Below are 563,712 nucleotides of genomic sequence, written 5' to 3' on the forward strand. Positions count from 1 at the left end.
GCAGGTGGATCACGAGGTCAGGAGATCAAGACCATCCTGGCCAACATGGTGAAACCCTATCTCTACTAAAAATACAAAAATTAGCTGAGTGTGGTGGTGCGTGCCTGTAATGCCAGCTATTCAGGAGGCTGAGGCAGGAGAATCACTTGAACCCAGGAGGCAGAGGTTGCAGTGAACCAAGATCATGCCACTGAACTCCCATCTGGTGACAGGGCAAGACTACCTCTCAAAAAAAAAAATTATTTATGTATGTCTTTTAAAAGGAAAAATATTCACAAATATGGCTAACTACTATAAATTGATTTCATGTCATCATAACTGGTATTGCTTTTCCTCATTCACAGAACATCAAGATTTAGACAAATGAATTGCTATAACCTTGAGTTCTATATATTTATTTTGACATATTTATTTTTAATAGAAGCTTTTAAAAATTATGTACATCTTGTGTCAGTTTGCTGAGAATGAGAAAATCAAACACCACATGTTCTCACTCATAGGCGGGTGTTGAACAATGAGAACACATGGACAGAAGGAGGGGAGCATCACACGCTGGGGTCTGTTGGGGGAAATAGGGAGGGCCAGCGGGGGGTGGGGAGTTGGGGAGAGAGAGCATGGGGAGAAATGCCAGATATAGGTGAAGGGGAAGAAAGCAGCAAATCACACTGCCATGTGTGTACCTATGCAACAATCTTGCATGTTCTTCACATGTACCCCAAAACCAAAAATGCAATTTAAAAAAATTATGTACATCATCTAAAATAAAACATCAACTTTTAAAATGGATAATTTTAAAAGATGAAAAATACAAAGATATTGAAAAAAAGGGTAGAGCAGGTAAAAATTGGTAGCAAGAAATGTAAAACCTAAATAATATGGTTGAATTTCTAAAAACAATATGAATTTCAATATTAGCACAACAATAGATCAACTTAAATATACCAGTTAACCATAGAATAAGTCAGAAAGCTAGTCAAAGTCTAGCTCCTTAAAAAAAGGCACAGGGTCCAAATAGTTTTATAGGTAAATTCTACAACATTCTCAAGAGACAGGTGCTGTAAATATAAACAGGCACCACCTAGTTCTGGGGTCAGGAAACTACAGCATAGTTGGCTATTGCCTGCCTTCACGAAGATTGAAACACAGTCATCTGCATATAGCCTATCACTGCTTTACTGCTACAAGGGCAGAGTTGAGTGGTTGTGACAGATCTGTTTACCCTAAAATACTTACTATCTACTTTTTTTTTTTGAGATGGAGTTTCACTCGTTACCCAGGCTGGAGTGCAATGGTGTGACCTCGGCTCACCGCAACCTCCGCCTCCTGGGTTCAGGCAGTTCTCCTGCCTCAGCCTCCTGAGTAGCTGGGATTACAGGCAGGCGCCACCATGCCCAGCTAATTTTTTGTATTTTTAGTAGAGATAGGGTTTCACCATGTTGACCAGGATGGTCTCGATCTCTTGACCTTGTGATCCACCCGCCTCGGCCTCCCAAAGTGCTGGGATTACAGGCGTGAGCCACTGCACCCGGCCCTACTGTCTACTTCTTAACAGAAGTCTGCCAACGCCTGTCCTACAAAGAAACACAAGTGATCAATGAACACAAGTGGTGGCCATGAAAATGCACCACTCAGACCTCTGGCTGTAGGACTATAATAGACAGACAACTGACAGCAACAATCAAAACAGGAAACACAACTCAATCTTGCTCCAAGTTTGCTCTGTGGTCTAACATGGAAGAGAGCACTAAGGGTGACAAGATGCTAATGATGAGTTATTAATAGTTTATTAATATTGGGGTGAACTGCTGCATTCACCCCAAGGCCATGCTGGCCAGGGGCTGCTTCAAGCCAGTGATTAAACACAGCAAGGCTATTTATATGGATCCATTCCTGCAAGATATAGGACTCCTCTGACCTGAAACTTTGGCTTCAGGGTTCTACAGTGGCCCGGGTGAAACATTTAACTGTTGATGTCTAATATCAATTGTTGGTAGAGAAACTGATTGTCTCACATGGATGGGAAATTGAATAGGGCTAGTGATTTAACTTTACCTGATTTTTTGTTAATATTCACAAGAACAACCTATTTATATATTATTTTCATGAAGTGTGTGTGTGCATGTGTGTATGCATGTTTGGTGTTTCAAATTGAAGTTGTAACAATTCTCTCACTTCTCCCTATGGTCTATCGGGTAATAAATATTTGAGGCTTCACAAATAGTGCACATGTTATGTATGCACAATCTATAAACTCCTTCAATGATAAAGGTTGCAAAGAAATTGCATTATCTGGAGGTTCTTGTTCTACTAATTTAACAGAAGAGAACTGCTCAATTATCAGAAAAGAATACGTAGGCCAGGCGCAGCAGCTCATGCCTGTAGATCACCTGACATCAGGAGCTCAAGACCAGCCTGGCCAAGATGGCGAAACCCTGTCTCTACTAAAAATACAAAAACTAGCTTGGCATGGTGGCAAGCACTGGTAGTCCCAGCTACTCGGGAGGCTGAAGCAGGAGAATCACCTGAACCCAGGAGGTGGAGGTTTCAGTGAGATGAGATCACACCATTGCACTTCAGCCTGGGCAACAGAGTGAAACTCCATCTCAAAAAACAATTAACAGGCCGGGTGTGGTGGCTCAAGCCTGTAATCCCAGCACTTTGGGAGGCCGAGGCGGGTGGATCATGAGGTCAAGAGATCGAGACCATCCCGGTCAACATGGTGAAACCCCGTCTCTACTAAAAATACAAAAAAATTAGCTGGGCATGGTGGCGCATGCCTGTAATCCCAGCTACTCAGGAGGCTGAGGCAGGAGAATTGCCTGAACCCAGGAGGCGGAGGTTGCAGTGAGCCAAGATCGTGCCATTGCACTCTAGCCTGAGTAACAAGAGCGAAACTCCATCTCAAAAAAAAAAAAAAAAAAAAATTAACAAACAAACAAAAAAAGAATACATAGAAAAACTACTTCCAATAAACTTTCAATAATAAGAGAGTGCTCAGTGAGGATGGATAGATAGATAGATAGATAGATAGATAGATAGATAGATGACAGATAAGAAGAAACCCACATATAGTATCAAAGTACACATCACACTATGGTTTCTAATTTGCTGTCAGTGTCATCCAGACTAAGCATCAGACAGAACTTGCTGTGTTTTCAAAACAAGTTTTATAAAAGGAACTAACAGGTCACGAGGAGTTCTGAGAACCGAGCTGTCATTCTTTGATATGGTAGATGTCTCTGTTTTTGAGACTCATAATTAGATAAAACCTTCTGAGAAGATCATGCCTAGAATAACACCTCATCCAGGCCGTATGACAGTTCTTTTCTACTAAGCAGCCTCACTTCATGGGACGCATTTACTAAAGATGAGATAGTTTATTTATCTGCCCTCACGATTCATTTGCTCTTGGTATCTCTTTAGTGAAGGCTTTTAATACTATGAGGTGCACATCAATTCCTAATGGAAGCAGGAATCCATGTTTTGACTTCCCCTGAAAAACATTAATAACTCATCATTAACATCTTGTCATCCTTAGCACTGTCTTCCATATTAGACAATAGAGCAAACTTGAAGCAGGACTGAATCATGGAAGCAACATGTTTTCTTAGCGTGTGGGTTTTATGGCTGTAGCTAGCAAACTAAGAGATGGATCACTGGTATGAATCAATTCAAGTCCCAGGAGTTGGTGATTCAGGTTCCATTGAAGCCTGGTGTGGGGTCAATAAGGAATAGTGGTCACTCCTGCAGGTGGCCATCTGGGATTAAAGCCAACCCATAGTCTTGGTCCTTTGCCCACCCTACACTGGGTGTGCTCAAAATATGCCTGTCCCATCAGGAACCCTTAAGTGCCAATGTCCTTGGCCAAAGGCCAACCTCAGTACAGAAAAAGAATAACAGCAGAAAGATACACTTGGTCCGGCACACCTGCACCAAGGCATAGCTCACTCCTATCTCTTAGCACCATAATCTTACTCTAGTCGTGCCTCTGGATTCCAAGGGTTAGTCTGTCTCTACCAGGGAGAACTGGCATTCCTCCCTTGGTTTATGCAAACACAACTTTATCATTTGTGCATTTGTTTGATGTAATAATGGCAAACATTTGTTGAACCCTACCATAGCCAAGCAGTTTGCACCTGTAGTCTCCTTTAACTCTTACAACTACTATACCCCATGAGACAGACATGACTTTTGCTCCCATTTTACACTGATAAACAGGGGATTTAGAAAGCTATTTTGCCCAAGATCACACAGCTTTACAATCTGTAATCTCCCTTATGTCAAAGCCCAAGCTACTGACCACTATGTAATATGGCCCCAAATGTGTTAGGGCCACGAGCTGGTCATCTAACGAGACTTAAGATTGTTTCTGACAAATCCAATTTCGCAGAAATTTGAGAGTATTTTTAAACTAATATGCAGCCATTCATATATTTATTTATTCAAGAAACATTTATCGAGGGTCTACTATGTCTCATGCCAGTAGTTTCAAATATTAGGAAGACACTTTATCTTTGGAACTCACAGGCTAGTAAGGGAACAGATACACAAATAACCATAATGCAGTAAGAATGAAAGACAGCAGTGGAAATACATCAACAGGTTCCCTTTTTCTTCACAGACTTTCCCCATTTCTCAGTCTTTATTTAGATTATGTGTCCTTTGGTAATTTTCCTAACTACAATTTTGCAACTCAAAGAAATTTTGTTATATTCTCTCCCTCACATTAAAAAAATAGATTTGTTAAAGCGTCGATAATTTAATAATTCCTTCTCAAACATTTGATCATGATAACTAATATATTTCTATTTTTTAAAAACTTATTTTTTATTTACACAATGCTAAGATTAATTTGAATCTCTCAAACATTATTACCTAAAAAGCTGTTCTGGGAAGAAATATTTGCAGAAGACATATCTGATAATGTACTATTATCCAAAATATACAGAGAACTCTTAAAAATCAACAGTAAGAAAATGAACAATCTAATTTAAAAATGAGCAAAAGATCTGAACAGACACTTTGCCAGAGAAGATATATAGATGGCAATTAGGTATATAGAAAGATGCTCAACATCATATGTCATTAGGAAATTCAAAATTAAACCAATAATGAGATACAAATACATACTTATTAGAATGGTCAAAGTCCAAAGCAACATCAAATGCTGGCAAGGATGTGGAGCCACAGGAACTCTCATTCATTGCTGGGGGGATTATCCCTTTGGGATACCGTTTGGCAGTTTCTTACAAAACTAAATATACTCTTACCATATGATCCAGCAGTCATGCTTCTGTATTTACCCAAATGAGCTGAAAACTATGTCCACACAAAAAAAGGCAACAAAATGTTTAAAGTAGTTTTATTCGTAATTGCCAAATTTTGGAAGTACCTGAAATATACTACCATGGGTAAACTGATAAATAAATGGTGATGCATCTAGACAACAGAATATGATTCAACATTAAAAAGAAATGAGCCGTCAAGCCATGAAAAGACATGGAGGAACTGTAAATGTGTATTGCTAAGGGGAAGAAGCCAGTCTGAAAGAGCTGCATACTGTGTGATTCCAACTACATAATATTCTTTAAAAGGCAACACTGTGGAGAGTAAAAGGATCAGTGGTTGCCATGGGTAGGAGGGAGAGAGGGATGATGGGGCAGAGCACAGAGAATTTTTAGGACAGGGGCACTACTCTGCATGATACTATAATGGTGGGTACACGTTATTAAACTTTTGCCAAAACTCACAGAATGTTGAACATGAAAAGTGAACCCTAATGCAAACTATGCACTTTAGTGTGTCAGTGTAGGTCTGGTGCAGGGTTTTAATAGGAGAGTCTGCACATATGTGGAGGAAGGGAGTTTGAGGGAGATCTCTGAACATTTCACTTGGTTTTGCTCTGAACCGAAAACTCCTCCAAAATATAAAGTTTATTTTTTAAAAACTTCTCATTCCAAATTGATTTTTTGTCTATTCTATCCTCTAATCATGTATTAAATGTATTTTCCCTTGAAGAGTTATAATCCTCTCCAGTGTCCAGACCACTCCATTCATTTCATCTAATGCAATGAACAAAAAACCATTCCGAAAAGGGAAGTTGAGTCCGTGCGACACAGCAGTGTTGGTGCATGTGCCAAAGCCATCCCACGATGCAAGAAGATGGTTCATGTCATATGCATCCAGCAGCTGCAGTGCAAACAGGCCCACGTCCCTTCAAATGCAATCAGGTTCAACAGTGTCTAGTCAAGCTCTCAGCGCTCTCTTAAAATAACCTGAATCCCTACTCCACTCTTCTTACTAACCACATGTTTTGGAAAAAAACACCATTAGGGTGCAACTGGCACTGACATTTTCCAAATAAAACATTTACTGCTAAAAATATAAATTGTCTTGTTTTTCTCTTATAAACACTAGTTTTGTTGGCAAATAGAAATATGAGTTGCAATTATTGTGGTGAAGCAGTTGGAGTGCCTGTGGGGTTTTTTTGTTTTTTGGTTTTTGGTTTTTTGGTTTTTGTTTTGTTTTGTTTTGTTTTGTTTTTCACATTTCCACAGGCCAACGGCCACAGTGCTGGTTTTCCCATCAGGCAGGAGTCCCGAAAACTCCCTGGGTTTCTTGGCAACAAGGCATGGGCCCCTCATGCAGATGTGCTACTTTGAGCTCCTTGAAAGCTCTACTGTTTCCCACAGCTGTCCATTTGCCATTGGGAAGAGAGCATCAGTGCTTTCTTTTTATTTTGGTATAAAGTTATGTCTCACACTATTTTATGGAAGGTATTTCAGTCATCTATTGCTACATAGCAAACCACCCCAAAAAGTCAGTGGCTTAAAACAACAATAATGTATCGTTTGTCATGATCCTGTGGGTTGACTGGGCAGTTCTGTTCATAACTGGAGTCCCCTATGTGACTGCATTCAGCTGAAAAATTGGCTCAGGGGTGGGCTCCAGTGGGATGCTGGGATGACCAGCTTCTTTCTGCATGTGATCTTAAGAACTCTCTCCAAGAAGACTAGCTTGGTCTGCTCTTCCTGCATGGCATCTGTGTTCCACAGGGCAAGCCCCAGTGAGCAACGGCTTACCAAGCCTCTGCCTGAAACACACTTGCCAATGTCCCATTGCCCAAAGCAAGTCACTTGGCCAAGCCTAGAGTCAGTGTGGGTCGGGAAAGGATTGCGAAAGGTCATTAACACCCAAAGGTATATCTCCCTGGGGACCATCCAATGTCTATCCTGGAGGGAGAAAAAGGTTAAGTATTTGATTACAGTGCTTTAGCCTAGAAGTAAAGCCATTAAATATGAATACATGATGAGTGGACCTATTAAGGGCCTAATATTAATATTAATAGTAAGTTATACATATTGATAATGACAATACGCTGGGCACAGACTAAAGTTTTCATATCTATGATTTTACTTACCCCTCCGACCAACTGTAGATCAGGACCATTGTTAACCTTCATTTTCTAGACGAGAGAAGCAATGCCCAGAGGTAAACAGCCAAAGTGGGGTTCAGATTAGAGTCCAGTGAGTACACCTAGAAATTCCTATGCCCTTCAAACCCATGTTATCAGATTCCTAAGCCGAGTGGTATAGAGGTCTCCACTGTCGTGAATGTAGCATGGCTTTAAAAATTAAGCTTTAACATTTAATTGAAGCCAATCAGTCTGATCCGCAAACCAGGAAGTCGGAGGGAGCGCCCGCAAACACAAGGCTCTCTGCTTTGGCAGATGTCTTTCCTCCTCATCCACTCACCTGGACTTCTGAGTCAGTGGCTGACATCTAGGTACAGAGCAGTTCCCGCTCCCATGTAGGACAGGTCACAGCCTGGTCAGACACCCAGCTTCAGGCCTGACAATGAACTCCTCCAAAGAGGGGCAAAGTAGCACCTGAGAGAGAGAGAGAGAGAGAGAGAGAGAGAGAGAGAGGGAGAGCAGAGCAGGGTCAGACCAGCCAGTGATGGGTTAGGGGAAGATTAAATTACATAGCACTTACAAAGTGCTCAGCACAGCCTCTGGTGCATAAATAAATGCCAACTGTTATCATTAAGATGATGATTAGGGGAAAATTAAATTAGGTAGCACTTACAAAGTGCTCAACACAGTCCCTGGTGCATAAATAAATGGTAACTATTATCACTAAGAGTACAGTGAAGTAGTTCTCAGAACTGCTTTGGAAACTGCCATTTTCTTTTTTTTTTTTAAAGAGATATTTTGTTTAATATTTATCTGATTATGAAATAATTAAAATTTAGTAATTTGTTGAAATGCCTAAACTTCTACATGTCTTAAAAAACTAAAATTATGTTATCATATTTCTTTTTTCTTTAATTTCTTTTTTTTTTAATGGACAAAGATTTTTTATTTTATTTTATTTTATTTTTATTGCATTTTATGTTTTGGGGTACATGTGAAAAACATGCAAGTTTGTTGCATAGGTACACACATGGCAGTGTGATTTGCTGCCTTCCTCCCCTTCACCGATATTTAACTTTAGGTGCATACTATATCTGGCGTTTCTCCCCATGTTATCCCTCCCCACCCTCCCTTCCCTTCCCCTCCCCCCACTGTCTCTCCCCTACCCCTCCTACTGCCCCCAGTGTGGATGCTCCTCTCCCTGAGTCCACAGGTTCTCATTGTTCGACACCCACCTATGAGTGAGCACATGCAGTGTTTGGCTTTCTGTTCTTGTGTCAGAAACTGCCATTTTCCTGTAACTCACCACACACTCTGAAAGAAGCATGCAGAGGATTCTACCATCTCTGAAGGATATCATTGCCAACTTCTGAGGACTGTCAGCAGAATCATGCAGACCATATCTTGGCTTACATAGAAGAAATCATAAAAAATAAAAAAGATTTTAAGTAAGCTATTTAGCTTAGCCTAAAAAAAAAAGGGGGGGGGATTCTCAAAAGTATGCAACTATGTTCCCCAAAGTCACAAATTCTATCCTGTCAGTAGGTACAAATGTCAGCTCAGCCTCTGCTCTGAGGGTAACCAGGTCGCATGGGTGAAGAATCACATGGAATTGGGTTCCTTTTAGTCCTAACATTTTACTTAATTTTGTGTATTTTTGCTAAAAGAGAAACAATTCAAAAACAAATATTAAGAGTCAAGTGTTTAAAGAGGCGTGAATATTTTTCAGCTCTTTTTCACATATTTTACAAGCTTGGCACTTTTCACATTTTTACAACCATACACAGGGAGTGCCACAGACATGACAGGCCATTGAGTTAAGTGTGTAGAGGTGTTTAGGGAAGTGTTTTATGTTACTTACTCTCTCAGCTGAGGGTACCACAACAAAATAATATAGAATGGGTGCTTTAAACAACAGAAATTTTATTCTTACAGTTCTGGAGGCTGGAAGTCCGAAATTAAGGGTTCTGGTGTTCTCTCCTCCTGGACAGTTGGGTCCTGGATGGTTGGGTTCTGGGGTTCTCTCCTCCTGGACAGTTGGGTTCTGGGGTTCTTTTCTCGTAGCGTGCAAAAACATAGATCCCTTCTTGCTGTCTCCTCACAGGAGAGAGAACAAACATTCCAGTCTCTTCCTCTTTTTATAAGGGCACTAATTCCATCATGTGGGCTCATTCCTAACAACATCCTCGAAACCTAATTACCTCCGAAATGCCCCACCTGCAAATACCATTACATTTAGGTTAGGACTTCAACATATGAATTTGGGGGAAATATATTCAGTCCTTAACACAAATTCTTCCAGTTTCCTTAAACACAATCACAACCAAAAGAAAACCATGAAAGACATGAAATAAAAATTAATGAGACCAAAATAATAGAAATAATAATAAAACCAAAAAAAAATGGAGGATTGAACAAATGATCGGTTCAATTCTCTATTGCTTTTAGGTATCAATGTCCTGTAAAGAGGAAAACATGGCTAAGGGAGAGATGAAATGGGCAGATGAAGGGCTCACTAGAAAGTCTCTTTTTTCCAAAAGATAAAAATTACCCTCTTGCTAATAGAGTTTGTGTTGAGGGGTTTTGTTTTCACTAATACTCACCTTGAACAAATAATGAAAGCAACAGAGACATCCTGGAACAGTAGGAAAGGTAGGAGCTGTGAGTCATCCAGAATTGAATGTGAATTCCATGCTTTCACGTTCTAGTTTAATGACCTTGGGTGAATCCCTTTTAATCTCTTTAAGCCTTTCCTCCTCATCTGCAAAAATGAGTATCATAATTTCTTCATTAAGAACTATTGTAAGGATTACATGAGTGATTGTGTGTGGAAATGCTTGGTGTGCCACTTGGCACAGTTGAGACATTTTTTAAACATTTCTTTGTTCTGCCTTCTCGATGGGCTTTTCTTTTTCAAAACCAATTACCTTCTAACCAGCACTGCATTAGAAAAAAAAGTTCTCCTTGAAAGCCCCAATCATTGGTAACTATAAGCTTTCACCTAAAATCTCTACATGAAGAAATTAAATTCTTAGCAAATTGTTAACCATGTAATTAACAATTGCTTTTCAAACATGGGGCAGGTGAGCAAGTCTTGCTTTCCACATTCAATATCTACCCCATGCTCTCAGAATGAATCATTAGGTTTTATACCTACATGCAAAACCAGGACTGGACTAAAGCCAACTAATATTTTTCAAGAGCACAACAGTTGATTCTAAAGACACAACATAGTACATTTGCCATCAAAACTCCCTTGTGAGCTTAATCCATCTTCTAGTAAAAAGTACAAGATACAGACTGACCACCCTTTCCCTCAGTTTTCTTATTAGGTAGGTGTCAATCCGGTCATTACAACACAGAACTATCACAACACTCTCATTTACAAATAAAGTCACTGCCGCTCCAAGGACTAGAAGCCACTTCTGATCCTCAGTTCACTGTGTAGTTTATCATATCACTAAGTCCCTTCTGTGAGCAGCCTTGAATCCTTTCTGTCAGTTCAGAGACAGGGGAAGGAACAGCATAGAATGGTACTGTAGATATTGTGGATTGGCACTCAACATCCATTTCTCCCTTCTTGTCATGAAGTGTTTTTTCAAACTACCAGTTATCATCCATTATTCCATCATGAAATTAACTTAGTGGGTCAAGACCAGAATTTCTTTCTCTTTTCCTTTTTTTTTTTTTTTTTTTTTTTTTTTTTTTTTTTTGAGGCAGAGTCTTGTTCTATCGCCCATGCTAGAGTACAGTGGCATGATCTCAGCTCACTGCAACCTCCGTCTCCCAGGTTCAAGTGATTCTCCTCCCTCAGCCTCCCGAGTAGCTTGGATTTTGGGAGCCTGCCACTGCGTATGGCTAATTTTTGTATTATTAGTTGAGACGAGGTTTCACCATATTGGCCAGGCTGGTCTTGGATTCCTGACCTCATGTTCCACCCACCTCAACCTCCCAAAGTGCTGGGATTACAGGCGTGAGCCACGGCGCCCAGCCAAGACCAGCTTTTCCTAATGGAATGGAATAGCATAGGATAGCCTAGCACTACTCAGCACTGACTAGAACTGAAACCATCAGGGTGCCTCACGCTGTCTTGTGAATCTTTTATTTCAGATAGTCGTGTATGTGACTGTGTGTATGAGTGAGTGAAATGAATTCTACAGTAGAATATGTCAGAAAGTTTGGAAAACACTCTTCCTCTTCCAGCATGCCTTTCTGTGCCTCCATCATTGGGAAGCTGAATACTCTGCTTTCAGGAATCCCTTGAGAAAGGATTCCAGATGTGATTTGGATTTAGCCAGTCAGATGCTCAAGTCTGAGATGTGGATGATGGCAATGGTCACACATCTACTGCCACAGAGATTTCTGTTGGCAAGCCTGTGGTGGATGCTCTTGGTCTCCTGTGGCATCATTAGCAGAGGATGCAGAATATGGTCACTAGATTTATGTTTCCTGAGAGGCAGGGTAAAAAGCACACATTTTATGGTCCAGATAGCAGCAGGTGCAGTAGGGTTCTAGAATTAGCAGTAGGAGGGAAAGCACCCTGAAAGCGGTGGCTTCAGGATTATGGTTGTATCAATGCAATTCTGCATCTACCTGCTTTCTGATTGTAGATGTAGCTCTTGGTGGTTTCGTTCTGTGGTGAGCCTTTGGGAATTTCTATGGAAAGCTCAACCACAAGTTTATTTCTTCAGCCCTCACATGATTCTGTAAGCTACCTAGTACCCTATAATAAATCCCTTCTTAGGCCGGGCGAGGTGGCTCATGCCTGTAATCCCAGCACTTTGGGAGGCTGAGGCAGGTGGTCATCTGAGTCTGCAGTTTGAGACCGGCCCAATCATCACAGTGAAACCCTATCACTACTAAAAATACAAAATTATCTGGGTATGGTGGTGCATGCTCGTAATCCCAGCTACTTGAGAGGCTGAGGCAGGAGAATCACTTGAACCCGGGAGGTAGAGGTTGCAGTGAGCCAAGACTGTGCCATTGCACTCCAGGTTGGGAAACAAGAGTGAAACTCCATCTCAATAAATAAATATCCTTTATTGCTGAAGCCACTAGAAGTAGCACCTATTTTGGTACTGTACCCTGTTGCAATTAACAAGAAACAAAAAAATAAATATTTTTCTGGTACTCAGCATTATACTGGAACCCAGTTATAAATTTCTACTGAATAATTCTGAAAAGAAGCTGAAACTGAACACAGATATTTTGGGGTTTGTTTTGTTGTTTTTGTTTTTTGTAAGTCCTCTAGCACCAAGTGATCAAAAAATACTTATGACTGACAGCCTAAGAAAACCACATGATGGAAAGTCACAAAAATGGCTTAGTATCTTCATAACCAGTTGCAAGGAGAGGGAATGAGTCTGTCGTAGGTTTTCTAGAAGACTCTGAAATGGCGAGTTGGATGCAGAAGGTTAATCGAATTGCACACTCAGGAGCCAAACCTGCAAGAAAGTAAAAGAGCAGGATGGGCCGGGCGCGGTGGCTCAAGCCTGTAATCCCAGCACTTTGGGAGGCCGAGGTGGGTGGATCACGAGGTCAAGAGATCGAGACCATCCTGGTCAACATGGTGAAACCCCGTCTCTACTAAAAATACAAAAAATTAGCTGGGCATCGTGGCGCATGCCTGTAATCCCAGCTAATCAGGAGGCTGAGGCAGGAGAATTGCCTGAACCCAGGAGGCGGAGGTTGCGGTGAGCCGAGATCGCGCCATTGCACTCCAGCCTTGGTAACAAGAGCAAAACTCCGTCTCAAAAAAAAAAAAAAAAAAAAAAAAAAAAAAAGAGAGAGAGAACAGGATGGGTAGAGGGAGTCGCTGCCCTGACATACAGTTGCAACAGAGGCCAGAGCCAATCTTATGAGAAAGGAGGGGTTCGGAAGCTGAGATGACCCTTCAGAGTGGTTCTGCATGGAGGGAAAAGGGCCTTGTCTGTGTACTCCTTCACTGGCTAGTCGCTGAATGAGAGTTACCCTCAGAAAGCGTCTGTGACCCAGGAGATGATAGCATGGTACTGCTCAGCATAGACTAGAACTGAAACCATCAGGGTGCCTCACACTGTCTTGTGAATCTTTTATTTCAAGTAGACATGTATGTGACTGTGTGCATGTGGCAGGAAATGAATTCTACAGTAGAATGTGTCAGAAAGTTGGGAAAACACTTTCCCTTCATATAAGGGCAAGTCCTTGGAAGGGACCCAGGTGTGGCTTGTCAGAAGCCAGCAGCTCCGGGCAGCTGAAGAATGAGTGCTTCAGTCCTACACCAGGACTGGGGCACACCATAACATCTGCTGCTGAGCCCAGACATGCATTCCTCTTTATCATATCCTTATAGCTTCCTAAATGCCTTGGGAAGACATTCACAGTCCTATAGGAAAACCGGAAAGGTGTGTTCTGAGTATGTAAATGACTTTTGGCATGATAGCAACAACAAAACCCCTCTTCCACTTAGCAATACTCCAGCTATGCCTGATTTTCTAATAGAACATAGTGAGTCCGGAGCCAGAGACCATGAGTCTGGGCATTGTCCCTGTTTTCAATTTCCAGATCAATAGTGGGTACAATCTCTTCATTTATATTTATTGGCCATTATCACTTGAGTAGTAGCATTGTTTTTATACTACCTCTTCCCTACTTTCTGCTAGGTCAAGAATTAACTACAAGATTACCCAAGGGATTGTAGGTAAAGTAGCTTTGTGAAATGAAAAGTTCACGGGACCAGGAGTTAGGAAATCTGGGGCCTAGTCTCTCTCTCTTTCTTTCTTAATTTTCTGGGAAAAACCATGCCTGCCCTATCAGAATTATTGTGTAGATAAAAAAAAAAAATGTACATGAAAACATTGTAGTAAGAGTTAGAATACATCTGCAAGCTATTATTATTATTAATTATCTGCCCACTTCATAATTATGTAAATAATTACGCATTGAGAATCCACTCAAATCTCTATACAGACAATGGTTAAAAGTCCTAGTCCATAAAGAGAGGAGGAGCCAATCCACCTTAATATCCAAACTCCATTCCATCAGTTGACTCAGTCAGACATTCAAAAAATGCTCACCAACTATGGGGCAAGCTCTAGACATGTGATAAATAAGCCTACAGAAGGCAGCGTGGCTCAATGTGAACCATGTGGACCCTGAAGTAACACAGTGTAGCTTTCTATTTTAGCTTAGGTAACTGTAACCTTCATGTCTCTGAGTCTCAGCGTTTCTTTATCCATGAAAGGAGACGCTACCATGAGAAACTGTAAATAAGTATTGGGTGAGCTACCCACATGATGTCATGGAAACCCCCAGTTGAGTTACCTACCCCAGCCCTGGAATATCAGAGAAAACCCTCTTGTGCCTTCAAACTGAGTCCCTTAGAATAAGCAGGAATTAGTCAAGGGAGGGAAGGAAAGGTAGTCCAAAAGGTCAGCAGCTACAAAGCCTGGTCGGTGAGAAAGCACTGGAGAAGCTGCTGAAGTCGTTTTCTAGAAAGTATGGCATTCCTGCGAAACAGGAAGTGGAGACTCCACGCTCCGTACCAGCAAGGCTGACTTCACCCAGAGAGCAGCAGAAACAATTGAGGTGCACAGAGCAAGGAGTTATGGGATCGTATTTGGATTTTTTTTAAATGGGTTACTCTGACTACAGTGGAGAGGGAGGGAACAATCCCTAGGTCCAGGAACACCAAAGTGGAGGCTGGGTGAGTAAGAAATGATGGGGTGTGAACTACAGTGGTGTTAATGTGGAAGAAAAGAGGAGAGAAGGGGGTACAGACAGGACTTTGTGACTTATCAGTTGTGGGAGGGAGAGAGAGGGAGAAGTCACGGTGCCTTCCCAGTGTTCCGACTTGGATATCTGAGCAGATGCCAGGCCATTCCCAGGCCATTCCCTGGGATGCCAGGCCATTCCCAGGCCATTCCCTGGGACAGGGAGCCCAGGAGAGAAGTAGGTTACAGAGGCATGTGGAGATATGGGAGAAGACAATGGAGGCAGAAATTATGAACTCAGTGTTGCATATGTTGAGTTTCAGATGCTGCAGAACATGATGGCATTCCCTGAGTACATGTGTCGTCCAGGCTGTAAGCTATGCACCTTATGTACATAAGGTACCTGCACCTCACACTTGCTGAGTCCTTACAAGGACTCCATGAGGAAAATGCTCTTTTTATCCCTATGGTCGTCCTGAAGCATACGAGGTTCAAAGATACTTAAAAACAAGTCCAGATCACTCGGCAAAGCCTGATTTTGAATCCAAGTCTCTTTTGCTTAATTGCCACATGTGTCTCCTCCATAGCATCCTACTGCATACATGGGTATGATGATTGGGACAGGGATCTCATTGAGAGAAATAAAGATGGACATCATTGTGACATAAATGATCCTTACAGCCACCAGAATAGGTGGAACTGGTTTGTGATACCTACTACAAGAATGACATTAGCTAATGTGCAATGACTACTCCTTATGTGCCAGGGTATTTTCTAAATGCTTTGCATTATTGAATTCTTACAAGGTTATAAGGTAGTGTATTAGTTTCCTAAGGCTGTCATAAAAAGGTTCTACAAACTGAGTGGTTTAAACAAAAATTCATTGTCTTATAGTTCCAGAGGCCGGAAGTCTGAGACCAAGAAGTTGGCAGAGTTGGCTCCTCCTGAGGATTGTGAAGACGAATCCGATCCAGGTTCTCTCCTGGCTTCTGGTGGTTTGCTGGTAATTTTTGGCATTTTTGGCTTGTAGATGCATCACCCCAATTTCTACCTTTGTCTTTACATGGCATTCTCGCCATGTATGTGCCTGTGTCCAAATTTCCCTTTAATAAGCACACCAGTCATAATGGATCAGGGCCCACCCAAATGACCTCATCTTAACTTGATCATCTGCAGAGACCCTATTTCCAAGTAAGGTGACATTCACAGGTATATGGATTAGAACTTCAACATTGTTGCGGAAGACAGAATTCAACCAGAACAGGTAGGTGTCACTTCTGTTTTACAGATAAGGAACTGAGACACAGGAAGACAAGTAACATGCCTGAAGTCACAGGGCTGAAGCACTGAAAGATGTTTAAAGTGTGAAGAAAAGGGATCTAGGACGGCCCCCCACGGAATGCCCACATCCAAGACACATACACTACACCCTACTTTGTGACCATGGTACACTGAACCTGGAACGGGTACCTGATCCAAGGACAGCACATCTACAGGACTGCCACTGGCCTACACGTTGACATTTGCGTGTCAAGGTGCAACATGAACAATTGAAAAAGTGCTGTTCAACAGAGGTGTCTTATGCAGAAGAGTGACTGATGCAACCAGCCAGGTTCTCCCTCTGGGGGAGAGACACAGAGAGAAAGAACAAGAGCCGTCAATGGTAGGAGCAGAACAGCAAGACACAGAAAAACCAGGAAGCGTCAGAAAACATGAGCGAGAAGCAGCCCAGAATAAGCAGAAGCTGAAGCCAAAGGCAGAGAGAAGAGCAGAGAGGTGATGATGAGTATTGGCTAATGCAGCCGGAGCAACAGCAGAGAGAAGGTCAGTCCTCATGGGATCAAAGGAATCTTGAATTTATGGCACGGATGATAGGAGAACCCAGACAGGGGAGCTGCTCTGTCCCTCGCATGTGGTCCTCCGGTTCTCGGACTGTCAACTACATTCTAGTTTTTAGGACATACAGTTGTCCTTCATTAAGTTCTGACTGAAGTCAAGATTCCCACCTACAGTTATCCTTGCTTTAGTTTCTCATTTCATTTGTGTTTCTTACCATCCTAAAATTTTCTAACTCACATACTCAGAGAAGTGGGAGGAGAATAAGTTGAATATCAATCATGGAAGCTAATGGAGGAGAATGTTTCAAGACGGAAATGGGGTCGATTGTATCAAATGTTACAGAAAGATCATGTAAGAGATAAGTTCTTTATTTTTTATTTATTATTATTTTAAGATCTGGGGTTCATATTGCAGGATGTGCAGGTTTGTTACGTAGGTAAATGTGTCATGGTATTTGCTGCACCTTTCAACCCATCACCTAGTATTAAGCCTGGCATGCATTAGCTATTTTTCCTGATGTTCTTCACACCCCCCATCCCCTAATAGGCCCCAGTGTGTGGTGTTCCCCTCCCTATGTCCATGTGTTCTCATCATTCAGCTCCCACTTGTAAGTGAGAACATGCAGCGTTTAGTTTTCTGTTCTAGTGTTAATTTGCTGAGGATGATGGCTTCCAGTTCCATCCACATCCCTGCAGAAAACATGATCTCACTCCTTTTTATGGTGGCATAGTATTCCATGGTGTATATACACCACATTTTCTTTATCCAGTTCATCACTGATGGGCAGTTGGGTTGATGCCATATCTTTGAAGACAAGCACTTTAAAACTAACACAGATTTGCTAACAAAAATGAGAATACTGGAAGAATGAAGACAAAATCCAGGGCGAATGGAGCATGGCATGAATAAAAGGTGAGACCAGAAAGACAGCATACACAGGACACTTCCAAGGGGCTCAACTGGGGAGAGGAAGAAGCAGGTAGGGCTTTAAGGAAAAGTTGCTGTGTAGCAGAAAGAGTGATGTCTTTAAGATGAGAGAGATTTGGACATATTTAAATGCTGATGGAAATAAGCTGTTTATGAAGGTGAGGTTGACAACACTGGAAAGAGAAGGAAACAACTGATGAGGCTAAGTTCCTGAGGATGCAAGTGCCCCGGTAGAGGAAATAGCCTGAGACAGGGAGAGGAAAGGAGATAAGGGTGGGTGTGGCCACATACACAGCTGTATTAGGATGTGATATTGAAGATGTTTCCTGTAATGGCTTCTATTTGCTGGGTGAAATAGAAGATGAGATTGTCTGCCTAGGATAAAGAGGGAAGAGACAGGATAAGAGCCTTGAGGAAAAAAAAAAAGAATATTTGCAAAAATGATTTTGGAAAATGATAGTGAAATCTAACAGGGAAAACAGTGCAGCTTTACCAGTTAGGACAGAAGGCTCAGATGAGATCAAAAACCATAAATTTGGGATGCCACTTAGCTGTGATTTCATGTGATTTTCTCCAGCTTCATTCAGTGAGGCAGGAAAAGCAGCAGAAACATTGGTAGTTGGGAGTAATTCAAAGTTGAGAACAGAAGGGCAAGGGAATAAGGAGTTAAAGGCGTTAGGAAGAGAAAGATTGAAGAAATGAACCTTAATATCTAGGCTGGCTCCAGACAGAATGAGGATGGGCAAGACAGGGAGGGGGAAAATAGGAGGACCAGGGAAACACAAGGGCTCAAAGCACAGCTATTTGGGAGTAAGAGATAAAGGTTTGGGATGAGAAGACGTTGTGGAGCTTTTAAGTTAATATTTCAGAGGTGCTTACGTTCTAGGTGTTACACAGTCCTGACAGGCCACATGTCACAGAAGAGTGTGTGTGTGTGTGTGTGTGTGTGTGTGTGTGTGCGCGCGCACGCATGCCGGGCCAGTTGCCCTTCCTTTGGAGAACTTCCCCTCTGTCATTACATGTGGTTTTGGTTGGTTGAACAGGGAATCTTAGAGCCTCACCTGACCCCAGTCTCACTAGCAGTGGTTGGCATGGGATGCAGGCTGGTGAGTGAGTTCATCCACCTGGCTACAGGGATTGGTTTAAGGATAGGTATATGACCAAGAAGAGTTGATCAGCCTCTCCACTAATATTTTTTGCATGGACATTTGGAGACAGGGGATGTCTCTTTTTCATTTGGATTTGTCTTTCACCCAGGATGGTCTCAAATTCCTGAGCTCAACCAATCCACCCTTCCCAACCTTTCAAAGTGTTGGGATTACAGGTGTGAGCCACGTGCCTGGCCATATGAGTTGTAGAAATCATGCAACTGCTTGTGATCATCTATTCTTGTAGCATGGAGGAACCCATGTGGGGAAGGAAAAAGCCAGGCCAACATGCATAGACAAGCAAAATCAAGTCAAGATGAGAGATGGGTAGAAGCAGAAAGAATCCAGACACCAATTCTGAATCCCTGGATCTAACCAAGCTGAAGCTAGTCTACCCCTGAATCTTTCAAACGAGCCTCCAAAATTCTCCTTTCAGCTAAGGTAATCTAAATTGGATTACTATCAACTGCAATCTAGGATGTGAGTGGTTGAAACAAAAGGAGGTAAAAGTATAAGCAATGAGAAGGCCAAGGAACTGAAGACAGGATGCTCCATGAGTTGGCCTTACAGGCATTAAAGCTACCAAAGATGAAGGCAGCACCTCGTGGGGGTAGCGAAGACATCTATGAACCATTTGCAAAAGTCTTAAGCAAGAAGAATAGATAGGCTCTTAGTAGATAACCACCCTGAGGTCTAGAAAAAAGTTAGCCATATATCCGCTAGCAGGAGCCTTGAAAGAACCATGTTTTTATACAAAGGCAAAGGAATACGGTATGAAAGCACACAGTGGAAAGAGAAGCATACAGACTCCACTTGCTAATGAGAAGCTAAGTTAAGTGTACAATAATGTGGGTACAATCACTACTGCATCAACTGGCTGAGACATTCCAAGCCAAAGGTTACATAACCATGAAATGCTTCCCCAATGAAAATGATACTCCAATTCTGAGTCCTCAGTATTATGACAATATCAATCACATAGACCTCTTTAACAGCTTCAGCTGCCATCCCTGGACAGTGAATCATTTGCTGTTCATCTGTAAAATAGACCATAAGGTAAACTGGAAATTTTAGATGGGTCAAGTTTAAGTTGTTTTCTCTGAGATATGTTTATGCATATATTTAGATGGCTCAGACAGTGACCAGAATAATAACCCCAGTAGCAAATATCACGCAAGTGAATTTGACAGAAGAGTTAATATTAAATATTTTAAAGCCTTATGTAAAAATCATATCAACCTAATGCATTTTATTGGACAACATAAAACATACATGAATATTATAGAAGAACAAAATGTAACCTAAAAATTCAAAGCTGGCCTGCCAACTCTGCAATGATTGCCACAAAGGAAAATTCAACAACCAATTGACATTTTAACAAGGAAGAAAATGGCTTTATTAAAAGATTTTTCAATTTGTCCAAGTGACAAACACTTAATGTGTATATGGAGTGTATACATGTACAGAATTTATTTTTCCCATGTCATATACCCTTTTCACTAGAAGCCCCTAAAGATCATATTCAAACATTTTTCATATGTCTGTGTATGTTAAAGATCATTGTATATATATGAGTCACACAGTGGAAATATTATATAAACATATATTTGGAATGTAATAAATGGAATGTAATTTCATTTAATAAACAGAAAGTACAGTACTAACCACTATGAATTATTTTTAGTCTCTTACATGAATCCTGATATATAATTAATGATACAAAATCAATAATAAAAATATATATTTAATGTTTTTAAAATATTTAAAATATCTTTGAATGGTGTAGAAAATGAATTTCCCAAGAAACTAAATCAAGTTTATTAAAGATTATATTTGGAAAATGAAAACAAAGAAAATGTACAAAAACAGCCTTTACTCTCATACACCCACACCCACCCACGATCGCATTTATGGGTGCATGACTCAGGTCTGAGCAGAGCCACACAAGCTCCACCCAAGCTTCTCTGGGTCCAGAGACCCAGAGAAAAAGGGTTGGTGGAGAAAGCTGTAGGCCTCCCCTGGAGAAAATTCAAGACTCTCTCTCCTGCCTCTGGCCAGCCTAGAGACCTCGACCATGGCTATGGAGGTATGTTTACTCATATGCAAAATGCTACTCATACTGCCCTTGCACAGAAAGAAGAAAGCCAGGGAAGGATGCCCACCCTGCAAGCAAAGCCGGGTCACTCTACCTCTGTGTGGTCTGTCATCCAGTCAGTAGGTGTCAAACTCATTTGCTTTCTCTTAGGTATTTCCTTTACTCCTTTTGTTTGTGCATCATTCATTCTAGATTTATTGATAGTTTTCCTAAAAGAAGATCTTCACTGTTTTTACCCATTTTATCACTTATTTTCTGCAGCATGGTGGATTCTTGGATTTTTACTTATTTAAAGTATAACAATCACTGCATTTGTGGAGCTTAAAAAATTAAAAATATTTTAATACAATCTAGTACTTAGTCCTCATTCAAATTTTTACTAGTATTGCAAGAATCAAGATCCAATCTATTTTTGACCCTTGCAATTGATTGTTTCATCTATTTAATTTCTTTTAGTCTGGAAGAAAGAAGCCAATAATTTGTTTATGACTTTGACTTTTTTTTTTCTTTGAGACAGTGTCTCGATCTGTTGCCCACACTGGAGTGCAGTGGCATGATCTTAGTTCACTGCAACCTCCCTCTCCTTGGTTCAAGCAATTCTCATGTCTCAGCCTCCCGAGTAGCTGTGATTACAGGTGTGTGCCAACACACTGGGCTTGTTTTTGTATTTTTTGTACAGACAGGATTTTGCCACATTAGTTAGCCAGACTGACTTTGACTTTTTGATGACTCGTAAACGGTTGGTTGTGTGTTTTTCATTTGCTTCTAATGTTTGGGTGCACCAGATCTGTTTTTTCCCTTTCCTTTAATTTCATGCTAGAGCTTCTTTTAAGGACAATAAAAAAATACATCTTATATAATAGAAATAAGATAAATTATCCAAAAGACTACCACATTTTTCTCAGTGAAGTTAGAAATAGGATTCCCTGAAAAATATTTTTAAAATAGAAATTTAAATTGAAAACAGAAGTGACATGAATTCATAATAAAATCCTGATCTTGAAAAGGTACCATTGCTCTGGGTGCATTGGATATATCGGTGAATGACTCTATAGCAGGCGTCCCCAAACTTTTTACACAGGAGGCCAGTTCACTGTCCCTCAGGCCGTTGGAGGGCCGCCACATACTGTGCTCCTCTCACTGACCACCAATGAAAGAGGTGCCCCTTCCTGAAGTGCGGCGGGGGGCCGGATAAATGGCCTCAGGTGGCCACATGCGGCCTGCGGGCCATAGTTTGGGGAAGCCCGCGCTATAGGATTTCTTTATCTTATAGGATTGGGCTCACATTAAAGCTTTCCATTTTAAAGGACTGAGATCAACCTTGTTAAAACATTAACAATTACCACCAGCTGTAATCTACTAGCAACATTTGCAACAGGCAAGTTTCTTATGGGACCTGAGACCTATGTATATTTTTTTTAATTGCATTTTAGGTTTTGGGGTACATGTGATGAACATGCAAGATTCTTGCATAGGTACACACTTGGCAGTGTGGTTTGCTGCTTTCCGTCCCCTCACCTGTATCTGTCATTTCTCCCCATGCTATCTCTTCCCACCTCCTCACCCCCCCGCCCCTCCCCCATTTCCCCCCAACGGACCCCAGTGTTTAGTGCTCCCCTCCCTGTGTCCATGTGTTCTCATTGTTCAACACCCACCTATGAGTGAGAATATACGGTGTTTGATTTTCTGCTCTTGTGTCAGTTTGCTGAGAATGATGGTTTCCAGGTTCATCCATGTCCCTACAAAGGACGTGAACTCATCATTTTTGATGGCTGCGTAATATTCCATGGTGTATATGTACCACATTTTCCCTATCCAGTCTATCATCGTTGGGCATTTGGGTTGGTTCCAGGTCTTTGCTATTGTAAATAGTGCTGCAATGAACATTCGTGTGCACGTGTCCTTGTAGTAGAATGATTTATAATCCTTTGGATATATACCCAGTAATGGGATTGCTGGGTCAAATGGGATTTCTATTTTTAGGTCCTTGAGGAATCGCCACACTGTCTTCCACAATGGTTGAATTAATTTACATTCCCACCAACAGTGTAAAAGTGTTCCTATTTCTCCACATCCTCTCCAGCATCTGTTGTTTCCCGATTTTTTAATGATCGCCATTCTAATTGGTGTGAGATGGTATCTCAATGTGGTTTTGATTTGCATTTCTCTGATGACCAGTGATGATGAGCATTTTTTCATATGTTTGTTGGCCTCCTGTATGTCTTCTTTTGTAAAGTATCTGTTCATATCCTTCGCCCATTTTTGAATGGGCTTGTTTGTTTTCTTCTTGTAGATCTGCTTTAGTTCTTTGTAAATTCTGGATATCAGCCCCTTGTCAGATGGGTAGGCTGCAAAAATTTTTTCCCATTCTGTTGGTTGCCGATTCACTCTACTGACTGTTTCTTTTGCCGTGCAGAAGCTGTGGAGTTTGATTAGGTCCCATTTGTCTATTTTGGCTTTTGTTGCCATTGCTTTTGGCGTTTTGGTCATGAAGTCCTTGCCTACACCTATGTCCTGAATGGTTTTGCCTAGATTTTCTTCTAAGGTTTTTATGGTATTAGGTCTGATGTTTAAGTCCTTAATCCATCTGGAGTTAATTTTGGTGTAAGGTGTCAGGAAGGGGTCCTGTTTCTGCTTTCTGCACATGGCTAGCCAGTTTTCCCAACACCATTTATTAAACAGGGAGTCCTTTCCCCATTGCTTGTTTTTGTCAGGTTTGTCGAAGATCAGATGGTTGTGAGTATGTTGTATTTCCTCTGAGACCTCTGTTCTGTTCCATTGGTCTATATCTCTGTTTTGGTACCAGTACCATGCTGTTTTGATTACTGTAGCCTTGTAGTATAGTTTGAAGTCCAGTAGTGTGATGCCTCCTGCTTTGTTCTTTTTGCTTAGAATTGACTTGGCTATGCGGGCTCCCTTTTGGTTCCATATGAAGTTTAAGGTGTTTTTTTCCAGTTCTGTGAAGAAGGTCATTGGTAGCTTGATGGGAATAGCGTTGAATCTGTAAATTACTTTGGGCAGTATGGCCATTTTCACGATGTTGATTCTTCCTAACCATGAACATGGAATGTTTCTCCATCTGTTTGTATCCTCTCTTATTTCGTTGAGCAATGGCTTGTAGTTCTCCTTGAAGAGGTCCTTTACGTTCCTTGTTAGTTGTATTCCTAGGTATTTTATTCTCTTTGTAGCAATTGTGAATGGCAGTTCGTTCTTGATTTGGCTCTCTTGAAGTCTATTACTGGTGTATAGGAATGCTTGTCATTTTTGCACGTTGATTTTGTATCCTGAGACTTTGCTGAAGTTGTTTATCAGTTTCAGGAGATTTTGGGCTGAGATGATGGGGTCTTCCAGATATACAATCATGTCATCTGCAAATAGAGACAATTTGATTTCCTCCTTTCCAATTTGGATACCCTTTATTTCTTTTTCTTGCCTGATTGCTCTGGCTAGAACTTCCAGTACTATATTGAATAGGAGTGGTGAGAGAGGGCACCCTTGTCTAGTGCCAGATTTCAAAGGGAATGCTTCCAGTTTTTGCCCATTCAGTATGATATTGGCTGTTGGTTTGTCGTAAATAGCTTTTATTGTTTTGAGATACGTTCCATCAATACCTAGTTTATTGAGGGTTTTTAGCATAAAGCATTGTTGAATTTTGTCAAAAGCCTTCTCTGCATCAATTGAGATAATCATGTGGTTTTTGTCTTTGGTTCTGTTTATGTGGTGAATTACGTTTATGGACTTGCGTATGTTGAACCAGCCTTGCATCCCCGGGATGAATCCTACTTGATCATGGTGGATGAGCTTTTTGATATGCTGTTGCAATCGGTTTGCCAGTATTTTATTGAAGATTTTTGCATCTATGTTCATCATGGATATTGGTCTGAAATTTTCTTTTCTTGTTGAGTCTCTGCCGGGTTTTGGTATCAGGATGATGTTGGTCTCGTAAAATGATTTGGGAAGAATTCCCTCTTTTTGGATTGTCTGGAATAGTTTCAGAAGGAATGGTATCAGCTCCTCTTTGTATGTCTGGTAGAATTCAGCTGTGAACCCATCTGGACCTGGGCTTTTTTTGGGTGGTAGGCTCTTTATTGCTGCCTCGACTTCAGACCATGTTATTGGTCTATTCAGGGTTTCGGCTTCTTCCAGGTTTAGGATTGGGAGGATGCAGGTGTCCAGGAATTTATCCATTTCTTCCAGGTTTACTAGTTTATGTGCATAGAGTTGTTTGTAATAATCTCTGTTGATGGTTTGGATTTCTGTGGTATCTGTGGTGATATCCCCTTTATTGTTTTTTATTGCATCAATTTGGTTATTCTCTCTTTTCTTTTTTATTAATCTGGCTAGTGGTCTGTCTATTTTGTTGATCTTTTCAAAGAACCAGCTCCTGGATTTATTGATTTTTTGAAGAGTTTTTTGAGTCTCTATTTCCTTCAGTTCTGCTCTGATCTTAGTTATTTCCTGTCTTCTGCTAGGTTTTGAGTTTTTTTGATCTTGCTCCTCTAGCTCTTTCAATTTTGATGATAGGGTGTCAATTTTAGATCTCTCCTTTCTTCTCATGTGGGCACTCATTGCTATATATTTTCCTCTAGAGACTGCTTTAAATGTGTCCCAGAGATTCTGGTATGTTGTGTCTTCGTTCTCATTGGTTTCGAAGAACATCTTTATTTCTGCCTTCATTTCATTGTTTATCCAGTCAACATTCAAGAGCAAGTTGTTCAGTTTCCATGAAGCTGTGCGGTTCTGAGTTAGTTTCTGCATTCTGAGTTCTAACTTGATTGCACTGTGGTCTGAGAGACCATTTGTTATGATTTCTGTTCTTTTGCATTTGCTGAGGAGTGATTTATTGCCAATTATGTGGTCAATTTTAGAGTAGGTGTGATGTGGTGCTGAGAAGAATGTATATTCTGTGGATTTGGGGTGGAGAGTTCTGTAAATGTCTATTAGGTTTGCTTGTTCCAGGTCTGTATTCAGGTCCTGGATATCCTTGTTGATTTTCTGTCTGGATGATCTGTCTATATTGACAATGGGGTGTTAAAGTCTCCCACTATTATTGTGTGGGAGTCTAAGTCTCTTTGTAAGTCATTAAGAACTTGCCTTATGTATCTGGGTGCTCCTGTATTGGGTGCATATATATTTAGGATCGTTAGCTCTTCTTGCTGCAGTGATCCTTTTACCATTATGTAATGTCCTTCTTTGTCTCTTTTGATCTTTGTTGCTTTAAAGTCTATTTTATCAGAGATGAGAATTGCAACTCCTGCTTTTTTTTGCTCTCCATTTGCTTGGTAGATCTTCCTCCATCCCTTTATTTTGAGCCTTTGTGTATCCTTGCATGTAAGATGGGTTTCCTGGATACAGCACACTGATGGGTTTTGGCTTTTTATCCAATTTGCCAGTCTGTGTCTTTTGATTGGGGCATTTAGTCCATTGACATTTAGGGATAGTATTGTTATGTGTGAATTTGATACTGTCATTTTGATGCTACCTGGCTGTTTTGTTGGTTAGTTGATGCAGCTTCTTGATTGTGTTGATGCTCTTTTACCATTTGGTGTGTTTTTGGAGTGGCTGGTACTGGTTGTTCCTTTATATGTGTAGAGCCTCTTTCAGGAGTTCTTGTAGAGCAGGTTTGGTGGTGATGAAATCTCTGAGTGCTTGCTTGTTCACAAAGGATTTTATTTTTCCTTCACTTATGAAGCTTAGTTTGGCTGGATAGGAGATTCTGGGTTGAAAGTTCTTTTCTTTAAGGATGTTGAATATTGGCCCCCAATCTCTTCTGGCTTGTAGGGTTTCTGCTGAGAGATCTGCTGTGAGTCTAATGAGCTTCCCTTTGTGGGTAACCCGACCTTTCTCTCTGGCTGCCCTTAGCATTTTCTCTTTCATTTCAACCCTGGTGAATCTGACGATTATGTGCCTTGAGGTTGCTCTTCTTGAGGAATATCTTTGTGGTGTTCTCTGTATTTCCTGGATTTGAATATTGGTCTGCCTTGCTAGGTTGGGGAAGTTTTCCTGGATAATATCCTGAAGAGTATTTTCCAGCTTGGATTCATTCTCTTCATCACATTCAGGTATACCTATCAGACGTAGATTAGGTCTTTTCACATAGTCCCACATTTCTTGAAGATTTTGTTCATTCCTTTTTGTGCTTTTTTCTCTGTTCTTGCCTTCTCTTTTTATTTCATTGAGTTGATCTTCGACCTCTGATATCCTTTCTTCTGCTTGGTCAATTCAGCTGTTGAAGCTTGTGCATGATTCACGAAGTTCTTGTGTTGCGTTTTTCAGCTCCATCAATTCACTTATACTCCTCTCTATGCTGTCCATTCTCGTCAGCAATTCGTCCAATCTTTTTTCAAGGTTCCTATTTTCTTTGCGTTGGGTTAGAACATGTTCTTTTAGCTCATTGTAGTTTCTTACTACCCACCTTCTGAAGTCTGATTCTGTCATTTCATCACCCTCCTTCTCCATCCTGTCTGGTTCCCTTGCTGGTGAGGAGTTGTGATCCCTTTTAGGAGGAGAGGTGTTCTGGTTTCGGGAGTTTTCATCCTTTTTGCGCTGGTTTCTTCCCATTTTTGTGGGTTTATCCACCTGTTGTCTGCCTCTGTCCCAGGGAGTTGGAGCTTTATGAGTTTCCGTTGCACTACTGCCTTTTTTTATTTTTCTTTCAGGTCTGACCCACCCAGCTAGCAGCACACCTAGCCACTGCCTGCCCGCAGGGGCTTTGCTGAGCTGCTGTGGGCTCCGCCCCGCTGCCCTGTAGTCCTTTTTATATGGGCGTAGTTAGAACTGTCTCGGCAACGGTTGCCCCGCCTCTGTTATGGCGGACTCTCTCTGTTGTGGCAGGTTGCCTCGGCAACGGCAGCCTGCCTCCGTAGCGGTGGTGAGTCTCAGTAATGGCGGAAGCCCCTCCCCCACGGAGCCGGACCGTCCCGGTTCAGCTGTGCTTGGTTTGGAGGGCTCAACCCAGAGGGTTTCCAATTACTGTTTTTGTTTTTGTTGTTGTTGGGGGGTGGAGGGGTGGGACCAACCGAGCCTGATCACCTGGCTCCCTGACTCAGAGTCTTTTAAGTTGAATGACCCCGCGTTTGGGTCGCCTGCTGAAAAGGCGCTGGGATCTCCCGTGCTGCGACTCACGGAGTCGGCTCGAACTGTGGCGCCGGCTCCTGGCGGATTTTTTGCCTAGGAATCTCCTGGCCTGACTCGCTATTTCAGATGAATGGGCAGCTCTGCCGTCTCAGGGCTCTGCTCGCCAGCTAAGAGGGCTCCCAGACCAGTGGCTTTTGTATGGAGAACGGCAGCAACAGGGAGTGGTCACAGCAGCCGCGGGGGCGGAATCAGCCCCGCGGGGGCCAAAACAGCCACACCGGCTGGGACTGCGACGCTGGTGACCCCTCTGCCTGGGTATCTCCTGGTCTGTGAGCAATAAGAGTTCGTCTGAAAATGCGGCGTCCACTCACCCTCTGCACCTTCACTGGGAGCTGAAGTCCTGAGCTGTTCTTAGGCGGCCATCTTCCCAGCATTCCAAAACCGACCTATGTATATTTTATCCAAATGAATTAAGTGGATTGCTTTTTGAAGAAATCATATGGCTTACACTTATAAATCTGTCACTTTTGGACATTAACTTTTTTTTTTTTTTTTTTTGAGATGTAGTCATAATCTGTCACCCAGGCTGGAATGCAATGGCACAATCTTGGCTCACTGCAACCTCCACCTCCCAGGTTCAAGTAATTCTCCTGCCTCAGCCTCCTGAGTAGCTGGGATTAGAGGTGCATGCCACCATGCCCAGCTAATTATTGTACTTTTAGTAGAGATGGGGTCTCACCATGTTGGCCAGGCTCGTCTCAAACTCCTGACCTCAAATGATATGCCCATCTCAGCCTCCCAAACTGCTGGGATTGCAGGCATAACCCAACATGCCCAGCCCGGACCGGACATTAACTCTTGATGACAGGGATATTTTCCTTTCAATATGCAAACAATTCCCACCAGCATCCTAGAGATTCAGGAGAAACCGAGTCTGTGTAGCAGAAATGGAACGGCCTTTGAGGCAGGACCAATGGGTTGTCCATTCTGGTTTCACTGGTACCCAACTATATCCTTGGATAGGTAACTCCATGTCTGAGCCCCAGAAAGGTTGTAAAATAAAATACTTGTCACAGCTTTTCTACATGGTTTTTATGAGAACAAAATTGGCTAGTAAAACCCCTGACTTAAAATAGATACCCGACAATGTTAATTCCTTGCTCTCATTTCCCAATCTAACTCATGTAATCTGGTGGAATTCTTCTGGGTCCTAAATGCTGGTAAATGAAATAATAGATGTTTTTAATGCAGAACATTTATCTAAGGCTAACACCTTTGAGATCCTTTTTGTGAGTGATGAATTATCACTGTATCATCAACGCATACAATATTCACAAACTAATCAAATCTCAGAGACATGATGAATTTGTGAAATTGGGAATTGTGTCCCATGTCTTTTGGCCACTTCTCTCAAGAGATACAGTGTTCAATGAAGAAGCTGTAAATGGCCTTGTGGGTGCTTGTCTTCCCTGGTAGTCACATCTTTGAGGCAGGCACAGGTAACAAACCGATGCCGATGTGAATGAATCAGTCTTTCAAGACACTTGATGATTTCATAGTCAGGAAGAGCAAGGCTGGTCATGTTCAAGCCTAGCATCTGTGACACCACCTCCCTGAAGTCTGCCAGCTGTAATATCAAACAGAAACTCATTAACTGGGAAAACAAAACGTATCAACTACTGCTGAGCCAAATGCAACAAACAGACAAAAAAAAAAAAAAAACTGTAGAAAACTCAGGTTTGCATGAGGTAGGGAAATTATCTACCCTCTTCATAGTTCTCTCACTTATAAAATACCAGATTCCAGATAAGTCCCATCAACTGCCAACCTTCAGAGATTTCACAACCACCCTTCTGATAAGCCAACTGATGTGGTATTGGTTACTGAGTCAAGAATCTCAGTTAAGTAACCATGAATGAAACCCTGACCTCACTAAGATTTCATTTTCCCAACTCCAGGGTGGGATTAGCCATACACCTAGCTCAGAAGGCTGCTCTGAAATTCAGATCAAATGAAATGGTGACTCTGTGTATGCTCTGCAAACTAGGAAGAACTAAGCAAATGTTGGTGGGGTTGTGTCAAAGGATGGTAAACATGCTTTGGGATTTTAGCTGGCTAATAATCTCTTAAACTAAAAAAAAAAAAACAAGGAACAAATAGCAAGAAAGTATATGCTAATGAAAACAGGAGGACTTCTAAATTACTATCAAGTCATATCACATAGCTTGCCACTTCACAAGCCATTCCATGGGACTGCTCTAGGACTTTCATTTGTCCCTTGAAGAAATAAAAGTGAGGGGCTGGGAACAATGGTTGAAATATGCCTCATACCCCTTCAAATTCTCATAGGCTGGTTTCTGTGGTTCTAGGTTAATGCAAAATCAGATAAATCAAGGCATCTGGCCAACACTTCATTAAAGGCACCCTCCATTTTAGAAAAGGGTTGCTCCAACATCCAAGAGAATGCCACCCAAACAAGAGTCCCACCCCAGGCTCATTGGCTCTGCAACCTCCTTCTCTTGCAGAGTCCAATTTGGGAATGGTGACATTTTCTCCAGATCCTATGGTTTGAATTTTATAATCCCTCAAAATTCTTATGTTGAAATCTAATGACCAATGTGAAGATATTAGGAGGTGGGGCCTTTGGTGGGTGATTAGATCATGAGGGTGGAGCCCTCATGAATAAGATTAGTGCCTTTATAAAAGAGGCCCCGGAAAGCCACCTTGCTCCTTCTACCACATGAGGACACAGCAAGAAGGGGCCGGCTCTGAACCAGGAAACTATGCTCACCAGACACCTTGATCTTGGACTTCTCAGCCTCCAGAACTGTGAGAAAGAGATTTCTATTATTTATAAGCCACCCAGTAGATGGTACTTTGGTATAGCAGCCCGAAAGGACTAAGACACCAACCGAGTCTCCCTGATGAAAAAGTAAAGTTTCTCTCAGACTTCCACCCTTTCCAATGTGGCCAAAGCTTTGCAATTCCAAAGCGGTTTCCTTTCTGAGAACGTTCATTGTGTCATTTGGCTTTCCCCACCTCGGCCTGACACATGAACCAAAACAGAGGCAGCCAAAGCGGGGGAAGAAAAATCCTCGGATCAGAGTCCATTCTATGCCCTTTTGAGCTTCAAAAGGAGAAAGAGACAAAAGCCAAAAAGCAATGGAGGTCAAGCTGCCCGGTACACGTTTCTTTGTGCCTGACCTCCTGATGGACTCACTAGATAAAATGCTCCTCCTTGTAGCCAGCAAGCAAATGAGTACTTTTTTATGGCTTACATCTGTGCCTGGTTGGCCATCAAGTCTGGGTGCCACTGTTTGAGATTTGGGGCTGTTTCCTGCAACTGATCTCTGCTGCAGATAAGGCTTCCCTCCTGAGGCCAGAGCCCTGGTTAACGTTAAGAGCTTTGCAATGATGCAAACTTCAGAGGCGATCACTTAAAAAAACCTCCCGAGAACCAGAACCCTTCCGTTGCTTGAATAAGAACGCCTTTTCTTTTCCTGCAGTTTGTGCCACGAAAATGTGAATAATTTTTCTTAGAGGGGTCAATCAGAATGGTTACTTGAATGTCAAAAAGATGCTGGAGGGGAAGGTGGATATGTTGAAAAGATATGAAAGCTTTATTAATTGCTTTTGAATAAATACGTGAATAGTTCTCACTTTGGGAGCGCGTGTTAACATTGCAACGTTAGAGAAGATTAGCATGTGCCTCGAGAAAGGATGAAACACAAATTCATGAAAACAGTCCATTTTTTAAATGAATAACTATTAATATCAAGTTCTTGAATTGTCCTGTCATTTCCTAAACAAGAAGAAAATCTTCCTAAATCTGGTTTCATCACCAGGTTTAGACCCACCTGCTTTTCTCTCTTTTCTGCGTCTTCCAGAGATTTTTTTAGTGTCTTCATTTCACTGGTTACTGCTTCTATCATGTTTCTGGCCCTTTCTTTGTTCTCCTTCGCCTCATGTTCTGTGGTATCCAGTTCTGACTTGACAGACATGAGCTTTTTCTCAGCTTTCTCCTTCATCTTCTCCAGCTGTTCTCTGGATTTGTTTAGATCTTCAATGGCTTTAGTCTGTTCCAAAGTTTTAATCTAGGAAGTCAGGAGAATGCTGATAACTACTGTTGTATTTACTTAAGAACACTTTACAAACATGACAAATCAGAAGTCAATTTGCTTCATACCTTTTTTATGAATAAAGAATGGAATTCATCCCAAACAGTTACAGATCTTGCTAAGCATATGTACTGAACGAACATGTCTTAAGACAGTTATAATATAAACATATTAGAGTGCCCGGACTTGAAAAAAATCAATGAGACAAAACTGTGGACAGCATGATTCTGGGGTCAGATTCTTAAATTAATCCTGCTGGTAGGGGTACACACACTCTATGAGCTCCAAAAGCAAAAGCAACTTCAACTTTCTGTACCAACCAACGGGACTTTGCTGGTGTATTAACAGTAGGAAGAGCAAAATGTCTCCTCTTCTAATGCTGTATCCCTTGAGGACCCCACCTCAGATCCATCTCAGCAAGTCTTCACAACTGCTGTGAGGCAAACATAGATAGGCACTTTTTCTGTTAGAAGCATCTTCTAACTTTACCAGCGAGTCTGGGAGGTAAACAGCTGCAACTGGGGAGTGGAGTGATGTCTTCTTCAGAGAAGCTGTCCCAAGATCTTAAAGCCAAAACACACACTATGCTGGAGTGTGAGGCACATCCTCTGTATTAGCTTATTATTTAAGATTAGGCCAGAGCTGCTCACAAAAAGAATTTAAGGCTGAGCATGGTGGCTCATGACTGTAATCCCAGCACTTTGGGAGACTCAGGTGGCCGAATCACCTGAGGTCAGGAGCTCAAGATCAGCCTGAGCAACATGGTGAAACCTCATCTCTACTAAAAAAAAAAAAAGAAGAAAAGAAAAGAAAATTACAAAAATTAGCCAGGCATGGTGGCAGCCACCTGTAGTCCCAGCTACTTGGGAGGCTGAGGCAGGAGAATCACTTGAGCCTGGCAGGTGGAGGTTGCAATGAGCCAAGATCGTGCCATTGCATTACAGCCTGGGCCACAGAGCAAGACTTCACATCAAAAAAAAAAAAAAAAAAAAAAAAAAAAAGTGAATGAAATTCTGACACATACTACAACTACAACATGGATGAGCCTTGAAAACGTACTAAATGAAATAAGCCAGACACAAAAGGACTAATTCCCCTTCTGTGAAGTACATAGAATAGGCTAATTCATAGAAATTGTATGTAAAGTAGAAGTCACCAGGGGCTGGGGAAGAAGAGAAATGAGAGTTATTGTCCAATGGGCACAAAGTTTCCATTTGAGATGATGGAAAAATTCTGGAAGTGGATAGTGATTATGGCTGTACAACATTGTGTATACTTAACACCACTGAATTGCACACTTAATAATGGTTAAAATGATATATATTATGTTATTTTTATTTTACCACAATAATAAAAAAGGATTTGAAGCAACTTTACACAAACATAAATTGTTTTGACTAATCATTAAATATAATACAAATAAGCTACAATTTAGTACCCACCAGTTCGCTAAAATAAAAAAGACAGACAATAACAACCATCCGTGGGGATGTGAGGAAACTAGAACTCTCATACACTACTGGTGGGAATGTCAAATGCTGTGGCTGCTGTGGAAAAGAGCTTGCCAGTTTTAAAAGTATTAAATATAAAACTGCCATATGACCCAGCAATTCCATTCCTAGGCATATGGGCAAGAGAATTGAAAACTTATGCCCACACAAAAATTGTACACAAATGTTCATTGAAGCATTATTCATAATCACCAAAAAGTAGAAACAACCCAAATGCCATCAGCTGATGAGTGGAAAAACAAAATGTGGTATAGTCATACAATGGAATATAATTCATCAGTAAAAAAGAACAGGGCACCGTGACATTCTGCCACATGGGTGAACCTTGAAAACATCATGCTAAGGGAAAGAAGCCAATCGCAAAAAAACACATATTCTATTATCTCGTTTATATGAAAGATCCAGAAAAGACCAACGGCTAGTGGGAGAGCAGAATGGGGAGCCACTACTTATGGGTACAGGGTTTCTCTTAGAGGTGATGAAAATGTTTTAAAATATGATAGTGGTGCATTTCCTGTATGTGCACATGCTAAAAAAATCATGAAATTTTACACTTTTTTTGAGACTAGGTCTTGCTCTGTCACCCAGACTAGAGTGCAGTGGCATGATCTCAGCTCATGGCAACCTCTGCTTTCTGGCTTCAAGCAATTCTTGTGCCTCAGCTTCCCCAGTAGCTGAGATTACAGGTGTGCACCACCATGCCCAGCTAATTTTTGTATTTTTAGTAGAGACGTGGTTTTGCCACACTGGCCAGGCTTGAACTCCTGGACTCAAGTGATCCTCTCACCTCAGCCTCCAAAACTGCTGAGAATACAGGCATAAGCCACTGCATCCAGCCTAAACTGTACACTATTAAAAAGTGAATTTTATGGTATATCAGCTATATCTTGATAAATCTGTCATCTGAAAGTACATTTACAATCAATCTCTTGAAAAGTATCAAAATTAATTACCTTGAAATAAATAAACATACACAATGACCAGTATAGTTCTGAATTTAGTTCTGAGCTTCCTGACAATTGAGATAAAGTGTTCAAGTATATTTTCAAAGAAAAAGCATTATTTTGTGTTTTAGTTTTGTGGTTAAATCATTTTTAAAAATACATAAGTAGCAGAATAACAGATACCAAATAATAAGTATTTGCTGTCTTCTCCCTTGCCTCCCATCCCTTCTTTCCTTTGGTTTTTTGTTGTTTTTTGTTTTGTTTTGTTTTGTTTTGTTTTGTTTTGTTTTGTTTTTGAGATGGAGTCTTGCTCTATCTCCCAGGCTGGAGTGCAGTGGCTCAATCTCAGCTCATTGTAACTTCTGCCTCCTGGTTTAAGTAGTTCTCTGCCTCAGCCGAGAACTGAGTAGCTGGGATTATAGGTACATGCCACCACGCCCAGCTAATTTTTGTATTTTTAGTAGAGATGGGGTTTCACCATCTTGGCCAGGCTGGTCTTGAACTCCTGACCTTGTGATTCACCCATCTTAGCCTCCCAAAGTGCTGGGATTACAGGCGTGAGCCACCGCACCCAGCCTGTTCCTTTTTTCCTAAAAAGAAAGGGTATTTTCTTGATGCATCCACTTTTATCTAATTGCTTCTAGGGTAGAATTTGGGTAAAGGCAGAGATTGTCAGGAAGGAAGCAAGCCAGGGAGGCTAAATTGATCTACATGGTAAAGAGCTGAGATACAAGTGGGGAGAAAGATGAAGAAGTCTGGCAGGATGCGTTGGCTCATGCCTGTAATCCCAGAACTTTGGGAGACTGAGGCAGGTGGATCACAAGGCCAGGAGTTCAAGACCAGCCTGGCCAGCATGGTGAAATCCTATCTCTACTAAAAATACAAAAATTAGCCAGGCATGGTGGCACACGCCTGTAATCCCAGCCACCGAGGAGGCTGAGGCAGGAGAATTGCTTGAACCTGGGAAGAGGAGGTTGCAGTGAGCCAAGATTGCACCACTACACTCCTGCCTGGTCAAGAGAGCCAGACCCCATCAAAAAAAAAAAGAGAAGGGAAGGGAAGGGGAGGGGAGGGGAGGGGAGGGAAGGGGAGAAGAGAGTGGAGGAGAAGAGGAGAAGAGAGGAGAGGAGAGAAGTCTATGCTAACTAGGAGAAAGTCTATGCTAACTAGGCTGCAGGAAAGCCTTCCTGAAGAAACCTAGAATCATGCCAGAGGGAACTTTGAGAAGGCATTGGTGTTGTGCAGCAGTGAATGAGACAGAAAGAAGGATGAGAATGTTACTGCCCCTGATGAATGAAATCTCTTTGTATTTTTTTACTGATGATAATAAAACTGGCAACTCCCATTTAGTTGCTGAACTCCTGATTATGTATTGCTGAAGGGCTTTAGATGACTGTGACTTACACTGATAACATTTGGAGACTATAATCAGAGATTAAAATCTCTCCCTAGGGTGAGTACATCTTCATTGTGGTTGAGTATCTGAATCATGGCACAGGCAAGCCTGTTCTACACTCTGAAGGCTCTTACTATCCCACTGGAAAGTCTGAGGACTGAGAAGAACTGTTGTAAGATTAGAACAATTTCTAGAGGAGATGTGACTGCTTGGGATATAGATGTCCAGATAAAAAAATCAGATTTATACCATTTTGTGTGACTTCACTAAATTGAGGAATCCTGTGTCAAATATCTGCTGAACTCATAAACTAGAAACCAGTTTTTACCTGCTATAACCCATAGAACTTATTAAGACACAAAGTTTATATTACAATCATCTGAATGTTTGTGTCCTCCTAAATTTATGTGTTGAAATTCTAACCCCCGTGATGACATTAAGAAGTGGGGCCTCTGGAAGGTGATTAGGTTATGAAGGCAGAGCCATCATGAATGGGATTAGTGCTCTTACAGAAGAAGCCCCAGAGAGCTGCCTCACCCCTTCTACCGTGTGAAAACACAGCCAGAAGGCATCATCTATGAACAAGGAAACATGCTCTCACCAGACATCAAATCTGCTGGCACCTTAATTTTTCACTTCCCAGCCTCTAGAACTATAAGAAATATTGGTTGTTTATAAGCCACCTTGTTTGTGGTATTTTGTTATAGTACCCTTAATAGACTAAGACACCTTTCTAGACAGAGAGGAGATCAATGGCAGACATTCTCAGATAGGTTTGTAGCTATTGACCTGGCTCCATCCAAAGGAGATGAAATCCTTTGGAAACTGACAGCTTCTGTGAAGCTTACAATCAAAAAGGCATAAGAACAACTGCTGCAGCTTCAGAGATATGCAGAAAATAAAATGTCAACAGCTGGGGAAAAAAATTCTAAGTGAGCAATGTAGCCAAGGAAAAATGTCACCAGAAGAGCAGGCACCTGAGACGGCAATGTCACCCTCTAAGTGCAGGTCTACAGGGGCAGACCTTGCAGACCATTTATGGATCCCAAGTTATCAAAACCCTTATTTGATTATAAACTTCATAGTAGATGCCAATGTATCAGGGTATCGTCTCCATGTTAATGTAAACATGTGCTGATTGTATTGTGTCGAAGAACGCCCTGTTCGTAAGTGATATGTAGGAAAATATTTGGGGGTGAAGTGTCATGATGTTTTCTACTTGTTTTCACAGACTTTGGCAAAAATAAAACATCTATCTCTCTCTCTCCAGGCAAAATACAGTAATTAGTAAAATATTAACAATCTATGTGACAGGTAATAGAGTATCCATTACACTATTCCTGCCATTTTCGACAGATAAGAAATTTTTCAAAACAACTGAATATTTTCAAAACAAGAAATTGGGAAAGGGAATATATTGATCGTGGATCCTACTAGTAGAAGATTTGAATATACGTATATGTATTTATAAGTTACATAAACACATTCCTCAAAATAAAATATTCTGCAGTCTATCAAACATTTTACAAAACGGGGACATTAAATTGATTAAATATCAATTTTTAAAACAAAATGATCTTCCTTTAAAACAAAGAGATTCCCTTCACATACAAACTAACTCACTGCTACAAAGAAAATATGTGGTAAACAGTAAATTGCTGGGATTGGTATGCTGAATTTTAAACTTCGTATTTATAACAGAAGAGATATATTCAGCCTGTCCGTTCAGATTGGGAAAACATTTACAGTGGGCTATCTACCAAAGGTGATAGAACACAGCTTGGAGGTCTAGAAGCTCATGAATCAAGTCCTAATGAGAAGAATTTGTTGCCAAGAATCTCTGAAAAATATGAGACTTTATCAGAATCCTCAGGGCCGCCTGAATCTTTGTTCCCAGGAAGCAAGAACAAGTAATGGAGCTCTGAACCAGGCCACCAGCACAGAACAGGGAGTCAGCAGTGGTAAAGAAAGCCTCAAACCCAAGAGCAGATTCCTGAGAGTGGAGTGGGACTGAGCTGGTTTCTTCATCTTCCTAAGGGAACTTCTTAGACCCAGCTCAGAGTTCAGCAAGAAACTGTGCCCCTAATTTTCATCCAGTGGGACAGAACTGGTCATAAACAAGATTGATGTGCTGTTCAGCAAGGGCAGAGAAGGTTCCAAGTGTGTTTTGCTGTCATAAACATTGTGTCTACTGTCTGCATCCTTAAAAAAAATAATTTCAAAATCCAGTGAACAATTCTCTCATGTTATAAGGGCCAAAGGCCCAAAAAGGGAAGATGATTAAATTTTAAAATGTGATGTGTTGGCTCCCTGAGAGGATCTCCATTCTCCAGCTGGAAGGTTTCAGGAAGCTGCATTGAAAACACCACTCAGTGGGAGCCAGGAACTGAGCACAGGCTCTCTGAATGGGATAGGACAGCAAAGTGGGAGAGTCTTTTGATGACTCAAATAGATGCTGTGTCCCTCTTTGAAGAGGACACAAAAATTTAACTAAGTAGGAAACATCATCAAGATGGCTGACGAAAGGCAACCAACACTCATCTTCACCACAAAGAAGGATCAAGACAACAAATAGATAACCACATCTCACACGGTGTCTAGGGAGGAACACTGGAATTCAGCAAGGCAAAGACCTTCTGAGATGCAAAAACTCAGGAGGGCAGCACAGAAAGGAAAGCAAAGCAGTCAGCCAGGATCCTCTTGGATCCAAGAGAGACTTCCCATTGCAGGAAAAAAGTAAATGGGAGATTCCCCAGCAGTCCACATGTACACCATAGACACCTGCAAACTTAGCGACAGGAGACCACAGCCCTTACAGGGCACAAGCCCAGTAGAAGGAGCTGCGTGGAGTCTAGGTGACCTCATTATACCCAAGAGGAAATTTATGCTGAGCCAAACTCACTTCCTGAGACCCAAAGTGCATGCTCCCCAAAACCTGACAGCCACCTACTCATGGCCTTCTACCATAACCATTGGCAATCCATGCCCCACTTCCAGTGGTGGGATCCCCTCATCCCTGCATGTGTCACCTGAGGTCCAAGGACCAGCCTGCCAAGCATCTCCATCCCCAGCAAAGCCACACCACATCCACCACAACACACCACACCCTAGGCCACTGAAGTACTCACAGATGCTGCTAACATTGATTACAGCTAAAGAAATCACACAGAGACTACACAACAGTACCCTCCCAGAACCAAAGCCAAAACACCCTACCTAATCAACAATATAGGCCATATCTACAGGAAAAAGTCTTTCCCTACCAAAGTGGCTCCATAAGATTGGAAGAAGTGCTTGTTTCAACAGAGTACAGATACAAACTTAGGGACACAAGACACCTGAAAAAAGCAAGTACACCTCTACAAGAACACAATAAATCTTCAGTAACAAATCCCAAAGAAAAGGACCTCTATGAAATGCTTGACAAAGAATTTAAATAAGGGTCTTAGGGAAACTCAACAAAATAAAAGAGAACACAGATAGATAATTCAATGAAATAAGAAAAAAAAAATTATGATCTGAATAAGAAAGTCAGCGAAGACATACATACAAAGAAAACTATGGTTAAATCTTGCAACTGAAGAATTCAATTAATAAAATTAAAAACATTATTGAGAGCTTCAACAGTAGACTAGATCATGCGGAAGAAACAATTTCTAAACCTGAAAACAGGTCTCTGAAAATAACTGAGTCAAAAAAGGAAAAAATAATGAAGAAAGTCTATGTGGCATAGGGACGCCATTAACTGAACGATTTGCATTATTGGATGTTACAGAAGGAAAGGAGACAGAAAAGGCATTAAAAACCTATTTAATAAAATACTAGTTGAAAATGTCCCAAATCGTTGAGAGATATGGTCAGACAGATACAAGAAGCTCAAAGATCCCCAAATAGGTTCTACCCAAAAAAGTCCTCTCTCAGATACATTATAGTCTAAAAGTCAAAAGTCAAAGACAAAAAGAGAATTCTAAAAAAAGCAAAGGAAAAGCATAAAGTCACATATAATGGAACTTCAATCAGATTAACAGTGGATTTCTCAAAAGAAACCTTACAGGTTAGGAGATAACGGGATTCAAAGTGAAAAGGAAAAAAAAATGCGTATCAAAAATACACAGCCAACAAAGTTATTTTTCAAAAAAGAAAGAGAAATAAGTTTTTCCCAGACAAGCAAAATCTGAGGGAACTCATCAACCCTAGATAAGTCCAAGAAGAAATGTTTGTTTTTTTGTTTGTTTGTTTGTTTTTTGTTTTTTGTTTTTTGTTTTTTCTGAGACGGAGTTTCGCTCTTGTTACCCAGGCTGGAGTGCAATGGCGCGATCTCGGCTCACCGCAACCTCCGCCTCCCGGGTTCAGGCAATTCTCCTGCCTCAGCCTCCTGAGTAGCTGGGATTACAGGCACGAGCCACCATGCCCAGCTAATTTTTGTATTTTTAGTAGAGACGGGGTTTCACCATGTTGACCAGGATGGTCTCGATCTCTTGACCTCATGATCCACCCACCTCGGCCTCCCAAAGTGCTGGGATTACAGGCGTGAGCCACCGCGCCCGACTTGAAGAAATGTTTAAGAGTCCTATATCTAGAAGTAAAAAGATGATGATTACCAGAATTAGAACACATGAAAGTTAAAACTCACTATTTTTTTTTTTTTTTGAGACGGAGTTTCGCTCTTGTTACCCAGGCTGGAGTGCAATGGCGCGATCTCGGCTCACTGCAACCTCCACCTCCTGGGTTCAGGCAATTCTCCTGCCTCAGCCTCCTAAGTAGCTGGGATTACAGGCACGCACCACCATGCCCAGCTAATTTTTTGTATTTTTAGTAGAGACAGGGTTTCACCATGTTGATCAGGATGGTCTCGATCTCTTGACCTCGTGATCCACCCTCCTTGGCCTCCCAAAGTGCTGGGATTACAGGCATGAGCAACTGTGCCCAGCCCCCTAAAACTCACTATTAAAGCAGATACACAAATGAGAAGGAGAAAGGAATCAAATGTTATCACTACAGAAATCACCAAACTGCAAACTACAAAGATAAACAATAAGAGAGGAAAGAAAGAACAAATGATATATAAAACAACCAGAAAACAATTACCAAAATGAAAGTCCTCACCTATGAATAACAACCTTGAATGTAAATGGTCTAAATTCCTCAATTAAAAACTATAGCCTGAAAATACATTTTTCTCCAAAGTCAACCGCTGTAGACCCACACTTAGTGGGTGGCATTTTTCTGTCTCAAGTGCCTGCTCTGCTGATGTCATCACAAACAAATGATAGAATGGCAATAACAAGTTCTTACTTATCAGTAATAACATTGAATGTAAATGGTCTAAGCTCTCCAATTAGTGGCTAAATTTTTTTTTAACTCAGCTACATGTTACCTATAAGAAATTCACTTCACCTGTAAAGACACACATAGACTAAATGTGAAGAGATGAAAAAAGATATTTTAAGCAAACAAAAGCCAAAATCAAGCAGGACTAGCTATACTTATAGAAAACAAGCCAAATTTTAAGTAAGAAAAAGACCAGAAACAGTGATTATATAATGATTAAAAGATCAATTCAACAAGAAGATATAACAATTGTAAATATATATGTATCTAACACACCCAGATACATAAAACAAATATTGTTAGACATAACAAGAGATAAATTCCATTATAACAATAGTCGAGGACTTCAGCATCTCACACTCAGCACTGGACAGATCCTGTAGACAGAAAATCAACAAAGAAGGCTTGGACATAAACTATACTATGGAACAATTTGACCTAACAGACATATACAGAATATTTCATTCAACCACTGCAGAATACATGCTCTTCTCATCAGCACATGGAACATTCTCCAGGATAAACCATATGTCAGACCACAAAACAAGTCTCAACAAAGTTTTTAAATAGAAATCATGTCAAGTATCTTTTTAGATCACAGTGGACTAAAACTAGAAATCAATCACAAGAGAAACTTTGGAAATTGTACAAATACATGGAAATTAAACAACAGGCACCTGAGTGACCAATGGGGTCAATGAAGAAATTAAGAAGGAAATCCAAAAAGTTCTTGAAACAAACAAAAATAGAAGCACAACATACTAAAACCCATGAAATACAGCAAAAGCAGTACTAAGAGAAAAGTTTATAGCAATAAATGCCTACCTCAAAAAGGCAGAAAGATTTTTGGTTTCAAAATGGTGGCATAGGCTGGGAGCAGTGGCTCATGCCTGTAATCCCAGCACCTTGGGAGGCAGAGGTAAATGGATCACATGAGGGCAGGAGTTTGAGACCAGCCTGACCAAAATGCCAAAACCCCATCTCTACTAAAAATACAAAAGTTAGCCAGGTGTGATGGCAGGTACCTGTAATCCCAGCTACTTGGGAAGCTGAGGCAGGAGAACTGCTTGAACCCAAGAGGCAGAAGTTGCAGTGAGCCAAGATTGCACCACTGCACTCCAGTCTGGCCAACAAAGTGAGACTCTGTCTCAAAAAAAAAAAAAGGTGGCATAGAAGCAAACTGGTTGCACTGTTCCCCCGAACCCCGAGATACACAAAAACAAATATATAGCATTAAGATTATCACCAGCAATAGCCCAGTACTCAAACATAAGGATGAGACAGTTGCTGGAGCCACAGAGAAGTAAAAAAACTCTAAGCATAGAATAAGAGAATCAGACTTCCATAGCCATGATTCCCCTCCCCACAATCTTACCATCACCACAAGTGCAGAAAACCTCCCCAGACTCATGGTTTCTACAGTGGAAAAAGTAAGATCAGGGTGAACAACCAACTTCCCCAACATTTTAAATTCCATGATAAGAGGCCAGTTCCTGCCTCAGCCCACAGAAAGCATCATGAGGGCCTTAAGGGAAAAATATCTCTGAGCCAGAGTCAAACAGGGAGACAGCTCTTTAACTTGACCAAAGGAAATGCCAAATCAGAATGGCATCTGTTCAGCAGGACCACACTGTAGGAATTATGTTCCATACATCTCCTGGGCATGAACTCTAGCTAGCCTTCCATACTGCCAGAATATCCCTTTTGAGACATTTCCCATTTGTAATAGGCAATGCTCCAACTACTTAATAGAGCTGAGGCAAACACAGGCTTGAGGCATCATCAATCTATACATCAGTAGTATTCTACCATAATAAAGAATGAAATCTGGTTATTCACAGCAACATGGATGAGTCTAGAGGGCATTATGCAAAGTGAAATAAGCCAGGCACAGAAAGAGAAATACCACATATCCTCACTCATATGCAAAAGCTAGAAAAGTTGAGTGCATAGATGCAGAGAGTAGAATTGTGGTTATTAGAGGCTGGGAAGGATCGGGAAAGGGCAAATGAAAAGGTTGGTTAATGGATATAGAATTACAGCTGGATAGAAGGAATAAGTTTTAATGTTCTAAAGCACTATAGGGTGATTCTATTAACAATTTATTGTATATTTTCCAATAACTAGAAGATTTAGAATGTTTCCAACAAAAATAAATGATAAATATTTGAGATGATGGATACACTAGTTGCCTTGATTTGTTCATTACACATTGTATACATGCATCAAAATATCACTCTGTGTCCCAAAAATATGTACAGCTATTATGTGTCAACTAAAAATAAAAGGAAGAAAAGGGTGTAACTAAGTAGAAATGTAGCAGAAATCAAAGATGAATGTTCAGCTTTGGAGTCTGGGCTCACTTCCCCTCCTTCCACACCACAGGAGCACATGTCGAAATCAGAGTAATTAGCATTATCTATCACCTCAAAACATTTACTATTTTTTGTGTTGGAAACATTCAAAATCCTCTTTTCTAGCTATTTGAACATATACAATAAATTATTGTTAGTTGTAGTCATCCTACAGTGTTACAGAACACTGAAACACATTCCTCCCATCCAGCTGTAATTTTGTAGCCATTAACCAATACACCTTTCTCAGCTCCTGCTAAGGACATACCTCTCCACTCCTTCGCTATCTGACCCCAGGAGCATGCCTCTTACTGGAGATCTGCTTGCCGTACACATTCAGAAGTGGGAAGAGCTAAAAGCAGTCCCAGAAATCCAGTAGATCTACATCATCAGAGCTGAGTCTGAAATGGGAGGTCAGGGGGAAAAAATTCAGAAAGGCTACACTCATTGGGTTAGAGAAAGTTCTGCAGTGGGGAAGGAATGTGGGGAGGGGCTGTCTTGTGTGGCAGATATAAAGAGAGTTAGAAAGTGGGAGAGAACGTCACAGGTGGCTGAAGAATGTTAATCCCTTTTGGTGTTTCCTTGAAAGAGTGCAATGAAGATAATGAGCTTTCCACTAGTTTTTGGTAGTCTGACTGCTGATATTTGGCCACGGCTCCCTACTAAGGTTGGGCCACATGATACAGGATGATAGCTGATGGCTCTCCACCAAATAGCTATTCTGCCTTTCTTACTACACAGAATGAAGACTCATTTCTCAGACAGACTTCATTTAGATGAGGTCCAGGGACTAAGTTCTGGCCAGTGGAAACATGAGAAGTGTTGTATCATTCCTGGAAAGCAGCACACAGGGTGTCCTTCCACCGTTCCTCCTTCCAGATGACTAGAATGAAACTGGAGCCCCAGCAGCTAGCTTGGACTAGAAGATGGCACTGAAGACTTTATTGGTAGGAAACTGAAGCAGAAGTGAGGTTGCCAGGGTCTACTTCCATGCTTCTTTCCAGTGAGAAGGGAATAAATGTCTCTCCTCTCTAAGCCACTGATATTATGGGGTGTCTCAATATATTGAGCTGAAACTAATAACTGATGCAGACCATGAAGCATCTAGCATGATATGAATTACACAAAACACTTTCTTCATCCTCTGCCATTATGTCACATGATTTCAGTATTTACATTTGCATTTGTGTATAAGGCTATGTTTGTGCCAATGAAGAGTTATCCTGGGCTAATGAGAAAATAGTAAAGGCAGAGTTAATACATAAATAATGTGTTCATGCAGAGTGAAGGCCAAACTATGTCATGGCATAGGTACAAATAAAGTATCTGCAGTATTAAAATAAAACACATAGTATAATAACTCCTATACCTTTAGGGAAAATAAACTTTAGACATGCCAAACTCAAAAGAACTTGCATCATGAGCAGCTGGAACCACACATTCTTATTAATGGTTATATTAGTCCACTTTCGCATGCTATATAGAAATACCCAAGAATGGATAACTTTATAAAGGAAATAAGTTTAATTGACTCTCAGTTCTGCATCACTGGTCAGACCTCAGCAAACTGACAATCATGGGGGAAGGGGAAGTAGGCATGTCTTACATGGCAGCAGGCAAGAATAAGAGCATGTCAAGAAGGAGCTGTCAAACACTTATAAAACCATCAGATCTCATGAGAACTCACTATCATGAGAACAGCATAGGGGAAACTGCTCCCATGATGCAATCATCTCCCTCCCTCAACACTTAGGGATTACAATTCGAGATGATATTTGGGTGGGGACACAGAGCCAAACCATATCAATGGTGGTTTTCATAAACAACATTATCTATCACATTGAATTAATATCCCTAATTTTTAAAATTCTACATTTATCCTTTGTTTTGATTTCTAAACTGATATAGATTTTATAACATTAAGAAATACTAGGCTGGGCGCAGTAGCTCAAGCCTGTAATCCCAGCACTTTGGGAGGCCGAGGTGGGTGGATCATGAGGTCAAAGATCGAGACCATCCTGCTCAACATGGTGAAACCCCGTCTCTACTAAAAATACAAAAAATTAGCTGGGCATGGTGGTGCATGCCTATAATCCCAGCTACTTAGGAGGCTGAGGCAGGAGAACTGCCTGAACCCAGGAGGCGGAGGTTGCGGTGAGCTGAGATCGCGCCATTGCACTCCAGCCTGGGTAACAAGAGCGAAACTCTGTCTCAAAAAAAAAAAAAGAAATATAATAAGATTAAGAAATGTCTATATAGCTTTAGTTGGTACATATGTAAGTAATATTATAATAAATTATTTTAACTCAACATAGGTAGAGGAATGCATGAAACAACATATTTCTTTCAAAAAGGATTTCTATAATACTTATGTTTGCCTGCCAAATTAAAATTTAATCATTTATCTGGAAAGGCCTACTTTTTTTTGGTCTAGAATTCAGGAGTAAATTTACAGCATGGGTCTTAAAACAGAAGATGTGTATAACCGAGGCACAGAGGTCTTCAATCATGGTTTTGAAAGAGACATAGAGAAAGCTTTCACCCAAATGTTCATAGCAGCCTTGTTCAGAATAGCCAAAAGTGGAAACAATCCAAATGCTCATCAAATGCTGAACGGACAATCAAAATGTGGAATATCCATGCAATGAAATATTCCTCATCCATAAAAAGTAATTATGATGGTTAGCTTTATGTGTCAATTTGGCTGGGCAATATTTGGTCAAATATTTACATGGGTAGACTTTGCATAAAACAGAGTGCCCTCCATAATGTGAGTAAGCTTCATCCAGTCAGTTGAAGGCATAAGCAGAACAAGACAGTGAGCTTCCCTGAACACAAGGAAAATCTGCCAGCCTTCAGACTTTTCCTACAGCAACAGCTCTACCTAGGTCTCCAGTCTGTCAGCCCATCCTGCTAGTCCCCATCATTGTGTGAGCCAATTCTTTAAAGTAAATCTCTCTAGATTGATAGATAGACAGACAGACAGACAGACAGACAGACAGATAGATAGATAGATAGATAGATGATTGATAGATGATTGATAGATGATTGATAGATGGATAGATGTAAATATTTATATTAGATATTTATATCTACATATATCTGTCTGTATATACACACAAACACACATACGCACACACACACACACATACACCTCCTACTGCTTCTGTTTCTCTGGAGGACCCTAATACAGGAATGAAGTACTGATCCATGATACAACATGAGACGAACTTTAAAAATACTAAGTATACTCATGCTACATAAAAGAAATGATATGGTTTGGCTGTGTCACCACCCAAATATCATCTTGAATTGTAGCTCCCATAATTTCCATATGTTGTGGGAGGGAACTAGTGGGAGATAATTGAATCATGGCAGTGGCCTCCTCATGCTTTTCTCATAATAGTGAATAAGTCTCATGAGATCTGATAGTTTTATAAGAGAAAACCCCTGTCACTTGGCTCTCATTCTCTCTTGCCACTGCCATGTAAGAAGTGCCTTTCACCTTCATGATTGCGAGGCCTCCCCAGCCACGTGGAACTATAAGTCCATTAAACCTCTTTCTTTTGGAAATTGCCCAGTCTCAGATATGCCTTTATCAGCAGCAGGAAAACAGACTACAAGAAGCCAGAGACAAAGGCCACATATTATATGATTCCATTTATATATAATTTATAGAATGGACAAATTTATAAAGACAGAAAGATTACTGGTTACCAGAGGTGGAAGAAAGGGTAAATGAAGAATGATCGTGGATGGGTGTAGGATTCTGGGGCAGAATGTGGGAGCAGTGATGGAAAGTCCTAGGATTAGATAGTGGTCATGTTTGAACAATCTTGTCAATATACTAAATACCATTAAATTATATACTTTAAAAATAAACTTTATGACTTAGAAATATTTCTCATTTAAAAAAACATAGAAATATAACTCAAATTATTATTTTATTTGTTCCTAAAAGAGTGGTAAAATTGTTAATTTAATAAGTGTAGTAGGGTGAATAGTGCCTTCACAAAAGCTGCATCCACCCAGAACCTCAGAATGTGACCTTATTTAGCTAAGGGCCTTTGCAGGTAATGATTAAGGTAAGAGTCTCATGACGAGATAATTTCAAATTAGGATGGGCCCTAACACCAACAATGGATGTCCTTGTAAGAGATAGAAAAGGAGATACACACGGGGGAGGTGATGTGAAGGGGAGGCAGAGATTAGAATTATGCAGCTATACCAATGGCTGTTAGCAGTATTAAGTATTAAGCCATCCGCTTTGTGGCCATTGGGTAGCCCTAAGACATTAATACAGTAAAGCTATTTTTGCTAATGTCTAGAAATATTACTTTATGATAGTGAAATTAATACAGGGACCAGCTTAGCCCATGTACAATGATGGATAGTTACTCTCAGTAGTCTGTCTTGGACATTGATATCAGAAGTCTGATATTTTGGATTTGTATCAAATACAAAATAAAAATCTATTCTGTATTTGATATCTCATAAATGCATGAAGTTGGCATTTACTGTGTTAGCAAGTTAGCAATAGATTGCTATTCTCCACTGGAAGGCAAACTTAACATTCCTTTGACATACGTAGGGGCCTGAGTAATTCTTGAGTTAGTCTAACCAAGTCTCGCCTATGCCTTTCCTACATCTTTTTTTTTTTTTTTTTTTTTTTTTCCTGAGACACAGTCTCACTCTGTCGCCCAGGCTGGGGTACAGTGGTACAGTCTCCAATCACTGCGACCTCTGCCTCCTGGGTTCAAGTGATTCTCCTGCTTCAGCCCTCCGAATAGCTGGGACTACAGGGGCACATTATCACGTCCAGCTATTTTTGTATTTTTAGTAGAAACGGGGTTTCACCATGTTGGCTTGGCTGGTCTCGAACTCCTGACCTCAAGTGATCCACCCACCTCAGCCTCCCAAGGTGCTGGGATTACAGGCATGAGCCACCGTGCCCGGCCACCATTCCTATATCTTATCTGTAAAAGTGTGTGGCTCTGTGGCTCTGTCTATGCAAAATAAAACCACCAAGTAAATACACAAGCCAACTTTATTTACTTTCCGAACTCTCTTCTTTTCATCCAAGTATCCCAGAAGGGTATTGCACTGTCTCTGTTTTCATTTCTCTTTCATCCCTGAAATTTAGCTTATTCTCAAAACACTCACTCACTACCACCATGATCTGTACATGCCTGAATCACAGATTTTCCAAAGCCAAGTGCAGTGGATACTCCTTCATCATTATCTCACTGCTGCACTTGATACAGTTGACCACAGCCTCATTCTGCTCTCTCCCTTTCTCTCTCTGTTTCTTCTCAGTCCCTTTCCTGACAATGTTATCCTCCAATGACCCCCCAGGATCCAGAGGATAAGTCCAAACGTCTTGGCGTGACACATAAGGCTCCAGGTGATCTGGCCCCTGTCCACTGCTCAGCTTCTTCCACCACCCGCTAACTGCTGGACACTGTCAAGGGGTCATCAGCAGCCAACCAGACCTCCTATTCGCCTATTACTGCATCGTCACCCATCCTCATCCTCTGCTACAACCAACTGTTGTTGAATCAGAAGCAGTGTTGTACCAAATACCATGACAGCACTGGGAAGGAATCTACGTTTATAAAGTCTTGGCAGAGACAGGAGACTGTTTGATTTTTCAGTCTGAGTTTGTGAAACACTGTACACCTCTGAATTAACCATATCCTTGTTACATGAAACCGTCTCCCTATGGGTAAGAGAAATTCTTCAAAAGTGTTACATCAGGTCTGTGGATTCTCCTTATTGTTCTTTGAGGCCCGGAGTTTTGTTTCCTTTTCAAAAGTCTGCATCACACATTGGCTATGATGGTGAGGTTTCTTTTCCTATTTTGTTGAATTACATTCTCCCACTATTAGCTGTCTTACCACTAGTTTTCTTCTTTTTTTTTTTTTTACTTTTCCTCTGGCTTCTTTGGAAGTGTTCAAAGGCCCTTTGTTCTCTCTAACAAAGTAATACTCCTGTATCCTGATAAATAAGGATGTCAGAGGGGCCTAGGGATGAACGCCTGCACATCCTACAATCAGGAGCACCTGATGCAGTGTCCCAGCCATGTTAACTTTAGGATAATCTGCATAGTCCTTTGGATATAAAAAACAAACTCCCCACCACCATCACTCCAAATGGTTCAAGCAGATGGCATTTGTAACTAATTGTGTCTCTTTGGGTTTAAAATTTGTTTTTGTTCATGCAATGCCATCTTTAGGGGATTCTTCTCTCCCTTCTTTCTGAAATGATGACTGAGTGGAGGAAAGTCCTTGTGATATTAGGAGAAGTGACACAGGCCCTCATGCTGCCCTTGAATCTCTCCTGTATCTATTATTTGACTCATGGAGTTTGTGAGGGTCACTCACCAGAGTCAAGGCCCCATCACTGGTCTTGGCTAATTCAAGGCTTGGTTGTAGCTGCTATTGTGCCATAGCCTAGGTGATTGCCCGAGGGCCTTTGATGGAGGGTCACTTTGTCCCGCAGTTGAAGGGAACACCCCCATCTGCTCCTGTAATGAGCTCTCCAGTGTGTGTCTTCAGCTGTCGTCCATATCCCTCACTAGTGAAAATGGAACTCCAGGCTCCAGGGAATCGGGGTGCAATCTAGGGCCCCAGATTCATCATCTTTTGCAGCCCCTTCCAGTCAGGGATGGAGCGCCTGATGCTATCCTACCCCACCCCAAATCCCCACTAAAGGTCAGTCTCAAGCTGTAAAGCAGGCGCACCCAAACTTTTTACACAGGGGGCCAGTTCACTGTCCCTCAGGCCATTGGAGGGCCGCCACATACTGTGCTCCTCTCACTGACCACCAACGAAAGAGGTGCCATTTCCTGAAGTGTGGCGGGGAGCCGGATAAATGGCCTTAAGGGGGCCGCATGTGGCCCGCGGGCCGTAGTTTGGGGACGCCTGCTGTAAAGGGACTGTTGAGGGGACTTACCTCTGATATTCCCTCCCCACCCATGGCACTACCTCAGATGCTTTCCCTTCCTTCCCTCTTTCCTTGTATTCAAGTATGTCCGTCCCCTCCTCTGATGGGCGCCTGTCCCCCCCTTCTCCAGGGAAGCATGCTCCAACTTGGTCATTCGTCCCAATGGCAGAAGAGCTTCAGCAAGGAAAAGCAAATTACTCAGAAGGGAAAATACAGTAGAAAATATTTTCTAAAACATTGTCCCCACGACACATGTTCAAGGGCTGGCTTCATTCCAAATTCTTTTTCCCTGCATGTCTGTTGGCAGATTCAGAAACCTTCCAAAAAGCAGTTTCAGAGCATCGTCTGCAAAGAGCCAGAGTGTTATTGTCCATTATACTTGTGATTTGCACACCTGTTGGGGATGAGGTGTGCATATGAAGTTACATATTATTGCCAGTGACACACATGCATGACACATAAATCTTTTGATTACATTCTTGTAAGTTTTTCTTTCTTTTTGTTCTGCCTTTGTTAGAAGTTGAACACCTTGAATACAAGGAACTATTCTCCCCAGTCTGTTGACCTTCTCTGCTGGACTTGGTAATGACGCATCCTACAAAGCACAACATAAATACCCTTGCCTGCCTGGCTCTTCTCAGCAAACAGTTGTGCCTATTTTCTTATTTCTTCCTAAGCAAATTCCAATGTGATAAATCCCTGCATCATCCTTAATAGCACCCATCAACACTTTGGAGAAATGTGTTTCTTTCCTGGACTTAAAACTTCACCACTTTTTGGCCAGGTGCAGTAGCTCACACCTGTAATCCCAGGACTTTGGGAGACTGAGGCAGGCAGATCACCTGAGGTTGGGAGTTCAAGACCAGCCTGACCAACATGGAAGAATCCCATCTTTACTAAAAATAGCAAGTTAGTCAGGCATCATGGTACGTGCCTGTAATCCCAGCTGTTAGGGAGGCTGAGGCAGGAGAATCACTTGAACCTGGGAGGCAGAAGTTGCAGTGAGCCGAGATCGCACCACTGCACTCCAGCCTAGGCGACAAGAGTAAAACTCTGCCTCAAATAAATAAATAAATAAATAAAACATTGCTTTTTGACTGACTTTTCACCCAGTGATGACTTCACTTCAGATATTGAAGAGACACTAAATGGATATATACTCTGATTTGTGTCATTTTTGTATTTTCCCACAACTCTAGAAAATCAGAAGAAGTTTTCATCTTTCTTTTTCTGGTGTGTCCTGATAAGGCTGTCATTCTTTTGCATAAACATTGACGGTAACGAGCAAAAAGCAACAAGGAAATGGAGCCGAGCACCTGCCTTCAGTTCATTGGTGTCAGCCAGTTTGGCTTTGAGTTCGGTGTTCAAGTCTCGACACATGCTCAGCTCCTTCTGCATCCTCTCCACCTTCTTCTGCAAGTTCCTGATGGTGACATGAGCGCTGTCTCTCTCAACCACCAAGGCCGTGCGTGCCTGCCGCTCCTCCTCCAGCTGGGCGATTTTCTGCCGGAGGAGGCTCATGTGTAGTTCTTTGCTCTCCAGTCTTTCTTTCTGTGTCTTTAGCTGGTTTGATGCCAGCAGGGATTTTTTTTTTAATAATTGAACAACAGTAAATATAAATGAGTTACCCAGATAATGTTGATTTTTATCTACACTTCAATAAGACTAATTTGTAAACCATCAAAAAAAGGTCATTGGATTCCTTTTCCTGATTGCATTTTTTATTCATACTCTTTCCAAGAATTAATTGCATAGCTAAAATCTGAGACAAAAGAGACCAAGAAAATGTGTGGAAGTGTCGGCTTTCCACATCCGATGCTAACATTATGTGCATCATCATAAAAATGTAAATTGCTTTTAAAAAACTCCTCAGATGGGTTTATCGAAAGCACAATATAATCAGAGAGACAAAATCCTGTCCAACATCTAACGGCCATAGTACCTGAACTGGCGTTTTCTGAAATAAGATACAATGGAAGTGCGTACCACAAACCTAAACTGGCTCATTTCAATCCTTTAGAACTGGGAAAGGCAGACCTCGACATGAGAGTTGATATATATCAACTTTTTTTTAAGATAGCATCTCATTCTGTTGTGCAGACTGGGGTGTAATGACATGATCACAGCTCACCGCAGCCTCTACCTCCCAAGCTCAAGCAATCCTTCCACCTCTCAGCCTCCCAAGTAGCTGGGACTATAGGTGCATGCCACCACACCCAGCTAATTTTTGTATCTTTCGTAAAGACAGGGTTTCACCGTGTTTCCCAGGCTAGTGATGAACTCTTGGGTTGAAGAGATCCGCCCGCCTCAGCCTCCAAAATTGCTGGAATTACAGGCATAAGCCACCGGACCCAGCTGAGAGTTGATATATTTTTAAAGTAAGATATACCAAGGAGATTTTTAAGAAAGCTTTGCTTATATATATAAAATCTTAGAAATAAAAGGAACTGTAAAAAGGTCTTTGTTATATGCCTAGCCTATAAGATCCACAAACTAAGCAGACAACAGGTCCTCAAACATCATTTATCACTGGTAATCAAACTTAAAAAAAGGAAATTAGAGTGATATTTAAGAAAATGACTATGGGCTCCAGAAGGGAAAGAATCTTCCTGGGTGCCACATGTCACAAGTAGTGGATGGAATATTAAGTACAGAAACCTTTGTCATCTACAACAAACATCAGAATCAGAATCACGTAGAATTATCAAGTGTTCAAACTGAAGAACATAGAATTTCCCCTAATTATCTACTCTGCACTTGTAAAGTAGCAGAAGGTGGAAAGACTTACTGAAATGCTGCTTTGAGTATCCTGCCTAACAGTGACAGCTGTGTCCCTACCTAGATCACTTTTGAACAAGGCCTTTTTAATATTTCTCTAACCAAATTCCCTTTCTTAAGCTTCTTCATGCCAAATTCTACTCCAGGTCAGGAATGGTGGCTCAATCCTATAATTCCAGCACTTTAGGAGGCCAAGGAAGGTGGATCACCTGAGGTCAGGAGTTTGAGACCAGCCTGGCCAACATAGTGAAACCCTGTCTCTACTAAAAATACAAAAATTAGCCAGGCCAGGTTGTGGGTGCCTGTAATCCCAGCTACTTGGGAGGCTGAGACAGGAGAATCACTTGAACTTGGGAGGAGGAGGTTGCAGTGATCCGAGATTGAGCCATTGCACTCCAGCCTGGGCAACAAGAGTGAAACTCTGTCTCAAAAAAAAAAAAAAGAAAAGAAAAAAAATTCCACTCCATTGCAATTTTACACTGGTAAGTTCTGTACACTGATGTAAGTTTAATAATTATGTAATTATGAAGAAGTAATGGTGTTGGATATTGAGAAAAAGAATCAATTACATGAGCAGAATTTTTGAAAGAATGCTAGATTAATTTAATGTCTATAACAGTAATAGGGTTTATCTGCTATCTTTTATAAAATGTTTCTCATGATATGGTAGTGGAAAAGAAGCCAAACATGAATAGAGCATCTTCTGTGAGCCAAGGGTTTGAAAATGTTATTTATTAAAAACTAACAACTCTTTGAGGTACATAGCATCCCCATCTTAAATATGAGGAAACAGAAACAGAGAAGTATATAATTTGTACAAGGTCACACAGCTTGATGGAGCCAAATTGGGAGCCCAGATGTGACTTATTATTCAGCATCTACACTGGAATTGTATCATAGCATTTTTCTCCTAAGAACTATTATAAGAATGCATCTGTGTTTTCCTATTTCTTTCTCCAATACCAATAATTATGTAACTAATAATTATATTTTATCCCTTTCATCCATCCATTCATTGATTTAATCTAAACTGTTCCTAACTTTTCCTTTGGGTGAAGAAAAGGAAACCCTTCTCTCTCTACTAGAATTTTCAGTGCAACTGAGCTTATAAATGCAGAGGCTGCTAAATGTCCCCCCAGTTCTCCTCTTCTCCCAGAGTAATAGAAACTATAAATTTTTTCTAGCTAGGTAAATGGCTACCCATAGTAAAGGCTACATTTGCAAGCCTCCCTTGCAGCTAGGTTTGGCCACCAAAACATATTCCGGCCATGAGATATAAACAAAAGTTCATGTAGCAAATTCTGAGTGCCTTTTTCAAAAGATACCTCTTGCTTGTTCTTTCGCAGCCCTCTTTCTCACTCCTTTCTTCTATTCTACCTTGAAAGCAGATACAATGGTTCCAGGCACGATTCGGAACCATGAGAATAAGGATCACCCTAGGAATGGGAAGTGAACCAGCTGAAATGATCTGGTTCCTTGAAGACTTTACAGAGGAGAGTTGCCACACCAGTCCCAATCTTCCCATCTCCAGGAATTTGTGTGAGGGGAAAAAAAAAAAAATACTTCTACTCGTTTAAGTCATTGTCATTGTGGGTCCCTATTACACACAGTGAAACACAACCTTGACTTTAGGTGACAGATACACTTACCAACTCTTCAGACTTAAAGTTGAGCCTCCAATTCTAGATACATATTTTTATAAGATGCTTCCTAACTACACTGGTAAATATGGTGGTGGTACATTATTTTTCAATATTTGAGTTTTTCAGAAATTTCTTCTGTCAATACTAGCAAGTTTCAATATCCCCTACCTTTCTCTGTAAATTTTGGGCAATGGTCTTGTTCTCAATGACTGCATTGCTCTCAAGACGAATCAGCTGCTCTGTTCGAGCTAAAACCACATCCAGCCGCATGTCAAAGCCAAGTTCAGCAGCCATCTGGTCCAACTTCATTTTCTCCAAAAGCTGATCCAGAAATTTAAGATACTAAACCCAAGAACAAAAACGAAAATGGAACATGAAAGTCAAAGTTAATGGATGATCTCACAGAATCTCTTCCTCTTTTTCCCAGGCTTACAGGTAATTCTCTTTTGCAGAGACAATGTAGAATGCAGAGAGAATGGAGTGGAATGTATATTCCAGAACCACCTGGCCAGTTCCCTGCCTACCCCTTGTCTGAATGCTCTTGACTCTCTTGGTCCATGATGTTGATGTTCAATCGAATATTATGCACTTTCCTTAACCCTGACAAATGACACATTTGGCTGTTTGATTGCATTCTCATGTCTCTGCTTTGGCTACTTGCTGCTGCAACCATGGCCCTCCCAGACTAATCCAGTGCTGGGATCCACCCATTGACACAGTTTGGATGTGTCCACACTCAAATCTCATCCTGAATTGTAGGTCCCATAATTCTCACATGTTGTGGGAAGGACCAGGTGGAAGCTAATTGAATCATAGGGGAAGTTTCCCCCATCCTGTTCTCATGGTAGGGAATACCTCTCACAACATCTGATGGTTTTATAAAGGGAAGCCCATTTCACTTGGTTTTCATTCTTTCTCTTTGCCCGCCACGATGTAAGACATCCCTGCACTGTGATTGTGAGGCCTCCCCAGCCACGTGGAACTGTGACTCCATTAAACCTATTTTTCTTTATAAATTACTCAGTCTCAAGTATACCTTTTTTTTCTTTTTTTTTTTTTTTTAAGACAGAATCTCCCTGTGTCTCCCAGACTGCAGTGCAGTGACACTGTCTCAGCTCACTGCAGCCTCCGCCTCCCAGATTCCAGCAATTCTCCTGCTTCAGCCTCCCAGGTAGCTGGTATTACAGGCACACACCACCACACCTGGCTAATTTTTTGTATTTTTAGTAGAGACGGGGTTTCACCATGTTGGCCAGGCTGTTCTCGAACTTCTGACCTCAGGTGATCCGCCCACCTTGGCCTCCCAAAGTGCTGGGATACAGTCATGAGCCACCGTGTCCAGCCTACGTCTTTATCTGCAGTGTGAAAATGGACAAATACACCCGCCCATGCACCTTTCTTGGGAATTTTTCCCACCTAACTGGGCCCTGGCCTCAAAGGTGGACACTGGCAACTTAGTCAGTTACCACTTTACTCTTCTTAGGCTCTACAGAGCACTCCAAACTCAAAGCTCTCCATACAAACAAAATTTTGAACATTTTGGGGGTCTTTTTTATTAAGATGTTTTAGAAAATGTCTTTAAAATTGTCTAATGCATCCAAATTAAACAAATACCTCCAAAAATAGAGCTGTATGAAAGTCAAGATTCATATGTTAGCAGTCTAAAGTTACAGAGCTATTTAAAGATTTTTCTCTACTTGATTTTTGTGGTTTATCTGGCAAGCCCACACAGAGGATAATGCTTACTAAGTGCTTGCTGGATGAATAAATCAATCAATAAGCTTTCTATATCCTAATTTCATGATTTGGGTTTTATCTTTGATATTGTCTTCTGATTGCGATAACTTATCCATCTGGCATTTTCAGGCAATTAAATGTTTCAGTAGGTACAATTTCCTGCCAACTGAAGCACACCAGCTTAAAGCCAAGAACTAGCTATGCTTTAATTATCAGGATGAAATTATTTATAAGTGTATATTTTCCAATTTTGGCAAATAGCGTACATATAAATACAACTTTATCTCTTCTTTATAAGTCACAGTCATTGCAAATATCACTTATTGTATTGTGCTACAATACCATCAACTGCTTTTGTCTCTGCATCCTTGGGTTATTACTTTTTAATGCTGTATCGGCTCTCTATCTGGAATTTTTATTTTTTAATCTGTCTATGAAAGTAATGTAACTGCTATTGCTTATATTTTATGTAAAATACATGAGTACCTTTTACGTGACAGTATGAAAGCCTCTTTTTTTCATGTTTCTACCTATGACCCATCCATTTAGTATACAAGTACTACAACAGGTAAAAAGGGATTAAGACAAGACCAAGCTGAGGCTCCATCGACAAAGTTGCTATTTCAAGGATCTTGGCTATACTTCAGAAAATTAAGGTTACTAGAAATGTTTGACTTCATAGAAATGAAGGATTACTGTATGTATTGTTCATTTTAATCACAGTTCAGCATAAATAAGAAACTGCATCTACTCTCTTTGTGTCTGCCTAGATTACCTGCATTTACCATTTAAACCTGTGCAACTTTGCTTTTCAATTTGCATACTCTCCGTCCTTACCAGAACATGCATCTCATAGACAGCAACAGAAAATTCACCATGGACAGAATGAGCTTACATAATTTGCTTTCATAATTGATAGTTATTTAGGCATAATCCCAATTAAAATTAGTGATTTACCTATAGTGAGGTAAGGGAAGAAATACCAATCCACCTGAAATTCTTGCCTTGGAGAGATTTCTTCTATAATTCAAATAATATTTATTGACTCTCTAAGCCCTGGAGAAATGCAGGAAAAAATAATTTCTTCTGGCCTCAAGAAGCTTGGAATATTTGGAGAAGAAAAAATTTAAAACAATCCAGTAAGGGTAAAAAGTACCCTGAGAGAGGCATGTATGTGTTGCTTGGGGAGCCTAAGGAAAGATAAATAAATCTCTTAGGGAAGACTGCCAGAGGAAGCGGTATTTGAGCTGGATCATGAAGAAATTCTTGTTACCAGGTGAAGGAGGTGAGGAGAACATTCTCTCCATGAGAATAGCTGTGGGCATATGGGAGGCAGCCGGAGGAAGGCAGAGGAGTGTTGCTACCAATTTGCATGTGATGTCTTTAGGCTCACAGTCACTCACCGCGGACCCCACCAGGGTCCTGCCACTCCCAGAAGGCTTCTGAGTTTTCCCCCACTGGCAGGAGAAATTGCTTGGGAATTGATTAAAAAGAGGGAAGCATTGAAGATGGCTTGGGCAAGTGGAGGCAGATTACCGCCATTACTGACGCAGGAGAGAGACACACATCTGAGCAGATGTCATTGCAGTTTTGAATATATTTTGGTGTTCACGGACCATGCAGGCGAAGCTGTCCCCCAGGCACTTAGGTGGCTTCCAACTTATGTTACTATACTCAGGTGCAATGTTTCTTTTTGTTTGGTTGTGGTTTTTGGGGGGGTTGGTTTGTTTGTTTGTTTATTTTTGAAGTTTTTTGTGGGGAGGGGGTTTGAGAGGGAGTCTCCGTCACCTAGACTGGAGTACAATGGTACGATCTCGGCTCACTGCCTATTGGGTTCAAGCAATCTCCTGCCCCAGCTTCCTGGGTAGCTGGAATTACAAGCACACTCTATCACACCTGGCTAATTTTCGTATTTTTAGTAGAGATGGGGTTTCGCTATGTCGGCCAGGCTGGTCTTGAACTCCAGAGCTCAAGCAATCCGCCTGCCTCGACCTCCCAAAGTGCTGGGATTACAGGCATGAGCCACCATGCCCAACCAATATTTCTTTACAAAATCAAATTTTCCACCAACACACCTTTACAGATATCTAATAGAAAAAGCTCCCTTCCCTCTCCCAGACTTCTCAACTCTTTCCCCTATTTCCCTTCACAAAACCACTACATGGTTCGGATCGTTATTATTTCTGAAGTGGACTAGTCTGAATAGCCCCCGACTGGGCTCCCTACCTCCCCTCAGCTATGTCCAGCCCTTTGAATATAAGGATGTTTTTGCTTATCTGTGGTTGCAGATATCTCAAAAATTATGCATAGAATTTTTTTTTTTTTTTTTAGCTCATCCTCTGTCATTAGTGTTAGTGTCTTTTATGTGTGGCCCAAGACAATTCTTTCAATGTGGCCCAGGGAAGCCAAAAGATTGGATAGCCCTGCTACCCTCTAAGCCAGTCCTCCTTGAGCAAAATCTTTTACTCAAAAACCTTCTCTGGCTTCCCATTACCTATGCAATGAAGCTTGAGTCATTAGACGGACTTTTTTTTTTTTTTTTTTTTTTGAGATGGAGTCTTGCTCTGTCACCCAGGCTGGAGTGCGGTGGTGCCATCTCGGCTCACTGAAACCTCTGCCTTCTGGGTTCAAGTGATTCTCCTGCCTCAGCCTCCCGGGTAGCTGGGACTACAGGCATGTGCCACCACGCTCGGTTAATTTGTTGTATTTTAGTAGAGACAGGGTTTCACCATGTTGGCCAGAATGGTCTCGATCTCCTGACCTCATGATCCACCCGCCTCAGCCTCCCAAAGTGCCAGGATTACAGGTGTGAGCCACCACCCCCAGCCCAGACTGACCCATTCCAATGATGCCTACATGCCTCCAGTGCCATCCCATGCCTTTGGTTTCACCAAGTATCATGTCCCAGGCTCCCTGCAGCTCATTCATTTCCTGAGCCATCTTCACACACCTCCATTTCTTCTTTGTTCCTGCTATTCTTTCTGCCTCCAATTCCTCCCGACCTCTTCTGCCTGACAAATTCCTACTCATTCTTCAATGCTCACCTCTTCTGTGAAGATGGCTCACTTCCCTTACAGAAAAAAAAGTCATTGCTCCTTTTTCCAAGTTCTGTCAGATTTTATACCTGCCTCCATCATGGCACTAATTGTACTGTTGAGCCCCAATCTCCCTGCCTCATCCACTAGACTTGATTTTCCAGACACCTTTGGCGCATCTTTGCATATTCAACCTCAATTCAGGCATGACGATTCCTCCGTGTTTTAAAAACAGAAGAACAAAAAGGAATATGTTACTTGAGTGTAGCTGTTTCAGCTTAAGAGTACTTTTCATGCCAAATGCTGCATTTCGAGGCTCTTGAGGCTGTGTGCCTCCCTTTCCCTTCCCACAAACCCTCCTACGAACTCTTCCAATCCACTCTTACCTCCCCATCCTGTCCAGAAAAACCTTTCTTTGATCCCGTTTTTACAGCTGCTGCCTCATGCCTCTCTTCTCTTTGGTCACCAAGCTTCACATTGTTCTACTTGGAGGTCACTCCCCGTTCCCTCTCTAGTCTCCCCTCAGCCCAAAGCAAACTGGCTTCAGCTCTCCACCACTCTACCAAAACTGCCTCTCAAAAATCACTGACAATCTCCCCACATTCGAATCCTCAGTGTGAACCCCTCCTCTTCTCATTTCACTCTCCTCTCCCACTGGGTTATTGGCGCCACTGCTTCTGAGACTCTCCATGCCACAATCTCAGCTTCACAGGGACGTCACACTATCTTTCTAAAATACTGCAATGCTCACACTTACCACACTTCATATTCTACAGAGTAAAGAATATTCCATCTTCATAATCTAAGCCATTCCAGTCTTCTCTCTTGTCACAGATCCACCAAGAATAACATGTTCCAGCCGTACAGGATTCACCATTTAGCATTCTCTGAATATACTATGCACTTGCAAGATTTCAGGCCTTTGTTCAAACTGTTTCCCCTACGGGATCTGTCTCTCCTCGCCACTATAAGCCTACTTATCTTTCAAAGATAAACTTAATTATCTCCTCTCCCATAAAATCTTCCCTTTATCTAGAAGTTCCTATAGCACTTTATTAATTCAATATATATAACACTTATAATCTTATAATATGGCAAAGTATCTGAATACCTGTCTCCCCTATTGAATTGTGAGCTCTTTATGATCAGGAACTGTGTATTATTCCGATTTTAGCTTGCCAAACCTTTAGGACCTCATATATGATAGGCGTTCAATATATATTTGTTGAGCTTAATTAAATTAATTTGAAGCAAGGAAGCTCCAAACAATAGGAAGAGAGCCATTGTTCCTTGAAATTGACTCACAGTCCAGGACTTAACCAAACTAAGTACTGTAAAATTCAGAATATTTTCAGGTAAATTTTATACTACACCGGATGCTTCCACTCACGGACATGCTCTCAGGTCATTACTTTTTGTTTCTCAAAATTCAAGTTGTCTCGCAAAACATCTCCGGAAAGGAGCTCTGCCTCCAGGTGTGTCAGCTGACCCTGAAGAGTCTCCAACTTGGTCTCTGCTTTCTGAGCCCTCTGGAGAGCTTTCTGGTGAAACCCAGACTCCTTTCCCAACTGTTCAACGAGCTCAGATATTTGGGCTTCAAGCTGGGAGACCATCTGGAAACAAAGAAACAGATCAAGAATAAGCCTTGTTTTAGATGCAAGGAAGGATTCACATCTACTGCTCTGCCTGAGCAGCATAACTCCATGATACCAACCTTTAGCTTATCTTTTAAAATCCCATGTAAAATATGTAATTGAGAGCTGTATTTGGCTCTGTTTGAAATAATCTACATTCATTATTGAATAAAAATTTTTGATTGGTATTTTTAATTTTTATATAATTCTTTTAACAGGTTAAACAAGAAAAATTTATGGATAACATTGACTTACCCCAAAACTATTGTTAAGAGTTTCAAAGTTTCATAGGAAAATGAATTAAGACAAAAAGTCCTGTAAAAAAGTCTACCAAGAGTCATGCCCCAGAAAAACTCTTCCACCATTTTGAGTTGACTTAAGATTGGACAGTGAGTTAATCTTGGTAGGTAACGCTGAGGCATTACGGTGAATTCATGTACAGACGTATCCTTTTTCAAACTTTTTTCAACTTTCTATCAAAGATTAGTTGCCTATGCCCTAAATTCCAGGGATACTGACTCTACACTATATAGTTATAGAGTAGTATCATTTTTGCCATGGAGTGGTCAAAATCTCTTTAATATGGTGACTCCAAATAGGGTCAGTGTCATGGTACAAGAGGGCAGGGGGATCTGAGTACTGTCCCATGTTAAAGTCCCTCCAGGCTCTCCACAACCCACCTGATTTCCCCAATGGTCCCATCCTTCCCAGGAGTTGCTCTTCTTGTCCTGCTCATCCCCTTAAACCAAGAGTGCAAGTTTACCAAAGACCTCAGGGACACTCTCAGAAAACTCAAACTGATTTTACTAAATCCAGTTTCATAAAATGTTGAATTCAATAAAACCACCAAGTCCAGGGTGATAAATTTGTTTTCTTTCCATGGTTTATTTTGGAAGAGGATGGGAAAACATAGTATTGACGTAAGAGTACAGTACCATTCTCACAGAAATGGAAACATCCCATTTCAGATTTTTACCGTCTAAATTTTTAAAAAGAAAACAATTTCTGTTTGCCTATCTATAAACATCCACGCTTAAACACTTAAGCTGTCTTCAAACTTTTTGAAAGGCAATTACATGAGAGAACAAAAGTATTTGCTCTGAATTATGCTCAGAGCCTACACTGAGAACCAATAGAATTCAATAAATCAAAGAAGAAATTCCATCTTTATGAAAGGAAAATACCTTCCCCATGTTCTATCATTACAAAGTAAGAGATGCCCAAAAAATATCCTTTAGCCACAAAAAATATAAACAAGCAAAAAATAATCCCCTGAGATCCCACCACCCAGAGGCACAAACTACTAATATTTTTAGATAATTTGTTTTTATGTATTATTAAAATATAGTTGAAATATTATACATGCAATTTCATTTCTTTGTTTTTACCTAATTGTATTTTAAGCGTCTTTCCCATGACATTCGAAATTCGTAATTAAGATTTTAACTACTGACTTAAGAACTCATCATGAGAATGCTTCATAATTCACTTAAGCATTCCTTTATAAGAAAAAAAAATCCTTGCGAGGTCTGAGAAAAAAAAATTTTAATAATAAATAATAGAAATAAAGAAGAAAGGGAAAACTTGACAATGATTAGAGCTGTCTGAAGACACTGTCCAGTAGGGAGTGGATTCCCAGTCACTGAAGATGGCTGGAAATCGGCTAACAGGCACATCTCACTTTATTGCACTTGGTTTTATTGCTCTTCACAGATTTATGGCAACCCTGCATTGAGCAAGTCCATCGGCGTCATTTTTCCAACAGCACATGCTCACTTTGTGTCCCTGTGTTACATTTTGGCAATTCCACCAAGATTTCAAACGTTTTAACTACTATGAAATCTGTTATGGTGATCTGTGATCAGAGATCTTTAATGTCACTACTGCAGTGTTTGGTGTTCCACAAACCACTCCCAAATAAGACAGTGAACATAAATGATAAATGTATATGTTCTGACTTTTCCACCAACTGGCTGACCCCACCTTTCCCTTCCTCTCCTTGGGCCTCCCTATTTCCTGAGACACAACAATATTCATGTTAAGCCAGTTAATAAACTTGCAATGGCCTCGAAGTTGTCAAGTGAAAGGAAGAGTCAGGCCACTGCCGTGGCTCACGCCTGTAATCATGACACTTTGAGAGGCCAAAGTGGGTAAATCCCCTGAGTTCAGGAGTTATGAGACCAGCCGGGCCAACACGGCAAAACTTCGTCTCTACTAAAAATATAAAAATTAGCTGGACATGGTGGCGCATGCCTGTAGTCCCAGCTACTCAGGAGGCTGAGGCAGGAGAATTACTTGAACCTGGGAGGCGGAGGTTGCAGTGAGCCAAGATAGCGCCACTGCAACAGAGCAAGACTCCGTCTCAAAAAAAAAGAAAAAGAAAAAAAAAGAAAGGAAGAGTCACACTTCTTTCATTTTAACAAAAACTAGACATGACTAAGCTTAGTAAGAAAGGCATGTGGAAATTTGAGACAGGCCAAAAATTGGGCCTCTTACTCCAAACAATTAGCCAAGCTGGGAATAGAAAGGAAGCATTCTTGAAGGAAATTAAAAGTGGTACTCCAGGCCGAGCACAGTGGCTCACGCCTGTAAATCCAACACTTTAAGAGGCCCAAGCCCGTAATCCCAGCACTTTGGGAGGCCAAGGCGGGTGGATCACGAAGTCAAGAGATCGAGACCATCCTGGTCAACATGGTGAAACCCTGTATCTACTAAAAATACAAAAAATTAGCTGGGCATGGTGGCATGTGCCTGTAATCCCAGCTACTCAGGAGGCTGAGGCAGGAGAATTGCCTGAACCCAGGAGGCGGAGGTTGCGGTGAGCCGAGATCACACCATTGTACTCCAGCCTGGGTAACAAGAGCGAAACTCCGCCTAAAACAAAAAAAAAAAAAAGAGGCCGAGGTGGGTAGATCACCTGAGGTCCAGAGTTCAAGACCAGCCTGACCAAAGTAATGAAACCCTGTCTCTACTAAAAATACAAAAATTAGGTGGGTGTGGTGGTGGGTGCCTGTAATCCCAGCTTCTCAGGAGGCTGAGACAGGAAAATTGCTTGAACTGCAGAGGCAGAAGTTGCAGTGAGCTGAGAGTGCACTATTGCACTCCAGCCTGGGCAACAGAGCAAGAATCTGTCAAAAAAAAAAAAAAAGAAAGAAAAAAAAGAAAAAAGAAACACTACTCCAGTAAACACAATGATATAGTTTGGATATGTGTTCCCTCTGAAATGCATGTTGAAATTTGATCCTCACTGTTTGAGGTGGGCCTAGTGGGAGATGCTTGGGTCATGGGAGCAGATCCTTCATGAATGACTTGGTGTCATTCTTGCAGAATTGAGTGACTGTTCACTCTTAGTTCCCATGAGATCTGGTTGTTGAAAGGAGCCTGGCACCTCCTCCTTTCTCTTCCTTTCTTTCTCTCTGGCCATGTGATGTCTGCCCCCCTTCCTCTTCTGCCATGAGGGAAAGCTTCTTGCAGTTCATCACCAGAAGTAGATGGCACTGAGCTTCTTGTATCGTCTGCGGAACTGTGAGCCAAATAAACCTCTTTTCTTTATGAATTACTCAGCCTCAGGTATTCTTTAAGGCAACACAAGTGGACTAAGACACACACAAATGATAAGAAAAAAAAATAGCCTTATTGCTGATATGGAAAAGGTTTTAGTGGTCTGAATAGACATCAAACCAGTCATAACACTCCCTTAAGCCAAAGCCTAATCCAGAGCAAGGCCCTAACTCTCCTTAAATCTAGGAAGCCTAAGAGAGGTGAGGAAGCTGCAGAAGAAAAGTTTGAAACTAGTAGAGGTTGATTCATGAGACTTAAGGAAAGAAGCATCTTCATAACATAAAAATACAAGATAAAGCAGTAAGTGCTGATGTAGAAGCTGAGGCAAGTTATCCACAGATCTAGCTAAGATCACTGATGAAAAGGGCAACACCAAACAACAGAGTTTCAGTGTAGACAAAACAGCCTTCCATTGGAAGAAGGTGCCATCTAGGACTTTCGTAGCTAAAGAGGAGAAGTCAATGCCTGCCTTCAAAGCTTCGAAGGACAGGCTGACTCTCTTGTTAGAGGCAAATGCAGCTGATGACTTGAAGTTGAGGCCAGTGCTCATTTACCATTCTGAAGACCCTAGGCCCCTTAAGAAATATACCGAATCTATTCTGACTGTGCTCTAGAAATGAAACAGCAAAGCCTGGATGATGGCACATCTGTTCATAGCATGGTTTACTGAATATTTCAAGCCTGCAGTTAAGACCTGTGGCTCAGAAAAAGATTTCTTCAAAATATTACTGCTCATTGACAACATACCTGGTCACCAAAGAACTCTGATGGAGATGCACAAGGAGATGAATGTTGTTTTCACATCTACTAACACAGCATTCATTCTGCAGCCGATGAATCAAGGAGTCATTTTGACTTTAAAGTCTTATTATTTAAGAAATACATTTCATAAGGCTACAGCTGCCATGGACAGTGATTCCTCTAATGGATCTGGGCAAAGCAAATTGAAAACCTCTAGAAAAGATTCACTATTCTTGATACCATTAAGGACATTCATAACTCATGAGAAGAGGTCAAAATATCAACATCATAGGAATCATCTCATTGATGATGACTCTGAAGGGTTCAGGGATTCAATGGAGGAAGTAACTGGAGATGTGGTGAAAATACAAGAGAACTAGAATTAGAAGTGTAACCTAAAGATATGACTGAATTGCTGCAATCTCATGGTCAAACTTGAATGGATGAAGAGTTGCTTCTCATGGATGAGCAAAGAAAATGTTTCTTGAGATGGAATTTACTCCTAGTGAAGATGCTGTGAACATTGTTAAAATGTCAATAAGTGTTTAGAACATTACATAAACTTAGTTGATAAAGGAGCAGCATGGTTTGAGAGGATTGACCTCAATTTTGAAAGAAGTTCTGCTTTTGGTAAAATGCTATCAAATAGCATCACATGCTACAGAGAAATTTTTTGAGAAAAAAAGAGTCAGTCGATGTTGTCAACTTAACTGTTGTCTTAAGAAATTGCTACAGCCACCCCAACCTTCAGCAGCCACCACTCTGATCAGCAGTAACCATCAACGTTGCAGCAAAACCCTCCACCAGCAAAAAGATTATGACTTGCTGAAGGCTCAGACAATTGTTGGCATTTCTTAGCAATCAAGTATTTTTAATTAAGGTATCTATGTTGCTTTTTAGGTATAGGGTTATTGCACACTTAACAGACTAGTATATAGTATAAATATAACTTTTTTTTTTTTTCGAGACGGAGTTTCGCTCTTGTTACCCAGGCTGGAGTACAATGGCGCAATCTCGGCTCACCGCAACCTCCGCCTCCTGGGCTCAGGCAATTCTCCTGCCTCAGCCTCTTAAGTAGCTGGGATTACAGGCATGCGCCACCACGCCCAGCTAGTTTTTTGTATTTTTAGTAGAGACAGGGTTTCACCATGTTGACCAGGATGGTCTCGATCTATTGACCTCGTGATCCACCCACCTTCCAAAGTGCTGGGATTACAGGCTTGAGCCACCGCGCCTGGCTAAATATAACTTTTATAAGCACTGAGAAACATTTTAAAATTGTGTGACTCACTTTATTGTGAAATTTGCTTTATTGCAATGGTCTCTGATGTATGCTTATATCAATTAAGAATGTCACAATGTAGATTGAAGTGCTACTTGAAGAAGGTTAGACTACATGAGCTCTGAATGCTCCAATCCTGTGCTTTTATGGCTCTCAAGTTTCCAGACCTATAATCCAATTAATTCTACACTTCTGTGTATGTGCTTGAAATTAGATATTTGTTGATAAGCTATTCAGAGCCACATCCAAGGAATTATATTTTTCAAGAAAATTTTTAGTGCCATTCCAGAACAGGAAGCTATGAGAAACCTCATTTTATATTTCCTACCTGTCCTGATTACCAATAATAAAAATATCTACTGATACATCCATAGTGATATTAATAAATATATCTTACTAATATAGCAGATAAATCTGATCTTTTTTTTAAATCGCTCATGCCAGTGCATAAATCTGATCTTAATACAAGAGAAACAGTGTTGATCTTGGTATAACAAACAATGTAATCTACAGAAAACTGGCCACAAGATGCTGCCTCCCAAGGGACTGATTCGCATTATTAGAAATACGGTACATCAGGAGATGCGGTTTCACATTGGACTGAAAGCAGGAAGTACTTCTACCCAAAGACCCTTCAACATCTCCTATACCACAAATGGCATAGCAGAGAGAACGAAACCAAGAGAAAATTGATTCAATAAACCTCAAGTGGAGAGAGGGAGAACTGTGTGATCACTTAGCCACGGTCAGCACACCAGTCACTTTACCAGAAAAAAGCAAGCCTTCTGTAGAAATCAATCAGTGTGGTCTCCATTCTGAAGCTGACGCCCTGAGTAACTGCAGTAAGTTAGCCTAAGGGAGTGACACTGACCCTGAAGGAAGACGCAAGCATCTGACGTAGACCAGAGTGTGGGACAGGGTCTTTGGAGTCAGATAGCCCTGGTTTCAAGTTCCCCTGCACGACTTACCAGCATGTTAACTGAAACAAGTAATTAACCTCTCTGAAACTCATAGACTTTGCTATGATGACTCAATGAGCTGATTTAGAAAATTTGAGCAGCCCAGTATTTCACACCGTATTGAAATTCAAGACATTGTGTCCATTTCTGTCATCAGGGTTACTGCTCCAGTGCATGGGTTCTGTCAATCCTATGCTCTCACCATGAGGAGCTAAAGAATACTTCAGGAATTGTCCTATGTCATGTTTCTCAAACTATTTTCAGCATAGTCCTTCTCTCAACTAGAAGTCTTTTTGAAAAGAACGAATAATGAACAAATGTGTTTGAATCAACGGCAAGAATGTCCCTCTTGCATCTTCACTCTGTCTGGACCCAAGGGTGCTCTACAGAACCTTGAGACTCAGCAAAGTATGACTTTAAAACCATAATTCACAGATCGCTGAAATGTACAGGGGATACCTGCCATGCCAAGATTCTGGTGTCCAGAGAGAAGAAGAGAGCCCTCCTGTACTCTGTCACATCACCGAATTTAGCTTCAGAAGCTTATTTAGGTGTCAGTGCATACACTACCACCAAGTTTTTTTCTAATTAAATTTAGATAAATTAATTCAAATAAATTAACTTTCCAATCTGACTGGCTCTTGGGAACATCAAATGCCAGTGCCTGAGTGAACACATGTGCTGCACCAAAACTATAACTCGTGTTGTTTTCCACACTAAGAAGTCTAAACAATAAATCTTTCTTTTCTGTCTTTTCTTTTTTTTTTTTTTAGGATCATTTCTTAACATATACCTGATATTCTATGGGACAAAATGCACCAGATATTTCAGCACTGGAGGTGGGCAGTGGGGGCTGAGGGGGGACTTAAGAATACATATTTTTAAACCAAAAAAAAAAGGGCACTAAAGCACAATATAGTTAAAGAATAAGCTGTCTGGTTTTTAGAAGTACAGTCATAATGCCCTAAAAGAGTTAATTCAATACCCAGGGACAACTATGTGTTGATTTCACCAGAGAGACATTTTTGTCCTAAAATTAAACCAAGTAGAAGCAAAAAAAGTTCTACACTGAAGAAAGAGCCACTTGGGTCACTTAAAGTCCAGTGCCTTTTAGACATAAACTCTTTTCCAATTGTTCAAGCTGTAATTTTCACTTGGGAACTATGAAAGTTACCAGGTACTAGAAAGTGTCGACCAAACCCTCCTTCCCTCCTGTCGGCATGTGTGGCCAGCACTGTTGACTGGCTAACCCTACCCCTCCTCCTCTGTTCATCTCAACTTTTGTTTTGAGTTAAATTAGGTCCTCCCAAACAAGGATATTCTGAAGCCCCCCATTACCTCAGAATGTGACGTTCTTTGGAAATTGGGTCTTTACAGTGGTGATAAAGTTAAAATGAGGTCCTTACGGTGGACTCTAGTTCAATATGACTGGGGTCCTTATAAAAGGATAAATCTAGACACAAAGACAAACATGCATAGAGGAAGGCAATGTGAAGACGCAGGAGGAACACTATCCCCGTAACAAAGAATGCCCGAGGCCAGCAGAAGCTGGGAGTGAGGCGTGGACGGAGTCCCCCTCACAGTGCTCAGAAGTAGACAACCCTGCCAGTGCCTTGATCCCAGACTTCTCATCTCCAGAACTGTGAGGCTAGAACTTTCTGTTTTTAAGCCACACAGTTGCAGTATTTTGTCATGGCAGCCCCAGGAAACTCCTGTAACTGGAGAGGCTGGAAAAGCTGGAAATTCTGTCTGTTCACTCTCTCAGATGCCCTTGTAGCCAGGAGCGACCATGTAACGTAACTACGGACAATGAAATGTCCCAAATGGAAGTGTGCTGGTGCTTCCAGGGAGATGCTCACTTTAGTAGGTGGCAGGAATAAGAATAGGGCAGGAGGCCGGGCACAGTGGTTCACACCTACAATCCCAGCACTTCAGGAGGCCAAGGTGGGAGAATCAACTGAGGTCAGGAGTTTGAGACCAGCCTGACCAACATGGAAAAAAACCCTGTCTATTAAAAATACAAAATTACCCAGGCCTGGTGACACAAATAATGACCAAATGAGTTTGAATCAAAGGCAAGAAGGTCCCTTTGCTACTTGGGAGACTGAGGCAGGAGAATCACTTGAACCCGGGAGGCGGAGGTTGCGGTGAGCCAAGATCACACCATTGCACCCCAGCCTGGGCAACAAGAGTGAAACTCCATTGCAAACAAAACAAAACAAAACAAACAAAAAAAAAAAAAAAAACAGAGCAGGAGAATGATAACATCTCAGGTCCTTTATAGCCCAGTCCAGATAGAGGCTTGTGAACTTGTATTCATTTGTCTTTAATTTGGGAAAAGATGTAGAAATTGTCATGGTTGACTTCTATACCTAATCAAGTATCATTCAGATGAATAGGCAGTTAGGAAACGAGAGAGAGAGAGAGAAAGAGAGAGAGAGAGAGGAAGAAAAAGAACGGAGAGAGGGAGGGAGGGAGGAAGGAAGGGAGGGAGGAAGGAAGGAAGGAAGGAAGGGAGGGAGGGAGGGAGGGAAGGTAAAGAAAGAAAGAAAAGAAAAAGAAAAGAAAGAAAGAGAAAGAAAACAAAATTGCCTCAAAATTCTAAAGTAAAATCTGAAAATGTTGTAACTTTCTGTCATTGTGCAAGAAGTCATTATTTCATAAACATCTGCTATGGTGTCCTGAAATTCCAAGGCTAAGTAACAACTAAATACTCATTTAGAATTTGTGGGAATCTGGCAGTAGAACATTCCTCTAAGACAGCGGTTTTCAACTGGGGGCAACTTTGACCCCCAGGGGACATTTGCCAGTGTCTAGAGATATCTGTGGTCATCACAAACTGGGAAGGGGAGTGCTACAAGCGGGTAGAGGCCAGGGACACCGCTCCAAATCCCGCAATGCACAGGACACGCCCCCACAGCAGAAGATTATCCTGTCCAACATGCCAATAGTTCTGAGGCTGAAAAACCTCGTTCTAAGACAGAGTAAAGCTTCTAAAAAGAAGATGAAACCTTGCCAGAGGCAGAAATTGCAAGGAACAAGTGGAAATGACGTGCTGTCAAAGTGTGGGTGGTGGCCTGAATTCTACGGAGAATTGCAAACACAGGAGAGGAAAAATGGATGGCACAGGGGTAAACAAGACAAGCAATGCTGGGGAAGGGAGCCAGCCTGAAGTGGAGAATGTGCCAAGCCAAGCCTGAACCCACCGCAGGGCCTTCACATCGGTATTACTCAGCCACTGACTGTGTGCGTAGCCATGGCAGCTGGCAGGGACACGCAGCCTCCTCAACAAACAGATTCATCAATTTGTAAAGCTCCCATTCTTTAGAAACATTTCTAAGACAATATACGAAATCCATTTTCTCCTGATTTTACTTGAAGATGAGTCACACAAGACACAGGCTATATGCTTGATTTCAGGCTTTTAAATAGGGAGAGCAGCTATTGAAAAAAATTACAGGGTAGGAAAGGCAGACAAAGGCACTAAAAAGACTGAATCATTTAATTTTTATGGGGAGTGGGAGAAAGCATACTCAGCTTAACCAATTTACATCATTTGGCTTTAGAAAATAAACATATACATCATCCCAGTAATTGGGTGCCTTGCTTCACATGCAGGAATTAAAATAGTTTTAGAAAAATGCTTGAAAATATAGAAGGAGAAAGCAATAAAATGAATAAAATGAAATGGCAAAAACAAAACAAAAAATAATTAGCTATTGAAGTACAGATGTTCCTCGGCTAATGGTGAGGTTGTATCCCAATAAATACATCGTAAGTTGAAAGTTTCTTAAGTCAGAAATGCATTTAATATACCTAACCTACCCAACATCACAGCTTCACCTACCCTACCTTAAAAGTGCTCAGAACACTTGTTAGCCTATATTGCGGCAAAATCATCTAATGCAAAGCCTATTCTATAATAAAGTATTGAAAAATCTCATGTAATTGGTTGAATACTTTACAGAAAGTGAAAAACAGGATGGTTGCGTGGGTACTCAAAGTATAGTTTCCACTGGATGTGTATCACTTTCACATCACTGACAAGTTGAAAAAAAAAAAACTTAATTCAATTCTCAGGAGCTGGAAATCATCTGTATATCTATTAGCATTTAAGGTAAATGACTTAATGAAGTTTATTTCCAAACCTATAAATAATTTTCTTTCTCAATCAACTACCTCTATGTAAACTGAGTGACAACAAAAACTAAGTCACTTGCAGAGACCTCTACGCATTAGAACGGAGGACAGCCAATGAGCACTCGGCATTTTATCTCCACAAAGAGATAGAAAGTGCGCTTGGCTGAAGGCGCCCCTAGGGTTGCTCCTAGAGCACGTGTGAATTTCGGAGAGTTTTTAAAGGGAATTTACTGACGCTAAAGGAAATTGACAAATGCAACCCTGAACTTTGAGCTAGTGATTGTTCTGAGTATTTCAGTAACACTAAAAGAAGGCAAAACGCATGTTCTCCTTTCAAGTGAGCATGACATCAACAGAAGAAATAGTTCATAATGTAATTATACATGGACTTTGGAGATCATTTACTTTACAGCCTCATTAACTAGGACTTCTACAATTTGGGTTTGATGATAACTTAACCAAAGTCTGGGTTGAAATGGACTCTGTTAGGTAAAGATTTATAGAAAAAGAGAATTCTTGATAGTATAAACAAGATAACAGAGTTAAGCAAACATCAATCATATATGTGAATAAAGCCATTTCTTAGATAGGTCCCCAAAAAGGCTGTTCTGAGCACCAACACATTTTGAAAAAGAGGAGAAGAGGCGGAAGAAGGAGAGGCAACAGCAGCAATAGTTAATATTTACTGTTGTGACTTGCCAGACAATGAGTTAAGATCTTTATAACAATTTTTTTCATTCAGTACATACACTAAACAATAATCTGATCAGGCAGATACTGTCACAGGTCTGGGAACCTTTATCTGCATTTCCAAAATCCAGGATATTTCATAACTCATTTACTGACAAAGCTTGGTCTGACCTGATCCAGCTGGGCAGCAAATCCTGACCCAAAATGATAAGAGGCTATTTATGGTCCTCATTTATCCCACTTAGAGTTGCTCACAGGCTTTCCTTGAGACCTGTGAATGTGATTGACAGGAGGGAACTTCCAGATAGCACAGTAGAAGGCTGTGGAAGGCTGCACTCTGCATTACCTTTCTAAGCTCTGAAAAATTCTGAATTTAAAAACACGCTGGGCCCCAAGACTTTCAGATAAGGGGTCATGGACCTTGTGCTAGCCCCTTTCTGCAGGTGAGGAAACAAAATCTCAGAGACCATAAGCTCAAGAACCTGCCAGCACTCACACAGCCTGTGAGTGAATATACAGCAGAGATGGGATTCAGTGCCAGGCAGGTCCAACTCCAGAACCTGCATCCTAGTTTGATGTTGCTTGAGGGACTCCCATGCCTTTCTAAGTACTATTGAAACAGAAAGTAATACAACCACATTTAAATGGTACTTTTTTTTTTAGAGACAAGGTTTGCTTTGTTGCCCAGCCTGGAGTGCAGAGGCAAAATCATAGCTCACTGCAGCTTTGAACTCATGGGCTCAGGAAATTCTCCCACTTCAGCCTTCCAAGTAGTTAGGACTTCATTTTTATTTTTAGTAGAGAAAGGGACTGTGCTATGTTGCTCAGGCTGGTCTCGAGTTCCTGGCCTCAAGTGTCTATCTTGGCCTTCAAATGGACTGGGGTTACAGGCCTAGACCACCCCTGGCCCTAAATGATGCTCTTAGCTAATTGAGATAAGTCACTGATATGGTTTGGCTGTGTCCCCACCCAAATCTCATCTTGAATTGTAGCTCTCATAATCCCCACATGTCATGGGAGGGACCTGGTGGGAGGTAATGGAATTATGGGGGTCAGTTTTTCTCATGCTATTCTTGTGATAGAGAATAACTCTTGGGAGATCTGATGTTTTTACAAATGGCAGTTCCCCTGCACACCCCCTCTCTTGCCTGCCACCATGTATGATGTGCCTTTGCTCCTCCTTTGCCTTCTGCCATGATCATGAGGCCTCCGCATCCATGTGGATCTGTGAATCCAATAAACCTCTTTTTCTCTATAAATTACCCAATCTCAGGTATTTCTTATAGCAGTATGAGAATAGACTAATACAGTCACTTACTGAGCATGCTAAGTGAATGAGCTTACTGTTCTTAAGATGTCTGTAAACAGCCATGACCCACTCACCCTGTCCCTGCTTTCTTCCTGGCTGCCCATTTCTCGAATCTTCTCCAAAATGGTATCCTCCGTGGACCCAGTTGTGCTCAATCTGCCCCTAAGGAGGGCTGCGATTCTCTCCCTAAATGAGGAGTTCTGGCTTTGTGAGGCTGTGACCGCATCCAGACTGGCCTTCAAATTCTTCTCCAACTCAGAAGAGCTTTTCTTCAGGAGGCTCAGCTCCTCCTTTGAGGCATCCCAGACCCGCTGGCCAGCAAGTAGCCTTTCTTGGAAGAGCTTAACTTCCCTCTCAAGGGCTTCTTTTGCTTCTACAGCACTGACCAGGTCCTAAAATGATTGTAGAAAATGAAGACAATAACATCAGTAGTCTACCGGGTACACCTGCATTTGCTATAACATATTCATTGACTTTGCCTGCTAATGACTACAAGGAGTTGGGTTCATCACTCATTCCATTTTTAACTTCAAATTCCCTATAGTCTCCTCATAAAGTTCTTAAATACCAATGGTATGTCAGGAAAATTTAAGTGTCTTTAAAACAGAGAAGGGGGCCAGGCGCCGCAGCTCACGCCTGTAATCCTAGCATTTTGGGAGGCCAAGGCGAGTGGATCACCTGAGGTCAGGAGTTCGAGAACAGCCTGGCCAACATGGTGAAACCCCATCTCTACTAACAAAAAAATTCAAAAATCAGCGGGGCGTGGTGGCACTCGCCTGTAGTCCCAGCTACTCGGGAGCCTGAAACAGGAGAATCACTTGAACCCGGGAGGTGACAGTTGCACTTAGCTGAGATCATGCCACTGCACTCCAGCCTGGGCAACAAAGTGAGACTCCATCTAAAACACACACACACACACACACACACACACACACACACACACACACAGAAGGGATATAAAATCTGGGTTAGAAAAAAGAAGGAAACTTTGACACATAAGCCTTTTCTGTGTGGAACTCTGGAAAGAGTTAATAAAAACAAATCACTGGATAACATATTAGTAGATTCAGTCCATATGTAGACTATGTTTACAGAACTATCTTTTTCAAGCATGGTGTATACAGAAATTGATTTTTAATGAACAGTAAGCTCTCAGAGTCCTAGCTAGGTACTAACAATTATTTAAATAAAGATGCCCCCTTAATACTAGTTTAAATAACAAAGGAATATTCTCATAAAAACATCATTGCATAAAGATATTCATTGACTTCCAACATTCAACATTCATTACATATCCCCTTGTCTCATAAAGACAAAACTAATGCAGTAAGAACCTGAAGAAAGGAAACAACTCGCCATTTGGTAGGTGGGAGGATTAAAAGTAGAGGGAAAGTATCATACTTTGAAGAATATTAAATCTTAAAGAATATAATGTGGGCTGGGCACAGTGGCTCACACCTATAATCCCAGCTCTTTGGGAGGTCGAGGCAAAGGATTGCTTGAGCCCGGGGGTTGGAGACGAGACTGGGCAACGTGGTGAAACCCCCATCTTCCATAAAATAATTAGTCATGCATGGTAGCACGTGCCTATAGTCCCAGCTACCCGGGAGACTGAGGTAGGAGGATTGCTTGAGCCCAGGAATTCTAGGCTACAGTAAGCAGTATTTGTATTAATGCACTCCAACCTTGGTGACACAGCATGACCTTGTCTCAAGACAAGAACAAAAGAACATAACATGTGAGATTAGGTTCAGAAAAATAATGAAGGACATAAAGAAGGTTACCCGTGCACTGAATTCTATTTACCACAATCTAGAATGGTCCACAGAGGCACCAAAGAAACATCTTTAAAACTGATTTTTAAAAATTATTTGTTAACTTCAAGTTCCAAAATACATGGATTCACATTAAGAAAGATTACGCAGCATGTTAACCAGCATTGCTATAGTATTGCTGCCTAGTTAACAGGTTAAAAAAAAAAAAAAAGTTATTAAACATAGTATGTTAGAGGTAAAAAGCACTAAAAAGAAACACAGTATCTTTAAATAACAGACTCTATATCCAAATGAGCTGGTAACATTTCAGGCTGCCAGTTAAAATGCAATCATCTCTTTTGCATTAGAACTGGGCTTTAAAAGATATTCCTCTTCATTAACAGCTTGGAAACAGGAAAAAGGATAGCCTGAAACACTAGTTTCTATTTTTTATAGAAAACATAACATCTTTTTTTTTTAAATAATCATTATGGTGACTTTTTTTAAATCAAGGAAGTCTCAGGCATCAATTTGAAAGAAAAGTCACGGAGTAGTTAGGTAGTTGGAGAAGCCTGCCCTTTTCAGAAGTGTAATAACTCAACTAATGATGGAATCTATTTTGTAAAATGCCTTTTGCTTTTCCAAGTCTTGGTTTCCCCTTTCCTTTGCTAAACAGGTCGTCACCGTAGAAGAGCCCCGCTGCTGCTGCTAATCAAACAATGGTCCTTAAAGCAGAGTCGAGGACACTTTATCACAAATTCAATATTTTAACAGTTTACAGATTGCTCTTCAGATCGTAATACAATAGCTTCTCACTTGCTCAATTAGAGTAATTTTATAGTATCAGTACTAGTGATAATAAATTGGGTGCATATTTTACTTGGAAACTACAGTCATTCCTTGGTATCCTTGGGGAATTGGTTCCAGGACCCCGGAGGATATCAAAGCCTGAGGATGCTCAAGTCTCTCTCCCATATAAAGTGGAATAATATTTTCATATAAGCTACACACATTCTTCTGTATACTTTAAATCATCGCTGGATTACTTTCAATACCAAATACAGCTTAAGTGCTAGGTAAATAACTGTTAACGCCGGGCGCGGTGGCTCGAGCCTGTAATCCCAGCACTTTGGGAGGCCGAGGCGGGTGGATCACGAGGTCGAGAGATCGAGACCATCCTGGTCAACATGGTGAAACCCCGTCTCTACTAAAAATACAAAAAAATTAGCTGGGCATGGTGGCGCGTGCCTGTAATCCCAGCTACTCAGGAGGCTGAGGCAGGAGAATTGCTTGAACCCAGGAGGCGGAGGTTGCGGTGAGCCGAGATCGCGCCATTGCACTCCAGCCTGGGTAACAAGAGCGAAACTCCGTCTCAAAAAAAAATAATAATAATAACTGTTATCATGTGTTGTTTTTCTTTGTCTTATTTTTATTTTTTAATTTGTATTGGATTTTTTCCAAATATTTTTGACCCAAAGTTGGTTGAATCCACAGATGTGGAACTTGTGGATGCAGAGGGATTACTGCACAGTCTGATGTGTGGTTAGAGAATTGAGGTCCTAAATTCAATAATGCCAGGATGAAAATTAATCCTAATCCCTTTAGAATTCTAAAAGTATATATATATTCACTTTTATATTGATAGGCAACCCCTGATGCAAAAGGGGGAAGTTTCCACAGTCATTAAAGTGATACTTTTAACCAATTATTGACTAAACACCTCAAAATACACAAAAATTATCTCAGATGCTTCTGACCTATGGTGTTACTACTGTTGATTTGGAGTAGACAAATTAACTGGCAGCTAACACCAGCATAATTAAAATATTTCAGCTATGAGGAATTTTTCTACCCCAGTATCATAACATTATTTCACTGACTTCGAGAAAAGGGCCAAAACAATCCTCTCTAACAAATCCAAAGTATGTTTTCTTTTTAAACCTTGGCATCAACAGTTATGTCTAGTGAAAATCACGAAATTAGTTTGTGTTTATAGAATACAGTGGTGTCTATGAGCAGGTTGGGTTTCTCTTTCCTAGACACATTCAGGAAAAACTAAGCTGTTTCTTGTATAAAATGCAGGACTCAAGAGCCAGAGTGCCAAGGCCTTGAGGATGGCCACTCCCTTAGTGCCCTGATTAAGTGCTGCAGGATTCGGGGGGCACAGGGCTGATCTTCTGGAAATAGATGTTCTCAGACTGCAAATGCAATTACCTGTGCAGCTATCAGGAGAAAGCCACCAGAGTGGAGTCTGGTTGCATGGCTACCTCGAGGATACACCGAAGCACCGAAGCAAGTGGCATAAAATCATGTGACGTCAGTACCACTGGCCAGGACCTGGGAATTGCCGTCAGACCACACTGACATACAGATCAAGAAACAAGTAGCTTCCTGCCAGCAAAAGCAAGACTGATCTCCACAGAGGGAATCACAGAGGGCAGGGCCTATAGACTGTGAGGGAGATCACTTCAAAAATTTTTTTGTAATTAACAAATCTTTAGGTTCAGTCTGACTGATGCCACAAATGTAAAATCCCTTCAAAATTACTTTTAACAAAAACTTTTATAAATAATATGATTATGGTATTCAGTTTAACTTCCCGTTTAACTGTGTAAGTCTGCATCAAGTAGTGAAATCATCCAAAGGGTTGTGTTTTAAGAACAGAATTAATTCCTGTTCTGTTGCTATTTTATGGATTTCATACACATGAGATCAAATTGCCACTCAAAAATACAATGACTGATTATCATCAGGACAGAGAACCTCTGGCTTGAGCTTAATTCCTTCAATTCTAGATCAATTTTATAAAATAAAAAGTCAATTGGTTAATTCTACCTATTGCAGTTATGACTAGCAAAAAAAACTCAGAAATTCTCCCAAACACGCAGTGTCACACATGGCTGGTTGAAGTGTGAACAGGTATAATTTTGGTATAAATACATAACAAAACATAATATGCACATATCTTTTGGCCCTGCAATTTCAGTCCTGAGAATATATCCATAAGATAGGTTACTAAATACAGAAAATGAGGAATATGCAGTTATTCAATTATAATATAGCAAAAGGCAAGGTACTACATGAATATTCATTGATACATAACTACTTAAACAAATATGAGACATCCATACGATCAAGTACGATGTAGTCCTGACAAGGAGTTCAACCATTGTGGATGACAGTGTGGGGATTCCCGAAGAACTTAGAAATAGAAATTCCATTTGACCCAGCAATCCCATTACTGGGTGTATATCCAAAGGATTATAAATCATTCTATTATAAAGACACATGCAGTCTATGTTCATTGCAGCACAGTTTACAATAACAAAGACCTGGAACCAACCCAAATGCCCATCAATGATAGACTGGACAGGGAAAATGTGGCACATATATACACCATGGAATACTATGCAGCCATAAAAAACAATGAATTTGTGTCCTTTGTAGGGACATGGATGAATCTGGAAACCATCTTGAATCTGACACAAGAACAGAAAATCAAACACCACATGTTCTCACTCATAGGTGGGTGTTGAACAATGAGAACACATGGACACGGGGAGGGAAGCATCACACACTGGGGTCTGTTGCGGGGGACTAGGGGAAGAACAGCAGGGGGTGGGGAGGTTGGGGAGGTATAACATGGGGAGAAATGCCAGATATAGGCGACAGGGGGATGGAGGCAGCAAACCACATTGCCATGTATGTACCTATGCAACAATCCTGAATGATCTGCACAGGTACCTCAGAACCTAAAGTACAGTAGAAAAAAAAAAAAAAGAAGAAGAAGAAGAAAGAAAAGAATGGGAAGTTTTTTACAGATCAACATGAAAGACTCTCCAAGATATAGTTCATAAAGAAAGTAAGGTGTCTGATAGTGCATCTATACAAATAATAATGGTACATACTATAGTACTATTTGTGCCTTTATGAAAAGAATATCTCCAAAAACATGCATAAGCAAATGCCAATTCTCATCATCTCTAGAGAAAAGAACTATAGCCAAGGTTCAGAAATGAAAGAAAGATGTGATATAATAGTGGCAACTATGAAAACACTGAGGAATTTCAGTCCATTTGAAGTGTCCAGTCAACAGTGATATGAGCTCAAATATACACACTGCACGTGCACACACACAAAAGGTAACGTATTTAGAATGAGGGAGGTGATACCCTGCTCTATTCCTTTGAATTACACCAAGCCTGAAGTTTGGCATTCAGTTCTGGGATTCAAACTTTAATACAGATTAAACGCTCCTAGGGCAGTGCTATGCAAATTTACAATCTGGTACCGCGCCTGCACCTGCTGTTCCCAGTCCCAACAAGATCATTTCAACCACTGAGGTTAAGAGATTAGCCATTTCTATAGCAAGTTGACACTGATCCAACATCCAAACACCATGGACTCCATTTTTGAACAAAGTACGGACCTATTCCGGCTTTGTTAGACTGATGTGGTAAGAGGCCAGTGGCGAGACTTGCGTATCTGTCATAGAAATTTGATATTTTAAGGCAGGTTTGCCAACTATAATCTAAATAAGTATATAAAATTCAGCACCTGGGCCGGGCGCGGTGGCTTATGCCTGTAATCCAAGCACTTTCGGAGGCCGAGGCAGGTGGATCACGAGGTCAAGAGATCGAGACCATCCTGGTCAACATGGTGAAACCCCGTCTCTACTAAAAATGCAAAAAATTAGCTGGGCATGGTGGCACATGCCTGTAATCCCAGCTACTCAGGAGGCTGAGGCAGGAGAATTGCCTGAACCCAGGAGGCGGAGGTTGCTATGAGCCGAGATCGCGCCATTGCACTCCAGCCTAGGTAACAAGAGCAGAACTCCGTCTCAAAAAAAAAAAAAAAAAAAAAAAATCCAGAACCCATTTCTTTCATCAAAAGAATTTCATCAAATTGAAACATAACTATAGCTTTACAAAATAAATTAATAGAACTATCTACAGATGAAGGATTGAAGATGGATTTTGAAAACACATTTGTTTCAGACAGGCATGGTGGCTCACATCTGTAATCCCAGCAGTCTGGGAGCCCAAGGTGGGTGCATCACTTGAACTCAGGAGTTTGAGACCAACCTAGGCAACATGGTGAAATCCTATCAATTTTTTTTTAATAAACAGAAAAAAAAGAAAACTGAAAATACAGTTGTTTAATTTTGGGTACAAGGTACATATAAAGATATTGAGATTGCTGAAATTGCTTTAAAATCTATTTTCAACAAACCTCTGTTAGATTTATTGCACAGGAAATTGTTTCTGTGTTTTGCTTTTCAGATACTTACCATAGAAAACATTGTCATCAATCCAACCAAGATTACCTAAGTGAACCAGCAAGAAGCTAGCTCATTATCTCAAACTTTACATACTAACATAAGCAGTATTCATTCAAAGTGTGTATGTAGAACTTTAATACAGGGAATTTTAGTCATAATAAAACTTATGGCTGAGCCCAGTGGCTCACACCTGTAACCCCAACACTTTAGGAGGCTGAGGCTGGCAGATCATGAGGTCAGGAGTTTGAGACCAACCTGACCAACATGGTGAAACCCCGTCTCTACTAAAAATACAAAAATTACCTGGGCATGGTGGTGGGTGCCAGTAATCCGAGCTACTCAGGAAGCTAAGGTGGCAGAATTGCTTGAACCCAGGAGGCAGAGGTTGCAGTGAGCCAAGATCGCACCACTGCACTCCAGCCTGGGTGGCAGAGCAAGACTCTGTCTCAAAAACAAAAACAAAAGTTATGACTAAAAAATAACAAAAGGAAGGTTATGAGTATAATAGTGATATTAGTGATTCATTGTACTAATCTCCTACACACAAAGAAGAATGTGTACAATTGGGGTAATTCTATTTTTTTTCTTGTGTTTATTCTGATTTTCATTATTAAAATTTAATTTTATGTCGTGGCTTCTAATACTTAAAATTTTGGACTTATGCTTCGTGTATTTTTTTAACTGTATTTGGGCTCTGGGGTACATGTGCACGTCCTGCATCCTGCAGGATTGTTGCATAGGTACTCACATGCCATGGTGGTTTGCTGTCTCCATTCCCACCACCCCCATTACCTATGTCAGGCGATTCTCCCTGTGTTAACCCTCCCCATCTTCCCCATCCCACCGACCCTGCTGTCTCTCCCCTCCCCTACTCTCCACGCCCACACCTAACCCTGTAAGTGACGTTCCCTTCCCTGTGCCCAAGTGTTCTCATTGTTCATCATCCATCTATGAGTGAAAACATGCGGTGTTTGGTTTTCTGCTCTTGTGTCAGTTTACTGAGAATGATGGTTTCTAGTTTCAACCATGTCTCTACAAAGGACATGAACTCATTGTTTTTTATTGCTGCATAGTATTCCAGGGTATATATGTGCCACATTTTCTTTGTCCAGTTTATCATCAATGGGCATTTGGGATGGTTCCAGGTCTTTGCTATTGTAAAGAGTGCCACAATGAACATACACGTGCATGTGTCTTTATGATAGAATGGTTTATAATCCTTTGGGTATATACCCAGTAATGGGATTATTGGGTCAAATGAAATTTCTATTTCTAGATCCTTGAGGAATCACCACACTGTCTTCCATAATGGTTAAACTAATTTACACTCCCACCAACAGTGTAAAAGCGTTCCTGTTTCTCCACATCCTCTCCAGCATCTGTTGTCTCCAGATGATCACCATTCTAACTGGCATGAGATGGTATCTCAATGTGGTTTTGATTTGCATCTCTCTAATGACCAGCGATGATGAGCATTTTTTCATATGTTTGTTGGCTGCATATTTGTCTTCTTTTGAAAAGTGTCTGTTCATATCCTTCACCTACTTTTGAATGAGTTTTTTTTTTTTCTCTTGTAAATCTGCTTTAGTTCTTTGTAGATTCTGGATATTAGCCCTTTGATGGGTAGATTGAGAAAAATTTTTCCCATTCTGTTGGTTGCTAGTTTAATGATTGTTTATTTTGCTGTGCAGAAGCTCATAAGTTTAATTAGGTCCCATTTGTCTATTCTGGCTTTTGTTGTCACTGCTTTTGGTGTTTTAGTCATTAAGTCCCTATCTGTGCCTATGTCCTAAATGGTATTGTGTAGGTTTTCTTCTAGGGTTTTTATGGTGTTAGTTCTTATGTTTAAACCTTTAATCCATCTGGAGTTAATTTTTATATAGGTGTAAGGAAGGGGCCCAGTTTCAGCTTCCTGCATATGGCTAGCCAGTTTTCCCAACACCATTTATTAAACAGGAAATCTTTTCCCCACTTCTTGTTTTTGTCCAGTTTATCAAAGATCAGATGGTTGTAGATGTGTGGCATTGTTTCTAAGGCCTCTGTTCTGTTTCATTGGTCTATATCTCTGTTTTGGTACCAGCACCATGCTGTTTTGATTACTGTAGGCTTGTAGTATAGTTTGAAGTCAGGTAGTGTGATGCCTCCAGCTTTGTTCTTTTTGCTTAGGATTGTCTTGGCTATGTGGGCTCCCTTTTGGTACCATATGAAGTTTAAAGTGTTCTTTTCCAGTTCTGTGAAGAAGGTCAATGGTAGCTTGATGGGGATAGCATTGAATCTATACATTACTTTGGGCAGTATGGCCATTTTCACAATATTGATTCTTCCTAACCATGAGCATGGAATGTTTTTCCATCTGTTTGTGGTCTCTCTTATTTCCTTGATCAGTGGGTTGTAGTTCTCCTTGAAGAGATCTTTTACCTCCTTTGTTGGTTGTATTCCTAGGTATTTTATTCTCTTTGTAGCAATTGTAAGTAGGAGTTTGCTCATGATTCGGCTCTCTGTTTGTCTGTTATTGATTTATAGGTATGCTTGTGATTTCTGCACATTGATTTTGTATCCTGAGACTTTGCTGAAGCTGCTTATCACCTTAAGGAGGTTTTGGGCTGAGATGATGGGGTCATCTAAATATGCAATCATGTTATCTGCAAATAGGGACAATTTGACTTCTTCTTTTCCTAATTGAATACCTTTTATTTCTTTTTCTTGCCTAATTGCTGGCTAGAACTTCCAATACTATATTGAATAGGAGTGTTAAGAAAGGGCATCCTTGTCTAGTGCCAGATTTTAAAGGAAATGCTTCTAATTTTTGCCCATTCAGTATGATATTGGCTGTGGGTTTGTCGTAAATAGCTTTTATCATTTTGAGATACTTTCCATCAGTACCTAGTTTATTGAGGGTTTTTAGCATAAAGGGCTGTTGAATCTTGATGAAGGCCTTCTCTGCATCTATTGAGATAATCATGTGGTTTTTGTCTTCGGTTCTGTTTATGTGATGGATTATGTTTACAGATTTGCATATGTTGAGCCAGTCTTGCATCCCTGGGATGAAGCCTACTTGATCGTAGTGGATAAGCTTTCTGCTGTTGGATTAGGTTTGCCAGTATTTTATTAAAGATTTTTGCATTAATGTTCATCAGGGATATTGGTCTGTAGTTTTCTTTTTTAGTTGTGTTTCTGCCAGATTTTGGTATCAGGATGATGTTGGTCTCATAGAAAGACTTAGGAAGGATGCCCTCTTTCTATATTGCTTGGAATAGTTTCAACAGGAATGGTACCAGCTCCTGTTTGTATGTCTGGTAGAATTCAGCTGTGAACCCGTCTAGACCTGGACTTTTTTTGGTTGGTAGGCTATTAATTGCTGCCTCGACTTCAGACCTTGTTATTGGTCTATTCGGGGTTTCAGCTTCTTCTTGGCTTAGTCTTGGGAGTGTGCAAGTGTCCAGAAATTTATCCATTTCTTCCAGACTTACTGGTTTATGTGCATAGAGTTGTTTGTAGTAATCTCTGATGGTGGTTTGCATTTCCGAGGAATTGGTGATGATCTCTCCTTTGTCATTTTTTATTGTATCTGTTTGATTCTTCTCTCTTTTCTTTTTTATTAGTCTAGCTAGTGGTCTGTCTATTTTGTGGATCTTTTCAAAAAACCAGCTCCTGGATTTATTGATTTTTTTGAAGGGTTTTTCGTGTCTCTGTCTCCTTCAGTTCTGCTCTGATCTTAGTTATTTCTTGTCTTCTGCTTGCTTTTGAGTTTTTTTGATCTTACTCCTCTAGCTCTTTCAATTTTGATGATAGGGTGTCGATTTTAGATCTTTCCTTTTTTAAACAATGAAATTAAAGCAGAGATTTAAAAATTCATTAAATCAAATTAAAATAAAGATACAGCATATCAAAACCTCTAGGATACAGCAAAAGTAGTGTCAAGAGGAAAGTTTATAGTACTAAATGCATATATCAAAAATATAGAAAGATCTCAAATTAACAACCTAACATCACACCTAATGGAACTACAAAAACAAGAACAAACTCAATCCAAAGCTAATAAAAGAAGTAAAATCAGAACGGAACTCAATAAAAGTCAGACTCCCAAAAATGTAAAAGGATGAACAAAGTAAAAAGTTTCTTTTTTGAAATGATAAATGAAACTGACAGGCCACTAGCCAAGTTAACCAAGAAAAAAAGAAGATGCAGATAAGCACAATCAGAAATGACAAAGGTGACATTAGAACTGACACCACAGAAATACAAAAGATCCTCAGAGATGACTATGAATATCTCTATGTATCCAAAAATGCTAGCCAGAGAAATCAGATAAGAGAAAGAAATGAATGACATCCAAATTAGAAAAGAGAAAGTTAAATTGTCCCTCTTTGCAGACAACATGATCTTGTATTTAGGAAAACCAAAAGACTCCAAAAAAAATCTCTTAAAACTAATAAATAAATTTAGTATGCAGTATACAAAATAAGCATACAAAAATCAGCAGTTTTTATACACTAACAATGAACTACCTGAAAAAGAAATCAAGAAGGCAATCCCATTTACAATAGCTACAAAAACATAAAATAGGTTATAAATTTAACCAAGGAAATCAAATACTTCTATGAGGAAAACTACAAAACACTGATGAAAGAAATTAAAGAGGATATGAAAAGACATCTCATGCTCACATATCAGAACAGTTAATATTGTTGGCTGGGCACAGTGGCTTATGCCTGTAATCCCTTATGATTATGCCTATAAGCACTTTGGGATGTCAGGGCAGGTGGATCACTTGAGGCCAGGAGTTCAAGACCAGCCTGGCTGGCCAAAAAGGCAAAACTCCATCTCTACTAAAAATACAAAAATTAGCTGGGCATGGTGGCATGTGCTTGTACTCCCAGCTACTCAGGAAGCTGAGCATGAGAAAAGTTTGAACCTAGGAGGTGGAAGTTGCAGAGTGAGAGAATAATTAATGTTGTTAAATGACCGTAGTACTCAAAGCAATCTACAGATGAACTGTAATCCATATCAAAACATCAATGTCATATTTCACAGAAATAGAAAAAATCATAAAATTTCTATTGAACCACAAAAGACCCTAAGTAGCCAAAGCAATCCTAAGCAAAAAGAATAAAGCTGGAGGCACCACACTACATGACTTCAAAATCTATTTTCAGACTATAATAAACAAAACAACAGGGAATTGGTATGAAATAGACACACAGACTAAATGGGACAGAATAAAGAACGAGAAATAAATCCGCATAATTATAGCCATCTGATTTTCAACAATGGTGCCAAGTATATACATTGGGGTAAAAGAGAGCCTCTAATAAATGGTGTTGGGAAAACTAGACATCTATATGCCGAAGAATGAAACTAGGTAATTGTCTTTCTCACCATACACAAAAATCAACTCAAGATGGATTAATGACTTAAGCATAAGACCTAAAACTATAAAACTACTAGAATAAAATACAAGGGGAACACTTCAAGACATTGGTTAGGCAAATATTTTATGGATAAGATCTCAAAAGCACAGGAACAAAAACAAAAAAAAGGCAAATGAGACTATATTAAACTAAAAAGCCTCTACACAGCACGAGGAACAGTCAACAGAATGAAGAAACAACCTACCAAATGGGAGAAAATATTTGGAGACATTTATCCAACAAGGGACTAATATCCAGAATACACAGGAACTCAAACAACTCAACAGTTTAAAAAAAAAAAAAAAAAAAAGGAATTAAAAAAAACTAATCTCAATAAAAAGTGGGCAGACACGAATAGACATTTCACAAAAGACATACAAATGGCCAAAAGGTTTATTTATTTATTTATTAAGATGGAGTCTCGCTCTGTCACCCAGCCTGGAGTGCCGTGGCACAATCTCTGCTCAGTGCAACCTCCGCCTCCCAAGTTCAAGTGATTCTCCTGCCTCAGATTCCAAAGTAGCTGGGATTACGGGTGTGTGCCACCAGGTCCAGCTGACTTTTTGTGTTTTTAGTAGAGATGAAGTTTCATCATGTTGGCCAGGCTGGTCTCAAACTCCTGACCTCAGGTGATCCACCTGCCTTGGCCTCCCAATGTGCTAGGATTTGTTTTTAAAATGCTCAACATCACTAATCATCAGGGAAATGCAAATCAAAACCACAATGAGATATCATCTAACCCCAGTTAGAATGGCTATTATTAAAAAGACAAAAACAAACAAAAATAACAGATGCTGGCAAGGTTACAGAGAAGAGGTAACTTTTCTAACACTGTTGGTGAGAATGTAAATTTGTATGGCCACTATGGAACACGGTATGGAGATTTCTCAAAAAAACAAAAAAAAATGTAACTACCACACATCCAGCAATCCCACTGCTGGGTATTTATCCAAAGGAAAGGACACGAACATGACAAAGAGATACTGCACGCTCATGCTGACTGCAGCACTAGCCACAATAGCAAATACATGGAATGAACCCAGTGTTCACCAACAGATGAATGGATTTTTTAAATGTGGTATATATACACAATGGAATACTATTAGGCCATAAAAAATGAAATCATGTTATTTGCAGGAACATGGATGGAATGAGAGGTCATTATATTGAATGAAGTAAGCCAGGCTCAAAAAGACAAATAGCACATGTTCTCACTCAAATGCAGGAAATGAGAGTTGACTCATAGAGTTAGGGAGTAGAAAAATAGATTCCAGAGTGTGGGAAGGGTAAGTGGGTGGGAGAGAAATGAAGAGAAGTTGGTTAATGGATACAAGCATACAGTTAGATAGAAGAAATAAGCTTTAATGTTCATCAGCAGAGTAGGGTGACTATAATTAACAATGTATATTTTGAAATAGCTAGAAGAGAGGACTTGAAATGTTCTCAACACATAGAAGTGATCAATAGTTGAGGTGATGAAGGCTTTAAACACCTTGACTTGATCTTTACACATTCTATGCATGTAACAATACAGCACATGTACCCCTTAAACACATAGAAGTATTGTGCAGCAATAATAAATAGGAGGCATAAAATTCTTCATATTTCATAGCAGAAAGTCTTAATATACTGCCTCAAATTGACAAATCAGGAATAAAACTGTATTAAAGTTTTAGGTTTTGTTTTTGTTTTTGTTTCTGAGACAGGGTCTCACTCTGCTACCCAGGCTGGAGTGCAGTGGCATGATCTCTGTTCACTATAACCTTCACCTCCCAGGTTCAAGTGACTTTTGTGCCTCTGCCTCCTGAGTAGCTGGGATTATAGGCGTGCACTACCACACCCATCTAATATTTGTGCTTTGGGTAGAGACGATGTTTTGCCATGTTTGGCCAGGCTGGTCTTGAACATCTGGCCTCAAGTCATCTGCCTGCCTCAGCCTCCCAAAATGCTGGAATTACAGGCATGCACCATCATGGCTGGCCACTTTAAAGTGTAATGGTACTTTTCAGAAGAACTAAAAAAGAGACAGTTAGTTAAAACAAGTCACTGTAGGAGTCTTATAAACAGCTTTTTTTGTTTTGTTTTGTTTTGTTTTGTTTTGTTTTGTTTTGTAGAGATGGGGATCTCATTATGTTGCACAGGCTGGACTTGAACTCCTGCCCTCAAGAGATCCTCCAGCCTCAGCCTCCCAAAGCGTTGAAATTACAGGCATGAGCCACCATCCCCAGAACAGCTTTAATTTTTTATAATATGAGCAGATATTATTTGGTGTTTATTTTCATTTTAATTCCTCACCCAGAGACTAGAACTCTTCCAACCTCACAGACAATAAGAAGCAGGGTTCAGGTAAGAAAAATTTGCAAGATCTAAGGCTGTTCAGCCAGAAGAAGAGACTTAGAAATCCATAATAAATGTCCTTAACCACTTGAAGGGTAGCTATAAAAATGGGGATTTTCACTTATTCAGTGAAGTTTCACCAGTTAGTACCAGGATGAGGAGTTGAATTATAAGAGACTCAAATCCTGAGTTGCCACAACGCAGAACTGTCAAACAAGTACAACTTTACAAAGATGAGATGGACCTCCTTATAAAGCAGTGAGTTCCTCATTTCTAGAAGAGTCAAAGGAAAAGTTGGACATTAGCAAGTCAGGGAAATTTTTTTTTTAACGTGATTCCTATTTCACATAGAGAACTATATATCCAGATTCTAAATGACCTGAAGGTCACTTCCAACTCTGTGATTCCAGAATTGTAGAGGTCTGTAATTTCTTTAGTCATCTATCTCATCTAATCATTTCTCACTTCCAGGAACTATTTCCATATGTCCATACTTTTAATTAATCTCATGTTTATTTTATCCCTAGGTAAAAGTAAATAACTAGGAATAGGAAAGGGAAATGAAAACACTGAACACCAAAAGTATGCCAGTCACATCCTAAGTATTTTACGTATATTTTATCATTTAATTCTAATGTAATAGTAAGAAAGCCTTATTTTCCTGTTTACAGAGTTTAAAAACTGAGGTCCAAAGAGATCAAGCTACGTGCCTGCAATCACATAGCCAAATGATTCTGGAGCCAGGATAAAAACCCAAGCAGCCTAATTCAAGAGTCCAGCTTCTTAACGACTCTGTGCAGTCTCTCTCTCTCTCTCTCTCTCTCTCTCTCTCTCTCTCTCTCTCTCTCTCTCTTCTCTTTCTCTCTCTCTTTCTCTCTCTCTCTCTCTGAGATGTTGCAATGGAGTCTAGCTTTATCACCCAGGCTGGAGTGCAGTGGTGCCATCTCAGCTCACTGCAACATCCGCCTCCCAGGTTCAAGCGATTCTCCTGCCTCAGCCTCCTGAGTAGCTGGAATTATAGGCACCCACCACACGTCTGGCTAATTTTTGTATTTTTAGGCTGAACGCAGTGGCTCATGCCTATAATCCTAGCACTTTGGAAGACCGAGACAAGGGGATTGCCTGAGCTCAGGAGTTTGAGACCAGGCTGGGCAACATCGTAAAACCCCGTCTCTACTAAAATACAAAAAATATCAGCCAGGCATGGTGGCAGGTGCCTGTAATCCCACCTAGAGGGAGGCTGAGGCATGAGAATTGCTTAAACCTGGGAGGCAAAGGTTGCAGGGAGCTGAGACCATGCCACTGCACTCTAGCCTGGGCAACAAGGTGAAACTGTCTCAAAAAAAAAAAAAAAAATTGTATTTTAGCAGAGACAGGGTTTCACTGTGTTGGTCAGGCTGGTCTCAAACTCCTGACCTCAAGTTATCTGCTTGCCTTAGCTTCCCAAAGTGCTTTAAACTAACAAACCAAAAGGCATAAGGGACGTCACTGCAAACCCACACCTGCCTGACTCAAACACCATTTATTTTTGAGCTTTAATTATTGCTAGTAGAATTAAAAGCAACATGGAAGTCAGCGTCTGATCTCACTGATTTTAACTTCTAGAATTCACAGGAAATGTGTGCATGCCTTGCCTAGGCAAAATGACTACTTTCTTCAACAGTCGATTATTTCAAGATAACCAAGAGAAAAAGAATCTTTGGTACTTTTAAAAACATCATTCAATAGGAACTACTAATCTTTTCAAGTAATACATTTCCCATATATATGACAAATGACTGCATTTTTATTTGTGAGATTTTCTTGAAAGAACTGAAGTAGAGTCTTCAGAAAAGCTGAGTTCTGTAGAAACCACACCCTAGCTCTGTGGCTACTTCTACTTCTGCAATCCTGGACTTCACTAATAAAGTAAGTTTCCTACCTCAAAAACAGAGCTTTAGAAAGCATTATGAAGACTCTTCCTGAGGTTGTTCATGTGTCAGTAAAACCACTTGACAGTATTTTTGAGTAATAAATCTTTGGGCGTCACAATCCTATGAATAAAGTGCTTTATTAACGATCTCAAGTTTTTTTATTGCCCATATAATTTTTTCACAATTTTTATTATTTTGGCAGTAAGTCCGTCCCAAAGTGAATGTGTTTCCAAAGTCTGAACAACATTGCATCAGTCATTTACAAGTGAAGACACTTACATAAGAAGAGGAATAAGTTCTGGTTTTTTAATGTGCTATTACAACACATTTCCTTACTATTTCCTACTACTGATCTCTAGAGATCTGTTTTTATAAATATATATTAAATTATTCCTAATAGTCAAGTCTTTTTTAACCCCTCCTCTCCCCTCCTAATATTCAAATCTTGATAATTTAATAACTAGTAGCTATAATTGAATTAAAAGTTACTGAGGACATTTGCATGGCTATTTATTGTTTTTGTTCCACTGACTAATAAATGGTTTCTGGCATCAGCCTTCTATGTAGGATGTAGCTGTGACTATATGTGGCAAGAAGCTTATTGCTGAAGGTACAGTAGTGTAATGATCTGGGTTCAAATCCTAGCTTTGCCATTTAATAGCTGTGTGAATCTGAGCAAAGTGAATAACCTCTCTGATCACTTAGCACAATGACTGTGTTAATGATAAGTATTCAATAAATGAGCACTTCTAAATCATAAATTTTGCTTTCTAAGCACCATTCCCCAGTATTAGGAACCAAAGCTCTTTAAAGAATTGGCTGGTTTTAGTTCAGTGGTCTGAATATTGCAAGAGGGCCTATGATGACTTCTTCAGTCAGAGATCAAGGAAGACTTGAGAGACTAAAGGACTCATGCTACAAGGTCGCAGGAGACATCCTGAAGGAGCTTCTGCTAGACAAATTTGGAGAATTTGGAGCACTGAAGGAGAATAATTGATTATAACACAGTAAATAAAGAAAAGCCCATGTGTCCATGGAATTGAAAGCAAAAGCAAAGAAAATAAAGAAAGCTTTTCTTTATGGAAGAAAACCACCTAATAGATGGTAAGAACAATGAAATTATAGTATCACCACTTTGCTGCCCATGATGTAGTAGTTAATCCAGACAAGAATCGGTGGATGCTGACATCACTAGGTAAAGTCACCGGGAACAGGAATAACCTGATATTTATCACTCCACAGAAATGTAACTGCAGAAGAGAAAAAATGTACTCTGCCACCAAAGACATTGGTAGTCAAACTTAGGGTCACCAACAGTGCAACACTCTAGCATCATTTGCCTCCTAATAGAATGCAGTCTGAAATACACAGCTTTACCTTTAACATATTCTTGCCAAAAGCCTTAACCTGAATCCAGTTTAGCCTCTAGATCTAACTTTTAAGTTTACAAGATATAGAGAAACAAGTTAAACAACACAGTGAAGAAACAATCAAGCCACTGCTCTGGACAATCCAAAATGTCAATGCTATTTAAAAACTAGTTGGATGTGGTGGTTCATGACTGTAATCCCAGCACTCTGGGAGGCTGAGGAGGGTGGATCACAAGGTCGAGAGATCAAGACCATCCTGGCCAACATGGTGAAACCCCATCTCTACTAAAAATACAAAAATTAGCTGAGCCTGATGGTACATGCCTGTAGTCTCAGCTACTCTGGAGGCTGAGGCAAGAGAATCACTTGAACCCAGGAGGCAGAGTTGGCAATGAGCTTAGATCGTGCCCCTGCACCCCAGCCTGTGCGAGAGAGCAAGACTCCATTTAAAAAAAAAAAAAAAAAAAAAAAAAAAAAAAAAAAAACCTGAAACTAATCAACAAATGCAGTGAATTAACCTAGGCAGGCTCCCAATTTGGGGAAGAAAACAGCTGTAAAAGACATTCTTGTAACAAGTGGTGAAATTTAAATGTGGAATGATACTAGATGATTATTAACTAAGCCAAACTTAAGTGGCTTAAAGCAACAAACATTGATTATCTCACAGTTTCTATGGGTCAGGAATCTGGGCATGACTTTGCTTATGGTTCTGGCTCAGGGGCTCTCCTAAGGTTAGGGTCACGCTGTTAAGTAGGGCTGCAGTCCTTCCCAGGACTGACCACAGGAGGATTCCCTGCTGGTCTCACTCACATGATAGCTAACAGGCCTGTGGTTCTTGCCACATGGGCCTTCCGAGAGGTGGCTGAGTGTCTTTACCACATGGTAGCTGACTTCTCTCTCCCCAGAGCTGCCTCCCAACATGGTCCCTGGCTTCCCCTGAAGAGCAAGTGATTCCAGAGAGATCAACAGAGTTCATCTAAGACAGAAGCCACAGCCTTTTTATAACCTAATCTCAAAAGTGGTATTCATCATTTCTGACATATTATATTCATTAGAAGGGACTCAATAAATCCAGACCATGTTCAAGAGGAGGAATACAAAAAAAAAAAAAAATATATATATATATATATATATATATATATATGTGTGTGTGTGTGTGTGTGTGTGTGTGTGTGTGCTGAAAACCACTGCAGATGGCATTACAGTATTATAGTTAATTTTCAGATGCAGCAATAGTATTATGGTTACATAGAGCAGTGTCCTTATTCTTAGGATAAACATGCCAATGTAGTTAGAGGCAATACATATGATGTCTGCAACTTATTTTCAAGTGGCTCTGCAAATATATATATGTTTATGTAGCAATAACAAATACATATTGTTGATGTAAAATAACAAAGCAAATAAAAGAAAATGCTAACAATTGTTGCATCTGGGTGGATGATGGGTGGATGGTCATTGTCATATTCCTTCACCCTTTCTATATATTTGAAACTTTTCAAAAGAAAATGTTGGTGAAAAATAATGAAAAGTTATTACGTTGATCCCATTAAAAGTCATTGCCAAAACCGCAATTACTTTTGCACCAACCTAATACTATTGACTGATTTGTGTCTTCCCCAAAATTCATATTTTGAAGTCCTAACTCCCAATGCAATGGTATTTGTGGGTGGTGCCCTTGGGAGTTGATAAGGTTCTGATGAAGTTTTGAGGGTGGGGACCTCATGATGGGATTAGTATCCTTGGAAAGAGAAACATCATGGCACTTAGCTTCTTGCTTGCTCTCTCTCTGACATGTGAGGACACAGGGAGAAGGCCGCCAGCTATGCGCAGGATGAGGGTCCTCACCAGAACCTGACCATGCTGCTGCACCCTGATCTTGGATTTCCCAGCCTCCAGAATTGTGAGAAACACATTTCTGTTGTTGAAGCCACCCAGTCTATGGTACTGTGTTATGGCAGCCCAAGCTAACGAAGACAAGGGCATGGACAACAATACAGTTCGCACTTTCCACAGAGCTAACGTGTCAGGAGAATAAAGCCAGTGGTACGAAGGGCTTTTTGATGCAGGGAATTGGTTGAAAATAGAAATTAGTATAAAGACTGTGCTTTTCAACTTCCCAGCCCATCTCAGTGTGGCTTTGATGTCACTAGACAGGGAAGTCCCCAAAGAATTTCCAAAAAAGGCAGCTCCTTCCCCTGCACCCACTAATTCCACAGGCCCCTCCTTAGCCTGTGGGCCACCAGTAGGCCTTCACCCTCAGGGAGGTTCCCTTTATCAGCACCAGTCCTTAGCTGATCTTAAATTCCATTTCCTGGGCCATTGCCATTCATTTTTCTCCTATGTACTTTGATTAACTGATTGTACTAGCTCGTTTTTGCTTTTGGAAATGAATCATTATTATTAATCCCATAATAAATTTATCACGGGGAATGCTGGGAAGACGGCAGCCTAAGAACAGCTCAGAACTTCAACTCCCAGTGAAAGTGCAGAGGGTAGGTGGACGCCGCATTTCCAGACGAACTCTTATTGCCCACAGACCAGGAGATACCCAGGCAGAGGGGTCGCCAACGTCGCAGTCCCAGCCAGTGCGGCTGTTTTGTCCCCAGTGGGGCTGATTCCGCCCCCGCGGCTGCTGTGACCACGCCCTGTTGCTGCGGTTCTTCGTACAAAAGCCACTGGTCTGGGAGCCCTCTTAGCTGGCGAGCAGAGCCCTGAGACGGCAGAGCTGCCCATTCAGCTGAAATAGCGAGTCAGGCCAGGAGATTCCTAGGCAAAAAATCTGCCAGGAGCCGGCGCCGCAGTTCAAGCCGACTCTGCGAGTCACAGCACGGGAGATCCCGGCGCCTTTTCAAGAAGCGACTGGAACGCGGGGTCGTTCAACTTAAAAGAAAAGACTCTGAGTCAGGGAGCCAGGTGATCAGGCTCGGTTGGTCCCACCCCTCCACCCCCAACAACAACGAAAACAAAAACAGTAATTGGAAACCCTCTGAGTTGAGCCCTTCAAACCAAGCACAGCTGAACCGGGACGGTCTGGCTCGGTGGGGGAGGGGCTTCCGCCATTACTGAGACTCTCCACCGCTAGGGAGGCAGGCCGCCGTTGCCGAGGCAACCTGCCACAACAGAGAGAGTCCGCCATAACAGAGGCGGGGCCACCGTTGCCGAGACAGTTCTAACTATGCCCATATAAACAGGAGTGCAGGGAAGAGCTCAGGGCAGCTGGGTGGAACCCACAGCAGCTTAGCAAAGCCCCTGTGGGCAGGCAGTGGCTAGGCGTGCTGCTAGCTGGGCGGGTCAGACCTGAAAGAAAAATCAAAAAAGGCAGTAGTGCAACGGAAACTCATAAAGCTCCAACTCCCTGGGACAGAGCACCTGGGAACAAAAAGTGCTTTATGAGTTCAGCTGCAGCAGACCTAAATGTACCTGCCCACCAGCTCTGAACAAACAACGGAGCTCAAAACTCAGGACTTAAGCCCCAGTAAAAGATAGACTGTCTCCTCAAGTAGCTCCCTGACCTCCATAGATCCAAAGACTCACCTCATAAAGGAGAGAACGGACTGACAGTAGGCAAGCATCCTTCTGGGTACCCAGGCAAGCAGGGCCTGGAGAGGACCTCAGCAGTCCTACAGCAGAGGGGCCAGACTGTTAGAAGGAAAGCTTAAAAAAAAAAAAAAAAGAAAAGAAGTAACTTCAGCATCCACGAACTAGAAGCTCACTCAGAGACTCAATCTGAAAGACAGTAATTACAAAGACAACAGGTGGATAAACCCACAAAAATGGGAAGAAACCAGCGCAAAAAGGATGAAAACTCCCGAAACCAGAACACCTCTCCTCCTAAAAGGGATCACAACTCCTCACCAGCAAGGGAACCAGACCGGATGGAGAAGGAGGGTGATGAAATGACAGAATCGAACTTCAGAAGGTGGGTAGTAAGAAACTACAGTGAGCTAAAAGAACATGTTCTAACCCAACGCAAAGAAAATAGGAACCTTGAAAAAAGATTGGACGAATTGCTAACGAGAATGGACAGCATAGAGAGGAATATAAGTGAATTGATGGAGCTGAAAAACACAACACGAGAACTTCGTGAAGCATGCACAAGCTTCAACAGCCAAATTGACCAAGCAGAAGAAAGGATATCAGAGGTCGAAGATCAACTCAATGAAATAAAAAGAGAAGGCAAGAACAGAGAAAAAAGCACAAAAAGGAATGAACAAAATCTTCAAGAAATGTGGGACTATGTGAAAAGACCCAATCTACATCTGATAGGTGTACCTGAATGTGATGAAGAGAATGAATCCAAGCTGGAAAATACTCTTCAGGATATTATCCAGAAAAACTTCCCCAACCTAGCAAGGCAGACCAATATTCAAATCCAGGAAATACAGAGAACACCACAAAGATATTCCTCAAGAAGAGCAACCCCAAGGCACATAATCGTCAGATTCACCAAGGTTGAAATGAAAGAGAAAATGCTAAGGGCAGCCAGAGAGAAAGGTCGGGTTACCCACAAAGGGAAGCCCATTAGACTCACAGCAGATCTCTCAGCAGAAACCCTACAAGCCAGAAGAGATTGGGGGCCAATATTCAACATCCTTAAAGAAAAGAACTTTCAACCCAGAATCTCCTATCCAGCCAAACTAAGCTTCATAAGTGAAGGAAAAATAAAATCCTTTGTGAACAAGCAAGCACTCAGAGATTTCATCACCACCAAACCTGCTCTACAAGAACTCCTGAAAGAGGCCCTACACATATAAAGGAACAACCAGTACCAGCCACTCCAAAAACACACCAAATGGTAAAAGAGCATCAACACAATCAAGAAGCTGCATCACTAACCAACAAAACAGCCAGGTAGCATCAAAATGACAGTATCAAATTCATACATAACAATACTATCCCTAAATGTCAATGGACTAAATGCCCCAATCAAAAGACACAGACTGGCATATTGGATAAAAAGCCAAAACCCATCAGTGTGCTGTATCCAGGAAACCCATCTTACATGCAAGGATACACAAAGGCTCAAAATAAAGGGATGGAGGAAGATCTACCAAGCAAATGGAGAGCAAAAAAAAGCAGGAGTTGCAATTCTCATCTCTGATAAAATAGACTTTAAAGTAACAAAGATCAAAAGAGACAAAGAAGGACATTACATAATGGTAAAAGGATCACTGCAGCAAGAAGAGCTAACGATCCTAAATATATATGCACCCAATACAGGAGCACCCAGATACATAAGGCAAGTTCTTAATGACTTACAAAGAGACTTAGACTCCCACACAATAATAGTGGGAGACTTTAACACCCCATTGTCAATATTAGACAGATCAACCAGACAGAAAATCAACAAGGATATCCAGGACCTGAACTCAGACCTGGAACAAGCAAACCTAATAGACATTTACAGAACTCTCCACCCCAAATCCACAGAATATACATTCTTCTCAGCACCACATCACACCTACTCTAAAATTGACCACATAATTGGCAATAAATCACTCCTCAGCAAATGCAAAAGAACAGAAATCATAACAGTCTCTCAGACCACAGTGCAATCGAGTTAGAAGTCAGAATGCAGAAACTAACTCAGAACTGCACAGCTTCATGGAAACTGAACAACTTGCTCTTGAATGTTGACTGCATAAACAATGAAATGAAGGCAGAAATAAAGATGTTCTTCGAAACCAATGAGAACGAAGACAAAACATACCAGAATCTCTGGGACACATTTAAAGCAGTCTCTAGAGGAAAATATATAGCAATGAGTGCCCACATGAGAAGAAAGGAGAGATCTAAAATTGACACCCTATCATCAAAATTGAAAGAGCTAGAGGAGCAAGATCAAAAAAACTCAAAACCTAGCAGAAGACAGGAAATAACTAAGATCAGAGCAGAACTGAAGGAAATAGAGACACAAAAAACTCTTCAAAAAATCAATAAATCCAGGAGCTGGTTTTTTGAAAAGATCAACAAAATAGACAGACCACTAGCCAGATTAATAAAAAAGAAAAGAGAGAATAACCAAATTGATGCAATAAAAAACGATAAAGGGGATATCACCACAGATTCCACAGAAATCCAAACCATCATCAGAGATTATTACAAACAACTCTATGCACATAAACTAGTAAACCTGGAAGAAATGGATAAATTCCTGGACACCTGCATCCTCCCAAGCCTAAACCTGGAAGAAGCCGAAACCCTGAATAGACCAATAACATGGTCTGAAGTCGAGGCAGCAATAAAGAGCCTACCACCCAAAAAAAGCCCAGGTCCAGATGGGTTCACAGCTGAATTCTACCAGACATACAAAGAGGAGCTGATACATTCCTACTGAAACTATTCCAGACGATCCAAAAAGAGGGAATCCTTCCCAAATCATTTTACGAGACCAACATCATCCTGATACCAAAACCCGGCAGAGACTCAACAAGAAAAGAAAATTTCAGACCAATATCCATGATGAACATAGATGCAAAAATCTTCAATAAAATACTGGCAAACCGATTGCAGCAGCATATCAAAAAGCTCATCCACCATGATCAAGTAGGATTCATCCCGGGGATGCAACGCTGGTTCAACATACGCAAGTCCATAAACGTAATTCACCACATAAACAGAACCAAAGACAAAAACCACATGATTATCTCAATTGATGCAGAGAAGGCTTTTGACAAAATTCAACAACCCTTTATGCTAAAAACCCTCAATAAACTAGGTATTGACGGAACGTATCTCAAAACAATAAAAGCTATTTACAACAAACCAACAGCCAATATCATACTGAATGGGCAAAAACTGGAAGCATTCCCTTTGAAATCTGGCACTAGACAAGGATGCCCTCTCTCATCACTCCTATTCAATATAGTACTGGAGGTTCTAGCCAGAGCAATCAGGCAAGAAAAAGAAATAAAGGGTATCCAAATTGGAAAGGAGGAAATCAAATTGTCTCTATTTGCAGATGACATGATTGTATATCTGGAAGACCCCATCATCTCAGCCCAAAGTCTCCTGAAACTGATAAACAACTTCAGCAACGTCTCAGGATACAAAATCAACGTGCAAAAATCACAAGCATTCCTATACATCATAATAGACTTCAAGAGAGCCAAATCAAGAACGAACTGCCATTCACAATTGCTACAAAGAGAATAAAATACCTAGGAATACAACTAACAAGGAACGTAAAGGACCTCTTCAAGGAGAACTACAAGCCATTGCTCAACGAAATAAGAGAGGATACAAACAGATGGAGAAACATTCCATGTTCATGGTTAGGAAGAATCAACATCGTGAAAATGGCCATACTGCCCAAAGTAATTTACAGATTCAACGCTATTCCCATCAAGCTACCAATGACCTTCTTCACAGAACTGGAAAAAAACACCTTAAACTTCATATGGAACCAAAAGAGAGCCCGCATAGCCAAGTCAATTCTAAGCAAAAAGAACAAAGCAGGAGGCATCACACTACCGGACTTCAAACTATACTACAAGGCTACAGTAATCAAAACAGCATGGTACTGGTACCAAAACAGAGATATAGACCAATGGAACAGAACAGAGGCCTCACAGGAAATACAGCATACCCACAACCATCTGATCTTCGACAAACCTGACAAAAACAAGCAACGGGAAAAGGACTCCCTGTTTAATAAATGGTGTTGGGAAAACTGGCTAGCCATGTGCAGAAAGCAGAAACAGGACCCCTTCCTGACACCTTACACCAAAATTAACTCCAGATGGATTAAAGACTTAAACATCAGACCTAACACCATAAAAACCCTAGAAGAAAATCTAGGCAAAACCATTCAGGACATAGGCATAGGCAAGGACTTCATGACCAAAACGCCAAAAGCAATGGCAACAAAAGCCAAAATAGACAAATGGGACCTAATCAAACTCCACAGCTTCTGCACGGCAAAAGAAACAGTCAGTAGAGTGGATCGGCAACCAACAGAATGGGAAAAAATTTTTGCAGTCTACCCATCTGACAAGGGGCTGATATCCAGAATTTACAAAGAACTAAAGCAGATCTACAAGAAAAAAAACAAACAAGCGCATTCAAAAATGGGCGAAGGATATGAACAGATACTTTACAAAAGAAGACATACAGGAGGCCAACAAACATATGAAAAAATGCTCATCATCACTGGTCATCAGAGAAATGCAAATCAAAACCACATTGAGATACCATCTCACACCAGTTAGAATGGCGATCATTAAAAAATCTGGAAACAACAGATGCTGGAGAGGATGTGGAGAAATAGGAACACTTTTACACTGTTGGTGGGAATGTAAATTAATTCAACCATTGTGGAAGACAGTGTGGCGATTCCTCAAGGACCTAAAAATAGAAATCCCATTTGACCCAGCAATCCCATTACTGGGTATATATCCAAAGAATTATCAATCATTCTACTACAAGGACGCGTGCACACGAATGTTCATTGCAGCACTGTTTACAATAGCAAAGACCTGGAACCAACCCAAATGCCCAACGATGATAGACTGGATAGGGAAAATGTGGTACATATACACCATGGAATATTACGCAGCCATCAAAAATGATGAGTTCACGTCCTTTGTAGGGACATGGATGAACCTGGAAACCATCATTCTCAGCAAACTAACACAAGAGCAGAAAATCAAACACCATATATTCTCACTCATAGGCGGGTGTTGAACAATGAGAACACATGGACACAGGGAGGGGAGCATCACACACTGGGGTCCGTTGGGGGGAAATGGGGGAGGGACGAGGGGGTGGGGAGGTGGGAAGAGATAGCATGGGGAGAAATGACAGATACAGGTGAGGGGACGGAAGACAGCAAACCACGTTGCCATGTGTGTACCTATGCAACAATCTTGCATGTTCTTCACATGAACCCCAAAACCTAAAATGCAATTAAAAAAAAAAAAGTAAAAATTAAATAAATAAATAAATAAATAAATAAATAAATTTATCACAAAATTTGAAAATATAATCAAGGGGTTATATAGTGTTAAAAACACACACACACAATATTAAGTCCCATGCTCAAACAGGTTCCAGATCATTTGAAAAGATCAGCCAATTCACTGTGTAAATAAAAGTTTAGAATTCAGTCACTTCCCTTTGGCAATAGCTGGCAACATGACAATGTCCTTGTCCTTTGGCCCAGCGAGTCTACTTCTTGGATTTTGTCTTTCTGCTATATCCTCCCACATGAAGAATGATATAAGATTACTCATAATAGCTATATTGATAATAATGTATAGTATATTGCCATTTGTGTTAAAAATAAATAAATAAGAAGAGAAAAATATAATGTGCAGCATGTGTCAACATTTGTGTTAAAAAGAAATGAGATCCGGGCACAGTAGCTCACGCCTGTAATCCCAACACTTTAGGAGGCCAAGGTGGGCAGATCACGTAAGGTCAGGAGTTCGAGACCAACCTGGCCAACATGGGGAAACCCTGTCTCTACTGAAAATACAAAAAATTAGCCAGGTGCGGTGACATGTACTTGTAATCCCAGCTACTCTGGAGGCTGAGGCAGAAGAATTGCTTGAACCCAGGAGGCAGAGGTTGCAGGGAGCCGAGATTGTGCCATTGCACTCCAGTCTGGGAAACAGAGTAAGATTCCTTCTCGAAAATAATTAATTAATTAAAATTAAAATGTTTAAATATACATATATAGCAAATGACCTGTTCAAGTCACTTTGTCCCATGTCACCCCCAACCCTTCTGCTGAGTGCAGGCTCTTAAAATTGCGATCAATAAAAAATAAATTGTGATCAATACTTCCAGGGTGCTTATCTGACACCCATTTCTTTCATTTCTGCTTCCTCAGCATGGTCCTGGATGCACACATATCCTTCATACATCGTACCTGATTCAGCTTGTCTTTCTCTTCAATACAGGAGGCAGCTTTTTTCTGCTCTCTGTCGACTTCTGAAGCTAGCCTCATGATCGTTTCTCTGCTAGCTTTTGCCTCCATCTCATGGACATTTATAGTCTCTTCAAGAATCACAATTTGTCCTTTCATGAATTCATTTTCCTTGCACAGCTCTCTAAGCTGAAGAGAAAGCAATTACAGCTGTCCTATAAAAATTAACCACTTCATACATTCTCCCTAAGCAATTCACAGTCTACAGACTGCATTATCATATGAAAATGATACCCTACATGGACTCTAATGGTCACATTTTCAAAGGCAGCCTCTCGACTCTGTTTTAGACCTGGCGGTCAAATTCAAATTATCCAAAAGGTGGCCACAAGGCAAGGATAATGAAGCCAAACACATCCTGACAGAGCACACATCAGCAAACCTCTGGCTGCTAAATACTCCCAGTCAGGTGAACCTCTACAGAGACTGCAAAAGGCGATGAAGCAACGGACTTGCCTTCAGCCCTGTTCATTCGGGCTTAATGCAGTCAAGACACTATGCAGCCCTGGAGGAAACACAGAGAACACAGGGTCATGCTTTTTTAAAAAATGTATTATTCTAATTAAAATAAGCATAGGAAAATTGTGAATAAAAGCTCAGTGTTTATCACAGGGAATTGAGATTAGCAGGGCTTTTGCTTAGTACGTTGTGCACTGGAATTGTTAACTGGGAGCATTTATAAGATTTACAAGGGGAAAATAAAAACCAGCAAACTCCCCACCTCAGGGGGGCGCTCGTCAGACAGTCTCCACCACCTGTGACTTGCTTCCCTTTCTATCCCTGCATCCTGATTTGTTTCTCTGCATTGCACCTTTCTCACCATGTGGGGCAATGGAAGATATTTATTTGCTTATTTCTTTACTATCCTTACCCCTTGATAATGAAATCTCTAGGAGAGCGTAGACATAGTCTTGTCTCATTCACTGCTGTCTCTCCAGCACTCAGAACAGTGTCTAGCGTATAGTAAGCACTCATTAAATATTTGTGAAATGAAGGAATGAATAGCAAACAAATTATTGGGAATGCATGCTTCCCTGGGAACACATGTTCACATGTGTTTATGAGGACATGTGAAAGTGAAGGAACAGTTTTGAAACTGGAGCCATTTTGTTCTTGAGGAATACCTAGTGAGGCGGCAGTCTTGGTCAAGACAGCTGACTTTCTGATCGGGGCCAATTTTTTTTTTTTTTTTTTAAGACAGGCACCTGCTCACATGTCCAAGATGCCAAAGCTCCAGATTCCTACCCTCTGTCATGAAATATAGATTCCATTATCGTTCAGGTAAGCTGAGGCCAACCAATCCCAGGAAGAAATTGTCATTTAAAAGATAGTTTTTTTATTCATTGTTCCCAAGTGGAAGGAACCCACCACGCCACACAGGGCTATGGGAAATCACCAGGGCCAGTCGGGAGGCAGAAGAAGCAGGGAGAAAAGTGGGCAAGAGGCGGTATCGTCGCCTCCACTGGAAGGAATAAGCAAAGCAGAGTAAGCCAACTTAGGGTTGGGTATTGAATGATTTCAGTGGCTCTTGGGGTGTAGGGACTGTCCTGAACTACATGGGGGCCTTAGGACAAGGGGCAGTAGCCTGTAGGTAAGAGCCAGTTGTAGGAGGTGGCTGGGGAGTGGGCTCTGGATTGGTCACATGGAAAGCTCTGCTGGAAAGGGCAGGCTCTCCTGGATCAGCAAGACCCTGGAAGTCAAAGCATTAGAAATATAGAAAAGACAAGGGCATGATTAATGCCATAGAAACACCCAGATTAGCACCTAGAGATTGTCTCCTATAGAGAAAAGAGTGTCATGGAAGAAGGAGCTTCTGAATTCCCTTTTCTGCTCCCCATCATTTGGTTTGAAAGATAATTCTCAAACTACAGGTGGACTTTTAGAGCCAAGCTCCTGATCACAGGTTAGCCATAGGAAGCAGGACGAGAGCCATCCAGCACCCATGAGAGCATCAGGTGGGCCCATGGCCCCAGCTATCAAAACCCCTTCGTGAAGTGGAATACTTCCTAAAATCAAATGAAGTCATCATGCAGCTTTCAGAGAGGACATTTGGGAAGCTCACTAGTAAACAGCTGAGAGGTGACTTTTAAAAATGACTACATGACTAGGAGTGGTGGCTCACTGCTGTAATCCCGGCATTTTGAGAGACTGAGGCAGGCAGATCATGAGTTCAAGAGTTCAAGACCAGCCTGACCAACATGGTGAAACTCCATTTTTACTAAAAATACAAAAATACAAAAAAAAAAAAAAAAAAAAAAAAAGCCAGGTGTGGTGGCATGCACCTGTAATCCTAGCTACTCAGGAGGCTGAGACAGAAGAATTGCTTGAACCTTAGAGGTGGAGGTTGCAGTGAGCCAAGATCGGGCCACTGCACTCCAGCCTGAGCCACAGAGTGAGACTCTGTCTCCAAAAAAAAATAAATAAATAAAGGCTGCATGATGGGCTGGATGTGATAGCTCACACCTGTAATCCCAGCCCTTTGGGAGGCCAAGGTGGCAGAATCACTTGCGTTCAGGAGTTAGAGACCAGCCTGAGCTATTAGTGAGACCTCATCTCCATTTAAAAAAAAAGAAAAAAAAAAAGCTGCATGGCTGCTGTGCATGGTGGCTCACAACTGTAATCACAGCACTTTGGGAGGCAGAAGTGGGGTAATTGCTTGAGGCCAGGAATTCAAGACTAGCCTGGATGACATAGCGAGACCATTTCTACATAAAATAAAATAATTAGCCAGACATAGTGGTGTACATCTGTAGTCCCAGTTACATAGGAGGCTAAGGCAGGAAGATCCCTTGAGTCCAGAAAGTCAAGACCAAAGTAAGCTAGGATCACACCACTGCACTCCAGCCTAGGTGACAAAGCAAGACCTTGTCTCTAAATTTAAAAAAAAGAAATGACTGTATGAAAATCTGTTAGCAAGCAAGGATACGAAAGGTTTATAAATGGCCAAAGAGAACCATGCACACTCAAATACTTTCAGGTACCCTAATGAAGCACTATGGGCCAAGTGAACTTTTCAGTTAATATTATTTCTGACTTAATGGTAGTCTACCATTAAAGTAGAATTTCTGCTATTTGTTTTTGTTTTGTTTTGTTTTGTTTTGTTTTGTTTTGTTTTGTTTTTGAGATGGAGTCTCACTGTGTGGCCCAGGCTGGAGTGCAGTAGCAATATCCTGGCTCACTGCAACCTCCACCTCCTGGTTCAAGCAATTCTGCCTCAGCCTTCCTAGTAGCTGGGATTACAGGTGCCCACCACCATGCTTGGCTAATTTTTGTATTTTAGTAGAGACAGAGTTTCACCATGTTGGCCAGGCTGGTCTCGAACCCCTGACCTCAGGTGATTTGTCCACCTCGGCCTCTCAAAGTGCTAGGATTACAGGCATGAGCCACCGCACCCAACCACTATTTGGTTTTAATGAAAAATTTTTAAGTACTTTAGAACTCACAATCAGTATCCTAAAAATGACACTCAACTGGTTTTGTGTGAGTGTGTCTGGGTGTAACTAAAAGGAAAAAACCTCCCTAAAGTAAATGGTTAAAATGAGTAATTAATGGTATTGACAATCTAAATATATTTTGGACAAAGCCATTACTCTCTTTTGGAGAATAATTAATTCCAATAATACTAGAAAAGATCTTGGAATTGAGGCTCAGGAAGGTGATGTGACTTGTCCCAAGTCACGCAGTTAATAAACACTACACTTAGGTTACTGTCCCCATTCTCCCGCCACCCCCAAACTCAACCACAGCACTTCCTTTCATGCCACATGTCAGAATCACCACTACATTTATAGACTTTTTAATCTGCATGCAGACACCTTTAACATTAAATCTTCATCTGATGCCTGATCAGTCCTCTCATCTGGATCCAAGCAGTCACGAAGTTGAGTCAGAAATGCCTCATGTTTCCTGCAGTTCTTGGAAACCTCTTTCTTATTCTCCTCATTTTCTTTTGAACACTTTCTGTAAGGCAAATAACCAATAAGTCAGAGTTTAACACCATGGAAGATAACGTTCATCAAACTAAGTCAGAATGTAAGCTCTCTGGGGGAAATAATTGTCATTTTCAAGACAACACAGTTTCCCAGACACAGAGCAAATTGTTGTCACAGAAACCCTATCAAGGAAGGAGAAAAGTGGAAGCAATTTTGGGACACCTATTCTTTGCAGAAATACAAGGAAATCTTCAAGGCATAGTGGACTTAGTAACAGGAGAGAAAATGGATTCCCCTAGCCTCAACCCCTTAGGATCTCCAAAAACAGAGGCAGATGTCTAGAACACACGTGCTCACAATCCACACAGCCAAGGGTCTTCACTGGGGCCTCACGGGGAAAGACGGTGTTACCACATTGTCTCCAGAGAACCCAGCTTCATTTTATTTTATTTTATTTCTTTTTCTTTTTTTCTTTTTTTTTTTTTTTTTTTTTTTTTTTTTTTTTTTGAGAGGGGGGGTTTCACTCTTGTTGACCAGGCTGGAGTGCAATGACATGATCTTGGTCACTGCAACCTCTGCCTCCCCAGTAGCTGGGTTCAAGCAATTCTCCTGCCTCAGTCTCCCTAATAGCTGGGATTACAGGTGCTCACCACCACCATACCCAGAAAATTTTTTGTATTTTTAGTAGAGACAGGGTTTCACCATGTTGGTCAGGCTGGTCTCAAACTCCTGACCTCAGGCGATCCTCCCACCTTGGCCTCCCAAAGTTCTGGGATTACAGGCATGAACCACCACACCCAGCCAATTTTATTTTCAAACTCTACAATACAGTGGTTTATAAGGGTCCTGGTTCATGGCCAGGCGTAACTGTAGTAACAAACACATCAAAAGCACAGAAGGTTCTCTCCTCTGGAAAAGAGATGTGTCCAATCACCAGCAAAGTTCATTATCAGTTTTCACATGCCCACAGTCTTTAAAGTGTATTGGAAGAAAGGAAAGAAAATCAGTATATCTAGGAGATATCTGAACCCCCATGTTTATTGCAGTTCTATTCACAATAGCCAAGATAGAATCAACACAAGTGTCCATCAGTGGGTGAATGGAGAAAAAAATGTGAGAGAGATATATATATGTATGTGTGTATATATATATATATATGTATGTATGTATGTATATATATATGTATGTATGTATATATATGTATGTATATATATAAGTATGTATATATGTGTGTATGTGTGTATATATATATATACACACATATACACATCAGAATACCATTCAGCCTTTTAAAAGAATGAAATCCTGTCAGGAGTGGCAATATGGATGAACCTGGAGGATATTATGTTAATCAAAATAAGTCAAGTACAGAAAAATAATTACTGCATGGTCTCACTCATATGTGGGAGCTGAAAAAATAATTGAACTCGTAAAAGCAAAGAGTAGAATTGTGATTATTAGAGGCTGGAAAGGAGAGTGGATAGTGGAGGATACAGAGAGGTTAGTCAATGGCTATAAAGTTATAAAGATGGTTATAAACTTATAAAGCTAGACGGCAGGAGTAAGTTGATAGTGTGTGCTATAGTGTTCTTCAGCATACTAGGGTGAATGTGGTTAACAATAATTTAGTTTTCAAATAGCTAGAAGAGAGGATTTTGAATATTCACAATGCAAATAAATGATAAATGTTCAAGATGATGAATTTGCTAATTTCCCTGATTTGATCATTATACATTGTTTGCATGTATCAATATATCGCTCCATATTTTATAAATATGTACAATTATTACAAGTCAACTAAAAATAAAAGGAGAAAAAGAGCATTAGAACAGTATTAGAACTGGCCAGTCAAGGAAAAAAGGAAATTTATGGTCTATTATGAATATATTATTTCAAATCTCAGATAGGCTTGTTGAAATAATACGGTCTAGTTCTAATGCTTTCAATGTTAGCAACTAAGAGATCGTCGATAATAGGCATACTTTAAAGGCAAATTAGAATCAGTTCAGTAATTTAGTGTCATTTTTAAATATCCAAGATAACAAACATGATTATTGCTTTTCCTTTTTACCATGTTGAGTGTTTACTGCGAATTCTTTCACTCTATTCAAAGATTAACAAAGCCTGTAATTGCAGATACTCAAAGCATATCAGATTTCTATTTAGAAAACTCTGTAATGATAAAAGGCTAACATCACTATATCTCTGAGTTCTTATTTTAGCATATGAAAGGTAAAACTCTTCAGACTTTTGGACTCAGGGAAGGCATAATTAAGTGTATCATGCTGATTGATTTACATATATGATTCCATACATTAACTCCAAGATTTCAATCTTTCTTCTCCATTCCAAAGGTTTCTTTTTTTTTTTTTTTTTTTTGAGACGGAGTCTCGCTCTTCTTGCCCAGGCTGGAGTGCAATGGCGCGATCTTGACTCACCGCAACCTCCGCCTCCTGGGTTCAGGCAATTCTCCTGCCTCAGCCTCCTGAGTAGCTGGGATTACAGGCACATGCCACCATGCCCAGCTAATTTTTTGTATTTTTAGTAGAGACGGGGTTTCACCATGTTGACCAGGATGGTCTCGATCTCTTGACCTCATGATCCACCCACCTCGGCCTCCCAAAGTGCTGGGATTTTAAACTACTGTCACTTCTATTTGCATTTCACTTGATCCAATAAAGTTCCAGGAATCTACCCAAAGAAAATAATCACATAAATGTGAAAATATGAATCACATATATATTCATTGAAGCTTGGTTTGTAGCAATTTTTTTTTAGTGGAACTAACCTAAGAGCCTGTAGAAATAGCAAAAGGAATTGATTGAGTAAATTATATTTCAAGCAAAGGAATATAATGGGCCATTTAAAATTATATACTAGGCTCAGCACAGTGGCTCATGCCTGTAATCCCAACATTTTGGGAGGCCAAGGTAGAAGGATTGCTTGAAGCCAGTTATTCAGGACCAACCTGGGCAACATGGCAAAACACCATCTCTACCAAAAAAAAAAAAAAAAAAAAAAAAAATGTAAAAATCAGCTGGGTGTAGTGGCATGCACCTGTGGTCCCAGCTGCAAAAGAGGCTGAGGTGGGAAGATCGCTTGAGCCAGGAGATCAAGGCTGCAGTGAGCCATGACTGCGCCACTGCACTCCAACCTGGGTGGCAGAGTGAAAACCTGTTTCAAATAAGTAAATAAATAAAATTAAATACTAAATGAGTTTTTAAACTGTTTACCACATACAGCCAGACACAGTGGCTCATTCCTGTAATCCTAACACTTTGGAAGGCCGAGGCAGGCAGATCACTTGTGGTCAGGAGCTTGAGACCAGACTGGTCAACATGACAAAACTCCATCTCTACTAAAAACATAAAAAGTAGCTGGGTGTGGTGGCACATGCCCATAATCCCAGCTACTCAAGAGGCTGAGGCATGAGAACTGCTTGAACCTAAGAGGTGGAGGCTGCAGTGAGCCAAGGTCATGCCACTGCACTCCAGCCTGGGTGACAGAGCAAGACTCTATCTTAAAAAAAAAAAAAAAAAAAAAAAAAAAAAAAAAAAGGGATATATTAAGCAACATCATTTACCCGTAAAAAGAAACAAAATCTTAAAGAATAAAAGATAGATAGACAGATAGACAGATACCAGCTAATTGGGAGGCTGAGTCATAAGAATTGCTTGAACCCAGGGGGCAGAGGTTGCAGTCAGCCAAGATTGCACGCACTGCATTCCACCCTGGGCAACAGAGCAAGACTCTTTCTAGAAAAGAGAAGATGGAGAAGAAACATGAAGAAGTGATCTCTCTCTCTCTCTCTCTCTCTCTCTCTCTCTCTCTCTCTCTCTCTCTCTGCCATGTAAGTATACAGCAAGAAGGCATTCATCTACAAACCAGGAAGAGGACCCTCACCAGGAACTGAATAGGCCAGCACCTTGATCTTGGACTTCCCAGCCTCCACAACTACAAGGAATAAATTGCTGTCATTTAAGCCACACAGTATATGGTATTTTTCTTATAGCAGCCCAAACCAACTAAAAGAGAAATTAGTACCAAGAGTGGGATGCTGCTGTAACAGATACATATTGTAATAATCCAGGTGAGAGTTAATGGTTGCTTGGACCAAGTTAGTGACAATAAAGGTGACAATAGAAAGCTGACAAAATTTTGATTTGTTTTGAAGAGAGATATGATGGGATTTGCTTAACAATTGGACATGGAGAGTGAAAGAAAAAGAGAACCAAGGCTTATAGCAAGAATTTTGAAATCATCAAAATGTATTTTAGAAACAACTCATTCCCAATTTTGTCTCAATAATCACCTCTTGTCAGAATGAAGTGTGGGAAACCTAGGTTTCATGACTTCTCTGCATAAACTAGGAATAAAATCTAATGAGGAGTATTCAGTGTGATTTGGAGTGGTCTAGCGTCTAGGATATTTTTATAATTGGCTTCTAAATAAATATCTACCTCTGTGTACTACCTACCCCACCACATCAGGGTTAAACTCTACTTAGAGGAATCTTACAAATTGTGTAAATTAGCATTTGCAGCCACCATTGATAGGCTATAAACATGCTTAAGACAAGGCTATATTTGTTAAGATTCTTGACATTTAGAAATGAGCTTGGGAAAAAATTTTCAAGACTCCAAAAATATTTGAGGTTAATAACTTTTTTCAAATTGAGCTTCAGGGCCAAATAATCCAAAACACCAGTACATTCAAAGATATATCTTGCTATCAGAAGCTAGTGTTTTAACGCTAGTTAAACCTAGAAATATACTGCAGTATCCTTACTGTAATTTTTCATCTAACTCCACAACTTTCTTCTTTAATTCCTGATTCTCCTTGATTGCAGTGTGAGCTGTGATTTCAGTTCTGATTTTAGAACTGGAAAGTGCTGCTGATTCTTCTTCTAGCTCCTGAACTCTGTCTCTCAAAGAAGTAAGGAGAGATGATTTTCTGGCATTGTTTTCTCTGTAGCTCTCTATCTCAGCTTTCAACTCTTGATAGGAGACTTCTTTAGAAAGCATCTTGGATCGAAGGTCTTGAAGCTAACATGGAAAAGAAGTTTAAAAAAAACCTTAACAACATAAGTTTGAAGTATCTTTAAGAAATCTAAAGCCATAATTTAAATGTTCACTCTTTGATTCATGAATTAATCTAACTTTATTTTCTTTTCTAATATTTGTGTCTGCATTAACAAATGAGAAATTATGCCTAAATAATGGACTTTATATTCTGTATTTTCCAAAACCAGTTGAGCAATGTCTTATGTTGCTTTAGTCTTTCAGGAGATGTTTATGATGTTGATTGCATAAGCAATAAAATATTTTGCAATGGTCCACATTTTCTAAATCTGTATTGCTGCTACTGCTGCTGATAAACAATTAGACAAGGAACCTACGAATCACATGATCTGTGATTACACAGCCATAACTGTTTCCCACATAAACACAGACCACTCAGTATATAACTATATTATTTCTGGACTCTAGCCATGAGTGATAAATAAAAATAATATTCCAATTTCTGGGAGGGGAAACATGGAAAAAAAGAAAAATCCTTATAGGATTTATATAAAGAAAATATTTTGACTTTTATGAGTTCTGTGGCATCAAAAAGCCGAATAATATATGGGCCCTACTGAGTTGAAATGTCAGATCTACCCTATGAGAAAACGTTTTGAAAGCGTGTACTTCTTTGGAACTGTAAGTGTGCATACATACATTTATTCACACACACGTTATCAACTCATCTTTCTATGGGATCCTGGCAGCCTTAGTGAGAAATCGCAGGCCATTCTAGGACTCCTTGGGGCCACCAGGCTATAAGCAGAATGAGTTTAGGAAGACTCTCAGAAACTCCACCCTAGACCAGAGCTAGCCTATAGGGTAAATGGATTCCAATCCTCTTCCTAGAATTTCCCCAGCCAGTTGGAACTACCACAGGAAAGGGATTCAGAATTCTCTCCTAAGAACTCCAGATTGCCGCCAGGCGCAGTGGCTCATGCCTGTAATCCCAGCACTTTGGTTAGGCAGAGGCGGGCGGCTCACCTGAAATCAGGATTTTCTCTTTTTTTCTTCATGTCTTTATTATTAAGCACAATTATAGGCATACCCATTTTTAGACTGCATTCTAGCCTGGGCAATAAAGCAACACCCCCGTTCCCTCTCCCTCTTTCTTCCTCTTCTTCATTTTTTTTTTTTTTTGAGACGGAGTTTCGCTCTTGTTACCCAGGCTGGAGTGCAATGGCGCAATCTCGGCTCACCGCAACCTCCGCCTCCTGGGCTCAGGCAATTCTCCTGCCTCAGCCTCCTGAGTAGCTGGGATTACAGGCACGAGCCACCACGCCCAGCTAGTTTTTTTTTTGTATTTTTTAGTAGAGACGGGGTTTCACCATGTTGACCAGGATGGTCTTGATCTCTCAACCTCGTGATCCACCCGCCTCGGCCTCCCAAAGTGCTGGGATTACAGGCTTGAGCCACCGCGCCCGGCCCCTCTTCTTCATTTTTTTAAAATTATTTTTTATTCTTTCTTTCTTCTTTTCTTCTTTGTAAAAAAAAAAAAAAAAAAAAAAAAAAGAGTTCAAGATCAGCCTGACCAACATGGTAAAACTCCGTCTCTAAAAAAAAATTAAATCAAATTTAATTTAATTTAAATTAAAAAAAGAACTCCAGATTACAAGCAATCCACATTAAAGGAAGATATTCTGAGAGATGCTAAAAGCTCTCTGAAGCCCATGGACTTTTAGTGAACATCTTCAGGTGCCTCCAGATGTCTCAAGGATGTATAGCTCCTCTGAGATCCAGAATCCAGCCCAACCCACCTTGCTTTACAGCCTGGAAAATGCATACGTTTTCAGGAATTCTAGGGGATAGGCACAAGAAAATAAGTTTCAACTTTACCAAAAGCTTTAAATCTATATCCCAATGTCCTACTGCTAATCACTCCTATACTCCGTTTCATTTTATAAGAAGCTAAGAAGACCCATATCTGAGCGATGGAGATGCATTATCTTACCTCAGACTGAGCACATTCAAATTTGACCAAAGTTGCTGCAAGTTCACTTCGAGCATTTTGAGCCACATTCCGATAGTGGTTTAACTGCTCCCGTGTGACCGGGACTTCCAAAAGATGATTGTAAATTTCCTGGTAAGTTTCCCCAAAAGACAAAATACCAAGAAGAGTGTTAAACAGTCTTTTCTGTGCAGCTGCTTAAAGCAAGATTAAAGGCAGAAGCATTCTTTGTATTGCAAATGTGTCAAACATGCTACCCAGAGAAATGTTATATTCAGACCATTTTGTTCTCATTCTCAGAGTCCAAAGGGAGGCAGGAGAAACTTCAGGAACAAATGATATGCTCCTCCAGGATGGTGATGAGATCTGTCATTTAAGAATTGGTTTTTCCTTGACATGTACAGGTACAAAAGAAAAAAAAAAAAAAGAATTGACCTATGGCATGGTATGTTGGCTCATGCCTATAACCCTAGCACTTTTGGAGGCCAAAGCAGGAGGATTCCCTGAGGCCAGAAGTTCCAGACCAGCCTGGGCAACATAGCAAGACCCTATCTCTACAAAAAGAATTTTTTTTTAAAATTTGCCAGGCATGGTGTCATACACAAAAATTAGCCAGGGGTGGTGATGCATGCCTGTAATCACAGCTACCGAGGAGGCTGAGGCAGGAGCATCACTTGAACCCAGGATGCAGAGGTTGCAGTGAGCTGAGATTGCACCACAGCATTTCGGCCTAGGTGACAGAGCAAGACTCCATCTCAAAAAAAAAAATGAACATGTGAGATGAGAGATGGTGGGGTCACACATAAACAGTCCCTGCCCATCTGGAAGGAAAGAGCTCTCAGCTCTACTGATGGTTGCAGATACAGAAGTAAGGATTTCCAGCCTGGCCAAACCACTCCAATTTTGGAATTTCCAATTCTAAATCATTCCAGTTTTTCAAGACAAGCCATATATTCAGACTTACTGAAGTCTAACTTCCCAGTTTTTGCAGGTTGACAACTGATTTAAATGTTTAAAAAAGAAACATATATGAATCAATAAGCATACTTGCAGAGCAGATTTGGTGGGTTTCGCCTGTGGGTTGCAGACTGCACCCTCTGGTCCTGTTTCCATCTGACTCATGCCGTATGCCTGCTTCCTTCAAGAATTATTACTTAGGTTGGATATCTACGCCCACCACTATGGAGTTTCCAAGGCCTGTGGTCTTTGTGAAAGCACAGTAGAAAGCCATTCTTTTTTAAAGAAATATGAAAGAGGTCACATAAAGGAGGATTTTCTGGAGTATCTAAATGGCCTCAGGGGGCTCACCAGCAAAATCCGTTTAAGACTGCCAGACACTAGTCCACTGCCAGCAACTACTGTTTGAAATAGTCACGAATGCAAAAGTCATCTTAAAGCTCATAACTTTAAGACAAGCATTGTCATGACCAGTGTGATTTAATCCACAAAATGCCAAACAAAACCTTCAGGGCTCTTAGTAACAGCAAATGTTTGCCAATCACAGCACAACCAAGAAGATGTTAGATATGTACTCTGGGGAAAAAGCATAAAAAGTTTAACTGAGTCTCTTATTAAAGAACCACATCCTGTTCAGACTCCCTCAGCAGTCAGAAGGTCTTCTCCACCCCGACCACCTGCCATATTTTCTAAACTAGGCCACACGAGGACACAGGTCACTTATAAGAGATTTCACCGATAGTACGTATGACATACCATTTTATAAAATTTATTAGGAAAATAAGTTTCCCAATGGCTATGATTATTTCTTTCAGTGACTAACATCTTTTTATTTTCTTTTAAGAAAAGAAGCTAGGCCAGGGCAGTGGCTCATACCTGCAATCCCAGTATTTGGGGAGAATGAGGCAGGAGGATCACTTAAGCCCAGGAGTTCCAGACCAGTCTGTGCAACAGTAAGACCCCATCTCTACAAAAAATTAGCTGGGCATGGTGGTGTGTTTCTGTCCCAGCTACTTGGGAGGCTGAGCTGGGAGGAGCACTTGAGCCCAGGAGGTCAAGGCTGCAGTGAGCTGTGATCACAAACACTGCACTCCAACCTAAGCAACAGAGCGAAATCCTGTCTCAAAATGAAAGAGAGAGAGGGAGAGAGAGAAAGGGAGGGAGGGAAGAAGGAAGGAAGGAAGGAAGGAAAAAAGAAAAGAAAAAGAAGGAAGGACAGAAATAAAAGAAAAGAAAAGAAGAGAAAAGAAAAGAAGCTATATATTGAGATATCATTCCCTTCACACTAAAGTAGGGACTACATGAGGAGAGCTCTTTTGATGACTGAGTTTAGAAGATAGTTGCTGGATCTAAATTAGCCTCAGAGTCCAACAGACTGGAGATTATCCGCTAACTAATATTTACTGAAAGCCTACTCTGGATCAGGCGCTGAGCTGACAGTCTAATAAGGGAAAGAGAATTTATCAAACAATCACACTTAGGACTGTATAATGACTAACTGAAATAAATTCAAGGGAAGCAAGAAGGCAGCTAACAAAGGAAAATGACTTAAGATGAAGGAAGTGGAAGGAAAGAGTTCCCTAAAGAAGTGACGATTAAATAAGAATGAAATAGTCAAGAGGTATTGAAGCAGGAGCTGCCCACATCATTCAGATAGCAAAAAGTCCATGCAAGGGCCCCGTGGCAGGGGTCTGGCCTGTGCAGGCAAGGATCTGAAAGAAAACAGCAATGCCTGCAGACAGACACAGGCAAAAAATGGTGGCAGCAGGGCTTGAAAGGCGGCTCCGAGGTCATTGATATATTTTGTATCTGGTAGGGCTTCTTTTTCAGAATATTCCTGGCTATTCTTACATGTTCATTTTCTCATATTGAAATTCAAAATCTTCTTGGAAAATTCCAAAAAATTCTGTTGTATTGCTATTGGGGTCGTGTTAATTTTATAAATAAACTATGGAGAATTGTTAAGTTTTAAATGTTGAATCTTCCAACTAAAACCATTTTCCTCATTTGTTCAAGAAGTCTTGTTCTTTTTTCATTTTTGTTTTTGTTTTTTCTTTTGAGATGGAGTCTCCCTCTCACCCAGGCTGGAGTGTGGTGGTGCAATCAGCTCACTGCAACCTCAGCCTCCCAGGTTCAAGCAATTCTCCTGCTCAGCCTCCCGAGTAGCTGGGATTACAGGCATGTGCCACAATGTCCAACTAATTTTTGTGTTTTTAGTAGAGACAGGGTTTTGCCAGTGGCTCACGCCTGTAATCCCAACACTGTGGGAGTCCAAAGCGATCAACCCGCCTCAGCCTCCCAAAGTGCTGGGATTATAGGCATGAGCCACTGCACCCAGACAAGAATTCTTTTTTTTTTTTTTGAGACGGAGTTTCGCTCTTGTTACCCAGGCTGGAGTGCAATGGCGCGAACTCGGCTCACCGCAACCTCCGCCTCCTGGGTTCAGGCAATTCTCCTGCCTCAGCCTCCTGAGTAGCTGGGATTACAGGCATGCGCCACCACACCCAGCTAGTTTTTTGTATTTTTAGTAGAGACGGGGTTTCACCATGTTGACCAGGATGGTCTCGATCTCTCGACCTCGTGATCCACCCGCCTCAGCCTCCCAAAGTGCTGGGATTACAGGCTTGAGCCACCGCGCCCGGCTGCAGACAAGAAATCTTATTAGCAATTTAAGTTTACTGTATTTTATAGTTGTTTTTTTTTTTTTTTTTTTTTTTTTTTTTTTTTTTTTTTTTTTGAGACGGAGTTTCGCTCTCGTTACCCAGGCTGGAGTGCAATGGCGCGAACTCGGCTCACCGCAACCTCTGCCTCCTGGGTTCAGACAATTCTCCTGCCTCAGCCTCCTGAGTAGCTGGGATTACAGGCACGCGCCACCATGCCCAGCTAATTTTTTTTGTATTTTTAGTAGAGACGGGGTTTTACCATGTTGACCAGGATGGTCTCGATCTCTCGACCTCGTGATCCACCCACCTCAGCCTCCCAAAGTGCTGGGATTACAGGCTTGAGCCACCGCGCCTGGCTTCTATTCCTTTTCTTGGTGAATTGCATTGGTTAATTACCCCCAGAACATTGGGATTTTGGCTGTGTCCCCACTCAAATCTCATCTTGAATTGTAGTTCCCATAATCCCATGTGTTGTGGGAGGGATTCAGTGGTAGGTAATTGAATCATGGGGGGATGGTTACCCCCATGCTGCTGTTCTAATGATAGTGAGTTCCCAAGAGATCTGATGGGGTTATAAGGGGCTTTTCCTCCTTTTGCTCAGTACTTCTTCTTGCTGTCACCATGTGAAGAAGGATGTGTTTGCTTCCTCTTCTGCCATGATCGTAAGTTTCCTGAGGTTTCTCCAGCCATGCTGGACTGTGAGTCAAATCTCTTTCCTTTATAAATGACCCAGCCTCAGAGATGTTTTTATTAGCAGCGTGACAATGGACTAATACCACATTGTTAAACAATAACAGCAGTAACAAACATTTTGTCTTGCTCCTAAATTTCATGGGAAGGTATTTGGGTTTTCCCACTAAACATTATGGTAGAGTTAAGCCTTGACCTCCTGGGTTCAGGTGATCCTCCCACCTCAGTCCCCCAAATAGTTAGGACCTCAAGCATGCGCCACCACACCCAGCTAATTTTTTGTATTTTTGGTAGAGACAGGATTTCACTATGTCAGCCAGGCTGGTCTTGAACTCCTGGCCTCAAGTGATCTGCCTGCCTTGGCCTCTCAAAGTGCTGGGATTACAGGTGTGAGCCACCATGTCTGGCCTGATTTCATTTTTTATATTCAGTGCTTTAAGTGTATCTTAAATTTATTGGTTTATAATGTGTAGTACAGCTCTAAGTGTTCTTTTTCTAATCCCATTCAGGAAGCCTCCACCCTTATAACACAATCATCTTCTCCCAAAGGTCTCACATCCTAATACCACCATCTTGGAGGTAAGGATTTTAGCATATGAATTAGGGGAGCAACATGAATATTAAAGCCGTAGCAGACTTTCTAATCACAAAAGTAACGCAAGAACATTCAAAAAAAAAAAAAAAAAAAAGCACAGATGAAAACAAAATTTTAAAACTCCTACACATTGAAAATGTGTAAGCAGAATTTAAAGTGAAAGAGCAAACTGGAAAAATATTTCCATAAATAATGCAAAGAGTCAAAACTTCAAAATGTAAAGAGCCTACTCACACCAATAAGAAAACCAATGACTTAAGAGAAAATTCTATAATGTACATTCTGAATGCACATTCAGTTTTATCCCGGTTGTATAAAAACTTTATAAAGATATATAACTGAGAGAATGACCTAAGAGACGGGCCATAAATGGCTAATAAAATGAGAACTGTCCCACCTCACTGATCATCAGTTAAATACAAACTATAATACAATACCAGCGAGATATTATTTCTGATATTTAAAACCAGTAAAATTTTAAATATGTTTAATAATTAAGCATATTAAAAGATAGTTCTGGGCCAGGCAACGTGGCTCAAGCCTGTAATCCCAGCACTTTGGGAGGCCAAAGCAGGTGGATCACGAGGTTAAGAGATCGAGACCATCCTGGTCAACATGGTGAAACCCCTTCTCTACTAAAAATACAAAACATTAGCTGGGCATGGTGGCGCGTGCCTGTAATCCCAGCTACTCAGGAGGCTGAGGCAGGAGAATTGCCTGAACCCAGGAGGCAGAGGTTGCGGTGAGCCGAGATCGCGCCATTGCACTCCAGCCTGGGTAACAAGAGCGAAACTCCGTCTCAGAAAAAAAAAAAGATGGTTCTGCTCAAATAAACTGGTACAAAATTTTCAGAAAGTATTTGGCAACATGTATCATATAAAAAGTTTGAAAGTTAATACTATTTGTCCTGGTGAATTTCTTTCTCATGATGTTATCAAAAGAAATGGAAATATATCCAAAAAATAAACACAAAAATATTCAGAAAGGTACTATTTAGCAACATTTTCAAAAAATCTGCAACAGCAAAATTTAAAACAACTAGAGTTCAAAAATAAAAGAATATTAACATAAAGAAAAAATAATGATACATTCACACAATGAAATTATATTCAGTCATTACATTTTTGGAGAATTTCTAATAACACAGGAAAATGAAATCTCATTTTTAGTGAAAAAATAAAAAATACAAAATTATACTTTGTTTTATCCAAGTTACATAAAAATCTTTATAGATATATAACTAAGATTCTGAAAAAAATTGTTTCATATGTACCAAAGGATTAGAACCTATAATATTTTTAAACATCTACAAATTAATAAGAAAATCACAAGCAGCTTTATAAAAATGAGTGTACATATAAATAGGGATATATAAATCGTGAATATATACATAAATGAAGAATTTTCATTTTAGAGAAATACAATGTATGTATATAAATAGGGTATTTCTATTAAAAGAAATGCAAATGGCAAAAAATGATGTGAAGAGATGTACAACCTCTCTAATAATCAGGGATATACAAATTAAAAGAAAGACATGCTTTTTTTGCATATCAGATTAAAAAATAACAAGTTTGATAATGTCAAGTGTAAAGTATAAGGAAAGGGTTATTTTCATATGCAGCTTCCAGGAATATAAAATAGCTAAACCCTTTGGATGCCCAACCAATTAGTGCTATCCATTATAAATTCACATATAAATATTGTTAGCTGTGGTTTTAATGTGTATTCCCAAAATTCATGTGTTGAAAATTTAATTGCCAGTGTATCAGAGAATGGAGCCTGTAAGCAGTCATTAAGTCCTGATATATTAATTCTCATAAATGGATTGATGCTTTTTTCCTGGGAGTAGGTTAGGTATCGCCAGAGTGGCTTTGTTATAAAATCAAGTTCTCTCTCACTCATGCTCTCTTGCCTTTCTACCCTTTCACCATGGGATGACCCTCCCCAGATACCATGCCATGCTTTTGGACTTGCAGGTCTCCAAAACTGTGAACTGAATAAACTTATTTTCCTCATAAATTATTCAATCTGGGCCAGGCACGGTGGCGCATGCCTGTAATCCCAGCACTTTGGGAGGCCAAGGCGGGTGGATTACAAGTTCAGAAGATCAAGACCATCCTGGCCAACATGGTAAAACCCCGTCTTTATTAAAAACAAAACAAACAAACAAAAAAAAAAAACTACTCAGTCTGTGGTTTTCTGTTATAGCAAAAGAAAATGGACTAAGACACTGCTGTTCCACTCTCCAATTATCTCCCTTGGGAAAATACTCACACATGCGCATAGAGATATTCCTTATACCATTATTTGTAACAGTAGCAAGAAGGATGAGGATGTCGAAACTGTGAATTCCTGTTGACAAGGCAATTATCCTAAGCAACAGCTAATATGAGACAGATCTGTATGCTTGGGCATGGTAATATCCTTAAGACACATCACTGAACAAAAATAAGAAAGTATAAATCCATTGTTACTGTTTTACTGTTTTTCACAAAACACATGTGGGAGGAAAAGTATTGTGTTTTGTCTATAAATATATTTAGAGACAAGAAAAAAGAATTTTACAGAATCCCCATCACCTGATAACAGTACTTACCCCTGAAGGTGACACCACAATTGGAGCTGGGGGGAGAGGGGCAGTGGTTTGATCTTTTCAGTAAGGATGTATTTATGCATTAGTTGTACAACTAAATATAATTGAAAGAAAAGAAAAACACTGGGAAGAAGTGTTAACTATGGTTATCTTTTGGTTGTAGGAGAGATTTTATGTTTTTCCTTATTATGTGTATATATACATATATATATATATATATATATATATATATATATATATACACATACATACATACAGAGAGAGAGAGAGAGAGTCTTGCTATGCTGTCCAGCCTGTAGTGCAGTAGCATGATCTCAGTTCACTGCAACCTCCACCTCCTGGATTCAAGGGATTCTCCTACCTTAGCCTCCTGAATAGCTGGAAGTACAGGCATGTGCCAACACATCTGGCTAATTTTTGTATTTTTAATAGAGAGGGGGTTTCATCATGTTGGCCAGGCTGGTCTTGAACTCCTGACCTCAAGTGATCTGCCCACCTCGGCCTCCCAAATTGCTGGGATTACAGGCATGAGCCACCATGCCCTGCCTATGCTTCTATATTTACAAATCCTTTACAATAACTGTATTGCTTTCACAATTATACTCAACATTCCCTCTTAAATTTAAAAAAAAAGAGACAAGGACAGACAAAAATCACCAGCCCTGCTATGCTGTGTATTTATCAAGAACGTGATAACAAAGAAACAACCATAGGTAACATAGACTTGAACAGATACAAAAGCTGACATTTCAGGGGGGGGTCTCTCTTAATTCAGTCCTCCTGGAGTTCATAAAATTTTCTGAAAATTCTTCAACTTTTCCTGTATCACACAATCTTCACTTAAAAATTTTTTTACCCTATTTAAAATGGCAAGATTAAATAAAAACTCAGCCATTTGTCCTCACCTGTGGACAATCTAAGTTATTAGGTACCTCTCAGCTCATCCATGAAGCAATTTTAGATTAGTTTTAGAGAGCCAACTACATATGATTTGATTCTGATACTGATATTATTATGATAATGATTGAAATTGCCTCACAGGGTGGTTCATAGTCTTTTCAGAATAAAGGATGGTTTCAGAGCTCAATGGCATAAAGCAAAGACAAGCTTATTCATAATTTAGTACACAATGTGCCCAATTATCTGACCTGGGGACAATGTCTTGGGCCAGTCTTGCTACTATGGCATTTAGTTGTCTTATTATCCCACGGACAAAAAAATAAGAAGAAAATCACTGCCTGTCCCTGACACACAAAAGCTCCTAAATTCATTCCATTCTTATCGTTCTAACCCATAACCAGTCACCTCTTTGTCCTAGCATCGTCCCATGCTGCAGTGCACAACGGTATTAACGCAGGCTCTTCCATTACGGAATGCCTCCTGTGCCCAGCTCCTCTCTCCCTCTCCCTCTCTCTCTCTCTCTCTCTCTCTCTCTCTCTCTCTCTCTCTCTCCCCATGCCACCACCACCAAGCTTCCAGTGGTGCCCAGTAAGCAACTTTTTCTAAGAAGCTTTCCCCTACTGTCCATGTTCTTCTCACTAAGTAAAGTTTCTTCCCTAATTGACAGTGCAGAAATCGACTTGCAAGTTGAATTCCTCCAATCTGAACATTCCTCCTGTCCATTTTTGACTATGCCAGTTCTCCCTGCTTGGAAGGACTTTCCTGGCCCTCCTGGTTTTCTTCCTTCTGTCTGCCCATGGTTTCTGGAGCCCACTAGAACCTGCAGGGGAGAGTGTGATGGCTGTGAAATCCAGAAAATATTTCTGAGCATCTATAGCTTAGCAGTTGTGGGAAACGTTTTGGAAGAAGACATTTCTGCATAAAATCAAGTATGGTGAAAATGCTGATCACATTATTTTTACATTATTTTCCCATCTCTTTTTGTCTTGGGTGTCACTCTTATTCACTTAAAAATCCTTCTAATATGGCTAGGCTCCATGGCTCACACCTGTAATCCTAGCACTTTGGGAGGCTGAGGCAGGTGGATCACTTGAGGCCGGGAGTTCACAGCCAGCCCGGCATGGCAAAACCCTATTGAAAAGGCAAACAATTAGCTAGTCATGGTGGTGCCCGCCTGTAGTCCCAACTACTGGGCAGGCTGAGGCACAAGAATCACTTGAGTCTGGGAGGTGGAGGTTGCAGTGAGCAATGATGGTGTCACTGCACTCCAGCCTGGGTGACAGAGTGAGAACCCTGTCTCAAGAAGAAAAAAAAAAAAATCCTTCTGATTCAGCATCCTTGTCGAAGTGAATGCAGTACTCTAAACTATTCTTAACAGGCTTGCTCCCCTGAGTCTTCTTTTCATTGGATGGGAAGGGGCTGCACTTAGAAAAACTTTCACTCTTCACAAAACAGTCCTGATATTCCCTCACCTAGAAATCAGGCAATTAGGGCCTAAAATGGAAATTATATTGCTGGATAGAAAAGGAGTAGAAGATAGACAGAAAGAACGAAAGAACAGAGGGAGAAGGAAGGAAGGGAGGGCAGGGGGAGGGAGGGAAGGAAGAACGGAGGGCTAGCAGATCTGGAAGCAATAACTGCTTTTCTTTGCTGTATAATAAATAATAACAAATTTAAAGTGTGCTTAATGAAGGGATATGTAAAATGTCCCCACGACTGCAGGAGACACTTTGGCACATACCCTGTGACCCACAGTTCTACTTCTAACTTTATATGCATGTTTATGTTCTATAAGTGTCCATCAATACAGAAATTAGTTAACTATAGTACATCTATAAATGGGCATCTCCAAAGCAGATAAAAGAATCAGATTAAATCTATTTGGAGCAACATAAATCGATCTCAAAAACATACTGTTATTTTTAAAAAGGTAAATTAGAGAGCAAAACTAGTAATATGAGACCATTTGTCTTTTAAAAGTACATACCAAACAAAATATGTGTATAGGCACAATGAAATGAAATGAAAAGGTATTTTTAATGGTCTGAAGGACAGTCACCAAACTTATAATGACTTCTGAACAATGGGAGAAGATGATCAAGATTAGAATTGTTTGCCAAAGGAAACTGTAGCTTCATTTGTAATGTTCTAATTTTTAAAGGAAAAGTGACTAGAATTTTAATATTAAAATCCATTTACAAAGCAAAAAGCATGAGGAAGATGTTCCTTGTAGAGAACATCTTCCTCATGTTTTTTGCTTTGTAAATGGATTTTAATATTAAAATCAACAAAGCATTGTTAATCTTTGTGTAACTACTGTCTTCTATAAGAATCTATAGTATTATCTCTAAAGCGAAACTTTTTTTTTTTTGACACAGAGTTTCGCTCTTGTCACCCAGGCTGGAATGCAATGGTGCAATCTCGGCTCACTGCAACCTCCACCTCCCAGGTTTAAGCAATTCTCCTGCCTCAGCTTCCCGAGTAGCTGGGATTACAGGTTCATACCAACATGCCCAACAGATTTTTTCTGAATTTTTAGTAGAGATGGGGTTTCCCTATGTTGGTCAGGCTGGTCTCAAACTCCTGACCTCAGGTGATGCATTCACCTCAGCCTCCCAAAGTGCTGAGATTACAGGCATGAGACACCACGCCCAGCCTGAAACTTACTCTTAAACTAAATGCTTTTGTTCTTAAGACAGTGGGACATCAGGACCTTTCCTTGGCCTATTATTTCCTGGGTCAGTTAAGTCCTAGGTCTGTTCAATAAACACTATTAACTTGTTTCCTTAACTGTAAATATCCTGTTAACTAAGAATGTCTAACCTGCTAGGAATGTGGCCCAGTAGGTCTCAGCCTCATTTTACCCAGCCCCTATCTAAGATAGAGTTACTCTGATTTAATGCCTCTGATACTTGCAAAGAGACAAAGATCCAAAATTAGGTTTTTGTCATTTTTTTCACAATTTTGTGTTCAGAACATATAGTATTAAAGGCAGATTACAAATCTTACACTGCAATGCTTAGTTGTAGGGCCGTAGGGGCCCCACAGGATTGTGGGGTGTCCCTCATGCTGTGCTGAGGTGCAGGATCCGAGAAGTAAAGAGACAGGACACTGAAGAACTGGTGAAGAGCATCTGGACTCGGGGAGCCACACCACCTGTGAGCAGAGATCAGCAATGGCCCCCAAATGCCCAAGAGCATCTATATTTATTAGGTACAAGTGGGGGGTAGTGTCGTGAGTGAGGTCATCATCTATAGGCTTAGTAATAGGGCATGCATAATCAATAAGTTACAAGCGAGGGGGCCACCCCATTATGTCACTTGGGCAGAGAGGTGAGCCATGTGCAGTAGGGGGCCATGCCATGCGCAGTAGTAGAGGGTCGTGTACAGAAAAGGGGTCCACCCCCATTAGGTCAGTGAGGCAAGGAAGTGGGCTGTGTACAACAGGTGTCATGAGCAACACTTCTTATCTGGGGGCTGATGACTTCAAAGCATTTCTAATAGAAGGATACTGTAAGCCAGTGCAGTGGGAGCTGACAGACTTGGGCTCCTCTCTTAAGATATTTATGGGAGGATGATCTGAGCCAACACAGAAGTGAGAAAAGACTGACAGGGTATACAGCCACCATGACTGGTCACACCAGAGGGCTTCTTCTGTTACTTCCAGGACCTCAGGCCTGAGGCCTACTTGCCACAGGAACGGGATGCAAGGTACCACAACTCCTTTATCAGGAGGAGAGCCTCTTGCCCCAAGCCTGCCATACAGCGTATGTCCTTTCAGGCAGGGACGCCACTGCCTGGGTCTTTGGTTCTTGTCCTGGTCTGGCTGTTTTCCCCTGTACTGCTTCTGTTCTGTGACTGCTCTAGGCATTCCTCCTACGACAAACTACTCTATGGTTACATAGAAGGATTCTATAAATCAGCACTAAATGTGTCAGTACAGCTCTGACTACAATACCTATATGATTATATAGAAAGATTATATAGAACTAAATAAGCTAGATATTATGTATTGATTATGTAAACTAGATGTATGTATGCAGTAAGTTATATTTCAGGCACTAATTCTGTAAACTAATATATGATTATATACGCAGGATTATATAAAGGAAACAGCTGAGCAATAACACTATATACTAAGATATTCCAGTGCCTGGGGTCCGGACAATTCTCCTTCCTTGGTGCCCATGAAGGTGTTACCCCCACTTAGCAACCCTCGTTACTTATCACGAGGATGACAAGAGTGTCCTCAACACTCTTTTTCAGGATAGGCATAGGTAGACTCCAGTTTAGGATCCCATCCTTTGAAAAGATGGAACCCACTGTCTCCGTTAAAACTGGAGCTCACCCTCACTCCACTAAAGAGAGTCGCAGGAGGCAGCTGGGGAAGGTAAGAAGGAATCAGAGGCCAATGAACAAAATCAGTGAATGAACAGCGTGCACACTTTCATAGTAATCCTCTCATTCTTCTAATATTTACAACTTAAAACTATTCCCAAGCCATTTTTGTAACCACTTAATGGGTTCAGCTCGCCTGCTGCCTAGACAGAGCCAGTTTATCAAGACAGGGGAATTGCAACAGAGAAGGAGTTAATTCATGCAGAGCTGGCTGTGCGGGAAACTGGAGTTTTATTATTACTCAAATGAGCCAGGAGTGCTGACTGGTTAGGTAGGAGAAGAAATCATAGGAAGCTGAAGCTGTCCTCTTGTGCTGAGTCCGTTCCTAGGTGGGGGCCACAAGATCAGATGAGCCAGTTTATTGATCTGGGTCATGCCAGCTGATCCATCAAGTGCAGGGTCTGCAAAATGTCTCAAGCTCGGATCTCAGGCGAAGTTTAGGGAGGGTCAGAATCTTGTAGCCCCAGCTGCAGGACTCCTAAACCATCATTTCCAATCTTGTGGCTAAGGTCTTAGTCCTACAAAGGCAGACTAGTCCCCAGGCAAGAAAGATGTTTGTTTTGGGAAAGGGCTGTTATCATCTTTGTTTTAAACTATAAACTAAGTTCCTGCCAAAGTTAGTTCAGCCTACGCCCAGGAAGGAACAAGGACAGTTTAAAGTTAGAAGCAAGATGGAGTCAGTTAGATTAGATCTCTTTCACTGTCTCGGTCATAATTTTGCAAAGGTGGTTTCATTATTCGTCTGCCCAGGGTTGTGTAGTCTGTATGTCTTTGCCGATCGCAGCTCCCACGGACCACATTCCTCTCTTTCAGCTCTCCTCTCACAGCAACCCCTGCTTCTCCCTCCTGGCACTTAGCACAGGGGGAAGGAACAAGCCGTGTGTTTAATTATTAGTAAGTGATCAATGTCTTCCTCCCTCGCCTACTCAGGACTTCACAAGGTAAACATGCAATAATTATTTATAGAACTAAGTGAATGATTGTGATCAGAGGCATTTGAACCAGAGTGACTCCATCTTAGGGGCTGGGAAATGAGGGAATAGGGGCTGGGAAAATGAGACTGAGACCTGTGTCTCCAGGAGGTTAGGCATTCTTCAACACAGGATGAGATAGGAAATAATAAAGTACAATCACAGAGACCCCGCTGATAAAACAGGATGTAATAAAGAAGCCGGCCAAAACCCACCAAAACCAAGACAGCAAAGAAAGTGACCTCTGGTCTCCTCACTGCTCATTATATGCTAATTATAATGCATTGATATGATAGGAGACACTCACAGCAGCACCACAGCAGTTTGCAAATGTCATGGCAACATCAGGATGTTACCCTGTATGGTCTAAAAAGAAGAGAAACCCTCCGGTCCTGGAATTCCCCACCCCTTTCCTAGAAAACTCATGAATAATGCATCCTTTGTTTAACATATAATCAAGAAATACCTATACAAATAGCCAGCCAGCAGCCGTCAAGGCAGCTCTGCCCATGGAGTAGCCACTCTTTTATTCCTTTACTTTCTTAATAAACTTGCTTTCACTTTACCCTGTGAACTCTCGCCTGAATTCTTTCTTGCACAAGATCCAAGAACGCTCTCTTGGGGTCTGGACTGGGACTGCTTCCTGGTAACAAATGGATGCTCTTTTTTTTTACTAACGCTCTAGTCCAGGCGTCCCCAAACTACGGTCCCCGGGCCGCATGAGGCCCCATGAGGCCATTTATCCGGCCCCCCGGCCGCACTTCAGGAAGGGGTACCTCTTTCACTGGTGGTCAGTGAGGAGCACAGTATGTGGCGGCCCTCCAACGGTCTGAGGGACAGTGAACTGGCCCCCTGTGTAAAAAGTTTGGGGATGCCTGCTAGTCCTCCAATTTGATTGACTTGACAGTCTCATCCCATTGTCATCTGCTAATCCAAATACCTGCAGCCCCTGGAGCTGGCTGATTTCTCCAAGATGCCACCCCCTGGAAATGGGCTGGCTTAGAAAGTGCACAGATTTTCCCACACTAAGAAAGATAGCCTGCAATACTCCATCTCAGCCTGGCCCTCCCCAGAAGCATTAACAAACCAAAAACATGGATGTATTCCATAACCACAAGTCCAAAGGAGAAAGGCTGCCTTCTTCTGGACTCTGTGTCTGTTCTGGGGCATGCTTCTCCTGCACCATGGCAGGACCATAAACTGAAGCCAAGGCCCCACCTGGCTAGTGTTTCCTATAACCTTTACTGTGTGCAAAAGCCTGGATTTTACAGAATACCTTTAATTTCCATCCAAACCTTCAGAGCTTCTTTTTTTTTTTTTTTTTTTTTTGACAAAGTCCTGCTCTGTCACCAGGCTGGAGTGCAGTGGCGTCGTGACCTTGGGTCACTGCAACCTCCACCTCCTCGGTTCAAGCCATTCTCCTGCCTCAGCCTCCCAAGTAGCTGGGACTACAGGTGCGTGCCAGTAGAGACAGGGTTTCACCATGTTGACCAGGATGGTCTCGATCTCTTGACCTCATGATCCACCTGCCTCGGCCTCCCAAAGTGCTGGGATTACAGGCATGAGCCGCCATGCCTGGCCGGGATTATTTCTTATCCAGTGTGAAAACAAGAAAGAAAGAAAGAAAAGAAGTAAACAGCAGTAAAGAAAAATTAAAAGAGGGAAGAAATAAGAGGAAACACAGAAATATTATATATGTGCTATGCGTATTGTACATGTACTAGAGGTGGACCACACTTAACTTGGCCCTTTCCAAGCAGACATGAGTCACACTGATACAGGAGTTGAGACGAAATTATTTAGGCAGATAGTAAGGGCATAGGAGTCGCTGGAAAGGTTTTCCTTTTCATGAAAAGCAGCTCCAAAATCATTTTCTTTTCTAACAAAGAGCAGCCTGTAAAATCAAGCTGCAGACATAGACAAGCAAGCTGGAGGCTTGTACGGGTGAATGCCAGCCGTTGTACCAAAAGGAAAAGGCTTCCTGGGACTAAGCGTGTTCCCCTTCCCTTCTCTTTACCAAACCATGTGTACAGAAAGGAGAAGACAATATGGCGCCAGCCAGGCGAAGACCCCAGTTGCATCATAAGATTAGGGTGGGACCCCCAGCTTCTCCATGCACTATGTGAACATCGCACCTGGTCGAACCAGTCTGTGGGCCCTATGTGAATCAGACACTGCCTCCTCAACCCTGCCTATAAAACCTGGTACAGTCTGCAGCTGGCCAGTTAGTCCCTCTCTCTTGCAAGGGGGAGAGCTGTTCTTTCTCTTTCCTTTGCCTATTAAACCTCTGCTCCTAAACTCACCCTCATGTGTGCCCATGGCCTTGATCTTCTCGGTGCAAGATGACAAACCCTGGGTATTTACTGCAGACGACAGCGCCGCTTCAGCATGATTTACTAGGACCTCATGGAAAAGCAAAAAACCTGCTCAATTACAACACACCCACTCAGGACGAGAAATCACAACAAATTTCAAAACCCACACAACAATCTGCAAACTAAAAATAACATTCTAAGCCTCCCAGCTCACTGAATGGACACCTCCTCTCAGCCAAGGGCATTTCAGTAAACCTGAAACTAGTTCAGGCCGTGATGGGAAATGGAGGCCAGACATACTTCATTATACCCTCCTCCCTTTGGAATTCAGACACAACTGACCAGCATTAACATTAAAACAGAGGTCTTCAGACAGACAGAACAGACTCTTGTAGCAATAACATACCAAATTCCAACCTGACTCTCGTATAGCATTACATGACAGATAACAGCCCTGAAAGAAATCAAAGTATTTTACCTCAGAGTACATTTCTTTGTCTTACTTAGTTTTAAATGGCCCTGCAAAGCTGTTTCTTGTGGAGGAAATGTACGTCTGTAGAGAATCTCCTTCCCTTACTAGGTCTTTTCAGGAGAGTCTAGCACCTTTCAAGGTCTGATAAGAAGACATTTATCATCTATAGCCTCTGAAGCTCACTACCTGCAGGCATCATCTACATAACAAGAACCTGGGCTTTCCACAGGGCTGGGGGGTAGGGGCAGGGGCGGGCAGTGGCCCGCTCCTATAATCCCAGCACTTTGGGAGGCCAAGGCAGTCAGATCACCTGAGTTGAGGAGTTCGAGACCAGAGTGGCCAACATGGTGAAACCCTGTCTCTACTAAAAATACAAAAATTAGCTGGACATGGTGGCACACACCTGTTGTCCCAGTTACTTGGGAGGCTGAGGCAGTAGAATCACTTGAACCCAGGAGGCAGAGGTTGCAGTGAGCCGTGATCATGCCACTGCACTCCAGCCTAAGCGACAGAGCAAGAGTCTGATTCAATAAATACGTAAATAAACTGATGGAGACATGTCTCAGATACTTTTTGATTTACAGAGCCAATGGTGTAATGCCACCCTAAAATGGGGCAAAGCAATGTAGTCTATGTACACATCTCTCCCAGGTTCTTGCATCTCAAGGATAATTCTGAAGTAGGGCATAGAATGAATGAAACGCATATCCTTCAGCCAATCCTTTACAATAGCATTTGACTACACTTAATTTAGTTACTACAAGAAACACAATTTCCAAGACCTCTTGCTCAGGTGTTAAGAGTGCATTCCTCATCCCCTTGACACAGTTTCCTGCAGAGACCAGATGAGTGCAAATGCCTCATTTATCTGACACCAACTTACCAAGCTTTCAAGAGTCACCGAGCCTAAGCTGATGTAATAATATAAAGGCATTTCAATATTAGGATGGAAATGAATGGTTCTGCCAAAGCTTCATCCAAAAAGAATGGAGATGGAAGCAAGAGCCTCCTCACTGTTCTCCCTTCCATCTCACTTTGGGCTGACCTAACCTTTGTGCTGCCGCAAAGTAGCCACTCTGAAATGAAGACCTGACCTGCCTCTCCCCACCAGCAAAGCTGCCCACAATAGACAAGCGAGGAATAAACTCCTTCAGGTATGTGAGTCTCTTCTCTATCAGCCAAAACCCACGTTCCCTGGGTTTCTGCCCCAGTGCCCAATACCTACCCTGACCTCCAGTCACATGGAAAAATTAAATTTGTCTCGGCATGCCACAGAGCTTTCATAGCAGTTTCACATTCTGGGTTTCTTCCTCTTCCTTCACAAGCTGTTTCTCCACTGGGCAAAAATCTGGGCCCCATTCAAGAGTTGGAACTGGTGTTTTTGTGAAGGCTTCCTGGGATCCCCAGGCAAAATTTTTTCTCTCTCTTTCTTTCTTTCTCTCTCTCTCTTTTCCTTCCTTCCTTCCTTCTTTCTTTATCTTTCTTTCTTCTTTCCTTCCTTCCTTTCTTTCTTTCTCTCTCTCTTTCTCTTTATTTCTCTCTCTCTCTTTCTTTCTTCTTTCACAGGATTTCACTCTGTGAAAATCCTAGAGTGCAGTGGCATCATCATGGCTCACGCAGCCTTAACCTCCCAGTCTCAAGCAATGGCCCTACCTCAGCCTCCCAGGTAGCTGGGACTACAAGCATGTACCATCATGCCCAGCTAAATTTTTTTGTTTTTTTTTTAGAGACAGAATTTCACCATGTTGTCCAGGCTGGTCAAAATTTCTTTTTATCCCAGTTACCACTCCTGCCCACATTCTCATCTTGCTTTATGTAACTTGGTTAATATTTTTGTGATTGTCTAATCGATGAAAAAAATGAACCCCACCCACAGTCCTACCAGAGGTAACTCTATTATATTTTGATGCTTTTTTTTTTTTTTTTGAGACAGGGTCTCACTCTGCCACCCAGATTGGAGTGCAGTGGCATGATCTTGGCTCAACACAATCTCCACCTCCCGGGGTCAAGCGGTTCTCCTGCCTCAGCCTCTGGAGTAGGTGAGATTTCAGGCACATGCCACTACAGCCCAACTAATTTCTGTATTTTCAGTAGAGACGAGGTTTTCACCATGTTGGCCATGTTGGTCTTGAACTCCTGACCTCAAATGGTTCACGTATCTTGGCCTCCCAAAGTGCTGGGATTACAGGCGTGAGCCACTGCACCCAGCTTTTCTTTTTTTTTTTTCCGAGACAGAGCCTCTCTGACTCTATTGCCCAGGCTGGAGTACAGTGGTGAGATCTTGGCTCACTGTAACCTCTGCCTCCTGGGTTCAAACGATTCTCCGGCCTCACCACCCCAGAGGCTGGAACTATAGGTGTATACCACCATGCCTAGCTAATTTTTGTATTTTCAGTAGAGACAGGGTTTCATTCACCATGTTGGCCAGGCTGGTCTCAAACTCCTGACCTCAAGTGATTCACCCACCTTGGCTTCCCAAAATGCTGGGATTATAAGCATGAGCTACCGTGCCTGGCTGATGAATTTCTTTATAGTATTTTTCTTATACAAATATATCATGTGCTTTTAAAAAATATAATTGGGGTTATACTGTAACTACAATTTTATAACCTGTTTTCTACATTTAATATGACTATTTCCCCAAGTGTTCTTTTAAAATATTAATAGCTAATAGCTGCACAATATTCCATCATAAAGCTGTACTCTCCCACAATTGGACATTTCATTCTCTTTACAATTTATCACTATTATAAATCTGTTAGAATTCTGACTGTTTCCTTAGGATAAGGAAGGTTGTTTCTCTGGAAAAGAAACAACTGAGTCAAAGGGAATAAAAATCGTTAAGAGTTTTAATACATATTGCATATAAAATAGCACCAATTTACACTCCCACCAATTATGTATGGTAAGTTTCGCGACAGTAAGGGTCACTGCCTAATCAGTCCCTTCTCAATATTTGTATATCCCTTTGAAAAGCTGCCTGTATTATAATATTTATCACATGAAGAATAATAATAGTAGGCACATTGGTCATCCTTTTTTTAAGGACTTGGTACATAAGCGCAACATAAGCACTTTACTCAACTCTTATGACAATTCTTAGAAAGAATGAGGAACTAGGCCGGGCGCGGTGGCTCAAGCCTGTAATCCCAGCACTTTGGGAGGCCGAGGCGGGTGGATCACGAGGTCGAGAGATCGAGACCATCCTGGTCAACATGGTGAAACCCCGCCTCTACTAAAAATACAAAAAATTAGCTGGGCATGGTGGCACGTGCCTGTAATCCCAGCTACTCAGGAGGCTGAGGCAGGAGAATTGCCTGAGCCCAGGAGGCGGAGGTTGCGGTGAGCCGAGATCGCACCATTGCACTCCAGCCTGGGTAACAAGAGCGAAACTCCGTTTCAAAAAAAAAAAAAAAAAAAAAAAAATACTTTGGCCGGGCGCAGTGGCTCAAGCCTGTAATCCCAGCACTTTGGGAGGCCGAGGTGGGTGGATCACGAGGTCAAGAGATCGAGACCATCCTGGTCAACATGGTGAAACCCCGTCTCTACTAAAAATACAAAAAATTAGCTGGGCGTGGTGGCGCGTGCCTGTAATCCCAGCTACTCAGGAGGCTGAGGCAGGAGAATTGCTTGAATCCAGGAGACGGAGGTTGCGGTGAGCCGAGATCGTGCCATTGCACTCCAGCCTGGGTAACAAGAGCGAAACTCTGTCTCAAAAAAAAAAAAAAAAAAAAGAAAGAAAGAATGAGGAACTAGGGCTTACGCCAGGACCCACAGGCAATGAGTAAAGCAAAACCTGGATTCAAACCCACAAGTCTATCTGATCTTAACACCTGTTGGAAACAGATGCTCAGTGCCTCAAAGAAAAATCAGCACTGATTTTTCAGAGGTCACATGTCCATGAGGGGGGAAAAAAAGAAAAAGAAAAATCAGCACTGAGACAAAGGATCTCTCAGCAAAGCAATCTTTACTTTCTGCAGAAAGGGTGCTCCTATAAGCCATCTTGCCACAAGAGTACAACAAAAAAAGGAAAAGCAGACAAATTTATCCCTTATGCATTTGGGGTTGTCCTTACTGCTGTGTCTGACCTCCATTGGTTGGAGCCAGACCTCACATTCTAAACTAAAATCTGATTGGCTAAAAATTTACAACTTTTCTAAACAAGTAAAACCAATGGAGAACAAAAAGGAAGTCTACATAAGGAAGGGGCATAGGCTGCAAGCTGGGACATGCCCGTGAGCATGTCCAGCACAGGTATCTTGGTTAAAGCACAAGGACATAGAATGTACTACATGTCTGTGAGCATGTCTAATAGCCACATAAGATAGGGCTTAACAAAAAGTCACTAATAAAAAGCAAGAAGGCTTTTAAGAAAGTTAGTCTTGGCCAGGCATGGTGGCTCATGCCTGTAATCCCAGCACTTTGGGAGGCCGAGGCGGGTGGATCACGAGGTCAAGAGATCGAGACCATCCTGGCCATGGTGAAACCCCGTCTCTACTAAAAATGCAGCCGGGTGCAGTGGCTCACGCCTGTAATCCCAGCACTTTGGGAGGCCGAAGCAGGTGGATCACGAGGTCAAGAGATCGAGACCATCCTGGTCAACATGGTGAAACCCCGTCTCTACTAAAAATACAAAAAATTAGCTGGGCATGGTGGCATGTGCCTGTAATCCCAGCTACTCAGGAGGTTGAGGCACAAGAATTGCCTGAACCCAGGAGGCAGAGGTTGCAGTGAGCCAAGATCACGCCATTGCACTCTAGCCTGGGTAACAAGAGCGAAACTCCGTCTCAAATAAATAAATAAATAAAGAATACCAAAAAAATTAGCCGGGAGTGGTGGTACACACCTGTGGTCCCAGCTACTCAGGAGGTTGAGGCGGAAGAATCACTTGAACCCAGGAGGTGGAGGTTGCAGTGAGCCGAGTTTGTGCCACTGCACTCCAGCCTGGTGACAGAGCAAGACTCTGTCTCAAAAATAAGAAAGTTAGTCTTTAAAAGAGACTGTTATTTCTAACATTTATTATTATTCTTCTTTAACAAGAAAGGAAACTTTGAAGAGGAACTTCTCTACTTTCCACAACACCCAGGCTTTTACCCTGGGTTTGTAAATGTTTTTGTCTGCAAGTTATCAGTATGGGTTTATGGAACAAATTTAAATAGGTGTTTATTTTAAAATGATATACTACTGGGTCTGGGCACAGTGGCTCACATCTATAATCCCAGCAGTTTTGAAGACCAAGGCCTGTGGATCACCTGAGGTCAGGAGTTTGAGACAAGCTGGCCAACATGGTGAAACTTCGTCTTTACTAAAAATACAAAAATTAGCCAGGTGTGGTGGCACATGTCTGTAGTCCCAGCTACTCAGGAGACTGAGGCAGGAGAATGACTTGAACCCGAAAGGCAGAAGTTGCAATGAGCTGAGATCATGCCACTACACTCCAGCCTGGGTGACAGAGTGAGGAGTGCCAAAAAAAAAAGATATACTGCTGAGCACAGTGGCTTACTCCTGTAATCCCAGCACATTGGGAAGTCAAGGCAAGAGGATTCCTTATGCTCAGGAGTCTAAGACTAGCCTGGGCAACTTGGTGAGACCCCCACCTCTACAAAAAATTTAAAAATTGGCCAAGCATGGTATTGTGCCTTTACTCCCAGCTACTCAGGAGGTTGAGGTAAAAGGATGACTTGAGCCCAGGAAATCGAGGCTGCAATGAGCTATGATTGTGCCACCACAGTCCATTCTGGGTGACAGATACTGAGACCCTGTCTCAAAAATAAAAAAGATGTATACATACTACTGTACATATTATGCGCATTACCTAACATATACAAAAATGTAAGCTAAGATTAAAATAAACAAAAATTCAAATCTTGTCTTCTTGGACCTCTCATAAATCATCTTATGTTTTATGTCTACCCACTAGAATGTAAGCTCCATGAAAACAGGCCCCCTGTTTTCCAGTACTGTGTCTGCAACAGTGCCTGGCAGACAGTATGCACTCATGAAATATATGTTGGACATTAATAAATGAATGAATATCTTAGAGACAGAATGCTCATTCCTAGGTGCCACAAGGAAAAATTAGCATTCAGACAAAAAGTTTTCTCAGCATGTCAATTTTACTTTCTGCAGAAAAGGTACTGCTCATCAGCAATCTTGCCATGAGAGCACACTGAACAAAGGAAAGGGAGGAATATTTATTCATTATGCATTAGGTTGTTACTGCTTTGTCTTATCTCCACTGGTTGGAGCTGTACCTCACAGTCTAAGCTAAACCGAATTGGCTAACAACTTAAAACTTTCCTAAATAGGTAAAGGCAATGGAGAACAAAGGAAAAGAGGAAGTTGCTTGCAAAAGATCTTAGAAAAGTAATAACATTTCCTAATAAGGAAGGGGCATAGGCTGCAAGCTGGGACATGCCTGTGAGCATGTCTAGCACAAATATCTTGGTTAAAGTAAAAAGACATAGAATATACATATTCCCTTATATCTAACAGCTTCATAGGATAGGGCTTAACAAAGAGTTACTAGCAAAAACAAGAAGGCTTTGAAGAAAATTAGTCTTTAAAAGAAGCTATTATTTCTAACACTTATTATTTATTATTCGTTAACAAGAAGGGAAACTTTGAAGAGGAACTTTTTACTTTCTACAGAATGGTTCAGCTACAAGGTTGTGTCTTTGAAAGCAGAACCTAGAAATCAATTATATTTTTATCCTTAGCACCAAGCACATTTCCTAGCACATAATGAATACCCCATAAATATCTGGTGAATGACTATACATTTAATGTTTGTTGAATAAATGAATAAATGCATAAACGGATGAGTGCATGGATGGGAGGATAAACAGAGAAACATAGAAAGGCTTCTTCCCTCTTGTCAATATCCAGGGTTAACATGTCAAAGATAAAAATATCTGGCTGAACTTACTTAATTGTAATAACACTTTACTTTTGCAGGCAATAGCCCCCTAGAACAAGTATAGATGGAATTTCACTTATGTCTTATAAAACTAGGAAATAATAAACACCCTATTTTAAAAATTAGCCCTGGCGGCCGGGCACGGTGGCTCAAGCCTGTAATCCCAGCACTTTGGGAGGCCGAGGCGGGTGGATCACGAGGTCAAGAGATCGAGACCATCCTGGTCAACATGGTGAAACCCCGTCTCTACTAAAAACACACACAAAAAAATTAGCTGGGCATGGTGGCGTGTGCCTGTAATCCCAGCTACTCAGGAGGCTGAGGCAGGAGAATTGCCTGAACCCAGGAGGCGGAGGTTGCGGTGAGCCGAGATCATGCCATTGCACTCCAGCCTGGGTAACAAGAGCTAAACTCCGTCTCAAAAAAAAAAAAAAAAAAAAAAAAAAAATTAGCCCTGGCTAGACAAAAACCTAGAAGCAAACATAGTGCGTTTCAGAAGAACTGGAAAGTATAATAAAACAGTTGACCAAGATAGACTGGGGAGGAAAAGCCATGAATTCTTCATCCACATCTTATTAGGTAGGGATAAGAATATAAACCATTTGTAAAATACTTAACCTTGAAGCCGATGCCTATGGCTCACTCCTATAATCCTAGCACTTTGGGAGGCTGAGGCCAGTGGATCACCTGAGGTCAGGAGTTTGAGACCAGCCTGACCAACATAGTGAAACCTCATCTCTACTAAAAATACAAAAATTAACCAGGCATGGTAGCAGGCACCTGTAATCCCAGCTACTCAGAAGGCTGGGGCAGGAGAATAGCTTGTACCCAGGAGGCAACTCAGTGGCTGAGATCATGCCATTGCACTCCAGAGCAAGACTCTGTCTCAAAATAAATAAATAAATAATACTTACTTTGAAGGAACCAAAATTATAAACCTTAATCTTTGTTGGGGTGAAAGTCTTTCTAATTTCCAATTTTTCTGTATCTTGTGATGAAAACTATTTCTTTAACTTATTCTATCTTTAAAAACTCATTATCACCTCCTTTGCAATATCTAGCCTTAATCTCAAGGGTTTTTTTGCATTCCAGAAGTACATTATGGGAAATTATATTAACACACCCTCTATGACTTCAGTATTTTATTCTGTAACCTCACTGATACATGTCATTTAAATTTACTTGTTAATCAGAAAACATTAAAGTGCTTTTTCTTTGTCTTTTTCTTCAGCTTTTACTGTAATAATTCATTTCTAGAATTAGCATAAATGTGGATTTTTTGCTCTGAAGCTCTTTCTCTACCACAGTGGCAGAAGAATGGCTGTCTGGTTCATCACTATAGCCGCAGTGACTCAGTATCAGTAAATGTTTGAGTAATGAATGAAAAAAATGATGCAGTGAAAATTCAGACCAAGACTTTCTGACTCCAAAGCCCATGCTCTTACAATTTTTTTTTTTTTTTTTTTTTAATGTTAGATGGAGTCTCACTCTGTTGCCCAAGCTAGAGTGCAGTGGTGCTATCAGGGCTCACCACAACCTATGCCTCCCGGGTTCAAGTGATTCTTCTGCCTCAGCCTCCTGAGTAGCTGAGACTACAGGTGCACGCCACCATGCCTAGCTAATTTTCATATTTTTAGTAGAGACAGAATTTCACTATGTTCGCCAGGCTGGTCTCCAACTCCTAACCTCAGGATCTGCCCACTTTGGCCTCCCAGAGTGCTGGGATTACAGGGGTGAGTCACTGTGCCCAGCCTCTTACTAACAATGTTATTCTTCCATATATGGCTAGCTAAAAGTTGAAATGATCACCTTTCCCTAAATTGAATGATTTCCTGATGCTTGATATTGCCCTCTGCAAAACTGTTGTAACAATGACTTGCATTTCCATAAGTAATGTTAAGCTCAAATAATTAATTTAATTTTAATTAATTCATAAATCTCTTTGCAACCACTTTTGGAAAGATGCATTCTTCTATGTTCATAACTGTACACATTCATAAATGTACAGATTGGATCTTGTTGATTTTGGAGCTTATAATTTAATATAAAGTTCTATGAAGCTTGAACATATCTGTCCAAGTTAGTAAGATAATTCTTAGGCTGGACTCAAAGAAAGTCACAGGCAAATTAATTAACTTCAGGTCCCACTTTAAGCAACTAACAGTTTTTTAACATTTATGTAGGATCTGTCTCCATGAGAGGTATTGGGTATAACTGTGAAGAATAATGAATGCAAATTTGGGAACAATGTCACATATGGAATAGCCACTGAGAAAGGAATGCTGGAAACAAAAATTCCTGTTGACAACAAGATGAGACACTTTATTCATCATCATCCTTCATTCATAGATAGATAGATTAGATAGATAGATAGATAGATAGATAGATAGATAGATAGATAGATATGATAGATAGATAGATACGATAGAGAGAGAAAAAGGGAGAGTTCTCTTCACACACTCAAGATTTTAGAACTCTTCTCAAATGGGATTTTTCACTTCACTTATTATAAAACACTTGATTTATTTTATTTTAAAGTGAAAATTTTTCTAAGATGTAATATTTATTTTATTTTATTTTGAGATGGAGTTTTGCTCTTGTTGCCCAGGCTGGAGTACAATCTCAGCTCACCACAACCTCCGCCTCCCTGGTTCAAGCGATTCTCCTGCCTCTCCCTCCCTAGTAGCTGGGATTATGGTCACGTGCCACCATGCCTAGCTAATTTTGTATTTTTAGTAGTGATGGGGTTTCTCCATGTTGGTCAGGCTGGTCTCGAACTCCTGACCTAAGGTGACTGGCACACCTCAGCCTCCCAAAGTGCTGGGATTACAGGTATAAGCCACTGCGTCTGGCCTATTTATTTATTTATTTATTTGAGACAGAATCTCACTGTCACCCAGACTAGAGTGCAATGGTGCAATCTCAGCTCACTGCAACCTCCACCTCCTGAGTTCAAGCAATTCTCATTCCTAGCCTCCTGAGTAGCTGGGATTACAGGCACATGCTACCATGCCTGGCTAATTTTTGTTTTTTTGTTTTTTAGTTTTTTTGAGATGGAGTTTCGCTCTTGTCACCTAGGCTGGAATACAATGGCATGATCTTGGCTCACTGTAACATCTGCTTCTTGGGTTCAAGCAATTCTCCTGCCTCAGCATCCCAAGTAGCTGGGACTACAAATGCCTGCCACTATGCCTAATTTTGTATTTTTAGGAGAGGTGGGTTTTCACCATGTTGGCCAGGCTAGTCTCAAACTCCTGACCTCAGGTGATCTACCCACCTCAGCCTCCCAAAGTGCTGGGATTATAGGTATGAGCCACTGGGCCCAGCAGATGTAATATTTTAGCTCATATGTTGAGTGGTGTCCTTCAAACCTTAATAAACTATTGATTTAAATTAGTTCCTCAGGAATATCTCCCTTAAATAGACTTGAAATATAGCTAATCCCATCTTTCAGAAGAGCAATGCTCTAGTGCCACAACATTGTGGAACTAGGGAGACTGAAGACTGTTGGATATCATTTCAATACTCAGCAGTTTCATATCAACCTATAGGAGAAGGAGCAAACAACTTTAAGACTGAATTGGGTAGAGATAGCATGGGGAGAAATGCCAGATATAGGTAAAGGGGAGGAAGGCAGCAAATCATACTGCCGCATGCGTACCTATGCAACAATCTTGCATGTTCTTCACATGTACCCCAAAACCTAAAATGCAATTTAAAAAAAAAAAAAAAAAAGAACTCCTAGTGTGCCTGAGACTTACATTGTGAAGATCCTTTTCTAAAAGTTAAGATGTAAGAGGATGTAAATGGTATTGTATGAGATCAGGCTGGTTGAGAACCGACATCTGTAAATACATTTTTTAGACTTAAAAAAAAAAAAAAAAAAAGACTGAATTTTCCATTATTTTTCACCTGGTAGTAACTCTTCTATTGTTAATATTTATCAATGTATTCTTTTTTATTTTTTTTTTCTTTTGAGACAGAGTCTCGTTCTGTAGCTCAGGCTGGAGTGCAGTGGCATGATCTCAACTCACCACTATCCGTGACTCCTGGTTCAAGCGATTCCCCTGCCTCAGCCTCCCAAGACCCTGGGATTACAGGCACACGCCCCCATGCCCAGCTGATTTTTGTATTTTTAGTAGAGATGCGATCTCACCATGTCAGCCAAGATGGTCTCAATCTCTTGACTTCGTGATCCACCCTCCTTGGCCTCCCGAAGTGCTGGGATTACAGGCATGAGCCATCGTGCCTGGCAGAAAGATGATATTTTTCTGCTGTAGAGAGGAGACAGTGTCTCCTGAGCTAAACTGAGTTGTCACCAAAAGATTCCTTTTTGCTCACCTAAGGTACATAGTCTCTAAACTTTATACTCATTACATACATAGTATCTATGCTTCAGGCATCCACCAAGAAGATCTAGCTATCATCAACTAAACACCTAAAGAAAACTGTCGGCGGAGCACAGTGGCTCACACCTGTAATCCCAGCACTTTGGGAGGTGAGGCGGGTGGATCACCTGAGGTCAGGAGTTTGAGACCAGCCTGACCAACATGGTGAAACCTCATCTCTACTAAAAATAGAAAAATTATCAGGAGTGGTGGCACACACCTGTAAACCCAGCTCCTCGGGAGGCTGAGGCAGGAGAATTGCTTGAACCAGGGAGGTGGAGGTTGCAGTGAGCTGAAATCGCACAGCTGCACTTCAGTCTGGGTGACAGAGCAAGACTCCATCTCAGAGGGGGAAAAAAAGAAAGAAAAAAAGAAAACTGTTATGTCAGGTTAAGAGAAAGTAATAGAAGCATGTTAGGCAGCCACTGCCTTGGGTTCTACAATTTAGAGTATCAGAAAGTTTATTCCTCTAGAGGAGTGACCTCTCCAAGGTACAATTTAATATACTTCAGCCTTTAGGGATAAACATCATGAGAAATCTTCATATGAAGAAAGATTCTGTGATTAAAGATACTGTCCATTATGTCACATAATAATAACGTTTTATTTATATTTATGTATTTATTCTTAAGATAGAGTCTTGCTCTGCTGCCAGGCTGGAGTGCAGTGGCACGATCTCAGCTCACTGCAACCTCCTGGGTTCAAGCAATTCTCATGCCTCAGCTTCCTGAGTAGCTGGGATTACAGGCATGCACCATAACCTCCAGCTACTTTTGTTTTTAAGAAACGAGTTTTCACCTTTTGGCCAGGATGCTCACTATCTCCTGACCTTGTGATCAACCCATCTTGGCCTCCCAAAGTGCTGGGATTACAGGCATGAGCCAACACGCCCAGCCTATTCATTTATTTTTTTAGAGACAGGACTCACTCTGTCACCCAGGCTGGCATGCAGTGGTGCAATCATAGCTCACTGCAGTCTCAGACTCCGGGGCTCAAGCAATCCTCCCACTTCAGATTCCCAACCAGCTAGGCTAATTATTGTCTTGCCTTGATGCCTAATTATTATCTTGCCTTGACTTTAATATGGTCTTGAACTCCTGACCTCGAGCAATCCTTCCACCTTAGCCTCTTAAAATGTTAGGATTTCAGGCATGAACCACCTGACTGGGTAACATTTCATATTTGTTATTCATATAATAACACTTCATATTTGTTTTGAAGGCCTTTGCCCTAAATGGGGAGGGCTGGGTGTGTGTTCTGAGTACATGAGTGCGGATGCTAACTCTAGCAAAAGCTAAGTATTAGCTCAGGCTATTACAACGAAATACCATAGACTGGGTGGCTTAATGGGACATTTATTTCTCACAACTCTGAAGGCTACAAAGTCCAAGATCAAAGAGCCTGGAGATTCGGTTCCCAGTGAGGGCCTTCTTTCTGGCTTGTATACAACCACCTTGCTGTATTTTCACCTGGGAGGAGCAACTCTGGCCTCTCTTTGTCTTCTTATAAGGACACTAATCTCATCCTAGGGGCCCCACCCTCACAACCTCATCTAAACCTAAATACCTCCCCAAAGCCCTCATCTCCCAATACCATCACATTGGAGGTTAGGGCTTCAGCACATTAATCTTAAGGGTGCAAAAGCGTTCAGTCCACAACAGGCTGTGAGCAGCATGCACAGGATGGGAACAGGTAAATCTACTTACACTCAGGAGTTGAGGGGGTACTGGAAATTGAAGCAGCTACTCCATGTTCTGTTCATCAACTAATCACCCTGGTTTCTTCCTTGTTCTTCATCTGTATCTGTATCTGCCCATTCCAAGCATGGAACCTTCTAGATGTCCTCTGGGAAGAACTTTCTACCTCCATCGCTGCCTTCTCCTGCACCTGAGGGAGGTCCCCTCTCGATTATTCACCATGATGTTGCCACTTGTGCCTTTGTGTTTTCCAGACTAGGACACACGTCTGGTCTTGTTCTAAGCACTGTTGTGGACTGATTCTATTTTCTATTTTTTCCTTTCTTTTAATGGGATTTAGAGAAGCAGATGACGTAAATAAATGGTGTTCGTCTACTATCTTGAGCCAAAAGCCCAGATCTGATGTATTAATACTCCCACTTTTACAAAGAGGACACTGAGGCCTAGAGTGCTTACGTAACTTTCACAAGGTCTCACATGTAGCAAATGGTGGGGCTGTACTTGTGCCATCTTCTAATTTGTTGCCTAAGGCTTTCATTCAAGGTGTCATAAAGGATGCATTCAGTTGCCAGGCGTGGTGGCTGACACCTGTAATCCCAGCACTTTGGGAGGCTGAGGCAGGCAGATAAACTGAGGTCAGGAGTTTGAGACCAGCCTGACCAACATGGAGAAACCCCGTCTCTACTAAAAAAACAAAATTAGCCAGGCGTGATGGCACATGCCTGTAATCCCAGCTACTTGGGAGGCTGAGGCAGGAGAATCGCTTGAACCTGGGAGGCAGAGATTGCTGTGAGCTGAGATCACGCCACCACACTCCAGCCTGGGCAACAGGACAAGACTCCACCTCAAAAAAAAAAAAAAAAAAAAAAAAAAAAAGATGCATTCAAAGAAAATTATCTCTCCAAATACACGGACACAACTTCTGTCCTGAAAATCTGTTGTTGTTTTGTTCTTTTTTTAATAAGCTGTCAGGGAACTCAGTATTCAGTTTAGTGCAACAATTGTATGCCACTTTCTTACCATATGTAACTCCTCTTCCACTAGATGGCTTCCACTCTCTCTTTCTCTCTCTCACTTGTTTGATATATGTTGCTATTTTGAGCCTCCTCAAATTATATTGGAAGTTAGCGTTTGTTTATTAATATTTCTAAGAAAACGTGAAGTGAAAATGAAACCGGCTAGTGTGGTGGCTCACACCTGTAGTCCCAGTATTTGGGGAAGCTAAGATAAGCAGATTGCTTGAGCTCAGGAGTTCAAAACCAGCCTGGGCAACATGCCAAAATCTCCCTCTGCAAAAAATAGCCAGGCATGGTGCACACACCTATAGTTCCAGGTACTCCAACAAATATTTGCTCAATAAATTAGTAAATGGATGAATAAATGATATTCTTATTAGGTGCCTATAACAGGAAGAATGTATTCCTTTCACATCCTCTCAGCCGTCCTGACTGCTCACCCCAGCAACACACAGTAAAATTCAATGTTCATTTTAAATCCTTCCTTACTCTCTCCCTGGAAAGTCTCTTACTCCTGTGGCCCTCTTTTATTTGTGACCTCAAGAAACATCTATACACTGATGGCCCCCAAACATATGATGATCCCTAGCCAGCCAGAACCTTTCTTTTTTTTTTTTTTTCTTTTTTTTTTTTTTTTTTGAGATAGTCTTGCTCTGTTGTCCAAACTGGAGTGCAGTGGCATTATCCCGGCTCACTGCAACTTCCGCCTCTTAGATTCAAGGGATTCTCCTCAGCTTTCTGAGTAACTGGGATTACAGGCTCACGCCACCACACCCAGCTAATTTTTGTATTTTTAGTAAAGACAGGGTTTCACCTTGTTGGTTTGGCTGGTCTTGAACTCCTGACCTCAGGTGATCCACACACCTCGGCCTCTCAAAGTGCTGGGATTACGGCCGTGAGCCACCATGCCCAGTCAGAACCTTTCTTTTAGGCTCAGGACCTGTATATGTAACTGTGGGTCCTGCATAGGCAACTCCCATCAACATGTCTAAAACTGAACTCATGCTACTCTCCCCCAGCCCCTTCTTCCTTGGGGATCTCTGTCTCAGTGAATGGGACTCAGCTCAGTGCCTCAAGTTAGAAATCTGTGCTTTATAACCTCTCTCCTTTTCCTCGGTGCCAATGCACCTGTCTTGTCGAATCTCACAGCAAACACTCCCAAATTCCTCAATCACCACCCAAGTCAAGGTGAACACAGCAGTCTCCAAACAGCTTTCTCATATCAAACGTATTCCCACCCTCACCCCCAGGGAAGCTTCTAATCCATTTTCCACTTGGCAGCTAGAGTGATCTCTCTTCTTTCTTTAAATATCACACTGTTAATACAGCTCTAAGCTTGACACATTTCAGAGGCTTCCCTTGCCCTTGGAATAAAACCTAAACTCCTTCACAGCTGCAGTGACCTATGATCGCGCAACTGCACTCCAGGCTGGCTGACGGAACAAGGCTTTGTCTCTAAAAAATGAAAACAGGCCAGGTGTGGTGGCTTACTCTGGTAATCCCAGCACTTTGAGAAGCCAAGGCAGGAAAATAACTTGAGCCCAAGAGCTCAAGACCAGCCTGGGCAACATAGTCCAACATTTCTAAGACTGTATCTCTACAAAAATTTTCAAACTAGCTTGACGTGATGGTGTGCGTGCCTGTAGTCCCAGCTACAGGTGAGGTGGGAGGATCCCTTGAGCCCAGGAGGTCAAGGCTGCAATGAGTTGTGTTCATACCACTGCACTTCAGCCTGGGCAACAGAGCAAGACCCTGTCTCAAATAATAATAATATCCGTGGAGCCATCACTCATGGAGGACTTTACAAGACCACTGATGACCTCACCACCACTGTTGTCGCTTCACTGCCCATCCAGCTGCACTCCAGCCATGCTGGCCCTCGACCATTGCTTGAATAGACTATTCCTCTTCCCAGCCCATAGACTCCACGCACACTCCATGCCATGGAGAGACCTTGTCCAACGCTCCCATCCCGTCCTTTGCTAGCTAACTTCCACTCGCCTTCCAGAGCTCAGCTTCCGTTTCACTTCCTCGGAGAAGACTGCCCTGGCCACCAAGTGCAGGTGACACTTTTTACTCCCTACCTGACCTGACCTCCTCTTTGGCCTTTGACACACAAATCGCTGACTGCTGGGTGATCCCCCTTACTCTCGCGCCCCCACTCTCTTCCAAGGACCTCTCCTTTTCTCACTTCTCTGGCCCTCCGCTTGGTCCCTACTGCCGCTCACTTCCTTCACCCACTTGGCAACTTGGTGTCTGCTGGGTTCTGTTCTCCACGCTCTCTCCTCATCACTGGGACATTCTCACTGGTTTACTTCACGCCCTCCTGCAATCTTAGCCACTTCCAGTATCTAACAATTCCCAACTCTGCATCTCTAACTAGAGATTGACATTGCTAGCCATCTAGTGACCATCGCTTGCATGACCTGATGGCACGTCAAGGTCAGCATCACCCCCTGGCCGCCATCACCATTGCCCAAGTAACCTCAGCAAAACTTCCATTTCCTCGTCCCCCCGTGTCTACTAGAGCACCCTGTGTGATTACATTTGTTCATTGTGCCTGTCCCTCTAGGTCCTTCTCTGAGACCATATATTTATTCCAGCCATGCTTGCCTTCTTCCTTTTTAAAATTTTATGTATTACCAATTATTTACCTAACTCAGCTGTAAGCTCTATAGTAAGAAACAGTGCCTTCAACTTTGTAATTCCATTTGTTGTCTGGCACATAAAATTTTTTAAAAATTTTTTATTTCAATTCTACAGAAAAGTTGCAAGAATAGCCCAATGAACTCAAGTACGTTTCACTTCAATTAACCAATTGCGAGAACATTTTGCTACATTTGATTTATTCTTTTCTTTATGTGTATATTACAATATGGTTGCTGAATCATTTGTGAGCAATTTGCAGACACTATGGCCCTTTACCCCTAAACACTTCAGCTTGTATTTTCTAAGAACAAGGACATTCCTCTTCATACAATTGTCAAATTCAAGAAATTTGACAATGACACTATATTATTCACCAATTATCCCAATAATGTTCCTTAGAGAAACAATAAATGCATTGCATGTGGTTGCCAAGTATCTTTAGTCTGTTTAATCCGGAACAGTTTTGCAGCCTTTCTTTGTCTTTCATAATATCAATCATGAGATAAGCTGGCAGGAGATTTCATCTGTATGCACTGAGGACAACACAACACCTCTTATCCAATTGCCAAAAATGCCCAAAATGATTAACCTGAATCTAATCATAAGGAAACATTACATATACCCAAATTGAGGAGCATTCCACAAACTGCCCTCTTTTTAAACACATCCCCTGGCGTGGTGGCTCATGCCTGTAATCTCAGCACGTCGGGAGGTTGAAGCAGGTGGATCATCTATGATCAGGAGTTCGAGACCAGCCTGAAGGACATGGTGAAATCCCATTTCTACTAAACATACAAAAATTTTCTGGGCATCGTGGCACATGCCTGTAATCCCAGGTACTCGGGAGGCTGAGGCAGAATCGCTTCAACCCAGGAGGCAGAAGTTGCAGTGAGCCAAGATCACACCACTGCACTCCAGCCTGGACAACAAGAGCAAGACTCTGTCTCAAAATAAATAAATAAATAAAAATCAAATAAACCTATCAAGCTCATTCCCACCCAAGGGCCTGGCACTGCTCTTGCTGTTTCTAAAAATATTCCATTTCATCCTGTTATCTCCTTGGGGAGCCAACCCTAACCCCCTTACCCAGACTAGACCTCACCCTTCACCCCATTCCATTTCCACCCTGTTAGTCTGCTTTATTTTCTTTTCAAAGTGCTTAACATTCTCTAAAATTACCTTGTTTATCTATTTGTTTACTTTTGTAAAATCTATTTCTCCAACTAGACTATAACTGTTATGAGAGGGACCATATCTAAAATAGCACCTGCTTGAAACTGGGCACTCACCTTAGAGTCGGTCAAGAAAAAAGTGCCTAACAGAGCGCCTGGTTTGTCCTTGATCAGTGGTCTTCAGTGCCTAACAGAGTGCCTAAGACTCAATAAATGTTTGTCAAATGGGTGACTTATACACTGTGTGATTCACTAAGCAGAATGTTTATGATTCCCATTCCTTCCTGGGTTTTCATTTGTGCTTACTCCAAACATTCAAAAGATTTCAACAGCAAGAGTTCCTTTTCAGTATTCAACTATCCATTTCTTTTGGTCTGAAGTAGAAGAGACTTAGGGAAATGTGACAATTATAGTCAAGTCTTAAAATTGCTCCTTCTTGCACAGGCATTGAGGTTAGACTATGATGGCCGTAATATGCTGAAAAATGCATTTTTATGTGAAGCTAATAAGGAAGAATCAAGAGGAAAACATAAGAGAAATTCAGTCAATGAAAAGGAAGTCATTTCCGTCACACAGAAATATAATTCAGATATTTATTTATTATTATTTTCTATTTCTTTTATTACTATTATTATTATTATTATTATTATTGAGATGGAGTCTGGCTCTGTCACCCAGGCTGAAGTGCTGTACAATCTTGGCTCACTGCAAACTCTGCCTCCCAGGTTCAAGCAATTCTCTGCCTCAGCCTCCCAAGCAGCTGGGATTACAGGCATGTGTAACCATGCCCAGCTAACTTTTTGTATTTTTAGTAGAGACCAGGTTTGGCCAGGCTGGTCTTGAACTCCTGACCATGTGATCCACCCTTCTCAGCGAACCTAAGTGCTGGGATTACAGGTGTGAACGACCACACCCATCTGGCAGATATTTATTTTTATGAGACTAACTCAATCCCTATGGCACTAATGAGGGAACTCGGATATTTATTGATTGATTATTTATTAATTATTATTGTCATTATTATTTCTAGAGTCAAAGTCTTGCTCTTCACACAGCCTGGAGTGCAATGGCACAATCATGGCTCACTGCAGTCTCAGAACTCCTGGGCTCAAACGGTCTTCCAGCCTCAGTATCCTGAGTTGCTGGGATTACAGATGTGAGCCACCATGCCTGGTTTAGAGAGTTATTTTTATAAGCAATATTTAAAAAATTTTCTTCAAGCAATAGCTAAACATGTACATATATAAGCTATCAGCAATAGCTGTACTGGTGTCAGCAAAAGAGTGAGGTGCTACTGGTCTGCCTCAGCAATGCCTTTGAACTTCTCTGCCTTAGATCAAAGCCACCAAAGCACTAATTTCAAAGGAAAGAAAGTTGGAAGCGAAACAAAGAAATAAGGAAACCTTGGGTAAAAGAGAACAGAGTAAATAATTCCTGGCTCAGTAAATGTTACTCCCTTTTTCAATTAAAAAAAAATTAAGTTGTCCTTGAACATGGAAAAAAGTAAGTCTCTATAATTATTAGTTAATTCAAGTACAAACCAAGGAGTATTCACTATTGTTTAAAATACACTACACATTACATTTGGTAACAGTAAGTAAATACACAAGCAGCCTCTTTAAAATACGGACAAAAAAAGTGACTCTGTCTGGCATTCAAAAACTCTCTCCTACCTGTTCTTTGAAGATTTTATCTCATGCTGCACACTAAAGCCAGGTGGTCAAAGAATAGATAGATATCATGAGAAACTAAATGTTAAAGTTAAAATAAATTTGCATGTGTAAATGAATTAATTGGTTATCACTTATTTTTTAAGACTTTTTATTCTGAAATAATTTTAGAATTATAAAAAAGTTACAAAACAAAACAGCTTCCATATGCCCTCTAGCCTGCTTCCTCTAATGGTAATGACTTATACAACTGAGGTAAAGTTATTAAAACCAAGAAACTGACATTGTTACAATACTAGTAACTAAGTAATAGACATTATTCCAACATAATCAGTTTTTTTCACAAATGTTCTTTTTCTAGTCCAGAAGCCACTTAGTTTTCATTTTTCCTTAGCCTCCCCAAATCCTGACATTGACACTTTTGAAGAGTCCTGGTCAACATATTGTAGAATGTCCTTCAAGGTGAATTTGTCTAATTTGCTCATAATTAGTCATCATTTTTAATAGCATAAAGCCTTTTTATTTAAAACAAAGGGAAAACATTTAATTACTCATCTAATTCACTTCCTACAAATAGAATAAAATTTATAAGCTTTTGTCTGGTTTATTATTTCATAAACTAAAGGCATTTATTCCCTTGGGTAATTGGGGGTAAAAAATCCTGTTAATTTTTATAGCCATATCCCAAATACTTTATGTATTTTTATTCTTCACAGTGACTTAACCAAATTTGCATTTTAGCACTTTTAGCAACTCTCTTACCAAATTTTTGTCTGGTTGATCTACCAAATGCTAAGAAATATGTTTAAATGTTCTTTTTAGTTGTGGATTTGTCCATTTGTCCTTACGGATTTTTGCTTCTGTCCATTTTTGTTTTTCTATTTTGATGCTGTGTTATTAGGAACATATACATATAAATGTTACAACTACCTGATGAATGAAATTTTTATCATTATTTAGTGACTCTCTTTACCTCTAGTAATGCTTTTCTTACCTTATTTTGCATGATATTAATATAGCCAACCAATTTTATTTTTGTTGTTATGTGCCTGATATACCTTTTTATACACTTTTGCTTTCAGTCTTCCCATATCTTTTTGTTTAGATGTGTTCTTCATAAATAGCATTTTCTTTTTCCTTTATTTAATATTTAGATTTTTAAAATGCAATATGACTGTTTTTTAGTTAACTAAGCATTTTGTCCATATATATTTATCATAATTGCTAATACGTTTGTATTTCTTCCAGCTATTATTTGTGTTTTCTTTTTTCCCTATTCCTTCTGTTTCTTTATACTCTCTTTTTGGGGGTTGGGGGTGGAGGTTGGTTTTCTTTCTATCTAGAGAAGGTTTCTGACAAGTTTATATGAAGACGTAATTAGAGTCAGATCTCTTCTTAAACTTGATTTTGAGAAAAAGGAGAACAAAAAAATAAAATAAAACAGAGCAAACCAGAAGAGGGAAGAAATGATTCGTTAAAAAGCAGAAATAGATACTACCTCATAACCTCATACCCATTATAAAAGGTCACAATAGAAGAAAAAAACACACCGAAAATAGCGAATGAAGAGAAATGAAAACCTTTGTGCATTACTGGTGAGAATGTAAGATGTGTGCAGCCACTATGGAAACAGTATGGCAGTTTCTCAAAAAATTAATAGTAGAAATACCGTAGGATCTAGCAATTTCACTTCTGGGTATATATCCCCAAAAATTGAAAGCAGGGTCTCAAAGAGATACTGGTTCACTCATGTTCATAGGAGCATTATTTACAACAACCAAAAGATAGGAACAACACAAGTGTGAAGAGACAGGTGAATGGATAAACAGAACACGGAATATTCATACCGTGGAATACATGTCAGGCTTAAAAAGGAAGGAAATTCTGACACATGCTACAACACGAGAAAACGTTGAGAACATTATGCTAAGTGAAATAAGCCAGTCATTAAAGGACAAATACAGTATGATTTCGCTTATACAGAGTTCTTAGAATAGTCAACTTCATAGAGAAAGAAAGTAGGATGGTGACTGCTGGGAGCTGTAGGGAGGAGGGAATGGGAAGTTACTGCTTAATGAGTACAGAGTTTCGGTTTTGCAAGATCAACAAAGTTTTGGAGATGATGGCAGCTATGGCTGCACAACGATGTGAATGTACTTAATGCCACAAAACTGTGCATGTGTATGTTACATGTTTTTATTTTATTATATATATATATATATATATATATATTTTTTTTTTTTTTTTTTTTTTTTTTTTTTGAGATGGAGTTTTGCTCTTGTTGCCCAGGCTGGAGTGCAATGGTGAGAAGTTGCTCATCACAACCTCTGCCTCCTGATTCTCCTGCCTCAGCCTCCCGAGTACTTGGGATTACAGGAATGTACCACCACACCTGGCTAATTTTGTACTTTTAGTAGAGACAGGGTTTCTCCATGTTGGTCAGGTTGGTCTCGAACTCCCAATCTCAGGTGATCCACCCACCTCGGCCTCCCAAAGTTCTGGGATTATAGGCATGAGCCACCACACCCAGTTATGTTATATGTATTTTATATGAGGTTTTTTTTTTAAGTAGAAATGATGAAAAAGGAAAGCAGACTTTAATTCCTTTATAATTAGATATGACCAGCTCTAAGCCCTTTTCTTTGAGGCACTCTAGCTGCTGATCGTGTGTGTTGCTATTTACATTTGCTTCTCATAACAATTCTGCAGACAGTTACTCTAATTAACCCTTGTTTTACAGAGAAGAAAGACATGCTCAAATTCCCAGCAATGGTATCTACTGCAGCTGTAACTTTGATTCAGGTTTTCTAGGTATGGGAAAACACTGACGTTGCAAGATAGCCTGTAAGCCATAATACGTCTGTGGCTTCTGACTGGTGTCAGGGGATTTAGAATCCAAGCATCTTCCTCAAAACTATTGCTATAGCTTTTGGCTGATTGATGTCTTATTTCATAATTTGGTCCTTTTTTTTTGAGAAGGAGTCCTGCTCTGTTGCCTAGGCTGGAATGCAATAGCATGATCTCGGCTCACTCCAAGCTCTGCCTCCCGGGTTCAAGCCATTCTCCTGCCTCAGCCTCCCCAGTAGCTGGTATTACAGGCACCTGCCACCATGCCTGGCTATTTTTTGTATTTTTAGTAGAGACGGGGTTTCACCATGTTGGCCAGGCTGGTCTTGAACTCCTGACCTCAAATAATCCTCCTGCCTCAGCTTCCCAAAGTGCTGGGATTACAGGCATGAGCCACCGCGTCCAGCACATTTTTCACTGGGTAGCATGATTTCAAATGCATGACAAAGTTATGCAGTCTTACGGAAAGATATGTTCGTAAATTTCCTCCAAAGCATATCTCTTTCCTTCATGTTTGGGCTGTTCCACTCTTCACCTCTCATAATATTTGCTGTTAGTATTTGTCACATTTCCCATCCCAGTGAGGCTCTGCTGGGGATCTCATTATAGGTAAATCCAACTTGAGAAGAGTTCCACATTAAATTTGAGTGCCAATGAAAGAGTAATCTTTCAGCTAACCTCCTTCTCGGTCTTAGTCCACCCGCACCCAGGTGAAAAAAAAAGAAAAGAAAAGTAATTTTTTCTATGTGTCTGTTTCTCTTGATTGTAAACTCTTTTTTTATTTTTGTTTTTTATTTTTGAGACAGGGTCTTGTTCTGCTGCCCAGGCTGGAGTGCAGTAGTGCAATCAAGACTCACAGCAGCCTCAACTTCCTGGGCTCAAGTGATCCTTCCACCTCCACCTCCCAAGTAGCTAGGACTACAGGCCATGCCTGGGTACTTCTTGTGTTTTTTGTAAAGATGGAGTTTTGCCGTGTTGCCCAGGCTGGTCTTGAACTCTTGGGCTCAAGCAATCCACCCACCTCTGCCTCCCAAAGTGGATCATAAACTGTCAATTCTTTGTTATGAGTCAGGTCAGTCTCCAATTATTTTTCGTATCCTCTGCCCCTCCTATAGATTCTCAGAAAACTGATTATTGAGATGGTGGCTGAGGTATTGATGGAAGCATTGGTGATGATGGTAGGCATAGGTGCAGTGGTGTTGATACCAAAGCAAATTTCAAAAGTTGCAAAGAATGACAACAGCTAATACTGAGATGCACGCATTCTGTCAGACACTCTCTTGGGTACCTTTTATTTATTAACTATGAAATGCTGAAACTACATTATTTGAAAAGTTTTATGATTCCACGTTGTAGATGAAAAAACTAAAATTCTGATCCATTAATTGTTTTGGCCAAGGTGTCACAGATTCGTGGTATAATCAGGATTGTTGGAATCTAGTTTTGAGTCTAAAGCTAGTATCTCCATCTCTACAATATTCTACTTTTCCAGAAAGCTGCAGACTATCACTGCTTTGTAATTTAACAAAGTTTTCAGTGCAGCATGGTAGGAAACGCGTAAAGCTTTTGAAAGCAAGATACAAGTCCCTCCTCCATCATTTCTAATCAAGTAAGCTGTTTCCTCATCTAATATCGTGAGAAACTTCTGCTCTGCCTATATAAATAAGATTATCACAGATGAAGTATTTTGTAAACTGAACATTTCATGCTAATAAATGCTGCCTTTTCTGCAGCTACTTTTGTTCTTAATAAAATTTAGTTCTTTTGATCCATTTAAAACCTCAAGCTTGATTGACATTTTCCCTTTGTAGGTAGTGCCTTATGCTAAAAAAAAAAATTCTATCTGAATCAGTATTATTACTCAACTAATATGATTACTTATTTGTTGCTAAAGGGGAAAAACCTGGCAGATGCCACCAGTTGGGGGCATCACCAATAATGGGACAAGCTGACATATGCCCCTCCTGATGTGATACACTGAGACATAACATCTCTTGTGTTATTCCTCAAAAATCTAATCATGAGCCGGGCTTGGTGGCTCAAGCCTGTAATCCCAGCACTTTGGGAGGCCGAGGCAGGTGGATCACGAGGTCAAGAGATCGAGACCATCCTGGTCAACATAGTGAAACCCCGTCTCTACTAAAATTACAAAAAATTAGCTGGGCATGGTGGCGCATGCCTGTAATCCCAGCTACTCAGGAGGCTGAGGCAGGAGAATTGCCTGAACCCAGGAGGCAGAGGTTGCGGTGAGCCGAGATTGCGCCATTGCACTCCAGCCTGGGTAACAAGAGTGAAACTCCGTCTAAAAAAAAAAAAAAAAAAAAAAAAAAAAAAAAAAAAAAATCTAATCATGAAGAACAATCAGAGAAACTTATTCTGTAAAACAAATGACCTGGACTCTGCAAAAATGCAGTATTATCCAAGACAAAAGAAAGCAAACAACCAAAAAGGCAAAGAACATTCCAGGTTTGAGGAGACTGGAGACATAACTAAATACAATGTGTGATCCTGGAATGGGAAAAAAAATTGACAATAAATGACATAATTGGGACAACTGGCAGAATTTTAGTAGATTGTGTACATTAGATAACATTATTGTCACAATGCTAAATATCCTGATTTTGATCACTGTATGCTGGTTACAGGATGCCCTTATTCTTAGGAGATAACACACCAGAGTATTTACAGATGAAAGGTCACAGGGGACCAGGCATGGTGGCGCACCTCTGTAATCCCAGCACTTTGGGAGACTGGGGCATGTGGATCGCTTGAGCTCAGGAGTTTGAGACCAGCCTGAGCAACACAATAAAATTCCACCTGTGCAAAGAATACAAAAATTATCCAGGCATGGTGGCATGCCTGTAGTCCCAGCTACTCCGGAGGTTGAGGTGAGAGGATCGTTTGAGCCGGGGGGAGTCAGCAGGCTGTGGCGAGCCGAGATCATGCCATTGCACTCCAACCTGGATGACAGAGTAAGACCCTGTCTCAAAAAAAGAAGAAAGAAAGAAAAGGAGGGAGGGAGAGAAAGAGGGAGAAAAAAAAAAAGGAGAGAGACAGAGAGAGGGAAAGAAAGGAAAGGAAGAAAGGGAAGAAGGAAGGGAGGGAGAGAGTGAGGGAGGAAGGAAGGAAGGGTCATGATGCCTGTAATGTACTCTCAATGGGCTCACCAAAAAAATATATAAATAATATAAAAATACCATATATGTATGGGCTAAGATACCACATTGGGATAAAAATTAAAGCCAAATATGAAAATGTCAAATGGAAGCAAAAACATCTAGTAACTGAATTCTGAATTAGAAAGAAAGAAAAAAGTTGTTTTATTTGCACATAGTGGTACTAATTTTCCACAAATATGCCAGGAATCAGAGAAATCTAAATACAGATTAGATGTAAGGCAACAATCAAAGCTGCTGAATGTTAGAAGCATTCGGATAGCACGTTGGAGAATCCAAACCACGTTTTGAATTCACTACATCCCCCAGGGATATCTTATGGTCAATACATAGCATGGTAGGAAAAGTTTCCAGAACTTTGGAAAGAAAGATGCTAAGTCCCTGCTCCATCATTTGCTAATTGGGTGAGCTACTTGCTGTTAGCAGTTGAGCTGAACACAATTTCCGCATCTTTGGCAACTACTCCCGATACACGGGATACCTGGTGGGTCCTGATGCCAGGGCCAAAGGGAGATACCTAAACCAGGCTCAGCCAGCCAGATCTTCTTGTGCGCCCGAGCGTGCATGTGCCCGTGTTCGTGTGTGTGTCTGTGCGCGTGTTTGTTCTCCTGTGTGAGTGTTCGCGTGTGTGTGCACGCGCGTCTGTGTGTGCGCCCATGTTCGTGTGTGTGTGCGCGCGCGCTGGCACATCTAATACCTGAAAGTCCCCAATGCTTAAGTAACACCTGGAAGTAAATGAGTAGGTGCATCCAGCCACAACCGAATTATCGATGTTTCTGGATTAGTTCGCAACGAAAGGGCCAGCGACTCTACTACTCCGGGCTGGCCCTCTTTCTACCACAACAGGTTTTCCAGAAATTGCTCCGAAGCACACCTCAGTAGCTAAGCAGGGAAAGTTAAATGAAGGAATTCTTTGCTCCTAGGGGTCGCGGGGAGGAACTTCCCGGCCACAGTGTCTTTCGAATTTCACCGAATTTCCATGGTCAGAGAAGCAGCGTGGCGCAACTTAAAATTCAGACGCACTCCGAAAACTGCGGTCCTGCCCATCCCCTCCTGAAATCAGCGCCCTGGCAGTCCCAGGCCACCGCCCACGCGGGCACAGAGCTGTTCCTATTCTGCCCACGCCTCCGGGAGGAAAAGGGTGCAAATCAGGAGAGCCTAGTCCCCTCCCGGGTCTTCTATCCCCTTGGCCATCCCCGTGCGCGGCCGGCGGCTGGAACCGTACCTCGGGCGCGGGCGAAGCGGCACCCAGCGCGGTGTGGCTGGTGGAGTCCGGGCTCCTGGAGCCGTAGGAGCGGCCGCGCCTCATGCTGGCAGGAGCCCTGGGGGGCACTCGGACCCGGACCCGGACCCGGCCCTGAGCGAGGTGGCAACGCAGGGAGCTGGCGGGTGGCGCGGGCGTCTCCTCGGGCAACGGGTAAACACCGCGGGGACGCGGCGGCGCCTGGCTGCGCGCCAACTGGGTGGCCCGGCCTCTGGAGGCCAAAGTGGAGCCCGAGCCCCGCGAGCCTGTCCTCCGTGGCGAGGGCCTGCAGCTGAGCGGCCGACGCTGCCAGGGCGACCTTGGGCAGTCAGAGGGGATGGGAGTCGGTCCTCCCGGTGGGACTCTGCGGTGAGCGCAATTCCAGGCCTCATCCTTAAGTCAGGGATAAATGCAGCCAGTGGTCAGTGTGAACGGTACTGGAGCGAGTGAGGCTTAGGCGCCTTCACAAGGGTGAACGGAGCATTTATTTAGCACCCACTGTATGCAAATGGATCTGCGAGCGGAGCGTGCAACCTGTGTAGGTCCAGGTCCTGCGCTTGGTTTAGTATTCTGCTGTCCCTGTCTTGACGTTTTTAGGAAATTTCGAACAAGGGGTCTTGCATTTTCATTCTGTACCGGGCTCCGCAAATTATGTAGCCTGCCCTGGTGTGCGTTCTTTCATTTCACCTTCTCAACAACCCTGCCAGGAAATCTGGGTACTAGTAATAGCAGTGTTAGTAACAGCCACAGCTTCTCATTATGAAATACATGTGCTCTTTCATGCGCTGTTCTAAGTTCTTTCCTCAAATAATCTCCTTAAATGAAACAAGTTGTTTATTATTATTATTATTATTATTATTATTATTGTTATTTGAGATGGAGTCTCACTCTGTCACCCAGACTGGAGTGCAGTGGCACCACACCCAACCTGCAAGACCCTATCCCTAAAAAATGTTTTAAAAAGAAAATTAGCCAGGCATGGTGGTGCACACCTGTAGTCTAGCTACTCAGAAGGCTAGGGTGGGGCCAGGAAAGGTGGCTCACACCTGTAATCCCAGCACTTTGGGAGGTCAGGAGTTCAAGACCAGCTTGGCCAACATAGCGAAACCCCGTCTCCACTAAAAATACAAAAATTAGGCGGGCGTGGTGGCACACACCTGTAATCCCAGCTACTTGGGAGTTTGAGGCAGGAGAATCGCTTGAACCTGGGAGGTGGAGGTTGCAGTAAGCCAGCATGGCACCACTGCACTCCAGCCTGGATGACAGAGCAGAACCCTGTCTCTAAAGACAAAACAAACAGACAAAAGCAGAGCTATGGCAGCTTTTCTTGGATTCCATCGATCATCCTACATGCATTCATATCATCTCTGAGGATTTCTTCATCTGGACAATGGATTTTGATCTTACAGCAACTTTGCCATATATGTAATCCAGATGCATCTCAAGGCTTTCACTTAATGCACCATTAAAGAAAACATTCTTAATAAAAACTTAGGCTTTCAGAAATCTCCTATTAACAGTATAATTTGGAACGAACACATTTTCAAGTTGCAGTTTTTCCTTGCAGTAGAACCACTACAAACCTGTTAAATTTTCAAGGAACCAACCCTGCCAGAGAAAACAAAATTGATAAAAACTCAAGACACCTGGAAAAGAACCAGGTGGAAATCCTTCTCCATTAACTCTAACCCAATTGTTTTAGAATCCCATGTCATAAAGTCTAATTCTAGTCACTTGGGTCAACCTCGTATCTCTTATTCATGAGAATAGAAGATATAAATTTGCACAGTCTTTAAAAATCAGCATGACACAGATTTTTCTCTGTATAAAACTATGTGATTTTGTGGCAACTGGAGGCGGAAAAAGTACTTGGCTCAGCCCTCCCCAGATGCTTTTGAGATTTCTGGGATGTCAAGACGCGAGCCAAGTGCCTTTTCAAGCAGCATTTGATGACGTGATGACGTCAAAGATGTTGAGTTGGGGGGACCCTGAGGGCTGGACCTTGGAGAAGATGACGATTTAGACCAGCTGGGACCAGGGTGCTAGAACATTTCAGGCTGGGGGTTGGGGACGTGGTTTTCTAGGTCTGATAATAGTTTAAGCAAAGGAGGGAAGAAAAATATGTACAAATAAATTCCAGTCCAGACCTCTCACAAAACCCAGTGTGTGGGCAGCACATGTGGCCTACAGTACCTCAGTGCAGACCTCTGGCTTGGAGTTTTCTTGTGGTGTCATAAGTTTAGAACTCTGGTTTCCTCCTTTTACTTGTTTGCTTGTTTGTTTTGCAGATGTACATGTTTCTCATAGGAAAATTTGTAATATAACTTTTGGAGCTTTTTGACTTCTGTTTAAAAACTTGCCACTGAAATCACTTCTGTGACATTTTAATTGTCTAAGGGTTGTTTAAGAGTGGGCTTCATTTAAGTATTTTCCTAAACACTTGCTATGATCTAAATGTTGCTACTCCCCTCCCCAAATTCATTTGTTGGAACCTAATATCCACTGTGATAGTGTTAAGAAGTTGGGCCCAGCCGGGCACGGTGGCTCACACCTGTAATCTCAGCACTTTGGGAGGCTGAGGCCGGTAGATCACCTGAGGTCAGGAGTTCGAGACCAGCCTGGCCAACATGGCAAAACCCCATCTCTACTCAAAATACAAAAATTAGCTGGGCATGGTGGTGCACCTGTAATCCCAGCTACTCAGGAGGCTGAGGCGGGAGAATTGCTTAAACCCAGGAGGCAGAGGTTGCAGTGAGCTGAGATTGTGCCATTGTACTCTAACCTGGCTGACAAGTGAAACTCCATTAAAAAAAAAAAAAAAAAGAAGTGGGGTCTTTGAGAACTGATTAAGTCGTGGGGGCTGAACCCTCATGAATGAGATTATCTCTTATAAAAGTGGTTCAGATTTGTTAAAGGATACAAAATGACAGCTAAACAGGAGAAATAAGTTCTAGTGTTCCATACCACCATATGATGACTACTGTTAACTATAATATATTACATAGTTTCAAATAGCTGGAAGGAGCATATTGAATGTTCCTAACACAAAGAAATAAAAAATGTTTGAGATGATGGCTCTGCTAATTATCCTGATCACCATTCATTATTTGTATCAAAACTTCAGTATGGATCCCATACATATATATAATTATATGTCAATTTAAAAAACATTAACATTTTTAAATGAAGAAAAAATTTTCAAATGCAAAATTATTTCTTAAAAAAGACACATATATATGTATAAGTTGTTATTTACCCTAATAATGAAACAGAAGATCTTTGAGTTGTTTATCTTTTATTAGTATTATTATTTTAACATTTTTAAACTTTAAAAAAGTGGCTGAGTGAGCTACCTTGCATCTTCTTCCATGTGAGGATATAGCAAGACCAGCCGGGCATAGTGGATCAGGCCTGTAATCTCAGCACTTTGGGAGGCCAAAGTGGGTGAATCACCTGAGGTCAGAAGTTCAAGACCAGCCTGACCAACATGGTGAAACCCCATCTCTACTAAAAATTAGCTGGGCATGGTGGCAGGCGCCTGTAATTCCAGCTACTTGGGAGGCTGGGGCAGGAGAATCGCTTGAACCCAGGAGGCGGAGGTCGCAGTGAGCTGAGATCGCACCATTGCATTCCAGCCTGGGCAACAAGAGTGAAACTCTATCTCAAAATAAATAAATAAATATAGCCATTTTCAGTCCTTTCCTAGACTTGCTTCACTTGCTTGCTGATCCTTACTGGAATATCTAATAAATGAACACTCTTCAGCAATGACTTGACTTTGATCAGTTCATCCTAAAACAGATCCCCTGTCCCTTATTTGTTCTATTGTGACATACAGCTCGTTGTCAAACAATTTGTCAGTGTCATTTCCAAAAATTTTGACACATTTTCATTTCATTTAAGGTCCATTTTCTATCTTTTCCCCATACATATGACTGTTTCCAATATATTTCTACGCCTAAAATAAATGTGATCCATCTTATAAGTTTACTATAAGCTAAGCTTAGAGAACCATTGAGAGCTCACTTTATGAAAAATAACTCAAAGACCTTCTGTTTTATTATTAAGGTAATCACAATTGTTATTTTAAAAAGCAGAATATGCCGGGCGCGGTGGCTCAAGCCTGTAATCCCAGCACTTTGGGAGGCCGAGGCAGGTGGATCACGAGGTCAAGAGATCAAGACCATCCTGGTCAACAAGGTGAAACCCTGTCTCTACTAAAAATACAAAAAGTTAGCTGGGCATGGTGGCGTGTGCCTGTAATCCCAGCTACTCAGGAGGCTGAGGCAGGAGAATTGCCTGAACCCAGGAGGCGGAGGTTGCAGTGAGCCGAGATCGTGCCATTGCACTCCAGCCTGGGTAACAAGAGCAAAACTCCGTCTCAAAAAAAAAAAAAAAAAAAAAGCAGAATATTTCTTATAAAAAATGTAAAGTACATTTCAAGACATTTTAGTTGGGTAAATATAAGGTTCTAAAAAACACCTACAATAAATATGTATTTTCTGGCCCTATATGATGTTTATTTGACTTTAAGTTTTAGGTATATTTATATATGTATATATACACATGTTGGCTTGCCACAACCTCCATCTCCCATGTTTAAGCGATTCTCCTGCCTCAGCCTCCCGAATAGCTGGGATTACAGGCATGTGCCACCACACCTGGCTAACTTTGTATTTTTAGTAGAGATGGGGTTTCTCCATATTGGTGAGCCTGGTCTCAAACTTCTGACCTCAGGTGATCCACCTGCCTCAGCCTCCCAAAGTGCTGGGATTACAGGTGTGAACCACCTCACCTGGCCAAATTTCCACTTCTTAATGCTTATTTGGAATTAAAATTTATATGTTTTAAGTTTGAAAATGTCATTTTCACAGATGGGTACTGCTTACTATTGATTTCAGTTCATAAGCATGTGATTTAAGTTGAGCATATTAATCACTCAGAAGGCATCTATAAATTTACCTTAGATTTTTATGTTGATATTTGTCTTTGAGCATGTCATTATGCTGCAGATTAAAAGCTTCCAGTTGAAGGTTAGATGGAAGCTCTTCAACTGCAGTTGAATGCTAATATATTTTTGAAATACAGGAATTTCCTTTGCACATGCATTGAGGGCTGAATATTTTGTGAGAATGAAGATTTCACATCTTGTTTTAAATTTCATCAGCATAGAAAGCATATAGAGCAGCTTGACAGCTTGTACTTTGAACAATATTAGCAGTTATTGTATATAGTACTGTCTTGTCTTGTAATTCTACCTTGAATTGATTAACAAATATTACCAGCTCTACACCAAAAGCTAATTTCCAAAGCCGTTTCAGTATTCGATAATACTGATTGAAAGCTGTGTTTCTTATTTGGAAAACTTTCAATCTAACCCTGAGTTTAAAAAAATTGAAATAAAACATTGTCACCACTGACCCATCAAATTTCTGTGCATCAGAGCAAGTCAGGATATACAGTTTCTATTTATGGCAAAAAAAAAACTTATAAAAGTGACAATGGTTAAGTCCACAAGTGCAATAAAGTTCAACGTTTACCCTACTGGTTTAATAATGCCTGATAAATACAAATATTTTCTGTGCTGTGTTTGCTGATGAATAATATAATGAGTAACCATAGGTTTTTCATTTTCAAAAGCTTTGTAAATGTATTTGATTAAACCCTTTGTAAATGTATTTGATTAAACCCAGAAACACATATTTTTACCATCAACACATATTTTTACCATCATCAGTTGTAACACATTGGATTCTACTTCAGATTGTAATGAATTTGTGTTTTCTGTTTCTCTTAAAATATTCTCACCTGTATTCTCTCCACATAGGTTTTTTTGGGGGGGTCACTGATATCTCCAATAACAACTGCTCAGTATTGTTAACATCTGTCAACTTATCAAGAACCAAAGAAAATCATTTGCCCTGTTTTGTTTTCTTTTGTTTTGTTTTGTTTTTTGAGACAGAGTCTCACACTGTCGCCAGGCGCCAAGCTGGAGTGCAGTGGCACAATCTTGGCTCACTGCAACCTCCACCTCCCAGGTTCAAGCAATTCTCCTGCCTCAGCCTACCGAGTAGCTGGGACTACAGGCGTGTGCCACCATGTCCAGCTAATTTTTGTATTTTTAGTAGAGACGGGGTTTCATCATGTTGGCCAGGATGGTCTTGATCTCTTGACCTCGTGATCTGCCTGCCTCAGCCTCCCAAAGTGCTGGGATTACAGGCTTGAGCCACTGTGCTCAGCCCATTTGCCCTGTTTTTAAGGCAAAACATGTTCATGTTGCTCCCAACATCCTCAACTCTGTGAACAACCAGTCTCAGTGAAAGGCAAGTTTATCTTCTCTAAGAGCACATTTCTTTGGCTGCAGCAATTAAACATGATTTAATGAACTCAACATTGGTGAATGGCTCTCTGCCTGCTTAATAAATTAACCAGTCAGAACTGTCTTTGGTTGCAGACTCATTTTATCTTTTATTTTTGTGAGACAGCTCTGCTGTGATCAGATATTCCATTTTAAATTTTCTAATTTTCTGTTACTTTCCTATGAGATAAGGGTATTATAATGAATGCTTAGTCTAGTTATGTCAATGTCTAAGTGTTCTTTTAGCACATAGATAGTGTCATCTGCATAGTAAACTTAATACTTTGGCATCTAATTCTACAAAAAATTATCTATTTACTGTCTTAAAAGCATGACATCCAAAATCCATGTTTCTTGTAATAACATGATATGTAAGCTCTGGTAACTTTTTTTTTAGATGACGTTTCACTCTGTTGCCCAAGCTGGAGTGCAGTGGCATGATCTCGGCTCACTGCAACCTCCACCTCCTGGGTTCCAGTGATTCTCCTGCCTCAGCCTCCCAAGTAGCTGGGACTACAGGCATGTGGCACCTTGCCTGGCTAATTTTTTTGTATTTTTTAGTAGAGACAGGGTTTCACTATGTTGGCCAAGCTGGTCTTGAACTCCTGACCTTGTGATCTACCCACCTTGGCCTCCCAAAGTGCTGGGATTACAGGGGTGAGCCACCATGCCCAGCCAAGCTCTGGTAATTTTAAAAGTAAAGTAAATGTCACCATAGCACAATACATATGGTACTCCACCAAACACTGCAGAGTATGGCTGTACCCCTATTATTTGTGGTTTGTGGATCAGCAGGGCAACATGATAAGAGCACCACATGTTGTCTCTTTTGCAGCCCCTCAATCCTGCTATTTGAGTGTGAAAGCAACCAGAGATGAAACATAAGCAAGTGAGACTGTGTTCCTATAAAACTACATATGGACCCTAAAATTTGAATTTTTTGTCACATCATGTGTCACAAAATACTATTATTCTTTTTTTAAAAAAAAAAAAAAAAACACCCGAAAATCTAAAACTGACTCTTAGATTCTGGGCCATATTAAAACAGGCAACAGGCTGGATTTGGTCTATGGGCCATAGACCCCTGGTCCAGGGCAACATTTAGGATATGAGTACATTCTTCCATTGGAATCAACTTAAGATAAATTATTTAGTAAATGATGGCATGGGTAGTATTCAGATACAGCAACAGTTGTACAGGTGATAGAGGAATGACTAACATTTAGAGAACACTACACGGGGAAACAGAATGGAATTACCCTGCACTGCTGAGCGAGCCCTTGAGGTTTATGGTCATGATTTTAAAATGAAATCAGTCAGCTCAATTGTATGATTTTTCTCCTATATGTTTCAATTGTTTGAGAAAATGGAACATAGTTACCTTCAACCAAGGTCAGGGTTACGCCAGGCAAGGAAGATAGAGGAACAAGGTAATTGATTTACAGGGAGTCATTATAATGATGGCTCATGGAATTTAAGCTGGATAGTAAAGAAAATGAAGATAGGGAGAAAATAAAGGAATACAGGAGTTTGAAAAAATAGAATAGGATCAATGACTGAGAGGTCCTGATGAGGTCAGAACGTTGTTGCAATGGGGCTATTCCAGTGAAGTGAATTGAAAAGACAGTAGGTGGTGGTCGGAGTAGGAAGCTTAAAACCAGAGAGAGTGCAGTTCCTGGTCTAGGCTGTAACCGTGGGAACAGGTGGCTCTTGAAATATTGCAAAAAAAAAATCATTGATTTTGAGGCACGTCATCAATGAACTGAATGGCCAAAACTTTGGATGGGTCACATAGTTGGACATCGATGTCACCAAAGATGTTGACAGAGGAAGACAGCTAAGAGCAAATGTCTTCAACAGATGTAGTACTTAAAAATTAGGGCTGGCCAAGGTGGCTCGCACCTGTAATCTCAGCACTTTGGGAAGCTGTGGCAGGCGGATCACCTGTCAGGAGTTTGAGACCAGCCTGGCACACATGGTGAAACCCCGTCTCTACTAAAAACACACAAAAAATTAGCTGGGTCTGGTGGCAGGTGCCTGTATTCCCAGCTACTCCTGCTGAGGCAGGAGAATCACTTGAACCCAAGAGGCAGAGGTTGCACTGAGCCAAAATTGTGCCACTGCACTCCAGCCTGGGTGACAAGAGCAAAACTCCATCTCAAAAAAAAAAAAAAAAAAATTAGAACTGATCCACGGAGTTGGCAGCTTTTTCCCACACAAAAACTAACCCTCCTTTTTGGTAGCTGAAAATAACAGATTGCCCAGTGAAACTGCCGTGGTGTAAAACATTTTCCCTGCTTTAACCAAGTTGCCAATCACACCCTTAATTTAAAATGGATTATAAATGAGATCTTGTTTCATATATATGAAAACAAAAACCAGAAATACGTAAAGTATATGAGAGATCTTGTTTTCGTTTTGTTTTGTTTTGTTTTGTTTTGTTTTGCTCAAGAACTACAATGTCCTTATTAAAAAATACTGAAAGTTGGCAAGGTGTGGTTTCTCACACCTGTAATCCCAGGGCTTTGAGAGGCTGAGGTGGAAGGGTGGCTCGAGCCCAGTAATTCAACGTTACAGTGACCTAAGATCGTGCCTCTGCATTCCAGCCTAGGCGACATAGGGAAACTTTATCTCTAAAAATTAAAATTAAAAAACCAAAAGTGAGGCCGGACGTAGTAGCTCATATCTGTAATCCCGGCACTTTGGGAGGCCAAGGTGGGAGGATCACGAGGTTAGGAGATCAAGACCATAGTGGTTAACACAATGAAACCCTGTCTCTACTGAAAATACAAAAAAAATAGCAGGGTGTAGTGGCATGCACCTGTAATCCCAGCTCGTTGGGAGGTTGAGGCAGGAGAACCACTTGAACCCAGAAGGCAGAGGTTGCAGTGAACTGAGATTGAGTGACTGTGCTCCAGCCTGGGCAACAGTGCAACTCCATCTCAGAAAAAAAAGAAAAAAAAAAAACCTGAAAGTCCTTGGCTTTACCCCTCATCTTGAAGGCCCTCTAACAGTGGTTAAGTAGACACACCCTGGAGTAAGGGTGCCTGGTTCAAATCCTGTCTTTGCCATTTCTGAATTCCCTGATCTTGGGCAAGTTTCTCAACTTCCTAGGCAGGCGTCCCCAAACTTTTTACACAGGGGGCCAGTTCACTGTCCCTCAGACCGTTGGAGGGCCGCCACATACTGTGCTCCTCTCACTGACCACCAATGAAAGAGGTGCCCCTTCCTGAAGTGCGGCGGGAGGCCGGATAAATGGCCTCAGGGGGCCGCATGCGGCCTGCGGGCCATAGTTTGGGGACGCCTATAGGGTCTATCCCTCATCTGTAATATAGAAGTAATAGCAATCCATGCGGTTGCTTTGAAGATTAAGTTATTTAACATATGTAAAACGCTTAGTCTGGAACCTAGGACAAAGTACAAAGTAAGTATGAGCTGTTAGCATTACTCTTCTAAAACTGAGTGGAGAATTCCCCCAAAAGACACTGCAAAGAAGGGCTAGAAAAGCAAAGTGTTTACTCTTACTCTAAATTACTCCAAATTTTGGAAGATCATTGGCTTAATTTTCTTTTAAGTACTCAGTATGTAAGAATAAATTTTTAAAGCATTTTCTTTACTTTTGGAAAATAGGAATTTTAGAAAGGGGTTGGAGAAACAATGCGCTGCCTTGCCTCCAGGAGCTTAGAAATCAACTGGCCTCCGGGCGGGCGTGATGGCTCACTCCTGAAAGCCCAGCACTTTGATAGGCCAAAGTGGGAGGATCACTTGAGTCCAGGAGTTCGAGGCTGAAGTGAATTACGATCAGGCCAGTGCATTCCAGCCTCGGTGACAGAGTGAGACCCTGTCTCAAATAAATATTAAATTAAATTAAATGTCAATCAATCAGTCGGCCTCTGGGCTGGGCATGATGGCTCATGCCTGAAATCCTAGCACTTTGAGCAGAGTGAACTATGATCAGGCCATGGCACTCCAGCCTCGGTGACAGAATGAGACCCTGTCTCAATAAATAAATAAATAAATAAGTCAGTCAGTCAATCAATCAATCAATTGGCCTCATATGGTTAAACCAAAGCAGATATATGCCAAACATCTTATAAAGACATGCTATCTCCCCCACCAAGACAGGAATTTAACTAACTATATTAACACGTATAAGAAAATAACTTGATAATCACAAAACAGATTATTCCACAATGGAAGCTGTTGGGAATGGGGAGGTTGAGAAGACAATGGACTTCAAATGCCACTGTCTTGTCCATTTGATAGCTTAGTTTCTTACCTAAATTAATAAAAATCAAGATTTCACCCTCCAGCCTGCAAGCCTGTGGCTACAAAGCCCTCCCCAGGACTCCCCTTCCCTCAGGCTCCCTGTCCAGTCACAGGATGTGCCCAGAAGTCCACAGAACCAGATATTAAGGTCACCATTACAACCATTGTGATGGTTAATACTGAGTGTCAACTTGATGGGGTTGAAGGACAAAAAGTATAGATCCTGGGTGTGTCTGTGAGGGTGTTGACAAAGGAGATTAACATTTGAGTCAGTGGGCTGGGGAAGGCAGACCCACCCTTAACCTGGGTAGGCACCATCTAATCAGCTGCCAGCAAATATAAAACAGGCAAAAAATGTGAAAAGCCTAGATTGGCCTAGCCTCCCAGACTACATCTTTCTCCCGTGCTGGATGCTTCCTGTCCTCAAACATCAGACTCCAAGTTCTTCAGCCTTGAGACTCGGACTGGCTTCCTTGTCCCTCGGCTTGCAGATGCCCTATTGTGGGACCTTGTAATCATGTGAGTTAATACTCCTTAATAACTTCACACATATATATGATAATCACAAGACAGGTTATTCCACAGTGGAAGCTGGTTGACGGGGGTAGACTGGGAAGACAGCAGACCTCAAATGTCAATGTCTTGTCCATTTGATAGCTTAGTTTCTCATCTAAATTAATACACATACACACACACACACACACACACACACACACACACACACACACACACACATATCCTATTAGTTCTGTCCCTCTAAAGAACCCTAATACAACCATCAAAGCAAGATTAGTCAGGATTATTCTAAGGTAGTAATGAAAAAATGATATTGCTCCCACAAGTTGAAGTTCTAGAAAAACTAGTGTTAAAAATTCCTCAACAAAAATGATAATTTGCCTAAAATTCTGCTAAAATCAACGGCAAAAGCAAATGTGGTTTCATAAATGAAGGAAAAAGACAGCTTCTTCTGGATCTTTAAAATACCCTTATTATTTTGGAAAATCTTACGGCTTTGGGTGGTGGTGGGTTTAGTGTGGGATTTTCCTGACCCCATTTTAGACATGTGTTAGGTTTCTTTTAAAATTGCGCCAACTTTCTTTCAAAAAGCAACAAATACTTCTTGTTTTTAAAAGCTGAGAGCGACGACTGTTTCTCATATGTACTTAACTGCCCTGGATTCTCAGTGTTGATTCTAACTTCCTGCTGAGGTTTCACAAAAGCATTCAAAAACATTTCAGTAAGTTTTCTGATTCAGACTAGGCTAGATTTTTATTACCAGTTAAGATTTAGCCAATCATATATATAATATATATTATATATATATTATATAATATAATATATAATATATATAAGATAATATATTTTATTTATATATATATATATATATATATATATATATATATATATATATATAGTGATTCTCATCTTCCCCCCTCAGAAACATCATCATCCTAAATTAGTCTAATTTTTGGAAAGAGGCTTTATCTTCTGCTGATTTCACAGATTTAACATCAGTTAAAATATCCTATTTATAAACTTGCATTACTGGCCATAAATTTATTTGGTCTGTAAAACTTCCTCTTAGAAAAGAGAAAGAGAAGGAAGCAAGACACAGGAAGCTGAGCAATCAGCTAATGGTTTTTTAAAAAATGCACACCTCAGCCTTCCCAGACACAGATGTCCCTTGAGATAGCTCCTAAAAGTGTTATCACTAGATACAGAATGCTGATTTAAGAGCATCAACTGCTTCTATTTCATCTGATAAATCAGCCTGCTGAATACAGAGCACTGATCAGAGTGTACAGTGAGTTAAAAAGACAGTAAAAGGTACTGAACTCTGTCTTCAAGGATGTTCAGATTAACAAGGAATGATGAGATTTGTAAAAGGGAAAAAACAAAATCCTCCCACCTTGGCCTCCCAAAGTACTGGGATTACAGGCATGAGCCACCTCACCCAGCTGACTTTTTAATTTTTTTGTAGAAACCAGGATCCCACTATGTTGCCCAGGCTAGTCTCAAACTTCTGGCCCTAAGCAATCTTCCCACCTTGGCCTCCCAAATTGCTGACATTAGCCACTGTGTCCAGCCTAGCCCTTTCTCCTTCTGAAGCCAATGAATCTTTGTTCAGTTGGAGTCTTTTTCAGAACCCCGGTATTTGGAACAGATCAATTTGGAGATCCCCCTGTTGAGCTTGGTAACAAGGGGTGAGGCTTTAGAGTCCCACTAACGTGCCTCTCCATGACCTCCATTGCTCATGCCACCCAGCATCTCCCAAGAACCTCCGTGGAACCTGGGTGCTCAGAAAAGGACAGGTTGAAAACGAGTGACCAATAGGACAAAGTGTGTTTCCAGAGTTGCATTTCTGATCTCTGGGAGATCTTACTATTTGTCCTTAAATAGTACTTTCTGGGACCACAGAAAGGGCAGAAGACTTGGAAGTCATTAGGTTCAAGGGCCAAGTCAGCCACTTAACTATCTGTGTGGAACTTACTGAAGCTCTATTGCCTCACAGATCAAGCAAGTGTAATAATACCTATGTCGTAGTGCTCTTGTGGTTTGCATAATGTATTAATTCTTTGATAAAGTATGACATACTTTGCAAAACATATGATAGAATACTATTTTTATGGGAAGCGATGTAGGTGGTGGGAAAAACGATAGATTGGGACCCCTTGACATTGCTCAAATACAGGTTCTGCCATTTGTTACCACTGGCAAGTGTCTTATTCTCTTTGCGTCGTTATTTCATGTGTAAAATGCAGTAAATAGAGCATTGCAAGGTAAATCTTTTCACTCCAGCTCTTTAGAGAATCCAAAGTGACCTTGACGGACAGTGAAAGAAATCACAACATGGAATTCCTCTAATAAAAATTTACTTATTTAAAATAATTTTGGCTAATGTTACATATACACAATTTTTAAAAAAGCCTCTTTACACTGTTTAAAAAAAGAAAAGAAAAAAAAGAAAACCTCCAGAGGAAGAAGAGGGATATCTCTTTTCATAAGCTTTTTTATAAGAACAAGATGATATTTCAGCTGGGTGCAGTGGCTCACACCTGTAATGCCAGCACTTTGGGAGGCCCAGGCAGGCGGATCACCTGAGGTCAGGAGTTTTACCAACATGGAGAAACCCTGTCTCTACTAAAAACACAAAATTAGTGGGGCATGGTGCTGCTTGCCTGTAATTCCAGCTACTCAGGAGGCTGAAGCAGGAGAATCACTTGAACCTGGAAGGCAGAAGTTGCAGTGAGCTGAGATGGCGCCATTGAACTCCAGCCTGGGCAACAAGAGCAAAACTCCATCTCAAAAAATAATAATTATATATATATATATATATATATATATACACACACACATACATACACACACACACACACACACACACACACACACACACACACACACAGTGTTTCCCAGAAGCTTCCAGTGAGCTTGCTTTGGCTAGAACTGCATCCCACCCACAAAGCAATCACTGGGAAGCGGGAGTGGTACCAACATGTGGAAGGATGCTCAGACAAGATGGTGTCTACCAGCAAAAGGCAAAAAAAAAGACTTTTGGCCGGGCGCGGTGGCTCAAGCCTGTAATCCTAGCACTTTGGGAGGCCAAGGCGGGTGGATCACGAGGTCGAGAGATCGAGACCATCCTGGTCAACATGGTGAAACTCCGTCTCTACTAAAAATACAAAAAACTAGCTGGGCATGGTGGCACATGCCTGTAATCCCAGCTACTTAGGAGGCTGAGGCAGAATTGCCTGGGCCCAGGAGGCGGAGGTTGCGGTGAGCCGAGATTGCGCCATTGCACTCCAGCCTGGGTAACAAGAGCGAAGCTCCGTCTCAAAAAAAAAAAAAAAAAAAAAAAAAAAATACTTTTGTATAGTCATTCAACAATGCTGGCTTCAATTTCTACCCTTGGAGTCCTGCTGCTAGGCTAAACCCCTCCATGTTACAAAATACTCCTCCATTCCATGAAGAATTTCTATATACAGTGTCAACAGTTTACAATGTGAAATTGTTTCAATGGATTCTCTTTTGAGACAGACTCACTCCATTGCCCAGGCTGGAGTGCAATGGCGCAATCTTGGCTCACTGCATCCTCCGCCTGCCAGGTGCAGGCTATTCTCCTGTCTCACCTCCTGAGTAGCTGGCATTACAGATGTCCACCGCCATGCCCAGCTAACTTTTGTATTTTTAAGATGGGGTTTCACCATGTTAGTCAGGCTGGTCTCGAACTCCTGACCTCAGGTGGTCCACCTGCCTCAGCCCCCCAGTGTTGGGATTACAGGCATGAGCCACTGCGCCCCACAAATGGATTATTTTACCTGAAAAGAAGTTCTGGCCTCTGGTTCTTCATTACTAATGCATTTAATTATACCTGCATGATTTGTCTTATAGAAACCATTTTAAACTTTTCATAAAAGGGGTAAGCTTGCAAAAGTACGTCATTGTATAAGAGACACCACCAACCTGCTCAGTGTAGAGGTGGCAGTCATCATCTTATGGATGGAAGTCAAGATGGGACTTAGCCGATACTTCAATGAGTTAAACAGATTGGCAGAGAGAAAAAGAGTTTTCCATGAAGAAAACAATGATATAAGCTAAGTAGGAAGAAGGAAGTAGAATTTTCTACAAAGATAGCCATCTTTTGTGCAAGATCAAATAGGATTGCTTGGTACACAGCAAAAAAGCATGAGCAATTAGATCCTAAAATCACACACAGAGCTAAAAGTGAGTTTTCTGCTTATATATAAGGACATTAAGTAGCAAAATGAATGAAAAGCTAGCCAGATTTTGTGACCTATCTTCCAATGACATACTTATTTAGTAACAGGGCTGGGACTGGAAGGATGCTTGTCTAAGTTACTGACTCTTTGAACCCATTTCAATAATGGAAGTAGCTGATGAGTCTTCTCCAAGACCACAGTTATTTGGGTTTCAGTGGTTCAAATCACATTCCATTTGAAAAATGAAAACAAAAAATAAAAATAAAAATAGAAAATTAATACATGCTTTTACAGATGAATGTAAAATTGTACCTCCTTTAATTTTAGTTTATCAGTAATGTTGTCAAAGATCAGGCAGGAATTAGATTAATTTATACAAGTAGAATTTTGGATTTCAAGTTGAGAGCAAAACACGACTTTTTTTTATCATCCATTTAGAAGAGTGAGCCAGTGTGTCCTGGTCAAATCATTTCCATCTGTTCATAAAAAGAATTTCTCTTGAAAATCTTACCCGCTGGCTTCCAGCTGCTTGGTGGCCTGAAACATCCTTTTCAATTGTACAAAAAATTCCTAATAATAAGGTTAAGGACGATTAAATCCTTGTACACATGTGAAATCTTCTGTTTCTTTTAAAGATCTTTTGAAGGCATGGAGCTGGACAGGAAAGGCTTAGCATTAAGTGCAATTTGAGATGGGAAGAAAAAGTACACTATAAAGCATCTCCTCTTTGCTTCAAAAATAAATAAATAAATGGGCCGGCGCACTGGTTCACGCCTGTAATCCCAGCATTTTGGGAGGCCAAGGTGGGGAATCATTAGGTCTGAAGATCGAGACCATCCTGGCCAACATGGTGAAACCCCATCTCTACTAAAATACAAAAAAAATTAGCCGGGCGTGGTGGCACATGCCTATAGTCCCAGCTATTAGGGAGGCTGAGACAGGGGAATGGCTTGAACATGGGAGGTGAAGGTTGCAATGAGCCAAGATCCCACCACTGCACTCCAGCCTGGTGACAGAGCAAGACTCCATCTCAAAAAAAGAAAGGAAAAGAAAAGAAAAATATTTCAAGGTCGGGCGTGGTGTCTCATGCCTGTAATCCAAGCACTTCGGGAAGATGAAGTGGAATGATCACTTAAGGTCAGGGGTTTGAGACCAGCCTCACCAACATGGTGAAACGCTGTCTCTACTAAAAATACACACACACACACACACACACACACACACACACACACACACAAATTGCCAGGTGTGGCGGCATGTGCCTGTAATCCTAGCTACTGGGGGGCTGAGGCAGGGGTATCACTTGAACCTTGGAGGCAGAGGTTGCAGTGAGCCAAAATGGCACCATTACACTTCTGCCTGGGCGACAGAGCAAGATTCCATCTCAAAAGAAAAAAAACAAAACAATAAAATATTTCAAACATTGTAATGCAATACCTATCAATCAATCCTTCATTGAGCAACTACTGTGTTCAATTGTGTGCAGGACAAATACACAGAAGACACAAGAAATATAAGACGAGTGAAAACCGCCAAGCTAGAGGTGTCTTCTGTATGAACTCTGATGTTCCCTTTTGTTTTCTAAAATGTTTAAAAATGGGGTGAAGTAATAGTAAATAAACTGAAAGCAGAAAATGTGCCACACCAAAGAAAAGCAAAAAAGAGAAGTTCAGGTTTTACAGAATATTCAGGTGGCCACTAGGGGATGCCAGAATGTTACTGCCTTTCAGCAAGTCTGCAGTTTCCCCCGGGTAACCTGTGTTTGGGATTGAATGTAGTTCAAATTGACCAGAATTAACTTTTCTTTTTCCAGCAAAATTGTAAGATTGTGACTCAGCTCACATATTCATAGGAGACTGGTGATATGATTTGAATCTATCCCCTCTGAAATTCATGTGCTGAAACTGGTGGCCAATAGGGTGGTATCAAGAGGAGGGGCCTTGGCCAGGCCCTGTAATCCTAGCACTTCGGGAGGCCAAGGCGGGCAGATCACGAGGTTAAGAGATCAAGACCATCCTGGCCAACATGGTGAAACTCCGTCTCTACTAAAAAATACAAAAATTAGCTGGGTGTGATGGTGCACGCCTGTGGTCCCAGCTACTTGGGAGGCTGAGGCAGGAGAATTGCTTGAACCCGGGAGGCGGAGGTTGCAGTGAGCCAAGATTGTGTGACTGCACTCCAGCCTGGGCAACAAAGCAAGACTCCGTGTCAAAAAATAAATAAATAAAAGATAAAATTAGCCAGGCATGGTGTTGCACGCCTATAGTCTCAGCTAGTTGGGAGGCTGAGGTGGGAAGTTTGTTTGACCCTAAGAGGTTGAGGCTACTGTTGAGTGCACCACTGCACCCCAGCCTGGGCGACAGAGGGAGACCCTGTCTCAAAAAAAAAAAAAAAAGCCTAATACTATGATTCTGCTTTTTTATCTTAGAAATGTAAAAAAAAAAAATGTCTAGACATAAAGAAAAACTTAGAAATATATAAATCAAATCCTAACAGGGGTATTTGGAGATGATATTACACTATTGTTTTTCTGAGTTTTTTTTCCCTCTGCTGTATTCATTTGCTGCAATTTCAAGATACCACTTAATGCTTACCATGAATGTCAGACATTGCATGAGCACTTTATCTAGGTAATGACATGACTGCATAGAAGTGTTCAAAGTCTTCTCCACTCCCAATCTAGCAAAAATAAAAGAGGATAGAGAGAAAAAGAGGAAAAAATATGTTTTGTGGCAGACGAGGCTTGGCATTTGGGCAGAGAGGGCTGTTAGAGAAATGAGAGGCAGTGGAAATTTTAATAAGAACTTTGACCTGTGTTATCAATCCATTCTGGGTTTTGTTGTTGTTGTTTTTTTTTTAATGCAAATAAAGGTTTAAACTGTGTTGCTTTTTGTGGCTGGTGCGTTTTTCTTTAATAGAAACATGACCTTGAGAATAAGCAACTCGGATTCTGGCTTTATAAAGGTTCAAAAACATGACTGCATTTTATCAAACACAAACACTGCCTCGAATTAGTAAGAAAAGCTGAATCATGCCAACAAATCTTGTCCATTTCCTATTTAATAAAAACACCATCCTCTGCATATTTACGTGCCCTTCATCTACATTTTCATCCTAATATACCTACAATACTATGTCTTGATCAAAATGTATTGCATTAAATTTATAAGCTGCACCGACTTCATATGTAGGTGTGGTAGCAGTTTAGAAACAATTGAAGATGTTGTTTTGGGAAAGTTTTCCAAGGCTGCTCAACTCTTCAGTGGAAAACTCATCCACACCCCGGAACCTCAGCTTTCCCGCTCTGCTCCTCTGTAACCATGCCAAACGTGTAGGTAACGTTTGTTCAGGTGGAAACAAGTGTGTTGGAAGCAAGATGGGGGAGTGTTGAGGGCGGCTGAAAAGAGGTTTGCAGAGCTCTGTCCATTTGGTTTCTCAGTCCCTCACTGAGAGACCCTTAAGAAGATTTTAAGCAGCTTCAAAACCAATGTTTTTGCAATAAAAGTATTTATCCAAATTTAAAACTTCTGTGCTGCAAACTGATACCATCAAGAAAGTGATTAAGACAACACAGAGAATTGGAGAAAATATTTGTAAGTCGTATGTCCAGTAAAAGATCTGTATCCAGAATGTATTTTTTAAATCTTATAACTGAATAAGAAGATAAAGTTTAAATGGGCAAAGGAATTGAAGACATCTTTCCAAAGAAGATACACAAATGGCCAATAAGCACATGAAAATATGCTCAACATCATTATTCAGTAGGGAAAAGCCAGTCAAAAGCATGAGATTCCTATTTTGCATGCAACAGTTCAGCTCTAATAAAAAGCACAGATAATAACACACCAGGCACAGTGGCTCACGCCTGTAATCCCAGTGCACTTTGAGAGGCCGAGGCAGGTGGATCACTTGAGGTCAGGAGTTTAAGACCAGCCTGGCCAGCATGGTGAAGCCCCATCTCTACTAAAAACAAAACAAAACAAAACAAAAAAACCACCAAAAATTAGCTGGGCATAATGATGCATGCCTGTAATCCCAGTTACTTGGAAAATTGAGGCAAGAGAATCACTTGAACCCAGGAGGCAAGGTTGCAGTGAGCCTAGATCACACTACTGCATTCCAGCCTGGGTAACAGAGCAAGACTCTATCTCAAAAAATAAAAAAAATAATAATAACAAGTGCTGACAAAAATATGGAGGAACTGGGGCCCTCATGCATTGTTGGAAGGAATGTGAAATGGTGCAAACACTTTGGGGAAAGTATATGACAGACACTCAAAACATTACACAGTTACCATGTGATCGAATGTGAAGTGCTTTCTCCTGCTAAGCACTTTGACTCCTAGGTATATACCCAAAAGAAGTGAAAACATATACAAATCTTGTGCATGAATGTTCATAGCAGCGTCATTCATAAGTCAAAAAGTGAAAACAACCCAAATGCCCATCAATTGACAAATGAACAAAATGTGGTATGTCCATACAGTGGAATAGTATTTGGGCCAGGTGCAAATTACAACTGTAATCACAGCACTTTGGGAGGCCGAGTGGATTCCTTGAGCCCAGGAGTTGTAGAGCAGGCTGGGCTACATGGCAAAACACCATCTCATAAAAAAAAAAAAAAAAAAAAAAAAAGTATTCAGCCATCAAAAAAGATGAAGCACTTGAGTCCTACATAGAGTTGGGATTGACACATACAACTGATGAAACTTCAAAATAAGCTAGTCACAAAAGACCACCTATTTTGATTCTATTTATATGTAATGTCCAGAATATTTAAATTTATGTACAGAAAGATTAGTGGTTGCCAAGTGCTAAGGATAAAGGAATGGGGAATGACTGTCAATGCATCCTGGTCTGTTTTCGCGGTGACAAAAACAGCAACCCTGTGAATGTACTAAAATACTGTACCCTTTCAATGGATGAATTGTATTTATATTTCAATAAAGCTGTTTTAAAAACTCAACAGGTGAGGCTGGGCACAGTGGCCTTGCCTATAATCCTAACACTCTGGAAAGCTGAAGCCAAGAGTTTGAGACCAGCCCTGGGCAACGTACTGATACATCTCTACAAAAAATAAAAAAAAAATTAGCTGGGCATGGTGGCACACGTCCGTATTTCCAGCTACTGAGGCTGAGGTGAGATCACCTAAGCCTGGGAGGTCAAGACTGCAGTAGCTATGATCATGCCACTGCACTCCAGCCTGGAAAACAGGGCGAGACTGTGTCTTCAGAACAACACTAAACATTAAAATTTAAAAATCAACTGGTAAAAACATTGGTAGGCCCTTCCTTCTGCTAAGCACTAAAAAAAAATTCCACTTGACCCGACTTCCACTCCCTCAGTGCCACCTTTCTTGCACGAGTTTGCTTCCTTGCTCTTTCTCATGGGAGAAGGTGGGTGCTGAACTTCTTCCAGTGCTGGAGCTCACACAGCGGCTGTGAAGTCAACCTAAATATACAACTGTGCTCTAAATTACCAAATGCCTATGCATAATCCTAATACAGAAGCATTTTACAAACATACTCTTTAAAAACAGGCACGTGAGAGCGGGTGCAGTGGCTCATGCCTATAATCCCAGCACTTTGGGAGGCTAAGGCAGGCAGATCACAAGGTCAGGAGTCTGAGACCAGCCTGGCCAATACAGTGAAATCCTGTCTCTAGTAAAAATGCAAAAAAAAAAAAATTAGTTGGGCATGGTGGCACGTGCCTGTAGTCCCAGATACTTGGGAAGCTGAGGCAGAAGAATCACTTGAACCTGAGAGGCGGAGGTTGCAGTGAGCCAAGATCGCACCACTGCACTCCAGCATGGGTGACAAAGCAAGATTCTGTCTCTAAATAAATAAATACCTAAATAAATAAATCAGGCACACATGTGGATAAACACACATGTATATAAATGTACAGCTTTATATAAAGGTTTTGCAAAAAAAAAATTTTAATACTTAGCAAGAGCACAGACTAATTAACCTCATTTATAAACGATATTATTTAATAACTGCTTTTGGTAACAGCTATAATACACATTATGAGTTTCTTATTATATAAATCTCTTTTTAAATCTTCCTTTCTTGACTTTTCACCGCTGGAAAATAAAACCAATGAGATTTTTAATATAATTCATTTTATTATTTTAGTGCAACAAAACATTTCCAGATTTATTCCCAATTTCAGTTTCAAAACAAACTGATGTGAAATTTTTAGTATTTAATATCTGTGACAATGACCAATAAAATGTGCAAGAATATAAAAAAATAAATTCATTCATTGTTGGTATATACTCCAAATTCAATGCATAAGAAAAGAACCTTTTCTATCTATAGCATTTTCCTAAAACTGCAAACTAAAAATCTATTTCAAACACTTATGTGATAAAATAATCTGATTTGATTATGGATATCATAAATAGAATATAAAAGACACTGTAGTTCTTCAAATACTATTTGTTTCACTGCATTCAATTTTGAGTTTTCTAACATCGATTCTACAGGTCAATCAAAATACAAAGGCGTGCAAATGAAACAAGCTATTGAAATGAAATAATATTCAAGAATAAAAGAATCAACTTATGAGGTAACTTTTATGTGTGCAAACATCACAGTTGTAAGAAATGCCTCTCTTTACAAAGTCATTAAGATGTGCATTTTCACAGAGCCATTGTTTCACGAGCCCAAAGTCAAAATAAAATGCCATGCTTCCTGGAATATTAAATAGCATGTAGTGTATTATTTAAGAAAAGAATAGGGTTAACTAACTAAAAGCACAACTTATTTTTTGCTTTCTAGCCAATTAAAAATAAGTTAATTAAAAGCACTTGAAATTATGCATTTAACCCCAAAAAAAGTTGCTCAAATTCCAATATAAACGTAAATATCTGTAACTAGCTTAACCCATCTATCCCCATAACAGTGTGGTGGGGCACAATGTTCAAAACAAAAACCATCCAGTGTAGGTAGATGGGCACCAAGAAGCTAAGCTTCCCAGAGCACATCAGAGCTGCCAAGCGACTGAATTCACACGCTCCTTTTCTGGGGATGAAAAGATCTGACAAATACACAACTGAGATTGCGTATTTGGCAGATCTTTCTACACAACTGAGAGCTCCTAAATCAAGTCAAAGGGGACCATCGTACTGAAATATTCCATATTTCCCAGTGGTCCACCAGCTGGGCTCAGAGGCCATCAGCTGCTCCCCTTGCCCAGGTTGCAGACCAACCTGAATTTCAGCTTTTAATGTTCTTATGGCACAGAGGGGTGCGGGATGGAAGCCATTCAGAGCCTGATGAAATGGAACAGAAAACTCCCATTTTCTGTCACCTGTCAACTTTCTGTAATTCAAATCGCCCTTGAATAAAATTAAATGTGCCTTCTGTAGTTCAGCATATAAGTCGGGAGCAACCTGAGGCATTGCACAGTACTCATGAGGCAGAGTCCAAAATATATGATCGTGGTAAACCCATTTACCCATTTTAATATAGTCTTCCCAGTCAGCCCCACACTTGGACATCCACTTATGATTAGCATGTTTTACCTGTTCAATTAACCAATTAAAATCATGTATAGTCGTATCAGAAACAAACCATGGAATCATTTTTCCATAAAAATGAACCTCAGTAGCCAGTTTAGAGGATAACAAGAAGTTGGCTAATATTAAATCTGTAACAAGCTCAAACCCAGAATTATCGAGAACAATATACACACTAATAACAGAAGGTTTTTCTCTTGTTTTCTTGCAATTCGTAAGCAATGACCAAAGATGTTCCACATCATTCACTAAAATGAAAGGTTTTAGGTCTTCCAATGAATTGACTACATCAGTCTTCTGAGAATGACTTTCTCCACCTGAGAGAGACAGATCACACTTATTTCCCCACAGCGAAATCTGAAAAAGAAAAAGTACAAAATATTCACCCTTCTTCTGAATAGCCAAAAAATTTTATTATGTGTGAGGGGGGTATTGCTAAAAAAAATAATAAATATCTACAGAACTCTTTAAATGCCCATCAAATCTATACTTTCTCTAACAATGCATAGACTTTGTTTCACGTGATGCTGATTAACAAGATAAAACTAAAATTTTTAAGCCATCAGTATATAATGAACTTTAAAAAACGGGTTTTAATTATTTTAACACTCTCATTGTTTATTCAGAATAAAAGTTTTTGCAGCTTGCAGATATTAGAACATCATCAGATCCTGTGAAGAGAGGCTCAAAGCTGACTACATAATCGGGTCAAGAGAAAAAATAAAAGTTTATTTTTTCCTTCTGGTCCCTGCAGAACTGTCCAGTTTCTTTTGCCAACTGCGTAACCTTAGGACATGATCTCTCTCTGGGATTTAGTTCTCTCATTTGTAAAATTTTAAAAACTGTATAAGGTAATATCTAAAGATGCTACTCTTTAAACAAGGTCATGTTAACTAAACACCCATTGTAATCAATTGTCTTATTCAGCTTTAAACTGAAGTAATACTCAATTATATTTTGCAGAAAATAGTATGTAGGCTTTTTTTTTTTTTTTTTCTTTTGAGACCAGTCTCACTCTGTTGCCGAGCCTGGAGTACAGTGGTGTGATCTCGGCTCACTGCAACCTCTGCCTGACAGGTTCAAGCAATTCTCTGCCTCAGCCTCCCGAGTAGCTGGGATTACAGGTGCCTACTACCAGGCCCAGCTAATTTTTGTATTTTTAATAGAGATGGGGTTTCACCTTCTTGGCCAGACTGGTCCTAAACTCCTGAACTTGTGATACACCCACCTTGGCGTCCCAAAGTGCTGGGATTATAGGTGTGAACCACTATGCCCAGCTGTAGGCCTATTTTTTTAAGCCATAAAATTAAACGTTTAAGACTGCAGGCTCTGCAGTCAGACAGACCTAGGTTCAAATCCAGCATCTTCAATTTGTGATCACTGAAAAATTACTTGAGATCTCTCAGGCTCAAGACCTGCAACTGAAAAATGAGATACTACTACTTACCTCACAGAATTATTCGAATTGATATAATGCATGTAAATAATGTACCAAATACTTTGCATATAGAAGTACTCAATATACACTAGCCAAAACAGACTCTACTCTCATCTGTGATTTTTTTTTTTTTTAAATAAAGATGGGGGGGTCTCACCGTGTTGACCAAGCTGATTTCCATCTCCTGGCCTCAAGCAATCCTCCTGCTATGGCCTCCCAAAATGCTGAGATTATAAGCATGAGCCACCTTGTCAGGCCCTCATGTGTGATTTAAAATAAGGAGAATGCATGTTCCAACCAATAAGTTTTTGTTTTTTTTTTATTTTTTTTTTTGAGATACAGTCTCCCTCTGTCACCCAGGCTGGAGTGTGGTGGCATGATCTTGGCTCACAGCAACCTCTGCCATCCAGGTTCAAGCAATTCTCCTGCCTCAGCCTCCAGAGTAGCTGGGATTACAAGCATATGCCACCACGACCAGCTAATTTTTGTATTTTTAGTAGAGACAGGGTTTTGCCATGTTGGACAGACTAGTCTCAAACTCCTGACCTCAAGTGATCTGCCCGCCTGAGCCTTCCAAAGTGCTGGGATTATAGGCGTGAGCGACCATGCCTGGCTGAATAGTATTATTTTAAAAAGAGATAAATGAATAAATTTTTTTTTAATAAGGCTTAAATAATAACTGACGTATCCAAGGTCACCCTGTTCTAGAGTTCGCTGAAGAAATACATACAGTGGTGGCCACAATGGCCTTCAGCGACTGAGAGCAGGTTCCGTGCTAGCCTCCTGCACTTCCCCTTCACCCTGTCTTCCGGCTTCATGACAGTTCTTTGTGCAACTATGTGACTGTCTATATTCCCTCAAGATTCCAAGTCTTGACAGGTAGGATCAGCCTGTTTTGTTTTGTTTTGTTTACCACTACATGCCCAGCACCCAGAATGGCATCTGACACAGTACCCTCAGAAATGTGCGTGTGGACAGTGGGAGAGTGCTCTGACTTTTGAAAACAGATCAACATTCTCTGCAAACTAGAATGTCTTCAAGCTTCCCTTGAGACGTTAACCTGTGGCTCACTGTGGACACCAAGAGGAGGCTGAGGCAGGGGAATCGCTTGAACCCAGGAGATAGAGGCTGCAGTGAGCTGAGATGACGCCATTGTACTCCGGCCTAAAAAAAAAAAAAAAGTTCTGACAATTTTTATTCTGAACTAAAAATATGCCTTTTTTGTGACTTTGCTTGCCCTTGAAGTCTCAATAGGGCATTGTTGCCACCTAGAATCTGTCAGCAAGTTCTGTAGCTTCTATGTTCAAAAAACACTCAGGCTCTGGGGATGTCACTACCTCTTATGCCACTAACTTGGCCCCAACCTACCTCCCCAAGTTATTTTCACACATTTTCCCCATTTCCGCCCTTGCCCCTGGCAGTCTATTCTCAGAAACATTCCTTGAAATAGTTAAATAGCATTACCTCTCTGCTCGAAACCCCCTTTGGATTTTAGTAAAAATTTATTTAATACAAGCCACTCTGTGTCCCTTCCACCCTCCTCCCTCTCAGCAACTACAGGGTTCCCTGCGATTTTCCCACCTCCCTATGTACCGCCGACATGCACCTGACTTACTCCTTCCCCACTTCAGGTCTGCGGCCTCAGCCTCCACAGCCCCTTCCCTGGCAGCCCTGATCCCCTTCCCCAACATTCCCGATGTCCGTTTCCTGCTTTATTTCCTCTTCATAGTACTTTCAAACATTTCTTTTTGAAAGTCTTCCTTTTTCTGGAAAATATGAGAGCTAAGGATATGGCTATGTACTACATGTTTCCTAATAGTTCTAATTCTAATAATGTGTTGTAAGTTTCAGGATGTTTGCATGAATTAAAAATGGAACTTAATACTAAGATAAACGAAGAAACGTAATGAAACTGTATTAATGGGCCAACTGACTACCCGAGTATGATCACCCACTGATGATAACAGCAGGCTGTAGCCCAGGCTCTGTGCTCAGCACTTCTCATGCAAGAATCTAGTGGAATTCTCACATCAGATCACAAAGTATACATTATCCTCCGCATTTAACAGAGGAGGAAGCTGAGGCCCAGAGAAATTAAGTGACAGGCCTCAGGTCCAAACACAAATTAGCCACAGAGCCAACACAAAGCCAAGTCAGTTGGGAGACCAAATTACTATCAAGTATTCTTTCAAGCACGACGAAAGCTGAGCAAATTACTATGAAGTATTCTCAAGTATGAAAGAAGCTAGGAAGTCAGCTAACTTCTTTGTAACTAAGATCATGGCCAGTCAGAGCAGAAAAGATTTCAAACCCATTTCTAGAAATTAAATGGATTTTCATCTCTTAACACCATTATATTAGATAAAAAATGATCAATTATAGCAAAGAGAAATATCTGTATGTTTTGTTGTTAACTGTAAAGCAGTTTATTTTCTGTTTAAATAAAATACACTGAGAAGATTAATGATCACATTTACCTGCAGAAGTTTAAAAAACTCATCTTTCAGCTGATTTTCATCTAGGTCTTCAATAGTTGTTATCAATTGTTGCAGGTGGGTACATAGAGCAATGATAGATTCCTGAGACTCATAGAAATTTTGCTCTTTTGATTCTTTAAATACATCAAAGTAATTGATTGGTGGACTAAAGTAGGAGAAAAACAAAAGTGAAACATTTTAGTATGCGCATCTGGATACCTGCAGTTCTTGAAAGAAAATAGCACCATACAGTCTCAACAATTAGTGCTAATAGAAACTAGACATAACATTTATCTAATTGACTAGAAAAACTTAATACTAAATAATCAATTACACAAAAATCTCTCAAACTCATTTTAATTGTCGAAGTTCCCACGAAATCAACTGTTTTTCTGCAAATATTAAATAATAATAGTGACTATGCTCATAATTATTTAACCAGCAGGGATTCCAGACAAAAGGAGAAGAAAGACAAATTTCAAGACAATTGCTTTAGTTCAGCATTTTTTTTAAGTTCTAGTAATGTGGCAAAGTTCTAGCAACAAATTTATGAATATGAACATAATATATGTATACAATGCAGCTATTATTAACAGAATCAAACACAGAGTATGATAGAAATACGAGTACTTAGACAAATCAGACTTAATACTATTGTAAGTTTTAAAAGAATGATAATTTTTGGCCGGGCGCGGTGGCTCAAGCCTGTAATCCCAGCACTTTGGGAGGCCGAGGCGGGTGGATCACGAGGTCGAGAGATCGAGACCATCCTGGTCAACATGGTGAAACCCCGTCTCTACTAAAGGTGCAAAAAATTAGCTGGGCATGGTGGCGTGTGCCTGTAATCCCAGCTACTTAGGAGGCTGAGGCAGGAGAATTGCCTGAGCCCAGGAGGCGGAGGTTGCGGTGAGCCGAGATCGCGCCATTGCACTCCAGCCTGGGTAACAAGAGCGAAACTCCGTCTCAAAAAAAAAAAAAAAAAAAAAAAAAAAAAAAAAGAATGATAATTTTTGATCACTAATATTTAGGTATTTTGGGGCAACTTTACCAAAGGCGATATATGGGCCATGGCTACACCTTCATGTTTTCTAATAAGAGATTAAATCATATTATATTGGTCTAAGAAAATCACAACTAAGAAAACATAAGTACTAATATAATAATCTTTACAGAATTGAATATAAAAGACATTCAGAGTATTGGGTCTTCTAAATTAGCTACTTTTTCCATGGGCCATTCATGGTAGGGCAAAAACAATCTAAGACTGATGTAATGGGACTGATTTGATTTTTTTTTTTAATAACATACCAGTATTCTAACATCTGAATGATGGCTGCCTCCTTCCGGCCAGTCAGTAACCTTAGGAAGCTACACCCTTATTCCAAGGGCATTGCCACTGCTCAGAGCACTTTTGGAATTCCTCTTTTGGAATTTTCTTCAGAACCTGTGGCACATCATTAAACCTCCTGTCAGTGATCACATATCTTTATCTTTCAGAGTCACTTTATTTTTGGAAACAGCCAAAAGTCTCTCGGAGTGATTTTAGTAGAATGAGATGTGTGATCAAATTGAATAAAAACTTTTTTTAATCAAAAACAAGTAACTAAAAAAACAGTAAGACTAATTTTCTTTCTGAAGCACGTAAACTGGCTCTGAAAGAAGTTCCATATAATTCAAAGATGTTTTTAGCAATGGTAGCACTGCTGAAATCAGTCTCTCAAGGTGACTTAAAAGGATAAAAATCATTCGGATGCACAGACCCAATCTGGCCACCACCTGTTTTGTCTGACTCACATGCCAAGAATGGTTTTTATATTTTTGAATGGCTGAAAACAAAGTGAAAGAAAAGTAGTATTATGTGACACATGAAATTCAAATTTCAGTGTCCATTAAATAAAGTTTCTTTAGAACACAGCCATGCTCCTTCATACATATTATTTAAGGCTGCTTTCACACTGCAATTGCAGAGTTCAGCAGCTGCAACAGAGATCACATGGCCTCCATGCCTAAAGGATTTATTACCTGGCCCTTTACAAAAAGTTCTAATAAAACATGTTCTGATGTCTTACTAACAAATCATTAGCTTAAAGTCACACCTCATATTAAGAATGAGCCTTATTTCTTGCATTTAAGAGAGTAAACGTACATTAACTATACATAAATTCTCATTTTAGAATGTTTGCTATTTTAGAATCTACTAAAGCTGTGTATGTACACATACTGTGACCCAGTGATTCACTTCTAGGGATATACCCAACAGATGTATTCACACGTATGTTTACCAAAAGAGTGTTAGAATGTTTATAGCAGCATTCTTCGTAATAACTCCAAACTGAAAACTACTCAAATATCCATCACAATGAAGTAAACAGATTGTTGTATGTTCATATAACATAATATTATAAAGCAATGAGAATGATCTATAATTATATTGTAACATATGGATGAGTCTCACAAACATAAAAATGAGTAAAAGAAGCCAGAAACAAAACTATATACTGTATCATTTCATTTCAGTAAAGTTGAAAAACAGGCAAAACTAACATAGGTCAGGATAACGATTATCCTTGAAAGGTAATGATGGCGGCGGCGACTAGAAAGGAACTCAAAGTGGAATTCCAGGCACTGTAAGGTTCTGCCTGTTTTTGTTTTTGTTTTGTTTTGCTTTGTTTTGTTTTGAGATGGAGTTTCCCTCTTGTTGCCAGGCTGGAGGGCAGTGGCTCGATCTTGGCTCACTCTAACCTCCGCCTCCCAGGTTCAAGCGATTCTCCTGCCTCAGCCTCCTGAGTAGCTGGGATTATAGGTATGTGCTGCCATGCCTGGCTAACTTTGTACTTTTAGTAGAGACAGGGTTTCTCCACATTGGTCAGGCTGGTCTGGACTTCCCAACCTCAGGTGATCTGCCCACCTCGGCTTCCCAAAGTGGTTGAATTACAGGCGTGAGCCACCGTGCCCAGTGGTGTTCTGCCTATTGATCTAGGCACTGGGTACACAAGTATATTCTTGAACACATATGTGCATTTTTCTATATGTATATTATACTTTATTAAAAATTTTTTAAACCTAGTATTTCCTCTGTACTTTCATCTTTCAATATCTGAAGTATATTTACTTAATATGTTTAAATTTCACATACGGCTAAAACTCTGAATCTTAATTTAGACTGGCAGACTATCGAAGCATGTTTCAGTATAAAATGGTAAATCAACATAAACATGTCTGCCATAAAAGTTGGTCAGTTTGGAGTTCCACTGACCTAGGATAGGAACCCCTGTACAAGAACCTGAAAAAATAGACATTTAAGAACTACTTCCGTGCTAGCTCCATTGTACAGACGGTTCTTTATCTGCCACAGAAATCGCTCTGGGAAGAGTTCTACATCTGTGACTGTGTAACATTCTAGTTTCTGGAACTTAAAGCTGCATTTTTTTCCTCTATCCCAGTTCAGCAAACTGTTTGCTGAACCAGTGGATATCATCACTCCCTGAGCTGCCAAAAGAAAAACTGATACCCAGGCCCCACCCCAGATAAATTAAGCAATCTGTATTTATTGCAACATAATAATCTAAAAATATGTGGGGTTCTTCCAATTTTTTTTTTTTTTTTTTTTTTTGAGTCAGAGTTTCACTCTGGTCGCTCAGGCTGGAGTACAATGGCACACTCTCAGCTCACTGCAATCTCCGCCTCCTGGGTTTAAGTGATTCTCCTGCCTCAGCCTCACAAGCAGCTGAGATTACAGGTGCCCACCAGCATCCCTGGCTAATTTTTGTATTTTTAGTTAGAGACAGGGTTTCACCACCCATTTTGCTTTTAGATCTGAAGTTCCAATACCTACCTATCAGCAAAAACAAACTGTGATGTAAAAAATTATAAAGGCCAGGCGTGGTGCATCATGCCTGTAATCCCAGCACTTTGGGAGGCCAAGAAGGGTGGATTACCTGAGGTCAGGAGTTCAAGACTAGCCTGGCCAACATAAAGAAACTCCATCTCTACTAAAAACAATTTTTAAAAAATTAGCCGGGCATGGTGGCAGGTGCCTGTAATACCAGCCACTAGGGAGGCTGAGGCAGAAGTGCTTGAACCCGAGGGCAGAGGTTGTAGTGAGCCGAGACTGTGCCACTGCACTCCAGCCTGGGTGAAAGAGCAAGACTGTGTGTGTGTGTGTGTGTGTGTGTGTGTGTGTGTGTGTAAGATTAAAACCAAAAAAAAGCTAATGAATGGATTTAAAAGTTCAAGTAATCCACCTGCCTTAGCCTTCCAAGGTGTTGGGATTACAGGCGTGAGCCACCACGCCTGGCCTAAAAACCAGTTCTCTATGATTTTTCCTAGGAAAAATTAAATGTATAAACAAGCCTATAAAAAGTTACTCTGAAACATGTGTACTTTTAAAATCTTTTTCTAATCTAGTCTTTTTAAAAAAATGATGAAAGATGAAGACTGTGTAACACAATAGCATGATTCACTGTTCTCATGATGACTCCTTAAATCAAATAAATTGTAACATGTTTATTAGCTATTTTAATAAACAAAACACATGCTTACTTTGTCCCATCCTGATTTATATCTATAACATATTTCAAATTAACATTTTTTGCACAATAAGCAAAACTTTATTCTAGAAGTCTTTATTAAAATCTTTAATTAATTCATACTTTATTTATTTTATGGAGACAGAGTTTCACTCTGTCACCCAGGCTGGAGTGCAGTGGTGCAATCTTGGCACACTGCAACTTCTGCCTCCCAGGTTCAAGCAATTCTTCTGCCTCAGCCTACCGAGTAGCTGAGATTACGGGCCCGGGCCACCATGCCCAGCTAATTTTTTTTATTTTTAGTAGAGACAGGGTTTCATTATGTTGGCCAGGCTGGTCTTTAACTCCTGACCTCAAGCGATCTGCCCACCTTAGTCTCCCAAAGTGCTGGGATTACAGGCATGAACCTCAGGGCACAGCATTTATTTTTAAATTTATCCTTTTACAATTTCAGAAACAGCATAAATTAAACATTTGCTAGTTGACGATTACATACGTACCTCTGGATAATTGCTTCATGAATTCTACGATACATGTAACATTCTACAAACAACCATGGTGAGTAGAACCATCTTGATTTTCCATCACTTTCATTTATAAGACTCTGTTGATATTCTAGGTACTGATTCCATATATCAGTATCAACGAATTTCTCAACCAAGGGGATAATTGGTTTATCTGTTTGTAATTCATTTCGTAATTTTGAAAGGAGAGAGATAGCTTTTTTTTCAGCTTCCACGCCTTCCTGCAAAAATACAAGAAAAATAAATTATGTGTCTGTATGTGTCTGTGTCTCTGTGTGTGTATGTATCATTCCTCTAGGGTAACATATTTTTACAGACCTAAACTTAAGAAGGAAAGAAAAATGTTCAAAAGTAGATTTTATATCCTTAAACATTACATTTAGAACTTTTTTTTTTTTTTTGAGATGGCATCTCACTCAGTCTCCCAGGCTGGAGTGCAGTGGCATGATCTCGGTTCACAGCAACCTCTATCTCCTAAGTTCACGCAATTCTTCTGCCCCAGCCTCCCAAGCAGCTGGGATTACAGGTACCTACAACCAGGCCTGGCTCATTTTTTATATTTTTAGTAGAGACGGGGTTTTACCATGTTGGCCAGGCTGGTCTTGAACTCCTGACCTTGTGATCTGCCCACCTCGGCCTCTCAAAGTGCTGGGATTACAGGCATGAGCCAACACGCCCCGCCAAGAACTCTTAAACTGAAAATCAACAAACACACACAGATCTCATATCAATATAATCATGCCTTATCTATCTAAGTTCTGGCCTTTCTGTATCTTCAGTGGGATGACTGTTACCACAGAGGGAAGGGAACCCCCACCAGATTTTCCACGTCTTTCATACTTCCATATGTATTCTTCTTTCACCATTGACACTAGAAAAGGAATTGTGGCCTTCCTGGGTTTCTTTTGGCAGCTCAAATATTTTTTTGACTTGTTTTCCACCGAGTTCTGGCTAGGTGAGAGATATGCTAACAAGGTGCTAAATATTATCTCACATAACAGGCAATCGGAGTTGGGGCAAAGGTAATGGGATCAGAATGAAGTGAAAATGACTTGGTACCTCTGGTTTCACAACAGCAAGATTCCTGCCTGATTAAAAAAAAAAAAAGAAAATGTAAGCCTAAAAAACATGTATATAATAAAATGTAGGAAATAAACATCAAGCCTGAGTATTTTTATAAAATCACTTTTATCATGTTGATATGCAGTCCCTACTTTCAGACCTATAATTTTCTCAACATAAACATCTCTCCAATCTTTCTTTTGTTCCAAGTAGAATTTATTTTGCTGCTAGAACAAAAGATTGAGGCTTTAGAGATTCTGCAGGTTCAGAAATAGAAGAAAAGAAATTGTGGCTGAGTTTTTTGAGAGGAACTCCCCCTCCTCCAAATTTCTACCCTAAAGTCTTAAACTTCAACTATTTTAGTATAAATTCTGAGATTTTAGAGGGTTTCAGGCACCCAGCACCCTTTTACAGAAGCATATACCTACAACAGCTAATTAAGAGTTACGTCACTGCCAGTTTGTTCACTTACTTGAATTGATTGCAAACATTTACTGAACCCTGTATGTGCCTGACACTAACCTCAGGGCCAGAGAAAGATGAATAAAGCCTGGCCCTTTCTCCAAGAGACACACATCTGCCAAACCAGGTAGTCTAAGGGGATGGACGTTTGACCACTGAGATGTGGGAAGAGAGAAAATTGTGTAGCATGGCTCCTTTGGAGACAAGCCTGGTCCTGTGACAGGTGGGGGCTTACAGAGCTAGGAGAACACATGAGGCCCAAGGAGAGTGGCCATAGGCAAAAGAGAGGCATGAAAAAGGAGACAGAAAGGCTTCCAAAAGCAGACTTCACCTATATCAACATTTTATTTACATCTTGCTCTGTGCCCAGTAGAGTGTGAAATGGGGTAGGACCGGGAGGAAAATAAACTCTGCCTTCTCACTCTTACCCAGTACAGTCACGAGTTATTATGGGCATACAGGCCAAACAGCTATATACGAAGACTTCATTAATTACTACATTCTAGATAACTCTGGTAGAAAAAACTGAAATTACAAAAGCATTATGTGGCCAGGTATTGGGATTCACTCAAGGTGTCTGGCAAAATATTAGGGAAAGTTAGAAGATCATAGTCTCAAACCTTTTGGAAGGCCAAAAGGTTTTAATGGGATGGGTTGAAAGCAACCAGTTCATTACATTAGAATTTTAAGTCATAGGGTAAGATTAGGATAATAAAGCTTCCCCGGTTAAGTCTGTTTACTCCACATTTCTTTGTCTCTACTCTGTTTACTCATGTAAATTTGGTGCTGATGGTCCTCTCAGGGGGTGGTGGAAGGACAATCACCCACTAATAGTGCTTATTCTGGGCCCTGGAACCAAGATCTTTTATCATTTGTAAAACCACTCTTTTAACCATGTTAATTATCCACAAGGGTGTTCACTTAGAACCTCTGTTATCAAATCTATACTGAATAAAAGCAAGGAGGACAGGGAATAGTGGTCAGTTAGCTGCCATTGCCCTGTGAAAGCAGCTGACAACCATCCCTACCCCACTCAGATTCACTGTATTCTAGTGTGTGTGAGTGCATTTATTCATCCAGTCATTGAGTCAGGGTCTGCAGGACACACCTCTACAGGAGGTGATCAACGTCTCAGGTGGTGACCCCGATGTGATCGAGGTCTCAGCCAGGCACAGTGGCTCACACCTGTAATACCAGCACTTTAGGATGCTTAGATGGGACAATTCCAGGAATCTAGGAGTTTGAGGCTGCAGTGAACTCTGATTGCACCACTGCACTCTAGCCTGGTAGACAGAACAAGACCCTGTCTCAAAAAAAACCAAACAACAACTAAAATAAAAGTATTATGGTAATTTGCTTACATATATGACCAATTACTCAAGTGAACTATACAAATTTGGCTAAATTATACTTGTGTGATAAAGGTTTGTCATTAATCAAAATTATGTTTATGTGATGAACATTAAAACCATTCATCAATAGAACTATCAGTGTCTAAATCAAGCTGGATTTCAGCAATAAGGAATAGGTGATCCCTCTGTTATGCCAAGATTAGTTTCAAAGAAGCCAATATAAAAGAAGTTGAAAGCAATAGAACATTACACTCAAACTACCTATGCGTTGTCTTGCTCCATTTCAACTGGGCCAAGGAGAAAAGACCACCAACCATTTCCCTAAATATTTATTTTCAACTTTAAAAAAAAAATGTACTGGTGTATGGATGCTCTTTTACACCCTATTGTGTAAGAGAAAGATTACTGAACCTACAAGTTTAAAGACCTGTCTCTAACATAATGTAGTTATTCAGAGTTTTCCTCATTCATTAACTGAATGGACAAAGTGATTTCTAAAGTCATATTCTGCACTGAATTCTAATGAGTCCCAACTTTAATCAGTGCAATGTGTCAATCAATTACAATTTATATCACTGACCTTTGCATACCAGTTTGAGCTTCCAGGACTCAAGATTTCAAGTTAGTAATATAAATACTGCAGCTCAAATTAAATTTGAAATCTAAAAAGCTTTTCTGAGCAACTCAATTGCTTAGTCACGTGACCAAGTCAATTGCAAGTCTGTTGTCTACTCACCAATTATTATTATTTTATTTATTTATTGAGATGGAGTTTCATTCTTGTTGCCCAGGCTGGAGTACAATGGTGCAATCTCGGCTCACCACAACTTCCACTTCCCGGGTTCAAGCAATTCTCCAGCTTCAGCTTCCTGAGTAGCTGGGATTACAGGTGTGAGCCACCATGCCTGGTTAATTTTGTATTTTTAGTAGAGACTGGGTTTCTTCACATTGGTCAGGCTGGTCTTGAACTCCCAACCTCAGGTGATCTGCCTGCCTTGGCCTCCCAAAGTACTAGGATTACAGGCATGAGCCACCATGCCCAGAGGAGACTAGTCACCATTTATAACATTGCATATATTAGAAAATATATTCTGAGGTCTAAATAACTTAAAGAATTGTTGGAATATAATTATTTTCTAAATTGCAGATTGGCTGTTCTATCTTCATTTTAACATATTACATTAAAACCAAATAAATACTTGGCCCGCCTATTGATTTTTACATTTAAAGGAAAACTGGTACCTTCAATAACTATTTATTACATTTCTGTTGAGAAATTAATTTTTAAAAAGTTGAAACAATTCTTACCTCTCCATGTTTCGCAAAAAATTCACTTTTATGTCGATGCAATGTATCAATAACCTTAGTTAAAATCTGTGGTATTCTGTCTTTAACTGTAAGATATGCAAATGACCTAGAAAAAAGAGTCACATGCAATATATTACTTACAGCATCAATACTAGAAGACTGGCCATCTTTTAGTTTCTGGAACACTTCATGTATATTAAACTGCTCATACAACTATTAAGAAGTAGACAAGTATTGTGTGATTACTACATTAAGACATAAGAAAACCTAAAAACTTATCTGGCATGTGGTGGAAGCAAAGCAGTCTTGGTGCCTCTCATCCCAGATTCTCCCATGGAGTCTGTTTAATCATTCTTTTCTTTCCTACTCTGTTCCTTTTATTTTCCTAAATCCGAAACTCCTTTAGCAATGTGATAGGATAGGGAATGGATTCGGCTCAGAAAACAAACAGGCTCTTGTTCCCAGTTACTATCTACTAAGTCACCTGCTTAGAAAGATGAATAAGTGGCCAAGCAAGATGCCTCACGCCTGTAATCCCAGCACTTTGGGAGACCAAGGTGGGTGGATCACCTGAGGTCAGGAGTTCAAGCCCAGCCTGACCAACATGGAGAAACCCTGTCTTTACACAAAATTAGCTGCCGTGGCACATGCATGTAATCCCAACTACTCAGGAGGCTGAGGAAGGAGAATCACTTGAACCTGGGTGGTGGAGGTTGCCTTGAGCTGAGATCACGCCACCGCACTCCAGCCTGGGCAAGAAGAGCGAAACTGTCTCCAAAAAAAAAAAAAAAAAGAGGAATGGAGCAATGCATCTAAAAATTACCTGAAAGTCTCTAATGTGCTTGAACAACAAAGAATTAAAGGCACTTATAAGCCTGTTTCCCTCGATTCTCTGTCTATATTCTAACTCACATTTTAATATTTTTCAAAGGTTTTCCCCTTCTCTGCCTTCTCTATCTACAGACTCCTTCCATCCTATTCTGCCCCTAAGCAAATGAAGGCATGCTCCTGTCTCTCTCCCAGTCAAAAAATTAGAAATTTTATAGAAATGTCCAAGAATGAAGCAAGGGGGAGATGAAGAAAAATTTAAACCTGCATTAAAAAATTAAAGATAGTCTTGATTTTATACATACAAAACCAAGACTTACAGATTATTATTTTACATCATTTTAAGAAAACACATATGATTCAAGTTAGAAAATAACAAGCTTTATTTGGTAGTGAAACTCTGTGCAGTTTTAAACATGGAGCATAGAGCTTAGTTGACTAGCGTTTTTATCTCCAATCACAAGAGACCGTTGTTAAATTATTAGGTTGTGGCCAGGTGCGGTGGTTCACACCTGTAATCCCAACACTTTGGAAGGCTGAGGTAGGCAGATTACAAGGTCAGGAGATCATGACTATCTTGGCTAACAAGGTGAAACCCTGTCTCTACTAAAAATACAAAAACTAGCTGGGCGTGGAGACACGGGCCTATAGTCCCAGCTACTCAGGAGGATGAGGCAGGAGAATCACTTGAACCTGGGAGGCAGAGGTTGCAGTAAGCCGAGACTGCACCACTGCACTCCAGCCTGGGGACAGAGAGAGAGAGAGAGAGAGAGAGAGAGACTCGTCTCAAAAAAAAAAAAAAAATTATTAGGCTGTAACTTGAGCACTTCCTTAAAAGGTTTCCTCAAATGATAGCTATAGAACTTACTTTCCGACTCTGAGGTGTTTTCAGTCTCACCCAAAACAGTCATTAGGTTTTAATGTGCATAATAACTACGTTGATCAGAATTTAATTTTTAAAAAGTATTAATAAAATTAATCACTAACCCTTTAGAGGGTGGGCAGGCACATTAAATCGGCTGTCACTTGAATTTTCCCAGGCAGTAGATACAGTAAGTCGTTTTTTAAGATTTTACTTTAATTGGAAAGTACTACTGTTTTTCTAACTACTATATTTCCTGCACCTCTGGAGTAAAGTTTCTGGCCAGTCCTAGGGCGCAAAATTGAAGGAGACACACTCTATGCTTGCATGACCTGAGACCTGAGCGCCTGCTTCAATTTTGGACCATGGGCGCCACTTCGGTGGCCTCAACCTACTTTCTCAACCCAGGTTTATTTTCTTCAAAGCGTTCTCGTCTTTTGCAATATTTTGAGGTACGCACCAATTTCAAATATGAATTTGGCCATTCAATTTATGCAAACAGACGTTATTTGCACAGTCACCCACAACTTTACCCAAGAATCTGCAGCGGGACGACGATAAAGCAAAACACTACAGACATTTCTTACTGTGAGATTATGATTTGGTCAACAGGAAGAAACCCGTTTCTTAATAGCTCTGAGATCCCCAACGCTTACGGAGAATTTTAACGGGCCCAAGCGGCGTTTACCAAGTGAATGAGTAAAAGGTAACCGCCAGGGACAGACTGCGAAGCTGAAACCTGTCCTGATCCTTCCAAGCAGCCGCGACGGGCGGACTCCCTCCTCGGGGCCGCCTCCCTACGCCTCCGAGGCAGTCCGCGAAACCCTCAAAGGCGTCCCAGGAAGCCGCGCCCGGCGACGGGACTCGAACAGCCGAATCCCCTGCAGCTCGCCGGGGAGCGGGCGCCCTCCGCTTAGTCCCCACAGGCTCCCGGCGAGGCCCGGCTTTCCGCAAAAGTTTGGAGGAGAAAAGTGAGACGAACCCCACGTCCCGTCCCGAAAGAGACGCCGGGACGCCAGCCATCACGATCCGCGATCCCGGCCGCAAAGCTCGGCGTTCAACCGCCACAGGCACAGAGGCGGTACCGCCGCGAAGGAGGCGCTCAGAATGGGGGTGAAGTGACTTTAAAAAAAAAAAAGTGCTTTTGAATAAAGAAACTTTATTTAGTTCCCGTACAAGCGGCAAACAGTGGCTGGCCAGAGGACCCAAACTTCCGGGGACGAAGGCGGGGACAGCGGAGGGCAATTAGAGGAGCGAATATGAAAGCGAGCGGAAGGCGGAAGCAGGCAAGGACCGGGAGGTCCCAGGGCCTAAGGAGCGGAAGGGGTCGCGGCGGCGCGGATCACGTGCTCAGACAGTCACGTGGCCAGAGTCGTTCTCCGTGGGACCGGAGTTCAGTGCGCCTGCGCAGTCTTGGGAGCCCGGGAGGGAGCGTTCTTCCGGGAGAGGGGGTGGATGTGTCAGTGAGAGGCTGCTGCTGCGGCTCCTTCCCTGCCGTCGTGCCGAGGAAGCGTGCGTCCCTGGCGCTTCCTTCTTCTCTTCCGGCGGAGAGGTTAGTGTGTAATTGCCTTTCCCTAGCAGCTCCTGTGGTCCGGCTCCGAGGTCTGCGCCGCGCCTCGTGGCCGCCCGGAACGTGTAGCGTTGCGGCTTACGCCAGTGCGGCTGTGACCCCTAGCCTCTGATGGTGACTTAGCTGGGAGTAAAAAGCACGCAATTAGTGAACCCTTTTTTTGAGCCAGTGCACCGCGGTAACTGCAGAAATCAATAGAATAATTATGGATTTGAGGAATCGGACTGCATGCCCCCAAAGATGAGCGCCACTTTTCTCATAAATCATAGCCTAGCTGTAACCGATTTTCATAATTGGTATCATTATTCTCCAAATGTTAAAATATGCCCGGGAACTGAGTAACTGCCTTGTGTTTCATTTTAAAAATTCGATCGAATGCCTGCTATGTGTTGGGCGCTATTGTCAGGAGATATAGTAGGAAAAAACGCAAAAATATGTATCCGCGAGGATACCCTTGGTTCTAGAGGGAAAACCCACAAATCTGCCCTTTTCCTCTTTTTATGTTTTTCCTTTATCGTTCTCTCTCACATATTTTACTGATTTACCACGTTTTTGTTTGTCACTCCCAATGTAATGCAAGGTTCAAAAGGTGTGGAACTCCTGACCTCAAGTGATCCCTCCCAAAGTGCTGGGATTACAGGCGTGAGCCACTATGCCTGGTCAGAGGGCTTTAGCTTTTATTTTAAGTGATCCTCAAGCCATAGCCAGATTTTGCACTGAGAGGAGATTTGACTTGAAAGGATCACTTTGGTTGCTGTGTTGAGAAAAATCTGTAAGGGGACCAAAACAGAATCAAGGAAACTGGTTAAGAAGCTATTATAATAATCCATGGGAAGGATAGCAATTTGGAACACGTAGTATTATTATTGATGATGAGCAGTGATCCAGATAAGGCCTGTGGGATTTACTGACAAGTTGGGTATGGAGAATAAAGAGAAGAGTCGAGGTGGACTCCACGTTTTTGGCTTAGCAGTTATAAAGATGTCAATTAGTGCTCATGAATGGGGAAGACTGGAAAAAAAGGGATGCAAGGGATTCTAGGTGTGTAAGAGAAATTTTGATGGTAGACCATGGAATGTAAGCTGGATATGGAGGAAGTGAAGTCATGAGGACTGAGAGAGAGTGAAAAGGTGGTTGGATCGTTGACTTGTGGGTCCTGTTGGGGTTGAAGAATTGTTGGAATTGGGTAATAGAAGGAGTGAGATGCAAAGATAGGAGATAGGGTTTAGAGAGTAGAATGCATGAAATTTAGATGAGGAAGGCGCACGTATTGATAATGACAAGAGAGCCCCATCTGATAGAAAAACAATGAAAGTCACAGATGTAATCTTAAGCTTTCTAGAAGCTGCAATGATAAAAATAAGAATGGGCTGGGTGCGGTGCTCACGCCTGTAATCCCAACACTTTGGGAGACCTGTCGGGGGTGGGAGAGCACCTGATGTCAGGAGTTCAAGACCAGCCTGGCCAACATGATGAAACCCTGTGTCTATTAAATACAAAAAATTAACTGGACTTGGTGGCAGGCACCTGTAATCCCAGCTACTCAGGAGGCTAAGGCAAGAGAATTGCACAAACCTGGGAGGCGGAGGTTGGGGTGAGCCAAGATTGAACCATTGCACTCCAGCCTGGGCAGCAAGAACGAAACTCCATCTCAAAAAAAAAAAAAACAGGTAAAATTTATTTGAATAATGTGTTTTATTTAGCTCAGTATACCCAGATATATTATTTATTTCAACAAGTAATTGATATAAAAATTGATATATTTTACTTTAAAAAAAAATTAAGGCTCAATTTATACCAGCCAGAGTACAGTGGCTCAATAGCAATGTGAGTTGTCTAGTGGCTACTTTACAGGTCAGAGGATAGTGACCATGGGCATGAGTGGCTGAGGAAGAATGAAAAACAGGACCATTCAGAAAGGGAGATCAGGGAACTCAGAGTCCAGGGTATTGGAAGAATCATCCCACCACTGATCAGCATGGATATAGAAGTCATTAGGAATTAACAAAATCATAGTAATATCTCATTTTTTTAAATTCATTGTAATAGTGCTTCATGAAGCCTCCATATTAAGGCAGTCATTAAGAGTTTTGAGGTAAAGAATTTAGTCAAACAGGTCAGGTGCAGTGGCTCATGCCTGTATTCCCAGCAATTTGGGAGGCCGAGGCGGGCAAATCATTTGAGGTCAGGAGTTGGAGACCAGACTGGCCAAGATATTGAAACCCCATCTCTGCTAAAAAAAATATATGTATGTATGTATGTATGAATTAGCTGGGCTTGGAGGCACACATGTGTAATCCCAGCTACTCCGGCAGAGGCTGAGACAGAATTGCTTGAACCTGGGAGGTGGGGGTTGCAGTGAACTGAGGTGTCACCACTGCACTCCAGCCTGAGTGACAGAATGAGACTCCTCATCTCAAAAAAAAAAAAAAAAAAAATAGATTTTACTCAAAGAGAATGAAGAAATACAGGACAGTAGACAAATTTCTAAAATATTTTATAGTTAGGTTCTTCAAAATTAAGGGGTTCAACTGCATGGAATGATACTAACTAAAGGTGAACTACAGTAGCCAATTGGACTAGAATGAATGAAGCACAGAATACCAACTTTTGAATGGATTTTGAAAGCAGCAGGTTCTACCTCCTAAGTAGCATCTCTGAATCATCTTTGTCCTTATCTGGAGAGAGGTAATAAATACAAGCTGGTGGGTTAGAGTGTCGACTTTGGAATTGGGAAAGCCTGGCTTTTATTTTAATTACACCTCCGCAGCTTCTTAACAGTAAGCACTTAGCCTCTTTAAACCTCAATTTTCTACGCAGCGAAATGGGATCATTATGAGGTGAAGCCGAGTCACTTGAGTGTAGAAAGTGCTCAGAGTGATGTTGGCGTCTCTCTCGGTTCCTCCTGCACATCATCACCAAAAATATGTTTCATGAACATACATTTCACCATGTGACTCTCACAGCTGAAAGCTCAGCTTTCTCCCCACCTGTAGAGACTCTCTAGGATGACGGTATAGATCAGGCGTCCCCAAACTACGGCCCCCTGAGGCCATTTATCCGGCCCCCTGCCGCACTTCAGGAAGGGGCACCTCTTTCATTGGTGGTCAGTGAGAGGAGCACAGTATGTGGCGGCCCTCCAACGGTCTGAGGGACAGTGAACTGGCCCTCTGTGTAAAAAGTTTGGATCCTTCGGTGATCTGGCCACCGGCTCTTTCTCGGTCCTTGTCTCCTGCAACTCACTCCTACCTTCCCTGAAATTGCACCCTGTTCGTGAGATACAGGACTTTATGCCTAGGGTGTTTGTCTTGCCGATCCGTCTGCCCTTTCAAGACTCAGTTCACATGTCACCTCTGTGATTATGCCACACACCTTACATGCTCCTTTCTCTGGACTAGAGCAGTCGGTGCATCTGCTAGGCTTTGAATTCTGAGATCGTTAATTCATGTATCTCTAGCACATAACATGTTATTTTTTTAAAAAGAATTATTGATTACTATAGTTTAACTTTTTGGGAGGGGGCGGGGGCAGGAAACAGAGTCTTACTCTGTTGCCCAGGCTGGAGTCCAGTGGGGCGATTCTGGCTCACTGCAACTTCTGCCTTCCTGATTCAAGCTATTCTGTATCTCAGCCACCTGAGTAGCTGAGATTAAGGCATGCACCACCATGCCTAGCTATTTTTTTTTTTTTTTTTGTATTTTTAGTAGAGACGGGGTTTTTGCCAATCTGGCCAGGCTAGTCGTGAACTCCTGGCCTCAAATGATTTCCCCCCCAACTTCGGCCACCCAGAGTGCTGGGATTACAGGCGTGTGGCCTACTGTAGGCTAACTTTAACACATTTTATACTGTAAGGGGGAAATTCTGTTTCCCTTGTCTGGAATGTTCATGTGGGTTTCTGACATGCTTCATGCACGCCCATGCCCAGCCACAAGCTGAAAAGCCCCTTCCTCTTCTAGAATCAGCTTAGAACTTTGTGGGAGCCTTTCCTGATTTTGTTTTCCCTGAGACAAAAAAGCAAACTGGAGTGCAGTGGTACAATCATGGCTCACTGCAGCCTCAAATCTCCTGGGCTCAAGTTAGTGGATATGCTAATGAAGTACATGAAGTGGTCCCATCACTATTTTTTTTAAGGTTCTTGTTATGTCAGTAGCTTTATAATCTTGTAATCTTCCAGGAAGAAGACGAAATAAAGGCAAAGTGGCAAAAACATTTTACTTATTTTTTCAACCTTGTTCTTTTACTAGAATTAGCTTAGGATGTATGTGTTTTACAATTTTTTTTGCAGAAATATGCCTGTTACCTAGAGGAATATTATATATGTTTTAAACATTAATTTAAGAACTTGAACTTTGAATTCCTTTTCTTTTAGCTTGAGATGTGGTAATGCCAGCCAGACTTCTCAGAGCTGTGGCCGGATCTCACTGTATATTATCAAAAGCACATCAGTGCCGAAGAATTGGTCATCTAACGTTAAAGTCAGTTAAGGAATTTGAAAATACAACATGCAGCACACTGACAATACGTCAAAACTTGGATTTGTTCCTTCGTGATAAAACAGCTGGTGGTTTGAATAAGTCTCACATCCTGGAAATGAACCAAAAAAAATCAAATATAAGCATGCTCTCTCCATTAAATGCTGCTCATTGCCAAGATGAAAAGGGATGCCTTCCGAACATGAAATGCTTTGGTGCTCACAGGAGAGTGACCCACAAACCAAATCTATTGGGTTCTAAATGGTTTAGAAAAATACTAAAGAGGCATTTCTCATCTTTGTCAACGGAAACATTTGTTCCAAAACAAGACTTTCCACAGATCAAGAGACCACTAAAAGCATCCAGGACCAGGCAGCCATCCAGGACCAACCTTCCAGTTCTGTCTGTGAACGAGGTAAATTTGGGGTGGCCATGACTCTTCTGCTAAGTGATCATTGCTCATGCTAAACAGTGTGCACTGCACCCCAGCCTTACTGCCAGTGTAAGAGAAGTGGCAGTCAACTCAGACTTCTTCATCAAGATCTTTAAAGCCTAATAAATATCCAAAGGGATTCAAAATCTTAATTTTTGTTGTTGTTGAGACATAATCTCACTCTGTCGTCCAGGCTGGAGTGCAGTGGCACTCTCGGCTCACCACAACCTCTGCCTCCCAGGTTCAAGCGATTTTCCTGCCTCAGCCTCCTGAGTAGCTGGGATTACAGGCATGAGCCAGTATGCCCAGCTAATTTTTGTATTTTTAGTAGAGACAGGGTTTCACCATGTTGGTCAGGTTGGTCTTGAACTCCTGACCTTGTGATCCGCCCGCCCCAGCCTCCCAAAGTGCTGGGATTACAAGCGTGAGACACTACGCCTGGCCTGCCAAAATCTTAATTTTTAAGAATTAATAATGGATACAAAAAGAAAGTACAGGCAATAAAACGTGAAAATATAGTTTATGAAAGATTTAGTTGTTGGTCTAAGGAAACTGAAAATGAGGACTAGTATTAAGTCTAGTCTAAGAAAGAGACTGTAATAAAAACCCATTAAAAAAAAAAACTAGAAATTCTTCATCAAATTAAAAAAAAAATTGTAATTGCAGACAAATCAGCCTTTTTTATCCTGTGGCAACTGTGTATAGGGTGGTGAAATGACATGCTAGGATAGACTCCAAAAGCAATGGGGGGATGGGGATTGTTTTTTTATACTCTTAAGGTGTAAGGGCGTATTTTTTTATTCATCTTTATGGGATTTCTAGGAATTTTTCTGCTACAATTTGCATTTCTTTAATAACAATTCAAGGGTGAAGTTAAACCCTTGGTAACCTTTGTATCTTGATAATACCTAGAACTGTGCCTTGTACTTAAATGTTTATTAAATTGCAAAGGATCAAAAAGAGGCAAGAGGATCTTTAACGTCCATAGTCATCAACATTAAAGATATTTAAAACTTGATGAAGACGTCTGAATCTATCAGAAAATGGGTTCGAATGTCAGTCTTGATGTCTCGATTCTGAAAAGTAGCCCCTGAGCCTGTTGAATTTGGGCTGTGTTTTTATTACTGTGCAGCTGACATCCCTTGGAAAGGTATACATTACCTTTACTCATCCTCAGATTCTGAGCTAGGAATTAACGCATGGTTTTTGTATTGGATTCTGGAATGGTTTCAGTTCTTGTATGGTGTCTGTGAACCCAAGATGTGAAAGATGGAAGTGTGGTGCAGGTACTGCTCCCCTTTCCTTTTGCTGGAGCCTTGCGGTAACCTGGGAAATTCAGTATTTAGGTGTCCGAGATGACAGTAAGTATAACAACCTGAATTCATGGCAGATCCAAAAAAAGAGAAAGCTCAACTCCTTTTGTTCTTTTGTTACATCTAGCAGCACAGTGTTTCTTAGGAAGAACCCGATAGGGTCAGAGAAGTCCCCAGACTGTTTCTTTGGGCCATCCTTAGACTTGGAAACAATGTTCCCAAATACCATGTCTTATTTTTCTTTACGATTTTTTTTTTTTCTACTTCTTCCAGGAAAGAATTTGAAGTAGCTTTTTAACATTCACCATAGTTTCAAATGAGATAACAAATACTTTACATACTAGTCAGAGCAAATTGTGGACATGAACAGAGATATGAATGTTATGAAGTACCTGAAATGAATAATGTAGTTGAACATTTTGTTTTGAGAAGCCCAGTAATTAAAAGAGGAAGTCCTCCTGGGATTTATTGTTTGTTGTTTATTGTTGTGGGGGAGACGCAGAATAAAAACAAAAATGTCTTAAGAGAAGTAACTTTTTCCAGCACTGAAATGAAGAAGTCAGTTATTTCCTGGGTCCTGTTATAGGAGACATTATGTAACATGATAGACAATGACCTCAGTTGGAGTTTGGCAAAAACAAGCCATATGCTCTCTTTCTGAAAGCACAGGAAAATAATAGAAAATCATATGTTTCTGGCTGGGCAGTGGCTCACGCCTGTAATCCCAAGAATTTGGGAGGCCAAGGCAGGCGGATTACATAGGTCAGGAGTTAGAAACCAGACTGGCCGATGTGGTGAAACCCTGACTCCGGAAAAATACAAAAATTAGCCAGGATTGGTGATGCGCACCTGTAATCCTAGCTGCTTGGGAGGCTGAGGCAGGAGAATTGTTTGAACCCAGGAAGCGGAGGTTGCAGTGAGCTGAAATCATGCCTACGCTGCAGCCTGGGTGACAGAACAAGACTTCCCACATCCCATTGGCTTATAGTTGCTAAAAGCAAGAGTGAGTGCAGTGGCTCTTGCCTATAATTTCAGTGCTTTAGGAGTCTGATGCAGGAGGACCACTTGAGGCCAGGAGTTGAAGACCAGCCTGGCAACATAGCAAGACTCCCATTTCTAAAAGACTTAAACTAGCCAGGCGTGGTGGTGTGCACCTGTAGCCCTAGCTACTCAAGAGGCTGAGGTGAGAGGATCACTTGAGCCCAGGGGTTCCAGTGAACCATGACAGCACCTCACTTCATCTAGCCTGGGCGACAGAGTGAGACCCTGTCACTAACAAATGAACAACAACAAAAAAAAAACAGTAATAGCAGTGCTTCTTGTTAACGTCCTGTCTTTGAAGAGAACAGCAGAGGATGAGAATGGTGGGTCTGAGTGGCAGGGAGCCTGACACCAGGGAGAGTGTTTTCAGGCTGATAGCACAGTGTATTACAAAAGCACTAGTGGATTGATAACCATTTTTTTGAAAAATGAAATAGAATAGAAACAGAATACAAGGCCGTGCATGGTGCTCAGGCCTTATTCCCCTCACTTTGGGAGGCTGAGGCAGGTGGATCACAAGGTCAAGAATTCAAGACCACCATGACCAACATGGTGAAACCCTGTCTCTACTAAACATACAAAATTAGTTAGGTATAGTGGCACACGTCTGTAATCCCAGCCACTTGGGGAGGCTGAGGCAGGAGAAGTGCTTGAACCCAAGAGGTGGAGGTTGCAGTAAGCCGAGATTGCCCCATTGCACTCCAGCCTGGACAAAAAAGAGTGAAACTGTCTCAAAAAAAAAAAAAAAAGAAAGTAACAGAATACATTGCTCATTAATAAGTTAAATACTGGTTTGTGACGCTTTTGTGGCAGTTATTGGTGTGTGAGCATATATTTGTATATGTACTATGTATAGTGATTTCTTATAGGTTATAGTCAAAAAAACTTACAAGATAAAGCATAATACTGGTCACGTAAATTTTATCTGTGTTTTTATAGCTTTCATCTCCAATCAGTACATTGCAGGAGAAAAGGCATTTTTCCTTAGTGTGATCTATCTACTCACAGTACTTCTGACACCAAATATGTAGGGGCCTTTTCCTCCTCACCCGAGCCGGTTCGCTAGTTCTCCAGACACTAACAAAGTGTCCTGCAATTCAGTTCAATTCCAGCATTAGTCAGTTAGTGCAGACCCCACAGTTAGTTAAGCTCAGCCCCGTAAGACTGCCCTCCCCATTGACACCTATGTTTCTGACCAACCAGCTCCATGACCACCACCCCCTCTTCAGGTTTGATGATTTGCTTGAATGGCCCACAGAACTCAGAGCATCACTTCATTTACTTTTACTGACTTTATGAAGTATACAAATGAACAGCCAAATGAAGAGGTGCATAGGGTGCAGTCTAGAAGGGCCTGGAACTCAGAAGCTTCTTTTCCTTGTAGAATCAGCACATGAATGCATTTATCAACCCAGGAATTCTCCAGACCCCATCGCTGAGGTGTTTTTATGGAGGTTTCATTGCGTAGCCATGATTGATGATTAACTCAGTCTCCAGCCCCTTGCCATTCACCAGAGGTTAAGGATGGGGCTGAAAGTTCTAAGCTTCTAAATCAAAGTTTGATCTTTCTGGTAACCACCCCCATCCTGAAGCTGTCCAGGAGCCCACTGAGAGTCACCTCATTAAAACAAAAGATGTTCCTAGCACTCGTGAAATTCCAAAGGATTGAGAAGCTCTGTGTTAGTAACTGACGGCAAAGATCAAATATTACAACCAAAAATGTCCCTGTCACTTAGAAAATTACAAAGGTTCTAGGAGTCTGTACTGAGAACCAAGGACAAAGACCAAATGTAAATTTATTATATCACTATAGAAGCAACATTGCTGTAATACACTAATTTTCTTCAGTAATACAGTGTAAATAAAAATACCATTTAAAAAAAAATGTTCTGATCAGAGCATGTGATGCTACTAAAATGAGAATCTCATGTAGATTTCTAGCCCCATCTGCTGGAACATGTCTTCTGTAGCCAGAAAAAAAAGCAAACATACTGAAATACAGTGGTTCGGGATTTTTGATTTTGGGGTTTTTTTAAAAAACATTTTGAAGTAGAAAAGGCCTAAATCTTATAACTATTATTGGTTGGTTTGGCATGTCTATTTAAGAGTGAGTTGTTGATCCCCATCCTGAAACCCAAAATACGCTTTATATGCATGTAAGTCATGCTGAATAAAGATTCACTATAAAAAGCCAGAAAAATATGTATAAAAAGGAAAGCTTCTCAGAAAGCAACAGCATTGTTAATAAGAAGAAGAAAAAAAAAAGCAGACAAGACATTCCATGGTTCTTTTTTCTTTTACCAAATAGGCTAAAATAAAAAAGAAAACAAAATGTCTAAAAAGTCAAGTTTATCTATTAATAGAAAAAGCCCACAACTGAAACAGACCCAGATCTAAGAAGTTTAAGGAGAATACAGAAGTAGTGTGGCAAACCATGTAAGCTGAGTGACACTGGATAGAAATTTTTTGCCAAGCTAAATGGGAGATGCCGGGAGAAGGAAAAGGGACAGTTGACAGTCTGGAAAACCTGCAGCAAAGATGCTTAGGATGGCTAAGTGAAAACAGATTGTGTTTAAAGATTTATTCATAATCTATTTGGAGCTTAGAATATATTTTCTCATAAAAATAGTGATTGAATGACTTGCCTTGTCTCATCCTTGAGACTTCAAAATAGTGTGCATTCTCAATTTGCCGTTAGTTTCTGAATATTCACGATTTGAAATACCAGATTGCCCAAAACTCAATTCTGAATATATTGTACCCTTTATTTTTTATCTCCCAAGTGGCAGTTTTTAAAATTGGTCTTTTACCTTGATTAAAATAACAGTGCCTGGCCAGGCATAGTGGCTCATGCCTGTAATCCTAGCACTTTGGGAGGCCAAGGTGAGCAGATCACCTGAGGTCATATGTTTGAGACCAGCCTGGCCAACATGGCAAAACCCCGTCTCTACTAAAAATACAAAAGTTCACCAGGCATGGTGGTGCATGCCTGTAATCTCAGCTGCCCTGGAGGCTGAGGCAGGAGGATTGCCTGAACCCAAGAGGTGGAGGCTGCAGTGAGCTGAGATTGCGCCACTGCTGTCCTACCTGGGTGACAGGGGAGACTTTATCTCAAAAAATAGTAAATAAAAAAATAGAATAAGATAATAGTGCCTGCCACCACCATCAAACAGACCTTGTACTCTAATGCCAAGCTGTATATGGGACAGTTGCTGGCATGCCTTCATTGGCACTATAAAATGTGGCCCAGAAGACAGGAGCTGAGAATAAGAAGTCTATGTTGGTTAGGAGTAACTTTGTCCTGGCTTTCTAGTATGAAGCTCTCAAATGTGGCTATGTGAATCCCGGTGGGATAATGGGCTCAGCTCTGTCTGCAAAATGCCATTGTGCAGAGAAGCACCCAATGGATAAGCTTTTTATGCTGTAAAATATAGTAGCTGAAATTAAATGCCACTTTTTCAGAGGTGAATTAATGGACAGCCTGATGAAATTCAAAGCTTTTTGATGTATAAAACGTGATAAATGGAACTATTCCATCAACAGGCAAAATATAACAACCTGTCTACGTGGATAGTATGTAATTTCTGCACAGGTCTCTGTTTAGTAAATATATCAGTGTGTATCAGTCTGGAATATTGTTCCAATAAAGCAACATAAAGTAAGTAAGTTTGTTTGTTTTTTGGGACGGTGTCTCACTATGTTACCCAGACTGGAATGCAGTGGTGTGATCTTGGCTCACTGCAACCTCTGCCTCCTGGGTTCAAGGGATTCTCCTGCCTCAGGCTCGCAAGTAGCTGGGATTACAGGCATGCCCCACCAAGCCCAGCTAATTTTTGTGTTTTTAGTGGAGCAAGGGTTTCACCATCTTGGCCAGGCCGGTCTCAAACTCCTGAGCTCAAGTGATCCACCCACCTAAGCCTCCCAAAGTGCTGGGATTACAGGTATAAGCCATTGTGCCTGGCCAAGATTTTTTGAGGGGGAAAAAGTAAAAGTAGTACACATACTTAGCGCAGATGGGCTTGGCCAGTAACACATGATGGTGAAGCAGATGTGAGACAGCAGGGAGAGGCAGAGACAGTGTGGGCTGGAGACCCTCGGCTCCTGCTCTAGTCCATTATTGCCAGACCTTCCACTCAGAAGGTGAAGATGATGGAAACCTGGATTTCGTGTGAAATCTCCGTTTATTGTTGACAAGTCAATTCGAATTTTAGAAATGTGATTAGGTCAGCTCTTGAGTTGGATGGTTCTCTGAGCTGCCAGTTTACAACTCTGATTCTAGCAAAAGCGACAGCCTCTGCCATTTTCAGTACATCTACGGGAAGATCCTTCAGTGGACTGGCTTGTGACCTCCTTACCTCCTTTGTGCTTCCTCCTCTTCCCACTTCACACCAAACTATGCACATCAGCTATAGCCATCATAGAAGTAATTCTGACATCTTAATGTGCTGTGATTTTACCTAGCAAGCTTGAGTTAATTTGTCAGGTCTTACAGAGTGGAGCCTGCCTGGTATCTCGCCTGATGCCCCTTGCTAGGATTCCTTTCTTTCAGCTAGCTGAATCTCATAGCACGTCAGCTCTTTTTAACACCATGGAGCCTTAAAAAGAACTAGTGCTCACAGGTCTAAACCTTAAGCACATAACCTCTTCCCTGTACTCTGGTAACTCCTGATACATTTGTATTTGTATATCCCTGTGTTCCTACTTTCTTTGTGACTATGGCAATTAGTTGCTTTGGAAGGAATTAGCAGTTATCCGCTCATAATGAGGGTACTACATCCACTTACCTCCGGATTCCCCAGTAATTTTAGCTTGTCTTTTATTTATTTTCTGATTGAATTAGTCTCATTTTGCTTATGAGTAGCTACTTTATTGATTTTGGATTTTTCAGCTTGCATGGATCCTCGGGTTGTCTGTTATTCCTCTACCTTTTTTTTTTTTTTTGAGATGGAATCTTGCTCTGTTGCCCAGACGGGAATGCAGTGGCATGATCTCAGCTCACTACAACCTCTGCCTCCCAGGTTCCAGTGATTCCCCTGCCTCAGCCTCCCAAGTAGCTGGGACTACAGGCGCACACCACCATACCACCGGCTAATTTTTGTGTTTTTTAGTAGAGACAGGGTTTCACTATATTGGCCAGGCTGGTCTCAAACTCCTGACCTCATGATCCGCCCACCTTGGCCTCCCGAAGTATTCCTCTGCTTTTAAACCACATATCAGAACTGTGGAACAGATTGAGGAAAGGCAAACAGGGTCAGGCCATTTCATGAGAAAGAGCCAGGGGTTACCAAATGGAGGTGGGAGAAAGGAATGAATTAATATATACTTATCCAGAATTTCATACTGGGAATGTAACAGAACGGGAAAGAATTGGGGAACTGAGATGAGTAAGTCCTAAGAATAAATGTTGATTTAGTGACTCATAACTTCTTTTGGCCAACTAGGATCTAACAACCATTGAACACTTGTATTAGCCACAGTCCTGAGCAGTTTATATTTATTAGCTTATTTGAACTTTACAACAACCCCATAAAGTAGGCATTCTCGTTATTCTGATATTCTTTTACAATTGTAACCAACTTCTGTGCCTAAAATCTTAACTCTTATGCCAGTAGCTTTCAAACTTCATCGACCACATCTCACAGTGAGAAATATGTTTACCATTTTACATACATAGCAACCTAGAGTAGACATACAAGTGCACGTAAGTGACAGAAAACTTTATAAAATAACATTTCCTGTGAATAATGTGCTGTCATATTTTCTATTTAGTTTGATTAAAAAGCTGTTTTGGGCCAACTAAACTGATACCAGAACTCACTACTGTGTTGTGACCTACAGTTTGAAAAAACACAGCTTTGAGTCATAGTGCTTATCATCTGTATATTGTATAGACACAACATGACTTTCCTCATGTGTACACAGGCAAGATGGGTCATGAACCAAAGTACTAACCAAAACCAAGACATATGCTGAGATTTACAAACCTTTTTGTTTAATGTTAACCAGAGTAAAAATGCTGTAATTCCTTTGGGGATGTAAAGGAATCTGCCTGTAGAAGAGTAGTTACAGATTAGAAAATGACCTCAAATACCAATGTTGCTTTGAAAAAGAGTCATGGAGCTGGCGCAGTGGCTCACGCCTGTAATCCCAACACTTCAGGAGGCTGAGGTGGATGGATCATGAGGTCAGGAGTTCGAGACCAGCCTGGCCAACATGATGAAACCGCGTCTCTACTAAAAATACAAATAATTACCTGGGCGTGGTGGCACGTGCCTGTAATACCAGCTACTCAGGAGGCTGAGGCAGGAAAATCGCTTGAACCTGGGAGGTGGAGGTTACAGGGGCCATGATTGCGCCACTGCACTCCAGCCAGGGTGACAGAGTGAGACTGTCTTTTTAAAAAAAAGGAAAAGAAGAGTCATGGAAACTCAGGTTTGTGAGAGACTTAACTATCATTCCATCCAGTCACCCATGCGATGCCCTAATCATCTCTGTATTTTTCATTTGGTCTGTGCTTGAGACACTACCAGTTGAGAATGGCTTCCCTTTCAGAATAATCCATTCCATCTTTTTGGCTGGTGGGAGGGAGGGAGCAAATCTTTTGAAGATTGAGCTGAAATTTGTCTCCCTATAACTTCGTTCTCTTCATCTTCATCCCATCCCTTCTATTGCCCTTTGAGGTGTTTGAGGAAAACTCTGGAGTTCTAGCTTTGCAGAATGGTGTCCCATAGGGCACCCAGCAGCCATCACGGATGCTTCAGCCCCTTGGTAACCTATGTTGTGCCCATCTCCCTGGAACAGGACCTAATGCACTGCACAGCCTTTGCAACGGCAGATGAGTATCATCTGGGAAATCTGTCTCAAGATCTGGCCTCCCATGGATATGTTGAAGTAACAAGCTTGCCTCGAGGTACTTCTTGAACCAGGGGCCAAGTATGTTAAAATGTATTGGATAATTTTCCTATGATACTATCTTAAGTATGTATTTGTTTGCAATACATTTTCTTTTGAAAGGATGACATCATAAAAGTGGGTGTTGAGTTTCTTCAGATGACAAAGATAAGAAAATAAAATGTGTTTACAGAGAACTTCTCATTAAAATCAGTATGATTTATTATCATTATTACTTGAGGTGGTCAGAGGTCACACTATTCATTTCTATCACATTAAGAAGTTATTTTAGTATTACAGGAGAATCATGAAGTTAATAGACATGGGGAGATCTGTTTAAAAAAGTTTACCAGCTCAATCTAATACTTTAAAACAATTAGTTAAAAGGTAAAATATGAAAATTAAGAAAATTAAAATGAAGTTAATTGAGGATTTTAGGGTGCTATCAGGAGGGATTCTTGAGAAATAGCTTGCTTTACATTAATTAAAAATAATATAGGCCTGGTGTGGTGGCTCAGGCCTGTAATCCCAGCACTTTGGGAGGCTGATGCTTGTGGATCACTTAAGGTCATGAGTTCGAGACCAGCCTGGCCAACATAGTGAAACCCCGTCTCTACTAAAAATGCAAATATTAGCTGGGCGTGGTGGTGTGTGCCTGTAATTCCAGCTATTCAGGAAGCTGAGACAGGAGAATCACTTGAACCTGAGAGGCGGAGGTTGCAGTAAGCCAAGATCACACCACTGCACTCCAGCCTGGGCAACAGAGAGAGACTCTGTCTCAAAAATAAGTTACTTAGAACATGTTGATGAAGAAACTTCTACAGTAAAACCCAGGATAGCCCAATACTCAGAATATGTATTAATTTACCTCAGAGTAGCAAAACTAGGTTGAAAGCCTTCCTATAGCAGAGGAAATTCTTAAAGAGTTAATACCATAGAAGATAGTTGAAGTATTGGGTTTTTTGGTCTTGAGAATCCAAACAGACTGTGTGATTAGGTGACAAAACAAGCATCATTGACTGAGAAGACAGAGCTATAACTGTAGCCCCTTAGGATGAAAATTTGCTTAAAGGTATTATTGGCTGACTCCAAAGGCTGCCAGCTGTGTGGTTGATGCATCTCAGGATTGGGGGCTTCACTGCCCTGGGTTGTTTCAGTCGATTTTATTTTGCTTTTGGATGCATTAGGCAAACTCTGTCCTATGTAGGATGTAGTAATCAACAATTTACCAAAAAGAAAAAATCAGAGTTTTGGTCTCTGTCTGAATTGCCCATCACCCAGCCTTTACCAGGAATTTCTGAAGCTTTGAAGATCCTTTGAAGATCTTAATCTACATTAAGAGATTACATATGACTTTTTGCAAGTTAATAATAGTGTATTTGGCTGGGCACAGTGGCTCATGCCTATAATCCCAGCACTTTGGGAGGCCGAGTTGGGCAGATCACAAGGTCAGGAGATTGAGACCATCCTGGCTAACATGGTGAAAGCCCATCTCTACTAAAAATACGAAAAAAAAAAAAAAATAGCCGGGCCTGGTGGCACACGCCTGTAGTTTCAGCTATTTGGGAGACTGAGGCATGAAAATCGTTTGAATCTAGGAGTTGAGGTTGTGGTGAGCCGAAATCACACCACTGCACTCCAGCCTGGGCGACAGAGCCAGACTCCATCTCAAAAAAAAAAAAAATAGTATGTTTATTTATTGATATGTTAACATATTGGTTATAATTTATATTATGGAATATATGCTTATGATAAATATCACTATAACTACTATGTAAAGCAACTTCTTATGATGAATGTTGGTATGTTAGTATATGTTTAACAATACTTAGGCCAGGCCCCCTGGCTCATGCCTGTAATGTACTTTGTGAGGCCAAGGCAGGCAGATGGCTTGAGCTCGGGAGTTCAAGACCAGCCTGAGCAATCTAGTGAGACCTCATCTCTACAAAACATAAACAAACTGCACATGCCTGTAGTCCAAGCTACTTGGGAGGGTAGGGGGAGCCTTGAGACCAGGAGGTTGAGGCTGCATTGAGCTGAGATCATGGCACTGCATTTCAGCCTTGGACATGGAGCAAGACCCTGTCTCAAACAAAATAAATAAATAAACTATTTTAAATAGTTGCAGGTGGCTGCAGTGGTAGCCCTTGAAGTGGTTAACCTTGAAATTAGACATGTTTTGAAATGGTCAGTATCATTATTTCTATGTATTTTCTATTGCCTTACTGTTTAAAATTCAGCAGAAGGAGTAGTTTTGGAATATTAAAATTGCATTATTAATAAAATAGTATTTAAAGGAAGAGAATATATTCTTCAAATTTTAAATTAATTTCATAGAAGTTTAATTCTTGAAGCTTACTTGTACCGAACCTAAGACTTTAATTATTATCTGGACTAGTGTTATTGAATCAAAATGGGTATGAATGAGCTCTGATAATAATATCACAGGTTGAATGTTTTATAAAAGTAATTGCATATCATTCTTTTGGTGTTCATATTTGCATTTTTATATATTAAATCCTTTCAGAGGCCTTAGTAAAAAGATAGTGATTGTGTTACAGAGCACTCCATGGCATATAAAGAAATGATCTTAAGTACTTTATTAAAGTGTTTATAGGTGATTCTTATAGCTTGTGTTACCTTGACAAGCTTTTATGTTCATTTATTTTAAATCACAGATGCAGCAAATATTTTGGTGATAGGTATAGAAAATTCTGCAAAAGAAGGTGATCCTGGAACAATATTCTTCTTCAGGTAAGAAAAGAAAGAAACCCCATTAGGTGGTGATGGGTTGGGGTCAAGTAAGTGTGGTCTTTAAAGGTGCAGGCATACCTTTCTTAACAGAGTATGTGTTCAAACTGTATTTGTGATTTAAGTTTATCATTTAATTCTTTTTAATCTAAGAGAGTTTGTCACTTTTAGGAATCCTCTGGTAAACTGTCTTATGAAGTAAAGAGTTTTTCAAACAAGTGAATGATCTTCCCTGGCATGTCTTTCTTTGTAAATACGGATTTTCATGGACTAAATTCCTGGAAAGCAGCAGATTTCCCATTCATCTTCAGTACCCCTGGTCAGACTCTTGCCCTATGGAAACTCTTGCTGGCTCTTCTCTCCATTTTCTTTCTTTTCTCCCTTCCCCTTTGGTAGCTCTTTAAAGTTTTAGCTTACCTCTCCAGAGGCTTTAGAGTAAGAGACTCATAAACACACTTGCAATCCTTTTATCCAAAGGCTGACTCAATACTAAGTATTCCACAGTAGCTGCCTGGGAATGATAATGATGATAGAACCATGTGAAATAATCTCATTTATCCTTACCACACTGGATGAAGGTCTGTTATTCCCATTTTGCAGCTGAGGAAACTGAGGGCCATAGGGACTAAGTGAATTACCCATAGTCATGAGACTAGTATGTGACAGAACAGAAACACATGTGGAACATCTGTGAGAATCCAAAGCTGAGTCAAGTTTTTGTGGTCATAATCTTTATAGTTGATGAGAAGTGGAAGTTCATTTTGCCATTCAATGCCTACCTTTCTTTTGACCCCATCTTTAAAGATAATCAAGATTCCAACATTTAATTCAAGTAGAATAATAGCATTCCTGTTGTTCCAGGTGAGGAATTTAGATATCTGAGGGCCTCTAGATCAGCACTGTTCAGTAGAAATATAATGCAAGCCTCATATGTACTGATACATCTTCCAGTAACCACATTTTAAATATTTTTTAAAAAGATAAAAATCATTTTGAACAAAACAAATAATGTTTCTTGAAATTAATTTTAACAGTGTATTTTATTCAACCCAGCCTACCTAAAATATCATTTCAACATGTTATTAATAATATTTCTTCACTCTCTGGCCGGGCGCGGTGGCTCACACCTATAATCCCAGCACTTTGGGAGGCTGAGGCGGGTGGATCACGAGGTCAAGAGTTCAAGACCATCGTGGTGGTGAAACCCCATCTCTACTAAACATACAAAAAAATTAGCCGAGTATGGTGGCACGCGCCTGTAGTCCCAGCTACTCGGGAGGCTGAGGCAGGAGAATTGCTTGAACCCAGGAGGCGGGGGTTGCGGTGAGCCGAGATCACACCATTGCACTCCAGCCTGGGTAACAAGAGCGAAACTCCGTCTCAAAAAAAAAAAAAAAAAAAAAAATTTCTTCACTCTCTGTGGTAAGTCTTTGAATTTTGCTATGTATTTTACACTTACAGGGCATCTCAGTTTGCACCAGGCATGTTTCGAGCACCCAATAGCCACATGTTTCTGAGTGGGGAAGGGGACTGAGTACCATGTTGCACAGCACAGCTCTGGATGGAGGAATACACAATTCACCAGGCCTCTCTTCTGCCTGGAAGGGATTCTCTGAACTGTTACTATGGCTGTGGCTTGAAATACCTCTTAAATCCATATCCGGAAACCTCTCCTGGCCTATTATAACAGCTTACTTATTGTCTCCCTGCCTTCCTGCTCACCCACCACCAGTCTGTCTGTTGTAAGCAGGGTCATTCTTCAGTGGGCATTTCTGACCGCTACACTCTCCTGCCTCAATTTCCATGGAATATAAACAAATTCTTTGTCACTGCATAAAGTTCCCTTAGGGATTGGCCCCTACTTGCCTCTTTAACCTGGTTGCCCGCTACTTGACCACATCTGCAGCCATGCATCTACTGGCTGTTTATTCTAAGATGCTGCTCTGCTCCCTCCCACCTCCGCCCTGAGCCTGTGTGTCTCCTCTGCTCTGCTGTTTTCTCGTTTGGCTACCTCTGCTAGTCCTTTGGCAGAAGGGTCCCTCTGGTATACATTCCGTAGTATACTCTGCATACTCCTACAGCACTGATCACACACTATTGTAATTGGTGGTCTAAGTGCCAGTCCCAGTCTTTTCTAGATTGAGGATAAGAATGCAGTCATACTCATCTTTCTATCACAGATACTGAGCGCGGACCCACACGTGCACTAAGCACTTTACTTTAGAGATGTTTAAAGAATGATGTGGGGTCGTTAATATTTTTACCTTTCTTCTATTTCCTCTTTTCCTTTCTCCAGTGCAGTAACCCTGAGCCATGACTCCTGTCTTCATTTATTACCTAAAATAGCTTCAACACATCAGACTTCAGAAATCAAAACAAGGGCATTTATTAGTGTTAGATCCTAAATAACGTCAAAGCTATAATCGGATTCAGAGGGCTTCCTATGGCTTCATTGTAGTTCCAAGCACTGTGAGCATGGATAGCATTATTCCATAGAGGCTTTTAACCATCTGACACTTAAATTAGTCCGACTAAAAGCATAACGCTTGGCCAGGTGCGGTGGCTCACACCTGTAATCCCAGCACTTTGGGAGGCAAGGTAGGTGGATTACCTGAGCTCAGGAGTTTGCCACCAGCCTGGGCAATATGGTGAAACCCCATCTCTACTAAAAAAATATAAAAAATTAGCTGGGTACAGTGGCATGCACCTATAGTCCCAGCTACTTGGGTGGCTGAAGCAGGAGGATTGCTTGAACCCAGGAGGCAGAGGTTGCAGTGAGCCAAGATTTTGTCACTGCACTCCAGCCTGGACAACACAGCAAGACTCCATCTCAAAAAAAAAAAAAAAAGCATAGCCCTTTATTCTTTGCCCATTAGTCTGCCTAATGAGAGCTAAGACAAGGTCTCGAAACTTCCTTACTCTGATTTCTATGGATCAGAATTGAACCAAGTGTGAAAGAGTCTACACACAAAGTTGTATGGTATTACAATAATAGCTATTTATTCTGAAAACCATGTGAGAAATCATAAATTTTTGGGAGGTCAGGTTTTATCAAGAATTTTATTTTAGCTCTTATTTTAGCAAGTTCACTTAAGGACCATAATGGTAAACTGGTAAGTACATCATATTTTGAAACATTACATCCTGTATACATTCTATAAGTTACATGGCTTTATACATGACCCTAAAGAATGTATTCTACCTGTATCTTAGTGGATTCTTTTATTTTTTTGAATCAGGGAAGGAGCTGCTGTGTTTTGGAATGTGAAGGACAAAACTGTAAGTGTAAATAAAAATGTGAAAGTATAAAAATTTAGTTTTGTGAGAATTGTTAATTAGCACTACTCAATAAACTGAAACATCAAAAGAGAAATTAGTAGGTAATGCACAACTTACTTGCTCTGCATTACGTGATATTTATCTTATCAGTTTTATCTTCCAAAATATATTGTATTTTGGGTTAAGAATTCCTGCATTTTCCTTTCTCTAGACACACAGTAATTTGTGGAGAATCAGAATCATCCTAACTCTCCTGCAGACAGAAGGAAGTACTGTAGACCTTGAATGCTGTACTATACAAAATGTATACACAGTTAATTGGATGCTGGTCGCATGGGGTGTTCTTTTCAATCAAGTTGTCTACAACTTACTACTCATGGGAAATAATTTTTTCAGTATCCAAATCAAGATTTGTTTAATACAAACTTTTTAGAGGCAAACTGGTAGTCTACGTTAAAGCTTTATATTTAACCCCAGCAATTTTACACCTAGAAATTTATCCAAAGGAAATAACCGTAACTATTCCTGATGATTTATGTACAAAAATGTTCATCAGAGCAATATTTATAATGGCAAAAATTAGAAATTACCAAAATACACAATAATAGTTTGTTAAATACATCCATATACTACAGATATACTATAGATCCCCTTAGAAATAATGTAAAAAATATCTATTTCTGGGAGATTACCTACGTATATAATACAGTTACATTAAAAGAGCAAATTACATGGCCAGGTGCAGTGGCCCACGCCTATATTCCCAGCACTTTAGGAGGCCAAGGCCAGCAGATCTTTTGAGGCCAGGAGTTCGATACCAGCCTGGCCAACACAGTGAACCCCATGTCTACTAAAAATACAAAAATTAGCTGGGCATAGTGGTGCATGTGTAATCCCAGCCAGTTGGGTGGCTGAGGCACAAGAATCACTTGAACTTCGGTGGCAGAGGTTGCAGTGAGCCAAGATCAGGCCACTGACTCCAGCCTGGGAGACTGAGAGATACTGTGTCTCAAAAAAAAAACCAGGTTACAAAATATAACCAATATAATCTCAGAACTGGTTAAAAAAAAAAAAAAACATGCCTTATACAATCCCAATTTTACTAAAAAGAAAACACACACAGTAGGGAGTGGGAAAGGGAACTTGGAGAAGAGAAAATACAAATGACCAATAAATATAAGAAAATACCAGCTGGCTATTTGAAGTTGCAAAGATGTGAAAAGCTGATAATACCCTATTTTCTTTTTTTTTTTGAGATGGAGTTTCGCTCTTGTTACCCAGGCTGGAGTGCAATGGCGCGATCTCGGCTCGCCACAACCTCCGCCTCCTGGGTTCAGGCAATTCTGCCTCAGCCTCCTGAGTAGCTGGCATTACAGGCACGCGCCACCATTCCCAGCTAATTTTTTTGTATTTTTAGTAGAGACGGGGTTTCACCATGTTGACCAGGATGGTCTCGATCTCTTGACCTCGTGATCCACCCGCCTCAGCCTCCCAAAGTGCTGGGATTACAGGCGTGAGCCACGGCACCTGACCCAATACCCCATTTTCTTAAGAGTAGTTTCATAAATGTTTAGATTCTACATTTGGAAAAACTATTTTGGAGAGCAGCCTAGCAGTACTGTAAGTGTGGGCCAGGTGTGGCGGCCACACCTGTAATCATACCAATTCAAGAGGCTGGAGTGGGAAGATCGCTTAAACCCAGGAGTTCCAGACCAGCCTGAACAACATAGTGAGATCTCATCTCTACAAAAAGTTTTTAGAAATTAGCCAGGGTTAGGGCCGGGCGCGGTGGCTCAAGCCTGTAATCCCAGCACTTTGGGAGGCCGAGGCGGGTGGATCACGAGGTTAAGAGATCGAGACCATCCTGGTCAACATGGTGAAACCCTGTCTCTACTAAAAATACAAAAAAATTAGCTGGGCGTGGTGGTGCGTGCCTGTAATCCCAGCTACTCAGGAGGCTGAGGCAGGAGAATTGCTTGAATCCAGGAGGCGGAGGTTGCGGTGAGCTGAGATCGCGCCATTGCACTCCAGCCTGGGCAACAAGAGCAAAACTCCGTCTCAAAAAAAAAGAAAAAAGAAATTAGCCAGGGTTGTAGCGCGTGCTTGTGGTCTGAGGCTGAGGCAGGAGGATCACTTGAGCCCAGGAGTTTGAGGCTATAGTGAGCTATGATTGCATCACTGCACTCCAGCCTGGTGACAGAGTGAGACCCTGTCTGTTACATATACACATATTTTGTAAGTGTGCGTATCTTTTGATCTAGCAGTTCCTAAAGAAATATTCTCACAAGACCATGAAGATATAATTGTAATAATGGAGAGTAGAAAAAAATCCCCCATGGAGGACACCTAGGTTAGTTAAATAAATTGCAGTTCCTCTATTAAGGAAAATAGTGTTGAAAATGTTCATGTGCATAATATCCTACTTTACATAAAAGCTGCATAAATAGGTACATATATACACATAAAAAGTCTGGAAGAATGTACACCAAGTTTAATTATGGTTGGCTCTGGGGATTAGGACTTCAGTAGAGCTAAGAGAAAGAGATGGTCATTTCCCACACCTATGTGGCTTAATTTTTTATAAGTATTTTGGGCTTTACTTTTTTTTTTTTTTTGAGATAGGATCTTGCTCTGTCTCACAGGCTGGAGTGCAATGGCCTGATACTGGCTCACTGCAACCTCCACCTCCCAGGCTCAAGCCAGCCTCTCAGGTAGGTGGGACTACATGTCTGTGCCACCACACCTAGATAATTTTTGTATTTTTTTGTGGAGATGGGATCTTGCCATGTTGCCCAGGCTGGTCTTAAACTCCTGAGCTTAAGTATCCACCCACCTCTGCCTCCCAAAGTGCTGGGATTATTAAAGAGATTTAAAGAATACAAATCATAATATCACTAGTGATTTTCTTTGGGTTGTGAGATAATGATAACCTTTGTTTTCTTCTTCATCCTCATCTGTGTTTTCCAAATGTAAAAACAAATGAACATGTCATCCTGGTTTACTATCACAATGGATTTGCCTTTTCCTTAAAAACATGCAACACAAATAATGCTTTTAAGTGGAATGAAGACTGTTAAAAGCATTAAAATCATAACATACTTGAACTGAGGGAGTCAGTTATGATTTCAGGTTAATCTTCCTTTTCTTCTAGATGAAGCATGTGATGAAAGTTCTAGAAAAACATGAAATTCAGCCCTATGAAGTCGCACTGGTACACTGGGAAAATGAAGAACTTAACTACATAAAAATAGAGTAAGCAACTTTTCATCGAATTTGTGAAAGGGGCACTTGGAATAAATTAGGTAAAGCAATAGAGGAGATACGCATGTGGAAACTTCATTTTAAGAAAAAAGTTGTACAATACGAAGTCTAACCCATAATACAATAAATATTAGAGGATAAACATAATTTTTTGAACTTCTCAGGCTGTCCACAAGTTAAAACAAGTAAATAGTATAGCCTCCAAATGGAAATTTTAAGTTTCTAAGCAGCCTAACCCAATAAAATAGTATGCATTTATCAAATGAACCTATCAAATTATTCCAGTAAATTTTTCTCTTAAGTAAATCCAGTTTTTTCCCATTGATTTGGGGGAGGTATAAAAAGGAAGTATAGTGAGAGGCAATCTAGGAGACCCACTTGTAGAAAGGTGGGTGCTGGAAGAAGTGGGACCTGGTATACCATTTTCAATACCATATATGAGTAGGCAACAGACTAGCTGACTTTCCTGACTCAGCAAGAGGGAAAAAAATGAAGAGATACTAGGGCCGAGACAGAGGCAGTATGATCAGGATGGTAGGATCTTTTTCCTCATAGAGTTACCTGTCTAGTGGAATATGGGAAACAGAGTCTTTGTAGGTTTTTAAGAAAGGTAGTTTTGGCCAGATGCTTTTATGTTTTCCAAATGTAAAAACAAGTGAACATGTCATGAAGTAGCTCACACCTGTAATCCCAGCACTTTGGGAGTCCAGGGTGGGAGGATTACCTGAGGTCAGGAGTTCAAAACAGCCTGGCCAACATGGGGAAACCCCGTCTCTACTAAAATTGCAAAAATTAGCCGGGTGTGGTGGCCCATGCCTGTGATCCCAGCCACTTGGGAGGCTAAGGCAGGAGAATTGCTTGAACCTAGGAGGCGGAGGTTGCCATGAGCTGAGATCGCACCACTGCACTCCAGCCTGTGCAACAGAGTGAGACTCCATCTCAAAAAAAAAAGTGTTGAAGGCCGGGCGCGGTGGCTCAAGCCTGTAATCCCAGCACTTTGGGAGGCCGAGGCAGGTGGATCACGAGGTCAAGAGATCGAGACCATCCTGGTCAACATGGTGAAACCCCGTCTCTACTGAAAATACAAAAAATTAGCTGGGCACGGTGGCGCATGCCTGTAATCCCAGCTACTCAGGAGGCTGAGGCAGGAGAATTGCCTGAACCCAGGAGGCGGAGGTGGCGGGGAGCCGAGATCGCGCCATTGCACTCCAGCCTGGGTAACAAGAGTGAAACTCTGTCTCAAAAAAAAAAAAAGTGTTGAAAGCAGAGCTTTAGGAAGACTTGAAAGAGAGACTGAGAGACTAGCTATAAAAAGACCAGATGGGGTAAGAGCTGAGTAGTCCATACTCGCCACCAGTAGGGCCAGTCACAGTTTTCTAAAGTGCCTTCCGTGCATTATTTCATTTAATCCTGAGAAAACCCCTATAATTGCAGCTAACTGGCTTTCAGATGAGATTTACTGCATCCTGTCTTGCCAAGGGGCACCTGGCTGTGAGTGAGTCTGAGCCCAGTGGTGGCTGCAGTCAGAAGTAAGGATGTAAACCTGAGAGAGACAGCAAATGAGTAGCCTGTAGAATTCAGTCTTGAGCAGTTATTCAGCCCTTGGCCTGTGGGGATGGCTCCTATGAAGCCCTTTCTGTGTTCTATCTGGTTTACATTAAAATGGCAAAAACCTTGGTTACTTTTGCACCGACTTTTGCTTATCCACACATGCACATGTTACTGTAGTGTGTGAGGAGTAAAATCCTCAATGCTTAGGATCCTAGAGTTGGCTATTTCATCAGAAAGACTGTCCTGGCTGCCACCTACGTGGTTATTATGTGAACCCTGAGAAATTCCAGGGATCTTCTCAGCTCTATGGCACGGGCCGAGCTGACTCATAAAGCCGCTCATAGCCAGGCACAGTAGCCCACACCTGTAATCCCAACACTTTGGGAGGCCAAGGCAGGCAGATCACTTGAGGTCAGGAGTTCGAGACCAGCCTGGTCAACATGGTGAGATCCTGTCTCTACTAAAAATATAAAAATTAGCTGGGTGTGGTGGTGCACACCTATAATCCCAGCTACTCAGGAGGCTGAGGCAGGAGAATCACTTGAACCTAAGAGGCGGAGGTTGTAGTGAGCTGAGATTGAGCCACTGCACTCCAGCATGGGTGACAGAGTGAGAGTCTCAAAAAAAAAAAAAAAAAAAAAAGACCCTCTTGTGACCGCTGTGTTTGCTTTCCTTCATCTGAGGTTGCCATGCTTCCTCACAGCCCTCCCATCGGGCCCCTGTCCTCTTCCCTTTGGCCATCTCTTGTCTGACATCTTTTGTGAAGGTTTACCCTGTATTTTTTCCATTGACTTGTGATGTTTATATTCACACATTCCCTCCCTTCCCCCATCCCCTGTCTAGAGTCCCCCACAGTCACACATTCACTTTTCACAACTTCCTTGTCTTCCCTCCCCAACCCCACCAGGTCAGTGAGATTTTAGATTACACTCCATATATAGTTTTATATGCAGCATTTTTTTCACATAGAAATGTATTGTGAATGTTCTCTTTTTTCATTAACTATCCTTCCAAAACACACTTGTAAGTTTTTCTTGGTGGAATGACTATCACTGGGCCAACCCCTACTGAACATTTGGTTTCTTTCCTAATTTTTTACTCTTAAACACTGGCCATTTTTTTAAAAAGTTTTCAACGGAGTATGGTGACTCACAACTGTAATTGCAGCACCTTGGGAGGCCAAGGCGGGCAGATCATTTGAGGTCAGAAGTTCGAGACCAGCCTGGCCAACATGGTGAAACCCCATCTCTGTTAAAAATGCAAAAAAAAAATTAGCTGGGTGTGGTGGCGCATGCCTGTAATCCCACCTACCGGGAAGGCTGAGGCAGGAGAATTGCTTGAACCAAGGAGACCAAGGTTGCAGTGAGCTGAGATCATGCCACTGCGCTCCAGCCTGGGTGGCAGAGTGAGACTCCATCTCAAAAAAAAAAAAAAAAAACAGTTTTCTTGTACACAAATTTTTCTTTGCATCTTAGATTATTTCCTTAGGATAAACTCCTAGAAATGGAAGTACTTGGACCAAAGGATGTTAGAACGTTTGTAACACTTGATAGAAATTGTCAAAATGACCTCCAGAAAGATATGATTGCTTTTTAAGATTTAGAAGGTATTTTTTTGCTTTTCACAGGGGACAGTCAAAACTTCAAAGGGGGGAAATCAAGTTAAATTCGGAGCTAGATTTAGATGATGCCATTCTAGAGAAGTTTGCTTTCTCCAATGCTCTCTGCCTTTCTGGTAAGTTACCGCTGCTTATAAGTTAGGGTACTATAGTTGTCATTTCATTGAGGGAAGTTTGAATATTTAGTAACCATTTTGGTATTTTTTCAGAATACTTAACAAAGCCTCAGCATTTGGTTTTTTTCCCTCCATCAGGAAAAATACCTAGTATAAAAGAGAGTACTGTGCTGAAGTTACTCATTCCTTATTAATTGTATTAATAAAGCGTACCCTCTCCAAAAATATTTTTTAGATGATGATTATTAGAGTCTTTGTTTTCTCTCTTCTCTCTATGCAATTGTTATTCTTAGATAGTCTTCACTGCAGGCAGAGAAAGCCCAGCCTTGTGTGACTGGACACAGGTCCCTGTGTAGAGAAACATACTCTAGTGTTTCACAGGAATGGGAGCCAGAGTCACAGAGGCTGTGTTTGTTCTGAAGGATCCATGTCCCAGAATCAAACTATAGAGATTCTTTAAGCATTTCTTTTGCCAGCAGTCTACATTAGGTGGCTGCTGCAGCGGTCTGTCCGTACCACTCTGAGGGGCTTTGGAGATTTCTGAAGTTTACTCCGAGTCCCGAGAAGTAAAGGGGAGGCCAGGAAAGTCTTAGTCCCGCTTCATCTGCAGAGCTACCCGGTGTATCAACATGTACCCCACCGTCCTCAGTTTCCGAGATGGAATATTAGAAAATCAGGAATTCTACTAAATGTAACTTTGGTTTACCAACAGGGCATGGAAGCAATTCCATTTCCTCTGTCCATTTTAGTTCTGTCCTTTAGGATAATTAACTATTCTTAAATTATATATTCAAGGTTTTAGTACTTTCTCTTAAACTGCTGAAATGGTGGTGAAGATACTGTGCAATGATGTATTTTATATAAATGTGAATATGATAATAAAGAAATGTTCCATTGTTAATTTTTTTCCCAGTAAAACTGGCAATTTGGGAAGCATCACTGGATAAATTTATTGAATCTATTCAGTCAATTCCTGAGGTAATTACATCAATTTTATGCTTATTCAAGGATTGATTTTTATGTGGAAAAAATGAATTTCCCAGTATAACAATATATAGTTGTCCCTCAGTATCCATGGGAGATTTGTTCCAAAACCCCCTGGATACCAGCATCTATCAGTGCTCAAGTCCCTGATATCATATTTGCATATAACCTATGCATATGCTCCTATATGCTTTCAACCATCTCTAGATTACTTATAATACCTAACACAATGTAAATGCTATGTTAATAGCTTTCATACTGTATTGCTTAGGAAATAATGAGAAGAAAAAACAGTTTGTACATGTTCAGTACAGATGCAACCATCTTTTTTTCTCTACATATTGTCAAACTGCAGTTGGTTGAATCTGTGGTTGCAGAACTTATAGAGGGCCGATTGTTAAGGAGTACAACATTATTATAAACAATAAGAAAGCTACTTACTGAACTTATGCAAACTAGGACATCCAGTTACGTATAAAATGACAAAATAAGAAATTTCATATTGATTACTTTTTACTTTTTAAAACTTCAAATTGGTTTCCTCTGTTGGTGCAATATACTTTTTAAAATTATTAATATAATTGAGATGGGATCTGGCCATGTTGCCCAGGCTGGTCTCAAACTCCTGGGCTCAAGCGATCCTCCTGCCTCAGCCTCCCAGAGTGCTCACATTATACACCACAAGCTGCCGTGCCCATCAGTTGCATTATTTTTTAATGTAACTGGATTAAAAAGAGTGAAATGTTTCCTCTGTAAGAAAGGAAATTATGACTACTTTTCCTGACCTAAGAAAGTGTTTTGCTAAATTATGAGAAAAGTCATGACGTGAAAATACATGTGAAGTTTAAATTTGAGTATATCTTAAAAATCATTTTTATTGTAGTGAACCCTGTCTTTATTGTGAAAGAGTAATCTAATTATACTTCGGAAAGGAGGCCCTGCTTTTCCACTAAGAGACTGGGAATGTATGTATCATGTGAAATGCTGATGAGAAGGGAAATGAAAAGGAATATAAGATTTCTACCTAATAAAATTTAAAATGTCAAGGTGATTTAAGACATAAATCTGGGAGACAGCCATCCTAAAAAATACTTACATAGGATTAAAATTTTGCCACTTCATATTTTGCCTTGTTGACCTAATACTTATTAGAAACAGAGATACATGGCTTTTTGGTTTTTCGATTCCCTCCCAAATAGGCTTTAAAAGCTGGGAAGAAACTGAAACTATCTCATGAAGAAGTTATGCAGAAGATGGGTGAACTCTTTGCCCTAAGGTAAAACTTTGCTCTCTAAATAAAATATTTCATATATTTAACAGTCTCAAGAAAACAGTTTGTGTTAAAGAACAAACATTTACACCTTCTTGGGAACTGCAGCTCTTTTCATTTCATTGATTATGAGCAGGGAGAGCTCTTAACCCCATTAGAAGTAGCTGGGCTATGTTAAGACTGGACTGAAGGAAATCATGCTTGTGCAAAAGAGATCACAATTCATTTACGTTAAACCCACATTATGGAGCATGGTGGGTGTTCCTTGAAGGTAGAAAGATGTATTTCTGAATTTGGTTAATGAGAATTCTCTGTAAAGATACATCACTGCATCATAATGCTAAATAGACCTAATTGCTACCAAAAAGTTATTTTGAATCTGAGACACCAGGATGCCACAGGAGAGAAAAACTGCTGCCAGTTAAACTATGACAATACTTTTTTAAATCAGAGAATTAAAATTTTACATTTACTGAAATAGCTTTTAGTGTTAGCTGGATGTAGATAATTCACATCACCTCCTGGGCATATATGCAAAAGAAAGTCCATTATTTAAGGCAAAGGCAAGTAAGTCTCAGGCGCCACCGGTCAGACACCATTCATTTTAAGATGCCTCGAGATGTTAAAAAGGGACTATGTCTAAAAACTGATGAATCATTTTAAGTAACTGTCTGGAAAGGTTTTCAGCTTATTTTATTCTTGTAGCTATCCCAGGATTGATAGAATGAAAAGTCCTGATGTTGGTGTTTTCCCCACAGGCAGCATCTTCCAGTGTATCCCTTCTACCATATGGAATGAGTTGCCAGAGCGCATTGCAAATGTTCACCCAAGACCTGTTTTTCCACATTCTCCTCAGACGCTCTGCCTGGAGAGGAGAAGTGGTCCAGGGTTTCATTGTCTGTGTATCTCTGATAGCTCAGGACCTCTAGTTCAGGGTACCAACAAAAATCAAAACCCATCCATCAGGAGCATCCTGCAGCAGATCTAAAGCCTCACATTCTCTGAGAAGTAGGGTAGAGAGATGCTTCTCTCCTGATCTCTTGGTAAGGCAAGCAGAATTACACACAGTGAATTATAATATCCAAACTGAATAGTTAGGACAAAATACACATAGGTTTGTGAATAGTTTCTATAAAGCCTTACCTTTATTATCCTGTCTTCTTACCTGTACAATAAAAATGCTTGTGTGTTAATACAAGGAATGTAATAGATCTGTGAAAATAAACATGACAAATTATATTAGGTAAAAAGTCTAAATTTAATAGGGTATGATCCCATTTTTGCAAGCAAATAAAAATATTCATGTTTATCTTTATATACATACATATGTACATGTGTTTGCTTGCATACACATGCATGTATGAATACAGAAAGATCTGGAAGGACACAGCAAAGTGTCTCTACAGGTCTGCCCTTGGAGAGAATAAAGGATTTGAGCTGTGTGGTAGCATCAGAGGGCCTACTACTATTTTTCTGAATCCTTCTCTAGGGTAGTTTCCTTTTTTTTTTTTTTTAAAGACAGGGTCTCACCTTGTCACCCAGACTAGAGTGCAGTGGCACAATCATAGCTCACTGAAGCCTTGATCTCCCAGGCTCAGGCAGTCCTCCTGCCTCACCCTCCCAAGTAGCTGGGACCACAGCAGTGCACCACCACACCTGGCTAATTTTTAAAATTATTTGTAGTGACAGGGTCTCCCTGTGTTGCCCAGGCTGGTCTCAAACCCTTGCTCAAGCAGTCCTCTTCCCTTGGCCTCCCAAAGTGCTGGGATCACAAGTATGAACTACTATATCAGTTTATATGTTACTTTTATAACTTAGATTTTTGTTTAGTTAAAAATTTAAAAGTAAGCGTAAGACCAGGCGCGGTGGCTCACACCTGTAATCCCAGCACTTTGGGAGGCTGAGACAGGTGGATTTCTTGAGGCCGGGAGCTTGTGACCAGCCTGGCTAACATGATGAAACCCTGTCTCCACTAAAAACACAAAAATTAGCCAGGCATGGTGGTGTGTGCCTCTAATCCCAGCCTCATGGGAGGCTGAGGCACAAGAATTGCTTGAAGCCAGGAGGCGGAAGTTACGAGCCAAGATCATGCCACTGTACTCCAGCCTGGGAAACAGCAAGATTCTGTCACCAAAAAAAAAAAGCAAAAAACAAACAAAAAAGCCGGGTCTGGTGGCTCACTCCTATAATCCCAGCACTTTGGGAGGCAGGGGCGGGCAGATCATCTGAGGTCAGGAGTTCAAGACCAGCCAGAGCAATATGAAGAAACCCATCTCCACTAAAACTACAAAATCAGCTAGGCCTGGTGGTGCATGCCTGTAATCCCAGCTACTTGGGAGGCTGAGGCAGGAGAATTGTTTGGACCTGGAAGGCGGAGGTTGCAGTGAGCTGAGATTGTGCCATTGCACTCCAGCCTGGGTGACAAGGGTGAAATTCTGTCTGAAAACAAAAAGAGGTTTTTTTCTTTCTACTTTATGTTGTTGGTATTAAAGACTGAATTAATTAGGTTCAGAATTTTGAAATCCATTTGTAAATTTTATTTACATGTTTGTTGGAAGTATTTTGCACAGGTCAGCATCCTGACCAACATGGTGAAACCCCATCTCTACTAAAAATACAAAAATTAGCTGGGCAAGGTGGCGTGCGCCTGTAGTCCCAGCTACTTGGGAGGCTGAGGCAGAATTGCTTGAACCTGGGAGGCAGAGGTTGCAGTGAGCCGAGATCGCGCCACTGCACTCCAGCCTGGCGCCTGGCGACAGAACAAGACTCTGTCTCAAAAAAAAAAAAGTTTTCAGCCAGATGTAGTGGCACATGCCTGAAGTTCTAGCTACATGGGAGGCTGAGGCAGGAGGATAGCCTTAACCTCAGGTTGCAGTGAGTTGTGATCACACCACTGTACTCCATTCTGGTAACACAGCACACAGTGAGACTTTTTTTTTTTTTTTTTTTTTGAGACGGAGTTTCGCTCTTGTTACCCAGGCTGGAGTGCAATGGCGTGATCTCGGCTCACCGCAACCTCCGCCTCCTGAGTTCAGGCAATTCTCCTGCCTCAGCCTCCTGAGTAGCTGGAATTACAGGCACGTGCCACCACGCCCAGCTAATTTTTTTTTAATTTTTAGTAGAGACGGGGTTTCACCATGTTGACTAGGATGCTCTCAATCTCTTGAACTCGTGATCCACCCGCCTCGGCCTCCCAAAGTGCTGGGATTACAGGCTTGAGCCACAGCGCCTGGCCTTTTTTTTTTTTTTTTTGAGACAGAGCTTTGCTCTGTTGCCCAGGGCTGGACAGGATCCCAGCTCACTGCAACCTCCGCCTCCTGGGTTCAAGCAATTCTTCTGCCTCGGCCTCCTGAGTAGCTGGAACTACAGGCATGCACCACCATGCCCAGCTAATTTTGTATTCTTAGTAGAGACGGGGTTTCACCATATTGGCCAGGCTGGTCTGGAACTCCTGACCTTGTGATCCACCCATCTCAGCTTCCCAAAGTGCTGGGATTACAGGTGTGAGCCCCCGCGCCCGGCCGAGAGCCTCTCTCTTAAAAAAAAAAAAAAAAAAAAAAAAAAAAAAGGTTTTCACAAAGCACCACATAAATATTAAATATAATAGAAACAATGATTTTTAATTCAAGATAAATAAAAGTTGTAATTTTTCCTTTTTTAAAGGCACCGTATAAACTTGAGTTCAGACTTCTTGATTACTCCTGATTTCTACTGGGACAGAGAAAACCTGGAAGAGCTTTATGATAAAACATGTCAATTCCTTAGCATTGGCCGAAGGGTTAAGGTATGTATTTTGTACTTTTACACTTGATCTTAGCCAAAAGGCTGAGAAGTGATGTATTTTGTACTTTTAATGGGAGAAAAAGACACGTCGTTGCCTATAAATTAAGTGAATATGTTTAACTGCTTTCAGGGAAATATCTTGTTTGACTTCCACTCAGATCTCTTTGTATTTCCCCTTGTTCTCTGTACAGTCACTGTCAGTTTTTTTACACCAAAGGATCTTCTGATTTTAGCTTCACAGACTATAAGGTCAATGAATAAGATGAGAGTTTGGAAACCTAAAGGTCCACTAGGAAGTTCCTAATCAAGTTTCGAGGAAGAGTTCCTGACTGCTCCTGATCGAGGCCTTGAAGAAGGAAGAATAAAGGATGACTCATGTTTGCCTGGAGGTGACAAGTAGAAAGGTGGCAAAACTGGCCGGGCGCCGTGGCTCACGCCTGTAATCCCAGCACTTTGGGAGGCCGAGGCGGGTGGATCACGAGGTCAAGAGATCGAGACCATCCTGGTCAACATGGTGAAACCCCGTCTCTACTAAAAATACAAAAACGTAGCTGGGCATGGTGGCGTGTGCCTGTAATCCCAGCTACTCAGGAGGCTGAGGCAGGAGAATTGCCTGAACCCAGGAGGCGGAGGTTGCGGTGAGCCGAGATCGCGCCATTGCACTCCAGCCTGGGTAACGAGCGAAACTCCGTCTCAAAAAAAAAAAAAAAAAAAAAGAAAGGTGGCAAAACAATGAGAGGTCAGAGAGGGGAGGTGACAGACTAAATCTAAGATATGCTGAGATTAGAGTAGCAACAGGATAATCCAATTAGCAAGGCCAGAAGCAAAGTCGAGAAGATAGACGTGTATCAAGGTATAGTGATGGGGCCAGGCGCTGTGCCTTATGCCTAGTCCCAGCAGTTTGGAAGGTCAAGGCAGGCAGATCACCTGAGGTCAGGAGTTCAAGACCAGCCTGGCCAACATGGCGAAACCCTGTCTCTACTAAAAATACAAAAATTAGCCAGGCGTGGTGGTACACACCTGTAGTACCAGCTACTCAAGGAGGCTGAAGCAGGAGAATCACTTGAATCCAGGAGACGGAGCTGAAGTTGTGCCACTGCACTCCAGCCTGGGTGACAGCGTGAGACTCTGTCTCAAAAAACAAACAAAAAAACAGAAAAGACAAAATGTTTATCACCACACATTCTCCCTCATGCTACCCTCACACCACCCTCTCCCTCCCTGGACTGTCCCTCCCCTACTGTCCCCTGGCAGAGTAATCTCCATAATTTTATCATTTTGAGGATGTTACAGAGTCATACAGTATGTGACTTTTTAGCTGGCTTTTCTCACTGACCGTAATGCCCTTAACTTGGATCCATGCAGGTTGTTACTCATATCAATTCCTGTCTTCCTGTGGCTCCTGAAACATTTTTTGGTATTTCATTTTGATGTTTTTTTTAGTATATCTCTTTGCATAGATATTTAGTAGTTGCTCTGGTTATTACATCATATGTATGTAACTTACTACATTCTACTGATTTCAACATCTTGCAGATTAAATGAAGTATAGAATCTTTATTTCCCTAATGGATGATTGGATGCAGAAAAGAAAACCCTTACTTCTTTTATATTCCTTTATCCTTCCCTGTTTATAATTGTCTTAACTATTCTTCTGCAGACATAGAAACCTTCATTAGATTACGTTATAATTTTTGCTTCACCCATAAAATATAACTTAGAGAACTAAGAAAAGTCTGTTGTATGTTCCCATGTTTTTATTCTTTGTTCTTTTTTCCTTCTGATCTTCTTTCTTTTACTGTTTTGTGTGTGTGTTTTCAAGAATGTTATTTAGCTATTCTTTAAAAGTAAGTCTAATAAGACAAATTTTCTTAGTTTGTCTTCATCTGAGACTGTCTTAATTTTCTCTTCATTCCTGAAGAATATTTTCCTAGAAATAGGATGCTGGGTGGACAGTTTTCTTTCTTACAGCACCTGAAAAATGCTGTGTTACTTCCTTCTGACCCCCATGGTTTCTGATAGGAAATCTGCCATAATTCTATGACATGTATGTTTTATCTTCTATTATAATTTCACAAGTCTTTGAGGCTTTGTTCACTTCTACTCCAGTATATTTCTCTCTTTTAAGATTGGGTAATTTCCTTTGTCTGATCTTCTAATTAATTGATTCCTTCCTCTGTTACCTTCATTTTGCTGCCTGCCCATCATTGAGTTTTTATTTTATTCATTGTATTTTTCAGTTCTAAAATTTCCATGTTTTCTTCTTTGTATCTTCTGTTTCTTTGCAGAGACTCCCTGCTTTTTCATTTTGTTTCAAGTGTGTTCAGAATTGCTTGTTGAATCATGTTTATGATAGTTGCTTTAACATCATCTGATAATTCTAACATCACATACCTTTTGACGTTAGTATCTACTGATTGTCTTTTCTTATTCCAACTAATTTTAATACCTCTAGTTTCTCTCATTGCCTCAGGTGTTTTAGCTTGATATACAGGGTCCTTTCTATTGTATCCGTTTTTCAATCATATTTCCTACCAAATCCCCACATTCACCTTGAATCTCATCAAAAATAAATGATTAGGGCCAGGCGCGGTGGCTCAAGCCTGTAATCCCAGCACTTTGGGAGGCCGAGGCAGGTGGATCACAAGGGCAAGAGATCGAGACCATCCTGTTCAACAAGGTGAAACTCCATCTCTACTAAAAATACAAAAAATTAGCTGGGCATGGTGGTGCGTGCCTGTAATCCCAGCTACTCAGGAGGCTGAGATAGGAGAATTGCCTGAACCCAGGAGGCGGAGGTTGCGGTGAGCCGAGATCGCGCCATTGCACTCCAGCCTGGGTAACAAGAGTGAAACTCCGTCTCAAAAAATAAATAAATGATTAGCCTGGGAAACAGTGAGACCTCATTTCTACTAAACTTTTTTTTTTTTTTTTAAATTATCCAGGTATAATGGCATGTGCCTGTAGTCCTAGCTACCTGGGAGGCTAAGGCAGGAGGATTGGTTTAGTCCAGGAATTTGAAGCTACAGTGAGCCATGATCATACCACTACACCCCAGTCTAGGCAACAGAGCAAGACCCTGTCTCAGAAAAATAAAAGATTTATAATTTCAAAGACCATGGTTCATTGAATGCTATAGTCACTTTAGCATCTGCATTTTTTTCTCTAAGCTAGACACCACCCTTTTCAAAACCACTTCAAAGGTATCTGCAATTGTCACTAATCTGGGTACCACCTGTTCCTCTGTAGGTGTCTTCCAGCACAGGACAGTAGAGATCATCACCACTGGTCAGGGCAAGAAAACCAAGCTATGTTGCTTTTAGCTGACACAGAAAGATTGATGATGAGTGATGGTTTAAGAATCAAATTCAGTGGACTCCATCAACATAGTTTTAGATACCATAGGTCTAAGTAGACACCGATTTGACAGTTCAGTCGTCTCATCAGATATGAAAAGAACTGGAGTTTCCCAGTTGTTGACTGTGCACACAGGCAGAAGATCTAGAGGAGGTAAGGGAGGGATACTAAAACTTTATACAGACGAGGTATTTCCTGTGATTGTGTCAGCTACTGCTGTGTAACAAATTACCCCAAAACTTGGTGGACTAAAACACCACTTACTGGCTGGATGCAGTGGCTCAAGCCTGTAACCCTGGCACTTTGGGAGGCCGAGGCAGGCAGATCACTTAAGGCCAGGAGTTCAAGACCAGCCTGGCCAACACAGCAAAACCCTGTTTTTACTAAAAATACAAAAATTAGTCTGGCATGGTGGTGCACACCTGTAGTCCCAAGTAGCTGAGAAGCTACTCGGGAGGTTGAGGCACGAGAATCACTTGAACCCAGGAGGCAGAGGTTACAGTGAGCCGAGATTGCACCTCCGCACTCCAGCCTGGATGATAGAGTGAGACGCCATCTCAAAAATAATAATAAAAAGAAACACCACTTAATATTTCAGTTTTTGTCGGTCAGGAATCGGTATGGTTTAGCTGGGTCCTCTGACTCTGCGTTTCTCACAAGGCTGGAGTCATCTCAAGGATTCACTTCCTAGTTCAGTTGTTATTGGCTCCTCTCAGGCTATTAGATTGAGGCCTCAGTTTCTCATAAGCTGTTGTCCAGAGCCCTCCAGCAGCTTCTTGCCACAGAGCCTCCTCCATAGAACATCTCATAGCATGGCAGCGTGCTTCATCAGAATGAGCAAGTAGGGGAGTGATATGGTTTGCATCTGTGTCCCTGCCCAAATCTTGTGTTGAATTGTAATGTCCCATGTTAAAGGTGGGTCCTGGTGGGGGGTGACTGGGTCATAAGGTAGATTTCTCATAAGTGGTTTAACCCCATCCACTTAGTGCTGTTCTCATGATAGTTCTCTCGAGGTTGTTTGAAAATTTATAGCACCTGCATCTCCCCTCGCTTGCACTCTCTTGCTTCTGCCATGTAAGCTACCTGCTCTCCCTTTCACCTTCCACCATGACTGTAAGTTTTTAGAAGCCTCCCCAGAAGCCAAGCACATGCCAGCATCATGCTTCCTGTACAGCCTGCAGAACCGTGAGCCCATTAGGCCTCTTTTCTTTATAAATTACCCAGCTTGGGGCATTTCTTTATAGCAATGAGAGAATGGACTAATAATGAGAGCAAGAGAGATTGCAGGAAGAGAAGGCTAGTAAAACAGAAGTCACAGTCTTTTGCAACCTAATCACACAAGTGACTTCCCATCACTTTTGCTGTGCTCTCTTTGTTAAAAGCAAGTTAGGGCCAGGTACAGTGGCTCATGCCTGTAACCCTAGCCCTTTGGGAGGCTGAGATGGGAGGATCACTTGAGGCCAGGAGTTTAAGACCAGCCTAGTCAGCATAGTGATACCCTATCTCTTTTAAAAAAAAAAAATTTTTTTTTAAAGCAAGTTATGGCCAGGCGTAGTGGCTCATGCCTGTAATCCCAGCACTTTGGGAGGCCAAGGTGGGTGGTTAGGAGTTCAAGAACAGCCTGGCTAACATAGTAAAACCCTGTCTGTACTAAAAATACAAAATTAGCTGGGCATGGTGGTGGATGCCTATAATCCCAGCCATTTAGGAGGCTGAGGCAGGAAAACTGCTTAAAACCTGGGGGAGCAGAGGTTGCAGTGAGCCGAGATTGTGCCACTTCACTCCAGCCTGGGTGAAACAGTGAAACTCCATCACAAAAAGAAAAAAAAAGCAAGTTTTTAGGCCCAGCTTACTCTTGAGGGCAGTGGATTACACACAAGTGAACACCAGGAGGTAGGGAGTCTTTGGGCGTCATCTTAGAAATCTGCCTACCACAGTGGTTTTGAAAAAGGAGAACATTCTAGAAGCCTACTTTATGACCACTGACCCACATGGTCCTAATACTACCAATTACTTTAATAGTTAGTTGACAGGTTCAGGTCATAAAGATGGTGGAACCATTGCTGATCTCATTGTGTTCAGAATCATTAGCAAGCCAAATGCCACTGCTCTTGGCTTGGACAAGAACACTAATGCCAAAAGTAATGTTCTGATCTTTGACCCCGGTGGCATTTTTTATCTGTCCATCCTGTGTTCAAGATGGAATTACTGAAATCATGTCTACAACTAAGGATGCCCACCTGAGTGAAGGATACCTTGACAACTAAGTGGTCAGCCGTTTCATGGCTAAGATCAACGGCAGGTATAGAAAGGACACCCGTGAGAACAAGCAGCCTGCCCAGGCCCCTTCTGCCTCTACTGAATGTACTCTTCATTCTGGTATCGAGGCCAGTTTGAGATTGAGTCTCCCCGTGACGGGTTCACATCTATACCTCTGTGCACATCTATACCTCTGTGCACATGAGCAGCTAGAAAAATCTAAAGCCACCCCAGTCCCTGTGGAGAAAGCCGTAAGCAGTGTCAGCTGAACACATCATCGGTCCTTCATGGGTGGCTCTATATCCCTAAGATTTAAAATCTCTTGTAGAGCCAGACGTGGTGGCTCATGCCTATAATCCCAGCACTTGGGGAGACCAATCTGGGCAGATCACTTGAGGCCAGGAGTTCAAGACCAGCCTGGCCAACATGGTGAAACCCCATCTCTACTAAAACTACAAAAATTAGCTGGGCGTGGTGGCACATCCCTGTAATCCCAGCTACATGAAGGGCTGAGGCACGAGAATCACTTGAACAATGGTAGGTGAAAGTTGCAGTGAGCTGAGATCGCACCACTGCACTCCTGCCTGGGCAACAGAGTGAGACTTATCTCCCAAAAAATAATTAATAAATAAAGTCTCCTATAAGAACAACAAAAACTGAATTTATTTACCAAATTCTACAGGCAGTATGATCTTGTATGTAGAAGACTCTAAAGAACCTACGAAGAAGCTACCAGAACAAGTGAGTTTATCAGGGTTTCAAGATCAATATATAAAAACAGTTGCCTTTCTTTATACTACCAATACACAATTGGAAAATGAAATTTTAAAAATACTGTTTGTAATAGCACCCGAACCTTGAATTAGGTTTGAACTGAGTGATCCAACTATTCCAGAATAATAATCAATTGGAGTAATCTGAACAAGGTAATTGTTCTTTAGTTCATTCCCCAGTCTCACTCTGGGACATCTTTTTTGGTGTTAAGTCTTCTGCATGAGTTAGGAAGCATACCTAAAAGGTCTCAAACTGCATTTCTCAAGAGAGTTTTCTCAGCATCCCGAGGCAGTTCAGACTCATTGGATTATGTGAAGGTTATTAAGAAGAGCTTCAAAGAGTTAGACTCAGCATCATGCTGGCATTATACATAACACAAAAGAAAAGTAACTGGTCCTGCCCTTCAGCCAGCTTTACAGTTTTCCAAGAAAACAGATGGAACAAAGAGCGATGGTAGTGCTAGGAGAAAGTTGGTCCTTGCTTCCCCCCGCAAAAGACAGAAGAAAGAGTCTTGAGAAAATAGGGACGAGTAGGCATAAGACATGGTAAAAAGTTGAGGGCAGAGGTCCAGATGCAGAGGCCAGTTCCACAAGCGTTATGGGACAAACCAGTCGGCAGTGGGACCCTTGCCCCGTTTTCTCACGTTGGTGTCCCCAAAGTCTTGTCGTCGAGGCTTCTCTCCCGATGCCACCTACTCCATGAGCACTCATTTGTTGTCATGACTTCTAGTCCCACCTTCTCCTGGTGACTTTCAAATGTCTCTCTCTAATCCCAGTCTCTCGTTTGCCTTCCAAACATTTCCAGTTGCCTCCTCAATCTCACACAGCTTCCTCATTTACATTATCTCAGCATCCTTTTGAAAATGATGTGTGCACCATTTCCCACTAGAATTTAAGTCCCATGAGATCAGAGACCATGATTATTTTCTTGCCAGTTCTTGGCAGAGGCCTCACATACAGTATGTCCTCAAAAATATTTGCAGAATTAGTCAATTACGATTGCAGAATGAAACTCACGGTATTCCCCCCCATGAAAATGTTAAACCTTTTCTGTTCTCTTTCAGCTCATAGAAGGACCTGCTAGCCTCACCTATTTAGTCATTCAACTAGAAACTTAAAAGTCATCTGGGTGTCCTTTTTCTCCTTCACCCTCCATATCCACTTAAACATTCTTTATTTTCCTCTAAGTATCATGGATTCATTAGCAAATATTTATTGAAAGCCTATGTGAGAGGCCCTGGGCTGGTGAAACAGAGGCATACCATGTGACCCCTGCCTTTGGCACCTATTACTGTTCATCCCCACAGCCCCTCACCTTCCTTTCTCACCTGGACTTGTCTAATTCCTTCTTCACTCTGTCTCCAGACTGGATCTTTTTCCAGTCTCTGCCCCCTTTGGTGGGAAGGCAGAGAGAGAGGTCTATTTCACCATTCTGTCTCCTCTGCCCAGCACAGTACAGTGAATGTTATACTTCCAGATTGAACAGAGGCCTCCGGATTACCTGCAGAGTGAAGTTCAGATATTCTAGCATGACGTGCCAACTGCTGCTGTAGCAACTTTCACAAACCTAGTGGCTTAACAGAAACTGTTCTGTAGGTGGCATGGCCTAAAGTTAAGGTGTGATTCCTCTTTGGAGACTGGGTGGAATCCATATCCTCACCTTTTTCAGTGACTGGAGACCACCTACGTTCCTTGTTCATAGCCCCTTCCTCCATCTAGCAAAGGCAAGTGGAATCCTCATATTGTATCATTCTGAACTCATTTCCACTTTTAAGGACCCCTATGATCATTGGGCTTTCCCAGATAATCTACTATTATCTTCCCACCTTAAGATCAGTTAATAATACTAACCTGACGGGAGATACCATGATCACGAAGGTGGTTTTCCCAGGGCGAGGCTTATCCATTGCACTCCAGATGTGCTGACCCCTGTGATTTCCCTTTTACTATATTAAAAAAAAATTTTTTTTAAAGATCAGCTAATTAATAACCTTAATTTCTTATACAATCTTAATTCTCCTTTACCATGTTATATTCACAGGTTCCAAGAAGTAGGAGATACGTATCTCTGGGGTGTGGTACACAGTACCTCTCACAATCTGATACTAACTTACCTTCTTTTTTTTTTTGACATGGAGTTTCCCTCTTGGCACCCAGGCTGGAGTGCAATGACGTGGTCTTGGCTCACTGCAACCACTGCCTCCCAGGTTCAAGCGATTCTCCTGCCTCATCCTCCCAAGTAGCTGAGATTACAAGCACCTGCCACCACACCCGGCTAATGTTTGCATTTTTAGTAGAGACAGGGTTTCACCATGTTGGCCAGGCTGGTCTTGAACTCCTGACCTCAGGTGATCCACCTGCCTTGGCCTCTCAAAGTGCTGGGATTATAGGTGTGAGCCACTGCCTCCGGCTAATTTACCTTCTTAACCTTACTTCCAAGCACTTCTAGGTTGACCAGAATCTAGCTCTGCTTGTGTCTATGCTGTTTCCTATACTTGAAACGCTCCCTTCATACCCCCATCCCCCCGACATCCCGCCCACCTTTTCTTCGTGTTTGCTGCCTTTTAAAGCCTGATTTGGACAGGTGCCGTGGTTCATGCCTGTAATCCCAGCACTTTGGGAGGCTCAGGTGGGCAGATCATGAGGTCAGAAGAGCAAGACCATCCTGGCTAACATGGTGAAACCCCATCTCTACTAAAAATACAAAAAATTAGCCAGGCCTGATGGCACGCACCTGACCCAGCTACCCAGGAGGCCGAGGCAGAACTGCGTGAACCCGGGAGGCAAGGGTTGCAGTGAGCCAAGATTGCACCACTGCACTCCAGCCTGGAAAGAGTGCAAGACTCCAACTCAAAAAAAAAAAAAAAAAAAAAAGCCTAATTCACATTGCCTACCTCTGTGAAGCCTCTCCTGTTTTGTTTTCTTTGTTCCGTTATCTGCAAGCACGGAGCATACAGGCCTCTATACTTAAATGAAATAGAAAACATGCTGTAGTGGTAGGAACTCTTGCTTGCACATTTCAGTGTGTTAGATGCATGGGTTAAGTGAGGTTCAAAGCTGTTAGACTTAATAGGAAACTTGGCATGTTTAGGAGAGCTGTGGTAACAGAAATAAACTCTAAGGAGTAAGTTCGGTAATGATGAGGTAGTGGAGGAAGAAAATGTTGCCTGTTCTTTGCCTAAATTGAAAGAAAATGGAAGAGGGCTCAATCAGATTGAATAGAAAAGCAAGCTTAAAGATGAACATTAAAGACCAAGATCAAGCAGCCAATATAAACAGACACTAAGAAAGGGCAAAAGGAGCTTTCTGGGCTCAGACCGGTAGCATGGCCAAACGTACCAAGAAGGTTGGGATCGTCGGTAAATACAGGACTCGCTATGGGGCCTCCCTCTGGAAAATGGTGAAGGAAATTGAAATCAGCCAGCATGCCAAGTACACTTGCTCTTTCTGTGGCAAAACCAAGATGAAGAGACAAGCTGTGGGCATCCGGCACTGTGGTTACTGCATGAAGACAGTGGCTGGCGGTGCCTGGACGTACAATACCACTTCTGCTGTCACCGTAAAGTCTGCCATCAGAAGACTGAACTGAAAGACCAGTAGACGCTCCTCTACTCTTTCTGAGACATCACTGGCCTATAATAAATGGGTTAATTTATGTAAAAAAAAAAAAAAAAGGCAAAAGGAAAAGAAAAGAGGAAGGGGAAAGGAAGGAAGAGGACAGAGGCATGCTTTAAACATTTATACAGATTAGAAACTACAGGGTGACTATAAGATCTGGAAATAGGGGCAAATGCTGACGAGTATGGTTCACTGAGTTAGCCCTGTTCCCTAAGGCAGGTTTTTTTTTGTTTGTTTTCCTTTTTTTTTTTTGAGACAGGATCTCACTTTGTCACCCAGGCTGGAGTGCAGTGATGCAATCTTGGCTCACTGCAGCCTTGATCTCCTGAGCTCAAGCAATCCTCCCAACTCAGCCCCCCCGCCCCAAGTAACTGGGACTTACAGGCATGTGCCACCATGCCTGGCTCATTTTTTTGTAGAGACATGTGTTGTGCAGGCTGGTCTCAAATTCCTGAGCTCAAGTGATCCTCCTGCCTCAGCCTCCCAAAGTGCTAGGAGTACAGGCATAATAAGCCACCGAGCCCAGCCTAGTAAGGCAGTTTAATGCTATGTGCAAAAGTCGTAACATGGTGAACTAACACATTCCAATCAACCCCTGAACATGTACCTGTGATTCGTCTCTTAATGTTCACTGACAAACCTGAAACTTCATACACCATGAGACAAATTATTTTAAAGTTTGCTTCCAGGATTTCCAATTTCCAGAAGTAAGTGATTAATATAGAGATATTAGGTAGGTATTTAACAGTTGTCACATCCAAGTTTTGAACTCAGTAACTTTATTCTCTTTGAACCCCCACAGCCAGCTCGTCTTGAGGCACCAAAATTTAAAACTGTTGCAGTTCAGTTAAAACCAATGCCATCTAGTGGTGTGTGCGCAGCAGGTCAAATGTCAAGCATAGGTTTTGCCATAGAAATTATCTTTGGGTCTTGCTAAAAAAAAAAAAAATTAAGTTTCAAGTTTGCCTTTTTTTAACTGCTAAAAAGGGCAGCTACTAAAAACTAGGACTCAAAAACAGTATTTTTAGTTCTTCCATCAAAATCTTACAAAGAGCTTCAGTATGCAAAGAATTTTTTTTTTTTTTTTGAAACAGAGTTTCACTCTTGTTACCCAGGCTGGAGTGCAATGGCCCAATGTCTGATGATTACAACCTCCGCCTCCTGGGTTCAAGCAATTCTCCTGCGTCAGCCTCCCGAGTAGCTGGGACTATAGGTGTGCACCACCATGCCCAGCTAATTTTTCTATTTTTAGTAGAGACAGGGTTTCACCATGTTGACCAGGATGGTCTCGATCTCTTGACCTCGTGATCCACCCTCCTTGGCCTCCCAAAGTGCTGGGATTATAGGTGTGAGCCACCACACCCAGCCGCAAAGTATTTTTTGCAGTTAAATCTGTGCATTACAAAAGGTCTCTGGATGGATTCATAAGAAACTGATAATGTTGCTGCCTGCCTTTGGGGAGAGGACTGATGAGCAAGATTTTTTCACTGTATAGCTACCGAATTCTTATGTATATGACCGTATTAAATTGTTTAAATATAAATACATGTTACTAAAATTTTTCTTACACAGGTCATGAATGAAAAACTTCAACACTGCATGGAACTAACAGATTTAATGCGGAATCACCTGAATGAGAAGAGGGCACTCCGCTTGGAGTGGATGATTGTCATCCTCATTACCATAGAGGTAAGATGGAAATGCTGTGTACCGTAATGTTACCTACTCTTTTCACAAATACAGGGGCTATGCTAGTAAGATAGTTTGAGATAGAAAATTATTAGCAGGAAAGAGCCTTTGTTACCATTATGGAAGTTTCAAATGACTGCTATTTTGCAAATGCATTTTTAGTAAATTTTGGAAAGGTTCCACTTTTTAAAATTTTAGAGTAGACCTCAAGGTTCTACATTTTTTAAGACAGCATTTGGAAAAAGTTCTAATTGTAAATTTTTAATATGCAGCCCAACATCAAATCAAACTCCTGTGCCTCCAATTCACAGCCTGCCATGTGAGAAACTCAAGTATTTACCTTATCAGGAGCAGTTCTCATTGGAAGTCATTGTAGTTTGTACCCATAATTTGCCTGTCATGAAATTAGTAATTCTCACTTTTTATCCTAAGGTAATGTTTGAGCTGGGACGAGTATTTTTCTGATCAAGTGAAACCAAAGTGTCACTCCAAGAGATGAATTCACATTCTACAATCAAAAAATAAATGGCCAGGTGCAGTAGCTCATGCCTGTAATCCCAATACTTTGGGAGGACGAGGCAGTTGGATCATTTTAAGTCAGATCAAGGCAAGCCTGGCCAACATGGTGAAACCCCGTCTCTACTAAAAATACAAAAAAAATTAGGCACGCCTGTGACCTCAACTACTCAGGAGGCTGAGGCAGAAAAATCTCTTGAACCCAGGAGGAAGAGGTTGGAGTGAGTTGAGATCATGCCACTGCACTCCAGCCTGGGCGACAGAGCGAGACTCAGTCTCAAAAGTAAAAAATAAATAAATAAATGTTCACTACTAGTTGATCGCTTATTTAATAAGTATTTTTTAAATCAAGAAATTGTTTCAGCCACCAATATATTGTGTGAATAAAATATAAAGAATCTCATGTTTGCTTCTACATCACTGACAATTCAAAAAGGAAAATATTTCAGTTAAGAACTTTGGAAACCTTAGCATCTAGAAATCTTGGTAAATCTTGGCAGGTACCTCTTAAAGCCAAAGGGCTTAGGTTTTAGACCACAACTGAACCTATCCCCGGGGAATGCTATCATGGCCCTGGCTAAGAGAAACATACAGGAACTTAAGTGTTGACATCAATATATACAATAACAAGACAGGCTTCTGATGGCAGAAATGAATCTTAAATACCTATTTTAGATGGATGATTTGAGTATGGCTGTTCACTGGCATCTTTTGTTAATCAACGCTTTGTCCTTTCACCAAGTCAGTCACAATATTCTTCCTACAGACATTTGTTTCACATGTATTTTGGGGAAATTTAAAAAACAAGTACAAAGAATCTAAACATCTACGTAATTACCTCCTTGGGTTGACAACATTTTTTAAAAAATCAACTCTTTATCTACATTGCCTTATTTTTATGCATAACCCCTCATGCCCCACTATAGTCCTCGCCCAACTCTTTTTCACACATATCCTTTCGTTTTGCAACTCACTTAACTGCTGCACAGTGTTATACCAAAAGAATACATTCATCTGTACTAACTGATGGACACATTTATTTGCAATAACAGTGCTAAGATAAACATCTGGTATCTTCCAGCAAGAGTTCTTCAATAACTGTCTTCCATTTGAAGTACCTGTACACCTAGGGTACCCAAAAAAAACTCTCCAAGGAGAATATAGGTATAGATTTGCTTTCTAGGATGGGTACGGTGCCTCATGCCTATAATCCCAGCACTTTGGGAGGTGAGGGTGGGAGCACTGCTTGAGCCCAGTGACACACTCAAAATAATTTTTTAAAAACTGCTTTCTAGATCAAGTTCCTCCTGATTTTCATAACATCAAACATACTTGGTACACACCTGCAGTGTATCCTGTTCTTCCCATCTTCCCTTATCACACTTACACAAGAGAGGCGACTCTCACCTATCCTCAATAATTTGCTCCACTATATTCAATAACCTTTAAATACATTTAAACCTATGTTTCAACATTTTTGGGAAACCACACAAAAGGACAATTTTTGAAAGATTGGTAAATGCAACTTTTAATTGAAGCCATTATGCCTTCTCCCATTTTTTAGGCAGTACAATTCCAATAAAATTTTACTCCAAGTATCAATGTATATAATTTGCTGTTCTGATCAACTAATTAGTAGAAACAATGTGAAATAATCCAGAAAACACCATGAACAATTGGTGCCATAACAGCATTATTAAACATTTCAAGTTATATAAAAAATTTACAAGAAAAGATTATCAAGGGGTTCATAAACATTATTAGCATAAAGTTTTGTAGAAGAAATGTAACACAAATACATTTTCAAGAAAAAATTCCATTTGCATAGTTCTCCTATGTTTAAATGGATTATGGTGGACATAAGCTCAATACACTTACAATGCATTAAATTACAAAGGGTTTCCTTAAAAGTGATGAAACAGCTTATTTTAAAATACCGTTATTTACAATACACTGGCAATTACATCTTTTTCAACTAATTTTATGATTTAAAACTTCAACTTAAGTTATGAAAGTTTAAAGAATTGTTTTAGTTGTAACATAAGTAGTTTTGGTTTTAATATAAGTAAAAACTTACTTTCAGGCCGGCACAGTGGCTCACACCTGTCATCCCAGCACTTTGGGAGACCGAGGCGGGCAGATGACCTGAGGTCAGGTGTTCAAGACTAGCCTGACCAATATGGTGAAACCCTGTCTTTAAAAAACAACAAAAAAAAACCCTTACTTTCTTTTACTTAATAAAGTAAAAACTTTATTAAGATCACCACCTAAGAACAAAATGACCAACAAATTACACAGTGTGTGTAAAGCCTAAAGTAAGTACACTCACCAATGGCTCCCAAAGTCCTCAGAGTGGTATCTAATTTCTATCACAGGAGAGGCTCACTGATTAAGACCAATATGGATTTGAACTCTTGCTTCACCACTAATTCTTGCCGTTAAAACCTCGGGCAAATCACTCAACCTCTTTGGCCTTACTTTCCTCATCTGTGGAGTAGGTTTAATTAAACTATCTCATAAGTTGCTGTGAGGATTAATGGAATATGTGTGAACACGAGAGTTTATTATTGACCTATCTCATAGAGTTACTGTGACGATTAACTCTCAGATGAAATGGAGGCTGAATCAAATTCCTAGGATCCATCTTTGAATCTTTAAGAAACATCATAGACCAGGCGCAGTGGCTCACACCTGTAAATCTCAGCACTTTGGGAGACTGAGGTGGGTGGATCACGAGGTCAGGAGTTCAAGACCAGCCTGGACAAGATGGTGACATCCCGTCTCTACTAAAAATAAAAAAATTAACCAGGCGGGGTGGTGGGCACCTGTAATCCAGGCTACTTAGGAGGCTGAAGTGAGCAGAGATTGCACCACTACACTCCAGCCTGGGCAACAGAGCAAGACTCCATCTCAAGAAACATCCTAACTCAGACTTTGGAATACAAGGGTCAATTTAAATATAATGCAATATTTTCACTGTATAAAATGGGTTGGCTCCTCAGTGCAAGCCCACAAAGGCTTTTTTAAACTACACGTTTCTGCATATACCAGACAGCGGCGGCCAACAGGTTTTCTGGGGTGCCTTCTTGGATAACCACAGCAGTCAGAGCAGACTTTTTTTTAAATACATAAAATCAGTATCTTTCTAGCTGTATCATCTTAAAAACAACTGCATCAGCAAATACTCAAGACTGTCCATTAATACTACTGACTCCTGAGTTCTACACCACACTAAATCAGAATGTCTGGGGCTGCAGATAGGAAACATGTTTTTTTTTAACTCTTGGGGAGACTCTTACGTGCTCACTAAACCCTTAAGAAGCACTAACTCAGAATCTATGTATTGGTTTATACTCAGGTTACACAGATTTTAAATAATTCATTAGCACTCTCTTGCATACTAAGTACTAATCTCAAGTGACTCAGTTCTCTTTCTCCAACCCAATCTCCTCAGACCCTGCTCAATGCCCTTACGGGGGTGGGGGTGGGGGTGGGGGGGGTTCACACAAGAGCACTGGGAGAAGATGATGTGGATCAAAAATAGATTTTTTCCAAATCCAAATCTACTCACTTTCAGCTCTCTCCATTGGTTCTGAATTGCCATTTTTAAGGAAGGTTTAATGTCACCATACTAAATTCCCTTCCCTCAAAGAGGTTTAATGAAACAAAATTTTTTAAAGACCACGTTTTCACTTCCTCTGTGAAACAAAACATGGACTTTTAAATGTTTTAAAAACAAAAATTTTCCACATCTCCTAGACTGTTAAAATAATCTGGAAAGTATGCAGCATTATAAAACCTACTCATTGATTTTTTTCATCCAATTTCACATTTATTTACTAGAAATTACAATGCACTACTCTAAGCTCTAAGACACAGAGGTTAAGATGCCACATAGAGCCCCTGGCTTTCGTGAAGCTTACATTCCAATGAAGACAGCAGGAAAACAATCTGCTTATAGACTCTTAACATTTTTTTTTTTTAATATTGCTAATTTAAAAGGATGAACTAGAGTGCCTCTAGGAATCATCAAATTAAGACAGAGGTCAGCAAACTAACCAAAATTAACTCCAATCAAATCTAAACCTCTAGCCACAAAACCTTAAATTCAAGGTGTTGATCTTAATTTTAAAAACCTCATGTGGTTTGGGTTCTGGTTACCTTAGAGATTTTTGACTCTTAAGCACACTGACGGCAATTTAAGATTAGCTGAAATACTTGGCTGATGATTCACTACTGAAACCTGATGAACTGGAATCCTCTGATTTTGTGTGTCTCTTTTCAGATAGGGTGATCAATCATGCTAGGTCTGACTAGGACCAAAGAGTTTCTTGGGAGCAGCCAGACTTTCACTGCTAATACTGGGAAAGTCCTGGGCAAACCAGGACTGATCACGCTATCTTTGGGTCACATTTTAGAAACTGGTATTTAGTCACTTTTTCAACTCTGGACTTTGCTGCAACTCTACAGATCTTTAATATGGATCAACTACTAAAAATAAGAATCTTCCCTTCCAATGATCAAAATGACCATTTTCATAAAGAAGAGAGTGTTAATTTCACATAGTTTTTATCAGGTGGAAGTAGTAATTTTTCCCTACAAATTTTATCATTTTACTTTTAAACATAAAACTCTTGAGCCAAACACTACTTGAAGAACTGTTTTAAGAATTCAGATTCACATTTCTTTTAAGAAATAATGCTTCAGGTCAAGAGATCAAGACCATCCTGGTCAACATGGTGAAACCCCGTCTCTACTAAAAATACAAAAAATTAGCTGGGCATGGTGGCGCGTGCCTATAATCCCAGCTACTCAGGAGGCTGAGGCAGGAGAATTGTCTGAACCCAGGAGGCGGAGGTTGTGGTGAGCTGAGATCACACCATTGCACTCCAGCCTGGGTAACAAGAGCGAAACTCTGTCTCAAAAAAAAAGAAATAAAGCTTCAAAATTACAATGTCTTTTTTTTTTTTTATGTCTTTAAAGATCAGTTTTGAACTACTGATAGATTTAACAACTTGGACAAATCACTCTCAATCTGGCTGAGTAAAAGAAGCCAGTCTGCAAAGGCTACATACTGTATGATTTCATTTATGTAACATGCTAGAAAAGGTAAAACTAAAGCTGGGCGCAGCAGCTCACTCATGTAATGCCATCACTTTGGGAGGACAGGGCGGGCAGATCACGAGGTCAGGAGTTCGAAACCAGCCTGGCCAACATGGTGAAATCCCAAAATTAGCCAGGCGAGGTGGCACATCTGGAGGCTGAGGCAGGGAGGCCGAGGAAGGATAATCGCTTAAACCCAGGAGGCAAAGGTTGCAGTGAGCTGAGATCACGCCACTGCACGCCAGCCTGGGCAACAGAGCAAGACTCCACTTGAGAGAAAAAAAAGGTAAAACTATAGTGATGAACAACAGATCATTGATAGCCAGGGGTTAGGGGTAGAAGCAGCATAGGTCTATAAAAAGACAGCAAAATAAAGTGATAGACCTGGCCTATATTCTCATGTTGGTGACTAGACAAATACTATGTTAAAATTCACAGAACTGTATACTGAAAAAAAAGAGTCACTTTTACTACATAATTCTAAGGTTTTTTTAAAATCAGTAATTATTTCAAAAATATACTGATTCTATCATTTACTGAGGTACTGTGCTATGCCCCCCTCCATATACTGTTTTATTTTCTACTCACCCGATGCTAGGAGATAGTAATAATTATCCATATTTGAGGAAAAGGAAAACTTGAGGCTCTGAGGTTAAGTAACATGCCCAAAGCCATACAGTGTAAGGGATGGACCATAATTCCAACACAGATCTGATTCCAAAGGCTATATTCTCAACCACTACAAACCACTACTGTCTCCCCCCACTGTTCATAAATAACCAAACACTCTGTCCCTCCTAATGACAATATTAGGAGGCTATTAAGTTTCCTAATTCTATTCTGAACTCAATACATTACTGATAACGTGAAAATAGGGAGAGAAACATGATTCTAGATCAGTGATGTCCAACTGAACTTTTCTCCAATAATGGAAATGTTTTGTATTATCTGTGCTGTCCAATACGGTAGCCTCTAGCCACAGGTGGCTACAGCACACATTGCTAGTGTGACGTTAATTGAATTGAAATGGACAGCACAGTTCTAGAGAAATAACATGACAAGAATGTACATGCCACAGAAAGAAGCAATTTATTAAATTATGATGGTAACTTACCAACAATAAAAGAAAAACAAGGTAGACATATAATAAAGGAATTAAGCTAAGAAATGCACCACCCCCCAAGCATATCACAAAACTATCTTTTGAACACCTGCTCACCCTCCAAGATTCAGCTTAAATACCAACCTTATCTACACACCCACAGCACTCTGCACATCTGCAGTATAAATTGTGTATTAGGTATCTGTGTTTTTCTCCCCCACTTGACTGTGAGCACCTGAAGAGCAGAGATAGTTATTCATATATGCACCACCAGCATGTAAGACCTATACCCAGATGCTTTCTGGAACAATGAACAGTTTTTTCAGTTCTAGTGGGAAAATGATCACTATCTTAGGTCCTTTAACTACAAATTCAATTCTGCAAGCATTCGAGTACCAGAGTACATATAAAAAGAACTCCGGTCCCTCAAACAGCTTACGGTGAGAGTGAGGGATACAAGATATAGGTAGATAAGGGGGAAAACTAGGGAAGGGGTAGTGGCGGGTGGGGAACTGGGGAGGGACAACATGGGGAGAAATGTCAGGTATAGGTGATGGGGAGGAAGGCAGCAAACCACATTGCCATGTCTGTACCTATGCAACAATTCACATGTACCCCAAAACCTAAAACGCAATAAAATATATATATTTTTTAAAAAGATATAGGTAGACAAGTAACAAGTAAAAAGGGTAATCAGGCCAGACACAGTGGCTCACGTCTGTAATCCTAGCACTTTGGGAGGCCAAGGCTGGAGGATCACGAGGTCAGGAGTTCAACACCAGCCTGGCTAACATGGTGAAACCCCATCTCTACTAAAAAACACAAAAAATTAGCCAGGTGTGATGGCACGCACCTATAGTCCCAGCTACTCAGGGAGGCTGAGGCAGGAGAATCGCTTGAACCTGAGAGGTGGAGGTTTCAATGAACCAAGATCATGCCATTGCACTCCAGCCCGGGCGACAGAACAAGACTCCGGCTCAAAAAAATAAAGTGCGGGGGTAATCAAAGTTACAAATAGTGCTTTAGGTCAGAACAGAAACTGTCAGCAATCAGAGTGGTAAGAGAAAACTGAAAAGTGGTTTAAGTAGCCATTATCCCATTCTGTCAGGCAAAAGGTGTAAGATAACTTATTGTATCCCAACCTATTACTCAGAAAAGCCTAATGGATTAAAAAACATTTTTAAGTAAGTCTTTAGAAATTTATCCTGCCTTCGCTCACACTACCAATGTCAGGTCTCATCCTATTCCTCATATCACTAAGCTAAAACTAGTCTTAGAACAAAATCCTTCCAGATCCAAAATTTCTAAGAAAATTTCACAGCATAAAGGAGTGATGTACTTTTCTTTACACTTAAATTCTGATCATCTTTAAGTCACAACATCCTCTTCTGGGTTCTCAAAATGTGATAACTGGAATTAGTTTGCATAGTACATCTCAATGGTGAGTACACAGACAGCATCTGGAACTGTCTATTGAAAGTAATTTAAATTTATTTAATGAGTACCTTTTCTGTTTCCTCTAAAAATCAACAGGAGGAGTGCCAGTATGAGGAATCTAGACACCAAGCATTACCTGTAAAGTATATTATAATACAGAGGTCTGCAAACTGGAAGACTGGCAAAAAGAAATTCTACAATATAATTTCTTTTGAAAAAAAAATCTACCAGCCAATTTTCTTATTTTTATCAGCCTACATATTATTAATGAGAAAGGTCACAGAAAATTTGTGAGGTTTTCCTAGACTGAATGACCTTGGGCTGCTTAATTACTTAAATTCTTTGAGCCTGCTTCCTCAAATTGAAGATTGAGAAGGAAGTGTGACTTGATGCCTTCCGAGAAAAAAAAATTGACTTAATTAACTAATATAATTACTTACAGATTGACTTCGGCATAGCTTTTGGTTCAATCCTAACTCACCTTTAAAATGGAAAAACAGGCCAGGCACAGTGGCTTACGCCTTTAATCCCAGCACTTTGTGAGGCCAAGGCAGGTGGATCACCTGAGGTAGAGCTCGAGACCAGCTTGGCCAACATAGTGAAACCCCGTCTCCACTAAAAATACAAAATTATCCAGGCATGGTGGTGGATGAAGGTAATCCCAGTTACTCGGGAGGCTGAGGCATGACAACTGCTTGAACCTGGGAGGCAGAGGCTGCAGTGAGCCGAGATCAGGCTGCTGCACTCCAGCCTGGGCGACAGATCGAGACTTCATCTCTAAATAAATAAATAATAAAGTGGAAAAACATGTAACTGTGGCTGCTATTAAACTATGTCCATAATTCTTTGATATTCGTCCCTTGAGTTTGGGCTGGACTTAAGTGACTTGTTTTTAATAGAATATGGCATAAGTGATGATGTGCGGCCGCCTCTCTGCTCTTGCTTCAATCACCTGCTCTGGGAGTAGCTAGTCTTCACCATGTTGTGAAGACACTCAAGCAGTCCAATGGAGAACTTTCATCATCAGCCATAGGTGACCTGCCAAATGAGAGCCACCTTGGAACCTCATGAAAAACTCTGACCCAGAACCACCTAACTAAGCTACTCCGAGATTCCTGACCCACAGAAATTACATGAGAAAACGCAAGTTTATTGTTTTAAACCACTGAGTTTCGGGTTAATTTGTAAGAGCAAGAGAATACACCAGTGTTTTTTAAATAGTGGGTCCTGACTTACTAGTAGTTGAATAAATCAATTTAAGGCAGAAATACCAACTTAAAAAATGAAATAGAAGATAGCAGAGTATATCACTCTTAATACAAGTACTATTTCCTAAAAATTTTGTTAAATTTTATGAAAATGTGTTTCTTACAAGCACAGCTGAAAACATTAAAATTCTAACAAGTAAATTTAAAACAAAAAGCTCCCGAAAGCATAGGGAATCCCTTTAGGGACTCGTCTCAGTAACAACCAACTATAAAACAAGCATTTTCTATAAACTTTATGACCAAACCAACCGTGTAAGACACCCTCACACTACATCATCTTTTCTGATGTATATGCTAAGCTTCATGAACAAGAGACAGGACATGGTGTCTGCCCTAGATTTTAATGTTTAACACACAAAAGCACGTAATTTTCCTAATTTTAAGAAGTTACTCAACAGGACTGCCTTCATAAAATTAGTGAAAAATGCTGCTTTGGACTCAAACCACCTTTATTATTTTTTTCTACTACTACTTTTCTTGCCGATGTTAAATTCCATCTTCGACCTAAGTGCACACACTCACACAAGAGATCTAGTATTATTAAATTGTTGTCTGCTCACTGTCCAACTCTCATAATATAGAGATCTGCAAATTGAAAGACAGCAAACAGTTCTACGGTTTAACTTCTTTAAAATTAATTTACCTATCCTCTTCAGAACACAAGCAAGTACCTATTTTTGTGGCTGTTTCTCAGCAGAACACAAATCAAAACTTTCAGCAACACCAGACTCTGCAGAATATTCATGTATAACTTTTGATGAACCCACTCAGATTGCTTGCACTGTGATTTTCTTTGAAGTAAAAAGTGTTAAAAACTATTTTTGAATTCCTAATTTACCAGATTTTCAAAATACCAAAATATATTGGCACATAATTAAACAGCGATTTAACTCTTTTTCTTTTTAGAGACAGGATCTCACTCTGTTGCCCAAACTAGGGTACAGTGGTGCGATCATGGCTCACTGCATTACTAATTTTTTTTTCTTTTTTTAATAGATGTAGTCTCCTTACATTGCTCTGGCCGATCTGGAACTCCTGGGCTCAAGAGATCCTTCAGAAAGTCCTGAGATTACAGATGTGAGCCACTACGCCCAGCCTTTTTATTTTTTGAGATAGAGTCTCACTCTCACACTGTTGCCCAGGCTGGAGTGCAGTGGCGAGACCTCGGCTGGGTGCAACCTCCGCCTCCCGGGTTCAAGTAATTCTCCTGCCTCAACCTCCAGAGTAGCTGAGATGACAAGCACCTGCCACCACGCGCAGCTAATTTTTTGTATTTTTAGTAGGGACAGGGTTTCACTATGTAGCGCAGGCTGGTCTTGAACTCCTGACCTCGTGATTCACCTGCCTCCGCCTGCCAAAGTGTTGGGATTACAGGCATGAGTCACCGTGCCAGGCCTATTTTTCTTATTACTGTACTAGGGACATTGATGGCTCTCCCAAAACGAGACTTACTAGACAACTGACGCTTCCCTTGGCCCTATCCTGAAATACACTAGCTCTTCTCTGCTAGGGCTACTGCTTTCTCCTCAACCTTTGCAGATTTAGGTATCCATCTAAATGTTTCTATTTCAACAGCTGTAGAAAACATACAGTCTGTATAGCTCTCCTCATAATGCTATTAGTTGATGATTGTGACTACAAGTTGGAATAATCTGCATACTTGGCAAAATTCAAGTGTGACTGCATATGTCTTGAGAGAATAAACAGTAAACCAGCCCAGCCCTAAATTCCAGTAGCAGCTCTTGAAGAGAATAGATGCTCTTGATAAGACTTTCTTTAGGACTGATACTCAGTTTTTGGGCTTACCCCTGGGTTTATTTCTATAAGCAAACCTATACAGAGTGTAGCACTAGAAAATATTCAGCGATCTTAAAAATAAGCACAGTTACTTTGACTCAAGACCAATTACTATACACATAGGCAAATTTCTGCCCAATGGTCTCAAGTTTAGCATTAGTTTTGCCCACTTTTTCTTAAAAGTTCATTCTTCACATGACTACTTCCACCGACATTAAGTTGAAACTTTTCACAAAGTCCAAAAGAATTAAGAACCTACAGATCTCTAATTATGATTCTCTACAAAACAACCAAAATCATTTTAGTCCCCTAAGAAGATGAGATAGACCTCACTCAAGCCAATCCAAGGAAGCAGGAATGCCCATGTGAAGGCTAACTTTGATGTTTCAGTGAGAGCGGTGCACTGGAATACTATTTAGATCAGGGTTAGAATTTGGTTTTGTAGGCAGACACTTACCTACTAAAGTCATTTATCTAGCTGATCGAAAAATAGGAAAGCTCAAGGCAAGTATACACTGAATATACCAGTGAAGCTATACAGCTGCTTATTTTGTCTTCAAAGAAGGAATTAGTCATCAGTACCTGCAGGTATAACTGGATTGCTAAATCAAACTCAGATTTTTAGGAGGGACACTTCTACATATTAAACTGTCTTAAGAGAGTAAGCTTCCCTAAAATGATTGGCAAACTATGTGCCAGGCATTCCTTGTGCTAGTGGTCTGGCTGTTATCAACCAAAATCGGTTAGACATCATAACCAGGTTAGCATGCCTTGAAAGGAGAGTATCCTAGAAACTACTGCCTCCATTTCCTTAGGAATAAAGCCATATCCATATCCTTCCTAAATCTCGAAATACTCCTACATGTGTAAAATAAAGAAATCATTATATTCTAGAACTAAACTGTACTTCCCCAAAAAAGACATGAATCCTAGAAAAACGGCAACAACCAAAAAGTAAACTTTAAAATGTCAAAAATGACCATCAGGAAATTCTAACTTCCCTGCCATGTTTGCATGTTTCAGGATCTCCCCGTTAAAAAGATGTTCCACATCTCTAAATCTAACAGAATAGCCAACTCTGGAATCCACACCTCAAACATCAAAACAAACCTAAAAGGAGAATAAATTCTTAACACGCGTTACAGACTTTCATTTTTGGCGGGGGACCAAAACTTCAAAAACGAAAACCCAGCTGCTGAAATAAGCATCAAATTCAACCCTGAGAGAAATATCTGACATCACTCAAATAGTCTGCAAGGAAAAAGAAGCACCTCTACCTCTATGCACAATACAGGAATCTGCACTTCAGCATGACTTTCAATTACCATTGGTGACAAAAAGATAACTGGTGGTTTACAGTTATCTCCCCGGTTCTGAAGGCAACTCCATTTCAAGATTAAAACTGAAACACGGAAAGTCGAGGGACAAAGGTAAGGGCCAAGAGATCTCAAGCAGAAGGCGGCAGTAGGATGCGAGCAGAGGCTCTCCATCCCTACCGCGAACACCTCAAGGACTTGTCCTACCTAAATACTTTATGTAAACAAGGGGCTTGTGACTCAAGCCTCCAGCCCCAATAGGTGGAGAGAAGTTTCCTCGCCTCGCCTGCACATGGTCTGCAGAAGTTTGGCTGGAGCAGAGCGCGGAGCCTGGGTGGGAGCGGCAGTGGAGTGCTGCAGGCGGCGGCGGCGGCGGCAGAGCAGCAGGAGGCGGAGGCGGGCGGGGGGAGGGGAGCGGCTGGGGGGGCGGAGGGGGCTCTTGCCGCCACTGCTCTCTCGCCGCCTCTCCCCCCCGGCGGGAGCCGCTCGCAGCCTCTTTGCACTAGTCTCTCCGCTCTCTCGGTCATGTGACCTTAACGTAACCGGACAGGAAAAGCCCCGCCGCCGCCGCCGCCGCCGCGCCGGAGACACCGACCGCGGCGGCAGCAGCAGCAGCAGCAGCGAGAGGCAGAGGCGGCGGCGGCGGGGAGGACAGCACGGCCGAGGCTGCCCAGCGGCGCCTCCTCCACACCCCCCGCCGCAGCAGCACCGGCGACAGGTAAGCGCGCACCGCCTCCGCCTACCGGGGCCGGTGCCCACGTGCCACCCCCGGCCCAGGCTCCGGGAAGGCGGAGGGGGGGCGGGGGCCACCGGAGCTCGCAAACGGTTCCGACAGCGGCGGTGGCAACAAAGACGACGAATGACCCGCGTCCCAGAGCTCCGGGTGCAGGCAGGCAGAGGGCCTGGGCCACTCGGGGACCCGGTTCTGGGAAGCGAGGGCAGGGGCGCCTCGTGGGGGCGGCGGCGGCTGCGCCTGGCGCCGGGGCTCTGGCCGCCTGACAAAACCATCCCCCGGAGCCAGGCGGCGGCGAGTCGGCGGCGGCTCCATCCGGGGCCTTGCGGGGGGAGGGGACGGAAGCCGAGAGGGCGGGCGGCGGATCGGAGGGAGGGAGGAAGGGGAGGGGGGCGATTCGCGTTCCGTTCCCCGTGGCCGGTCCCTCCCTTCCCGCCGCCACCGCGAAGTGCGTCCCAGGCGGCGGCGGCCGGTGAGCGTCCCGCGCTGGAGTCCTGGGAGGCGGGCCCGTCAGGTGCGTAATCCTTTCGACGCCTCGCCGCCGCCTCCTGCTGCTACCGCCGCTGCTGCTTCGGCGGCAAGGCCGCGAGCTGCGGAAGTGGGTTTGGGGGAGGGGAGGGAGAAGGGAGGGGGAGGGGAGGGATCCGGTCCGACCGGAGCAGGCCCGGCCTCTCTGGCGCTTCTCCCAGCTGCAGCGGCTCCTACAGCTGCTGCCGCTACTGCTGCGGCTCCGCCTCCCGCTCGCGGGCGGGGGCGCGCACGCGCGCTTCCGGCTTCCTCGGGTCTCGCGCTGTCTCCGGCTCTCGCGCGCGCTCATCCTCTCTCCCTGTCTGGGCCACCCCCGCCCCCGGCGCCGGGGCTGTTGCGCCGGCGGGGCGTTGCGCACGGCGTAGGCGTCGGCATTGTGTTAAACTCCGCGGGACTTGGGGCGAGCGCGCGCGCGCACACGGGACTGATGGAAGTGGCGAGCGTGCGACGCGGCCGGAGTGCGTCGCCCCTCCCTCGCCTCAGCCCCTCGGGGACGGGGGCGGGGCCGGCGAGACCGGAGGGGCCCAGAGGGCCTCGGAGCCGCGCCCCGGCCCCGCCCCTGGCCGGGCACACGCCCCCTGGGGCGGGTGGGGCCATGTGGCCGTGGCGGCGCGCTGGGGCGGACTGGGGACGCGTCGGCCTCTTAGGCGCCGCCCTTGTCGCCCGCTTGCCCCAGCCCCGGGTGCTGAGCGTCTAGAGCCGGCGGCCTGGAGCTTCCGCCCGACGCGCGATCTGCGCCTGCGATAAGGCCCGGGCTGGCCCGGAGGGCGCTGTGGTTTCGGCTGCTTAGCCTCGGGGCGTGGGACCTGCGCGACCCTCACGCCTCGGCAGGGCTCCGAGGCCGGGAGGCTGCCTCTCTGGGTCGGCGTCGTTTTCTCGGTGCAGCGAAACCCTTAAACCATTCTTGTTTAAACAAAGCCGCAAGAGAGAAATGTTTAGCCAGAAGCTGCAAAGGAAGTTGGGTTTATGCTGCTTTTAGCTGGTAGTAAAAAAGGCAATAAAGAAGCCAGGGTAGCAGAGCAGGCGAGTGCCTGGGCCGGGGGAAGATGCAGCCACGCCTTTTACTGCAGGAACTTCCACCCGAAGACACGAACTCCTAATTATGCCTTGGGAATATAACCCGGCTCTTGCTTCCCGCCCCCACCAGCTGCATTGTTCATTAGCTCTTTCATCATACAGTGGGCCCACTGAGTTTGTGAGTCTTGATTCTATTCATTTTCGCAGGGTATTGTTTTAGTAAAATAAAGCGTAAAGGAGGTCAGAATTACCAGAACTCCAGGGGGCTCTGGATTTACAGAAACGTGCTGCCCTGTCCTTGCTAATGTAAAGCATCTATATATACAGACCCTGTTGGATCGCCAGGACGAGATGTACGCACTATTTAGCGTCGTAGTGTGAGAGCCCCCTGAAAGTTACAGAACTGGGACTATGCAATTTTAATTCTCATCTGTCTAATTTATCACAAGCCAAAATTAAATTCGTAAGGTAAATTTCACTGCATTCTGAATGACCTTGGTGTGTATCCAGAATGTTTTCAAACTGTTTTGGGTTTTGTTTTCGTTGAGACCGAGTCTCACTCTGTCACCCAGGCTGGAGTGCAGTGGCGTGATCTCGGCGCACTGTAGCCTCCGCCTGCCAGGTTCAAGCAATTCTCCTGCCTCAGCCTCCTGAGTAGCTGGGATTACAGGCGTACGCCACTACACGCGGCTAATTGTATTTTTAGTAGAGGCGAGGTTTCACCACGTTGGTTAGGCTGGTCTCGAACTCCTGACCTCGTGATCCACGCACCTCAGGCTCCCAAAGTGCTGGAGTTATAGGTGTGAGCAACCACACCTGGCCAAAAAGGTAATTTTTAAGAGCATTAATTTACCACTAGTAGTATATCCTCTTAAACTGGGCGTTTCTCATTTAATAAACTTGTGGTTTATCTGCTAGACAAAGAATTGGTCAGTTATTGAAGCCATCGTAAGTACAAGAAGTGATATGCCGGGTCCACACTACAGCGGAGTGTAGTCTACACCGCTAAAACACTGTCCTACAGTCCAAGTGCATACTTGCCAGTTTTCAAGCTTCTCTGCAAAGGGGATGCTCAGCAAACTACCACCAGCAGCAGAGAATAAATACTAAGCATGTTTTCAGTTACAGAATAAAAGCTGCCACGGTGACACCTGCTTTTTTATCTTAAACTTTAATATGAACTTCTCAGTTAACCTCCAAAATCTGCACTTTTTAGAAAAATGTGTTCATGGCCAGGCACAGTGGCACACACCTATAATCCCAGCACTTTGGGAGGCCAAGGCTGCGGGATTGCTTGAAGTCAAGAGTTCAAGACCAACCTGGGTAACATAGACCCCCATCTCTATTTAAAAAAAAAAGAAAGAAAATGTATTCACCTCAACCCTATAAAAAGATGTACTTTGTAATCCTGTGATTTCACGTTCACATGTCATGTCCCAGAGTAAGTGGATGTGCTTTCCCCAATTTGAGAATTACCAAAATAGAGAAAGAAACATCTAAAGCTCATCTGCAGCATTGGCCTGGGATCAGCTGCTTTAGAGGTGGCGACTGTCCTGCCAGCTCTTACTGTTTCTTGGAGCTTTGTCCCTACCCCGACTAACCTTTCCCTGTAGGAATTTGGAAAAGCTGGGCAAGTCCTATGGCACCAGGCTGCACAGGAAAGGAAGGTTGAAAGAACCGGTTTGCTGGTGGTTTTTTACCGTAAAATATCAGATGCACCTGGCAGAGGTCATTTATCATCACTTTTCCTATTTTCTTACACTCTTTTGAGTCTCCAAACATGACCCTGAAAACCTAAAACGGAGCTGAACATTTTTATTTCCCTGAAGAAAAAAAAAAAATGTAAACATTCTAAGCCTCAGACCGAGAATATTTCTAAAACCTTCTTTATGCTCAAGCACATTATAATTTTTACTAGCAAATTAAACTATTAAATAATTAAAATACTACTTTGAATTGATGGTAAATAAGATTCAGTATTTTTACAATGCTGATAGAGCCATTCAGATATGGAATCAGTAGCCATAGAACCCTTACAAGGAGTTGGCAGCCCAAGACATGTAGATCCATTTTAGAAGCCAATTTGGAGGCTCGTATTTATGCTCAAACTCATAATCCCCAGTTCACATGCTTGAGGTATATATACATCACATGCCTTTGAGTGTCACTTTAAGAAAGTTCAGTGTTCAAAGATAGGGAATTTGAAAAACACATGGCCGGGCGCGGTGGCTCAAGCCTGTAATCCCAGCACTTTGGGAGGCCGAGGCGGGTGGATCACGAGGTCGAGAGATCGAGACCATCCTGGTCAACATGGTGAAACCCCGTCTCTACTAAAAATACAAAAAATTAGCTGGGCATGGTGGCACGTGCCTGTAATCCCAGCTACTCAGGAGGCTGAGGCAGGAGAATTGCCTGAACCCAGGAGGCGGAGGTTGCAGTGAGCCGAGATCGCGCCATTGCACTCCAGCCTGGGTAACAAGAGCGAAACTCCGTCTCAAAAAAAAAAAAAAAGAAAAGAAAAGAAAAAAAGAAAAACACTTGTATGTATCTGGCTAAGTCCTTAGGGAAACGATTTTTTACTTTTGTAAGAGATTTTAGTATACTGTTCTCTTAATAGTGTGCCCCACTAAGTTCTGCACCAAGCAGGGTAAGCGTCAGAATCCTCTGAAATGATCTCAAAGTGTGCGTGTTCTCCTGCACCAGGATAGTCATTTAGGTTTTTCTGAGTCCCTAAAGTGATTGTGAACAGTGGTTGTCTTAAGTGTGGTCGGCAGATCCTTTTGAAGCCCCAGGATCCTTTGAGGATTCGGTAGGGTCAAAACTATTGTCACAGTAATATAATACTAAGTTGTTACGGTCTTTTCGTCTGTGTTGACAAAATGTGTTGACACTGAGAAGATCTGCTTAATTCAGTGAGTCTACATTTTCCAAAAAACCAATGGATGATGTCAAAAATCATGAGTGGAGGCTGGGTGCTGTGGCTCACGCTTGTAATCCCAGCACTTTGGGAGGCTGAGGAGGGCAGATCATAAGTTCAGGAAATTGAGACCATCCTGGCCAATGTGGTGAAACCAAGTCTCTACTACAAATACAAAAATTAGCTGGGCATGGTGGCTCGTACCTGTAATCCCAGCTACTCGGGAGGCTGAGGCAGCAGAATCACTTGAACCTGGGTGGTGGAGGTTGCAGTGAGCCAAGATTGCACCACTGCACTCCAGCCTGGTGACAGAGCAAGACTCTGTCTCAAAAAAAAAAAAAAAAAAAAAAAAAAAATCATGAGTGGATAAATTATCCATTGAAAGTGGATAGACAAATGAATTTTACTGTAATACAGTAGGAAAAGTTATTATCTAGTTCTATATTGCACAACCAACTTTTAAGAAAGTTCCACTTGTCAAGTTTTGGTATAATATCAAAGAAGACTATTCACAATTACCTGAAAAGACTATTAAAATACTTCTCCTTTTTCTAACTACATGAGTAGGTGAGGCTGGATTTTCTTCAATACTCAACCAAAAGAGTAAGTTGAGGAGTAAATACAAAATCCAGTTGTCTTTTATTAAAGAGAATTACAAAAATGTAAAAAGATACCATTTTGTTGTTTTAGAAAATTAATCATTTTTTCATAAAAATGTTCTGTACATTAACTTGTAATGGGTTTATTGTTGTTTTAACTGAAATATTTCTAAAATTTCTCCATTTTAATTTCTAATATAGTAAATATCAATAGTTAAAATCCATGTAAACATATAACTGATGTTCTTAATAATTTTTAAGACCATTAAGGGATCCCAGTACCAAAAAGTTTGAGAAGCTCTGCTCTAAAATGTGGAAACATATGAAGACTTTGAGTTAAACACATTTGAAACTCACTTGTGTTATACCCTGAACTACATGTGTAGGTGATTATATTTTATTCAAATTAATTTTACAAATCATCAGGTGGTATATAAAAAATGGAGGCAATCTCTACTCTGGTGGATTATTAGAAGCAGATTTTTTTGTTTGTTTGTTTTTGTTTTTGTTTTTGTTTTGAGACAGGGTCTCACTCTGTTGTTCAGGCTAGCATGCAGTTGTATGACTGCGGCTCACAGCAGCCTCAACCTCCCTGGTGCAAGCGGTCCTCCCATCTCAGCCTCCTGGGTAGCTGGGACCGTGGGCACATGCCACCACAGTCAGCTAATTTTCTTTTTATAGAGACAGGGACTTGTCATTTTGCAAAGGCTGGTCTCTTGGGTCTCCAAGGCCCACCTTGGCCTCCCAAAGTGCTGGGATTACACAGGTGAGCCGCTGTCCCCAGCCCAGATTAGTGTTTTAATTTTGCTGTGTGTCATCATTTGTATGTTTCCGTCAGGTTGATTGTAGCATAATGCCTTTAGAATTATTACTTTAATATGAACCCTTTATTAGCCATAAATTTCTGACCTACTTCTGTTTGACACTCAAGATGTCCCTGAATTGCTTCCTTACGGCCCCAACACATTTGGAAACTAAAAACTAATTTAAATGTAAACATAAGGTAAATATAATTGAAAAGAGGAGTATTTTACAGATGCAGTGCTTTTTAACATGAAAAGAAGTGCTGTTAGTTTATGCCCCTCTCTTTCCTAATTACTATGGAAGAGCGTTGACTAAGGAAATGCTAAGAAAAAAAATGCCAATCCGTGGTCATAACTAAATAAGATGCATTTTCTACCTTCAAAATAGATTTTAAAATGTATTAAAATTCAAATGACCAGCCTCATTCAGGTTTACCTCATGGGCCCTCCAATGTTAATTATTAATAATAGTAATTGAAAAACAGCTTTTCATCCTGGTAAGTGGTCTAAACTACTTGAAAGAATCAATCTTACTTGTGGGTAATGCTTCTACTGTTACTGATTGTCCTTTGCATTACAATACTCATTTATGCTTTACTTAAATAAAATCAAGGACTTCAGAGGACCCTTTTAGTGCCCTTAAAATGGGTAGAATAAGTGGTGTTGAGTGTCTTAGAACAGCTATTATCTCTAAAAACTGAATCAACAATTTCCAAATGCTGTTTTGGTCTCCTGTTCTTACACTGAAAATGAAGGAGGAACTTAGGTTGTCAAAATATAGCATGATTATATGTGTCCCATTCTGCACCTCCAGAAGGATGAGTGACTTGCTTACGGATCAGCCCACCTGTGCTCTGTGATGGAAACTGAAAGCAAGTGACAGCTGGGTGGTCAGTGTCCCATTAGCAATGTAGGAAACAGTGGTGACGGTGAAAACCAAAGCAGTAAATAATCTAAAAGGCCATTTGTATTTGGCTTTAGGAAGTGTTTTTTTTATTTTTTTTCAACCTGAGTATGTCTTATAGTCTCTGAATTTACTTAAGGAAAGTAAAAGCTTTGTACACATACATACACAGAAAGAAGGCATTCCATGAAAACCCATTTATAGGCACTGCCTCTTCTCTCCAAGTGCTACTTTCCTTCAGGTCCTCTCAGCTCACTATTCTAACTTAGGAAAGACAAATGACTTTTTTTGTTTGTTTTTGTTTTTGTTTTCAGTGGTTTTTTTTTTTTTTTTTTTTTTTAAGTTCATTTACAGCGTTAAATGGTTGGGGATTTTACATAGGTCTACTGTTTCATGTCCTGGTTGTTGGTCCTTTGTGACTAGGATCAGTAAGAACTTTTCGGATTGCTCTGTGGAGCAAGGTAGTGGAGTGGAGACAGCATGAACTGTATGTCCAGAAGACCGGAGCTCAGTCCTGACTCTTATTCATTGACAATTTTAACCTCTGTGAACTACAGTGTAGTGATTTAAGGACATGGCTTTTCCAAAGACTCAGACAAATCACAGTTAGGACTTCCAAGCTCCGGACCAGTGTAACCAATATATACTCTGCATCTCCACTTGGGTGTCTCAGAAGTATCTCAAACCCAGCGTGTGAACCTAACCTCCTGCTCTTCCCCACCAAACTGGTTATTTGCCCTGTGTTCTCTCCTGTTGGAGAGGACCAAGATTACCCAGTTATACAAATAAGAAGTCTAGGAGTCATTTTGGACACTTTGGTCTTCTCTATCCTCCTTCATCGGAGCCATGAACCAGGTCTGTTGTTTTGTTATCTTCTAAATATGTTTTGAATCCTGTCAGTCTTATAGTCTCTGAATTTTGACCACTAGCAGTTGTCCCCTCCAGACCGCTTTCCAGCAGATCTTCACTTGCCCACTTGTTACCCCCTCCTCCCCAGTTTGATTAGTTCTGCAATCTGTACATTGCGGAGATCCCATCAAGTCACCATGCTTAAAATCTCCTTGGGTGGCTTTCCATTGCTTTTAATATACGGACCAAAATCCTTAACATGACATCTGTCTCCATCCTCATTCTTCCCTGGCTCTTTTCCCTTCAAGGTTATTGTGAATTATAAAGCACTATTTAGAAATTAATTGTTAGCATGAAGAAACACAAGGTAGTATTTTTAAATTGAAAAATTGTTCCAAAATCTAGCAGGTGCTAAACTGATGAGAATTTTTTAGGTCAATCCTGGTTAACTAGAAACTTACCTTTTACCCCAGTTACCCAGCTGTTGGAAGGCCAAGTCTTGACTGGAACTCAGCACTCTTCTCTTCCTGGAGCATCTCCTTATTAATTTACCTAACAAATACTAAACCCTAGGCCGTATGCAAAGCACGTGGGATAAAATAGTAAATGATAAGGAAGATTTGTTGCCAGCTTAACAGAAGCATCAGGCAATGTATATAAACTGGCTCGTTCACAGATGCTCCAGCGCAAGGAGAGCATGAGGGGCAGGGTCGGTGGGTGGGTGGGGGTCTCATGGTCAGTTCCTCTGAAAGCAGTGTGTTCAAAATCCTGGAGCAGAGGTTCTAAGCCTGTGTTCAGATGGGCCCCCTTCCCCTGACCCTTCAGAGCTCAGGGTGCTGAGCTGCCTAGCCTTGAGAGTGAAGCTTTTGAGCAGTTAAGTATTGTACGTTGTCAAGAGCCAAATCATCACCAGGGTGCTCAGGACCTTCTAGGAGAGGAAACTCCCATTCCTTAACTTAGCTTATCCAGAAGTCCCAAAGTAAGTGAAATAACATCTTATTTGTCTCCATTATCAACATACTCAGATGAAACTGGATTTTTAATAATGCTTGTATTTCAAAACAAGTTGGACCCTTGATCCTTTCGTAGAAATCACCAAACCGACAATCTCATATCAAGAAAATAATTAGCTGGGCAAGGTGACATGCACTTCTAGTCCCAGCTACTCAGGAGGCTGAGGTGGGAGGACCACTTGAACCCAGGAGTTCAAGACCAACCTGGGCAACATACCAAGACCCCATATTAAAAAATAGATAACAAGCCAGGCACAGTGGCTCACGCCTGTAATCCCAGCACTTTGGGAGGCTGAGGCAGGCAGATCACCTGAGGTCGAGAGTTCGAGACCAGCCTGACCAATATGGAGAAACCCTGTCTTAACTAAAAATACAAAACTTGCCAGGCGTGGTGGTGCATGCCTGTAATCTAACTACTCGATAAGCTGAGGCAGGAGAATAGTTTGAACCTGGGAGGCAGAGGTTGCAGTGAGCCGAGATCTCGCCATTGCACTACAGTCTGGACAAGAAGAGCAAAACTCTGACTCAAAAGAAAATAAAATAGATACAATTTAATGTATTAAAGTAAAATTTTATATTGTAATTTGTTTGCATTAGAAAAAAATTTTTTTCTGGCCAGGCATGATGGGTCACACTTGTAATCCCAGCACTTTGGAAGGCTCAGGTAGGTGAATCACAGGGTCAAGAGTTAGAGATCATCCTGGCCAATATGGTGAAACACCGTCTCTACTAAAAATACAACAAAATTAGCCGGGCGTGGTGAAGCACGGCTATAGTCCCAGCTACTCGAGAAGCTGAGGCAGAATGACTTGAACCCAGGAGGTGGAGGTTGCAGTGAGCCAAGTTCACGCTACTGCAGTGCAGCCTGGTGACAGAGCAAGACTGCATCTCAAAAAAAGAAAGAAAAATAGTTTTTCAGGGCTGGGTATAGTGACTCAAGCCTGTAGTTCCAGCACTTTGGAAGGCTAAGGCTGGTGGATCACCTGAGGTCAGGAGTTGAAGACCAGCTTGGCTAACATGGTAAAACCTGTCTCTACTAAAAATACAAAAAATTAACTGGGTATGGTGGCAGGTACCTGTAATCCCAGCTACCCGGGAGACTGAGGCAGGAAAATCACTGGAAGCCAGCCTAGAAGGTGGAGGTTGCAGGGAGCCGAGATGGCGCGCCGTTGTATTCCAGCCTGGGCAACAAGAGCAAAATTCTGTCTCCAAAAAAAAAAGAAAGAAAAATATTTTTTCATACATAGTCATGTATCCATAAAAATATTTCAGTCAGTGAAAAACCACATGTACAACAATGGTCCCATAAGTTTATAATACCATGTTTTTATGTACCTTTTTTGTGTTTAGCTGTTTAGATGCAAAAATACTTAACCATTGTGTTATAACTGCCTACAGTACAGTAACATGCTGTCCAAGTTTGTAGCCTAGGAGCACTAGATTACCGTATAGCCTAGGCCTGTGTAGTAGGCTATACCAACTAGGTTTGTGCAAGTACCTTTCTGATGTTCACACAGTGACAAAATTGGCTGACGATGCATTTCTCAGAACATATCTCTGTTGTTAAGCAAGGCATGACTGCATTGAATATAGAGACACCTGTCCTTCCTCTGGGGGGATATGCTGACATTGTGTCATGTCTATTCATTTATGTATAAGAGCCTCCCTGTCCCTACCAGGTTTGTGAATATTTCATGTCTTTGCTGGCAAAGTAAAGAGGGAGCAACACTCTGCTGGAGCCCTAGTTTAGAGGTTTGTTTTTAGTAGGTCTGTGAAATCAGAAAGCCTGGAAAGCATTAATTTAGGTTAGCACCAGAGCATGGAATGCAGAGTAAGCAACCGCTAGATGGTGTGGGACCCGGGAAGAGGTGCAGTGGAACTGGGGTTTTAGCCTAGCGACAGTAAGGAACCACAGGAGCATTTGACTGATCGATCGATCGATTGATTGATTTAAGATGGAGTCTCTGTTGCCCAGGCTGGAGTGTAGTGGCACCATCTCGGCTCACTGCAACCTCCACTTGCCAGGTTCAAGCGATTCTCCTGCCTCAGCCTCTCCAGTAGCTGGGATTACAGGCATATGCCACCATACCAGGCTAATTTTTACATTTTTAGTAGAAATAGGGTTTCACCATGTTGAACAGGCTGGTCTCAAACTCCTGACCTCAGATGATCTACCTGCCTCAGCCTCTCAAAGTGCTGGGATTACAGGCTTGAGCCACTGTGCCCAGCCCACAGGAGGATATTAAGCAGGTGACATCAGTTTTGCCCTTTCGAAAGGTCATTCTGGCTACTGTGTGCTGGATGTGTGGAGGAGGCCAGAACTGGAGCCGGAGAGATGAGTTGGGAGGTGAGGCTAAAGTGAGGCAGGAGAGTAAGAAGTTTCAGTTAATGGCACTTGGGGGCTGATGTGAGGAGTGAGAGAATGGAGGCCTGAGGATGAACTGAGATTTCTGGCTTGGTCAGAGGGTAGAAATGGGGCCCTGCACTCGCCAGGGAATACAGAGGGAGCAGATGTGTGTCCCTGGTTTTTATTGTCCTTTTGGGTAAATGGCAGTGAGAGGGCAGGGAGGAATTGAGTTTTACCTAAATCAAGTTTGAAGTTCCTGTGGGACCGCCAAGGAGAAGTGAGAGAGATCACCAAAGAGAGGCTGCAGAATGAGGAGTGGGCTGGGGACCAGGCGCAGAGGAGACCAGCAAGAGGAACCCTGGATGGGGATTAAAATAGAACAGCCTGTGGTGAGCCCAAAACCGGAGAGCAGTAGCCTGAAAGCCAGAGACCAAAGATTTATCAAAACGGGAGGAAGAGTTTGAAATCCCGCAAAGAGGTTGAGTAAAAGCCACTAAGTCCCTAAGGCAGGGAGCAAGGTCCTCAGTGACCTTGGCGAGCAGAGCCGGGCAGGAACCGGCCTGGAGGTGGAAGAGCAGACAGACATTTCCACAAGAGAGGGCCAGCCCCAGCTGATCCATCCACCAGGAGGCCAGGGCCCCAGCCGACGCATTTTGGGCCAGTTGAGCGCCTCATGGAAAGGGAGGCCGTGATGAGAAGAAGAGAGATTTTTTTAAAAGGCAGTGCTGTCACTGGGCAGAGGCCGGGTGGGGCTCATGGTGCCTCCTCCACCCTTTTGCCCCATTTCCTCAGGGAGTTCACATGTGGAACAGTCTAGGGGTTTTGGTTTTGGTTTTCTTTTTGAGAAAGGTTTTCTGGTCTCCAAAATAAGATATTTGTTCCAGTTGATCTCTGTGAATTTCCCCCTTGTGAATTTCGGCATGCGACTTGTTCTGATTTTCTGCCTTTTAGTCTGTTTCTTCATTTCTCTGAGTCATGCACATGTATGCTTTCCCCTGTATTTGAATACTTATGTTCAGCGTGTTTCCTTATCTAGGAGGTGTTCCTAAATTGACATTCTAAAGTAACTGGTAGACTCCCTTAAAAAGCATTGAGCAATTCTATCATTCTTCATTCTTACGGTCTGAATAGAATGCTTATGTGAGTTTGTTTATGGAAAGAGAGGGAGCCATATAGTTTGCTCTATCGAAAGAAATAACATATACCCATTAATGTAAAAACCAAAACCTCAAAATCCTGCTATAAAATACTGATAAATTCCATGGCATTAAAACATAAAATTATATTTGTCAAAATCTCTATAAACAAATGCAAAGAAAGTGAGAAATTATTAGCAACATATGTGACACAGGGCCCATTTTCCTTATATACAGGGTTTTATAGATTTCTTTTTTTTTTTTTTTTGAGTTGGAGTCTCGCTTTGTTGCCCAGGCTGGAGTGCAGTGGCACAGTCTCGGCTCACTGCAACCTCTGCCTCCCAGGTTCAAGCGATTCTCCTCCCTCAGCCCCGCAGCCTCCTGAGTGAATAGCTGGGATTACAGGTGCACACCACCACACCCAGCTAATTTTTTATATTTTTAGTAGAGATGGTGTTTCACCATGTTGGCCAGGCTGGTCTCGAACTCATGACCTTGTGATCTGCCCATCTCAGCCTCCCAAAGTGCTGGGATTACAGGTGTGAGCTACCTCATCCATCCTTTTTTTTTTTTTTTTTTTTTTTTGAGACAAGAATCTGACTCTGTTTCCCAGGCTAGAGTTTGTGGTGCTGACACAGCTCACAGCAGCCTTAACCCCCTGGGCGCAAGTGATCCTCCCACTTCAGCTTCTGAAATAGCTAGGGTCACAGGTGTGTGCCACCGTGCCTGGCTATTTTTTTAATTTTTTGTAGAGATGGGGCGGGGAGGTTCTCTCCATGTTGCCCAGTCTGGTCTTGAACTCCTGGGCTTCAGCAGTCCTCCCACCTTGGCCCCCCAATGTGCTAGGATTAGAGGCGTAAGCCACCAAACCTGGCCTGGTTTTATTAAATTGATAAGAAAAAGGCAATCGAATAAGAAAATGAGCAGAGTTCATGAAGAGATACTAAAGGAAATACAGATGGTCAACAAATATAAAAATAAGCTTTACGGCCGGGCGCGGTGGCTCAAGCCTGTAATCCCAGCACTTTGGGAGGCCGAGGCGGGTGGATCACGAGGTCGAGAGATCGAGACCATCCTGGTCAACATGGTGAAACCCCGTCTCTACTAAAAATACAAAAAATTAGCTGGGCATGGTGGCACATGCCTGTAATCCTAGCTACTCAGGAGGCTGAGGCAGGAGAATTGCTTGAACCCAGGAGGCGGAGGTTGCGGTGAGCCGAGATCGCGCCATTGCACTCCAGCCTGGGTAACAAGAGCGGAACTCCGTCTCAAAAAAAAAAAAAAAAAAAAAAAAAATAAGCTTTATTTCCTCATTAAAGCCATACAATGTAAAAAAAGCCATATTGGCAAAGAATACCAAGTATTAACTAGAATATGGACAAAAAGAGTAAGGGTAAAGGTGGATAGAAAAATATCACATTTTGTGTGTCCATAATATTTGAATCTTTTGTAATAAGTATATATACTTAAAAGCCGCAAAAATATCCGGGTGCGGTGGCTCAAGCCTGTAATCCCAGCACTTTGGGAGGCCGAGGCGGGTGGATCACGAGGTCAAGAGATCGAGACCATCCTGGTCAACATGGTGAAACCCCGTCTCTACTAAAAATACAAAAAATTAGCTGGGCATGGTGACGTGTGCCTGTAATCCCAGCTACTCAGGAGGCTGAGGCAGGAGAATTGCCTGAACCCAGGAGGCGGAGGTTGCGGTGAGTCGAGATCGTGCCATTGCACTCCAGCCTGGGTAACAAAAGTGAAACTCCGTCTCAAAAAAAAAAAAAAAAAAAGCAGCAAAAATAATATTAATTTAAAACAAACACACACACTTTCATATAGCACGTTCTAGCTAATCAAGTGAATCCTAGTCTAAAGTCTGCTTTTTCTTTTTTTTTTTTTTTTTGAGGCAGAGTTTCGCTCTTGTTACCCAGGCTGGAGTGCAATGGCGCGATCTCGGCTCACCGCAACCTCCGCCTCCTGGGTTCAGGCAATTCTCCTGCCTCAGCCTCCTGAGTAGCTGGGATCACAGGCACGCGCCACCATGCGCAGCTAAGTTTTTGTATTTTTAGTAGAGACGGGGTTTCACCTTGTTGACCAGGATGGTCTCGATCTCTTGACCTCATGATCCACCCACCTCGGCCTCCCAAAGTGCTGGGATTACAGGCGTGAGCCACCGCTCCCGGCCTAAAGTCTGCTTTTTCAATGTACTGGTTCTGTAAGCTTGGCTAAGCCACCTACCCTCTCTCACCCTATTTTCTCATTTATAAATATGGGTAGCAATACTTCAAATATCTCAAATAGGTTGATATGAAATTAAATTAATTGCATATGTAAATCATGGCCAATAGTCGCACTCCATAAAAAACAATTCTTGGAAAAAAACAGTCCCATCAAAAAATGGGCAAAGGATACGAACAGATACTTCTCAAAAGGAAACATTTATGCAGCCAACAAACATATGAAAAAAAGCTCATCATCACTGAGAAATGCAAATCAAAACCACAATGAGAAGTGAAAATGAAAACCACCATCTCACGCCAGTTAGAATGGTGATGATTAAAAAGTTAGGAGACAACAGATGCTGGAGAGGATATAGAGAAATAGGAATGCTTTTACACTGTTGGTGGGAGTGTAAATTAGTTCAACTGTTGTGGAAGACAGTGTGGCAATTCCTCAAGGATCTAGGACCAGGAATACCCAGGGCCACAGGTGTGTGGCCTAGGAATCCCAGCAATTTGACCCAGCAATCCCATTACTGGTATATACCCAAAGAATTATAAGTCATTCTATTATAAAGGCATTGTTCACAATAGCAAAGACTTGGAACCAACCCAAATGCCCATCAATGATAGACTGGTTAAAGAAAATGTGGCACATACACACCATGGAATACTATGCAGCAATACAAAAAGATGAGTTTATGCCTTTTGCAGGGACATGGATGAAGCTGGAAACCATGATTCTCAGCAAATTAACACAGAAACAGAAAACCAAACACCGCATGTTCTCACTCATAAGTAGGAGTTGAACAATGAGAACACATGGACACAGGGAGAGGAACATCAGACACTGGGGCCTGTCAGTGGGTTGGGGGCTTAGGGGAGGGTTAGCATTAGGAGAAATACCTAATGTAGATGATGGGGTGATAGATGCAGCCAACCACCAAGGCACGTATGTAATGAACCTGGATGTTCTGCACATGTACTCCAGAACTTAAAGCATAATTTAAAATAAATAAATAACAATTCTCTCTCTTTTTTTTTTTTTGAGATGGAGTTTCGCCATTGTTATCCAGACTGGAGTGCAATGGCACAATCTCGGCTCACCGCAACCTCCGCTTCCTGGGTTCAAGCAATTCTCCTGCCTCAGCCTCCTGAGTAGCTGGGACTACAGGCACGTGCCACCATGCCCAGCTAATTTTTGTAATTTTAGTAGAGACGGGGTTTTGTCTTGTTGACCAGGATGGTCTCGATCTCTTGACCTCGTGATCCACCCGCCTCAGCCTCCCAAAGTGCTGGGATTATAGGCGTGAGCCACCGTGTCCGGCCTAACAATTCTCATCATTATCATGAAAGGATAAATAGTAACATGTTCCTGTACTTGAAGCAGCTGTTGATGAGTGTGACCTCAAGCTGCCTAAATATATATGTACAGATGATCAGAGTCAGAGGACATGGCAGGGAGCATATCACAGTTGGGTCTCAGAGGATTTTTTTTTTTTTTTTTTTTAAGAGAAAAGCAGATTAGTAAGATGGAAAAGAAGTATTCTGGCACTTCACAGAGAATAACCTTGAAGACAAGCTTCTAAGTTATGTCTTGGTAGAGGTCAGGTTAGAGTGATGTTTCTCTGAAATCCAGGTTACTTTTGCAACCCAGCAACATCTCTGGCTTTCATCATGAGCCCCATGCCTTTGCTGTGCCTCCCCTTCCTAACCTGAGTGCTTTCACGTTCTCTGACGTACACAGAAGGTAGTGGGGAAACTGATCCATACCATCTGTTTGCATGAGACAACAGTCTAGGTCTTTATACTTAAATGAGTTGCAAAATTGGATGACTCTCCTATCTCATGCTTGGATATGACTCATGGTAGGTAGAAAATGTAAAATTTGACAATCTGGGTTCCTGATTTGTGACCTGATAAGTCTCTTAAAGTATTATTCCATTACGTTTGTCTATTTTAGGGCATACTTGTTAATTTCTGAATCTGCCTGAACATCCCTAGAGCAGGAAAGAGAGTAGGAAGCCCAGCATCTGCTGATTAAGAATTGCTGTGAGCAGGGCGCGGTGGCTCAAGCCTGTAATCCCAGCACTTTGGGAGGCCGAGGCGGGTGGATCACGAGGTCAAGAGATCGAGACCATCCTGGTCAACATGGTGAAACCCCGTCTCTACTAAAAATACAAAAAATTAGCTGGGAATGGTGACGCATGCCTGTAATCCCAGCTACTCAGGAGGCTGAGGCAGGAGAATTGCCTGAGCCCAGGAGGCAGAGGTTGCGGTGAGCCGAGATCACACCATTGCACTCCAGCCTGGGTAACAAGAGCGAAACTCTGTCTCAAAAAAAAAAAAAAAAAAAAAAGAATTGCTGTGAATGGCTGGTCCAAAGGTAGTGAGCTATCTCAATTGATTTTTGAGTTACAGATCAAACTCCTTGTTCTGCTTTATTCTCCCTTCTCACTACTGCACTTGACTAGTCTAAAAAACAAAAATGAAATAAAAGTTTTTAAAAGTTGCTGTGGGTCTGCTTTCATTTTTTTAAGCTTATTGATCATGCATTCTCCACAGTGCATGCTTAATTCTGAAGTTAAGCATACTCACTTTTTAAAAATGTAGTCAATTAATTAATGTGTAGTAGGCTTTTAAAAATTGAACTTGGCCAGGCGCAGTGTCTCACCCCTGTAATCCCAGCACTTCACCCAACACCTCCAGAACTTTACCTCAGAGTAGAGTAACTCCAGCACTCCACCTCGGAGTAATCCCAGCACTGCACCTCAGAGGCTGAAGCGGGTGGCTTACCTGAGGTCAGATGTTCACACCAGCCTGGCCAACACGGTGAAACCCCGTCTCTACTGACAATACAAAAAATGTTTAGCCAGGTGTGGTGGCAGGCATCTATAATCCCAACTACTCAGGAGGCTGAGGCAGGAGAATCACTTGAACCCAGGAAGTGGAGGTTGTAGTGAGCAAAGATCGCATCATTGCACTGCAGCCTGGGCTACAGGAGTGAAACTCCATCTCAAAAAAAAAAAAAAGTTGAACTTGATTTTGAGATCATTACAGATTCACATGCAGCTGCAAGAAATAATACGGAGATCCCATAACCCTTTACCCAGTTTCCCCTAATAGAAACATTTTACAAAAAACTATAGTAGAGTGTCACAGCCAGGATTTTGACATGTAGAACATTTCTGTCACCACAAGGAGCCCTCATGTTGCCCTTCCATAGCCATGCCCACCCCCTACCCCACACCCTACCACCACTAGTCTGTTTTCTATTTCCGTAATTTTCACACGTCAGTGTAATCATACAGTAGATAATCTTTTGGGATTGGCTTTTTTCAGTGAGTATAATTCACCCAAGTTGTTGTATGTTATCCGTAGGTCATTTCTTCTTTATAGCTGCATAGTTTTCCACTGTGTGGGCATACCATAGTGAGTTTATGCAGTCATTGAAGGACATCTGAGTTGTTTCTAGTTTTTGACTGTTAGGAATTAAGGTGCTATGGACATTCCTGCACAGGTTTTTGTGTGAACATAAGTTTTCATTTATCTGGGATAAACAGGAGTGCAATTCCTGGGTCAGGTGGTAGTTTTTTAAGAAACTGCTAACTCTTTTCCAGAATAGCTGTACCATTTTACATTCCTGCTAGTGATATATGAATGTTCCAGTTTCTCCACACTCTTGTCAACATGTATTATGACTGTTTTTTATTCTAGCCATCCTGATAGGTGCACAGTGATACTGTGGTTTTAATTTTAATTTAATTTGTGGTTTTAATGGCTAGTGGTTTCAAACATATTTTCATGTGTTTGTTTGCTGTCTATATATCCTCTTTGTGAAGTGTCTCAAGTCTGTTACACATTTTCTAATTTAATTGTTTTTTTACTGGTTGAGTTTTGAAAGTTCTTTGTATATTCCATATACTAATCTTTTGTCAAAGGACTAGTTTGCAAAAGTTTTCAATTATTTACTCCTAGTCTATGAGCTTGTGTTTTCATCCTCTTTATAAGGTCTCTCAGAGAGCAAAAGTTTTTATTCTGCTTTTGATGTCAAGTGTAAAAGCTCTTTAACCCTAGATTTGAGGTTTTCTTACATGTTGTTTCCTAAAGTTTTAATAGTTGTGTGTTTTACATTTAAGTCCGTTACCCATTTTGAGTTGATTTTTATATAATGTATGGGACTTAAGTGTCAGGGTTCTTGATCTTTTTTTCTTTTTTGCCTCTGGAAGTCCAATTGATCCAGCACCATTTGTTGAAAAGCTTATTCTTCCTCCAGTGAATTGCTTTTGTACTTTGTCAGTCATCAGTTGTGCATATTTATGTGGGTCTGCTTCTGGGTTCACAGTTGTGTTTGTTCCATTGATTCGCTTGTCTGTCCCTCTGCCAGTACCACACAGTATGGAATACTGTAGAATATACTACATATTGAAATTGGGTAGACTGGTTTCTCCCACTTTATGGTTCTTTTTAAAAAATTATTTTAGGTCAGGCATGGTGGCTCACACCTGTAATCTCAGCACTTTGGGAGGCTGGAGTGGGTGAATTACCTGAGGTCAGGAGTTCGAGGCCAGCATGGCCAACATGGTGAAACCCCGTCTCTACTAAAAACACAAAAAAATAAGTGGAGCTTGGTGGCACATGCCTGTAATCCCAGCTACTTGGGAGGCTGAGGCAGGAGAATCAGTTGAACCCAGGAGGCAAAGGGTGCAGTGAGCTGAGATTGCACCACTGCACTCCAGCCTGGGCAACAAGAGCGAGAACTCTGTCTAAAATATATGTATATAATATATCTAATGTATAAATATATTTTATATAATATATATGTATATAATATATAATATATAATATGTATATATAATTTTATTATATATAATTTTAGCTATTCTAGTTCCTTTGCCTTTACATGTACATATTAGAATAATTTTGTCTATATCTGCAAATAAATCTTGCTGGGATTTTTATGGGAATTGCATCAAACCTATATGTCAGTTTGGGAAAATTGATATCTTTACCATGTTGAGTCTTCCTATCCATAATCATAGTATATCTATCCATTTATTTAGATCTTTTATTTCTTCCATCAGTGTTTTATAGCTTTCAATGCAAGTCCTGCACATGTTTTGTTAGATTTATACCCATGTATTTCATTTTTTGAATGATTTCAAATGGTATTAACTTTTTAATTCAGTCCACATGTTTATTGCTAGTATATAGAATTACAGTTTATTTTTTTTTTCTGGTATGTTTATGATTTGTCAAACTCATTTATTAGTTCTGTGATAGATATCTTGGGACTTTCTGTGTTACAATCATGTCATCTGCAAATAGGGACAATTTTATTTTTCCTTTTTTTCTGTATGCTTTTTATTTTCTGTCTTGCTTTTTTGCACGAGCTAGTACTTCCAGTGCTGTATTGAATAGCAAGAGGGGACATCTTTGCCTCGTTCCCAGTCTTGCAGAGAAGGTATTCACCCTTTCTTACCATGAAGTATAACGTTAAATATAATGTTGGTCTGTGTGTAATGGGCTTTTATAAATGCTCTTTGTGGAAAAGGAGTAGTCTAGTGATTTGATGGACCATACAATGTCAGGCTGCCTCTCTATTATAAATAGACTCAGACCAGTGGGGTTTGCTAGGGTCAGGTGTGAATAATGAAAATCATAGAATTTGGAAACAGAACAATCACATTTAAATTTTGATCCTCCCACCTTTTGGCTAGAAGGCCTGGGACAAATTACTTATACTTCTCAAAACCCATTTCCTCCTCCACAAAAAAGGAGGCAGAGCCCCAACTCCACTTCCTTGGTGAGTGTTAAGGGTCAGGGGTGATGGGGCTGTTACATCACCAGAGGAACACACAGCAGGAGCTGGATTCTTGCCCTTAGATTTGTTGATTCTCACCCCACCCTGCTGGGACCCCACCCCAACACCTTCATTTATCTATCTCTGTGAAAGCATTGATGAACTCTGATGCATCATTAGAATTTCCGTTTGGAATCTTAAACTAAAAGGCTTCATTTGCATCTGGAATTTTAAACTAAAAGACTAGATGGCCGGAATCCCAGCACTTTGGGAGGCTGAGGTGGGTGGATCACGAGGTCAGGAGTTTGAGACCTGCCTGGCAAACATGATGAAACCCTGACTCTACTAAAAATACAAAAATTACTCTTCACATGTACCCCAAAACCTAAAATGCAATAAAAAAAAATACAAAAATTAGCCAGGCATGGTAGCACACAGCTGTAATGTCAGCTACTTGAGAGGCTGAGGCAAGAGAATCACTTGAACCCAGAAGGCAGAGGTTGCAGTGAGCCAAGACCTTGCCATTGCACTCCAGCCGGGGCAACAGAGCAAGACTCCATCTCAGAAAAAATGAAAACTTGATGGTCTAAGATATTTACAGTCTTTCTCCAGGACTTGATGCTTAAATTAAGGCAGATCACCTGAGTTCATTTCCTGGTTTCTCCATTACCATCTGTGTCAGCTTGGGCAAATCATGTAATTCCCTAATTTACTTTAAATGACATCATCTGCTTAAAAAAAAAAAAGCATAATGACATAACTACTTCAGGTCACTGTTAGGAAGACTAAATGAGTTAATTTATGTAACGTTTTTAGCAGTGCCTGACACATAGCTATGCTGACATGTTCGCTATGATCATGACTGTTGGTGACTGTAAAGGACACATTCTTATTTGTAAATCACCTTCTTAAAAATAAAATTGTTTGCTTTGCAGATTTTTTAAAAAATGGATTTGGCCAACCATGGACTTATTCTACTGCAACAGTTAAACGCTCAGCGAGAGTTTGGTTTCCTGTGTGACTGCACGGTTGCAATCGGCGATGTATACTTCAAGGCACACAAATCAGTTCTTGCTTCATTCTCCAATTACTTTAAGATGTTGTTTGTCCATCAGACCAGGTAACTAAAGTGGTTGCTAATAACCTAATGACTGTGGACTTCTTAACCTCCGTGTCCCTGGCCCTCATCAAGACCATAGGTCTCTCTACCTCTCCTAGCTCCCAGGTGACCTGCTCCCTTGTGGCCTCACTCGCCCCCTACCCTTCTTGTTACGCGTGCTTTCAGTAGCACTGGAGAATCACTGGACCTGCCAGCTCTACCCAGCCCCTCCACCTCCAGATGCCCTCACTGGGTATCACCTGCATAGTCAGGATCTCTAAGATCAGGTCCATTATAAAGCCAGCCACCCAACCTCAGTGAACCCTTCCAGTAGTAATCTTTTCTCTACTCAATACCTAAGGCCTGTCTCTCATTCCTCTAGCCCCAGTCCCCTTAGAACCCCCTGACTTTAAGCATTTATTCTTGTCTCCTCCTGTAGCAAGAAAGCTCCAGGGCATGAATTTCCCCAGTTTCCCTCTTTTCTGTCTTAAAACATCTCTATCTTTCCTCAGTCTTTTTTTTTTTTTCCTTCCCATCTCTCCTATCTTGAGAAAAGGGCCTCTCAGTGTCTTCGGAAAATGGTCTCCCTCCCTCCCTCATGCTGCCAGATCCCACCCCTCAATTTTCATTCTGTTCCTTTTAGGTAATCTGTTTTCACCCCCCTCCCCAGCCCATGCGGAATCAGCATATCCTCGACACTGCTGGCTGCCTGACTTCACTTTACTATGAAAGCCCTTAAAAGGGTAATCGAGGTCCCCGCCTGCACTCTCTTCATCCCACACTCTTCCTAGCAGTGTGCGCTGTGGTTTCCTCCCCTCCTTCACTCTACTGCAGTCTTTTCTCAAAGGTCACCCCTCGTGAAAACCACTGCCCTTCTCTCAGTGTTGTAGCATCCTGTCCTCCAGCATCTGCTCCTTCCTTCTTAAGTGATTGTCATCTGCATTTTTATAGCTGAATATCCCTTGGTTTTCTGCCCTCTAAAGCTGGGCCTTTGGTGAATTTTGTCTTTTGCACTCTCCTTTGGGTGCGTGTCTTTTTCCGAGATCTTGCCTCTGCAGGAAACTTCAGTTTATAGCTCTGGCCTTGACTTTTCTGTCTTCAGAATTCTCTTCCCAAGGCCTGGGGCTACATGCTGGACATTTAGAGTCAAATGTCTCCTTTTGTCTCTTTGAGGATGTCTAAAACTGAATTAGGCCTTCTCCAAAATTCCTCCTGCCTATTTTCTTATCTTCAAGTATCCCAAGCTTAATTCTCTTTTGAATCACATCTTATCAGTCCCCAGATCATGTTTTCTTCAAATTACCTTTCCCGTTTCTCACTTCTTTTCCTTTCTTACTTCCATTACCTCATAACCCATTTTCCACGTTACTATCAGATTAGTATTTCCAAACACTGCTTTGACTGTAGTGTTTGATGAGAAACCTACTATATTGCGTTATTCCTTGGATCAGAAACTTTGGGGATGCCCAGTGCATATCAGAATAACACACAGGCTCCTTATTCTGTCATCCAAGGCCCCACAGGCTTGGAGCCCAACCTCCTCCTAGCCTCATCTTCGACTGGGCCCTCTGGGATGCCCCACCCCTCCTCTTCACCTTAACCAGACCTACTTTCATGGCTTCAGCTCACCTGGACCACATTTTGGTGGTCCCCTGCCCACTCCCTGAGTCCTAGCTCATGCAGCACCTCTTGTGTGACCCCTCCCAGTCAAGTGAAACCAAACAAATGACAGTGACTACATCCTCGCTCATGGCTTAAAACACTTTATTTGTACCCCTTTCTAAGACTGTGCATTTGTACAAGAATGCAAATATGCACATTTCCCCTGTGTTGTTGTTATTTGTGTACTTTTCCCCCTTCTTCACGTGTAAGTTTCTTGAGGGCAGGGACTGGGTTTTACAAATCTTTGCAAACACCAACACACAATAGAATAGCCACTTGATCAATGTCTGGGGGATCAGATGGGACAACTGCAGAATAACCCAGAAGGGGTGGCTCATCTGGCAACACCAAGGATGCTCCCTCTAACTCCAGTGTGTCAGAGACTTCAGGCCTAGTGGGGGTTTTGTACTGGGCAGTCTCTACACAGTGATTTAAATGGTACTGAAAAGGAGGCATTTTTAATTTGGGGAAGTGCAAGAATACTATGTAATGAGTTTTAATTCAGTGCAAGAAAGCCACCTTGAAGTATAGGGCACTAAATGAATGCCATTCTAACAAGGCGGTGTGATATTTGTGTAATACAACAGTGTGACTCAACAGTGTGCATGAGTGCACCGAAGGTCACATATGCCTAGTGGCCAGCTTTGCTCACCTCCTGGTGCAGAATTCAAGCTCACTGAGGCAAGGCAAATGGGGTGAAGGCCAGGGGTGCACTTTTCAACCAGAACCTCCTCTGTGGGGCATGACAGACTACTGCCCAACTACTCAGGCATAGACTGAGAATACAGTCCATTTTTTCAGGTTTAGCTCTGAGGGTGATTTCTGGCTGTAGTTACCACTAGATGGCCCTGTCTTCTGTCAGTTACTCTGTGTGGTTCCTTGAAATCACAGACAACGGCAGACTTTCAGCTGTCAAAAATAAAACCACTGAGGGAGAGGCCTTTCTAAGTACAACCTTCTGACAGTGCTAATGTTATTCAAAAATGCTTATTTTTAAAGTTGTTTAGCCTATCATTTCTTTTAAAATTCGATTGAAGGAATAATTGGAAATGGAAATTACTGTGGAAGTTTGTACCATAACACTATATTCATCTTTTTCCTACATAAAAGTGTTACGTCGACCAGCCTGGCCAACATGGTGAAACCTCATCTCTAGTAAAAATACAAAAATTAGCAGGGCATTGTGGCGTGTACCTGTAATCCCAGCTACTGGGGAGACTGATGCAAGAGAATCACTTGAACCCGGAAGGCAGATGTTGCAGTGAGCTGAGATTGTACCACTTCACTCCAGCCTGGGCAACAAGAGCAAAACTCTGTTAAAAAAAAAAAAAGTGTTATGTCAAACATATCTGCAAACCACTTAGATGTAAGTCCTTTCCAAAAGACTGGGAAAAGACCAAAATCTGGCCCATAGTGAGTTGAGTGATTGACAGAAGTCAGCTGCCTGGGAATAAAAGCAGTCAGGGATGGAACAGCTGAAATATACAGTAAGGAACTTGGAAAAATTCCGCCTTTTTTGTTTTTTTGAGACAGAGGCTGGCTTTTGTTGCCCAGGCTGAAGTGCAGTCCCAGTAGCTGGGATTACAGGCGTGAGCCCCTGTGCCTGGCCTCCACCTGTTTTTTTTTGTTTTTTTTTTTTTTTTGAGACGGAGTTTCACTCTTGTTACCCAGGCTGGAGTGCAATGGCGCAATTTCGGCTCACCGCAACCTCCGCCTCCTGGGTTCAGGCAATTCTCCTGCCTCAGCCTCCTGAGTAGCTGGGATTACAGGCATGTGCCACCATGTCCAGCTGATTTTTTGTATTTTTAGTAGAGACGGGGTTTCACCATGTTGACCAGGATGGTCTCGATCTCTTGACCTCGTGATCCACCCGCCTCGGCCTCCCAAAGTGCTGGCATTACAGGCTTGAGCCACCGCGCCCGGCCTCCACCTGTTTTTTAAGTGTATGTTTGCACATATGCTTCTGCTTTAAAAAAAAAAAAAAAAAAAAATTAAGGCTGCATGCAATGGCTTGTGCTGTCCTCCCAGCACTTTGGGAGGCTGAGGCAGGAAGATCTCTTGAGCCCAGAAGTTCAAGACTAACCTGGACAAGATGGTGAGACCCTATCTCTGTAAAAGTTTAAAAACTAGCTGGGTGTGGTGGCATATGCCTATAGTCCCAGCTACTCAGGAGGCTGAGGCAGAAGGATCGCATGAGCTTGAGAGGTTGAGGCCACAGTCAGCTATGATCGTGCCACTGCACTCCAGCCTGGGCCTTCCAAGCAAGACCCAATCTCTTAAAGAAATTTTTTTTTTTTTTAATCAAAATAAATTGGTGTTTGGAGACCTCCCTGGACCCTAGGATCCCTGGCTGTAAACCGCAGGGACTTGCTGCTTTGTTTTCCTTGGCCCTTTGGAGTCCTCCCTCCAGGCCCACCTGAAGTATAGGCCATGGTCTCCCCAGCTATGTCCTTTTTTTTTTGCCATCAGAGACTGTACAAAGTTCTTTCAGATTTGAGAGGCTTACGTTGAATCACCATTCACAAGTGATAGACAGGACAGCCTATCCAACAATGAGAAAAAAAATTACAAAATTTACACCAAAGTCAGCCAGACGTGGTGGTTCACACCTGTAATTCTCGCAATTCGGGAGGCTGAGGCAGGCATATCACTTGAGGTCAGGAGTTCAAGGCCAGCCTGGCCAACACAATGAAACCCATCTCTACTAAAAATACAAAAACTATCTGGGCCTGGTGGCAGGCACCTGTAATCCCAGCTACTTGGGAAGCTGAGGCAGAATCACTTGAAACTGGGAAGCAGAGGTTGCAGTGAGCCAAAATTGTGCCACTGTACTGCAGCCTGGGCAACAGAGCAAGACTCCATCTCAAAATAAAAAACAAAAAACTTAACAACAAAATTGTTCTGGAAAGGGACTCTGCTTGTTAGTACATTTCATGGTTGCTAAAAATCAAAGCCTTCTTTGGATTTCTACCTTTCCTTTTTTTTTTTTTTTCTCTGAGAGAGGGGCCCCCTCTGTTGCCCCAGCTGGAGTGCAGTGGCATGGTCATGGCCACAGCTCACTGCAGCCTCAGCCTCGACCTCCTCAGCTCAAGCCATCCTCCTGCCTCAGTGCCCCCAAGTAGCTGGAACTATAGGCATGTACCCATCCACCCAGCTAATTTTTGTATTTTTCTGTAGAGACAGGGTTTCGCCATGTTGCTCAGGCTGGTCTTTTTTTTCTCCCCATTTATTTGTAGAGATGGTCTCGCCATGTTCCCCGGGGCTGGTCTTCAGCTCCTGGGCTCAGGCGATCCTCCCGCCTTGGCCTCCCAAAGTACTGGGAATAAAGGCATGAGACACAGTGCCTGGATGCTACCCTTCCCTTTTTGAGGGGAAAGAGAGTTGGCTGCAGGCTCCCTACTCTATCCCCTCCTTCTCCCTTGAGGAATGTTTCATCTTGGCAGGAGAAAGGGTGTAACTTGCGTCTCTAAGGCCTTTGGTTTCCCAATACCTCTGCCCTCTTGATCCTGGAAAAGTTTCCCCTGGTCATTTCTTCACTTGGGAGTTGATTATTTACATTAGTAAATTTTTCAGCACACAAAATCCCTGAAGCTCTGTTTTGAATATTGAACTTCCCCATGGCATCTAAATGTGTTACTGTATACACATGGTATTATTGGAAGCCATCCGAAGACTACCTGTATTTGCATTCCTATTTAAAGGGATATAAAAGGACTCCAAATAAAAACATGAATGATCTGTGTATCTTTTTTTTTTTTTTTTTTTTTTTTTTTTGAGACAGAGTTTTGCCCTTGTTGCCCAAGCTAGAATGCAATGGTGTGATCTCTGCTCACCAAAACATCTAACTCCCGGGTTCAAGGGATTCTCCTGCCTCAGCTTCCTGAGTAGCTGGGATTACAGGCACGCCACCATGCCAGGCTAATTGTTTGTATTTTTAGTAGAAGTGGGGTTTTGCCGTGTTAGCCAAGCTGATCTGGAACTCCTGACCTCAGGTGATCTTCCCACCTCGGCCTCCCAAAGTGCTGGGATTACAGGCATGAGCCACTGTGCCTGGTCAACTTTTCTTTTTTTAATGGAATAAAAATGTTAAATTTAGAAGAGTATGATATGCTGTTAATATTTCAGTATATTGAAAATATTGGCCAAATGCAGTTGCTCATGCCTGTAATCCCAGCACTTTGGGAGCCCAAGACAGGTGGATCACCTTAGGTCAGGAGTTCGAGGCCAGCCTGGCCAATGTGGCGAAATCCTGTCTCTACTAAAACTATAAAAATTAGCCAGATGTGGTAGCACATGCCTGTAATCCCAGCTTCTCGGGAGGCTGAGGTGGGAGAATTGCTTGAACCTGGGAGGTAGAGGTTGTGGTGAGCTGGGAGTTTGCCACTGCACTTCACTGTCACTCAGTGACAGAGACTTCATCTCAAAAAAAAGAAAGAAAATAAAATATTTGTTAGTAAAATGAACGTGATTGCTAAAAGAGCCAAATAAAGTTACAATACAAAAAGTAGTATCATAAAAGAAAATTATAAATTCTGAAAGCATTCAAGGAAACTGTCTTTGAATTTGAAATGCATTGTCTATAAAATATCCAGTCAGTGGAAGATAATAGATGTCTTGTGATATGTGGATATAGACCTCATTGATTTCTAATGATATATTAGAATTTGTTAATACTGATGGCCTGGGAAGAGTTCTTGGGAAGCTCCTCATCAGGATGCTGTTTCTGAAATGATAGAAGCAGTCGAGTCTAAAGCTGTAAAATCAACAGCATCATCAAATGCATTAGGTGCCTTAGATAAATCACTCAACTTTTTGGGACCTCAGTTTCCATATCTGTCAAATGGGACTTAATAAATCCACCTTATCTACCACACAGGATTGTTTTGATTTTCTAAAGGATCTTGCTGTAGTGGATTTGGAATTAGACAAACATAAGTTCAAATACCAGTTCTACTACTTACCAACTACGTGATATTGAGCAGCTTATTAACCCCTCTAAACCTCAATCCTTTCCTGTAAAATGAGAATGAATGACAATCCAGTGAGAAAGAATCCCTGTAAATTCCAGAAGCAGTGCTGATGTTGATGGTGGCATTTGATAAGGAGCTCCTAAAGTTCTGAATAAAAACAGAATACATAATACTTAATTCAACTTGGCCAGGCGCAGTGGCTCACGCCTGTAATCCCAACACTTTGGGAAGTCAAGGTGGATGGATTGCTTGGGGTCACGAATTTGAGACCACCACGAATTTGAGGCCAACATGGTGAATCCCCATCTCTACTAAAAATACAAAATTAACCAGGCATGGTGGTGGGCGCCTGTACTCCCAGCTACTCAGGAGGCTGAGGCAGGAGAATTGCTTGAGATTTGGCAGGTAGAGGCCTTCAGCCTGGTTGACAAGAGCTAGACTCTGTTTCAAAATAAATGAATAAATAGAAATAAAAAAATAAAAGATTAATTTAGCTTACTAGGAGAAAAACTGCTCTAAGAATCTGTGGATTACAATGTCACATTGATTTAACATGAACTTCATCTCTTGATTATTTCAACCCATTTCATGAAACTTACTAACAATGAAGGATAGGAAATGTTCTTGTTTCCTGTGTTTTTAAGTGTTCATTTTTTTTTTGTCAGGCTTTATATTATCACCTAGACTGGCATTTACTCAGATTTTTTTTTACTTGTTTCTTTCAGTGAGTGTGTCCGTTTGAAACCAACTGATATACAACCCGACATCTTCAGCTATCTTTTACACTTGATGTACACTGGGAAGATGGCACCTCAACTCATCGACCCGGTTCGATTAGAACAGGGGATCAAGTTTCTGCACGCTTACCCGCTTATCCAGGAAGCCAGCCTCGCCAGCCAGGGAGCCTTTTCTCACCCTGACCAAGTTTTCCCGCTGGCTTCTTCATTGTATGGCATCCAGATTGCAGATCATCAGCTGAGACAAGCCACCAAGATTGCTTCAGCACCTGAAAAACTTGGGCGAGATCCAAGGCCACAGACCTCCAGGATAAGCCAGGAGCCGGTCCCAGAGGCCTCGCAGCTTTCCCAGCTGACTTCAAACCTGGCCCAGGTGAATCGGACAAATATGACTCCCTCAGACCCCCTGCAGACCTCACTGTCTCCAGAACTTGTTTCCACTCCTGTTCCTCCCCCTCCTCCCGGGGAGGAGACCAATCTGGAAGCATCTTCTTCTGATGAGCAGCCTGCAACCCTCACGATAGCCCACGTCAAGCCGAGCATCATGAAGAGGAACGGGAGCTTTCCAAAGTACTACGCCTGCCACCTGTGTGGACGACGCTTCACCCTCCGGAGCAGCTTACGTGAACACCTCCAGATTCACACAGGAGTACCTTTCACGTCCAGCCAACAGGGAGAAAGCCGCGTCCCCCTGACTCTCTGTAGCAATGCAGCTGACCTTGGGAAAGATGCCATGGAAGTGCCTGAAGCCGGGATGATCAGTGACAGTGAGCTGCAGCACATCTCCGATTCGCCCATCATCGATGGGCAGCAGCAGTCGGAAACCCCACCCCCCTCAGACATTGCTGACATTGACAACCTGGAGCAGGCCGACCAGGAGAGAGAGGTGAAGAGGCGGAAGTATGAGTGCACAATATGCGGACGCAAATTTATCCAGAAAAGCCACTGGAGGGAGCACATGTACATACACACCGGGAAGCCTTTCAAGTGCAGCACTTGTGACAAAAGCTTTTGCAGGGCCAACCAGGCTGCCCGCCACGTGTGCCTCAACCAGAGCATCGACACCTACACCATGGTAGACAAACAGACTCTGGAACTCTGCACATTTGAGGAAGGGAGTCAGATGGACAACATGCTGGTGCAAACCAACAAACCCTACAAATGCAACTTGTGTGACAAAACATTCTCCACTCCCAATGAGGTTGTTAAACATTCATGCCAAAATCAGAACTCGGACGTCTTTGCCCTAGATGAAGGGCGATCCATTCTCCTGGGCAGTGGGGACTCCGAAGTAACGGAGCCTGACCACCCAGTGTTAGCTTCCATCAAAAAGGAACAGGAAACCGTCTTACTAGACTGAATGTCACTTATCTTTTTAAAAAACTGTCATTTTTACAAAGACTGTCTTCCTTCCCTTCCCTGAATTCAGAACTATAGTTCTCCATGGCATGATACAAACAGGTCCTTGTTCCCTTCTCCTCTTCCCCTTTCCCGCCTCCTAGCCCCACCTCTGTCAAGGCTTTGTGCATTATAAACCTGGAATGTATCGACTTTCATGCAGGGGATATTGGAAAGATAATGGTCATTATACTTATAAACTCAAACAGATTTTGACAGGTTTTAGATTATTTAAAAGCCTACTTGGAACTAATGAAGGGTATACAATAAAACAACTGGAATCCAATTTGGTAAGCTAAAATTATGACTTTCCCTGGGTAAAAAGTCTTCGCAGAAAAACAATGTCAGAAAATACAGTGTGCTTCTCAGAAATACAGCTGGGCTCTGTACTATGCAAAATCTAGAAGGTGTGGGGAAACTTTAAACCCAAGAAAACGTTCTTAGAATTCAGCCTCCAGGTGTCTTACTTCAGAATGCATCCTTTGAGATTATGTCTACTTAAGAAAAATCATTACTTAAGAAATCCATGTTAACAAAACACAAAGGAGAAAAAGTAATAATGTGATGGCAATCTTAATTTTTGCATACAAGATGACAAGCCGTGAGTTTGTGTGTTTGTAAGAGAAAAATGCGTGGGTGCTTGCTCTAAACAGGTGAATGAATGCACTGCCTTATCTCATTGCTGGCTTCTTTCCAAGTTGAGCAACAACAAAATGCTGTATTTTCATTTCTGACCAATTTGTTTTAAAATTTGAATGTACAATTCTATAATTGTCTTTCTGAATAGAAAATGACCTGCCATTTTCTAGCAGCTGCCAGTGATAATTTGTTTTACACTAACTTTTAAATCAGTGCATATACTTCAGGGAAAAGGATACAGGAATATTCATCTTATGGGGGAATTTGTGAGCAGAAGAGGTAGTAACTTTAATGACTGAAACGGTCAATGCTGATAGTTTACTGGCAACATTAATTGAGGCATCAAAAATAAATGGCAAAGAGAAATCAGGACAAAAAAATCTAATTGCTGTTTGGGAAAAATACTTGATTTTGATGTTTATTCTCCAGGTTTTTTTTTTTTTTCTTTTTTAATGCCTGAAATTTTCTCCATTGGCTCAAAAGCAGTAAAAATTGTTCATTAATCTTCCCTTAGGCCAATAAAAGAAGGGCCTCACAGGACAAAACAAGAGCCAGAAATAAGGACTAAAGGGGAAGGGGAGAACAGCTGATAGCTATACTGTATGTATATGTTAAAAACTGAATATCCCATCATCCTATTTCATGTATAGTTGAGTTCTCAAATTTGTAAGTTTTTATACATCCTTTCATTGAATAAACATTTAATTAAATGCGTGTATGATTTCATCTCTATCTCTTTGTCAACCAAAGAGATACAGGAAGGGGGTGTGTAGCAGTGCTTGAGGAGTCAGTGCTGTATCTCGTCTGCAGAACTTTGGGCAATTGCTCTAACCTGAGTGGTATTTTCCACACTTGTAAAATGAAGATGTTCATAACTGCTTTGGGTCATAAGTTTGTTAGAGTCAAATGAGTGAACTCTGTAAAGTTGCCATGATCACCTTGCCCCAACATTTTTATTAATTTATTTATTGTTGTTGTCGTTGTTGAGATGGAGTCTCACTCTGTCACCCAGGCTGGAGTGCAGTGGCACAATCTCAGCTTACTGCAACCTCCACCTTTCAGGTTCAAATGATTCTCCTGCCTCAGCCTCCCAGGTAGCTGGGAATACAGGTGTGCACCACCATGCCCAGCTAATTTTTGTATTTTTCATAGAGACAGAGTTTTACCATGTTGGCTAGAATGGTCTCCATCTCTTGACCTCATGATCCTCCCACCTTAGCCTCCCAAAGTGCTAGGATTACAGGCGTGAGCCTCCTCGCCCAGCTATTTATTTATTTATTTATTTAGAGACAGTCTTACTGTGTTGCCTAGGCTGGAGTACAGTGGTGTGATCTCAGTTCACTGCAACCTTCGACTCCTAGGTTCAAGTGGTTCTCCTGCTTCAGCCTCCCAAGTACAGGTGCGTACCACCACACCGGGCTAAATTTTTTTGTTGTTTTTTTTTTTTTTTTTTTTTAGTACAGGGTTTCACTGTGTTGGCCAGGGTGGTCTTGAACTCCTGACCTCATGATCCACCTACCTTGGCCTCCCAAAGTGCTGTGATTACAGGCTTGCACCACCATACCTGGCCTTATTTTATTTTTGAGATGGAGTCTTGCTCTGTAGCCCAGGCTGGAGTGTAGTGGCACAATCTCAGCTCACTGCAACCACTGCCTCCCAGATTGAAGCAATTCTTGTGCTTCAGCCTCCTGAATAGCTGGGATTATGGGCGTGCACCACCATGCCCAGCTAATTTTTGTATTTTTACTAGAGACAGGGTTTCACTGTGTTGGCCAGGCTGGTCTTGAACTCTTAACCTCAGGTGATCTGCCCACCGCAGCCTCCCAAAGTGCTGAAATTATAGGTGTGAGCCACTGTGCCCAGCCACCCCAGCTTTCTTTTACAGGGAAAAAAGAGAGGCCAGGAAATGTTTACCTAAAGGTGACACAAATTTAAATAGCAATATAAACCTTGATTATTAAATATTAAGTAGTGGCCGGGCGCAGTGGCTCACACCTATAATCCCAGCACTTTTGGAGGCCAAGGCAGGCAGACCCTGTCTCCACTAAAAATACAAAAAATTAGCTGGGTATGGTGGCACATGCCTGTAGTCCCAGCTACTTGGGAGGCTGAGGCAGATGAATCGCCTGAACCGGGAGGCAGAAGTTGCAGTGAGCTGAGATCCCACCACTGCGCTCCAGCCTGGCTGACAGAGCAAGGCTCTGTCTCAATAAAGGGCTTTCCACTATGTCCTTTTTTTTTTTCTTTCTTTTTTTTTTTTTTTTTACATAGAGTTTTGCTTTTGTTGCGCAGGCTGGAGACGAGTGCAATGGCGCGATCTTGGCTTACTGGAACCTCCACCTCCCAGGTTCAAGCAATTCTCCTGCCTCAGCCTCCTGAGTAGCTGGGATTACAGGCACGAACCACCACACCCAGCTAATTTTTGTATTTTTAGTAGAGACAGGGTTTCACCACGTTGGTCAGGCTGGTCTTGAACTCCTCACCTCATGATCCACCCACCTCAGCCTCCCAAAGTTCTGGGATTACAGGCATGAGCCACCACGCCCAACCATTACGTCTTTTTTAGCAAACTGTTTCACATCTGTCAAATGACAGCCTTGTGCCAAGCTGACCTTTCTGAATATCTATGAGAGGGTAAATTAGGGTGTGCCTCTGTAGCCCTCCAGGACGCCCCAATGTAGCCTTGAAAGGACACGAGGTGCAGCCAAACGGCAGGGTCTTGGAGACCAGAAAGTTACAGGGATCACAAGGGATAGTGGTGGGTGAGGGCAAGACAGCAGCCAGCCCCAGTTTAGCTCCCCAAGTTGATGGAGGGGGAGGGCAGGCATTGTGTTCATCTGGTAATCATCTGTGCAATCGGGGTCTCCTAGAACCAGCTTGTGGCCACCTCCTCCACCAAGGCAGACATGCAGAACTCCAGATTCCTCCCAAAGAGAAGAGCTAGCTGCAAATACTGAAGCCCACCCACCCTATTCTGAGTTTTGGATGGTACTAATTTAAACAAGCTTTGGAAATTTCAGTTGATGACATAAGCAACATTAATTTGAGGTGTCATTCTTCTGGTTCTACCTCTTATTAACACACTGGTGCTATTACTTTTCCTCTCACAAAGAAAATAATCCAGGCCAGGCAGGGTGGCTCAAGCCTGTAATCCCAGCACTTTGGGAGGCCAAGGCGGGTGGACCACCTGAGGTTAGCAGTTCGAGATCAGACTGGCCAACATGGAGAAATCCTGTATTTATTTAAAAAAAAAAAAAAAAGAAAAGAAAAGAAAAGAATCCAAAGTGGCTCACTCATTCAACAGATGCTGCTAAAAAACAGATTGTGGCCGGGCGCGGTGGCTCAAGCTTGTAATCCCAGCACTTTGGGAGGCCGAGGCGGGTGGATCATGAGGTCAAGAGATCGAGACCATCCTGGTCAACATGGTGAAACCCCCGTCTCTACTAAAAATACAAAAAATTAGCTAAGCATGGTGGCACGTGCCTGTAATCCCAGCTACTCAGGAGGCTGAGGCAGGAGAATTGCCTGAGCCCAGGAGGCGGAGGTTGCGGTGAGCCGAGATCGCGCCATTGCACTCCAGCCTGGGTAACAAGAGCAAAACTCCGTCTCAAAAAAAAAAAAAAAAAAAAAAAAAAACAGATTGTATAGAGTACTGTAGGATTTTTACCATAGGAAATATGGCTTTAGTGGGAAGAAAGCATGGCCATTAGAAGGTAGCTTTGGATAGTGATTTAAGAATGGAGAGTAGAGTGGACCGCAACCTTCTCCTTGTTACAGGTGCTAGCCATTGGTGCTTTTGAAATTTCACCTTGCAAGAAAAGGAAGACCTGAAGCATCCAAATAAACCCTTCAGTTCAAAATTTCAGGTCTCAGTCACGGATTTCAGGTAAAATACAACATTGCTATGTTTAAGAAGATCTAGGCATTTAAGAAGGAAGGATGGGCCAGGCGCCATGGCTCAAACCTGTAATCCCAGCACTTTGGGAGGCCGAGGCAGTCAGATCATGAGGTCAGGAGATCGGGACCATCCTGGCCAACATAAGGAAACCCCGTCTCTAATAAAAATACAAAAATTAGCTGGGCGTGGTGGTGCCCACCTGTGGTCCCAGCTATTTGGGAGGCTGAGGCAGGAGAATCACTTGAACCTGGGAGGCAGTGAGCTGAGATTGTGCCACTGCACTCCAGACTAGAGACAGAGTGAGACTGTGCCTCAAAAAAAAAAAAAAAAAAAACGCGAAGGATGGTTGGGAGGGCGGTATATAGGGGGGACCTGCTCCTGCAACCTGGCTGGGGATTATGATGTGGAAGGGGAAGACCTCTTTTCACTATTCACTAGGAGTGAATTCTATTTATTTATTTGTTTGTTTGTTTGTTTTTGAGACGGAGTTTCACTCTTGTTACCCAGGCTGGAGTACAATGGCACGATCTTGGCTCACTGCAACCTCCGCCTCCTGGGTTCAGGCAATTCTCCTGCCTCAGCCTCCTAAGTAGCTGGGATTACAGGCACGCGCCACCATGCCCAGCTAATGTTCTGTATTTTTAGCAGAGACGGGGTTTCACCATGTTGACCAGGATGGTCTCGATCTCTTGACCTCATGATCCACCCGCCTCGGCCTCCCAAAGTACTGGGATTACAGGCTTGAGCCACCATGCCCGGCTAGGAGTGAATTCTAAAAATTATTTGTAGGCTGAGCATCGTGGCTCATGCCTGTAATCCCAACATTTTGGGAGGCCAACGCAGGCGGATCACTTGAGGTTAGAAGTTTGAGACCAGCCTGGCCAACATGGTGAAACTCCGTCTCTACTAAAAATACAAAAATTAGCTGGATGTGGTGGCGTGCACCTATAGTCCCAGCTACTCGGGAGGCTGAGGCATGAGAATTGCTTGTCACTTGAACCCAGGAGGCAGAGTTTGTGTGAGCTGAGATTGTGCCACTGCACTCCAGCCTGGGTGACAGAGCCAGACCCTGTCTCAAAGAAAAGAAAATTATTTGTAGGTAGAGTGTAGTTTATTGTAATAGAATGCAACCTGTTCTTCAAGTTGACATTTGCATCTTCATGATAAATTTCAGAAACTTCCAAATATTTAAATTGCATTTTGCTTCATTTTAATCCTCTGTTTTGATCTAGGGCAATGGATTGCTCTACAGTATTTGCAAGAAAGTAAGATTTAAGGTTAGAAGTCTTTAAACAAGGCCGGGTGCGGTGGCTCACGCCTATAATCCCAGCACTTTGGGAGGCCGAGGCAGGTGGATCACGAGTTTAAGAGATCGAGACCATCCTGGTCAACAAGGTGAAATCCTGTCTCTACTAAAAATACAAAAATTAGCTGGGCATGGTGGCGCATGCCTGTAGTCCCCGCTGCTCAGGAGTCTGAGGCAGGAGAATTGCTTGAACCCAGGAGGCAGAGGTTGCGGTGAGCCGAGATCATGCCATTGCACTCTAGCCTGGGTAACAAGAGCGAAACTCTGTCTCAGGAAAAAAAAAAAAAAAAAAGAAGTCTTTAAACAAATAGAAAGTTGATTATCTTAAGATACTGATCAATTAATTCTCCTTTTCTAGAACTAGCTCCTTTAACATAACAGTAAGAATATTGACTGAACTTTTAGCAAATCTCTAAATAAGATAAAAATTAGGCTGTGACAATTTTTAGTGTGGAAAAAAATAGACCAGGACGAAATTATATTATTTGGTTTTGTTTTAGGGCAGATCAAAATATTTTTGAACATAAAAAAAGTTATTCAATTCATGAATCAAGCTTATGCTATTCTCTGGAAAATGTGCCATACCCACCCTGCTAAACTTCCCCAGCTGTTGGGAAAATGGATCCTTGTGAAGAAGGCACTGTCAACTGAAAGGCTGAATGGGAGGGAAGGCAGAGCCCCTATTGGGTGTCTGCCTGCTATACCTGCTATGTGCTCTCATTTATTTATTTATTTATTTGAGATGGAATCTCTCTCGCGCATGTCCAGACGCAATTGCTGTAGTGACGCAATCTCGGCTCACTGCAACCTCTGCCTCTCGAGTTCAAGCGATTCTCCTGTCTCAGCCTCCAGTGTAGTTGGGACTACAGGCACATACCATCATGTCCAGCTAATTTTTTGTATTTTTAGTAGAGTCGGGGTTTCACCATGTTGGCCAGGATGGTCTCAATTTACTGACCTCGTGATCCGCCCACCTCAGCTTCCCAAAGTGCTGGGATTACAGGCGTGAGCTCCCATGCTCAGCCTTTTTTTTTTTTTTTTTTTTTTTTTTTCTTTTTTTTGGCAGAGTCTTGCTCTGTCACCCAGCCTGGAGAGCAATGGCTCAATCTCAGCTCACTGCAACGTCCACCTTCTTGGTTCAAGCGTTTCTCATGCCTTAGCCTCCGGAGTAGCTAGGATTATAGGCGTGTACCGCAATGCCCGGCTAATTTTTGTATTTTCAGTAGAGACAGGGTTTCGCCATGTTGGCAAGGCTGGTCTCAAACTTCTGGCCACCTCAGCCTCCCAGATTGCTGAGATTATAGGCGTGAGCCACCCCACGCACCTGGTCTCATTGACTCCTGAGAATCCTGTCAAACATGCCTCCTGTTCTTTTCAGATGAGAAAACTGAGGCCCAGAGAGGCTAAATAACTTTTGTGAGGTTACCGACAAATAGAAACAGCCAGGATTCAATTTCTCATATGACTCACTCTAAAGCAAGGCTCTTTCTATTACTTCCCAATGTTATTAACACCCAATATATAAAATTTGAGCAGTACTAGGCAATTAACAGGTCCCCGCGGCCAGGCACGGTGGCTCATGTCTGTATTCCTAGCACTTTGGTAGGCCGAGGCGGGTGGATCACTTGGACCCAGGAGTTTGAGACCAGCCTGGGCAGCATAGTGAGACCTTATCCCTATAAAAAGTAATGACAATTAGCTGTGTGTGATGGTGCATGCCTGTGGTCCCAGCTATTCCGGAGGCTGAGGTGGGAGGATCACTTGAGCCTGTGAGGTCTCAAGGCTACAGTGAGTCATAATCACAGCACCGCACTCCAGCCTGGGCAAGAGTGAGACTTTGTTTCACAAAAAAAAGGGGGGGGGGGGTGGGGGGAGGAAGAGAGGGAAGGTCTGGGTGCAGTGCCTCACACCTGTAATCCCAGCACTTTGGGAGGCCAAGACTGGCAGATCACGAGGTCAAGAGATGGAGACCGTCCTGGCCAACATGGTAAAACCCCGACTCTACTAAAAATACAAAAAATAGCTGGGCATGGTGGCATGCGCCTATATTCCCAGCTACTCGGGAGGCTGAGACAGGAGAATTTCTTGAACCCAGAAGGCGGAGGTTGCAGTGAGCTGAGATCATGCCATTGCACTCCAGCCTGGCAACACAGTGAGACTCTGTCTCAGGGAAAAAAAAGAAAGAAAAAAGAAAAAGAATAAAAAAGGCAAGGGAGAAGCCTTTCATTTTACAAAAAAGAGAACGCTCAGGCAAAAAGCGTAAGACAAGGCTTTCCTTGTTCATCTGGCCTACTTTATTATGTTTGGCTTTAGATCTAGTTTTGTCCAAATTATGTTAAAAAGGAAAAAATAGGCCGGGCACGGTGGCTCAAGCCTGTAATCCCAGCACTTTGGGAAGCCGAGGCGAGTGGATCACGAGGTCAAGAGATCGAGACCATCCCGGTCAACATGGTGAAACCCCGTCTCTACCAAAAATACAAAAAAATTAACTGGGCATGGTGGTGCGTTCCTGTAATCCCAGCTACTCAGGAGGCTGAGGCAGGAGAATTGCCTGAACCCAGGAGGCGGAGGTTGCGGTGAGCCGAGATCGCGCCGTTGCACTCCAGCCTGGGTAACAAGAGCGAAACTCCGTCTCAAAAAAATAAATAAATAAAAATTAAAAAAAGGAAAAAATACTTTCCCAAATATGCAAGCATTCCTATGAGCTAGAAGCAATAGCTTACCGCTTCTTCACTCTGCTGCCCAGGTGGAGGAAAAGGGAAAGGAAAAATATTTTTACCTGTTAACCTCTTTATTTTGTCATTAAGGAAATTCACTTATTATAGCCTTTCTATAGCTTTATATTGCCACAGTTTCGAACAGGTTCCTGGGTGTCGCTGATGCTGGGAGCCATACTTTGAGCAGCGCAGCGTGGCTGTATCACTTCTGCTATGATGCAGGTTCCTGGGTGGTGCTGATGCTGGGAGCCATACTTTGAGCAGCGCAGCGTGACTATATTGCTTCTGTCCTGTCTTGCATCTACTTGCTTCTCAGAATTCTAATAACCAGAGGAGCTCATGAAGGGCTGTGAGGGCATTTGTGCCGACTGTGGTGTGATTATTCCTTTGCGGCAAGGGCTCCTTAATGAGCTGTGGGCAAGGTGCAGATCTGTGCGTGAACTCTTAGAAAAAGTCCATGTGTGGGAAGCTCTGGGATTTATTCTAAATCTCCCTGTCTTTTTTCCTCAATATCTTTGTAATCTGCCAGCACAGAATAAAATGTAGCAGAAAGTAACAAATACCCTAAATTATTTTTAAAGAGGCCACCTGTATGCTCTTCCTTATTAAAAGGAAGGCAAGGATCCTGATGAAAAGATGAAGTGACATTAGGTAATTTGCCAAGGTCACACAACTTGATTTTTTTCAGATAGGGTCTCACTCTGTGCAGTGGTGTGAACATGGGTTCACTGTAGCCTTGACCCCCTGGACTCAAGTGATCCTCCTGCCTCAGCCTCCAGTGTGGCTGGGACTGCAGGTACATCCCACCACAGCTGGCTAATTTTTTTTTATTTTTTGTAGAGACAGGGTCTCACTATATTGCTCAGGCTGGTCTTGGACTCCAGGGCTCAAGTGATCCTCCCACCTTGGCTTCCCAAAGTGCTGGGATTACAGGCATGAGCACAGTGCCTGGCCTTCACACAACTTCTTAGTGGTAATTACAGAGTGCAAATTTCCCAATTCCAGGGCCCTTTCTGCTACCATCATACTGTGTAGGAAACTCTTCCTAGCATTTTGCCATTTCTGTTTTTTTCTTTAAAAAAAAAAAAAAAAGTAAATGGACTGGCTAGGTGCAGTGGCTCATGCCTATAATCTCAGCACTTTGGGAGGCTGAGGCGGGCAGAGCACCTGAGGTCGGGAGTTCAAGACCAGCCTGACCAACATGGAGAAACTCCGTCTCTACTAAAAACACAAGAATTAGTCAGGTGTGGTGGCACATGCCTGTAATCCCAGCTACTTGGGAGGCTAAGGTAGGAGAATCACTTGAACCCAGGAGTCAGAGGTTACAGTGAGCTGAGATTTAGCCATTGCACTCCAGCCTGGGCAAAAAGAGTGAAACTCCATCTCAAAAAACAAAACAAAACAAAACAAAAAAACAGAAAGAAAATGGACTAAAGAATTTTTTTCTCTTTCCAGTTAGATAATAGATGCCAACAAGCAAAGGTCTGAAGGCAGCCAGCCAGAGAGAGCCAAGAGCCTGAAAAATGCACCATCTGCTGTTTGACCCCCGCCCAACTCCAGTCCCGGTCCCCACCTGGTCCCTCCCTCCCTCTGGAGATGTGCTGGCAGGCAACAAATGCCCCAAAAGCAACATGGAGAAGCAAGAAGTGTGCATCACACACAAAGTGGATATTAGCTTCTAAATAAGAGCATGTGTGAATACCATGTAGACTTGGTCAATTTTAAGAAAGATCAGTGCCAGGCCAGGCACGGTGGCTCAAGCCTGTAATCCCAGCACTTTGGGAGGCCGAGGTAGGTGGATCACGAGGTCAAGAGATCGAGACCATCCTGGTCAACATGGTGAAACCCCGTCTCTACTAAAAATACAAAAAATTAGCTGGGCATGGTGGTGCATGCCTGTAATCCCAGCTACTCAGGGGGCTGAGGCAGGAGAATTGCTTGAACCCAGGAGGCAGAGGTTGCGGTAAGCCGAGATCACGCCATTGCATTCCAGCCTGGGTAACAAGAGTGAAACTCCATCTCAAAAAAAAAAAAAAAAAAAAAGAAAAGATCAGTGCCATTACTGTGAATCCACCAAAATATCAGGGAGACAGTAGCAGTCATCAGCAATCACTAAGTTGTTCCTAGTGGAAAGTTTTATCAAAATTTGCCTTTTTCTTACAATTACTGATATTAATGCTTTACAGTACATTTTGCATCCTCATGTATAAAGCACTTTCACAGTGGGAAAATCTTGTGAAGTTGTCTTTTTTTTTTTTTGAGACGGAGTTTTGCTCTTGTTACCCAGGCTGGAGTGCAATGTGGCGATCTCAGCTTACTGCAACCTCTGCCTCCTGGGTTCAGGCAATTCTCCTGCCTCAGCCTCCTGAGTAGCTGGGATTACAGGCACGCACCACCATGCCCAGCTAATTTTTCATATTTTTAGTAGAGACAGGGTTTCACCGTGTTGACCAGAATGGTCTCGATCTCTTGACCTCGTGATCTGCCTGCCTCGGCCTCCTAAAGTGCTGGGATTACAGGCTTGAGCCACCGCGCCCGGCCGTGAAGTTGTCTTTAGTTCCACATTCTGAAAGATGGATGGCTGAGACAGGGCAGGTGAACTCCTTCTCAGTCACCAAGCTGAAGTTTGCACGTGAGATACTAAGAAATGATGCAAGGATCTTGTAGATGGTCTTCTATGTGTTTCTAAGGACACAGAGAAGGCAAAAGAGTTGTTGATGTCTCTCTGTTCCGAATTGTCTGTGAGACCCATATACTGAGCTGCCAACTCCACTGACCCTTGGATAGCTCTTAGGCTTCTCAATTGCCCCCACGCTCATGTCAGTATGTGGCTTCATATCCAGGTTGGCAATACGGAAACTTCATTCTTCACCCCACAGTTCGCACAACAGAGAATCAGGTATTGTACCCTGTTGATCTGCCTCCTAACAGCTCTGGATCTCACCCATGGATCTCCAGCCAAACTGCTCCTACTTTAATATAGGCCATTATCAGTTCTTGTCTGGATTATTATTATTATATATATTTTTTGAGACGGAGTCTTGCTCTGTTGCCCAGGCTGGAGTACAGTGGCACGATCTTGGCTCACTGCAACCTCCACCTCCCAGGTTCAAGCAATTCTGCCTCAGCCTCCCGAGTAGCTGGGTCTATAGGCTTGCACCACAATGCCTGGCTAATTTTTGTATTTTTGGTAGAGACGGGGTTTCACCATATTGACCAGGCTGGTCTCGTCTCGAACTCCTGACCTCGTGATCCGCCCACCTCGGCCACCCAAAGTGCTGGGATTACAGGCATGTGCCACCTCGCCTGGGCTTATTCTCTTTTTTAAACCATTTATTAATTGCATTTTTTTCTTTTGAGAGACAAAGGTCTCCCTATGTTGCTTAAGCTGATCTTGAACTCCTAGGCTCAAGCAATCCTCCCACCTCAGCCTCCTGAGTAGTGCATGCCACCACACCCAGCTTGCCTGGATTATTCTAACAGTGTATAAACTAATCTCCTCTCAACCTCCAGGCCTCAATTCTCTGCAAGCTAGATGCCACTGGCATTTTAGGTAGAAACACCTGTCTCATGCAGGGCTCCTCTGGGCCACGCAGGATGTCAAACATCTGTGGTCGTAACTCATTAAGTACCATAACACCCTGGCCATTGTGGAAATCAGACGTGGCAGCACAAACGGGTGGAGAGTGGGACCTTTCACTAGCCCAACACTGAGGATCACTACTGTAGGAGGATTGCATCTGTTCCCAGCTAAACCATTTCCATGACTTTGTAGGGTAAATCTCGCGTCTTGCAATGGCCCCCTGGCCATGTCCTCAGTATCATTTCTGTAGTCTTTTTTTTTAGATGAAGGTTCACTCTTGTTGTCTAGGCTGGAGTGCAACGGTGCGATCTCGGCTCACCACAACCTCCGCCTCCAGGGTTCAAGCGATTCTCCTGCCTCAGCCTCCTGAGTAGCTGGGATTATGGACATGCACCACCATACTCACCTAATTTTGTGTTTTTAGTAGAGACAGGGTTTCTCCATGTTGGTTAGGCTGGTCTCGAACTCCCAACCTCAGGTGATCTGCCCACCCAGCCTCCCAAAGTGCTGGGATTACAGGCATAAACCGCCACGCTTGGCCTACTCATTTCTGTAGTCTTTAAGAAGGACCCTAGTTATGTTTAGATTTTGAATTCTGGAGGCAATTCCATCTGCTTTTCTGGGAATTAGGTAAGTCCCTGAGGCTAACAGGGATAAGTAGGATCAAATATAGTGTGGTTTTAAAATTAGCCTTATTTAGAGTATTGCCTCTTTGTTCATTAATTATACCTCTTTATGTGAGATTATTAGAACAAATAGAAAAAGAAGCACAGGGTTAAAAATTAGCAGCAGGCTTTAGCACTCAATATTCTTTTGTGGGCAAATTGGACTTAGGTCTTCATTTCATCATTTAGGTATTGTTACTCCACCTCTGGTCTCTTAACATGGGTGTTACAGCCAGTGAAGCTTCTCTTGAGAGATCACATGTTAAACTATGCTTCTGTTAAAGCTTTTGATGTCAGTGGGACACAGTAGCTCACCCCTGTAATCCCAGCACTTTGGGAGGCCGAAGTGGGTGGATCACGAGGTCAGGAGTTCGAGACCAGCCTGACCAACATAGTGAAACCCTGTCTCTACTGAAAATACAAAAAAAAAAAAAAAAATTAGCTGGGCGTGGTGACGGACGCCTGTAATCCCAACTACTTGGGAGGCTGAAGCAGGAGAATCACTTGAACCCAGAAGGTGGAGCTTGCAGTGAGCTGAGATTACGCCACTGCACTCCAGCCTGGGTGACAAAGACTCCGTCTCTGAAAAAAAAACAAAAAACTTTTTATGTCAGCAAGTGATAGAATATGCACAGTTGCAAGATGACCTCACTCATAATTGCAGAACACTACATTAAAGATGTCTATTACAGTTAGGCATCATGGCTCACACCTGTAATCACAAAACTTTGGGAGGCTAAGGCAAGAGGATGGCTTGAGTCCAGGCATGGGAGAACACTAGCCTAGGCAACAGGGAGACCTGGTCACTACAAAAGCTTAAAAATTAGCTGGGTGTGGTGGGGCACACCCATGGGTGTTGTAAAGGCTGAGGTGGGAAGATTGCTTGAGCCGAGGAGGTTGAGGCTGCAGTGAGCCATGACTGCATGCCTGCACTCCAGCCTGGGTGATAGAGCGAGACCCTTTCTCAAATAAATAAATCATGATTATTTTCACCACAATGCTATCTTCAAATCCTGGTTAGCTTAGCCAAACCTGTGTTATCACTTCAAAGTCTCAGCTTTCTCACATTAAAATAAGGGCTCAGCTTATTTTCCTAATTCCAGATATATAGGTTGGAGGCAGTAAGCAATCTGTTAGGAGAAACTTGTATGTGTACAAAAGTTGTACCAGGTTGTCTGTAACTAGCAGGTCCATTTCCAGAATCCCATTAGAAATGAATAGTCATGGCCAGGTGCAGTGGCTCATGCCTCTAATCTCAGCACTTGGGGAGGCTGAGGTGGGCAGATCACTTGATGCCAGGTTTTCAAGATCTGCTTTGCTAACATGCCAAAACTCCATCTCTATTAAAAATGCAAAAATTAGCCAAGCATGGTGGCAGGCACCTATAGTCCCGGCTATTCAGGAGGCTGAGGTGTGAGAATTGCTTGAACCTGGGAGGTGGAGGTTGCAGTGAGCCATAATTGAGCTACTGTACTCCAGGTTGGGTGACGGAGTGAGTGCATTAAAATGGACAATTTCCCCTGAATCTTTGGGTCCTCATTCTGAAGGCTCCCATGTGCACATTAATAAATTTGTACTCTTATTTAAAATAGAATAGAGCCAGATGTGGTGGCACATGTCTGTAATCCGAGCACTCTGGGAGGCTGAGGCAGGTGGATCGCTTGAGTCCAGGAGTTTGAGACCAGCCTGAGCAACGTACCAAAACCCCAACTCTATTAAACATATATGTATATAATTCTCTATTCTTGACTAGGACTTCAAATAAAAGAAAAATATAGAATACACTTTAGAGGGGCCGAGACAGGAGGACTGTTTTAGGCAAATAGTTTGAAACCAGCTTGGGCAGCATGGCAAAACGCCATCTCATGGTGGCACATGCCTGTAGTCCCAGCTACTCAGGAGATGGGAGGATCCCTTGAGCCCAGGAGTTCAAGATTGCACTGAGCTCTGATGGCATCACTCTATTCCAGCCTGGGCAACAGAGCCAGACCCCATCCCTACAAAATATGAAATAAAAATAAAAGTTTTATGACTGAACGCCTCTAAGTCAGAATCCCGCCCAGGCGGAACGATACGGCAGCGCCGCGGGGCCTCGGTTGGCCTCGGAGCCTCGGATAGCCGGTCCCCCGCCGTCCCCGCCGTCCCCGCCGGCGGGCCGCTCCGCCCCGCGCGGGGCGTGTCCCGCCGCGCGCCGGGACCGGGGTCCGGTGCGGAGTGCCCCTCGTCCTGGGAAACGGGGTGCGGCCGGAAAGGCTGCCGCCCCCTCGCCCGTCACGCAACGCACGTTCGTGGGGAACCTGGCGCTAAACCATTCGTGGAAGACCTGCTTCTGGGTCGGGGTTTCGTACGCAGAGCAGCTCCCTCGCTGCGATCTATTGAAAGTCAGCCCTCGACACAAGGGTTTGTGAAGAAGAAAGAAGAAAAAAGAAAAAAGAGAAAAAAGAAAAAAAGAAAAAAAAAAAAATGAAAAAAATAAAAATAAAAAAATAAAAATAAAAGTTTAAACATTAAAGAAAAAAAAGTAATAGTCATGTAGATTTGAATTTACATGTCACTGATTTTGTGTTTGGGTTCCAAGCTCTACTATGTGGGAAGCGTTGGACTGTGTCCATTTCCTTTCTTACAGGGTTGGAAAAGAGGTTCTAACTCTGGTTCTGGTTATTGGTTGGCATTTCAGAGAAGGTTTGTGTGGCTATCCAAAAACCATACATGAAACTTTATGCTGGGGAATCAGAGGTCAGCTAGAAGCTTACTGAGATTCTAATTAAAGGAGCCCAGGACCCAAAAAGGTTATGATCATAAATAGAGATTTTTGGGCATTCGCACCTATCCCAGATATATTCATTCCAAACTCTCATGATGCTCTGTGAACAAAGGGTGCTAAGTGGTTGAGAGTAGAGCTTAAATGTGTGATGAATATCACAACCGACAAGAGAAAAGCAATCGAAACTGAATCACAGTGAAATTACAGAAGGAAAATCCATGGCATTTAATTATATTGCATTTTATTTCAATGAAAATCTGCCCCAAACAGAACTAGGAATCAGATATTGTCTTGGACTAGAGGTAATTGCTAAGCTGGAAGCTTATATTGAAAACTAAAATTTTCAGCCCTTGACTATCAGAGTTCCAAACATCAAAGGAAAATATTGGAACAATGTATCTAGGTACAGAGAGAGGCAACTCATGGGTACCGCAGTAAGCAAAATAACCTGAGGGGGAACATTTTATATTCCTCAATTACAAGAAGTGGCGAGAGTTTACAAGTCTTGCATTGCTTTCTATTGTACATGGCTCTGTAGTAATGCCAAAAATAACAAAATGGAGGCACTTGCTCTGACTTCTGCAGTTTACATTAGATTATTATGTCTTCATAAATTAACAGCAGCTTTAGAATTATGAAACGGTATTGTTACTTCATGCTACTGTTGGTGTTCCTCTTGTTAAAATAATGTTCTCAACGGACATGATACAAAACTTGTACAGAAACGGCTCGGGGCACATCCAGGTAGTAGTAGAAGCACGTCGTGAAGCCGCTACTCATGGAGTCTCAACTGTGATGGCCAGCGGGCACCTGGCCACAGGTGGCAGGAAAAGACAAACACAGGCGGAATTTAAACAAAAACATCCACTTCCCACAAACGACACAAATCTTTAACCTGTTCAAAATAGCACAGAATGTCTTCCTGCCATAGAGAGGGAGTCAATATGAACTTGCTATAAATTGCTGTCATTTCCAAAACTTTTAGTTCCTCTTTAAAACCTGACACCAGCACTTGGATTTAAATCTCAGTTGGCGGCCAGGCACAGTGGCTCACGCCTATAGTCTCAGCACTTTGGGAGGCCTAGGCGGGTGGATCACGAGGTCAAGAGTTCAAGACCAGCCTGGCCAAGATAGTGAAACCCTGTTTCTACTAAAAACAAAAACAAAAACAAAAACAAAAACAAAAACAAAATTAGCCAGGCTTGGTGATGCTACTTGGGAGGCTGAGGCAGAGAACTGCTTGAACCCGGGAGGCAGAGGTTGCAGTGAGTCGAGATTGCACCACTGCACTCTAACCTTGGCAATAGAGTGAGGGTTTGCCTCAAAAAAAAAAAAAAAAAAAACTCAGTTGGAAAAAAAAAATATTTATATATATATCAAAGGTTTTTTGAATTTGAGGATATTAATAATCAAGTATGGGTAGCTATTATAAATATTTGAGAATAATTCCTAAAAGATGAGTTCCAACTACAAACAAGCCTATACACTGCTCTCTTGAGGTGTATCTTTTACTAATACTGCCAATTATGAATGAAGTTAGGTTTGTTAGCATAAAAGAAACTACTTTCAGTTTTCAAAGCAAAGTTTCTTTCCACTAAAACTAGGCTTTCCAGCTAATCAGCAGTCAAAATTTAAATTCTCAAACTGGAGTACCGAGTTTGAGTAAAATCTAGAAAGCTACATGCCAGGCCAGTTATATATGTCAAGAGTAGGTGACACTGCTCTTTGTGTGACAATTGTCTGACAAAACTCTTAATGTAGCATGACTCATCGTTTAGACATTTTTTTTTTTTTTTTTTTGAGACGGAGTTTCGCTCTTGTTACCCAGGCTGGAGTGCAATGGCGCGATCTCGGCTCACCGCAACCTCCGCCTCCTGGGTTCAAGCAATTCTCCTGCCTCAGCCTCCTGAGTAGCTGGGATTACAGGCACGTGCCACCATGCCCAGCTAATGTTTTGTATCTTTAGTAGAGACGGGGTTTCACCATGTTGACCAGGATGGTCTCGATCTCTTGACCTCGTGATCCACCTACCTCGGCCTCCCAAAGTGCTGGGATTACAGGTTTGAGCCACCGTGCCCGGCCGTTTAGACATTTAAAAAATTTTTCAGGCCAGGCACGGCGGCTCATGCCTGTAATCCCAGCACTTTGGGGTCCAAGGCAGGTGGATCACCTGAGGTCAGGAGTTTGAGACAAGCCTGGCCAACATGGTGAAAGCCCCATCTCTACTAAAAATACAAAAAATTACCCGGGTGTGGTGGCAGGTGCCTGTAATCCCAGCTACTCGGGGTGTGTTGCGGGGTGCTGAAGCAGGAGAATCGTTTGAACCCGGGAGGCAGAGGTTGCAGTGAGCCGCGATCACACCACTACCCTCCAGCCTGGGCAACAAGAGTGAAACTACATCTCAAAAAAAAAAAAAAAAAGAAAATCCAAGATTACCTTTCAGGAAAGGCATTTTTACTATTAAGCCTTCTTAAAATTTCTTTCTAGAGACATTTGTTATTGTTTGAAACCAAAAATATTAACACACACAAAAAGACATTTTCAGGAATTACCAGATGGTAGAATAGTACCAAGGATGTCAGTCTGAAAAGCTACTGGTTTATTTCAGGAAAAGTATCTCCGCCATGACTTCCCCGGAACACACAACTCAAACCAGTGAAAAACATTTTCATGTAATGACTACATTAGAAAGTTCTAGCTTATCAATTATTATCTTTATCATCCTAAGGTAGTACACATATATCCCAGGCTTCCTGTTATCTAATAAAACCAGCAAATCTAAGTGAAGCAAATCTTTTATTTAAATCAGTCATCAAATCACAACTTATCCAAATGAATGTGTTGCAACATTGTTCTTAAAATGGCACAGATATGGCACAGACACAATCCAGTATCTATCAAAATACCATTTGTAAAGAACCTTACTTATTTCATGCCATGTGCGAATGCAGTCCAGCATATAAGAGTAGAATCAAAAACTTACAACAGTGAATTCTCTTCTTCATAACATAGAAAACATTTCACTACTCTGCCTCAGGATTAATAATACTCATTGGTCCAAATAACCATAACAAGTAGGATGTAGAAAGGATGGAAAGTTAATCTGCTACCAGAATAAAACTTCTTTCTAACCTCCACTGGGTTAGAAAGAAAAATTTCCCAATGACAAGAGAACATTCTGCATGTTTCAAAGGGCTTTTTAGTTTTAGCACACTGTGCGTAAGAGGAAAGCGACTCATTTCAGAGTGCCACTAAATACGGACCTAATCGTTAGTGAATTTTAAAGAACTGTACCTTGATCAGGAATGTTATCACTAGGAAGCTCTGTTTTTCGTGGGTTATAGCTGAGGCTTAAAGCTCCCCAAGGCTGCTTTATGGCACATGCCCCGTCAAATATTGTGTGATACAAAAAGCATGTAGTATCCTGCACATTTCCTTAAACATTAAGAAAAAAATATACAATAGATACAGAAGGAGGATTACTTAAAACATACATATAAATACATAAAGAACGATAATCCAGTTTGAGAAGTAGAACTAGGTATTGCCAACTCCAGTTCCAGGTTAAGAATTTAGGATGTTAAATCAGAATTTATATGCTTATCAAGGGGAAACAGTAGGGTGGGCTTGAAAAGAGGAAATGTTAAATGGCTCTAGCTCCTGATGAAGCTTCAGGATTGTCAGGGGCTCTCTAGAAATGAGATCAGTTGATGTGCCTGCTCTCCGAGTCTCAAAGTTCTGAAATACTGGTCTTCAGTCTCAGCAGCAGCATTCTTTTTTTTCTACTACTTGTCTTCACATTCTGGTCTTCTAAACAGACAATGAGTTTAACTGTAGAAGGAGGAAGAATCAGCGTAAATAAAAATCTTCTTTTCCTCCCTCATTTATTAACAACAGGATAGTTGTCAAAGTGACCTAATAATACCATAGTTTAACTCCATTAAATAAACAAAGATGGGGCCTAACACGGTGGCTCACGCCTGTAATCCCACTACTTTGGGAGGGTGAGGCGGGAGGATCACTTGCGGTCAGGAGTTCGAAACCAGCCTGGCCAACATGGTGAAACCCCATCTCCACTAAAAATACAAAAATTAGCCAGGCATGGTGGCATATGTCTGTAATCCCACCTACTCAGGATGCTGAGGCAGGAGGACCACTTGAACCTGGGAGACTAGGTTGCAGCGAGCCGAGACTGCGCCACTGCACTCCAGCCTGGGAGACAGAGTGAGACTCCGTCTCAAAAACAAAACAAAACAAAACAAAGATGGGTTGGGTACAGTGGCTTACAACTATAATCCTAGCACTTTGGGAGGCTGAGGTGGGAGGGTTTCTTGAGGCCAGGAGTTTGAGACTAGCCTGGGCAATGTAGCAAGACCCTTGTTGCTACAAAAAAAAATCAAAAAAAAAAAAAAAAAAAAAAAAGGACCAGGAAGTGGCACACGCCTGTAGTCCCAGCAGCTACTCAGGAGGCATAGGCAGGCCAATTGCTTCAGCCCAGGAGGTGAAGGCTGCAGCAATCCATGATTGTGAAACTGCATTCCAGTCTGGGTGACAGAGCAAGGCTCTCTCAGAAAACAAGAAACAACCACAACAAAAACGAAAACAAAGATGGTGAGTGTCTTGTCTTGTATTCTGTTACACTGCCGCAAAACTAGTGACTGTAAGTGGCTAACATAGTGAGGGTCACTCATTATATGCACTGGAAAATTTTTTTAAAATGCTCATTACTACTGCTAGGGGAAAATAATCCATTTTTTCCCAAAGAGCTGTACACCATATTTCAGGCAGTTTAATATTAACCCACTTCGGGCCACTAGTTATTTTTAAAAAAACTCAACAAGCTGGTCGAGTGAACACAATGTATTTCTTATGCCTTAGGGTCAAATGTGCACATGTGCACAGACACATGCCCTTTCATTTTCTTCAAAGCAGTCACAGTAGGGGCTAAAATGAAGCCATTATTTTCATAACACTGATAAGACTAAATGGCATTTCATGACCAAAAACCATGAAACTATCCTAGATCTTTGAATCTAGTTGATATTTTCCTCAACTGAAGGTTCTACATGAAGGCATTAATTATTTGCTCCAATTCCTTATGTAACAAATTTGCCATCTACTGATATAAAAGAGAAACATTATCTTAGAAGAAAAGGAGCCTTACTTGCATGATGTTTTAGGATTCTGCACGTTCTGATTTTGCAGATTCTCTCTGTTCCTGCATCTCTTCCTGTGTTTCGGTTGTGATCGCTTTATCTGATTCACTGTGCACTTTTCCTTCCTGAAATTCTACTTCCTGGGCATCTTCCTTCTCTTTTTGTTTTGGTCCATTTGTATCTGGGGACTCTTTGGTTAAGCCTCCTGAGGCATCAGTATCAGCCAGGGCTGAGTTCTGGTTTTCAGGGTCGACATCATCACCTTTTTCATCGTCTTTGGGTTTAACGCGTGACTTCTCTATTCTTTCTGCTAACAAGGCATGACCCTCATCTTCTGGCACAGACTTTGTTCCAGCTCCATCTCCCTCTTTGTCGGATGGGAGGATGACCGCTTCCAGCTGTTGATCATTTACAGTGGAACCTTCTACCTCGACAGTCATGGTCTTTTCCGAAGCTTCACTCGTGTCTTTCGAAGTATCAGAATGTGTCTGTCCCACTGCAGTTGGCTCTGACTCCTCTTTGGCTATAAGAGTTTGTGGTTCGTCTTGTGCAGAGGCCTGAGGTTCGCTTCCTTTCTCCGTTACCTGCCCAGCGTCCTGCTTGTCAGCTTTTATCAGGTGAGCTTGCCTCTGTAACTCAGACTCAAACATTTCGGTGGCTGTTTCTTCTGTACGCACAAACTGGTCAACGGCTGTCTGAATGATGTTTTGGACAAGTTTACTGCTTTCGGTCTCAAGTTCCAGAATCCCATGTTCGGGCTCCGAATCCTCCACGATTGCTACCCTCACTCTGCCCTCCGGGCAAGCAACCCGCTCATCGGCTTCATCTGACTTCCACTTCAGTGAGGTGGTTCTCTCTCCGTCCAGGTCGGAACGTAAGCCTTCTTCGGTAGTGGCAGACCCTATCCCCGGTATCGATTTGGCCTGACCCTTGGGCGCTGTGGGCACAGTATCTTCTCCTGGATGAGCAGTAAGGTCTGCGTTTTTTTCAGAGGATTTCTCTTCCAGAACTGAATGTGCACCTGCAGGCTCCAGCGTTTCACCTGTTTCTAAAATGCTGACAGTTTCTCCTAAGACCTTTTCCTCCTCTGCAGCAGCTGTTAGAGTTAGTGATGCCTCAGAGCTCTGACCTTGAATTTTGGTGCACGCCGCCTCCTCTTGACCTAGGCAGTGGGGAGGGCTTCCTTCCAAACTTCTGACTTCCTTTGCTCCATCTATGATGGGCACACTCACTGTCTGGACGAGTTGCTTACTGACCTCTTCAGATATGGTAACAGCTGTTTTGTGCTCAAGTTTCTCTTTTTTCACACGAGTTGGCTCTGCTTCCATTTTCCCCCTTTCGACTTGAACTACCATCTCTCTCTCCATGGTGGACAGAGCAGACTTCGTGTGACTCTGCAGTTCAGTAGCATCATCCTTTTGACATTCAGCTTCTCCTGTCACTTCCTCTGTAAGGGCAACTTTAGTGACCTTTTCCTGACTGACTCCTATGCCTGTGTCTAGTCCTTTGACAAATGGTTCATCTTTGGTTTTCTTGTCAGCAAACTGGCCAGGCTCTTGGGTCCCCTCCGTCTTCGACAGAACAAGTCCGGCTTCCACTGACCCCTCTTTATCTGTATGCTCTAGCGTGTCTTCCATCTTTGATTTTTCTTTAGTTTCTTCCTGGAGCACAAAACTGGAAGGTGCTGGGGGCCCCTCTGTCTGTGCAGGAACTGCCTCTGCTTCTGCGCCCCCTGACCGGGTACCAGATGCGACCTGATTCTCCTCTTGGATTTCCACAATCTTGTCTCTCTGAGTTGTGCCTAGTGTGTCAAAGTCTGCTACGGGAGTGCTTCCATCGGTCTCACTGTCTGTAGGGGTTTCCGCCAAGTCAGCAGGGACAGGCTGTTCCACCACCATCTCCTGTGATTTTCCCCCAGCTAAGGTTTCGGCGTGACACGTGGTTGCAAGCTCACTGGACTCTCCGCTCTCTGTGGCTGGAGGAGCTTTTTCAAAGCTTTCCGGGGTGGTCTGCCTCATCGTCTTCCCTTGCGTAAAAGCCTCAGTTTTCACCTCCTGAGCATCTACTTTCAAAACGACATCCGTCTCTTTCTTCAGATCCAGTGCTTCAGCCTCCTCTTCAGATGTTTCTGCCTCTGCTCTCTGCCCAGGCTGAAGCATGTCTTCAGGCCCACTGGTGCCAGGCAGCTGGGATTCCTCTTTCACTTTTTCTGCAACCGCCTGGAGGACCTCTTGAGTCCGTCTCTCTTGCTCTTCCATGTCGGGTACGCCACCTTCCACCTCCTGCACCGGGGTGGCCTCCTCTGTGGTGTCTGGGGAGTCGGTTAACTGGGAGACCGCAGACACCATTTCTGTGGTCTCTTCAGCAGCAGATGCTTCAGCTCCTTCTTCGGCACCCAGTGGCCCTGCAGTTTTTGCCGCTGTCGCTGCTTTGGAGGTCAATTCCACCTCGCTGACGACCGTGTCACCCTGGGCCTCTCTGTTCTCTGGCAGAGGCTCGGTAACCTCGGGGGTTTCTTCTTCTGCAATGACTTCTCTTTCCAATACCTCCCCAGTTAACGGTGTGGCTTCAGGTTCTACTTGTTCAAGGGGCTCTGTCACTAAAGCAGATATCCAAGAAGGAGACCTTTCTTCATTAATGGCAGCTGCCCTGGTCCCGTCAATGACAGCTGCCGCCACCATATGACCCTGACTGTCACTGAGCTCCTTGGACACTTCAGCGGCTGCCTGGTGCTCGGGCTGCTCTGCAATTTTCTGGGCTTGCTGTGCCTCCATTTTCTCCCTTTCTACAGCGTCGTACTCCGACAGAGGGACCACGGCCGGGACATCAGAGTCATCTTCGTTGGCGCCTGCTGGTCCTGCGTCTTCAGCAGGGACTTGTTCTTGCTTCCCATCTGGCCTTTTCTTCCTTCGTCCAGGAATAAACTTCTTGATCGAGACCCAGGATTCTTCTTTCCCGGGTTCAGCATCTGGAGTGGCATGTTCTACACCAGACCCAGCTACGGAGTCTTCGTTTTTCTCTTCCAGCTTGGACTTGGATTTTTTTCTTGGCGTGACTAACCTTTTAAATGACTCCCAGGTGGAAACACCCTCCCCTTCAGTAGGGCTTCCAGCTTGCTCCGGGGATGAACAGCCCTGCCCGGGCTCATGTTCTTGGGAACCCGTGAGGGTCCCGTCTGTCCCCGTCTCTTTGTCTTTTCCGGGCTCATCTGCTTTCTGGTGGTCTCCTCCCATTGTTTTTGGCCCCCCTTCCTCATCAGAGGAGGACCCTTTCCTTGCTCTTTTCTTGGACGATCCCACACAAATTAAAGCTTCCCAAGATACTGAGGTATCCACCTTGCGCTTCGGTTCTTCTGGCTTTTGCTCGTCCACGCTCCCTTTCATTTCTTCTTGCATTTCAGAGGCCGCGCTCTCCGTGGAAGACAACGTAGCGCTCTTGACCTTGTCCAGCTCATCTTCTTTGTCACTTTCCGAAGGCCGTCTAACGCGCTTCTTGGGCGTCACCATCTTTTTGAATGATGCCCAGGGAGTGACACCTTCTCTTTTTTTCTCTCCATCGGAAGTAGCTCCTTCTTCGGTTTCCCCGTCCTGGTGCACCTCGGCTAAGCCCTTCTCCAGACACGTGATCTCCTCGGGCTCCTCGGGGGACGAGGCCGAGCTCTCGCCCTTCTGCTCCTCGTGGCTGTCCGGAGAATCGGCGGGAACCTGAGTGTGCTCCCCTGAGTCCTCGTCTACGCCTCCTCTCTTCCCTTTCTGTTTCTTTCCGGAAAGCTTTTTTAAGCCAGTGCTGGTAAAAAGCTTCTTGAGTGGACTTCCCTGCACCTTCATTCTCTCCTGTGATGACAGCAGCTCCACCTCACTCGCGAAGCCTTCGGGGGGCTTGGACGGCGCCTTCTCATCAGGGCTGAGGTCAGCTCCCTGCGCAGGGTCCTCTCCGGAAACACGCGTGTCTTGGAGTGTCACCAGCTCCTTGGCAGGTTCGGCTTCCTGAGGTTCTGCATTCATTTCAACCAATTCTTCAGCAGGCACCGACCCTGCCGTTTCTTCCACCTCCGTTTTCGGCTCCTCGGTTCTCTCCTCCGCGGTGCTCACGTGGACATCGGCCACAACCTCTTCCTGGTGGACTTCTATTTTCTCATCAAACACTTCTGTCGCCAGCGGGGCAGGTTTCTCTTCAGAAGGTCCCTGCGAGCCACTGGCCTCCTCCTCCGGGGGCAGCTCAACTTTCTCATACTCGGCTGATAACCGGGGCTCGGGGGCGCTTTCCGCCCCCTCCTGTGGCTGGGCCTGCTCGGAGGGAGCCTCTGCCTTTCCGTTTTCTTCTGTGTCTTTTTCTGGCTCTTGTTCCTTTTTCTTCTCTGAAGCTTCCAGTTCCTCCTCCTTCGGCTTCCTGAAACTGGTCTTTTTTCGCCAGCCGGCCCAACCTTGAGTGAAGAATTTTTTGAAGGTTGATGCCGTTTCAGTCGTCACGGGACTCGCTGGGGACTCTGCAGACTTGCTGGGTTCTTTTTCTTGTTTCTCTTCTCCTTCCTCTTTGCATTCCTCCACGGCTTGGCCAGCTTCGGCTGGAGGAGAAATTTCTGCGTGGCTTTGCTCGTGCTTCAGGGTCTCTTCGGGTTTCTCTGTGGATTGTTTGAGTTCGCTGTCTTTGGAGGCTGCTTCTCCAGCCCCCGGGCTGGGGTCCTGGTGGTCGCCAGCCCCTGCTGCTCCTTCCCCTTCATCTTTTTTCACAGTGAGTAGCTGGACAGTGTCAGGCTTCTCTGTCTTATCCTTTTTCACAGTGAATTTAAAGCCGACAAACTTAAACACCTTCTTAAATCCAATATCATTAGCCTGGGACTCTGCAGGTTGTGCTAGCTCTTCCAAATTGCTTTCTGAAGAAGGAATCTGTTCGATGATTTCCGGGGTCTCCTCCTGGCCGACATCTGTGACATCTTGATCAACTGTTGACTTAGCAGCCATCTCCTTATCAGAGTCTCTTTCGCTCACATCTTCAGAGTCTCTCTGTCCAACTATTAACAAAAAGTGGGGTGGGGAGAAGAGAAAAGATGATTACAATTCAAGAAAATCGTTTTTCTGAGACAGGGCACCACTGTTGTCCATGCTGGAGTGCAGTGGTGTGGTATCGGTTCCCTGCAGCCTCAACCTCCCAGGCTCAAGCAATCCTCCCACCTCAACCTCCCAGATAGCTGGGACTACAGGCACATGCCACCATGTCCAGCTAATTTTTTATTTTCTGTAGAGATGAGATCTCACTATGTGGGTCCAGGCTGGTCTCCAGCTGCTGGGGTCCAGCAATCCTCCTGCCTCAGCTTCTTAAAGTGATGAGATTACAGGTGTGAGCCACTGTGCCTAGCTCAAGAAAATTAAATATTTTAAAAACATGACCAATTAATACTTTCTTTAATGACAGGCAATTCGAGGATAAAGTGAGATCTTATGGAGACGTGTAAATCTTTTTTTTTAATATTGAGATGGAGTTTTGCTCTTGTCACCCAGGCTGGAGTGCAGGGGTGTGCAGTCGGCTCACGGCAAACTCCGCCTTCTGGGTTCAAGTGATTCTCCTGCCTCAACCTCCCAAGTAGCTGGGACTACAGGCATGTGCCACCAGGCCCAGCTAGAGATTTGTAAATCTTAATAGATTAATGTCTACTTCTTTCCGATAACCTTTAAAAATTCAGGTTCAAAGAGAATCATCTGCTCTTACTGTTGCCTGGTTAAAGGGAAAGTTGACAAACTTAACTATCAAAAAATTAGTTCCACATAAGTAACCATGGCACCCCTAAGAGTGAGTCAACCGGATAGTGTATCTTATGTTGCAGTGTAAGATGGAATCCCACATCACACCCATATTTTAAACAAGAATCCATCAAGTTTTAGATACAACTTCCCACTTAACAGGAAATATAGGGTTTGGGAAACAAGCTAAAGAACAAAAAAGTATCTAAACAAATCCAAAAGAGGGGACATTCTATGTGGTAACTAAGACTCAACAGGTCCCCAGAAGGGACCAGAGCTCTTTGGAGAAATTCCAGGCTAGGTCATAGGGTGTATGAAAAATATTTTCTTGTGACTGAAAGAAGATGCTCAAAAGCTGATAGAGGTATGTCAAAAGGACACAAGAGCTGGCTTGAAGGGGCTCCCAATGCCCAAACTTTGAAGCATAAAAAAGAATAATGGCTCCTTTGTAGTTCACGAGAGTGACAATTGGATGTTCACGAGCATGTATGAGACTGTGCCACCCTCTAGCCTTGTTACCACGATTGTGCACATCACTCATCTGACATGAAAAAGAAAGAGAATAATGACATTAATGAGTTACAGCACACTGAATAAAAAAAGAACCCGTAAATTGTGAGTGATACTAAAAAATGTAAATAGGGAGCAGGGAGCACTTCCTTAGTTTAGGGAAAAAAAAGTCAATAAATATAGATATAACTTCCACTTTGATCCTCAAAGTCGTTATCTTTAGAAATTTAGATTTAGAAAATCACAATTTACAAGCACCATTTTAATAACTTATTTATTCAGGCCGGTTCTAAGTGCTGGGGTAACAGGGCGCAGTGGCTCACGCCTGTAATCCCAGCACTTTGGGAGGCCGAGGCAGGGGGATCATGAGGTCAAGAGATCGAGACCATCCTAGCCAACATGGTGAAACCTCGTCTCTACTAAAAATACAAAAAAATTGCTGGGCGTGGTGGCGCGCGCCTGTAGTCCCAGCTACTCTGGAGGCTGAGGTGGAAGATCACTTGAACCCAGGAGGTGGAGGTTGCAGTGAGCTGAGATAGAGACAGAGCAAGACTGTCTCAAAAAAACTCATTTAGTCAAGGATCACAGACTGCTAAAGCCATCGGGTATAAGTCTGTCAGGAAACATACATTCAGAGTACCAACACACACATTACTTAATTTCACAAAAACGACCTTGACAATGGAGAAATCTGGCAGGCACCACCTTAACCAAGTGATCAAATTTAACATCCTCAATAACGGGACAGATTGCATTTCGCTTCCTGATGTGAGAAGGAAGGACACGAATTCATCTACGTAGCACTCCTGACCAAAAGATTTAACGGCATCTCATCATGAGGACACAACCAGACAAATCCACAATGAAGGACGTTCTGCAAAACAACTAGCCTGGCCTGAAATGTCAGTATCAAGGAAAAACGAAAATCAAGCAGAAGCACAAAAAGGATTGTCTACAAGTAACTTTCAAATAGCTTGGTGGGGGGTGGTGGGGTGGGCGGATGACGTGGCTCTCCATAAATGGTGAATTAGGTCAAGTGTACGTAAGTGTTTACTATGTTTTTCCAGGTTTGTAATTTTAAAATCATTGAGGGGAAAAGTCAAGTCAATGTGATTTAATGGGGAGAGGTGGAGAGGAAAGCACTGTGTTAAATTAAGAGATTTAAGGAACACAACAACCAGAGGTGCCTGACATGATCCCGAATTGGATCAGCCAAAGGACATTTTTGGGTCTTTCTGGGAAAAACTGAATATGAGATTTGGGATTGGATGAGATGAATTTTAACTGAAATAAAAGGGTAGAGATTTGACTGCAGAAAGCAGGTCACCAAACGGTATATACAATAACCTCATTCTGGCTTAAAAACAACCGTCTCTCCTTTCTCTCTCTCTCTCACACAACCCCCCGCCCCACCCACACGCACACCCTTCACGTATGTGATCTCTGGGGGACGCGAATGTCATTTATTTTAGTTTTGCTTGTCTGAATGTTCTAATTTTCTTTTCTTTCTTTTTTTTTTTTTTTTAAGACAGAGTCTCACTCTGTTGCCCAGGCTGGAGTGCAGTGACATAACCTGGGCTCACTGCAACCTCTGTCTCCCAGGTTCAAGAGATTCTGCCTCAGTCTCCTGAGTAGCTGGGGCTACTGGCAGATGCCACCACACCTGGCTAATATTTTTATTTTTAGTAGAGATGGCGTTTCGCTGGTCTCAAACTCCTGACCTCACGCGATCTGCCTGCCTCAGCCTCCCAAAGTGCTGGGATCATAGGCATGAGCCACAGCACTCAGCCTCTAATTTTCTTTCTCTTTTCTTTTCTTTCTTTCTCTTTTTTTTTTTTTTTTTTTGAGATGGAATGCAATGAGGCTGGAATGCAATGGCATGATCTCAGTTTACTGCAACCTCTGTCTCCTAGGTTCAAGCAAATCTCCTGTCTCAGCCTCCTGAGTAGCTGGGACTACTGGCATGTGCCACCATGCCTGACTAATTTTTTTTTTTTTTTTTTTTTTTTTTTTTTTGAGACGGAGTTTCGCTCTTGTTACCCAGGCTGGAGTGCAATGGCGCGATCTCAGCTCACTGCAACCTCCGCCTCCTGGGTTCAAGTAGTTCTCCTGCCTCAGCCTCCTGAGTAGCTGGGATTACAGGCACGCGCCACCATGCCCAGCTAATTTTTTGTATTTTTAGTAGAGATGGGGTTTCACCATGTTGACCAGGCTAGTCTCGATCTCTTGACCTCGTGATCCACCCACCTCGGCCTCCCAAAGTGCTGGGATTACAGGCGTGAGCCACCGAGCCCGGCCAGCCTGACTAATTTTTGTATTTTTAGTAGAGATGGGGTTTCACTACATTGGCGAGGCTGGTCTCGAACTCATGACCTCAGGTGATCTGCCTGCCTTGGCCTCCCAAAGTGCTGGGATTACAGGCGTGAGCTACCACACCTGGACTCTAATTTTCCTTTCTTCTTTTTTTTTTTTTTTTTTTTTTGAGATGGAGTTTTGCTCTTGTTGCCCAGGCTGGAGTGCAAGGGCATGATCTTGGCTCCCCACAACCTTTCCCTCCTGGGTTCAAGCAATTCTCCTGCCTCAGCCTCCTGAGTAGCTGGGATTATAGGCGCGTACCACTATGCCCAGCTAATTTTTGTGTATTTTTAGTAGAGACAGGGTTTCACCATGATGGCCAAACTGGTTTTGAACTCCTGACTTCAAGTGATCTGCCCGCCTCGATCTCTCAAAGTGCTGGGATTACAGGCGTGAGCCACCCACCCAGCCATCACAAAAGAACTTTTTGCAAACACTTCTAATGCAATGTAAGAAATGTGACTTTCCTTTTGAAAAAGTTGGATAAAATCATTAGAAATATACTAGAGAAGCCCGGCGCGGTGGCTCAAGCCTGTAATCCCAGCACTTTGGGAGGCCGAGGCGGGCGGATCACAAGGTCAAGAGATCGAGACCACCCTGGTCAACATGGTGAAACCCCGTCTCTACTAAAAATACAAAAAATTAGCTGGGCATGGTGGCGCGTGCCTGTAATCCCAGCTACTCAGGAGGCTGAGGCAGGAGAATTGCCTGAACCCAGGAGGCGGAGGTTGCGGTGAGCGGAGATCGAGCCATTGCACTCCAGCCTGGGTAACAAGAGCGAAACTCCGTCTCAAAAAAAAAAAAAAAGAAAAAAAAAAAAAGAAATACACTAGAGAAAAAAAGAAAAATTCCAATAACATACCCTATTCTAGTATGATTTCACTAATATGGAATACAAACAAAAATTACACATCGTGCCAGCAAGCATGTGATTAAAAACAAACATTCATCAACCTCCCTGGAATCAGAAAATGCAGAGATATGTTACTAACACAGGAGGAGAAAGCTGGTGTCCCACATACTGTTTCCCCTCACTATTTTCCCTCCACACCCAAATCTATGTTTCCATTTGAAACACTTCTTTCTGTTGGAAGGGCTGGAATGTTTATAGTCAAAACTAGGGAGATAAAGGTTGGTGAACAAGCTGCCAGCAGGCAGAACAAAACAGCTAGGGGGCTGGGCAAGGTGGCTCACACCTGTAATCCCAGCACTTTGGGAGGCCAAGGCAGGCGATTCACTTGAGGTCAGGAGTTCAAGACCAGCCTGGCCAACATGGTGAAACCCTGTCTCCACTAAAAATACAAAACGTAGCCAGGCATGGTGGTGCATGCCTGTAGTCTCAGCCACTTGGGAGGTTGAGGCAGGACAATCTCTTGAACCTGGGAGGTGGAGGTTGCAGTGAGCCAAGATTGCACCACTGCACTCCAACCTGGTCAACTGCCATTGGTATCTAAGGTAGGTGTTACTAAAAAGCTATTGATAGTTCAGTATAGCTTAGAAATAATCAGATATTCTCTTTAAATAGAGTGAGGTATGAGTTGAACATATAATAAAACGTATATAGAAAAACTTTAAGTCATAACTGGTCAACTAGTCTATAGTCTCTTTTGACCTAAGTAATCCTAAGAGCTACAATTGTCAGAACAATCTTCTGGCACCTCTGTGCTTTGTGCTTCACCTGATTTCGGCCTCCAAGTACCCTCTGTGCTGGGGCCCTCCACACACTCCATGCTGGGTGACCTGCTTCCTAAAATACCGCTGCTATCACAGCGCCAGGCTGTCGACTCCTAATGGCTCCAGGGCCTAGAGAATATTCTGACCTACCTAGCCTGGCACGTGCCTGTACCTGCACCTGCAACTGTTGAGATGAGATCCGGACCCCTACACACAGGCAATCCTGTGGCCACCCACTGGGCTTGGAGTCCGCATAGAAGCCTAGACACTACTCCTCAGTCCCTGTCTCATCACCCGGCTCCTCTCCGCATGCGGCAGCTCAAGTGTTGAGGCCTGTTGCATTCTGTTCTGCGTCCAACACTTTGCTGGCCCTCAGGCCCCCCAGTGAGGGCAACTTTGCTAAATCCTGGTGACTTTTTGAGGTCTGGGTCATCCTAGACCTGCCCTGCCGCCCACTTTCCGCAGAGACCACGGCCACAGCCACGTCCATTCCAATGGCCCAAGGCAGAGTCTTCTGGGCAGTGTCCTCTGGTGGCGGGAAGTGGGGCCCACCCTGAGGCATCCCTGGGACTGCGGCTGAATTAAAGTGTTTCCCTCTTATCTCCCTGGAGGAGGTAGGCTGCCAGCGCAGAGCGTTTTGGCACCTGTGTCACTGGACCCAGAACGAAGCCTTTCCTTTCTGGGGCTTGGGGGCCTGGGGGGCCTGGGGGCCTGGGGCAAGATCACGGGAAGCGGGCGGCTCTGCAGCCTGGGCCGGGATGCCACAGGCGCTGGCCCTTCCCGACCTGTCCCTGCGCGCTGTGGCCAGCAGCGAGACTATCCCAAACCTGGGACGGGAAGGAGGAGGCTGGAAAACCCACACACCCATCTCGGGCGGTCCTAAGGGATCCTTGGCCCTGGGGATTCGGTGTCCGCCATGGCCGAGGGGCAAACGGCCGCTGGGGGGCGCGCGCTACTCACAGCAGAGGTTACCCCACCAGGGCATGGTGCCCAGCGCCCGCCGGCAGGGGCAGCCCAACAGCGTCCCGCGAGGCCCAGCGCGCCCCTCCGGGCTGCCATCGCTCGCGGGAGCCTGGGCCCGGGCGCCGGCCGCGAACGTCACAAAGGACGCAGCCTCCCCGCGCGCGGCGCCCACCCTCGGCCTCCAGAAAAATCCCCCGGGGCGCTGCGCACCGCCCCCGTGGGGTCCCTTCGAACCCAAGCCCGCTGAGGCCGAAAACCATCCTGCTAACTCACTGCCAAGCCGCCGCTGAACATCCCTGACACTTAATTTAAGGAAAAAAAAAAAAGACGGGGGGCCTCGAGTCCCGGCGCGGTGGCTCACGACTGTAATACCAGCACTTTGGGAGGCCCAGGAGGGCAGGTGAGGAGTTCGAGACCAGCCTGGCCAACATGGTGAAACCCCATCTCCATCTCTACTAAAAATACAAAAAAAAAAAAAAAAAAAAAAAAAAAAAGCCGGGCGCGGTGGCTTATGCCTATAATCCCAGCACTTTGGGAGGCCCAGGAAGGTGGATCCCCTGAGGTCGGAGCTCGAGACCAGCCTGGCCAACATGGTGAAACCCCATCTCTACTAAAAATACACACACACACACACACACACACACACACACACACACACACACAAATAGCCGAGTGTGGTGACTCATGTCTGTAATCCCAGCTACTCGAGAGGCTGAGGCAGGAGCATCGCTTGAACCTGGGAGGTGAAGGTTGCAGTGAGCCAAGATCTTACCACCGCACTCCAGCCTGGGAGACAGGGCAAGACTGTCTCAAAGAAGAAACCCAAAAAACAAAAAAACACAAACAAACAAAAGGGACCTCAACAATTGAGAAATCTGGCAGGCACCACCTTAACCAAGTGGTCAGACTTATCCTCGATGATGGAACAGATGTCATCGTGCTTCCTGATGTGAGGCACTCAGGACAAGAATTCAACTTTGTAGCACTACTGATCAAAATGTGTAATGGCATCCAATCACGAGGAAACAGACAAATCCACAACGAAGGATGTTCTGCAACACAACCAGCCTGGCCTGAAATGTCAATGTCACGAAAGGACAGAATCAAGCAAAAACACAAAGGGGTTCTGTCCGGCAATGGCCAAGGTGCGGCAGAACCTGCTTGTGGGTGTTCCTTGGTTGTCAAGAGCTTTAAGTTCTTGAGTATTAGTATAAGAACGAGGGTATCGCTCAAGTTCCCATTACAAAGCCATCACTTACAGTCATAGAGCCTTAAGGGCTAGAAGATGGAGCTCACCTACCTGGTCCCTCCAACTGGGACTTCAAAAATAGTCATCTGTGAGAATGCAAATAGTACAGCCACTTTGGAGGACAGTCTGCGGTTTCTTTTAATACTAAACGTACTCTTACCATATCTGGCACTCATGGTCCTTGGTATTCATCCAAATGAGTTGAAAATTTATGTCCACACAAAACATCTGCACACAGACGTTTATAGCAACTTTATGCATAATTGCCAAAACTTGGAAGCAATCAGATGTCCTTTAGTAGGTGAGTGGATGAAGTGTGGTACCTCAGACAATGGAATATTATTCAGCACTAAAAAGAACTGAGTTATCAGGCCATGCAAAGACATGGAGGGAACTTAAATGTATATACCTAAGTGAAAGATGGCACTCCGAGGAGGATACGCAATGTATCGTGCCAACTCTATGACATTCTGAAAAAGACAAAACTATGGAGACAGTAAAAAGAGTGGTAGCTGCCAGGGGTTGGGGGGAGGAAGGGATGGATACGTGAAGCACAGATGATTTTTATGGCAGTGAAGCCATTCTGTATGACGCTGTCATGGTGGGTACACATCACCATGTATTGGCCCAAACCCATAGGAGGTACACCACCAAGAGTGAGCCCCACTGTAAACTATGGACTTTGGATGATGACCATGTGTCAATGTAGGTTCACTGATTGTAACCAATGACCCATTCGGGTGGGGTATGTTGATAAGGGTGGAGGGAGGCCGTGCAGGTGTGGGGGTAAGGGACATAGAGGAATTCTCCGAACTCTCCACTCAGTTTTGCTGTGAACCTGAAACTGCTCTTAAAAATAATATATTTTTGGCAGGGCACGCTGGCTCACGCCTGTAATTCCAACACTTTGGGAGGCCAAGGCAGGCGGATCACGAGGTCAGGAGATGGAGACCATCCTGGCTAACATGGTGAATGAACCCATCGCTACTAAAATACAAAAAAATTAGCTGGGCATGGTGACACATGCCTGTAATCACAGCTACTTGAGAGACTAAGGCAGGAGAATCGCTTGAACCCTGGAGGTGGAGGTTGCAGTAAGCCGAGACTGTGCCACTGCACTCCAGCCTATGTGTCGAAGCGAGACTCCAACTCAAAAAAAAGTCTATTTCTAAAAGCAGTCATATGACTTGACCAACGTCATGAAAGTGTGTTAGGTATCCCAGGAGGGCCAAAGGCTGGCTGGGGAGTCCTTAGAGCAAAGGCACTAAAGGAGCAACATACACAGCCTGTCTTTTTGAAGAAGTTAATTTCATACACTTTTAATGCATAAACATTCTTATTTTCCAGAAATCATTATAGCTTTTTATAGTTCATAAGTGCCACTTACGGTAAGAACAAGTACTTCAATATGTCAACTCCCACACTTAGTTGGAAAAACTGCTTTCTGTCTAATGTGGACAGCCATTTGAATCTATTTCAGTGTGAAAGGCAGAGTTTATTCATAGTGACAGTCATGTATCTTTTTGAAAAGTAAAGAGTGCATACATCCTACCCACCCACTCATGGATAGTGATTCAAAAGATCACCTGATGTCATTTTACAACCATCAGGGTGAAGGCTGGATAAAGCAAGAATCAATGGGTGCCAAAGTGCTAAATGGAGGAGAGAGGCAGGATATTGACATGCTTATTGTTGAAAGGAAGGGAGAAAAGCCTAATTCTACAGTGAAGAAATCAGACAACACCTTAACATCAGCCTACAAGGGACCGACGGACACTGTGTGCAATACCCTGAGAAGGACACAACACCACCTTTGTAGTATTCTGGCTAAGAATGAGTGATCTATTGCCAGCCGCAGTGGCTCATGCCTGCAATCCCAGCACTTTGGGAGGTCGAGGTAGGCGGATCACCTGAAGTCAGGAGTTCGAGACCAGCCTGGCCAACATGGTGAAACCCAATTTCTACTAAAAATACAAAAATTAGCCAGGTGTGCTGGTGGGCACCTATAATCCCAGCTACTGGAGAGGCTGAAGCAGGAGAATCGCCTGAACCTGGGAAGTGGAGGTTGCAGTGAGCCGAGATTGCACCCCTGCACTCCAGCCTGGGCAACAGATCGAGACTCTGTCTCGGGAAAAAAAAAAAAAAAAAAAAGCAACCTAAATTGATTTAGCCAAAACAAACATCAAATAAGGAATGGGCGGAAATGGAGAGAGCAGAACTTATGCTTTGAAAATATCAAAGTCTAAGAGACAAAAGCTGTAGACATGTTCCAGATTAAAAGAAGCTAAATAGACATGATAAACACTTGATCTCTGACCCTCGGGTGGGTGGATCTTGTAATGCAAAGAGGAATGCTTTAAAGTGGACATAATTAGATTAACTGACAAAATTAGAAGCAGATTATAGGAAAGTTCTGTAATAATGTAAATGTATGATATTGATGACCATCAATAACTGTACTATGGTTATGAGAGGGAATATCCCTAATCTTGGAAAATACACACTGAAATATTTAGGGGTAAAGGACCATGATCTATGTAATTTACCTTCAGATGCTTTCCTAATTTTTTCTTTTTCTTTTTCTTACTTTCTTTTCTTTTCTTTTCTTTTTTTTTGAGACAAGGTGTCTCTCTATTGCCCAGGTAGGAGTATCATGGCGTGATCTTGGCTCACTGCAGCCTTCACTTCCAGGCTCAAGTGATTCTCCAGCCTCAGCCTCCTGAGTAGCTAGGACTACGGGCGTGAGCTACCAACGCCTGGCTAATTTTTGTATTTTTAGTAGAGACAGGGTTTTCCCATGTTGGCCAGGCTGGTCTTGAACTCCTGAGTTCAAAGCAATCCGTTTCAGCCTCCCAAAGTGCTGGGATTACAGGCATGAGCCACCGCATGATTCCAGCCTGAAGTTACCATTAAAAAAAAAAAAAAAAAAATCACTTGGAAGAATGCACTTGGAATAGCAGATAACTATTAAAAATTATAGAAACGGCCGGGCGCGGTGGCTCAAGCCTGTAATCCCAGCACTTTGGAAGGCCGAGGCGGGTGGATCACAAGGTCAACAGATCGAGACCATCCTGGTCGGCATGGTGAAACCCCGTCTCTACTGAAAATGCGAGGGATTGGCTGGGCATGGTGGCACATGCCTGTGGTCCCAGCTACTCAGGAGGCTGAGGCAGGAGAATTGCTTGAACCCAGGAGGCGGAGGTTGCGGTGAGCCGAGATCGTGCCATTGCACTCCAGCCTGGGTAACAAGGGTGAAACTCCGTCTCAAAAAAAAAAAAAAAAAAAAAAAAAATTATAGAAACAACAAAATGGGGAGTGATGACTTACCTGATCTGATTTTAGAGGAGGACATCAGAAATTCACTTCATATTACATACCATGACATAAATTTTATCTATGTATTAAACAACAAGAAAATGACTTAACTTTCCCCCACCAAAGAGAGAAAACGAATTCAGGCAGAAGGGAAGAAAATTAAAGAGCAGAGGTACTGGGGACAGACTGGTGTTTAAATTTTCGCTGTTCCACTTGCTAGCACCGGGCCCTTGTGGAAGTTTCTTAGCATCTCTGTTGTTAGACATTTCTCAAAAGAAGGCACACCGGCGGCAAAGAAACATGAAAAAATTCTCAGCGTCACTAATTATCAGGGAGATGCGAATTAAAACAACAATCTTGCACCAGTCAGAATGACTTTTATTTATTTATTAATTTATTTATTTAGAGACAGTCTCGCTCTGTCTACCAGGCTGCAGTGCAATGGTGCCATCTCGGCTCACTGCAACCTCTGCCTCCTGGGTTCAAGCAATTCCATCTCAGCCTCCTGAGTAGCTCGGACTACAGGCGCACACTACCATACCTGGCTAATTTTTATATTTTTAGTAGAGACAGGGCTTCACCATATTTGTTAGGCTGGTCTTGAACTCCTGACCTCAGGCGATCCACCTGCCTTAGCCTCCCAAAGTGCTGGGATTATAGACATGAGCCACCGTGCCTAGCCAGAATGGCTATTATTAAAAAGTCAGAAAAGCAACAGATGTTGGCATAGATGTGGAGGAAAGGGAACATTTATACATTGCCGGTGGGGATGTAAATTAGTAAGAGAGCTACGGAAAGCAATATGGAGATGTCTCAGGAACAAAAAATAGCACTACCATTCCACATAGCAATCCCACTATGTGGCATCTGTATAAGAGAAACAAAATCAATTTATCAAAAAGATGCCTGCACTTAAACTTAAATGTTTCTTCCAGCACTATTCACACTAGCAAACTTATGGAATCCACCCAAGTGTCCATCAAGGTTGACTGAATAAAGAAAATGTAATCCATATACACCATGGAACACTATACAGCCATAAAAAACAATGAAATCATGTCCTTTGCAGCAACATGCGTGGATCTGGAGGCCATTATCCTAAGTAAAATAACTCGGAAACAAAATAAAATGCTGCATATTCTCATAAATGGTGGCTAAACAATGAGTACACAGGGACATAAAGATGGAAATAACAGACACTGGGGTCTCTAAAAGGGAGGGAGGGTTTAAAAATATTATTGAGTGCAATGTTCACCACTTGGGTGATGGGTACACTAGAGTCCAAACCTCATCATTCTGCAACAGATCCATGTAACAAACCTATACACATATCCCCTGAATCTAAAATAAAATTAGGCAAGGCACAGTGGCTCACAGCTTTACGTAATCCCAGCACTTTGGGAGGTTGAGGCAGGAGGATCACTTTGGGGTCAGGAGTTTGAGACCAACTTTGGGCAACACGGTCAAACCCCATTGCTACTAAAAATACAAAAGTTAGCCAGATGTGGTGCTACATGCTTGTAATCCCAGCTACTTGGGAGGCTGAGGCAGGAGGATTGCTTGAACCTGGGAGGTGGAGGTTGCAGTGAGCCGAGATTGTGCCACCGCACTCCAGCCTGGATGACAGAGTCAGCCCCCATTTCAAAAAAATAAAATATAATACAGTAAAATAAAAATAAAATGAAAATCTCTGTTCTAGTGTCCACACCTATAAGTCACTACCAGTATTTCCCATAAAGGCTGGTTATGAGGATGAAGTATCACTTGGCTTTCTATAAAAATAATAAAAATTTCAATGGTTTTTTGCTTGTTTTCTTCAGAATAGAACGACATATTTTTCATTACTTTTTGCCAAGTCCAAATATAATCAAATTGTAGAAGACTTTACAGAATAGGGAAAATTTTTCATAAGGACAACACCCAGAGATAATCACTATTTGTGTTGTTTTCCGAATGAAGTCTTCAAAACTAAGACTTGATTGCTGCACGATTTGTTTTTCTGTCCCCATGGTTAGATAATGTCCCATCTTCGCCATCACGCTTTGTCACAAACATTTCCGTGTAAAATCATTGTCTAAATGCCTGAATGAGTTTTGGACAGAAGAGGGCAGTATTGAACAGTTCTCAGCTCTGCGGAAGCAGAAAGCTCTTGATTTTCAGGACCAGAAGTTACCGAAAATCACCAATACAAAAAATTGAGATGCATTTTCTTTTTTTTTTTTTTTTGAGATGGAGTCTTGCTCTGTCACCCAGGCTAGAGTGCAGTGGCACTGGAATCCCTGCAACCTCCACCTCCTGGGTTCAAGGGATTCTCCTGCCTCAGCCTCCCCTGTAGCTGGGACCACAGGCACGCGCCACCACCCCTAGCTAATTTTTGTATTTTTAGTAGAGCCGGAGTTTCACTATGTTGGTCAGGCTGGTCTCAAACTCCTGATCTCCAGTGATCCACTCGCCTCAGCCTCCCAAAGTGCTGGGATTACAGGCGTGAGCCACTACGCCCAGCCTGAGAAAGTATTTTTACATGCTCTCGGCATGCTGGTTAAAGATTGTAGCTTACTCAGTGAGCACAGCACCAGGCTGTTAAATGCATTATCATTATAAAACAGCCTAAAAGATGTGGGGGCGCCAGGCAGGAGAGGCTCAGACCAGAGGCTCAACCCACTTCCACCACTGGGAGTGAAGGGAGTAAGTGATTGATAAGAGGCCTCTAAAAATAATGGAGGGGGCCTCCAGGACTGGCAGCCAGTCAGCCAGTGTTCACCTGTGCAGACCTGGCACGGTGGAATCCATTCACAATGACGCTTCATCACAGCCTTCCGTTAATGCGCCTTTTTCTATTTGGAGACGGCGTCTCACTCTGTCGCCAGGCTGGCGTGCAATGGCGCGGTCTCAGCTCACTGAAACCTGAGCCTCCTAGGTTCAAGCGATTCTCCTGCCTCAGCCTCCTGAGTAGCTGGGCCTACAGATGGGCATGACTACGCCCACCTAATTTTTGTATTTTTAGTAGAGATGGGGTCTCATCATGTTGGCCAGAATGGTCTCAATCTCTTGACTTTGTCATCTGCCTGCCTCAGTCTCTCAAAGTGCTGGGATTATAGGCGTGAGCCACTGCACCTGGCCTAGCGCACTTTTAATTTATGATTTCGAAACTCCTACGACATTTTCATTTGCCTTAAATTTGTCCAACTGGCTACAAAGAGGAAAATCAAAAAGCTCGATCTTTGATTCGGGATCACCGATAAGGGGATGCACTTTTTGATGCCCCCAAAACCTTCTTCCATAGAAACAACTGATTTTGCAGTGGCCTTTCCACATGATGTATAATTTAACTCAAGTGTGACTGAATGATCCTGACGTTTTGAAAAACACTGCTATCCACCCAAGTCTCTCAGATGCCCAGAAAGTCCAGTCACGGTGCTCACATACTCCGGTGCTGAGGTTCAGCTAGAAATGACTCCACCATCCCACTAGGTCACAAAGATGGCCAAAATGTCAAAGGGAGTGGTTGGTGTGTCCCCTGTAGAAGCCTCTGGAGCCCGAGTTCACAGGCACCTCTGTCTCTGTACTGTTCTGCCGGTCACGGGTCTTCTTCCACCCTGTAGACACTTCAAAGGGCAGGAAAAAGGCTAATCTTCCAACAGGCCACAAACTCATATGTGGTACATGTCTAGTATTGACAGGTCTTTCGACATCAACCATGAGTGAAAACAACACCATAGACGCCTTGTTTCTCAAGAGACTACTACTACAGACACCACATACTTCTGTGCCCTTCTTCTGGGTGGAGACACCAATCACATGCTTGTGTGAGACAGGGCCAATCTGCCGAAAACGTTAATTGGAAAAGAAAAAAAAATTTTTTTTTTTTTAAATGGAGTCTTGCTCTGTTGCCCAGGTTGGAACACAGTGGCACAGTCTTGGCTCACTGCAACCTCCGCCTCCCGAGTTCAAGCAATTCTCTTGCCTCAGCCTCCTGAGGAGCTGGGACTACAGGTGTCCGCCACCACGCCTGGCTAATTTTTGTATTTTTAGTAGAGATGGGGTTTCACCATCTTGGCCAAGCTGGTCTCGAACTCCTGACCTCCACCTCAGCCTCCCAAAGTGCTGGGACTACAGGCATGAGCCACTGCCCTTGGCATAAGAAAAGATAATTTTAAAGAAGATGTACAAAGAGCTTTCTTTCACTTAATTTTCTGAATATACCAGAAGGAAGGATCTCTGCCTGGATATAGAGCATATAAGACACAGGGCTGGACATGCTACTCAGTAGGGTGCCAGCTACTCGGGAGGCCGAGGCAGGAGGATCCTTGAGCCCAGGAGTTCCAGGCTGCAGCGAGCTATGATCATGCTACTGTACTCTAGCCAGGCGACAGAGATCCCGTCTCCTAAAAACAAAACTTTTACAAAAATGCAGCAAAAATAAAGGCTAGATATGGATAAAGCTACTTCATGCTACAATTTCAGGAAGGAAAAATAATTTGAAGTTATCACTGCCAAGAACTTGGGTAAGCTTTTTGCTTTATGTTTATCTAAGCTAAATGAAAGTTACCTTAAATATTAAGTGTGAAAAGTAAAACAGAGAAGAAAAGATATGGAGTGAACACCTCTCACCCTGTTTTTAAGAGTATAAACTATCCTCAAATACTACATTGTAAAAAAAATTATAACACATCTTTTTTTTTTTTTTTTTTTTTTTTTAAGACGGAGTTTCTCTCTTGTTACCCAGGCTGGAGTGCAATGGCGCGATCTCGGCTCACCACAACCTCCACCTCCTGGGTTCAGGCAATTCTCCTGCCTCAGCCTCCTGAGTAGCTGGGATTACAGGCACGCTCCACCATGCCCAGCTAATGTTTTAAAATATTTTTAGTAGAGACGGGGTTTCACCATGTTGACCAGGATGGTCTCGATCTCTTGACCTCGTGATCCACCCACCTCGGCCTCCCAAAGTGCTGGGATTACAGGCTTGAGCCACCGCGCCTAGCCTATAACACATCTTTAATAGGTGCTTTTTAATATTTTAAACAGCTTTGTCATAACAAGCCCCTTTTTTTTTTTTTTTTTTTTTTTGAGACGGAGTTTCACTCTTGTCACCCAGGCTGGAGTGCAATGGCGCGATCTCGGCTCACCGCAACCTCCGCCTCCTGGGTTCAGGCAATTCTCCTGCCTCAGCCTCCTGAGTAGCTGGGATTACAGGCACGCGCCACCATGCCCAGCTCATTTTTTTGTATTTTTAGTAGAGACGGGGTTTCACCATGTTGACCAGGATGGTCTCAATCTCTTGACCTCGTGATCCACCCACCTCGGCCTCCCAAAGTGCTGGGATTACAGGCGTGAGCAACCATGCCCAACCAGGATTTTTTTTTTTAACAAGCCCTTTTGAGGTTAAAAAAAAAAAATCCTGGTTGGGCATGGTTGCTCACACCTGTAATCCCAGCACTTTGGGAGGCCGAGGTGGGCAGATCACCTGAGGTGGGGAGTTAGAGACCAGCCTGACCAACATGGAGAAATCCCCATCTCTACCAAAAATACAAAATTATCCGGGTGTGGTGGCACATGTCTGTAATCACAGCTACTCGTGAGGCTGAGGCAGGAGAATCGCTTGAATCCAGGAGGCGGAGGTTGCAGTGAGCCGAGATCACACCATTGCACTCCAGCCTGGGCAACAAGAGCAAAACTCCATCTCAAGAAAAAAAAAAAAAAAGGCCTATGGAATATTAATGGAGTCAAATAAACGTGAAAATGAAAATATATGAAAAGTTGCATCTTTTTTTTTTTTTTTTTTTTTGAGACCGAGTTTCGCTCTTGTTACCCAGGCTGGAGTGCAACGGCGCGATCTCGGCTCACCGCAACCTCCGCCTCCTGGGTTCAGGCAATTCTCCTGCCTCAACCTCGTGAGTAGCTGGGATTACGGGCACGCACCACCATGCCCAGCTAATTTTTTGTATTTTTAGTAGAGACGGGGTTTCACGATGTTGACCAGGATGGTCTCGATCTCTCGACCTCGTGATCCACCCGCCTCGCCCTCCCAAAGTGCTGGGATTATAGGCGTGAGCCACCGCGCCCGGCTGAAAAGTTGCATCTTTAATGATGTAGTAAGAAACCAAAACTTGAAATCATTTCATGTACAAAAATCTTACTTTGGCCAAGAATTACTGAACTGTTTCACATTGAGGTGTTACCTGCTATTAACCCAGGTTTATCTCGATAAATGTTCTGTGAATCTCAATTTATAAAATCAATCTCCAGGTCTTGTAATGTATATGTGCAAATACACATTTTCCTTTCGAAAACATCCATAATCTCCCACCCCCAAAGCTGCAAAGGCTCTGTGATCCCAAGTAGGGCTGAGCTGCAGTGGTCCCTGCTGGCTGCCCGCTTCCCGCCCTGCAAGCTCCACACGATGTAGACACAGCCCGTGTGTTCAAAACCTGGAACATCACCTTTCTTTTCTGACTTTTCCAAATACTTAGAGATTAAGAGATAAAATATAACTTGTTTTCTTTTACTTCAGAGGTTTAAAGGACAAACAAAAACAAAAACCCTTAGGCTGGCCCAGTGGCTCACACCTGTAATCCTAGCACTTTGCGAGGCTGAGGCGGGCGGATCACCTGAGGTCAGGAGTTCGAGACCAGCCTGACCAACAAGGTGAAACCCTGCCTCTACTAAAAATACAAAAATTAGCCTGGTGTGGTTGGCAGGAGCCTGTAGTCCCAGCTACTCAGGAAGCTGAGACAGAACTGCTTGAACCTGGGAGCTGAAGGTTGCAGTGAGCCGAGATGGTGCCACTGCACTCCAGTCTAGGCAAGAAAGTGAGACTCTGTCTCAAAAGAAAAAAAAAAAAAGAAACCTTTAAAGGAATATGCTGATTATATATTATTAAATGTTAATGTTTTTATCCCAAACTTAGCCATCAGGTTTCAGTGACAACCACCACCATCATCTTTGGTAGAGAAAAAGAAGTGCGAAATTGCAGAAACGGCATGTTCATTTTTCAGGCTCCCTGTCCCCAGGCACATCAGGACGGCTTACATGACATCTGGAACTAGTTAACTTTCCCCAAGATTCACAGCACTGTCCTGGAATTTTTCCAGGAATTCTCTGCATTCTAAATGCACCCCCATGTGCTACACACCCAACTTCCCTTGTTCTAAAGCTCATTAACCACACAGCCTCCAAGCGGAGATACACTCAAACTCAGAGAAGCAAAAATGCCATACAGAAGCATACAGGTGACATCATCATTGGACCTGGGTTTTTTTTTGGGGGGTGAGGTAAGGACAGGGTCTTGCTCTGTCGTCCAGTCTGGAATGCAGTGGCACAAGTGAACCTCCCACCTCAGCTTCCCAAGTAACTGGGATTACAGGCACGCACCACCATGCCCAGCTAGGTTTTTAATTTTTTATAGAGAGGAGGTCTCCTCTGTGTAGACCATGCTGGTCTCGAACTCTCTAGACTCAAGCGATCCACCTGCCTCGGCCTCCCAAAGTGTTGGCATTACAGGAATAAGCCACTGTGCTCAACCCCATCCCTGGTCTTGATATTGATGTTTTATGATCCCTTAAACATCCGGGCGGCATCTAAGAATGTGGACGTCGCTAAACAAATATTAGCATCTTCACAACGAGAAAGAGGTCTTTTGCAAGGTACGCTACCATTAGGCTCTTACTAGCTGTGAAACCTTGGGTAATTACCAAATCACAAGAAGCTCACTTTCATGATAGAAACAGGGTTACACGACCACTTTTTGCAGTATTGTGAGGAATAAATGATAACACCCACAAAGTGCTGAACATCTGCCAGACTAGGTGCTCAGGAAGTGGTAGTTATTAATCTAGCAGTTGTGAAAGTATCAACTTCTTGTCTCCAAAGTCTTTTGACAAGGAATCTGTCTCCATAGCAGATGTGAAATAGCCATGTGCAAGGTATTTTTTTTTCTCTTGTAAAAATTATCTGCATAGGGAAGTACATTATAAATAATCTAGAACTAACATGAATGTTGGAGGATTGATTCTTCCCCAGTTGGTACTTTAAAGAATAATGTCCCTATTTCTCATGATACTCTACGGTTTGCAAAGTATCAATATTACCAGTTTCAGTAATGTGGGTGACTTAGAGAAAACAGAAAGATGATACTTGCTTAATTCAAAAAGCATTTTTTTAGCCAGGTGTGGTGGCTCATGCCTTTAATCCCAGCACTTTGGGAGGCTGAGGCAGGTGGATCACCTGAGGTCAGGAGTTCAAGACCAGCCTGGCCAACATGGCAATACCCCATCTCTACTAAAAATACAAAAATTAGCTGGGCGTGGTGGTGAGTGCCTCAGCCAGTAACTCGGGAGGCTGAGACAGGGAGAACTGCTTGAACCCAGGAGGTGGAGATTGCAGTGAACTGAGAGTGTGCCACTGCACTCCAGCCTGGGTAACAAAGTGAGTCTCTGTCTCAAAAAAAAAAAAAAAGGGAAAAAAAGCATTTTTTTTTTTTTTTTTTGGCTGGCATGCCATTACCATGTGAGTGGGGAAGGGGATGATCATCATCATGTCACATCACTTATTTCTTGTTTCCAAGCTAACTTACTGATTGCAAATGGGATGTGAGACAAAGAGACCTCAAGAATGGCAACAGTATGGAACGTGAATAAGCAATCATTTCATCATTCAATTTCCACTGCATTCATTTTAGTGGTTTGTGTAAACCAGATTGTGTGTGTGTATGTGTGTGGTGGGGGGGATAACAGTATTAAGGGTCAGCTTTTCCTTACTTTCAGAAATGCAAACTCGTTCCTAAATAGTTACTACAAAATGTCATCAGTCCTGTTAATGAATTGCAAAGTTTAAACACACGCCTCCTCCGAAGGTAGCATAGTACTGAAGAGAAACACAGTTATCTTCCATAGTATGTAAATGAGTAATCTCAAAGATGCAAGAGACCTTTAGTATTTCATTAAACCTTATTGTCAGTTTTTAAAGCCCTCATGGTTTTTCAAGAACCTGAGCAACTATTTAAAGATGATGATGGTGAATCTTCCCCAACGGAATAACTTACAGAGGAAAAAAGCAAATGACAGCCGAAAGTCCCTTTCATTTTTACTTCTTCCACTACTAAGGTTTTTTGCTGTTAAATTTTTGGAGTAAAGATTTTCTGTACACTTTCTTATTACCAAGAAAAAGTGCAAGATTTTGCCACATCCTCCACACCCACATTGTGAGAAAAGTAAATTCAGTTAACAATAGGGCCAATTACCTGATTTTGCTTTAAAAATTAGTCCTTTCAACTATTTCCATTCATTTGTCATTCCACTGGGATTATCTGAGCCAACTCTTCAAAGACCCCTTAAGTGCTCCAAGTTTATTAACCTTTAATTACTGCTAAAACGACCACCTTCTTTTACCATAAGAATCTCAGTGTGATTTGCAGTAGCAAATAAAAATAATTTTTAAAATCTCAGTGTATGACTAATCGATCAGTGAATATAATAAAAATCATGTTGTACCCAAGAGGTACTCAGAAAAGTCATGATCTCAGAAGCACCACCCCCAGTTGTGAGGCCATACAATACACATTTGCATATTTCATTCATAGAAAAATTAACCTGTGGAAAAATGGAGATTTTTGTGTTTTAAAGTTTTTCATTTTGTACAGCCTATTTATTAATAGTTTCTAGATATGGCATAAACTTTCAAGCTAGGTAAATGGCAGAAAGGTTAGCCAAGTCAACACGGGGGGGGGGGGTGTGAATTTTAAGGAAATCTCAAAGTAAACAAGCTAATCTATAGGAAGTGAGAGGCACTCAGTTTTGCTAAAGTTTCACATTCTTTTAAAATTCCACAGGAGCGCAAGGCTTTGCAGGAGCAGTTGCATTGAGAAAATTTTAAGTCCTAGACATTCGATAGTTGCTTTTTTTAAAATGTAGATTTGGCAACAGTAATCTCAAATATTTAAAGAAGCGCTGTTTCTATAAAGTTAAATTAGCAAATGAGTTTAATTTTCTTGATGGAAGGAAGAGAAAACTCGCAGGTTAGGGCACGGTATGATGGCATAACACTATCAAATGTCAAGTTAGAGGAGCTGAAAGAGCATTCTAAAAGTTTGATGCGTGTAAGTTATTTGCTAGAAGTAGGTATTGAGTATTATAATTCCTACTCACGGCCAGATTCCTAGAAAGTAAACTAAAGAAACATGCCTTTTTTTTTTTTTTTAAACTATTCATTGCCTAAATGGTGTTGCTTGCTAGTCACCAATTTTATAATAACGATGGCTTTATTAAAACCACCACTTAAACAGAGCTAAATGTTAACTCCCTAAATCACCAAGTGTACCTTTATTCAAAGTTCCTAATAAACCAGTCAAAATGCAAAAACACTTGTAATTTCTCCAGAAGAAGAATGTATTTGGTTAATGACTACGGCGGGAGATTAAGCTTTCACAACCTATTTCCAAATTCACACACATACAGATTTCTAACCAGTCGCCTGCTCTTGCTCCTCCCCACATCTTCTCTCCCCAAGGGGAAAATGTACAACCCCTGACAAAATACAAAGTCTCCTCTAGGCACAGTCAAGAAGATTCCAGCTCAGCCAAAAGTGAAACGCTGAGGTTGTTTGGTTCTTGCTGAGCCCCAGAGAGAATGGTCTTCTGATGAAAAAGTCAGCACGCGGAGAAAAATAAATGCCAGCAACGGTCCAGCCCCTGACCTCCAGGCTCCCCACCAAAGGCTCATCATTCCGCGGAATGAAAAGCGCTTTCCCCGCCCCGCGCCTGCCGTCGGAAGACAAAGGCGACCTGGCTGGTGCCTTACCTGTGATCGTGATGGTCCCCAGCATAGTTTAGGGAGCGCTACCGAACAGCAGACGGGCTGAGCCGGTCCCTGCCCTCCCCGGCAGACGCCTCCTCTCCTTCCCGCCAGCCCCGGGGGGGTCTCGACGGGATCAGAGCGGACCGAGCGCCCAGCCGCCCCTGGAGGATCGGGGAGAACCCGAGGTGCCCTCGGAGCTGCCGCTGCAAAAAGCGGGGCACGGATGCTTTTCCCCAGCTAATTATAGGAGGACCCCGCCCCCCACCCACGCTCCCACCCCGCCCCCCACCGGCGGCCTGGCGCTGGCCCCTCCCTCGCTGCGCTCCAGGACTTCGGGAGCGCAAACTTCCCGGCCCCGACTACACAGGCGGGGGTCACGTGCTTCATCCCAAAGCCCTCCCCCGAGCTGAGCTCTGGGCGCGCTCAGCGGCTATGCGGAGTCCCGGGAGGGTTTAAAGGGTGCTGGGCATGAGTTCGAAGCTAGATCCGCGGCACTGGGTCTAAAAGGTGACTTCCTTCCTGGCACCGATTTGCTAATGCTTCTGTATCTCAGCTTTTTCAATCATTTCAAGGAAATAACCACACAGACATTGAATTCTCCTTCCGTTTTAAGACTGCATTCTGCAACCTTACGTTTGTTCAAAGGTTGGTGTGGTGCAAAACACTGTCCCTTCTTGGCATCTGTAGCACTTATATTTTCACCATCTGTGTCTTACACATTCACACACGCTGCACTGATCTGAAGATTGCAAACTCTCAGTAGTGCTGTTTCCTGAACTCTTTCTTTCTCTTTTTTCTTTCTTTTTCTTTTTTTTTTTTTTTTTTTTTTTTTTTGAGAAGGGCTGTTAGGAGCTATCTTCAACACTTGACCAAGACAACTTTTAAAAAGCAGACTTGAGGCCAGATGTGGTGCCTCACGCCTGTAATCCCACCACTCTGGGAGGCCCAGCCGGGTGGATCACCTGAGGTCAGGTGTTCAAGACATGCCTGATCAACATGGTGAAACCCTGTGTCTACTAAAAATACAAAAATTATCTGGGCATGGTGGCAGGCGCCTGTAGTCCTGGCTACTCGGGAGGCCGAGGCAAGAGAATCGCTTGAACCCGGGAGGCGGAGGTTGCAGTGAGCCAAGATGGCGCCATTGCATTCCAGCCTGGCTACAGAGCTACCAGGCCTGTCTCCAAAAAAAGTAGACGAGCATGAAGTCTTTTCTAAATGGCAGAAGTTAATCTTTTAGATCAAACTATGCCATATTCCAATCTTTAAACTATGCCATATTCCAATCTTTAGACACGATAACATCTCTAATATGCAAGCACACAACTCAGAAATCAAAGCCTATGTTAAAAGTTCAGATTTCAGGCAGCCCTAGAATATTTCAGTTCTTTCTCATTGAAGCTTCAGGTTTGTTCTTTATAAAGACACGAGTGATGAATAAGTTGGTGTGCTCTCACAATTTTAATACACTTTTTTTGTACACCAATTTTTTGTTAGGGTAGGTCCATCAGGTCCCCTGGGTTTGTCCCCATCTTTCATCATTTTCTTATTTATCACGTCATGCCTTCCTTGCCTGCCTGACCCCATTAACAGCAGCTCTTCCCCTACGCAAACAGAAAAGTTTTACTATTGCACTTCTCTTCAGAGAATGAAGATTTTGTTCATGACTGCCTGGGGCAGGGAGGAGGGAGGGGAGCCTCGGCGTGGACCACAGTGGGCACAGCAAAGAGAAGGGTGGGCCAGGAACATGAGAATTGGAAAAATTGAAGTCCGGGAGAGCTGGCTGGCATGGCACGTAGTTGCGCCTTTTGGGCACCAGGAGGCGCGATTCACCACACTGGGGTCCAGAGTGAGCGGCATGAAGGCCGCTTCCTTGCTGGCAAACGAACCTTGTTAAAAAAAAAATCAGCTTCAGCCTCTCCAAAAACCTGGCTTCCGTTTCATATCCCGGCAAATTCCCGGCCTGGCGGGAACAGGGAGTGATGGGCTGTGTCTTGACTCAGTGAGACATTGCCTGGAAGCTGCCTCCCAGACCCAGCCACTAAGCAGCTTCCTAACCTTTGATCCTCTCTAGAGAAGTCTCAACTCTAGTTCACAAATTGCGTTAATAGTGACAATGAGTCTGGTGTGTGTGAAATGCTGCTGGTACCGACCATCCCTCTGGAGTCCACAGAGCCACCGGGGCAGGCAGCTCCGCCATTCCTCTCCTCCCAATCCCAGCCCCAGAGGGTCTTGGCTGTGCAGATCACGGATAAAGACGACTTGGGACGTTGCATCAGGGTCTACATTAATAAGTCCCTTCTCTAGAGATGCCCCAGGAGCTGCAGGTGATCTGGGATCTGAGGGCTCAGCTCTGCATCATTTCTCAGCACCAGCGGCTGGGGACCCGCAGGGCTATCATCTGGTGCCTCTTCTGAAATCGAGTCTGCCCTTGCACAGCTAAACGAATCTCCAGCTCCTCTCCTTTCTATCAGCCCAAAGTCTAACAATGGGACAAGCAACAGCTATTCCACCGAGCTGGTTAAGAAAAAAAAATTAAAAACACACAAAATGTCATTACTCACACATTTAATACCCTAAACAACACTTTCAAAGGCCACTGTACTGCTGTTCGATGTTGGCACTTAAACATTTCTTTTTATGACATTCATGAAGACACGAACACAACTGATTTTATATATAAATATATATATAAACTCAGAGTCTCACTCTTGTCATCTAGGCTTGAGTGTAATGACGCAATCTCGGTTCACTGCAACCTCCGCCTCCCAGGTTCAAGTGATTCTCTTGCCTCAGCCTCCCCAGTAGCTGGGATTACAGGTGCCCGCCACCACGCCCAGCTAATTTTTGTATTTTTAGTAGAGAACAGGTTTCACCGTGTTGGCCAGACTGTGTCCAACTCCTGACCCCAGGTGATCCGCCCACCTCAGCCTCCCAAAGTGCTGGGATTACAGGCGTGAGCCACTGTGTCCGGGCTGATATTCTTAAAAAGGCAATTAAAATCGCAAGGCAGAGCAATAGAGCATGTGCAAGTTGTAGACTCTCTCAGCCAATGGGTCTCCTTTGATCTCTGCCTCTAAGAATGATCAGGGACAGGGTGCGTGGTGCAGCTGCCCAGCGAGCCTCTGCGTGTCTGCATTCACAAAGAAAAGTCATCCATCAGGATAAAAGCAGGAGTGGAGATGAGACCTGAGGTCACTGTCCAATGCAGGCGACTTTCTTGTATCATTTCCATTCTCTGCTTTTGTTAAATCAGGATTTTTAGAGGAAGACATCACCATCCAAAACAAGAATTACAGGGAAAATTTTGCTGTATAATACATGGTGGATGACAGAAAATGTGTTTTCCCAAATCTGAAGAGTTCACTCACCAAATTTTTTTTTTTTTTGAGATGGAGTTTCACTCTGTCACCTAGGCTGGAGTGCAGTGGCATGATCTTGACTCACTACAACCTCCGCCTCCAGGGTTCAAGCAATTCCCCTGCCTCAGCCTCCTAGGTAGCTGGGACTACAGGTGCACACCACCACGCCCAGCTAATTTTTGTATTTTTAGTAGAGGTAGAGTTTCACCATGTTGGCCAGGCTGGTCTTGATCTCTTAACCTTGTGATCCACCTGCCTTGGCCTCCGAAAGTACAGGGATTACAGGCATGAGCCACCCAGCTTGGCCAATTTTTTGTATTTTTAGTAGAGATGGGGTTTCACAGTGTTAGCCAGGATGGTCTCTAACTCTTGACCTCGTGAGCCACCCGCCTCAGCCTCCCAAAGTGCTGGGATACGGGTGTGGGCCACCATGCCTGGCACACTCAACAAATATTTACCAAGTTGTTGCTTTATATTTATTACTCAAAACACCCAGGGATTAATCAGATACTGTCCCTGCCTTGGGGAGCTCAGTCGTGGGTGGTGGACATACCCAAAGGCAGGAATGGGCAGCTCCAGTTTGGCTGACCTCTGAGATAACCTTAGAGCCAGTGTCTGAAGGGATGGGGGACATTCCCTAGCTGGGGCACAAAGGAAGGTGGCCCATAGTGAGGAAAGAGCATGGACAGAGACACCAAGAGCAGGACATCTGGGCAATCATGAGTGGGTTCCTTACAGCTATGAGGCTCGGAGTCTACTTGAGGAGGTCTGGGGAGGGTTGGGGGGTTAAGGGAAAGACAATACTGGAGATAAAACTAAAAATATTTATAAAGTGTTTTGAATGACATGTTAAAGGCTTTGTCAAATTATCCATTAAAAGTGAGCAAAGAATCTGAGTAGCCATTTTTCTACAGAAAAAACACAAATGACTGATGAGCTCATGAAAGTATGTCCAGCGTTGTTGGCCGTTAGAAAAATGCAAATCAAAACCACCTCGCACCCACTTGGAGGACGATAATAAAAGAGAAAAAAGAACAGGTTGGATGCAGTGGCTGTAATCCCAGCACTTTGGGAGGCCGAGGTGGAGATCACCTGAGGTGAGGAGTTTGAGACCAGCCTGGCCAACATGGCAAAACTCCGTCTCTACTAAAAATATAAAAATTAGCTGGGTGTGGTGGTGGGCACCTATAATCCCAGCTACTCAGGAGGCTGAGGTACAAGAACTGCTTGAACCCAGAGGGGTGGAAGTTGCAGTAAGATGAGATCGCGCCATTGCACTCCAGCCTGGGCAACAGAGTGAGACTCCGTCTCAAAATGAAAGACAACAACATAAAGCTGATGTGCCTGATTTAAAAAATGGGGACAGGTGGCGGGGGCAGGGGATACCACAATAACAACGAATGGGGAAACTGGAACCCTTGTACATTGCTAGTGGGGAGGTAAAATGGTACAGCTGCTTTGGAAAATAGGCTGGTAGTTCCTCAAAATGCTAAACATAAATTTACTATATGACCCAGGAATTCTCCTAGACATATACCGAAGAGCAATGAAAATGTACACCCATACACATACACACATTTCCATCAATGTTCATTACAGCCTAGTATTCCTAGTAGCCAAAAGTGGAAGCAACCTAAACATCTATCAACTCATGCAGTGATAAATAAAATTTAGTTTATTTAATGGAAATGGGTTAGTAATAAAAAGAAGGTACTGAAACATGCTGTAACACAGATGAACATTGAAAAAGCTTTAAGTGAAAGAAGTCAGTTACCAAAGAGCATCCGTTGTTTATTTCCATTTATTTGAAATGTCTACGAGAGGCAAATCTATAGACATAAAGTGGTTAGTGGTTACCCAGGACTGGGGGTTTGGGCGGGAGAGGGAGTGACAGCTAACCAGGATGGAGTTTCTTTATGAGGTAATGAAAATGTCCCGGCTGGACATGGTGGCTCATGCCTATAATCCCAACACGTGGGAGGCCAAGGCAAGCAGATCACTTGAAGTCAGGAGATCGAGCCCAACCTGGCCAACACAGTGAAACCTCATCTCTACTAAAAATACAAAATTTAGCCGGGTGTGGTAGTACATTCCTGTAATCCCAGTTACTCGGGAGGCTGAGACATGAGAATTGCTGGAACCCAGGAGGCAAGGCTCCCTCTCAAAAAAAAAAAAAGAAGAAAGAGAGAAAGAAAAAAGAAAATGTCCCACAGTTGATTGTGCGTGCGTATGGTTATACAACTCTGTGAATATACCAAAACCCACTGAATTGTGTACTTTAAATGAGTCAACTGCATGGTATATGAAGTATAGCTCACAAAAGCGGATTTGTTTCTTTAAAAAAGAACTTTGTGCTGCTGGTTCTGAAGATTACAGGCAACCACTGGAGGCTTGAGGCAAGGGATGGTGGCACCGAGTCTGGCTGTGATTTAGAAAAGGCAACTGGCTGGGATGGTGGGGAGAAGAGGCTGACAGAACAAAACAGATGGACGCGGTGGTGACGAAGCTGAGGGCGGAGTCCAAAGTTATGGCGCCCATGAGATGAAGGATGCAACTCGACTCTGTGGGATCACCCGGATGGAATATGTCCATGAAATAAGAATGGTCTGGAACCCTGAAGAAGGGGAATCTGAAAAAGGACCCTGAGAATGGACAGGGATTGGGGCGATCAGGGAGAAAGTGGCAGCAGAAACCACATGGGGAGAGGATTAAAAAACGGAAGCAGCGGTCCACAGTGGGAGCACAAAGCAGTGACACAGGTTGGGCGAGGTGGCTCACACCTGTAATCCCGGCACTTTGGGAGGCCAAGATGGGAGGATTGCTTGAGGCTAGGAGTTCGAGATCAGCCCGGGCAACACAGCAAGACCCCATCTCTATAAAAAACAAAAAATAGAAACAAAGCAGTGACACAGGAAGAGAATGGGAGAGGCCTCGCAGCGGTCGGTCTGGAGGCAGGACCAGCGGACAGATGGCTGCAATAAAGCGGGCTACTTTCCTCTTCTTTCCTGAAAGGGAGGGGATGGGGACCATGACACCAGAATTCAAACCAGTATTAGGCTCTTCGACTTCCTCCAAGGATGCTTAGGTATTTAACCCAAATATGGGTGTCCAGAATGGAAAATCGACTTGCACACCAAATTCAACCTTCCCTGGTCTCCTCTCCTCTCCTCTCATTTTCTCTTCAACCTGGCATTACCCTTGGAGGAAAATCAGCCAAAAACCAGTAGGGTCTCTTTTCTTCTTGCTGGAAAAGTACAGATGAAATAGAAGGGAGAATCTATGCTATTGCTATTCCTTTAAATGGACTTTGAGAGCGTGTTTGGAGTTCTAACAGGGTAGCGCAGCTACGTGTATACCCTTGACTGAAGACCGGTCCTCCCCTATCCGGGATGGTTGTCCTCCTCGACCAAGTGCACAGCTTCAGGAGGGACGTCCGTGGAGCAGTGAGGGAGGAGGGGGGCGCCCACCTAGCCAGCCAGATGAGCCAAATCAACCCTGGCGGTCAGTGGGGTGACAGATGTTGCAGCCAGATTGCCCCCACCTCCTATCATTCCTTAAAATGCTCCAAGGTAATTTAAAGTTGAGTAAACTATAGCTCCCAACTGGGTAACTGTAAAAGAGAAAATAGATGTGGCCGAGTGTGTTGGCTCACACCTGTAATTCCAACACTTTGAAAGGCTGAGGCCAGGTGGATCACCTGAGGTCAGGAGTTTGAGACCAGCCTGACTACCATGGTGAAACCCCATCTGTCCTAAAAATACAACATATTAGCTGGGCGAGGTGGCACACGCCTGTAATCCCCACTACTCCAGAGGCTGAGGCAGGAGATCGCTTGAACCCGGGAGGTGGAGGCTGCAGTGAACCAAAATCGTGGTATTGCACTCCAGCCTGGGCAACAAGAGTGAAACTCTGTCTCAAAGAAAAAAAAAAAGAGGAGACATATCTATCTAGATATCTGTATCGGTAACTAGATATCTATCTATATCTAGATAATGGGTTTAGATAGGTAGATAGGGATCCATCCATGTCTATCTGTACATTCTCTGACTCTACATGACACTGGCAGGCTATCTATAGGATGGGCAGGCTCTCCTGCACTCAGCATATTCTCAGTCTCTGCTGAGTTCAGTGCACATAGATAAATATCAGCTAATTGAATTTTATGGCCCAGTTGAATTGGACATGTTTGTATAGACATGGTTATTTCTATTCAAAATCCAAGATAAACACTCTGAAGAATAGTTTCTCAAAGGAATTGTTATGATACAACAGAAACACTAAAGGAGAATTTTAAAATTACTTAAAAAGCAGGGGAAAATAAACATTAAAAACTCAAATAACAAAAGTGATGTAGAATAAATATTATTTCTCTCCTTACTGAGTCCACATATATTTATTGGACTCAATAAGGCAATACCAGGATTAGGTAAATTGCCTTTACCTAGGCAATACCATATGAAAGGTATAGATTTATGTGTAAGTATGTTTACTGTTTAGAATGTATAACATTTAAAGTATCTAAGTGTTCTAACAGCAAGGAAATAGAAACCTGTCTTTTCAGTGGAATTTATGGCAAAAACGACATGTTTGAAGCAGTTAAAAGGACAAAGAGGGAAATGGGAGAAAAAATTTCCCAGAAATGATGTACACGAGCTTTTCTTTTCTATTCTTCAAGATGAGGTCTCTCACTCTGTCACTCAGGTCGGAGTGTCAATGGTGAGACTCACTGCAACCTCAGCCTCCTGTGAAGAGATCCTCCTGCCTCAGTCTCTGGAGTAGCTGAGACGACAGGCATGCACCACACCTAGATAGTTTCTTTATTTTCATTTTTTTGTAAGAGACGGGGTCTTGCTGTGTTACCCAGGCTAGTCCCAAACTCCTGGGCTCAAGTGATCCTCCCACCTTGGCCTCCCACAGCACTAGAATTACAGGCATGAGCCACTGCACCCGGCCAAGGGCATGAGTTTCTAGCCTGAAAGAGCTCATAAGAACCCAGCAAACTGAATGGAAATGGATTCACATGGAGAGTCCTCATTACAAGATATGCAGAAGACTGAAGACCAAAAGGAGTCCATGAGCTACACAAGGAATGAAGAATCAAAACAGCATCAGATTCCAACGGCAAGACATCTATCAAGGTGACACCAACAGAGAATCCTAAGGTATTTGAACACATTCAATAGAAATGGACTCAATGAGGGGAATATTTAGGACCAAGATTTTGACAAGCGTGAGGAAGACATCACACCTTTTGTTCCCTGTCCTCGTCCATTTAGGCTGCTATAAAAGCACCATATAAACATATAAACCCATGGCTTGTAAACAACAGGCACTTTTATTTCCCACAATCTGAAAGTCAGAGATCAGGAGGCCAGTGTGGTTGGGATCTGGTAATCCTGGATTCTTCTGGACTGCAGACTGCTCCCTGTAACCTCACATAGCGAAAGGGAAGTGGCACCTTTCATAAGGATATCTAAGTAGCTCCAAAAGGCTCCATCTCCAGATACCATCACCTTGGGGTTAGGATTTCAACATGTAAATCTGGGGAGATACAAACCTTCAGTCCATAATGCTGAGCTTATACAATGAGGCCACAGGGCTTATGGCTAAGATTGGCAGGCGGCGGCTTGGGAGCGGATCCTGGCTCTGCTACCAGACTATTTGGTTGGACACTATCAGTCTGCCACTTCATTTACAGATAACAGTTATTTGGAAAGCAGGAATTCTCTTGCTCTAATCTCTGGCTACTGCATTGTGTAAGGCTGTATGCTAATCATCCTGTTGAGGGAAGTACCGGAAGGGTGACTGATTATTCCAGTGTTAGAAAACCATGTCAACATATATTGATGTTTTCTTCATTTCATTTGACTTTAGCTCATTTTGCATCATCCTTGAGATAAGGGACTCCCTTATGCCACCAGTCACATACCTCTCTATCTATTGCTCACGTCCTCCAGTCAATTCTTTCAGTATATAATATTTGGTTTAAAGCAAATGAAGCTGTTCCCACGTTTTAAAGACTCCGAGAAATACGCTGTTCTTAAAACTGGGGATACTGAAATTGAAACCCAGTGATCTTTGGCAAGCTTCCATCAAGCACATTCCTATCTGAAATATATATAAGCCCTGGCGTTTTTCTTTTAATGTGAGACAGGTTATTTTCTCGGGAGATGTTTTGCCTAGAGAAGAAAAGATTAAAGGAAAGACATGATAAATGTTTTCAAATACTTAGTGGGCTGCCATGTGGAAAAAGGAGGTGAGTTTATTCTGTGTACTTCCAGAAGGCAGCCCTGGGAACAGAGAAGAGCAGTTGAAGGGAGGCATATTTGAACTCCAGGGGAATAAATGGCTTCCTTTTATGGAGAAAATGCCGCAAACCTTCAAGTGGTTAAGAAGAGCCTCCTGTGCGGGGTGGGCTCCTCGTTCAGAGAACCTCCAAGCTCTTTTCTATAAAGGCTTATCTGGTCCCAAATCTGACTTTCCAGTCAGTCCATCATGAAGATGGTGTCATGAGCTGAACTGTGTCCCCCACAAAATTCACACCTGAAGTCCTAAACCCCAGTATTTCAGAAAGTTATTGCATTTGGAGACAGGGCCTTTAAGGAAGTGATTAGGTTAAAATGAGGTTATTATCCTGGGCCTTAATCAGAACAGGAGTCCTGGCTGGGTGTGGTGGCTCACATCTGCAATCCCAGCACTTTGGGAAGCCAAGGTGGGGTGATGACTTGAGGTCAGGAGTTCAAAACCATCCTGGCCAACATGGTGAAGAGTAGAGTCCCATCTATACTCAAAATACAAAAATTAGCCCGGTATAGTGGTGCACACCTATAATCCTAGCTACTCGGGAGGCTGAGGCAGGAGAATCACTTGAAACCAGGAGGTGGATGTTGCAGTGGGCAGAGATTGTGCCACTGCACTCCAGCCTGGGCAACAGAGCAAGACGGTGTTTCAAAAAAAAAAAAAAAGAATAGATATCCTTATAAGAGGAAATTTGGACACACCAAGAGACACCAGGAATGTGCACATGCTTGGTGGAAAGACCATGTGAGAGAAGCCTGAGGAGGAATCACACCGGCGACACCAAGATCTCGGAACTCCATCCTCCAGAACTGTGAAAAAATAAATTTCTGTTGTTTAAACCACCCAGTCGAGGATTTTGACATGACAACCCTAGCAAATTAATACAGTGAGTTAATGACCTTGTGCTTGGGGTTGGTCTAAAAAGTGCATGTCCATGTTAAGATGCATGAAAGCAACCAGTTCACTCCTTCAATTAATGAGATCTGGCACATATCACTTTTCATCTGAATGACTAACGCATGCACTGGTTAATACTAGAGGTCACAGGAAAACTACCCGGTACACTTGAACTACAGAGCAATTTGAAAACAATTCAAAGCATGGTACGCAGGAATAAATCTTTTTTTTTTTTTTTTTTTGACGGAGTTTCGCTCTTATTACCCACGCTGGAGTGCAATGACGAGATCTCGGCTCACCGCAACCTCCATCTCCTGAGTTCAGGCAATTCTGCCTCAGCCTCCTGAGTAGCTGGGATTACAGACACGCACCACCATGCGCAACTACAACAAATCTTGATGAACAAGCTAAACACTTGCTGGATTTTAAGCCCAGAGAATATGTCTTCAGATGTTATCGAAGCATCCTTTTCTATATGATATGGTTTGGCTGTGTCCCCACCCAAATCTCATCTTGAATTGTAGTTCCCATAATCTCCATGTTTCCTGGGGGAACTCAGTGGGAGGAAATTTAATCATGAGGGCAGTTACCCTCAACATTGTTCTCATGATAGTGAGTGAGTTCTCATGAGATCTGAGATCTCCCTTTTGCTTGCCACTTCTCCTTCCTGCTCCCATGTGAAGAAGGATGTGTTTGCTTCTCCTTCTGCCATGATTGTTAAGCTTCCTGAGGCCTCCCCAGCTCTGCAGAACTATGAGTCAATTAAATCTCTTTCCTTTATAAACTACCCAGTCTTGGGCAGTTCTTTACAGCAGTGTGAGAATGAGCCAATACACTATAAAATAGGGGCATTGTCTTCTAGACTATATCACTGCCTTAACCATCAAGAAGTTACTATAAATTAGGTGACACTGAAACTCTTTTATTCTCAAGGTGAGTCAGTCCTTGAGAAAATAACTAAAAGATTTTCATTCCATAAATAAAACAGCTACTACAGTCTGAATGTTTGTGTCCCTCCCGACAAAAAATTTCCTATGTTGAAACCTAATCACCAGAGTGACGGCATTAGAGGGTGGGGCCTTTGGGAGGTGATCAGCCCTGGGTTGGAGCTCCCATGAATGGGATTAGTGCTCTCTTAAAACAGGCTTAAGGGAGTTTATTTGTCTGCTCTGTCCTTCTGCCACATGAGGACACACAGACAGCACCATCCAGAGAAAAGGGGCCCTCAGGAGACTATGATTCTGCTGGTACCTTGATCTGGGACTTCCCATCTCCAGAACTGTAAGAAATAAATTTCTGTTGCTTATAACTTACCCAGTCTCAGGTATTTTGTTACAGCAGCCTGAACGAACTAGCACAACAGCTAAAATAACTGCATGTTTGCATTAGTGGCTTAGTTACAATCAGAGAGCCACTCCTTGTTGACCACCTCAGTCCCTTCAAGGAAAAGGGCTTAAATGTTTTTTTTGTTTGTTTGTCTGTTTGTTTTCCTGAGACAGAATCTCGCTCTGTTGCCCAGGCTGGAGTGCAATGGTGTGATCTTGGCTCACTGCAACCTTCGCCTTCCAAGTTCAAGTGATTCTCCTGCTTCAGTCTCCCAATAGCTGGGACTACAGGTGCGTGCTATGATGCCCAACTCAATTTTGTATTTTTAGCAGAGACGGAGTTTCACTATGTTGGCCAGGCTGGTCTCAAACTCCTGACCTCATGATCCACCCACCACGACCTCCCAAAGTTCTGGGAATACAGGTGTGAGCCACCACGCCCAGAAGAAAAGGGCCTAAATTTCAGACTTACTTGGGCAAGCCTACAGGCAGACTTGCCTGGCTTCTTCTCAATGGGCCAGAACACGGACCCAATTTGAAAGTGGACTTGAGTGGCCTCTGAACTATAGAGATTTATAGGTAACATCGCCAAGGCTGACTGAAAGTCTTTAGGGCAAGCAGTTATGGCATTTATCAACTTCTTTCCCCATCCCTGGCTATAACCAATCCCTATTACATAGTCCTGACCACCGGTCATTCAGCAGAACACGTAAGGGAGGATGTGAGGATGCTGCTTGGTGGCCACATTTGTGAAGGTATCTATCTTTTTCTTTGACACCAAGAGGATTTTGTTTCAAGATATTCTTGAATAGAATTCTCTCCTTGAACTTTTTGTTCAAGTATATTAAAACTTCAAATCTAGAATGGCTTTTAAGATCAAATTAGAGGCGGGGTGCAGTGGCTCACGCCTGTAATCCCAGCACTTTGGGAGGCTGAAGTGGGTGGATCACTTGAGGTCAGGAGTTCAAGACCAGCCACGGCCAACATGGCAAAACCCCATCTCTACTAAAATACAAAAATTTAGCCATATGTGGTGGTGTGTGCCTGTAGTTCCAGCTACTCAGGAGGCTGAGGCATGAGCATTGCTTGAACTCAAGAGGCAGAGGTTGCAGTCAGCTGAGATTGCGCCACTGTACTCCAGCCTGGTTGACAGAGTGAAAGATTAGAAAAAAAAAAACAAACCATAAAAGTATTTTTATAAAAAGGCAGAATGGAATTACCAAGTGGATTGCTGCCTGCCTAAGGTTGCTTGGGTATGTTTACTCGCTAATCCACTATTTTATTTTTAGTGCCCATATAACTAGCAATATTGATATTAGCCACAGAATTTTGGAGATGGGTAGGGATGCTCATTATAGATGAAAACTGACTTGCAATGAGATAAAGAGATGTATTTAAATCAAGGTCATGCAGAAAATAGTAATTAAAGCAGTCTTAGCTGTGTCTAGCCCCCTAAAATTAATTGATTTATGAAGGGGAAGAGGGATGAACAGAAGTCTTACTGTCCTTCTTCCCCGCCCCTTTTGTCAGATCAGAAGGAAAAAGAAAAGTTCACTGCACTGTCAGACTTGAATACAGTTCAGAGGAAAAGATCTTGACTGCTGACTACAGAAAAATAAATCTGTGTTTCTTTAAGGACGAAGGCAGTGAAATATTTGTACCAGAAATTTGTCAATGACAAAAATAATTTCAGAGCAACCTCGCTAAACAAAAATTGCTGCGGAGCAGGAGAATGAATTAAAACCAGTTCCCAGAAATTGCATACCGTATCCTTTTACCTAAGTTCAAGGCCTGTTTTGTGTGTGTTCCCTCCAGTCTTCAAAACATGACAAAACAGGATACAGCTTGAGAAAATGTCATGCAATAATACTGTATTTGAAATACCAAAGTGTGTGCGAGGGGACCCCTCTCTTTGTCTATTGGGCAATTGTGTTTGATAGCGTTACTAGGAATCTGCATTTAATCACATGCAGGTCAGGGTCTGATTTCATGTTTCCAGGCAACACCTGGCTGACCAACAGCAAGCACCTGTGAGAACCCAGCATGGTGCAGTCCTGAAAAGGACCTGGCTTTGTCAGTGCTGATGCAACAAAGGAAAGAGAGCTTTGGATAAAAGGTACAAAGCTGCAGTATTCAACTACAAAGGAAATGAACTGATACAGAGTTAAAGCCAACAGATCCTCCTCACCTCATTGATTATAAGTGGAATACTGTGAACTCCAAATGAAAATGTGTCTTCATTTATCCAAATATTTGCTGAGCACTTCCTCTGTTCCAGCTACTGGTCCGCTCAGAGGATTCAACACTGAACAAAACAGCCCCCTGCACCCTATCTCCTGCCATGGACCACCCTCTGAATCCCCATCTCAAGAAATTTCTGCCCTCAAGATTCTTATGTTTTATTTTATATTTTGAGACAGGATCTCAATCTGTTGCCCAGGCTGGTACAGTGGTGTAATCACGGCTCACTGCAGCCTCAAACTCCTGGGCTCAAGTCGAGTGATCCTCCCACCTTAGCCTCTCAAGTAGCTGGGAATACAGGCACCCACCACCACATCCAGCTAATTTTTTAAATTTTTGTGAGACAGGGGTCTCACTATGTCTCTCAGGCTGGTCTCAAATTCCTGGGCTCAAGTGATCCACCTTCCTGGGCCTCCCAAAGCTCTGGGATTATAGTTGTAAGCCACCGCACCTGGGCTTGATTCTTACATTTTAGCAGAAGTGAGGGTGACAGACAGATGTCGAATGCCAGATGTGAACAGCTGGTGTGGAGAAAAGTAAAGGAGGACAGGAGGGCTGCAATGTGGTAACAGGTGCATCTAACAGGGTACCAATTCTGTCACAATTCGAAAATGGAAATAGAAAAGAATCAACTCATAAAAATAGTCCTTCTGGGCAGAGAAAGCAGCCTCTTGCAGAAAAACAGGAATGGGGTTGGGGGGGTCATCTTTAAAGAAGCTCAGAGCAGGTCTTAGGGTGCCTGCTCTGCAGATAAAGTTATTAAATGTTCAAAGCAAAGAAGAAAAACTTTTAACTCCAGAAGGGATTTTCTGTAAGGTAACAAGATCTGTAGGGAGGGCTGGGATTACCTGGCGGTAACCTTTCAGCCTTTCTGCTTCCCGGAGGAACTGTGCACCAGGAGCTGGTGGGTTCAAATGGCAAATTAAATAAAAGCAGACCGTGACAGCAAGCACCATTAGAAAAATGAAATTCTCCATAGTGTTGTATTTGTTACTATATCTAGGGGAAAATACTCAGATGTAGAAAAGTAGAACCCTGTAAAATGTTAAGAAATACACCCTTTTAAAAACTTCTGCTTTAAGCAACAATGTTTTGGGGGTTTTTGTTTTTTATTTTTCCCCCAGCGGGGGGGCGGGGGGTGTGATCACAGCTGGTGTCACAGTGGTGGTCCACGTGTGCGTACCAGGAGCCCAGAAGCCGCCACTAGACCACTCTCGGATTAGTGTAACAAGGCCTGGTTCATCTGGTCACTGGCTGACAGTTTTAAGGCAGCTGGCCCCAGAGTGGCAAATGCCAAGGGCAGAGCACCCAGCTGCTTCCTGCTCCGTTGCTGCTGGTGTAAATATCTTCAACTCTGGGTATGCAAACAGCGTGAAGCCTCTGTGAACAAAAAATATTTAAGGCCGGCCTTGGTGGCTCACGCCTGTAATCCCAACACTTTGGGAGGCCGACGTGGGAAGAAGCTTGAAGCCAAGAGTTTGATACCAGGTCTGGACAACATGGCAAGAACCTGTTTCTACAAAAACATTTTTAAAACTTATCTGGTGCAGTGGCACGTGCCTGTAGTCTTAGCTACTGGGAAGGCCGAGGCAGGAGGATCACATGTGCCCAGAAGTTTGAGGCTGCATTAAATCATGATTGCACCGCTGCACTCCAGCCTGGACGATACAGGAAGACCCTCTTTAAAAAAAAATTCTAAAGCTAAGGAAAAGACTGCCATTGTTTGTTTGCTCACAGAAACAAATGTGACCTGTGAAGGATGGAAAAAAGACGGTTTTCACATGCTTTAAAATGTTTGCTGTATGTATTCTGCAGAGAGGCAAAACTCAAAAAGAAAACAAGTAGCTGCCTGGTAAGTGATTAATTCAAATATGTGAAGACCTGAGATAATCACTGGATTACCTGCATATGACAATGAGTTCTGCAGACACTTTATTTCAAAATCAAATATGCCATTATCAAATTTAATAAGGTATTGTTTTTTGAGTCATTGATTTTCCTCAACCGTTTGGAAAAAAAAATCATCTGCCTAACAGATACTAAGATTGAATTTCGCATTTAAATTTCAAAGTTTTTCTAATTTGCAAAAGTTAAAAAATAAAAATAAAAATAAAATAGAGATAGGGTTTCACCATGTGGCTCAGGCTGACCTTGAAATCCTGGATTTAAGTGATCTGCCTGCCTTCCAAAGTGCTATGATTACAGGTGTAAGCCACCGCGCCCAGCCTTCCAAAGTTTTAAATCTAAAATGGGCCTCAGTCCAAGATACAATTTAAAAATCATTCTTGTTTGTTTGTTTGAGACAGAAACTGCCTCTTCTGCTTCCTGAGTTCAAGTGATTCTCCTGCCTCAGCCTCTTGAACAGCTGGGATTACAGGCATCCACCACTGGGCTCAGCTAATTTTTTTGTATTTTTAGAAGAGACAAAGTTTTACTATGTCGGCCAGGCTGGTCTTGAACTCCTGAACTCAGGTGATACACCTGCCTCAGCCTCCCAAAGTGCTGGAATTACAGGCGTGAGCCAACACGCCCGGCTTCTTCTTTGGGTTTTTAACAAAGAGAAAAGCATACAAGCCATGGACTATAAAACGATTGATAATTTGGGGTAGGGAAAGGGAGCTTTTCTTTTTTCTTTTTTTCATCTTTTCAGCAGGGGAATTAATATACATTTATTATATATGTATAATATAGATGCACATATAATAAATGTATATTAATTTATTGTATATGTATAACATATATGCATATATTTATTATACGTGCATATATAATACACATAATAAATATATACATAATATGTATTTATTATATATGTATAATATATGCATAATGTATATATGTATGATACATATGTATATTATACATATATAATAAATTAATATACATATTATATGTGTATAATATATATGCATATGTAATGAATGTATATTAATTGCCCAAAACTAATGGCACCTGTGCAGCCTCTGTGAATGTTGGGGGATGCACAGCAGGACAGAACTTTTGAGTTAGGGAGAGGAAACCCAGCTGCATTTCTATATAAGCAGTTTGTATAAACTAAAAATCCCGAAGCTCAGAAGACAGGGACTGTTTTCTGAGGTTAAAGTAATTAGTTGTGTTTATTTTTTATGATAAAGAAATGTTTGTGTTCATGCCTCAGTGTGTATGCACTTATAGAAGGCCACCAAATGACATAAGCCCCTTCCCAAAACTACATGTATCAGACCCTGCTGTACAGTTGAGACAATATTTAGTACACGGTTGCTTCTTTCTAGCATTTAAGAAAGTTTACAAAGAAACAGAAATCCTTTTTCATTAAAGGACGAAGGTTGGTTCTGAATTACCAGTATTTCCAGTTTTAGAAAGAGCAAGTAAGTCAAGATAGGGAAAATATTTTCACCTCTGGCTTTGTCTAAATATTGTCTGCCACTGTACATTAAAAACCTGCTGGCAGGAATGCCCCTTGTTCATTATTTTCTCCCAACAGTTGATCTTGCTATTTTATCTACAGCAGGACCAAATTCCACTGGGGTCCGATCCTCCCAGAGACCAAGATGGGCCAGTCCTCTTCTTATTTAAGTGGACAGTGGTAGAAACAAAGGTGTTCCAAATCCTACAGTACAGTGTTACATACCAAATTATGACTTTGTCTATACTACAGCAAACTGTCATGTAGAATTCTGATTTCTGGAAACAACCATAAAACCGAATCATGAGCAGCCGGGCAGGTGGCTCATGCCTGTAATCCCAGCACTTTGGGAGGCTGAGGCAGGTGGATCACCTGAGGTCAGGAGTTCGAGACCAGCCTGGCCAACATGGTGAAACCTCTTCTCTACTAACACTACAAAAATTAGTCGGGCGTGGTGGTGGGTGTCTGTAATTCCAGCTACTCTGGAGGCTGAGGCAGGAAAATCACTTGAACTTGGGAGGCAGAGGTTGCAGTGAGCTGAGATCGAGCCACTGCACTCCAGCCTGGGTGACAGAGTGAGACTCTGTCTCAAAACAAAACAAAACAAAACAAAACAAAACAAAAACTTAACCATGAGCTATCACTATGTCAAAAGCAAGGAAAAATGCTGTATAATTTAACATGAAGATTCTGTATTTACATTGCCAGATATTAATTATCATCTGCTAGGCAGAAAAAACAGAGGAAAAAAACAAACAAACAAACAAACAAAAAAAAACGAGTATGCCAGGGACTGGCACAGAGACCCTGATAAATGAAGAGAATAGTGGTTGAAACTAAAATAGCAAAAGCTCACCCGAAAAGTAAGGCCTCCAGAAACGCTTCTGGTGGCGAGCCTTTGCAGTCCTGGGCTATGGTATGGAGGAACATCTAGCTCTTTTGTCCTAGAAGACAAGCCCTTTTCAAGATCTTGGGAAGGACAAGGTATATTAATTGGCTGGTCATGGTGGCTCATGCCTGTAATCCCAGTACTTTGGAAGCCCGAGGCTGGTGGATCACTTGAGGTCAGCAGTTCAAGACCAGCCTGGCCAACACAGTGAAATCTTGTCTCTACTAAAAATACAAAAATTACCCAGGCATGATGGCGGGCACCTATAATCCCAGCTACTCAGGAGTCTGAGGCAGGAGAATCCCTTGAACCTGGGAGGCAGAGGTTGCAGAGAGCCAAAATCATGCCACTGCACTCTAGCCTGGATGATAGAGCAAGACCGTGTCTCAAAATAAACAAACAACAACAAAAAATGTATATTAATTACCACTCTTCTGCAGCTGGGCGTGATGGCTCACACCTGTAATCTCAACACTTTGGGAGACTGAGGCAGGCAGATCACTTGAGGTTGGGCGTTTGAAACCAGCCTGGCCAACATGGTGAAACCCTGTCTCTCCTAAAAATACACAGATTAGCCAGGTATGGGGGCGTTGGTGAGCTACTCAGGAGGGTGAGGCAGGAGAATCACTTGAGCTTGGTGGGTGGAGGTTGCAGAGAGCTGAGCTGAGCCAGTGCACTCCAGCCCGGGTGACAGAGTGAGAATTCATCTCATTAAATAAATAAATGATCCCCACTCTTCCTGCATGAGGGATTTGATATTTGCTCAGATCTCCGAGGCCATGGTCAGAAGCCTGGGTCAGCTCAGAGAGACGATGGAATAGTCAGAGGGGTGAGACTGAATCACTCACTGTGAAAATCAGTGTTTACCCACGTGGCTGAAATGTAAGAGAAATCACCTCTGGACTAAGGGAAGATAATCTTAAAACCGCCACTAAACATGCCACAGATTAAAGAAAAATTTCCATGCTATTTGGGATTCTATTAAAAAAAAAAAAAAAAAGGATGTCCCTGCCCCAACCCTCCCTCCTTTTATCCATCTCAAACAAGAAGCCTCTGGTACTCCCTTGGTGGCAGAGTTCATTGATCACACATTGTCCACTAAATACTTTCTTAACTACACTCTGCTTTCAGGGCCCTGTTATCTGGCCCTTTTTCCCTTCTGGGCTTTCATTACGCATCCTTCAACAACAACGCTTTGCTGGGGCTGGGCTGTTCCAACACACCAGCCTCCGACCCTGCCCCACACAGTCAGAGCACAGTGGTTCAGCGGTTTTGGAATCTGCTGATCTGGATCTGCATCCTGGGAACAATATTACTTACTTTATAGGGTTGCTGTAACTATTAAAGGTGATAACGCACAAAAGGCACCTCTCTGGGCCCTATAATAAAAGCACATAAAGTGTTGGCTGTTGTGATTCTCCTCACTTTTGCTGGCATTCCTTGTTTTGACCCAACTAAATCCAGCCTCCCCCTAATCTCCCCTCTGACCTCAAGCGACTGTTCCACTTGAGCCCTACAACGCTCATTCCTTGAACAATTCATCTGGTAATCATCAAAGTGCCTTGTCTTAACCTTACGGACTTGGCCATAGTAAGCTCACATGTGGCTGGTGCTTGACTTGATTCAAAAGTTAACAGGGGAAGGACAAAGCACTGGGTTTGGGAATTTGAGCTGGGTCCATTCCAATCATTTGGGTGAAAATTATTTGAAACTCTCACACTAGGTCATGCAAATACTCCGTCTGTGAGACTGTGTATATTTCTAACTTTATATTGTGCCTGTGGTGCTATATACAGATAAGTATTCCCACCAACTTCAAAAGCAGCTCCCTGCTTGAAGCAGCTCTGTGGGGGAATCAAACAAGAAGAAAAACAGGTTCCACATGTTTGAAGAATCTCATCTAAGTGAGGCGATGTTGAATCTCCTGTGAAAGGACTTTTCCCTTCATTTGTCTCTCGTATTCATATTACACGAATCAATTGACTGCATGCCGAATCATCATTTTACAGATCTTTGATAGTGGTTATTAGTTATCCCTTAACTTATGATTAAATGGAACAATGAACTAAGAGTAGACAAAGGTCCTTCTTCAACCTGCGGCCTTTCACTTTTCACAAGAGACTTACTGGTCCACATGAGCTCAATTCTGACCTCCAGATATGGTTCCCCACCCACCCACCATACGGGTAAAAATCAAATTCCAATACTGTGTCCAAACAATCACTCTTCAATAACCATGCCTCAAAGATCTCTAGGCTCAAGAGCTATAAAACATGCAGCACATCACTGGGTGCGGTGGCTCATGCCTGTGATCCCAGCACTTTGGGAGGCCAAGGAGGGTGGATCGCCTGAGGTCAGGAGTTCGAGACCAGCCTGACCAACAGGGAGAAATCCCATCTCTATTGAAAACACAAAATTAGCTGAGCGTGGTGGCACATGCCTGTAATCCCAGCTACTCGGGAGGCTGAAGCAGGAGAAGTGCTTGAACCCAGGAGGCAGAGGGTGCAGTGAGCTGAGATTGTGCCATTGTACTCCAGCCTGGGCAACAAGAGTGAAGCTCCATCTCAAAAAAAAGAAAAAAAAGCAGCACATCATAGTTTAAACAAAGAGGAGTATGTACCTGGCAATGCACCTATCAGAAAAATTTGTGCAAGTATAGCAGGCTCCTCTCTAGAGGGAGAGATATTGATTCTTTTAAATATACTGTTAACTTTTGCGTTTCCAACAAGAATTCACATTCAACGCCAGAGAAGTAGTTAGGACAAAGCAACAATAATTTAAAAAGCATCAAGTTCCAGATAAGAAAGAGGAAACATAACTTCAAGGTCTAAGTATAGGGGCTATCCAAGTGTTCAGACAAATACTTCCTTTTGTAACCAGGTGATTGTTTGTACTATTAACATCAATCCACCACCAGGCGGTATATGACAGAGTGTTTTCTGCTGAGTCTGCTGCAAGTGCTGTCTGCCCTCCAGTGCCTGGAGGGGCGGCTTACCATCTGTGGCAATGACTTCCTCCTCCTGGCCATTTAGGGCTCCTTCCTGACCTCCTTCTTGACTCTTCAGGGCTCCCTCCTGGAGGCTGAGCTCGTCTTGCTCAGCTAGGCCATTGATGGTGGACAGTTGCCCATTCTTCTGTAGGAGCTACGGGAAAGGCAAAGCCATAGAAACTTAATTTAGGTCCTCAAGACCAAGTCAGAAACAAGACATTAACTTCCAGAATATAAATCAGTGAAAGAAGAAATACAGAGAGAAGGAAGTTCAAAAACAATGAAGAGTTCGGCCTTACATTTGTCTGAAAGATCCAGCTACCTTACAGGCAACTAGGGAGGGCCTTGTATCTGTGTACCTGTGGCCACCAGCCATCATCCACCCATTAATTCACAAATTGGAACGCCAGATACATACATTCACCCTTCCAGGCCTATTTCAGACATAACCATGAATAAGTCAGATGTGTTGCCCACAGCTTTGAGCTTACAAAGTACTACGGAAGGGAGACTTAAAAACTCTTTTTACTTTAAAATGATGAATAATGGGTTGGATGTGGTGGCTCACGAGGTCAGGAGATCGAGACCACCCTGACTAACACGGTGAAACCCCATCTCTATCAAAAACACAAAAAAATTAGCTGGGCCTGGTGGCGAGCGCCTGTAGTCCTAACTACTCAGGAGGCTGAGGCAGAAGAATTGCTTGAACCCGGAAGTGGAGGTTGCACTGAGCTGGGATCACATCACTGCACTCCAGCCTGAGTGATAGATTGAAACTCTGTCTCAAAAATAAATAAATAAATATTTAAAAAATAAAACAATGAGTAATATTTCCTTGTGATTAGATGCAGGTTAAGCATAACTGACTGGACAAATCAGAAGGCAGACTTTTAAACAAATAATTACTAAAATGCAGCTGTGGAAGCAGTTATGAAGCAGGCATACATAGAACAAATGACAATAAACACAGCCCTTAAGAATGAATCAAGGAGGTTGAAAAAAAAACAACAACAAAATCCAGCCTTAACCAAGGTTGGGGGTGTCCAGGACTTCTCTGAGGAAGAAGCTGAGACCTCACTTCCACAGGCAAGGGCTGTGTGAGAAAAGGATAAAGGGGTGCAGGGAAGGGAGGCCCCTTGGTGGAAAGGCCAGTGCGCCCAGAGCCCAGCAAGCAAAAAGAGACATATAAAATGTGCATTTGGGTCGCTGTTTCTTCCTGAAAAATATCACTACAATGGTTATTTGCAATTCTCCCCATAGGATGGCCTATACAATTGATGGCATCAGTTTCAAAATCAACAGGGATGGCCGAGCTGGTGGCTCACATCTGTAATCCCAGTACTTTGGGAGGCTGAGATGGGCGGATCCCTAGGTCAGGAGTTCAAGACCAGCCTGGCCAACATAGTGAAACTCCGTCTCTACTAAAAATACAAAAAAATTAGCCGGGCGTGGTGGCACCTGCCTGTGGTCCCAGCTACTTAGGAGGCTGAGTGAGGCAGGAGAATCACTTGAACCTGGTAGGCAGAGTTGCAGTGAGCCAAGATTGTGTGACTGAACTCCAGCCTGGGTGACAGAGCGAGACTCCGTCTAGGAAAAACAAAAAACAAAAACACAAAATCAGTAGGCATGTAGGCATGCCCTTGGTCATATCATATCATACTTTTTTTTTTTTTTTTTGAGACAGAGTCTCACTGTCACTCAGGCTGGAGTGCAGTGGCGTGATCTCGGCTCACTGCAATCGCCATCTCCCCGGTTCAAGTGATCCTCTTGCCTCAGCCTCCCATGTAGCTGGGATCACAGGTGTGCACCACCACGCCCGGCTAATTTTTGTATTTTTAGTAGAGACAGGGTTTTGCCATGTTGGCCAGGCTGGTCTCAGACTCCTGACCTCAAGTGATCCACCCACATCAGCCTCCCAAAGTGCTAGGATTACAGGCGTGAGCCACCTCACCCGGCCTGCCCTTGGTCATATTTTTAATCCTGAGAATATAGGTAAAAAAAGGTTAAGCCAATAAAAAACAATAACCATTAGGAACCTAAATGTTTCAACAATATTATATACAACAGTGTTATATATACAGATATCTCGTTTATCTTAAAACCAATGTGGGCAACTGCTATTATTTCCATTTTATAATAATGACACCGGGACTCAAAGCAATTCTGGTGGGGTAGGGTTGTCTTGCTCCATGTCACATAGCTCAGGAATGGGGACATCCTGGCCTGAAGCCAGGTCTTGCCATCAACTAATTCCAGGGTTTTTCTGTTTAAGGCTCCCAACATAAAGATAAGGCACCATGTTTTGAAGGACCTGTCACTACACACAAATATAAAATGACTTAAAGAGTATTCCACAGTACCAGACCTGCACGATACAAAGCAATCTCAGCTCCGCATGCCATCTGACATCATTCCATCCTGCTTCCCAGCCAACGAATGACTCTGGCTACACCACTGATTTAGATCCTGAACCCTGATGGGACAGTGGGTTCAAGACAGGGCAATCCAGAAGCCTTGAGCTGTGCTAAATTGATGTCACCTGGCTGTTCCCTGCTTCCAGCAAGGCTGTCCTTCAACTGCATGAGCTTCCTCCTGAAATAATACCACTGTAGTTTAATACTTACACTACAGATGGAATTGTTGGCTTCAAAATGCCCATGCTGAGTCCATTTATTAAACAGAACACTCAGATTACATTTCCACTTAAAGTCTTCTCTTACCAAAATATGAAAGATGAGAATTTTAAATGAAACCTAAAGACAAAAGCAGGGGGTAGGGAATGGAGAAGCGGGTAGTGTGTCTCCACAAAGTCCATCAGCAAAAATGTCAGAGTTTTTTTTTTTTTTGAGACGGATTTTTGCCCTTGTTGCCCAGGCTGGAGTGCAATGTCGCAATCTCGGCTCATTGCAACCTCTGCCTTTTGGGTTCAAGTGATTCTCCTGCCTCAGCCTCCCGAGTAGCTGGGATTACAGGTGCCTGCCACCATGCCTGGCTAGTGTTTGTATTTTTAGTAGAGATGGGGTTTCACCATGTTGGCCAGGCTGGTGTCGAACTCCTGACCTCGGGTGATCCACCCGCCTCAGCCTCCCGAAGTGCTGGGATTACAGGTGTGAGCCACCGCACCTGGCCAAGTGTCAGAGTATTTTAACTGAATATCATTGAGTACGTACGCAGGACTTAGATTTGATTAATAATGTGAAGAAGAGTTGGGGAAGGAAAACAGAAATCACATATCGTGGGCTACATGGTAATCCAATGAATCTTAAACCTGGAAACTATCTACATATACAGTCTCATGTTATGGCAAACTAAACAGGGAACATAAAAAAGCCATTTTAGGCCAGGCGTAGTGGCTCACACCTTTAATCTCAGCACTTTGGGAGGCTGAGGTGGGTGGATCACAAGGTCAGAGATGGAGACCATCCTGACTAACATGGTAAAACCCCGTCTCTACTAGAAATACAAAAAATTAGCCGGGCTGGCATGCACCTGTAGTTCCAGTTACTTGAGAGGCTGAGGCAGGAAAATCGCTTGAATTTGGGAGGCAGGCGGAGGTTGCAGTGAGCCCAGATCCTGCCACTGCACTCCAGCCTGGGTGACAGAGTGAGATTCCGTCTCAAAATAAATAAATAAATAAATAAATAAATAAAAGCCATCTTCCTACCTCAATTTCAATGCAATAAACTTTGGTCAATTGTGCCTCTTGTTTAGGAATCAGAACTCTGAAGTCCTATAGAGTTTAGGGTTCTACAAAATACCTAAAATAATTGAAAAAGTTCTTATAATCCTTTGTGAATTGTCTAATCCAAGATATCTTTAGTTGGAGCCAAATTGAGTCTCTTTAAACACGAAAACTCTATAGCACTCAGGCACAAATTTCCATCTACTCTTTCAGAAGTGTTACAGAGCCGGGCATTGTGTTGTGCGCTGTAGTTACAGCTACCTGGGAGACTGAGGAGAGAGGACTGCTTGAGCCTAGGAGTTTGAGACCAGCCTGGACAACACAGCGAGTCTCTCATCTCCAAATAAAAACATAATTAAACAAAGAGATGTTACACACGCACAGCGAAAGTCAATCAGATGATAAAAAGAAAGAGCCTTAAAAACTGAGGTCAACTGCTAGACATCCGTATATCCTAAGTATGCTAACGAATACATTATGAGATAGTAATTTCCAGTAACCACAGGGTAACTGTCCCTACTTGAGAAAGGTACTAATACATTATTAACTTCGGTAGAAAACAATGTATGACAGTGACGTTACTGAATCTGAGTTTTGAGTCTATTTTACTACCTGCACAGACTGTGTCCTGAAAGGGCACCCCAGCTTTGACTCCAAAGGTGATGTCTCAGGTGAGCTTTCTTCAGAGCCTGTGAGGCATCAACATGCCACACAAAATGGGACTTCATTCTTAGTCAGACTGGCACATCCAGACATGTCCCCGCTTTTGCAAATCCCATGTGTTCTTAAAGATGGATAATTCCCTTGATTTCACTCCAAATAAAAAATGTTTTTATTTTTCTCTCATCTCCAACCATCTAAGTAACTCATACCATTGTTAAAAGTTCAGGGACTTCTGAGAGTTATCAGTAAGTTAAAGTCACCTCAAATCAGAGGAAATCAAATCCACATTTGTTTAAATCTTTTCTATCTTTTCTTTTCTTTCTTTCTTTCTTTTTTCTGTTGTTTTTTTTTTTTTTTGAGATGGAGTCTCACTCTTGACATTCAGGCTGGAGTGCAGTGGTGCAAGCTCAGATCACTGCAACCTCTGCCTCCCGGGTTCAAGCAATTCTCTTGCCTCAGTGTCCAGAGCAGCTGGGACTACAGGCACCCACCACCACACCTGGCTAATTTTTGTGTTTTTAGTAGAGATGGAGTTTTGCCGTGTTGCCCAGGCTGGTCTCTAGCTTCTGACCTCATGATCTACCCACCTCGGCCTCCCAAAGTGCTGGAATTATAGGTGTGAGCCACCATGCCCAGCCCTTTCCTGTCTTTTCTACACACACACACACACATACACACACACACATATAGGCACACAAGCATTTACTTAAAAAAGTAATGAGGAACACATGCTGTTTTATGACTTGATGGTTTCATACATTGTGGGTGCATTTCTTTATCAATAAACACACACACACCTTGCTCACCTTCAATCAGTCTCTCTTTTCCCTGCAGCTCAAATGGCCACAGGAGACAGGATTTACACACAGCACTGCCCAGAGAGACTCTGAAAGATGCAGACACAACATAGTGGCACATGGGATTGGGGGAGCCAGATGGGATTCGAGGGCTGCCCTCGAATTGTAGGGAGGAAAGTGACATTGGGACTTAACTGTTACCAAACAAGAAAGGAAGAGAAAACGTGTATTTCACTTATGTGTATTTCATTTTTTCACTCCGAAGCTTCCTCACATAGTTTTATCCATCCACCCTGAACTGAACTTCGTTTTATAAATACAGTCATTTCTTCTGAGATGAGAACTAGACTTGAAAGACATGCTCCTTACACTTAAACATGGTAAGCACCAGAAAACCTATTTTCCCACTGGATTTGTGCTTCAAAAAGCATAAATACCTCCTTTGAACAAATCAAAACCCTAAATGTTTTCAAGCTTATATCCTTTGAGTGGGTCAGCCAGAGTTTATTCCCATGAAGTATTACCACATTACAACTAAACAAGCCGTTAAAAAAAAAAAAAAAAAAAAAAGACCCTAAAAAACTCAAATGCTTCCAGCAACAGTGTTTTCCTCTCATTTCTGTAAGAACAACAACCAGGAGTGTCCAAGTGGTAGCCAAGGCACCGCAGAAAAACTACCGGAATTCTCCACCCCCTTCCTTCTCCACAGGATCCCACAACTTGCTGCGGACCTCCTTGGCAGAGTAACCAACAAGAGTACCAGGCGCTTCAATGGAATTACAAAATAATGATGAGCCCTTGACAGCTGTCACGATGCTGGGGGCAGAGGAGGTAAGCCACTAAAGCAACTCTTTTCACTGCAGAAGTGATGCTCCGGATCCACATTCTCACTGGATGATGAGGTGCAAGAGACCCAGCAGCCCTGCAGCTCACACAGTAGACAAGGCTCCAGTGGTGCAATTCGTCCCACCCAGGGCAGTATGACCAACAGGCAAACCTGTAAGTGGCCTGCGTGGGAAGGAACCAGAAGTCAACAGAACCAGGACACGCCCACAAATGATCAGAATTAAAAAGATTATCTGGAAGGAATTTTAAATCCCATGACAAAACTTGGAAAGAAAACGCTTCACTGTGGTTTTTTCCTTCATTCTAATAGAAAGGGTTTGGAAAGTAAATCTTCAAAAATATCAAACAGGCAGCATGCGGTGGCTCCCACCTGTAATGCCAGCACTTTGAGAGGCTGAGGTGGGTGGATTGCTTGGAGTCAGGAGTTCGAGACCAGTCCGGCCAACGTGGTGAAACCCCGTCTCAACTCAATAAAAAATACAAAAATTAGCCAGGCATGGTAGCTCGAGCCTGTAATCCCAGTTACTTGGGAGGCTGAGGCAGGAGAATTGCTTGAATCCAGGAGACAGAGGGTGCAGTGAGCCAAGATTGCACCACTGCGCTCCATCCTGGGCTACATAATGAGACTCTGCCTCAGAAAAAGACCAAAAAAAGTCAAACAGAAAAAAACAAAAACCAGAGTATAAATCAGCAAACAGTATCCCTGGAAAGCAATTTGGAAATAGGAATAACATTTTAAATATGCAAACCCATTAGCTGCACCATGCCATTCTAATACATATGGCATTACATATTTATGATGTGCAACACACAATCACTTATAATAGGGTTAGGCATGGTGGCTCATGCCTATGATGCCAGCACTTTGGGAGGCTGAGGCAGAAGGATCGCTTTAGGCCAGGAGTTTCACTGGGCAACACTGGGCAACAAAGTGAAACCGAGTCTCTACAAAGGAAAAATAAATAAGCAATAAATATTTTAAATGGCAAAAAACCTTAAATGTCTATCGGTAGAGGGGAGTGGTTAAATTGTGAGATGTTCGTATAATAGACAGCATCAAAAGCTATGAGGTCGATTTAGACTCACTGATGTGTGAAGATGTCCCCAGTTTAAGGGGGGAAAGAAAGCAATTTGATGAGCATGTTTGATTCTTTCATGTGTTTAAAACCAAATCAAACAAAAATGACCCACTAACAAAGAGGGAGAGGGGAGGAAAAGGGAGAGAGAAAAGGAGTCAGTGTTTGTAGAAGCGTGTTTTTTAAGTCTGGAATAACATGCACCAAATCTTTAATCATGGCTGCCTCTATGGCACTGCTGTTGTTTGGTTTTACCCTTTTAGTGGGCGATTGAGGGAAGAGGCATGATTTCCTTTTTACTCACTTTATCATTGTAAAAGTGAAAACATATTAAATCCTAAAAGTCCTAGCTTCTTAAGATTCAAGCATGTTAAGAATCTGGCTTGCCAAGGTTCATAAATCTTTTTTTTTTTTTTGAGACAGTCTCATTCTTCTCTGCCAGGCTAGAGTGCAATGGCTCAGTCTCGGCTCACTGCGACCTCACCTTCCCCGGTACCAGCAAGTCTCCTGCCTCAGCCTCCTGAGTAGCTGGGATTATAGGTGCCTGCCACCACACCCGGCTAATTTTCGTATTTTTAGTAGAGACAGGGTTTCACCATGTTGGCCAGGGTGGCCTCAAATCCTGATCTCATGATCCGCCCATTTCGGCCTCCCAAAGTGCTGGGATTATAGGTGTGAGCCACCGCGCCCGGCCAACAGGCCACACTGTTGGAGCTTTCACTCTTCTCTTTATATCACCTCCAAATGTAATTAGCATATTAATGTCCTAAACTAAGCCGTTCATCAAAAACATTGACCAGGACAGAGCCTAGCAGGTGACAGTTCTACAGCAGGCCACCAGAGGCTCCTGACAGAGAACACAGGTATTCTGTGCATTGCGTACCCATTTCACAAATGTGTTACATATACATTTGCTTCCACTGCAAGGAAGTTACTTTCACCACCTTGAGTACGTTTCTAGGCCCTCGTATCTTCCCCATTCTCTGTAAAATGGAGTTACGAATCCATTTTTAGGCTGATCCGATGGTAGCGGGTTATCAGAAATTAACATCAGTGTTACTAAGGTTAGTATACAACCCCACACTGCTAAACTTGACTGACTTTTAAAAAGAAAAAAAAAAAAAATTCATTTTTTTTTTTCTATGAAAAGTGGTTCCATCTCAGTTCACTACAACCTCTGCCTCCCAGGTTCAAGTGATTCTCCTGCCTCAGCCTCCTGAGTCGCTGGGATTATAGGAAAGCACCACCACGCCCGACTAATTTTTTCTTTTTCTTTTTTGGTATTTTTAGTAGAGACAGGGTTTCACCATGTTGGCCAGGCTGGTCTCGAACACCTGTCCTTAAGTGATCCACCCGCCTTGGCTTCCCAAAGTATTGGGATTACAGGCGTGAGCCACCTCGCCCGGTCAATAATTCTTTTTTAGATACCTCAAAGAATATATGAAACATCACCGGGCACATATTAAGTTCTTAATAAGTCAACTATTAACATAAATTTTAGCTGTTTTTGTTATACTACTTGTTCTCAATAATTGTGGTCTTGGGAATTACTTGTTCCATGTCTGAGTTCCTCTCAAAAATAAAAGCTCCAGGAGTTATTACCTGTGTTCCTGCTCTGCACTCAACAATAACACCTGGCAAACAGCAAAGGCTTCTAATCTTTCTGATTTTCTAGGTCTGGGCAGGACAAGCGGGTAAAGGTGGTTTATATAAAGGTCTAAATGGAGGAGAGCCGCCTGTGATTTTTCTTTTTCTTTTTTTTTCACTACAGGAGATACGGGGGAAACAGAAGACAGCGCAGCACATACAAGGTCTTGGCTGGAGTCCAAGCTCCTCTCAGCTATGGAACTTGACCTCTGAGCTTATTTTCCCAGTTACAAACTGAGACTAATACTCTGTTTTTGGATTGTGGGATATTCAAATGAAATCACATTGGGAGAATTCTCTTTCTAAATGGGAAAGCACTTGGCATCCATTTTATGAGACTTGGTCCATTTGATCAAATCAAGGTCGATGTGCTATCCCAGGACTTTCTAGCCGTTATCTCACACTAGGGTCGCCTTTGATACGTGGACCTCATGCTTCTGTTAAGGGGAGTTTCAAAGAAGGCAGCATTTGGCTTGAGTCCTAGATGTGAAATGACAAGGGAATCCAACAAAATTAGACACAGCTCGGTAGAAGCGACACATCTCATCACCACATCCCAAGACACACATTCATATGGGGCTGTACCTTGAGACACCAGCATGGCTACCGGTCACATGGCCACGGCCTTGAAACCACAGACCTGGTCACAGGAAGAGAAAAGAAGACACAGTAGCCTTTTTTCCCTGTGGTTCCTGGTTGGTTCAGATCCTCAGGTTCAAGGGCAAGGGATCCTGCTATAGAAGTGAGACTGTGAATGACACCCCCCCCACCACCACCACACACACATACTCAGAGCTGTGTGGCGTGCATCAGTGAGCCCACCCATCAACATAACTTCAACAGCTATCATTAAGACTGATGATTTGTCTGGGCGCGGTGGCTCACGCCTGTAATCCCAGCACTTTGGCAGGCTAAGGCAGGTGGATCACCTGAGGTCAGGAGTTCGAGACCAGCCTGGTCAATATGGCAAAACACCATCTGCACCAAAAACACACACAAAAAATTAGCCTGGTGGTGCACGCCTGTAATCCCTCCTTGGGAGGCTGAGGAAGGAGAATCGCTTGAACTCAGGAGGTGAAGGTTGCGGTGAGCTGAGATTGCACCACTGCACTCCAGCCCATGTGAAAAAAAAAAAAAAAAAGACTGTTGGTTTATTTCATACAAGTCAATAGCTATAGCTACAATTGGTGTACTCACTCTAAAATTAAATACTTCAAACAGCAATCCAGACTGCCGAAAAAATCCCCCCTTTTATTTAAACCCAGGCACACAATGTATTTTCCTATGTATGTTTAAATTTTTAGAAGTAGGCTGAAAATAAGATGGAGGCTAAATGCAGAAATGGATGATTCCATTGGTGATCCAGATTGATGAGAACTTTAGATGAACACTAGCCCTATTTTTTGTAGAAAAATGGATTGAATTCTTTCTTTCTTTTTTTTTTTGAGACAAAGTCTTGCTCTGTTGCCCAGGCTGGTGTGCAATGGCACACTCTCAGCTCACAGCAACCTCCATCTCCTGGGTTCAAGTGATTCTCCTGCCTCAGCCTCCCAAGTAGCTGGGATTACAGGTGCGAACAACCATGCCTGGCTAATTTTTGTATTTTTAAGTAGAGACGGGGTTTCACCATGTTTGTCAGGCTGGTCGCAAACCCCTGACCTCGTGATCCACCCGCCTTAGCCACCCAAAGTGCTGGGATTACAGGCTTTAGACACCACGTGTAAGACACATCTCGGTAGAAACGACACGTCTCACTACATCCCAAGACACACATTCATATGGGGCTGTACCTCGAGACACAGGCACAGCTGAATTCTTTAGTCTCTCTATTCCTTCCTCTACAGTCATACTTTCCAAGAAGTTCAGCCTGAAGATGCTGCATCTCAGTTCTTTGAGATGTGGAAATAAACCTTATGAAAACATCAGCGTTAAAGTCATTTTAAAAAGGTTTTCCTTAAGAGTATAAAATATTACTGTTAATTCTATAGAGAATGGCAAAAAAAAAGATTGTTGTTTTATTTTATTTTATTTATTTTGAGACAAAGTCTCACTCTGTCTCCCAGGCTGGAGTGCAGGGGCATGATCTCGGCTCACTGCAACCTCCGCCTCTTGGGTTCAAGTGATTCTCCTGCCTTAGACTCCTGAGTAGCTGGGATTATAGGCATGTACCACCACAGCTGGCTAATTTTTGTATTTTTAGCAAAGACAGGGTTTCACCATGTTGGCCAGCTTGGTCTCAAACTCCTGACCTCAAGAGATCTGCCGACCTTGGCCTCCCAAAGTGCTGGGATTACAAGCATGAGCCACTGTGTTCAGCCATCAAAATTTTAATGCTTTAAATAGTAAAATATTTCATCCCTTGGTAATGATGTAATTTTTTTTTTTTTAAGAGCGTCTCACTCTGTCACCCAGGTTGGAGTGCAGTGGCGTGATCTCAGTTCACTGCAACCTCTGCCTCCCAGGTTCAAGTAATTCTCTTGTCTCAGCCTCTTGAGTACCTGGGATTACAGGCATGTGCCACCACACCAGGTTAATTTTTGTAGTTTTAGTAGAGACACGGTTTCACCATGTTAGCCAGGCTGGTCTCAAACTCTTGACCTCAGGTCATCTGCCCACCTTGGCCTCCCAATGTGCTGGGATTATAGGCATGAGCCACCGCACCTGGCCAATGTGATTTTTAATTAGTTCAATATATACAGTTAGCATTGCTAAGGCAATCAGAAATATATGTTTATATTCCATTAATTTAAAAAATATTTAAGGCAATCTGCAGAAGAAAAACAGGAGGAGGCCTTTTAACTAGTAGGGTTTTTAAAAGAGAGAAAATGATCTGCTTATCGGGTTTCAGAGATATTATCAAAGCATTGAGTCAAAAGTTCTCTCCAACCACATGAAATTGAGGATGCATTCCGCGGCAGGAGTGACTATAGTGATCTCTAAAAATAAGAAGCCCTTATCTCTGAGAAATTGACCTCCAAAGCTCTCTTCCTGCTGCCAGTTTTCCTCAGGGAAGAGCAGCAGCCCCTCTTGAGGGTGGCAGCAGGTCCCAGGTCTTAACCTACAGATGTCACAAAGCCTCTGATCTTTAAATAAAGCCACTGCTGGTTTTAAATTTCATCTTATTTCTTTCTACCCATATATTCAGCCAAACAAAACCAACAAGCCAAAAAATCCCCTTCCTGCTTGGTGACATCACTTTAAGCTCAACTGAGTGCATTTGAAGGACTCGGAAAAGGGGGTGAGCATCTCCCCACCATCACCCCGAGTCCCCTGGCCCCTTCCCTCCGGCTCCACAGGTCGAAAACAACAGGGCCCAGCTGTCAACCCCACGTGTCCTACCGCACTTACCCTGCAGGTCTTTACTCCTGAGATGCGGTTTAGAGCCTACACCACATCATCCCACCAACTGCCAAGTAAGAACTATTCACCAGACATTTATCCACTTTCAATACCTGATTGGCTTAGACCAGCTTTGTTAACGCTGTCACATTTGTTTAACTAACACAGTTTAATCCTAGTGCAAAAATTCTATTTTTCATCATTCTTTTTTTTTTTGAGATGGAGTTTTGCTCTTGTTACCCAGGCTGGAGTGCGATGGCGTGATCCCGGCTCACCGCAACCTCCGCCTCCTGGGTTCAGGCAATTCTCCTGCCTCAGCCTCCTGAGTAGCTAGGATTACAGGCACGCACCACCATGCCCAGCTATTTTTTTTTTTTTTTTTTTGTATTTTTAGTAAAGACGGGGCTTCACCGTGTTGACTAGGATGGTCTCGATCTCTTGACCTCATGATCCACCCGCCTTGGCCTCCCAAAGTGCTGGGATTACAGGCTTGAGCCACCATGCCCGGCCTAAAAATTCTATTTTTCAGAATGCCAATATTAATTTGATTTTGTGTTGAAATGGCAGGGCTTACTATTGAAGGAAGGTGGCCGGAAGGGTTTCTGCACAGCATGCCAGCTCGCGGGTCCGTGAGTGCTTGGTGAAGGGTATAAACGCCAGGCAGGGAGTTTCTTACCACTGTCTACAAATCCCAGATTTTTTCTGTTTCTTATCATTTTCAGTAAAATTCATGAAAATGAGTTAACACAATTTCAGGAGAAGTAACCCAAACTCACCTTCAAACATGAGAAAGAATGATTGCTAAGAGAGATCCACTAAAATCACCAGTTTGCTTTTAACACGCAAAATTGATTCCATTGAACATTCATATTCAAATTGTTGGATGTCTTAGAAAATAATGTATCTCACATTGCTTTGTGGAAACCCCAAAGGACTGGCCACTACAGTGAACTCATTTTATAAGGAATGTTGTCTACAAATTAGGCCTCTAAAATCTCGAAGATTGGCATTTATCAAACTGGTAACTGAGAGTGTGAGTATTCTGGGTGTATCAACAGCAACATACCAGCCATGATCTCAGAAGTGCTCTGTGCTCCAGGTTAGCTTGGGAACGCTGATCTAGACAGAGTTAAGCAGATTTACTGAGAATGTAAAGACTCTATTCTGAACCTTTAAGGAGGAAATCACTCCATTTTCTACGATGAGTTGCTCATGGAACCCTCTGAGTCACATCTGACATTCCCCATAACTAAAGATACCATGGATACATACAGTATGTTTTAATACACAACACTTCAGTCAAGTATGCCCTGACTTTAAAAAGTTATAGTTGTTTTTAAAAGTATTAAAACTCCCGAGTTCTCTGGGAAAGTATGTGAAAGAAAACAAAGCACTCTAAATCTGGTTAGGTGGGAGATCAACCATGCTGATTTCAGGCAAAGGGAATTTATAAGATCTCTGCTGGAGATGGGGGCATAAAAAGCACCACCTACCAATGATATCGATTCACCGCATGAAAATGGCCTGCCAGAATTCCGTTCTGTGGGATGCCTACCTTGTCATGCATTTGGGTCTTGGGACAGAGAGCAGCTCATTAAATCCAACTGGAAGAAAATCCTGTGAATCCAAGACCAAGTCTCTCACACAACTAGTATCTTCCTCTGTGTGAACACTGTGGACAGTAATTATAGGACATGGGGCATCCCTGGTGCCCCCCACATTGCCCCTGCACCAAGAAATGTGTACCTCCCCTGGGGTGGTGGTGATAACTTTCCTGTTTAAGAACCACTACTCACAGCCTCGTAGAACCAGAAAAGAACTCCAAGGGCTGAACCTGGAGAATTGTATTCTTTCTTTCCCCTAAGGCACCTTAAACCAAGAAAATGCATCTCTACTTAAATTTGCTGCATCCCCGATACAATCTGTCTAACACAGATCTCAGGCAAGTGAGCCAGGGTTGCACAGGGTGTCTACTCGGGGAAGGAGACTATGTAATCCAGCAATTCCAGGGATTCTTATGTTAAGGACAGGGAACAAGCCCAATCCCACATTCCTTACGCTCTCCTTAAGCTTCAAAGGAATGCTGGTGTTCCTTGTTTAACAAAAAAGCACCTGACTTCTCTTGATTAGTTATTTGATTTTGGGTCCCAGATCATGTCAAGTTACACAGCACAGAATACAGACCCCTGAAGCCAGAGCTTTATGTTCTAGCATCGTGACATGCATCGTGAATGTCTAAGACAAGTTCCCCACCACCTGCTGCTCTGAGCTGCTGCACCTACCAGCTGTCCTGGGCAAATTAATTACCATCTTGACTTGTTGGACCTCCATAGATTCCAACTGCAAAATAAACAATATGTTATTGTGAAGAGTTAGAATAATGAAAGTTAATCACCTCAAAGCACATTTCTGACAGTTCTGGTAGTTCTCAAGACTAGTTTTTTCTGTGCCCCTGCACCAGCAAAATTCATATTAGATTTTATCTATAGGACACGTGGAAGTCAAGATCTCAGCTCTCACTTAATTCTTACACACCACTTCATATTCAAGTAATAACTCTCACATTAAGTGGCTGCTTCTCGCAAAGGAATCCTCATTTGGTAGTAAAATAATTACATCACATCCTTGCTTAGAAATCTGATAATACCAAGTGTTTTGAAATCTACTGTGTGTCACAGAAAGGCTAAATAGTTTCTGAGTCCAAGAGATAAACAATTTTGACAGAGGAGGAAACCAGCGTTATTCCAAGTAAAGTCTCGATTTTAAAGTGCAAAAAATTTTAGAGGCTAAGATAACTTCTTCTAATCAAAGGTGTGTCCCTAAGACGGGGGTATCAGAAACTTCACCACAAAGGCAGTCAGATATGAAAAACAGGTAGTGCCTAAACTCTGCACAACTGTCACCTGTTTACGAGGGAAAAGGCAGAGACGGGCAAGAGGAAGACACAAGAAGGTCTCACAAAAAGCTCTTCTTGGCCGGGCACAATGGTTCAGGCCTGTAATCCCAGCACTTTGGGAAACTGAGGCAGGTGGAACATGAGGTTCAGAGATCAAGACCATCCTGGCCAAGACAGTGAAACCCCATCTCTATTAAAAATTAAAAAAATTAGCCGGGTGTGGTGGTGGGTGCCTGTCATCCCAGGTACTCGAGAGGCTGAGGCAGGAGAATTGCTTGAACATGGGAGGTGGAGCTTGCAGTGAGCTGAGATTGCGCCACTGCAGTCCAGCCTAAACAACAGAGCAAGACTCAATCTCAAAAAAAAAAAAAAAAAAAAAAAAAAAAGCTCTTCTCCCATTCTGAGAAGGGATGCTTGTTTGGTTTGTGTTGAGCAGTCCTAGGGAGCACACATCAGCATCCCTCGAGGGTTCTTCACTGTGCTGACAGCTGCAACACAGGGAGATGGAAACAGAAGTTTACTCCAAACTTTGCCAAAACAGGCACCACATTACCATTTAATGAGGAGGACTGCTGAGACCACTGCTGAAGTGAAATCCAGTCAGCCCGCCACATCTGCAGTTCCCCATCCAGCAAATACTGTCTTTTCAATCCTCGGTTGGGTGAATCTGAGGATGGGGAACCCATGGATCCTGAGGGCAAACTGTGGGGCTTGAGCATCCTTGTATTTTGGTACCAACAGGGAGGGATGGGAGGGTCCTGGTACCAATTTCCCTAAGATACTGAGGACCTCTGTACCACACACACTGCCTGCAGACTTAGTGGCTATACTGCCTTTGAACCACATTGCTTAGACTGATGGCTGATTTTTAAGGAAAAACCCAGTTAGAATGTATTCACCACCCCACTGCAACTTCAATTCTAAGTCCATGATCCATTTGATTGAAAGAGAAGAACCAGCAACATTGCCTGTCTCATTTTCAATAGAATGCACTTGATTTGCAAAGATGCCCTAAGATAATGTGATTTAGTGGAGAATCAACAGTTGTTATCCTATTAAGTTCAACTCCAAAAACTTGTAACATAATCACCAAAAATGTAAAATACAGAACGAAAAATAAGCAAATTTCGAAACCACAAACAACTGTCCTGTGTCTGCTAAAGAGCATCTACGGGAATGAGTAGATGGAGGCTGAATTCTAAACTGCTTTCCAATGGAAATATCTCTGCCTCATCGGCTCCTTTCCGAAGCTTGCTGGGCAGAGGGTTCCACTGCCAGAACCGTTGCTGGCTGCAGCGTTAAGATATAAGGCACTGCACAAGGAAGGAAGGCGAAAAGGCCGCAAGTCAGCCGGCTGGGGTGTGCTATGTTAAGCCATCCCGAGGGACTTCGAGAAATGCCTCCTTATATGTGAAGAAAACTCAACAAAGTTTCCTATACACTGTGGCATCCATCGGTTACTTAATAAAGTCATTAAACATTTAGCTCTGATAATGGGCTTGCAGATGTCACTGTGGAGAATCCATTTAGGGTCTGTGGATGTTTAATAGCAAAATTAAAATGATAAATTGAAATGGGTTTCTCTGACGTGTGTGCTCAGCTCTGTGCGCCACAGTGTACAAACGGCCTGCTGCATACCAAAGTAAGTGACGCGAATCCAGCCCTGCTGCTGCTTGAGCACGGCCAGTGTTTATCAGTCTGCCCGGAGGAAAACAAGAACATCGTCTAGGCCCACTGATCCCTAAGGGGCAGGCAACGGCAAGACTCCTCCTTAGCTGGTACTGATGCTGCCAGGCTTCTCTGGATCCAGCATAGCCCAGGACAGTCAGCAGAAAGAGCATGATTTGCAAGCCCACCCACAGGAGGAAATCTCAGCTGAGCCACTCATTAGCTGTGAGACGTGGGCAAATTTCTCATCCTCTGAGCCTCAGTTTCTTTACCTATAGAATGAGGGGGTAATACTTTTGTGGGGCTGTTGCTGTTGCTGTGGTTATATCCTAACCCAATTAAGTCAGAATCTCTGGGAAAGGAACTGGCGTATTAGTAATTTCTTTTTTCTTTTGCTTTCTTTTTCTTTCCTTTTCTTTTCTTTTTTTTTTTTTTTGAGATGGAATCTCACTCTGTGGCCCAGGCTGGAGTGCAGTGGCACAATCTCGGCTCATTGCAACCTCCGCCTCCCAGCTTCAAACAATTCTCCTGCCTCAGCCTCCTGAATAGCTTGGATAACAGGTGTGTGCCACCACGCCCAGCTAATTTTTGTGTTTTTAGTAGAGATGGGGTTTCACCATGTTGGTCAGGCGAGTCTTGATTTCCTGACCTCATGATCCACCCACCTCGACCTCCCAAAGTGCTAGGATTACAGGCTTGAGCCACCACGTCTGGCCCCATGTTAGTAATTGCTAAGGCTCCCCCAGGTGATTCCAATGGGCAGCTACTGTCTCAGAGGCATGATACTGACCAAGGGGAGCTGACAGGTGGTGAAGGGGACACTGGATTAGGTGACCTGCAGCAACTGGAGATGAGCTCTCAAAAGGAAAGCAAATCAGAAAGCAGCTCCGTGTATGTGAGAGAGGGGTCGTTTTTATGCAGGTAAGGTTACAGGGGGAACCTAGAAGGACTAAATTCCAAGGAAGAGGAGGGGATTTGATGGGGGGCGGAGAGTGAGAGGCAAAACAAGAATCTGGGCTGGGTGCGGTGGCTCACACCTGTAATCCCAGCACTTGGGGAGGCTGAGGCGGGCGGATCACCTGAAGTCGGGAGTTCGAGATCAGACTGAACATGGAGAAACCCCATCTCTACTAAAAACACAAAATTAGCTGGGTGTGGTGACTCATGCCTGGTAATCCCAGCTACTCAGGAGGCCGAGGAAGGAGAATTGTTTAAACCTGGGAGGCAGAAGTTGCAGTGACCTGAGATCGTGCCATTGCACTCCAGCCTAGACCACAAGAGCAAAACTCCGTATCAAAAAAATAAATAAATAAATAAAATAAAAAATCTGGTGAAGGCTGAGAATCATCAATGACGGGGATGGGAGAGGAAGCTGGCATGTGAGAGAGAAAGTCTTCAAGGAATCCTAACTGAACTTCAGGGCCTCACAGCCAGGGGTCAGTTTGCTTGGCTTGAGATTTTTTGGGGGAACACCCAATGGCTTGGATGTCTAAGTGGAGATCGATTGTAGCTGGATGAGGGATGTGCTAGGAGAATGAGATGACAGTGAGTGCTTCTGTTCCATTCTGTCTGGCCCAGTCACCTGGGACTAGGCTCACCATGGTGTCCAACTGATGCCACTGTGGGACCCTCCAACCACTCTCCCTGTATGGCGTGCAGTGAACATGTTGGCCTTTCCAGACACTGTCTGGTTTTCCTATCCTCCAAGATGGCCCTGATCAGGCCACCTAAATTCAGTGGAGAAGGAATTTGACAATACTAGTCCCTATAGGCATCAATAGGTGCCAGAATAATGTGTCCCATAAAGAAATGATGACTATTCTAAGAACAGATTTGTGTTAGTCCACATGATTCTCCAGTCTCAACAGGAAGCTCCCAACTGGTCTTGTGCAGACCTGTCTCTTCCCACCCAATGCTTTACCTTCCGAACAAATGAAAGTGAATTAAAGCAAAACAAAAGCAAAACTAACGCCATAACCATGCTAGTCATCGTGTTACTCACGGAGCAAAGAATTACAATCCAAGTTCCACAACTGAAGGATATGCAAGGTAAGCATCTCTCGGCCTTTGCTTTGAATGAGCTAAGAGCCAAGCTAAGAGTCAAGCTAAAACCTAGCAAGGGAAAGTGGCATCTGGGAAAGCCCACCATCCTCCCTTTACAAAGCTAACCTGGCGACAGTGTCTCTATTCAAAAGCCCTGTGCTTCCTTTCTCTTACAGGCCAGTCCAGATTGTATTGACCAAGACATTCTAAGAAAGACATGTAATAGCACACATTTCTTCTCTTTCTTATTTTCCTGGATTCACAAAATGACTCAATAAAACAGTTACATTGCACATCTTGCAACCTTCTTATCGAGACCTTCCTCTACTGAGGAAAAAAAAAGGGAGAGTTTCTTAAGAGGTGAAAATGTACAAGAGGCAAGACGCTATGGAAACCACATCAACCACAAGCTGGGTTTTTGGCTTTTGGCTTTTTTGTTTGATTGGTTTGCTACGGAATCTATTTTCTCATACTTCTGCCTCTGAAACACACAGGCTGCCCAGAATATTCACTGCTACATAACCAAATGCTCTAAAAATCAGTGCCTAATTAAAAATACATTCACGGTCTAGCCAAGGATGGTGAATTTGCAGAGGACCTGGAGCAGCATAACCATCTCTCTCAACATGGGGGGTGGAGAGTATCAGCTTGCATCTCCCTGTCTGTACTAAGGGCTAGCTGCTGCTGGTTCTATTGGAGAAAGCGAGTGACGTTCGTCTCTCACAGCATGTTTTCAACAATTCTGGTGATTTGGGATTTGTTACAAATTAAGAAAAGAAAAACCTTTGTCCTACAATGTCTGCTAAAAACAAAAATCCTCCAGAAAAAAAACACAAGTCTGAGGAGAAAGCCCTTGCAGTATGTACTGATTATGGCTTGAATAAATGATCTTATACAAACGCATTTGCCATTATAACAGGAGTCCATTAACCTAATTTATAAATCATAAGTTATAGCTGTCAAAATTGCCTTTAGAGCTGCCAGCTATTATAGAGAGCATCTAGCAATGCCATTAATCCCTTAATTTTTAGCTTCGTCAGTAATACAGTGGGACACAGACCAGGCCTTGTTCCCCACATAAGCACACTTGAAAAATGTTGTCCTGATTTAGGAGGCAGAAGACATTAATCTGGGAGAAATTCATTCTGTCCTCCAAAAGCATGAGTTTTGAGTTCTGAACGGGGGTAGGGTGGAAGTGGGAAGAGTGAGAGGCAATTCAGATGTACCCAAATCCCACAAAATATGAATTAAATACTTCAGGGACTCTCTGTAATCCTTCACTATAATTCTATCAACTTTATTTTAGCACCTGTTGTTTGGAAAGTCGGTTTAAACAATGTGCTTATAACAACCCACACACAGAAAAAAATGTGCTTATAACTTTTTTTTCTATTTTTTTTTTTTTTTTCTCCGCCAATGTCTTGCTCTGTCACCCAGGCTGGAGTGCAGTGGTGCTATCTCGGCTCACTGCAGCCTCCTCTTCCAGGGTTCAGGCTATTCTCTTGCTTCAGCCTCCCGAGAAGCTGGAATTACAGGCCCCCACCACCATGCCTGGCTAATTTTTTTTGTATTTTTCATAGAGTCGGGGTTTCACTATGCTGTCCAAGATGGTCTTGAACTCCTGATCCCAAGTGATCCACCCACCTTGGCTTTCCAAAGCACTGCGATTATAGGCGTGAGCCACTGTGCCCAGCCATAATTCTTCTTCTTCTTTTTGTTTTTAATATATTTTAAGCTCTGGGATACATGTGTAGAACGTGCAGGTTTGTTACATAGGTATGCGCCATGGTGGTTTGCTGCACCCATCAACCTGTCATCTACATTAGGTACTTCTAATGCTATCCCTCCCCTAGCCCTCTACCCACAACAGGTCCCAGTGTGTGATGTTCCCCTGTGTCCATGTGTTCTCATTTTTCAACTCCCACTTCTGAGTAAGAACATGTGGTGTTTGGTTTTCTGTTCCCGTGTTAGTTTGCTGAGAATGATGGTTTCCAGCTTTATCCATGTCCCTGCAAAGGACATAAACATGGCTGCATAGTATTCCATGGTGTATATGTGCCACATTTTCTTTGTCCAGTCTATCACTGATGGGCATTTGGGTTGGTTCCAAGTCTTTGCTATCGTGAGTAGTGCTGCAATAAATATATGTGGGCATGTGTCTTTATCAATGATTTATAATCCTTTATAATCCTTTGGGTATATACCAAGTAATGGGATTGCTGGGTCAAATGGTATTTCTGGTTCTAGATCCTTGAGGAATTGCCACGCTGTCTTGCACACTGGTTAAACTAATTTACACTCCCACCAACAGTGTAAGTGTTCCTTATTACAGGTGGCTCACACCTGTAATCCTAGCACTTTCCAAGGCCAAGATGGGCAGATAGCTTCAGTCCAGGAGTTAGAGACCCGCCTGAGCAACATGGCAAAATCTCATTTCTACAAAAAATGCAAAAATTAGCTGGGTGTGCTGACTCATGTCTGTAGTCCCAGCTACTCAGGAGGCTGAAATGGGAGGATCACCTGAGCCCAAGGATACGGAGGCTGCAGTGAGCCTTGGCTGTGCCACTGTACTCCAGCCTGGGTGACAGAGCAAGACCCCATCTCAAAAAAATAAAATGAAATCAAAAGAAAAAAAAAAGAAAATATATTTACTCCCATCACTGCCACCCCAACGACTGTGGGACCTTGGTCAAGTCAACAGCAGTAGCTTTGGCTCTCCACTGATTGTTTTCTTCTGTAAAAGACCTGAACTCTCTTGAGCGCTGACCTTCTCTGACTCAGATCACATTCAGGACTCAGTCATCAGGGGCCAGTCACTCCGCTTTGACACCTGGAGACAGAGTACAAAGTGGCTTGTTGAGTCCACGTGTGCTTAAATAAACAACAATGGACACCTCAGTGGAACGGATTCATTCCTTAACCACTTGGTTCAAGATCCATAAGCAAACTAAATGATTTCAACAAGTCTAGACTGTAACAGCTAGTGAAACAGTCTCCAATACTCACATCTGAGTGACTAGAAAGGGAGAGTTTCTTTGTTTTGTTTTGTTTCCTAAGAATGCAAGCCGACGCCCCATTCAGGAGGAGTGGCACCTCCTCATGGAGCTGTGTGGGCTTCTGGGAAATGCCCCCTCCCTGCTGTTATGGATCTTGAACCTTGACAGCAAGCAAGGTAGAGCATATTTGTATAGTAAGAGCACAGAGATGGGGCAGACAGGTGCCAGCCTTCCTACCTGCTTTATTTGAAATGCAAACAAAGCACGTTCAGCCTGATGCTATTACTAAAGCAAGTTTGTTTCTGCAGGAAAAAGGGCTTTCCCTAAACAAGTGTCCCATCAGTGACTCACTCTCAAAATTGCTGTTGCCTTAATCTTTCAAGAAAATTATCACCTCCAGGGCCAGGTGCAGTGGCTCATGCCTGTACTCCCAGAACTTTGGGAGGCCGAAGCAGGTAGATCACCTGAGGTCAGGAGTTTGAGACCAGCCTGGCCAGCATGGAGAAACTAAATATACAAAAATACAAAACATAATAAAAATACTACGAAAAACACTAAAAAAAAAATTAGCCAGATGTGGTGGCACCCCTGTAATCCCAGCTACTTGGGAGGCTGAAGCAGGAGAATCGCTTGAACTCAGGAGGCAGAGATTGCAGCGAGCTGAGATTGTGCCATTGCACTCCAGCCTAGTCGACAAGAGTGAAACTCTGTCTCAAAAATAATAATAATTATTATTATATTGGGAGGCCGAGGCAAGTGGATCACAAGGTCAGGAGATTGAGACCATCCTGGCTAATATGGTGAAACACTATCTCTACTAAAAATATAAAAAACCAGCCGGGGGTGATGGCACACACCTGTAATCCTTGCTACTCAGGAGGCTGAGGCAGGAGAATGGCTTGAACTCGGGAGGCAGAGGTTGCAATGAGCCGAGATCATTCCACTGCACTCCAGCCTGGGCAACAAGAGCAAAACTCTGTCCCCACCACCAAAAAAAAAATCACCTCCAGAAGATAATCATGTGATAGATGTAGATGAGCATAAAGCCTTTGCACTTTTTGAACCAAATACTGACTTACAGGAAATGATGTGCTTTAAATTCACAGCATGCACAGATTATCTTAGAAACTGGAAAATATATTTATTTCTTCATCAGACAAACTGTACAAATGAATTCCTTTCCCCTCCAGAACTCACCCAAATGATAGACTGTAATACTTTAAACATTTTTTTTTTTTTTGAGACAGAGTTTCGCTCTTGTTACCCAGGCTGGAGTGCAATGGCACAATCTCGGCTCTCTGCCACCTCCGCCTCCTGGGTTCAGGCAATTCTCCTGCCTCAGCCTCCTGAGTAGCTGGGATTACAGGCACACACCACCATGCCCAGCTAATTTTTTGTATTTTTAGTAGAGACGGGGTTTCACCATGTTGACCAGGATGGTCTCGATCTCTTGACCTCGTGATCCACCTGCCTCGGCCTCCCAAAGTGCTGGGATTACAGGCTTGAGCCACCGCGCCCGGCCTAATTTAAACATTTTTTGTTTACATAATCCTCTCCCCTTTTTTGCATGAAATTATTTTTTTTTTCTAACCCAAGATATTACAACCAGAGAAGTTATTGCAAAAAAGAACTTTGCTATAATACTCATCTGTCTCAAATTTTCTGGTTATTCTTCTTAAAAAAAAAAATCATCTTTTCATCTTTTCCATAAACTCACCATTGATAATTATAAGCTCTTAGTAGTCAGTAGTTTGAAGACACACACGCGCGTGCACACACAAACACACGTGCACGTACACACACACACACACACACACATACACACACACACAGAGTGAAATGCAGTTCTTTGATGTGTACCTCCTGGCAAGGAAAAAAAAATAGTCCAACGGCAAACTCAATAATGTGAATCACTGCCAAGACAGAAAAACATGATTTGGTATCCATTCTTATGACAACGGGAAAAATAGTTTTGAGAGTGAAAAGTTTTTCTATCAATTAGGTTAGACTATGTCTTCTAAAACTGCTTCTAGTTATTGTTTCTGGGGACTGAGGGGACAATATATGAGAGTGAACTTGGAGGTTAACAAAGAAGATGAAATGTAAGATGTAGTATGAGCACGTGGGGTCTAGACCGAAAGATTCAGGCACTTTATCTTAGGAACAGTTAATGTGAAGAACATGATTTATGAAGCAACAGAGTGGGGAGTGTATTCAGGCCAAGTTCACTCTCCAAAGCCTCTGAATGTTCATCGTTTTGCAAAAGCTTCAGTTCCATGTGGGGTCCCCAAGCATTATTCGACACTTGATTAATCCCTGTGATGGGTTCCTATGTCATCTGGATGCATCAAGTCAAAAGTAAGTGCCACACACAGAAGACAGCAAATACTAAGACACACAGTAATAACAGGGAGGGGTCCCTGTCGGTTCTGTTGATAAGATAAAGTGGGCCAGGCACAGTGGCTCTTGCCTGTAGTCCCAGCACTTTGAGAGGCCTAGGTGGGCAGATCATGAGGTCAGGAGTTCGAGACCAGCCTGTCCAACATGATGAAACCCTATCTCTACTAAAAATACAAAAATTTAGCCAGGTGTGGTGGCGGGCACCTGTAATCCCAGCTACTCAAGAGACTGAAGCAGGAGAATTGCTTGAACTCGGGAGGCAGAGGTTGCAGTGAGCCATTGCACTCCAGCCGGGTGACAGCGCCAAGACTCTCAAAAAAAAAGAGAAAGTGTATAATAAAAAGCTGAGTTTCGAGCTGGATCTGTACAGGCAAAAAGTACCAAGGGCAGGGAAGAGAGAAAGAAGACACTGCTATGTATTTTTTGTTTTGCTTTGGGGTTTCTGTGAGACAGGGTCTTGCTCTTATTGCCCAGGCTGGACTGCAGTAGCTCAGTTATGGTTCACTGCAGTTTTGACCTCTCAGGCTCAAGCAATCCTCCCGCCTCAGAGCCACAAGTTACAGGGACTCCAGGCACACACCGCCACACCGGCTAATGTTTTTGTATTTTTTGTAGAGGTGGAGTTTCACCATGTTGCCTAGGCTGGTCTCAAACTCCTGGGCTCAAGCGATCCTCCGACCTCAGCCTTCCAAAATGCCGGGATTACAGGTATGTGCCACCGCACCCAGCCATGTGTTCTTATTGATCTCATGTCAGGCAATGGCAAAGAGTGCAATGCGGAAATGATGCCAGGAGGGCTGGTAACGGCATGACTCAATGTGCAGGTTTAGAAGATCACTGCATACATGGCGAACAATGTAGAACACTGATCTGTGCAGACAAAAGTCAGAATGTGATTACCTCTTGGGGAGCAATAGCCAGAAGGATATGCAAGAGAGGCTTCTGGGGTGCTGGCGATGTTCTCCAGCCTAACCTGGGAGAGGATTACTTGCATGTACACTTAAGACTTTCTCGCTTTACCAGATATAAATTAAGCACAGACAGACCCTAAAAACCCCCAAACCACCAATCTGCCTGCAAAAGAGAAGGAGCTGAAGGAGACTGAGCTGGAGGCGGGAGGGCAGCTGCTGTGTCCGTGCAGGGAGAGATGAAGCCAGGGAAGGCCCTGTGGATAGGATGAGTCAATGTGAAATGTCTCTGGAGATGAGGCCAACGGGACTTGCCAATGGAAAAAGAATGACTCCTGGATTTGCGGCGTGGTTATGTCATGCCCGTAATCCCAGTACTTTGGGAGGCCAAGGTGATTGAGTTACCTGAGGTCAAGAGATTGAGACCAGGTTGGCCAACATGGCAAAACCTCGTCTCAGTGAAAAACACGAAAATTAGGCAGGTGTGGTGGCACGTGCCTGTAGTCCCAGCTACTCAGGAGGCTGAGGCAGGAGAACCACTTAAACCCAGGAGGCGGAGGTTGCAGTGTGCCAAAAGCATGCCAATGCACTGCAGCCTGGGCAACAGAGCAAGACTCCATCTCAGAGAAAAAAAAAAAAAAAAGATGTATGGGCAGCTGAGAGCGGGAACAAGAGGAGAGTACAGACCACTCCGGCATCACACATTCTGGCATGGGAGATCGTGCCAGACTGCACTTGCTTTGGGAGGCCAGGGTGGGAGGATCTCCGGAGGCCAGGTGTTTGATCAGCTTGGGCAACACAGGGACACCTCACCCCTACAACAAAATTTAAAATTAGCTGGGTGTTGGGGAAGGGAGGGTACGGTGTAGGCCTGTATTCCTAGCTACTCAGAAGGCTGAGGCGGGAAGATCACCTGAGCCCCGGAAGTGGAGGCTGCAGTGAGCACCACTGCACTCCAGCCTGGGCGACCAGAGCAAGACCTTGTCTCAATAAACAATAAAACAAATGTGTGTGGAGGAAAGAATGAACCCACAGGAGATTGGGTCCTAACCTCACATAGAATGCCCCAGTTCCAAGTCTTAAAATTCTATATAGCATCATCAAGATACAGTGGGTTGAGTTAGGATTTGGGGGCTTTACCTAGAAAGCTATTCCCTACATGCAGGAGAACTTCTTGCAAATGTCAAAATATCAACCATGAGATTTGAAGCATATAAGAAGACCCCAAAGATAAAGTGGGCAATAAATCTGCTCATAACCTGAAATTAAATGAGCAAATCAACACATAGACGGCCGGGCACAGTGGCTCAAGCCTGTAATCCCAGCACTTTGGGAGGCCGAGGCGGGTGGATCACAAGGTCAAGAGATCGAGACCATCCTGGTCAACATCGTGAAACCCCGTCTCTACGAAAAATACCAAAAAAAATTAGCTGGGCATGGTGGCGCGGGCCTGTAATCCCAGCTACTCAGGAGGCTGAGACAGGAGAATTGCCTGAACCCAGGAGGTGGAGGTTGTGGTGAGCCGAGATCGCGCCATTGCACTCCAGCCTGGGTAACAAGAGTGAAACTCCGTCTCAAAAAAAAAAAAAAACAAAAAAAACACAAAAAACCACATAGACTTACAGAATTATGGTTATCTCTTCCTCTTAATTACAGAAATGCAAAAGTCAAAGCAAATTTAAAACATCATCCTTCACCTGTCAAAGTAACACTACCAATATCGCTGACGTGGCCAAATCTCAACACTCATTTGTTCTCGGTAGCATCAAGATGAGCACAACTTGTAAACACATGTTCTTTAGCAACCTTCTATCCAGTTTGCAGAGGGAGGCTCACAAGTTAAAAGTCACTTATCTAATGTAAGTGGCTGAGCTGGGGATTCAAACCCACATCCTGACCACCACGCACATGCCCTTTCCACTCTGCATGAAGCCTAGATGTTTACCCTAAGGAAATAACGGGAGGAAAGCACAGAAACAAAGCCACTTCCTGCAGAATGGAAAGAAGCTGCCAATGTGTTCCCTGGCAAATTGAAAACATGGCCTTGATAACGGTCATTTATCTTTAGAATCACACAAAAGGAATGGCAATTCTCTAAGTGAAAGCAAAATGGGAGCCTTTCAAGCTAAGTGCAACTCAGTCAAAAGTCAAAGGTTTGTGAAATATGATTGCCAAAATAGGGCCTTGTGAGTAGCCTGTAAAGGATCTAATATTACAATTTTTTCGAAAAGATCTGGGCATGGTAGCCCACAACTGTAGTCCCAGCTACTCGGGGTGCTGAAGTGGGAGGCTGATTGAGCCCAGGACTTAGAGGTTACAGTGAGGTATGATTGTGTCCCTCTAGCCTGAGCGACAAGAGAAAGATCCTTTCTCAAAAAAAAAAGAAAGAAAGAAAGAAAAGAACCCTCGTTTGGTTTGGCAGACACTAAAATGGAAACGATACAGAGATTAGCATGGCCTCTATGCAAAGATGAGACCCGAATTTGTAAAGCATTCCATATTTTTATATACAGTGTGTGCTGTGAGCTATTGAAAGCTGAATGCATTAAGCATATTTTGATACTTAAGTCATTCTTTGATTAACAAGTAAATGTGTCAAATTTATCATATAGAAAAGGGTAGAATGGTGGGGTATCCCCTTTCAGCCAGGAATTAGGCCTATAGAAATATTTATATGAGCATAAATGAATATGTATATTATACATAAGTTTCATTTTACATATGAAAGTTATATTTGTATTATATATGAAAAGATGTTCATTTCAGCATTACTTGTAATAGGAAACCATCAGAATCAACTTAAATGTCAATCAGTAAAGAGACTGGTTAAATAAATCAGAGTATATGCATGTCACCAAACAGGTAGCCATTAAGAAGTGAGCCAGATCTGTGGATACTGAACCGAAAGGTGCTTACGATTTCCTGCTGAGTGAAAAGAGCAAGTCGCACAATAGTATTATATATATGCATTTAAAAAAAAACAAAAAAAAACAAAAAAAAAAAACACCAGAGAGGATATGTTTGTGTGTGCATATAAGAAAAATCTCAGAAGACAAATAACAAGAGGGAATAAAGGAAATTTTTTTCTTATGTGGTGGCATTTGCACAATGACAATATACAACTTTTATGCTTAAATTTTTTTTTTTTAATTTAAAAATGTTTCAAGTTTGCTTTCACTTGCTTATTTATTTACTGTTTTAAAGAGACCGGCCTCACTCCATCATCCAGGATGGAGTGCAGTGGCCCGATGCGATCATTAGCTCACTCCAGCCTCTACCCACTAGGCTCACGCAATCCTCCCACTTCAGCCTCCCCACAGTACCTAGGACTACAGGTGCATGCCGCCACTCATTGAGATATTTAAATAATAGAAACAGGATGGAGACAATTGTCTCAATGAATGATGTTAAATGTTTATTTTAAAAGAAAGAGAGGTTGGGTCAGGTAGCTTACACCTGTAATCCCAGAACTTTGTCAGGTCAAGGCGGGCAGATGACCTGAGGTCAACAGTTTGAGACCAGCCTGGTCAACATGGCGAAACCCCGTCTCTACTAAAAATACAAAAATTAGCCGAGCGTAGTGGCACACATTTGTATTCCAGCTACTCCAGGAGGCTGAAGCAGGAGACTCGCTTGAACCTAGGAGGCAGAGGTTGCAGTGAGCTGAGATCACACCAGTGCACTCCAGCCTGGGTAACAGAGTGAGACTCTGTCTCAAAAAAAAAAAAAAAAAAAAGAGAGAGAGAGAGAAAATAAATTTTTAAAATGTTTAAATAGAATGCCTCCTCTGTGATCAGATTTTTCCTTCATTTATCCTTTATCATATATTTCTTGTTTCTTCCTGCATATATATATTAAAAACTGCTGTACATTTTTTCCTAGATCAAGGACAGTTGTCTATAAATAAGCTCACCACTCTTAATCACACACACACACACACAAATTTAAAACCTGAAGAGCTGTTCTTCAAGATCATCTAAAACAGTTCCTTCCGTAACACTGATGAGAACCAAGTCCTGAAAGAATGCTACTTGCCTGGCATCACAGACCTGGTTAGGATTAGAAACCATACCAGAGAAATTCCTTCTCTATCCCTACTGTCGTTAAAAAAGATAACGCTTTGATGAGACCAGGGAAGACAATCTTGTAAAGCACTAAAACAACGGTGAATGTCTTTCAAAGTCTGAATCAGGTTCTGGGTGTGAGCACTCCAGGCCGCCTGAGCAGTGTAGGCAGTCATGACACTCGAGGTGTGTTCTCAATTTCAATCCACTATAACTGCTTATTGAACAATTTATTCTAGGAATTTTAGAAAATACAAATGAAGTAAGTTTTAATGAAGAACACTTTAAAAGCCATTGTTCTAGGCTAAGTTAAGAACTAGACACTGCCTTTTATTAATTGCTACACCAATAACATCATTGCAGAGGGAAGGTGATCTCCAATACAACTGTGTTCAAAGAACAGAACTTCCCAGACACTGGATGCCAACTAGATTTACGATGCTTTGATTCTTTTTTGATAAAAATACATGACACAGCCAGGCACGGTGACTCATACCTGTAATCCCAGCACTTTGGGAGACCCAGATGGGCAGATCATGATGTCAGGAGTTCAAGATCAGCCTGACCAACATGGTGAAACCCCGTCTCTACTAAAAATAAAAAAAATTAGCTGAGTGTGGTGGAGCACACCTGTAATCCTGGCTACTCAAGAGGCTGAGGCAGGAGAATCGCTTGAACCCGGGTGGGTGAGGCTGCAGTGAGCCGAGATCGCACCACTGCACTCCAGCCTGGGTGACAGAGGGAGACTTCATCTTAAAAATTAATTAATTAATTGTCCCAGCTACTCCGGAGGCTGAGGCAGGATAATCGCTTGAACCCGGGAGATGGAGGTTGCAGTGAGCCGAGATCATGCCACTTTACTTGAGCCTGGGTGACAGAGCAAACTCAGTCTCAACACCACCAAAAAAAAAAAAAAAAAAAAAAAAAAAAAAACCACGACATCTGAATTCCCTTTCATTGTAAATCTATCCACATAAATACATTATAGACTCTAAGAAGGTTAATACAAAATTAATTCATGAACTTTTTACATACTGCTTTTTGTTTGCTTTTTATATTTACATGCTAAGTAATACATTTTCATCCTTGTAGATTTTAAATATAAAAGAGGACAAATTCTATTACTTCCCTTCCACAGTAGTAAGACAAAAGAGATCTTTCTTGGTAGAAAAAAATTAAACAGACACACAGACACACACACACACACGCACGCGCGCACACACACACACACACACATACACACAAATCTAGTAACTATTCCCTAAGGATCTGAAAAGGGAAGATGTAACATGTCTTGTATATTTCAATGATTAATGCTGTATTTAACATTAGGAAAAACACCAGCACCAGAAGAACCAATACAATTGAAGAGTAAATCCTTACAAAACCCACACATTACTCTTAAAATTTGTTCCTGCTTATATTCTTATTTGCATTGAAAATGCCTTTTATATTTGTTGAAGATGAACAAAAGAAAAAAGCTAAATAAAAAAATAGGATTTATATTCCCGTTAAAATATAAGATTACCAAAGAAAATGCTAAATAGGAGGCAAGAGTCTGCTTGTAGGTTTAAACTTGATCATTTTGTAAGCTCCAATAGTTAACTAATTCAATAAGTATCTATTAAACAACTATCATTTACCAAGCACCAAATTTTGAGGTAAAGGAATTTAGCATGTATTGTTTCAAATTATTTCAGTTCTACAAAGTTCTCCTATTGGAAACATCTAGATGTTTAGAAACCCTTTTCCATCCATTTTGCATTTAAAAAACACTTCTTAAAGAGGACTAGAGAGAGAAACCAGGATTTTTGTCTACAGTTGCGGTTATCATAGGAGTACTCCACTTCCCCAAAAGATACAATCCAGGCTGTCTTTTAAATTAAGAGCATACATATTGCTTACTAAAGCCTCACATCCATGTAACATTCATAAGTGACAAAAGTATTTTGCAACATCATTAATTAATGGCCATTTTCAGACATTTGCTCAAGATCTCCATCTGCTACAGTGGACATCTGGAGCCCCGGTGTGCAGAAACCCACGTTTAAACAGCTGCAGAAGTAATTACCCCTAGGAAAGGATGGATTCCTATTCATTTTCTTCGGTATCTTCAAGATTGCATAGGTTGTTGCATTTGCTTTTAGGTTTGTCTGTTTTCTTGTTAACTAAATGACCAAGAGCGAGGTTTGATTGAAATTACTTCCATTGATTATTTGCCTGTGGAGATGCATACACAAAGAATTCCACCTCAAACTACCAAGAAAAACTCAGTTCTTCCATCCCATTCCATAAAAGATAGACTTAAAGGACAAATCCCCTTGTATTCTTACTACTAAATAGATAAATCAAGAAAAAGGGACAGAGGGACCAATGGGTGATCTAAATCATTCATAAAAGCATATGATTGTGATAAAGCACAATCAGTGAGTTGCTAGCAGGGAACAAGCAAATAAATAAAAATAAATACATCAGTGTCTTCAAGTCTTGGTGCTCCTGGAGCCACTCCCAGCTGCTCTGGCTTCTCTTTGTGCTAGGCTGGCGGAGGCTCCGTCCACTGGGAGATGGCTCTGCAGTGACTGCAAGGCTGGTCAGCACTGGAGGAACCGAATCCCTTTCTACTGCCAGACCGCTGACTAAGCAAAGTTACTCTAATTAGCCATCATTTCTCAATTCCATTACAGCCCTAAGCAAAAACCATAGACAGGTTTTGATGGGTTAATGCAGAAAAAAAAAAATCATTAAAAAACACAAACATGCAACCGAATGTACCAGCAGCTATGAAAACGTCTTCATCACTTTCCAACATGAATCGAATTCCTGGAGGAAGGAATCTAAATTTGCCACTCATTCCTGGCTCTACTGGCAAGCACTTGCAATCAGTGACTATAAGTGGCAGGACACCTTGTTATTAAAATGAACTTTGGCATAATTTTAGCTTTGCTACATTTACATTTTATTCAAGATTTTTTTGTTTAGAAAAAGGTGTTCAGGAACGTGGAAAGATTTTTCTTTAAGTACAAGATTTTTTGTTCTGCACTGAAATTGTATTTCAAGGCCTCTTTAGGCTCAATGCTATCCCAGATGTATGTTTACACACAAATTCCAGTCTGATTAATTTATTAACCAACAACGGTTAGACCAAAGCAAACAAATGGTGGGCGGTGACATCTATTAATAATTATGTTCAATCTAATTTTTATTTACCAGCTATTTTCCTTCTGCAAAGATAAATGCTAACCAATTAAATGAAACCAGTCTAGATGTCTAGATGATAAGAACAATTTTCCAGGTCAATGAGGGATTCTATTGATTTAATCAGCATAAAACCATTCAACAAAAATAAGAATTAAAACAGCATTTCTGCAATCCCACACTGGAGTGGAAATACAAAGGCAGCACTTGGCGGCGCAGTCATACATTTGGTGGAAGGAAAATGACATGCAGGTGATCCTGCTGACAACAGATGGTAGGAAAATCATTCCCAAAAACCTGACTCCTTCCAGCGATCATGCCACCGTAGATTTCTCATTTTTAACATCCAAATTCCTGAATCAATGTAAAATGTACTAAAGCCATTAGTACAAAAAAAGACTATCAATGACTCATCCAAATGTCTTCCAAAAAAAATACGAACGTTGAGAAAGGTGATGTCTCCTATCATGAAATTTCTGAGTCAAGGTCTCAGTCACGCTGTTTTGTTGACCACCTTCTTGGAGGATGGATTTGTTTTTCATAATCCATTCTTCTACAGATTTTTTCTCCCTTTTCTAGATGGAAAATGTATAATTTTAGGGCATCTGTGAGTCTGAGGGCTCAATATCCTGAAAGTAAATAGCATTGGCAACCTCAGCCTTTTAAGCTCCAGGGACACTTCCAAGACCCAGCCCCTCTCAAATGCAAACCTCTAGCCTTTTAAATGTGTTTTCCAGACACAACAAGCAAGAGATGGGAGGAAACACGGTTTAGAGCCCCTTGTTGGGGAACAGAAACAGTGGTTGGGGAGGACAACCAGTATCACCACTTCATCACATATGCGTTAAGACAGGTTTGCGAGAAGAATTGCAATTTTTTTTTTTTGAGGCGGAGTCTCGCTCTGTAGCCCAGGCTGGAGTGCAGTGGCATGATCTCCGCTCACTGCAACCTCTGCCTCCCACGTTCTAGCAATTCTCCTGCCTTAGCCTTCCAAGTAGCTGGAACTACAGGCACACACCACCATGCCTGACTGATTTTTTGTATTTTAATAGAGACGCGTTTCCTCATGCTGCCCAGGTGGTCTCGAACTCCTGAGCACACCTGCCTCAGCCTCCCAAAGTGCTAGAATTACAGGCATGAGGCACTGTACCTGGCAAACAACTATAATTTTAAAAAATTTTTTTTTTTTTTTTAGAGACAGGGTCTCGCTCTGTCACCCAGGCTGGAGTGCAAGTGACGTGATCATGGCTCACTGCAGTCTTGACCTCTGGGCTCAATCGATCCTCCCACCTCAGCCTTCCAAGTAGCTAGGACTTTAGGCATGTGCCAGCAGGCCTAGTTAATTTTTATATTTTTTGTAGAGACAGGGTTTCACCCATGTTGCCGAGGCTGGTCTCCCAACTCCTCAGCTCAAGCAATCCACTTGCCTTGGCCTCCTAAAGTACTGGGATTATAGGAATGAGTCTAGCCCAGTGGCGATTAGGATTCTTACCTCCATTTTTATATATTGTTTCTACGACCTTGAGTTTTCTTAAAAATGCCTTTGAAGTCAGCAACTGCCTATAAAATTGTGAAATGCCCCCAACTCACAAACACTCCTTTTTTCTAAGAACACACAAAAGTGATAATGGTTGTGTTAAATAGGAACTTCTGTTTTTTGTTATATTTTTAAATCTTTCTATAATTTCTAATTTCCATACTTATAACGCTTAAAGATCCCTACCTTACCAAGGACAGAACTTTTTTTTTCTTTTTTTATTTTACCAGACAGAACTTTTTTTCGCATAATTTAATTCCTGCCTTCTTCAGGAAAACATTCCCAACAAAATGTTTCTGATACACTTTAATGAAATCATGATCTATAATTTTAAACTACTTCCCTGCTACCCAACCCCTCCCACCTCCTCCACCAACACCACACACCCCAGGTGACCTTCAGAAACTAAAGGTAGGCCGGGTGCAGTGGCTCACGCCTGTAGTCCCAGCACTTTGGAAGACAGAGGCAAGTGGATTTCTTGAGCCCAGGAGTTCCGGACCAGCGTGGGCAATGTGGTAACTCCATCTCTACAAAAAAATACAAAAATTAGCGAGGCATAGTGACATGTGCCTTTAGCCCCAGCTACTTAGGAAGCTGGGGTGAGAGGACTGCCTGAGCCCAGGAGGCAGAGGTTGCAGTGAGCCAAGATCATCAAGATCATCAAGATCACGCCACTGCACTTCAGCCTGGGTGAAAGAGCAAGATCCTGTCTCAAAAAAAAAAAAAAAAAAAAAAGCTGAAGGAAACCATTTTGACCTCATTCCTTTTTAAATAATTTTTAAAATTTTTGTAGCGATGGGGTTTCACCATGTTGGCCAGGCTGGTCTTGAACTCCTGACCTCAGGTGATCCACCCACCTTGGCCTCCCAAAGTGCTGGGATTACAGGCGTAAATTACCAAGCCTGGCCATGACCTCATTCTTTTAACTAGACTGACAATAATCACCTAGCCACTCTTTCTCTAATAAATACGTCTACCAAAACAGTCTTTGCTGCTGGAGGTCTCTTTCCTGAAGTTTGACGTAAAAGTTGGAAATAGGCTCAATAACTTCTTTGTGCCGGGCGCGGTGGCTCAAGCCTGTAATCCCAGCACTTTGGGAGGCCGAGGCGGGTGGATCACGAGGTCGAGAGATCGAGACCATCCTGGTCAACATGGTGAAACCCCGTCTCTACTAAAAATACAAAAAACTAGCTGGGCATGGTGGCGCGTGCCTGTAATCCCAGCTACTCAGGAGGCTGAGGCAGGAGAATTGCCTGAGCCCAGGAGGCGGAGGTTGCGGTGAGCAGAGATCGCGCCATTGCACTCCAGCCTGGGCAACAAGAGCGAAACTCCGTCTCAAAAAAAAAAAAAAAAAACTTCTTTGTTAGAAAAAGATATTTAACTTTAAGGGGAAAACAAAGGAGGACATGAGGGGAAAAGGAAAAAGCTCAGCTATACAGAAGAATGCCAGATAAAGAAAGGTAGAAAGAATAACAGATGAGAAAGTCACCCTTTCGCAATGATTTAGGCTAGTCATCATTGGATGCAAAAATATTGGCAATGGAATCACCAGTATCAAACTACCAGAGTACCCTGCAGGGAAACGCAGGCCTTATAAGCATCAAACAGGCTGGGCGGGGTGGCTCATGCCTGTAATCCCAGCACTTTGGGAGGCCAAGGCGGGCGATCACTTGAGGTCAGGAGTTCAAAACCAGCCTGGCCAACATGGTGAAACCCCAACTCTACGAAGAATATAAGAATTAGCCAGACGTGGTGGCCCATGCCCGTGGTCTCAGCGACTTGGGAGAATTGCTGAGGCAAGAGAACTGCTTGAACCTGGGAGGTGGACGTCGCAGTGAGCCGAGATCACGCCACTGCACTCCAGCCTCGGTGACAGAGCAAGATTCCCATCTAAAAAAATTAATAAATAAATAAAGCATCAAACACTAAGCTCAGCATCACCAGTTATGGGAGGGCCAGGCATTGACTGTGATTGCTGATGTGATACAACAGTAAGGACTCAACTATCACCACACCATGACTCAGGTGGTATTCTCGCTATGAGTGTCCAGCCTGAATCTAACTATAGATAAATCTGAAAAATCCACTACGTAAGACAACTGGGCTCGTCATAAAAATAAATCTCATGGGCTGGGCAAGATGAGTAATGCCTGTAATCCCAGCCCTTTGGGAGGCCAAGGCGGGTGGATCACTTGAGGTCAGGAGTTCGAGACCAGCCCAGCCAACATGGTAAAACCCTGTCTCTACTAAAAATACAAAAATGAACCAGGTGTGGTGGCAAGTGCCTGTAATCCCAGCTAGTCGGGAGGCTGAGGTAGGAGAATCACTTGAACCCGAGAGGCAGAGGTTTCAGGGAGCCAAGGTTGCAATGAGCCTAGATCGCACCACAGTACTCCAGCCTGAGTGACAGACTGATCCATCTCAATCAATCAATCAATCAATCTATGTATCTATCATCTTGTGAGAAACAGGAAGGCAAAGGGAACCACTGCACCCGGCCTATTTCCAGCTTAAGAAACCACAGCCACTGCACCCGGCCTATTCTAGCTTAAGAAACTAGAAAAGAAACATAACCAAATGCAATTTGGGAACTTTGATCATGTGCTGGACTTCCCTTCTTTTTTTTTTTTTTTTTTAAAACAGGGTCTCACTCAGGCTGGAGTGCGTGGTGTAATCATAGCTCACTGCAGCCTCACACTCCCTGGTTCAAGGGATCCTTCCTTCTGCGCCTCCTGAGTAGCTAGGACTACAGGCAAGTGCCACTACACTGGGCTAATTTTTTGCATTTTTTTGTAGAGATGGAGTCTCATTATATTGCCCAGGCTAGTCTTGGACTCCTCATGTCAAGTGATCATCCCACCTCAGCCCCTCAAAGCGGTGGGATTACAGCATGAGCCACCATGCCTGGCCAGGACCCAATTTTTAAAGCAGGTATAAAATATACTTAAGGATAACAGAGGAAGTTTCAATACGGACTCTAACTTAGATGATATTATTAAATTAATGTTGGACTGGGTGCGGTGGCTCACGCCTATAATCCCAACACTTTGGGAGGCCGAAGTGGGTGGATCATTTGTGGTCAGGAGTTCAAGAGCATCCTGGCCAACATGGTAAAACCCCATCTCCACTAAAAATACAAAAACCAGCTGGGCATGATAGTAGGCACCTGTAGTCGCAGCTACTTGGGAGGCTGAGGCATGAGAATCACTCGAGCCTGGGAGGCGGAGGTTGCAGTGAGCCAAAATCGCACCATTGCACTCCAGCCTGGGCGACAGAGCCAAATTCTGTCTCAAAAATAAATAAATACATAAATAAATAAAATAAAAATTTTCAGCTGTGGGCCGAGGGTGGGACATAGTGGCTCACACCTGCAATCCCAGCACTTTGGGAGGCCGAGGTGGGCGGATTTCTTGAGCTCAGGAGTTCGAGACCAGCCTGGGCAATATAGTGAGACCTCATCTTTACATAAATTAAAAAATTAGCTGGGCATGGTAGCACACACCTGTATTCCCAGTTACTCCAGAGGCTGAGGTGGGAGGATCATGTGACACTGGGAGGCAGAGGTTGCCGTGAGCTGAGATCATGCCACTGTACTCTAGCTTGGGCGACAGAATGAGACCGTGTCTCAAAAAAATAGTTTCTCAGTTGTGATATCGGCACTGGGGGTATACAGAAGAATGTAGGAATGTATTTCCCGGGAGACAGCGCTCAACTCTCTAGGAGTGAAGTGTTTGATACCTAAAACTTACTCTAAGAGTTCAACAACATCAAAAAAAGATGCAAATAAGAGAAAGAAAGCAAAGGTGGCAACATGAAACTGACCTATAACCGAAGAAACTGCTTCCGCACATTTGATGGGAAACACACATAACCACCCACTAGTGAACCTCCCCACCGCCACCCCTACCCACCATGGAGATATTTTATTATTTTAGCAACTAACTCCCCAAACTAGAAGCAGTAATTCTTTATCGAAATACTAAATCAGGACTCTAAGAACTATTAATTCAGAAGCCAGAGAAGCATGCTTCGATTGCTGAGACTGCATGAGGCTCACTTGGATTCATCATGATGTCTGTGACATACACATTCATTTCAGAAGTCATTTTTAATTTTTAGCTTTACTTCAGGGTGTGAGAATACCAGATATTTCATTCACTAAAATCAAAAGGGATCCACACGATTAGCCATCAGGGAAATGCACATCTAAACCACAATGAGATAGCACTTCACACTCACTAGGATGTCTCTCACCGAAAGGGCAGATAACAAGTGTCATCAAGGATGTGGAGAAATCGGAACCCTCTGACACTGCTGGTTGGACTGTGAAATGCTACAGTTGCTTTGGAAAAGTCTGCTAGTTTCTCAAGAGGCTAAACAAAGAGTTAACAAATAGCATTTTCATTTCCAGATAAATACCCAAGAGAAATGAAAACATTTATGTTCAGGCAAATTGTACACTAGTGCTCACAGCAAGATTATTCATGATAGCCAAAAGGTGGAAACGATCCCAATGTTAATGTCTATTAACTGCTGCATGGATAAATAAAATGTAGGATATATCCAGACAGTGGAATAGTATACAGCAGTTAAAAAAACAGGATGTACGGATGTATGCTATAACACGGATGAATTTTGCAAACACTACAATAAATGAAAGCTGGACACAAAAGGTCACATGTTGTATGATTCCATTTATATAAAACGTCCAGAATAGGCAAATTCGTAGAGAGACAGAAAGCAGCTCTGTGGTTACTGGGAATGAGGAAAGTGGGAAACAGAGTGACTACTAATGGGCATAGGGTTTCTTTAAGGAGTGAACACGTTCTAAGGTCATGACAGTTACGTAACTCTGTAAACATGCTAAAAAACCACTGAGTTGTACACTTTTTTTTTGGAAACTGAGTCTCACTCTGTCGCCCAGGCTGGAGTGCAGTGGCACAATCTCGGCTCACTGCAACCTTAGCCTCCCAGGTTCAAGCAATTCTCTGCCTCAGCCTCCCGAGTAGCTGGGATTACAGGCGCCCACCACCATGCCAGATAATTTTTATATTTTTAGTAGAGATGCAGTTTCACCATGCTGGCCAGGCTGGTCTTGAACTCCTGACCTTGTGATCCACCAGCCTCACAAAGTGCTGGGATTACAGGCGTGAGGCACCATGCCTGGCCTGAGTTGTACACTTTAAATGGTGAATTGTATGGTATGTGAATTATTATCTTAATAAAGTTATCTGAAACACCTGGAACAATTAATAGTTTTCCAGTAACTAAGACTAGGAAAATATCTCAGAGGCAAAAAGAGTGCTCAGAGATAAAGCGATCCAGAGATATTTTCCTGGGGTAAATGTATCTGCTCCCATATATTCATTTCCTATTAATCACGAACAAGAACTACAATGCCTCTTGAGTTGAGGAACAGTAAAATGTCATGACAAATCAGATTCAAGTGGTGCTAATTCCTAAAGGAAATAAAATACATTCTTTAATTATGAAATCCTCCCCAGATGTCTTGGCAAGTTCTTATGATAGAAAGAATTTCCTTTTCCACTAAATTTGGAGAAGGCCAAACAGGATCACCAACAAGTCTGAAGTGCTATTGAGAAAAATTCTGTGCTAAATAATAAAAATTTTAGAAAAAAATATAATATGGAAGCACACACAAAAAAACCTGAAAATGCTGCTGACATTTTGGGATTATCATCCATCCTTGAGACAGTTACGAATGGGAGACAGATACCTTCAAAAAAACCTGTCCCAAAATTTTTAAAAAGTCACCGGTACTGTCTATATTCAAAGATCTGCAGAAAACTTTTATGAGAAAGATTTCACCTAAGACTCAACATCTTTCATCTTGACTATGAGATTTAATCATTAGACAAACGTTTCTCACACTTGGCTTAAGCCTAATTTTCAATTTCCCCTCTGTAATAGTAAAGTTAAGGGTTTAGATGTTGATTTTTAAAAAGCAAAGCAAAACAAAACAAAACAAAAAAACACACTGGGAGAGGTGGCTCATGCCTGTCATCCCAGCAATTTCGGAGGCCAAAGCAGGTGGAGTGCTTGAGGACAGGAATTCCAGACCAGCCTGGCCAACAAGGTGAAACCTGTCTCTACTAAAAATACAAAAATTAGTCAGGCGTGGTGGCACTGCCTGTAGTCCCAGCTAATGAGGGAGGCTGAGGCAGGAGAATCACTCGAACCCGGGAGGCGGAGGCTGCAGTGAACTGAGCTCACGCTGCTGCACTCCAGCCTGGGTGACACAGTGAGAATCTGTCTTAAAGAATTAAACCGCCCTCCCAAAAAAACCCCACAAGTCTTTTCCAAAATGTAAACGTTACATAGAATTGAAGTTTCCATATAATATGGGTATTTAGTTGGAAGTCTTATCTTCCCTTGTAAGCAAAAAGAACAGATTCATGCTAAATCTAGTTTTATACAGCTGCCAAGTGTTATTTTTGCCTTAAATACATATATTTGAGAATATATAGTCACACTGTTTTAATAATGGTTACTTGTCGGTCCCATGAGCGTTCCTAGGTCCCGCTTAGAAGGAAAGGAAAAGATAAAATGGGAGTTGGCGATGGAGGGGTGTGGCATCCGTCAGGCAGGAAGGTGTCACTCAAGGAGCATTCCTAGAAGCCGGAGCAACTGAAGAGGGCGCAAGCTCGATGACCTTGTAGCTCACTCTATCAGCCAATGCCGAGAGAGAGACAGGTTTGGGTGCCTGATTTGGGAGGCCGAAGCCGGCAGATCACCTGAGGTCGGGAGTTCGAGAACAGCCTGACCAACGTGAAGAAACCTCATCTCCACTAAAAATACAAAATTAAGGCCGGGCGCGGTGGCTCAAGCCTGTAATCCCAGCACTTTGGGAGGCCGAGGCGGGTGGATCACAAGGTCAAGAGATCGAGACCATCCTGGTCAACAAGGTGAAACCCCGTCTCTACTAAAAATACAAAACATTAGCTGGGCATGGTGGCGCGTGCCTGTAATCCCAGCTACTTAGGAGGCTGAGGCAGGAGAATTGCTTGAACCCAGGAGGCGGAGGTTGTGGTGAGCCGAGATCGCGCCATTGCACTCCAGCCTGGGTAACAAGAGCCAAACTCCGTCTCAAAAAAAAAAAAAAAAAAATTACAAAATTAGCCAGGGGCGGTGGTGCATGCCTGTAATCCCAGCTACTCGGGAGGCTGAGGCAGGAGAATTGCTTAAACCTGGGGGGCGGAGGTTGCGGTGAGCCGAGATCGCACCACTGCACTCCAGCCTGAGCAACAAGAGCAAAACTGTCTCAAAAAAAAGAAAGAAAGGCCTTCATTAACAATAGTGATACATAGCTATGGTGTCTTTGTATGGCTGTGTTCTAGAAATATAATAGGTCCTGAAAACAGGGAACAGAAATGGTCAATAATAACTATAGACATAAAATCTTGTTGTTTGTTCTATAGATCTATGACTGTCTTTGCCAAAATTGTCAGAGGAAATGGATTGGCGCTCTGAAAACCACCCAATAACCCTATTCCACACCCCACCCTCTCTCTGTTGGCCAGGGTTTGGCATTCTGGGGGCTCTTCACACTGTGATGTGTGTGCTGGTGCTTTGACAGCTGTCTCTCAAATAACTGAAAATGTGCATGAGTCTTTTAAGGACCAAAATCTACACCTCTGACTTTAATGCAGCAATGCCTGACATTAAAATGTGACTATGAGAACTAAGTACAATAGTCCAGACAGACACCGACCGGTGCAAACAACAGTATGGTATTATTTCTATTAATACAGCAGAAGCGGGCAGATCACCTGAGGTTGGGAGTTCGAGAACAGCCTGACCAACATGAAGAAAAGTTGTCTCCACTAAAAATACAAAATTAGCCAGGGGCGGTGGTGCAAGCCTGTAATCCCAGCTACTCCAGAGGCTGAGGCAGGAGAATTGCTTAAACCTGGGAGACGGAGAGTCCCCAGAATGCCAAATCCTGGCCAACGGAGAGAGGGTGGGGTGCAGTCAAAATGCTCTGTATGAGCCACCCCCTCACAGCTGAGATTACAGTGAATATAAAATCAATGAAACTCCCAGTTTTTTAACCTCCTCCCCTACTTATAAGCCAGATTCTCCCTCATCCTCAATTCCCTCCCCTGTTGATCTATCTGTTGGTTTTTACAAAATCTCAAGAAAGGAAAACCAAAGTTTTGAACTGATGAAATGATCTAAAACCCTGTCATTCCCATACCTTGGGATTTCCATGTTCTCTTTCAACCCTTAGCCACATACATGGATTTTTAAAATACAATTACTATTGTGGAATACAGTTCTGCATATTTTCCCATTTCACAGCCATAAACATTTCTCCAAGTAGCTAAAAATTCTCCTGTACCCCTGAATGATGCCGATCAGGTATATGTACCATCCATGATTCACTGAAAGGATCTTTCAACATCTTCAACAAGGCTATGCTAAACATTTGTAAGAAACATTTGATGGAATGCAGTTTTCCTTCCCGTGTTATTTATTTATTAAAATTTCCAGAACTAGGAGCACTGGAGCAAAGGATACGAACACTTACATGGTGAGACATGTTGCCAAATTTCTTTATAATTCGATCTTCTAAAATGCACAGGAACTGATGCATTTCATCAGGGTGCTTTTCTTCTATCCTAGCTTGACTCCTCTCCCCTGTCCTTCCACAGACCCAGTGCCTTCCTCCTTCTGACACTGTCTTCAAGTCTGCTGCTCCACTGCCCTGAGAGCTAACAGTCTCTCCTCTTTACAACAAAATGCTGCAGCATATCTAAGTTTTAAAGCTATTTAAATAGGAGTAGTGAAAGAAATAAGCAATGACAGAACGTAATTAATATTATTAAAGATGACAAGAAAGAGAAAAATATGTGATCCAGCATTAGCTATCTATCCTAACTTTTAGTTTAGTTTTGTTTTGTTTTTATCATTTGTCTCTTTCAGATATCTGTCTTCACTTCTCATGCAAGTTGATAAAGTATTGACCCAGGCAAGGCCAGGCAGAGTTTTATAGCAGACAGCTCTGATCAGGAGGATCAATTATGTTTATTCCAGATACTTTTGACCAGTCCACTTTTAGGCAGAGCTGCTAAATTACTCAATTTTGTCAAATCACTTTGGTGAAATCCAGAATCACCATCGTCAGTCCAGTCCCCCAAATCCTACAGTCCAGGAATCTGAAAACAGCAACAAAAAGACCAAATAAAGGAGGAACAAAAAGAATATTACATCAATTTGCTTGTTGGGTTCATCCTTAGTGAACCCACACTGACTCCTAACGACCACCAATTTCTTTTCTCACACAGTTGTTGAGTAATCAATCTGCTGTAGGCCAGGAAGGATATTATCATCACCACTAACTACGGCTCCTCTGGTGAGAGACTGAGGAGGGGTGGATGGAAAACGGCACCTTTGCGGGCACCGTTAGATTTTTAACAAGCATTGATATTCTTGAATGGTAAAATCCTGAATTGAAACTAAGTGGTCCTTTTTCCTAAAGGTATAATACTGTGTGTTTAAGTTTATTTTCTTTGTTTTTTTCTTTGAGACGGAGTCTCACTCTGTCGCCCAGGCTGGAGTACAATGGCGCAATCTCGGCTCACTGCAACCTCTGCCTCCCGGGCTCAAGTGATTCTCCTGCCTCAGCCTCCCAAGCAGCTGGGATTACAGCCTTGTGCCGCCATGCCTGGCTAATTTCTGTATTTTTAGTAGAGATGGGGTTTCACTCTGCTGGCCAGGATGGTCTCAAACTCCCGACTTCAGGTGATCCACCCGCCTTGGCCTCCCAAAGTGCTGGGATTACAGGCATGAGCCACTGTGCTTGGCCAAGTTAATTTTCTTCTACTTTTATTTTTTCACGTTGATTTGCTTCTGTTACGTTTTAAATCTACTGGGTTGAGATCAGTTTAGCTAATTGATTTCCTGGACCACTATATCCCTACAGTGACTATTTAAAGTTCAAATAGCAATAGCAGTTCCCTTCCTACATTTTGATTTTTGGACAATTTTTAGAATGGACTAGCCGAATTCCTGTGAAGGAAAAGTTTTAGGCAGTTGTATAAACATAAGTCAGACCAGTTAACAAATAATCTGCTTCCAGATAGATGTTCAGTAACACTTTTCAACTCAGAATGCTTTGATTACTAAAACCCACTGACCTGTACAGTTGAAAGGGGTGAACTATATGGTGAGTTACATCCCAGTAAAGCTATTGGAAAAAAAAAAAAAAAAAAAAAAAAAAGCCTTGATTTACAAGTATAAATTTAACTTTGTCCCTAAAACATAAACTTTTTTCTTTTGAGGCAGAGTCTCACTCTGTTGCCCAGGCTGGAGTATAACGGCATGATCTTGGCTCACTGCCACCTCCACTTCCTGGATTCAAGCAATTCTCCCGCCTCAGCCTCTGAGTAGCTGGGATTATAGCACCTGCCATCATGCCCAGCTAATCTTTTTTTTTTTTTTTTTTTTTTTTTTTTGACCTCGCATGAGCAGAACCCAGCTAATTTTTTGTATTTTTGTAGAGACAGGGTTTCACCAGTTGGCCAGGCTGGTCTTGAACTCCTGACCTCAGGTGATCTGCCTGCCTCGGCCTCCCAAAGTGCTGGAAGCTGGCTCACAAGCGTGAGCTACTGCACCTGGCCAACATAAACTTTTAGACGAAAATTATTTTCCCACAGATTTAAGCTTCTAATGAAATCATCCCTTGCAAATGAATAAGATTTTTGAAGCTAAATAAATTTATTTTGTCAAAAATATTACAGATATTTTACCTAAAAATGTATCTCTAATGAGAATTTGTACATCATACTATTTTTCTTTCTTTCTTTCTTTTTTTTTTTTTTTTTTTTGAGACAGAGTCTTGCTCTGTCACCCAGGCTGGAGTGCAGTAGTGTGATCTTGGTTCACTGCAACCTCCACCTCCCAGGTTCAAGCAATTCTCCTGCCTCAGCCTCCTGTGTAGCTGGGATTTACAGGTGTGCACCACCACACCCGGTGAATTTTCATATTTTTAGTAGAACGAGGTTTCACCATGTTGGTCAGGCTGCTGTTGAACTCCTGACCTCGTGATCCACCTGCCTTGGCCTCCCAGAGTGCTGGAACTACAGGTGTGAGCCACTGCACTAGGTCTCTCTTTTCAAAGAGATGGGGCCTTGACCAGGTATATCTTATTCTTTTATGACGTTAGTGGCACTTTGAGCAAAACTAGTAATTTGCTTTAAACATACTAGTTTTGGAGCCAGCAGGCTTTGGCCTCTTGTCCTCAAGGACTGTCAGCAGCTCATTCCCGTCTCCTTCCCAAGGCTGCACCCCGCTCCGCTTTCATCTTGGCATGCTTGGATATTGGGCCCCAGCCAAGCTGATGCTCTCCTTTCTTGCATTCAATCCCTTCTGCATACCATTAGCTTTCTCATGAAACTGTCCTCTCCACCTGCCCCAAGCTGAAGAATGCATTGACAGGGATGAGAACAGAAGGTGTAGATTCGAGCTGGGTGGGCTTAGCTTAAAGGGGCAAGACAATGAAGTAAAAAAAAAAAAAAAAAAAAAAAAAAAGACAATGAAGTAGAGGTCTCCTAGATGGCGAGATGCAGAGGTTCCGGATTCAACAGCACATGGTAATGAAAGCCAAGAACGTGAGTAAGATCGCTCGAGAGCTGGGCTCAGTGGCTCACGCCTGTAAACCCAGCACTTTGGGAGGCTGAGGCAGGAGGATCACCTGAGGTCAGGAGTTCAAGACCAGCCTGGCCAACATAGTGAAATCCCATCTCTGCTAAAAATACAATAATTACCTGGGCATGGTGGCGGGCGCCTGTAATCCCAGCTACTCAGGAGGCTGAGGCAGGAGAATCACTTGAACCCAGGAGGCAGAGGTTGCGTGAGTCGAGATTGTACCACTGCATACCAGCCTGGGCAACAACAGTAAAACTCCATTACAAAAACAAACAAGCAAAAAACTCTGAAGAGACTGTGACGACTAAAAATGACTGAAGAATGTGAACTGAAGAAGGAATTTATTATTATCTGTTGAATGGATTTCTCAACAACCAGTTTTGCATGGATACAGAGTTAGGGAAAGTTCTGAGTTAGAGAAAAGCAAAACTCTCAGGAAGTTAAGTGATAATTCTCCTGCCACTAAGTTACCCAGACTCTCACAGAATCACAGTGAGCGTCAACGAGAAAATTTAAGAGCTGGGAGCAGTGACTCATGCCTGTAATCCCAGCACTTTGGGAGGCCAAGACAGGAGGACTGCTTGAGCCCAAGAGTTGGAGACCAGCCTGGGAAATATAGCAAGACTCTGTCTCTACAAAAAAAAATGTATAAACTAGCCAGGCATGGTGGTACATGCCCACAGTCCCAGCTACTCAGAAGGATCGGGTGGGAGAATTGCTCGAGCTCAGGAGATTGAGGCTGCAGTAGGCTAGGATTGCACCACTGCACTCCAGCCTGGGCAAGAGGGATGCCCATTTATAAAAAACAAAATAACCCCCCAAAAGTAAAGAAATCTAGACCAGGCGAGGTGGCTCACGCCTGTAACCAGGAATTCGAGATCAGACTGGCCAACATGGTGAAACCCTGTCTCTATTATAAAAAATAAAAATAAAATAAAATAAAAAAAGAAGACATCTAAAGGTTAACTTCAGCTAATCAACTTCCTTTTACACACAGGCAAAGAAAATGGGCTTGAACTCTGAAGTATAAGTACGCTGGCAGGCATCTGCAATCCCAGCTACTCAGGAGGCTAAGGCAGGAGAATCCCTTGAACCTAGGATTCCAATGTCTCTCTTAGCTTTGAAAAAGGAAAAGCAAGCCGGGCGCGGTGGCTCAAGCCTGTAATCCCAGCACTTTGGGAGGCTGAGGCGGGTGGATCACGAGGTCAAGAGATCGAGACCATCCTGGTCAAAATGGTGAAACCCCGTCTCTACTAAAAATACAAAAAAAATTAGCTGGGCATGGTGGCACATGCCTGTAATCCCAGCTACTCAGGAGGCTGAGGCAGGAGAATTGCCTGAACCCAGGAGGCGGAGGTTGCGGTGAGCCGAGATCGCGCCATTGCACTCCCGCCTGGGTGACAAGAGCGAAACTCCGTCTCAAAAAGAAAAAAAAAAAAAAAAGAAAAAGGAAAAGCAAAAGGGTGGGGCAGGCCTGTGAGATGCTGTTCACTGGTGAAATAGTCCTGACAAAGGAATAGCTTCAGCAAGAGCCTCCCTGTATACTAAGTCTACTATTTGGTGATAAAAATTATAAAAGGAAATTAGCTGGTGTGGTAGCATACACTTACAATCCCAGCTACTCACGTGGCCGAGGCAGAATTGCTTGAACCCAGGAGCCAAGATTGTACCACTGCACTCCAGCCTGGGCAACAGAGCAAGACTCTGTCTCAAATAAATAATTAATTAAATAAAATATATATAGTTTAGTAGATATTTATGAAGAAGCAGGAATCAGTAGATTGAGCTATTTCTCTTTATATGGCCAAAAGTAATCTGACAAGAATAGCCCTACATTGATTTTTAGGTTTTACAAAGAAACAACCTTCTTAAAAGTTTAGTTTAGTTATAATCTCAGAATATAGTTATTTGCTTTTCTAAGAGACTGTCAGTGATTAGATTCAAGAAAAAAATAAATCAGTGTCCTTCTCAAGTTCTTCTCCAATGCTGAAAAAAGCCAGCTGGGCAGCTCACAGCAAAGGAATCATAAGCTTTGGGGATTTTTCCCTCTTCATGACCATAAAAAGCAACAAATTCGTGACATTTCCCTTTACTTGTATTTGCCAGAGGAAGAATTTGCAACTCCATTCAAGAAGGCTCTGTGTGACCTTCCCCTGATCTTCATTCAAGTTCACATACAGTTACAATACCTCCAGTATTCACTGTAGGAGCGGCAGAGGGTTTGAGGAACACAATAATCTGCAGCTTTTTACTCCACAGTGATCTGATTGTCTCTGACCCTAGAAAATATGGTTAAGGGAGAGTTTGTAGGCATAATGTGGCTTGCCCCAGGAGGGTTAGACTAGGAGCAATTATGTACCATAGAAATTAGTTCTACAGGCTGGGCACAGTGGCTCACACCTAAAATCCCAGCACTTTGGGGGGCCGAGGCGGGTGGATCACGAGGTCAGGAGTTCGAGACCAGCCTGACCAACATAGTGAAACCCCATCTCTACTAAAAATACAAAAATTAGCTGGGCATGGTGGTGTGCACCTGTAATCCCAGCTACTCAGGAGGTTGAGGCAGAAGAATTGCTTGATTCCAGGAGGCAGAGGTTGCAGTGAGCCGAGATCGTGCCACTGCACTCCAGCCTGGGTGACAGAGAAAGACTCTGTCTCAAAAAAAAATAAGAAAGAAAAGAAATTAGTTCTATAAACAGTTGTTACTAAAGGCCAAAAAAAGAAAAGAAAAAAAAAAAACCTAAATCTAACACAAATTATCAGGATTATTTGAACAATGAAATCCATCCAAAGTGTGCTCAGTGCAAACAAATTTTACTTATCCTTGTTTTCTACTCCTTTTTCTCCTACACCCAGTCCCTAAAGTATCAGCAAGTCTAGACAGATGTAATTTCATAAGGAGATTAAAAATATAAAATATTTAATCAGGATAATCTGAGGCACTTCCCACATAATGTACATTTAAAAGTTGTGGGCTGGGCGAAGTGGCTCACACCTATAACCCCAGCCCTTTGGGAGGCCAAGGCAGGCGGATCACCTGAGGTCAGGAGTTCAAGACCAGCCTGGCCAACATGGCGAAACCTTGTCTCTACTAAAAATACAAAAATTAGCTGGGCACAGTGGGAGACACCTGCAGTCCCACCTACTTAGGAAGCTGAGACAGAAGAATTGCTTGAACCCAGGAGGTGGAGGTTGCAGTGAGCTAAGATCGTGACATTGCACTCCAGCCTGGATGACAAAGCAAGATTCCATCTCGAAAATTAAAAAAAAAAAAAAAAGAAAAAGAAAAAGAAAAAGAAAGAAAAAAGGTTGTGACACGCAGCCATAAAAAAGAGCAAAATCATGTCCTGTGCAGCAACATGGCTGCAGCTGGAGGTCATTATCCTATGCGAATGAAGTCGGGAACAGAAAACCAAATACCGCATGTTCTCACTTATAAGTGGGAGCTAGGCCAGGTGCTGTGGCTCACACCTGTAACCTCAGCACTTTGGGAGGCTGAGGCAGGTGGATCACTTGAGGTCAGAAGTTCGAGACCAGACTGGCCAAATAGCAAAACCCCATCTCTACTAAAAATACAAAACTTAGCCGAATGTGGTGGCACGTGCCTGTAATCTCAGCTACTCGGGAGGCTGAGACAGGAGAAATGCTTAAACTTGGGAGGCGGATGTTTCAATGAGCCGAGATCATGCCACTACACTCCAGCCTGGGCAAGAGAGCAAGAATCTGTCTCAAAAATAAAATAAAATAAAAATAAAAATAAAGAAAGAAATGGGAGCTAAACATTAGGTATTCATGGGCAGAAAGATGGCAACAGCAGACACTGGGAACTATTAGAGAAGGGACAGAGGGAGGGGCAAGAGTTGAAAAACTACCTATTTGCTACTACACTCAGCACCTGGCTGACGGGACCAATTGTACCCCAAACCTCAGCACCACACTATATACCTAGGTAACAAACCTGCACATGCATCCCCCGAGCTTTCACTCAACTTTTCCTAGACTATTTTCAATCAGTATTTTTTCCAGCAGGCTGAGGTTCTTCCCTGCCTCATTATTCAGTGGTTGTTTCTCTCGGGCATCTCCAAGACTCAGCAGAAATTTCTCCATGCCACCCTTCCTGCTACTCAGTATCTCTAAGCGATGTCAGGTTTGTGCCTCTTGTCCAGCACTTGGCTACAATTCATGCAAAACCTGGTACATGAGCATGTTTAAGTCCACAGATGGCTGGGTCCCCTGCAGTGCTTAACACTGGCAGCAAACAAAGAGCCCAAGTTCAGTTAGAAGACACACTCTAGTTTTCCCTTCTTCCTAAATATATTTACATATCATCTGTCCATTAGTGCTTGCTTTCTACTCTTTAAATAATTTTTGGTTTTGTTTTTAGACAACCTGTTATCTGGGCTGGAGTGCAGTAGTTCATCCACAACCCATTGTTGCCCAGACCTCTTTGCTCAAGCAATCCTCCCACCTCAGCCTCCTGAGTAGCTAGCTGAGACTAAAGGCACATGCCACCTCACCTGGCTAATGTCTTGCAGAGGTAGGGGTCCCACTATGTTGGCCAGGCTGGTCTTGAACTCCTAGGCTGGAGTGATCCTCCTGCCTCAGCTTCCCAAAGTACTGGGATTACAGGCATGAGCCACTATGCCTGGCTCTTTAAATAACTTTTATTCCAGGATCACACAATAAAAAAAATTTATTAATCCCATCTACCGTTTTTCCAGTCACCTACCTATAACCCTAACTTCACTTTTTATTGACGAGGGTACCGGCACATGTGGTGAACATGTGACTTTCAGTCCAGCCCTCCCTCATAGAGGCTGGGAAATTCATTCAGCCCCCAAATTTGCCTACAACTAAAGCATTCTGGGTGAGGAACAAGCGGGGTTTTGAAGATCACAGGGACTGCTTGAGAAACTTTCTCTGACAAATGTAATACTTTAAACCATGACCTACTTCCTTGAATACTTAAGCATTCTTTGCATTCCTCCCTGTCATGGAGAGATTGTTTATCAGGCAGTTCCAGAAGTGACTTGAAATCTCTGTCATTGTTGCGATTCAAGATAAAATTGCAGGGCCTCTTCTGTCCCCAGATTCTCAGTTTAGGACAAAAATTCAAAAGACTTCAGTGAGCCTTTAACAAATATCAAACGAATAACCGGTCTTTGTCTTAATCAGAGCAAAATGAGCTTTCCATATTATAAACAAAATGAAGACTGATCTAAGGCCAGGCACAGTGGCTCACGCCTGTAATCCCAGCACTATGGGAGGTCAAGGTGAGTGGATCACCTGGGATCAGGAGTTCAACACCAGCCTGACCAACTTGGTGAAATCCCATCTCTACTAAAAATACAAAAGTAGCTGGGTGTGGTGGCACACGCCCATAATCCCAGCTACTTGGGAGGCTGAGGCAGGAGAATTGCTTGAGCCTGGGAGGCGGAGGTTGCAGTGAGCTAGGATCACACCACTGCACTCCAGCCTGGGCAATAAAAGTGAAATTCCATCTCAAAAAAAAAAAAAAAAAAAATTGAACCAAAACTGCCATCAAACTGAGTTCAAACTAAACTTTAGTTCCTGAAGGATTTACCAAGAAAATAAATCAGCTATAAAACCAATCAACTGGGTTTCCCCCCATTATGCTCAACTGTTTTCTGTTTTTTGTTTAAATTTTATTCCACTGCTTTTGTCAGTGGAAGAAAAAGATTGTATGGTCAGGACGAATTTAGTAAACTTTTGTGGCAGAATGTTCCACTGCTTTTCAATAATTTATCTCATATAAAACAGAGCAGAACAAAAACAAAAATTCCCATTTAAGTATTTAGGTTAACAATATAGGAATCAGGAACTCATGTCTAAATACTGGTTAAACACGTCATTTCTGGCTAGGCACAGTGCTCACACTTGTAACCCCAGCACTTTGGGAGGCCCAGGCAGGCGGATCACCTGAGGTCAAGAGTTCAAGACCAGTTTTGCCAACATGGTAAAACTCCGTCTCTACTAAAAATACAAAAAAATTAGCCAGGCATGGTGGCTTGCACCTGTAATCCCAACTAGTTGGGAGGCTGAGGCAAGAGAATCACTTGAACCCGGGAGGCAGAGGTTGCAGTGAGCCAAGATCATACCCCTGACCTTACTCTCCAGCCTGGGTGACAGAGCAGGATTCCATCTCTCTCTCTCTCTCTCTCTCTCTCTCTCTCTCTCTCTCTCTCACACACACACACACACACACACACACACACACACACAAAGTCATTTGTGAAATATAAGAAAAAAATCATCACAGCAAAATTGGCTACTTCTTAGCAATCTCCTGTAAATTACAATCCTATTCCCCCTCCCAGTTGCAGGGCATATCAACTGTAAATTCAAAGTAGATAGGCCATCTAAGGTTTCTATAGAATTCAATATATTATTGATGTTGAATAAGACTGTTTTGAGCCGGTGCAGTGGCTCATGCCTGTAATTTTAACTTTAGGAGGCCCTGGTGGGAGAATCCTTTCAGCCCAGGAATTCAAGACTAGCCTGGGCAACACAGCAAGAGCTGTCTCTTTTTCTTAAGAGAAAAAAAAATTAAAAAGAAAAAAAGACTGTTTTACATATGTATCTAAATGAAAAACAATTTCATACAAAAGTTTATAAAGAAGCATTCTTTGAGCAATTTATTACAACTTTGTAAAAAATTATCACCAAGAACTAAAAACATAAAAAGGTTTCAAACTATGAAATGCATCAACAATCCTGTTTTATGTATCACAACAAAATATACTTTACAAAGTAAAGAAAACTAGGAGGCAATGAAGCCGTCTTTACTAAAGGTGGTCAGTATCAGGGAGTGACAGGAGAAATTCATCACTGTGGCAGGTAAAACCCAAGGCCTGCAATGGCTCAATTCAATCAGAAATCATAGGTGTGGGCACAAAGAAAAATAAATTGGGTCGGGTGAGGTGGCTCATGCCTGTGATCCCAGCACTTTGGGAGGTCGAGGCGAGGGAATCACGAGGTCAAGAGATTGAGACCAGGCTGGCCAACATGGTGAAACCCCGTCTCTACTAGATATACAAAAATCGGCTGGGCGTGGTGGCACGTGCCTGTACTACTCAGGAGGCTGAGGCAGGAGAATCGCTTGAACCTGGGAGGAGGAAGTTGCAGTGAGCCTCGATGGTGCCACTGCGCTCCAGCCTGGAGACAGAGTGAGACTCCATCTCAAAGTAAATAAATAAAAATAAATCATGAATTGTATTCTGAACAACAAACCAAAGAGCAGACGCTGGAGATGGAAAAATTACAAAGAGAAAATATTTTCTCTGGAGGGAAAGATACGCATTCCCCAAGCAACCTCATTTCTTTGTCTACAAATGGAAGGAATGCAGTCAATGATCAGGCCCTTTCATTTTCACGTGAGCCCAGCCATGCTGGGATAGAACAGTCACTGGCATGATGCTATCACAATCTGCAAATGCTCATCCAGAGGGATCTCTTGTATCTTTTTTTCTCATCTGTTTACTTTTTTTTGCAGACAGGGGTCTTGCCGTCTTGCCCAGGCTGCTGTCAAACTCCTATACTCAAGTGATCTTCCCACCTTTGCCTCCCAAAGTATTGGGAGTGCCAGGTCCACCATGAGCCACCATGCTGGCCTCTAGTCCTCTCCTGTACTAACACTTACTTTTGGTTCCATCTACACTTCTCCATAGCCATTTTTAAGTCTTTCAGTGTTTATCATCTCTTTTCCTAAAAAACTTGACCTTCTGGCCTCGAGCAGTGGCTCATGCCTGTAATCCCAGCACTTTGGGAGGCTAAAGTGGATGGATCACCTGAGGTCAGGATTTTCAGACCAGCCTAGCCTACATGGTAAAACTCCGCCTTTACTAAAAATACAAAAATTAGCCGGGCTTGGTGGTGGACACCTGTAGTCCCAGCTACTTGGGAGGCTGAGGCACAAGAATCGCTTGAACCCGGGAGGCGGGGGTTGCAGTGAGCTGAGATCGTGCCACTGCACTCCAGCCTCAGTGACAGAGTGAGACTCCATCTCTGAAAAAAAAAAGAAACTTGACCTTCAGCTGTGCCTCCCTTGCCCAATACCCCAAAAGCCTTGATACCCCCAATGCTAGTGGTCTCTGCTCCGATGCAGACCACTAAGAGAGAAATGTTTTGAGCTCATGGAAGCCCTCTGTCATTATTTAGAGAGTCTGCTGCAAAACTCTACTTTATTTATTTATTTACTGAGTCAGAGTCTCACTCACTCTGTCGCCCAGACTAGAGTGCAGTGGAGCGATCTCGACTCAATGCAACCTCTCCCAGGTTCAAGGGATTCTCATGTCTCAGCCTCCCGAGTAGCTGGCATTATAGGTGCATGCCATCACACCTGGCTAATTTTTATATTTTTAGTAAAGACAGGGTTTCTCCATGTTGGCCAGGCTAATCTTGAACTCCTGACCTCAAGTGATCTGCTGGACTCAGCCTCCCAAAGTATTAGGATTACAGGCATGAGCCACCATACCTGGCCAAACCTCTGCTTTACTTTAAAGTCCTAAGTTGTTATCATGAAGTGATGTTCTCTGTTCTAAAGATGCCCTTAGTATAAATCTTTGGCATGGTTTGTTAGACACTAGTAGATAACTGAAACCAACATCACGGAGTAGATGTTCTTGTCAGACTGTTGGAGAAACAGAGGAACTCCATCCTCCAACTCCTGAAATCTTGCTGTTTGTGACTTACCCCCATGCCAAGCTTCTACTCTGTGCCAAATCCCACTGCCTACTGATGTCTGAGATGTCACTACCACACTGTGAAAATGCTTGCCAACGTAATCTCCCCAAAGTCGCCCTTTCTAGTCACGCTTCCCACCACTTTACTGTGTGGATGTTATCTCTGCCTCACACAAGAGGGCCTCCCAGGAGTTCAGGGTCCAGTCACCTGGTATCTCTGTAACTTTGCTGTGTTCACTGTCAACAGCTGGCCGTGGCTTTGTGTAGTCTCCTCAGCTCTTAACATTGATGGGCTGCAACTTAGCATTCTCTTTCCATTGTTTCCTTAAGAACTACCAACTCCCGGCTGGGTGTGGTGGCTCATGCCTGTAATCCCAACACTTTGGGAGGCTGAGGCAGGCAGATTACAAGGTCAGGAGTTCAAGACCAGCTTGGCCAATATGATGAAAGCCCGTCTCTACTAAAAATACAAAAATTAGCGAGGTGTGGTTGCTCGCACCTGTAGTCCCAGCTACTTGGGAGGCTGAGGCAGAAGAATCACTTGAACCTGGGAGGCGGAAGTGGCCGTGAGCCGAGATCGCCCCACTGCACTCCAGCCCGGCGACATAGTGAGACTCCATCTAAAAAAAAGAATTTAGATTTCTCCTTCTAGACAGAAAATAATATCTAGTGGAATAAAGATCTAAATATATGAAAAGGAGAACTTTAACTTTTTTAGAACTGAAATTCTGTTTCCCCAGCTCTTAGCACAGTTCCTGGAGTACAGGAGCTAGTAAAGAAATATTTATGAAATGGCCAGGCCTAGGTAGCTCACGTCTGTAACCCAGCACTTTGGCAGGCCAAGGCAGGAGGATCACTTGAGCTCAGGAGTTCAAGACCAGCCTTGGCAACACAGTGAGACCTTGTCTCTATTATATTAAAAAATAAATAAAAGAAATTAAAAAAGAAATATTTATGAAGTCAAAATTGAATAGTAAATAAGTGGCCGAGAAAGCCAGAACTCTACTTTTCAACAACTTGGTAGGTTTTAAGATTTCTTTACAGATTTTTGGACCAGTCAAATGCCGTAAACTAAGCCCTTAGTTACTGTCTACTTATCCAGCACAAGGGAAATTTTAAATTGATAAATAAGGGAAGAGGGTTTAAGAGGCAATGAGATGGAAGGGGAACACAGATGGAAGTCACAGCTGCAGGCTCAGTAAGGATAAGGGCATTTCACTGAGCACCTATTTACCCTGAATGACACCATCTATTTAGAAAAGCTTCCATTAGCAACCAGCTTTTTAATATAGTCAAAGGAATGAAATTATGTGGAAGAAATATTTTCCTTTATTTTCTCCTCCAGATGTGTGAAGGAAAATGCCTATTCTCCCAACATCTGAAACCTTACCTCTCACCCACACCAGTTCCAATCTCAGTGACATCTGCGCACGCTATCACCCAGCGTCACCTAGGCCTGAACCTCTCCCTGGTCCTTAATCAGCTCTTACGCCTACCCTTTCCCCTCCCTTAAGGTAATGGGGCCCACATCCCACACGTTAGAACACCTGATGAGCATTTCAAGACTACAGAATCCCAGCACAGTGGCAAGAGCTGGTAGTCTTAGTTACTTAGGAGGCTGAAGCCAAAGGATGGCCTGAGCCCAGGAGTTCGAGACTAGCCTGGGCAACAGGGTTAGATCCTGTCCCTCAAAAAATAAAAAAAAATAAAAAAAAAAAAAATCACAGAATCCCAAACCTGGAGACTGCCTGGGATTCTAATTCAATGAATCCAGGATGAGGTGTAGGGGTGTCTTTGAAAAGCTCCCCAGGTGATTCAATAGCACCACTAGGTTTAGGAACAAGGAAAAATGTAGTCCCTTAATACCCCCAGTTTGCAGTGTTTGCATATAACAAATAGATGGTCAGGCAATAAACTGTAGTAATTAATCTCCCCTTCTTACATTTTGGTTTATTTCATTTTGAAATCAAACATGAAACTGATGTTACCACAACTGGGATTAAGATTAGGCAGAGTGAAACTACAGAGTTTTCCCCATTTTAAAAAACATCACAGAGAAATCATAGGCAAGACAAAAAGCTTTAAACCTAAAATGAATACTTGTATTAAGAGGCGCCTAATGGTGTCCCAGATGGACTTCGGTTTCCCGTGCTTTGAACAGCTACGTTTTTCTCGGAAGACGCATGTATACCGTCCAGTTAACAGAGCTAGGCTGTTTGTCATGAGAACGGAAGAGGATCCCGGGAGAGTCTTCACCCTATCGTTTTCCCTGGAGGTGGATTTCTGCTGCTTCCAATCCCCGACCTCAACATTTCACGGATCATGAGCATAATGTTTGGCAACTGAATGATTTCCGACTGTTCCAAGAGAAGAAATTTTAAAAGTGATAGCTAAAGAAGTAGGTCATCCTCCAAGCAAATAAATTTAAAGACAGTTCACTAATTTGGAAAGAAAAAGGAGTAAAGAAGAGTAAGACTGCTCTTCCTCAGCTGTGTTTTTACTCTTGAACTTGCTTTTTTCCAATTTGAGTAATTTCTAGGGGAAAAGTCTTTTTTTTTTTAAATACTGATAGGGTCTTGCTCTGTCACCCAGGCTGTAGTACAGTAGCATGATCATAGCTCACTGCAACCTCATACTCCTGGGCAGAAGCAACCCTCCCACCTCAGACTTCCAAGTACCTAGGACTACAGGTACACACCGCCATGCCCAGACAAATTTTTTATTTTTTGTAGAGATGGGGTCTTGCTATGTTGTCCAGGCCACTCATGAACTCTTGGCCTCAAGTGTTCATTTCTTGTTGGCCTCCCAAAGTGTTGGGATTACAAGTGTGAGCCCCTACACCTGGTCAGAAAAAAAGATCTTCAAAAATTAATTGGGCCAGGTGTGGGGGCTCATGCCTGTAATCCCAGCACTTTGGGAGGCTGAGGTGGGAGGATCACTTGAGTCCAGGAGGTCCAGACCAGCCTGGGCAAAACAGTGAGACCTTGTCTCTAAAACAAATAAACAAAATTAGCACGGCATGGTGGTGTGCACCTGTAGTCCCAGCTACCTGGTGGTGTGTGCCTGTAGTCCCAGCTACTCAGGAGGCGGAGAAAGGACAATCACTTGAGCCCAGGAGGTCGAGGCTGCAGTAAGCCAAGATTGTACCATCACATTCCAGCCTGGGCAATAGAATAAGAGCCTATCTGAAAAACAATAAATAAATACAAGTTAAATTAAATTAAAAATTAAAATTAATTAACGATATGCTGATTCAGAGCATCTAGAAAAAAGGAAAATTTAAAAAAACTTTTAAAAAATTAATTAACAATAAAACAAACCATAGCCTTTCATGCTCTGACAGCCAGGTCAGGGCATGACCAGATGGCAAGCGCGTGGCAAAGAAACGTGATGAGGCACCCAACTTCACCGTTAAAAACACACCAAGGAAACTGAAGTGCCATTCTTTACCTAGCACATTGGCAAGTATGATGCCTATGAAGGCAAAGCATGGGAAAATGAGTGCAGATCTCCACAGCGGGAGTGCAATTGATTTAGGATGGGTTAATTTTTTTTTTTTTTGAGATGGAGTCTCGCACTGTTGCCCAGGATGGAATGCAGTGATACAATATCTGCTTACTGCAACCTCTGCCTTCCAGATTTAAGCAATTCTCCTGCCTCAGCCTCCTGAGCAGCTGGGATTACCACCACGCCAAGCTAATTTTTTGTATTTTTAGTAGAGACAGGGTTTCACCATGTTGGTCAGGCTGGTCTCCAACTCCTAACCGCTTGATTCGCCTGCCTCTGCTTCCCAAAGTTCTGGGATTGCAGGCATGAGCCACCACGCCCAGCTGGGTTAAATTTTTAAATGCATATAAAGCTTTCAATTCAGCAATTACACTTCCAGAATCTATCTTAGAGATACACATGTGTGCCCACAAAGATACCTGAACTCAGATGCTGCCTGCATTGATTTGTCATAGCAAAAGACTAGGACAAACTAAATATAAACCCAAGGAATTCGTTAAATCATTACAGGGCTTCAACCCATAAAAGAAAAATTTATGCAGCCAAATTAATAAGAATGTAGGCAGTTATTGATGTCCTGATATGAAAAGACATCCAAAACCTAAAGTTGCAGAATCTACGTGTGATATGATCTTTTTCTTAAAAGGAAAATTCGGTGCCATTTTTTTTTTAACAAATTTATTTTATTTATTTATTTTTTTATTTTTATTTATTTATTTATTTTTTTTTTGAGATGGAGTTTCGCTCTTGTTACCCAGGCTGGAGTGCAATGGCATGACCTTGGCTCACCACAACCTCCACCTCCTGGGTTCAGGCAATTCTCCTGCCTCAGCCTCCTGAGTAGTAGCTGGGATTACAGGCACGCACCACCATGCCCAGCTAATTTTTTGTATTTTTAGTAGAGACGGGGTTTCACCATGTTGACCAGGATGGTCTTGATCTCTTGACCTCATGATCCACCCGCCTTGGCCTCCCAAAGTGCTGGGATTACAGGCGTGAGCCACCGCGCCCGGCCTCGGTGCCATTTTTATCTACTTTCATGTGTATGAAGTTTTTGAAAGAATATGTAAGAAGTTGCCGGGCACGGTGGCTCAAGCCTGTAATCCCAGCACTTTGGGAGGCCGAGGCGGGTGGATCACGAGGTCAAGAGATCGAGACCATCCTGGTCAACATGGTGAAACCCCGTCTCTACTAAAAATACAAAAAATTAGCTGGGCATGGTGGCGCGTGCCTGTAATCCCAGCTACTCAGGAGGCTGAGGCAGGAGAATTGCCTGAACCCAGGAGGCGGAGGTTGCGGTGAGCCGAGATCGCGCCATTGCACTCCAACCTGGGTAACAAGAGCCAAACTCCGTCTCAAAAAAAAAAAAAAAGAATATGTAAGAAGCCATCATATTGGCTCAAACTATTGCTTGAATTTGTAAGTAATTTACCTTACTTACAAATTTAAGTTCTCAATCGTTAATATTTTTTAAAAAATTAAATGAACCTTGCTATGCAATGATTGTAAATAAAAATCATTTTAATAAGGGTAAACAAATCCTTGGACCTTATTGAGCATTTACAATTCAAGATATAGATGTCACAGCTATAGTTTCAAATAAGTAAACTTAATTATTCATGAGAAATATGAAAGTATCATTGAGTTTTATTACTAATTATTAATATCTCTACCCAAACCTTCTACTAGATATATGAATGAGAAGGGAACAAAAGGATGATTACGAGTATGAAATCTTACTCTTACATTTTCTGATAGAATTCTAATTTGCAGGAAAATGGACCAAGATCTAAATAGACAAGTAAAAGAATTATAATAATAGATTTTTCAATAATTTGTTGACAATAAGCATATATGTTTGTTCAATATAATGTTTCTCTCTTCCCCCAGCTTTTTTCATATTTTTCCATTGTATTTTAAAATGAAACTTATTTTAAATTGTAATATTTGTTAAATTATGAGAGAACTGAGAACGTGGGTCAGGCTGGGCATGGTGGCTCACACCTGTAATTCCAGCACTTTGGGAAGCTGGGGCAGGTGGATCACCTGAGGTCAGGAGTTTGAAACCAGCCTGGCCAACATGGTGAAACCCCGTGTCTACTAAAAACACAAAAAATTAGCTGGGCATGGTGGTGAGTGAATGTAATCCCAGCTACTCAGGAGGCTGAGGCAGGAGAATTGCTTGAACCAGGGAGGCAGAGGGTGCACTGAGCCAGGATTGCACTATTGCACTCTAGCCTAGGCAAAAGAGTGGAACTCCATCTCAAAAAAAAGAAAAAAAAGAAAAAAAAAGAATGCATTTCAAGGAAATTTAGTTTTTGTTTTTTCAAGAGATAAACGTACCGGCTTAATTTTTCTTAGAATGCTTAGTGCTATAAATTCTAATTTCTAACTTCACGAATTACTCCTTCATATAGAATTATAGAGACCGGGATGAGTGCCATCTAGCTTGAGTTTTCCTGCACTGCTGTTCTCTAAGCACTTAATATGTATTAAAACTAACCAAGACAAAAGAAAAGAAATAATTTCTTAGTATCTTTTAAAACAAAACATTTTATTTCCATTTTGCAATTTATCTTACAAGATCCAAACTAGAATAATCTTATAACATCAACTTAAAGCTGTAAAGGTATAGAAATTAGTCAACCCAAAGAGGATATACATTTCAAGGCCTTTGCTTTGTAAAAGGAAGTATTTCAAGTGAAAATCTCCACTGATCTTACTCATCCTATAAGCTATAAGCTGTAATGGATTTAAGGGAAGCCCTGTGATTCCCAGTCTATCGGTACCCTAAAGAATCATCCCCACATCCGTATCTCCAATTTTTGGTCTCTGTTCTCATCAGAAAGTAGCAGCTCTTATAATCTGGTAAAAATCCACAGGAATACAGGTAGCCACACACAGAGAAACATGACTCTATTAGCAAACATGTAATCCTCGCCTTAAACCCCGGCCCATTTGTGTAACACCGGTGATGTGGTCACTTTGAGGCCATCTTCATTCTCCATTTCCATTGTGTAAACAAGTGGCAAATGGGAGGAAGCATATGACCTTAGGTTACGGGAGGAGTTATGAAATGCAGCTGGCCGCCTCAATTGTCTGTTTTAATGCATGAGGGTCAAACACATCCTTAAATTTACGAGTCTGACAATGCATTCCTCTATTTGAGTACATCTTTATGTTTTGGTGATTCATGGCTCTTGTAACCAAATGGAACCACAGCTTGTGGAGCTAACAAGAGCCCCCATCTCCCCACCTGCCAGAGACAATGGCCTCACCCTGTTGCAACAGATCATTGTTCAATGTCCAGCATTGAAATCATTGATCGGGCCATAAATATAGAAAGGTTAATTCATTACGATTGTCCAGACTTAGCCTGGAGCCTAGCTACAGAAATCAAAATTTGCCAAAGACATGGAAGTCAGTTTGTCACCGGTCATCCCGCCCTCTGTTGCCACTTGAATAAAATTACTCTTTCAAAAACAAATTTTTAAAAACAAACAGTTAAGGAATAATGTGAGGTGTGAGGCTTTACTTATCACCAGCATTCAGGTCATCTAATATCCCTGAACCCTGCAGTGGCAAAACAGCCATGTCTCAAAATTTGACTCTGGCAGATAACTGATCAAGTCATCCCCCACCCAGCCCCACGTCTTACATATAAAGATTGTAAAAGATTTCCTGTCTATCTTTGGATCTAAGGGAAAAAAAATAAAGATTACAAAAGATTGAATAGAAGATAAAGACTCCAGGCTGGGCGCGGTGGCTCAAGCCTGTAATCCCAGCACTTTGGGAGGCTGAGGCGGGTGGATCACGAGGTCGAGAGATCGAGACCATCCTGGTCAACATGGTGAAACCCCGTCTCTACTAAAAATACAAAAAAAACTAGCTGGGCCTGGTGGCGCGTGCCTGTAATCCCAGCTACTCAGGAGGCTGAGGCAGGAGAATTGCCTGAGCCCAGGAGGCGGAGGTTGCGGTGAGCCGAGATCGCGCCATTGCACTCCAGCCTGGGTAACAAGAGCGAAACTCTGTCTCAAAAAAAAAAAAAAAAAAAAATTAGCTGGGCATGGTGGTGCGTGCCTGTAATCCCAGCTACTCAGGAGGCTGAGGCAGGAGAATTGCCTGAACCCAGGAGGCGGAGGTTGCGGTGAGCCGAGATCGTGCCATTGCACTTCAGCCTGGGTAACAAGAGCGAAACTCCGTCTTAAAAAAAAAAAAAAAAAAATCAAAAAAAAAAAAAAAAAAGAAGATAAAGACTCCTTCCATTTTACAGAAATGCACCCCTAGTTTAAAACCAAGACTTCTGCTTTTGTGTATCTAAATGTTAAGCTTAGGGAATCAAAAGCTTGTTTAACTCTCCATTTGACCTCATAGGAATGATAATTCAACCAATGTACTGTCTTTTCAGATAGAGGCACTTAGTGAGTAACTGGTAACTAAAAATTATCGGGGGGGGGGGCATGAAAGTAAATCGAATTGCTAAACAGATAGCATGCATGTGATATAAATGTCAGCTATTAGATAGAAAAATATCTGCTTACAACCTTTAATTAATGCTCAGCATTCTATCCAAGGAGTGAAAAATGATGTATTAGCCTAAACCTCCCCAACTGTCCATAGATACATCAAGAAAGTCAGACACATCAAGAAAGTTCAAAGTGTAATTCATAAGTAACTCAGTGTATGAAATGGTCTCATTTGAGTCATCTGCACTTGATACATTTGTCTATTTGAGATAAAAGCCAATCTGAAATTTCAATGCTAATAGGCTACTCTATATCTAGAGAAACAGAATCTAAAGCCCCCAGATCTGAGGTTTTTGGTCAAACTATTCACTTGATCTATTAATAAAGGAACGGACTGACTTGCCTTAGTCACCATCCGAATGAGTTTCACGTGATAATGAGATGCTCAAGGGTTAAACTGCAGTGAAAGCAGATAGGCCAAGGTATTCCTCAACTTGATATTCTCCAATCAAAACCAAGGTGCCAATATCACCCCTTCCTCTTTCCACAGGTATTCCTGAGAGTCGACTCCATGCCAGGCAGCACGCCATGCATGAAGGAGCACCGTTGGGGAGCACCATCAGGCATGTTCCCTGCCCCTGAGAAGCATTCGGAACAGCCAGGAGAACACTAAACCCACACATGTGAAAACTGCTGGGACGGGTCCATGCAGCCATGGAGCCTAGAGTGGGGGGTGGGATTACTTGGAGGTCAGGAATCAGAGCTTAACAAGGAGAGGAGGGGAGGCAAGGGCCGTGGTGCTGAGTCATTCTTAATTGGGGAGTCCTTTTGAAAAGACATTCGTGTTCAAAGCCTGAGTGATGCATTTGGTAGTTGAAATGAAAACTGCATACATTCCAAGGATACACATAAGTGTATTGATTTGTCTCCAAATTGATAACTGGGCAGTGTGCCAACAAGTTCAATGATATTCTGGATGTCATTTAAGTGATTTTTTAAAAGGAGGTTGTTTGGCTGCTTCCAGATGGTGGCAACTTGGAAAGAGGAAAAGGATAAGGTTATGGAAGAAGAAAAAAGAGAGTGGAAGGAATATTTGTAAATAAACAAATTCAAGTTTGCTGAGATTAAATCTCATATTTCAGTGTGAACAGTTAGGAAGATCTGAAAAGGTAAAAAAACCAGGGGAGAAAATGTCACCCAAATGCAAGTTTTTAGTAACTATACCTTAAAACTACTTTCATCGCTAGACTCAACACTGGTTACAGAACCCCTTTGTCAGTAGCTGGCATCAAGACATTATGTGCATACAGTAAGTATTAAAATGTGAATTGGGGCCGGGTGCAGTGGCTCAAGCCTGTAATCCCAGCACTTTGGGAGGCCGAGGCGGGTGGATCACAAGGTCAAGAGATCGAGACCATCCTGGTCAACATGGTGAAACCCCGTCTCTACTAAAAATACAAAAAATTAGCTGGGCATGGTGGCGTGTGCCTGTAATCCCAGCTACTCAGGAGGCTGAGGCAGGAGAATTGCCTGAACCCAGGAGGCGGAGGTTGCGGTGAGCCGAGATCGCGCCATTGCACTCCAGCCTGGGCAACAAGAGCGAAACTCCGTCTCAAAAAAAAAAAAAAAAAAAAGTGAATTGGATCTCAAAAGGATAATACCTTCCTCAGGCCAGAAGCTGAAGTATCTCCAAGAAAATCTATATAGTAGAGGTACAGTTAGTACTCAATATCTAGGGACCATGGGTTTTACAGGTAGTTATGAATCAAAGACGGGAGGTAAAAGCTATGTTATTAAGAGCAGTCTCTCAGCCCAAACTAGACTAGGACAGTTAAGGAGGTCAAGGCAATTAGGTCATAGTTGTAGATTCATTTTTTTTTTTTTTTCATATTGCAAACATCTACACCTCCTGAGATAACTCACCTACTCTATCCTCAAATTTGACACATGGCAAATGTAACTATTAAGCATGGTTATCAACATCTTTCTACAAGGGTATCACAAAACCAGTGGAGTGAAGCCTTGCTAAGGAACACATACACTGGAAAACAGATCTAAAACACGACGACCAGAACAAGCCACAATCTTGGCGGCTGTCCGGGCCCGGAAGAAATATTCCAGCCTTAAGAACTAAAGAGGATAAAATGCAGTATTTCAGCACTGCATCCAAGGAAGAGTACCGGGAACGCTCGCTGCCACCCTGACCGCATCCTTTGAGAACTTCTAGCCACTCCAGTGTGCTTGGCCAACCGAGCCCGCAGGCAAAGGGCTGCGCGAAGGCGAGGGCGCTGGCTGGTTGGTGAAACCTGTCATTCCTTCTGGAAACGCAGCGCCTGCCCAGGTTTTCCCTGGCTCCGAGCGAGCTGCACCGCAGGCTTTCTCTGCCTCAGGAAGGCGGTGTCTGCTCGGGCCGCTGCCGCAGGACTGGGTACCAGACCCGCTCGCTCGCTCCAGTACCGCTGGCATCCACGGGATGGGGGCGAGGAACCCGAGGGTGGGCCGCCCGGCGGGCTCCACCACTCGCCCTGGTCTCATGGCTGACTTTCCGTATCTCGGAGCTCCGGATGCCGGCCCGGGGTACATCTCCACTGATCCCACTCCACTCCCACCCCATCCCCCCAGCCTCTCCCCATGCCCCCCACGCAGCTCATCCTCCTCAGGCTGGATCGCTCCCACCGGAAGAGTGCGGAGAAAGGCTCAGCCGCGGTGGGCAGGGCGCGGGTTTTATGACTGCGGATGGCGCAGTCGCCTCCCCTGGAGACCCGCGACAAAGATGCAAGTACCCCGCCGCGCTCGCCGCTGCTCTGGCCCCGCCCCGGCGCAAAAGACCCTGAAAAGCCTCCAAAGAGGGGTTCGCGTTCCTGAGTTTGCAAATTAACTGGAGGGCCGGGAAGTTCTCTCCGGCGGAAATCGGAGGGTCCCCCACCCCCACCCCAAAGACCCGCGCCTCTCCGGCGCAGGTGGCCCGGCGCGCCCGTACCTTGGTGGCGGAGTCCGCGGCAGCGATGGCGGAGTCCCCGGTGGTGTCTGGCACCGCCTCGGCCGAGGGGCCACCGCCGCTGGTCTCGGGCTCGGCCGGCGTGGAGCTCCCCTCGGGCGGCTGCTCCGGGCTGCGCTGCTCGGTGGAGCTCCCGGCGCCCATGGCTCCTCCGCTCTTCTCCCGCGCCCAGCCGCCGGGTTACGCCTTCCCCAAGCCGCAGGGACGCGGGCAAGAGCCGAAAGACAAGCGCCCGCGAGGTCCCAAGAGCGCCTTCCTTCGCCACCAGCCTCCTGCGAACGCGCCCAGCCTGCGAATGAAGGAGACGCGCTCGCCGCAAACTCCTTAAAAGAAAAGGGTGGGGGGGAAAGGCCACCTCTTAGCCTCCGCCCCCTCCCCCTGGTTTTTCCCTCGCTTCATCACATGAGCACAGCCCCAGACACGCCTTGCAGCAGCATCTGCCCCCAGGCTGCCGGGACCAGAGGCGCAGCGACGCGCCAGCCCAGGTCCAGGCAGCAGCCCACCCGCCCTCCAGCACCTCCCGTTTCAGGGGGACGACCCAGGGCCCCAGAAGGCAGGAGAGCAGGGGAGCAAGAAGCCTGCCGGGGACACTGGATCCGCTGGGGTTTATTAAGTGATGGATCACCCAAGGCAGGAGCTTCTGCTGCAGCCGACTTTCCGCTCGCCCAGGAGCGAGCCGAGTTCCCACTTGCTTTCCTGCAGATTGTGTTTAACTCCAAACATTTGTTCCAGCCTCCTCCCCATTAGCAGGAGAAAGCCAAGCGCCCCCTGACTCCTCCTGAGTCCGACCATATTTGGGCACCTCACGTGGCAAGAGCTGGGAACCGAGAGGTTAACGCAGTCAGGCCACGGATGAGGTGGGCCACGCGGCCCCACGCTCTCCTATCCTCCGGAACAAGTGATGTCAGGCGATGCCATCAGCAGTACTGGCCGCCCCCCTTCCCCCCGGGAACCGGGGAAATGAGGCTGTTACCGGAAATGTGCCTGTCCTGCTTTGAGGGCCTGTGCTGGAGGTTACCCATCCAGGCCGCCTCTGCCCCGCGCGATGCTGAGACATGATAGCATAGATCTGTTCCTTTGCCATTAGCCTTTCTCAAGAGATGAAGACTTTAAATAATATCAACCAAATGGCGTGAATCCTTTCCTTTCCGACCGTTGAATATAATATTTGTTATATGAATCTGGCAGCCAATCAATAAATATTTGAATTAAATTAAATTTGTAGCTGGATTGCTTGGCGCAAAGCATGAAGGCTTTGGGGCTGAAAGACAAAATTTATCCCAGTTGTAACTGGCAACGGAGTGCCCCGTTTTTCACAAATACTTGGAATCTCCATTAACAATGAAGAAATCAGCCTGGTAAACATAGCGAGACCTCGTCTCTACAAAAAATTTTAAATTTAGCCAGGCGCAGTGGTGCACCTGTAGCCCCAGCTACACAGGAGGCTGGGGTGAAAGGAAGACTTCAGCCCAGGGATTTGAGGCTGCAGTGAGCTACGGTTGTGCCACTGCACTTCATCCTAGTCAACAGAGCAAGATTCTGTCTCTTAAAAAAAAGAAAGAAAGAAAAAATAACAAAAAGAAGAAACTTTTAGAACATTGACGCTAAATTCCAGATAAATATTCCATACCCAGATTTAGTACAATTTTGTAGAAAGTTGATGGAAGCAGTAGTTGAGACTAGGATGTTTCATGCCTAATTAATTGCATGCAATCTAAGGGTACCCTGAGAATCATAGGTTAGTTACCATCAAATTTATTTTCTGATTTAATTTTTTTTTCTTTTTTTGGAAAGATGGGGTTTCACCATGATGGCTAGGCTGGTCTTGAACTCCCGACCTCAGGTGATCCACCCACCTCAGCCTCCCAAAGTGCTAGGATTACAGGCGTGAGCCACCGCACCTGGCCTCTTTTTTTTCTTTTTTGAGACAAGGTCTCACTGTGTTGCCCAGGCTGGTCTTGAACTCCTGGGTTCAAGTGATCCTTCTGCCTTGGTCTCCCAAAGTGCTGGAATTACAGGTGTGAGCCACCACTCTGGGCCTGTTTTCTGAATTGATTATTTTTATTTAAAGGACTACACAAAGGCCAATTTCTCCGGAATTTATCCCTTAAGAAACAGTATATTTGCAAAATACTTAGTTTTAGGAATTTATACACATTTCCCCTATTTTGACTTAAATTTTGACTATTTAGGAAACATTAGAATTCTTATTCTGTATCAGGCACTGTTGAATGCACTTTGCATAATCATCTTTACAATAACCCCATGAGATAGACAGTATTAATCTCATTTTATCTTTGCTGGCGGGAGGAGGGGAAGCAGGCCCAGAGAAATTAAATTGTGTGTCTGAGGTTTCACATCCCAGATGGAAGATCAGAGAGTCCAGCTGGCATCTGACTTCAAAGTCCACACTTCACCACTACACAACACTTCCATCCCCTTCTTCAGTCAACTGTTTTCTCTTCTTAGGGATGTTAGTAAAAGTGGCATTTGGACCTCACTTAGGATTTTAAGTGCAGAAAGCACTATTAAAACCTATTTGAGGCCAGGTGCAGTAGCTCAAGCCTATAATCCCAGCACTTCAGGAGGCCTAGGTGGGTGGATCACCTGAGGTCAGGAGTTCAAGATCAACCTGGGCGACATGGTGAAATCCTGTTTCTACTAAAAATACAAAAATTAGCTGGGCGTGGTGGCACGCATCTGTAATTCTAGCTACTTGGGAGGCCAAGGCAGGAAAATCGCTTGAACCTGGGAGGTAGAGGTTGCAGTGAGCTGAGATGGTGCTGCTGCATTTCAGCCTGGGTGACAGAGTGAGACCCAGTCTCAAAAAAAAAAAAAAAAAAAAAAAAAAAAACCTATTTGAGAATGATTAACATCAGCACATTTGAAAATGTATCAGTAAGTAGCACAAATATTATCAACATTTTCGCATTCTGTGAGATTATATTCACTCGGTTCTTGGGAAATTCTTAGCAAAGCTTTTCACATCCACTAGCCTTTAAATTTTCAGAAAGGACTGCAAGGTCAACAGTGTACAACCTACGTGCCGAGGAGGACATCAGTATCTGCTTAGATTAGCAGTTGCTTGCCTTTTGTTTATTTTCCAGGCCATGTAAATGTTCATATTCTTATTTGTAAAAAGTAAAATCATATTTTAGGAGATGTGCACATTTGAGTACTCTATTCTGCCTGAAACAGCTCTGTCATAAGGGAGTATAAAGAATAAGAAATTCACACAAGACATATGTAACTACCTTTGGTTTCTGAACGGACCAAAAATCCCTTCTGTCTTACTTAAAGACTGGGGAGTTATTCATATTTATGTTTCTGTTTGTTTGTTTAAAAAAGTGATTACAGCCAGGCCTGGTGGCTCACACCTATAATCCTAGCACTTTGGGAGTTTGAAGTGGGAGGATTGATTGACACCAGGAGTTCAAGACCAGCGTGGGCAACACAGTGAAACTCCCATCTCCGCAAAAAAAAAAAAAAAAATTAGCCAGTAGTGGTGGTGCATGCCTATAAGTCCCAGCTACTTGAGAGGCTGAGGCTGGAGGATCACTTGAGCTCAGGAGTTCCAGACTACAGCCTAGACTACATAGTGAGTCCCTGTCTAAAAAAAAAAAAAAAAAAAAAAAAAAAAAAAAAAAAAAAGTGGTCACTTTATTAGTAGTTATCTCTAGCAATGAAATAGCCCAATGTTTTGGATATGCCACTTAATGCTTCAGTATGCTACAAAGTCTCTTTCCTTCTTTCTCTCTCTTTCTTTCTTTCCTTCCTTCATTTTTCTTTCTTTCCTTCTTTCTCTTTCTTCTTTCTTTCCTTCTTTTTTCTTTCTTTCTTTCTCTTTTTCTGTTTTTTTCTTTCAACAAACATTTATCAAATGCCCATTATGTGCCAAGCACAAAGTTACCACTCTATTTTCCAAGGTTCTAAATCAAGACACTAAAGTTTTCTTTTCTAGGGCTTCCAAGATGCCTTCAGAACTGCTTGGATTGGCACCAGGGGTGGAGGGGAGGCAGCTGTTCTCTATTTTTCACTTCTCAGTCCAAGGCTGTTGGTTCCTTCAGTGTCTCACTGGCAGCTCAATTTTGCTCCAAAATAGCAGGATGCAGGTGTCCCCACACATCCTCTCCCATGGGACAGTCGTTGGTAGAGCTGTTTCCCTGAGAGGGTTAATTCTTTCGTAAAAACAGTTTGAGATTTCTCAAAAACAAATACATGTTGCCTGTGTAGCAGGCTGAACCTGTACCTTGCACACACACTTCTCCAGAAAGACTGGTCACATGAGGTTTAACACTAACATTTAGAGTCATAGTGGAGCACCTTGTGCATGCACCAAAACATTTTCAAATGTAACACTAAAAGAATTCACATATGTCAAACATTTTGGAACTGAATTCAGACACCCCCTTCAAAGTGCAAAAATAATTATAATTATTGGGCAAGCGAGGTGGCTCATGACAGTAATCCCAGCACTTTGGGAGGCTGAGGTAGGCAGATCACGAGGTCAGGAGTTCGAGACCAGTCTGGCCAAAATGGAGAAACTCTATCTCTACTAAAAAATACAAAAATGAGCCGGGTATGGTGGTGCATGCCTGTAGTCCCAGCTACTTGGGAGGGTGAGGCAGGAGAATTGATTGAACCTGGGAGGTGGAAGTTGCAGAGAGCCGAGATCGTGCCACTGCACTCCAGCCTGGGAAACAGAGCAAGACTCCATCTCAAAAATAATAATAATTATTATTACCATTGTAATTATTACAACAGTTTAAAATCTACACTTAACTCTGCCCTAGAGATTCATTCTCTAGTTACAAAGCCTTCACTGAGACTGGCAACTATTTACCTTCACCTTTGAAACTGCTTCTCTCTTAATTATCAAGTCTTTGTTTCCCTGAATAAAAAGCCTACTTCTTCCTGAACCAATTGTTCCCATAGAGATAGCCAGTTATCTAAGAACCTAATTCCCACTGTCATAGCTTGTGCTTGTGTGAATTTTGTTATTCTTAATACTCCCTTATCACAGAGTTGCTTCAGACAGAATAGAGTACTAGAATGTGCACGTCTCTTAAAATATGATTTTACTTTTTACAAATAAGAATATGAACATTTACATGGCCTGGAAAATAAACAAATAACCAATAATAATGTTATTATCCTCTTGAGAATTCTATGGAAGAAACTGAGTAGATTATTTGAATTTTACTTTCTATGTGAGAATTTTAACTGATTATTTCAGTGTTAATTATAATTTGCTAATTATAAACCAGAAGGATTAACAGTTTTATTCAATTCATAAGCAATAATCTAAAATTCATATAGAAGGTACAGAAAATGTTCAATTTACAGATGAAGTTTAAAGCTCAGCCATGGCTGGGCATGGTGGCTCACGCCTGTAATCCCAGCATTTTGGGAAGCTGAGGCAGGAGAATCACTAACCTGGGAGGCAGAGGTTTCAGTGACCTGAAATCGCGTGATTGCATTCCAGCCTGGGCAACAAGAGCATTATTCCATCTCAAAAAAAAAAAAAAAAACAAACAAAAAAACTCAGCCGCTTATAGATATACATCACATACATAGAGGCAAATGCTTGTAACCCTTACAGAATTTATTGCTTTGGAGTTAAGTATAAAGCCAGCTATTTGGATCTCAGTTTCATTTACCAAGGTTTAAGATTGGCTTCTGACTCAAATTCAGGGTTACTCTAAAGTAACAAAGAAGGGACTGGAACCAAGATAGAATAAATGATGTGTCCAATATGGAGAGAGGCGTTCTCAGTATGCATTGCTGGAAGGTACCAGAAGGTATGTGGAAGATATCTACATTCCAGAGTAGATCAAGTTGTTGTAATCCTCACAATGTCAAATCCCTTCTACAAAAGATCCTATAAGCATCCAACGTTTAAAAATACATATTTTCACATACCGATTCATAAACTCTCACTGAGTTGAATACCAGGCAAAATGCACAGGACTTTTCAAAGTTGGAGACTTTGGTTTAAGAAGTCAACATTGCTTCCTCAAAACAAAGCTATTATACAATATGTTATACGATGTGAACTGTAGATTTTGTGTTCCTCTACCAACTTAAATTCCTTTGTGGCAGGGCGTGGTGGCTCACGTCTGTAATCTCAGCACTTTGGGAGGCCAAGGCAGGCAGATCACCTGAGGTCAGTAGTTTGAGACCAGCCTGGTCAACATGGTGAAACTCTGTCTCTACTTAAAAAAAAAAAAAAAAAAAATATATATATATATATATATATATATATATGAAAATTAGCTGGGTGTAGTGGCAGGTGCCTGTAATCCCAGCTACTCCAGAGGCTGAGGCAGGAGAATTGCTTGCACCCAGGAGAGACGGAGGTTGCAGTGAGCCGAGATTGAGCCACTGCACTGCAGCCTGGGCAACAGAGTGAGGTTATGTCTCAAAAAAAAAAAAAAAAAAAAAAAAAAAAAAAAAAAAAAATCAGGCTGTGAATTGATAAACACCTCAACTAAGAACACACAGAGGAAAGGTAGATAACCTCACTAATGTTTATTTTGTATTCCTTTAAGCTGGCTTGCTAAATACTTTTAAAATCATCTTGTGCCGGGCGCGGTGGCTCAAGCCTGTAATCCCAGTACTTTGGGAGGCCGAGGCAGGTGGCTCACGAGGTCAAGAGATCGAGACCATCCTGGTCAACATGGTGAAACCCCGTCTCTACTAAAAATATAAAAAAATTAGCTGGGCATGGTGGCGCGTGCCTGTAGTCCCAGCTACTCAGGAGGATGAGGCAGGAGAATTGCCTGAACCCAGGAGGCGGAGGTTGCAGTGAGCCAAGATTGCGCCATTGCACTCCAGCCTGGATAACAAGAGCGAAACTCTGTCTCGAAAAAAAATAAATAAATAAAATAAAATAAAATAAAATAAAATCATCTTGTAACAATAGTAATAAACCTATATAAATTTGCCCAAATAATTTTTGACAAAAGTGCAAAAGTATTCATATGGAGACATCACTAGCAAAATAAATAAATACACACATACATACATTTAAAACAAAGACAAAACTGCAAAAGTAATTCAATGGTGGGTGACAACAGCCTTTCAACAATTTGTGCTGAAGCAATTGGACATTCATAGGCAAAAAGTTAACCTTGACTTATGTCTCACACCTGATAAAATAATTAATTAAAAATGGACACAGACTTAGATGTAAAACATAAAACTGTAAAACTTTTAGAAAAGACATAGGAGAAAAATCTTAGGTAGCTAAGGCTAAGCAAGAGGGTTCTTAGACTTGATACAAAAAGCAAGATCCGGCCGGGCGCGGTGGCTCAAGCCTGTAATCCCAGCACTTTGGGAGGCCGAGGCGGGTGGATCACAAGGTCAAGAGATCGAGACCATCCTGGTCAACGTGGTGAAACCCCGTCTCTACTAAAAATACAAAAAAAATAGCTGGGCATGGTGGTGCGTGCCTGTAATCCCAGCTACTCAGGAGGCTGAGGCAGGAGAATTGCCTGAACCCAGGAGGCGGAGGTTGCGGTGAGCCGAGATCGCGCCATTGCACTCCAGCCTGGGTAACAAGAGCGAAACTCCGTCTCAAAAAAAAAAAAAAAAAAAAAAAAAGCAAGATCCGTAAGACAAGAAACTCTAAGCTGGACTTCACCAAAATTTAAAACTTTTGTCCTATGTAAGACCCAGTTGAGAAGATGGAAAAAAAAAAAGCCACAGATTGGGAGAAAATGTTTGCAAACCACATATCCCACAAGGGACTAGTATCTAAATACAGAAAGTAGTCTTAAAACTCAGCAGTAAAAAAAACAAGGAAACAAAAAATCAACAAGAACACAGGCAAAAGACTCAAAACAACATTTTCTCAAAGAGGATCTACAGATGGCAAATAAACAAATGAAAATGTGTGCAATTTGGAAAAAGCAAATTAAAACTACAATGAGATATCACTACACAACCATCAGGGTGGCGAAAATGAAAAAAAAAAAAAGTGACAACGCCAAATGCTGGTGAGGCTGCAGAGAAACTGGATCACGCACACATTGCTGGTGAGACTGTAATGAGGCAGTCACGCCGGAAGACAGTTTGGCAGCTTCTTTTTTCGTTTTTTTTTTTTTTTTTTTTTTCTTTTTTTGAGACGGAGTTTCGCTCTTGCTACCCAGGCTGGAGTGCAATGGCACGATCTCGGCTCACCGTAACCTCCGCCTCCTGGGTTCAGGCAATTCTCCTGCCTCATCCTCCTGAGTAGCTGGGATTACAGGCATGCACCACCATGCCCAGCTACTTTTTTGTATTTTTAGTAGAGATGGGGTTTCACCGTGTTGACCAGGATGGTATCGATCTCCTGACCTCGTGATCCACCCGCCTCAGCCTCCCAAAGTGCTGGGATTACAGGCTTGAGCCACTGCGCCCGGCTTTTTTCGTTTTTGAAACTGAGTCTCACTGTACAACCCAGGCTGGAATGTGGTGGCATGATATCGGCTCATGGCAACCTCCGCCTCCTGGTTTCAAGCGATTCTCGTGCCTCAGCCTCCCGAGTAGCTGGGATTACAGGTGCAAGCCACGCCCAGTTAATTTTTGTATTTTTAGTAGAGATGAGGTTTCACCATGTTGGCCAGGCTGGTCTCAAACTCTTGTCCTCAAGTGATCTGCCTGCCTCGACCTTCCAAAATGCTGGAATTACAGGCATAAGCCACTGCGCCCAGCTGTCAGCTTCTTAAAAAATTAAACAAGCCAGAAAAGAAAAAGAACAAAAAGAAAAAGAATCATACGACAACCATACCATATGACTTTGCAGTCGCACCCCTGGAGCTTCACATAACAACTGACACGTGCATGTTTATAGACACTTTACTTGAAATAGCCCCAAAATGAAAAACCTAGATGTCCTTCAACATGTTGGTTAAACAAACTGATCTGCCATGCCATGAAATACTAGTCAATAATAAAAAGAAATGAACAGGCCGGGCGCAGTGGCTCATGCCTATAATCCCAGCACTTTGGGAGGCTGAGGTGGGTGAATCACGAGGTCAGGAGACTGAGACCATCCTCGCTAACATGGTGAAACCCCGTCGCTACTAAAAATGCAACAAAAAATTAGCGGCGTGTGGTGGCATGTTCCTGTAGTCCCAGCTACTCGGGAGTCTGAGGCAGAAGAATCACTTGCACCTGGGAGGCAGAGGTTACAGTGAGCCAAGATTACACCACTCTGTCTCAAAACAAAAACAAAAAAAACAAAAACAAAAACGGAAACAAACTATTAATACATGCAACAACCTGCATGAATCTCCAGAGAATTCTGCTGAAAGAAGCCTGCCAATCCCCAAAGGTTACATACACATGATCCCATTTATATGACAGTCTTGAAATGGCAAAATTCCAGAAATGAAGAGGTCAGTGGTAGCTAAGGGTTAAGGAAGGTAGAGGGTGGAGAGAACTGGGTGTTGCTGTAAGAATGCAACAAGAGAAATTTTTGTGGGATGGGAATGTTCTGTTCCTTGACTGTATCAATGTCAGTATCTTGGTGGTGATATTATACTCTATTTTTGCAAGATGTTACTATTGGGGAAAACTGGGTGAAGGGTATACAGGATCTTTCTGTATTATTTCTCACAACTGTATGGTAATTCACAATTAACTCAAAATGAAAGTTTTAATTTCAAAAGAAGAATGATTTTGATTTATAAATAATATGCATTTTCAGATTAGCTAAAATAAAGGTCCAAAAGGTATCTACCCATTTATATTCAAATTACAGCCTCCTTCACTTTCCAGTATCTTTGAAATGCGCTTTTAATATTAAAATAAGACAAGATAGAGATCAACACACTATTAATAGGTGGGTATTTTGTTTGCTTGTAAGCTTGTTAACTCTGAAACAAACAGACTTGATAAAAATAGGAACAAGAGATTTCCTGACTCTGCATTGCTTTCTGCAAAGCTCCTTTCCCTCCTTGGCTTCATCTTGCCAATGAAGAACTAGGGGACACACCTATACTCTTCCTGGCTAATATCATTTCCAAATGCTCCTGCACTGGTCTCTTACCTCTCTGTTTCCCTCATCACCAACGTGTAGCATGGCTCTGGTTTGTAAAATGCATGCTGGAATCTAATGGATCATGAAAATGTGTCCAGAGTCAGATAAAGAAAAAAAAGGACTGAGCAAGGTGGCTCACGCCTGTAATCCCAGCACTTTGGGAGGCTGAGATGGGTGAACCACCTGAGATGAGGAGTTCGAGACCAGCCTGACCAACATGGTGAAATCCCATCTCTACTAAAAATACAAAAATTAGCTGGGCATGGTGGCACACAGCTGTAGTCCTAGCTACTCAGGAGACTGGAGCAGGAGAATCACTTGAAGCCTGGATGCGGAGGTTGCAGTGACCTGAGATCGCGCCATGCCACTGTCTTCCAGCCTGAGCAACAAAAGTGAGACTCCATCTCAAAAAAAAAAAAAAAAAAAAAAAAAAAAAAGGAAAGAACCAGGCATGGTGGCTCACATCTGTAATCCCAGCACTTTGGGAGGCTGAGGTGGACAGATCACCTGAGGTCAGGAGTTTGAGACCAACCTGACCAGCATGAAGAAATCCCATCTTAAAAAAAAAAAAAAAAAAAAAAAAAAAATGGAAAGAAAAGAAAAAAGAGAAGAGGGCACTTTGGGGTTTTAAATGTTCATTTTCTAAAGTAAATTTAATTTGAACAAAATTGAGCATGGTTCATACTTTCTGAATTTAGAAAATCCATCTCATTCATGTGGCCTATATTTAATAACAACTATTATATATTCACTTGCCTATAAACATTTGCAACACTCAAGGTAATGCAGCAAGACACTCTCCAAGATTAACACATAAAAAGTAAACTTTTTTTTCTTTTTAGTGATGGGGTCTCAGTGTGTTGACCAGGCTGGTCTTGAACTCCTGGGCTCAAGCAATCCTCCTGCCTTAGCCTCCTAATATAACCATTTTATAATTATGTTTTTAAAAGCTTCAATAATGATTAAAGCTCTCAGCACATAGTGTTCACCGATGTTAAAAGATATTTTTTTTTCTCTTTCTTTTTTAGAGGTAAGGTCTCGCTGGGTCCCACCCAGGCTGGAGTGCAGTAGTGTGATCACAGCTCATTGAAGCCTTGACTTCCTAGGCTCAAGTGATCCTCCCCCCTCAGCCTCCTGAGTAGATGAGACTACAGGTGTGAACCCTCATGCCCAGCTAACTTTTTTCATTTCTGTAGAGACAGGGTCTCCCTATGTTGCCTAGGCTGGTCTCAAGATCCTGGCCTCAAGCCATCATCTCGCCTCAGCCTCTCAAAGCACAGGGATTAGAGGCATAAGCCACCATACCCAGCCAGAAGCTGATTTCTTTTCTTTTTTTTTTTTTTTTTTTTGAGATGGTGTCTCGCTCTGTTGCCCAACCTGGAGTGCAGTGGTATGAGCTCAGCTCACTGAAACCTCCGCCTCCCAGGTTTAGGCAATTCCCCTGTCTCAGCCGCCTGAGCAGCTGGGATTACAGGTACACACCACCAAGCCTGGCTATTTTTTGTATTTTTAGTAGAGACGGAGTTTCACCATGTTGGCCTGGCTGGTCTTGAACTCCTGACCTCAGGTGATGTGCCTGCCCTTGCCTCCCAAAGTGTTGGGATTACAGGCGTGAGTGACCATGCCTGGCCCAGAAGCTGATTTTTTTCAGCAGAATGAGACTCGGGTGCTGACAGTGGAGCTAGTCCTAGCCCCAGAAATGCCTACACGGGAGGAGTTTTGATTCCCAACACTTCATTGTATTCAAGTAAAATGGTTTCCAGACACTTTGGAGATACGGAGAGAATTCCATCTGGGCTCCTCACCCATGTAATGCCTAAATTTGGTGTCAGGGAGGAGAGGTAAGGGGACATAAAATGTTTCTGTAAACCTCTCCTCCAGGCTTTCAGAGATTTAAGAGCTTTCGATATCTCATTCTCCAGCCTAGGAAGGAAGATCCTGCTAACTTTCTCTACTCATGATAAGAACCAGCTGAAAAAGCTGATTCACCATTCTTCCCTGTCTTCATGGTTTCTTTGAGATCTCTAAGATGGGCTTGCTTTGAAAAAACTAGCTATTAAATGGAAGAATTTCTCCCTTTCTAACACTGCTTTTCTTAGTACAAGTTGCAAAAGCAACTTCCTTTATTTATTTTATTTTAGAGACAGAGTCTTGCTCTGTCACCCAGGCTAGAGTGCAGTGGCACGTGTATGGCTCACTGCAGCCTCAACCTCCTGGGCTCAATTGATCCTCCTGCCTCAGCCTCCCCAGTAGCTGGGACTACAGTCACGTGCCATCATACCATGCCCAGCTAATTTTTTGTATTTTTTGTAGAGACAGAGTTTCACATGTTGCCCAGGCCAGTCTCAAATTCCTGGCTCAAGGGATCTGCCCACCTTAGCTTCCCAAAGTACTGGGATTACAGGTTCAGCCACTGAGCTCGGCCTAGAGCAACTTTCTTTAAATATGTTGTCATCCAAAGACTCAAAACCATGTAGATAATTAAACGGGATTCTGTTCCTTCCCACCCAAGCCATAGTTGGGATTCCGGAAATTGTTTGGAGCAGGTAAAAATGTTTGGACTAGCCGGGCGCGGTGGCTCAAGCCTGTAATCCCAGCACTTTGGGAGGCTGAGGTGGGTGGATCACGAGGTCAGGAGATCGAGACCATCCTGGTCAACACAGTGAAACCGCGTCTCTACTTAAAATACAAAAAATTAGCTGGGCATGGTGGTGCGTGCCAGTAATCTCAGCTACTCAGGAGGATGAGGCAGGAGAATTGCCTGAACCCAGGAGGCGGAGGTTGCGGTGAGCCGAGATCGCTCCATTGCACTCCAGCCTGGGTAACGAGAGCGAAACTCCGTCTCAAAAAAAAAAAAAAAAAAAAAAAAGTTTGGACTTGGCTCTCATTTGAGCCTGTCCGTCCTTCCTTCCTTCTTTCCTTCCTTCCTTCCTTCCTTCTTTCCTTTCTTTCTTTCTTTTTGACACAGTCTTTCTCTGTTGCCCAGGCTGGAGTGCAATAGCGTGGTCTCCGCTCACCACAACCTCTGCCTCTTGGGTTCAAGCGATCCTGCCTCAGCCTCCAGAGTAGCTGGGAATACAGGTGTGTGCCACCGCGCCTAGCTAGTTTTTGGTATTTTTAGTAGAGATGGGGTTTCTCCATGTTGGCCAGACTGGTCTCGAATTCCTGACTTCATGATCCACCTGCCTCGGCCTCCCAAAGTGCTGGGATTACGGATATGAGCCACCGCACCCAGCCTGAGTTCAGTCACTGCCCGTATACTACTTATGTGCATGTTTTCCTGGCCCGTATGCTCATCATGGGAGCTGCTGATCGGATTTGCAGTCCTGTATCTGCCTCTCCCTTTCCAGACACCCACTCCTGCTCCCTTCTCTTGCATTCTCCGCCATTCCTCTGCAGCCTGAGGAATCTCAGGATAATGGAGGCAGTTTGCCATGGAGAAAATTGCTCCAGGGCTTCCTCGATCTTCATGAGCCTCTAGCAGCCTAAGTCATGTGTCCTGGAATCCCTAGACCAGGCGTCCCCGAAGTACGGCCCGCGGGCCGCATGCAGCCCCCTGAGGCCATTTATCCAGCCCCCCAATGCACTTCAGGAAGGGGCACCTCTTTCATTGGTGGTCAGTGAGAGGAGCACAGTATGTGGCGGCCCTCCAACGGTCTGAGGGACAGTGAACTGGCCCCCTGTGTAAAAAGTTTGGGGACGCCTGCTCTAGACCCTTGGAGAAACTGGCACAATTATTCATCCCTTTGTGGGGTCGGGGTGAGGGTGTTAGAGAGTAGGAGGAGCCTGCCTGGGACAGGGCCCAAGAACAATGCGGTGACTCTCTTGATAACTTGGATGTATTTTAAACCAATGCCTTGTCTTTTTTGTTTTGTTTGTTTGTTTTGGTGGGACTGGGAGTTGACTACGAAATAGGAAAACTAAACAACGTGATTTAAACCAGAGAGGGTGGAGCATGCCTGCAGTAGTCCTAGCTACTCGGGGGCTGAGGCAGGAGGATTCCTTAAGCCCTGGAGTTCAAGAACAGCCTGAGCAGCATTGTTACCGAGAGGAGTCCCGATCCAGACTCCAAGAGAGGATTCTTGGACCTTGCACAAGAGAGAATTTGGGCGAGTCCATGTTGGAAAGTGAAAGCAAGTTTATGAGGAAAGTAAAGGAATTGAAGAATGGCTACTCCACCGGCAGAGCAGCCCCCTGGGCCACTCACATGTTATGTATTGATTATATGCTAAACAAGGGGTGGATTCTTCATGTGTTTTCTGGGAAAGGAGTGGGCAATTCTAGGAACTGAGGGTTCCTCCCCTTTTAGACCATATAGGGTAAATTCCTGACTTGGCCATGGCATTTGTAAGCTGCCCTGGTGCTGGTGGGAGTGTCTCTTAGCATGCTAATGCATTATAATTAATGTATAATGAGCAGTGAGGACGACCAGAGGTCACTCTTACTGCCATCTTGGTGTTGGTGGGTTTTGGCCAGCTTCTTCACCACACCTGTTTTATTAGCAAGATTTTTGTGGCCTGTGCCTGCTGCTGACCTCCCGTCCCATCCTTTGACTTAGAGTGCCTAACCTCCTGGCAATGCAGCGCAGTAGAGCTCAGCCTTCTTTTACCTAGCCCTTATTCAAATTGGAATTGCTCTGGTTCAAACAAGCACGGTGAAACCTTGTCTCTACAACTACAACAAAAATTAGCTGAAAGTAGTGGTCCACACCTGTAGTCCCAGCTACTGGGGAGGCTGATGTGAGAGGATCCCTTGAGCCTGGGAGGTTGAGGCTACAGTGAGCCATGATTGCACCACTGCACTCCAGTCTGATTAGCAGAAAGCAACCCTGTCTTAAAAAATGAAGAACAAACAAACAAACAAACAAACAGAAACAATAACAACAACTATGAATAACCAACATTAAACAATGTGATCTCTTTCGGTGCTCACTTTGGAATCAAAAACTTCCATCAATTCAAAGTGAGAGTTTTGTCTGTGAAGCAATAGCTGATGAAAGAGAGATGAGATCATTTAACAGGACAGACTTAGCTACTTGGGGAACTTATTTTCTAGAGGACAAGTTGATGAAAACAACAGGAATTACAACCCATTAATCTGTCCTTAGGACCGAGAAAATGAGAAAAACTATCTTGAAAATCATCATGGGTATGATAATTCAAGCACCGTTAGTTCAGATTGTCTTTTCTGGTTGCACTCTAAGCCTAAAATGATTTCCCACGAATGCAAGAATTCGGAGACTGAGATTCTCTGGAATTTTCCATGAGCAGCAATTCTAGGTACAGACAAAGGTGCTGCCCACAGGGCCACCCTCAACCAGCAGGCTCTCAGAGGACTCTTGAGGTGGAAATGAAAACAGGTAACTTCTATTTGTATGTATCTCATCTCATCCTATTTTAATTACTAATTTGAGTATAGTCTGTACCAGGTAAGATGGTTGGGTCAATGAATGGCCACATATTTAATGGCGGTCCCATAGATTATAATGGAGCTGAGAAATTCCTATTGCCTGGTGATGTAGGAGCCACTGTAACGCATCACGCACGTGTCTGTGGTGATACTGGTGTAAACACACTTACTGTGCTGCCAGTCATGTAAAGGTCTAGTACAGGCCGGGCGCGGTGGCTCATGCCTGTAATCCCAGCACTTTGGGAGGCTGAAGTAGGCAGACCATTTGAGCTCAGGAGTTCGAGACCAGCCTGGGCAACATGGCAAAACCGTCTCTACCAAAAATACAAAAATCAGCTGGGTGTGGTTGTACTGACTGTGGTCCCAGCTACTCAGGAAGCTGAGGTGGGAGGATTGTTTGAGGCTGGCAGGTGGAGGTTGCAGTAAGTCGAAATTGTGCCACTGCTCTCCAGCCTGATTGACAGAATGAGACCCAATCTCCAGAAAAATAAAAAAAAAAAAAACAAAGAAACAAAAGTCAAGTACAATTATTATACAGAACATAATGGTTGAATGATAATAAATGACTATATTACTAATTTACGTATTTACTATACTTTCGATCATTATTTTAGAGTATACTCCTTCTACTTATTAAAAAACAAAAGTTAACTGTAAAATAGTCTGTGGCAGGTCAAGGCAGGTCCTTCTGTTACTGGTGGAGGGTGTCCAGGTTCTTGGCATCTTGAACAAAGAATCTGACAAAATGCACAAACAAAGTAAGGAAAGAATGAAGTGACAAAAGCAAAAGTGTACTCTACAGGGTGAGAGCATGCCTGAGCAAAGCTCAGGTGCCCATTTACAGAATTTTCTACAGAAATACCCTCTAGAGGTTTCCCATTGGTTACTTGGTGTCCACCCTATGTAAATGAAGTAGTGGCCCACAGTCTGATTGGTTGTGAGAGGGGACTAATTAGAGGCTGAAACAATGTTACCAAGTTACACCCCATGCAAATGTCTGATTGGTTGCAGAAAGTGACCAATCAGAGGCTGAAATTAAGTTAAGAAGTTATACTCCTATGCAAATGAAGACTTGGCCCACAACCAGCCTGATTGGTTGCAGGAGGGGACCAATCAGAGGTACTTTCAAGTTTTCATCTGTCTTGCAGAAAAAGCAGGGACTGAGTTTGCAAAGGGAGTAGCCTCTGGTCCTTTTGTTGCCTAGGTGTGGAAAGTTGGGGTTTTCCTTTTGATTTAGTTCTAGGAAGTCAGCATGAATCAGCCTCAGATTCCCTGCCTCTAGATCCTATGTATCCAGAAGAAGAAGGCATTGTCATCATAGGAGATGACAGCTCCATGTGTGTTATTGTCCCTGAAGACTGTCCAGTGGGACAAGATGTGGAGGTGGAAGACAGTGAAATTGATGATCCTGACCCCGTGTAGGTTTAGGCTAATGTGTGTGTTTGTGGTTTTTTTTTTTTTTTAACTAAAAGTTTAAGAAGTAAAAAAAAAAAAAAAAAAAAAAAAAAAAATTAAAAATAGAAAAAAGCTTATAGAATAAGAATCTAAAGAGGGCCAGTTGTGGTGGCTCACTCCTGTAATCCCAGCATTTTCGGAGGCTGAGGTGGGTCAGTCACTTGAAGTCAAGGTTTCGTGACCAGCCTGACCAACATGGTGAAAACCTGTCTCTACTAAAAATATAAAAATTAGTCAATCGTGGTGGCCTGTGCCTGTAGTCCCAGCTACTCGGGAGGCTGAGGCAGGAGAATTGCTTGAACCTGGGTGGTGGAGGTTGCAGTGAGCTAAGATTGCCCCACTGCACTCTAGTGTGGGTGACAGAGTGAGACTCTGTCTCAAAAAAAAAAAAAAAAAAAAAGAAAGAAAGAAAGAAAGAAAGAAAGAAAGAAAAAGGATATAAAGAAAATATACAACTGTACAATGTGTTTGTGTTTTAAGCTATATGTCATTACAAAAGAGCCACACAAAAAGTTTTTTAAAAATTAAAAACTTTATGAAGTAGTAGTTCCAGTAAGCTAAGGTTAATTTATTATGGAGGGAAGAAAAATATTTTTAAAATAAATATATTGTAGCCTCGGTGTACAGCATTTGCAGACTCTAGTGAACAGTAATGTCCTAGAGCTTCACATTCACTCACTACTCACTCACTGACTCACCCAGAGCAACTTTCAGTCCTGAAAGTTCCATTCATGGTAAGTGCCTTGTACAGATGTATCATTTTTTATGTTTTATGCCATATTTTTAGTCTATCTTTTCTATGTTTAGATATATTTAAATACACACATGCTTACCACTGTGTTACAAGTGCCTACAGTATTCAGCGTCGTCACATGCTGTACAGGTTTGTAGCCTAAGAGCAATAGGCTATAGTAGGGTATACTGTATAGCTTCAATGTGTAGCAGACTGTAGAATCCAGGCTTGTGTGTGTGTACACTCTATGATGCTCTCACAATGACAAAATTGCATGACGATGCATTTCTCAGAGTGTATCCCCGTTGTTAAGCAGTGTATGGCTGTATATGATATACCAAATATATTAGTGCTATAGAAATGTAAGTATAGTCTTTATAAATAAATATAGATATGCATATTGGATCTGAGTGCTCAAATTTATTTTTATTTTTAAGTTTGTTTTGAGATGGGGTCTCACTCTGTCACCCAGGCTAGAGTGCAGTGGCATAGTCATGGCTCACTGCAGCCTCCACTGCCTGGGCTTAAGCTATCCTCCCACCTCAGCCTCCTGAGTAGCTGAGATCACAGGTGTGCCCCACCAAGCCTATTTAATTTTTTTGTATTTTCAGTAGAGACAGGGATTTCACCATATTGCCCAGGCTGGTCTCAAACTCCTGAACTCAAGTCATCTGCCTGCCTCAGCCTCCCAAAGTGCTGGTATTACAGATGTGAGCCACTGCTTCCAATCAATATTTAAAAATTGATGGTGTTTACAGTCAAAAGGACTAGAAACTACTTTGCTAAAGGAAAATAATATCAGTCTGTAGAAAAGGCCTTGTGTCTCATGCCTGTAATCCCAGCACTTTAGGAGACTAACGCAGGTGGATCCTTGAGCCTGCAAGTTCCAGACCAGCCTGGGTAACATGGCAAAACTCCATCTTCACCCCCTACAAATAGAAAACATTAGCCACGCCTGGTGGTGTGCACCTGAGGTCCCAGCTACTAGAGAGGCTGAGGCAGGAGGGGCACCTGAGCCTGTGGAGGTAGAGACTTCAGTGAGTCCTCATTGTGTCACTGTGTTCCAGCCTGGGTGACAGAGTGAGACCCTGTCTCAAAAAAAAAAAAAAAAAAAAAAAAAAAAAAAAAAAAAGGGCCAGGCATGGTGGCTCATGCCTGTAATCCCAGCACTTTGGGAGGCCAAGGCGGGCAGATCACGAGATCAGGAGTTCAAGACCAGCCTGGCCAAAGTGGTGAAACCCCATCTCTACTAAAAATACAAAAATTAGCCAGATGTGGTGGCGCATGCCTGTAATCCCAGCTATTTGGGAGGCTGAGGCAGGAGAATCACTTGAACCCAGGAGGCAAAGGGTCAACATGGAGAAACCCGGTCTCTACTAAAAATACAAAATTAGCTGGGTATGGTGGTGCGTGTCTGTAATCCCAGCTACTTGAGAGGCTGAGGCAGGAGAATTGCTTGAATTCGGGAGGCAGAGGTTGTGGTGAGCTAGGATCATGCCATTGCACTCCAGCCTGGGCAACAAGAGCAAATCTCCATCTCAAAAAAAAAAAAAAAGTAATTGTGGGATTGGACCATGAATTTTAAATCATTATAACTAGTCCCAGACACATCCTTATTAATCAAAATAGGAACCATTTCAATCAGCACATTTTTGCCAATGAGAAATAAGTTTGTTTATTCCTGTAGCATAAAAATCTGTGCTTTGGGATTCAGTGAACGCTTGGAAACCATTTTCTGCACTCTGTTGGTTATGGAAGCGTTTTCCTTGCAAAAATTTGTCAAGATGCTTGGTAGTCAGTTGGTGAGAGGTCAGGTGAATATGATGGATGAGGCAAAACTTTATAGCCCGATTAGTTCAATTTTTGAAGCACTGGCTTTGTGACGTGCAGTCCTGCGTTGTTGTGGAGAACTGGGCCCTTTCTGTGGACCAAAGCCGGCTGCAGACATTGCAGTTTTGGGTGCATTTCATTGACTTGCTGAGCATAATTCTCAGATGTAATGGCTTCTCCAGGATTCAGAAAGTTGCAGTGGATCAGACCAGCAGCAGATCACCAATCAGCAATCAGGACTTTTTTAGTGAAAGTTTGGCTTTGGGAAATGCTTTGAAGTTTCTTCTCGGTCCAACCACTGAGCTGATTGTTGTATAAAATCCACTTTTCAAAAAAAAAAAAAAATCCACTTTTCGTCTCATGTCACAATTTGATCAAGAAATGGTTTGTTGTTGTTGCGTAGAATGAGAGAAGACGGCACTTCAAAATGATGATTTTTTAAATTTTCGCTCAGCTCACAAGGCACCCACTTATCGAGCTTTTTCACCTTGCCAATTTGCTTCAAACGCTGAATGACCATAGAATGGTTGACGGCGAGTTCCTTGGTAACTTCTCGTGTAGTTTTAAGAGGATCAGCTTCCAGGATTGCTCTCAATTGGTCGTCAGCTTCCAGCGGCCAGCCACTACCCTCCTGATCTTCAAGGATCTCATCTTCTTTGCAAAAATTCTTGAGCCAACACTGCCCTGTATGTTTCTTAGCAGCTCCTGGGCCAAATGCATTGTTGATGATGTGAGTTGTCTCTGCTGCTTTAACCTATTTTGAACTCGGATTTGCTTCTTGTCTAACATCAATTTTTTTTTTTTTTTTTTTTTTTTTTTGAGATGGAGTCTTATTCTGTCATCCAAGTAAGAGTGCAGTGGTGCAATCTCGGCTCACTGCAACCTCCACCTCCCAGGTTCAAGTGATTCTCCTGCCTCAGCCTCCCAAATAGCTGGGACTATATGCTTGTGCCACCACACCCAGCTAATTTTTGTATTTTTGTTAGAGATGGGGTTTTGCCATGTTGGCCAGGCTGGTCTTGAACGCCTGACCTCAGGTTATTCAACCACCTCAGCCCCCCAAAGTGCTGGGATTACAGGCGTAAGCCATCATGCCTGTCCAATTGTCTAATATAATTTCCATAGTCTAAAATAAATATTATATGAAGAGCAAGTAGTAAGTCAGTAGCAAAAAAACATAGTGAGAAGTGCACGTTAAAATGATGTATAACATAACCACATTTATTTAGGAATGTTTTCTAATATCAAAGTGCAAATTTCAACAAAAAAACTGAAATTACTTCTGCACCAACCTAATAAAATGGTTTATCTACTATGGAAAACAGTATGGCAAACAATAAAATAAAAATAGAATTGTCATATGATGCAGTTATTTCACTTCTGGGTATATGTCCATAAGAATTGAAAGCAAGTGCAGTCATTTCACTTCTGGGTATATGTCCATAAGAATTGAAAGCAAGGTCTGGATAACCATGTTCATAGAAGGATTATTCCCAATAGCCAAGAGATGGAAGCAACCCATGTGTGCACGGATGGATGGATGCATGAACAAAATGTGGTAGATGCAGACCATGGATTCTTATTCAGCCTTAACAGGAAGAAAAATCCTGAAACCTGCTACAACTCTGAGGACATTATGCCAAGTAAAGTAAGAAAATAACACACACAGATTCCACTTACATAAAGTGTCTGGAGTAGTCAAATGCTTAGAAACAGATTGATGGCTGCCAGGGGCTTAGAGAAATGAGGGGTCATTTAATAGATGCAGAGTTTCGATTTTGCAAGATTAAAAAGTTCTGGGCTGGGCGCCGTGGCTCACACCTGTAATCTCAGCTCTTTGGGAGGCTGAGGCGGGTGGATTGTCTGAGCTCAGGAGTTCAAGACCAGCCTGTGCAGCATGGTGAAACTCCATTTATTTATTTATTTTTAATTCAAAAAAAGAAAAGTCCTAGAGGTTGGTTGCACAACGATGTGAATGTACTTGACACAACTGGCCTATACTCGCTGAAATGGTTTAAGACGATACATTTTGTGTTATACATTTTGTTACCACAACTTAAAAAAAAAAAAAAAAATTAACCGAAAGCCTTTGCTCAGTGACCGGAGATTGCTTTGCTTTTACAATGCAGATTCTTGAAAGAACAGCCTATACAGAACTAGGTTTTCACTTCTGTCTCATTCCCCAGTGCTCTGCCATATGGTGTCTGTGCCCGCCACTCCAGCCGGTTGCTGTCTGTTTGCCCCGTGCCACCTATGGAGAACATGTCTCAGCCTCTATATTTGTTCAGACTCTGCAGCATTTGACGCTGTTGACCACTTCCTTTGGGAAATCTCTTCTCAGTTTTGTCTCTCTCTAAGTCACCACCCTTTATACTGTTTTGCAAACTTATTTTTTATTTTTTGTTAATGTGGTTCTTCCTCAAGGCCCCATCCTAGGCCCTCTCCTCTCTCTCAGTCTCTATCTCCTTTTTCTTCTTCTTCTTCTTCTTCTTTTTTTTTTTTTTTTTGAGATGGAGTCTTGCTTTGTCACCCAGGTTGGAGTGAAGTGGTGTGATATCGGCTCAGTGCAACCTCCGCCTCTCAGGCTCAAGTGATTCTCCTGCTGCAGCCTCCTGAGTAGCTGTGATTACAGGCATGCACCACCATGCCCAGCTAATTTTTTTGTATTTTTAGCATAGACAGGTTTCGCCATGTTGTCCAGGCTGGTCTCAAACTCCTGACCTCAAGTGATCCACCTGCTTTGGCCTCCCAAAGTGCTGGGATTACAGGCGATCACCAGCGCCTGGCTGTCTATCTCCTTAAGTGAACTCCGCCCTTTTTACAACTTTAGCAGGGTTTGGGAGGAAAAAACTTTTCTTCTACCCTCTTAAATTCTTGAGGTCTGTGAGTTAAACTGACAAAAGACAGATCTGCAAGAGAGTAGACAGATTTTTATTCATGTATGTATGGGAGTGCACAGAAAAATGTGACTCAAGGAGGTGATTAGAATTGGAGGCTTACATATTCCCTTGATAGAAGGAGGGAGGAGGGTTAGGGATACTTATAAAAAAAACCCATGACTCAGGAAAGATAAAGATAAAGTCCTTAGAAGACTAGATGTAAGATATGCTCATTTTGCAGCAATGTCTCTTTGGGTGTGGTGCCGACACCCCTTCTTTGTTCTAAGGGAGGGAATTTAGAGCCTCTGCTTTTAGGCAGGTTAAGGAGTTTGGAAGAAAAATCTATTCTCAAATGTCTTCAGTTCAAAATCGTCTTTATTTGCCACAGTGGCAAAAGCCGGACCCTTCTAGCCCCTTACTTGCTAAGAATGCCCAAAAGTGTACCTTAGCCCAGTCTCTCTTCTGTGATCCAGAACAGGCTATCCAATTGCCTCAGCACACATCAAGAGAACATCAAAATGCATTCGCCTCCTTTTCCTATAAGCCTATTTTCTCTTTCTCTCTCTCTCTCTCTCTTTTTTTTTTTTTTAGATTGAGTCTCACACTGCCACCCCAGCTGGAGTGCAGTGGTACGATCTCAGCTCACTGCAACCTCTGCCTCCATGGTTCAAGTGATTCTCCTGCCTCAACCTCCTGAGTAGCTGAGATTACAGGCACCTGCCACCACACCTAGCTAATTTTTTGTATTTTTAGTAGAGGTGGGTTTCGCCATGTTGGCCAGGCTGGTCTCAAACTCCTGACCTCGTGATTCGTCTGCCTTGGCTTCCCAAAGTGCTGGGGTTACATGTGTGAGCCATCGCGCCTGGCCCCTAATTTTTCTCTGGTAATTCATATCATGCTAGTTCATCAAGCCAGAAAACTTCAAGTCATGCCAAATTCCACATCTCCCTTATCCAGTAATGAAACATGATTAATCCTGCTCTTGAGAGCTTTTGGTATTTGTCCCCTCCCTCCATTGTCATCGCTGCAGACAGTAATCATTAGTTCCTTACAGTCTCCCCTTTATCATATTGTCCTAGTTTACATTTCAGCACAGATGTCCAGTGTGACATGTGTATGTTTGTGCAAGTTGACTTCAATCTGCATTCCAGGAGCTGTTGGTTAACATTTCAAAGACCCTGATCATAATATTTTTCAGCCTTTAAAAAGAATACAATTCTAATACAGGTGACAACCTAGATGAAGCTTGAAAGCACGCTAAGTGAAATAAGCCAGACACAAGAGTACAAATATTATATGATTCTACTTATATGAGGTACATAGAATAGTCAAATTCATAGACACAGGAAGTAGACAGGTGTTTACCAGGGTTTGGGAGGAGGTGTTTGTGTTTTATAGGTACAGAGGTTTAGTTTGGAAAAATGAAAAAGTTCTGAAGATGGATAGTAGTGATGATGATTACACAATAATGTTCATGTACTTAATACAGCTGAATTGTACACTTAAAAATGATTAAAATGGTGAATTTCATTTGTATATTTACCACAATAATAATTTAAAAAAAGAGTGCAGGGCAGATGTGGTGGCTCACACCTGTAATCCCAGTGCTTTGGGAGGCTGAGGCAAACAGATCACTTGGCGTCAGGAGTTGAAGACGAGCCCAGGCAACATGACAAAACTTCATTTCTACTAAAAATGCAAAATGCAAAAATTAGCCAGCTGTGGTGGTGTGCACCTGTAGTCCCAGCTACTAATGAGGCTGAGGCATGAGAATTGCTTGAACCTGGGAGGCAGAGGCTGCAGTGAGCTGAGATTGCACTATTGTACTCCAGCCTTGGGTGACAGAGACTTTGTCTCAAAAAAAAAAAAAAAACCCAAACCCAGTCCCTAATCAAAACTCCACCCACAGAAGATACTTCAGATACCTCATTTAATTTCTGTACTAGAGGGGCTGGGTGTGGTGGCTCATGCCTCTAAAGCCAGCACCTCGGGAGGCTGAGGCAGATGGATCACTTGAGGTCAGGAGTTTGAGACCAACCTGACCAATACGGTGAAACCTTGTCTCTACTAAAAATACAAAAATTAGCTGGGCATGGTGGCATGCACCTATAGTCCCAGCTACTTGGGAGGCTGAGACAGGAGAATTGCTTGAACCCAGAACCCAGGAGGTAGAGGTTATGGTGAGCTCAGACTGCACCACTGCACTCCAGCCTGGGAGACAGAGGAAGACTCCATCTTAAAAAAAAAAAAAAAAAAAAAAAAATTGAGAGGGAAAGTGAGAGGGAGATGGACATTGCGAGAACGAGGAGGACAGAGAGAAAATGGCATCCACGGATTACAGTACCTATAGCCGGGATGCATGACGGCAGGGCTACAGTGCTTACACCGCCCAGCCCACTCAAGGATACGCACAGACCACCCAAGTGTATGGGCAACAAAGCTATGGAACCTACGGACAGCCCACTGATGTCAGCTATTCCCAGGCTCAGACCGCTGCAGCCTATGGGCAGACCGCCTATGCAACTTCTTATGGACAGCCTCCCACTGGTTTGCTACTCCAACCGCCCCCAGGCACACAGCCAGCCTGTCCAGGGGCATGGCACTGGTGCTTTTGATACCACCACTGCTGCAGTCACCGCACCCAGGGCTCCTACGCAGCTCAGTCTGCATATGGCACTCAGCCTGCTTAGCCAGTCTATGGGCAGCAACCAGCAGCCACTGCACCTGCAAGACTGCAGGATGGTAAGAAGCCCACTGAGACTAGTCAACCTCAGTCTAGCACAGGAGGTTACAACCAGCACAGCCTAGGATATGGACAAAGTAACTACAGTTATGCCCAGGTACCTGGGAGCTACCCCGTGCAGCCAGTCACCGCACCTCCATCCCACCGTCGTACCAGCTATTCCTCTACACAGCCAACTAGTTATGATCAGAGCAGTTACTCTCCGCAGACCTACGGGCAACCAAGCAAGTATGGACAGCAGAGTAGCTATGGTCAACAAAGCAGCTATCGGCAGCAGCCTCCCACTAGTTACCCACCCCAAACTGGATCCTACAGCCAGGCTCCAGGTCAATATAGCCAACAGAGCAGGAGCAGAGTTCATTCCGACGGACCACCCCAGTAGCATGGGTGTTTATGGGCAGGAGTTTGGAAGATTTTCTGTTCCAGGAGAGAACTGGAGCATGAGTGGCCCTGATAACTGGGGCAGGAGAAGAGGGGCATTTGATCGTGGAGGCATGATCAGAGGTGGGTGGGGAGGAGGACGTGGTGGAATGGGCACTGGAGAGCGAGGTGGCTTCAATAAGCCTGGTGGATCCATGGACGAAGGACCAGATCTTGATCTAGGCCCACCTGTAGATCCAGATGAAGACTCTTGACAACAGTGCAATTTATGTACAAGGATTAAATGACAGTGTGACTCTAGATGATCTGGCAGAGTTCTTTAAGCAGTGTGGTGTTGATTACAATGAACAAGAGAACTGGGCAACCCATGATCCACGTCTACGTGGACAAGGAAACAGGAAGGCCCAAAGGCGATGCCACAGTGTCCTGTGAAGACCCACCTACTGCCAAGGCTGCCGTGGAGTGGTTTGATGGGAAAGATTTTCTTTTTTTTTTTTTTTTTTTTTTGAGACGGAGTTTCGCTCTTGTTACCCAGGCTGGAGTGCAATGGCGCGATCTCGGCTCACCGCAACCTCCGCCTCCTGGGTTCAGGCAATTCTCCTGCCTCAGCCTCCTGAGTAGCTGGGATTACAGGCACACGTCACCATGCCCAGCTCATTTTTTGTATTTTTAGTAGAGACGGGGTTTCACCATGTTGACCAGGATGGTCTCGATCTCTTGACCTCGTGATCCACCCGCCTCGGCCTCCCAAAGTGCTGGGATTACAGGCTTGAGCCACCGCGCCCGGCCGATGGGAAAGATTTTCAAGGGAGCAAACTTCAAGTCTCTCTTGCTCGGAAGAAGCCTCCAGTGAACAGCATGCAGGGTGGTATGCCAGCCAGTGAGGGCAGAGGGATGCCACCACCACTCCACGGAGCTCCAGGAGGCCCAGGAGGTCCTGGGGGACCCATGGGTCGCATGGGAGGCCATGGAGGAGACAGAGGAGGCTTCCCTCCCAGATGACCCTGGGAGAGAAGTTTGCCTGGAAAACAGAGTGCAACCAGCGTAAGGCCCCAAAGCCTGAAGGCTTCCTCCCGCCATCCTGGTAGCACGCGGGGAAGAAGAGGTGGCCTCATGGATAATAATGGTCCCAGTGGAATGTTCAGAGGTGGCCATGGTGGAGAGAGAGGTGGCTTCCATGGTGGCCAGGGCATGGACCGAGGTGGCTTTGGTGGAGGACGATGAGGTGGCCCTGGGGGGCCCCCTGGACCTTTGATGGAACAGATGGGAGGAAGAAGAGGAGGACGTGAAGGACCTGGAAAAACGGATAAAGGCGAGCACCGTCAGGAGCGCGGACATCGGCCCTACTAGGTGCAGAGACCCCACAGAGCTGCATTGACTGCCAGATTTATTTTTTAAACCAGAAAATGTTTTAAGTTTATAATTCCATATTTATAATGTTGGCCACAACATTATGATTATTCTTTGTCTGTATTTTTCACCATTTGTGAAGAAACATTAAAACAAGTTAAATGGTAATGTGCAGAGTCCCCTCCACCCTTTTAAAAATGGTTAAGACTTAACGATGGGAACCCCCTGGGAGCATGCTCAGGGTCATTATGGTGAACCAAGAAGGCCTCTAACTGTAACACTGTTCATGGTTGTGATTTTTTAAAAATAAAATTCCAAATGTTTATTTAAAAAATCTGTACTAGAGGATTCACTAATCAGCAGAAAGATGTTAAAGATCATTTTCTTTTATATATCTATATATGTAATATTTTTGTATTGAGATCACTGCAATGGGGCTTGCAGTGGGGGAGAGACGTTGGGTTCAGCTCCCAGAGATCATTTTCTTTTTATTTAATTGATTGATTGATAGAAGAAATGACTTGCTTGATTGAAGAAATCCAAATTGCTAGGATTACAGGCATGAACGGCCACAGCTGACCCCATTTTTTAAGAGATGGGGTCTCATTCTGTCTCCTAGGCTGGAGTGCAAAGATCATTTTCAATTGGCAAATGAAGTGATTAAAGACAGTGCCTGCTAGAAAGCTACACCAGCACTTACCCTCTTGTACAAATGTGTCCACAGATTAACTCAGTAGCCCAACACCTTCAGAGTAATTCCGTAGTATAGAAATCCGGTACTCTGTCCCCTCCCTCCATTCCTACCCACCACCCCGTCACATTTAATGAAGGATTTTTGTTAGCGAAGGCTTGCTGATATCCTGTCCTCAGAACAGTGTCATATTTGCCGTGGGTTGGGTGTTTTGTGTGAGCCATCTCTGCTTCAAAAGACCAGAGAGCAAGGATTTCACCAGAGTCGCTCACACCACAGCATGTATGACTATTTCTGCGCCTGCTCGCTCCTGACATTTGTATCTGCTTCGAACCCTGGGGACCTCTTGGCTGCCTGTAATCCTGAGAAGCTGCTGAATTTCTCCCATCATCCTCCTACAATGCAAATCAGGTCATGTCAATTTCTCACTCAGAAGATCCCTCCGCCCACTCCCAGTAACATTCAGAGTAAAATCCCAGCTCCTGGCCTCCAGGATCTGCACCTGTCTTCTTCTCCCTTCTTCACTCCCATGTGGAAGCCCTTGAACCTGCCCATGTCTCTCCCACCTCCATACCTCCGCAGATGCCATTTGTTCTGCCTACAAAACTCTTTCTCTCTCTACATTCTTGCTTCAGAGAACACAGCTGATTTCAGGAACGCCAAGTCCTTGCCTAGGAGGATATCATCTGTGCCTGGAATTTTACCTTTTTTTCCAGCATACTTTCAGCAGTGAAAGCCTCCAGTTTGCAGAGAAAGAAGAGTGAAGCAGACACAGTAGCGAGAAACAGAGATGACTTCTCAGAAGGAGGGAGAGAGAAACTCAGGGAGCAGCTGCCTTTGTTCCTAAACCAGTCCAGTGCCCGGGTTTCTTTCCTCTTGGGAGGCACCTGAGCCTCCCGTTCTTGGGTTTTGGGAGCTGGTTGGGAAGCTCTTTTGTAGCCAACTGAGTCTTGACGAGGATACAGCTCTGCAGACTTACCCCTTTCCTGGTGGTGAGGCCAGCTCCCAGCCACCCTGGAAGACGTGCTGGGGGTGGGTGAGGGGGAGCCGTGCTGCTTCCCACCCTCCCAGGGATGGCTACCCAGGGTGGCAGCCTGCACTCTCTGCTTTTGGAAGAACTGGTTTAGCAATCTGAAATGGTAAAGTCAAATTAGGTAATCTGACTTTCAAGTTCACTCAATTGATCATCAAGAAAGAATGTACAGGGCCAGGCAGTGGCTCACGCCTGTAATCCCAGCACTTCAGGAGGCTGAAGCAGGTGCATCACCTGAGGCCAGGAGTTGCAGACCAGCTGGGCAAACATGGTGAACCCCATCTCTGCTAAAAATCCAAAAATCAGCAGGATGTGGTGTCGTGAACCTGTAATCTCAGCTACTCGGGAGGCTGAGGCGGGAGAATCACTTAAACACAGGAGGTGGAGGTTACCGTGAGCTGAGATTGTGCCAGTGTACTCCAGCCTGGGTGACAGAGCAAGACCCTGTCTCAAAAATTAAAAAAAAAAGAGAGAGAGAGAGAGAGAGAGAGAGAGAGAGAAGGAAAGAGAGAATGGAATGTTAAAAGCCGAAAGAAATGGCAAATAATTTCTTCAGGAGGAATATATCTAACCTTAAAAGACAAGAAGGAAGGATACCCAATGGAACAGCAGAAACCATAAGAAATGTTTGCCACGGACAGGTTAAACTGAAACATCCAACGCTAATGTTAATACAGCATCTCCTTGGGTACGTTACAGAAAAGCGTTTTGTTCTAGATTCTTCACTGCATATGCTCCAACCTGAGGCTCTCCTTAGGAGCTTAGGTAAAATGGGAAATGTGAATAAGCTATACTTTGGGTTTTTAAGTTAATAACAGCAAGAAAGACCCAAAATACGATTTTTTTTTTTTTTTTTTGGATACAGGGTCTCCCTCTGTTAAGCCCAGGCTGGAATTTGGTGGCACCATCACTGCAGACTTGACCTCCCAGGCTCAAGGGATCCTCTCACCTCAGCCTCCTGAGTAGCTGGGACCACAGGTGTGCACCACCACACCTGGCTAATTTTTAAATTCTTTGGAGAGATGAAGTCTCACTATGTTGCTCAGTCTGGTCTCAGACTCCTGGGCTCAAACAATCCTCCTGTCTTGGCATCCGAAGTGTTGGGATTACAGGCGCAAGCCACCTTGCCCTGCCCCCAAATAGGATCTTGAAGTCAATATGTATATTCTTTTTGTCTTTTATAGTATTTTACATATTTATGAGGTACATGTGAGTATTTGTTACACACATAGAATGTGTAATGATCAAGTCAGGGTATTTGGGGTGTCCATCACCCCATGATGAGTATTTATTTTTTCTTTTTTGGGAAGTAGACCCTGAAGAGTATTTATTATTTCTGTGTATTGGTAACACTTTCAGTCCTGTCTTCTAGGTACTTTGAAATATACAATATATTGTTGTTAACTATAGTTACCATTGTCTGCTATTGACCATTATAACTTATTTCCTTTATCTAACTGTATGTACCCATTAACAGCCTTTCTTCATCTACCCTTTCCCACCCGAATACCCTTCCCAGTGCCTGGTATCTACCGTTCTACTCTCTTCCTCCACGAGATCAAGTTTTTTAGCTCCAACTGATGAGTGAGAACATGCAATTTGTGTCTTTCTATGCCTTAGCTGCCTGGCTTATATTACTTAATGGCATCCAGTTCCATCCATGTTACTGCAAATGATACGATTTCTATTTTTTTTTGGGGGGGGGGGTGGGAGGAGACAAAGTCTCACGCTGTCACCCAGGCTGGAGTGCAGTGGCGTGATCGCTGCTCACTACAGCCTCCACCTCCCAGGTTCAAGCGATTGAGTAGCTGGGACCACAGGTGATCACCACCACGCCTGGCTAATTTTTGTAGTTTTAGTAGAGATGGGAGTTTCACCATGTTGCACAGGCTAGTCTCGAACTCCTGACCTCAAGTGATCTGCCCTCCTCAGCCTCCCAAAGTGCTGGTACTCCAGGCGTGAGCCACCGAGCCCGGCCACAAATGATATGATTTCATTCTTTTTCGTGAACCAATAGTATTTCATTGTGTATATGTACCACATTTTCTTCATCTGTTCATCTGCTGATGGACACTTAGGTTGATTTCATCGCTTGGCTATTGTGAATAGTGCTGCAGTAAACACGAAAATACGGGTATCCCTTTGATCTACCAATTTCTTTTCCTTTGGGTAAAATATTCAGTAATGGGATTGCTGGATTGAGTGGTGGTTCTGTTTTTAGTTTTTGGAGAAATCTGTGTACTGTTTTCCATAACGGTTGTACAACTTTACATTCCTCCTAATCGTGTACAGAGTTTCTTTTTTTCAGCATCCTTGCCAGCATCTGTTATTTTTAGTCTTAATAATGTGATCACCTGACGGGTTCTTCCTTCCCGCTGCATAGACAAAACCAATTTGCTGAGACTGTGGTGTTGCAGTAAAGTAAAAGTTTAATTAACGCAAGGCCAGCCACACAAAGGAACTAGAGTTATTACTCACATCAGTCTCCCTGAGAACTCAGAGGCTAGAGTTTTAATTTTTTTTTTTTTGAGACTGAATTTCACTCTTGTCTCCCAGGTTGGAGTGCAGTGGCGCGATCTCGGCTCACTGAAATCTCTGCCTCTGGGGTTCAAGGGATTTTGTCGCCTCAGCCTCCCAAGTAGCTGGGATTACAGGCATGCACCACCACAACTGGCTAGAGGCTGGAGGCTAGAGTTTTAATGAATAATTTGGTGGGTGAAGACCTAGGGAATGGGTGCCACTCATTGGTTGAGGATGAAGTAAGAAGGGTGTGGAAAATTGTCCCGTACTGAGTCTGCTTCTGGGTGGCTGAGTCATGAGTCATGGGTCCAGGTTGGGTCAATTGGTTGTCAGAATGTAAAAGTTTGAAAAACATCTTAAAAGACCAATCTTAGGTTCTACAATAATTATGTTATCTATAGAGGCAATTTGGGAAGTTCATAAATTTTGTGACCTCTGGCGTATGACTTCTCAACTGCAGTTTAGCATAATTCAGGCCCTTTCCGTAATCCTAATCTCACAGCCTTTCAGTAGTTTTACAAAGGTGATTTTTGGTCCCTGAGCAAAGAGGGCATTAGTTTTAAGAAGGGACTATTGCCGGGCACGGTGGCTCAAGCCTGTAATCCCAGCACTTTGGGAGGCCGAGGCGGGCAGATCACGAGGTCAAGAGATCGAGACCATCCCGGTCAACATGGTGAAACCCCCGTCTCTACTAAAAATACAAAAAATTAGCTGGTGATGGTGGCGCGTGCCTGTAATCCCAGCTACTCGGGAGGCTGAGGCAGGAGAATTGCCTGAACCCAGGAGGCGGAGGTTGCGATGAGCCGAGATCGCGCCATTGCACTCCAGCCTGGGTAATAAGAGCGAAACTCCATCTCAAAAAAAAAAAAAAAAGGAAGGGACTATTATCATCTTTGCTTCAAAGTTAAATTTAAATGTAAACTAAATTCCTTCTATGGTTAGCTTGGCCTATGACCAGGAATGAGCAAGGACAGCCAGCCTGCAAGGCTAGGAGCAAGGTGGAGTCAGTTATGCTAGATTCTCTCACTGTCATAATCTTTGCAAAAGTGGTCTCATTCTAACTGGGGTAATGTGTTGTCTCACTGTGGCTTTGATTTACATTTCTCTGATGATTAGTGATATTGAGCATTTCTTCATGTACCTGTTGGCCATTTGTATGTCCTCTTTTGAGAAATATCTTGTCATCCAACTTTTTTTTTTTTTTTTTTTTTTTTTTTTTTTTTTTTGTGACAAGGTCTTACTCTGTTGTCCAGGCTGGGGTGCAGTGGCACGATCAGGGCTTACTACAGTCTTGATCTCCTGGGCTCAAGTGATCCTCCCACTTCAGCCCTGTGAGTAGCTGGGACTACAGGCACGTGCCACCATGCCCAGCTAATATTTTGTATTTTTAGTAGACACAGGGTTTCACCATATTGCCCACACTGGTCTTTAACTTCTAGACTCAAGCAATCCACTTACCTCAGCCTCCTAAAGTGCTAGGATTATAGGCATGAGCCCACATGCCTGGCCATTTGCCCACTTTTTAATGGGACTTTTAAAAACTTTATGGTTGACTCATTTGAGTTCCTTTTGTATTCTGGATAGTCGACCCTTGTAGGATGAATGTTTGCAAATAATTTCTCCCATTCAACAGGTTGTCTCTTCACTCTATTGTTTCCTTTGCTGTGCAGAAACTTTTTCATTTAATACAGTTCTATTTGTCTATTTTTGTTTTAGTTTTCTGTGCTTTTGAGGTCTTAGCCATAAAATCTGCCTAGACTAACGTCCTGAAGTATTTTCCCTATGTTTTCTTCTATTAGTTCTAGGTCTTATATTTAACTCTTCAATCCATCTTGAGTTGATTTTTGTATATGGTGAGAGATCGGATCCACTTTTACTCCCCAGCACCATTTATTGAAAAGTGTCTTTTCCCCAGTGTATCTTCTTGGCACCTTTATTGAAAAATCAGTTGACTATAAATACATGTATTTATTTTTGTATTCTGTATTCTGTTCCATCGGTCTATATGTTTTCTTTTATATTAATACCATGCTGTTTTGTTTACTATAGACTTGTAATATATTTTGAAGTCAGCTTTGTTCTTTTTGTTCAGGATTGCATTGGCTATTCAGGCTGTTTTTTGGTTCCATAAGAATATTATTTAATTTTTTTATTCTGTGAAAAATAATGTTGGTATTTTCATAGGGATTGCATTGAATCTGCAGAGCAATATGACCTTTCTTTTTTTAAGACAGTCTTACTCTTTTTCCCAGGCTGGAGTGCTGTGGTGCTATCTTGGCTCACTGCAGACTCTGCCTCCCAGATTCAAGCAATTCTTCTGCTTCAGTCTCCCAAGTAGCTGTGATTATAGGCACCTGCCACCACACCTAGCTAAATTTTATGTTTTTAGTAGATGGGGTTTCACTGTGTTGTCTAGGCTGGTCTTGAACTCCTGACCTGAAGTGATCCACCTGCCTTAGCCTCCCAAAGTGCTGGGATTACAGGTGTGAGCCACTGTGCCTGGCCAATATGATCACTTTAATGATATTATTTCTTCCAGCTTATAAGCATGGGATATCAGTCCAATTGTATGTGTCCTCTTCAGTTTCTCTCATCAGTGTTTTGTAGTTTTCTTTGTAGAGATCTTTTACCTCCTTTGTTGAATATATATTCCTATTTTATTCTTTTTTTATAGCTACTATAAATAGGATTGCCTTCTTTTTTTTTAGACGGAGTTTCGCTCTTGTTACCCAGGCTGGAGTGCAATGGCGCGATCTTGGCTCACCGCCACCTCTGCCTCCTGGGTTCAGGCAATTCTCCTGCCTCAGACTCCTGAGTAGCTGGGATTACAGGCACGTACCACCACGCCCAGCTAATTTTTGTATTTTTAGTAGAGACGGGGTTTCACCATGTTGACCAGGATGGTCTTGATTTCTTGACCTCGTGACCCACCCACCTCAGCCTCCCAAAGTGTGGGATTACAGGCATGAGCCACCATGCCCGGTAGGATTGCCTTCTTGATTTCTTTCTCAGGTAGTTCATTACTGGTATATACAAATGCTACTGATTTTTATATATCAATTTTGTAACCTACAATGGTACTGAATTTATTTATTAAATAGTTTTTTGGTGGAGTCGGGGTTTTTCTAGATGTAAGATCATATCAACAGTAAAGAGGAACAATTTGACTTTCTCTTTATAATTTAGATTCCTTTTCTTTCTCTTGTCTGACTGCTCTGGTCAGGACATCCAATACATGTATTTTTTAAAACAAACAAAACAAAACAAAAACAAACAAAAAACAGAGTCTCCCTCTGTCTCAGGCTGGAGTCCAGTGGTATGATCTCAGCTCACTGCAACCTTCACCTCCCTGGCTCAAAGGATTCTCCTGCCTCAGCCTCCCGAGTAGCTGGGACTACAGGTATGCACCACCATGCTCAGCCAATTTTTGTATTTTTAGTAAAGACAGGGTTTCATTATGTTGGCCAGACTGGTTTTGAACTCCTGACCTCAAGTGATCCACCTGCCTCGGCCTCCCAAAGTGTCAGAATTACAGGTGTGAGCCACCATGCCTGGCCTACAATACTTACATTCTTATATGGCTCATATCTGTAGCTGATTTCCAAGGGGAGAAACCAAGGGACTGTTGCTATAAAGCTGCACCTGAAAACAAGTGGTACCATCTCACTAACAGCTCCCAACTGTGCAGAATCCAGGCATCCTCACCTGATCCTCCAGAAACACTACCCAGGTCTGCAAGCTGATTTGCTGCTGACACAGAGAGGTGCCCAGAAGAAGCAAGGACTTGCGTCTACAGAAAACACTTAATCAGATTGTCGGGGCTAGCTGGGCTCCTTGGGAAATGGAGGGTGCAGTGGGTGCCAGGGCAGGGGAATAGCTCACCTAGAGCAAGAGCAGGGTGCAGGGAAAGAGCAGAAAATAAACCTGAACTCTGTCTTGATTTCAGTTAAGTGTCAGCCACCGGAAAGCAATTTAAACAGACGGCAGCCGCCTCAGCTGCCGGTGCCTGCGGGCTCGTATGACCAATCCCGACCCTGTAGCTATTCTTAGTCACAGTTTCTCCAAACCTAATCCACAGTAGAAGGGAAAAGACTCTTCCACCTATCATAAAGAGCTGTCCTTCCTCCCTTTATCTCTTGATTTTTACCGTTTGCTCTGCAATCTCTGTTAGTGTGTGTTCTGGACATAATAAAATATGGCTAGTTAATTCAAGCAAAAGCTTGCGGTGACTTGGCAAAGTGTTATCACGATGAATGGGAGGACAGACAGAGGGTAAAAAGAGGTTGAAACTGACTTTCCTTCCATTCAAAAACCCCAACTCCTCTTTTTACTATCTTAGCTATGCATTTTTTTTTAGAAGCCTCTTGACTTCAAACTGGATAAAGCTTTCTTTCTTTCAAATGCAAATAACTAGGACCTGCATCTGACATTTACTGTGTAATTGCAGTGACTATAAATGCTTCCTTTAAATCTGTGTAATTTCTAAGTCAAAATGTTCAGAAACCGACAGAAATGTTTATACTTAGATAAATTAACTATGGTTCAACAACTTTTTTCATGCTGTAATTTATGGAAGAGATTCCCTCCCCATCAGTGACAGTGGCTGGATTGTGTTGTTAGAGACATGCAATGTGCATTGGTGAGGCTTACCTGGATCTTCCTTGTCAGGTTGGGTGTGTCTCATACAATTAGTTGAAAGGGCTAGCCTTGGTGGCCCACCCCTGTAAATTCCAGCACTTTGGGAGGCCCAGGTGGGCAGATCACTTGAGATCAGGAATTTGAGACCAGCCTGGCCAACATGGTGAAAACCCATCTCTACAAAAAATATTAAAATTAGCAGGGTGTGGTGGCACACATCTATAGTCCCAGCTACTTGGGAGGCTGAGGCAGTAGAATGGCTTGAACCTGGAAGCAGAGGTTACGGTGAGCCAAGATCACACCACTGTACTCCAGTCTGGATGATAGAATAAGACTTCGTCTCAAGAAAAAAATCACACACAAAAAACAACAGATTACTTGAAAGGTAAAGAGAGAAATTGCAAGTGACGAAAGCACCAGAGTCTCAGGGGTGGCACGTATGTACAATGGTTGTAGACTTTGTTGGCGGAGGGCTGAGAGGGTATCACATTGTGGCCAAGATCACAGCCTTTACTGTCACACAGACCTGACTCTACTGCTGTGTGACCTTGGATGGATTGCTTAATGTCTCTTAAGTTTTCATTTCTGTTTTCTCATGTGTGAAGTGGGGATATAAAAGACAATCTAGGCCAGGCATGATGGCTCACAACTGTAGTCCCAGCACTTTGGGAGGCTGAGGCGGGAAGATCACCTGAAGTCAGGAGTTCGAGACCAGCCCGACCAATATGGCAAAACCCCATCTCTACTAAAAATACAAAAAAAATTAGCCAGGCATGGGGGCACGTGCCTGTGGTCCCCGCTACTTGGGAGGCTGAGGAAGGAGAATCGCTTGAACCTGGGAGGTGGAGGTTGCAGTGAGCTGAGATTAGGCCACTGCACTCCAGCCTGGGCAACAGAGCAAGCCTCCATCTCCAAAAAAAAAAAAACAAAAAAAAAAACCAGTCTACAAAAGATTGTTAAAAGGATTCCATGAGTTAAAAGATGCAAGGCATTACATTCAGAAGAGAAACATTAGCTGCTGCTATTTTCTTTTCCTCCAAGAGTATGCTAATTCGTTTTGTTATTGTTCTAATCCTAGCTCCACCTTATGACTATGGAATCTTGGGCCAGCTGCTAAAACCTGGTACTTCCTTTCTAAAATGGAGCTATTAATATTTACCTGATGGGATTACTGTGAGGATAAACAGACAGAATGATGTTTGTGCGGAGTGCCTGACATAGGGAGCGCCTGGCAGAGTGCATGCGGCCAATTTTAGGGCCCCCTTCTCATCCCTGGCCCCTTCATGGGAAGACCACAGGCTGAAATCATAGACTCTCTGGGTGTGAGGTACTATAATAAAAGCCAAAAACAAAAAACAAAAAACAAACAAACAAAAAAACCCAGGCTGGGTGCAGTGTCTCACATCTGTAATCCCAGCACTTTGGGAGGCTGAGGTGGGCAGATCACCTGAGGTCAGGAGTTTGAGACCAACCTGCCCAACGTGGTGAAACCCCATCTTCACTCAAAAATATAAAATATTAGCTGGTGTCGTGGCGCGCCTGTAATCCCAGCTACTCGGAAGGCTGAGGCAGAATTGCTTGAACCCGGGAGGTGGAGGTTGCAGTGAGCCGAGATCACACCACTGCCCTCCAGCCTCCCCATATGATTCTGATGTGAATGAAGTCAGAGTAAGACCCTAGATTATCTAGAGGTTTGAGGGTAGAGCCTGGGACAGTGAAACTTATCTACCTCTATTTTTCTTCTCTGGAGACAAGGTCTTGCCATATTGCCCAGGCTGGTCTCAAACAATCCTCCCAACTCAGCCTCTGGAATAGCTGGAATTACAGGTGTAAGCCACCACACCCGGGGCTACCTACCTCCGTTCTCATCACAGACATAGAGTGTAAGTTCTCATCCTCGCAAATGCTAGCCATTGGTCATGAGGAAGATCAAGCTCTTGCTTACGCCGGAAAATCCATTTTCCTAGTCAGCTGGGGCTGTCACGACAAAAATACCACAGGCCGCGTGGCTTAAACGGCGGTCATTTATTTCTCACAATTCTAGGGCCTAGGAAGTCCAAGTCCAACGTGATGGCCTATTTGGTTCCTGGTGTAGTTCTCTTCTGGCTTGCAGATGGCTCCATCCCTTTGCTTCCTCACGTGGAGGAGAGGAGAGGGAGAGAGAGAGAACAAGCTGTCGTGTGACTCTTCTTATAAGGGTACTAATCCCATCACGAGTGCTGAATCTTCATGTTGCATTTAACCCTAATTTTTTTTTTTTTTTTTTTTTTTTTTTTGAGACAGAGTTTCGCTCTTGTTGCCCAGGCCGGAGTGCAATGGCACAATCTCGGCTCACTGCAACCTCCGCCTCCCTGGTTCAAGTGATTCTCCTGCATCAGCCTCCCGAGTAGCTGGGATTACAGGCATGCATCACCACGCCCAGCTAATTTTGTATTTATTAGAGACGAGGTTTCTCCATGTTGGTCAAATTGGTCTCGAACTCCTGACCTCAGGTGATTTACCCACCTTAGCCTCTCAAAGTGCTGGGATTACAGGCATGAGCCACCGCACCCGGCCAACCCTAATTATTAGCACCTCACCAAGGCCCAACTCCAAATGCCATCACATTAGGGATCAGGAATTTTAGGAATATAAATCTGGGGAGAACAGAACTCAAATCATAGCACCAACTCCAAGAGCAGCCTTGCTAACTAAAGGTTGGTTGTCCTTCAGAGCTCTAGCAGCTCCAGGAGATCATTGTGAAACAGACCTATTGTCACTTATGGAAGGTTGTGCAACTCTCAGTGGCTGAACCATCAGATTCCAAACTTCATTCTCTTCATTATATCAAATAAATGGCCTCGAAAGATCTGTAATGAGGACAAGAGTGACCAGTCAGAAAAAGGGCAAAGAAACCAGTAACAAAAGGGAATATGACAATTAAGTGCATAATAAACTGGGTAGGGGAGATAATGAAAAATAAACAAGTAAAGGAAGAATGAATGAATGGGATTTAGGGCATGCAGCGATTATTTAAAAAAGAGACTGAAAAGTCTGAGGAAATCTTTTGTGAACATTAATTTTCATTAGGCCCAGCATTTTATGTGTGTGCAAGGCTTATGTTTACAGTTATTCTTGAACACTCCTTGCTCGACCCTGCTCTCCCAGGTCTTTTGACCTCAGGAAAAATCAGTCTAAAGAGATTGTTTTTGTCATCTCCGGCTGTCCCCGTTGCCCATCAAACCCAGCCTTTGTTTCTCTTGCAGCCTCATTGTCTCTGAGTGCAACTTTAACCCTGACTTGAATTGTCTGAGAGACTGGGGGCTGACGGCTGAATCCAAGTCTCAGAGACACAGACTTTGACCTTTACAGTCCACTGACCTGCAAAATACATCGGTTAATACACAGAGGAAGAGATGGAAGAAAAAATATCATCAAAGTGGGCAAAGGATTATCAAAGGAGGAACAGAGACGGAGGGCAGAGTGTGCTGAGCAAAGACACCTTGATTCATGTTAAGGCGCCCAAGGGATAAACTTTCATGCAGGCTGGGAAGGGTCGCAGCCATTTCTTCTCCTTTTTCTTTTCTGTTTTTCAGGCTAGGACTGAAGGAAAGGCATTAAATTCAATCTGGGGCATGTTGGCTCACGCCTGTAATCCCAGCACTTTGGGAGGCCAAGATGGGTGAATCACCTGAGGTCAGGAGTTCGAGACCAGCCTGGCCAAAGAAACCCCGTCTCTACTAAAGATATAAAAAAATTAGCCAGGCGTGGTGGCGTGTACCTGTAATCCCAGCTTCTTGGGAGGCTGAGGCAGGAGAATAGCTTGAACCCAGAAGGCAGAGTTTGCAGTGAGCCGAGATCGTGCCACTGCACTCCAGCCTGGGTGACAGAGCAAGACTCCATCTCGGAAATAAATAAATCAATAAATTTAAAAATAAATACAATATGGAATTGAGAGTAAATGTAAGAAATAACTTTCAGAAAGAACTATTTATTTAATAAAGGAAAAGATGATTGACACAGCTATGTAAGCCACCCTTACTGAGTAATACTGAGGCATAATTGTTATCAAACCCCATCTGGAAGTTTGGCAGTCTCTTGGATACTTCAAATGCACACATTATTTCATTAAATCTTTTTAGGAACTCCCTAAGGTGAATAGTATTACCCCCATTTTACAGAAAAGTAAACTGAGGCTCGGGGATGCTAAGGGACTTGCCAGGGACATATGCAGTGGGTGGCACAGCTAAGTTTAGGCCAAGTTGCCTTTGACTCTAAAGCAGGTACCCTGCTGTAGATTGGCAGAAACCATGGTCTTGAATTGCTTCAGACTAAGCCCAGGGAATGACCAAATTATCTCAGTGGGCTCCAAACCTGCCTTATCTTAGGGACTGGGTGAAAGGTAAGAGAAAGGAGAGAGGAACTGAGAGTGACCTCATGAGATGAAGTCTCTTGGTACTGCCTCCTAGCGTAAAGCCAAGAAAAACGTTCATTCGTTTCCTTCAAAGAAAATCCCTTTGCACTTGAATTAATGATATAAGAAATCCAAGATCAGGGTGCCTGCCTATTTAGTTCCTCGGTGAGGGCAACTTCCCAGCTGCCAGAGCTGTCAGAACTAAATGTGTTGCATGAGCCACCTAGTCTATAATTTGTTATGGCAGTCCCAGCAGACTAGGACAGTGAAGTTCAGAGAAAGAGGTCAGAGACCTTGTCCCAGGCCGTGAGGACACCACCGAGCTGAGGGAGGAAAGCTCCCACCTAGGTTTAAAATGCAAGAAAAAATGATGCCTGGCCGGGCGCGTTGGCGCACACCTGTAATCCCTGCACTTTGGGAGGACAAGGTGGGAGGCCAAGTGAACTCCTCCTCACTTGAGGTCAGGAGTTTGAGACCAGCCTGACCAATGTGATGAAACTCTGTCTCTACTAAAAGTACAAAAATTAGCCGGATATGGTGGCAGGTGCCTATAATCCCAGCTACGTGGGAGGCTGAGGCAGGAGAATCACTAGAGCCTGGAAGGTGGAGAATACAGTGAGCTGAGATCACGCCACCGCACTCCAGCTTGCGACAGAGCAAGACTCTGTCTCAGAAAAAATAAAAAGAAAAAAAAAAGAGAAAAAATGACATCAGCAAAAATATCTCTGAAAAAATTCTTCTCTATGAAATTAAGGAGAAAACTGGCAAAAACGGGAGGAATCAACTTTTTTAGGGCTCTGGAAATTAATCAAATGTTGACCAGAATTTAGGAAGTATGTATTCAAGAAAAATGGCTGAATCTCAGTAGTTGGAGAAATTAGAAAATAGTTTGAGATGAGTGAAAATATAAACACAACATACCAAAACTGACGGGGTGCAGCTAACCCACTGCTTAGCGGGAAATTTATAGCTGTAAATGCCAATGTTAATAAAGACGAAAAGTCTAAACTCAATAATCTAAACTTTCACCTTAAGACACTGGAAAAGGAAGGGAAAACTAAACCAAAAAACAAGTAAAAGGAAGGATATCATAAAGACTCTAATGGAAATAAGTGAAATTCAGAATAGAAAAATGACGAAATTAACAAAACAAAAATGTTCTTTGGAAAGACCATCAGAATTGACAAAATTAGCTAAACTAAGAAAAAAGAAGACTCAATTACTAAAATTAGGAATGAAAGAGAACACACAACTCCTGACATACAGAAATTATATATATACATACATATATATATATATGTATATATATATGAGGGTATATTTTGAACAATTGTATGCAAAGAAATCAGACAGCTGACACTAAATAGACAAATTTCTAGAGAGACACAAACTATCTAAACTGATCCAAGAAAACATAGAAAATCTGAAGAGACCTGTCACAAAGAGATCAACATAATAGTGAAAACAAAAGCAAAATAAAAAAATTACTTCCAAAAAATAAGAGCTCAAGATCAAATGTGGAAAAGAAAGGATTAATAGACTCTTAAGTGACTGAAGGAAGGAAAAGGTGTTAGAATTTCAAGCCCTCAATTATCCCACCTTCCTTTTTTTTTTTTTTTTTTTTTTTTTTTTGAGACGGAGTTTCGCTCTTGTTACCCAGGCTGGAGTGCAATGGCGCGATCTCGGCTCACCACAACCTCTGCCTCCCGGGTTCAGGCAATTCTCCTGCCTCAACCTCCTGAGTAGCTGCAATTACAGGCACGCACCACCATGCCCAGCTAATTTTTGGTATTTTTTAGTAGAGACAGGGTTTTACCATGTTGACCAGGATGGTCTCGATCTCTTGACCTCGTGATCCGCCCGCCTCGGCCTCCCAAAGTGCTGGGATTACAGGCTTGAGCCACCGCGCCCGGCCCTGTTTTTTTTTTTTTTTTTTAAAGTCATGGTAAAAAAACACATAACAAAATGTACCACCTTAGCTATTTTTAAGTGTATAGTTTAATATTGTTAAGTATATTCACATCATTGTGAAACAGATCTTTCAATCTTTTTCATCTTGCCAATTTGAAACTCTATACCCATTCATTAATAACTCCCCTCTACCCCCTCCTCATCCTTTGGTATGTAATATTCTGTACATGTAACATTTGGTCTGTAACATCCTACTTTTTGTTTCTGTAAGTTTGACTACTGCCTCATATTAGTGGAATCATACAGTACTCATCTGTTTGTGATTGGCTTGTTTCACTTAGCATAATATTCTCAAAGTTCAGCATGTAACAAGATTGTCTTCCTTTCTAAGGCTGACTAGTATTCCATCGCATGCATAGACCAATTTTGTTTATCCAGTCTTCCTTTTGTAGACTCGGATTGCTTTCACCTCTTGGCTACCATGAGTAAACGTTGCACACCATGGGTATGCAAATATCTTTTTGAGACTCTTCTTTCAGTTATTTTGGATGTATACCCAGAAGTGGAATTGCTGAATCATAATAGTGCTATATTTAATTTTCCGAGAAACTGCCTACTGTTTTCCATAGAGGTTGCAACATTTTATAATCCCACCAACAGTGTGCAAGGATGCTGATTTCTCTACATCCTGGCCTTGTTATTTACTGGGTTTTTAGTTTGCTTTTAGTGGTGCCTCCTAATGAGTGTGAGGTGATAGCTCATTGAAGTTTTGATTTGCATTTTCCTGGTAATAGTGACATTGAGCATCTTTCCATATGCTTGTTAGTTATTTGTGTTGCTCTTTTTTTTTTTTTTTTTTTTTTTGAGACAGAGTCTCACTCTGTTACCCAGGCTGGAGTGCAGTGGTGTGATATTGGCTCACTGGGACCTCCACCTCCTGGGTTAAGCAATTCTCCTACCTCAGCCTTTCAAGTAGCTGGGACTACAGGCATGCACCACCATGCCTAGCTATTTTTTGTATTTTTAGTAAGGTGGGGTTTCACCATGTTGGCCAGGCTGGTCTCGAACTCCTCATCTCAAGTGATCTACTCACCTTGGCCTCTCAAAGTGCTGGGATTACAGGCATGAGGCACCATGCCTGGCATTATATATCATCTTTAGAGATGTCTATTCAAGTCCTTTGCCCTTTTAAAAATTGGGGATTTTTGGTTGAATTGTAGGAGTTCTTTATGCATTCTGCATATTAACCCCTTTTCAGATATGACTTGCTACCATTTCCATCTATTCTGTAGGTTCCCTTTTTTCTGCGTTGATTGTGTTCTTTGACACACAAAGGTTTTTAAGTTTTATATAGTCCCATTTGTCTATCTTTTCCACATTTTGTTTAAAAAAAAAAACATTGGAATGCTTTACAAAACTGCATCTCATTCTTTTGCAGTGGCTGTGCTAATCTCTGTATCATTCTAACTTTAGCTTATAAAAGCTAGCACCCAACCATCCTTTAAAAGTTGATTTTCTTTTATTTATTCCAATCTTACTTTTCAAGTAGACCACCCCTCCCCTACCCAGTTATCCTATACCTTGATTCAGTGACTCTCAAACTTGAATGTGCACCAGAATCTCTTGGAGGGTTTGTTCCATTGTAAATTGCTGGGTCCCACTACAGAGTGATTCAGTAGATCTGGGGTGGGGTTTGAGGATTTACATATGTAACAAGATATCAAATGATGCTGGTCCTAATAGTCCAGGACCACATGTTGAGGACTGATGCTCTAGTCAAATTCAATCGTTCTCTGTTTTTTTAGAGATGATTGGCCTTTGCTTATGCTTTTTTTTTTTTTTTTTTTTTCCTGCCCAGAAGGCCCTTTATTCAGGCACCTCCTCTATGGGCTTTCATTAAGCCCTTAAACTGGAATGAATCTCTCTCCTGAGTTTCTATATCACTTTTTATTTATTTTATCACTTATCACCTACCTTTTACTTTTGTTTCTTTCTTTCTTCTTCTTTTTTTTTTTTTTTTTTGAGACATAGCCTTGCTCTGTTACCCAGGCTGGAGTGCAGTGGCATGATCTCAGCTCACTGCGACCTCTGCCTCCTGGGTTCAAACAATTATCATGCCTCAGCTTCCCAAGTAGCTGGGATAATAGGCATGCACCACCACACCTGGCTATTTTTGTATTTTTAGTAGAGATGAAGTTTCACCATGTTGGCCAGGCTGCTCTTGAACTTCTGACCTCAAGTGATCCTCCCGCCTCAGCCTCCCAAAGTTCTGGGATTACAGGCATGAACCACAGCACCCAGCCATCTTTTACTTTTGATTTGACTTATTTACATACCAGTCACACCCTTTATTAGGATAATAAGGTTTTGGATGTCAGTGCTCCTGTTTAACTTATCTTTATACGTCCTTCAGTGCCTGGCAAAGAATTTCGCCTATACTAGGCATGCAATGGATATTTGTTAAATGAGTGGAAAAAAAAAAAAAAAAAAAAGGAAATACCCTGTGAAGAAAAAGATAGCAGTATTAAGGAAAGAAAAACTGAATTAAAAAAAATAGAAAAAGGGAGACGATAACTGTGGTGGAATAAAGTGGTGGGAATTCTTCCAGAAGGGATTTTGTTTTGCCAACTAAATGTGAGGCAAAAATAGACAAGGTCTTACCAGCTGTTCTTTTTGTCTGATTTCTTGCAGCTGTGATATAATTCTTTATTTTTTCCAGGCCAGAATTGCTAACCACCATGCCAGTAGGGTCCTTGTGATTTAATAAAAAGAAAAAGACTGGGGGACTTTAATTCCCAAACACTTAGGGCGTGAATTTGAAGGGGCACAATGTTCTATCTTATTGACTGAAATCCAGGCTGTGCCTTTAATCTGATGAAAGATCATGACACTTTTCCCTATGGAGAATTGAAAAGATGCCATTGTCATATTAAAAAAAAAAAGTATTGAAGAAATTTATGAGCTCTAGAATTCGTTGTTTATGCATAACTTTTTTTTTTTTTTTTTCCAAACAAGGTCTTGCTCTGTCACCCAGGCTGGAGTGCAGTAGCACGATCATAGCTCACTGCAACCACGAACTCCTGGGCTCAAGCGATCACACCGCCTCAGCCGCCCGAGTAGCTAAGATTAAAGATGTGTCCCATCGTAACCAGCTAATTTTTGAAAATGTTTTTGTAGAGACATAGGATTTTGCTATGTTGTTCAGGCTGTTCTCAAACTTCTGGCCTCAAGTGATCCTCCTGCCTTGGCCTCAAAAGTGCTGGGATTATAGGCATGAGCCATCATGCCCCAGCCTATGCACAAAATTTTTAATTAGTGTTTTTTTTTTTTGTTTGTTTGTTTTTTTTTTTAATTTGAGACAAAGTCCCACTCTGTCACTGAGGCTGGAGTGCAGTGGCATGATCTCGGCTCACTACAACTTCCACCTCCTGAGTTCAAGCAATACTCTTGCCTCAGCCTCCCTAGTAGCTGGAATTACAGGCATGCACCACCACACTCGGCTAATTTTTGTATTTTCAGTAGAGACAGGGATTTCACCATGTTGGCCAGGCTAGTCTCAAACTCCTGACCTCAAGTCATCTACCCACCTCGGCCTCCCAAAGTGTTGTGATTACGGGTGTGAGCCACCACACTCGGCCTTTAAAATTAATTTTTATAAAATGATCCCAGTCTACAGTTCTTTATTACATGATGGCCCCACTTCCCCAGCAGGTTGGATTGGACACACCTTCTAACTTTCGCATCTTAGTTTGATTGTTTATTAGGTTAGTCTTCATCTAAACCAGCAATGTGCAATAGGGCATTTTTTCTGTCATGCTATGGACTATGGCTTGGCAGAGAGCCTTTCTGGTGTGTTTTTGAAAAGGCTCATATGCCTGGGAATACAGTCCCACTGCAATCACTAAGGAAAGAAGCAAACCACAAAGGAATCCAGGGTTTCTCATGGAACATGTGCCCTGAACGCCTTCTGGAAGTTTCTGTGATGTTTCCTCTCATGGCAATGGATTACTCTGGCTCACGGCTGCTGCCCTGGGATTGCTCTGTTCATCTGCTCGCCGTTTTCATTTTTGTTAGCTTGCTGTTGGACACTTAAGGCAGACTGCATTTTGTTATCCAGATGTTTCTATGCCCAGGGGCACTAGCATGCATTCGAATCACTGGGCATGTATTGCTCTTTCATAGTATGCAGAAAATTGAGAGTTTTGAGAGCTGGTCTGAAAAATTTATTAGTCCCTCACTAAAACTCCATTTTAAAATAATTTCTCTATGGTGTGATTGCACCTGGAAGAACTGGAAATCAACCACTCAATTACGAGCTCAAGAGTATATGAAATTAAACACGCTCAGAAATTAATCATTTTTCTCAACTCTTCTGTAAATGATAGATACCTCAGCAGTCAAGTTATCTTCTGCTGCTAGAGGATATTCAAACGTAAGAATCTGGAAGATCTTATTAAAAGACTTTAGGCAGAACCTGGAAATAGATTTTCTGCATTTATATGCAAATTAATTTTGAATTCTCTACATATGCTGAGGGAAAAGATTAGGATGTCTAGATGGGTCTGGGTAGCAAAGTCAGGGCCTGATTTTTTCTGGTTAGTGCCTTGGGGAGATTAAGTCTGGCTACCGCTCTGAGTAAAATGTAACCCAAATGCTGAAAATTTTTAGAGGAAACTGGATATGTCAAACAGGAACCTGTTCTAACATCAAATGAGTGACTTATTTTGTTGCTCAGCCAGGGTGGGCCAAACGTAGCACTAAGCTGGCTATCAACAGTCCTGTTTCTTCAAGAATTTCTAATAGAGTGTGATCATGTTCATTCATAGTTGGGACAGAGATGCTGATGGCATTCTAAGACAGAGTGGACGTAAACTGTGAAAGATGGGGCTTTTGGTACCTAAAATTCTTTTTTTCTTTTACAAGTTATAGTAATTTTTTTAATTTTGGAAATGAAAAATTTTGGAAAATAAAAACCACAAGTACACTTAGAGTAGTCTGCCTCTCCTCGCCTTTCTTATCTTCTCCTTTTTCCTTTTCTTTCCTCTTTCTTTCTTTTTTTTTTCTTTTTTTTTTTTTTGAGACGGAGTTTCACTCTTGTTACCCAGGCTGGAGTGCAATGGCGCGATCTCGGCTCACCGCAACCTCCGCCTCCTGGGTTCAGGCAATTCTCCTGCCTCAGCCTCCTGAGTAGCTGGGATTACAGGCACGTGCCACCACGCCCAGCTAATCTTTTGTATTTTTAGTAGAGACGGGGTTTCACCATGTTGACCAGGATGGTCTCGATCTCTTGACCTCGTGATCCACCCGCCTCAGCCTCCCAAAGTGCTGGGATTACAGGCTTGAGCCACCGCGCCCGGCTCCTCTTTCTTTCAAGACAGACAAGGTCCCACTCTGTGGTCCAGGCTGGAGGGCAGTGGCAGTATCAGGGCTCATTATATCCTTGACCTCCAGGGCTCAAACAATCCTCCCATCTCAGCCTCCCAAGTGGCTGGCACTATAGGTACGTACCACTGTGCCCAGACAATTTTTTTTTTTTTTTTTTTTTTTTTTTTTTTTTGGTAAAGATGGAGGTCTCACTTTGTTGCCCAGGCTGGTCTCAAGCTCCTGGCGTCAGGTGATCTTCCCACTTCGGCCTCCCAAAGTACTGGGATGACATCTCTGAGACACCATGCCCAGTCAGTGTGGCCTCTTTTTTGATCTGCCCAGTACCAACCCTCCTTCTGGGAATCACTCTTTCTGTACCTTTAACCTGACGATTCCTGTGGGAGCAGCTATGCTCTGACATGGCCTGGACCTGCCTAGGGCTGATTAGAGGGAAGCAGTATCAATGATCCCTTTCTCTGGGATATCTGAACCTGATTCCAGGGGTGATTATCAATATCTGCCACAATCAGGGAGGTCCGGGCACCCACCAATTAGGGAAGACATTGGCTGAAAAACAATTGGTATGGGTGCGGCAGTGCATGCCGGCTGAGGAGCACCCTTGTTTGAGAACAGGGAACATAGGGATTCCCTCTTTGGGGACAGAAGTTGGAGAGTGTGTGTTGGGGAGACCTGTTCTCTTCCTGCAGACAAATCCCACTGTGGTGAATAGGAATGAGGCCAACAGCAAGCCCTGGAGATGGAAGAGACTCCTGAAGATGTGGAAACGCCTGGCCCCAGTTGTTCTGTGGGCCAGCTGGATTCCTGCCCTTCTATAGCTCTGTTGCTCAATCCTTCCCTGGGATCTGGAAGCAAATAAATTCCCCCCTTTTTTTTTAGATAGAGTCTTCCTCTGTCGCCAGGCTGGAATGCAGTGGCGCGAACTTGGCTCACTGCAACCTCTGCCTCCTGGTTCAAGTAATTCTCCTGCCTCAGCCTCCCAGATAGCTGGGATTACAGGCCCTTCCCACCATGCCCAGCTAATTTTTTTTTCCTTGTATTTTTAATAGAGACGGGATTGTACAATGTTGGCCAGAATGGTCTCGATCTCTTGACCTTGTGATCCACCCACCTCAGCCTCCCAAAGTGCTGGGATTACAGGCATAAGCCACCTCGTTCGGGCATAAATTTCATTTTTGGCTCAAGTTAGTTGAAGTTCAGATTCTTTCCCCCATAAAAGTAACAAAGAGTCCTAACTGATTTAACATTAAACACCTGTATTCTTTTTTAAAAAGCTTATTTGTTTGTTTTAGAGACAGGGTCTTTCTGTTGCCCAGGCTGGAGTACAGTGGTGGGATCATAGTTTATTGCATCCTGGAACTCCCAGGTGCAAGGGATCCTCCGTCCTGTTTCCTCAGTAGCTGGGATTACAGGCATGTACGACAACCAGCTAAATATTTTTACTATTTGTTTTTAGAGACAAGGTCTTATGATATTGCTCAGGCTTGTCTCAAACTCCTGGCCTCAAGCAGTCCTCCCACTTGAGCCTTTTGAGTAGTTGGGATCACAGGCATGAGCCACCTCACCCTGCCCAATAAAGGTTTTTTAAAAAACCAGGCACAGTGGCTCACACCCATTATCCCAGCACTTTGGGAGGCCAAGGTGGGAGAATTGCTTGAGCCTAGGGGCTAGAGACTACTCTGGGCAAAACAATGAAACCCCTGTCTCTAAAGGAAATACAAAACAAAACAAAAGCTTAGTGGGGTATACTTGACAAATATAAAGTGTATATAATTAATGGGTATAAGCTGATGGTTTGATATGTGTGTACATTGTGAAATGATCATCACATCAAGCTAGTTAACATATCCATCACTTCACATAGTTACCTCTGTGTGTGTAGGTGTATGTGTGTGGTGAGAAGACAAGATCTACTCTCAGCAAATTTCGAGTATACCATACAGTATTAAGTAGAGTCACCATGCTGTACATTGACACACAGAATTTATTCATCCTGCATAATGCAAACTGTACCCTTTGACCAACATCTCCCCACCTCCCCCATCCCCCAACCCCGGGCAACCACCAATTCTACTCTGTGCTTCAGTGAGTTCAACTATTTTAAAATCTGCATATGTGAGATCACGCACTATTTGTCTTTCTGTGTCTGGCTTATTTTACTTAGCATAACATCCTTCAGGTTTACCCATGTTGCAAGTGGCAGAATTTCCTTCTTTTTTTAAGGCTAAGTAATAATCCATTGAATATACTATATATACATATGTATATGTATATATATATATAGAATATACTATATATATGTATATGTATATATATATAGAATATACTATATATATGTATATGTATATATATATATATATATATAGAATATACTATATATATATGTATATGTATATATATATGTACACCCCTCCATTTTCTTTCTTATTTCTTGAGGGTCTTGCTCTGTTGCCCAGGCATGACCATAGCTCACTACAGCATCTAACTCCTGTGCTTAAGTGATCCTCCTGTCTCAGCCTCCCAAATAGCTAGGACTTTAGGCACACACCACCATGCCTAGCTAATTAAAATTTTTTTTAATTGTAGAGATGGGGAGCAACTATGTTACCCAGGCTGTTCTGCAAACAGAGATAATTATACCTCTTCTTTTCTGATTTCAATGCCTTTTTTTTTTTCTTGTCTCATTGCTCTGGTTAGGATTTCTAGCACTATGTTGAAAAGAAGGGGTGTTAGTGGGCATTTGTAGCTAAGATCAGATATTAGAGAAAAACCTTTCAATTTCTCCATATTGATTATGATGTTAGCTATGGCCTTTCGTGGATGGTTTTTTTCTTTTGTGAACTGTTGATGGAAATACATATGCGATCTTTATTATGCTGAAGTATATCCCTTTTATACTTATTTGGTTAAGGTCTTTTATCATGAATGGATGTTGAATTTTGTCAAATGCTTTTTCTGCATCTATTGAAATGATCATGTAGTCTTTATATTTCAATCTGTTAATATGGTCTATCATCACATTGATTGGAATATGTTGAACCATCCTTGCATCCTGGGGATGAATCCCAATTGGTTGTGGTGCATGATCCTATTTTTTTTTTTTTTTTTTTTCTTGAGCTGGAGTCTTGCTCTGTAGCCCAGGCTGGAGTGCAGTGGTGTGATCCTGACTCACTGCAACCTCTGCCTCCAGGGTCCCAGTTCAAGCAATTCTCCTACCCCAGCCTCAAAAGTCGCTGGGATTACAGGCATGAGCCACCATGCCTAGCTAATTTTTGTAGTTTTTAGTAGAGACAGGGTTTCACTATGTTGGCCAGTCTGATCTTGAACTCCTGATCTCGTTCACCTGCCCACCTCAGCCTCTCAAAGTGCTGGGATTATAGGCCTGAGCCACGGGGCCCAGCTGTATGATCCTTTTAATGTGCTGTTGAATCCAGTTTGCTAGTTTTTTTGTTTGTTTGTTTGTTTGTTTTTAATTTTGAGTTTTGCATCTCTGTTCACCAGGTATACTGGCCTGTAGTTTTCTTCTTAGTGTTATTCTTTGTCTTTGATATTAAGGTGATGTGGACCTCCTAAAATGGGTTTGGAGATTGTTCCTTTTCAGTTTTTTGGAAGAGTTTAAGAAGGATTGATAGTAATTCTATTTTGAATGTTTGTTAGGACTCACCTGTGAAGCCATCTGGTGCTGGTCAGCATCAGTGCTGTGCATGTCAGACAGATCTGAAAGGCCAGTGCCCTTCAGAAGGAAGCACTCAGTGAGGTCCCAGACATCCCCCCACAGGAAGAGGGAAAGAGGTCAGCACCATGATTTATCAACCTCAAACGTATTATTAAGTCAGAAGATGGAGTTATTTTCATTTCAGATAATATCACCCTACTTACTAACTTCCCATTCATTCCTCCATCCACTGCAATCTGACTGCTAAGGTCAACAAAAACCTTCTCATTACCAAATCCAGTGGCCCCTATTAAGCTCGCATCCCACTTATCTTTTGCATTATATGTGATTATTCTCCTCCTTGAAACTCCCCCCACTACCCACCCCAGCTTCTGTGACACCCTTTGTCCTGGCTACCTGTCCTCTCTTCTTTAGTTTCAAGAACTTTGAGATCATAAATTTCTGTTGTTTTAAGCTATCTCATTTGTGGTACTTTGTTACGGCAGCCCTAAAAAACTAAAACATCATTTAAAAAATCCTTTACAGGTATATGATTTTTTCCCCATGTTCAGCCTTGTCTAATTGGAGTTAGGCACTGAAGTATTTATTGGATTAACACATTCATTAACAAGCGTATTCTTCTCAGTAGTCTGTCTTAAAAATGGAAACAAATGTTAGGATTTACCATCTACCATTGACCTTTAAATCAATGTTATTGAAGTAAATTTACTGAAAATTAACTTGTGATTGTGCAAAATAATGGATATTTAAGGACATTTATTACAGCGTTGTTTATAATAGCAAAGGACTGGCAACAACCCAAACATCTGTCAATAGAGGAACTAATTAAATGAGGGATGGTTTTACACCCACTCAACTGTTTTTTTGAGATGGAACCTCAGTCTGTCACCCAGGCTGCAGCGCGGTGGCGCGATCGTAGCTCACTGCAACCTCTGTCTCCTGTGTTCAAGAGGTTCTTGTGCTTCAGCCTCCCTAGTGGCTGGGATTACAGGCATGCCACCACGCCCGGCTAATTTCTGTATTTTAGTAGAGACAGGGTTTTACCATGTTGGCCAGGATGATCTTGAACTCTTGACCTCAAGTGATCTGCCTGCCTTGGCCTCCCAAAGTGCTGGGATTACAGGCGTGAGCCACTGCACCCGGCCCACTCAGATGTTAAAAATGAAGACTTTGCTCCATATGTAAGGAAAGCAAGTACAGACGATAGTTTGCTATCTTTCATGTTAAAAAAAAGAGAAATATATATAATTTATAATTATAGAAAATCTCTGAAACAGAAGAAAATGCAATAGTTCCTTCAGGGAGAAGAATCTGGTGGTCACTAAATAAATAAGTAAATAATAAACAAAATTTAACGCTTGAACCCAAGAGTTCGAGATCAGCTGGAACAATATGATGAAACTCCATGTCTTATTAAAAAAATATGAAAAATTAGCCAGGCCTGGTGATGTGCACCTGTAGTTCCAGCTACTTGGGAGGCTGAGGTGGGAGGATCACCTGAGCCCAGAAGGTGAAAGCTAGGGTGAGCTGAGATCATGCTACTGCACTCCAGCCTGGGCAACAGAGCAAAACCCTGTCTGAAAATAAATAATGATAATAAACAAAATTTAAAAGTAGAGTCTGTGAAAGGGTATACGTTTAAATTTACAAAAATGTAACATGATATTTGGTGATCTTTCACTAGATGTTTCTATTCTGGCCTAAGGAGAACATTCTGTGATGAAAAATCAGGGCTGTGTGTGGTGGCTCATACCTGTAATCCCAGCACTTTGGGCGGCAGAGGCAGGTGGATCACTTGAGCCTAGGAGCTCAAGACCAGCCTGGGCAACACGGCAAAACCTCATCTCTACAAAAAATACAAAAATTGGTCGGGCATCGTGGTGCATGCCTGTAATCCCAGCTACTCGGGAGGCTGAGGCAGGAGAATTGCTTATACCTGGGAGGCAGAGGTTGCAGTGAGCTGAATTGGGCCACTGCACTCCAGCCTGAGTGACAAAGCAAGACTCCATCTCAAAAAAAAAAAAAATCACTATTATAATATAAAGTGGGTTTAGTTTAAATTTTTTAAAAATTCAATAATAAAAACAAAGCTTCTTTTGAAAATTTTAAAATTAATTGCATACTTAAAAAAATAGAGATGAGGGTCTTGCTCTGTTGCCCAGGCTGGTCTTGAACTCCTGGGCTCAAGTAATCCCCCTGCCTCAGCCTCTCAAACTGCTGGGATTACAGGTGTGAGCCATCACCTGGCCCGACGGCTTTTTATTATGTGAACTTTTTCATCAGAAGCCAAGTGATTTCATACAGGAGACAAGCACACCAATCATCTAAGTAAATACACCCCGTAAACACTGCCCAGATCCAGATCTAGTCAAGGGAGTCCAATCTTTTGGCTTCTCTGGGCCACATTAGAAAAAGAATTATCCTGGGCCACACATAAAATAGGCTAATACTAATGATAGCTGATAAGCTAGAAAAAAATAGCAAACCTATCTCATAGTGTTTTGAGAAAGTTTACGAATTTGTCCTGGGCTGCATTCAAAGCCATCCTGAGCCACATGTGGCCGATGGGCCCTGGGTTGGACAAGCTTGGTCTAGAATGTTCCCAACATCTCAGGCTTCCCTTGTGCCTCTTCTCAGTCCTTTCCTCCAACAAAGACATCCCTTGTTATGACCTCTATCGGTGGAAAACAATTTTGCCTGGTTTTGGACTTTCTATACTTGGAACCGTATGATGTCTCTTCTCTATCGGACCTTATGAGTATGAAGAGTACTCAGCAGACTCCACCCATGAATCTGAGGCTCATACACGAGCCTGCCATCTTCCTTTTTTTAAAAAAAAGAATAATGGAGTCTTGTTCTGTCACCCAGGTTGGACTGCAGTGGGGCAATCTTGGCTCACCGCAACCTCTGCCTCCTGGGTTCAATTGATCCTTCTGCCTCAGCCTTTTGAGTAGCTGGGATTACAGGTGCATGCCACGACACCCAGCTAATTTTTGTATTTTTAGTAGAGACGGGGTTTCACCATGTTGGCCAGGCTGGTCTTGAACTCCTGACCTTGTGATTCACCCACCTCGTCCTCCCAAAGTTCTGGAATTACAGGCATGAGCCACTGTGACCAACCCCAACTTGTTTACATCACGTCTTTCTTACATTTTCTCTTCACTATCAGAGACTAGGACTTGTGTTGGTGTGTAACTTGTGGATTCTTTCAAGATTTAGTTATTCCCTATTCTTCAGTTTCCATAGAGTTGAAAAAGTCAGTTCTAAAGACAGGGTTTAGTGGCATTAACCTGCCCCAATGTGCCAATAATGAAGCTAATTCTCAGAACCCGTCCTGATACTAAGACATTACTGGCTTTTACTGTTTTTGTTTGTTTGTTTGTTTGTTTGTTTGTTTTTTTAACGGAGTCTCACTCTATTGCCCAGGCTGGAGTACAGTGGTGCCATCTCAGTTCACTGTAACCTTCATCTCCCGGGTTCAAGAGATTCTCCTCCTCAGCCTCCCAAGTAGCTGGGATTACAGGTGTTCGTCACCATGCCTGGCTAATTTTTGTATTTTTAGTAGAGACGGGGTTTCACCATGTTGAGCAGGCTAGTCTCTCTCTAACTCCTGAGCTCAGGTGAGCCGCCTGCCTTGGCCTCCCAAAGTGCTGGGATCACAGGCATGAGCCACCATGCCTGGCCAGTAGTGAGTTCTTGCTCTGGTAAGTCTGGTTTAGTTCTCTCCGGAATGGATTAGCTCCCAAGAGAGGGGTTGCCGTGAAGCCGGGATGTCCCTTGGGTTTCTCGTCTTTGCCTGTGTCTGCTTCCCCTCTGATCTTCTCTGCCATGTTATGACACAGCAGCAGAAGCCGAGCAGATGGCCCTGCCATGTTTTGTGTAACTCTCTGTCTGCAGAACCATGAGCTAAACAAACTTCTGCTCTATATAAATTACCCAGCCTCAGGTATTCCATTATAGCAACGCTGAAAGAAACAAAAGCAGGTAGACCTTTCTGTTGGGTGTTGCATTCCTTTCCTACTGCTGCTGTAACAGATGACCACAACTTCTTAGCTTAAAACAGCACACATTTATAATCTCACAGTTCTGCAGGTCAGAAGTTCAGCAGCGGTTTCACCCAGCTGAGGCGTCAGTGGGGCTGTTTCTTTCTGCGAGCTCTAGGGAGGGAACTATTTTCCTGCTCATTCAAGTTGCTGGCAGAATTGCTGCTTCTTCCTGTAGAACTGAGGCCTCATTTTTGTACTTTTAGTAGAGACAGGGTGTCACCATTTTGACCAGGCTGGTAGAGAACTCCTGACCTCAAGTGATCCACTCACCCCAGCCTCCCAAAGTGCTGAGATTACAGGCGTGAGCCACTGCGCCTGGCCCTCTCACATACTTTAAATTATTCCTAGATTACTTATAATACATAAAACAATGTAAATGCTATGTAAATAGTTATTTTGTCTTTTGGCCAGGCATGGTGACTTACGCCTGTAATCCCAGCACTTTGGCAGGCCAAGGCGGGTGGATCACTTGAGGTCAGGTGTTTGAGACCAGCTTGGCCAACATGGTATAACCCTGTCTCTACTAAAAATACAAAAAATTAGCCATGCATGATGGTGCACACCTGTAATCCCTGCTACTGGGAAGGCTGAGGCAGAAGAATCTCTTGAACTCAGGAGACGGAGGTTGCAGTGGGCTGAGATTGTGCCATTGCACGCCAGCCTGGGTGACAGAGTGAGATTCTGTCTCAAAAAAAAAAAAAAAAAAAAAAAAAAGTGGTTATACCGTATTTTCAAGTCTTTATCACTTTTATTATTATGTTGTTATTTTTAATTTCTTTTTTTTCCAATATAGTCATGTGATGAACATATCTTTTTGGTGACCCCATAAGCTTATAAACTGTATTTTTACTGTATCTTTTATATGTTTAGATAATTTTAGATACAGAAATACCACGGTGTTACAATTGCCTGCTGTATTCAGTGCAGTCATACACTGTGCAGGTTTGTTGCCTAACAGCAATGGGGCTATACCGCATAGCCTAGGTGTGCAGTAGGCTGTACCAACCAGGTTTATGTAAGCACACTGTACAATGCTCATGGCATGACAAAATTGCCTAACGACTTTCCTCATCATTAAGTGATGCTGTGACCATATTTTCGATTGAGTTTGGTTGAGTCCAAGGATGCAGAACCCATGAGTACAGAGGGCTCACTCCACTGTGCCTGCCACAGGTGTATACCTGGGAGGGCTAGGTCATAGGGTGGGCATGAACTCAACCAGTATAATCGATATTGCCAAGAGATTTTTACAATGAGCCAATTGACACTCTCACTGGCACTGTGGGAGGGTCCAGTTTATCCACATCCTTGCCAATTCCCAGTATTATTTGTTGTTGTTGCTTGTTTTTCTTTTCTTTTTTGAAAGAGTCTTGCTCTGTTGCCCAGTCTTGCTCTATTGCTGGAGTGCAGTGGCACAATCTTGACTCACTGCAACTTCTGCCTCCCAAGTTCAACTGATTCTCATACCTCACTTAACCGAGTAGCTGGGATTATAGGCACACACTACCATGTCCAGCTAAGTTTTGTATTTTCAGTGGAGATGGGGTTTCGCCATGTAGCCCAGACTGGTCTCAAACTTCTGGCCTCAAATAGTCTGTCCACCTCGGCCTTCCAAAGTGCTGGGATTACAGATATGGCCATTTCTCTCAACCTGATTCCCAGTATCGGTAGCTTTTATCAATATTAGCCATTGGGCTGGGCATGTAGTGGTCAATACACGTGGATTGAATTTGCATTTCCTTGGTGATTAGCCATGAGCACTTTTTAATGTTTATTGGCCATTTGGATGACCTCTTTTCTGAAGTCCTTGTTCAAGTTTTGTGCCCATTAAAAAAAAAAAACAAAAAAAAAACCTGAGTTGGGAGCAGACAGCTTTTTAGACTGTGAAAATACTCATCACGGTGATTTTCCATCTGAACATGTTAAAATATGTAGAAAAAAAACAGATCATTTTAATGCATCTAGAATGTCAGCAAAGGAAGAAAATGAGCTCACTTACGCACTTCACTAAGCATCCTTTTTTCCTTTAAGTAAAGCTTAAGAAACAATGGAATCACTGAGAGTAACTCACATCTATATAGTGCTTCGGGATTTACAAAGTGCTTTCCTATCCATTTTCTCATTCTGTTTTATTAGAAGTAGCAAATGAAATATTGCTTGCTAGTCTTGTTTCCATAGCATATATTACTTCCACCAAATGCAAAAATCAAGGCAACATGCATATATTAAATGTAATTGTAGTTGGGTAAATTAGCAGCATAATTTGTGAATTTGATCATTTCTTCTGTGCTCACAGTTACCTCTAATTTGGTGATACATGCTTGCAGAATATCTAAGGAACCCTCCGTCCTCTGATGCTGAAACGTAGACTGCCTTCTGGGAGTTGCTGTTTAAATCAGGAAGAAAGCATAAATCCACAAAAGCCTGGCGATTGGAAATAGGTCCGTTGCAGAGAGGAGAGCAAATCTCTATTGTTGAGGGCAGCAGAAAGATACAAATCAAGCAGACATCTTTTCAAGAAGCAGGTTGCAAATAACCTTTCTGCATTACAGATGCTATGCTGTTTTCATTCCTTCCAGACTGGACACTAATTAAATTAGCCTCTTTACTCTGGTGCTTTAGTGAAAAACTGCTTCTGATTCGATGCCACGTCTCTTCCAGGACTAAATATGTGTGTCTGATGGAGGAGGGGGTCATGTCTGTGTGTATGTGTGAAACGAGAGGAATTATTGAAGAAAAGCAATGATTATGCATTAAAATTTACAGGCTAAATGGAACCCTGATTTTTTTTCACTTCTTGGCATTTTAAATACCAATATGCTATTAAAACATATGATCTCTTTTCCCATCAGGTTTACAACCTTCAGAGATAAGACAGGCAAATGTAAGATAGAAATAAAATATAAATTTAATGACTTTTTTCCCCATGGCCATCTCAAAATTAGAACCATATCTCAGAAGAAGTAAAGTTGTCTCCTTCTAACTGTAGTAAAAGCCACCAGAGATAGAGAATTTTACTTGCAAATATGGTACCTTCAGCAACTATGTGGGATCCCCCATCTTCTTAAACCACCACCTTCCTCAACACAGATTATTGTCTTGTTCTGTTTCTTATGCTTTGTCCTTCTCTGCTATTATTTGATTGCATTGGACATCAGTGTCACTGAATATGAGTTTTCCCTTTGCTTGACTTGGTGTCCATGACTCACTCTCACAGTTCGTGAGCTTCCTGGGAGGTTGACTGACTGCCCTTGTGATTCCAGGGAAGTCATTTGGCTCAGCCCAGATTTAGCAACATAGTTCTTTTCTTGGCCAAGGATGAGTATATACTCCAATTTTGCAGAGGTACTTGCAGGGGCTTTTGGGAATGAAGCTGCCCATTCTTCTGAGACAGCTTCCGGAGGAGCCCTGGTCTCTCTCCCGAGGTTTAGATGGAGACGCATGTGGGCCTGGGAGTAAGGGATCAGTCTGTTGTTACAGAACCCAGGTGAGAGATGGACAGTAGGGCCTTGAACATGTCACCAGAGACTGAAATAAACGAACCCTGAAGGCTGTCCCAACTCTCAACCCACACCATGTCTTTTTTACGGCTTAGGCAGTTTGAATTGGGTTTTCTGTTACTTACAATTGAACATGTCTTCGTTGGTATATTGTCTGCGTTTTGTTTTGTTTGTTTGTTTGTTTTTGAGATGGAGTCTCGCTCTGTCACCCAGGCTGGAGTGCAGTGGCATGATTGCTCACTGCAACTTCTGCCTCCTGGTTTAAGCAATTCTCCCACCTCAGCCTCCACACCAGGACTAAAAGCGTGGGCCACCACACCCAGCTCATTTTTTTTTTGTATTTTTAGTAGAGATGGGATTTCACCATGTTGGCCAGACTGGTCTTGAACTCCTGACCTCAGGTGATCTGCCCACTTCGGCCGGCCAAAGTGCTGGGATTATAGGCATGAGTCATGGCACCTGGCCTTAATTGGTATATTGTTATTAAAATATAATGTAGTAATAGAAAAATCTTAGGTATAGTAAGGCCAACAGATCATGAGATGACTGCCATTGAAAAGATAGTGTGATACTCCCAGTTCCCAAGGGAAAGGGGCACACCATGCCACTGGGGGCCACATGGGGAAGCACCAGGGTGGGTCAGAAGGCTATGGATGGGGGTCTGGGGGAGTGAGGGAATGATGACAGAAACTGTGGGTGGCAAGAGCCTTTATTGTGGTTTCCAAAGGAAGAAACAGATGAGGCAGAGTAGGCAGTTTAGGATTGACCACTCTGAGTAATTTCTGTGAGCACATGGGCTGTGGAGCACATGGGCTGTCCCTGGCTGTCTGGTACCCAGCCCTGGGTGATGAGGGCAGGGGGGTGGTGGCCTAGAGTAGGAGGACTCCATAAAGAAGGTGGTGAGGTTTGGGCTCTGGAGTTTTTGGTTTACATTTGAGAAATATGCTGACTGCTGAGTTGTTTAGTATCTCTAGGAATTTACCCCTACAGAGTCAGCAAGGCTGCAGATGTCAAAGCATCAGATTTCAGAAAAGAAGATGTGGTTAATAAGTAAAATCACTAAAAGTTTAGGCCAGGTGCAGTGGTGTGTCCCTGTAGTCCCAGCTACTTGGGAGGCTGAGACAGCAGAATCCCTTGAGTCCGGGAGCTCAAAGGCAGCCTGGGCAACAGAGCAAGAACCTCATCTCTGAATACATACATACATACATACACACATACATACATACATAAAAGTTCAATAAAGCACCCAGAAGATCATGTTTTTACTATTAATATTTCAAAAGGAAAGGGAAAACGATGCTGATTTTTCATGACGTCATTACAGATTTTCTAACAAAAATGTATATATTGACTATGCGTAATTTTCAGGGAATGAAGCATTCAGGATCACCAAGCTCCCCACAGAATGATTGCTTGGGCATGGTTACCTTTCTTTTATTACAGAAATCTCTGCTGTCCTTTGCTCTTTCGCCTTTATTCATTAAATGATGTTTCTGGGCACTGAGTATGTACTAGGTAAGTCCTGTTCTGGCTACTGAGACACAGTGAGGAACCATGTGAAGTTTCCTTCTTAGAGCTTATATTCTGGAGGTGGTGGGGATGGACTATTAAAGTATTTAGACCATTATATAAGGCAATTTCAAATATTGATAAGTGCTAAGAAATAGAGTAGACAGATGATAGACGATATAGGATGAGGTTGGTGGGGACTAGTGGGAATTCCTCTCTCTTTTTTTTTGAGAGACAAGAGTCTCTCTTTGCTGCCCAGGCTGGAGTGCAGTGGCATCATCATAGCTCAATGCTGCCTCGAATTCCAAGGCTCAAGCAGTCCTCTTTAGCCTCCCAAGCAGTTGGGACCTCAGGCACATGCCACCTTGCCTGGCTAATTAAAAACTTTTTTTTTTTTTTTTTTTGGTAGAGACAGGATCTCGCCATCTTGCCCAGGCTGGTCTTGAGCTCCTAGGTTCAAACAATCCTCCCGGCTTGGCCTCCCAAAGTGCCGGGGGTCGGGGGTTGCCTCTATTTTTGATTAGGTGATCCAGGAACGGGACACGGTGCTTACTCTTCCTCTGACCTCCCTTCCCTTCCACACACACATTCTGGTGGTAACTCATCTCGTACTTAGGCCTTGAAGGGCTTCTGAATCCAAGTGCAGGTGGCCTTTACCTCTCCGCTCTCATCGCCCCTCCTTGCATGTCAGGAGTTTTTCACTCTGTATCTGTTGTCAGAACAAACAACTCACCAACACCACGGAGATTTTCTTCTTCCCTCCACTCATTTTTGATAAATTCGATCTAGCCATTGCTTCCTGTGTGTCTGCTATGAACAGAACACTGCATTAGGTGATGTGTCTTCTGTCCCATCTTGACCCTGCACATCTTAGCTTTGCCCAGTAAGGTTGGCTACTTGGCTTTTCTGTAGATAACCAACAAGGTGCAGAGCCTTGTGTAAGCGCACCCTTGATTTGTGGGTCCCTTGGTTGCATTCTTCTTTTTGTTTGCTTGGTTTTGGCTACGCACTGCCATTCCAGTCGGCTGAGGGTTCTGGAAGCCTAGTTTCTCTAGAAGACAGATTTAATTTTCATGATGGCAGGTTTCACTGATTTAGAGTGGTATGTAAAAATTAGTGGGCTGGGCATGGTGGCTCTCGCCTGCAATCCCAACACTTTGGGAGGCTGAGGCGCGTGGATCACCTGAGGTCAGGAGTTTGAGACCAGCCTTGCCAACATGGTGAAACCCCATCTCTGTTAAAAATACAAAAATTAACCGTGTGTGGCGGCGGGTGTCTGTAATCCCGGGAGGTTACTTGGGAGGCTGAGGCAGGAGAATCCCTTGAACCCGGGAGGCGGAGGTTGTGGTGAGCCAAGATCCTTCCGCTGCATTCCAGCCTGGGCAGCAGAGACTCCGTCTCCAAAAAAACATTATCAGAGGCCATTGTTTTGAACTAAGCTCCTGCATGAGCCTCCACCAGACCAGACTGTAGGTTAAAATGATGTCAGTAAGGCTGAGGTTCCCAGTCACCAAACTAAAACTGTTAACCTGATCTTCTGAGCAATCGGGAGTGAGAGAGAACCACCAACCTCCCTCCCAAACAGGCAGTTTCTAGCTTCAGTTGGCATGATAGTGAATGAATGCCCCCTCTTTTAACCCTTAATCTGAAGTAAACTGATCATACCCAGCCAGTAACTTTTCTATTGTTCTTTCCCTACCTTACAAGGAAAATAACTTGGAAGTGATCAATCTGCTTTTTGTTCTTTGTTTCTGCTTTTTTAAGCACTTTTTCTGCCTATAAATCCACGTTTCTCTGCTAAGCTCATCAGAACACTTATTCTATTTTATGGAATGAAGTGTTGTTGCACGATTCTCGAATTGCTAATAAAGCCACTTGAGATCTTTAAGCTAAATTTGTTTAATTGTGTCTTTTGACAAGGGTCATAAGGAAGATTTGCTGAGAACTGGCTGCTCACACCATCTAGCTGTAACGATTACATTTTCTATAAATGTATAAGAAATCCCGCCGGGCGCGGTGGCTCAAGCCTGTAATCCCAGCACTTTGGGAGGCCGAGGCGGGTGGATCACGAGGTCGAGAGATCGAGACCATCCTGGTCAACATGGTGAAACCCCGTCTCTACTAAAAGTGCAAAAAATTAGCTGGGCATGGTGGCATGTGCCTGTAATCCCAGCTACTCAGGAAGCTGAGGCAGGAGAATTGCCTGAGCCCAGGAGGCGGAGGTTGCGGTGAGCCGAGATCGCGCCATTGTACTCCAGCCTGGGTAACAAGGGTGAAACTCCGTCTCAAAAAAAAAAAAAAAAAAGAAATCCCAAATCCATGCGTTTTTTGTTTTTGTTTTTGTTTTTGTTTTTGTTTTTGTTTTGGTCAAAGTCTCACACCGTCGCTCGGGCTGGAGCACAGTAGCTCAATCTCAGCTCGCTGCAACCTCCACCTCCCGGGCTCAGGCGACCCTCCTGCCTCAGCCTCCCAAGCTGCTGGGATTACAGGAGCCTGCCACCATGCCCAGCTGATTTTTTTTTTTTTTTTTTTTTTGTATTTTTAGTAGAAATGGGGTTACACCATGTTGGCCAGGCTGGTCTTGAACTCCTGATCTCATGATTTGCCCACCTCAGCCTCCCAAAGTGCTGGGACTACAGTCGTGAGCCAACGCACCTGGCCAAATTCATGCATTTCATTACTGCCCTTCGCATCACAGTGAGTGACATGGACTGAATTGGGTCCCCTTACGTAATTTACATGTTGAAGTCTTAATCCCCAGCGCCTCAGACTGTTACTGTAGTAAGACATAGGGCCTTCGTGGAGGTAATCAAGGGGTTAAATACGGTCCTGTGGGTAGGTTCTAATCCAAGTGACTAGTGTCTTTATACAAAGAGGAAGTGATACTGGGATGCATGAACAGAACAGAACAGAAGAGGGAGGCTATCTGTAAGCCAAGCAGAGTGGCCTTAGAGGAAGCTTGGAACTCCAGAATTCCAGTTTCCAGGAGAAAGTTCTGTTGTTGATGCCAACTGTTTTGTTATGGCCATCCAAGTAAACTAGTACAGCAAAAAAGCAAGGGGTCCCCTGGCCAGGCTCACATCTGTAATCCCAGCACTCTGGGAGGCCGAGGTGGGTGGATCACCTGAGGTTGAGACCAGCCTGGCCAACATGGTGAAATCCCTTCTCTACTAAAAACTACAAAAATTAGCTGGGCGTGGTGGCACACACCTGTAATCTTAGCTACTCAGGAGGTTGATGCAGGAGAATCACCTGAACCAGGGAGGCAGAGGTTGCAGTGAGCCAAGATTGCACCATCGCACTCCAGTCTGGGTGACAGAGCAAGACTCCATCACACACACACACACACACACACACACACACACACACAAAAAAAAAAAAAGGAGAGAGAGAGAAAAATAATATAAAGGAAGGGGGTCCCTTGCCAGCACATGTCTTTTTTTTTTTTTTTTTTTTTTTGAGACGGAGTTTCGCTCTTGTTACCCAGGCTGGAGTGCAATGGCACGATCTCGGCTCACCGCAACCTCCGCCTCCTGGGTTCAGGCAATTCTCCTGCCTCAGCCTCCTGAGTAGCTGGGATTACAGGCACGCACCACCATGCCCAGCTAATTTTTTGTATTTTTAGTAGAGACGGGGTTTCACCATGTTGACCAGGATGGTCTCGATCTCTTGATCGTGATCCACCCGCCTCGGCCTCCCAAAGTGCTGGGATTACAGGCTTGAGCCACCGCGCCCGGCCAGCCAGCACATGTCTTACCTGTATGAGCTGTCTCTTCCATTCAGCCCATGCGATTCCACTCATTCTAGGCTTCTTATCTTTGCCTTTTCTTTTCTCTGCCATAACACTCGAATAACATTCCTCCCAGCATCAGTTCCCCTTCTCCTGCCAATAGAGCCTCACCTTTCCTTACACAACCACCCTTCTGGAACTCTTAATCTTTGCACTTTGGATGGGGCTAAGGCTACATTCTTCTGCCTCCATCCACTCCAGGGCTGGGACCATGACCCAGGTCTGCAGAATCAGAGGCGCAGGGAGTCAGGTGGGTTGAAGATTTCTCCGCAGCCGTGAGGAAGGAGGTATTTTCCACCTGGGTTGCTAAGCTGGTAGGATGCAAATCCACAGCTGCCAGACACCACCCCTTGTCTTATGAAAATGCAGTGAACTCAGGAAAGCAGAGCTGAGACCACATCCTAATGAAATCATCTGGTCTCCATCCAGCCTTCCCTGAGCTTACATCTTGCCTTTTTAATTACATGATTCAACCACCAACCTCTTCCCCACCCACTTTTTTTTTTTTTCCCCAAACAGGGTTGGTTTGAGTTTCCATAACTTGTAGTTAAGAGTCATGACTTGCAGACCAGATTGGATTCTCTCCTTAACACCCTGCTCTTACTTCATCTCCTTCTTCAAACCTTTCATCATTTACTCCAGCACATGGGCTGTGTCAGCTCTGAATCCTCAAAGAACTTAACATCAGTGCTACACGATTTTAATTAATTAATTAATTTATTATTATTATTATTATTATTTTTGAGATGGAGTTTTGCTCTTGTTACCCAGGCTGGAGTGCAATGGCGCAATCTCAGCTCACCTCAACCTCCGCCTCCTGGATTCAGGCAATTCTCCTGCCTCAGCCTCCCGAGTAGCTGGGATTACAGGCGTGTGCCACCATGCCCAGCTAATTTTTGTGTTTTTAGTAGAGACGGGGTTTCACCTTGTTGACCAGGATGGTCTCAATCTCTTGACCTCGTGATCCACCCGCCTTGGCCTCCCAAAGTGCTGGGATTATAAGCGTGAGCCACCGCGCCTGGCCTATTTTTTTTTTTTTTTTTAGAAAGAGTCTCACTCTTGCCCAGGCTGGAGTGCAGTAGCACGATTTCAGCTCACTGCAACCTCCGCTTCCCTGGTTCAAGCGATTCTCCTGCCTTGGCACCCACCACCATGTCTGGTTAATTTTTTTGTATTTTTAGTAGAGATAGGGTTTCACCGTGTTAGCCAGGATGGTCTCGATCTGCTGACCTAGTGATTCGCCCACCTTGGCCTCCCAAAGTGCTGGGATTACAGGTGTGAGTCACTGCACCACACCCGGCCAAACACTTTTTTTTTTTTTTTTTTGAGACAGGGTCTCACTCTGTCATCCAGGCTGGAGTGCAGTGGCATGATCATAGCTCAATGCGGCCTTGGCCCCCTGGGCTCAGGTGATCCTCCCACCTCAGCTTTCTCGAGACTACAGGCTACACAGTTTTGGAAATTACTCTGCACATGCTGCCCCTGAAGCCCTTCAGGAAACTGTGAACTGATGAGTCCTGGATATTAGGTTTCTTCTTTTCTTTCCTCCAGTCACACTGCATCACACAGGCAATTAAAAGCCCGTGAGCTTTTTCCTGGTCGCTCTCATGGGTTGATCTCATTGGGTTCTGACAGCCACCCTGGGAAAAGTTAACTCACTTGCTAAAGGAAGGTAATCTAGTAGGATACTGGGGAGGCAGCAAGTGCTTACAGAACTGTGCCTTTTTAGTAATAGGGATTAAACTTGCTTATAATGACAAAAACCCAAGATACCTGTTGCTTAAATGAGATAGAAGTTTACTTCTCTTTCACATAAAACAGTGGAGGTTGCCAGGCGCAGTGGCTCACGTCTATAATCCTAGCACTTTTGGAGACCCAAGCAGGTAGATCACTGGATGTCAGGAGTTCAAGACCAGCCTGGCCAACATGGTGAAACCCCGTTTCTACTAAAAATACAAAAATTAGCTGGGCATGGTGGTGCATGCCTATAATCCCAGCTACCTGGGAAGCTGAAGCAGAAGAATTGCTTGAGCAGGAACTGGGAGGTGGAGTGGAGGTTGCAGTGAGCTGAGATTGCCCCACTGCACTCCGGCCTGGGTTATAGAGCAAGACTCTGTCTCAAAAAAAAAAGAATGGAGGTGGGTAGTCCAGGGTAGAGGCTGCACCCCTCAGAGTCAGATCCCCGGGCTTCTCCCATGGGTAGCTCTGCCAGAGCAACTTCCACTTCCAAACTCAGCTCCTGATTCAAGATGGCTGTCAAGGCTCTAACAGGCAGGGAAGAGGAATGGATTGTTCTTTCCCTTTAAGACTCCCTGTCAGAAATTGCATTTGTCCTTTCTGCTTTCATCCCATTGGACAGAACTTAGTTACTCTAAACTGCCATAAAGGCTTCCGTAAGTATAGTCTCTGTTACGCATGGCTGCAGTCTTAGCTAGCAACCGGAGGCAGGAAAGTTGTCTTCCTGAAGAAGGGAACTGGGCATTGGGGGATCACCAGCAGCTTCTAGTACTGGCTGCTCAGCCCAGCTCCACCTGTAGTTTGTTTATTGTTTCATATTTGGGTTCTCTCTCCCAGTAGCCTGTGAATTCCTGGCAAGCAAAGGTTGTATGCAGTTCTCTCTTGCATTTCCAGCCCCTTAGATTATGGTTTTTACATTGTATGTTTTTTCTTTATTATTATTATTATTATTATTTTGAGACTGAGTCTTGCTCTGATTCGATCTTGGCTCACTGCAATCTCTACCTCCTGGGTTCAAGCGATTCTCATGCCTCAGCCTCCTGAGTAGCTGAGATTACAGGCGCCTGCCACCATGCCTGGCTAATTGTTGTATTTTTAGTAGAGACGGGGCTTCACCATATTGGCCAGGCTGGTCTCGAACTCCTGACCTCAAGTGATCTGCCTGCCTCGGCCTCCCAAAGTGCTGGGATTACAGGTGTGAGCCACTGTGCCCAGCCTACACTGTATTTTGATGATAATAAATCTATAGGTGTTAAGGAAAGGAGACTTTGTAAAAGGAAACCAAAAGCTATATGCTACACAGCTTAATTATCTCCCAAAGATACCAGCTGGTATGAAGCTGGGCCCACGGTCTTGCTTTGTTAATTTTTTTCTTGAGATGGGTTTTTTGCTGTGTTGCCTAGGCTGGACTCAAACTCCCAGGACCAAGGGATCCTCCCACTTCAGCCTCTTTAGTAACTGGGACTACAGGCACACACCACTTCTCCCTTGCTCAGGTTTTAAAATCAGATGATTCAGTTCAGTTTCGATCTTAAGAGCTGGCTGGTCATGGAAAAGTGAGTAAAATCTCTCTGAGCTTTATTTTCTTTATCTGCTAAGATAGGGATAATGATACCTTCCTTGCATTGTGAGAATTCCAAAGATGATTTGTGTAAAATGCTCAGCACATCACGGGTTTCATTTATTCCTTTCTGTGGTCTTCAGTCTGTGATAATGGACTGGGGGTTGGTCTATGGCAGGCTTTGTGTGTGTCTAATTCAGCAGATCAGAATCACTCCAGGGCATCAGAAATGTGTCTTCTTTTCCTCTGACTTGTGCACTTAAGACTTAATCTTCCTCCATCTAGAGCTAAACAAAAAATAATGCCAAATATGATTACAATGTTAACGTAAGAAATATCTAGCTTTGCCCACGTGACTCAATAAGTAGCATCTATTGGAAGATTTCCTTTGCAGTGACTTGCAAATAGCAACTGTAACTTAATTATTCAGAAAAATTCTGGAAACAATCCCTTTGCCTTTGTATCTCCCTCTTCTGGAACATCAACACATCATTCCCTGGGTGACTTTCAGCAAGTTGCTTAGAAAGTTATTGCTGCTTGAATGTAAGAGACTCTGATAAATAACATCAGAGCCAGTCCCTAGTCAGGAAATTGTTGTCTGCTGCTCCTTAACATTTCTCCAAAGGAGCCGACAGATTTATTATTATTATTATCATTATTTGCAACAGGGTCTCACTCTGTTGCCCAGGCTGGAGTGCAGTGGCATGATCTTGGCTACTGCCACCTTCCCCTCCTGGGTTCAAGTGACAATCCTGTGTCAGCCTCCTGAGTAGCTAGGATTACAAGCCTGCACCACCATTGCAGGCTAATGTTTGTATTTTTAGTAAAGATGGGGTTTTGCCATGCTGGCCAGGTTGGTCTCGAACTCCTGACCTCAGGTGTTCGATCCACCAGCCTCAGCCTCCCAAATTGCTGGGATTACAGGTGTGAGCCACCTGGCCCAGCATAAATTTTGTGAAATTGATATTAAGTCGGGTTGCCAGTGCTTGCAACTGGAAAAATCAAATGCATGGGGATTAGAAATGGTCTCTTTGTTTCCCTTGTCAAGCACACCTCTTCTGCATTTTAGGCCAGGGCTTCATCCATCAAACATGAGCCTGCCCTCACAAGTTTGCCTCAATGCAGGAAGGAGTCAGAAATTTCTCATGTTAAGAAGAAGCAGAAGAAGCAGAAGAAGCAGAAGAAGAAGCGGAAGCGGAAGAAATGATTCACAAGAATATTCTTTTTTTTTTTTGAGACGGAGTTTCGCTCTTGTTACCCAGGCTGGAGTGCAATGGCGCGATTTCGGCTCACCGCAACCTCCGCCTCCTGGGTTCAGGCAATTCTCCTGCCTCAGCCTCCGGAGTAGCTGGGATTACAGGCATGCGCCACCATGCTCAGCTAATTTTTTGCACCATTAGTAGAGACGGGGTTTCACCATGTTGACCAGGATGGTCTCGATCTCTTGACCTCGTGATCCACCCGCCTCGGCCTCCCAAAGTGCTGGGATTACAGGCTTGAGCCACCGCGCCTGGCTCACAAGAATATTCTTATTTAAGCTTAGCCAGGAGCAAAATCATTTAAGCAGATAAATGCTGCACTCCTATAATACGCTCTTCCATTCCTCCCACCAACGCACTCTCGTCTTTCCTTTAAGCATCTTCTTAAGACTCATCTGATTTAGCACAAGGCACTTCCAAAGCTCTTTCTTATGCCATTGCTGTCCTGTGAATACTGTGCCTGCTTCATACGCAGGAACGTCAGCACTGTGACCAAAGAGCGACTGGGGTCCTTTAGATTCCTATCATCCTCTGTTCTCATCCTGTGACCACTTCTGCAAAGAGGTCCTTCTTTTTTTGTGTGTGGGGGGGATGGAGTCTTGCTCTGTCACAAGGCTGGAATGCAGTGGCACTATCTTGGCTCACCGCAACCTCTGCCTCCCAGGTTCAAGCAATTCTCCTGCCTCAGTCTCCCAAGTAGCTGGGATTACAGGTGCCCGCCACCACACCTGGCCAATTTTCGTATTTTTTTTTAGTAGAGACAGGGTTTCACCATGCTGGCCAGGCTGGTCTGGAACTCCTGGACTCAAATGATCCTCCCACCTTGGCCTCCCAAAGTTCTGGAATTTAGAGGCGTGAGCTACCGCACCTGGCTTTTTTTTTTTTTTTTTTTTTTTTTTTTTTTTTTTTTAATTTGCCCCAGCACCCTTTGGTTTTGGAATTGCCCATCTCCTTTCTGTGTGACTGTTAATTACACATGGCTGTTAATTACAAAGCTCTGCATCCCTTCCCACCAAGATGTGACTCGTGTGGGTCAGCATCCCCCACACCCTCAAGGTGCAGTCATCAGACCAGGTAGGGGCCAAGATGCCTGCAAGGCCAGGCTAGGTCATTCTGAGATAATGTGATGGATACAGGGCAAGAGGTGATCTTTCTCTTCCCTCCCGGGATTGCAGTCTGCAGGGACCGGAGGCTGAGCACGAGCAGTGGCCATCTTTCCCACAATGTGGATAGCACCCGCCAAAGAAAGAAACAACGGAGAAGAAAGTGGGGCTGAGGGGCAGTGGTGATCAACACCAGGGCCTCAGCAGGAGCCAAGCGTTTCTTTTTTGCGTCTTACATTTGAAGTCAGGTTTCTGATGCTTGCCACTAGAAGACTCTAATACACAGGGATGATAAAGAATCTTTTCCTTGAGACCAGCCTGGCCAACAGGGTGAAACCTGTCTCTACTAAAAATACGAAAATAGCCGGGTGTGATGGTGCATGCCTGTAATCCCAGCTACTTGGGAAGCTGAGGCAGGAGAATCACTTGAACCCGGGAGGCAGAGGTTGCCATGAGCCAAGATCTTGCCACTGTATTCCAGCCTGGGTGACAGAATGAGACTCTGTCTCAAAAAAAAAAAAAAAAAAAAAAAAAAAAAAAAAAAAAAAGAATCATTTCCTCCCCTCTGGTCAATCACATCTCTTCAATATTTTAGGTCAGGGCTTTATCCATCAAACATGATTCTCTACTATTTTGGGCACTCACATATTAAGTAAACGTTTACAAGCAGTGCTGTAGAGCCATTCACTTCAATATACACTAGGACTATCTGCATATTTGTGTAATGGTCTATTTGAAAGGTTTAAAGCTTTTCCTGTGCACATATCTTGCTATTTCAACTTTGGTTATGAGTTCCAGACAGTAACACACATATTTCTATATTTTTGGCATCCCTGGCTATTGCTCAGTGTAGTACAGACACATAATCTCTTGCCCAAAGCCTTGGGGACTATTTCAGAATTCAGAATATTTTGGATTTTTGAAAGGTAACAGAGCATAAAACTGCCAGGGGTGGCCAGACACCATGGCTCACACCTGTAATCCCAGCACTTTGGGAGCCTGAGGTGGGTGGATCACCTGAAGTTAGGAGTTTGAGACCAGCCTGGCCAACACAGTAAAATCCGAGCTACTCCAGAGGCTGAGACAGGAGAATCGCTTGAACCTAGAAGGTGGAGGTTGCTGTGAGCTGAGATGGCACCATTGCACTCCAGTCTGGGTGACAAGCGTGAGTGATACTTCATCTCAAAAAAAAAAAAAAAAAGCCAAAACCTAAGGGTCCTCTGGAAGATCCCTGTAATGTAACGCAGTGACATTTTCATATGATATGGATATTAATCCCAATTGGGGTAAAGAAAGGCGGAATAGCCTCACATTATTTTAGGTTCAGATTTGCTTCCAAATAAGCTTTAAAACATTTTCGTATTTTGGAACTTGTTATGGTCAGGCTTGGGTCCCTGTCCTCTGTCCTCTGACCCAGGTGAAATGCTCTTTTCTCATCACCATCCTCATAGCAGGGACTAAACTTCTGTCACAGCATCGCAGGAAGTCCCTCTCTAGGATCACTTTACATCTCACATAACAGTCAGTTGCCACACATACATGCAAAAACATAATGAAAGATACAGACCAAATTGTCATTTTTTAACATAAAACAATTTTAGGAGACAGGGTCAGGGAGGGTCTCACTGTGTTGCCCAGGCTGGTCTTGAACTCCTCACCTCAAGAGATCCTCCTGTCTCAGCCTCCTGAGTAGCTGGCACGCAAGTGTGTGCCACCATGCCTGGCTCCAAATTGTTCATTTTTAACAAAGGTTTCCTCTGGTTAGAGGGATTATGGATGATTCATTTTATTTTCTTATCGATTTTCTGTGTTTTGATGTTTTCACCTTAAGCATGTCTTTTTAAAATAGAATGTTTCTCTTGGATTTTCTAGGTAGTCAAACATATCATCTTTAAATTGTTTTTTGTTCCTTCCTAATACTTGTATGTCTTTGTTTCCCTGACCTGAATTTATTGGCCAGGATTCCAGAAGGATATTCAGTAGTAGTGTGATAGAGACTATTCTCATCTTATTCCTAACTTAAATAGGAAATAATATATTTATATAATTAACAATTTTAAAAAATAGAGACAGTGTCTTGCTGTGTTGCCCAGGCTGGTCTGGAACTCCTGGCCTCAAATGATCCTCCTGCCTTGGCCTTCCAAAGTGCTGGGATTACAGGTGTGAGCCATTGCACTGGGCCAGAATTAACAATTAAATAAACATTATTTTTAAAAGCTTTCATGATTTTGATTTATAGCATATAAGGGATATAAATGGAATAGAAAAAGGATCCTTTCACATAAAAGGATCAAAACAAGTGTGTGAAATAAGGAATTCACAAGTATAATCTTTACCACTGATTTTAGAGTATTAAAAATTGAAAATGGAAATAGGAGGTCAGTAGTCATCCAAACACAGATTTATTCTTTATTTAACTATATTTTGAAAAAGTACTTTTTTCAAATAAGTTCAAGAAAATCTGAAAGCTAAAATGAATATATGTATCTAAAAAGAATGGGAAAAAAAAGCCAATAGCTGCAATAATGTATTCCAGAAAGAGAATTAGAAAATCTTGAAACAACAACAAAACTCTGAAGTGGAAAAAGATCAAGACAGGATCCAACAAGAGTCACCAAAAACCAAGCCAACAAGCAAACAAACAAACAGGTCTAGAAAATATAGCAAAATATCCTTTTTTTTTTTTTTGAGACCAAGTCTTCCTCTGTCGCCTAAGCTGGGGTGCAGTGGCACAATCTCTGCTCACTGCAACCTCTGCCTCCCAGGTTCAAGTGATTCCCCTGCCTCAGCCTCCTGAGTAGCTGGGACTACAGGTGCTCACCACCATGCCTGGCTAATTTTTGTATTTTTAGTAGAGACGGTGTTTCACCACGTTGGCCAGTCTGGTCTCGAACTCCTGACCTTGTGATCTGCCCCGCCTCAGCCTCTGAAAGTCCTGGGATTACACGTGTGAGCACTATGCCCAGCCACTTTTTTTTTTTTTTTTTCTTGAGATGGATTTTTACTCTTGTCACCCAGGCTATAATGCAATGGCATGATCCTGGCTCACTGCAACCTCCATGCCTGAATTCAAGCGATTCTCCTGCCTCAGCCTCCAGAGAATCTGGGATTACAGGCATGCACCCCACCATGCCCAGCTAATTTTTGTATTTTTAGTAGAGATGGTGTTTCACTATGTTGACCAGGCTGGTCTCGAACTCCTGACCTCAGGTGATCTTCCTGCCTTGACCTCCCAAAGGGCTAGGATTACAGGTGTGAGCCACTGTATTCAACCAAAAAATATCTTCTGTATTAATGACTAAGAAACAGATATGAAAACTGTATTAGGGAAGTAAGACACATTTGAGATTAGTTTAAGGATGACAAGACCAAATTGAAAAGAAAGACAACCAGTCAGTGGTGTGTGTCTGTAATCCGAGATACTTGGGAGGTTGAGGCTGAGGAGAGAGGATCACTTGAGCCCAAGAGTGCAAGACTAGACTGGGCGGCATAGGGAGACCCCATCTTTTTTTTTTTTTGAGACGGAGTCTCACTTCGTTGGCAGGCTGGAGTGCAGTGGTGCAATCTCCACTCACTCCAACCTCTGCCTCCCAGGTTCAAGCAATTCTCCTGCCTCAGCCTCCCGAGTAGCTGGGACTACAGGCACATGCCACCACGCCAGGCTATTTTTTTGTATTTTGGTAGAGATGGGGTTTCACCATGTTGGCCAGGAAGGTCTCAATCTCCTGACCTCATGATCCGCCTGCCTCGGCCTCCCGAAGTGCTGGGATTACAAGAGTGAGCCACCGCACCTGGCCGGGAGAACCTCTCTTAAAAAAAAAAAAATGAAAAGAAATAAAGAAAGAGAAGGGAAAGGAAGGAAGGAAGGGAGAAAGAAAGAGGAAAGATAGGGAAAACAAGAAACGTGTACCCCACCATCCAAAAAATGTCTTGTACATGCATCATGGACAAGCGTGCACACATGGCAGTGCAAGAGCTATGATCCTGGTTTGCTTGAACCCAGGAGGCGGAGGTTGCAGTAGGCTGAGATTATGCCACTGTACTCCAGCCTGGGTGGCAGAGTGAGAACAGCAACAACAAAAAGCTGTGATCCTGGATACCCCATCACTGTGTAATTCAAGTCCCCAGTTCTGACCCTTGCCCCACCCTCCAACAGCATTTATTTTGGAGTACTCACTGGCTTGTTGCAATCCAGAAAGGAGCCAGAAAATATTCACTAAGAACTTACTTTTCTTTCCCACCCTGGGCCATAAAATTGCTTTTTGTTCCAGGAATGTCTTTGTAAAGAGAAGGAAGTTCTGTAGAATCGTGTGGATCATATAATCATAAAAGAAAAGCAAAATTATATTTTAAGGGAAACTTTGCTGAAACAATGCTGACACCAGCTATTTTTGGATCACAAGATAATTTTACATCTTAAGGGAGAGACGATCTGTGACTATAGCGGTTTACAGGAAATCTTAGCTGTTAAAAAGTGTTGCAATTCTATTGTTTTACTTGTTTTCTATAAATAATTTTCCTAGCCCAATCTACTGCCATGATCACTTTTCTTCTAGCATTTAAAGTGTTACATTTTAGAACGTCCAAAATATTCAGGTGATGACGTTATCATGACTTGCCTTCAGGTAACTGTTTTTTGCCTGGAAAAGTCAGGTTTTAGCTCTTTCCAGAAGCACAACGACTTCAGGAGAGAAAGCTCTTTTGCACCTCAAAAGGACCCCAAAAATGAGGCAGGAGTCCACCTACAGCCATATACATGAGGTGTCTGAAACCAAGCACCTTATACCAATAAGCCAGCCCCTCAGCCCAGCCCTTTCTCACCGCAGTCAGCCATGGGACCAAGAGGTGTGGCCGACCTTCCCCACGAGAGCCCGTGATGGGATTCTCTTCTGCAAAGACAGGAACTGTAGGACCAAGAGGCTGAGGAGCAGACGCTGATGCGGAACCTCAATCTGTTTGAGAACAAAACCAGTGGGCAATATCCAGTTTGACGAACCGTGTTGGGGGCTGGGAGCCTACAACCTCCCACTGAAGGAACCAGGAAGGGGACAGGCCCCGGCCTGAAGAACATCTGTCTGTGGACTGCTGTAAGCATTCACCAGAAAACAAAGGGTGCCACTTCTAGATACATGCCCCAAATAATGAAACACAAGGTCTCAAACACTCAAATAAGGTACTCATGCACTCATGCTCACAGCAACATCGTTCACAGTAGCCAAAGGTGGAAACACCCAAGGGTTCATCAACAGACGAATGCACAAAGTGTGGTCTAAACAGATAGTGGGAGATTACTCAGCCATAATAAAAGGGGATGAAATTCCGATATAAGCCACAACATGGAGGAACATTGAAAATATTATGCTAAGTGAAATAAGCCTGGCACAAAAGGATACATATTGTATGATTTCACTTATACGAGGTACCCATAATAGATTAATTCATAGTGGCAGAAAGTAGAATAGAGCTTAGTAGAGTCTAGGAGGAGGGGCAAGGGGAACATTGTTTAATGGATACAGTTTCCGTTTCGGATGAGAAAGTTCTAGAGATGGATAGCAGTGATGGTCGTAAAACACTGTGGCTGTATTTACTGCCACTGAGTTGTGTACCTAAAAATGGTAAAAAGGGTAAATTTTAGGATTTTAAAAAAATTTATTTTATACTTCTCCACTTTTTCTTTCTTTAATTTTTTTTTTTTATTTCCACAAGTTTTGCGGGGGAAAGTGGTACTTGGTTATATGAGTTAAGTTCTTCAGTGGTGATTTGTGAGATTCTGGTGCACCCATCACCTGAGCGGTTATACACTAAACCCAATTCGTAGTCTTTTCTCCCTTCCCCCCTTCCCACCCTTCCCCCCAAGTCCCCAAAGTCTAATGTGTCATTCTTGCGCCTTTGCAGCCTCGTAGCTTAGCTCCCGTTTATGAGTGAGAACATACGATGTTTGGTTTTCCATTCCTGAGTTACTTGACTTAGAATAACAATCTCTAATCCCATCCAGATTGCTGTGAAGGCCATTAGTTCATTCCTTTTTGCGGCTGAGTAGTATTCCATCATATGCATATGCCACAGTTTCTTTATCCACTTGTTGACTGGTGGACATTTGAGTTGGTTCCACATTTGTGCAGTTGTAAATTGTGTTGCTATCAAAATGCATGTGAAAGTATCTTTTTTGTGTAATGACTTCTTTTCCTCTATTGGATACCCAGTAGTGGGATTGCTGTGTATCGGTGGCACTATCACATGGTAGTTCTGCCTTCAGTTCTTCAAGGAATCTTCACACTGTTTTCCGGAGTGGTTGTACTAGTTTACACTCCCACCAGCAGTGTGAAGTGTTCCCTTTTCACTGCATCCATGCCAGCATCTGTTATTTTCTGATTTTTTGATTATGGTCATTCTTGCAGGAGTGAAGTGGTATTGCATTGTGGTTTTGAATTGCATTTCCCTCATCCTTACTGATGTTGAGCATTTCTTCATATACTTGTTGGCCATTGGTACATCTTCTTTTGAAAACTGTCTATTCATGTCCTTAGTGCACTTTTTGATGGGATTGTTTTCTTCCTGCTAATTCAAGTTCATTGCAGATTCTGAATATAAGTCCTTTGTCAGATGTATAGATTGTGAAGATTGTCTCCCACTCTGAAATTTAAGGTTATGTGTCGTTTACCACAATGAAAAACCAAAACAAAGGCAATAAATATTCAAAATGTTCTTGAAAAGATACTCCAAAGTTCCTATGTCTGCCTGGCACAGGGGTACTGCCCAATACATGCTAGTTTCTCTTCCTTTAATCTTGCTGCTTCTCCTCCCACCTTCTCTAACCACTCCACATTCATCCCCTTCAGCTTTCAGTGTGCCATTAGGACTCTGGGCCACTCCACACACTACTCACTCACTTCCTACCTCAGAGGAGGCTGCGCTTCACTTCCCAGAAAGAGGTTGCAAAGTGATGGCAAGACTTCATTCCAGCAATTTCCTTACTGTCTCTGGTGTCATCAATTTTTTCCTCTCCACTGGGTCATTCTGATCAATAGACCCATGAGTATCCCATAATTAAAAACAACCAACCGGCCGGGTGTGGTGGCTCATGCCTGTAATCCCAGCACTTTGGGCCAACCAACAGGCCGAGGTGGGTGGATCACCTGAGGTTAGGAGTTCAAGACCAGTCTGGCCAACATGGCAAAACCCAGTCTCTACTAAAAATACAAAAATTAGCCAGGTGTGGAGGCAGGTGCCTGTAATCCCAACTACTCGGGAGGCTGAGGCAGGAGAATCACTTGAACCTAGGTGGCAGAGGTTGCAGTGAGCCGAGATCGCGCCAGTGCACTCCAACCTGGATAACAGAGTGAGATTCCATCTCAAAAAAAAACACAAAAACGAACCAACCAAGCAAACAAAAACCAAAAAATTCTGAGCCCATATTCCCCTGTAGCAACTGCCCCAGTCCTTTGCCCCTGTTCTTCTGCACAGCAAGGGTTCTTGAGAACTATCTGTGCTGTTTCTACTCAATTCTGTCCTCAACTCACTGCCCTTTGGCTTCCATCTCCACCAGAGAACTGAAATTACCATCGTCAAGGTTACCACTAATCCCCATTTGCCTAAACCCATGGTCAGTCTTCATCTACTTGGCTTCACTGTGGCATTCAGTGGCCGACCCCTTTAGCAGCTCGATGTTTTCTTGGCTTCATGGGCACCACTTTTTCCGGCTTTCCTCCTACCTCATTGTCTCTTTTCCTGGTTCCTCCTCCAGCGTTCTAAAGGTTGAAGTCCCTTGTCTCAGTACTTTCTACCTTGGTGATTTCATCCTGCCTCAAGGCTGTGAATGCCATTCAGATGCTGATGACTCCAAATTTTATCTGTGGCACTGACCTTTCTCTTGAATGCTAAACTCAGAAATCCACCGGTCAGCTGGACTTCTCCAAGGCTGATTGACAGGCATCTCCAGGTGAAAACATTGAAAGTAGAACTTTTCAACCCTCCCTAGGCTTTTCTGGCCATAATCATCCTCTTCTTCATTTTCCCCCTCTTAATAAATTACCACCCTTCACCCAGGTGTCTAAACCCAAATTCTCCTGAGTGGATTCTGCTTAAAACTCTCTATCGGCTTCCCCTTGCAGTTAGAAAAACAGCACAGTGTGATCAGGCACAGTGTGACGTGGCCTCCGCACTGTGACATCACGTGGCTTCTCTTGTTGGGCAACATCGTGGGTCTTTCCTGTTCCCAGGACACATTTTGCTTGGTCCTGGATTTGTGCTGGCTGTTTCCACTCCCTGAAAGGCCCTTTTCCAGATCTTCACCTAGCACAATTTCCTTAATTTATAAAGAACTCCTATTGAATCAGTATAAAGAATTCCTATAAATCAGTATAAATAACCAGCTTCCCAGTGAGAAGGTGGCAAAGGATATAAAGAGACAAACCACAGAAGAGGAAACAAGCCACAGAAGGGGAAAATCAGTGTATTTCCTCTTCTGTGGCTTAAGTCAGGTAAAATGATGCCTTTTTTTTTTTTTTTTTTTTTTTTGGCATGAGAGTTGCTCTGTTGCCCAGGCTGGAGTGCAGTGGCATGAACTTGGCTCACTGCAACCTTTGCCTCCCAGGTTCAAGTGATTCTCCTGCCTCAGCCTCCTGAGTAGCTGGGATTACAGGCACGCACCACCACGTCCAGCTAATTTTTGCATTTTTAGTAGAGATGGGGTTTCACCATGTTGCCCAGGCTGGTCTCGAACTCCTGACTTCAAGTGATCCACCTGCCTCGGCTTCCCAAAGTGCTGAGATTACAGGTGTGAGCCACCACACCTGGCCTAACATGATGCTTTACCTGATTTATAACATAAGATGTACAAAGGCACGAAACTAAAATGAGGTCACATGGCTTACCTATTAGATTGGTAAAGGTAAAAACTCTAGTAATGGGCTGGGTGTGGTGGCTCACGCCTGTAATCCCAGCACTTTGGGAGGCCAAGGCAGGAGGATCACTTGAGGTCAGGAGATCAACACCAGCCTGGCCAACATGGGTGAAATCCCATCTCTACTAAAAATACAAAAATTATCCGAGTGGCATGGTGGCGCACATCTATAATCCCAGCTACTTGGGAGGTTAAGACTGGAGAATTGCTTAAACCTTAGAGGTGGAGGTTACAGTGAGCCGGGAGCATGCCACTGCACTCCAGCCTGGGCAACAGAGCCAGACTCTGTCTCAAAAAAAAAAAAAAAAAAAAAAAAAAAATCTAGTAATGACTGTGTTGGCAAGGGGTTGAGGAAGAGACACTATCACATGTACTGTTAGTGGGAATATACATTAGTACATTTATGGAAAGTAATTGATGGTATTCATCAAAATTTAAAATGTACATACCCCTTGCCTCAGAAATGTTATTTCCAGGAATTTTCCTGCAGATGTGCTGGCACATGTACAAGACTGAAGATATACAAGTTTCTTCATTGCAGCTTTGTTTGTAATAAGCAAAAGATGAGAAACAATCATCCATTAGTATAAAAATAGTTTAATAAATAACTAATAATACAATGGAATACAAAGGCAGTCTTTACAAAAACGAAGCTGTTCTACATGCTTTGCTATTAAATCATCTCCAGGATATAGAATTAAATAAAAGAAGCAAAAAGCAGACTGGAGGTGTAAAGCAGGCTATACCTTCATTCCAGAAGCTGGATGGAAAAATTGTGAATATTTTTTATTATACATGCATTGGGTATCTCCGGAAGAAAATACAGGAAACTAACAGACAACCTATGGAGAGAGAAATAACGTGGGTAGTAAGGAAGAGAGTCTTAACTCTTACTATACACCCCTTTTTACCTTTTGTTTTGTACCATGTGGGCATTACCTATTCACTAAATAAGTAATTGAGAAAAATAAAAGGTGTGTAGGAAGAAGGGCCGATGAGGGGCCAAGAAACAATGACCAGTAAAGTAAGAGGAAAGGAGAGAGGATTGTTTCAGTAGTTGGGGGTGAGACTTCCAGCAACTCTCTTGCAGAAACCCCGAGCCCACCCATAGATAGCACAATCAGGCCAATAGGAGAAGCCTGAAGAGGACCCTCTGGGCTTGGTGACTGAGGTGCAGACTTAGTTTGAAATGATTTTGGTTGACACAAAATCCTACTCTGTAGTTATTTTTATTATTTATGTGTTTACTTATTTTTAAGACAGAGTCTTACTCGGTGGCACAGGCTGGAGGACAGTGGTGAAATCTCAGCTCACTGCAACCTCCACCTCCCAGGTTCAAGCGATTCTCTTACCTCAGCCTCCCAAGTAGCTGGGATTATAGATGTGCACCCCCATGTCCAGCTAATTTTTGTACTTTTAGTAGAGACGGGTTTCATCATGTTGGTCAGGCTGGTCTCGAACTCCTGACCTCAGGTGATCTGTCCACCTCGGCCTCCCAAAGTGCTGCGATTACAGGTGTGAGCCACTGTGCCTGGCCTACGTTGTATTTTCATGATAGTAAATCTATAGGTGTTAAGAAGAGGAGAAGTTGTAAAAGGAAACCAAAAGCTATATGTTACACAGCTGAATTATCCCCCAAAGATACCACCCTGTATGAAGCTGGGCCCACGGTCTTGCTTTGTTAATTTTTAAAATAAAATTAAAATAATTTTAATATTAAAAATAAATTTAATTAAAATAAAGAAAATTTCATTTGTTATTTTTTAATAAATAAAATTAAAGTAATTTTTAAAATAGCCACCCAACGTCTTTTGGACAGCTTTCCTCTCTTTGGAAAATTTTACGGCCTATGAATTTTGACTTTCCTTGGAGGAAGCAAGGAGGCAGGAGAATTGCTTGAACCCAGGAGGTGGAGGTTGCGGTGAGCCGAGATCACACCACCGCACACTAGCCTGGGCAACACAGTTAGACTCAGCAGCAAAAAAAAAAAAAAAAAAAATCACTAAATCACTTAATAAATTCCTTTTTTGGAAATTCACTTTCCCTTGGGGTTACTCTGCCAATGAGACGAGCCCAGTCGAGACTTCACTTAAAAGAGGTTAATGCAAGGAAACAGTTCCTTTTGGGGGCTGGCCGTATGGGTACCTCTCTTTGGGACAGCGGCGGTGGAGATTCTGGCACTGCACACTGGCAGTGCCTAGGCCTGGCACAGCATTTCATCTGAGCATTCTGAATGAAAAACACATGCTCTGCCACATTTGTGCAGTTGTTCTAGAGTGGTGCTAGCTGCAAAGCCCCACATCTGATTCTTGGATTCCCATGGAAATTTTGGTAGTATATTTTAAATTATTGGCCGGGCACAGTGACTCGGGCTCATAATCCCAGCACTTTGGGAGGCCGAGGCATGGGGAGTGGGGATCACCAGAGGTCAGGAGGTCGAGACTAGCCTGGCCAACATGATGAAACCCCATCTCTACTAAAAATTAAAAAAAAAAAAATTTTAGCCGGGCATGGTGGGCAACTGCAGTCCCAGCTATTCGGGAGTCTAAGGCAGGAGAATCGCTTGAACCCAGGAGGTGAAGTTTGCGGTAAGCCAAGATCGGGCCACTGCACACCAGCTTACGCAACCAAGTCAGACTCAGTTGCAAAGAAAAAAAAAAAAAAAGGTCACTTAATAAATTCCTTTTTTGTTTTAAATAACTTAGAATGGATTTGGTAGTGATTTTTTTTTTGGAGGGTGGATGCAGGTTAAAAAGACATCAAGGAGCCTGAGCAACAAAGACAAACTTCATCTCTACAAAAAATAAACATTTGCTGGGCTTGGTCATGGGTGCCTGTAGTCTCCGCTACTTGGGAAGCTGAGGTGGGAGCATCACTTGAGCCCAGGAGTTGCAGGCTGTAGTGAGCTATATCACATCACTGCACTCAGCCTGGGAGACAGAGCAATATTCCATCTTAAAAAAAAAGAAGTCGGCCAGGTGCGGTGCCTCACGCCTATAATCCCAGCACTTTGGGAGGCCAAGACGGGTGGATCACGAGGTCAAGAGATCGAGACCATGCTGGTCAACATGGTGAAATTCCGTCTCTACTAAAAATACAAAAATTAGCTGGGCATGGTGGCACACGCCTGTAGTCCCAGCTACTTGGGAGGCTGAGGCAGGAGAATTGCTTTAACCCAGGAGGCGGAGGTTGCGGTGAGACGAGATCCCACCATTGCACTCCAGCCTGGGTAACAAGAGCGAAACTCCGTCTCAAAAAAAAAAAAAAAGAAAAGAAATAGTCAAGGGTAAATATGGATGTTGGAAGCCAGTTTTCTCACTGCTAGAGTGGGAGGTTACAGGTAAGCAAGGGGAGGGTGTTAGGCTGATCCAGATGGCACCGGATTAGCATTGGAGACATCAGTATGACTCATGTTTAGCTTACTATAGATACAGATGGTACTTACAGAATTATTTTTAGATATGTGGATATACATAAGCAAATATAGTATATAGACATAGATTTCCTTGCTCTGTCAGCTGAAAGGCTTAGAGAAAATAAATCCCAATAACAATAAGCACCCCAATAACTGGGCAATAGCAACAGGCCTATATCTTATTTTGTTTATTTATTTTTATTTTTTGAGACAGTCGCTCTGTCATCCAAGTTGGAGTGCAATGGTGCAATCTTGGTTCACTGCAACCTCTGCCTCCTGGGTTCAGGCGATTCTCCTGCCCCAGGCTCACAAGTAGCTGGGATTACAGGTGCATGCCACTGTGCCCAGCTAATTTTTTGTGTTTTAACTAGAGGTGGGGTTTCACCATGTTGGCCAGGCTGGTCTCAAACTCCTGACCTCAGGTGACCTGTCTGCCTCATCCTCCCAAAGTACTGGGATTACAGGTGTGAGCCACCGTGCCCAGCCAGGTCTTAGTTTCTGACACCATTTTCCAATAACAGGAACCAAGGACTCTTAGAGAAATGGCTGATTCAAGGAGTGGGGCAGCAAAGATGAACCTGGAGTCATCACAACCACGTGAAATGTGCGGATCTTTCTTGGCTACTAACATAACTCAGCCAACTAATAAAAACAATTTTATGAAATACAGGAACTCTGATATGGTCTGTGATCTAGATAATATCAAGGAATTACCGTTAATTTTTTTTTTTTTTTGAAACGGAGTTTCACTCTTGTTACCCAGGCTGGAGTGCAATGGCGCGATCTCGGCTCACTGCAACCTCCGCCTCCTGGGTTCAGGCAATTCTCCTGCCTCAGCCTCCTGAGTAGCTGGGATTACAGGCACGCGCCACCATGCCCAGCTAATTTGTTGTATTTTTAGTAGAGACGGGGTTTCACCATGTTGACCAGGATGGTCTCGATCTCTTGACCTCGTGATCCACCCGCCTCGGCCTCTCAAAGTAATTTTTTTAAGGAATGACAACGACATTGAAATTCTGTAAAAAAAAAAAAAAGTCTGTATTTTTAGAGATGCTGCCTGAAGGATGGGGCTGAAATGACATGATGTCTGGAATTTGCATAAAGGAAGAGGAAAATTGGGAAAGACGAAGAAGTGTGGCAAATCTTGGTAACTGCTGAATCTCGGTACATTGTAAAATGTTCTCTGCTTCCGAGAATGCCTGAAGTTTTTCATAACGCATTTTCTTTCTGAGATGGAGTCTCACTCTGTCACACAAGGTGGAGTGTAATGGCTTGATCTCACCTCACTGCAACCTCCATCTCCTGGGTTCAAGAGATTCTTTTAGCCTCCAGAGTAGCTGAGATTACAGGTGCCCAGCACCATGCCCAACTAATTTTTTTGTATTTTTAGTGGAGATGGGGTTTCACCATATTGGCCAGGCTGGTCCTGACCTCAGGTGATTCACCCACCTCGGCCTCCTAAAGTGCTGAGATTACAGGCGTGGGCCACCACGCCCGGCCTCATACTGCATTGTTTGAAAAGCTAGAAAAAGATTTAGGTTGAGAATAGAGTTGGCACTGTTTTTTGTTTGTTTTTCTTTGGAGATGGAGTTTCGCTCTTGTTGCCCAGGCTGGAGTACAGTGGCCTGATCTTGGCTCACTGCAACCTCTGCCTCCCGGGTTCAAGCAATTCTCCTTCCTCAGCCTCCCGAGTAACTGGGATTACAAGTGTGTGCCATCATACCCGGTTATTTTTGTATTTTTAGTAGAGACGGGGTTTCACTCTTAGGCAGGCTGGTCTTGAACCCTTGACCTCAGGTGATTCTTTCACCTCGGCCTCCCAAGGTGCTGGGATTACAGGCATGAGCTACCGCGCCCAGCGAGTTAGCACTGCTCATTCCACCTGTAATCCCAGGCTGGCTAGGAGCCCCGATGGGATGGACACTGCTATGGCTGAGAAGGAGGTGTTAAGTGGGTGGGTGGGTAGCCCCCAATCCAGGGCTAAGCCAGGAGGGCCTCTGATCCCGGATCTGGAGCTGAAAAAAAGGAGTTGACGGCTGGAGGACCAGTTTTTTTTGTCTTATCTCAGCGGCTGGCTGTGAAACCCGGGGCGCCTTTTCTCGGTGTCGCCCTGTGCTCTCTATGCCAGGGAAGGCACACTGAATAATAGAAGAAACAGACGCTCCCACCCACTTGTGTGTTTGTGGCTACCTAGCAGTTCTTGCTACTCTACTGTAGGGTGTGAGAAACAGTGATTATGGTCGAGTTTGCGATGTTTGTTTTTCCCAAGATCAAAACCCCATCTCCCCTCTGTTCACATAAACCATCAAAAGTTGATCTGCGTTTAATTTTCCTTGGGTGGTCCCGGGTTGACATCTTGCCCTTGTGTCTAACCGTAGGAACTCGGGAGCCCAATCCTTTGCTGCGTCTGCTCGAAGACCGCCTGCCTCCCGCTGCTGGCCTCGCGGTTCCAGCATGGATTCTGTGTTTTGAAACCTTGTCTAAAGTTACAGGGAACAAGAGATCCTTACATTTCATGTGAGCATTCTGAGGGAAAAGCATGTGTCCTGGCCACATTCATGCACATTGGTCTGCATTCCTGAGAAAGCCCTCAGGACAGGATCGAGGCTGAAACTATGACCCCTCCCTTCCCCCTGTCTTAAAGGCTCGCCTACATTGCTGCTGCTTGAGAAGGAGTCAATGAAGCCCACTTCGGAGTGAAGAAATGGGCCTCCGATGGTCTGCGATCTGGCCAGGGCTTGATCTGTTGCCTGCCTGGCCCACGGTCACTTCTTCCCTTCTTCCCAAAGTGGAGTTCAGGGGAAGGGAATGTCAAGACAAAAATTGCCTGTAACAGCTCCTGGAAGCTGAGCTCACTGCATTTTGAAAGCGCCTCTTCATGCTGGAATTCTTCAGGGAGGCCACTCCTTCAATCTGAGCACAGATGCATGACCAGTCCAACCTTACTGAAGCACGTGTTTCTCTGGCACTTGCAAGGCGGGGCTGTCCCAGAAAGACGGAAATGTACACAGGCCCACGTGCTTGCTTGCTCGCATGACCAATCGCATCCCACAGAGGACACTAGTGCCAGCAGGAGGAGCACAGGAAGGCCAAGTGTCCGTCCTACCTGGGCATTTCTCATCCTGGGACCATCACCGAACAAAAAAGTGCACCCACTTTGTGGCTACAGGACAACGGTGTTGGAAACTTAGCAGTGATGTGAAACTTCGTATCATTATCCTTCTTTTCATTTCCCTGCAGTCTGGAAGACTCTGGTCCCATTGAAAATTCCCAAAACGGCTGGATCCAAATCATAAAACACCAGCTTGTCTGCAGAATTACTGTGATGTGGGCATCTTGAATTCATTACACCTGTGGTTTTATAGGGTCTATTTAAAACATATACACTAAAGTGAATATAAACTTTACGGTTCATTTTGCCCATGAGAAAGGGATGGATGAGAGGAAATTAAAGCTGTGCACATCCTCCTTCATGGAGCTTCCCTCGCTCAAGGCAGCTGATACCTCTGGGTTCTGGAGGTCTGCACAGCGCCCCCTCCTGGGATTACCTCCCTTTGGGTGGTGCTCGTTTCTCCCGAGGCTGACAATTGCGTTTTCAAAGGTTCCCACTCATCACTTAAAAATCTGCTCACATGAAACCACCTCATAGCTCGGAGCAAAATTGCTCACATTTTTCAGGTGTATGGATGCAATTATATATCTAAAAGTCTGGGGCTCCTGCTCACCTGTGCATAGGCATTTATCAATCACGCCTAATCCTTCCAGGAGATGGGTCCAGAAATAAACGACTTCAGGAGTGGCCATGAAATTTGAGGCTGGGAAAGCAGACTTGAAAAGTTTCATTTAAGGGATCTTGATTTTCAGGTGAGGCAGAACCCCCTGGATGTAGAGACGCTCTGATGAAATGTAGGGCAACCCCGGTTGTCACGGCAGTCTAGCCCTTGTTAAAGTTCTTGAAGTCGCTTGTGGTCACTAAGTTGTCTGGATGAAATAAGTAGCTTTATGGATAAAATAAATCATAATATTTAAAACACTCAGGACAGTGACGGACACATAGTAAGGGCTGTATGCTATTTGTTTCAAAATCTGGCTTCCAAATCAATGTCATCTGCTTTCTCTCTCTCTCTGTGGAGAGACATTGGTTTTGAATCCAGGCCCTACAACATTGTAGCTGTATAATTTAAGGCAAGTTAAATAATCTTTCTTTGCCTTAGTTTCTTCATCTGTGCAATAGAAATACAAATTGTACAGTGTAATAATATTTGAGTATTTCATGAGTGACTATTAAAACTCTTAAATCAAAGTCTGCATAAAATAAGAGTTCTAGGCTGGGTATGGTGGCTCACGCCTGTAATCCCAGCACTCTGAGAGGCTGAAGTGGGAGGATTATTTGAGCCCAGGAATTCAAGACCAGTCTGGGCAACCTAGTGAGAGTCTGTCCCTATTAAAAAAAAAAAAAAAGAAAAAAGAAAAAAAGAAAAACAGAAAAGAAAGAAGAAAAACTCTATACGTGCTAGGTATTATAATTATTCTATCTGGAACAATGTTAATAGTAGTATTTCTGAGTGGTAGAATCATAGATGAATGTCTACTTCATGTTATGTTGGGTAAGTTGAAGCTTCCTCTGGCAGGGGTACATTTTCTTGGTCTTCCTAATTTTGTGTTTAACCCTGTGTCTGGCTGATAGAAGCTGCTCAATAAATGTTGAACTCAGCTGCTAAGATTGCACTGCATGGGCCAGGGGTGGTGGCTCATGCCTGAAATCCCAGCACTTTGGGAGGCCAAGGTGGGTGGATCACTTGAGCTCAGGAATTTGAGACCAGTCTAACCAACATGGTGAAACCCCGTCTCTACAAAAAATACAAAAATTACCCGGGCATGGTGGCGCAAGCCTGTAATCCCTGCTACTCAGGAGGCTGAGGCAGGAGAATTGCTTGAACCTGGGAGGTGGAGCTTGCAGTGAGCCAAGATTATACCACTACACTGCAGCCTGGGTGACAGAGTGAGACGCTGTCTCAAAAAAGGAAAAAAAAAAAAAGAAGAAGATTGCACTGGGCAATCAGTACCACCTCTCCCAGATATCATATCCATAGTTATTGTCTCATGTTTTCATAGCTTTTTAGGAAGTTTCTGGAACAAAATTGGTGTGAGATGAAATAAAGCCTAGTCAGTGCCAATTCACATGAACATATTTCTCACAAAATTGTGTCTCTTTTTCCAAGACTCTTGAGGGCTTAGATAGCAGGTTCTGAGCTTGTGCTCTCAAGGGGGGCCCCCCTGTAAGCCTGTGCTATGTGATTTGCCATAAAAACAACAAACAAACTACCAGTTAATCATCTGCATATGTGGCCCATGTACTCCTGGCCCCCGGGAATGGTAAGAAAATGGGATTTTTATGGAAGTCAGACCTCTGAACAGGCAGTGAAATTGGCAATCAAGGAAAACATAAACAGCAAAAAACACAATTACAAGAAAGCATATATGGTATGATTTCATATGCATGTAAAACTACATACATAAATCTTATATGAATATATATAGGGAATGTCTTAAAATATAAATGGTAGTTATCTTTAGTAGTGGGATTTGGTGCAATTTTTTTCCTCTCTGTTTATACGTTTTCTATACAGAAAAAAAATACACACAATTATATTTGAGAAAGAAAAAAATAACCATGTATCAAAGGAACTGATTTGTTCCATAGACTTCAAAAATTAACTCTAAGGGGCTGGGCGAAGTGGCTGATGCCTGTAATCCCAGCACTTTGGGATGCCAAGGTGAGAAGATCATTTGAGCCCAGGAGTTAAGACCAGCCTGGGCGACAAAGTGAGATCCCGCATCTCTACAAAAAGTTTCTAAATTAGCCAGGCATGGTGGCACACATCTGTAGTCCCAGCCACTTGGGAGGATGAGGCAGGATCCCAGGATCACTTGATCCCAGGAGGTGAGGCTGCAGTGAGCCGTGTTTGTGCCACTGCACTCCAGCCAGGGCCATAGAGCCAGATCCCGTCTCAAAAATAAAATAAAATAGGCCGGCACAGTGGCTCACGCCTGTAATCCCAGCACTTTGGGAGGCCGAGGCAGGTGGATCACCTGAGGTCAGGAATTTGAGATCAGCATAACCAACATGGTGAAACGCCCGTCTCTACTAAAAATACAAAATTAGCCAGGCGTGGTGGCACATGCCTGTAATCCCAGCTACTCAGGAGGCTGAGGCGGGACAATCGCTTGAACCCGGGAGGCAGAGGTTGCGGTGAGCCGAGATTGCACCATTGCACTCCAGCTTGGGAAACAAGAGCGAAACTCTGTCTCAAAAAACAAAACAAAAACAAAAAATAAAAACAAGCAAACATTAACCATAAGAATTTCAAATCTGATGTCTAGTACATTTTCTAGATTTAGCAAATAACAATATAGGATACCCAGTTAAAGTTTGATAAACAATTGTAAGTGCACCCCATAGAATATTTTGGACATTGCCTCTTTTTGTGTGTGTGTGTTTTTTTTTTTTTTTTTTTTTTTTATTATTATTATTATTTTTTTTTTTTTTTTTTTTTTGAGACGGAGTTTCACTCTTGTTACCCAGGCTGGAGTGCAATGGCGCGATCTCGGCTCACCGCAACCTCCGCCTCCTGGGCTCAGGCAATTCTCCTGCCTCAGCCTCCTAAGTAGCTGGGATTACAGGCACACGCCACCATGCCCAGCTAATTTTTTGCACCTTTAGTAGAGACGGGGTTTCACCATGTTGACCAGGATGGTCTCGATCTCTCGACCTCGTGATCCACCCGCCTCGGCCTCCCAAAGTGCTGGGATTACAGGCTTGAGCCACCGCGCCCGGCTATGTGTGTGTTTTTTTTTAAATGGAAAGAAATATAATGGTAGGAGCATAACTTCTACCATTATTTATATTTCTTTTCATTCTTTTCTCCGTAAGTAGGTTTTACATGGTCCAAAGTCATACCATGTGTGTGAAGTTTTCATTCACTTACCAAGTCGTGTTGGGTCCCTACCAGGGCCCAGGCACTGTGCTAAGCACTGGGGATACAGTAGGGGTAACACAGGTTTGCTCTTGCTTCTCAACAAAAAATCATTTTACACAGTTTTTGTATTAAAAAGTTTAAATGAATGCATCATCTGCTATCAAGTTAGTATATTCCATTTTACTTAACCAGTCTTCCATTGTGGCTTAATTGATTCATTTGTCTGCATATTAGCTTTTTGCTATTGTAAATAATATTGCCCTGAATGGCTTTGTACATCAAGCTTTTCTCACATTTTTGAATTATTTTATTTTAAGGATAGACACTTAAAAATACTATTTTAGGCTGGGCACAGTGGCTCACGCCTGTAATCCTGGCACTTTGGGAGGGGGAGGCAGCTCCATCACCTGAGGTCAGCAGTTTCAGACCAGCCTGGCCAACATGGTGAAACCCTGTCTCTACTAAAAATACAAAAATTAGCCAGGCGTGCTGGCACACACCCGTAAGTCCAGCTACTCGGGAGGCTGAGGCAGGAGAATTGCATCATGAACCCAGGAGGCAGAGGTTGCACTGAGCCAAGATTGAGCCACTGCACTCCAGCCTGGGCAACAGAGTGAGACTGTCTCAAATAATAATAATAATAATAATAATAATAATAATAATAAATGAATAATCTATTTTGTTTTTAGGCTAGCTGGAATTTTGTAATCATTTCTTTAGAAAAGGTTAATTGGCTAGAAATACAAAGAGTTGAAGCCTATATATTTCCTTTTCTTTTCTTTCTTTCTTTTTTTTTTTTTTTTTTTTTTTTTTTTTGAGACAGGGTCTCATTCTGTTGCCCAGGCTGCAGTGCAGGTGCCATCTCGGTTCACTGCAGCCTCAACCTCCCAGGCTCAAGTGATCCTCCCACCTCAGCCTCCCAAGTAGCTGGGACTACAGGTGTGCACCACCACACCTGGATAGTTTTTTGTATTTTTGGTAGAGACAGAGTTTTACTATGTTGCCAGGCTATTCCCAAATTCCTGGGCTCAAGAAATCCACCCATCTCGTCCTCCCAGAGTGTTGGGATTACAGGCATGAGCCACTGTACCCAGTTGAAGTCTCTATTTCTTCGACTGCAAATATGTTTAATCATCTTTCCATATATGTGTTCACAAATTTTATTTGGTGGTTCGTCTACGCATTTTGTGTGGGAAGGTCTTGGCGCTGTTTCTTACTTTATGAACTCATATAAAAGGCTATTAAGTTTGCATAATGTTTAGTTTTGCACTTTTCAGCCTCTTGGTGTCTTATTTTTCGTTATTGATTTTATTTTTATTTTTTACTAAGAGCAATTTAACATTGTATCTATGAAAATCTGCTCATCTTTTGATTTCAAGTGTTTCCTTTTTTTTTTTTTTTTTTGAGACAGAGTGTCACTCTTGTTACCCAGGCTGGAGTGCAATGGCACGATCTCGGCTCACCGCAACCTCCGCCTCCTGGGTTCAAGCAATTCTCCTGTCTCAGCCTCCTGAGTAGCTGGGACTACGGGCACGCGCCACCATGCCCAGCTAATTTTTTGTATTTTTAGTAGAGACGAAGTTTCACCACATTGACCAGGATGGTCTCGATCTCTCGACCTCGTGATCCACCCGCCTCGGCCTCCCAAAGTGCTGGGATTACAGGCTTGAGCCACCGCGCCCGGCCTCAAGTGTTTCTTAGTATAGAATGTCATCTTTCTATCTCAATGTATATTACCTATTTAATTCTATTTTATTCTTTTTTATATTTTATTTTTTATTTATTTATTTTTTTTGAGACGGAGTTTCGCTCTTGTTACCCAGGCTGGAGTGCAATGGCACGATCTCGGCTCACCGCAACCTCCGCCTCCTGGGTTCAGGCAATTCTCCTGCCTCAGCCTCCTGAGTAGCTGGGATTACAGGCACGCGCCACCATGCCCAGCTAATTTTTTGTATTTTTAGTAGAGACGGGGTTTCACCATGTTGACCAGGATGGTCTCGATCTCTTGACCTCGTGATCCACCCGCCTCGGCCTCCCAAAGTGCTGGGATTACAGGCTTGAGCCACCGCGCCTGGCCTTTTTTATATTTTAAAATATATTAAAACCTTAAATCATCTGGAACTTATTTTGGTGGCGCATAGCAATAGGATTTTTGTTCCAGATGACCTATAAATTATTCCCAAAGAAACTCCATTTTTCTTTCTCTTTCCCTTTTATTTATATGATGGCTTTTCCTCATGTATTTAATTTTATGGTATAATAAGGCTTATCTTTGGATAAGCCTTTGTATGCCATTATCATATTCTTCTTTACTATGAAATCTAATAACACAGTATTAGAAAGTATTATAGTATATGATAAAGTATATAGAATGCAAATTATTACAGTTTTACAATATACTGTTTTTTTTTTGTTTTGTTTTGTTTTTTTTTTTTGAGACGGAGTTTCGCTCCTGTTACCCAGGCTGGAGTGCAATGGCGCGATCTCGGCTCACCGCAACCTCCGCCCCCTGGGTTCAGGCAATTCTCCTGCCTCAGCCTCCTGAGTAGCTGGGATTACAGGCACGTGCCACCATGCCCAGCTAATTTTTTGTATTTTTAGTAGAGACGGGGTTTCACTATGTTGACCAGGATGGTCTCGATCTCTTGACCTCGTGATCCACCCGCCTCGGCCTCCCAAAGTGCTGGGATTACAGGCTTGAGCCACCGCGCCCGGCCCTACAATATACTGTTAAACGTTAGGGTTATTCTCCTAATTCTAGAGTCTTCTTTCTGAAAAATTAAGTTTTACAAAACTTCCATGGGGATTTGTTTGGAATAGCAGTAAGGCTATGCATTAATTAGATAACAATGGACGTTTCACCCAGGCTATTTATTCAATTCTCCTCCTACCTATATATGCTAACCAAACCTTACCTTGACTCCATTTCACATTTCTCTTATGAGGGTCACACAAGGGTCTCTCATGTCATCATGGCTGGGTCCCGCTGGATCCACCCTGGTCTACTCCGATCAGCTCCACTTTTGCCTGCTTTGTATTTTGTCTCTGTCATCTTTTAGAGTTCTGCAGTTTAACGTGATGTGCAAGATCGCTGAACAAAATTCCTTCCACTCCCAAAGGTGTTAAAATCCCTGCCACCCTCAAAGGCTGGATTCTATTATCTCCAAAATACATGGTGCTTTCTTGCTTCTGTCTTTGCTAATATTGTTCTTCCTCCTACCTGAAGTAGATACCCACTCCAAATCTATATATCCCAGCAATTTGGGAGGCTGAGGCAGGAGGATCACCTGATCCTGCAGAGGTAGAGGCTGCAGGGGGCCCTGATGGTGTTGCTGACTCCAGCCTGGCCAACAGAGTGAGACTCTGTCTCAGAAAAAAAAAAAAGAAAAGAAAAGAAAGAGGGGGAGAGAGAGAGAGAGAGAAAAGGAAACATGACCAGCCTGGGGAACACAGCAAGACTCTATCTCTATGAAAGACTAATTTAATTTAATTTGAAATAATAATAATAATAAATAAAAATAAACATCTTCACCAATGCCTCTCCAAAATCTTTTGGAGATCTCATGTATTCCTGGTAAACATGAACCACCTAAGATTTATGGAAACATCCAGAATCTGTATTTTCACAGGACAAAACATCCAGATTTATCCTGTGAAAATACAGTTAACTTCTTATATTCCAGTGAATGAAAAGACATGAATTTGAAGATCTGTCCACAGAGCGATGAATCACTGTCCTCTCAGTTTATATCTGTGTGAAAATCTACTCATCATCGCAGCCACAAGTTCTTTACTTACTGGAAAATGTGTGAGAGATTGGGGTAAGGGGTGGCAGCTGTGGAGGCCAAAGTGGTTTTTTTTTTTTTTTGGTTTACCAACTGGATTTTCCTCTGATTAAGACAACATGATACAAACGAAGAGAGATTTGTGTTTTTGAGTGTAGCAAGACATTCTGAATAAATGTTTCTTGAAGACGAGGCCTTACATCCTGGAACTTTGGCAGAAATCTAAAAAAGGAATGAACAAAATTAGCCGGGTGTGGCAGTGGGCACCTGTAATCCCAGCTACTCAGGAGGCTGAGGCCGGAGAATTGCTTGAATCCAGGAGGTGGAGGTTGCAGTGAACCCTAATTCACCAGGCCAGGTCACACCATTACACTCCATCCTGGGTGACAAAGCGAGACTCTGTCTCAAAAAAAAAGAGTGGACAGAGAAGCATGGAACTCGACTGAGGTGTGGAGTCAGCAGTCAAGCTCACAGCAAACATCTTTTGAATGTATTTCTTCAGCTCTTCTTTGTATTAATATAATATATCCAGAAAAGCAACCTTTTTTGAGGGTCTGCTGTGTGTCAGGGACTGTCCAAAGTGTTCCCCTAATCAAGTCTCAGTCTGCAACCTCAATATGACAACTGTTGGATACAAAGCCATATGCCCAAAGTCTAAAACCCCACATTCTTTATTCCCCTCCCTCATCCCTCTAACCGCATTCATCTGGGCATTCACGCTCTGAACCTCACTAGGAAAAGAACTTGGTACCTTTATAAGAGCACCAGAGCAGAACAATTGAGAGATAGAAAGTATCTTAGAGACTAGCAGTTTGCAAGGGCTACCAAATAATGTACCCCAAGCTGGGTGGCTTAAAATGACGGAAACCTATTGTCTCAGAGCTCTGAAGGCCAGAAGACTGAAATCAAGATTTTAGCCATGTTCCCTCTGAAACCTGTTGGGAAAAACCTTTCCTTGCTTCTTCTAGTTTCTGGTGTTTTCCAGCAACCGTGATGTTTTTTGGTTTGCAGCTGTGTCACTCCACTTTCTGTACCTGTCACCGTGTGGCCGTCTTCTCTCTTGCTTTCCTGTCTCTGTGTCTCTTCTCTCCTCCTCCTCCTCCTCCTCCTCCTCCTCCTCCTCCTCCTCCTCCTCCTCCTCCTCCTCCTCTTCCTCCTCTTCCTCCCTTCCTCCTCTTCTTCCTTTGAGGCAGAGTCTTACTCTCTGACCCAGGCTGGAGTACAGTGGCGTGATCTCAGCTCACTGGAACCTCCCCTCCCAGAGATTCTCCTGCCTCAGACTCCCGAGTAGCTGGGATTACAAGTGTGCACCACCACACCCAGCTAATTTTTGTATTTTTAGAAGAGACGGGGTTTCACTATGTTGGCGAGGCTGGTCTTGAACTCCTGAGCTCAAGTGATCCACCTCCTTCGGCCTCCCAAAGTGTTGGGACTACAGGCATGAGTCACTGCATCGGGCCAGAACTTTAATTTATCTGTTGTGGGGAGGGGACACAATTCAGCCTGTAATAGAGATCATCTCCTTCTGCTCATTCCTTTCCATTTGGTTGGAAGGAAAGTCAGGATCTCAAAGGTTGAGCTGGAGAGTAAATCTGTACGAAATGGTACATTATCACTCTTGGCAGTCTTGCTGTCAGCAGACTAGAAACCCATCTTGCTTTAGAGTTCAGTAGACTAAGAGGAGTTCTTGGATCATGAAATCTAAAGAAGAATGAACCAATCAGACAGTGAGAGATCCTCATTCCAGCTGGCTCCCAAAGCTACCAGAACAAGGGGCTCCAATGATCAGGATGTTTCTCATTCTCTTCTTTGGGCTTCATTCTCTGTTGAAAGGATTTCTCTTAATAGTAGGTAATGTTGTCAGTTCCTAAGTTTTATCCTGGGAGTTCCTAGTTCTAGAAAAGGATTGCCTTCAAGGCTGGATCCCAAAGGCAGACACCCTGGGGGAGAAAGCTGGTGGCCCATGGGGATAGGCGAGCTTGATCATGGACCGGTGAACTTCAATAGGGGGATGGAGCACCATAAAAACAGTCCAGTCTTTGACCAAGCGCAGTGGCTCACGCCTATAATACCAGCCTGTTGGGAGGCTCAGGTGAGCAGATCGCTTGAGGTCAGGAATTCGAGACCAGCCTGGCCAACATGGTAAAATTCCGTCTCTACGAAAATTAGTCACAAAAATTAGCATGCCTGTAATCCCAGCTACTTGGGAGGCTGAGGTAGGAGAATCATGACCCTGAGAGGTGGAGGCTGCAGTGAACTGAGATGGCGCCACTGCCTTCCACCCTGGGCAACAGAGCAAGACTCTCTCAAAAATAAACAAATAAAAAACAGGGCAATTTCTGCAGGAACCTCACAGAGGAGGACAAGGGGAACAGGAGGCTGAGGAGACAATATGAGAGACATCCACTTTAAAAAGATAATTCAAGAGCAAAAATCCTATTTTTATGTAAATTATCTGGATGGGCTCCAATGCTTATTCATATTCACCAAAGAAACTGCTCCATTCTCTATTTTATGCTGTTTAGTAGATCAAGTTTATGTCTGTGCCCCAGGGAAAGGACCTGTGACATTTACTACATTTGAATTCAAATATCATTTTAGATTAATTTGAAAATTGATTAGATCAGCTGTTTCTGCAGACATGTTTTTACCCTTTTAGGGTATGGTGGCAGGGGGGTCAAATATCCATTTATGGGTCCAGGATTTATTTGTAAAATCAGACTTTCAAGTCAATTGCTAGCATCCACTGGAGTTTAAACATGACCATTATTAAAGTGCATATTTTCTCAAAAATATCCTGCTTGCATATTTTACCAAAAATATCCTTATTTTAATTTCTTTTAAAGCATTTGTTTAACTGCGAGAAACAGTTAACTATGCGAACTCTAGGACTGTCGTAAGTGAATTAAATGTACTTATTTCTAGATTATCACTACCGATTGTCGGGCTTAATCAGCTGGAAAATAAAAGTAGGCTGGGCATGGTGGCTAACGCCTGTGATCCCAGCACTTTGGAGGTTAAGGTGGGCAGATTAAGAGGTCAGGAGTTCGAGACCAACCTGACCAACATGGTGAAACCCATCTCTACTAAAAATACAGAAACTAGCCGGGCATGGTGGCAGGTGCCTGTAATCCCTACTCAGGAGGGTAATTCTCCTACTCAGGAGGCTGAGGTAGGAGAATCACTTGAACCCAGGAGGTGGAGGTGGCAGTGATCTGAGATTGCACCATTGTAGTTCAGACTGGGTGACAGAGTGAGACTCCACCTCAAAAAAAAAAAAAAAAAAGGTAAAAGTAATTTTTACATTTTTCCGCTAAACTAGAGAACAGCAAAACAGCAAATTCTCAAGGTCCTAAGTGATAGATTGCTCTCCTGAGTATCCGGCTTGGTTCTCAGCTGTCAAAAGGCCATCTTCATCTGGATATATGTGGACACTGCATGCCCAACTTGTGCAGAGAAACTGCACCCCAAGCCTTCTCCAGCACTTGCTCGGTCAATGCCATCATCATCCATGCTGGGCAAGTCTAGGACCCAGAATCCTCTTTCTTTTTCCCCCTTTCCCTGCCTTCCATGTATCCTCCAAGTATGACTCAGGATGCTACCTATGTTCGTGGTTCCCAAACTTGGCTGAGTATCGGAATCTCCCTCAAGGACTTTTTTTTTTTTTTTTTTTTTTGAGATGGCTGGAGTGCAGTGGTGCAACCTTGGCTTACTGCAACCTCTGCCTCCTGGCTTCAAGCAATTATCCTGCCTCAGCCTCTCCAGCAGCTGGGATTATAGGCACATGCCACTATGCCCGGCTAATTTTTGTGTTTTTTGTAGAGATGGGGTTTCGCCATATTGGCCAAGCTGATCTAGAACTCCTGACCTCAGGTGATCCACACTCTCAGCATCCCAAAATGCTGGGATTACAGGTGTGACCCGCGGAACCCAACTCCAATAAAGGACTTTTAAATGAATTCAGATTTGGAGTCCCCTTCCTAGAGACTGAGTCGGTACATCTGGAAGTGGCCTGAGTGTCTGCATTTTATTTATTTATTTATTTATTTATTTTTTGAGACGGAGTTTTTGCTCTTGTTACCCAGGCTGGAGTGCAATGGCACGATCTCGGCTCACCGCAACCTCCGCCTCCTGGGTTCAGGCAATTCTCCTGCCTCAGCCTCCTGAGTAGCTGGGATTACAGGCACATGCCACCATGCCCAGCTAATTTTTTGTATTTTTTTAGTAGAGATGGGGTTTCACCATGTCAACCAGGATGGTCTCGAACTCTCGACCTCGTGATCCACCCGCCTCGGCCTCCCAAAGTGCTGGGATTACAGGCTTGAGCCACCGCGCCCGGCGAGTGTCTGCATTTTAAAGTCCTCCCCAGCCTCCTAACATGATTTGATCATGACCAGGATTTGGGAGCAGCTATCCTAAGCATCTCCATTCCCCACTGCATCTACACCAGTTCAGCCCCCAGCATATGCAGCCCTACTTCTGCACCCAGGCTCTGCGTTCTCTCAGTCATGCTGTATCGTAATCAACAAGACCGCAGCACACACATTAAATACCTATTTTTTCCAGGTACTTTGTTCACCAGTGAAAGTACAGGGATGAATAAACCATACTACTCCCTTCAAGATAACTCTTTAGTGAGGTAGATAACCCAGGAAATTGTATTCTGTTCATGAGACAGCTGCTCCAACTAGAAGAATAGGAAGTACCAGGGGGTCACAAAAGATGAAACGATTAGCTCAACCTGAGAAAGTCTCCCAAAGCTTCACAGAGGAAGGAATGCTGAAATGGGGATGAAGACGAGTTGATCAGAAAGAAATTAAGGATGGGAGGGAAGGTGAGGACATTTCAGAGAGTGTTAAGCAGGGGAATAATAGGACTACATTGGGGCCGGGCGCGGTGGCTCAAGCCTGTAATCCCAGCACTTTGGGAGGCCAAAGTGGGTGGATCACGAGGTCAAGAGATTGAGACCATCCTGGCCAATATGGTGAAACCCCATCCCTACTAAAAATACAAAAATTAGGCCGGGCGCGGTGGCTCAAGCCTGTAATCCCAGCACTTTGGGAGGCCGAGGCGGGTGGATCACGAGGTCGAGAGATCGAGACCATCCTGGTCAACATGGTGAAACCCCGTCTCTACTAAAAATACAAAAAAAATAGCTGGGCATGGTGGTGCGTGCCTGTAATCCCAGCTACACAGGAGGCTGAGGCAGGAGAATTGCCTGAACCCAGGAGGCGGAGGTTGCGGTGAGCCGAGATCGTGCCATTGCACTCCAGCCTGGGTAACGAGAGCGAAACTCCGTCTCAAAAAAAAAAAAAAAAAAAAAAAATACAAAAATTAGCTGGGCATGGTGGCATACACCTGTAGTCCCAGCTACTCGGGAGGCTGAGGCAGGAGAATTACTTCAATCCGGAAGGCAAAGGTTGCAGTGAGCCAAGATTGTGCCACTGCACTCCAGCCTGGTGACAGAGTGAGACTCTGTCTCCAAAAAAAAATAGGACTACATTGGTTTTTTGTTTGTTGACATGTGGTAAATGTAGTTTCTGTTCTTAGAGGCAAATGTTGGGTTCCTTTTTCTTTATTTATTTTTGTGGATACATACTAGGTGTATATGTTTATGACGTACATTAGATTTTTGGAGTAGGATCAGGGTCTCACTCCATTGCCTGTGCTGGAGTGCAATAATGCAATCCCAGCTCACTGCAGTCTCCACCTCCTGGGTTCAAGTGATTCTCCTGCCTCAGCCTCCCAAGTACCTGGGACTACAGGCATACACCATCACACCCTGCTAATTTTTGTATTTTTAGTAGAGATGGGGTTTCACCATGTTAACCAGGCGGGTCTCGAACTCCTGACCTCAGGTGGTCCACCTGCCTTGGCCTCCCAAAGTGCTGGGATTACAGGTGTTAGCCACTGTGCCGTGCCCATTTTCTGCTTTACAACTCCCAGCTGCAGAAGTCAGCCAGTCAAGCCACTTAACCTTTCTGAGTCTGTTTTGTCATCTTGTAAACCAGGTTTAATAATAATTACCAAGTAGCCTTGAGGGTTTAAAGAGAAAAATATTTATTAAAACATTCCCGGCCTAATGTTCTCTTTCTTGACATGGGTGGCTACACAGGCATCTGCTTTGTGAGAATTCATTGAATTGTGTGTTTTCTTGTGCACTTTTCTGTACGTGTGTTGACGTCAATTAAGAAGTTAGAAACAGGCCGGGCGCGGTGGCTCAAGCTTGTAATCCCAGCACTTTGGGAGGCCGAGGCGGATGGATCACGAGGTCAAGAGATCGAGACCATCCTGGTCAACATGGTGAAACCCCATCTCTACTAAAAATACAAAAAATTAGCTGGGCATGGTGGCACGTGCCTGTAATCCCAGCTACTCAGGAGGCTGAGGCAGGAGAATTGCCTGAACCCGGGAGGCGGAGGTTGCGGTGAGCCGAGATCGTGCCATTGCACTCCAGCCTGGGTAACAAGAGCGAAACTCCGTCTCAAAAAAAAAAAAGAAGTTAGAAACAATAGTCCAGTCCAGCTTAGTGGCATCTTAATAAATATTGTAAATATTGGTTCTCTTTCCTCCTTATTTTTTCCTGCTGGAAACAGATGACCAGAGCTGGGTTGGATGGCTAATGCAGGAATGACACGCCAACATTTGCAAGTGGTGGAATGTGCTACATTAAAGTACGAAGAGCAGTAAGATGAAATGTAATAGAAACCAACATGCAGGAGGTTCCAAAAGAAACAGCACAAGTCGTGAGTGGAAGATGTGATTTAAGAGGAATTATGAAAAAGCTCAGAGATTTTAACTGACGCAAACATAATCTGAGTCAACAGCCCAGCTTTGCCTCTAAACTCTGTGACCCTCTGCAAAACAAGCAAGCAGATAAGCCCAAACTGTAACCAAACCAAAACAGAAATCTCAATACCAGGTTAGGTTTCTGTCGAGGTGTAATGCTCAAATCCTAGGAAATAAATACACCCACTGATTCCTGCATCTGTCAGATCATATCTACATTGTAGGCTTTTAGCCATGGAAGCCTCTTCTTAGGATGGGCCTGGACCATTGACCACATCCAGAATTCAGTAACTAGGGTCCTGAGAGGTCTTAAAGCCACGGCCTGGCACAGTGGCTCGTGCCTGTAATCCCAACACTTTGGGAAGCCAAGGGGGGTAGATCACTTGAGGCTAGGAATTTGAGACCAGCCTGGCCAACAGAGCAAAACTCTGTCTCTACTAGAAATACAGAAATTAGCTGGGTGTGTTGGCACTTGCCTGTAATCCCAGTTACTCCAGTGGCTGAGGCATGAGAATCACTTAAACCCAGGAGGCAGGGTTTCAGTGAGCTGAGATCATGCTCTAGCCTGGGCAACAGAGCGAGACAGACTCAAACAAAACAAAACAAACAAACAAACAAAAAGCTCATATCATATAATGATCTGGAGAGTTTTAGCTTTAAGAAAATATTTGAGGCCGGGCGCGGTGGCTCAAGCCTGTAATCCCAGCACTTTGGGAGGCCGAGGCGGGTGGATCACGAGGTCGAGAGATTGAGACCAACCTGGTCAATATGGTGAAACCCCGTCTCTACTAAAAATGCAAAAAATTAGCTGGGCATGGTGGTGCGTGCCTGTAATCCCAGCTACTCCGGAGGCTGAGGCAGGAGAATTGCCTGAACCCAGGAGGCGGAGGTTGCGGTGAGCCAAGATCGCGCCATTGCACTCCAGCCTGGGTAACAAGAGCGAAACTCCGTCTCAAAAAAAAAAAAAAGAAAAAGAAAATATTTGGAGGCTGGCCAGAAGGGCTTCACATATTAGAAAAGATTTTGTTACGAGTGATTGAATTAAAAAAAAAAAAACAAAAAACAGTGATTGGATTTAGGCTAGGCATGGTGGCTCACACCTGTAATCCCAGCACTTCAGGAGGTCGAGGCAAGAGAATCACCTGAGGCCAGGAGTTTGAGACCAGCCTGGCCAACATGGAGAAACCTCATCTCTACTAAAAATACAAAATTAGCTGGGCATGGTGGCACATGCCTATAGACCCAGCTACTTGTGAGGCTGAGGCAGGAGAATTGCTTGAACCAGGGAGGCAGAGGCTGGGGTGGGCCAAGATCGTGCTATTGCACTCCAGCCTGAGCAACAAGAAAAAAAAAAAAAAAAAGTAATTGGATTTATTCTATGTAGTTCAACGAGGGGAAACTCAGTTCAATAGGTGAAAGTTTGGAGAAGCAGATTTTGGATCATTTTAGTGAATGAGGTAGCTCGTGATTGCGGCTACCAAAAAATGGAGTGGATTCCCTGCCTGTCGCTGGCAGTATTTTGCAGAGGCTCTGTGGCTACATGTCATGGCCATTATATAAATACATTATATATAGATATGTATTTTTACATGCATATTAGGTGGGATGACAGATTATAGGCCTCTGTTAAGGGTTAAATTGTTTCCCCAAAAAAGATAAGTGGGAGTCTAAACCCCTAGTACCTGTAAATGTCATTTTATTTGGAAATAGGCGTTTTGGGTCATTGGGATCCAGTTAAGACTGGTATCCTTATAAGAAGAGACACATGGACAGAGAGAAGGTCATGTGAAGACACAGACGTGCAGAGGGGAGGTGGCCCGGAGCACCAGAGCCAGAGACAGGTATCACGCAGCTGCAGGCCCAGGAACGCCAGGGATTGCTGGCAACAACCGGAAGGCGGGAGAGAGAGCACAGCTCTGCCGACACCTTGACCTCAGACTCGCCGCCTCCAGAACTGTGAGAGAATACATTTCTGTGGCTTTAAGCCACTCAGTTGGTGGTACTTGGTGTTCCTACCAGCCCAGGAAATGATTATAGCAAAACCCTTTCCCTTTCACAGCCTCTGAATCCTTATTAGACAGACAGCAACAGTACAGGCGGCCTGCCCACCAAGGTATCTGACATACGGATTGCTCTCCTGCCTTCTGCAGCCACCCCCATGGTGACCGACTTGCCTCTTGACCCTCTTGTCTCTGGTTCCACACCCCCTGCCCAGCAATGTCCGTGGCTGCTGAGTGCCTGGGTAACCCTCTGTCCCATTTTGCCTTTCCCTTCTAGCCCTGCTTTCATGCCCAGTGTCGCCCAGGGCTCAGAGTCTGGGGACTCTGCGAGGCCTCCGGTAGAGGCCAGCCAGCTGCAAGAGCTCTGTCTTGTCTGTAAGAATCCATAAGCCTTGAGATCTCTAGCCTCCCACAGAGGGAAAAGGCTTTCTGAGATGCAAACAGCTCAGCTACAAATGAATTTCTGGAATACACAGTCATTTGTGGGGGCAGGAACATTGTGTCGGACGCTCAGGCCCAGTTTGTAGATAAAGTTGTAGCAACGCAGCATATTGTAATGTTCACCAGCCCAGAAAGGCGCTGAGAGGGCTCAGAAAGCAACCCATATTTCCTCCCACTGAAACTCAGGAATGTCCTTTGAGGACATTTGCTAAGATATGCGAATGATTTGCTTTTCAGAAAAACTGTAAGTCAGGACCTCCGTGTGATTCTCAACCGAGTCCTGCGGATCACGTGCAGAACTTCTCTGGGTGCCTGATTCTCCCCATAGCGGTGAATAGACGGGGCCTGTGGGGGCCAAGGCACAGAGCCAGAGAGGGAGGTTATGGGGCATTCTCCCAAGGACAGCAAGTACAACGTGGCCCTCCCTCTGACCTCCTTCGAAAGACATCAAGGACTTGGAGTCCCCGAGTCCCCTACAATCCAGTGTGTCCTTGATGGAGTGATGCACGCTCCTTGCACCCCACCTCAACCAAACAGCTCCGCTTTCCCGCTTTATGGATTGGGGTGTCACATAAGATTGTACTTGGTAAGAATGTCCCCTGCTCACATGTGTATGTGTGTGTACTGATTTGAAAACCGCTCTTTCTTTTTTTTTTTTTTTTTTTTTTTGAGACGGAGTTTCACTCTTGTTACCCAGGCTGGAGTGCAATGGCGAGATCTCGGCTCACTGCAACCTCCGCCTCCTGGGTTCAGGCAATTCTCCTGCCTCAGCCTCCTGAGTAGCTGGGATTACAGGCACACGCCACCATGCCCAGCTAATTTTTTGTATTTTTAGTAGAGACGGGGTTTCACCATGTTGACAAGGATGGTCTCGATCTCTTGACCTCGTGATCCACCCGCCTCAGCCTCCCAAAGTGCTGGGATTACAGGCTTGAGCCACCACGCCCGGCCTGAAAACCACTCTTTCTAGCCTGGAAGCACATCGTAGTGGGTTGCATGGTGGCCCCCTAAAGACATGCCTTATCTTAATCCCTGGAGCCAATAAGGTGACATTCTTTGGAAAAAGGATCTTTGCAGATGTAGTTAAGGATCTTAACCTGAGATCATCCTGAATTACAGTGGGCCGTAAATCCAATGACAAGTGTCCTTATAAGAGAGAGAAGAGAAGAAAGCATAGACCTAGAGAGAAGAAGAGAGCCTTGTGAAGACAGAGGCAGAGACTGCAGCGACGCAGCCACAAGCCAAGGAATGCCTGGGGCCCCTAGAAGCTGGAAGGGATGAGGAAGGATTCTCCCGTGGAGACTTCAGAGGGAGCATGGCCCTGCCAATCCTTTGATTTCTAACTTTTTTTTTTTTTTTTTTTTTTTTTGAGATGGAATCTTGCTCTGTCACCCAGGCTGGAGTGCAGTGGCCCAATCTTGGCTCACTGCAACCTCTGCCTCTCGGGCTCAAGGGATTCTCCTGCCTCAGTCTCCTAAGTAGCCAGAATCACAGGTGCCCGCCACCACGTCCAGCTAAATTTTCGTATTTTTCGTAGAGATGGGGTTTCACCATGTTGGTCAGGCTGGTCTTAAACTCCTGACCTCAGGCTATCCACCAGCCTTGGCTGCCCAAAGTGCTGGGATTACAGGCATGAGCCACCATGCCTGGTCTGAACGTCTGGCCTCCAGAATTGAGAGAATAAATTTCTCAGTTTGAAGCCACCACGTTCGTGGTAATTCATCACAGGAGGCTAGCGGAAGCATCGCGAGGCAGGTAATGTGCCGCACCTGTGAGAAGGGAACGGAAGGTCCCACCTGTTCCTAACCCACCCCTGGGACCTGCACACACTTGGTGCTTACTCATGATCTCAGCATTGTGTCAAAAGGAACACTATAATTCTACTTCTGGGAATGTATCCTGAGGAAATAACTGAGAAAACACGCCAAGCTGTAACTCTGAAAATGTTCAGCACAGTTCTGCTTGGAATAAAGAAAAGTTGAAAACCATCCACATGTCTCACCACAGGGACCAATGAATTAATCATGATGCAGTCATACAAAAGAATCCTACGTAGCAGATAAAATAGCATTTCAGAAATGGAACTCTTGATGTGGAAAGATGTGACCAATTTACTTGTATAAAAATACCTCACGGTGAGCTTCAAATCACTGATAAGTTAAAAGAATCCATTATGGTATGAGCTCATAAAAAATACGTAAGCACATGTATTAAAGAAAAATTTAGAAAGAAATGTTGATAGTGGTTTTCCTTGACAGAGTAGATGTTTTACATTCTTTTGTTGCTCTGTTTTCCTCTTAATATATAATAGATATTATATAATAATTATATGCATTATATACATAAATTATATATTACATATTATTACAAATAATAATATAATATATAATATAATGAAAAGTAGTTATAATAATAATAAAAAGCAATCAAAGACATTTATTTTATTTGGGGAAAGAAAAAGCCCTGAAGCTTGTCATCAGTGACGTAGTGAGGAATATTATTTTGCCATATGGAGGATTTAGGGAGATGTGTTTGTTCAGTACCAGGAAAGCTTTTGTTCCTGGGAAGTCAGAAAGAGATGCTAGAGGCTGCAGTGTCAAGAGTAGGCTAGTAAGCAGAGCAATACTCAGTTAGACAAATGCAGGACTTCTCAGAGCCTTCTGCATGCTACCATCATTGTGAATCTCCAAGAGCTGTCTGGATTACCACCTTCCTCCCACCTAATTTGATCCCTGTGGCAGGAACACATTACAATACTCCTGCTCTGAGAAACATACTTTAGGAAATTGTGGGATATCATTTGACCAAAAGCAGTTCCACTGAGTTAAGAGCAGAACTACCCAGATACAAATTGAGAAGAATATTTTCAGTTTATATATTGCTGACAGAAACAGACTTCTGTGAACTGCACACAAGTAACAGCGAGCTATAAACTGAATGGAAGTTAATTGTGTCTTAAAACAGTATTAAAAGTCTGGTAAATAAGAACAGGGAACCTGCTGTTGATCAGATCCTCGTTGCTGTTTGGGCTCTGTGCTTAGAAGGAAGGCAGAAATGTTAGAGAGTGTCTAGAGGGTGACATCAAGGGGAATGGGAGGCCAAAGAGGAGAAGAAGAGCTGAAGAGAAGGAAAATATTGACGGGTTTAGCTGATAGTTTGAACGCCGTAGCCAAGTGTCAGTGTACATGAGCGCCGCTTGCCAACAGATATCTTCCCGGTGGGTTAGAAGATGGGCCTTTGCCTGAACACCCTGATGCCAAGTGTTTTCCTCAGCATCAGGAGATGTTCCGAGTGTCCTTGCTGGATGACGAGGACTCAGCTGGCCCTTCCCGTTCCTGCCCAAGCTAAGTTTGGTCCCCTTTTCTTTCTTTCTCTTTCTTTCTTTCTTTCTCTCTCTCTCTCTCTTTCTTTCTTTTCTTTTCTTTCTCTTTCTTCTTTCTTTCTCTCCTCTTTCTCTCTTTCTTTCTTCCTCTCTTCCTCTCTCTTTCTTCTTTCTTTCTTTTTCTTATTTCTTTTTTCTTTTCCTTCCTTCCTTTCCTTTCTATCTTTTCTACTGTCTTCTCTTTCTCTGTTCATTTTTCCCTGTCTTTCTCTGTTTTCTCTCTCTCTTTCTTTCTTTCTTTCTTTTTTTTTTTTTTTTTTTTTTTTTGAGACAGGATCTCAGTCTGTCACCCAGACTGGAGTACAGTGGCATGATCACGGCTCGCTGCAGCCTTGACCTACCTGGCTCAAGCAATCCGCTCACCTCAGCCTCCCAAAGTGCTCGGATTGCAGGCCTGAGTCACCACATCCAGCCTCTTTCTCTTTCTTTCTCTTTATCTTTCTCTCTCTTTCTTTTTTCAGAATGAACCTTCAGGAATCAGAAGGCACGAATTCTGTCTGCAGCATGGTTGCAAGCTTGCTAAGGGTGGGGGTCAGGCAGGGGCTGATGTCAGTTTCCAGTCTGCGCAGGACACAGGGGCCCTTTACAAAAAGAACGTGATAGGACATCCTGTTCAGGTAGGACACTCCGGGACTTTCACTTCCTGCCCCACGGCCCAATGCCCTCTGTCCCCAGCGGAGTCCTGGGTTTGCTGCCTCCTTCATCCTGCTGGCCTTTCCTCTGCTCTCTGTTCTTCCTTTCTCTCTGCACAAGCCTCCAATATGAGGGCAGCCCTGGATACTTTTATGGTGATTTTTTTTTTTTTTTTTTTTAATTTGAGACAGTTTCTCACTCTGTCGCCCAGGCTGGAGTGCAGTGGCACAATCACAGCTCACTGCAACCTCTACCTCCTGGGTTCAAGCGATTCTCTTGCCTCTGCCTCCTGAGTAGCTGGGACTACAGGCCCACACCATCATGACCAGCTAGTTTTTGTATTTTTCGTAGAGATGGGGTTTCACCATGTTGGCCAGGCTGGTCTTGAACTCCTGGCCTCAAGCAATGCACCCACCTTAGCCTTCCAAAGTGCTGGGATTGCAGTGTGAGCCACCATGCCTGGCCTGGTGATTAGTTATGGCTCTTGCCCTATTTTCTCTCCCCACTTCCAGGAATGCTCCTGGATACCCAGACCAGACTCTGTGGGTCCTGTGGGCCTGTCCCTCAGCAGACACAGCATTTGAGCAGAGCTGCTATGCCCCCTCCTCCTACTCATTCAGGCACCTGTTAGCTTGGTGATGTTTCAGCCTGTGGTTTCCGTACTTTGGAGTGCATGAACATGAGCTGGGTGGCTTGTTACCCCTACAGTTTCACCAGCTTCTTCTCTAGAGAGTCTGACTGAGTTAGGGCGATTCTCCATTTTATGAAAACCCCAAGTGTTTCTGACATTGAACCCCTGAAGCAGTATGTGGTCAGTTACATATGTGCGCACGTGGACTCTGATTTCTCCTCTTCTTCCCAGGTCAGATCTTCCATTTATCTAATCGTCTTAACATTTCTCAAACATGTCTTCTCTACGTTTGCAATACAAGCAGCTGGATGCAGTTCAAGTCCTTAGTCTATAGCGTATAAATATATATAGTACATATTACATGAATGTCAATAGGATGTCTGCATTATTGATTGGGACGCTCTAGTGAGTAATGGGACACTATTAATAGCTATGCCAAAATGGAGAGCGTGGCCTGGCCCACCTGGACCCTGTCTGTATACAAACCCTCTGTGATCTGGCCCTTCCCTCCCAGCCTCCTCTGAAGGCACGGGACCTGCCACCACTGTAGATTCCAGCCTCCCGAGCTACTTGAAATTCTTTTAATCCACCCCCACACACACACCCGGACTGAGTTAGGGTGTCCTGCCACGTGTTCCCATGGGGCAGTGCCATACACACCCACTGTGGCTTTATTTTTCTGTAATTGACCGCTTACTAGTCTCGTTCTTCTCCTGGCAGGCTGGAAGCTCCATTAGCACCTGAACTAGATTATATTCTTTGCTATATTTAGGGCCTAACAGACTAGGAGGCCAAAGCGATCACTCAACGAAAGTTTGTTTTCAAAACAAGGTACACGAAACCATTAAATTCTCCCCAAGGCTCATTCAAGAAATACTTACTGAGCCCCCACTACCTGGTACCCTGCCTCGTCCTGGGCATGCAGAAAAGGAAGGTCCTGGTCCTCTGGGAGCTCTCTTTTCAGGCTTGAGTTACTCTTCTCAAAGGTGTTTGCATTTAAAAGGAGACTGTCCAGTGGGTAGGGCTGCTGTGATTGGAATCTCTCCAGCTTTGGCTTCCAGATGGAAAGAAGAGACTGAATGGCTTTAGATACCTTTCACGTATTAAATTCTTCTTGTTTGTTGGGAAAACAAAAATGGCCACAACAGCAAAAAAGGTAAGAGTTGGACAAAAGCAACATCGCCTTGCAGCTAAGCCTGCCCCCTCTGCTGCCTGCCTGCCTGCCTGCCTGCCTCTGCTGCCTACCTGCCTACCTGCAAGTCTGGGTCCTGCCTTATTTTGCGCAAGTGACTTCATCTTTCCGGGCTTCAGTTTTTGCATCTGTTTAAGATGAGGATGATGGTGGTAACTTCTTCCTTGGGAATCATGTGAGTATTAAATGAGTAACTGTGTCCCGCACATAGTAAGTGCTCAATAAATATAACCGCCACTAGATGCTATGGTCCGAGGGCCATATCTCTATCTGGGTCTTACAGGGTCCCAAGCATGCAGAGGAGACTCCCCTTGGGCCAGCTTCAGGGAGCCTCTGAAGCACTGTGTGTAGGCCAATCCCCTGTCTCTGTGATTTGGGCTGTTGTAGAGAAACATCTGCAGCCTTAGGAACAGCTGGGAACAGTTTTGGGTTTGGACAACGGCCATTTTCAAGTTTTCTCCTAACCAGAGCAATTCTGGCACTGAACTTGGGACAAAATCAATAGGAATACAGCAGGGATTATAGAAATCCCTGTAATCAGCAGGAATAAATCAACTTATTCCTGTTGATTAAGAACAATCTTGGCCAGGCGCGGTGGTTCACGTCTGTAATCTCAGAACTTTGGGAGGCCGAGGTGGGTGAATCACAAGGTCAGGAGTTTGAGACCAGTCTGGCCAACATAGTGAAACCCCGTCTCTAGTAAAAATACAAAAAATAAGTTGGGCGTGGTGGCAGGTACCTATAATCCCAACTACTTGGGAGCCTGAGGCAAGAGAATTGCTTGAACCTGGGAAGTAGAGGTTGTAGTGAGTCGAGATTGCGCCACTGCACTCCAGCCCAGGCAACAGTGTGGGACTCTGTCTCAAAACAAACAAACAATAATCCCTCAAATCAACAGGAATACATGGGGAGATGGCATGGTGGGGAGAGTCACACTGAGAATGAAGACCCTCTTCCTGCGGGATTTTTTAAAGATTAAAGAAATCTGTTTTTGGGGAGAGAGATTCAAGATGGCTGATCACTAGCAGCTCAGGATTGTAGCTCCCAGTGAAAGCACAGAGAACAAGAGGACGCCACTCTTTAGATGAATTTTTGTTGCTCATGCTTCAGGAGATTCCCAGTGGAGGAGCCCCAGGGGTCGCCAGTGCGACTCTTGTGGCTGGCGAGGTAGTTTTGCCGCTGGCTTGGTGCAGCGGTTCTTGGTGCAGAGTCAGAAAAGCACCATCAATCTTAACGCTGCTGTTTCGGCTGGTACAGTGGGTTGCTCAGATTTTAGCGCTGGGAATCAACAAGTTGGATGTCCAGTCAGAAACCCAATTATAAAGACAGTAATTATAAAGACCACAGATGGATAAATCTATAACGAAGGGAAGAAACCAGCCTAAAAAGGCTGAGAATACCCAAAATCAGAACGCCTCTCCCTCTACAGGGGATCACAGTTCCTCATCAGCAACAGAACAAGGCCTGATGGAGAACGAGTGTGTTCCATTAACAGAAGCAGGTTCAAAAAGTGAATGATAAGAAACTTCTGTGAGTTAGAAGAACTCATTCTAACCCAATGCAAAGAAACTAAGAACTTTGAAAAAAGGTTTGATGAAATGTTAACAAGAATACACAATTTAGAGAGAAATATAAGTGAATTAATGGAGCTGAAAAACACAACATGAGAACTTCGCAAAGTATGCACAAGTTTTAACAGCCGAATTGATCAAGCAGAAGAAAAGATATCAGAGGTCAAAGACCAACTTAATGAAATAAAACGAGAAGACAAGATTAGAGAAAAAAGGATAAAAAGGAATAAGCAACGTCTCCAAGAAATATGGGACTATTTGAAAAGACCTAATCTACGCTTGATAGGCGTACCTGAATGTGACGAAGAGAATGAATCCAAGCTGGATAGGCGTACCTGAATGTGACGAAAATACACTTCGGGATATTATTCAGGAAAACTTTTCCAACCTAGCAAGGCAGGACAATATTCAACTCCAGGTAATACAGAGAACACCACAAAGATATTCCTCAAGAAGACCAACCTCAAGGCACATAATCCTCAGATTCACCAGGGTTGAAATGAAGGAGAAAATACTGAGGGCAGCCAGAGAGAAAGGTCAGGTTACCCATAAAGGGAAGCCTGTCAGACTCACAGCAGATCTCTCAGCAGAAACCCTACAAGCCAGAAGAGAGTGGGGGGCCAATATTCAGCATCCTTAAAGAAAAGAACTTTCAACCCAGAATTTTACATCCAGCCAAACTAAGCTTCATAAGCAAAGGAAAAATAAAATCTTTTGCGAACAAGCAAGTACTCAGAGATTTCATCACCACCAGGCCTGCTTTACAAGAGCTTCTGAAAGAACTGCTACACATAGAAAGGAACAACCAGTATCAGCCTTTCTAAAAAATACCAAAAAGTAAAGAGCATCTACATAATCAAGAATTTACATCAACTAATGGGCAAAACAGAGAGCTAACATTAAATGGCAGTATTAAACTCACATATATTATTATTAATTCTAAATGTAAATCGACTAAATCCCCCAATCCAAAGACACAGACAGGCAAATTGGATAAAAAGCCAAAACCCATTGGAATGCTGCATCCAGACCCATCTCACATGTAAGGATACACAAAGACTCAAAACAAAGGGATGGAGAAAGATTTACCAACCAAATGGAGAGCAAAAATAAATAAATAAATAAATAAAAAGCAGGAGTTGCAATTTTTGCCTCTGATAAAATAGTCTTTAAAGCAACAAAGATCAAAAGAAGCAAAGAAGGATATTACATAATGATGGAAGGATCAATGCAACAAGAAGAGCTAACGATCCTAAAGATATACGCACCCAATACAGGAATACCCAGATATGTAAGACTTATAAAGAGACTTAGACTCCCACACAGTAATAGTGGGAGACTTCAACATCAATATTAGACAGATCAATGAGACAGAAAATTAACAACGATATCCAGGATTTGAACTCAGATCCGGAACAAGGAAACTCAATTTACATTTATAGAACTCTCCACTTTAAATACACAAAATATACACTCTTACCAGTACCACATCATACCTACTTACAGATTTAAATGAAATATTGGTTGGCTGCTTGTTTGTTATTTTCTTCCCTCATTTTTTTTTATGTCTCTATTATTAAGCACAATTGCAGGCATACCCATTTTTAGACTTCATTCTAGCCCGGGCAATAAAGCAACACCCCGATTCTCTCTCCCTCTTCCTCTTCCTCTTTCTTCCTCTCCTTCATTCTTTTTTATTTTTTATTTTATTATTCTTTTTTTCTTTCTTTCTTTCTTTCTTTCACTCTTTCTTTCTTTCTTTTTTTTTTCAAAAAAGAAAAAGAAAAAAAAATGAGATGAATTCTTGGTCTTGTCACCCAGGCTGGAGTGCAATGGCCCAAGCTTGGTTCACTGCAACCTCTGCCTCCTGGGTTCAAGAGATTTTCCTGCAAAAAAAAAAAAAAAAAAAAAAAATCTGTTTTTAATATTTCTTTTGGGGCACCAATATTACATGCCAGTCACTGTCGATCAACAATTGTTAATTGACTCAGAGTGTGTTGCACACATTTCATCTTTTACACAGAGGGCAATAATAACTTGGACAGTAGAAATGCCCATTAGTGGACAGGCTAAGTAAGGAATCCTGTTGTGTGAGCTGAATGTACCCAAATGCCCCTGTTTTCTATTACTTGAGTTTAATTAAACCTAAATCTCTCTTATTAGGGAGAAACCTTCAAGCTGGAGCAGCATATTCACCAAGTAAAAGTGAGGGCTGGTGAAGAAAGGCAGATGAGAAACTGTGAGCATCTTTACAATGTGTTTCTGACTTTGAAAATCAAGGCATGGGAGCCTCCCTGGCCCTAGGCTCCTCCCCGTTCTCCCTGCCCTCAAGTAGAAATGGTCGGTGTTGGCAGGGTGCAGTGGCCCACACCTATAATCCCAGCATTGGGGAGGCCGAGGCTGGTGGATCACCTGAGGTTGGGAGTTCGAGACTAGCCTGGCCAACATGGAGAAATCCCGTCTCTACTAAAAATACAAAATTAGTTAGCCAGGCATGGCACATGCCTGTAATCCTAGCTACTTAGGAGGCTGAGGTGGGAGAATCGCTTGAACCTCGGAGGTGAAGGTTTCTGTGAGCTGAGGTCATGCCATTGCATTGCAGCCTGGGCAACAAGAGCGAAACTCTGTCTCAAAAAAAAAAAAAAAAAAAAAGAAAGAAAGAAAAAGAAAAAGAAATGGTCAGTGTTAAAGGGAGCATGCATCCACCTGTTTCCTCTCCCCGCTAAATAATTGGAATGCTGTCTCTGCTAGGCACTGTTGTGCACTGTTCTAGGCACTGGGGGTACAGCTGTGAACAAGGCACATGCTCTCCAACCCTCTGGTTTCTGCCTTTCTGGGCAGGGAGAGATGGGCATTAAATAACCAACCACACAGGTACTGCCGTTCTGGGCCTCGGGTTCTCCTGGTTGCATCCTCTCCGAAGAGGTGGCTCGTGAGGCAAGTGCCTGAGAGAGGAGCTGCCTGAGGCAGAGGCTGGCTAAAACCCTGCCCTTGCAGATCTGGGCTGTGGGGTTCTGAAGCGGGGGTGTCTGGGGCTCTGCAAAGCTCTTCCCCCAGCTGACAGTCCTCATTCAGCGCAGACAGTACTTCCCACGGAAGCCTTTTCTGCCTGTCCAGGTGTGGGCTGGCTGCGCTGCCTGGTGCTCCCTCAGTCCCCTCGGCCCCCTGCGCTCACCCCATCACAGCCCCTGAGCACATGTACTCTAATTGCTAGCTTCCTGCCTGCCTGTCAGCTTCCAGGGCGCCATCAGGCAGACTGGACCGTGCCTGTGACGCCTCACCGGATCTCTGGCTTAGCACAGGGCTTGGCATGTCACAGCCACTCAGTAAATATCAGTTCCATGAAAAGGAGAGGAGGAAGAGGAGATGACAGTGACTAGAGACAAAGGATCAAAGCTGGCACTCCATTTTATTTCACCCATGATCACTCAGCTATCGCTCAACAAGCTGGCTATTTAAAGAAAGGGTGTTCAGGCTGCAGTGCAGTGGTGCAATCACAGCTCACTGCAGCCTCAACCTCCTGGGCTCAAGTGATCCTCCTGCTTCAGCCTCCCTGGTAGCTGGGACTAAAGGTACATGCTACCATGTTCATTCAATTTTTACATTTTTTGTAGAGATGGAGTCTTGCTATGTTGCCCAGGCTGGTCTCAAACTCCCGGGCTCAAGTGATCCTCCCGCCTTGGCCTCCCAGAGTGCTGAGATTACAGGTGTAAGCCAAAGTGCCTGGACCTTTTCAGCTTTTAAATGAGGATAATATGAGGAAATAACGAACTTGTAAATTCAAATAAAATAATGTGTGTAAAACTGTCATAAAATTTCAGTGTGACATTATAAATCACAAAAACTTTTTTTTTCTTTTTCTCTGACACAGAGTCTTGCTCTGTCAGCCAGGCGGGAGTGTAGTAGTGTGATCTCAGCTCACTGCAGCTTCCACATCCCTGGTTCAAGCAATTCCCCTGCCTCAGCCTCCCAAGTAGCTGGGATTACAGTGCATGCCACCATGCCCAGCTATTTTTTTGTATTTCTAGTAGAGAAGGGTTTTACCATCTTGGCCAGACTGGTCTCAAACTCCTGACCTCAGGTGATCTGCCCACCTCGGCCTCCCAAAGTGCTGGGATTATTGGCGTGAGCCACTGCACCTGGCCAAAAATGTTTTTACATATAAAGTATACAATTAAGGGAATTTTATTTAAAAATATTATAAGACAAACTGGTAGCTCAGGAGTAGAAGTTCCATCTGCCACAGGAAAGGCCTGGCCAAGTGCGCTTTCTCTTGCCTTTTCTGTCTGGGTCACATGTAAGCCTTGTGTCTGAGATACCCAAGGCATTAAGAGTCCAGGTGGCTCTGTGGTGAAGTGACCAGGGAGGGGCGAGCAAGAAGAGGAACCATGTTTCATTCGACTTGACCATCCAGCCAGAAACTTGGAATCCTCATTTGGAAGCCTACTGGACTGCCCTGAAATCCTCATTTGCAAGCACTTTTAGCACCATATTATAGGAACAATTTCATTAAAAGGAAACCATCAACATAGCTTACAGGATATCAACAACACATGTAAGTTTTGAACTAGAAAGTCTTTGATGTTAATATTGAAACTATATTCAGTGCCCATCCTCATGCCCTTTCCTCCAAATCTTTATCTCCCCGTTAGATTCCCACCCCAACCCATTCCCTGTAGAAGACCCACCTTACCTTCCACTTCACAGAGAAAGCAGAGGCCAAAACGCAAGGGCTGTCAGAGCTTCCTGCCTTCTACCACCCACCCACCCTATGGTCTTCTCTATCCACATTCACCCTCCTCTCTTGTTTCCAGGGAAGACGTGATGTCTTCTCTGTGTAATTCCAATTCTTTCACCTGGGTTTGGAATCTTATTTCTTTTTCTTTCTTTTTTTTCTTTTTCTTTTTGAGACAGGGGCTCACTCTGCCGCCCAGGATGGACACAGTGGTGCATCACCGCCCACTGCAAGCTCTACCTCTCCAGCTCAAGCCATCCTCCTGCCTCAGTCTTCCAAGTAGCTGGGACCACAAGTACACACCACTAAGCCCGGCTAATTTTTGTACTTTTTTGTACAGAGAGTTTTTTGCCATGTTGCCCAGCCTGATCTTGAACTTCTGAGCTCAAGCAATCTGCCTGTCTTAGCCTCCCAAAGTTCTGGGATAACAGGCGTGAGCCACTGCACTGCCCTGGAATCTTTCTGTTTCTTTCAGAATTTCATTCCATGAATTAAATCTTTTTTCTTCTGTATCTGTAACCACTTGTTCTCTACTGGGTGCCTCTACTCAGACCACCAAGTGGATCCCACATACTGTCTAACATTGCTGTGTGTCTCTCCCTTGGGAGCCAAGCTTTTGGAAAGAGTAGTTCACACCATCTTTGCCTCTTTGTCTTCCATGTCTTCTACTTGCTCCTCAACTCACTGTAACCTGCCTTCTGCCCATACTCCACAGCAACTACAATAAAGTCACCAACTCATGTTCTGTGATATCTTTGTTTTCCAGAACACGACTCTCTCCTGTTTTTCCTCCTGCCTCTCTAAGCACCTGACCACGGTTTCTCAGGTCCCTGTGTGGGCTCCACATCCTCCATGCACCCTTCACCTGGAGGTGTTTTCCAGGGTTCTATGTCTGTGCCTTTTCTCACTGTGCACACCCTACTTCCCTACTTCTGTGATCTCTTTTTCCATGTGATGGCTGCCACCTCTACTGGGTTGAATAGTGTCACCCCTAAATTCGTGTCATTCTTGGACCTCAAAATGTGACCCTCTTTGGAAACAGGATCATCACAGATATAACTAGTTAAGATGAGGTCATATTAGAGTAAGGTGATGTCCTAATAGGGAAGACAGAAGAGATGCAGGGACAGATATGCAGAGAGAACTCAGAGTGACAAGGGAGGCAGAGATTGAAGCTACGCCCCTGAAAGAGGAGGCACATCAGGATTGCCAGCATCACTAGAAGCTAGACAGTCAAGGAAGGATCATCCCTGGAGCCTTCAGAGAGAGCATGCCAGACACACCTTGATTTTGGACTTGTAGCCTTCTGACTATGAGAGAATAGATTCCTGTTTTTCTTTAAGCTCCAAAGTCTATAGAATATTGTTATGGTAGCCTTAGGAAACTAATGCACTCCCTACATACCCACAACCCCCAAAGGTGAATGTTAACCTGTACTTCCCCTAAGTTTTGTTGATTCTAGACTCCTTTCCCTCTTCTTTATCCCCATAATCAGGCCCTCATCATCTCTCACCGCTTTTCTTCAAAGCTCTGTCAGTTTTCAATATTGCCCAGAGAGATCTTTTTTGTTTGTTTTTGTTTTGTTTTTTTTTTTTTAGTTTCGAGATGGAGTCTCACTCTGCTGCCCAAGCTGGAGTGCAGTAGCTCGATCTCAACTCACTGCAACCTCCCCCTCCCTGGTTTAAGTGATTCTCCTACTTCAACTTCAGGAAGAGCTGGGATTACCAGTGCCCAACATGCCTGGCTAATTTTTGTATTGTTAGTAGAGACGGGGTTTCACCATGTTGGCCAGGCTGGTCTCAAACTCATGTGTTGTGGACTGTCCGGGACGGGTAGGCACGTCTGCCGGTGGTCTCTCAACCTGCAAGAGGGTCCCAATACCTGGAAGAGGGAGTGCGCCTGGAAAATTAATAAAGACAGAGAGAAAGCGAGGCGTCTAGAGGGCTGATAGGCTGTGCCTAAACAGCAAATTTTATTTTTCAAAGGCCAGGAATAAATACACTTTCTTGGCTCTGGTTTACATCATAGCAAGAGGAAATGCAAATGTATGCCTCACATGGCCTATACAATAGAGAAGTCAGATATGCAATCAGTGGTTGTAAAAAGTAACAGAATTTCCTATAATCACAAAGCTTGTTTGCATCCAAACATTATTCACAAAGCTTGTTTACATCCAAACATTATTCCTCCTGGCTGCAGGTATCTCTGGTTTGACCTTGTTTTAGAACTGAGATGTGAAAAGCTTTTCTGGTTTTGCTCATCAGAATATCTTTTAATCGGATTCTCCTTTGTCTACTCCTGACTCAACTTAACTCAACTTCCCCATTCAGGAATCTCTGAGTCAGGAATCAAAGCCATCCCTTATGGTGGCATTTTGCTTTGCAAATATCGACAGTTAAACCATTATCTAGGGTACAAGGCAGTCAGGTAAGTAAGGTTAAAACTTATTCTTAAAGATTCAAAAAAAGGTTAAAAGCAAGAACTGGTTGCTGGCAGGGGGTCACTCGGTCTAGCAGCAACGCATAATTTTAGGCCCAAACGATATTGTGGTTGATATTAGAAACTGATCATTCATCTTTAAGTTCCTATATTTCCGGATAGCTCGACTGCCTCCAGTAGGAAACTGTGTTTGGGATCAAACTCACCGTATAGTGAGACTCACGCCTTTTGGGGGTCTCACACGGGAATATTCCCCACACTCATAACCTCAAGTGAGCCCCCTGCCTCAATCTCCCAAAGTGCTGTAGTTATAGGCGTGAGCCACTGTGCCTGGCCCTAGAGTGATCTTTCTAAAATATATTTTTAATGAAATCTTTTCCTACTGGATTCTGTTGCAGGAGGCCATGTAGCCATAGAGAAGAATAAGAAGCTCTTTGCTGCTCATCTGCAATGATTTTCAATACATATCGTTACTTGAAAAAAGCAAGATGAAGGGCAATCTTAATGTGCTACTGAGAGAATTCCCGAGAAATGGCTGACATTGGGCATTTCTAAGAAGGGGAACTGGATGCTGGGTCAGGGGTGTGGAGGGCGACAATATTAGCTTCCCAGGGCTGGTACCACAAACTGGATGGCTTAAGACAAGGGAAATTTCTCTTGCACGGTTCCTGAGGCTGGAAGTCTGAAATTAAGATGTCGGTAGGGCAAGGCTCTCTCTAAATGTTCTTAGAGAAGATCCTTTCTTGCTTCTTTCTAACTCTGGTGTTGCTGGCCATCCTTAGCATGCCTCGGCTTGTAGAGAAATCCCCCCAATTTTTGCCTTCATTGCCACATGGCATTCTTTCTGTGTGTGTCCAGATTTCCTTCTTCTTATAAGGATACCAGTCATATCGGATTTAGAACCCATTTTAATCCAGCATGACATCATCTTAAACTGATTACATCTGCAAAGGATCTATTTCCAAATAAACTCACATACACAAGTTCCCAGGGGACATAGATTTTGGTGGGATACTATTTAACCCAGCATAGTGACTTTCGGCTGTGGACTAGTTTGTATCTTTTGAATTTTGAGTATTAAATATATTACCAGACACTCAGTATGATGAGTATAACTTGACCTCCTTTAGTTGGCAGAAGACTGAAAATCCCTAAACCAAAGCATGGCATCAAAAACCAAGTGTTCGGCCCTAACACTGCCTCCTCTTCTTTTTGAGCCATGATTCCTGAGGCTGTAAGCCCCCTATGGGTGGAGGTTAATTCTGTTTTCACATCACTGCTCAGTGCCTGAGTCTCAACAAAAGTTTATTTAAAGAATGGATTCAAGGGATGAATATTTCACCTGGATATAAATGGCTTCTTGGAAATCAGTTTGAGCACTGGAATATTTAAGCATGAAGAATATGAAAAAGATAATAACTTTCATTTACAAATCCTTTAAACATTTATAAAGTCCTTTTGCATATGCTTTAATCTGATCCTCACACACTCTTTTTCTTTTCTTTTTTTTTTTTTTTTTTTTTGAGATGGAGTTTCGCTCTTGTTACCCAAGCTGGGGTGCAATGGCACGATCTCGGCTCACCGCAACCTCCGCCTCCTGGGTTCAGGCAATTCTCCTGCCTCAGCCTCCTGAGTAGCTGGGATTACAGGCATGCACCACCATGCCCGGCTATTTTTTTGTATTTTTAGTAGAGACGGGGTTTCACTATGTTGACCAGGATGGTCTCAATCTCTTGACCTCGTGATCCACCCGCCTCGGCCTCCCAAAGTGCTGGGATTACAGGCTTGAGCCACCGCACCCGGCCTTCACACACTCTTGAGAGTGAAGCTGAATCCCAGAGAAATCAAGTTTCTTTGGCCAGGCGTGGTGGCTCACGCCTGTAATACCAGCATTTTGGGAGGCCAAGGTGGGCAGATCACCTGAGATCAGGAGTTCAAGACCAGCCTGACCAACATGGTGAAACCCGTCTCTACTTAAAAAATACAAAAATTAGCTGGGTGTGGTGGTATGTGACTGTAGTCCGAGCTACTTAGAGGCTTAGGCAAGAAAATCGCTTGAATCTGGGAGGCAGAGGTTGCAGTGAGCTGAGATTGCACCACTGCACTCCAGCTTGGGTGACAAAGTGAGACTCCATCTTAAAAAAAATAAAATAAAGTTTCTTGCACAAGCTCACTGGGCTAGTAACTGGCTAGCTAGAAGCCAGATCTCTTTGCTACTGTTGGGCTTTGGGTCATTTTCTCCTCTCAACAGACAGGGCTTGATGAAACAGTCCTTCTAGCTACTCAAGTCTACTGTGAAAGAAATTTCAGGGAGGAAGAAAAGCTCATTTTTCTTTCAAAATGACAAAAATACACACTTGAAAACAAGAGGTTAGAGTTCCAATTTGTTATGAAGAAAGCCAAATGAAGTTTTTTTGTTCCTAATCTAAAAGCTGAAATGAATAGATTTAAATATTTTGATATGTAAAACATTTTCTTAAACAAATTGGCCCCAAAATGTACAGATTAGATTATTCCTAATTATTATTCTTGATCAGATTTTAAACATTTGCATTTTCTTATTTCCTGCTTATGACACAGTCTCATTACTGGTAACATTTTCTGTTAAATTCCAAAACAAACATCTTCATCTAGATGGTTTCTATCAGGGTTTGGCAAACTATGGCCCATGGCCTGTTTTTGGATAGCCTGAGACTGAAGAATGGTTACTACATGCATTCATTTTTAATTTTTATGTTTTTTAGAGACAGTTTCACTCTGTCACCCAGGTTGGAATACAGTGGCACGCTCACGGTTCGCTGCAGCCTCAACCTCCTAAACTCAAGTATTTTCCCACCTCAGCCACATAGCTGGGATTACAGGTGAACTAATTAAAAAATAATTTTTTTGTAGAGGTAAGCTCTCACTATATTGCCAAGGGTGGTCTCAATCTCCTGGCCTCAAGAGATCCTCATGACTTGGTCGTCTAAAGTGCTGGGATTACAGCACGAGGGTGAGCCACCATGCCCAGCCTGGTTATTACATTTACAAGAGTGTACTAAAAATGAGGAATATACCACAGAGACAATATGTGGTTTGCAAAGCCTAAACTATTTACTGAAAAATTTGTTGAGTCTTGGTCTGTATTCAAATGTGTACACATAATCTATCTATCTATCTATCTATCTATCTATCTATCTATCTATCTGTATCTATCTATCTGTCTATCTGTATCTATCTCTATATTTAAGCATGAAGTCCCTCTTGCTATCTCTATAAGTCCCTCTATATAGAGATAGATATAGATAGAGATATAGAGATATCTTTATCTATCTATCTAGATAGGTAGATATATATCTATCTCTCATGTCTATCTGTATGTATGTGTATATATATATTTCTGGCCCAAAGATTTTATGTATATGTTTACATATACATATATATATACACACGCATATATATAGACACACACACATATATATAGACATACAAAGGTTTTATATATTTGTATATACATATGTAACCTTTGGAGTATAGAAAAAGGTATATGTAACCCAAAGGTTATATATGAGTGTATATATATACCTATATAAAAATCCTTTGTATGTGTATATACATATAGGCAAAAGCTTTGTGTGTGTGTGTGTGTATGTGTATATATATATATATATATATATATATATATATACATGCACACATATATTGTATGTGTATATATATGCATGTATGTACATATAGGTAAAAGTTTTGTATGTGTGGGTATATATGTATATATGTATACACACACATATATATATAACCTGCCAGAAATCCTAGCGTTTATCTGTAGAGTCATGTGCCATACAACAATATTTTGGTGAACAACAGACTACATATATGAACGTGGCTGCATCAAATTATAATACCACAATTTCACTGTATCTTGTCTATGTTCAGATACATGGGTATGAACTCTCTCCCCGTGTTACAGTTGCCTACAGTATTCAGCACAGTAGCGTGCTGTACAGGCATGTTAGCCTAAGAGCAACAGGCTGTCCGATTAGCCGACGTGTGTAGCAGGTTCTTCCGTCTAGAGTCATTGTGAGGTTCACTCTGTGATGTTGGCACAATGACAAAATCGTCTAATGTTGCATTTTCTGAACGTATTTTTTAGGTGAAGTGATGCATGACTGTATATTTATTTATCCCCTCTCTCATTCCATAAAGGGTTCTGTCAAAGCAGTTGACTCTCAAAGGTTTCATGAATCTTTTGGAAAATAAGCTCCTTCAGCTGTATAATCACAGCACTCATGGCTGAAAAGGTGATAGTGAGAACAGCATTGAATAGCCTGCTGCATTCAGCAAAAGGTGATGGGGCCTGATGAGAGGCTCAGAGGAAGAAAGCTGGTAGAGAAGAGCAATCTCGGCTAAGAAGCTGATTTAACAATTCATATGGAACTTCATATTTTAAAAATATGTTTTAATTCCCTGGTATGAATTTTGCAGTAACTCCTTGATGGTCTGTGTGATGTTAACTACAGACAAATCAATGCAAAAATAATAGCCAAAGTAGACATTAGGCTGTGATCTGTCAATCTAAAATTAATTTTCTCGTGCCATAACGATACCTATTTTAACTATTCCTGCTTGCCTCTAGAGGTGATTGAGCAGTGTGGTTTTTTTCTTGAGATGGAGTCTCACTCACTCTGCCACCCACCCTGGAGTGCAGTGGCGCCATCTCAGCTCACTGCAACCGCTGCCTCCTGGGTTCAAGTGATTCTCCAGTCTCAGCCTCCCAAGTAGCTGGGACTACAGTCACACGCCACCACACCCGGCTAATTTTTGTATTTTTAGTAGAAATGGAGTTTCGCCATGTTGCCCAGGCTGGTCTTGAACTCTTGGCCTCAAGTGATCCACCCGCCTGGGCCTCCCAAGAGTGTTGGGATTACAGACAGGAGCCACTGTGCCCTGCCAAACAGTGTTTTAATGGCCATCACTGCTATCTTCCTTTGAGATTTGGGAAAGTGTAGTTAAGTTTTCAGGGTCCCTCAACTGAAGTGGAGGAGCCAAAGGTTGCGAAGAGAGGAAGGGCAAGGGAGGAAATGGAAAAGGCGCGTTCCCCAAAGACTGAAGATCTGTACAAAATATGGCTCACTTGAGAGGAGGGGTTCAGAGAATGGGAGAGAAACAGCACGCTAGACACTTGGCGATGCAGCCAGGGTTGCAGGAGCAAAGATAACAGAAGGGTTTTCCCAATTTTCCTAGAATCAGGATTCAGTCTACTCACTGGCCAAGCCAGTCACCCCTCCCCTTCGTCCCTCGTCAACTCCCCTCAAAGACAACTGCAGACAATTGATGCATCTAGCTCTCCCAGGAGATAGAAAGTGATTTCTTAAGCAAATTGCTCAAGTAACACTGTTCTGTGTGCTATTCACTGCTTTGACGTCTCCCTCCCCAGCCTCTTAATGATTAGACTGCTGGCTGCTGGCAAACAGTTTTTTATTTGCCAGGAGGAAAAAAGAGGAAAAGTTGAAGTGTGAGAACCAGATCAATGGTTCGCCTGAAGCGAATTCTTTTAAGTCTGTGAGCAGCAGCGCCCTGTTTCTGAGAGAATTCCTGGGGTAGGCAGAGGACCGCTCTGTGGTCCCTGCAGTAGTTTGCGAGGGCAGCCTTAACAAATTATCCCAAACTGGATGACTTAAACAACAGAAATGTATTGTCTCACAGCTCTCGAGGCTAGGAGTCCAAAATCAAGCTGCTGGCACGGTTGGGGTCTTCTCAGGGCTGTGAGGGAAAGTTCTGCTCCAGCCGCTCTCCCAGGCATGTAGATGCCGCCTTCTCCATGTCTCTTCACTTCTTCTTCCCTGTGTTCATGTCTGTTTCCGAATTTTCCCTTTTTATAAGGACACCAGTCACCCTAATAACCTTATGTTAACTTGTTTATAGCTGCAAAAACTTTGTCTCCATAAAAGTCACATTCGCAGGTCCTGGGATTAGCAATTCAGCCTTTAAGCTTTGGGGGAGTGATATTGATTGATTGATGGAGACAGGGTCTCTCTGTGTTGCCCAGGCTGGAGTGAAGTGGCATGATCTCACTGCAACCTCTGCCTCCTGCGTTCAAGTGATTCTCAAGCTTCCGCCTCCCAAGTACCTGGGACTACGGGTGCGTGCCACCACGGCTGGTTAAATTTTTTTTGTATCTTTTTGTAAAGATGAGTTTTGCCATGTTGCCCAAGCTGGCCTCAAACTCCTGAGCTCAGGCAATCTCCCCGCCCCGGCCTCCCAAAGGGCTAAGATTACAGGTGGGAGCCACCGCACCCAGCCAAGAAGGATGATATTTGAATCATAAGAGAAAGAGGCAGAGAAGGGACATAAATAGATTGCGAATCGTCACCGAAGGAAATGGGAAAGAAAGTTCACCACAAACAAGGAAAAGATCAATGTGTAAGGGTCCAGCTGAGGTTTAAAAATAAAAATTAAATGAAAAATACCTAAGTTATTGAGCTTCTACTACTTGCTAAACATTATGTTAAGCTTTTTTTTTTTTTTTGCATTCTCATTTAATTCTTTCAGTAGTATTTTTTTCTTTATTTTTGTTTTCTTCATTTTTTTTGAGACAGAGTCTCGCTGTGTAGCCCAGGCTGGAGTGCAGTGGCAGAATCTCAGCTCACTGCAACCTCCACCTCTTGGGTTCAAGCAATTCTCCTGCCTCAGCCTCCCGAGTACAGGTGGGATTACAGGTGTGTACCACCACACCCACCTAATTTTTATATTTTTACAGTACAAAAATCAGAGACTGAGTTTCCCCATGTTGGCCAGGCTGTTCTCGAAATCCTGACCTCAGGTTATCATAATCTTTTCAATAGTCTTATAAGCACTATTGGGTTCCCTGTTTTATAGATAAGGCATATGGAGGATACCAGGATACTCGGGTGAATAATTTTTCCTGCTGTGCTTACCAGCCTGGGTGTAGGAGCAGAAGCTGGTAGGTGAGATGTTTGACTGTGGGTCTGCTGGTTGGGATGCAAGGAAAAGACAAGAAAGTAACAGTTGTAAGAGTCTATTCATTTTACTCAATAGAATGCTAGTCCACAAAAAATTAGTTTAAGGGTCTACTCAGAAAATCTAGAATGGTGCTGTCCACAGAACTTTCAGCTGTGATGAGAATGTTCTATAATTTGCCATAATACAGTAGTCATGAGCTACATGTGGCTATTGTGAACTTGGGAACTGAATTTTACATTTTATTTAAATTTAATAGCCATATGTTGCAGGTAGCTGCTGTCTAGCATGGATCTCTGGCATGCTAGAAAACCAATGGCTACGCAACCACGTGATAGTCAAGGTTAGATGAGGTCATCAGGGTGGGCATTAATCCACAATGACTGGTCTCGGCTGGGCATGGTGGCTCCCACCTGTAATCCCAGCACTTTGGGAGGCTGAGGTGGGTGATTCACCTGAGGTCAGGGTTTGAGAACAGCCTGGCCAACATGGTGAAACCCTGTTTCTACTAAAAATACAAAAATTAGCCTGGCGTGGTCGCAGGTGCCTGTAATCCCAGTGACTCTGGAGGCTGAGACAGGTGAATTGCTTGAGCCAGGGAGGCAGAGGTTGCAGTGAGCTGAGATCACACCACTGCACTCCAGCCTAGGCGACAGAGCAAGACTCCATCTCACAAAGAAAAAAGAAGTCTGGTCTCTTTATAAGAAGAGAAGACAGAGAGACACAGAGGGCAGATGGTCATGTGAGAAGGAGGCAGGGATTGGAGCCATGCAGCCACGAGCTAAGGAATGCCTGGGGCCACCAGAGGCTGAAAAAGACAAGGAAGGACTGACTCTCCCTTGCAGGTTGTGAATGGCGCATGGCCGTGATTTCTGTCTTTGAGCCTTCAGAATGTGAGAGGATAAGTATCTTGTTTTAAGCCACCCAGTGTGTTTGTGCTACTTTTTTTTACAGCAGCCACAGGAGACTAATACATTCTCATTCAGTGGGTGTAAATAGAGGCCACTGGTTGTGAATTATCTCAGTTTCCCCCACTTTCCTCTTACACTTTCCAATACACACACTCCCCAGCTTTTTTTTTTTTTTTTTTTTTTTTTTTGAGACGGAGTCTCACTGTCACCCAAGCTGGAGTATGGTCGTGCAATCTTGGCTCACTTCAGCCTCCATCTCCCAGGTTCAAGCAATCCTCCCACCTCAGGCTCCCGAGTAGCTGAGACTACAGGCACAGGCCACCATGCCCGACTAACTTTTGTATTTTTTTTTTTTTTTTTTTTTTGTGAGACGGAGTTTCGCTCTTGTTTCCCAGGTTGGAGTGCAATGGCGCAATCTCGGCTCACTGCAACCTCCGCCTCCTGGGTTCAGGCAATTCTCCTGCCTCAGCCTCCTGAGTAGCTGGGATTACAGGCACGCGCCACCATGCCTAGATAATTTTTTGTATTTTTAGTAGAGACGGGGTTTCACCATGTTGACCAGGATGGTCTCGATCTCTCGACCTCGTGATCCACCCGCCTCGGCCTCCCAAAGTGCTGGGATTACAGGCTTGAGCCACCGCGCCCGGCCACTTTTGTATTTTTAGTAGAGATGGTGTTTCACCATGTTGGCCATGCTGGTCTTGAACTCCTGACCTCAAGTGATCCACCTGCCTTGGTCTCTCAGAGTGCTGGGATTATAGGCGTGAGCTACCGCACCTGGCCAACTTGTTTATATCCACACCATACTTACAATTTCTCTCTGGTCTCAAGGACTGGGAGGGAGAGACATTTTTCCTATTCAAGGTTAATCCTTCTTTTCTCAAGTGGCCCTTCCAGCTGCTCCCAAGGCCTAACTCCATCAGTCTCTCTCTCTCTCTCTCTCTCTCTCTCTCTCTCTCTCTCTCTCTCTCTCTTCCCCCCTGGCTTATTTCTCAGTTCATAAATGCTCTGTCCCTGTAGCCCCTGCCATGCAGTCTACATCCCCTACAATCTATCTTCTGTCTTCACTCTTCAGCAACTGGAGCCTGCCAAGGTCATCAGTAAACATCCAGTTACCAAACCCAACGAATGTTTCCTGTGGTTCTCTTACTGGAGCTCCCAGTGGCATTTGCCTTTGCTAACCATTGCCTCCTTCTGCAGCCCTGCCTTTTTTCGCCCTGGATTTTCCTGGTTTCCTTTGCTGATTCTTCTACCTCTATCTATAATTCCATGCAGGTGTTTCTCATGGTTTCACCCTTTTTCTTTCCAGTCTGTAATCTTGTGGGCAATCTCATGCCCATAGTTCTAACTACCCCCTGTATGGTGCAAGGCAGGGCAGGGATGTGGAGGGAAGCAGGGTCTTCAGGCCTGAGCTGCTGAATCACGTCAGCCCTTCCTTGGGTCTTTTCAGCTATGTAACCCAATAGTTCCCTTTATTGTTTCAGACTGTTTAAAATGAGCTTTCTTTATTCAGATTTTGGTGCCGCAAAAATAAATAAATAAATAAATAAATAAATAAAATGAGCTTTCTGTCTTGCAGCCAAGAGTCTTGATACACTGACCTAGTCTAGTTAATTTTGTGTTCTACATGTAACTCAGAACCACCATCTCCTATCTTTCCTAGTCACTGCATTCCCATCCTTCCTGCTCCTAAAGGGGAGAGGCATTTGTATTTATTATTAATTATTATTATTATTATTGAGACGGAGTCTTACTCTATTGCTCAGACCAGAGTGCAATGGTGTGATCACGGCTCACTGCAGCCTTGATGTCCTGGGCTCAGGTGATCCTCCCACCTCAGCCTTCCAAGTAGCTGGGACTACGGGTGTGTTCCACTATACCCAGCTAATTTTTTTTGTATTTTTTGTAGAGACGAAGTTTTTGCCATGTTGACCAGGCTGGTCTCAAACTCCTGGGCTCAAGCAATCCACCCACGTCAGCCTCCCAGAATGCTGGGATTACAGGTGTAAGCCACCATGCCTGGTCAAGAGAGGCATTTTTAAAGCTATTCTCCCTTCACCCCCCCAAAAGTTGTATTGTTTTCTTCTTCTGGGTTAGTGGAAGGAGCTTTACCTTATAGTAATTCTTTATAGAAAATGGCATATTTGCTTTAGGATGGTAATCTTTAGTCCCTAAAACGGTGGTGAGATGAGAAAAAAAAAAAAAGTGATTTCTGGGAGTGTCTCTTGGCAGGAGCCATCTGAGTCTCCTCTGGCTGCTACAATAGGAATTTAAGCAACAAATTTAGTGGCTTTGTATCAGTCTGTTTTCATCCTGCTGACAAAGACATACCTGAGACTGGGTAATTTATAAAGGAAAGTGGCCTAATGGACTCACAGTTCCACGTGACTGGGGAGCCCTCACAATCATGGCGGAAGGCGAAAGGCATGGCTTACATGATGGCAGGCAAAGAGGGAATGAGAGCCAGGTGAAAGGGGTTTCCCCTTATAAACCCGTCAGATCTCCTGAGACTTACTCACTGCCACGAGAAGAGTCTGGGGGACATCATCCCCATGATTCAGTTATCTCTCACCGGGTCCCTCTCACAACTTGTGGGAATTATGGGAGCTACGATTCAAGATGAGATTTTGGTGGGGAGACAACCAAACTCTACCAGGTTTCATATGGCAAGAATGTATTTTCTCACAGATCTGAAGGCCAGAAGTCTGAAATGGAGCTGTGGGCATGGCTAAGTCCCTCCAAATGGAGCTGTGGGCATGGCTAAGTCTCTCCAAATGGAGCTGTGGGCATGGCTAAGTCCCTCCAAATGGAGCTGTGGGCATGGCTAAGTCCCTCCAAATGTTCTAGCAGAGAATCCGTGGTTGCCTCTTCTGCTGCTGGTGGCTCCAGGCATTCCTTGGCTCGTGGCCGCATCACTCCCATGTCTGCCTCCATGCTTTCCTGGCCTTCTCCCTTGTGTGTGTCTCTGTGTCTTCTCCCTTTCTGTCTCTTATAAGGGCATCTATCTTGGACTCAGGTCTGACCTGGTTAATCCAGGGTGATCTAATGTTGAGATCCTTCATTGCATCTGCAAAGACCTTTATCCAGGTAAGTTCACATTCACAGGTTCTGGGTGGTCATACCTTTTGAGGGGAGAGGCACGATTCTACGCATGACAGGCATTCTAATATTCCTTGGAAACTGTCTGCCACTGTCCTAGATCACCTCCTGGTCATTTCTTGGCCAGCTTATCATAAAAGTTGCCTTCCTGCCCACATTCTGTCTTTTTTTTTTTTTTTTTTTTTTTTTGAGACGGAGTTTCACTCTTGTTACCCAGGCTGGAGTGTAATGGCACGATCTCGGCTCACTGCAACCTCCGCCTCCTGGGCTCAGGCAATTCTCCTGCCTCAGCCTCCTGAGTAGCTGGGATTACAGGCACGCGCCACCGTGCCCAGCTAATTTTTTGTATTTTAAGTAGAGACAGGGTTTCACTATGTTGACCAGGATGGTCTCGATCTCTTGACCTCGTGATCCACCCGCCTCGGCCTTCCAAAGTGCTGGGATTACAGGCTTGAGCCACCGCGCCCGGCCCACCTTCTGTCTTATTCTTTTTTTTTTTTTTTTTTAATGGAGTCTCGCTCTCTTACCCAGGCTGGAGTACAGCGGCATGATTTCGGCTCACTGCAACCTCTGCCTCCCAGGTTCAAGCGATTCTTCTGCCTCAGCCTCCCGAGCAGCTGGGATTATAGACACTCACCATCATGGCTAATATTTGTATTTTTATAGAGATGGGGATTCACCATGTTGGCCAGGCTGGTCTCAAACTCCTGAAGTCGGGTGATCTGCTCGCTTTGGCCTTCCAAAGTGCTGGAATTACAGCTGTGAGCCACTGCGCCTGGCTACCTGCTCTCTTCTAGACCTTCCTCTGGTTAGCATAAAAATGATCTTCCCTGTAATGTGAAACTGATCACATCATTCTCCTGCTTAAAAAGCATGCTTCTAGAAAGTGAGACTGTATTCGCACTATAATTCTGAATGCTGCAGAAAATACGTTGTAATAGAAGCATTGACAAGATTTCAGACTGTAAAGACTTTGCTTCAATTTGTAGATTAGAACAATTTAAATGCATTCATCTGGATGATGCCTGCATATAAGCTCCCAATCTGATGCCCGAATGAGTGTATTAATATGGGACTCTAGTTTCTGCCCAGCTGCTTTATCTAATTGGATGCAAATTAAATATGCATACTTAGTAAAGTGAATTTGGAAACTCCACAATCCCTCAGAGGAAACAAACTTCCAAATGTTCAATATGGCCAACCAGTTCACTTAGACTTAGCATGAGATAGTTTTTTTTTTTTTTTTGAGACGGAGTTTCACTCTTGTTACCCAGGCTGGAGTGCAATGGCGCAATCTCGGCTCACTGCAACCTCTGCCTCCTGGGTTCAGGCAATTTGCAATTCTCCTGCCTCAGCCTCCTGAGTAGCTGGGATTACAGGCATGTGTCACCATGCCCAGCTAATTTTTTGTATTTTTAGTAGAGACGGGGTTTCACCATGTTGACCAGGATGGTCTCGATCTCTTGACCTCATAATCCACCCACCTCGGCCTCCCAAAGTGCTGGGATTACAGGCTTGAGCCACTGCGCCCCGCAAGATAATTTTCTTAAGCTTCCCACACTTCGTCCTGAATTGAGAACACAGAATCCCCATTATACATGAGCTAGCCCAGGACAAAGGAGTGATTAGTCCAGGCCACAACCTAACTCCTTTGAGACAATACAAATCTGCTTTACTTCAACAAATGCAAAAAGTCAAGTTAAAATGAACAAAACTATTTAAAGATGTCTTGGTGCTCTTCATAACATGTTAATCTCCAAGAATGCACTGGGAATCACCTGCAGGACCACTTAGATTTCCAAAATTACTACACACTCCAAACTCCTAATGACTGTGAGCCTTCCCCACCGGAACACAAATCATATTTTTGAAACAATCACTGTGTCTCTGAAGACTAGACAATAAAGGCTTAAGACATGATTAGAAGGTGTCAAAGTTATCACCAAGTTGAGCTTTTCTCATGGGGTCTGTTGAAGGCAGCCCAGCCAGACCCCTTGCATGTGCTACTGTAAGGATTAGCATTGGGTCCTTTATAATGTGCTGTCACAGCATGGGCTTCTGCTCTGATTTCTTGCCACTTGAGAGAACAAATGACAGAAAGTTAACACAAATGGGTATAACATAAAAAAGCATTTCTACTGGCTCAGTGACTGAAGAGTTTAAGGAAAGGTTTGGCTTGAGTCGTGATTGAATCCAGGGGCTTAACAAATGTCATTAGGACATGGTTCCTTTATTCATCATTCACTGTCCTTTCATTCTCAAGACATGTTTCTCTAGGTGGTACCTTAGTCGGTCTAGGCTTACTTCCTACTAACTCAGCAACCTGAACTGAAAAACTAGTACTTTGTTTCTCCAGAACCTCCTGCTATCCTCAGAAAAGTCCTAGGATTGGCTTCCGACAGCCTGATTTGTGTTACATTTCCATCCATAAGCCATTGGCATATATATTAGTTTGTTTTCACACTGCTAGAAAGAACTGCCCAAGACTGGGTAATTTATAAAGGAAAGAGGTTTAATTGATTCCTGAATGCCTCATGAAACTTACAATCATGGCGAAAGGAGAAGCAGGCACGTATTACATGGTGGCAAGCAAGAGAGAGGAGCAAGCTGGGGAGATGCCAGATGCTTAAGAAACTATCAGACTCGTGAGAACTCACTCACTATGAGGAGAACAGCATGAGGAAAACCGCCCCCATGACCTACTCACCTCCCACTGGGTCCCTCCCTTGACACGTGGGAATTATGAAGATTGACATTCAAGATGAGATTGAGGTGGGAACACAGGCAAACTATATCATTCCACCTCTGGCCCCTCCCAAATCTCATGTCCTCACATTTCAAAACAAAATCATGCCTTCCCAACAGTCCCCCAGAGTCTTAACTCACTCCAGCATTAACCCAAAAGTCCAAGTCCAAAATCTCATTTGAGACAAGGTAAGTCCCTTCCGCCTAGGAGCCTGTAAAATCAAAGGCAAGTCAGTTAATTCCTAGATACAATGGGGGTACAGGCATTGAATAAATGCTTCCATATCAGATGAGAGAAATTGGCCAGAACAAAGGGGCTACATGCCCCAGGCTAGTCCAAAATGCATCAGGGCAGTCAATAAATCTTAAAGCTCCAAAATAATCTCCTTTGACTCCATGTCTCACATCTAGGTCATGCTGATGCAAAGGTGGGCTCCCATGGCCTTGGGCAGCTCTGCCCCTGTGGCTTTGCAGAGGACAGCACCCCCACCACTACCCTGACTGCCTTCTCAGCTGGTGTCGAGTATCTGTGGCTTTTCCAGGCATGTAGTACAAACTATCAGTGGACCTACCATTCTGGGGTATGGAGGACAGTGGCCCACTGGGGCACTGCCTAGAGAAGCTGTGAGAAGAGGGTTTTGAGACCCTGTCTCAAAAAATCAAAAGAAAAGAAAAACAACAATAACAACGACAAAACCCAGAAAGAAGTAACAAAAGCGTTACTGTTTCATCTCTACATTTTTACTTTCTGGTAGTTGAAAGAGAAGAAATCATTGACCAAAATATGTACATATATCTTTAGATCTAAAGATATATGCCATATAGTCATTTGTATTAGAAGACACAGCTCCTGAATTTTATTGCTCTTTAGATACTGATCCAGATGAGATTTGAAAAAGAGCAAGTAATGTATTTCAGGTTTACTTGTGATGAATATATAGCGTCAAGCTTTAGGGACTGATTTGCTTGTCATGTGCATCGGCACTAGGCTGATTTGTCATCACACTGTGACATTGGTCCTGTCTGAAGGACCAAGAGCTCCCCTTCCTTCCTCATCGCTTTAGGGCTGACCTTTACTGAGATTCCCTCCTAAACATCTGTAGTCTAAGACAGGTTGGTAAAGTCAACTTTGGCCATTTCTAGGTTTGTGTTTTCTGTGCTGGCAAGAAACAGCCACTGAACACTGATTTATTGAGTATAATTTGTCTGTGTTTTAAAAGTTTAGAAATGTGTTCTTTGGACTACATACTTGGCCTAAAACACACAGTGGCATACCACACATATACCCCACCCCTTGCCCTGTGTTACCAATGGTAGGGTGGCCGCATTCACTGTTTACAAGGACCTGTTCTTTAGGACTGAGTCATTAGCACAATCCTGTCTTCCTAAGCTTATTGGAGAAAATCGAAGACAGGATATTTGAATTAAAAGGTACCTACAAATCCATCTTCTTTTCCATTGATTGATCGAATCCCTTTCATACTGTTTCTTGAAGATGGCCAATCAGTCCGGCTTAAGCACTTCCTGGGGGGAGGAAAGTCACTATTTACAGACTCCCCAGCCCCTTGCATTGCTAACAGTTTGTATCATGAGAAAGTTTTCTCTCATAGAGTTGCTCTCTCTTTAATAGTCGCCTCTTCTTAAAGCAACAAGGAAAGTTTTGAGGAATCTCTTTGTGCCCCTTTTCAGTAGTAGATCAGGGTTTGGACTTCAAAGGATATGTTGGGTTTCTTTTTCTGAGTCAAAGGCTCATCATCTTTACTGCAGATCAGTAACAAGGCAGGTTTCTGGAATGTGTATATGGTTTCCGTATAAACAGTCACCAAACCCATGCATCAACCTGACAAAGTCTAGACTCAAGAGTTTGTTTCAAGAAGGAAAAAAAAGAGCCAGCCATGATCGAAAGATTGCAAGCCTATAAATTGTGCCGAAGTGTGTTTATGTAACTAGATTAGAGTTTAAATAAAGCAATCCAATGGTAAAAACTAACTACAAGTCACAGTGGTAAAAGCAACCTCCGAAGAGTCTGTGGAATGGACAGGTTACACTTGTTCTGATTGTGCACACAAGCGAATACTCATTTCCAAGCAGATGGCGAGCACCTCAGGACATCGCTTCTGGGGACAAGTTTCATCACTGCCATTCTCATTTTGAGAAACTGAAGTTCGAAGAGATGAGTGACTGCCCTAAGTCAGACAGAGCCCTGATTTCAAGGGCCAGGGGATACCTATGACCCCTCTGACCTAATCCAGGTGACAATTTATAGCTGATTCATATGACCCAGTTGATTTAGGTGAGTACCCCAAAGCTATTTCGTATTTACTGAGACAAAAGTCTCACCTATGAGTGCCATAATAGCTGTAAATTTTCATCAGATTCTTAGAGATTCGTGTGACTTTCCGCCTCCTCCTCTCTTCAATATTTAGAACTCTTGAATCATATAGTTCATCCATCAGTCAAGTTTTCTAGAGAACCAGGGACGTAATTTGCTCTGTGATTGTGGCTTCTGCTAAGGGTTAAGCCAGTCAGAAAAGAACAGAGGGCCCAAAGTAATATAATCAAGCAATATACTCAAAACCAGCCCAAGAAGAAGCTGAAGGAGGATGTTTGTGGGGTTTATAAGCCAAATCAATGCTTTATAAAATGTTATAGCACTGTGTTAAGTAAGTGTAATTTTAAGGCAAATTTTGGATTTTGGTCAGGAGTCGGGGCTCATGTCCATAATCCCAGCACTTTGGGAGGCCAGGAGCTCGAGACCAGCCTGGCCAACACGGTGAAACCCCGTCTCTTACAAAAATTAGGTGGGTGTGGTGCCACATGCCTGTAATCCCAGCTACTCAGGAAGCTGAGGCAGGAGCATCTCTTGAACCTGGGAGGCAGAGATTGCAGTGAACTGAGGTGGCACCACTACATTCTAGCTTGGGCAACAGAGCAAGACTTCTCAAAGAAAAAAAAAAAATTGTATAGGGAAAAAAGAGTGAATATTTGAATCCCGATGAGGAAATGAAGGTTACACATGTGTAACATACACGTGTATGTATCTTATGCATAATACGTAATAATACAAATGCTAGTCAGTGGAGTTCTGATTACCACCGTCAGTTCCTCCTCTGTGAGTTCTGGTAAGGAGCATTAGCCAATGCAGCACTGAGGAGGAAGGTGCCCTCGGCTTTCTATTTCTGTTATTTGCACTTGAGCTACTCCCGTACCGTGTCCTATGCCATTATTTTTCCAGGTTGTTAGTTGTGGCACTGGATATTTTTTGTTTAAAGACCTTAATATTATTTTCAGATCCATCTCTATCTCTGCACAATGATTGATTCATTTGGCTTCAAAGTTGCAAAGCTTTGTCATTGATTTAGACAATGATGTATTCCATTAGAGATCCCATTCATTCTTAATGGCCGCATAATGTCATTGTACGAATGTTCCAAGGTGGTTTTGCTGTTGTCATTGTTATCCAATTCCTAGGTTGATTTTCAACAATTTTAGTCAGGAACGTAAATAACCCCTGGGCAGCCAAGTCTCGGGTGTATCCCTGCTGCCTCTTCCTGCATTTCTTCCTGCTGAGGGTCACTGGGCAGAATCCTGATTATTGCCATGACTTAGACAGAAAAAATAACAGTTAAAAACAGACATAGAGAATATTCGAAGGTCAATGAATCTTCCTTGCGTCCCTGAGAGTTAGCCTATGTCTGCTTCAAGGTCTGGAAGCTAAGGAGAGTCAACTCTTGATTGTATTAATGATGAGAAATAGGAGTCAGCATAATCTAAAATGATGCCTGTCTTCTCACGAATACTTTAATTGCATAGAGATAAGGGTGTGTCTAATCTGAGGGGATTTCAACTTGTTGAGAAGGAATAAAGGAACCTACTATGAAGACTTGACTTTGAAGGAGTCAGCAGGCTGACTAACTGGCCTGTCTGTAAGCCTCCCTCCCTGAAGAGATGACAGCGCCATCCGTCACCCAGTAGGAAACAGAGCGTGGGGGAAACGGCGGCTCTTTTTGCTGGACTTAGGTCTTTATTCCAGGCAAATCGATTTTCCAGGGAGAAAAGTCCTTTGTCGTTTGCTTCAGATCTTCTTCCTGCTGGTGGGCTGAGCAGCAGCCGAAAGCATACACTCGGGGCTCCTTCAGTCCACAGTTCAAAGCCAACTCCACCCACTTGCTCACTGGTCAAGGACAAGTTCCTGGATCTCACTAAGGCTCAGTCTCCTCTCTCTCAGATGAGAATAATCACACCACCTCATGGCATCCTCATGAGTAGTAAAAGAGGTAATGCTTATAAGATGTGTAGCAGAGAGCCTGTAAGCTCTCATAAATGGCAGCTATTAAACCTAGAATATCAGAGCTGCAAAAGATTGTAACAGAATTCTTTTTCCCAAAAGTTTCATTTTATAGGCTGGGTGTGGTGGCTCACGCCTGTAATCCCATCACTTTGGGAGGATGAGGTCGGTGGATCACTTGAGGTTAGGAGTTCAAGACCAGCCTGCCCCACATGGTGAAACCCCTGTCTCTATTAAAAATACAAGATTTAGCTGCGGGTAGTGGCGAGCACCTTTAGTCCCAGCTACATGGGAGACTGAGGCACGAGAATCACTGGAACTCAGGAGGGGTAGGTTGCAGATTGCCCCACTGCACTCCAGCCTGGGGAACAGAGACTCTCTTTCAAAAAAAAAAAAAAAAAGGAAAGAAAGAAAGAAAAAGAAAGTTTTATTTTGCAGGTGAGGCAACCAATGACCAGAAAGGTGAGATGACTTATTCAAGATCACATAATTAGTTTGAGTAGAATCCAGGTCATCAGAGCCAGCTCTTACCGAGGCAGCAGAGACAGTATGGATAAGAATGAGGTGACACATTTGTGTCAGGTGAGTCAAAAGTTTTGTAGGTGTGATAATGAATGTACTCAAAAAAAAAAAATATATATATATATATATATATATTTTTTTTTTTTTTTTTTTTTTTTTTTTTTGAGACGGAGTTTCGCTCTTGTTACCAAGGCTGGAGTGCAATGGTGCGATCTCGGCTCACCACAACCTCCGCCTCCTGGGTTCAGGCAATTCTCCTGCCTCAGCCTCCTGAGTAGCTGGGATTACAGGCACGCGCCACCATGTCCAGCTAATTTTTTGTATTTTTAGTAGAGACGGGGTTTCACCATGTTGACCAGGATGGTCTCGATCTCTTGACCTCATGATCCACCCGCCTCGGCCTCCCAAAGTACTGGGATTACAGGCTTGAGCCACCGCGCCCGGCCCCTTCAAAAATATATTTTTAAGGCAAGGTGTAGTGGCTCCCACCTGTAACCCCGGCACTTTGGGAGGCCAAGGTGGGAGGATCATTCGAGCCCAGGAGTTCAAGACCAGCCTGGGCAACACAGTAAAACTCCATCTCTACAAAAACATTAAAAAATTAGCTGGGCATGGTGGTGCGCACCCGTGGTCCCAGCTACTTGGGAGGCTGAGGCGGAACGGTCACTTGAGCCCAGGGCAACAGAACAGAAGAACAAGACCCCAAATTTTTATGTGGCAAAATATATACAACATAAAAGTTACCATTTTAATCATTCTGAAGTGCACAATTCAGTGGCATTAAGCTCATTTACACTGCTGTGTGCCCATCACCAGCATCCGTCTCCAGAAATTTTGCCATCCTTTCAAACTGAAACTCTGTATGCATTAAATAATAATTGATGAATGTTCATACCAGAATTAAAATATCTTGAATTGGAAAATTAATTTCCAGGGTATCCTAGTATATAGTAATGACTTAAAAATCTCCTAAATTCTCCTCTTCACCTTCAGTGATCAGCATATCAACACCTCATTTTTTATCACTTTTCTTAGAAACAATTTATTCATTTTTGGCTCATGGGGAGCTCTTCGTTTTCCACTCTCCACCCCTGGATGTGACCTTGGTCTGACCTGGGCCTGGCTGGAGAGAACGTCCGTGCCCTCTCGGACTCGACCACTGCTTCCTTCACCCCCACCCCATTTTTCCAGGATTCTTCGGGAACCATGGTCCCTAATATCGAGTGTCTGACATTGACTCCATTGTAATAATTAAGGGAAGCAAGAAATGTGCTCTCTTCACAGGAATGGGCCGAGTCCTATGTGACACGTAGAGGAAAGAAAATAGCCTCCAACCAGTAGCTGTAACTCACACCTGGGAAGCTGTCAGGGCATAGTGACAGCCTTATAGTGAAAGTGAAATCTTTGCACCTGGAAAGCTTCTGCCACGACTGCGCTCCTATGAAGCGGAAGCTGTGCAGGCTGAGAGGTGTGCTCATGTGGGAAGATCATCTCTGTGCCCAGCACACTCTTCTCTCACAGAATGGGTTCATATCAGACCTGATACCTTCAACACGCCACTGGGGCATGTTCAGGAGAGCCTCAGGCCCTTTTTCCATTCCCAGGACTGAATTTCCTTGTAGGCATAAGCCATTCCTCACAGTTCTTTCCTTTAGAATTGTCAGTGTTTCTTTTTTATTCTTTTTTGTTTTGTTTTGGTTGACAGTGGATTTTGCATCAAGATGCGCTCAATGCTTCTTAATCATTTTCCCCTGTTAAATCAGGCCAGGTGCAGTGGCTCACGCCTGTAACCCCAGCACCTTGGGAGGCCGAGGCAGCTGAATCACTTGAGGTCAGGAGTTGAAGACCAGCCTGGCCAACAAGGTAAAACCCCGTCTCTACTAAAAATATAAAACTCAGCTGGGCACGGTGGCACACACTTATAATCCCAGCTACTTGAGAGGCCGAAGCAGGAGGATCTCTTGAACCTGCGAAGTGAAGGTTGCAGTGAGCTGAGATCACACCACTAGACTCCAGACTGGGCAAGAGAGGGAGACTCCATCTCTAATTAATTAATTAATTTTAAAAACCCCAATCACTCACTAAAAAAAATTAAATTCTGCAATAAGAATATTAAGAATGGCTTAGCTCTAAGCACTTAGTACCTGCCAGGCACTGTAATAAACATATTACATTTGTAACACATTTTATTAATATGTTCATGGAAACCTTATAAGACTATTATTATTATTACTGAGACAGGGTCTCCCTCTTTCATCCAGGTTGGAGTGCAGTGGCGTGGTCATAACTCACTGTAACCTCAAATTCCTGGGCTCAAGTGATCCTCCCACTTCAGCTTCCTGAGTAACTGGGGCCACAGGTGAGTGCCACCACGCCCATCTAATTTTTTTTTTTGCAGAAATGGTGTCTTGCTTTGTTGCCGAGGCTGGTTTTGAACTCCTGGGATCACTTGAGCCTCCCATCTTTGCCTCCAAAGTGTTGGGATTGCAGGGATGAGCCACTGCACCCGGCTGCGATTATGTTTCTTATATGACATGGACACCAAGGCTTTGTGAGGGTAAGTGACGAAGGTTATATCGGCAGGAGGCAGAGAGCTGCTAGAAGGCCAGGCTGTTGAGGTTCTACCCCTCACTTATTCTGAATCTGCTCTCCCCAAGAAGGGTAATTCTAGCCAGTTGCTTTTGAAAGACGTTCAAAGTTGGAACAGTATGTTGAAAATAAATGTTATTATAATGCCTTTAAGCATAGCTAGTAAAAATGCTAATTATTCTAGTAGCTTAAAATTGAAATACCAACAAAAATCTTTATTTTTGCAAAATTCTTTGTGCAAAAATATACTTAACATAAAATGCACTGTTTTAACCAGTTTAAAACATTATTTGTTAATTAATTAAATTTTTTGTTTTGTTTTTAGAGACAGAGTCTCACTCATCACTTAGGCTAGAGTGCAGTGGCGTAATCATAGCACACTGTAGCCTCAAAATCCTGGGCTCAAACGATCCTCCTGCCTCAGCCTCCTGTGTAGCTGGAAGTACAGGTACATGCCACTATGCCTCGATTGTTTTAACCATTTTTAAGTGTACAACTCAAAGTTGTTGTTGATGTTGTTGTTTTGAGATGGAGTCTTGTTCTGTTGCCCAAGCTGCAGTGCTGTGGTGCCATCTCGGCTCACTGCAACCTCCTCCTCCCGGGTTCAGGTGATTCTGCCTCAGCCTCTGTAGTTGCTGGGATTACAGGCCCCTGCCACGACGCCTGGCTAATTTTTGTATTTTTAGTAGACATGGGGTTTCACCATGTTGGCCAGGCTGGTCTCAAACTCCTGACTTCAGGTTATCTGCCCGCCTTGGCCTCATAAACTGCTCGGATTACAGGTGTGAGCCACCGTGCCCCGCCCAACTCAAAGTATTTAAATACATTTGCAACATTGCTTAGCCATCACCACTATGTAATTCCAAAACCTTTTTATCTCCCTAAATAGAAACTCTGTTCTCTTTAAGCAATAATTCCCCATTACCCCCTTCTCCTAGCCCCTGCTAACTTTCAGTCTCCTAGCTTTATTTCTTTATAGGCATTCCATGTAAGCGGAATCATATTCTTTTTGCCCTTTTGTATCTGGCTTATTTCACTGAGTATAATGTTTTCAAGGCCCGTCTACATTGTAATACATGTCAGAATTTTATCCATCGACTGTACCACATCAGGTTTGTCTAGTCATCTGTTGAGGGATGCTTGGGTTGTTTCTAGCTTTTGGTTACTGTGAGTAACGCCGCTATGAACCCGAGTGTTCAAGAGTCTGTTTGAAAAAAAAAAAAAAAAGGAAAAGAAAGTTAAAAACAACAACAATAATAAAAGAGTCTGTTTGAGTCCCTGTTTTCAATTCTTTGGGGTATACATCTAGGAGTAGAATTGCTGAGTTGTATGGTAATTCTATATTTAACTTTTTACACATCCTTTTTTGCTATGGAAATAAAGAGCTTTTAAAAAAGGAGGTAGGCTGCAATTGTATGAAGTAAACTTCACTGCTACCATTGAAAGCCAAATAAATAATTCCATTTATGATTGAGAATAGCAATGATATTCTTATTTTATTGTATTATTTTATTTACTTTTTGTTTTGTTTTGTTTTTAGCAACAGAGTCTCACCATGTTGCCCAGGCTGGAGTGCAGCGGCTCTTCACAGACATCGTCACAGCTCACTGCAGCCTCCAGCTCCTGGGCTCAAGTGATTCTCCCAGCTCAGTCTCTTGAGTAGCTGGAACTCCAGGCCTGGCCCATTGTGCTCAGCTGACAATGATATTCTTCACAATGTATTTTTAATTTTATAATACTAAAGTAAGAAACACTTGGGCCAGGAGCGGTGGCTCACGCCTGTAATCCCAGCACTTTGGGAGGCCGAGGAGGGCAGATCACCCGAGGTCAGGAGTTCAAGACCAGCCTGGTCAACATGGTGAAACCCGTCTCTACTAAATATACAAAATATTAGCCGGGTATAGTGGTGGGTGCCTGTAATCTCATCTACTCGGGAGAAGAACACAGGAGAATCGCTTGAACCCGGGGGGCATAAGTTGCAGTGAGCCGAGATTGTACCACAGCACTCCAGCCTGGGCAACAAGAGGGAAACTCCGTCTCAAAAAAAAAAAAGAAAAAGAAAAAAAAAAAAGAGAAACACTTGAATTGTGAAAACTAATACAAATGCAGGCTACTGAGAGTGAATTTGTGCTGGGATTCCAAGGATCAGAGTCGCTGCATTCTTGGGGCAGTGTTTGAAACACAGCTAGAAGTGCTGGCCACCTCTGCCATGAGCAGGGTCTGTAGGAAGATGCTGGGTCTGGGCATGGGAACTTTAAGCTTGGGAGGCTGGGGGCCTGGCCGAGGGAGGTCACAGTGCTGGACAGGGAGAGTCACAGGAAGAGGCACTTCCAGATGCCAATTTGGGGTTGGGAGTCTGGGGCTGCAGAAACACCGATTCTGTCTGATATGACTCCGTGGCCACCAGTGGATCAGAGGAGACACAGTTCGGAGCTGCAGGTGGTCTGGGGTTTGAGAGAGCAAAGCTGTTATGAAAACCCTGAGTTCCACTCTGAAGGCAACTAAGAGCAGTCTTGGCCAAAACAGGAAGGCCGATGGTGCCTCCAATTCCTTGTTTCTTCTGGAACGTCTTGTCAGAACTTTGTTCTGTTTGCTAAGTTCAAAGCACCTTTTTCTGCTTGCACCACTACAGGGTCAATGCATGGGTGGGAGTGTCTCTCTGGGGAGGGAGGCTGGTTGTACGGGCTGTGGGGAAACGACTGACTTTGAAAGTGCTCTCCTAGCCAGCCTGATGACTTCCCCTCTGCCCCTAGAGTGACTGCTATTGCATCCCATTAAAGCAGAAGCATCCTAAGCAGATGAATAATAGGGTCACACTGGGTTCAATTTCTTAATAAAGCATCCCAGGGAATGAGTTTTCGCTCCAACTCTTTTCTAAGGATGCCTTGGGTGGAGAAAGAGGAAGAGATTGTTCCAGAGTCAGGGTGCCCTGAGCCAGGGCGTCATGGCCATCAATGGTTCACAGAGCCCGAGACTGGCCCTCTTGTTGGGCTTTGAGTCTGCGAGGTGGGACCTCCGTGGGAGCAGCTGTGGGCTTTTAATTACAATTACTGTGTGCATGGGGGTGTCCTACTCACCCAGGCCTTGGCTCACACATGTACTCATAGCTCCTGGAAGCCTTTGGTGGGGGCCCCCAGACCAGGCAGGAAGTTTTTTGTTTGTTTGTTTTGAGACACAGTCTTGCTCTGTTGCCCAGACCGGAGTGCAGTGGCACTATCTCTGCTCACTGCAACCTCCGCCTTCCGGGTCCAGGTGATGATTCTCCTGCCTCAGTCTGCTGAGTAGCTGGGATTATAGGTGCCCGCAACCACGCCTGGTTAAATTTTTTTATTTTTTTATTTATTTTTTTATTTTTAGTAGAGACGAGGTTTTACCATGTTAGGCAGGCTGGTCTCGAACTCCTGACATTGTGATCTGCCCGTAGGAAGTTTTTAGAGCTTTCTGGGCTCTGTTTCACCATCCAACTCCCTTCTCCCCACGATGAGGACTTCAGAGCTTGTTGGATTCCGCCCCTCAGGCTTGCAAGTCTCAACTGCATCCAAGCAGGTGGAACAAGCCTTTAAGGAAAAAGTCTTATTCGTGTAACTTTATAGATTGTTAATTCTACATTACTGTGAAACCCTGGGCCTGTTTCAGCAAATGTGAAGTGACCATACCCATCCTTCACTGCCGTTTTCCATCAACCTCAGGACGCGGTTCCACCTTCCTTTACGGCCCCGGCTCATCGGTTCTCTTTGTGCTGCTTCCTGCTGCCATCTTGGGCAATGGTAATGTCCATGTTGGTAAGGAATCAGTGAACTCATTCATCCCATGAAAAAATTATCGAGCAGCTACTACAGGCTGCTAAGCAGGAATATAAATAACACTACTATTGGTAATAATGATAATGATGATCCTACTACTAATAAAACACTCAGCGGGCACCATATACCAAAGTCAGTACTGAGCACTCTATGAGTATTCTCACAGTTCTTCCGTTATTACAACACTGTGAGGCTAGTGCTGTTGTTATCCCCATTGTACAGATGGGGCAAATAAGGCCCAGAGAGGTTAAGTGTTTTGTCCAATGTCACACAGTTAGTGAAGGTCAGAGCCAGGATTCAACCTGAACTCGGATCCAGTATTCTGTACTACACGCCATCAAGAAGAAAGAAGGTGGTGATCTACCCAGCATTCCAGAGTCGATTGAGCCTGGCTGTGTGAACCTTTCCCTAATTCACATGGTCAGAGCCTCTCCATCCACCGCCTCCCACCCGCTTCAGGCTGGTTCTTGCACAGTTGTGCAGCATCACTTCCTCTGAGAAGCTTTTTGACTCTGCCCCAGTCTCCTCCCTTCCATTACCTCCCCTGCCTCCACCCTTGTCTTGGGTCCTATAAGATTCTTTTTTTTTTTTTTTTTTTGAGACACGGTCTCCCTTCATTGCCAGGCTGGAGTGCAGTGGCGCGATCTCAGCTCACTGCAACCTCTGCCTCCCGGATTCAAGTGATTCTCTTGCCCCAGCCTCCTGAGCAGCTGGGACCACAGGCGTGTGCCACCACCCCCAGCTAAATTTTTGTATTTTTAGTAGAGACGGGGTTTCACCGTGTTAGCCAGGATGGTCTCCATCTCCTGGCCTCGTGATCCACCTGCTTCAGCTTCCCAAAGTGCTGGGATTACAGGCAGGAGCCACTGAGCCCGGCCTCCGCCTGATTTTTGAACAAGATTCTCCTAAAAATATCTGGATGACAATACTAGCAATTTTAAAGTTGACTGATTTTTCTGCTTTGATCCCACGCCTCAGTTCTAGGACCAGCATCAGGGCCGTGGCCTCTTTGTGGGGTGTGGAGAAGGTGCACGCCAGTGCCTGGTGTGGGTCCACTGGTCACTGTGAGGACGAGGAGAGGCTGGCCTCCCAGGACACTTGTCCCTTGGTGACATGGAGGTAAGCCCCTGTGTGACAAGGCTGGTGGTCATGTGTGAGAGGACTCAAGCTCTACGTTAAAGTCCTTCTTCTCCTCCTCTTCTCCCTCCTCCTCCTCCCCCTCCCCCTCCTCCTCCCCCTTCCCCCTCCTCCTCCTCCCCCTCCTCCTCCTCCCCCTCCTCCTCCTCTCCCTCCTCCTCCTCCGCCTTCTCCTCCTCCTCCGCCTCCTCCTCCCCCTCCTCCTCCTCCTCTCCTTCTTCTCCTTCTCATTCTTTTTCTTCTTGAGACAGAGTCTCACTCTGTTGCCCAGGCTGGAGTGCAGTGGTGCCATTTCAGCTCACTGCAACCTCTGCCTCCCAGGTTCAAGTTATTCTCCTGCCTCAGCCTCCCAAATAGCTGGGACTACAGGCATACGCCACCACACCCAGCTAATTTTTTGCATTTGTAGTAGAGACAGGGTTTCACTTTGTTGGCCAGGATGGTCTCAATCTCTTGACCTCATGCTCCGCCTGCCTCAGCCTCTCAAAGTGCTGGGATTACAGGTGTGAGCCACCGTCCCCGGCCAGTCTCTCTCTTCTTACACATGTTGGACACAATCTGGGGGTTACAGGCAGTCTGTCTGGGTGAGTACTGTCAGCACCGTCATCTGCACTTGGGAATATGCAGACTGGGGGTACGTTTCGTTACTTACTCTTTCCAAATCACCTACTACACAAGTGGCTTCACTCTCTGAGCTTTCGAATTCCCACCATACAGCTGGGTTGGCTCCAGTCCAGGAACCCTCGGAGTGTCTCAAATCTTTCATTGCTCTGCACACAGCTTCATCCCAACCCGAAAGCCCCCACTGGATTCAGGCAGACATGCTCAGTGCATCGTGCATGGTTCTGCAATCAGGGGGACCAGGCTGAGTCCCAGCTGTCACTTGTGGATGGTGGCATCTCCGGTATGTTCCCTTCCCTCTCTATTTCTTTAACTATAAAATGGGGAATTTTTTTTTTTTTTAAAGCAGCTATGTACCTATTTTCTAAGGTTGTTATAGGATTAAATAAAATAATCTGTGCAAGATGATTGGGATAGTTCCTGGCAAATGTGAATCTTTCAGTAAGTGTTCACTGCTGGGATCAGATGTTAAATAACTGGATGGCGTGCCAGGTGCAGTGGCTCACAACTATAATCCCAGCATTCTGGGAGGCCGAGGTGGGTGGATCACGAGGACAGCAGTTCAAGACTAGCCTGACCAACACGTTGAAACATTGTCTGTACTAAAAATACAAAAATTAGCTGGGTGTGGTGGCATATGCTTGTAGTCCCAGCTATTCGGGAGGCTGAGGCAGGAGAATAACTTGAACCTGGGAGGCAGAGATTGCAGTGAGCTGAAATGGCACTGCACTCCAGCCTGGGCAACAGAGTGAGACTCTGTCTCAAAACAACAACAACAAAAACAAAAATAACTGGATGTCCATCTTGACTGGCTTCCTTCCTGTTGCTATGGTTATCTGATTGCTGTGAGCCTTCATTTAGATGGCTCTTTGAAGAATCTAGTCTCCACTTTCAGTCCTTACAGGCAGCTGACCTGGCTTGGAACAGGGACTGCCACCCCAGGTGTCTGCACACATGGGGGACACCTGCTCAAATCTCTGCTCCCATTTCAAAATCTGCTGTAGGGCTGGGATGGTGGCTCACACCTGCAATCCCAGAGCTTTGGAAGGTCAAGGTGGGAGGATAGCTTCGTTATAGCAGGAGTTAGAGACTATGTGCTCTATGTAGCCTGGGCAACATAGTGAAACCCCATCTCTACAAAAATTTAAAAAATTTTAACTGGGCACGGTACTGCGTGCCTATAGTCCCAGCTACTTAGGAGGCTCAGGATCACCTGAGCCCAGGAAAGTCGAAGCTGTGGTGGGCCATGATCATGCCACGGCACTCCAGCTTGGGCAATAGAGTGAGACTGTCTCAAAAGAAAAAAAATATGCTAAGAGCTGAACTTTTCATGATTAACTTAGGTACATATCGCAGCCAATATTGGTCTTTCATTCTCGGGTTTCTTTGCTGACTTCATTTGAGTTTCAGTAGGGTTTCTTTTTGTCAGTTACCTTCATGCAACTGAAAAGGGACACACTGCGGTGGCAAATAAGGACATGGGGGGCCCTGGGAGAACATCATATTCCTTAACCCCTAAAACTTGTTTTGGGTCAGGCACGGCGGCTCGTGCCTGTAATCCCAGCACTTTGGGAGGCTGAGGTGGGCGGATCACGAGGTCAGGAGTTCGAGACCAGCCCGGCCAACATGGTGAAACCCCATCTCTACTAAAGATGCAAAAAATTACCCTGGCATGGTGGTGTGTGCCTGTAATCCCACCTACTCAGGAGGCTGAGGCAGGAGAATCACTTGAACCTGGGAGGTGGAGGTTGCAGTGGACCAAGATCATGCCACTGCACTCCAGCCTGGGCAATAGGGTGAGACTCTGCCCTAAAAAAAAAAAAAAAAAAAAAAAAAAATTGTGTTCTAAATAGCTACTTTGAAGCCACCCCCACCACCTTCTTCTTTTTTTTTTTTTTTAATAGGGGAACCTCAAGCCATTTGCCAATTAGCATATTTATTTATTTATTTTGAGACAGAGTCTCGCTCTGTCACCCAGGCTGGAGTGCAATGGCTTGCTCTCAGCTCTCATGCAACCACCACCTCCCGGGTTCAAGCAATTCTCCATCTTGACCACCTCCCCCTCCTCAGAGAAGTGAATGGGCCCAGCCCTGGGGTGGGAAGCAGCAGATGTGATGTCGCTTCTCTGTGCTCTGACTCATGGTTCCTCAGCCTCCCAACTAGCTGGGATTACAGGTGTGCACCACCATGCCTGGCTAATTTTTGTATTTTTAAGTAGAGACCAGGTTTCACTATGTTGGTCAGGCTGGTCTCAAACCCCTGACCTCGTGATCTGCCCGCCTCAGCCTCCCAAAGTGCTGGGATTACAGGCGTGAGCCACCGTGCCCGGCTCCAGTTAGCATATTCTTGTTCCCAGATTGCTATCCAGTGCAGGAGAATTGCTTCTAAGAACATCTTGACCACCTCCCCGTCCTCAGAGAAGTGAATGGGCCCAGCCCTGGGGTGGGAAGCAGCAGATGTGATATCCCTTCTCTGTGCTCTGACTCGTGGTTCCCGGAGGACCGCCACTATCTCATCTATAGCGTGCTTTGTTTTTTCATACTGGCCAGGGTTCTGTCTGACACTTTTGCCTCTCTGAATTCAGACTTGTCAGAAACCAGAACCTACCACGGATTTATCTTTCCCTACACAAGCTTTGCCCCTCAGCCGTCACCATGCTTCTTCCTCTGTCAGGTTCCCTCCCTCCTGTCCAAATTGGCTCCCATCTCTCTGGCTGCAGAACAGTCCCACCTCACCCATCACTCCAGAGCTATGGCTTCCCGCCTTCCTTGGCTTCTCTCCTTCCTAATTATTTAGCACTTAAGTGGATTTTTCTGTCCATCTGTAATTTGTTGTGGATGTCTCTGTTTCTGCCACTTCTGTTTATGCATATTTATAGTCAGTTCAATTATCTGTTCTAATGGCGAGCTAGGTGCATGAATAATTTAAAAAGAATTTACATTTGGCTTTGGAAGGCATTTCTGTACCCACATTTGAGTTTGGTGGTGTCTGATATTCGGGGAATTTAAATTTCAAACTAAGTAATGAAGCCACAATCTAAAATGCCTTGGGAGGAGTAGGGGCGTTATTCAGCATTTCTTTTCCTCTGGTCCCCAAAATCCGTTGGCGTCCAACTCCATGAAGACATGCAGTTGGAAAGTATGACTTCTCATACAGTTGGCCTGTTCTGAACC

The 563,712-nt window shown here is 42.8% G+C and overlaps 6 protein-coding genes, 3 non-coding genes and 4 pseudogenes across 13 annotated transcripts; 8 read left to right on the forward strand and 5 right to left on the reverse strand.

Annotated features, from left to right (window-relative positions):
* Window positions 1–27,171: 27,171 nt before the first annotated feature.
* CCDC170 (coiled-coil domain containing 170) lies at window positions 27,172–156,722 on the reverse strand. The gene is made up of 11 exons (XM_010331419.3): window positions 156,558–156,722; window positions 113,246–113,374; window positions 111,020–111,276; window positions 106,115–106,259; window positions 102,243–102,428; window positions 74,374–74,691; window positions 61,396–61,596; window positions 55,380–55,553; window positions 52,111–52,353; window positions 32,049–32,285; window positions 27,172–29,818 (listed from the first exon to the last, which is right to left on the reverse strand). The coding sequence occupies exons 1-11, from the start codon at window positions 156,639–156,641 to the stop codon at window positions 29,618–29,620; spliced, it is 2,175 nt and encodes a 724-aa protein (XP_010329721.3). The 5' UTR covers window positions 156,642–156,722; the 3' UTR covers window positions 27,172–29,617.
* Window positions 31,844–31,946, forward strand: LOC120363448 (U6 spliceosomal RNA). Its single transcript, XR_005578998.1, has one exon. It is a non-coding gene; the product is annotated as a U6 spliceosomal RNA (small nuclear RNA).
* A 21,148-nt stretch (window positions 156,723–177,870) lies between the features above and the next one.
* On the reverse strand, window positions 177,871–195,422 carry ARMT1 (acidic residue methyltransferase 1). 3 transcript variants are annotated; one of them, XM_010331420.3, is made up of 5 exons: window positions 194,978–195,422; window positions 192,600–192,705; window positions 188,392–188,636; window positions 183,363–183,528; window positions 177,871–179,804 (listed from the first exon to the last, which is right to left on the reverse strand). In XM_010331420.3, the coding sequence occupies exons 1-5, from the start codon at window positions 195,310–195,312 to the stop codon at window positions 179,037–179,039; spliced, it is 1,620 nt and encodes a 539-aa protein (XP_010329722.1). In that variant the 5' UTR covers window positions 195,313–195,422; the 3' UTR covers window positions 177,871–179,036. The 3 variants fall into 3 exon arrangements, with proteins under 3 accessions (XP_010329722.1, XP_003943605.1, XP_074253374.1); XM_003943556.3 differs by having other exon boundaries at window positions 177,879–179,804; window positions 195,272–195,419; XM_074397273.1 differs by lacking the exons at window positions 192,600–192,705; window positions 194,978–195,422 and adding an exon at window positions 189,475–189,493 and having other exon boundaries at window positions 177,880–179,804.
* A 249-nt stretch (window positions 195,423–195,671) lies between these two features.
* Window positions 195,672–244,309, forward strand: RMND1 (required for meiotic nuclear division 1 homolog). The gene is made up of 12 exons (XM_039467452.2): window positions 195,672–195,841; window positions 200,229–200,746; window positions 209,920–210,028; window positions 212,688–212,763; window positions 216,000–216,039; window positions 219,191–219,291; window positions 222,479–222,585; window positions 223,499–223,563; window positions 224,769–224,845; window positions 228,503–228,623; window positions 240,202–240,318; window positions 240,751–244,309. Exons 2-12 carry the CDS (start codon window positions 200,243–200,245, stop codon window positions 240,781–240,783), a joined length of 1,350 nt encoding a protein of 449 aa, XP_039323386.1. The 5' UTR covers window positions 195,672–195,841; window positions 200,229–200,242; the 3' UTR covers window positions 240,784–244,309.
* Window positions 228,647–240,204, forward strand: LOC101034403 (large ribosomal subunit protein eL43-like). The gene has a single exon (XM_074397274.1). It carries the CDS (start codon window positions 238,337–238,339, stop codon window positions 238,598–238,600), a length of 264 nt encoding a protein of 87 aa, XP_074253375.1. The 5' UTR covers window positions 228,647–238,336; the 3' UTR covers window positions 238,601–240,204.
* Window positions 236,855–237,015, forward strand: LOC120363525 (U1 spliceosomal RNA). Its single transcript, XR_005579064.2, has one exon. It is a non-coding gene; the product is annotated as a U1 spliceosomal RNA (small nuclear RNA).
* A 9,181-nt stretch (window positions 244,310–253,490) lies between the features above and the next one.
* Window positions 253,491–284,936, forward strand: ZBTB2 (zinc finger and BTB domain containing 2). Of its 2 annotated transcripts, none has more exons than XM_003943555.4 (3): window positions 253,491–253,575; window positions 274,655–274,839; window positions 282,176–284,936. In XM_003943555.4, exons 2-3 carry the CDS (start codon window positions 274,667–274,669, stop codon window positions 283,545–283,547), a joined length of 1,545 nt encoding a protein of 514 aa, XP_003943604.1. In that variant the 5' UTR covers window positions 253,491–253,575; window positions 274,655–274,666; the 3' UTR covers window positions 283,548–284,936. The 2 variants fall into 2 exon arrangements, with proteins under 2 accessions (XP_003943604.1, XP_010329724.1); XM_010331422.3 differs by lacking the exon at window positions 253,491–253,575 and adding an exon at window positions 254,033–254,104.
* A 17,000-nt stretch (window positions 284,937–301,936) lies between these two features.
* AKAP12 (A-kinase anchoring protein 12) lies at window positions 301,937–417,805 on the reverse strand. 2 transcript variants are annotated; one of them, XM_003943559.4, is made up of 4 exons: window positions 417,396–417,805; window positions 352,320–352,467; window positions 304,322–309,324; window positions 301,937–302,988 (listed from the first exon to the last, which is right to left on the reverse strand). In XM_003943559.4, the coding sequence occupies exons 1-3, from the start codon at window positions 417,555–417,557 to the stop codon at window positions 304,334–304,336; spliced, it is 5,301 nt and encodes a 1,766-aa protein (XP_003943608.3). In that variant the 5' UTR covers window positions 417,558–417,805; the 3' UTR covers window positions 301,937–302,988; window positions 304,322–304,333. The 2 variants fall into 2 exon arrangements, with proteins under 2 accessions (XP_003943608.3, XP_074253377.1); XM_074397276.1 differs by lacking the exons at window positions 352,320–352,467; window positions 417,396–417,805 and adding an exon at window positions 330,911–331,115.
* LOC120363511 (small nucleolar RNA U13) lies at window positions 310,493–310,598 on the forward strand. The gene has a single exon (XR_005579054.1). It is a non-coding gene; the product is annotated as a small nucleolar RNA U13 (small nucleolar RNA).
* LOC120363438 (U6 spliceosomal RNA) lies at window positions 379,683–379,779 on the forward strand (annotated as a pseudogene).
* An 18,848-nt stretch (window positions 417,806–436,653) lies between the features above and the next one.
* LOC141584184 (histone-lysine N-methyltransferase SETMAR-like) lies at window positions 436,654–440,858 on the reverse strand (annotated as a pseudogene).
* Window positions 440,859–442,032: 1,174 nt separating this feature from the next.
* LOC101035449 (RNA-binding protein EWS-like) lies at window positions 442,033–444,220 on the forward strand (annotated as a pseudogene).
* Window positions 444,221–460,799: 16,579 nt separating this feature from the next.
* LOC120363453 (U6 spliceosomal RNA) lies at window positions 460,800–460,898 on the reverse strand (annotated as a pseudogene).
* Between the last annotated feature and the right edge of the window lie 102,814 nt (window positions 460,899–563,712).

Source organism: Saimiri boliviensis, chromosome 4, assembly GCF_048565385.1.
Source record: "Saimiri boliviensis isolate mSaiBol1 chromosome 4, mSaiBol1.pri, whole genome shotgun sequence".
Lineage (NCBI taxonomy): Eukaryota > Metazoa > Chordata > Mammalia > Primates > Cebidae > Saimiri > Saimiri boliviensis.

Bases quoted from the DNA above. Each gene is read 5' to 3' on its own strand.
- AKAP12 (XM_003943559.4), bottom strand. From the start codon at position 417,557: ATGGGCGCCGGGAGCTCCACCGAGCAGCGCAGCCCGGAGCAGCCGCCC. The intron at 352,468-417,395 runs GTACGGGCGCGC...CCTTTCCCGTAG, and splicing joins CCGCGGACTCCGCCACCAAG to CTCCTACAGAAGAATGGGCA. The intron at 309,325-352,319 runs GTAAGCCGCCCC...TTTTGTTAATAG, and splicing joins GGAAGTCATTGCCACAGATG to TTGGACAGAGAGACTCTGAA.
- CCDC170 (XM_010331419.3), bottom strand. From the start codon at position 156,641: ATGAGGCGCGGCCGCTCCTACGGCTCCAGGAGCCCGGACTCCACCAGC. The intron at 102,429-106,114 runs GTGTCTGCATGC...CTTTCTCTTCAG, and splicing joins ATGAAGATTTAATGTTAAAG to CTTAGAGAGCTGTGCAAGGA. The intron at 29,819-32,048 runs GTGGGTCTAAAC...TTGATATTACAG, and splicing joins CAGAAAAGAGAGAAAAGCAG to CTGGCAGACTTCAGGGAGGT.
- RMND1 (XM_039467452.2), top strand. From the start codon at position 200,243: ATGCCAGCCAGACTTCTCAGAGCTGTGGCCGGATCTCACTGTATATTA. The intron at 210,029-212,687 runs GTACTTCTTGAA...TTTAAATCACAG, and splicing joins AGTAACAAGCTTGCCTCGAG to ATGCAGCAAATATTTTGGTG. The intron at 240,319-240,750 runs GTAAGATGGAAA...TTTTATCCTAAG, and splicing joins TCATCCTCATTACCATAGAG to GTAATGTTTGAGCTGGGACG.
- ZBTB2 (XM_003943555.4), top strand. From the start codon at position 274,667: ATGGATTTGGCCAACCATGGACTTATTCTACTGCAACAGTTAAACGCT. The intron at 274,840-282,175 runs GTAACTAAAGTG...TGTTTCTTTCAG, and splicing joins TTGTTTGTCCATCAGACCAG to TGAGTGTGTCCGTTTGAAAC.
- LOC101034403 (XM_074397274.1), top strand. From the start codon at position 238,337: ATGGCCAAACGTACCAAGAAGGTTGGGATCGTCGGTAAATACAGGACT.
- ARMT1 (XM_010331420.3), bottom strand. From the start codon at position 195,312: ATGGCTGGCGTCCCGGCGTCTCTTTCGGGACGGGACGTGGGGTTCGTC. The intron at 188,637-192,599 runs GTAAGAATTGTT...GTATTTTTGCAG, and splicing joins TTTTTGCGAAACATGGAGAG to GAAGGCGTGGAAGCTGAAAA. The intron at 183,529-188,391 runs GTACGTATGTAA...CTCCTACTTTAG, and splicing joins CATGAAGCAATTATCCAGAG to TCCACCAATCAATTACTTTG.